The 556,063-nt window shown below is 42.6% G+C and overlaps 1 protein-coding gene, 1 long non-coding RNA gene and 1 other non-coding gene across 3 annotated transcripts; 1 reads left to right on the forward strand and 2 right to left on the reverse strand.

Annotated features, from left to right (window-relative positions):
- Nucleotides 1-75,167: 75,167 nt before the first annotated feature.
- On the reverse strand, nucleotides 75,168-363,715 carry LOC126249008 (dihydropyrimidine dehydrogenase [NADP(+)]). Its single transcript, XM_049950599.1, has 20 exons — nucleotides 363,624-363,715; nucleotides 286,745-286,855; nucleotides 251,716-251,886; nucleotides 248,184-248,345; nucleotides 239,823-240,004; nucleotides 225,134-225,260; nucleotides 214,111-214,261; nucleotides 198,287-198,456; nucleotides 189,903-190,113; nucleotides 186,752-186,936; nucleotides 184,645-184,860; nucleotides 179,719-179,883; nucleotides 177,229-177,381; nucleotides 173,570-173,690; nucleotides 165,419-165,681; nucleotides 134,378-134,557; nucleotides 123,031-123,261; nucleotides 97,807-97,964; nucleotides 81,313-81,420; nucleotides 75,168-75,705 (listed from the first exon to the last, which is right to left on the reverse strand). Exons 1-19 carry the CDS (start codon nucleotides 363,660-363,662, stop codon nucleotides 81,342-81,344), a joined length of 3,075 nt encoding a protein of 1,024 aa, XP_049806556.1. The 5' UTR covers nucleotides 363,663-363,715; the 3' UTR covers nucleotides 75,168-75,705; nucleotides 81,313-81,341.
- A 48,311-nt stretch (nucleotides 363,716-412,026) lies between these two features.
- Nucleotides 412,027-412,101, forward strand: Trnap-cgg (transfer RNA proline (anticodon CGG)). The gene has a single exon. It is a non-coding gene; the product is annotated as a tRNA-Pro (tRNA).
- Nucleotides 412,102-551,057: 138,956 nt separating this feature from the next.
- LOC126249011 (uncharacterized) lies at nucleotides 551,058-554,350 on the reverse strand. The gene is made up of 3 exons (XR_007545586.1): nucleotides 554,117-554,350; nucleotides 553,886-554,011; nucleotides 551,058-553,789 (listed from the first exon to the last, which is right to left on the reverse strand). It is a non-coding gene; the product is annotated as an uncharacterized LOC126249011 (long non-coding RNA).
- Nucleotides 554,351-556,063: the final 1,713 nt, after the last annotated feature.

Consider the following 556,063-nt stretch of genomic DNA (forward strand, 5'->3'; position numbering starts at 1 on the left):
TAATTTCAGCCAAATAAAAAATTATTTTGCCTAGTTTCTTTGTTGCCTCTGTCTGTTTCATGAAGTTTTCAGGTTGATTGCCAAATTTCAACAGTTAATACATTATGACTACGGTCACTGTCTGCAGACAACAGTCAATGATAATTACGAGAAATCTAACAGTAGTCAGTGTCATCATTACTTTGCAGTCAGTCATTTATGCCACCAAATCCCATGCCCTAGCATCCTGAAAAGTTTGCAAATGCCTCTATGATCTCTGATGGACTGACATTGTTCATGGGCATTACCACCCTCTTTCTCTTCGATGCCATTTTACCCCCGCAACAAATGATGACGATACAATACTATACAACTCATTGTTTACATCTACATCCATACTCCACAAGTCACCTGTCCCCATGCCAGAATCCATGTATTTTATTTATTTATTGTTTTATTTGATGTGGCAGTATTGGGGCCATTAGGTACTCTTACTTCTAACCAGGCTTTTTCTACATGTTTCACGTAACATATATTAAGGTAAAAATGTTTACAGTACTTTTGGAAATTAAAAATTACAATTGTAGATGGTAAGTAAAACAATAATTAGATGTTACAGTAAGGGAGATTTTGAATGGTGTGGTAGCAGCAATGGGCAAGAGAGAAAGGGGTGGAGGAGGGAGGGAAAGAGGAACATTACAACATACGGTTAATAAATATAAGGGAAAAGGTGGCAGGACTCGTGAAGAGAGGAGTACAACTGTGAGAAGATAAGATAATTATTTTGAATATTTGACGGGGAATGTTGGCCATATAGATTAATTTTTGGAGAAAATGTTATGAGAGTGACAGAAGGAAGTGCTGAAACTACTACTGAAAAGCAGCAGGGCATTGAATTGTGTGTAGTGTGCAGGGCAGGTTGTTCCAGTGACTGCAAAGAAGTTAGTGAACGTTTTTGTTTTGTGAATGGGCACAGCAGGGATACTACACTGAAGCTACAAAGAAACTGGTATAGGCGTGCATACTCAAATACAGAGAGATGTAAACACTCAGAATATGGCACTGCAGTTGTCAATGCGTATATAAGAAAAAAGTGACTGGCGCAGTTGTCAGATCAGTTACTGTTGCTGCAATGACAGGTTATCAAGATTTAAGTGTCCGGCCCCAGTAGCTGAGTGGTCAGCGTGATAGACTGTCAATCCTAAGGGCCCGGCTTCGATTCCCGGCTGGGTCGGAGATTTTCTTCACTCAGGGACTGGGTGTTGTGTTGTCCTAATCATCATCATCATTTCATCCCCATCGATGCGCAAGTCGCCGAAGTGGCGTCAAATCGAAAGACTTGCACCAGGCGAGCGGTCTACCCGATGGGAGGCCCTCATCACACGATATTATTATTATTATTATTATTATTATTATTATTTAAGTGAGTTTTATCGTGGTGGTATTGTCGGTGCATGAGTGGTGGGACACAGCATCTCCAAGGTAGTGATGAAGTGGAGATTTTCCTGTTTGACCATTTCAAGAGTGTACTGTGAATATCAGGAAACCGGTAAAACATGAAATCTCAGACATTGCTGAGGCCGGAAAAGGATCCTGCAAGAACAGCACCAATGACGACTGAAGAGAATCATTCAACATGACAGAAGTGCAACCATTCCGGAAATTGCTGCAGATTTCAATGCTGGTCCATCAACAAGTGTCAGTGGTGCGAACCATTCAACGAAACTTCATTGATATGGGCTCTCAGAGTTGAAGGCTCACTCCTGTAACCTTGATGACTGCACGACACAAAGCTTTGCGCCTTGCCTGGGCCCATCCACACTGACATTGGACTGTTGATGACTGAAAACATGTTGCTTGGTTGGACGAATCTCGTTTCAAATTGTATCAAGCAGGTGGATGTGTACGGATATGGAGACAACCTCATGAATCCATGGACCCTGTATTTCAGCAGGGGACTGGTCAAGCTGGTGGAGGCTCTCTAATGGTGTGGGGTGTGTGCAGTTGGAGTGAAATGGAATCCCTGATAAATCTAGATAAGACTCTGACAGGTGAGACATACACAAGTATCCTGTCTGATTACCTGCATCCATTCATGTCCATTGTGCATTCAGATGGACTTGCCCAATTCCAGCAGGACAATGCAACACCCCACATGCTCAGAATTGCTACAGAGTGGTTCCAGGAACAGTCTTTTTGGGTTTAAACACTTCCGCTGGCCACCAAACTCCCCAGACGTGAACATTATTGAGCATATCTAGGATACCTTGCAACATGCTGTTCAGAAGAGATCTCCATCCCCTCATAGTCTTGCGGATTTATGGACAGCCCTGCAGGATTCATGGTATCATTTCCCTCCAGCAATACTTTAGACATTAGTAGAGTCCATGCCATGCCATGCTGTGGCACTTCTGCGTGCTCGTGGGGGCTCTGTCATATTAGGCAGGTGTAACAGTTTCTTTTGCTCTTCAGTGTATATAAGTGGGACCTTGTGTTTCAATTATGATGGCCTGAAAGGCGTATAATCTCTTATATGAGGTACTGGGGCACTTACGCACTGAGGAGTTGGCAAAGTAGACATAATGTGGGAGTCTTTTAACTTGTCAGGCTGCAACCATTGTAACTGGGTGTATGAGGCACTAACCAGATCATATCGGCAAATTCCGCAGAGGTAACACGCACAAGAATTTGTGGTTGGTTCTGTCAAGTGTTTTCACTGTTTGTGCCATGTTGAATTACATCACAGTTGTAGAAGTTCAGTTACATTTCACATCCTGTGGAAATATGTCCCAAAATTTTTGTTGACATAGAGGCAAATGGAAATTTTCCAGCACATGTGGGCAGTATTCTCTGCACCATTTAGATGCTCATCCAAAGTAACACCCAAGTTCTCCACGTTTCCTGAGACTGTATTTGAATACCGTCAAGCAGAATAGGAGACAATTTTTCATAGAATTCTGAACTTAATAATTTCTGATGGAATAGTAAGATTATGTGTGGTTTTTATTTATTTATTTTGTTTAAGCTCTAAGTTTTTCACCCATATTACCACGAAAGACGATCTGGCTGATCACAGTATTTATAGCTTCATGTCTGGCACTGACATGAAGCTGGAGATCTTAAGCATGGAAATTATATTTATAGGAGGACAGAATTGACTAAATATCATTGACATATGAGGAAAACAAAAGTGAGCCTATGATTGACCTTTGTGACACTTGGCAGAGGACATGTTTCAAGGATGAGTTTTCATCCCACGTTAACTCATTGTTGTCCGTTTTTCAGGCAACCTTCAAAACACTTCATTGCACACCTGAGAAATACGAAGTACACATTTTTCTGAGCTGTATGGCAAAGTGACAGTATCAAAAGCTTTGCATAAGTCTAGCAGTGTCAGTATTGTTGCCTCCTGGTTATCCATAGCGTATTTCAGTTCAACAGATACTTTAATTAGTGGAGTGTTGTGCTGTAGTGTTTATGAAGGCTGGACTAACATTTGTCATGTAGGTTGATTTCATGCAAGTGTTCAGTAATTTGGTCACTAATAATATATTCCAGGGCTTTGGAAATAGAAGGTAATACACTAATTGTTGGTAATTGAATGGCAATTGTGTGGCTTTTTGATCTTGGGGATACTTTGGACTGTGCTTCTTTTCTATTGAGTGGAATATGTCCCAGTCACAAGAGAAAAATTAAATGTCAGTTAAGACAGGCAGTATGCTATCGGTGACATTCTTTATCATGGGTATGCTGATACTGTTGTTGCCTATCACTCCCGATGAGATTCTCATCCTTGCTTTTCTTGTTGTATTTAGTGTTATGTGTTTTGGGTGGAAAGTGTTGTGGTTGGTTAGGTATTGGACATAACTTTGCCACTTGTGGGTTGACTGGTGCAGAGAAAAATTCATTCAGTTCGTCAGCTGGGACCTGAAAAGGAGTTTTTGATTTTGCAATTGTTCAGATGATGGCTGACTGACATTTTAAAATTGTGAAATGAGTTTTTTATATATTTAGATGGTTTTACTGAACTGTGTGTCATTCAACAAAACATATATAAGGGAAGGAAAAACAATATAGAATAATTCCATTGTTAAGGCTGGCTAAAGTAGGATAAGGTTACCAGGTCACATTTATGTGTAAAACCTAGTGCTTGTCTTGGCCAGGTAATTAGTGAAAACTGAGGCACAGACTAGGGATCAAAGTGAGGAGGACCAGGTATTGGTAGTTGGGAAGCAGTCCTCAACCTGACCAAGAATGGAGAATGCAGTCTTGGGGGTGACCTGGAGACAATTAGTGGAGCAACGTCACGCCCAAATATTGGCTTTTTTTGAGGTTCTGCAGTGGTACAATCGACCATGGATGAACAAAGTCATCAGGTGAGCTAACCAGGAGGTGACAGAGTTGCTGCTGACTTTGGGTGGTACTCACATTTGTGTTGTCAGTTACTGCTGTTGGTAGATGCCGATCCATAAGGCATGACCTACACATTAACAAGGATGTGAAAGACAGATTAGCTGAACTAATAGCTCAAAATGTAAGGGGGTAAGCCTTTTTTAGATTAAATGTGTCATTCAGATTGCTTAAAAGAGCTGCAGTAATTGAAGGATTATGCATGAAAGAAATCGTATGAATAGCATTACCATTATGCATCAGAATGTTAGAGGACTAAACAACAAAGCTGATAAGCTGCTTATATGTTTGCATGATCTAGACACTGAAAAAGGAGCTTCTATAATATGTCTTTATGAGCACTACATAAATATGTGATTCTATATGTTAAACATTTAAGGCTATAAGTATGTATGTCTATGTATGCAGTAAAGTATGTCTATTTAAGAAAGCAGATAAAAAATTGCTGGATGTCTTCCTAAGAGGCAAGCTCCATTCCTTCCAAACTTACCTTGTCAACCATACATGCCTTAAATTCAAAGAAATAGTGTTTGACAGCAATTGAGTGTTTTTACCGAGTATATTAATAAGAGAGATGCAAGAGATCCCAGTAACAAACAAGAGATCAGGACACTGTTGGAGAATGACTGAAAAAAGCACCTAGATTTTAAAAAATCAAAATCGCGAAGTTACAGAAGTTCAAAACTTAGCATGAACTTCAGTGTGAGATGCTTTTAATAGTTTCCACAATGAAATTCTGGTCCCTAAAGTATACCAGTGACAAGACACAATATCTTGCCTGAGTGATAGCTAAGGTGGTATTGCCGATGACGGGTGAGTTACTTCACAGTTTTCTGGCATTCCATCACCAAAGAAGATGCAGTAAATGTGCCAGAATTCAAATTGAGGACTGCTGATGATGTGAGTAATTTAGAACCAGTCACTGTATTCTTGGAATAGTGAAGCAACATAAATCATGTATGAAAGGCAAGTCTTTCGGTCAAGATTTTGTATCAGATAGGTTCCTTTTGGAATTTGTAGATCAAATAGTTCCATTTTTAGGAATAATATACAGCCACTAGCTTGATGAAAGATACATAGCTAAAAACTGTACACAGGTCACACTTACATACAAGAAAGGAAACAGAAGTAATTTGCTGAATTATAGACCTAAATAATTGACAACAATTTGCAGTAGGATTTTTATAACATATACTGTGTTCAAAAATTATGATATACAACAAAAGTGACCTAGTGACTCATGACCAGCACAGAAAATATTGTTCTTATGAAATACATCTGGCTCTTTATTCACAGAAAGTAATGAATGCTATCAACAGTGGCTCTCAAGTTGTTTCCATATTTCTAGATTTCCAGAAGGTTTTTGACAAAACTCCTGACAAGTGGGTTCTAATTAAATTGTTTGCCTATGGAGTATAATCTCAGTTATGTGACTGGACTTGTGATTTCCTGCCAGAAAGTTAGAGGAGCCATAGAGTGAAACAGAAGTGATACAGGCCCCCTGCTGTTACTAATCCACATTGCTGACAAAAAAAGTGAAGCACACAGAAGGGGAGGAGGAAACAAAATGGAATTTAATGGACTGAGGTGGTATGTTATGTTGTTGCAGTGATTACAAAATAGAGTCAAATTTACAAAGGACTTGGTAGTATGAGACCACTTATCAGTATAACTTTGTGCACCCTCTCTGGTTTGGGTGCCTGTACTGATTTGCCTGGGAAGGGTGCCCGAAAGCTGTTGCATCTTCTCCTGAAGCAAGCTGGCCCACGACTCTTCTAACTGATCCTTGATACTCTGGAGGCTGGCATTGGCGTAGAGTTGATGTCTGAGCTAGTCACACACTGTTCTGTCTTGGATGGATCTAGGGATCTTGTTGGTCACAGGAGTACTCAACATCACTCATAGCTCATAGACGCATGGGTGAGGATTGTCCTGTTGAAAAATGGCACCACACCAATTTTGAATGTGAAGTAACTCCATCACTACTACCCATGACCTGAAGTCATACTCTATAGCTCTCCATACCACGGTGCCAGGAGTAAAACTTCTATTACCCTCTAAAACATTGAAAGAATGGGACCTCTCCCCAGGTCACCACCGTAATCAACAACAATGGTCATCCATGGTAGTTCAGAGCCGCAATTCATCTCTGAACACAGTGCTATGCCATTCTCAGCAGTCCATGCTTTCTGGTCATGGTACCGCTTCTAAAACAGCCATTTATGTTGTGGTGTTAACAGGAGCCTATGCATGGGATGGTAATCCCCTAGTCTTGGTTGCTGCTAGCCTCTGACCAATGGTGCGGAATGACTCAGAATGTTGCAAGGAGTCCATTACATGTTCTCAGATGGCAGATGCAGATGTAAAGGAGTTCTGATGTACTTTGTACTCAGTGACAGTGATCCTACTGTGTAGTGGACAGATGTTGTCAATTAGAACCTCGACGGAAAGTATGCCTGTCCTCATATTCTCATGCAGGACAGCACTGAGCCACTGTCACATTTGAATGCCACACAATTCTGAACATTGCAGGATTTGATCAGTGGGCTGAATAGAGACCCACATTGAAGTCCCTTTAAAACACTGTTACTTGGTGGCAACAATGTCTCATTCAATTATGCAAAGTTCCTTGTCATTCACTGTGATCACTCAAAATCTAATGCTGTTTATCCCTTATATATCCAACCTGACCTGGTAACAACACTGTTTACATGAACAACATTAATGCACTCAGGTGGCCATGCTACCCATCACAGAGGGTTGCAACTCTAATCATTTGCGTAACCACCAATGGTGTGTCCAAGTATGAAGTCATAAAGACATGTGATCATGTGTTCTCTGTGCTACAGTTTGGGAGACAGTCTGAGTGGCCCTCTTAGATTGTTTGCAGATGATACTGTCATTTAACATCTAGTAAAGTCAACAGAAGACCAAAATGCATTTAAAACTAATGCAAAAGTGGTAATTGACCTTAAACTACAAAAAGTGAGTTCCTCCACATGAGTACTAAAAAAATATCACGTTTCACTTACATGATAAATCACATGAATTTGAATGTTGTCAATTCAACTAAACACCTAGAGATTACAATTACAAACGACCTAAACTGGAAATATCACATAGAAAATGTAGTGGGGAATGTGAACCAAAGACCAGGTTTAACTGACAGAATGCTTAGAAGATGAAAAAAATGTACTGGAGAGACTATCTACACTATGCTTTTCCTTCCTCTGCTTCAATACTGCTGTGCGACATGGGATTCTTGCCAGATAGGACTGATGAAGGACATTGAAAAAGTTAAAAAAAGGGCAGCTCATTTTGTATTACTGTGTGAGAGGATATGATACACAATTTGGAGTGGCAATTGTTAAACCTAAAGCTTTCCCACTGTGGTAAGACCTTTTCACGGAATTTCAATTACTGGCTTTCTCATTCCAATGCCAAAATATTTTGTTGACTTCCACCTAGGTAGAGAGTAATGGCCAGCATGGTAAAATGAGAAAAATTGAAGATTTAGGTGTTCATTTTTCCCAATTTCTATTTGAGAATGGTACAGTTGAGAAATAGTCTGACTGGTTCTGTGAACACACTGCCAAGTACTTATACATAACTTGTAGAACAGTCATGTAGGTGTGGATGTAGCACCCCTTTCTATAGGGAAAATGTAGAAAAAGGAGTTGCTATGTATGTGTAAAATAAAATCAAGTTCAGATTTTCTGCTTAGATGAACAACTGGAAACCTGTTTTTGTGAATTACTAGTACTAGAAAAGAGATTTATCATTGTTACAGTATATAGATCCCCAACAGAAAATTTACAAGTATTTATACAAAAATTTAAGTCACTATTATGCCACCTAGCAGAAAAAAAAGAAAGCAAATGATAGGCTGTGTAGGTTTTAATGTTTTCTGAAAGATTCACGTAAAAGGAACAATTTGGAAATGTTGCTTAACATTTACAACATACATTCTGTGGTTACACAGGAGAGCCATATGCTAATAAATAATGTTTTCGTATATTGTCTATGAACACTTAATCAGTAATATGAATAGGTTTTCAGAAATTACTGCAATATGAATGTTCATGCAGTAGTGATTGGCCTCTCTGATTCTGATGCATAAATAACCATATGAAACAACATATATGCTGACAATGAAGTGGTTTTAAGGAAAACGGAGTAATTAATGAAGAGACAACATAATATTTCAAGGTAGTCATAGAGGAAAGTGTCTAGAAGGAGGTGTGTATCATGACAATGCCAGTCCCAAATTGTATTTATAGATGGGTTTGTATCAATCTTTAAGAGCTACTTTCCCAAGAAAACTATTAAAGTATGGTACTAATGAGACTTAAAATTAATGCTAGTGGAAAGAGAAACTGGGAAATCAGTTAAGGAACATGAATACTTTGTTACTGAATAAAACAGACACACAATAAATGATGACCATCTGGCGGTTGGTATAGTTAATAATCACTTCCTTGAAGTACGAGGGCTATTCGGAAAGTAAGGTCCGATAGGTTGCGAAATGGAAACCACGGTAAAAATCAAAAATGTTTTATTTGCAACAGTTAGATACACCTTGCAGCTACTTATCTCCATAGTCGCCGATCCGACTTAGACGTGTATCGTAGCGTTGTACCAACTTTCCACTACCCTCGCTATAGAAGGCAGCCGCCAGTGCTTTCCGACAATTCTCTACGCTGGCTTACGGCTCGTTGTCTTGTGCCAAAATCTTGTCTTCATAGCCAGCGGTTCGTGTGAGCAGAGATGAAACTCAGAGGGAGAGAATTACGGGCTGTATTGTGGATAATCAAACATTTCCAACTGAAAACGATGCAGGATCATTTTCATTGCCCCTGCAGAATGCGGCTGAGAATTGTCTTGAAGAAGAAACAGCACGACAGTTATGTAATGTTAGCTGCATAGCTTCAGGGGAAATTTCTCACCAGGCCCTCGTACTTGGCGGGGGTCGTTACTGTTCTAGGTATCTTTATGTGCTCCCTGTGTGCTCAGAACTAAAAAGAACGACATAATGCGATCGACGGGCATACTAGAGAGACTGCGCAACACAGCTGTGCAGATCTTCATCGGATTTTCACTGTGGTTTCCATTTCGCGACCGATCAGACCTTACTTTCCGAATAGCCCTCGTAGTTCATAGGATTATTGGCATGGGCAGTTCAAGGGATAAAATAATATAACAAATGGAAGAAGCATGCGCCATACATACAGCCAAATTAGTGTCACTCCATGCTTTACCTAAGAAATTAAGAATGTAATTATCTCTCTGAAGTCAAAAAACTCCCATGGAGTGTATAAACTCTCAAGTAAGTGCTAAAATCATGCTTTTCTCACATATTCAGTGTATTCATTCATGTGCAATGCACCTATCATGGGAGACATTTCTACACAGACTGAAATATACTGTTGTCAGACTTCTTTACAAGGAAGGTTGTAAGATGGTTATTAATAATTACCACTCAGTCTCATTACTTACCTCATTCTCAGAGGTACAGGAAAAATTATGTTTACAAGAACCATAACACCCCCTCAAAAAATAAGATACTTAATCTCAATATGGATTTGAAAATGGTCTTTCTGGGAACATTTGTTTATTTATACATCTGTATACAATAGGTATTGTAAGGATGTTGTGAATTCATAAGTGTATAGGATGTTGTGAATTCATAAGTGTATACTATGCAGATGCATAAACAGATACATACATTTTTTGCTTAACTATGTTACCTGTTTGTACATCATACTTTGCTGTTCTGTTAAATATATTGTCACGTAGAAGAAAGTGTAATTAGATGAATGACAAACACTGACTTCACTTAACGAAGGTTTATTCAGCACTTGCACATACAAGAGCGTGGAGCGAACTGCCTCCGGCCAGAACACATACAGTATATATACAGCTACAGAACATTCCAGCACAATGATTCTTGACATTTGTGAATACTTCTAGAATGTACTCGAACCGAATACAGAAATTAAGATTGTACAGACAGATCCCCAGACTCTGATTTCACAACATTTTTGCTAAAGCTAGAGGAGGTTCTTGGTTCACTTTATAGGAAATACAAAAAGTTAGTTATATGTGGTGACTTCAATATTAATTGTATAAGTGATTGTGCAAGGAAGAGGATGCTGGTAGACTTCCTTAATTCATATAATCTTATGCAAACCGTATTCTTTCCAACGAGAGTGCAAGGGAACAGTAGCACAACCATAGACAACATTTTTGTTCATTCCTCATTACTAGAAAGGCATTCTGTTAGCAAAAAGGTGAATGGCCTTTCAGATCATGATGCACAAATTTTAACTCTAAAAGATTTTTGTGCTGCAACACGTGTTAAATATAGTCAGCTGTTTAGGAAAGCTGATCCAGTTGCTGTAGAGACCTTTGTAAACCTTATCAAGGAACAAGAGTGGCAAGATGTTTATAGCGCTGATACAGTAGACGATAAATATAATGCTTTTCTCAATACTTTTCTCATGCTTTTTGAAAGTTGCTTTCCGTTAGAACGTTCAAAACAGGGTACTAGCACAAACAGGCAGCCTGGGTGGCTGACTAGAGGGATAAGAATATCTTGTAGAACAAAGTGGCAATTATATCAATACATTAGAAACAGTCAAAATCTAAATGCAGCAGCCCATTACAAACAGTATTGTAAGGTGCTTAAAAAAGGCAAAAAGTATGTGGTATGCAGATAGAATAGCTAAGTCTCAGGATAAAATTAGAACCATATGGTCAGTCGCAAAGGAAGTGGCTGGTCTGCAGAGACAGGTCGAGGATATAGAATCAGTGCGTAGTGGGAATGTCCGTGTTACTGATAAGTCGCATATATGTACAGTATTTAATAATCACTTTCTGAATATAGCAGGTGAACTAAGTAGAAACCTAGTCCCAACAGGGAATCATATAGCGCTCTTAGAAAAAAGTGTTCCGAGACTGTTACCTGAAATGCTCCTCCATGATACTGACAAGAGGGAGATTGAGTTAATAATTAAATCACTAAAGACCAAGAACTCTCATGGATATAACGGGGTATCTAGCAGAATACTGAAGTATTGTTCTATGTATGTTAGCCCAGTACTTAGCCATATCTGTAACTTTTCCTTTAGGAGTGGTCGGTTTCCTGGCCGATTAAAGTACTCGGTAGTGAAGCCACTTTATAAAAAGGGAGACAGGGATAATATTGAAAATTATAGACCTATTTCTATGCCTTCAGTGTTTGCTAAAGTTATCGAGAAGGTTGTATATACAAGGTTACTGGAGCATTTAAATTCACATAATTTGCTGTCAAATGTTCAGTCTGGTTTTAGAAATGGTTTAACAACTGAAAATGCAATATTCTCTTTTCTCTGTGAGGTTTTGGACAGATTAAATAAAAGGTTGCAAACACTAGGAGTTTTCTTTGATTTAACGAAGACTTTCGACTGTGTTGACCACAAAATATTACTGCAGAAGTTGGACCATTATGGAGTAAGGGGAGTAGCTTACAATTGGTTCGCCTCTTACTTTAAGAACAGAAAGCAGAAGGTAATTCTCTGCAATATTGAGAGTGGTAGTGATGTTCAGTCCCAATGGGGCACTGTTAAGTGGGGCATTCCCCAAGGGTCGGTGCTGGGGCCACTGCTGTTTCTTATTTATGTAAATGATATGCCTTCTAGTATTACAGGTGATTCAAAAATATTTCTGTTTGCTGATGACACCAGCTTGGTAGTGAAGGGTCTTATGTGTAATATTGAAACAGTATGAAATAATGTAGTTCATGAAATAAGTTCGTGGCTTGTGGAAAATAATTTGATGTTAAATCACAGTAAGACTCAGTTTGTACAGTTTCTAACTCACAATTCAACAAGAACCAATATTTTGATCAGACAGAATGGGCATATTATAAGCGAGACGGAACAGTTCAAGTTCCTAGGCGTTCGGATAGATAGTAAGCTGTTGTGGAAAGCCCATTTCCAGGATCTTGTTCAGAAACTAAATGCTGCTTTATTTACCATTAGAAAAGTATCTGAAATAAGTGACACTTCAACACGAAAAGTAGTCTACTTCGCATATTTTCATACGCTTATGTCGTATGGTATTATTTTTTGGGGTAATTCTTCTGATTCAAAAAGGGTATTTTTGGCTTAAAAACGCACTGTTCGAGCTATATGTGGTGTAAGTTCGAGAACGTCTTGTCGACCCCTATTCAATAAGTCTGGGAATTCTGACATTGCCCTCACAGTATATATTCTCTTTAATGTCGTTTGTTGTTTGCAATATTAGCCTATTCCCAAGAGTTAGCAGCTTTCACTCAGTTAATACTAGGCAGAAATCCAATCTGCATGTGGAATGCACTTCCTTGACTCTTGTGCAGAAAGGAGTGCAGTATTCTGCTGCATCCATTTTCAATAAGCTACCACAATAACTCAAAAATCTTAGCAGTAGCCCAAACTCTTTTAAGTCTAAACTGAAGAGTTTCCTCATGGCTCACTCCTATTCTGTCGAGGAGCTCCTGGAACATCTAAAAAATTAAGCAAATTCCAGTGTTACATTGTTGATTTTCTTTATTTAAACTTACTTGTCACCTGAATATGTTTTTTATATTTCATTTTATCTGTTTCTCATATCGTGTTATAATTTCATGTATTGACTTGTTCCATGACCATGGAGACTTCTCCTTAATTTGGTCCCACGGAACAATAAATAAATAAATAAATAACGGTCCAGGTGAGTTTTGAACTCATGACCCTCCATACAACAGTTCAGTATCATAACCACTACACCACGGTGCTACTTAGCTTCTTCTGTGACATTGCTCCCTCCTTAAGAGAACAGCGTCTTGGTGTTACGTCGTCCTAGTCCGGGGACAAGTCATCAGTCCTGCATACTCCGACTCCCGATGACTGATTCTCACCCTCGTGGTGGTCTTCTTAGAACTTCTTTTGCCACTATGCTCTTCATCACCTTTCCACTCATTGCCTGTCACTGGAGCTTTGAATTTACCCTGGGTTGCAGGATCCTTATAGGGCTTTATTCGAAGGACGTGGGCCGTATCTCTGATCTTTTGTCACCTTGTGTTGGGGTCGAAATCTTCAACTTCATAAGTAACATCAGGCAACTGTCTTACAACCTTATAAGGTCCAAGGTAGTGCCTGAGGAGCTTCTCAGAGAGGCCAACCTTCCAAACAGGAATGAAGATTGAGACGAGGTCACCAGGCTGTTAGCCACCTCTTTCCAAATGGGTCAAAAGTTTTTCTTGCAAAGTAATCCATTAAATACCTTAAACTGTCGTTTCACATCCTCTGACTGATTTAAGGCAACCATAATTTGAGATATCTTGGTGTCCTCCTTCTGCTCGGACGAGAGATCCTGGAGTGCAGTGAGACAGTCACTACCTTCATCAAAGTCTTGATGGTCTTGCACAGGGTTTCTTGAGAGACAGTCGGCATCCTAGTGTTTTCTTCCACTTTTGTACACTGTGTTAATGTCATACTCTTGAAGACGTAGGGCTCACCTGGCGAGTTGTCCTGTTGGATCCTTAAGACCTGTTAACCAACTAAGTGAATGATGGTCTGTAACAACTGTGAATGGCCTTCCATAGAGGTACTGTCGAAATCTGCACATGGCCCAGATCACAGAAAGACATTCTCTCTCTGCAGTTGAGTAGTTCCTCTCAGCTTTTGTAAGTGTCCTAGAAGCATAGGCTGTAACCTCTTTTCCATCCAAAATTTGCACCAGAACAGCACCAATCCCAAACCCACTGGCATCTTTGTGTAGTTCAGTAGGTGCTCTCTCATCATACAGACCAAGTACAGGGTCAGTCGTCAGAACTTTTCACAGCACATCGAAAGAATCTTGTTGAGCACCACCCCAGATAAATTTAGCATCAGCTTTTAACAACTCTTGGAGTGGCCTGGCTTTGATACAAAAGTCTTTGACAAAATGACGGTAATAAGAACAGAATCCAAGGAAGCTTCTCACATCTCTAATACTTTTAGGAATAGGAAATTCCGTTATAGATCTCACCTTTCTGGTTCTGGCCGCACACCTGCATTTGACACGAGGTTTCCAAGTATTTTGATTTCTTTTGCTTCAAGGAGACACTTTCTTTGAATAAGTTTCAGTCCGTCTTGTTGGAGACACTTAAGAAAGGCCCTCAGTCTTTTTACGTGTTCATCAAATATCTCTGAGAACACTATAATGTCATCTAAATAACAAAGACAAATCGTCCACTTCAGGTGCCTTAGAAGATTATTCATCATCCGTTCAAAAGTTGCTGGTGCATTACACAAACCAAACGGCATTAGTTAAAACTCGTTCAGGCCCTTAGGGGTGATGAATGCAATTTTCTCATGATCAGCCTCATCTACTTCGATTTGCCAGTATCCCAAGTACATGTCCATGGTTGAGAAAAACTTAGCCCCCTTCAGACAATCTAGTGTACCATCAGTTCGTGGAAAAGGGTAAACGTCCTTTTCTGTAATCTTATTAAGCTTCCTGTAATCAACACAAAAGCGCCAACTGCCATCCTTCTTCCTGATGAGGACCACTGGTGACGACCATGGGCTCTGCGAAGGCTGAATGATGTCATTCTTCATCATTTTCTCTACCTCATCGTGAATTATTCGATGTTCTGTTGCTGACACACAGTATGCTCTCTGGCTTATTGGTTGATGGACTCCAGTGGTAATCTGGTGCTTCACCATCTATTTGTCTAATTTTCTCTTCACCTAGGCACACTGGACTCGCATTCGGGAGGACGACGGTTCAATCCCGTCTCCAGACATCCTGATTTAGGTTTTCCGTGATTTCCCTAAATCGTCTCAGACAAATGCCGGGATGGTTCCTTTGAAAGGGCACGGCCGATTTCCTTCCCAATCCTTCCCTAACCTGAGCTTGCGCTCCGTCTCTAATGACCTCGTTGTCGGCGGGACGTTAAACACTAACCACCACCATCTCTTCACCTGTGGATTGAAGCATTCAGAGAACTCTCGAAGAATGGCAAGTAGCTGCTTCTGTTGTTCCTTAGTGAGATCTGGTGATAGTCGAGCTGGAAGATCTTGTCTCGTAGTGGTAGCACTAATTTTGTCCACAGACTTGGCATGAGAGGTTTCTATGACGCTCAACTGTTCTTCAATTAACGGCTAAGTGTTTGCTATGCACATACATCTTGGAAGGATCTGCGGTTCTCGGCGACAGTTAACTATCTGCAATTCACCGAATCCATTCTTAAACGAGATGACAGAGGCTGGGATGACCGAGTTATTCTTCAGTGGTATGCTTCTCTTACATTCCACTACAAGATCCATGGGTTGATGCATGACATGGCACGTGACAATTACCTTTCTAGCGCTGACTGCAGGAATGATCAGTTCATCCAGCACAAGGAGTCTCTACACACTCAGATGCACATCTTCCTGTCCACAGTATCTCATTTTGTCTTGGATAATCTTTGAGCGACCACTATCTATAATTGCCTGCGAAGCTTTCAAAAATTCCCATCCAAGAATGACATCTTGACTGCACACTTGTAAGATGATGAATTCTAAGTGCTGTGTATGGCCACTTATTCCCACAGGAATGGTACATCTTCCTGTAGGTTTTAAATATTTCCCATTAGCCACATTCAGCAGAGATGTTTTGCTGTCAACGAATACGGTTTTGTGCAACTGGCAATGGCACTTTTCCGAAATGACTGAATATGATGCTCCAGTCCACAAGAGCTTGGGCTGGTCAGCCATCCATGAGTATATCGACATAGTTTACTATCATTTTTGTAGAGATCGACGGTGGAGGATTTTTTTCTTTGGCAGCCTCACCTCTGAGGTAGGTTGCACCCTTTAGTTTTCCAGGTTGCGGCAGCTAGTTGATCAGCTGGAGCTTCTAAACAGAGATGGAGACATTGATTGGCGTGTTGGGGAGTGTCCTCTCCAGCGGCTAGCTTGCGGCGATGGTGACCTACGTTATCCTGCACCCACATCTTCTTGTTCATCTTCGCCATCCCGTAGTAGGCGTTGGCTAAGATCGGTCTGCTGTCTTCTGGCACGGGCGTCATCAAATATCTGCCGCCTTTCTCGACAATAGCGGACTACATGTCCCAGTCATCCACAGTGGAAATATACTGGTTGGTTATCCTGGGTCCTCCAGACGTGTTACGACCTCTCGAAGCGTCTCGGTTTTTTGCTCACCGTGCAATCCAAGTGCCTTCTGAACTTCCTCTCTCACTATCTGCCAAAGAACACTTGTGAAGTCAGTTTCTTCCTCCATCACAGACATCAATACAATGTTTGAAAGCCGTTCAAACTTTTTGCATGTAATTCTTTTTTTATGCATTGTTTTGATATACTGGCACCATTTTGTGAAGTCGTCTGCTCTCTAAACCTCCTTCAGGAGTAGGGCTTGATATATGTCCTCAGCAACACCCTTCATCAGATGTGCAATCTTATCCTCCTCCTTCATTCTAGGATCCACTATTTTACACAGCTCCAAGACGTCTTGAATGTAGGATGCTTTAGTTTCTCCTGGACGCTGTGCCCTGCACTTTAATTTATCTTCAGCCTTGTGCTTCTGTCATTGTGTGTCACCGAAATACTCTCGCAGTTTCACCTGGAGTACTTCTCAGCTTGTGAACTTCTCCTCGTTTTTCTCATACCATTGCTTGGCCGTGCCCTCCAAGTAGAAAAATAACCCGGTGTCATCCCACTTGTTAAATTTGGCTATACGCTCGCCTTCAGCCACTTGTTTGGATCTTGGCCATCATCACCAGAGAACCCGGAAGGATGTCTCATGTGGTGACAGAGTTGCTGTCATCATAATGTCCTCTTCTTCTTCTATCTCCGATAGATTGCGATCTGTTGAATATGGCTCGAACTCAGGTTTCTCACTACATCAACGGTGGCTCTGTCATGGCCTGATGGGAGCCACTGTGTTGTTGATAATGTGTGCTATCACAAGTTCCAATACCCAGCATCTCCACCAGAATAATGTCACATAGAATAAGGTGTAATTAGATGAATGACGAACAATAACTTCACTTAACGAAGGTTTATTCAGCACTTTCCCATACAAGAGCGCAGAAGGAACTGCCTCCTGCCAGAACACGTGCAGTGTATATACAGCTACAGAACATTCCAGTACAATGATTCTTGACATTTGTGGATACTTCTAGAATGTACTCAAACCGAATATAGAAATTAAGATTGTCTACAGTCCAGGTGAGTTTTGAACTGTCGACCCTCCATGCAAAAGTTTAGTATAATAACCACTACACCATGGTGCTACTTAGCTTCTTCTGTGACAATATTGTAAAATGCCTCTTAATCACAGCAGTTAATCATTAGCATAATTGCCAATATAATTCATTTCAGGTAATCCTTGACACGATAAACACATTTTTAACAGATAATTTTTAGGATATTTGTGAAGCCATGTATCTCAATTTTGTCTTAGATCACTAGTGGAAATTTGCTGTATAATTTAATTCCATTATACAGCACATTATTTTGGATTTTTCTGTTGTATTTCCCATTGAGTTTTAAGTGGTTAAACATTCATCTAGAGACCTATTTGTTGGGCATGGTTGAAATCTTTCTTTATGTGGTACATTGTTTCCAAAATGTGTTCACATGGAAAACTCATAATTCCCATAGATTTAAAAAACTCAGCACAGTGAATTCTCTTGCTACTTTATGTTATAATTCATATGATCCTTTTTTGTAGATTAAAGATTGTTTGTATATTGTGCTGATTTGTTCCCCTCAAGTTGATGCTTTAACTAATTATTGACACGCTGTTCTAGTGCACGAGCTACTACACACTGAATTTATTATTCTAAGTGCATAGTGTTCTGAAGTTATTCACTTCCCAATTGCTGTAATATGCTTAGTCCACTTTAGTTGCAAGTCAAAATGTATACTTAAGAAGTTTGTTCTTGATACACATTCTATGAGCTTGTCTTTTAGTTTTAGAAAATTAGTGTTGTATTTTTCTGCTTATGTGTAAACTAAAGCTTTTTTAGGGTTAATTTGTTTTTGTCTATCCATGTGCATACATGCATGAGTTTTTACTCAGCTTTTTCATTCAGTCCACTTTGAGACTCATATTTCCAAATTGCTTACAGAACAGCTTTATCTCCTTCAAAATACTCTCCATTATAACTAATACATTTGTCCCACCAGTGCTTCCACTGTTCAAAACATTTTTTGTTGTCATCTTTAGAAATGGCTGACAGATCCTCCCTTGTTTTTTTCTAGATGTCTTCATCATTGTCAAATTGTCACTCGTGTACTTGAATTTATCCCCTACTGTCCTCTTGGTAACCAGTTTTCAACATTAAAACAGTTTCAGTAGCATTTTTACTGAGTGGAAAACAACATTTCACAGCTGCACATTGTCCACTTAAGCTCGCTGTCATAAAAAACAAAACAAGAACAAAACAGCGCTAGCAAAAACAATCACTGCAGATGAACAGAAAAAGCCAGGCTGACAACACTAGTGACACTAACTGGCAATGAGTTGCACTATATATGCCTAGCAGCAGAAATGCGTACTACACGAGTTCTGCCCCTGGCAATGTTTTTCTGGTGTTTTTTTAGGTACCCCTGATATAATTTAACTATCACTACTCAATAGGGCTACATGAAAAATGAATGATTGCAGGACAATGAAACTTTGTGGAAGCATTTGTAAGGACATACGGAAGAGGAATAACTATTAAACATTAAAAGAAACACATTTTAATTTCCACATGAGAGGGTAACATTAGTTAACTGCATGTCATGTTTACATTCCAGGTTACAAGAATTATACAGTTTGATGATCTGCATCCACAACAGCCTGGAACCGCACTAGAGATACCATTTAGCAGCACTTTTCGAATGGTGGATATGGAATGTTCAGTTGTCATGACACACCTCATGAACTGCTTGAAGACTGCGTATTGTGTCCAGCATTCTCAGCCCTGCCAAAAGTAACTTCTTCAGCAACTTGTGGTGCAGTTCCCAAATCACCAGTTCGTTCTAACTTACATATCATGTTCTTCAACCCCGGTGTAGACAGGGGACCTTTCCATATTCCTCTGATGTGCTGATACTCATGAAGTGCTACTGCTGTTGTTTTGATAGAACAACTTTACAAGTATAGCCCTGCTCATCATGTCCACACCCATGTTCACTGTCTGCAACTGTAATTCACACTCATGATTGTGTTTCAACCCTATGTCATCATACCAGTACCAATCCTAATGGTTAGTCATGACACTAAACACTACCAACAATGCAAATCCTGCAGTGCACAGTATAAACATCATTCCTATAAAACTGGGTACATACAGTAAATAATTTCCAGTCTACACTTGCTCAAGCAGAAAAAGTTTAATTATACCTGCCCTCTATATAAAGGAGAGTATTGGGCCCAGCTCACTCCAGAATTAATAAATTGTGGGTTAGATAGGTGTTTTATGGTATGATTGGAGTTCATACAAGGGGTCTCCACCCACTTCACTCTGTTTTTCAGGTATTAATGAAATCATTTATTTGTTACCCCTGTTATTCACAGTGCACCCAGTTTAGCTGTGAGAATTGTGTGGCTTACTCTATTAAAGTATTTGGTAAAGCCGTGGAAGATGCCTATTACATGGTCTCCTTTGTCTAAAGCTTCCAGGATAACACTTGTAAATTGAGTTCTAGCTGATCCTATGCTTTTACCAGTCCTTAAACCAAACTGTTCTTTACACAGAAGATTGTACTTTGTTATGTACCCCTTGAGTATATTTTTCATTTTGGTTTCTATTACTTCCAAAAACAATGAGAGTAACGAAATGGGCCTATACTTTCCTGTATTTTCTGGGTTATCTCTCTTATGTAGAGACAGAACTTTGGCATGTTTCATCATTCCATGGAGCAACCTGTGGCGAAGGCTTCAGTTATGATGTGCATTAAAGAGTCTTTGATACTGTCCATACAGTCCTTCATTAGGCACACAGGCACTTCATCTATACTTGCTGAGGTTTTACTTTTTAGGCTTCGAACAGCAGTGTTCAGTTCTTCTGCAGTGGTGGGTCACAGCATTGTTGTGCTTCAGTAAATAAAATGGATTGTGAGTTTGATAATCTGTGGCGACTTCAATATTGATTTCCTCACAAACAGTAGCAACAGAGAGGCCCTTGTGAACCTCGCAACATCCTATAACTTAATGGCTTAAGTAAAAGCTGCTACCTGAGTAACAGAAACTAGTAAAACAGCTTTCAGATCAATTTCTAGTCACGAAAAGTTTACACAGTTATTTGCTAGAAATTTTCAATGCACTATTTAGTGACCATCTTGCTCAAATATTAAGCCTAAAAATGAAAGGCGGTATTATTAACAGCATGTCTTGAAGAACCACAAGTAGAAGGTATAATCAAGATAATGTAAACTACTTCAATGGCTTATTTCAAAAAGAAAATTGGTCACAGGTTTACAAAATTAATTACATCGATGAAAAATTCAACTTAACCCATTTCTTTTAAACTGCCTTTTCACTGAAAAGTGTAACCATAAGGGGGAATTCTAGAACAAACAGCTGGATCACAAGGGGAATAAGGGTTTCATGCCAGAAAAGAAGACTACTCCATGAAATGTGTAAATAAAAAAAATTCCTCACTTGAAACTCACGCATACTACAAAAAATACTAAAAAAAGTAATAAGAGCAGCAAAAATAATGCGCAATGACAAATATATTAACAGTTCAGACAATAAAGTGAAGGCTGTGTGGATTATTATAAAAAAAGAATCTGATGAACACATATCACCCTGCAAAAATATAATACTAGCACAAAGAAATAAAAAGTGACAAAACCCTTAAAAATAGCCAACACTTTTAACAATTTTTTCACAGGGGTTGTGGAAAATATGATAGAGTCAGACTTACATAAAATCACCCAAGCCAATGAATACAAAATAAATTGCATTACCTGAAGCAGGTAATGCAATAAAAAGACTAAAAAATTTCAACTCTGCTGCAAGAATCTTGAAGAAGAGTGCATAAAACCTAACTGAAATATTTACACATTTGTGTGATTGTCCACTTCAGACAGGAACTTTCCCTAATGCATTGAAAACATTTAAAGTCATTCCAGTATATGAAAAAGACAATAACAACAATGTAAATAACTACAAACCTATCACAATATGCTTCTGCATCTCAAAAGTATTAGAAACAAAATTATTTATGAAAACCATATAAAATTTGTAAATGAAAACAATATCCTATGCAATGGACAACATGGATTCAGAAATAAGAGGTCAACAAAATCTGCTGTTTATGAATTCATCAGTTCCATATTACGCCTGATGGATAAGAAACGGGAATCAGTAGGAGTATTTATTGACCTGTTAAAAGCTTTTGACATGGTAGACCATAAGATTTGTGACGTCGCAAGTTATTATAGGATAACATTTATTGCAGTAAGATACCTAGGCATGGAGCCCAGTGAACATAGAGGAGGCTGCAAACTTAAGTGTCTTAGCCATGACTCATAGCACATCTGTCACTGCTAGCCAGTGTGAGAATGGGCTTCTGTGTTACTTAGAATGACAGTATATTCATATCCCCTATGAATCTAAATAAAACATATTAAATATTAACCAATTATTTTCAAACTTAGTATATTATTTTTTGTTATTCAGAAGAAGATCTCTTCCAAATTTCAAAGCTGTACATATAATAGTTTAAGAGATTCAGAAAATTACCTAAAACCCACCAAACCAACACTCAGGGTGAAAAATTCAGTTAGGAACGATTACAGTTTGTCTTTTGTTACCATTTGAAATCATTTACAGAGTTCTTAATACATCAAATCAATTAGTTTGGATTTTTATTTTCAAAACTTTAATTATTCTTCATTTTGTAGTATAAAAATTGAGAAAAAATTAGTATCTGTTTATTATGTTGTTGTATGAATAAATGAGAATGAGTGAGAGTGTGTATGTGGGACATACGAAAAAATTCACTATTTATTATGTACAACATTACGTAATTGGTACATGGGAAAGATGTAATTTACCCACATTGCTGATGACGTATGTCTAGGGCTGATTGCTTTTGTAAGAAGGCAGCCAGAATATCAGTTTAAAGTGCAATTGTTTTCTAAATTATTTTCAAGATTAATTTTATTTCATTTTGTTTTATAAAACATTTAGTATTTGCATTTGCATTTTGGATAAGAAACAGGAATCAGTAGGAGCTTTTATTGACCTGTCAAAAGCTTTTGACATGGTAGACCATAAGATTTGTGACGTCGCAAGTTATTATGGGATAACATTTATTGCAGTAAGATACCTAAGCATGGAGTCCAGTGAACATACAGGAGGCTGAAAACTTAAGTGTCTTAGATGTGACTCATAGCACACCTGTCGCTACTAGCCAGCATGAGAATGGGGATGACGTAAATTACTTTTTGAACAGTGATTGGCTTAGGCGAGTTTTTCCGCGAGAATGATCTTGAAGGATCATTCTGATTGGTTCGTCAGACTGATCAGCCAGTCAGAATTAAGTAAGTCCCATGCTCAGGTAGTTAGACATGCTGTGAGTGAGGCAGTATCGAGAGAGTCGCCCGCCAGCTTCGGACGCGGAAGGTCATGTTAAGTGAGATTATTCTCATTATGTGTGAAAATGAAGGAATATTGAGTTCCTCACATATAATACTTGTTGTGACTAATACTGATGTAGTTACAAACAGTTTGATGAAAGTTTGGAGTTTCGGGAGTGTTTTGTTGGAAAGTTAGTCGCATGTGAACTTTCGGCCTAAATAATGTTCTACTCCATTGTCTGTGTGCATGTGCCAAGAAACTTTGCAACATGGCAGAAAAAAAATCCAGGAGGCCATAAAAGAGAGACTGGGGGTAGATTTGGGGAATATAAAATATGAAAATGATTCAATATTGGTAATTTTAGTTTTGATGTATCACAAGCTAATGATAGTGGTTTACCTGATGCAATGTTTGCTAGTTATGGAATAGAAAATCAACTGAGCATGGTGGAAGCCGATGCTAAATATATACCTGTTACTGTTACTAATATGAAACAGGAACCAGTGTCCGTGGCTTGTGAACCAAAGGATAGTGTTTCGAAAATGGATGGACTGGGTTCAGAAATTAAAAAAAATCATTAAGTTCTGATATTGACAGTAAAATGAATAAAATGGGTTCAGATATAAAAAACTGCCTTAAGTTCTGAAATAAATGAGTTACATTCTGAAGTTGATCAGGGGTTTGCTAATTTGTCAGTTGAAATGGAATCCAAAATGGAAGATACTATTTCGAATATGAGGGATGCTTGGAAAAATCAATTGACTCTGTTTAGTAACAACATTAAAAGTGAGCTTAGTCAGGTTAAACAAAAATATAATACTGCTGTTGTAACAGTAAAAAATGAATGAACATTGCAAACTGAGCAAGTTGCTGAGGAAACCAACAATAAAAACAACTGGTACATTCAGAACTAGATATAATTCAGGAACAAGTCATAGGTGTAGGAAAAACAGTGAGAGGAGAGTCATGTTGTACTGGAAAATAAAATTAAAGAAGGGAAAGACATATGCAAAGTTTGGTGTGCAGGTGGCAAGTAAAATTACTAACATTAAACTAACATCCAGCAATTCAGTACCAATCTGAATGAGCAATTGTGTGAGCATGAGGATAGTCTAAAGCGAGTAGAGCAAAATATTAGTAACAATTGTGGTTGCATAGTATCTAATGGTGTAATAGAATCATCTGAAATTGCCTATGTTACTCATCACCAATTTTTATGATTTGATCCTAGTAAAAATGTGCATCCAAAGGAATTTTGGAGTGATAAATATCTTGGGGGTAATAATACAGAAACTAGGAGAGCAGAGGAGAGTGACACTGAAAAACAGTTTGTTTATCCAGGAAATCAAGTAGCATGCATTACCCAAATCTTGGAGTGATAGACAAAAGATAGGTTTCATTATATCAAATTTAATGGGAGAAGCTAGAATTGAGGTAATTTGGCTGGAGATAAATATGACAGAGTAATGGATTTCAAGCAGGCGTTTTTTGAAGAATATTGGGGAAAGAGGAAACAAATGGAAGTGTTGAATAAATTCTGGTCAGGGGAAAAGTATGATCCTAAGAAGGAAAGTGTCAAAAGATTTGTACAGAAATGGGTAACTACTTTATCCTATTTGAATTCTAAAGTGGAAACAGAGCAAATAATTATGGCAATTGAAAATGTTGCCATTGTATAGGAGGAACAAAATAATTTTGGCACCCAGGGATGATATTGACAGGTTTATTCACTATCTTGAAAGGGTAGAAAATATTTTAAGAGAGGAGGAAAGTGCTAGGAGAGATTATAGGCCTCCTGCTAGACCAAATGACAACAGAGTTGAAGTCAATGTAAACAGAATAGGTGTACAGAGAACAAACAGTTATAGAGGCAGATACTGAGGGAGAGGAGGTACTGTTGGAAGCCGGTTCATTGACCGAGAGTGATACGGCAACAGCCATCAGCTCACGTAACGGATTGGCGCAGACCACCACATGGCAGGAATGTCGGTGGCAATGACCGCATACAGGAGGGAAACTGAAGCCAGTCTGTAATGGCACTAGCGTTTACAGACTGAAATCGAGTAAATTAAACCCGCTAGCGAAATCATTTGTGAGAAGGGCACCTACTAAATATCTTGTGGGTGGGGGATGGGGGTCGGGGTAGTAATATAGAAACCAGGAAGGCAGAGGAGAGTGACACTGAAAAACAGTTTATTTATCCAGGAAATAAAGTTGCATTTTGTGAGAAGAGAAATCAAAATAAAGATCATGTGAACCATGTTAATGAGGAACAGGTGATGGAAACTGAAGATTTAGATCAGGAGGTGGGGGTGAATCAGTGCTGCAAAACAGATGAGGGGCTACCCATAGACTGTGGAATTATTACCATAGTAGTGGAAACAGTATTAGAAATAACCGAGGAAGAGTTTGATAGAGCTGAGGAATTTTTGAATACAGTAAGTGGAGTAATTTCAGAAGGTGAGGAATAAGAAACAGAAGAGGAGAATGAAGGGCGTAAAATTGATAATTCTGACAACAACGAGGGAAGGGTTGCAGTATCAGAGGTTATTTCAGAAGATGAGGATGGAGAGGAATGTGACGTTTTTTCAATGTTGAGCAGTTTAGTGAAATCTGCCAATAGTAATGAAGTGAAAGAGGACCCAGTTAAGGTATGTGTACTTTCCACAGAAGGGGTAGGTTTTGATAGATCTGAAGTAGTGCAGGATTTACTAGATGAACCTGAGTCTGTAGTCAGAAAATATATTTATCGGACGACCTATAACTGAAGTAATGGTGTTTAAAGAAAGGGTTCCTTGTTTGACAGATAGTGGTTCTGAGGTGTGTGCAGTGTCACAAAATTTTGTAAATGCCCTACCTGAAAGTAAAGAAGTAGTTATCATACCAGTGAGTGGATTAAAAGTTATTGTAGCTACGGGAGAAAGCAAAAAGGTAGTTAAAAAAGAAATTATGTTACTAATCACTCTAAGTGGGGTACAAATAGAACAAAACTTTTTGATTATTAATGGGCTAAGTGTAAAGATGTTAGTAGGGGCTGATTTCTTAACTAAATACAAAGGGTGGGTCAATTTTGGAACTAATGATGCGATGATTTGAATGAATGGAAATCTGGTAACTATTCCTTTTGTTGGCAAAAGACGTTATGAAGACAATGAACAAAATGATATTCCAATACAATACTGTAGGATCACAGAGATGATCGAGGGCTATAATGAATATGGTGAAAGGAAGGAAATGGATCCTTCAGAGATAGAAAATGTCAGAATTAGGATCAAAGAAAAACTAGAGGAATTAACGGATTTGACTGATGTACAAAAGGATGACTTGAGACAAGTTTTGAACCAGCGTTGTGAAGTGTTTCAGACCAACTGGGATTAGTTAGGAATTACAAATGTTATTTAACTGTAAAAGAGGATGCCCATTTTTTTCCAAAAGCCATTTGCTGTTCCAGAAGTACATAAATAAGCAGTTCGAGATATGATTCAGAAAATGCCCAAATGGGGAATCATAGAGAGGGCACTTAGTGTAATTAATAACCCATTGGTTGAAGTACCTAAGAAGGATGGTTCTATTAGGCTTATTTTAGATGCCCGAGCGTTAAATAAAATTGTAAAGCCAGAGAGTGACAGGCCTGAGAACATAGAGGAGTTATTACAAAAATTTAAAGGGACTAAATTTTTAACATCCATGGATGTAACGTGTGGTTATTGGAACTTACTATTGGCAAAAGAGTCTAGAAAGTACACTGCTTTCCTGTTTGAAGGGAAATGTTATCAATATAAGGTGATACCTTTTGGATTAAACATTAGCATCTGTGCATTTGTTAGGGCAATGTCCCAGGTTCTAGGAGACCAACTGCTTAGGAGAATTACAGTTTGTGTAGATGATGTACTGATTTCAAATCCCACTTGGGAAGAGCACTGCATGCTATTAGGTAGGGTATTAGAGGCAATTAGAAAAGGGGGGGGGGGGGGGAAGGGTGAAATTGAAATTGGATAAAACAGAATTTGTAAAGAAAGAAATTAAATTTCTGGGACATATTGTTAGCAGTGATGGAATTATGCCCAATCCAGAAAAGATAAAAGCCATTAGGGATTATATAGCACTGACCACCTGAAAGGAGTTAAAAGGATGTCTGGACTTTTTGGTTTCTATCGCAAAATTGTGCCTGGGCAATTATTTAATGTACCTTGTCTGAGGGAACTTTTAAAGAAAAACATACTGTATAAGTGGACTAATGAGTGTCAAAGGGCATTTGAAGAACTTAAGGAGGCACTGTTGAATAGTCAAATTTTGAACCATGCTGACTTTTCCAAGCCCTTTTGTCTGGGATCTGATGCGTGTGGGGGTCTGGGGGTGGAATTATTCCAGATTGAAACAGTAGGAGAGAATCAGGAGCAGGAGCACAAAACAATAGCTTTTGCTAGTAGGTCATTACAAGAAGCAGAAAAGAATTATAGCATTTCAGAATTGGAAACATAAGCAGTCATTTTTGGATCACAAAAATCTGAACAATACCTGTTGGGCCATAAGGTTATAGTTTTCACAGACCATAGTGCTTTAACATATTTGCAGACATGCCAATTTAAACACAGCAGACTGAGGAGGTGGTCCATGTATCTCCAGCAATTTGATCTTTGCATAGAACACATAAAACGTTTCGAAAATATTGTGGCAGATGCATTATCGAGAAACGTGAAGGAGAACGAGCAGGGAACAGGTCCCTTAGGAATATGAGATTGTGATGATATTTTGCTCACATACATTCAGTTATAGGAAGAGGGACCAATAACACACATTTGTAAAAATCTCAGGCGGGAACAAAACCAAGATGACAATCTTAAATTGGTAAAAAGCAGGATAGGTCATCCTGATTTTCCAAAATTAGCGGAATACTACCAGATATACACAGATGTTGTTTTTGGCTGAAGAAAGAACACTGATGATAATTGGTATATTTGTTTCCCAGAACAGCACGTGGATTTATTAATTGATTATATACATGGGAAGTATGGACATTATGGGGCACAGAAGTGTATTGCAAAATTAAGTGATGTAGTGATTTTTGACAACATGTGGTGTAGGATACAGAAAAGACAAGAATATTCTGACAGATGTCAAAAGGTAAGAGCTAATAATAAAATTTTCAGGGACAGATGTAATTAAGTGGAACCTCAGAATAGGTTGGATTTAGTAGCTGTGGACCTTTTTGGTCCTTCACCAATTTCAAGGGGGAGGATGCAAATATATGTTTGTACTAGTAGATGGATTCATAAAATATGTGAGGTTTTATCCAGTAAAGAAGGCCAACTCCAAAGTTATTGTGAGTAAGTTAGAGAGATAGATTATTTTGAAAATATTGGGGTGCTGAAAGCAGTATTGTCTGATAATGGTCCACAATCTATATCCAAGCGGTTTGAAGAATGCTTAAGTAAAAAGCCCATAGAACATGTAAAAATCTCTGCCTATTTTCCACATGGGAATACGTGTGAAAGGATAATGAAAGAACTAAACCGTCTCTGTAGAACACACTGTCAAAAGAAGCACTCCGCTTGGGCCAATTACTTAGAATATTTCGAAGAAATGGTTAACCATCTAAAGCATGAAGCCACTGGTTTTGCCCCAGTAGAGTTAATGTGTGGGATTATACCTAATAACCTCTTATTTGACCTGGTAGAGTACCCTAATCTTACTGAGTTAGCAATGGAGCAAAAGAAAAAATTAGCACAAGCAAATATCAGAAAAAAGGCTCTGGAGAGGAAAAGGAGACACGATGCGAGGGCAAGTCCAACTAGTTTTCAAATTGGTGACCTAGTGCTTGTAAAAACCAAAGATAAATAAAAAAAGCTTACTGCTGAAATGAAGAAATTTACTGATGAGTATGTGGGGGCTTTTAGGATTGTGGCTAAGCCTCATGCCAATGCATACAAACTGGTGTATGTAAAATCACACAAATTATTTGGTTTGAGGAACACTGTTGATTTAATAGGTACATATTGAAAGAACAAGTAGATAGCAGTAACTAGGAAGCCTCAAGGGATGCACATTTTTTGCGTTGTCAGGTGTTTAACGAACACCAGGTATCCTGAGTTGTTGGCAATATTACTTCTGTTTCATTTCGTATTGTCAACCTCCCTTTTCATCATTCAGAACTTTTGCTATCTTCTTTCCTTCTTCCCTATTATTGTAAATAGTGTAAATAGTAGTTGTTAAGAGTTCATAAAAAGAAACTAGGATGTCTATGATTTAGCAGGAAGTAATTTGGTAGACACTGAGAGAAAAACGTATGTAGTAGATGTGGTTAAATTAAGAAATATAAGGTAGTAATTGAAAGTAATATGACTAAGAGGAAACTAATCAGAATGAAAGAGGAATGAAATTGCCGCAGAAAAGAATACTGCATGTGACTAGTTTTCCGAACTTTTGGAACCTGTAAAAAATATTGCAATGAGATGGTTGTGTTAGAGGCAGCAGAGAGTTGTCTGCTAGATTGGTAAGCGAATTTTTTTTAAGTTGTGTGTTTCAGAGCTACCAAAGCTGACGTGAGACATTTCAGTATTTTCTGGAAAGTGTGTATTCTTCTATGTAATGTGTATAAGATGTTTTGCAGAACCACAGAAGGTGGGCTGAATGATTTTTAGCGTATTTAATAATTTTATATTCTCTTTATGTAATGTGTATAGGATGTTTTGCACAGCCACAGAAGTTGGCACAAATGATTTTCAATGTGTTTAATAATGTTTTATTCTCCTTATGTATAAAGCTCATTTTATGTAAAGTCATGAAGTTTAAAGAGTAGCTATAGAAGAAATTTTTTTGCTGAAAAAAAAGTTAAGAAAGAAATTGTGTATACTTTTTTTGAATAAGCAATGCTTTCAACAGGAACTTGCTTAAGGCCTAAAATGATTTGTTGAAAACAGAGTAAAGTTATAGTGCCAACTTAGGTACTGTTGGTATTCTTTTTAAAAGGGTTAATTCATTTTTGCTGAAATAATTAATGCTACATGTAAGTAATGTAAAGAAGATGTGCAATTTCAATGACTGTGAATTTGTTTGGGAAAGAGCTATGAGTAAATGAGAGATAAAATTTAAGAGAACAGTAAAGCTTCTGGAAAATTTTTCATAAAGTTTTTTGCTTTTGAATTTGAGAACAATAATTGCTGATATATGTTGGGGTAGGATGTAGATATTAAGAATGGACACTTAGACGTACTGTGTTTTGCAAGTACGAAAAAAACTGTAAAGAACCCAATACGAGACAGTGAGTAACCCGATTTTAGACAGAGCTGGACACTGTATCCCAGTGACAAGCCCATAATGCTACCTATATGTGACTGTTGAACAGAAGACATTAGAACTCCTTTTGCTTCATCAGAGACAGTTACTAGAATCCCAAAGTATTGGGAAAAAAAGTGATACGTAAAAAGACGCCATTCATAGTGAGTGATATATTTTGTTAGAATTTATGGATGCTATTCGTATCAATTTGAAAAAAAGTAATATTGTAGGAAATAATTAGTAGAATAGAATGAATGCCCTCCACAGTGCCGAAACCATAGTGTAGTGAATTTCTTGGATGCTGATAAAGTGGGGAAAAAAACAAAAAGCCCAAGAAGTAGAAATAGTTGGTTTTGCTTCAATTCCATGTGAAAGACTGAAAATTTTTTGTGTCTTGGAAAAATTGTAGTTTCAAGAAAAAACTAAAGTGTTGACTAATCTAATTAATTTGTTAACTCAATTTGGAAAAAAAATTATTGAAAAAAATGGTTTGGAAGATGGGAGTGTAAAGAAAAGAAATTTTTGTAAATTAATTTGATTGTATACTCTCAAGGCCTAGCCTTGACATTTGATGTAACAATATATAATGTTGTCGTGTAGTTTTAGAATTTTTATTTGCTTGAAAAAAAAATTTCAGTTAAAGCAAATTTTCAGTACAACAGCCCATAGTTAAAGTGTCGATATAGTTAAACAATACATTAATAATAACTTAACATGATATGAACCGTAAAATATACTTGGGAGCAATTTTAGGTTCTTAGGGGGGGTGTGGCGTTGCAAGTTATTACAGGATAACATTTATTGCAGTAAGATACCTAGGCATGGAGCCCGCTGAACATACAGGAGGCTGCAAACTTAAAGTGTCTTAGCCACGACTCGTAGCACATCTGTCACTGCTAGCCAGCGTGAGAATGGGCTTCTGTGTTACTTAGAATGACAGTATATTCATATCCCCTATGAATCTAAATAAAACATATTAAATATTAACCAATTATTTTCAAACTTGGTATATTATTTTTTGTTATTCAGAAGAAGCTCTCCTCCAAATTTCAAAGCTGTACATATAATAGTTTAAGAGATTCAGAAAATTACCTAAAACCCACCAAACCGATACTCAGGGTGAAAAATTCAATTAGGAACGATTACAGTTTGTCTTTTTTTACCATTTGAAATCATTTACAGAGTTCTCAATATATCAAATCAATTAGTTTGGATTTTTGTTTTCAAAACTTTAATTATTCTTCATTTTGTAGTATAAAAATTGAGAAAAAATTAGTATCTGTTTATTATGTTGTTGTATGAATAAATGAGAATGAGTGAGAGTGTGTATGTGGGACATACAAAAAAATTCGCTATTTATTATGTACAACATTACTTAATTGGAACGTGGAAAAGATGTAATTTACCTACATTGCTGATGACGTATGTCTCGGGGTGATTGCTTTTGTAAGAAGGCAGCCAGAATATCAGTTTAAAGTGCAATTGTTTTCTAAATTATTTTCATGATTCATTTTATTTTGTTTTGTTTTATTAAACATTGTGTTAGTATTTGCATTTTGGGATGACGTAAATTACCTATTGAACAGTGACTGGCTTAGGCGAGTTTTGCCGCGAGAATGATCTCAAAGGATCATTCTGATTGGTCCGTCAGACTGATCAGCCAGTCAGAATTAAGTAGTTCCTGTGCACAGCTAGTTAGATACGCTGTGAGTGAGGCAGTATTGAGAGAGTTGTTCGCCTGTTTCAGACGCAGAAGGACATGTTAAATGAGATTATTCTCATTTGTGTAAAATGAAGGAATATTGAGTTCCTCACATTTAGTACATGTTGTGACTAATGCTGATGTAGTTATAAACAGTTTGATGAAAGTTTGAAGTTTCGGGAGTGTTTTGTTGAAAAGTTAGTAACGTGTGAACTTTCGGCCTTTATGAAAATTCCATGTGGCGTATTTTGTATTCAGTTACAGAGTATTTGGGGAGCAGTTTCTTTTAAACAAACCCTCTGAAAAGGACCAAATGTAAAACTCCTTTATAGTAGCGGATCTGTGACTGTGAGATTGCGCCATCAATCGGGTTGGACTTGTGTAAATTTCTGGCTGCTTTGTGTGTGAAATTGGTTGTATGAAGTGTGAACAGAGAACTATAGATACATTAGTTAGGTAAATGCAGACTTGATAGCCCATTTTCATTTGTGCTAGAAGCAAGAAAAAAGGCTTATCTACAAATTTTTTGAACATTTACTGTGAGAAAAAATGCACCACTTCACTACCCGAAATCTTGATATATGTGAGATGCAGGAACTGAAATACTACTAGAGTTTATGTGGACTTTGCAGGACAGATATTAGGTGGTGTTTTCTTCAACACTACTTTTTTGCCATCTAGTAAGTATCTATGCTTGCAGAGTGAAGGGACGTCGAGCAGAAGCCGTACTGAGGTAGGTGGACATTTATTTTGAACAGTAAAAGAAACGATTTTTTTTTAACCTGCCCTGCTGCAGATTCTGTTGTCAAAGTTTGAAAAATATGGCTTTCATGGTGTGTCCAATAACTGGATCAGTTCCTTCCTGAGCAATCATAAGCAAGCAGTTTGTATCAAACACACAAATATCCACCTAAAAACTTTATCTGAACACTTATCAGACTTAAAACAAATTAAATAGGGTGTATCCCAAGTACCAGTAATGGAATCCCATCTGTTCCTTCTATATATATAAATGATATCAAATGTGCAGGCACATAAAACAATCATATTTGCAGATGTTACCAAAATTCTACTGAAAAGTGACAGTAAAGACCAATTACAGTAATCAGTAATCACTGTCACAAAACAACTTCGCAGCTGGAGTCAGAAAAATCTACTTATAATAAATAGTAAAAAAAAAACAAAACATTTCACTAAAATTCCATAATGCTCCAAACAAGGACATGTTTGTCCCTTTGGTCTCTATCAATAATGAACTAGTTAGTAACAGTACTGAAACAAAATTCCTAGGACGTTAGCTGTAGAGCAATGTTAAATGGAATAAGCATACAGAATACCTAGATGCAGAATTGAGCAGGACTTACTAAAATCATGGTGCAGTGAAAAAACAGTAATGAATGTATGCCATGCCTACTTCCATTCTTGCCTTAAATATGGAGTCACTTTCTGGGGGAACTCTAAGACAGCTCCCAACCCTTTCAAACTACAAAAAAGGGCCATTAGAATCGTGTTTGGATGCAAACCTAGAGACTCTTGCAAACCTCTGTTTAAGATATCTGGTATTATTCCATTACCATGTGTATACATTATGGAAACCATTATGAGGGGGAATCCAAAAGAAACCGGACTCCGAGGGCACTGCCACTCGTAGACATAGTGCTGGGTTCTCACGCTAGCTGGTGTTAGTTGAGACCTTCATGAAACAGCTGTGCAGACAGCGTCAGTGTAGAGCTGAACGTGCAAGTGTGGTATTGTGTTTCTCTGACTGTTGGCGGGTTACCTCTGCAAAGTCGTTACGGCAACTTTAAAAGAATAAAGAGAGTGTGTGAAATTTTGTTTCCTGCTTAAAAAAACTGCAACAGAGACACATCAAATACTTCAGGAAGCTTTCCAGGAGGATGCTATGAGACGCACACAGGTTTTCGAGTGGTTTGGGTGCTTTAAACATGGTGAGATGTGTGTTGAAGACCAAGCTCGTTCTGGACGCCCTTCAACATCGCAAAATGAGGAGAACATTGAAAAGGTCCGCCAAAAAATGAACGAGGATTGTCGCCAAACGATTGACCAAATTTCAGCAGAGACAGGAATCAGTTGGAGCTTGTGCCAGTGGATTTTGGGTGAGGATTTGCACATGAGACGTGTTGCTGTTAAATTTGTTCTGAGTCTTCTCACACAGGAGCGAAAAACCATCCGCATGAATGTGTGTCAGAACTTGAAAACAGAGATTGCACGTGATCCAAACTTCCTGAACAAAGTCATTACAGGGGATGAGAGTTGGTGTTATGGGTATAATCCAGAAACTAAGCAAGCGTCAAGCCAATGGAGGACTCCCAACTCTCCCAGACCAAAAAATGCAAGGCAAGTGAGGTCAAATGTGAAGACGATGATCATTGTCTTTTTTTATGTTCGTGGAATTGTGCATCGGGAATTCGTACCCCCTGGCCAGACAGTTAACCAGCACTTTTACTTGGATGTTTTAAGGCATCTGTGAGAGGATGTGAGGAGGAAATTCCCAGAACTTTGGTGTTCAGGTGACTGGTTTCTGCATCACGACAACGCTCCAGCACACATGGCCTTACAAGTGACCCACTATTTGGCATCTCAGAGGTGGTCTGTCGTTCCCCACACTCCGTATTCACCAGACCTAGCCCCGTGCGACTTTTCCCTATTTCCACGAATGAAAAAAACGCTGAAAGGGGAGCGTTATGACGATGTGGAGGCGGTAAAAACAGCTTTGCAAAGGGCACTGAACAATATCAAACTTGAAGAGTTCCAAACATGCTTCTAACAGTGGGAAAAGAGACTTCACAAGTGCATCGCATGTAATGGAGAGTATTTTGAAGGTGACTGAAGTAATTTTGTAAAAAGTTTCATGAATAAAATTTTTATGACAGCAATCCGGTTACTTTTGGGCCCCCCCCTCGTATATTCATTAAAATAAATGTAATAGGGAATGACTGCAGACTACAAAAAAAAACTGTGATATACATGATCATTTTACCAGAAAAAACAAAAATTTACATATAACCCAAATCAACAGATCATTGTGCCATAAAGGTACTTTCCACATGGGAATTAAACCCTATAACAAACTTCCCAAAAACATGAATGCTATTACTGAGATCAAAACCTTTGGAAAATGTCTAAAGTCATATTTATGGCATCACTGCTTTTACTCCACCGAGGAATATTTAAATTTATAAAACGTGCTATATAAATATTTAATGCTTAATATGTTTTATTGTAACCTTAAATTAGTATGCCTAGAAACCACTTTCAGAAGTGTACTTATAACTTGACTTGTCCATTGTCTTGTGAAAAAAGATCTTTTGTAGACAACAGGACCAATAAATTCAATACAATACAGCATAATTGTATGTTGACTTGATTTTTTCTCCTGTTTGGTGAAATTCCAGGCTTCTTTGATGCTGTTTTCTGCCTCTTCTATAAATTTATCACTTTGCTGCTAATAATACTTTCCCATACAGGTTTTTGTATGTATGGTAGGAATTTTGAAAAACAAGATTATTTCAATTATTTTTTAAGCCGCTAAGGTACTTGAGAGTTACGGAGGATTTTATTATCCTGCTGGTCACCCAGATACTGTTGTTTTGCACTTTCATTACCCTTAGTACTTTTGGAAACACTTCTTCAAATCTGAATTTTAATATTTGCAGAAACAATGTAGGAGAAGACAGGTTGCTACTTACTGTCAAGTTGCAGACAGGCACAATTAGATACTTACATATGAGGGGTCAGAAGCAAAGTGATACAAGTGACATTTTTGAAGAAAATGAGATAAGTGCACATATATGCTCTAGAACAATAATTCTGTTGTGAGGAAAAGTAATAGATGTGATGCTCCTTTCAGAGCTGCACTCGGTGTCTGAATACATGTACTACTTCAGCTCTGAGGTTTTGGCTCCAAGGCAAAGTAATACAAGTGCATTATTTACATTTGTTGCATTGCTCCTTGTCCCTGTTCATGCATTTATTTGCTATAATGAACCAAGGTGAATTATTGTTGATTTAATTATACAAAGTAAGTATCTTATAGAGTGAATGTATTTGGTAAACAGATTTTGAATATGTAGGAAAAGCTGTACAATGATGCAATTTTGTTTTGTGTGGTTATGTGTGAGGTTGTGATTCGATTTCGGACAATGTTTAGTGACGTACTGTGTGCATCTGCATATCCAGTGCAGGAAACGCATACTTCTCCTAAAATAGTGTGTGGTTATACGGAAAAAGCATATTTTTCCTAGGAAGTAGTGATAGTTTTATCAGCTTGTGATGTACGCTAAATTGTCATATTACATGATTTATTGCGTAATTAAATACCAGATGAAAATGACACAATGGTGTTTGTTTTATTATAGATGAATCCAGTTTCGATTCTTCGTATCTGTCTGCTGATGATAGTGACTTCAGGCCATCAGATTGGGATTGTAGTGAGAGAGATGATGAATCACTAGTAAAATCAGCATCATCTCAATCTTCAGGTATTATGCATTCTAGAAGTATTTTGTCTGCAGATTCTTCTGTGTCAGAAGAAATCTCATCTTCTGTTAATGGTACTTCACCAAATGATGATAATTCTAATAGAAGGGGAAGAAAATGCTTACAAAATCCAGGTAACTATAGGCGTGAGGTCGTAAAATGGCTGTGAAATGCTGAGAAATCCTATGTTGGACACAGAGGAATAGAACATCAAGCGAAATGTGTAAGACCATTCAATCACAAGTGTCGATATCAATTTAACGCCAATTTTTCAGAGAGAAAGCATGAAGAGCTATTTACTGCATATTGGGCACTTGGATCATGGAATATACAAAATGTTTTTCTTGGAGGCTGCATTGAACTGAAAGGACCAAATAGAAGATGGGGAAATGTCACAAAAAGGAAACTTAGTACTGTTATAAAACTTAATGGTGTACGCGTTTGTAAAGAGTTTCTTCTAATGGCATTTGTTATATCAAATGTTCACTTCAGTAGAGTTGTGCACAATAAATCTATCAGCAGAGTATCACCAAAGGACCAGAGGGGCAAAGTGCACCATCAAACAAAATACCTGCTGCTAAACTATAGGCTGTTGAAGAACATATTCAGTCATTTCCCACTTACATCTCACATTACAGCAGGATTCAGAACCCTAACAAGAAATACCTTGCTGAAAACCTCAATATTTCCACAATGTACCAACTATACAGAGGTATGTGTGTGGAAAGAAATGAAGACCCTGTGTAGGAATGGACATACTGGCATGTTTTCAACGCCCGTTTTAATTTGGGTTTTCATGATCCTAGTACTGATACATGCAATAAATGTGACAAGTATGACAATTTGTTATGCAGCTGTGACTGTAATAGTGATGAGGCAAAAGAAGTGCAGCAAGAACAGATGCTCCATCACTGCAAGGCCAAATGTGCACGACAAGAAAAAAAATCTGACAAAGAAAGAGCGTCAAACAAGAATAATGTTGTGGTGATGTGTTTTGATTTACAGCCTTTCTACTAACAAAGGGTACTGTCTTCATCAGTTGTGGACTTATAATCTTGACATTCACAACATAGTGTCTGGCAAAGCCAATATGTATATGTGGGATGAAAGCACTGCTTATAGAGGTTCACAGGGAATCAGTTCTTGTTTGTTGACATTTTTGAAATCTTTGGATTGTAACATTAAGCACATCATAGCTTATTCAGATTGTTGTTCTGGACAAAATCTCAATGAAAATATTGTCAAATACTGGATACATATCGTTTCTCACACACATATTGAAACAGTCCATCACAAATTCTTAGAACCTGGCCACATGTTCAATGAGTGTGATCAAGATTTTGGTCTTATTGAGAAATGTAAGAGGAGCGAAACTCATGTGTATGTGCTTCAGGATAGGGTAGGCATCGTTAAAAGGCCCAGCAAACAATTCACAGTTACCAAAATGAATCAGGCAGATTTTGTAGCTATCGCTAACATGAAACCCTTGACCAAGTCATCCGTTCCAGGAGGTACTGAAGGGAATGCATTTTCCTGGCAGTCAGTTAGATGGAATCATGTAAAAAAGGAATGTCCAGTCATCATGCATTTTAAGATTTCTTTCAATGATGATGCTGAATTTTATACAGCTGACTTCTCCAAACCACTTTGTGGGAGACCCCCACAGATTACACTGAATACACTGTACAGTGCTCAGTTACCCATAATGTTTGCTAAGTGGAAGAACCTGCAAGAGCTGAAATGCTTCATTCCCCCTATTCACCATGCTTTCTTTGATAATTTGAAGTATGAGGAACAATCTTCAAGTAAAAGCAGCTCAGGATATCGAGGATGACAAGGAGGGGCAGGACAACATGGAGAGGCAGAACGTCATTATGATGAAGAAGAATGTGTTGATAGGCCTAGGGAAGCAACAGCAGGCACAGAAGATTTAACAGATGTTGCTACTGACATTCTGGACAGTGACTGTGGCTAAAATGTTACCCTACATTATTTAAAATGTTCAAAAGTGTAATAATTACTGCATAATAAAATTATGAATGTGTTCACATGCACCTGTATTACTTTTCTACTAAACCTTTTCCATATCAAAATAATATAAGTGATTTTAGGCCTTTTGCTCACCCAGAATGGTGGTATGAACTTGTGTCATCTTTTGACTGCAGAACACCTAAATTCTATAGTATATCTCTGTAAGTTACAATGTTGTGCCATCGAAACTGTTTCCTTATAACCAGGTGAACTTCAAAGCCATTTATCTAAAAAATACCTGAATTGCACTTACATAACTTTGCTTCTGACCCCCTCATATAGCTTTCAGCCAGCCTTCATCAGTAAAAGAGAGACACACATCATTCACATACACAAGCAAGCACACCTCATGCACACATGACTGCCAACTTCAGCATCTCGTGAGACACAGAGAAAAACAGACAAACTCCCAACTGATAGTAACTAACATTGGCTCATAAGCAATTGAGCAATGTGGCTTCCACCAAGTCAATCATATAAAATCACTATAATAAGGCATGTTGTTGTTGTTGTCTTCAGTCCTGAGACTGGTTTGATGCAGCTCTCCATGCTACTCTATCCTGTGCAAGCTTCTTCATCTCCCAGTACCTACTGCAACCTACATCCTTCTGAATCTGCTTAGTGTATGCATCTCTTGGTCTCCCCCTACGATTTTTACCCTCCACGCTGCCCTCCAATACTAAATTGGTGATCCCTTGATGCCTCAGAACATGTCCTACCAACCGATTCCTTCTTCTGGTCAAGTTGTGCCACAAACTCCTCTTCTCCCCAATCCTATTCAGTACCTCCTCATTAGTTATGTGATCTACCCATCTAATCTTCAGCATTCTTCTGTAGCACCACATTTCGAAAGCTTCTATTCTCTTCTTGTCCAAACTATTTATCGTCCATGTTTCACTTCCATACATGGCTACACTCCATACAAATACTTTCAGAAACGACTTCCTGACACTTAAATCTATACTCGATGTTAACAAATTTCTCTTCTTCAGAAACGCTTTCCTTGCCATTGCCAGTCTACATTTTATATCCTCTCTACTTCGACCATCATCAGTTATTTTGCTCCCCAAATAGCAAAACTCCTTTACTACTTTAAGCCTCTCATTTCCTAATCTAATACCCTCAACATCACCCGACTTAATTCGACTACATTCCATTATCCTCGTTTTGCTATTGTTGATGTTCATCTTATATCCTCCCTTCAAGACACCATCCATTCCGTTCAACTGTTCTTCCAAGTCCTTTGCTGTCTCTGACAGAATTACAATGTCATCGGCGAACCTCAAAGTTTTTATTTCTTCTCCATGGATTTTAATACCTACTCCGAATTTTTCTTTTGTTTCCTTCACTGCTTGCTCAATATACAGATTGAATAACATCGGGGAGAGGCTACAACCCTGTCTTACTCCCTTCCCAACCACTGCTTCCCTTTCATGTCCCTCGACTCTTATAACTGCCATCTGGTTTCTGTACAAATTGTAAATAGCCTTTCGCTCCCTGTATTTTACCCCTGCCACCTTTAGAATTTGAAAGAGAGTATTCCAGTTAACATTGTCAAAAGCTTTCTCTAAGTCTACAAATGCTAGAAACGTAGGTTTGCCTTTCCTTAATCTTTCTTCTAAGATAAGTCGTAAGGTCAGTATTGCCTCACGTGTTCCAGTATTTCTACGGAATCCAAACTGATCTTCCCCGAGGTCGGCTTCTACTAGTTTTTCCATTCGCCTGTAAAGAATTCGTGTTAGTATTTTGCAGCTGTGGCTTATTAAACTGATTGTTCGGTAATTCTCACATCTGTCAACACCTACTTTCTTTGGGATTGGAATTATTATATTCTTCTTGAAATCTGAGGGTATTTCGCCTGTCTCATACATCTTGCTCACCAGGTGGTAGAGTTTTGTCAGGACTGGCTCTCCCAAGGCCGTCAGTAGTTCCAATGGAATGTTGTCTACCCCGGGGGCCTTGTTTCGACTCAGGTCTTTCAGTGCTCTGTCAAACTCTTCATGCAGTATCTTATCTCCCATTTCATCTTCATCTACATCCTCTTCCATTTCCATAATATTGTCCTCAAGTACATCGCCCTTGTATAGACCCTCTATATACTCCTTCCACCTTTCTGCTTTCCCTTCTTTGCTTAGAACTGGGTTTCCATCTGAGCTCTTGATGTTCATACAAGTGGTTCTCTTATCTCCAAAGGTCTCTTTAATTTTCCTGTAGGCAGTATCTATCTTACCCCTAGTCAGATAAGCCTCTACATCCTTACATTTGTCCTCTAGCCATCCCTGCTTAGCCATTTTGCACTTCCTGTCGATCTCATTTTTGAGACGTTTGTATTCCTTTTTGCCTGCTTCATTTACTGCATTTTTATATTTTCTCCTTTCATCAATTAAATTCAATATTTCTTCTGTTACCCAAGGATTTCTACTAGCCCTCATCTTTTTACCTACTTGATCCTCTGCTGCCTTCACTACTTCATCCCTCAAAGCTACCCATTCTTCTTCTACTGTATATCTTTCCCCCATTCCTGTCAATTGTTCCCTTATGCTCTCCCTGAAACTCTGTACAACCTCTGGTTCTTTCAGTTTATCCAGGTCCCATCTCCTTAAATTCCCGCCTTTTTGCAGTTTCTTCAGTTTTAATCTACAGGTCATAACCAATAGATTGTGGTCAGAGTCCACATCTGCCCCTGGAAATGTCTTACAATTTAAAACCTGGTTCCTAAATCTCTGTCTTACCATTATATAATCTATCTGATACCTTTTAGTATCTCCAGGGTTCTTCCATGTATACAACCTTCTATCATGATTCTTAAACCTGGTGTTAGCTATGATTAAGTTGTGCTCTGTGCAAAATTCTACCAGGCGGCTTCCTCTTTCATTTCTTAGCCCCAATCCATATTCACCTACTACGTTTCCTTCTCTCCCTTTTCCTACCGACGAATTCCAGTCACCCATGACTATTAAATTTTCGTCTCCCTTCACTACCTGAATAATTTCTTTTATCTCGTCATACATTTCATCTATTTCTTCATCATCTGCAGAGCTAGTTGGCATATAAACTTGTACTACTGTAGTAGGTGTGGGCTTCGTATCTATCTTGGCCACAATAATGCGTTCACTAAGCTGTTTGTAGTAGCTTACCCGCGTTCCTATTTTCCTATTCATTATTAAACCTACTCCTGCATTACCCCTATTTGACTTTGTGTTTATAACCCTGTAGTCACCTGACCAGAAGTCTTGTTCCTCCTGCCACCGAACTTCACTAATTCCCACTATATCTAACTTTAACCTATCCATTTCCCTTTTCAAATTTTCTAACCTACCTGCCCGATTAAGGGACCTGACATTCCACGCTCCGATCCGTAGAACGCCAGTTTTCTTTCTCCTGATAACGACATCCTCTTGAGTAGTCCCCGCCCGGAGATCCGAATGGGGGACTATTTTACCTCCGGAATATTTTACCCAAGAGGACGCCATCATCATTTAATCATACAGTAAAGCTGCATGCCCTCGGGAAAAATTACGGCCGTAGTTTCCCCTTGCTTTCAGCCGTTCGCAGTACCAGCACAGCAAGGCCGTTTTGGTTATTGTTACAAGGCCAGATCAGTCAATCATCCAGACTGTTGCCCTTGCAACTACTGAAAAGGCTGCTGCCCCTCTTCAGGAACCACACGTTTGTCTGGCCTCTCAACAGATACCCCTCCGTTGTGGTTGTACCTACGGTACGGCTATCTGTATCGCTGAGGCACGCAAGCCTCCCCACCAACGGCAAGGTCCATGGTTCATGGGGAGGATAATAAAGGCATAGTACATTATTAATATTCTACATTTTAAATTTTACATTTAAAGTTTTACATTTCCCAATAAACTGGATGTAGATTAAACTTGGTGTTGATGCAGAGTTCAGTGTAAAATAATTACAATGATAACACTGTACAAAAATTTCAACTTTTTGTTTTTCCTCTGGGTAAAATTATGGTTTATCACTTGTCATGGTTATGTGGAATAAGAGTTTGAAACAAAAAAATTCCTATCACATAATGTTTTTCAAAAGTAGATAGTTATGAAAGCTTGGAAAATAGATTGGATGAGCCTTGGCACCTGAAAATCTGTTGCAGTGCCCTACCTAACAGAGTATTCAGGAGGTCAGCCACTAAACAAAATCATAAACTCTAATCAATTTCATCTTACCATTCAATAAAACATAGGGAAAACCAACTAGCCTCTGTGGCCGAGGTCACTGATGCATGCTTGTCTGATAGAGTTAACCCAGAAGTAAGCCGGTTCGAATCCTGGTGGTGAAAAAAAATTTCACTGCCACTATTTAGTTGGCAAGGGAAGGGAGGTGGTGGTATAAAGTTCCTGATCACCAGACTTTGTGCCAATGTCCTGGTTTAAATACCAAACCTGTCCACAGTCTCATGAAGTGGGAGCATGTGACACTGTTGATGGTGATCTGCCCCTTGGATGGGGACGTTAAGCTTGGGCGGCCTCCTTGGTGCTATTTGTAAGGACACAAAAGTTGCACTACACTCCACACCACACACACACACACACACACACACACACACACATACACACACACACACACACATGTTATTCCATGAAAATGTGGCTTGAAGAATTTTTGTGCTGTAAGCACTATGTGTGTGGGTCCTTTCATTATAGATAGTGCCCATGCATTACAGGCTATTGCCTCATCCAGAGGCAGGTTACTGCTTCCTATCTTTATAGCCAGGAGTAGGAACACCATGTCTGAGTCACTAGCTTCACCAATGGCAACTTCTTCTTCCTCAATCCCAGCCACTCTCCTTTCCACTCAAGTGAGATCCTGTGTCTCAGCAGCAAAAAGACAGCTTGTTGGAGGCTGACACAATGTGCCACAGATTGTCTCATTCAGACAGGCATAACTGTTTCATTTGTGGTATTTCTTGCCCCAACTTTGATATGCCAAGGAAACCACTTGACACACACATATGTGACATGCCTCTGTATGGTGAGAAGAGTCCTAGACAATCTGAATGTGTTTATCAACTGGGGACATGAATTGAATAGCTTGAAGAGTACCATAGAATCTGAGTAGATGAATAACGATGTGGTGCGACAATACCTCATTGATCCTATACCTTCAAAACTGCATGTAATTTAGCACTGAACATTGTGAATTCATGGGTCAGCATATCTTGAGGGAAATTTCAGGGAAAAGATCTGCTTAGTCAACTCAGTTACACTGCTAGTCCTTAAAACTGCAACCACATGAGGGTGTAATGAAACTGACAAATAGACGTCATTTTATTTTATTATACACTAAAGTCATGTTAAGAAAACCTTTTGCTTAAGATAATACTAAGTTAGGTGTTGCGATCAATAATCGATATTGGAATTGTATGTTCTTTGTAGCTTATGACCATGATCTTTGGCCTACAACGTGTTTTCGGCCACTTGAGTGTTGGCCGCGGTTGAGTGTAGTTGTGCATATAGTTTTGGCAATAAATGTGTTTTGATACAAAGAAACCGTGGAATACTGCGTCATTTTTCGATAGCCCAGTAATAATTAAAAAACCCGCACCTTTTCTTGGACCCAGAGCAGCAAAGGAATCATTGCCTAGACAACAAGAAGCCACATGGACAACGCAGACTCAGCAGCATCAACAAAGGAGACATCATGGCCAGCTCTACTAGAGTACTATATAGCATGGAGATAACTTTTCCGGCACAGTAGAGTAGGTTCGTGACAAGGGCCACATGCAACAAATGTCAAACCGGCAAGAACTGTGTTACATGCTTTTACACATACATGATTATCATTTCAGCACAACCACAAAGAGTAGGTAGGAGTAATGCTGTCTACATTTGGTATATAAGGAAAGATTATACAGCTGGTTGCTCATTCAGATATTGCATTTCAACATTTTTTTTGTTGATGAGTAGATCATTTTATGCTTTGTGTAAGAAGAAAAAACATATACCAGTACATGCTGTAATCCAACAACACCAGGATTGTGGCTATCGAGACTATTCTTTATTGTTACTTGGTATTACTGCCAGTGTCGGTCTGGATCCCACAGTTGTCACATTGCTAGCGAATCAATGGGTGTAGGAGAGCTACATGTAATGCCATGCAGGATCTCAACAACCCCAGGCAATTAGCACCTGAGAGAAAAAAAATATTTCCAAAAAGAATTGACATATCGTTTGCTTGATGACATGAGATTGTACAACCGAGTCATGTACCTTTAAGTAGGAAATGAGCTTTGTACTAGCAAAGTAATACACAAAACGAATCCCAGTAACACAAATGTAGCTTTCTTCATAAACCTCTGAACAATAATGGAAGTAAGCCTCCTGTGACTCCACACGTAACAACACAAAAGTATCACACAGAAGGTGCAACATAAGCAATACACAGAACAACTGATGTGAGTGGTACAGACTAAAACATGATGAGAGTGAGTCAGTGCTGCTCCATGAGCATATAGGCACAAGTCACTGGTAGACAGTGCAGTGGAGACTGTGGTGTGTGCATGCTTCCTAAAGGCAGCCTCTTGAGGCTGATTCATGCTGATACAGCTGGCAGTTGATCTAAGTATACAAGCATGATGACACTACACTTGTTGTACTTACTCTCACTTGCACTAGTAGCAGGATACAGCAGGTTTATTTTCAGCAAAAGACTGAATGTTGGCTGTGCTGTCCTGACCTACCTCAATACAAAGGTAGGCAGCACATTCTCGAGATCTCTCACCGATTGGAAACATCTGTTCATGTGTTTCAGAGAGACAGGCATGTTGCCACTCATCAGCCACTATGATTGACAAACTCTGGCATAGAGTAGAAATAGCACAGTATGATGTACCTGTATCAGTCGTCTAACCTCAGTTTGACTTGATTCCCAGTCGGGTTATGGCCATTGTTCGTACCAAATGTGACAGCCCTGTGTACTAAATTTTGCAATTTGTACAACCCCCAATTATTAAAACTTAATCATGTTTCGTTTCTACTATACTTTATATGAACAACAAGTAAAATTTCATTGTTTGATAACTTTCATTGTGTTGCAGTTTTAATGGACAGCTGTGTACAATGTACTTATAGGCCTCAGCTGAAATGCTATTTAGACTTACAAACAGAATTTGGGATACAGTTCTTCCTGTACCACTGTAAACATAAAATAATTCCTTATCAGCCAGAATGGGGAATGATTTCAGCTTTGATTAATAGTAATAATATGATGAAGTCTAGTGCCAAAAGGTCCTACTGAGTGTGTACATCATGAATTGGTTCACTATAGCCAGTTCATGTAGTTTCACATTATATACTCTGTTTTATAGAATAAAGGCTGCTAATAGCAGAGGAATAGGCTATTTGTCAGCTGTTTGTTGTGACTCGCCGATCTTTCAAAGTGCCGCCGCGCAGTTACGCGTGTCCTCTACATGCGGCGCTGTCTGCCAGCCATGCAGCAGCAGCGCCACCTAAGCGGCCGCTAGACTTGGACTCAGTGCTCATTTGAATGTTAACGTGTTCACATGTCTTACTTTGTCAACTTGCTCGGTGACTTACATGTGTTGTGTCGTTTTGAAATATGTGTGTTCAACTTGACGTTATAACAATTGGCGACGAGTTAGTGATTTTTCTTTTCCATCGTTGACCCACATGTTTCCATGGCTACTTTAGAGCAACTATTGCAAGGTCTCATAGAACAGCAAACGCTTCTCACAAATGCGATTCGTGATTTCGTCGCGGCATCAAATGCGGGGCGTCTCTCGTCGTTGTCTCTACCTCCTTTTCCTCCTTACGACGAGACGGCGGAAGACTGGTCTGATTACGAAAAACGTCTTCGACAGCACTTCTTGGCATTTCATGTCGCGGACGAACAAACATGTAAGTCTCGGTTCCTTTCATGGATTTCACCTCAAATGTATCGGTTGTTGTCGCAATTGGTTCCTTTGAAAGATCCTGCGTCTTTGTCCTTTGCTGAAATGTGCTCACTTCTGTCCTTCTATTTTCAAAAGCAAACGCATGTGGTAGCCTCTCGTGTTGCCTTTTATCATTGTCAAAAACAACCGAATCAATCCTATTGCGCTTGGGCTGCTGAACTGCACAGCCTCAGTAGAAAGTGTCTATTTGTTACTGAAGTTCACAAAGAATCCTACGCCGATTCCATTGTACGGGATGCTATTATCCGATCGGCGCCCGACAAAGAAGTGAGGCAACGTGCCCTTCAGTTGGCAAATCCGACTCTAGATGAAGTCCTATCCATCGCTCAGTCTTTTGAAATTTCTCGCACCGCTGGAGCGCAAATAGAGGCATGGGGCGACGTCGGGGAAATACAACCTCTGTGCGATGTTGACGAAGCGTGTGGCGTGTCCCTGCCGGCCGACGTGGCCGCAGTACGCTCCCACCCGCAGCCTTCGCCTAACCGTAAACAAACCTCTACGAAACTGCAGCAAAACCCACGGCAACTTCCTTCATGTCCGCGGTGTTTTACGAAACATTCACGAGAAGATTGCCCACAACGTTGGGCCGTGTGTCACAAATGCAAGATAAAAGTGTCATGTGTCATCCGTTTGCAAATCGGACAGCATACGTGATGTTCATGAACATGACGCTGATTCTAATTCTGTGTTGTCTGTCAATTGTACTTCTCCCCTTTCAGGAAAGTTATTCCTCACTGTCCAAATACTTGGTCGAGATGTTCGCATGCAGGTGGATACTGGTTCTGCTGTCACTATCATCAATTCTCAGACGTATCTGCAGTTGGGTTCTCCAATCCTGTCACCTGTCACTAGGCAATTACGGACTTACAATAAACAGAAGATTTCTCTCATGGGACAATTCGATGCTGAGGTATCTTACAAATCTGTCGTTCGCACTGTTCCCATATTTTTGGTCGACCATAGTAACGCGGAGAATCTTTTTGGTTTCGATGCCTTTCGCGTTTTTGGGTTCTCCATAGATGACTCTGTCAATATCGTCTCTGATGCTATTCCTTATGCTCAATTGGATTCCTTGTCGACGACATTTTCGTCCCTTTTTTTCTCCTGGGTTAGGCCGTGCAAACGACTTTGAAGCTCATATCACGCTCAAACCCACTGCTTGGCCTAAGTGTTTTTGGGCTCAACCCATTCCTGTGGCCTTTCGTGATCAGGTCAACCGGGAGCTGGATCGTCTCACTGCTTCAGGGGTCTTGCTTCCTGTCACTTCCAGTGGGTGGTCCTCTCCTGTCGTTGTCGTTGCTAAGCCAAATGGTGATATTCGTCTCTGTGGCGATTTCAAAGCCACTGTAAATGCTCAATGCCTTACTGACACTTACCCTATGCCTCGACCTGAAGAATTGTTCACTAAACTTGCTGGAGGCCGGTATTTTTCTAAACTTGACCTGTCAGAAGCTTATCATCAACTTCCTCTCGACGCTGCTTCCCGGCAGTTTCTGGTCCTTAACACACCTTTCAACCTCTATCAATACCAACGATTGCCATTCGGAGTTGTCAGCGACCCTGCTCTTTTTCAGCGATTCTTGGAACAATTATTGCTCTCTGTCCCTGGGTGTATAAATTACTAGGACGACATTGTTGTCACTGGCTCCACCACTGACGAACATCTTCAAAATCTCCGCACACTTTTTCATGTCTTACAGACTGCCGGCCTTAAGTGTAATCTTCAGAAAGCAAAATTTTTTCAGGCATCTATCACGTACTTGGGGTTTCAACTCTCTCGGGATGGTATTCGTCCGCTTCAGCAAACTGTCGCTGTGATCGATGCCGTTCCTCACCCTACATCTGTTAAGGAACTGCAGGCATTCTTGGGGAAAATAGCATACTATCACAAGTTTTTACCGTCTGCTGCTTCGGTGGCTCAGCCGTTGCATCGCCCGTTGCATAAAAACGTGCCTTTTCACTGGTCCGCGTCATGCTATGCGGCTTTCCAGAAATTGAAGACTATGCTGAAATAGGCCCCATGCCTGGCTACTTATCAACCTGGCCAACATCTTGTTCTTGCCATGGACGCCTCTCAATACGGGGTCGGTGAAGTCCTTGCGCGCCGTTTTTCTGACAGTTCTGAACAACCCATTGCTTATGCCTCCAAAACGCTCATGGATGCCCAACAAAAGTATTCTCAAATTGAAAAAGAAGCTTTGGCCATTATTTATGCTCTTCATAAGTTTGGTGTTTTTCTCTATGGATCCAAATTTCATCTTTTTACGGATCACAAACCACTCGTTTCCTTGTTTCATCCATCAATGTCACTTCCCGACAAGGCTGCACACTGCCTCCAGCGTTGGGCTCTTTACTTGTCTCGTTTCAATTATGAGATTCATTTCCTGCTGACGGCTCAACATGCGAATGCTGATGCACTGTCTCGCCTTCCCATGGGTCCTGATCTGGCATTCGATAGGGTCGAACTTTTGTGTTTCCACCTGAATGTTGCCGAGCAGCGGGTTGTGGATGGGTTCGCCATCACCGGGGACCGGCTGGTGGCTGCTATGGGTTCTGACCTTACCCTCTCCCGGGTTTTACACTGTATTCAGAAGGGTTGGCCAGATCGTCCGTCCGCTAAGACTTCTGATCCATTTTGGAACTACTACGCTTTGCGTTACTGCCTCACGGCTAGGGATGGTGTTATCCTCCTTTCCACCGAAAATGCTTTGCTGCGTGTTGTGGTACCTCCGTCTTTGCATGCTTCGGTCCTGCGCCTCCTTCACCAGGGGCATTGGGGTGTATCTCACACAAAATCTCTGGCGCGCCGTCATGTGTACTGGCCCGGCATCGACTCTGAAATCGCACACATGGTCGCTGCCTGCGGCCCTTGTGCGTCACAGGCCGCCGCCTCGTGGCCTTCGTCTGGGAAGCCCTGGGAGCATATTCATGCTGACTTCATGGGACCTTTTTTAGGTACTTATTGGCTTCTCGTTATTGACGCTCAATCTAACTTTCCTTTCATTGTCCGTTGCACGTCACCTACCACTGCGGCAACCAACAATGCTCTAGCTCGCATTTTCTCTTTGGAAGGCCTTCCCTCTACTCTTGTTACTGATAATGGTCCGCAATTTGCCTCTTCCGATTTTGCGGATTTTTGTGACCGTCATGGCGTCATGCATGTCACGGCCACTCCATTCCATCCACCGTCAAACGGTGAGGCTGAACGACTGGTCTGCACATTTAAGGCTCAGATGAGGAAACTCCTGACTTCTTCTGCTGCTGATGATGCGTTTCTCCAATTTCTTTTCACCCCCATGGGCAACCACAGCCTGGCTGAGCTCTTACATGGCCGACAACCCCACACGCTACTTCATCTTCTGCGGCCTTCCACCTCACGGCCGCGGGTGTCTTCGCTTGGCTGGTTCACCGCTGACGAACTTTTATGGGTATGGGGATATGGCAGGTGGCCAAAATGGAGTCCTGGCCGCATCTTACGACACCGTGGCCAACGCTTGTCTGAAATCCAGACAGACAAGGGTGTTGCAGTTCGTCATTCAGATCAGCTTCGGCCTGGTGTGATGGCAACGCCTGTTCCGTATGCCGCTACACCACCTTCGGCTCTACCTGACGCTCGGGATATTGGAATCTCTCATTACTCACAACGCAGTCCTCTCACCATCATATCGGTGCCAGCACAAGAACTGACGCCACCAGGAGATGTGCCCATGCAGGAACCAGATGACCATCATCTGTCAGAGCAACTCTACTCGCCTCCTTCTCCTACGGACGCGGACACATCGCCCGTGTCTCCTGTTATAACAACGAGACTTGCCGCAACGGGCAGATTGGTGCACGGGGCCCCAGCAGATTCGACCCCCACGTCTCCTGTCATCTCGACCTGTTATCATTGGGGACACTTCCTTCTTTACGGGAAGTCTTCTCCACGAGACTTTATGGCCAGTCAAACAACACCTATGGACGTTAGCAATCTACAGGACCCCTCCATCAAGACCTGTGCAAAAACTTCAAAAGGGGGGAAAAGTGTTGTGACTCGCCGATCTTTCAAAGTGCCGACGCGCAGTTACACACGTCCTCTACATGCGGCACTGTCTGCCAGTCATGTAGCAGCAGCGCACCTAAGTGGCCAGCCAGCCAGTGGCCGCTAGACTCGGACTCAGATATGATTTGTTTAAGTGTACACACGTCTTACTCTGTTTACTTGATCTGTGACTTTCGTGTATTGCGTCTTCCTTGAAATATATTTGTTCAACTTGAAGTTATAACACTTTTCATTTTGCGTCTCTTTTTTTCTTCCATTCTATACTCAAAGGCAATGCTATATTTTGCATGAGCTCTCTCTCTCTCTCTCTCTCTCTCTCTCTCTCTCTCTCTCTCTCTCTCATGCACACCAAACGCACATGCACACAAGTGCAAGTGTGCCTGCACCAACCATCAAGATATTTCCCAACACACTTGAATTTTTTTATTATTATTATTTGATTCATGCCTGGTTATCTTTTTGCAGATCCTTAAGGAAGTATCTCCCAAGACTCTGGGAAAATAGGGGCCCAGAGCCCAAAAGTCTCGACAGAAGAGTGGAGAGTGATTAACCAGAAGGTTTCTCCAGAAGGATGAACCCTGGTGGTGGAGGTTGGTGAGAAGTCCCTGAAGGCGATGCAGGAGCAGGACCTGCAACTGTTTTTAGGGTTCTCACAGGTCACCGTCAGGGTTCTCAAAGACCTCAAAGATGGCAGCAAGATGGAGCCACAGATTAATCTGCAGCACAGTAAAGGACCCTCTTGGCCCTGATACAAGAACCCTATTTATATAAAGGCGGTGTATTGGGCCTCAGTGACACTGGAGGTAAGCTAATTTACGCTAGGAATCTAAGAAACTCCAGAACATGCATCTATGTAAGAAATGGCATTTCTTTCATGCCAATGATGGATTTCTGCTCTAGGGACTTAGTGACCATTAAAATGCAGCAATGTGAGGAAGGTATCATCAGGGAAATTATTTTGGCCTCAGCATATCTTCCTTATAAAGACAGCTCTCCTCCCTTGGAGGTGAGGAGACTGGTAGAGACTTGCCATTGGCAAGGTGATCAACTGCTGTGGGATGCGAAGCCAATGCCCACAACCAAGTGTGGGGCAGCAAGGACACCAACAGTAGAGGTGGGTACCTTCTTGAATTTCTTTTAGCTAACAACTTAGAGGTCCTGAATACGGGCAATGAACCTACATTCAGGAATAGCAGAAGGGAGGAAGTAATTGACATAACCTTTGGTTCCATGACAATGGGTAGCTATGTCAAACAGTGGCATGTGGTGTTGGAGCCATCCTCATCAGACCACTTGTACATCAAATTCGAGGTTGGAATGGGAATCAGACAGACCATGACCTATAGGAATACCAGGAAAACAGACTGGGTGACATATAGGAGGGGCCTTGACTTAGGCTTATCAGAAATTAAATCCTCGGTAAGGAATTTGAGGAAGTAGCAGAGGCTGCCACCTCTACCCTAGTGACCTCATATCAGGACAACTGCACAATCACCAGGAAGTGCACAAATAGGAGTATTTCTTGGTGGAATAACAAACTGGAAATGCAAAGAAAACAGGTATGGAGACTGTTTAATATTGCGAGACATAAAGGACAAGGGGCTAAATATCGTGAGGCCCTTATCAATTACAATCTTGCAATCAGACAAGCAAAGGAGGCACCATGGAAGGCATTCTGTGTGGAAGTGGAGGGCATCGCTGCACAAGCCAGACTTCACAAAATTCTCACTAGAGTACCAACCAATCCAGGAGGTACGTCGAGGAAGGAGGATGGGGAATACACAAAGACAGCACATGAGACGCTGGAATTGCTCCGCAAAACTCACTTTCCTCAATGTGCTCTGCCGGACAACACAAACCAGTATGTGACCCCAGAGAGACAATGGTTCTCAGGCACTCGAAGAGAGGACTGGGAATCGGCCAAGGAGTGTGTGAACTTCAACAAAATCCAGTGGGCAGTGGGAACATTCCAACAATTCAAGTCACCTGGCGCAGATGGAATTTGTCCAGCTCTCCTGCGACAGGCAGGAGGAAAGCTCATAAGAGTCCTATGCAGGCTATTCAGGGTTAGCCTAGCAGTAGCAATCATTCCCAGTGCTTGGAGGACAGTGAAGGTTGTCTTCATTCCAAAGCCAGGCAGAATTGATCGTACCAAGGCTAAGGATATGAGACCAATCAGTCTGTCCTTCATTCTTAAAACATTGGAAAAACTGGTTAATGTATATGTTGGGGAGAGAAGGCTAAGTAGAGTTCCTCTACACCCAAACCAACATACATACCAACCAGGTAAATCATGAGAGACAGCTCTCCACCAACTTGTTGGGAAAGTGGAAAAAGTACTTCACTTCCAAGAAATAGCCCTCTGCATCTTGCTAGATATCGAGGGGGTCTTCAGTAATATGACCTTCAATTCCATGGTAAGGGCAGCAGAGGTGCATGACATGGGGACCACTATATGCAGGTGCACCAGGGCCATGCTTAGTGGAAGGAAGGTAGAGGCTACCATGATAAATGAAAAGATGAAAATTAAGACCACTAGAGGCTGCCCACGAGGAGGAGTTTTGTCTCCTCTGTTGTGGAATCTACTGGCGACCGAACTCATTGAGGAACTTAGTTCCAGACAATGCTTCTGCCAAGGATACACAGATGACCTTCTCATAGTAATACTTGGCAAATTCACTGCCACAGTCAGGAATATGGCACAAGGAGGATTGGACATTGTGCAAAAATGGTGCGTGAAACAGGATCTGAGAGTTAATCCTAAGAAGATTGTTGTGGTGCCATTTACCATTTACAAAGAGACATATTCAACATGCAAGTTGAAATCTAAAGCTCTTCAATGAAACTCAACCTGTGAAGGGGATAGTGAAATATCTAGGCTTAACCTTGGATGAGAAGCTAACTTGGACCCCTCACATTAAGAGCATCTGCTCCAAGGCAAAAATTACTCTAGTGATTACTAGGAGGGCTTGTGGCAAAAACTGGGGCCTAAACGCCAGGGGTATGCACTGGATATACACCACAGTGGTTAGACCTAGGATTTCCTATGTGGCCGTAGTGTGGTGGAAGAAGGTAGAACAGCGGGTTGCTGCTAAGGGGCTTGCTAAGGTGCAGAGATTGGCCTGCTTAGCCATAACTGGCGGAATTGGCAGCACATTAACTGCAGGAATGGAAGCCATGCTGGATATGCCTCCACTTCACCTTTGGGTCAAAATGGAGGCAGCAGCTTGGGCACACAGACTTAAAACTGGCAAAAACTGTGTCTCATTTGAATATCCAGATTCACACAGTAACATTGTGAATGAGGTAAATATAGGAATGGCTGGGGAAATGCCTGCCAACTATATAAGAACTTCCAACTGCTTCGACAAGCTTTACAACATAGTAATTGGAAGAAGGGAGCAGTGGGAAAAAACAGTTCGACACCATATGGGGGACATTGTTTGGTTCACTGATGGGTTGAAAACAGACCAAGGCGCAGGGGTGTACGGAGTTCAGCCAAGACTGGAGTGCATCATCTCTCTAGGGAAACTGGCCTCTGTATTCCGAGCGGATATTACTGCAATCAGGGCATGTGTGGAGGAGAATATGCGTAGGTGCTACAATGACCGTAGCATCTACATCTATTCAGTCAGCCAAGCAGTCCTGAAATCATTGGCAGCTTCTGCAACAAGATCTAAGATTGTTGCAGATTGCCACAGGGCTCTGGTGGAGCTAGGGGAAAGTAATAGGGTAAACCTAGTGTCGGTCCCTGGCCACTCAGGGATCTGTGGCAATGAACAGATTGGGTAGGATGGGGGCAACAACTCCTATTTATTGGACCGGAACCTGTCCTGACCATCACCAATGCTGTGATCAAATTAGAACTACACAACTGCCGTAGGAAACAGCACATAGGATATTGGACCAAGATCCATAAACAAAAACATGGTAAGGTAATGATGCCCAAGCCATGTCTTAAAAGAAGCTCTGTAATCTTGGGATTGAACAGGAAAGAGATCAAACTCATGACTGGACTGATGACCGGCCATGGGAATTTAAAAAAAAACCTACACACAATGGGTATAATGGAAGAGGATCCTAAATGTAGGATCTGTGATGAGGGTGAAGAAACTGTATCACACCTAATCTTCGAATACATGGCATTGGAGAGTAAAAGATACAGAATCTTTGGGACAACTAAACCTGAAGAAATTGTGTCTAACAACCTACTCTGAGTGTTACAATATAAGGAGGAGGAGTACTCTTGAACGTAATAGATGATTGTGTAAATGCTGATCTGTATCGGTATTTCGTACATCTGAAAATAATGGAGTGCCCTCACGCATGACAATTTGTGATTTGAACATGCGGAATGCTCTCGAACTACACCGATTTTACTCCTAAAACTGACTGAAATTGACTGAGTCTGTTCTCATGGAATTATGATTGTTTTTATTAGTATCATATTGACTGTGTGTTTAAAAATATGTATTACGAAAAGTTCTGTGTTATTTCATATTTCATAATCTCTAATTGTAAAATATCCGCTAACTGAATTATATCACGTTGTGAAACTTAGAAATGATCGTGTCTTTCACGGCGTGTGAGTTGTTGTTGTTGTGGTCTTCAGTCCTGAGACTGGTTTGATGCAGCTCTCCATGCTACTCTATCCTGTGCAATCTTCTTCATCTCCCAGTACCTACTGCAGCCTACATCCTTCTGAATCTGCTTAGTGTATTCATCTCTTGGTCTCCCTCTACGATTTTTACCCTCCACGCTGCCCTCCAATACTTAACTGGTGATCCCCTGGTGCCTCAGAACATGTCCTACCAACCGATCCCTTCTTCTGGTCAAGTTGTGCCACAAACTTCTCTTCTCCCCAATCCTATTCAATACTTCCTCATTAGTTACGTGATCTACCCATCTAATCTTCAGCATTCTTCTGTAGCACCACATTTCGAAAGCTTCTGTTATCTTCTTGTCCAAACTATTTATCGTCCATGTTTCACTTCCATACATGGCTACACTCCGTACAAATACTTTCAGAAACGACTTCCTGACACTTAAATCTATACCCGATGTTAACAAATTTCTCTTCTTCAGAAACGATTTCCTTGCCATTGCCAGTCTACATTTTATATCCTCTCTACTTCGACCATCATCAGTTATTTTACTCCCTAAATAGCAAAACTCCTTTACTACTTTAAGTGTCTCATTTCCTAATCTAATACCCTCAACATCACCCGACTTAATTCGACTATATTCCATTATCCTCGTTTTGCTTTTGTTGATGTTCATCTTATATCCTTCTTTCAAGACACTGTCCATTCCGTTCAACTGCTCTTCCAAGTCCTTTGCTGTCTCTGACAGAATTACAATGTCATCGGCAAACCTCAAAGTTTTTACTTCTTCTCCATGAATTTTAATACCTACTCCGAATTTTTCTTTTGTTTCCTTTACTGCTTGTTCAATATACAGATTGAATAACATCGGGGAGAGGCTACAACCCTGTCTCACTCCTTTCCCAACCACTGCTTCCCTTTCATGCCCCTCGACTCTTATAACTGCCATCTGGTTTCTGTACAAATTGTAAATAGCCTTTCGCTCCCTGTATTTTACCCCTGCCACCTTCAGAATTTGAAAGAGAGTATTCCAGTTAACATTGTCAAAAGCTTTCTCTAAGTCTACAAATGCTAGAAACGGAGGTTTGCATTTTCTTAATCTTTCTTCTAAGATAAATCGTAAGGTTAGTATTGCCTCACGTGTTCCAACATTTCTACGGAATCCAAACTGATCTTCCCCGAGGCCCGCTTCTACCAATTTTTCCATTCGTCTGTAAAGAATTCGCGTTAGTATTTTGCAGCTGTGACTTATTAAACTGATAGTTCGGCAATTTTCACATCTGTCAACACCTGCTTTCTTTGGGATCGGAATTATTATATTCTTCTTGAAGTCTGAGGGTATTTCGCCTGTCTCATACATCTTGCTCACCAGATGGTAGAGTTTTGTCATGACTGGCTCTCCCAAGGCCATCAGTAGTTCTAATGGAATGTTGTCTACTCCCGAGGCCTTGTTTCGACTCAGGTCTTTCAGTGCTCTGTCAAACTCTTCACGCAGTATCTTATCTCCCATTTCGTCTTCGTCTACATCCTCTTCCATTTCCATAATATTGTCCTCAAGTACATCGCCCTTGTATAAACCCTCTATATACTCCTTCCACCTTTCTGCCTTCCCTTCTTTGCTTAGAACTGGGTTGCCATCTGAGCTCTTGATATTCATACAAGTGGTTCTCTTCTCTCCAAAGGTCTCTTTAATTTTCCTGTAGGCAGTATTTATCTTACCCCTAGTGAGACAAGCCTCTATATCCTTACATTTGTCCTCTAGCCGTCCCTGCTTAGCCATTTTGCACTTCCTGTCGATCTCATTTTTGAGACGTTTGTATTCCTTTTTGCCTGCTTCATTCACTGCATTTTTATATTTTCTCCTTTCATCAATTAAATTCAATATTTCTTCTGTTACCCAAGGATTTCATGTGAGCAGACTGCATGAAACAGGTCGTTCTGTTGTGGCCAAATTGCTTACGAAACCAACACAATATTCTGCTGCTATTGTGAATGATGGTCTGCTGGGTGACAGAAACTTTACACATAGATCGGTAGAGGCGAGTTATGGAGGAAATATATCAGGTGTCAGCATACAGATGGTATTTGTTTTCCTTGTACCGGTGGAATATTATAGGGTTCTGTACTAGGCGACGTAGGATGTTCTATTACAAGGCATGCAGTGACAATTAGTTTTTTATGTTTCGTAAATGCCAGCAAGCTATACCATTGTACTGATAAAACGGGACCTGCCATCGTGTACAAAACAAAAGGGTCCTTTTGAATTATAGCTTGTTGTTGCTGAACGTAAAATGATTGTGTTTTACCGACATGTGAACAGGTTGCATGAAAGACTGTAATCGGTAATGTTATATCATGTGTCTTAAATATTTGTAATAGCCACATGCATGATCATTTATTTACAGACACTAATTTTAACGCCAGTGACGCTCTCAAACCACGTAATTTCGTTCATCAAACTGAAAGAAATCGGTTAACATAGATGTTCTGTTAGATTGTATGTTCTTTTTTCTTCGGAGTTTAAATTCTCACTCTTTCTTTGCTATGATGAAAGTTTCGATATCATGTGAACATTCTGCAGTGATCAGTAGTTTGCACAGCAAGAGAGTGGATGTTTTTTCAATCTTACACAGGGTGGACATGTGTAAGAGATGTGAGATAAGTTAATACATCTGTCAGATGTATCGCTATAGAGCTCCGACCTCTGCAGTTTGGTCATCTGTAACCGGCGGCGGTGTTGTAGTTTTTTTTTTTTTCACTTCGTTTAATGTCACAAAGTAACGGGAGGCATAGAGAGGGAGAGCGAGATGTGACTTGTATCCTGAACTTGAACATAAGAGAATGACTGTATATGCCGGCCGGAGTGGCCAAGCGGTTCTAGGCGCTACAGTCTGGAACCGCGCGACCACTACGGTCGCAGGTTCGAATCCTGCCTCGGGCAATGATGTGTGTGATGTCCTTAGATTAGTTAGGTTTAAGTTGTTCTAAGTTCTAGGGGACTGATGACCTCAGAAGTGAAGACCTATACCCACGCCCGGGTTCCCGGGTTCGATTCCCGGCGGGGTCAGGGATTTTCTCTGCCTCGTGATGGCTGGGTGTTGTGTGCTGTCCTTAGGTTAGTTAGGTTTAAGTAGTTCTAAGTTCTAGGGGACTTATGACCACAGCAGTTGAGTCCCATAGTGCTCAGAGCCATTTGAACCATTTTGAAGACCTATAGTGCTCAGAGCCATTTGAACCATTTCGAATGACTGTATAGATGCCATTCTATACTGATCATTCAGTTGTCTGAGAAGTATGTAATGCCCTCGATCATGACAATTTATAATCTGATCATAAGGAATGCTCCCAAGCTATACCAATTTTGGTTATAGAATTAAAAGAAATTGGCTGCGTCTATTTTCGAGGAAACAAGACTGCTTTTTATTTTCGTTGCGACTGTGTTTTTTTAATTGATGACGTTAAATATAATTGTATCTTGCAGAACGTTGGACGCCAGCAGAAGCAATCGGTCACAGCAGGAGAAGTGCTGCCACAGCGTCACTTACAGACAAACAACACACGGTCATCTTTGTTCGGGATAGCTGTCATTTGTCTAGCTTCGTTGTGTGGCCTGCTGACCCAGCGACATGTTCTGCCAGAGACGATCTCTCTGGCTATGGCTGGCCGAAGGCCGTGGTCTCAGCTATGGCAGTTAACAGCGGGTGGTGGATGGCACTGGCGGGCGACAGTGGACGTTAGAAAAATCTTTCTGGAGAGTTCTCCAGAAATTTGTTGTTTTTCCAAGGGGGACGGGGGGGGGGGGGGTCCCAGTCTTTCAGAGACATACGTTTAACAGCTTGCAGGAAGCGTCCTGTTCTAGAGCCTTTTGTCCATTTGTGATTGATTTACACAGACCAGAGACAGGATATCACTGCCACCAGATGGATCTATTTGTGGACCACCAGCAACAGGACAGAACATGCCTTTGTCCCTACTTATGGTGAGAAGAGGGAGGGTTGAGGGGAGGTAGGAGGGGAGATAAGACTGGCTCTAAGCTGGTTAGTTCGTGACTGCATATCGAGAAGAACACGCATGCAGCTGCCAACCCCGTCTCCTGGTGAGGTCTTTTGAAGTCGACTTTTGAAGTAGTTGTGTTATTATAATGATTTTCTCAATTCCCAGTAAGTGTGTTGCATTACGATCTGACTGCCGGAGTGGCCGAGCGGTTCTAGGCGCTACAATCCGGAACCGCGGGACCGTTACGGTCGCAGGTTCGAATCCTGCCTCGGCACGGATGTGTGGGATGTTCTTAGGTTTGTCAGGTTTAAATAGTTCTAAGGTCTAGGGGACTGATGACCTCAGAAATTAAGTCCCATTGTGCTCAGAGCCATTTGAACCATTACGATCTGGGGTTGTTCGCGAGTGCTGTTTTTTTTTTTTTTCACGATAATTTCGATGTGTAATGAGAACAGTGAAGCATTTTCCAGCAGTTGTATTGGCCTTGCTAACACTACAATGATAGTTTGCTGCAGCTATGCCAAGGTGATGTCACGGGGGCAGTGGAGTAGGACGAAGTTGTTGAGAAATAAAGAGAGCACCGTTTATTTGAATTTCGCGCACCAGGATGTTTGTCAAGCAATGCACCGGGGGGTGGCGTCTGTAGCGACTTCAATCAGCAAGACACACACACGCGGTTGCTAAAAGGGAATGGCGGAGGGCGCGCGAAGTCATCTCCTGCACTATGGATTGACTGGCCATTTCAGAAATACAAACAGTTCGAGCACAGGCAATAGTCTCTTTGAGTTGTGAAATGCATCTTCAGTCCATCCCGCTGCATCACCAGTGTTTACTGAAAAGTATTCCTCTTACGCTTACCCATTACTACCTCCTTTCATTTCTTGTGTAAGGCGCTAAAGACAAAGTCCACAGCTGTATGCTTACAGGTAATACACTTATTAAACTCCTCTGTGTTCAACACCAACATCTCATCAGTTGAGCAGATTTCCTGCCAAACCTTCGACTCCAGCCTTTTTTCCGCCAGGTCGCAATTGGAGCGGAGAGACTTATTTTTACTTGTAGGTAAAGGGATCATTCTATGTAGAGTCTGAGTACGTCTGACACTAGTTTCGAGTGGTATTGTGAATTTTTTCCCAGCAGAATAATATCAGTTGTATGACGTCGTCAATTTTTGAACTGTACTGCGATTTTAGGCGCACCTTGTATAGCAAGATGCAAATAGATGTGCAATTAGGCCTTATCATCATTATTAATTACGTAATTTGGACCAATGTTAACTTCAGTTTCCCACCCAAAATGATTAAAGTACAGTAACCTAACCTGCGACCGTAGCGGTCGCGCGGTTCCAGACTGTAGCGCCTAGAACCGCTCGGCCACTCCGTCCGGCCTGCTCAGAAGGACTGGTGCTATAGTCCCGGAGAGAGCGCCCACCAATTTGTATTTTCTGTCAATGCCCCGGTGTGCGGTGTGGTGTGGTACGTCAGCAGAGCCTTGGGACAAAGAAATTCCCGCTATTTTTGAAATTCCCGTGATATTTTGAATTTTCCAACCAAAATTCGAAATTCGTGCCAAAAGTACAGGTGGGGGAGGGGGAGGAGTAGGGTTGGAGAAGGGGGGCAGGAACCCATTTGCAGGCTGGGGAAAACCCATGATGTCATCTGGGGGCAATCAATTGATCAATTAGTTAATTTGTATATCAATTTGATATCAAAATTGGGGTGGTACTCCATTTACCCCACCACACATATATCACATAAAATGCCTCCTGATATTTATAACACGAACTCCGATTCACATTCCAGTCATTTGAATCTACAACGATCTAGGTGCAAGGCAGCTATTACCAATGAAGACACGCCTACAGGGACCTGAAGGCAGCGACTGTGTCCATCAAAGTCTCGTTCAGGAGGCAAAGTCTGCTCCCCTCGTGGCCTGGAGCCAGACAGCAAACATATGCATGCCCAGGAATCTAGTCTGAGACAGCCCAAACTGAGTGTTCATTTCGAAGACTGAAACCCGAGTATTCTTCTTGAAAACTACTACCAGAGTGCCCGCCCAATTAGCCGTGCGGTCTAACGCACGGCTTTCTGGATTGGGAAGGTGCACCTGGTCTCCGGCACGAATCCGCCCGGCGGACTTGTGTCGAGGTCCGGTGAGCCGGCCAGTCTATGGATGGTTTTTAGGCGGTTTTCCATCTGCCTCGACGAATGCGGGCTGGTTCCCCTTATTTCGCCTAAGCTACGTTATGTCGGCGATTGCTGCACAAAGAAGTTCTCCACACCATTACTCTACCACACAAACATAGGGGTTACAGTCGTCTGGTGTGAGACGTACCCTGGGAGGTCCACTGGGGGCCGAACTGCACAGTAACCCTGAAAGAGTGGTTCGGTGTGGGCGGCGGAGGGATGAAGTGGACTGTGGTAGTCGTCGTAGGGTTGTAGACCACTGCGGCCGCGGCGGGGACGGAGCCTCTCCGTCGTAGCTAGGCCCCTGGTTAACATACTATACCATACCATACCATACTATCAGAGTGCTCTTGTTGGAAACTAAAAACAGAATGTTCTTAAAATTTCACCTATGAACTGTCCTTAGCATCTCCGGTAGGGAAGTCACCCTAAACTTCTCTTTAGCCAGAAAGTTGCTAACTCGTGGTCGGTTAATGATAAGCAGAGATTGGGATTTCTAAGCCCCCTTATAACTAAATTTCGAGTTAAAAAGTCACAGTGGAAATTTTAACACAAGGAAGGACAGAGTGAGTGAGAGAGAGAGAGAGAGAGAGAGAGAGAGAGAGAGAGAGAGAAAGAAAGAAAGAAAGAGAGAGAGAGAGAGAGCTGTTTTAACAGCCAAGATGTTGACAAAATGTCGCCGCATTCTGGTGTTCAGAGAGCCTTAGCATTTCTCTGGCCGTTTGTGCCGGCAAAACTGAAAAGGACCTCGTCCTTGGTCACACGTGCCCGACTTTGCAGCGCCACCAGAAAACGCCTCTATCTTGACATAAGAGATAGGTTTCGGTGAGGGAAAAGTTGCGTCCCAAACCCGGCTATTCAGAGGCTTCGCTTGCGAGATTTTACAATGACGGAGGAACTAGCCGGTAGCGAACGGCGTAACAATATGTAAGCCATTCACAGATTTAACACCTCACTACGCACGTTCCTCAGGCTGGCACGCATCTTTCTTGCTCCAAACAGCACATCATCTGAAGCATTTTTATTTGTTTTTCAGACCTCTTCAAATGGTTCAAATGGCTCTGAGCACTATGGGACTTAACATCAATGGTCATCAGTCCCATAGAACTTAGAACTACTTAAACCTAACTAACCTAAGGACAGCACACAACACCCAGCCATCACGAGGCAGAGAAAATCCCTGACCCCGCCGGGAATCGAACCCGGGAACCCGGGCGTGGGAAGCGAGAACGCTACCGCACGACCACGAGATGCGGGCTAGACCTCTTCGCTGCAACGAATTTGGAGGTGAAACAAACGGCCTATTTCAAGGAGGACACTCAGCGCCACCGTGGACCACTGCCATTCACCTGCCGCCCTTTCACAAGGTTTGTGATTGGTGGGGGTGGGGTGAGGGGGGTGGCATACATTCCATGTCCCTGTTCGTGAGGGTAAAACGTTTCCTTTGACGTAACCTTAAAATGAGCCACCCATTTGCCAGGAGGTAGGGCGAGGGTAGTCCATGGCATAGGTGCCTGTTAAGTTACAACTAGGAAACTTATTCCAATATTAACAATAAATAAAGATTGTCCATGTGATGCCTCTACCTGTAGATTCAGCTAAGTTACAGTGGGAAGACAGAGATAAGAGGGGTATTCCTACTAGACTTGCGCAACTGTCCCTGATACTTGGCGAATTCCATATTTACTCTTGTGGTCTGAGTGGTGCAAAATGTTGTCATATGAAACAAGTCAGCCAGAGAACTGATGGATACATTGCGCAGTGCATTCCACTTCGTAGGAAATTCTCTGTCTCAGCACAATACGAGAATGTGGAATGGCTACTTACGTTATTAGTGGTGAATTTCCACCGTTGACACAAAATATTTTTGGGCTAGACGATAATAGATTTCAGATCCATTTAGTGCCCACTGCGCGTGGCAGTCAACGTGCTAAGCCGACAGTTGCCCCTATATTTTGTTGTCTACACTCTATTGCCTCTGGCACGCATGACAAAGTCAAGGCCGAATTGCAACATTGACAGGTACTTGGCCACCCCTTTGGTGGCGCTGAGTGTTCTTCTTACAGTAGGCAGTTGGTTTCCCCTCCAAATTCCTAGCAGTGAGGATGTTCGAAAAACAAACGCGTAATGCTCGGATGCAGCATTAGAAGTGTCCTGCTTGGCGTAGTCACGTCGTTTAAATACCTGGGTGTTAGGCTGCAAAGCAATATGAAGTGGAACGAGTATGTGAGGACCGTGGTAGGAAAGGCGAATAATTGTCTTGGGTCTATTGGGAGATTTCTAGGAAAGTGTGGCTCTTCTGGAAAGGAGACCGCATACAGGACTCTGGTGCTCCCTGTTCTTAAGTGCCCGAGTGTTTGGGATGCGCACCAGGTCGGATAAAGGGAAGACATTGAAGCAATTCAGAGGCAGGCTGCTGGATTTGTTACTGGTAGGTTCGAGCAACATCCAAGTGTCACCGATATTCTTCAGCAACTCAAATGGGAATCCCTGGAGGGAAGGCGACGTTCTTTTCTAGAAATACTACTGAGAAAATTTAAAGAATCGGTATTTGAAGCTGACTACAGAATTATTCTGTTGCCTCTAACATACATTGGTCGGAAGGAACACGAAGATAAGATACGAGAAATTATGGCTCATATGGAGGAATAGAGATAGTCGTTTTTTCCTGGTTCTGTTTGTGAGTGGGACAAGAAAAAATGGTTCAAATGGCTCTGAGCATTATGGGACTCAACTTCTGAGGTCATCAGTCCCCTAGAACTTAGAACTACCTAAACCTAACTAACCTAAGGACATCACACACATCCATGCCCGAGGCAGGATTCGAACCTGCGACCGTAGCGGTCGCGCGGTTCCAGACTGTAGCGCCTACAACCACTCGGCCACTACGGCAGGCTGGAACAAAAAATGAAATGGCTAGTAGCGGTACGCTGTACCCTTCGCCACACGCCATAGGGTGGATTGCGGAGAATCGGTGTAGATGTAGATGTGATTCACTGTGCACCTTTGTAGCAAACAGACAGTCAGTACACGATATGTCTCGGACTCGTATACCATTTTGCGTATTGGCAAATTTGTCAGACGGCCAGTATTTTTCCCACATCGAATTGCGTAATGCCGCAATGCATACCTGCAGCTGCCAGTGGCCGCCGCTTTTCAGCGTGTCTTTGTGCTCAGCACGATTTTTGGTCTTTGTTATTGCAATCGCTTGCCCTTTGGAATTTTTTCTGCAACAGGAATTTATCAAAGCTTTGCAGAGCATGTGATTAGGGAGTGTTGGTTTGTAAGAAATGAACGTTACTATCAATTCAGCCCAAACATGTGCGGTAGCAGTAAACGTATTTGTACTGTAGTTCACTAGAAAGTTAACACTAATCTCGATAATTAAAATTTACTTAATACTTGCTTCACAGGGCGGCACTAGAGCAGAAATGTGACAACTGTAACATTACTCGTATGTAAGTGAGTGATTCAGCCGCCTAGAGTTGTTACAAGGTAAGGTGAGTTTGCTTGTGAGGCTGAGTGCTGGCGGGCAGCCCCATGGCTGCCAAATCGCCACAGCCAGTCAAGAGGCAACGACTGTTGCTGGTGTGCCCAGGTACAGATACAAAGGCTTTGCCAAAAATGAGGAAAATCCCGTTATTGGGAATTTGGACAATGCATCGATCGCTGAAGAGGGCCGGCTGTGCTCCAGCAATGGCCTAGTTTCAGACAAACTGAAAGATGGCTTACTACAGCTGTTTGACATTCGACAATAATTCAGTAAAATAGTAAATCAAATTTGAACACATATGCAATCTCAAAAAAATGAGGCACATCCAATGACACAACAATAATTTTAATATCTTTAAAACAACAAAAGTTAATAATTTACTATGACTAAATATTTTCACACTGAGTCTCTGAATTAACAACTTTTAAACACTTCATGTGACTTCAATAGCCGGCCGAAGTGGTCGAGCGGTTCTAGGCGCTTCAGTCTGGAACCGCACGACCGCTACGGTCGCACGTTCGAATCCTGCCTTGGACATGGATGTGTGTGATGGCCTTAGGTTAGTTAGGTTTAAGTAGTTCTAAGTTCTAGGGGACTGATGACCTCAGCAGTTAAGTCCCGTAGTGCTCAGAGCCATTTGAACCATTTTTTAGAGACCAGGGACACACTCGCAAGCAACAATCCGCCAACGCCCTCTCGACAGCAAGTATCTAGGCCGCCGTCGCTGTCCGGAGGGCCTCACTAACTCGCACTCCAGTTTGATGTCTGTCAGTCCACTGAGAGAGCGGGTCACAGGCTATGATAGTACTTAACGACCAGAATTGTGACTACAGCAAAGATTAAAGATATTGTCTGCAAGAGGACTATTACTTATGTGCCTGTACCACAACATATGGACTCTATTCAAGATAAGTAAATACTTCAAGTTCATGTAAATAAAGAACTGTATTGATCCACATGTGCATTTGTGTTGTAGAAAGAGGATAACGGCCACCCACAACAACATTCTGTTCCTTGCTTCCTTATGGTGCAAGGACACAACAATAGCATTACATAATAACTAGTATCACTGAAAGCCAGTCATCTATATATACTTTATATGTTGACTTATAACGCTACAGTCTGGAACCGCGCGACCGCTGCGGTCGCAGGTTCGAATCATGCCTCGGGCACGGATGTGTGTGATGTCCTTAGGTTAGTTAGGTTTAAGTAGTTCTAAGTTCTAGGGGACTGATGACCTCAGAAGTTAAGTCCCACAGTGCTCAGAGCCATTTGAACCAACTTATAACGCCTTTTGTATGTTTTTTTATTATGCAAATGTTTCTCAGAACATCGTATTCTCCACAGTTGCACAGCAAATGAACACAGCATGAATACCTCATATTTTGTCATATTTATGTATTTACTTAATGAACAATTTACTATTTTGTCAGTAACTTTATTCAAAAGTTGACTGCAAGTGCTATTAAAAACTGTGCTAATTTAAAAGTGTTATCGGACACCACAATTGAAAAGAGGACCAAAATACACGTCTGTCGAGAAGGCGTAAATAATTGCTTAAGCAAAATTTGACGACAATTCGTTGCCATTTAACGTGAGCGCACTTGCACAAGAATACAAGCTTATTTACTAATGAACACACCACTATTTGTAATTATTGTGAATGAACTGAGTGTGACTGAATATTTATAACATTCCTAGTAGCACACAATGGTGCATTTTCCTTGGACTGTGCAAGAGGACCACTTCTCTGGAAAATCATCATTACAGTCCAGATGGGATGGCCCGACTGCCTCCTGTGGGACTGGATTCGGTGCGGCGTACACTTTCCCTGCCACACGATCAACTCAGCATCGTCCAGGTTGTCGTCAAGCTTGTCACAGAGAAGCAAACATGTCGAGTAGTCGTCCCTCTGTCATTGTGTCCTCACATGCTCCGGATGCTGCCTGTGTTGCACTGGGATATATCTCATATATATCTCGTATGAAGTCTTTGCCACGGTGACGTGTCTACTGGCTGGCAATCGATTGTGACTATTAACATCTTGTGTGGGTTTGCGTGGCCTCTGAATAGGACCACGTGGTACTGGCGTATCAGTTTCCTCCTTGGCCTGGAACACCCCTGGGAGAGGATGCACGTCGACTTCACAGGTTCTTTTTGGGAAGCATGTGCTTTACTATAGCTTTTCTGTTTACAAAAACAATAACATGAAACAGTGACACTAAAAGTTTCTTAGCGCAGGCCTTCACAGTGAAGATAATGGGGAACCAGCAAAAATGACAAACTGTGAAACAAAACATCTGCATTAAATTACATAAAATCCAGGAAACCCACAACATGTGGCAACAGGAAGATAACAAAAAACCCACTGATGATGCTGAAAGTTCAGCGGAACATGTCTGGGGAATAAAAGGAAAAAGAAAAATTGTGTTTTGCTTAAAACAGACCCTCTCCAAAAACAAAAATTGGGATAATACCATAAATCACTCATGCTGACCCTAATCTTCAGTGTACATGTGGCTTTGGCATTATTTCACGAATTAATCTGTAACTTAATTGTAACGATTTGCGTATTTGTTCAACAATGATCATTCTTTGGGTGACATCAAGCCCTATCCAACTGGGTGTTATAAAGATAGCTTGCATGTCTGTACCACCTGTTGGCTGGCCAGAATGGCCGAGCAGTTCTAGGCGCTAGTCTGGAACCGCGCGACCGCTACGGTCGCAGGTTCGAATCCTGCCTCGGGCATGGATGTGTGTGATGTCCTTAGGTTAGTTAGGTTTAAGTAGTTCTAAGTTCTAGGAGACTGATGACCTCAGAAGTTAAGTCCCATAGTGCTCAGAGCCATTTGAACCATTTTGTACCACCTATTGATAATCTTATAAGCAGTTTTCAGCATAAATATTAATAACTTTTTTAAAGACTACTTTATGTACATGGCAAGAATTTTATTGTGTTCAATTTTTATTACGATTCCAACGCTATCTTTAGATTGTCTGTAATGTGTTTGGAAGTGGTTTTGTGTTTTTAGTGAATATTCGAAGCTCAGTTTTAGAACATTAATAATCTGGCCAAGTTGCTTTGCGTCCGTATGTAAATTGTGGCACAGTTTGCTCCAATCGCCATAGGATTTCCAAGCAGCAAACGCGCTGCGGCCAGCCAAATATGTACTCCCCACCTTTTCTCACAGTTCGCTGCAATGCCTTAGAACGCTGCTCAGAACTCACTTACCTACCTGGCCCAGCCACTACATGGGAACTTGCCAGCCACGTGTCGCTCAATCAAACACTGTTTTTTTAAACACAATCGCATTGTGGACAAACCGCTTGTAACGTCAAAACTTCTTGATTTGGTTTACATGCACCTACTTACTCAGCGAATTACACATTGCTTACTATTTGTGGGACACGGAGTTGATTTTTGGAAGCATATTGGAGATTTATGTTTGCTCACGTAATACAGAGATGTGTTATTTCTGGTTACCTGTGGGTCCCTGATTCGAGTCCTAGTCCAGCACACAATTTTAATCTGCCAGAAAGTCTCGAAACTGCACACTTTCCGCTGCAGAGTGGAAGATTCATTACGGAGGTCTGCCTTTCGATACTCCAAATTAAAATACTACTTGAGTCGTTCTGCATTTCCTTAGGTCTTCCAAAGATGATATTTTACCATAGACAACAATATCGTCATCGAATCACGTTATGGTGCTCCTGACTCCATCTGATAAATCATTCATGTATATTCACAATATTAGCGGTCCTGTTACGATTTCTTGGGGATACATCCGATGCTACTTTCATTTCTATTTTAGATCCACCGTCCAGTATTTCGTATTGGTTTCTACTGGTTAAGAAGAGTTCCATTGGTGAATATTACGACCTTAGATGCGTGTTAGAGCATGAAAATTAACGCATATCGAGATAAGAAGGACGGTGGTAGAGGGGAATGAAAGTATTCGTCCACAAGGTTCAAGGGACGCGGCAATAATGCTGCCGCACAGACCGTTGAGCGTAGCAGAGACCGGAAACGATGGTAGACTGAGTTTCAGAAGAGTGACTGTGAACTCTAGAAGCAGTAAACCTGACTCTGAATATGTTTGCGTTTCCTTGGGTGTATTCGAAGTTAATACAGAACAAATGAAAATGTACAAGGTTTTTTTCAAGTTCCGATTGATCGCAAAATTAAAACCATAGTGACAATACTAGGAAGCTTCGGAAATAGTAAAGACGCCTAGGATAATAGAGTTTCCCTCCAAACGTGAAGTGCGCGCTGTTATTCGACTTCTTCATGCTGAGGGGTCCCGCCTGATTTTTTTGTAGCCCACGTAACGTAACTGTAATGTGTACAGCAAAGTGCGGCAATGGGGCAGAAACTTTGATGCAGGACCTACAGACATACATGATGCAGGCGGTCAGGGATGGAAGGGGTGCCGTTACGCCCAATTGTCAGCAACATTGGGGCACCTACATGTTTGCTGGCCGAATACCTGGCAGAATTACTAAGCCCTTATGTGGGTAAATGTGCTCATCACGTTCGTAGTTCTGTGGATTTCGTAAAACGTCTCGACAACTTCAAGCTGAAAGACTCAGATATCCTGGTGAGTTTTGACGTTGTTTCATTATTCATCAGGGTGCCTCTTCGAGAGTCAGTTGAGGTTGTTGCAAGAAATTTGACGAGAAGACGACCGATCTTCTCAGGCACGTTCTGACCTCCACGTATTTTCTCTTTAATCTATGAACAAACAGAAGGCGTCGCAATAGCGAGCCCACTCTCACCTGTGCTCGCGAATTTCCATATGGAGTACTTCGAGGAAGAAGCTTAGGCGTCATCCAAATGGAAACCTACTACAGTAGGGTTTTGGAGCATATACTATATTCAAATATTATGAATCACCTCGAAGGGAACGATCTATTGATACGTAATCAGCATGGTTTCAGAAAACATCGTTCTTGTGCAACGCAGCTAGATCTTTATTCACACGAAGTAATGGCCGCTATCGACAGGGCATCTCAAGTTGATTCCGTATTTCTAGATTTCCGGAAAGCTTTTGACACCGTTCCTCACAAGCGACTTCTAATCAAGCTGCGGGACTATGGGGTATCGTCTCAGTTGTGCGACTGGATTCGTGATTTCCTGTCAGGAAGGTCGCAGTTCGTAGTAATAGACGGCAAATCATCGAGTAAAACTGAAGTGATATCAGGTGTTCCCCAGGGAAGCGTTGAAAGGTCTCTGTTGGATTCCTTTCATGTTAATTTCTGAAATCTGTTGTCATTTACGGCATAAATTCCTCTTCTAAATTTACTGTGGTGTTTCTGACTATCTGGGAGGAGACTGAGCAGTGAAACGTGTTACTTTTACACATAAACAAGAACGATCTGTCACACTACTACACTTTAAAACACAGTTTATATGTAATTCATGTCACACAGTGTCATACGGAACCTACATCCGCTTTCTTTTATATACTGTATATGATAAGATACTGTCATCCCCCTTCCCTTCTGTGTGAAAGGATGAATGAGCAAATGTATTTCTAGTTGCATGCTGGATGGTAGCAGACAAGCCTGTCTGCTAGAGAACAGTAGCACCAACGTCGGAACAGGTAGCTACGCTTTCTAAAACCAAAGAGGTTTCTATCCTTAGTATAATCCTGTCCGTCCCTTGTCATGTTGGTATAGGAAGCTGTCTCCCTGGTCACTTCCGTTTTGTATACGGAAGCACCCTTGGTAGGAGCCCAGGTCAGTCTGTCCGCGGCGAGCTTCTGAAGTGGTAAGATCTCCGGCTAAGCGCGTGTCTGCTAAGTCCGTAGGACAATGGATTTCTTAAGTTCAGCCTAACTGAAAATTTAATCACCTTTATTTCAGGTTTAGCTCTAAAATATCTAATGTTATCTTAAATTGCAACGCAGTGTAATTCGCGTGTGAAGTTCAGAATATCAAATGGTTCAAATGGCTCTGAGCACTATGGGATTCAACTGCTGAGGTCATAAGTCCCCTAGAACTTAGAACTGCTTAAACCTAACTAACCTAAGGACAACACACACATCCATGCCCGAGGCAGGATTCGAACCTGCGACCGTAGCGGTCGCGCGGTTCCAGACTGTAGCGCCAGAACCGCTCGGCTACCGGCGGCCGGCGAAGTTCAGAATATCTTCCGGTAGTTGTTTTGTCACTACTTTGATAGTAAAGTGGAACCACGTGTTGATCAGTAACTCTACCTAAGATCATCAATCTTAAATGTGAATATGCGTGCGATTATAACGTCTCGTCTTGACGATATTTTTCAATATAGCAACTTTTCTTTATGTTCAACCCACGTGGGGTGTACTTTGTGAGACCAGTACCACGTGCTTATACAATTGTTTGACCCATCAGGTTAATAGTAAGACGATAGTAACCAGTTCGAGGATTTTCTTTAGTAAATTGCGTTTCGATGTAATTTATTTTAATTATCAAAATTATTGTGGAGTTACACTCTTTGTGTAAACCAAGTTGACCACGTGAAGCATGTGGTGTAAGCATCAAAGTAGCCCTCAGCTATTCTTTTCGGGAAGATTTCACAGAGAGTTAATATGAATTTAGTAATTAAGTGTGGTAATTTCATGACGGACAGGATTGCGCTACGAACGTAACTTCTTTGGGTGAAAATTGAATCGGTTGGTTGTGGTTAATTTCCTCTTGCATATGTTTCAACGTTCTTTGTGTGTTATTTTATGAATGCAGTGTTGTATGCAGTCTCCCAATCTTGGCTCCATATTTGATGTGTTCCGTAAGATTACAAACTCACATTTTCACAATCCTAAATAAGGCACCAGTTTAGTTATGAATAAAGTTTAATATGCTGAAATTTCAATGTTCAATGTTAAAATAAATTTCCAAATATAAACTGATTTATTTCTTTTTATTGAAATTCTCCTTTTTATATATGTATATCGCCGGTTGTCGTATGACTATTAAAAGATTATAATTAATGTTAGTCTGATGGGAATTTGGTAAGCTAGACTGGATACCTGGTGAAACAGTTGCGCAGTAATGCAAGGTTAACTTCCTCAGATAGCTCACAGGTTTCAACCCACTTTTATGGTCTTGAATATCAGCACCGCTTTCAGAACAAACAAAAGCAACAACATTACAGCGTCCTGGGACCTCTGCTGTTCCTGATCTATAAATGACCTGGGTGACAGTCTGAGCAGTTCTCTTAGGTTGTTCGCAGATGATGCTGTAATTTACCGTCTAGTAAGGTCATCCGAAGACCAGTATCAGTTGCAAAGCGATTTAGAAAAGATTGCTGTATGGTGTGGCAGGTGGCAGTTGACGCTAAATAACGAAAAGTGTGAGGTGATGCACATGAGTTCCAAAAGAAATCCGTTGGAATTCGATTACTCGATAAATAGTACAATTCTCAAGGCTGTCAATTCAACTAAGTACCTGGGTGTTAAAATTACGAACAACTTCAGTTGGAAAGACCACATAGATAATATTGTGGGGAAGGCGAGCCAAAGGTTGCGTTTCATTGGCAGGACACTTAGAAGATGCAACAAGTCCACTAAAGAGACAGCTTACACTACACTCGTTCGTCCTCTGTTAGAATATTGCTTCGCGGTGTGGGATCCTTATGAGGTGGGATTGACGGAGGACATCGAAAGGGTGCAAAAAAGGGCAGCTCGTTTTTTATTATCACGTAATAGGGGAGAGAGTGTGGCAGATATGATACGCGAATTGGGATGGAAGTCATTAAAGCAAAGACTTTTTCGTCGCGGCGAGATCTATTTACGAAGTTTCAGTCACCAACTTTCTCTTCCGAATGCGAAAATATTTTGTTGAGCCCAACCTACATAGGTAGGAATGATCATCAAAATAAAATAAGAGAAATCAGAGCTCGAACAGAAAGGTTTAGGTGTTCGTTTTTCCCACGCGCTGTTCGGGAGTGGAACGGTAGAGAGATAGTATGATTGTGGTTGGATGAACCCTCTGCCAAGCACTTAAATGTGAATTGCAGAGTAGTCATGTAGATCTAGATCTAGATCCACTTGTTTTCTCCGTTATGTCGATGACATGTTCGTGAACTGGCCCCATGGAAGGGACAAACTCCTAGACTTCTTTACATACCTGAACTCCATACATCCGAACATCAAATTCACTGTGGAGACAGAAGCAGAAGGAAGATTACCATTCCTGGAAGTCATGGTCAAAAGAAGAGCGGGAGGCACCCTGGGCCACGGGGTATACAGGAAGAAAACGCACACTGGCCTGTATTTCCATGCAGATAACTGCGGCCACTCTTCACAGAGGAATGGGGTGCTAAAAACACTGGTGCACAGGGCGCGCACCTTCTCTGACACAGAGAGCCTGCCCCACGAGCTGGAACACCTCAAAACTGTAATCCGGAAAAACGGGTACTCGGAATGGCAGACCAGATGCGCTCTCCGCCCCACCTCTACAGTACAGCGTGTGGAGATGGAAGAAGTCACGGAGGAAGAGATAGCCACTGCCTATATACCGTATATTGGCGCACTATCGGGGAAAATAGGACGAATATTGAGGAAACACCCAATAAAACATGAGCATATATACCAGATTCCGTGTCAGTGTGGGAAGACTTATATAGGACAGACAGTGCGCACCATCGAAGATCATTGCCGAGAACATCAGAGGCACACTCCACTTAGGTACCACAACAAGTCGGCGGTCGCAAAGCACTGTTTGTCCGAAAATCACGAAATGGACTACCAACATACCAGGGTCCTGGCACAGAGAGCGTCGTTAGCGAGGCTATCGAAATTCGTACCAGGAACGGACTCATCAACCGAGATTGTGGCTGTTATCTCAGCAAGGCATGGGAACCAGCATTGAGTCTAATTAAAAAGACGCTCAGCAAAGAAAAGGAACGGGTGAGCAGGGCGGACGAGGCAATTACACCGACGCCACCACAGACGCCGACGACAGCCTCTCGACCATCGCCGACGCTCGGCCGCGGGCTCCGACTGCGGCGAGGGGGAGGGGATTTAAAACGGCCGCCCGCTCCGAGGAGCTCAGTTATGACCTGCTGAGGGATTAAGTTTTACTAATCCCTCAACAGAATGTGTCTTTCTCTTTTTCAGGTTAAACCAGACAGGACCTATCGACAAGAGTGGTAATATATATTTCTCTCTCTTACAGGAACCGCAGGAATGACAAATTTTGCCTAGACTGCACCACCACGAGCCAAAGACAGGCTCGTCATTCTAGCGTCAGCGTCAGCGAGGAGCTCAGTTCGTCAGCGCACCTGACGATGGCGACATGTCTGATTGCCGAAATGTTGTGCCCGTTGCACACTATGGACCGGCAGTACACCCGTGGACTGTTTGAGCAAGAAATACGCCAGGAGAAACTGAAGAATCACAACTGATGATGTTCACCGACTGTATCACGCAAATCGAGAAAATCATCTGCGAAGGGAAATTCAGAATAAGCCAAGAGGAATATTGTCATCAGGCATTGTCCTTCCTAATGACAATGCTCTGCCGCACACTGCAGCTGCAAGAAAGATGCTCTTGCAGCTTTTTCGATGGAAAATGTTTGATCACCTGCCATAGAGCCCGCACTTGGTTTCTTCTGATTTTTATTCCTTTGCTCACATGAACCGCTGGCTATGAGTACAGCATATTGACACAGACAACGAGCTGCAGACCAGAATAAAGAATTTGCGGAAAGCACACTTTTATGACAAGGGTATTGGAAAGTTGGTACAATGCTACGACAGATGTCGAAGTCGGAGAGTAGAGAAGTGGCTTGAAGATGTAGCTATATGGTGCAAATAAAACGTTTCTGATATTTTTAATACGGTTTTCATTTCGCGGCCTGTCGGATTTTGAAGAAAAAATAGCCCTCGTATTAGTGTCTGCTCCGAGAACAAATGAGCTTCTTAGAAAAATAAATGAAACCAGTTGTAAGTATACCTTATGTAATATCAGAAGAAGTAGGCAACCAACCCATGTATCTGTAATAGGTGGTCAAGTTGTCAGTTCTGTTATCTTATCCCGGAGAGGTAGAATACACTTTGAAGCATATATGGTAGCGTCAAAGTGTCCAACATCTGGTCTTGGAATAGGAAATGCTAAGAGAACGTCAGAGATCTATGCTTTAACGAAGCGACAGTTTGCGTAAGCTACGCATTACCCACGCATTTTACCATTTTAACAACATAACTTTTTTTTACGATTTAGATACCTTTCTTTGAATTTTCACTCGGTTTCACTTACGAGACTGTTTCGGAGTACTGAAGGACCCACAGAAGCCGGATTTTGATCGCACATTGAGACGGAGCAAGCCAGGAGACGTTTGCGTAAAGTGATTCGGGAGAGTCTAGAGTGGCTGGAGACCTGGATATGGATGCTTCAGCTTTATCAGTGCAGTCTCCAGGAATACTCCCTTTGTTAATAAGGTGACACCTGTTACATATTTCCACAACCAATACATTCTTTATTTAGTTTTTTCCAGACATATACTTGTATTACACTTTTTGTTTATAATACACACAATACATTCACAAACTTTATTATATTTGAAACTGAAAGAAAAGAAATACTTATGAAAAGGTTAAGATTTTTAAGAAGTAAACGAGTAAAATATAATTTTGAGCAGTTGTTGTTTCTTGAGTGATCAAACTTCTGTTTGGCACCACGTAGCATTTTTCTCGAACTGACTGCCGATTTCTTAACTTTGCTTAACGCATACTTTTTCATGTCACACTGCGCGAAACCAAATCTTCAGAGCCAGTATGGTTTTGTTTGTCGCAATTTCACGCTTGGAGACATGAAAGGAGATCCTTTCCGGAAATTTTTATTGCTTTAAAGAAAACTGCTTTCGAATCTGAAAGCAGCCGACAGTTCCTGGTAACGTGCGAAGTTCATTCGAAGATAACCGTACAGCAGCGCACTGTGGACATGGCAACATGATGGCCGACGTACTGAACTCTCTCACTTGTGAATCACGAAACCTGTAAAGGAAAGGAAAAATATTCAACAACTACTATTAACTTCACACGTAATATTTAGATATTTGTGCAGTATTAACTATTAGAGTATACTTTAGATGCATGGAAGCTACAGATAACAATTTTCTGTGGGTCAAGTAGTAGAGATATTTTCATCTTTAGAAAACAGTTGATAGTCCACTTATTACAGTGGCAATCCTTTTCATCATATGTCTCAAGACAAATTTTTCTGGATAAGGAGACAGAACATTCAAAGTGATCAACAATGTTATGGGTGAGGTCCTGCAAGGCTCAGGGCTAGGTCTTGCCCAGTACTTGTCTTTCACAAATGACGTACTGAAGTTAGACTTATAGAAATTGTTATTTTAATTGTTTTCAAGTGTTTTTTTTTCCCGCAGAGGACAATAGTAGCCCAGCGAGCTTACCTAGTTTTGTTAACACCTCTTGTTGGCAGACCAAGGGTCTCAGACAGCGATGTCGTTGACATGTAGGGCTATCAACCTCAAGTGTCAAGTCTTGGGTTACCCACTGGCAGTAACTTACTTCACATCAGAAAGTAATTCGATAGAACTATCTCATTAAAGGGCTTGGACCCTTCAGAATGAAGAGGACAGTCAGTCCTGTTTGTTTTTAAAACATTAGGCTAAAGGCTTAGAACCTATGACAGCTTAATATATCGGTGATTTTTATATTTTCAGAAGTGATACATGTGAAACTGGATTCTTGAAACATAAGTTAAGTTTGGAATTCAAAGTAAAGGAACAGCTAAAAATTGTTCAGGGATGAAAATCAAATATGAAAAGATAAATGGAATGTTGATTTTGAATTAAGAGAAGTATATTGATTGGCAGTTGGAAAGATTCAGTATCGCTGCAAAACTGTAAAAACTCATGTTGGAACTAAATTTGATTTTCTAAGTGAAAAAGAAAATAAAGTAGATGATGTTCCTTATCAAGTTCTAATAGGTAGTTTAATGTATTAATCTACACTTACGAGACCAGATATTTCAATCAGTGTGAGATATTTAAGCCAGTTGAATTAATTCATATTCTAACAAGGATTGAAAATGTGCTAAGAGAATTTTGAGATCTTGAAAGGAGGCTAAGGCTTATTGTCTGAAGTTTACTGAAGTAGATTTAGAATTATGTGGTTTTGTAGATCCAGAGTGGAAAAATTGGTCCCAAGGAAGGAAGTCATATATTGGTTTTATTTTTAAATTCTCTGGCTCTGTAATTTCATGGCAAAGTGCTAAGGAGAAAACTGTTGCTGTCTCTAGCACAGAGGCTGGGTGTATGGCTCTGTCTGAGGCTTATCATGAGACAATTTATTTAAGGAATTTGTTGCACGAATTCAGAGGCTATAACAAGTGTATAACTTTATTTAATGATATCCAGATTACATTAAATTTGTCCGTTGATCCTTCAAATCATAAAGTGTCACAGCATATTGATGTTAGACATAATTATACAAGGGAAGTTGTGTCTAACGCAGTTGTAAAAACATTGTATTTACAAACAAGTGATATGCCAGCAGGCATAATGATAAAGTGATCAAAAAAAGATGAGCATTATGCATTTATGAACTGTATGGGTCAGGATATTTTTAAGAAAATCATTTGAATGTTTTTATGCTAGTTTGTTGAGTTTAATCAGAAGCATTCAGCAGTTGGAAAGATTCAATATGGCTGCAAAACTATCAAAACTGATACTGGAATTAAGAAGATTGATGATGTTTCTTATCGAACTTTAATAGGTAGCTTAATGTATTTGTCTATACTAACAAGACCAGGTATTTCAATAAGTATGAGCTATTTAAGCCAGTTAAATAAATCATATTCTAACAAGGATTGGAAATGTGCTAAGAGAATTTTGAGATATTTGTTATCTGAAGTTTACTGAAGGAGATTTAGAATTACGTGGTTTTGTAGCTGCAGATTGGAAAATTTGGTCCCAAGGAAGGAAGTAATATATCGGTTTTATTTATAATTTGTGTGGCTCCGTAATTTCATGCCAAAGTGCTAAGCAGAAAACTGTTGCTCTTTCTAGCACAGAGGCTGATTGTATGACTCTTTCTGAGGCTTATCGTGAGACAATTTATTTCAAGAATTTATTGCATGAATTCATAGGCTATAACAAGTGTGTAACTTTATTTAATGATGTTCAGAGTACATTAAATTTGTCTGTCAATCCTTCAAATCATAAAATGTCACAGCATACTGATGTTAGTTAGATATAATTATACAAGCGAAGTTGTTTCTAACACAGCTGTAAAAACATTGTATTTACAAACAACTGATATGCAAGTAGACATAATGACAAAGCGATAAAAAAAGAAAAAGACGAACATTATGAATTTATGAACTGTGTGTGTGTGTGTGTGTGTGTGTGTGTGGTCTTCAGTTCAGAGACTGCTTTGATGCAGCTCTCCATGCTGCTCTATCCTGTGCAAGTTTCTTCATCTCCCAGTACCTACTGCAGCCTACATCCTTCTGAATCTGCTTAGCGTATTCATCTCTTGGTCTCCCTCTACGATTTTTACCCTCCACGCTGCCCTCCAATACTAAACTGATGATCCCTTGATGCCTCAGAATATGGCCTACCAACCGATCCCTTCTTCTAGTCAAGTTGTGCCACAAATTTCTCTTCTCTCCAATTCTATTCAAAACCTCCTCATTCGTTATGTGATCTACCCATCTAATCTTCAGCATTCTTCTGTAGCACCACATTTCGAAAGCTTCTATTCTCTTCTTGTCTAAACTATTTATCGTCCACGTTTCACTTCCATACATGGCTACACTCCATACAAATACTTTCAGAAACGACTTTCTGACACTTAAATCTATACTCGATGTTAACAAATTTCTCTTCTTCAGAAACGCTTTCCTTGCCATTGCTAGTCTACATTTTATATCTTCTCTACTTCGACCATCATCAGTTATTTTGCTCCCCAAATAGCAAAACTCCTTTACTACTTTAAGCGTCTCATTTCCTTATTATCTGTATGGAGCAAGATATTTTTAAGATAATCATTTGAATGTTTTTATGTTAGTTTGTTGAGTTTAGTCAAAAGCATCCAGATGAAAGTCTGTGGACTCGTGTGAGCCATGATCTTCGTATGTCTTTACTTTTATGTGCCACTGAATTTGCTTTGCTCATTCTCACTACGTGTCCACTCGACCGCCTGTCTACGTGGCAGTGTGCACCTGCTGCTGCGTCATATCTTGTCTTCGTTGTATAGCATGTCATGTAGCACACAATGCAGTATAAATGTGTGGTCTGATAAAGTGTGCAGTAGTAAGTTTATTAGTGTGCTCAATACACTTAGTTCACTGGCAGTATCCACATCCGATAGCACCCTTCCGCAGAACTTTGTGGAGAATGCTTTGCCTAAATTTCTGGAGGACGTTTCCTTGCAATTGTGCTCTAGTTTGTGGTTTCAGTATGATGATACTCCAGCGCACTTTCATCGTAGAGCCAGGCTATATCTCACAGACAGCTTCAGGCAGGCCTAGTCCCCACCATCAATGCACTCCCTTGACCTCATCCCTCTTGACTTTATCTTCTGGGGTTATGCAGAGTCTCTTATATACTCAGTACGAGTAGGAACAGCACCTGAGGTTATTGAGTGCATCTTTACAGCGTTTGATACTATCAGAGGGAAGAGCGGATATTACAGAGGATCAGACAAAACATTGTTCGTCATTGCACAATATGTAACGGTGCTGATGCTCATCACCTTGAAAACTTGCTCTATAGTAGTATTTTATTGTACTCTACTGTCAAAGTATTACGGTGTTTCATTTAGCCTATCGAATGTGTAGAAAGTGCATGGTGCTTTAGAAGCTTTATTTCACATTTCCGGCTAGGTTCCTTGTTCCAAGATGTTCTGAATTTCATATACTACCATCTCCCATAATTTTAAAACTACGTTCTGTAATACTCTGTATGTACCGTTTTCCCTCCTAAGAGTCGGCAGGCGTATTTCCTCTGCTGTTGCGGCAGATATTTGCAATTTAATTTATCCGACATGTAGTTGGAGTCAGCCCAACCAAATACTGTTCATCACGTCTTTCATGCGACGCCCAGTGTCGACGGAAAGCGTCGGTTTATTTCTCGTTACGAACAAAATTGTTTACGCGCGCATTCGCTAAAGCAGTGCCAAATTAGTCTAGCGCGATATTCGTTTTATCGAAAAGAAGTTTAAGAAGGTCTGAAACATGTGGCTTCCAGATCAGATACCTATCAGTACAAACACTTCGAATTTAGAAATTCTGTTTCATTTATTGATTTACCCTCGTGCAGTGGACTCAGTATAGATCTTTGTGATATTCCTTTAGTGATTATTCTCCATGCTGAAGATGCTGTTTCATTGTGCACACTCCATGAGTTATTTAATGCAACACTCTACATTCTCTTAGTTAGATAGAATGAAGAGCAGCTACAAAAAAGGCCTCTGATACCATAACATCTGAGCTTCTCTAGGAGAATACGAGGACTATTCCGAAAGTAAGGTCCGATCGGTCGCGAAATGGAAGCCACTGTGGGAATTAAAAACGTTTTATTTGCTACAGTTACCTACACCTTCCAGCTACTTTTCTACGTAGTCGCCGCTCCGACTTACACATTTGTTCTAGCGTTGTGCCACCTTTCCAGTACCCACATCATAGAAGGCACCCGCCTTTGCTTTCCGCCAATTCTCTACGCTTGTCTACAGCTCGTTGACTGTACCAAGAAGTTGTCTTCAAAACCAGCGGTTCATGAGAGCAATGATGAAACTCAGGGGCATCCAGTTGCGGGCTGTATTGTGGATGATCAAACATTTCCCATCGAAAACGCTGAGGAGCATCTTCATTGCCCCTGCCGAGTGCGGTCGAGAATTGCCATGAAGAAGGAAGTGCATGACAGTTGTGTTATGTGGGCTGCATGACATCAGGCGTAATCTCTCACTTGGCCTTCATACTTTGCGGAAGACACTGTTTAACTAGGCATATTTATGTGCTCACTGCGCACTCCGAACTGAAAAAAAGCGACTTTACGCGATCGACAGGTATACTAGAGACACTTCCAAATACATCTCTGCAAAGCTTTATCGGATTTTCACTGTGGTTTCCTTTTCGCGCCCGATAGGACCCTACTTTCCGAATAGCCATCGTATTATGAACTGCATATTTGACCGCTTTGGACAAGTCACAGGAAATAACAGTTGGCAACATTCTTTTTCATTTAAATTTTGTAGAGTATGAGCTGTGAGTGGAAAAATAAGCTGATTTGTGCAGAGACCCTTTTGAAATCCAAACTGAGACAGACTAAATAATTTATGAAAGATGTATATTATGAAACTTTCATATTTTTGTAGTTGCTTCGAAATGGAGGTAGTAGTGAAACTGGTTGGTGATTATTAATGTCTTGCTCACTAACTTTCTTGCAAAGGTGGTCTGAAAACAAAAGTCAGCATTTAAGCAATTCTTGTAGAAGACAATTAGAGAACTATCCACGTTTATACGGCTCCCCAGAAACGAACGGAAAATTTAGTAGAGAAACCTACTGAGACACGAGACATAACTTGAATTAGCAAGTGGCGTAACTATGCTGTAAATACAAAGGCGATTACCTGCTGTAAGGACTGCGTGGACCAACTTGTCAGTACACTGGCTCGAGTGTCCCGTTTGCGAAAGGCACACCACGCTTGATTATGTGCGGTGTTGTCCTCGGAACCATGCTGCAAAAGACAAGTAACATTCACGTCAGGCATTTTATTGTGTCGCAGTAAATTTCTATAACTTACAACCAGCTAAGGTGAGCAATAGAGACGGCTCTAGCCTATATCTAGCCATAGCCAGGTTGCGAGCACTACCTTGACGCCACCACATCTAATTTTAAAGTTAGACTAACTACCTAATCCAGCTCTAGTACTGAAAAATATACTGATATATTAATTTTGTTTTAGGATTTATTTGGAAACACTTTTTGTAGAACCTACGTTTATGAACACACAAAAAACACTGAAACAGATGATTCGTCAATTTTAAAAATAACAAAAACGTTCACGGAAAATCTACTTTCCGAACCTGAATACTCACAAAATCCTAGGCAGTGTGAATACTTTCAAATCAACTTACAGCAGGGCCCAATGAAATAAGTGAGTTGCAAGCGTTTAGCAGCTGTTGTTGTTTGTTTAGGGTGGTCAAAATCGTGGTTATCAACGCCCAGTTTAGAAACCTATCACTAATATGAAACGGATCTGTTAATCATGACTGTATATGAAATAAAATTAGTAACAGATAGTTTTGTGTACAAATTAATAGTTAGGCTAGTGTTGCATGCATTCAGCCTTGAACGACCCTCCGGAGCCGATGCCCAGGTGCTGAGCACACTTTGCACCCTCTGGTGGGGCCACCACTGTTGAGAAATTTGCCAGAAAGATGACGCTTTAACGTCTCAGCGATGGCGGGAGGTTATAGACGGAACGGTTGTTCAGTTGGACAAGGATTGAGAAGGAAATCAAGCATGGCCTACCCTGTGGGAGTAAGTTAGGAAAATCACGGGAAATATAAGTGTGGACGGCGACTGGCTGGTAACTTTATTTATGCACAACGCGACGGTGTCAGCTGGACAATTCGTCACTCTTCCCTTCCAAGCTGAATCTTTATCCGTACCCAGTTATTTCAAAACTCGAATCAAAGATTATTCCTCTCCCTAAGAATATCTTGAACCGTTTACCCAGCGAGTTGGTGCAGTGGCTGAGATATTGGACTAAGATGCTCTATTTGCCAGTGGAACAGGAAAGCAAATGGGAAGTAGTGGACAGGGTACCCTCCGCCACGCACCGTACGATGGCTTGCGGAGTATGTATGTAGAACTAGACGTAGATGTAGAAGACAGGAATTGAAATCCCCATCCAGCCATTTAGATTTAGGCTTTCCTTGGTTTCCCTAAATCGCTCAAGGAAAATGTCGTGATGGTTACTTTGGAAAGGACTCTATTCCCTTTCACAACCTTGTACAAGTTTGTGCTACGTCTTCTAAACGTAATTGTCGATGGGACGTTCTTTCCTTCCTTCTTCTTCTTCTTCTTTTTAATATTGGATGTATTAATTTGATCATTACACTCCGTAGATACGTTCCATTACTCAGATGAGCCACACAAAAACGTGTGCTACGTGTGTCAATGTGTACTGGAGATTTAGAAAGCTTTTTATTGTTAGAGATATTACAGATTTCCTTAGGCTGCACATTATTGTTGTTGATAATTCATATAACATGCATGATATATCGGAATACACATTCCATTATGATATGTTTTTGGGAAACCAACCATATCCATATACATTCAATGAAATACGTCCTTGCAGTGATCCTGCGGCCGGGTTCCCGGGTTCGATTCCCGGCGGGTTCAGGGATTTTCTCTGCCTCGTGATGACTGGGTGTTGTGTGATGTCCTTAGGTTAGTTAGGTTTAAGTAGTTCTACGTTCTAGGGGACTGATGACCATAGATGTTAAGTCCCATAGTGCTCAGAGCCATTTGAACCTTGCAGTGATAGCTGATAGCCACCGGTATCCCGCGATACCACTTTTCCATGTAGGTAAAATCACGTTAATTTAGGTGAAAACTTTTTGTTTTGTTTAACAGCAGATACGAAACTGAAACTGGTTGCCTTTTTCACCATTTGGGCGAAGAGGCCATCATGTGAACGCTATGCCTATATTCACATTGAATTTCACTTGATCCACTCTGGTTCCCATTTCTCAATGTGACCTACTCTAGTTCCGGTTGCCCGACTGACGTGCGATCAGCACCACTCAAGTCCTGCCCGTGATTCATCTCTAGGCACCAGCACTAGATATTCTTCATAACGAACACTGGAGTGCTTCCTGGCTCAGACAAATGCACCATCTCAATTGAACTTTTACAATGCCTCTCATACTCTACGCAGTCGGATAGGACAGGCTGTTCAAGACTCATTACAGAAAAAAGGTGGGCGTACTGCGAGAGGGATTCCGATTTGGGAATATTTGACAGGGGTTTCCAGTTCTGGCATTTGCCTTACAGGCAAGCGAAATTTACACAAGAAAATTGTTATGCACCAGGTTGTTCAAATTATTTTAATTTGTTATTGGGGCAACAGTGTACTTGTCATCCAAGTGTGTGTGTGTGTGTGTGTGTGTGTGTGTGTGTGTGTGTGTGTGTGTGTGTGTGTGTGTATGTATGTATGTATGTAGCTATTTAAGTGGATGAAAAAAATCGATGGCTTGTTAGACGAGTCGTGAAGCGCCCTGCCCTCCCAACGCATGATGGTGGAAGTGACATGCAGCTTCGAGGCTGGTGTAGTGTGTGTCAGTTAGAGGTGGGGGTTTATTGGATGAGCATGTTTTTTTCCTTGTTGGTTTTATACACGAAAAGTCAGCAACAAAGTGTGCACTTTTCAGCCACACAGAAATTTTTTTATTACAATAAATATTCCAGATGTAAAAGTATGAAACAGAAATTTCCCTGTAGATGGTGCTAGCCGTCAGTGTAGGGCCCGTGAGACTTTGTCTGTAGCGCCATCTGCTTCCTGCAACAGCTGACGACGAATGTCAATACGCAGTAACCCAAGTTCCATACACCGGTATCCGTTTCAAAGCCGTAAAAATGTCGAGTTTTGTGCCTACGAACTACGATTTGCGGACAGCATTGGTTTTCTCTTATCATTTGAAGAAAACTGCTGCAAAATCGCATTGAATGCTTGTCGAAGCTTTCGGCGAACGCGCTGCAGGGAAAACACAGTCTTCCGAGTGGTTCAAAAAATTCAAAAGTGGGGATTTTGACGTGAGAAACGACTAGTGCGGGAAACCACCGAAAAAGTTCGAAGACAACGAATTGCAGGCCTTATTGGATGACGATGATACTTAAACTCAACAGGAACTCGCGGACCAACTGAATGTGACGCAGAAAGCCGTTTCTCTTCGGTTGAATGCCATGGGAAAGATGCAGAAAGTGTGCAAATGGGTTCTGCATGAACTGAATGAAAGACAGCAAACAAATCGAAAGACCACTTGTGAAATGCTGCTCACCAGATACAAAAGAAAGTCGTTTCTCCATCGAATACTGAGAGGTGATGAAAAATGGATCCTCAGCGTCGTAAATCATGGCTGAATCCAGGCAAACCATCGACATCCACTGCAAGACCAAATCGCTTTGGAAAGAAGACAATGCTCTGTGTTTGGTGGGATCAGAAGGGTGTCATCTATTATGAGCTGTTGAAACCAATAACACTGCTCGCTCCCAACAGCATATTATCGATTTAAATCGAGCATTACGTGAAAAACGACTAGAATATGGAAAAAGGCAACACAAAGCCACATTGCTCCATGGTAACGCCCCATCACACACAGCAAAACAGGTTAGGAAAACGATCGAGGCGTTCAGTTGGGAAATACTAGGGCATGTGGTTTATTCTCCAGACTTGGCTCCGTCCAATTATCATCTATTTGCATTACTGGGACACGCTCTCGCTGAACAACGCTTCAATTCGTATGAAAATGTACGAAAATGGCTCGCTGACTGGTTCGCTTCAAAAGAAGAACTGTTTTTTGGCGTGGCATTCATAGCCTGCGGAGAGATGTGAGAAATCTATAAATAGCAATGGAGATTATTTTGAATAAAATATTGTTTATCAGTTTCAAACAACAGACGTGTAATTATTGCAACAAAATTCGAGTTTCATACTTCTACACTTTGTAAAGTATTTAAAAAGCTATTAATGTTGATGTAGTATTTTGAAAATATACGATTTTGGTTGGATGATGATGATAAAGACTACCATTGTGAACTTCGTAGAGTTGATACATGCACACTGAGGAGACGTACGTCATGGGATAGGGATGGCACGTATACAGACGGCGGTGGTGTCGCGTACACAAGTTACAAAAGGGCAGTGCATTGGCACAACTGTCATTTGTACTCAGGTGATTCACTTGAAAACGTTTCCGACTTGATTACAGCCGCACGATGAGAATTAACAGATTTTGAACGCGGAATGGTGGTTGGAGCTAGACGCATGCGACATTCCATTTCGGAAATCGTTAGGGAATTTAATATTCCGAGATCCACAGTGCCATGAGCGTGCCGAAAATACCAAATTTCAGGCATTACCTCTCACCGTGGACAACGCAGTGGCCGACGACCTTCACTTAACGACCGGGACCAGCGGCGTTTGCATATATTTGTCAGTGCTAACAGACAAGCAACACTGCATCAAATAACGGCAGAAATGAATATGGGACATACAACGAACGTAATAGTTAGGGCAGTCCGGCGAAATATGGCGTTAATGGGCTATGGCAGCAGATAACCGATGGGAGTGCCTTTGCCTCTCCTGGGCTCGCGACCATATCGGTTGGACCATAGACGACTGGAAAACCGTGGCCTGGTCAGATGAGTCCCGATTTCAGTTGGTAAGAGCCGATGGTGGGATTCGAGTGTGGCGCAGACCCCACGAAGCCATGGACCCAAAATGTCAACAAGGTACTGTGCAAGCTGGTGGTGGCTCCATAATTGTATGGGCTGTGTTTACATGGAATGGATTGGGTACTCTGGTCCAACTTAACCGATCACTGACTGGAAATGATTATGTTCAGCTATTTTGAGTGGACTTCATCTTCTCAAACAACGATGTCATGTCACTGGGCCACAATTGTTCTAGCTTGAATTGAAGAACATTCTAGACAATTAGAGCAAATGATTTGGCCATCCAAATCGCCCGACGTGAATTCCATCGAAGATTTATGGGACATAATCGAGAGATCAGTTTGTGCACAAAATCCTGCATTGGCAACACTTCCGCAATTATGAACGGCTATAGAGCTAACATGGTTCAGTATTTCTGCAGGGGACCTCCAACAACTTGTTGAGTCCCTGCCACGTCGGGTTGCTGCACTACGCTGGGCAAAATGAGATCCGGCACGAAAGGGGGTATCCCGTGATTTTTGACACCTCACCGTATATTGCAGTCAGCAGGCGATGCCGACGAGCGAGGACGATGCTCGCGCGTCCGGGGCAGCCGCCTCGGACGCGCCGGAGTCGGCCGCTGGTCGGTCGGTTGGGCCTGGCCCGCCGGATGCTCCAGCGGCCGCTCCACACAGGACGGATCCCAGGTTGACGACCCAGGCTACGGCACCGGTTCATGACAGGATAGAACGACGATCGACAAGCGCTATTCGACCGCAGAAAACTACACACCACACGACGAAAGCGTATTCGGACGTCGGCCATACATCACATCACGACGGACGCAGCAATGAAGACGACCGCCAGGACTACGCCAGAAGACTCGATATATGTCGGGAGGAGGACAAAGAAACGCTGAAGGACATACAACGCCTTATCCGCTATTCACGGGAAACGCAAGAGCAGGATAACGACACCTGTCTGGCATCTCCATCTGTGGACTCAGATGTCGAATCACAGCACTCCCACCAAACGGTCGACGACGCGGAGATGGCAGCGGCCTTTACAGCAGACAACGACAACGACTCCCCACACGCAGAGGGGGACTTTACGCTCGTACACAACAAACGGCGCAGAAGCAACGCATTAGCCAAGGACTTAGCCAACCCGGCTAAGAGACGAACGGAGACCATTCCCACAACGAACCGATTCGCCCCACTGACACCTCAAGCTGCGCCTCCATCAACCACCAACAAGCCGCAGGCACAAACTTCTAATGCCGCAGAAGCCGTGGACAGAGACAAGAATGTGCTTCGCAAAGTGCCCCCAGTCAAAATTTATTACACAAAGGATTACGTTCACCTCAATGAAACGCTCAACGGACTTCTAGAGGGCAACCTTAAAGCTATATACCAAAAGGACCGCATCAAATACCACTTTGAGTCCTTCGAAGACCAAAGGCGTGCAATAAAATTCTTCACGAACCACAGCTTCTCCTATTTTACACATCAAGCACCAGACGACAGGGAACTGAAAGTAGTTGTCAAACGCCTTCCGGCGGAAGTTACCGAAGAACAACTTTACTATGCCCTCAAGGAAAAAGGCTTCAAAGTGCTACAAGTCTACCAATTTAAGGAACGCGACGAGAAGACGAAACAATTGATACCGCAACCTGTGTACCGAGTCACCCTCCCATCCGGAAAAGACAGTGACAAGATATATGATGTCAAATACCTGCTCTACACACGAGTGATAATCGAAACCTATAATAGTAAAGAAGGACCAGTCCAGTGCCGACATTGCCAACGTTTCGAGCATACAGCGAACTACTGCAGCATGCCAGCACGCTGCGTCCGCTGCGGTGGATCCCATAAATCATCGAATTGTACCCATCCTATGACGGCGCCCCCAAAGTGCGCCAATTGTGAACAAGAACATCCAGCGACCTTCTGTGACTGCCCCAAATTTCAAGAACTCCTACGGAAATATACTAGAAGGACACCAAAGAAGTCGACCCCACAACGGCCTATAATTTTTAAGAACTCGGCCATGGCAGCGATTCCGGCCACCCAACAACAAGCGGCACCTCTCCCTGTGGAAACAATCGCCTCTCGACCACAACCGGCACCCAGTGTGACTCTACGACAGACAAGACAACAGCGCTCGTACTCCGAAGCAATACATGCCCATCCGCCGACTCCAACACCAGCGGAGACGTCATCTGCCTGGTAGACCACCTTTACACCAGCGTTAACAGATATTCTTCAACTACTCACCGCCCTCCAGCAGAAGCTGACGTCTATCCTCTCGCTTGTAGAAAGCGTACTGACAGCTTTTCAAACACCCTAAATGGATAGACGGCATCACACGAGGAATCTTAACTTCTGAATTTGGAATGCCAACGGCCTGAAACTGAAGAAAATAGAATTCACGGACTTCTTACATCGCCACAAGATAGACGTAGCATTTGTCTCCGAAACACATCTCCGCGAGTCAACCGACCTCCGCTTGAGGAACATGCACATCTACCGGACGGACAGACGGGACCAACGGGGTGGAGGGACCGCAGTTCTGATCAAAAAATGTATTCGTCACCACCAAGAACGTTTACCCCAACTCCAGACTTTAGAGGCCACGGCAGTAACAATCCACACGACGCTCGGAAACATTACCTGTATTGCGGCTTACCTTAGCCCAAAGAAGTCTCTCCACCCAGAAGATCTTTACTCCGTTACAGAGGGTTACGACAAGATCCTTCTTGGAGGGGATCTTAATAGTAAACATGTTGCCTGGAATTCCCGTAAGACTAACCCAAAAGGACATATGTTGTTTGCACTGGCTGAGAATTTACATGTTTCCGTCCATGGACCACGGGAACCGACGAGGATACCTTACGTCCAGACACAAGACGCTGATGTTCTAGACATCGCCATAATCAAGAACATCAACCCGAATCTCCATCTGCGGACGCTGGACGATCTTTTGTCGGACCACAGACCGGTGTTAGGACTCATAGAGAGGGCTACTTTGCAACTCCCACTGCCGACGACAAGAACTTACGACTGGCAGCAGTTCCAAGTGTACCTCAACAACAATGTGCGACCATCGCAGGTTGTTACTACCAGAGAAGCGATTGATGTGGCAGTCGCAGTACTCACGAAGAAGATTAACAGTGCGAAACAACGAGCACTCACGAGCACCTGCAACCAGAAGTCAATTATGACGAGTTTCCACCACCACCGCAGGAGCTTAAGACAAGGCGCAATCGCTGTCGGAAACGATGGGTCCGTTACCGCCATCCGGACGATAGACGGGAAACTCACAGACTAACCCGAGAACTCCGGCGGAAGGTTCAGGACTGGAAGCAACACACGTGAGAACTCAAAATGGACAACTTTCTATTACGCACCAAAGATGAATGGCGAATAGTTAAAAGTCTCAGACAGCAACAGCCCCCCAAAAGGGCAATTCGAGGACCCCATGGCCTCTTGTACGACTCACTGGCGCAGGCGGAGCTGTATGCGGATACATACCAACAACAGATGACTACGCCCCCCACGGAGGATGGAGATGATGCACTCCACCGTGCAGAGGAGGACACAGCGGCGGAATGGGAAGCTATTCGGGACGCCCCGACTAACACTCTGCCCCGGCTGACAACGCCGGAGGAAATTCGGAGGATTATCAAGTATAGCAAACACACCTCACCTGGAGCAGATAGAATCAGCAATACGGAATTGAAACACCTCCCGAGAAAGCCTGTTGTGCTTCTCACCCGGATAGTGAACAGCTGCCTCAGGACTGGATACTTCCCAGAGGCATGGAAGATTGCCAGAATAGTGCCAATACCAAAACCGGGCAAGGATCTCTCACACCCTGACAGCTACAGACCCATAAGTTTACTGCCGACGCTGGGAAAGGTACTGCAACGTGTCCTACTGAAACGCATGCTGGACATCCTTGTGGCACACATCATCCGACCGGAGCAGTTTGGCTTCCAGGCGAAGCTATCGGCTGAGTTACAACTACTGCGCATCGCGGAATCTATCCAAGACAATTTCAACAAGAAACGACATACTATTGGAGTCTTTCTCGATATAGAGAAGGCTTACGATAAAGTATGGCGACGCAACTTGATCGTCAAGCTCCGACGTACCACTCCCCCACCAGACTGCTATTTAAAACTTCTTGACAATTTTCTTCAGGATCGCAGATTATATGTTCGCATTGATGACAAGAATTCAACAACACGGCCTGTCCTTGAAGGACTTCCACAAGCATCGGTCATATCTCCACTGCTGTTTAATTTATATATTAACGACCTCCCGACGGTGCCACATGTTACTGCCAGTTTCTATGCCGACGACACAGCGCTCCTGACTGCAGGCACCAGAATGGACCACCTCGTCACACGGATGCAGCGCCAACTAGATTTAGTGGACCACTGGACCCACATGAACAAAATAACGGTCAATGCAGAAAAAACCAAAGTTATTGTCTTCACACGTCGGAGACCCATCGTCATTCCCACGCCCGGGTTCCCGGGTTCGATTCCCGGCGGGGTCAGGGATTTTCTCTGCCTCGTGATGACTGGGTGTTGTGTGATGTCCTTAGGTTAGTTAGGTTGAAGTAGTTCTAAGTTCTAGGGGACTGATGACCATAGATGTTAAGTCCCATAGTGCCCAGAGCCATTTGAACCATTAGCCCATCGTCAATGACCGCCTGCGGATATCAGACCAGCCACTCCCCTGGGCAACAACTGTAAAATACCTGGGAGTGCATCTGGACGCCAAACTGTTGTATAGTCATCACATTATGGAGAAGAAGACGTCTGGCCTCAAAATGCTGGGAGCTCTCCTCCCCTTTCTGAAGAGCTCATACCTCAGCCAACTCACGAAATTCCAGTTGTACCATGCCACAGTCGAACCATCTATTTTGTATGGATCGACCTCTTTGGGTACTACGTGTGCCACTAACTACAAGAAGTTACAGGTTGTACAAAGCAGATGCCTACGATGGATCACAGGAGCCCAATGGTGGATCCGAAATCGTGACATTCATCGAGCCTTAAGCGAATCTTACCTCTCAGACAAGGTCAAGGAGAAGGCACGAACCTTATTTCGGAAGTTGGACATGATACGTGACAGTACACCACAACTCACCACAGTAGGTGCGGTAGAACCCTTACGCAACCACAAATATAAAGTACCGAAGGCGATAGTATTTGAGCCTCCGTAAATGATATCCCTACGGAATTCTCCATAATTTAAGGACATATCGTCCTTTAGCACTTCTACACACGTTTTCAAACACACACCAAAAGCAGCGAGTTAAAGGACCCTTCTGTGTGCCCAAACTAAAGCTGAAAGAAGAATAAATAAATAAAGAGAAAATTTTTACCCCTTCCATTCCCTACAGAAGTAAAAATCAACTAAGTTGATCAGACTTCAGCACCACCACAACGGAAAAAAAACCGTATATTGGGTGGGCCGATGTTAGCGTCTGTCCATTCCTGGACTGGCACACTTCTTGTGTCATTCATAATCGATTTACAGTCATTAATATCTGAATTCTATTCCTATCAATTAATAAAATGTTTAACGCTTGAAATAAGTAACGTCAGTGATTGTCACGGTTAAGCCGTCTACTTTTATATTAATTCCTTCTCTTTACTAGAGGCTGTTTTGCGTATGACTTTTTCCGTAATTTATCTGGGTCCATGATGAGTAAGGGTCCTGAGACAGGCCCAGGGCAATGACTTGGTGTCTGGTTGGGTCCTCCTGGGAGTTTCGAGGAGAAAGGGACTGGGCTGAGACGATGAGTCCGTACACGCCGCAACACAAGCATTCTTTGGGTAGGGCATCTGGGCACCGCGTTGTGGAATTCACCCTGTGCAGTTTGGGGTTCATGCCTATATTCACAGAAGTCATATGACATAGCGTGATGAACACCTGCACTCACACACAGAATCGTACGAATAAAACGGAGAATGTACTTTATTCTCCGCATTTCAGAGAACGTTCGCACGAATAAAGTGAGTCAGAGAATATACTTCACCTGAGAATGTTCTCAGCTTAAGTAAAATGGTGGGGGAAGTTGCTCAAGGCGAACAACTTTCTCTGATTTCGTATGAATAAAATTGGAGAAGTTCCTCACAAGCGGGGAACAGTCCCCGTTTTTTGAAGTGAGGTCTGTAGAATACTTCGAGCTGAGTAAGTTCTGTTGAGGTTAAGTTTTCCTAGTTTCTTTTTTAGTAAAAATGGCAGAATTTATATTGCTCCGATGGCAAAAAAAGACCTACGTAGCCCGAAGAAATACTAGAGTGAGAAAGTGCAGAAGTTCATACTGGCTGACATTAAAAACATTATTTGGCTGGCAAACTTCCTTAAAAAAACCGCTAAAGTACTTGACGCATGAACCGTGGTACAAACTCACTGTTTGAGCTTCAATCCTTATCAAAGGATCATTATGCGTCACATTTAACAAAAATTATCTCGTGTTAAAAATCTCCGACAGGGTTTCAGGTTTCGAGAAGGCTAGATGAAAATGTCTTAAGATTTCGTTTGCATAACGTGTTCACCTAACTTCGATAACGAAAAAGTTTCCCATATGCCGAAAATTCGGTAGCATCGCCAGAGAATACATTTTCGTAAACTGTCCTTGATCCTCTTTATAATTTGCTGCCGAACATAAAAGAAAAACCGAAACGCAGTGCAACTCTTCTAGAACACATTGATCCCAATTCCATATTTTTAGATTGAATTGTTTGCCTGTTTGAGCGAGATTAATGGCATCCAAGACTACCCATGGGTTCTGTGCCAGTCGCGGCAGACGACACACACCGAGAACTTCCTCAAGGAGGGGACGTAATGAGAAAGAACTCCCTCGTCAGAGACTATGCTTGGAAATTTTTTCTATACGAATCTGAGAACCTTTTCAAAGTATGTTATTTTGATCTGAGAATCTTATCCTCAGAATATTTTCTTTCTTTTTTTTTCATACGAGCCACAGTCTTAGTTTTTAGAACCAGTGTCCCGTGGCCAAATCACATTTCAAAGGAACTTTGTTTTGCACCGACTGGTAGTCTACCGAGAACGCAGTGCAAGGGGAAATCAGTAGCAAATAGAGATCTCTGCATTCTGTGAGAAGCAAAAGAGCTGGATTGAGTTCAGGAATTCTTTCCTCGTTGTAAATCAAATGGTTCAAATGGCTCTGAGCACTATGGGACTCAACTGCTGTGGTTATCAGTCCCCTAGAACTTAGAACTACTTAAACCTAACTAACCTAAGGACATCACACACATCCATGCCCGAGGCAGGATTCGAACCTGCGACCGTAGCAGTTGCACGGTTCCGGACTGCGCGCCTAGAACCGCCAGACCACCGCGGCCGGCTGTAAATCAATGCCGGCCGGTGTGGCCGTGCGATTCTAGGCGCTTCAGTCTGGAACCGCGTGACCGCTACGGTCGCAGGTTCGAATCCTGCCTCGGACATGGATGTGTGTGATGTCCTTAGGTTAGTTAGGTTTAAGTATTTCTAAGTTCTAGGGGATTGATGACTATAGATGTTAAGTCCCCTAGTGCTCAGAGCCATTTTTTTTTTTTTTTTTTTTTTTTTTTTTTGTAAATCGATGGGCCAACTTTCTGGCTTCGCTTCACGTGGGGTGAACGCCATATTGTCTAAAAAGTTATAAGCGGGCTGTACATTGGTTAATCTTAAAAAATAGCAGAGAAGAGGAAGTCAGGACCCCACTCTCCGAGAAATACGATGTGGAGACTAGGCATTTGTCGAAGTGGAAAACTTAGCTGAGGAATGGGAATGCAGCTCAGAATCGTTTAAGAACTTCGTGCATCGGAGTGAAACGATTGGTTAACGTTATAAAACTTTTGCTACGAGGAGAGAGTGTTGTCTTATTGACAAAAACAGCAATAGCCGGCATTTTACGGAGCCTTTTTCACTGACGCATGAGAATTGGCGTGAGCATGTAGAGAGCAGAAAATCTCTGTGCTGGTAGAGACCACTTTGGCTGGTGACTCAGAACGATACGCTTCAGCTGCGGGCACAGAATGATACGCTTGATCTTGGGACACGGAAGTAAGCGCGGCATCTGCAGACGTAGAGAAGCGCTGTAGTAGCGATCAACAGCTGAGGTGTTGCAGTCCGCAGCAGATGACGCCCCCACAACGTTCCACCCACTGAGTGCAGAATGTGTTGAGAAACTGCAGTTTGGGTGAGTAAGATAAGAGAATTACCGGAAACTGATAGTCGTGTTGTTAGGATCGATTATGTTCTGCAAATCTTATCCTGTCCTCAACGACTGAAGGCTCATTCGTTAATCGGGGATATTATTTGTTTGAGGTAGTTTCCGATTCTTATGGCAGATTCAGACAATCTCTGCGTGTCCCACTGCGGATTTGTCATCCCATAACTCATTGGCAGATTACGGTTTTATCCTATTCACCTAAACTATCCAGTCTTTACCGTGACATTCAAGCATTAGATTAGTGCCGCCCCAAGTCAGTAATTGGCAGTTTTCGTATTTTCTGCATTTGTTGAGATCGAAAAAAATCTTGTAATAACTTCTTATTCATGCATATGTTAGCAGGGAGCTTTACAACAAACAGGAATTAATATGGACCATTGTTTTATTTCACAGTTACATGATCACCCTGTTTGCCACCTCTGCCCTATTAGTTACCCGTTGCACGACATCTTTTATTAAATGTGTATGAGTACATGGGAGTGACCTGATTATCAGCCAGTCCAGTCGATGTGGACCATTTCGATATCCACAGGGGTACTACGTCAAAAGCTCAGCTGCACTCTCACAGGCGGTGTTTTAGACCGAAACGAGACTATTGTCTGGAGCTCGGTGATCAACTTTGGATCGATACTGCGGAGGAATGGAGACATGAGTAGGAAGGTGGAAGTAGAATGTAGATTCGGAGCTAATATAGTGGATGTGAGCTGGAGAAGTGAGTTTGCTGGGGGAGCATATTTGAGGGTTGAAGTTGTAAGTAGGTTGTTTAGGTTTTTATGTTGGTAACGCCACGTAGCGCTCTATATGAAAATCACTGACTGTGCTGTGTGAAGTCTGTGGTTGGTTTGCGTTGTTGGAATATTTGCTATTGTAGTGTTGGGCAGTTGGATGTGAACAGCGCGTAGCGTTGCGCAGTTGGAGGTGAGCCGCCAGCAGTGGTGGATGTGGGGAGAAAGATGGCAGGATTTTGAGAGGGACGACCTGGACGTGTGTCCATCAGAAAGAGTATATATATATATATAGTTAGCAAATGAAAGATTCTGATAGAGAACAAACAATGTATTTACCTTAATAATGTTCAAAAGTCATCATATATATTAAGGTAAATACATTGTTTGTTCTCTATCAAAATCTTTCATTTGCTAACTATGGCTATCTGTAGCTAGTACCTTCAGTAGTTAGAATCTTTTATTCAGCTGGCAGTATTGGAGCACGCTGTATTGCAGTAGTTTGAGTAACGAAGATTTTTGTGAGGTAAGTGATTCATGAAAGGTATAGGTTATTGTTAGTCAGGGCCATTCTTTTGTAGGGACTATTGAAAGTCGGATTGCGTTGCGCTAAAAAAATATTGTGTGTCAGTTTAGTGATGATCAGAATAAGTAAAGAGAGAAATGTCTGAGTACGTTCAGTTTTGCTCAGCTGTTTGAAAATGAAATAACGTAAGAGGTTTATCAGCACAGTAATTCATTAATTTTTCTAAGGGGATGTTTCATAAAGTGAAGTCAAAGTATCTTGCTACGCCTGCAGAGGGGACAAGATGCGGCTGGATGGGGTTCTGCTATGCACAGTAGAATGGGAGTAGGATTAGACAAGGACTTTAGACACGAGAAAAGGAAATGGAGTCTGTCGCGAAAGAATTGAGATGAAATTTTGACAGGCGGCCAGCGTGACTTGTTGAAGGGTATAGGTTGACTCAAAGGTCTGGATATTTTGCAGGTCGATGTTAACAAAATGAATATCTTCGGCATAATGAATGCTTAGTATCCTCGCCAGACTCGAATATCATGACGGAAATTGACGCACCAGCGTTGCCCATTCACGGGTAGCATGGATTCCGTGTCAGTTTGGAAGACTCTCTGACAGCATAAGCTACGAGGAACGTGTGCGCACTTCCTAATCCAGTTGTGTTGATGTTTCCGATGCTTTCCGAATGCCGACGCTATTTTCGCATTTAGCTAATCCCTTGCTCTTTGTTTTTCTCTCGGTTTGCTATTGTGGCTTAGTTTGTGCGCTATTGACGATTTTTCGCTTTCGTGTTTTGGAATACTCTCGGTTTGTCCTTTCGGGTTTGTGCACTATCCTCGCCGTCGACCATTAGATCCTAAAGGACACTAAAAACCGAGACGTGGTAATCCCACATCTGGGAAGTGCGTTACTACAGAATGGTTTGGGTGGAGTGGCGTATCGAGAGGGCAGATGGGGACAGCAACTCAGAATTTTTGGAGGAAACGTTGCCTTACATTAACGGGGGAAGGTAGGGTCGTATAGGTAACAGATATTATATTGGGGTGGGGATTGCAGGTTGGCAAATTGTTCCATGGGGGATCTGACTTTGCCATGGGGACAAGGGGGCAATTTGTAGAATCGTAGGTCAGATGGTCCCTGTAGGTTAAGCATTTCAGACAACTGTGTGGTTTGGTCAGGAAGATTCAGCGTTATGTCTCTGGTAGTAAATCAGTGCCCATTAGTAATTCGGCAATCGATAAAAAGGCTTCTGAGAGTATTTTGACAAATGTGGGACTAGAGCTACAGCAGAAGAGAAGGCTCTTTGAAAGTGGAAATTGGGGTTGATGTCGAGTTCTCACTCAGCCTCCTCTGCTGTTAGCTAAGCATCAACTCTCTTCATTAGAACAACCATGAGGTAGGCGTTCTTCGTTACAGGAGAACTGAGTGGGCACAAAGATTAAGGGTGAATGAAGGTTACAGCAGGAATTTTTTTACAGCAGGAGAGAACAGAAATTCAGTTTCATCAGTTCCACATGCTGTTAGCTTTTGGTACCTTCCTCTGTATCCGATGTCTCTAACGGACCACTGTGGTGACGCTCGATTAGGAGGTAACTAATTCGAATTTTCACCACCAGTATTTGGCCGAAAAGGGGAGGAGAGGTGGTGGCGTAACGCTCCTGTCCACCAGACGTTGGACGAATGTCCCGGTTTAAAGTCCCAACCTCTCTGCAGTGTCTCGTGAAGTGTGACCGTGTCATACTGTTAATGGTAATCCTTCTGACAGATGGGAACGTTAAGGTAGGCAGTCCGCTTGGTGCTATTCAAGAGGAGTAAGCTATGTATGGACGATAGGTTTCAGCCTGTCTCTTTTCTCATCCTCATATAAGACATCAGTGACGCGATGATATACACACACATACCAACTGAAGTCACCTACTCGCTTAACAGATGCACTTAAGACGCACCTCTCCAACACCGTGTGAAAATGAGCCATTGTGCGTTGTGGGAGAAAACGCTCTCCACTTAGGCTGCGAACAACGCCTCAGGATCTCCCAGTTAACAATATCATACGACACTCTTTCTGTCTTTTCATCATCTTTTGGTGATAAGATAGTGTCTGACAGGCTCCCAATAGGCCCCTTTTCTTGATTCCACTAAGTTATGCAGAGGACATTGTAGTAGAAGGACTCACGTGATGCAGTCGATGATGGGGCAGACGGAGAGGCAGAGGGCGCAGCCCGTGCAGTCGTCCGTGACCCGCGCCATGTGCGTCTCAGGGTCGAACTGGATGGCCTGGTAGCCAGAGTCGTTGCACGCCATGTAACACTTCCCACAGTTGATGCACAGGTCCTGAAAAACACATCACATGCCGGTATAAAAAACAACAGCTTTACCACAACTTCAGGGATAATCATCTTTTGATACATCGTTGATTTTTATTTTAGTTATTGAAATACTTTAGGTAGAGAGACGTTACACAATTTTGCTGACCAGTTTAAGTGATTATTTTAGGTGTAATGCAGAATCGCACACTGTCTCTGAATCGTAAAAATCAGAATTAAACAACAGAATCGACTAAGGTCACCTGATACCCATATGCTCTAGAAGAATGCAGCGAGAGCACGTGAAAAAATTTCGGTTATTTAATCATACATCTTTCTGCCAGTGTTTAATTACACTACTGGCCATTAAAATTGCTACACCAAGAAGAAATGAAGATGATAAACAGGTATTCATTGGACAAATATATTATACTAGAAGTGACATGTCATTACATTTTCACGTAATTTGGGTGCATAGATCCTGAGAAATCAGTACCCAGAACAACCACCTCTTGCCGTAATAACGGCCTTGATACGCCTGGGCATTGAGTCAAACAGAGCTTGGATGGCGTGTACAGGCACAGCTGCCCATGAACCTTCAACACGATATCACAGTTCATCAAGAGTAGTGACTGGCGTATTGTGACGAGCCAGTTGCTCGGCCACCATTGACCAGACGTTTTCAGTTGGTGAGAGATCTAGAGAATGTGCTGGCCAGGGAAGCAGTCGAACATTTTCTGTATCCAGAAAGGCCCGTACAGGGCCTGCAACATGCGGTCGTGCATTATCCTGCCGAAATGTAGGGTTTCGCAGGGATCGAATGAAGGGTAGAGCCACGGGTCGTGACACATCTGAAATGTAACGTCCACTGTTTAAAGTGCCGTCAGTGCGAACAGGAGGTGACCGAGACGTGTAACCAATGGCACCCCATACCATCACGCCGGGTGATACGCCAGTACGGCGATCAGGAATACACTCTTCCAATGTGCGTTCACAGCGATGCCGCCAAACACGGATGCGGCCATCATGATGCTGTAAACAGAACCTGGATTCATCCGAAAAAATGACGTTTTGCCATTGGTGCACCCAGGTTCGTCGTTGAGTACACCATCGCAGGCGCTCCTGTCTGTGATGGAGCGTCAAGGGTAACCGCAGCCATGGTCTCCGAGCTGACAGTCCATGCTGCTGAAAACGTCGTCGAACTGTTCGTGCAGATGCTTGTTGTCTTGCAAACGTCCCCATCTGTTGACTCAGGGATCGAGACGCGGCTGCACGATACGTTACAGCCATGCGGATAAGATGCCTGTCATCTCGACTGCTAGTGGTACGAGGCCGTTGGGATCCAGCACGGCGTTCCGTATTACCCTCCTGAACCCACCGATTCCATATTCTGCTAACAATCATTGGATCTCGACCAACGCGAGCAGCAATGTCGCGATACGATAAACCGCAATCGCGATAGGCTACAATCCGACCTTTATCAAAGTCGGAAACGTGATGGTACGCATTTCTCCTCCTTACACGACGCATCACAACAACGTTTCACCAGGCAACGCCGGTCAACTGCTGTTTGTGTATGAGAAATCAGTTGGAAACTTTCCTCATGTCAGCACGTTGTAGGTGTCGCCACCGGCGCCAAGTTGTGTGAATGCTCTGAGAAGCTAATAATTTGCATATCACAGCATCTTCTTCCTGTGGGTTAAATTTCGCATTTTTAGCACGTCATCTTCGTGGTGTAGTAATTTTAATGGCCAGTAGTGTAAATGTGTAGAGTGGTGGTTATACATCGATACGTGTAATTCTAAGATGGCTAGAGTCCAATGTTCTTCGAATTGGGCTGTAAGAAAGTACATTCATCTACCATTGGTACACAAAACAGTTACACGAATTCCTGCATCGACTGTATGGCTTTTTGGTATGTGGTCGAAGGTAGACAGCAGAAAATGTACACTCTCGGGTGATACGACAGCTGTCGTTCACAAGGAGCTGCCTGCTTCACTGTGCAGTTTGCAGAAAAATACAATGAATTGGAAAAAAAAATTAAACTCAAAGTGAGCCATGCGACGCCAACTGGTCAGCCTGCCAGCCTCTGCCATACTACGTCATTTGGGTACGGTATGGAGGGACATGCGTTTTTCCAAAGCCGCCACTTGTCATTCAAATATTTCCTCAACTGTCCCCACGAGACTGAGTGTTCTACGTTATAGTCCTCCCACCAAGGAAACACACTTGGCAGTATCACTAATTGAACCTGGGGGTGAGTCACCTGACATTACCACTGGAAACACTTCCCAAACCACAACAAACACTGAATAACCAATTCCGCAGACCGAAAGCGAGGAGAGGGGCTAGTGTAACTGATTAATACAAACCACTGAGACATGCACAGAGGTATGATTTTCAACACAAACTTATGTTTTTAAAAATGGAAAACTGTTATTATTTTTAGCACAACTGAAGATAGAAAAAAATACTTAATGAATGCCTTTTCTTATATTTTAAAATGTTAATTACATCCAGAGTAAATTCTAACGTAAAGTTGACGCTTGAGGAACTCTTCAGCCGTTCAATCGAGTGTATCGGAGGGAACCGAGTTAATTAAGGATACAAAAACAACAGTGATGTAACGTAGGTACAGAAGAGGCATGAACAGTACGTTACGTCCACATGCCAAAAATTTTATTACTCTTTGTCTGTGAAAAATACTGTGCGGCACTGATTTGTTAGAAGAAAATGTACATTAAAATGAGAATGTACTTAAACTTAGCCGGCCGCGGTGGTCTCGTGGTTCTAGGCGCGCAGTCCGGAACCGTGCGACTGCTACGGTCGCAGGTTTGAATCCTGCCTCGGGCATGGATGTGTGTGATGTCCTTAGGTTAGTTAGGTTTAAGTAGTTCTAAGTTCTAGGGGACTAATGACCACAGCAGTTGAGTCCCATAGTGCTCAGAGCCACTTTTTTTTGAACTTAAACTTAAAAATTTGTTTTTATTTTCAATTACAGAATGTAAAAATGTGTATCCTCACATTTCAGCCCAATAAATGTTCAAAGTGGTGCCGGTCATTTGCTGCACACATTTGCAATCTACCGCGTAATGAATGTCTTACACGACGCAGTACATCCGGTGTAATGTTGCCACAGGCTGCCTCAATACGATGTTTCATATCTTCTGGTGTTGTAGACACATCACGGTATATGTTCTCCTTTAACGTACCCCATAGAAAGAAGTCTAAAGGAGCAAGATCAGGAGAACGGGCTGGCCAATTTATGCGTCCGCCAAGTCCTATGAAACGCCGGTCGAACATTCTGTCAAGGGTCAGCCTAGCGTTCATTGCAGAATGTGCAGGAGCACAATCATGTTGATACCACATACGTCTGTGCGTTTCCAGCGGGACATTTTCTAGAAACGTGGGCAGATCATTTTGTATAAAATCGATGTATTTTGCAGCTGTTTCGGTGCCTTCAATGAAGGGAGGACCAATGAGATGGCCGTCAATTACTCCGCACCATACATTTACATTCCACGATCGCTGTCGCTCTACCTGTCGAAGCCAGCGAGGATTGTTAACGGAACGATAATGCATGTTTCGTAAATTCACTGCACCGTGGTTTGTGAAACCTGCTTTATCGGTAAACAGGTAGAACTGCAACGCATTCTCTGTTAATGCCCATCGACAGAAATGCACTCGATGATTAAAGTCATCACCATGTAATTGCTGATGCAGCGACACATGATACAGGTGAAATTTGTGACGATGAAGTATGCGCATTACACTACTTTGACTCATTGCACTGCCTCTAGCGATGTCACGTGAACTCATGTGTGGCTTCACGGCAACAGCAGATAACACACCAACTGCACCTGCTTCTCCTGTGATGTGTTTGTTACGGACCCGTTTGCGTGTTACGACCATACCTGTTGCATACAATTGTCTGTAGATGTTTTCAAATGTGCGGCCCGTTGGATGATCTCTGTCCGGGTACCTTTCTGCATACAACCTGCAGGCTGCAGCTGCACTTTGTCTACACTCGCCATAGATGAGTATCACCTCTGCCTTTTCAGAGTTAGGATAAACCATATCCACAGTTCTTACAACACTGTACACACTGCTGTACTTGCGACCTTCTCACGTTCCTTCTGTGCGTACTTCTGTTCTTACTTGTGTACAGTACACTATCACAGACGTACGGTAACGCAGGGCACCACAGTTATTTTGAGTACAAGGGCGAATTCAGCAAAGCCGGCCGGGGTGGCCGAGCGGTTCTAGGCACTTCAGTCTGTAACCGCGCGACCGCTACGGTCGCAGGTTCGAATCCTGCGTCGGGCAAGGATATGTGTGATGTCCTTATGTTAGTTAGTTTTAAGTAGTTCTAAGTTCTAGGGGACTGATGACCTCAGATGTTAAGTCCCATAGTGCACAGAGCCATTTGAACCATTTTTTTTTCTTTTTTCATTCAGCAAGTACTACCTGTAGACACTGAGACAGCCAAACTCGAAAACATCGTAGTCTTCGTAAACGTACCCCTACGGATATTGTTTGTTACAACACGCGACAGAACGTCTGAGGTTTCAAGCATCAATTTTGTGTTACAAATAACTCCCGATGTACTTAACATTTTACAATGTAAGAAACGGCATTGATTAAGAATTTGTTTGTATTTTCAGTTGTGCTAAAAATAATAACAGGTTTCAATTAAAAAAAACACTTAAGTATGTGTTGAAAATCATACTTCTGTGTATTTCTCAGTGGTTTGTATTAACCAATTCCACCAGCCTCTCTCCTCACTTTCGGTCTGTGGAATTAGTTATTCAGTATTTGCTGTGGTTTTGGAGGTGTTTCCAGTGGTAATGTTAGGTGACTCATCCTGTATATACACTACGGATCTTTAATCTCAACACCATGGCAGGACTTCTAGTAAAACTTTACCGAATATTTGTTATGTATACAAACTTTATACCAGTTGTTGAATACTGCACTACATCATTCAGTGTGAACACTCAGAATGCTTTTATAATAAAAGCGAACGCTTCCAGTCAAAACCATAACTTTGGTTTTCAATGTGCACTAGTCCTCTGTAATAAGGAACCGAACTATCAAAGCAGCAATTGCGGAAAGGAAGAATGGTCAACTAACAAAGCTTGTAAAACACTTCAATTGTACACTCTTTACTCACCTTCCGACAACAGTCGCAATGGATACCGAAGCACGTTCGACACTTCAGTAAAACCACAATGGAGTAACCACAGTCTGATTGGTACACAAACAGAAAACTTCACTAGTATCAGCATAGATGTGTAGAGGAGGGGATGGCCCGCAGAGAGAGAGGGCAGAAGCAGATGGACATAAGGAGAGATGGTTAGGGGGGATATACAGAGAGATTGCCGGCCGGAGTGGCCGAGCGGTTCTAGGCGCTACGGTCTGGAACCGTGCGACCGCAACTGTCGCAGGTTCGAATCCTGCCTCGGGCATGGATGTGTGTGATGTCCTTAGGTTAGTTAGGTTTAAGTAGTTCTAAGTTCTAGGGGACTGATGACCTTAGCAGTTAAGTGCTATAGTGCTCAGAGCCATTTGAACCATTTTTGACACAGAGAGTGAGGCAAGAGGTGATGGACAGAGAAAGGTGGAAGGCAGGAGGAGATGAATAAGGCATGGGGAGGAGGAGATGGATAGGAAGGGGGTTGGAGGAGATAAACACAGAGGAGGGGGCCGAGTGGATGGACAGAGAGGGGGGTGGGGGCAGTAGGAGATGAACAGAGAGAAGGGTGCAGGAAGGGATGGAGAGAGAGAAGGGGGCAGAATGGGATAGACAGAGTGAGGAAGAGGAGAAGGAGATGGGGCGAGAATATGCAAGCAGAGTGTGGGAGGAGGACCTCTTCAGAGAGGGGGGGAGGGATAGGAGATGGGCAGAGGGAGAAGGAGGAGGTGGACCAAGAGAGGTATATATCTGCTGAACACATGCGCGGGTGAAACTGTGGGGAAAAGGCTTATGGTGAGGAAAGGTTAAGGATGAACGGAACTTTCGCATGATGTGTCGGCGCTAATTAACGTAGCTCGACAAAACTTGAACCATACATAGAAAGATGTGCTATAGTATAGTAAAGTACGGATGGTTACTGAAAGAAATATAGAATGAGATGAACAGAAACGGAAATGACACTTACGTTTTTGATGGTACCCTGGAAATTACAAAAGTCAGGACATGGTTCTCAATAGGGTGTGTGATCACCATCGTCAGCAGTACGTTATCTGCTACGTGCTACCATGCTGGCCACAAGGTTTGTAAAGAGTTGTTGTGGTAGAGTATTCCATCCTCCACCAGGGCAATTGATAACTCCTGGATGGTAGCTGGCACTACAACGTGTCTCCTCAACGTATCACACACATGCTCAATGTGACTTACGTCAAGGTAACAGGCGGGCTGGTCCATTCGCCGAATATCCTCCCGTCCCAAGAGGTGTTCTTCCACCTCTGCAGTTCGATGCGGTTGGCCATTGTCATCCACAAAAATGAAGTCAGGGCCGAATGCACCCCAAAAAGAAGCACATGGCGACCGAAGTACAATGTCACTATAATGTTGATCGACGAGTGTACTGTGTTCAAAGACTGGGAGGTCAGTACAGCCACGCAACATTATGTCTCCCCTCATTGTAACCTCTGTGCCATCAAAACGATCATCTTCGACAATGTTGTTGGGTGCATTATGTGTTCCTATCTCTCGCGATGTGAGGGTACATCCAGAATCACTACGCAGACTGAATCTGCTCGCATTTGAGAAGAACGCATTACTCTACTCCTCATTCGTCCAGACCCTGCGCCCTTGGCACCATCGCAAACGGTGCTATTGAAGTGCAGGCGTCAATGGAACGCACCGTACTGGTCGTCGGGCAAAGAGATCGCGTCCATAAACTGTGAACCGTGAGGTTGCATGAAGTCAGGCGAAATCTCACGGCAAGCACCCATACTTCGTGGGAGACACTATTTGTTAAGCATCTTTACGCCCCCACTGTGCGCTCAAAACTCTGAAGTCACGTGACGTAGTCTACAGGCACACTCGAGACACTGCCCAACAGATCTGAGCAAAGCTTCATCGGATTTTCACTGTATTTTCCATTTCACGACCGATCATTCATTACTTTCCAAATAGTCCTCGTATATATGGTGTAAACGATAACTTTTTACAACGTATGACAATGGTGTAGCAGAAATCGAGACTAACAATTTGATGTAGGGCACTTGTGGTCTGTCAAGCTAGGAAAAATCCAGATAGGCCCAAAAAAGTCATCTACGCTACAAAATTTGTGCGCCATGAGATTTTCAATATCGTCTCGCTTTCTTACTCTTCTGACTTAATCTGCTGTTTCGTTAATATTATTAATTTAAACTTTCTCATGAGGATAATGAAGGTTAAAGACTTTCGTGAAACTAATTACGTTTATAATTCGACCTCAGCTATCCCTCAGAGGCAAAGTAATTTCGAAGGAAGAAGGTCAGACAAACAACACGATTTGATTGTTAATTTTATGCTTTTAAAATACACAATATTTTGAGGTGAAATTTACACTAACGTCTATTTAACAGATTGTAAGTGCAAGAACAAGTGGTTTTTAATACTGACGAATGATTTTAGCCCAAATCTCGCGCAGAGTGCGTGCGCTGTCGCTCAGGTGGCTTTTGTAGGCAAATTTGAGGCTAGTTTCTGCTTGTTAAACCACAAAAGCCGCGCATCAATTTTTTCGTCTCGAATTCACCTCTACCACTGCGGTACTTCGTAAACAGCCATCATTTACACACTATACATAAAAATTGGAAACAATCAGTATTTCACTCTGAATGGAGATATGAACAAAGATATAGTACACAATTTGGTACGAATTGTTTCTTATTTCTCAGATGGTTGAAGTGTGGGGAGAAAATCCTTTGCTAAGTTTCCATTCCATCTGCTCTTTATTAAAGGCAGGTTAGGTTACGTGATTCCACCAAAACTGCAACAGAGTAGATGATTTATTTTCGTCCGGCTTTTTAGCCTTCGTTTCTTTTCCAGAGAAGCTTCAGCAGTGGTGAGCTCCGAGCGACAACTACAGTTCTGTTGTTGCTATGTAAAATTTGCCTTGTTGTAGCAAAATATAACAGTGTTTTCCCAGTTTAACCTTACTAACGTATAAGGAATTCATTATCAGTATAAGAAAATTTCTTCAGTTATGTTGTTGTAAGTCCACACATTTTTCTCCTTTTAGCAACTATAAACAGCCCTTAAAAATTAAATTATTCCACTGAAAAATCTATCCGTACTTCTATTGCGATATATACAAAAGTTTTGCATACGAAACAAATGGCAAAATATTCTCCCATTTCCATGTTATCATTTGCTAAATACTCATTTCGGTATCTTCAACTGTTTGTGAAATATAGTACGTTTAAGAATAATTTACTTTTGCTGTATTGCAGCACATTTGGGTGGAAATGAGTGAGTGAGCTGCATATAAAATCCATTTTCTTGAGACTGGAAACAGACATATAAGTCCTCCCAAGCCTATTCCGCGCGGGGTAGCCCTGCAGTCTTGAGCGTCTTGTCACGGTTCGTGCGCCCCCCCCCCCCCCCCTCGGAAGTTCGGGTCCTCCTTTCGGGCATGGGTGTGTGTGTTGTTCTTACCGTAAGTTAGTTTAAGTTAGATTAAGTAGCGTGTAAGCCCATGGACCGATGACCTCAGCAGTTGGTCCCATAGTACTTACCACAAATTTCCAATTTTTCCAACCCTACGTTTCACAAACAGCAATCTGTGACCTAACGTGCACCAAACGCAAAGTAATAGCTACTTCTGTTTTACATTGCAAACTATTCGAATTCTTGTGATAGGTTACTTAGTTTGGAAGTATCACAATACCTATGACCAATTTTTACCGATTAATTTATGTAAAATTGTTTGAGAAGGAACGCAAATGATCCAGTGTGCATGCAACGCATTGTTAGTGCAATAGTATTGCTGCACAAACAGCTGGGTTAACCAGCATTCTCTGTGTGCTCTGTAGGCATATACACTCCTGGAAATTGAAATAAGAACACCGTGAATTCATTGTCCCAGGAAGGGGAAACTTTATTGACACATTCCTGGGGTCAGATACATCACATGATCACACTGACAGAACCACAGGCACATAGACACAGGCAACAGAGCATGCACAATGTCGGCACTAGTACAGTGTATATCCACCTTTCGCAGCAATGCAGGCTGCTATTCTCCCATGGAGACGATCGTAGAGATGCTGGATGTAGTCCTGTGGAACGGCTTGCCATGCCATTTCCACCTGGCGCCTCAGTTGGACCAGCGTTGGTGCTGGACGTGCAGACCGCGTGAGACGACGCTTCATCCAGTCCCAAACATGCTCAATGGGGGACAGAACCGGAGATCTTGCTGGCCAGGGTAGTTGACTTACACCTTCTAGAGCACGTTGGGTGGCACGGGATACATGCGGACGTGCATTGTCCTGTTGGAACAGCAAGTTCCCTTGCCGGTCTAGGAATGGTAGAACGATGGGTTCGATGACGGTTTGGATGTACCGTGCACTATTCAGTGTCCCCTCGACGATCACCAGTGGTGTACGGCCAGTGTAGGAGATCGCTCCCCACACCATGATGCCGGGTGTTGGCCCTGTGTGCCTCGGTCGTATGCAGTCCTGATTGTGGCACTCACCTGCACGGCGCCAAACACGCATACGACCATCATTGGCACCAAGGCAGAAGCGACTCTCATCGCTGAAGACGACACGTCTCCATTCGTCCCTCCATTCACGCCTGTCGCGACACCACTGGAGGCGGGCTGCACGATGTTGGGGCGTGAGCGGAAGACAGCCTAACGGTGTGCGGGACCGTAGCCCAGCTTCATGGAGACGGTTGCGATTGGTCCTCGCCGATACCCCAGGAGCAACAGTGTCCCTAATTTGCTGGGAAGTGGCGGTGCGGTCCCCTACGGCACTGCGTAGGATCCTACGGTCTTGGCGTGCATCCGTGCGTCGCTGCGGTCCGGTCCCAGGTCGACGGGCACGTGCACCTTCCGCCGACCACTGGCGACAACATCGATGTACTGTGGAGACCTCACGCCCCACGTGTTGAGCAATTTGGCGGTACGTCCACCCGGCCTCCCGCATGCCCACTATACGCCCTCGCTCAAAGTCCGTCAACTGCACATACGGTTCACGTCCACGCTGTCGCGGCATGCTACCAGTGTTAAAGACTGCGATGGAGCTCCGTACGCCACGGCAAACTGGCTGACACTGACGGCGGCGGTGCACAAATGCTGCGCAGCTAGCGCCATTCGACGGCCAACACCGCGGTTCCTGGTGTGTCCGCTGTGCCGTGCGTGTGATCATTGCTTGTACAGCCCTCTCGCAGTGTCCGGAGCAAGTATGGTGGGTCTGACACACCGGTGTCAATGTGTTCTTTTTTCCATTTCCAGGAGTGTATAACTGAGCTGAACAGTGTGGCGAGTCAGAAAGCAGACTGGTGGCTTTCTTTGTGTTCACAAACTTCAACGACGGAACGAGTGAAACCTGCCCCCATTCCTTTCCAGCTGAAATGCTGTTCCATCTCTACTGACCTCGCTATTGACGACTTGTTGGAACATAACTTTACTATTTAATTAGGGGTACGAATTGTCATCTTTCGTAAAGAAATAGATTTTCAGCAATATCTACGCATGTAAGAGATTCTGTTTTGACATTATTGCATTTTTGTATGGAAACTAAACTGGTAACTTCAATAAACAATGATGAATTCTTCTCGGATTATCAGCCGAATGATGGAGTCGTCTTGTCGCAACGTTTCGATGAGTTTCGTACTCTTCATCTTCTGGCACTTCACTTCGCCGGAAGAAGAGGGGTACGAACTCATCGAAACGTTGCGACAAGACGACGCCACCACCTGGCTGATAACCCGAGAAGAACTCATCATTGGAATACGCCGAGAAAGACTGCAATCGCATATGTTCAATAAACAATGTTTTATTTTCAATCTACAAAACACCAATAGCGTAACTATCGTATTATAGTGCATGTACAGAAGCTGTCACATCTGTCACCAACTCTGTTATCCCCTAAAATTATCGGCTCCAAAGCGCATTTGGTATAAGTGATTGACGAATTTGTAAGACTGTTCCAAAAATTCATTTATTACCATTATATAACGCAAAGTTCACCTCCGTAGCCGAGTGGTCAATGCGACAGGCCCTCATTCCGGAGACCCTGGTTTGATTGCCGGCTCTGCCAGGGATCTTTCCTTGGTGGGACTGAACAGTGGTGCACTCAACCTCGTCTTGTCAATTGAGGAGCTATCTGACTGAGAATTAGAGGCTCCAAGGTCGGAACGTCGACAACGGCAGGGAGTGCGGTGTGCTGACCCCATGTCCCTCCATACCGCATTCGATGATAAATGACTGTGGACGACACAGCGGTCGGTAGTGCAAATTCAACAATATTTCGACGAATCCACCTCGACGAGGGATGGCAAGCCGGCCAGCGTGGATATGGTTTTTAGGTGGTTCCCCACATCCAATAACGTAAATACTTGGCTGGTACCCTGTCACGAACACTCAGCATATTCGCATCTCCAAAATTAATATCGGCAGGCAGCAATGAGCTGTCCCCTGTATATTCGGAGATAACATCCCCGTAAGGCACCACCAAAAGGCTGTGGCCATTCATTGAGTGTTCCGGAACAAGCTCATGGTTGAATTGTGTTTCAAATACTACTATCGGCAGAAGCACCTCTTCTGTGTTTCCAGACTTGGGAAATAAAATAATGTGTCAAAGACACACGCCACGCTTGGCAGATGCGGTACGTGATGTAAACCAGTGACTTTGAGGAGAATGTTCAGGATGCCGCGAGATGTTTGGTTAATACGAACTACGAACAACTTGTGATCTGGCACAGGGCATGTCTAATGTCACGCAGAGTAGTATATAAAGCGCAGACTGGCGGTCCGAGAGTTAGTTTGTGGCTAGTGACTACAGAGCATGGAGTGATTAGAGAGAGATGAGAACCTATGAATCTGCCCTAGTAAACGAATAGCTGTGCTGCCCATCAAAGTTTTCCCGTGTATTTCAGAAGTCCACTGAATGAACACCACAGTTAGTTTCAATCGTAATTTGTTTCAGTTGTTGGTCTATTGAACGTACTGCATTTGTGAATGTACTGTATTCACTCTTCTTTTAAGTTCTTAACTTAGTCGTAGGTCGATTAAGTGCACCCAAATGTAATCAATAGTGACGACATATTCATCCCGCCAGAATCAGGATCTGTATTGATATTTTAAACAATTCTCATTTATTTTTCAGTATCAGTTGCACTTTTTTAATTAAGTGGTACGTTTTCATCTCTCTGGACCACCTTCATCTCTAAGTAGCCCATGAGGTTCTGACATAGACAAGGCGGGTTGCTGACACAACTGCTTCAATCTGAAGAGCATCCAGAGAGATCGAAACACGTCATGGACACTACTGGCCATTAAAATTGCTACACCAAGAAGAAACGAAGATGATAAACGGGTATTCATTGGACAAATACATTATATTAGAACTGACATGTCATTACATTTTCACGTAATTTGGGTGCATAGATCCTGGGAAATCAGTACCCAGAACAACCACCTCTTGCTGTAATAACGGCCTTGATACGCCTGGGCATTGAGTCAAACAGAGCTTGGATGGCGTGTACAGGTACAGCTGCCCAAGCATCTTCAACACGATACCACAGTTCAAGAGTAGTGACTGGCGTATTGTGACGAGTCAGTTGCTCGGCCACCATTGACCAGACGTTTTCAATTGGTGAGCGATCTGGAGAATGTGCTGACCAGGTCAGCAGTCGAACATTTTCTGTATCCAGAAAGGCCCGTACAGGACCTGCAGCATGAGATCGTGTATTATCCTGCTGAAATGTAGGGTTTCGCAGGGATCGAATGAAGGGTAGAGCCACGTGTCGTAACACATCTGAAATGTAACGTACACTGTTCAAATTGCCGTCAATGCGAACAAGAGGTGACCGAGACGTGTAACCAATGGCACCCCATACCATCACGCCGGATGATACGCCAGTATGGCGATGACGAATACACGCTTCCAATGTGCGTTCACTGCGATGTCGCCAAACACGGATGCGACCATCATGATGCTGTAAACAGAACCTGGATTCATCCGAAAAAATGACGTTTTGCCATTCGTGCACCCAGATTCGTCGTTGAGTACACCATCACAGGCGCTCCTGTCTGTGATGGAGCGTCAAGGGTAACCGCAGCCATGGTCTCCGAGCTGACAGTCCATGCTGCTGCAAACTTCGTCGAACTGTTCGTGCAGATGGTTGTTGTCTTGCAAACGTCCCCATCTGTTGACTCAGGGATCGAGACGTGGCTGCACGATCCGTTACAGCCATGCGGATAAGATGCCTGTCATCTCGACTGCTAGTGGTACGAGGCCGTTGGGATCCAGCACGGCGTTCCGTATTACCCTCCTGAACCCACCGATTCCATATTCTACTAACAGTCATTGGATCTCGACCAACGCGAGCAGCAATGTCGCGATACTGTAAATCGCAATCGCGATAGGCTACAATCCGACCTTTATCAAAGTCGGAAACGTGATGGTACGCATTTCTCCTCCTTACACGAGGCATCACAACAACGTTTCACCAGGTAATGCCGGTCAACTGCTGTTTGTGTATGAGAAATCAGTTGGAAACTTTCCTCATGTCAGCACATTTTATGTGTCGCCACCGGCGCCAACCTTGTTTGAATGCTATGAAAAGCTAATTATTTGCATATCACAGCATCTTCTTCCTGTCGGTTAAATTTCGCGTCTGTAGCACGTCATCTTCGTGGTGTAGCAATTTTAATGGCTAGTAGTACAATTAGAAATGGTGCACTAAGCATGAAGACTACATAAGAATCGTTTTAAATCCAAATGTAATCATTGTTTGGTATATTAAAACTTGTTATATGAAACCAAGCTCTTCTCTTGAAGCACCTTCAGCTTATCTTATGTGTCCAATCGAGTTCTTATCATTTCGAGATTGTAGCTTTAGCCTTGTGCATTTTACCCCCTGGTAGACGATTACACTTCTGCTGACACCTTGATAGCGCTCGCAGGACACAATCAGAGGTAAGTGTTGCGTTGTTGGCTTATAGTAGCTCAGGGTCACGAGAGTCCACGAACTTCTCAGACGAACGCTAGGCACACATTTAGGAAACTTCACGCACTTGAACATAAATTTACTCTAGACGCAGACAAATGGTGTAGACAGATTGCGTCCAGGAAGGAGTGGTGGGGGAATGGCATCCGGCCACCAAATACCACAAATATCGCCTCAACCCTTATAACAATGCCGACTCTGTAAACGAAGCGGCGAAATGCAAAAGAAGAAGAAGAAGAAGAAGAAGACTGACGAAATTCTTTTCCTCTGGAAAGCGACCGTTAGAAAGTCGTATGGTCGCAGTAAGCGGAGAGAAAACTAATAATTATTGTGAAGTGCCCCCCTCTTAGCTGAGTGGTCAATGTGCCCGAGTTCGATTCCCGACCAGTTCGGAGAGTTTCTCCGCTCAGGGCCGGGTGTTGTATCCCATCATCAACACGCAAGTCGCCCATTGTAGCGTCAATTGGAAAGGTTTGTAGCTCGGCGGCCGAACTTTCCCAGGTGGGTCCAGGCCATCGCTGGCATACGATCTTTCATTTTCAGTACTGTGAAATCAGTTTAGGCGACCAAGTTGATTCAATAACTAAAGATTGTTCCCAAAACTGGACTACATCCACCAACGTAATTATGCTCATACATAGGCAACTGAAAAATGTTGGTTTCGGAAGTATGAAACAGTAGACGTTCTGAAGCCTCTGAACTCACTGGATGTGAACATTTTGGAGCTATTACGATCTCCGTTCGGCAAACAACTAATTGTTCACTACACTCCCTCAGCAATGCTCAAGGAATTCAAAAAGAATTGTATAAAAGATTATTGACCACCATTAGGAGTTTATTCGGATATGTGTCGGTTCATAAAAAACTATACACAACTGCTAAGACTCAAGCAACGCTAGTTGTTACAGAAGAACGAGAGAAGTGATTTAATAAGTGGAATGATGCGCTGAGAGAGGATGATGAAAAGCGGAAAGAGAGATCAGGAACATTTCATGTACCTGACGGACAATAACGGGAATCTCATCACATATGGTGGTATGATTAAGAAACTTGGAAGTCTTACTTTGATGAGCTGTTGCATTTCAATTATATACGAGGTCTGTTCAAAAAATTCCGGTATATTCGTAATTTCGCGCCAGTGGTGTGTTGGAGAGAAATGCGGTTGGCATCCCTGGACATGCTTGTGTTTAATGTGTAACTGCTGCAAGCTTCATTGTTGTATGTCTGTTAGTTCTAGTTCAGTACTGTGTTGAGTAGAACGTTGTGTAGCTCAGTTTACGAATTCCGAGACGGCACAGTAAGGGAAGCAACGCGTCTGCACTAAATTTTACGTGAAACTCAAGAAAACCTTTACAGGGATACAGAAAATGATGCATGTGGTGATGAGTTCTTAAGCCGTACTCGGTGTTACGAATGGTTCACACGGTTTAAGAATGGCCGGACAGAAGTTAAAGATGACCCTCGTTCTGGACGCCCTTCGACGTCTACCGACGACGCTCTTGTCAGGAACGTTAACGAAATCGTGCGTGCCAATCGAAGACTGGCTCTCCGAGAGATTGTGAAAGAATCTAACGTTTCAGTTGGATCATATCATGAAATCCTGACACAGCATCTTGGAGTGTATCGTGATGCCGCCAAGTTCGTCCCACTGTTCATGGGTCAAGACCAGAAAGACCTTCGCCTCTCAGTCTGCGAAGAGCTTTTGGATCGCGCAAATGAGAACGAGATGTTGCTTAAGAGAATCATAACTGATGATGAGATATCGGTGTACGGTTTTGATGTTGACACCAAGGTTCAATCTCCACGGTGGGTCTAAAAAGGTTCTCCAAGACAAAGAAAAACTCGGCAGGTCAGGTCAAATGTGAAAGACATGCTGATATTTTTCTTTGACTTTGAAAGAGTAGTTCATATTGTATTCGTGCCACTGGGACAAACTGATAATCGACGGAAATATCGGGACGTGTTGCGACGGTTGCGAGAAATTGCGAGAAGGAAACGGCCTCAAATGTGGCGAGACAATTCATGACTCTTGCATCACGATAACACACCCAGAAAAATTTTGTGGACTTAGTTCCGAAATTTTTTGAACAAACCTCGTACACCGTACACAAGAAGACAGTGTTGTATAAAATCCATTTGACACAGACAATGGGACAGTCATAACTTGGAAACGCGTTTGAATATGCCTGGAAATATATCAAAACAGGAAAATCCGCTGGTGTTGATGAAATAACCGGAGAAATAACAAAAGCCATGGAAGTTGCGGGAAAACAATGGATCTACAGACACTTTTGTAAGATATGGAGAAAAGAGTTAGGAAAATGGGCATCATGATCCCAACTTTCAAGAGAGATGGCAGGAAGAAAGGCTGTAATTGTAGAGATATCACTTTAACACCCCAAGGCGATAAAGTTTATGAAAGAATTATAGAGTTTAATATCAAACCACTGATTGAAGAAAACTCCTGGAGGAACAGTATGGATCCAGGAAGGGAAGCTGAATAATTAATTTAATTTTTGCTCTACGCCAATTAATGGAAAAATGCTACGAACACAACAGAGACCTGTGGATAGCCTTTCTGGATATAACGAAAGCTTTTGATGCTGGGAACAGAGAAAAATGTGGGAAACACAGAAGAAAATTGGAATACAGGATGACATGTTACACAGGATCAAGAATTTGTACGATGACAGCCATAGAAAGGCCAAAAACATCTGTAGGAATCGCTGTAACATTTGACATGAAATGTGAGTTAAAGCAAGGCGGAGTTCTGTTCCCTTTTCATTACTGTGTTGAACGAGATCCAGGGAAAAGTACACTAAATAACAGAAGGTGAAAAAGTGAAATCAATATTGTTTTCTGATGACATATGTCGAAGAGTTGACGCTTTAGAAGACCTTCAAGATCAAATAAACATCTGGGCAGAATCTGCTGAAGTAAGTGGTCTCATTTACAGCCACGAGAAAAGTGAGGTAATTGTCATGAAGAGGTATGGACAACCAATGACACATGTCGAAATGGAGAGGTATCGGCTACAGATGACCCATCATTTGAAATATCTTGCCATTGTTGTCTCCGTTACTGGTTACACAGAGAATGAAATCGCCCACAGAATACAAGCAGCTAGTAGCTTCTATCAAATTGTTAAAGATATGATATGGAACAAGAAAGTACCACTAAAATTTTTTAGAGTCATTTATGAAACCTATTACAGTCCGATTCTGACATATGATTGTGAAGCATGGACCATCACAAGTAAAGACACCAGCAGAATTCAGGCAGCTGAGATGAGGTTTGTCCGTAGCATGGTCTGAAAGACACGGTAGGACAGAATCAGAAATGTGGAAATCCGAGACAAGGTCCAGTTTTAAGACTTCAAGATAAAATAAACTTGGAGCGGCTGAGATGGTATGTACATATTCGACTGTAACGAATCATTACATTTCGCTATGTCATAGATAGAACTATTATACTTGAAACAGATCTATCTCTATGTGACGAATTAATATCTTTTTACAATTCTGTGTACTTTTTTTTTAAAGAAAATGCTAAGTACTATAAGTGTTCTTCTTCTTGCTGTCCCTTGTTGTTCCGACAGCCATCCTGTAAGGTCACGTATCGTTTATGTCCTGTAACCTTATTTGAGTACTAACAGATATGAGCTTAAGTATGTTTTTATTATCTAGTAATTTGATTGACACTTTTTACTAATTATGTGTAAAGCTTATGGTAAAGTTTCAGCCTGTTAAATTCGTAGGAAGTCGCTGGTTTCGTGACGCAACATTCGCTCGCTATCGTTTACGCATTTTCATTACTACAAGACTAGCCTGCACTCTAATGTTCTTATGAAATCCGATTATGACTGCCATTATCCTGCAAATTATTTCATTGCTTTGAAACTAAACATGAACACGGTCTTGTGTCATCAAGCATTTCCGCTTTCCAACAACGACTTCTGGGTCTGATGAGTCATTAACATGAGGGTAACATGGATTTAATCAATTGAAGCAATTAGACGAAGCAGTAGAACTTGATTCTAGTTCATTATTCTAAAATTTAGGTTTTCATGAGTTTGTAATTTACTTGCTGACGCCAGTGTGTTGTCGTCTCGTTGTTACTTCTAATTTGAAAAACCTGTAAAACAAATCCACACAGGTCGAAATAAAGCCAGCGTTACACGACGTATGGATACTAATCAGGCCTCCAAGAGTAAGCCGGCCGGAGTGGCCGTGAGGTTCTAGGCGCTACAGTCTGGAGCCGAGCGACCGCTACGGTCGCAGGTTCGAATCCTGCCTCGGGCATGGATGTGTATGATGTCCTTAGGTTAGTTAGGTTTAATTAGTTCTAAGTTCTAGGCGACTGATGACCTCAGAAGTTAAGTCGCATAGTGCTCAGAGCCATTTGAACCATTTTTGAACCAAGAGTAACGTATTATTTCAAACTGAGAGATAAAATACCAAAAGGAAGACCAAGACTCAACTACAGGGATAAGGCGAAATCGGACATAGACAAGAGAGGGCCTATTTGGGACATCATTGAAGAGGGAGAAAAGTTTTAAGGATTGTAATTGGTGAAGAAGCCTCGTTTGCCGATCCATAGAATAATATGGAACGATGTGGGATGGTGGTGGTGATGATCACAGGAGACTTCGGGCTGTTTTAGATTCTAAAAGTAACCCATCACCATATTATATGGGTGTTCATATTAGTTCGTCTATTTTCTGCGAGTATCAGGTATACTCCTCCAAAACGAGAGAATGTCTAACGTGGCAATTAATTAAAACTTTCGAGCGAAGAGGCCGAGGTCGAACTGTAGAAATTCTTCCTCCAGACGTTTCGTTGCTAACTGTGGGCAATATCTTCCGAAGTGAGTTAACAACCGACTGCTAGGCCGTGGAAGTCCCGTTTATATAGAGCGCACAGAGGGCGCCACCGCTCATCACATGCTGTCGACAGTAAAACTATCTCACACTAACGTCATTACTCTCGATCAAAGGTAATCGATTGTCACATCGTTGGTAATAAGTCGATCGCCATATCTGATGTAACTTTAAGCCTTCTTCTTTTCTGTTAAAACTGTATGGCTTCTCTGTACATACGTGCATAATAATGCGATGTCTTAGCTAGTACGCTCCTTTCACAAAATTTTATTTCATGATCACTGTGTTCAAAAACATGTACCGCTACAGCCGATTTGTCAGTGTGTCCCAGACGACTGTTCCTTTTCTGTTCCGTTAGGCAGGTATGAACACTTCGTTTCGTTGTTTCCAATATAAACCTTCCCACAACCACACGGAATATTATACAACCCAGGGGTTGCAAAAGGTTGCCGTGCATATTTCACCGATCTTAAAACATTCGCTAATCTTCTTGGTGGGTCTAAATATTGTTTCAACTCAAAACTTGACCAGAACTTTCCCAATACGGTCCATGATATTGTGGATAAGTGGAAGAAAATCTTTCCCAGCCAACCGTTGTTGTTGCTGCATGGTTTCAGATACTATTCTTCTGGGATAGAGTGCTCGATCTATTTCATTGTCAGTGTATCCATTTTTCTTAAATGCTGTTGGCAAATGATTTAGTTCCTCTTGCAAATAAACTGGTTCACAGATTTTATTATCCCTGTCCACCAATGTTTTAATAACACCTCTCTTCTCCCTAGGATGAAGGTTCGAATTCTTGAGGAGGTAATGATCGGTGGTGTATCTTTCCTATACAGGATGTTACAAAAAGGTATGGCCAAACTTTCAGGAAACATTCCTCACACACAAAGAAAGAAAATATATAATGTGGAAATGTGTCCGGAAACGCTTACTTTCCATGTTAGAGCACATTTTATTACTTCTCTTCAAATCACATTAATTATCGAATGGAAACACACAGCAACAGAACGTACCAGCGTGACCTCAAACACTTTGTTACAGGAAATGTTCAAAATGTCCTCCGTTAGCGAGGATACATGCATCCACCATCCGCTGCATGGAATCCCTGATGCACTGATGCAGCCCTGGAGAATGGCGTATTGTATCACAGCCTTCCACAATACGAGCACGAAGAGTCTCTACATTTGGTACCGGGGTTGCGTAGACAAGAGCTTTCAAATGCCCCCATAAATGAAAGTCAAGAGGGTTGAGGTCAGGAGAGCGTGGAGGCCATGGAATTGGCCCGCCTCTACCAATCCATCGGTCACCGAATCTGTTGTTGAGAAGCGTACAAACACTTCGACTGAAATGTGCAGAAGCTCCATCGTGCATGAACCACATGTTGTGTCGTACTTGTAAAGGTACATGTTCTAGCAGCACAGGCAGAGTATCCCGTATGAAATCATGATAACGTGCTTCATTGAGCGTAGGTGGAAGAACATGGGGCCCAATCAAGACAACACCAACAATGCCTGCCCAAACGTTCACAGAAAATCTGTGTTGATGACGTGATTGCATGATTGCGTGCGGATTGTCGTCAGCCCACACATGTTGATTGTGAAAATTTACAATTTGATCACGTTGGAATGAAGCCTCATCCGTAAAGAGAACATTTGGACTGCAATGAGGATTGACACATTGTTGGATGAACCATTCGCAGAAGTGTACTCGTGGAGGCCAATCAACTGCTGATAGTGCCTGCACACGCTGTACTGGTTCTCCCGTAGCACTCTCCATACAGTGACGTGGTCAACGTTACCTTGTACAGCAGCAACTTCTCTGACGCTGACATTAGGGTTATCGTCAGCTGCACGAAGAATTGCCTCGTCCATTGCAGGTGTCCTCATCGTTCTAGGTCTTCCCCAGTCGCGAGTCATAGGCTGGAATGTTCCGTGCTCCCTAAGACGCCGATCAATTGTTTCGAACGTCTTCCTGTCGGGACACCTTCGTTCTGGAAATCTGTCTCGATACAAACGTACCGCGCCACGGCTATTGCCCCGTGCTAATCCATACATCAAATGGGCATCTGCCAACTCCGCATTTGTAAACACTGCACTGACTGCAAAACCACGTTCGTGATGAACACTAACCTGTTGATGCTACGTACTGATGTGCTTGATGCTAGTACTGTAGAGCAATGAGTGGCATGTCAACACAAGCACCGAAGTCAACATTATCTTCCTTCAATTGGGCCAACTGGCGGTGAATCGAGGAAGTACAGTACATACTGACGAAACTAAAATGATCTCTAACATGGAAATTAAGCATTTCCGGACACATGTCCACATAACATCTTTTCTTTATTTGTGTGTGAGGAATGTTTCCTGAAAGTTTGGCCGTACCTTTTTGTAAAACCCTGTATACCTTATGATTTAAACTCCCATCTGTCCTTTTAATTACTGAAAAATTAAAAAAATTAACCTGTCCATTACTGTGTCTCCATAGTAAATTGTATCTTTGGATTAGTACTACTTAAATGCACCAAGAAACCATTAAATTCCTCTTCACCGTGATTCTATATCACAAAAGTGTCATCCACATACCTATACCACTTCAAAGGACTTTTATCGACTGCCTGCTGCGCCTGCTGTTCAAAAAATTGTATAAAAAGATTAGCAACAGCTGCACTTAGATGGCTCCCCATTGCCACTCGCCGGCCAGAGTGGCCGAGCGGTTCTAGGCGCTACAGTCTGGAATCGCGCGACCGCTACGGTCGCAGGTTCGATTCCTGCCTCGGGCATGGATGTGTGTGATGTCCTTAGGTTATTTAGGTTTAAGTAGTTCTAAGTTCTAGGTGACTGATGACCTCAGAAGTTAAGTCCCATAGTGCTCAGAGCAATTTGAACCATTTGAACCATTGCCACTCCTTCAATTTGTTCATAGAACCCATTATTATAATGGAAATAAGTCGTGGATGGGCAATGTCGAAACAAAGCTACTATATCAGTGGGGAACATGTCAGCTATGTAAGAAAGAGCTTCGTTGATCGGAACTGTGATAAACAGCGATACCACATCAAAACTGATAAGGATATCACTTGGGCTGACAGTAATCTCCTTCAGATTTTCAGTATAGTGCGTAGAATTTTGAATATGATAATCAGCTTTTCCGATACATGGTCGTAACAAAAAAATGGCTCTGAGCACTATGCGACTTATCGTCCGAGGTCATCAGTCACCTAGAACTTAGAACTAATTAAACCTAACTAACCTAAGGACGTCACACACATCCATGCCCGAGGCAGGATTCGAACCTGCGACCGTAGCGGTCGCTCGGCTCCAGACTGCAGCGCCTAGAACCGCACGGCCACTCCGGCCGGCCAAGGTCGTAACAAGGAGGCGAGATGTCTAGCCAGCTCTCGGGTAGCAGCTCCGATATCACCGGTCTCAGTGAGACATTAGGCTTGTGAACCTTAGGTAGGTAGCTCCTATAATCTAGGAGAGTAAGCTTCCGTTTTGCAAAGATATTTTCTTTTATATAGCGTGGAATGTCAGATACCTTAATCGGGAAGGTAGGTTAGAAAATTTAAAAAGGTAAATGGATAGGTTAAAGTTAGATATAGTGGGAATTAGTTAAGTTCGGTGGCAGGAGGAACAAGACTTCTGGTAAGGTGAATACAGGGTTATAAATACAAAATAAAATATGGGTAATGTAGAAGTAGGTTTAATAAGGAATAAAAAAAATAGGAGCGCGAGTAGGCTTCTACGAACAGGATGGTGAACGCATTATTGTAGCTAAGATAAGCACGAAGCCCAAACCTACCTCAGTAGTACAAGTTTATATGCCAACTAGCTACGCATATAGAATACTCTCTATTCTGAAGGTGGCAGGGGTAAAACATAGGGAGCGAAAGGCTATTTACAACTTGTACGAAACCAGATGGCAATTATAAGAGTCGAGGAGCATGAAAGGGAAGCAGTGGTTGGGAAGGGAGTGAGACAGGGTTGTTGCCTATCCCCGATGTTATTCAATCTGAATATTGAGCAAGTGGTAAAGAAAACAAAAGAAAAATTTGGAGAAGGAATTAAAATCTATGGAGAAGAAATAAAAACTTTGAGGTTAGCTGATGACATTGTAACTCTGTCGGAGACAGCAGAGGACCTGGAAGAGCAGTTTAACGGAATGGACAGTGTCTTGAAAGGACGATATAGCATGAATATCAACAAAAGCAAAACGAGGATAATGGGATGTATTCAAATTAAATCAGTTGATGCTGAGGGAATCAGATCAGTAAATGAGGCACTTAAAGTCGTAAATGAGTTTTGTTATTTGGGAAGCAGAATAACCCATGATGGTCGAAGTAGACAGGATATAAAATGTAGACTGGCAATGGCAAGGAAAGCGTTTCTGAAGAAGAGAAATTTGTTAACATCGAGTATAGATTTAAGTGTCAGGAAGTCATTTCTGAAAGTATTTGTATGGAGTGTAGCCACGTATGGAAGTAAAACATGGACGACAAATGGTTTAGACAAGAAGAGAATAGAAGGTTTCGAAATGTGGTGCTACAGAAGATTGCTGAAGATTAGATGGGTAGATCACATAACTAATGAGGAGGTACTGAACAGAATTGGGGAGAAGAGGAATTTGTGGCACAACTTGACTAGAAGAAGGGATTGGTTGATAGGATATGGTCTGAGGCATAAAGGGATCACCAACTTAGTATTGGAGGGCAGCGTGGAGGGTAAAAATCGTAGAGGGAGACCAAGAGATGAATACGCTAAGCATATTCAGAAGGATGTAGGTTGCAGTAGTTACTTGAAGAAGCTTGAACAGGATAGAGGAACATGGAGAGCTGCATGAAACCAGTCTCCGCTACGGTCGCAGGTTCGAATCCTGCCTCGGGCATGGATGTGTGTGATGTCCTTAGTTTAGTTAGGTTTAATTAATTCTAAGTTCTGGGCGCCTGATGACCTCAGAAGTTAGGTCGCATAGTGCTCAGAGCCATTTTTGAAACCAGTCTCTGGACTGAAGACGACAACAACAACAACAACAACAACAACAGGATCCAAAATGGCTCTGAGCACTATGGGACTCAACTGCTGAGGTCATTAGTCCCCTAGAACTTAGAACTAGTTAAACCTAAGTAACCTAAGGACATCACAAACATCCATGCCCGAGGCAGGATTCGAACCTGCGACCGTAGCGGTCTTGCGGTTCCAGACTGCAGCGCCTTTAACCGCACGGCCACTTCGGCCGGCAACAACAGGATCCTTTTTCAACTTTTTATGAGTGGTAGGATTCAAGAGGTCACTGACGTTACTGTAGTAGTCTTCACTCTTCAATACAACGGTAACACTGCCCGTATCAGAGGTGAGTACGATAATATTCTTGTGTACGTCAATCTTCCGTAACGCCTTCTTTTCTCCTTGAGACAAATTACTGCTAGGTGGCTAAGCTTTACGTAGTATCTTGGTTGTTTCTACCCTAAGTTCATCGGCAGAATGTGATGGTAACAGACATATTTCCGTCTCTATATTAGCTACAGTATCCTCCGTGCGAACCTTCAGTGGAGTAATGCAAAATTTACTCCTTTTGAGAGAACAGGAACGTCTTCCTTAGATAGTTCTTTTCGGGACAAATTAATGACTGTACGGGAATTGTCTGTAACCGGTGTTTCCTGTCTGCCCTTCTGTAAATTGTCAAACTTCTTCTTCTGCCTATTAGAAGTCAGTTCTGCATTACGTTCCATAGATCTAAATGTTAGCCTATCCACCTTATTCCAATCACAAAACTGTATTGCGTCGCTAATAAATAAATGGAAATTTAACAGATGACTGTTAGGTACCGCCAGTCCTCGACTTGTTTGATGAATCTGGTCCCTGCCTAGCAGTAAGTCGTTGGCTCATCTCGGAAGATGTTGCCCGCAGTTGGCAATGAAACGTCAGGAGGAAGAATTTCCACGGCACCTTAGCCCGGAAGTTTTAATTAATGAATATACCGGCCGTGAAAGCCTACACGCTATGATTCCATCGTGTTAGTTTGTAGAAGATTGCCTCTCACCTCGTCCACGACGGCGACGACTTGCTTGGTGTTGTCGAGAGCCTTGTAGGCGCCGATGTGTGGCAGCGCCTGCCCCACTATGTCCTGGACGCTGGGCACGGGCTTACGCGGCTGGTGCGCCGGTCTCAGCGGCTCGAAGGGTTTGCTTGCATCCAAGGGCTCCTGCTTCCTCTTCATCTCCGCTATGATCTCCTCTCGTCTCTGTAGATGCTCGCCGAATTGAGGCAAATTCTGCAAGCAGGAAATGTACAGGATGCATCAAAAAGAATCATCCGACTCGGCACGTCAATATTTCTGAAACTAATAAACGTATACAATGAACTTTGTGTTTTGATGAATGGGAAACTCAAACAATTTTTTTTCGTACCTTCTCATAGGTGTTCAATATGCCCCCTTGAGATGCACACCATATGTCAATGTTCCCATACTGCAGCGAGCATGTCTTTAGTTACAGTTCCACAGTTGCTGTTATGCGATGTCTCAGTTCGTTCATTATTGTTGGTAAGGGGGCACATAAACAGTCTTTTATAAACACCCCACAAGAAATAATCACATACTGTCAAGTCCGGTGACGTTGGAGGCCAGTAATGTAAGGTTGAATCATTTGGTCCTGTGCAACCAATACATCGTTCAGTAATCCTTTTATTTAAAAATTCCCGCACTTCCAGATGCTAGTGTGGCGGGAACCATGCAAACCTCGAGCTCTTTCCAACGGTACGTTTTTCACGCACATATCTCAAATAACATAATAATTATGATTTTTTTTTTAAATCGGATGATTCCTTTTGATACAGCCTGTACTCCGTAGCTGTTTACAAAGGCAGTATCGGGTTGGTCTCTGAAATCTTTTAATAACCATTTTAAAGCATAACCATTTAAAGCATTTTGTAAAGAACAAAGACCAAGATGTTGATCGAGCTGAAAATACATTCTACATCTACATCTACATCCATACTACGCAAGCCACCTGACGGTGTGTGGCCGAGGGTACCTTGAGTACCTCTATCGGTCCTCCCTTCTATTCCAGTCTCGTACTGTTCGTGGAAAACATTGTAGAGCTGAGTCACGTACAACAAGCGGTAGCACTGTCCATCCCTAGAGCAAACTCTGGTGGAATTCGCAGATGCAGGAGAGAAGAAACAATCTTCTGAAGAATCCATACTGTGGTCATTCGCCCATTCAAATGAGCTATGGTTAAGTTATAGGTACAAAAGTACTGCTTGATGGCATCCTAATGTGTCAGAATTGATGTAGTAGGGATATGATTGAGTGAATTAGCGGACGTTTTCTGTGACTGAAATTGGATGGCCACCCTTAAATTAAAGGTATACTGGATAGTGCGTTGACCATTCGGTTTGTGTGGTAGAGAGAAGTGGGAATCGCCAATAAGCGCCGAACCACCTCCGCGCTCTAAGGAAATCCAGAAACAACGCTGTTAGTTGGTGGAGGTTACGCTACTGGATTCCGTTACGATCTGCAAGGTCAGACACTTGACTGGTGTAACAGCCAACGCACAGTGCATGCAATAGTGAAGGCACGTAATTTTTGATCTGAGGCTTTCCCAGCGTATATAATCGTTCTTTCTGTAAACCAGCTGAACGCGTGCAGAAGATTACTACGAGGACGTCAAAAAACGATGTATGGATGTAATAAAAGACACGTGAGTGTTATAAATGTACTGTTAGAAAATTTTGATAGTTGAATTTATCTAATGAGGAGCATAACGTGGAAAATTATCATATAACGACGTGCAACTACAAATTACGGAAAGCAAACTGGGAACTGTTGCATTCTGAGTTCACGATACGGCTGACAGATGGAGTATGAATGTACTTGTATTTTGGTGAACAAAAATGAGGAAGAGCTCGTAGATGCCATACAAATGGCTATGAACAGAAGAATTTTAGCAACAAGTTAGTACAGAAGGAAAATCAAACCACTATAGAGCAGAGTCCTGTACAACATCTAAGTAAGGATTCCCACAGGGCTCTTTGTATGGACCAGTGTTCTGGGATATTTGTCTGGAAACTATATTACAGAAAATAGGCGAACTATCAAAAGGATTCATGGCCCACGCAGACGACTTGACAGTAGTAACAAGAAACAGTAGGTTAAAATTAGAAGAAAATTGTCAATGTGTTGTGTCGTTGATTCATACTAGGTCATTCGGGAGGACGACGGTTCAATCCCGCGTCCGGCCATCCTGATTTAGGTTTTCCGTGATTTCCCTAAATCACTCCAGGCAACTGCCGGGATGGTTCCTCTGAAAGGGCACGGCCGACTTCCTTCCCCATCCTTCCCTAATCTGATGAGACCGATGACCACGCTGTCTGGTCTCCTTCCCCAAAAAAAACAACAACAACAACATCATAGTAGGTGCTCAGAAAAAACTGAAAATAGCTAGAAAGCTAGCTCCAAGGGTATCTGTCATGGATAAGAAATCCAACAATAAGAAAAACCAATAATTTGGTCCACATATATGCGGTAACGAGGTACTTGAGTTGTACGTAAAACACTCACACACATTTCAAAATTTTCTGCCAACGAGTTCTTAGCCTCGTATACAAAATTGCAGAAATCCACCTACGCTTAAACAATACCAGACTGCATCATGATGCTATTCTTGACTCTACTGTAGATTACACTGCAAGTACGTGGGCGCATTAGGTAAGACTAGTTGAACCTAAGCAAACCCTACGGAAAGTGCAGGGGGCATATTTATACGATTTACAGAATGTGTACAGGAACATTTCTGCGGAATCTCTTATCATCATGTTGGGAATAATGCCTCTTAAGACGGGGCAGTTAGAAAGAAAGGAGGGCAATACTGGTTTCGAAGAAGACAAACAGAAAAAAGTGTCCAAGATATTAGGGGGAAAGAGCGAACCCCAGGGAAGAAATCGCTTCGTGCATAATGATAGAATCACAAGAGGACCGGAATCCAGGTACAACGGGACGTTGGGTCTATGAGTTCTTTCCCTATATTCGGGGAAGACATAAGAGTAGTTAAATCCTACCCTTTAGAGGTGTGATCCATTTTCTTGTAAGTCATGGATTGGCCGTACGTTATGCATCTGGATAATATAGGATGACGACTTAACGTTAGCTTTAACTGTGGAGAAACTGGAACAGTGGACCATGTTGTTCGCCAATGTATTCACTTAACGATACGTACTGCATAAAAGCCTTATGAGACGTGGTGGTCATATTTTGCACTTATAAAAAGACGCTCGTCTTATTTTATTTCATTTAGCCTTACGCGTTTAGGCATTTCGCCATTTTCAGACGAACACAATCCTGTCGATCAAACTAACGCATCCAAATTATCGTATTAAAGGCAAGTGCTGCTGCACAGCAGAATAAATTTATTGTACAGGCTTAAAAATTTATTAAAATTCCGCCAGACAGGCTCAGAACGGAGTAGTTTGCAGCTGAACTGCTGTTCCAATAATTATATCGGTAAAGCGTATCTCCAAAGTTAGAGACTTGGAGAACAGGACAGGAAAAAACGCAAAACACCTCTGGACTACTTAGCAATGCACTGTGTCGTAACATTATGTAGTTCCGCATCTGAGCACCGCTAGAAAGTCAGACGCTGACAGAGGACCGAGCTCGATTACCTCCAATGATTACGGAAATAACCACAGCAAGGCAAGGGGCGCTAACAGCTCCGATAAATGGGGACAAATACGCTCTTGAACTCAGAGCCCCCGGCTCATAGGCGGGAGTTCGGTTCCTACGAGAACCGCAGCTTTCGGAACAAAAGACACATTGTGTCGTGTTGTCATTCTGTCCTTGTCGAAGAATCAGTGAGAAAGACAATCTAATGACTTTGAGTGAAACCGCGACGAGTTGTTCGATGATGGCCAGCCTGCTACTTGCTTTCTGACTTCAACATCGCGCAGCCAAACCTGATGCATACCACAGCCGTGGTCTGCCGTTGCTCACTACTTGGTCATCGTGGATGAGAAGACTAGTGAGCAGCCAGCCCTCCTCCTTCTCTGGGTCATCACGGATGATCTGCAAGTTGCCATCTTCGCACCGACATGTCGAGGGGCGGCCGCGCATTCTCGTGGCCGACTGGTGAACATCTGCTGCGGTCTTGGTCGATCTAGGGTGGGTGACCAGGGTTTCTGTGCACGACAACGGTCACGCTTGACCACAGTCGTCAGACTCCAAGTGAGATCACGACGGGGCAGTCATCGAGAGGGATCTGGGTCACTATACTACACTACTGGCCATTAAAATTACTGCACCAAGAAGAAATGCAGATGATAAACGGGTATTCATTGGACACGTACATTATACTAGAACTGACATGTGAGTACATTTTCTCGCAATGTGGGTGCATAGATCCTGAGAAATAAGTACCCAGAACAACCACCTCTGGCCGTAATAACGGCCTTGATACGCCTGGGCATTAGGTCAAACAGAGCTTGGATGGCATGTACAGGTACAGCTGCCCATGCAGCTTCAACACGATACCACAGTTCATCAAGAGGAATGACTGGCGTATTGTGACGAGGCAGTTGCTCGGCCACCATTGACCAGACGTTTTCAATTGGTGAGAGATCTGGAGAATGTGCTGGCCAGGGCAGCAGTCGAACATTTTCTGTATCCAGAAAGGCTCTTACAGGACCTGCAACATACGGCCGTGCACTATCCTGCTGAAATGTAGGGTTTCGCAGGGATCGAATGAAGGGTAGAGCCACGGGTCGTAACACATCTGAAATGTAACGTCCACTGTTCAAAGTGCCGTCAGGGCGAACAAGAGGTGACCGAGACGTGTAACCAATGGCACCCCATACCATCACGCCGGGTGATACGCCAGTGTGGCGAACACGAATACACGTTTCCAATGTGCGTTCACCGCGATGTCACCAAGCACGGATGCGACCATCATGATGCTGTAAACAGAACCTGGATTCACCGGAAAAAATGACGTTTTGCCATTCGTGCACCCAGGTTCGTCGGTGAGTACACCATCGCAGGCGCTCCTGTCTGTGATGCAGCGTCAGGGGTAACCGCAGCCATGGTCTCCGAGCTGATAGTCCATGCTGCTGCAAACGTCGTCGAACTGTTCGTGCAGATGGTTGTTCTCTTGCGAACGTCCACATCTGTTGGCTCAGCAATCGAGACGTGGCTGCACGATCCGTTACAGCCATGCGGATAAGATGCCTGTCATCTCGACTGCTAGTGATACGAGGCCGTTGGGATCCAGCACGGCGTTCCGTATTACCCTCCTGAACCCACCGATTCCATATTCTGCTAACAGTCATTGGATCTCGACCAACGCGAGCAGCAATGTCGCGGTACGGTAATCCGCGATCGCGATATGCTACAATCCGACCTTTATCAAAGTCGGAAACGTGATGGTACGCATTTCTCCTCCTTACACGAGGCATCACAACATCGTTTCAGCAGGCAACGCCGGTCAACTGCTGTTTGTGTATGAGAAATCGGTTGGAAACTTTCCTCATATCATCACATTGTAGGTGTCGCCACCGGCGCCAACCTTGTGTGAATGCTCTGAAAAGCTTATTATTTACATATCACAGCAACGTATTCCTGTCGGTTAAATTTCGCGTCTGTAGCACGTCATCTTCGTGTTGTAGCAGATTTAATGGCCAGTAGTGTATGTACTAAACTGTATGTTTGGGAGTGCCAGGAGTTGTGTAGACTTCGAGGCTGTCCTCTGCGACATGTTGTAGTACGGCTACAACAAGGAGAAGACTGAATATTCACCGCGGGTCAGCGTGTGTCCGTCCTGGATTCCTCGAGTAATTAAGGAGATCTCCTTAGCAGAGGACGTACGGCGCTGATGACGGCACAGAGTGGGACTGTTGGAACGTTAAACAAGTATGAAGCCATTCGAGGTCAGTGGAAGTTTTTAAAGAAATGTTGAGCTCATGTAATGAGGTGTCTTTAGCCTGGTCAGGCTCTCCCCTATTCGAGAAACACTATGCTAACGCCGGACGCCGAAAAGCACTTTTCTAGTCCAGTCCATTTAACAAAATTAAACACGTCATGCAGAAGAAAGTAATAATTATTATTACTGTTGTTAACATATGAAACGAAAGGACCGAGGTCTTACGTAGTAAGTAGTTAAGGTAGTATGTAGTTAAATTTTCATAGGAAATGAAGTGTTTCTGTAAAAATTGTTATTAAATGAAATTATAAAATAATATTTATAATTCAAGACTAATTGATTATTGGTTACCGTTGAGAATAAGAAATTCGATGTGACTTCAACTTCCTCATGTATTCCCCTTCACGGTAAGATGCACATTAAAGGGCGAGTACACTTTTAACTATTCGAGCAGAATAGTCTTAAGATGCAACAAAGTAAGTCATTAGTATTACTGTGTAAGAAATGAGAGAACAATATTTTAATTGGAACTTACTTATTATTACTATTTAATGTTGTAGTTAACTGACAAATGTTGTAAAATTAGTTCTTATGGGGAAAGGAACGAGCTATTTTTTGCGAAAATAATCTTAATTCAAGCAAATACACTGACGCAAATGAAAACTGTTACGTGATGAACACCTTGACTAAACGCTACCAAACAGATACTCTAGTATTTCCATGCTTGTGGAATGTGTTGATTCAAGTTTCATTCTTATGTGAGTTTATTTTCAGTTTTTTTCAGTAGTGTCGTGCCTATAGATGAAGAAGATGTGATTACGTGATGGCTATTGGACATGGCTGACGTTACAGGATGATGAAGATGTGATTCCGTGATGGCTAATGGACATGGTTAACGTTACTGCAGTTTTTGGGTGAAGATCTAAACATAGCAGCCCCAGAGAACATGCGCGTGCAGCATATTCCTAACTTTGGAGAAGGTCGAATCATCGGCATGAAAAACATGGCAGCATCACACCGACGTATCGCACAGATGCAGTGACTGCAGGGCAGACGACGTGTACTCAGGATGACAGTGTGAAAACGCGTCCTAATAAGACTGCACCGCGAGAAGATCGTAGGATTGTCGCCTGGCTCTGACGAATAGACGGGTGATAACAGCTGATATCTGGGCAGATTTTTAAGCAGAGTGGCACCGTCAACAGTCGTGACAGATTATTTGAAGTTGGATTGAAATTTGAAGTTGCCAGGCGCCGTTTACGCTGACACCATACCACGGACAACAGAGACTTGCATGGCGTGCAGCCATAGTCAACTAGGTCACTGGGTGACATTCTGTGGTGTTCAGCGATGGCTCCTTATCCGGTTATTAGTAGTCGTATCGTGTCCGTAGACGACCTGATGAAAGGTCATAGGAAGCAGCGATTCTCAAGATCCATATCTCAGCAACTCCTTGAATCATGATATGGGCTATGACAACAGGACTGATTGGAAATTGTAGAGGGGAGGAGGAATGTTCGCCAGTATGTTGTGGCAAGAATCGTAATCCCAGGTGTCTTACCCATCGTGACCTTGGTATGAAATGGCATATTCCAGTAGCACAGTGCAAGAACTCGAACTGTAGTTGACACCACAAACTGCAGGAGAGTGTACGGATCCTTGAAGGTGTCCGCTGTGCCCTGATTTGTCACGCATAGAACATTTATACGATACGTTACATAGACGTATACAGGGTAAGTCAGCTAACGTTACCGCTGGATATATTTCGTAAACCACATCAAATACTGACGAACCGATTCCACAGACCGAACGTAAGGAGAGGGTCTAGTGTAATTGTTTAATACAAACCATACAAAAATGCACGGAAGTATGTTTTTTAACACAAACCTATGTTTTTTTAAATGGAGCCACGTTAGTTTCGTTAGCACATCTGAACATATAAACAAATACGTAATCAGTACCGTTTGTTGCAACGTAAAATGTTAATTACAGCCGGCCGAAGTGGCCGTGCGGTTAAAGGCGCTGCAGTCTGGAACCGCAAGACCGCTACGGTCGCAGGTTCGAATCCTGCCTCGGGCATGGATGTTTGTGATGTCCTTAGGTTAGTTAGGTTTAACTAGTTCTAAGTTCTAGGGGACTAATGACCTCAGCAGTTGAGTCCCATAGTGCTCAGAGCCATTTGAACCATTTTTGTTAATTACATCCGGAGATATTGTAACCTAAAGTTGACGCTTGAGTACCACTCCTCCGCTGTTCGATCGTGTGTATCGGAGAGCACCGAATTACGTAGGGATCCAAAGGGAACGGTGATGGACCTTAGGTACAGAAGAGACTGGAACAGCACATTACGTCCACATGCTAACACCTTTTTATTGGTCTTTTTCACTGACGCACATGTACATTACCATGAGGGGTGAGGTACACGTACACACGTAGTTTCCGTTTTCAATTACGGAGTGGAATAGAGTGTGTCCCGACATGTCAGGCCAATAGATGTTCAATGTGGTGGCCATCATTTACTGCACACAATTGCAATCTCTGGCGTAATGAATGTCGTACACGCCGCAGTACACCTGGTGTAATGTCGCCGCAGGCTGCCACAATACGTTGTTTCATATCCTCTGGGGCCAGCCCGTTCTCCTGATCTTACACCTCTGGACTTCTTTCTGTGGGGTACGTTAAAGGAGAATGTGTACCGTGATGTGCCTACAGCCCCAGAGGATACGAAACAACGTATTGTGGCAGCCTGCGGCGACATTACACCAGATGTACTGCGGCGTGTACGACATTCATTACGCCAGAGATTGCAATTGTGTGCAGCAGATGATGGCCACCACATTGAACATCTATTGGCCTGACATGTCGGGACACACTCTATTCCACTCCGTAATTGAAAATGGAAACTACGTGTGTACGTGTACTTCACCCCTCATGGTAATGTACATGTGCGTCAGTGAAAAAGACCAATAAAAAGGTGTTAGCATGTGGACGTAAAGTGCTGTTCCAGTCTCTTCTGTACCTAAGGTCCATCACCGTTCCCTTTGGACCCCTACGTAATTCGGTGCTCTCCGATACACACGATCGAACAGCGGAGGAGTGGTACTCAAGCGTCAACTTTCGGTTACAATATCTCCGGATGTAATTAACATTTTACAATGCAACAAACGGCACTGATACGTATTTGTTTATATGTTCAGATGTGCTAACAAAACTAACGGGGTTCCATCAAAAAAACGAAGGTTTGTGTTAAAAAACATACTTCTGTGCGTTTTTTTATGGTCTGTGTTGACCAATTACACTAGCCCCTCTCCTCACGTTCGGTCTGTGGAATCGATTCTTCAGTATTTGATGTGGTTTACGAAATATATCCAGCGGTAATGTTAGGTGACTCACCCTGTATATTCACATCAGTCTCCAGCCAGTAATCTACATGACCTTAGAAGTGCGTGTGATTCAGGCGTGGCAAGATATTCGTTAAAATGACATTTGGAGGCTGTTGCTTCCATGCTACAACGAATATAACCGGATTAACTGATTCTTCCGTCGATTCTTGGTAGAAAAACTTCATAATTGTAAATGAAAAGCAGAATATTATGTACGTTCTACAGAATTAATTTATTTTGTTTACCGGTTTTCGGATTACAAGGCCATCGTAACTTTAACTCACTAGCGTCGTCAAAGAGGAAACAATATTCAAGAATAGCATTGAAAAATATTTCACATCCAAAGAGAGATACCAACACAGAGTAACTGTCAACTTTGCCAGTGCGGTGGCAACGCAATTAAAACGTTAAACAGCAAATAAATAGAAACGGAATCAACCAGAAAAACGTTAATAGTAATCTAAACAGCGCCTGTAGAACGATTTAAATTAACAATCCTAATAAAATAAAGTTAGCGTGTGCGAAGAGTACTGAGGAATAGCTTGCAGACGAATTATACATGGTAGTCGAGGAGTACAAATTTATTTATCCTGATTGGATAAGTTTTATGTTGGTCATTGAGGCAGAGACATAACAACTACGTTGACAGAACACGAATGTAGCTGGAAGGTGCAGCATTGTGACTTAACATTTGCTGAGAATATACTGAGTGAGGGCCACAGCTACCAGTCACAGTCCCATGTCCTCCACTTAGCGAACAAAGGCAAATAACGTAATCTGTTGTCAGCCCTGGAAGTCAACAATCATCTACCCACAGTCCTGATATAATATTAAACGACCAAACAGGGCTCAATACTTCCCCTCATCTATATTTCACTTAATCCTTACAGTCCTCTAACGCTTCCCACACTGTCTGTTCCATTGTACTCCTCCATTTTTCCTGTATTTATGTTTTATTGTGAATGTCTACTTACTCCTTATATTCTGTTGTTACAAATGTCAATTCTACGTTTCACATCGTTTCTGTATCACCTTCTATATGTTACACATTTTCAAGCTATTCTTTAGTAGGTACTCTATTTTATTTTATTGCGATTGTTAATTTAATTTAAATTGTTTTATGGGCACTTTTTAGTTCAGTGTTGATGTTTTCTGGTTTGTTCGCTTTATATTTTTTTTCATGTTTAACTTCAACGTTTTTAACTGCAATACCACTACACTATCAGAGGTGATATTTACTGTGGATTCATATCTCACTCTAAATGTGTAATACCTCTTTCAATGTTGTTCTTAAATTCTGTACTCTCTATGACGACGATAGTCAGTTAAAGTTTGATAATGGCTCTGTGAGCCGAAAATCGGCTTACAGAATAAGTTAATGCTGTAGAACATACATAATATTGTGCTTTTCATTCATAATTAATATAGGAGTACGAGTCTTTGGTGGGTCGTTTCTGTTACTGGCGTGGGTAGACATTAATTCCAAATGGAATTAAAGCTTAATGATTTAGAAACCGCATTGTGGTCAACATCTACATCACGCTTGATAAATACTTGATTGATGCTTCATGGTATAGCAAGTACCACTCCCGTCAGTGTATGAGCTAATACCTCAACCCAATAAGAAAGAACAGTGATTCAGAGGACAGTATTTTCCAATCTAACGGAAATAAGACATCGTTTTCTGGTACGGGAAAATGAGGACTACAGAGCTAAAAGTTTTCACAGTAGTGTTATGAAGAAACAACTATCCTATAGCATCATCGGCACACAAAATGTGTCTAGTTTTTACAAATCGGGTACAGCATACGTACGTATAATATTATATTGCTTATCAACGTCGCAGATAAATGGAAATGCCGTGTGGCTAGGGCCTCCCGTCGGGTAGACCGTTCGCCTGGTGCAAGTCTTTCGAGTTGACGCCACTTCGGCGACTTGCGTGTCGATGGGGATGAAATGATGATGAAAGACACACAACACCCAGTCTTCACGAGGCAGAATCGAACCCGGGACCCCGTGCGCGGGAAGCGAGAACGCTACCGCAAGACCACGAACGGCGGACAACGTCGCAGATATGAATTATAGACGTAAGTACCTTTCCGAGGATGTTCTGGAGAGAAACGACCGGCTTTCCTTTCTGATGTTTTTCCGTCGGAGGAGACTGGCCGTCCCACGAGCTGAGTTCTTCTATGGAGCGTAGGTAGAGCAGCGTCTTGAGGCCCGTCACGTAGTCTTCAATCAGTGTGAAGTCCTGGTTCTGTATAGCACTTCCCACCTGAAAGCGAAAGAGAAGAACGGTAAGGCTCTCTCCCCTAGCAAGGCGTCAATGCAACCTTCACCTATCGTTCCAGAAGTGGATTCCCTCTGAATAGTCTGCGAGTTCAGTTTACAAAAAACTATACGCCTTGTAAGTATTATCGAGATGAAGACGGACTGCATGGGACTTATTTATTTTTTATAATGACATTACATTGTGATAATTATTGAAGCGGTAGGCAACGGGCATTTTGTACCTCAAAATACTTAGACGTGTGCGTAATGGTAGGGAAATCTAGCTGGTTAATGACTAAACACATCATCTAGCCTGAGATTTTCCATTTTCAAAGCCATCGCACGTATATCAAATCTGATCTGTAATGATAAACATGGCACTGCATCAACGGATGGTCAGTTCCCCTAAAGCAGACAGAAACCTGAACGTTATGATTAAAAGTAATCAATTGTGGTAACGTCTTTGAAATGTGGTTATACGACACCTCAACCCGACAGATTATTCAATGCAATTATTCTCTAAAGAGCCGGAAAAACTGGTTTACAAGAATGTAAGTGCCAACTGTTTCAGATGATCGCGATGAGAATGATGGAGAAAAACGACTGGCATCGAATGGAGATAGATTTCGTGCGAAGACGACATAAACGGAGCAGATATGACACTGTTACTTGAAAGACCTCAAGGGATGTGTAGCAGTCCTATTTCGGAAAGATTTTTTAACGTACGCGTATTGACACTTTTTTTGCAAAATATTCCTTTGGACAGGGATGGAGCATATGACATAGGTGGTGAAGTGGACAAGGGAAATTCCCTGACTCGCGGCACAAATTTATACTCTGTTGAGCTGCTTCAGCGTCATCATCAGCCACAGTTTAATGGAGCTGTGAGGTTGATTAATGTGGAGTTAGAGACAACACTGTCGGCAGCCGACTTCGCCATGTTACTCTGATGCCTATAGGGACTATCAATGGATGTGGTTTCACTAGGTATGACCTACACCGAAATAGGACTGGGAAGGGAAGAAAGTACACGGGGTCGATCTCAGACCATGCATGGCCAAATACCCGTTGTCACAGCTAAGGGAAATAGATCATTTTTAGGATGACTTCAAACAGCAGGTTCCCTTGCTTCAAGATTACCTCCAGCAGCTTAAAAAATTCTAAAACAAACACTCACTAGATAGGTCCTAACACACCAAATGATACACATACTACATGTCACAAAGAAAATGAAATCATTGGGAAAAGCAACATGGGACATTTCACAGACTTAACACTCCTTCATTAAAACACATAATCAATAAAAAATAAAATACAGAAATTTGAAGCTGAACTCAAACATTTGACTCCTCCCGTCGGAGGTTCGAGTCCTCCCTGGGACATGGATGTGTGTGTTGTCGGTAGTGTAACTTAGTTTAAGTTAGATTAAGTAGTGTGTGAGCCTAGGGACCGATAACATTAGCAGTTTGGTCCCATAGGAACTTACCACAAGTTTCCAAATAATTTTTTCCAACTTTTGAACTACTCAGTAGCTTATGTCTCCGGGCACTTGTATAGACACACAGAAATCCAACATATCATATTATCATTGTACGAAAGGATAGACTCTTATTGTAGGTCTATTTCAAAGGACGGAGGATCATGTATTTATATCAGAAAAGGAAAACAGTTCAAATCAAGATCTGACCGTAATGCAGTAAGTGAAGTTAAACATCAGCTACTGAATTAACAGTGCTTGATAACACCAAGAAGTTAATCATTTTGGGTGTATAAAAATCTCCCAGTGGGAGTGTGGCTCGTTTTTTAATAAAGAAACAGCTGTTTTAGATAAAATCTCAGAGTTCTGACATCGTCCTGGTGGTCAGTAGTGCTACAAGGGTTACTACAGCTACTGCATTAGTAATTGACAATGTGGTCACAAATATGGACAGGAAAAGTGTGAAGTAGCTATAGAAGATCTTTGACTATCAGACAATTTCTGTCAAATAATAACAATAAAATCGGGTGTGGAAAATTCCGTAAATTGTAATCTTATGAATGACATTTATCAGAAAACAAAATACAAATTTTTTGTAAAGAATTAGCAAACCAAGTGTGGGATGAAGTGCATAGGAAAGCCGATATAAATATGCAATTCTCTAAATTCTCAGCGTTATTTAAATTGAACTTTGAAAAGACATTTTCAAAAGTATCAATGTCTCACAAAAACAAATGGATAACGGCAGGTATTACGTAAGAAGTCCACCAAAACCCTTCAGCACCTCCGATCCATGAAAAAGAGTCATAATGAGCCAGAGTTTATGAATTTTTATCACAGGTAGAAAAGATGTATAGGAAGCTACTGATCGCTGCAAAAATGCCATATAATAAAAAAAAATAGAATGCAAAGAATAAAAGGAAAACAGTGTGGGAGTCATGAAAAAAGGAAACAGGGAGAGACAAACAAAGGCAGAAAAACATACTGATAAGGGAGGGGGATAAATTAATCGATGATCAACACCACCTATTAAACAATGTAAATGACCATTTTTCAAGCATTGCAGAGAAGTTACAGCATCAATTTTCAAAAAAACATTTAGAAGATATATAGCATCTGTAAATAATTAGGCACTGAGTGCAACGATGTTTCTGCAAGCCACAGAGCACGAAATCCGTAAAACTGTACAAAAACTAAAAAATAAAATGTCAGTAGACTTAGATAAAGTACCTACATGTGTACTGAAACAATGCATAGAAAGCATACAACCTCCCTTAGCAAACGTAATAAACGAATCCTTTACAGCAGGGAAATTTCCAAAGTATTGAAACAGACAAGAGTATTTCCAGAGTATTTAAACAGACAAGAGCTATATCTCTGCTAAAGAAAGGTAATGCAGCCAAGTGCATAGAAAATTAATGGCCCGTTTCCCTGCTGTCACTATTGCAAAAAATGAAAGAACAAATTTTGAAAGACAGATTAATGAGGTACTTCAACAAAGGCAACGTTTTAATTGAATGACAGTTTGGTTTCCGGAGTGGTAGAAATACGGAGTCAGCACTAGTGGCATTCACAAACCTAGTACTTGATATTATTAACAATGATGAATGTGTGACTGATTAGTTCCGATCACACTTAGCAAGTTTGGTACAAAGAATGGAGATCACATATACCTTAAATAAATATAAAATTTTAGTGACGCAATAAGCAGAGTCAAAACACATTAATAAGGGGGTTCCTCAGGGTATCTTTTTAGGGCCAATACGCTTCATGATATACATAAATAACTTTTGCACTTGTGTTAGTCGTGGAGGAAAAATTCTCTTAGCTGACGACAGCAATATTATAGTTACTGAGGAAACAAGAGAACTCCTTTCAGAAAGAGCAAATGAAAACCTCAAGGAAGTCAACAATAGGTCAATAAGCAATAAACTGACACCGAACATGAAGAAAACAAATGCCATGAATTATAGTCCGAAGAGGGAAAATGACACTATTAAATTTAATGTAGACGGCACTTCTACAGGCAGGGTAATAAATGCAAAATTTCTAGAAATGACTATTGAGTCTCAGTTGAAGCGATGTGAACACGCAAAGATATTTGCAGCCAGAATGTCATCAGCATATTATGCCGTTATGTCCTATCATCAATGTGTAACAACCAGTGTCTTTTAGTTACATATTGTTCATAAGTACATACAGTTATTAGCTGTTGTTGTTGTTGTGGTCTTCAATCCTGAGACTGGTTTGATGCAGCTCTCCATGCTACTCTATCCTGTGCAAGCTTCTTCATCTCCCAGTACTTACTGCAACCTACATCCTTCTGAATCTGCTTAGTGTATTCATCTCTTGGTCTCCCTCTACGATTTTTACCCTCCACGCTGCCCTCCAATACTAAATTGGTGATCCCTTGATGCCTCAGAACATGTCCTACCAACCGATCCCTTCTTCTAGTCAAGTTGTGCCACAAATTTCTCTTCTCCCCAATCCTATTCAACACCTCCTCATTAATTATGTGATCTTCAGCATTCTTCTGTAGCACCACATTTCGAAAGCTTCTATTCTCTTCTTGTCTAAACTACTTATCGTCCATGTTTCACTTCCATACATGGCTACACTCCATACAAATACTTTCAGAAACGACGTCCTGACACTTAAATCTATACTCGATGTTAACAAATTTCTCTTCTTCAGAAACGCTTTCCTTGCCATTGCCAGTCTACATTTTATATCCTCTCTACTTTGACCATCATCGGTTATTTTACTCCCCAAATAGCAAAACTCCTTTACTACTTTAAGTGTCTCATTTCCTAATCTAATACCCTCAGCATCAACCGACTTAATTCGACTACATTCCATTATCATCGTTTTGCTTTTGTTGATGTTCAGCTTATATCCTCCTTTCAAGACACTATCCATTCCGTTCAACTGCTCTTCTAAGTCCTTTGCTGTCTCTGACAGAATTACAATGTCATCGGCGAACCTCGAAGTTTTTATTATTTCTCCATGGATTTTAATACCTACTCCGAATTTTTCTTTTGTTTCCTTCAATGTTCCCTCAAAATACAGATTGAATAACATCGGGGAGAGGCTACCATCCTGTCACACTCCCTTCCCAACCACTGCTTCCCTTTCATGCTCTCAACTCTTGTAACTGCCATTTGGTTACCATACAAATTGTAAATAGCCTTTCGCTCCCTATATTTTACCCCTGCCACCTTCAGAATTTGAAAGAGAGTATTCCAGTCAACATTGTCAAAAGCTTTCTCTAAGTCTACAAATGCTAGAAACGTAGGTTTGCCTTTCCTTAATCTATTTTCTAAGATAAGTCGTACGGTCAGTATTGCCTCACGTGTTCCAATATTTCTACGGAATCCAAACTGATCTTCCCCTAGGTCGGCTTCTACTAGTTTTTCCATTCGTCTGTAAAGAATTCGCGTTAGTATTTTGCAGCCGTGACTTATCAAACTGATAGTTCGGTAATTTTCACATCTCTCAGTACCTGCTTTCTTTGGGATTGGAATTATTAAAATGGTTCAAATGGCTCTGAGCACTATGGGACTCAACATCTGAGGTCATCAGTCCCCTAGAACTTAGAACTACTTAAACCTAACTAACCTAAGGACATCACACACATCCATGCCCGAGGCAGGATTCGAACCTGCGACCGCAGCAGTCACGCGGTTCCGGACTGAAGCGCCTAGAACCGCACGGCCACCGCGGCCGGCACTGGAATTATTATATTCTTCTTGAAGTCTGACGGTATTTCGCCTGTCTCATACATCTTGCTCACCAGATGGTAGAGTTTTGTCATGACTGGCTCTCCCAAGGCCATCAGTAGTTCTAATGGAATGTTGTCTACTCCCGGGGCCTTGTTTCGACTCAGGTCTTTCAGTGCTCTGTCAAACTCTTCACGCAGTATCTTATCTCCCATTTCGTCTTCATCTACATCCTCTTCCATTTCCATAATATTGTCCTCAAGTACATCGCCCTTGTATAAACCCTCTATATACTCCTTCCACCTTTCTGCCTTCCCTTCTTTGCTTAGAACTGGGTTGCCATCTGAGCTCTTGATATTCATACAAGTGGTTCTCTTCTCTCCAAAGGTCTCTTTAATTTTCCTGTAGGCAGGATCTATCTTACCCCTAGTGAGATAAGCCTCTACATCCTTACATTTGTCCTGTAGCCATCCCTGCTTTGCCATTTTGCACTTCCTGTCGATCTCATTTTTGAGACGTTTATATTCCTTTTTGTCTGCTTGATTTACTTCATTTTTATATTTTCTCCTTTCATCAATTAAATTCAATATTCCTTCTGTTACTCAAGGATTTCTACTAGCCCTCGTCTTTTTACCTACTTGATCCTCTGCTGCCTTCACTACTTCATCCCTCAAAACTACCCATTCTTCTTCTAATGTATTTCTTTCCCCCATTCCTGCCATTTGTTCCCTTACGCTCTCCCTGAAACTCTGTACAACCTCTGGTTTAGTCAATTTATCCAGGTCCCATCTCCTTAAATTCCCACTTTTTTGCAGTATCTTCAGTTTTAATCTACAGTTCATAACCAATAGATTGTGGTCAGAGTCCACATCTGCCCCTGGAAATGTCTTACAATTTAAAACCTGGTTCCAAAATCTCTGTCTTACCATTATATAATCTATCTGAAATCTGTCAGCTATGGCATTCATTACTGGGGCTCAAAAATATGAGCACACTTTCAAATTAAGAAAAGGGCCTTAAGAACAATAACAAAAAATCAGTATTCGAGCTTATCGTAAAGACCTGTTCAGACCACTGGGGATTTTAACAGCACCGTGTGAATACATTTACCTAATAGTTATTTACATAAAAAACAATGTTGGCGGTTACTGGAAATACATCTCTGTCGTTGATCATGTTACAAGATCCAGGGTGAAAAACAGAAACAATAAACATAGAACTCAAAACAGCATTTTCTACCAAGGAATAAAATTTGGCTCTGAGCACTATGGGACTTAACATCTATGGTCATCAGTCCCCTAGAACTTAGAACTAATTGAACCTAACTAACCTAAGGACATCACACAACACCCAGTCATCACGTACTAAGGAATAAAACTGTGCAATAAACTACCAAAGGGGATTAAAGAAATTGCTAAAGCAAACTTATTTAAAAGGACAGTTAGGAAGTACAGGTCAACCCAGGCATTTATTACATTGAAGATTTACTTAGACAACACAAAGTAGGGGTTTGGTGAGAAATGTAACACAAATAATAACTAAAGTGAAGGAAAAAATCGCAACACCAAAAAAATACGTTGTTGTTGTTGTGGTCTTCAGTCCAGAGACTGGTTTGATACGGCTCTCCATGCTACTGTATCCTGTGCAAGCTTCTTCATCTCCCAGTACTTACTGCAACCTACATCCTTCCGAATCTGCTTAGTGTATTCATCTCTTGGTCTCCCTCTTCGATTTTTACCCTCCACGCTGCCCTCGAATACTAAATTGGTTATCCTTTGATGCCTCAGAATATGTCCTACCAACTGATCCCTTCTTCTAGTCAAGTTGTGCCACAAATTTCTCTTCTCCTCAGTTCTATTCAATACTTCCTCATTAGTTATGTGATCTACCCATCTAATCTTCCGCATAAAAAATAGGTAATGTAGAGCAATGAACCTTAGGGAATACATTTGTCTAGGTGACATATTTAAATTATTACAATTAATACAATGTTCCGGGCTACTATGTCGTGGTCGAATACATTTCACATTAAAACCCAACCTTTCGCCCCATCTGCAGAGGACATTTTGAAGGGGGCTCGCAGCTTCTTTGAACGTCCTATCCAATTCACACGCTAGCTCGCTACTGACTGCAGCAGAATTCCACTTCTGCGTGTTCCGCGCAGTGGCGTGACGTCCATTGTTTTGAATACCCGAGCGCAACTGGCCGTTGTCGATTGCCGTCGTCCGCTGTTGCTATCACCAGGTGCTGGAAGACTGGTACACATCTTCTTCAGCACCGGAATCCAGATGTCACTCAATTTCACACCCTCCTCCTTCCTGTTGAAATTCCTGGGGTGTTTTAGAATCTTTATGGCCTCTGTATAGCCTTTCATGGTATCCGCTTGTTGCTGTCAATACTTGAGTCCTATCAAAATCAATGTCGCGGTCTTCTGGGTGCAAAGCATGTTCCGCAACAGCTGACCTGTCAAATCTCCCCTCTTCTGAAATTGCCCTTGCACTCGTCGTTTTTTGGTCGCTCATTTTTTTTGAAGACCCACGTACACCTCCCCACAACTACACGGAATCTAGAAATTGCTCTTTTTTCCCAGCGGTTGGCTAGCATTCTTGGCCGTATTTATTTATTTATTTATTTTTTATTTATTGATTTATTTAACCTGGCAAGATTAGGGCCATCAGGCCCTCTCTTACATCTAACCAGGCATTCTACTTATTTTACATTCATATGTTTTAGTAGGCATGTTAAACTACATCTAGTACAAAAAGTGAAATAAACAATTTGAAAGGTACACCTGGAAAAATCCATACATATAGAGTTTATATTCTTAGATCACAAGTACTGCTATAATTAGACATTATTGAACAGACAGATTTGAGGTAGGAGTGCTGGCAGCAGGGAGTATGAGGGAGACTCATGGTGAAGGGAGGAGAAGAATAGAGAGACATGATGAAACATAATTAAGGAAATATAAAGGAAAAGAATATTGCGTGGCTAATAGAGATGGATGAAGAGGAAGGCATCTCAGGAGCAACATAGGAGACGCTAGCTTTGCTATTTGACAGATGAGGGGATTGTCCTTGTACATTAATTTTGTGGAGAACTTTATAAGGATGATAGTAGGAAATGCTTCAACTTCTTCTTAAAAGCAGCAGGAGATTGAATTTTGCGCAAGGTAAGGATCAGTTTGTTCCAGAGGCGGACAGCGGCAACTGAGAAGGAGTTTGCAAAAGTTTTTGTTTTGTGAGTGGGCACAGTTAGGATACCAAATAAGAGTGACCTCGTGTTTCGATTATGATGACATGACAGGTTTTTAATCTCTGAAGCAAGGTACTGGGGTGTTTGCGCCTCGAGGAGTCGGTGGAGTAGACATAGAGTGTGGTAGTCGCGCAATTTGTCTGGCCGCAGCCACCCTGGCTGGGAGTATGAAGCACTAACATGATCGTATCGGCGAATGTTGCAGGTGTAACGCACACAGGCATTCATGGTTAGCTCTAGCCGTCTTTTGTTTTCACTGCTCATGCCTTGTTGAATCACATCACAATAGTGGAGGTTCGGTAGAACGAGTGCTTGCACGAGCTGGCGTTTCAAGTCCTGTGGAAATATGTTCCGAAACTTTTTGAGAGCATAGAGACAAGCAGACGTCTTTCGGCACACTGCGACTGTATTCTCCGCCCAGTTGAGATGCTCATCCAAAGTTACACCCAAGTTCTTCACTGTTTTCTGATATGGTATTGGAGTACCGTCGAGCAGAATAGGAGGTAGCCGTTCGCGGAAATCTGAACTTATTAATTTCTGATGGGCTATTAAGATTACTTGCGTCTTTTTTGCATTTAGTTTAAGCCCCAGGTTTTTCGCCCATGTCACTACTGAAGACAGATCATCATTCATCTGAGCGATTGCAGTGTTTACATCTTCAGGTCTGACGCTTAGGTAGAGCTGGAGGTCGTCGGCATAGAAATGATATTTACAGGAGGACAGAACCGATGAAATATCGTTGACATATAAAGAAAACAAAAGTGGTCCTAAGACTGATCCTTGTGGCACTCCCGAGGAAACATGTTTCCAGGAAGATTTTTCATTTACGCAGACAACACATTGCTGTCTGTCTTTTAAGTAGCTTTCAAACCATCTCATTGCACTTTCAGAGAAATTAAGCTGTTGCATTTTTCTGAGCATTATGTCAAAGTTAACAGTGTCAAAAGCTTTGCTGAAGTCCAGTAGCGTCAATATTGTTGCCTTTCGATTGTCGATGGCATATTTCAGGTCATCAGTTACTTTAATTAGAGCAGTGTTTGTGCTGTGATGTTTACGGAAACCGGATTGAAATTTGTCATATAGGCTGAATTCATGCAAGTGTTCAGTGATTTGGTCATGAACAATATATTCAAGTGCTTTGGAAACAGCAGGCAGTATGCTAATTGGTCGGTAATCACTAGGCAGTTGCGGGTTTTCGATCTTAGGGATGGGTCGAATTAGGCTTCTTTTCCATGCAGTGGGATATATTCCGTTCACGAGGGAAAAATTAAATATGTCAGTTAAGACAGGCACTAAGATATCGGCAACATTCTTAATCATGGTTATACCGATACTGTCGTTGCCTATTGCATCAGAAGAGATTCTCATTATTGCTTTTCTTGCCGTATTTGTTGTTACATGTTTTAGATGGAAGGTATCGTTGTTAGTTTTCCTGTTTAGGGATTCTTGTGGACGGTAATTATCAGCTGTGCTGGTATTCAGAGGTGCAGAGAAGAATTCATTTAATTCGTTAGCTGACACATGAAAAGTGGTTTCCGATTTTGCCTTTCCGACCCCCAAGCTACGGAGATTCTTCCATAGAGTCGTGGGCGTCAGATTGCTGCATACAAGGGAGCGAGCGTGCCTGATTTTAGCATTGCGAATGCATTGTTTCACTCTGTTCCGTAGCTTTCTATATTCTTCGAAACGCTCGGGTTTCGGATCTGCCTTGAAACGCCTGTGGGCAGCATCCCTATTAGTCATCATTTGACGTAATTCAGCTGTCAGCCATGGAGCAGGAGATTTTCTTACACGGATTGTGCGCACAGGTGCATGTTTGTCATAGAGGGCAGTGAGTTTATCACCAAGTTCATTAATTTTGCCGTCGATTGTGGGTTTTCTGATTATTTGATGCCATGAGATTTCTGAGCAATCGGCTGTTAGAGCGTCAAGGTCAATACGTTTCATGTTCCTACAAGTTATGTAACGCGATTTGATCCTTGGGGGCTGCACAGAGTAGGCCAGGAATATTACATCATGTGCTGAGAGGCCAGGGGCCGATGTTTGACCAACATCTCTTACTTTGTCAGTCTGTTTCGTTGCGATTACGTCTATAAGAGTATGACTGTGCGCCGTATGGTGTGTAGGTTGTAATGGAAGAATGTTCATGCTATTGCAACTAAACAGTCTTCTTAGGTTTATTGCGGAGGGAGTGTCTCTTAGCAGGTCTATGTTCAAGTCACCCATTACGATGACATGTTCGTATTGACACTGAAGTGAATGTAATTCCGACTGGAAGGAACTCATTGAGCTTATTTTTGGCGGCTTGTACACGACGCCAGTCAAGAATTTCCGACTTTGTATATTTATTTCAATGAACATGAATTCAGCCTCTTTTTCTTCAGCAGGATTTGACGTACATAAGACTTTCACTTTGAGATCTGTTCGTATATACGCGCCGACGCCGCCACCTCGCTTTTTTGATCTGTCTGCCCTAAGAAATGTGTACCCTGGGAGATGAATAGATGCAGAGGATATGTGTGGTTTCAACCACGTTTCGGATAAGAGGATTACGTGGTAGTTTAGTTGGTTGAAGAGGAGGCTAAGTTCTTCGTAATGTGCAGGTAAAGACTGGATGTTGCAGTGAGCTGCTAAAAGCTCTGACGCGTTCCGCTGGGCAGCCTGAACTAGGGTGGCAGACTGGTTTGTCCCTTTGTTAGGCACTACCTGCCGCGAGGGGCACTGGCCGCTGCTTCCGCCAAGTGACATAACACAGGGGTGTCCGAGATTTTGCGCGCCCTGTGTGTGACACCGCGAGTGCCGAAAGAAAGGCGACTGCTAGAGATTTCCTGAGGTTGCGGGAGTATAGAAAATGGATTAGTGGTATTCGGTGCAAGGAGAATATGACCAAAATAGTGACGGCTGTGTGTCACTGTGTATCCTCTGTCGTACGAGGAGAAATGTAATTAGCGTATTTGAAACAGCTTAGGGTGGAAATAAGGGAAAAGGGAGTGATTTAAGAGGCCGATGCTGCCAGCAGAGAGAAGTAAGCTTAATAATTAATAGATTATCGTAGGAAGCTAGAATTAAATTGAAATTTACTAAAGTGATGCTGGTAGTGATTATCGTAGGAAGCTACAATTTGATTGAAATTTGCTAAAGTGATACTGATAGTGATTTTTGTTATGAACAATTTAAACCGAAGGGATGGGTGATTAATGAACTAAAGGAGAAACTAATAATTGCAATAGAACTAATTCAGAACGGAAGAGAATAAACTGAGAAAATGAAAAAAGTATTAGCAGTAACTAAAATTAAGTAATGGTTAGAGCTACAGACACAAAAAAATAGTGAAAAGTTAATACAGTTACAAAAACAATTAGTTGAAGGTACAAATATGGGTATAATTAAAAAATTAATAAAATTACAAGACTATATCTGAGTATAGGGCTGTTACAATTTGCAAATGGTGTTAAGTTTGCACTTTTGGCTCGAGTAGCTTCACTTAATACTATTCAGTTCTGTCATGTTTGTGACTGTCTTCTTTCCAGCTGCTGTCCTAATGATTACTCTGCCATCCTGAGTCCACACATTCTGAAGACCGAAATGGGATATGGCACTGTTTAAAATCTTTAGCCGTTCGTGTGTCAGATCTTCCCTTATTGTAAGCCCTGTCCTTGCTAACTTCTTCTTCTGGGTAAAGATCTCTGCCCTTTTTCGGTACGAGATAAATTTAATTATTATTGGACGAGGTTTGGTGGCACCTGGTAGTTTTCGTCCCACCCGATGGCTCCTGTCAATGTCTGCCTTGGTCACTTCTACGCCTAATTTTTCACGCGCAACCTGTATAAGCAGGTTGTCCGTGTCTTCTTCTTTATTTTCTACTACTCCAAACAGTCGTAGACTATTTCGCCTTTGGTACTGTTCTAGTTCGTCAGTTGCGGCAGATAGTTTCACTTCCAACTCTCGTGCCTTTTTCTCGTATTCAGACACAGACTTTTTTAGTGCTGTAATTTCGGCAGTATTGGCCTCAACAGTTTCACGCATTTTGGCCAATACTGCTGCCGTTACAGTATCTGATATAGTGCCTGGTATCAGATCGAGATTGTTTTTATCGCGAAGCGCAGCGTTTACCTCAGAGCGGACCAGCTCCGCTATGCCGCGAGCCGCGGCCGCACCTTCCGCCAAGAGCGGGCCCGCCGCACCTGCTGCTTCCCCGCTGCTGGACGCGCTGCTGTGGACTCTTCTGTTTACCATTTTCTCGAAGATATTGGCGGAGCACAGAAAAAAAATAGCACTACTGCACAGAACACTGTTGTTTACACGATTTCCACTTGTACTAGACAACACCACCTGCGAGAACACCTTCGAATTCGACTAAATTTCGCGAGCCGAACTTAACACGTGTTACACTGCAGCCGCCATTATTTAGGTGATCTTGTATCTCCCTGGCACGTTTGTAGATTACCGCGATGTTCCGATTTTTCAAGATGTTTCGTATGCAGTTAGTAACGTTCTTAATGAAAGGCAGGAAAACATTCGATTTCATCGGTGCTTGAGCATCGTTATGATCGTGGTCTTAACGCTCTTTTTACCTCAGCGAACGAATAACCATTCTTGAGCACTGAATAGATGAGATGTTCTAATTCTTCGTTATGCAGCTCTGGTTCGCAGATTTTCCTTGCTCCATCCCCCAACCTTTGTTTAATGATGCCTTGCTTTTGTTGTGGGTGGTGGTTCGAATCCCGGTGTAGGTAACGGTCTGTGTGCGTGGGTTTGCGGTAAACATCACAGGTTAAAGTTTAGTGCGAAACAAGCCATTGCGTATGTGAAATGCTGGTACATCAATAACGGGTGTAGCCGCCAGAATGTTGAGTGCAAGCACGGAAAGCGTTCATACACTGTATTGTACAGGTACCGGGTGTCAGTTTGCGGGATGAACTTCCATGCCTGTTGAACTTGGTCGGTCAGTCTAGGGACGGTTAATACTGATTGTGGTGACGCTCGAGTTGTCGTCCAATTGGACAGATCTAGTAATCGAGCAGGCCAAGGCAACATGTCGACAATCTGTAGAGCGGTGTGTGGGCGAGCGTTATCCTGTTGGAAAACACCCCATCCCTGGAATGCTGTACATGAATAGCAGCACAGCAGGTCAAATCACCAGACTGAATTACAAATTTGCAGTCAGTGTGTGTGGGATAATCACAAGAGTGCTCCTGTTGTCACTAAATCGCATCCCTGACCATAACATCAAGTGTAGGTCCAGTCGGTCTAGCACGGAGATAGGTTGGTTGCAAGTCCTCAACTGTCTGGTCTCCTTTTAACTAACACATAGCCATCACTGGCACCGAAGCAGAACCAACTTTCATCATAAAACACAACAGGCCTCCATCCTGCCCTACAATGAGCTCTCGCTTGGCACCGCAGAAGTCGCAAATGGTGACGGTTTGGGGTCAGTGGAATGCACACTACAGTGCGTCTGGCTTGGAGTTGTCCTCGAAGTAACTGATTTGGAACAGTGCGTTGTGTCAGTGTGGTGCCAACTGCTACTCAGACTGCTGCTGCAGATGCAGTGCGATGCGCCAGATTCACACTCGGAACACGATGGTCCTCCCTCCCGGTAGTGCCATGTGGCTGTCCGGGGCCCTGTCTTTTTGTGACCGTACATTCTGCTGACCATCGCTTCCACCAGTCATGTACAGTGGCGACTTCCCTGTCAAGTCTTTCTGGAATATTCCAGAAGAAAAATCCAGCTTCTTGTAGCCCTATTACATGACCACGTTCAAATTCAGTGAAATGTTGACAATGGCGCCCTTGTCGCCTTAAGGGCATTCTTGACTAACCAGTTTGCCGGCCGGGGTGGCCGAGCGGTTCTTGGCGCGACAGTCTGGAACCGCGCGACCGCTACGTTCGTACATTCGAATCCTGCCTCGGTCATGGATGTGTGTGATGTCCTTAGGTTAGTTTGGTTTAAGTAGTTCTAAGTTCTAGGGACTGATGACAGAAGTTGAGTCCCATAGTGCTCAGAGCCATTTGAACCATTTTTTGACTAACCAGTTCACCACGTGCAGTCTGAAAGGCGACTAACGCTCACGACCGATAGAGCGTGTATTTGAAGCGAACCTGATTTGTATCATCACAGTGGCGCTACTAGCGCCACTCTAATGCGACTGGTGCGAAGTTTGAACAGACATCATCTTTAAAATGTAGAAACACTCCTAGAATCTTTCGTTTATGTAGCATATCTCCTCCTTCGTGTTGCGATTTTTTTCCATCAGTGTATAATAAAACATCTTACATTCCACATAACACTTTCACACTTTCTTTTGGCCGGCCGGAGTGGCCGTGCGGTTCTAGGCGCTACAGTCTGGAGCCGAGTGACCACTCCGGTCGCAGGTTCGAATCCTGCCTCGGGCATGGATGTGTGTGATGTCCTTAGGTTAGTTAGGTTTAATTAGTTCTAAGTTCTAGGCGACTGATGACCTCAGAAGTTAAGTCGCATAGTGCTCAGAGCCATTTTTTTCCTTTTCTGGGAGAACTTACTCCCAAAGCTATGCACTGTGTAATACTAACACCTTATCCTTTTTATGACCTCAACATGTCATTCGTTATAGAAGGATGATGACTCATTTTTTCTGGCTGGCAAAAGGGAAACTGCGGTCCGCAAGATGGTCCTGACTTCAGCTGCCAGTGTGTGTAGCGTTATGAAAAAATGTATGTAAAATTTGTGTAGTGTGGTCAGTGACTGAGAGTGAGAAATGAATGAAGAGTGTAGCATTAGGATTTTATCATTATCAAACAACTCATTTGTAAACCAATGGTATACAGTAGGGACAAACCGATTGGGGAGGGTGGAGGCTCCAGTCTTCATCTAGCCATCCTGACTTAAGTTTTCCGGATTTACCTAAATAATTTCAGCCACATGCTGGGATTGTGACAGTATCAAAAAACTGTTCTGTCTTTGGGAGAGATGTGTTCGTCGCTAGAATGACTGTGTTGAGAAATAAGTATGTAGACATTAAGAATAAAGATGTAGAATGTCAATAATGTTCGTTTTATTTAAAAAGCCTTAAGAGTTTTCAGATAAAAAACTATGACGCATTACTTTCCAGCACACTCTAGTAGCTTTTTGAAATTGAATGAATCTCTTCGAAACACTCGTATTCGTATGCGAGATTATTGCAACGTAACTGTGTAATAAAACAGACTATCATTCTGGACCAGCTACTGTCGAACACGGAACTAAATTGAGTTTGAGGTACATGATCGAGCATAACTGTGTTGATTAAGTGCCACAGAGCTTGTGCTTTTAGTTAATTTATATCAAGTAAAGAAACAGAGGGCTTAAAACATTTGCATGTTGACTGCTAGATCCAATTAGCTTCACATTCAGTATTTACTTTGAGGAGAACGAAGATCCCCTCTGCACACGGAGGTGCTCTCTGCCTTGGCGTCCGTAGCTGCTCGGGCCAGTTACCTCTGTCACAGATCATTGCGTCCGTCGCTGAGAATCGCACCAGCACTCAAAATGCGATTTAAAAAAATAGCCACGGCTCTTCATTGTAGGTCTGTTACCTTAGCAGTATCTGAGACGTAAAACTCAGGTAAATGCCGTGGGCCAACATAAATTTGCCTTAATATACACTCCTGGAAATTGAAATAAGAACACCGTGAATTCATTGTCCCAGGAAGGGGAAACTTTATTGACACATTCCTGGGGTCAGATACATCACATGATCACACTGACAGAACCACAGGCACATAGACACAGGCAACAGAGCATGCACAATGTCGGCACTAGTACAGTGTATATCCACCTTTCGCAGCAATGCAGGCTGCTATTCTCCCATGGAGACGATCGTAGAGATGCTGGATGTAGTCCTGTGGAACGGCTTGCCATGCCATTTCCACCTGGCGCCTCAGTTGGACCAGCGTTCGTGCTGGACGTGCAGACCGCGTGAGACGACGCTTCATCCAGTCCCAAACATGCTCAATGGGGGACAGATCCGGAGATCTTGCTGGCCAGGGTAGTTGACTTACACCTTCTAGAGCACGTTGGGTGGCACAGGATACATGCGGACGTGCATTGTCCTGTTGGAACAGCAAGTTCCCTTGCCGGTCTAGGAATGGTAGAACGATGGGTTCGATGACGGTTTGGATGTACCGTGCACTATTCAGTGTCCCCTCGACGATCACCAGTGGTGTACGGCCAGTGTAGGAGATCGCTCCCCACACCATGATGCCGGGTGTTGGCCCTGTGTGCCTCGGTCGTATGCAGTCCTGATTGTGGCGCTCACCTGCACGGCGCCAAACACGCATACGACCATCATTGGCACCAAGGCAGAAGCGACTCTCATCGCTGAAGACGACACGTCTCCATTCGTCCCTCCATTCACGCCTGTCGCGACACCACTGGAGGCGGGCTGCACGATGTTGGGGCGTGAGCGGAAGACGGCCTAACGGTGTGCGGGACCGTAGCCCAGCTTCATGGAGACGGTTGCGAATGGTCCTCGCCGATACCCCAGGAGCAACAGTGTCCCTAATTTGCTGGGAAGTGGCGGTGCGGTCCCCTACGGCACTGCGTAGGATCCTACGGTCTTGGCGTGCATCCGTGCGTCGCTGCGGTCCGGTCCCAGGTCGACGGGCACGTGCACCTTCCGCCGACCACTGGCGACAACATCGATGTACTGTGGAGACCTCACGCCCCACGTGTTGAGCAATTCGGCGGTACGTCCACCCGGCCTCCCGCATGCCCACTATACGCTCTCGCTCAAAGTCCGTCAACTGCACATACGGTTCACGTCCACGCTGTCGCGGCATGCTACCAGTGTTAAAGACTGCGATGGAGCTCCGTATGCCACGGCAAACTGGCTGACACTGACGGCGGCGGTGCACAAATGCTGCGCAGCTAGCGCCATTCGACGGCCAACACCGCGGTTCCTGGTGTGTCCGCTGTGCCGTGCGTGTGATCATTGCTTGTACAGCCCTCTCGCAGTGTCCGGAGCAAGTATGGTGGGTCTGACACACCGGTGTCAATGTGTTCTTTTTTCCATTTCCAGGAGTGTAGCTATAGTGGTTCTCTTTAATATTAAAATTTCTTAGGATTTATAAATTAAGGGTAAAGGTCCACATCAATTAAATAACGTCCACATCAATTAAATAAGGCCTTCAAATGAAATGATTTAGCGGGCCAGTCGAGGTACGCTAGGATACCTGAGCGTTCCTTAACTCTTTCGTGACCAGCACGACATGCGTATCCCACATCTACATTTGTTTCCCTGATTTCACAGGGCTATCAAAGTCTCATACCTGTGAGGTGCTGTGATCTAGTGCTGAATGTATCAACTGTTTGGAGTCAACAAACTCTTGTTTGCCACCCAGTGCCCGAGATATCGCGCAACTCTTTCAGTTGTTCATTGTGTGCCTTGTGTTTCAGCGGTTTTATGTAATTTTTCACTTGTCTGCAATAGATGAGCTCATTAAAGGTATTTATTGTCTTTCTTACATTATTTGCTAGAAAAATATAGATTTGTGCACAAATTTATTTATAAATTACTTTTGAAAGCGTCTAGTGTGTGTGTTCAGAGAATTTCTGTTTCTGCCTATCGTTCATATTTGTGTCTAAATTTTTACATTTTATATTTTATTCGGTGCTGTAATCCCATTTTATGTCCTCTGCTTTTATAAGAAACAGAAAACTCCACAAACTCCTTTTTTTCTGATGAATGCCCTTTATACTTCACCCAGTTGAAAGCTGCTTTACCGAGAGCAAGGTGAAAAGAAAGTTGGTGACATTTTCCTCCATTATTACGGTTTCTCATGATGAAACTGGTAACTATTGCAACACTCAAAAGAAAATAATGTCAAAATTTGAGTCACCTACTGGCAGTAGCATATCTTTCCCTCTGCTCTAACTCGTCTACGACTCCCAATACAGCTGTGTTCTCTGCTTCGGATGCAGGACAAGATATACCTGAGGTTGTACCACCTCTGTTTTTTTTCGTGCGACGAATCTTATAAACTATGTGATCAAAAGTATTCGGACCACCCCCAAAAACATACGTTTTTCATATAAGGTGCATTTTGCTGCCACCTTCTGCCAGGTACTCCACATCAGCGACCTCAATAATCATTAGACATCGTGAGAGAGTTGAATGGGGCACTTCGCGGAACTCAACGGACTTCGAACGTGGTCAAGTGATTGGGTGTCACTTGTGTCATACGACTGTACGCGAGATTTCCACACTCCTAAACATCCCTAGATCCACTGTTTCCGGTGTGATAGTGAAGTGGAAACGTGAAGGGACACGTACAGCACAAAAGCGTACAGGCCGACCTCGTCTGTTGACTGACAGAGACCGCCGACAGTTGAAGATGGCCGTAATGTGTAATAGGGAGACATCTATCCAGACCATCACACAGGAATTACAAACTGCATCAGGATCCACTGCAAGTACTATGATAGTTAGGCGGGAGGTGAGAAAACTTGGTTCAAATGGCTCTGAGCACTATGGGACTCAACTGCTGAGGTCATTAGTCCCCTAGAACTTAGAACTAGTTAAACCTAACTAACCTAAGGACATCACAAACATCCATGCCCGAGGCAGGATTCGAACCTGCGACCGTAGCGGTCTTGCGGTTCCAGACTGCAGCGCCTTTAACCGCACGGCCACTTCGGCCGGCAGAAAACTTGGATTTCATGGTCTAGCGGCTGCTCATAAGCCACACATCATGCCGGTAAATGCCAAACGACGTCTCGCTTGGTGTAAGGAGCGTAAACATTGGACGATTCATCAGTGGATAAACGTTATGTGGAGTGACGAATCACGGTACACAATGCGGCGATCCGAAGGCAGGGTGTGGGTATGGCGAATGCCCGGTGAACGTCATCTGCCAGTGTGTGAAGCGCCAACAGCAAAATTCTGAGGCGGTGGTGTTATGGTGTGGTCGTGTTTTTCATGGAGGGGGCTTGCATCCCTCGTTGTTTTGCGTGGCACTATCACAGCGCAGGTCTACACTGATGTTTTAAGCACCTTCTTGCTTCCCACTGTTGAAGAGCAATTCGGGGATGGCAATTGCATCTTTCAACATGATCGAGCACTTGTTCATAATGCAGGGGCTGTGGCGGAGTGGGTACAAGACAATAACACCCCTGTAATGGACTGGCCTTCACTGAGTCCTGGCGTGAATCGTATAGAACACCTTTGGAATGTTTTGGAAAGCCGACTTCGTGCGAGGCCTCACTGACCCACATCGATACCTCCCCTCAGTGCAGCACTCCGTGAGGAATGGACTGCCATTTCCCAAAAAACCTTCCAGAACGTATGCATGCGAGAGTGGAAGCTGTCATCAAAGCTAAGAATGGGCCAATACCATATTGAATTCCAGCATTACCGATGGAGGACGCCACGAACTAGTAAGTCATTTCCAGTCAGGTGTCCCGATATTTTTGATCAGATAGTGCATTTTTTGGGTGGAGAGCAATTGACTTATTATCTTGCCATTGTGCTATGCAGTGGGAAAACTTTTTCCAGCAAGGAACATGGGGCGGCGACGCGAAGAAATCAGCACATGGAAGCAAGAGATAAGAACTAATTTCACATGAAACTAGTGCAAAGTGCCACTATACAGGCTGTTACAAAAAGGTACGGCCAAACTTTCAGGAAACATTCCTCACACACAAAGAAAAAAATATGTTATGTGGACATGTGTCCGGAAATGCTTACTTTCCATGTTAGAGCTCATTTTATTACTTCTCTTCAAATCACATTAATAATGGAATGGAAACACACAGCAACAGAACGTACCAGCGTGACTTCAAACACTTTGTTACAGGAAATTTTCAAAATGTCCTCCGTTAGCGAGGATACATGCATCCACCCTCCGTCGCATGGAATCCCTGATGCGCTTATGCAGCCCTGGAGAATGGCGTATTGTATCACAGCCGTCCACGATACGAGCACGAAGAGTCTCTGCATTTGGTACCGAGGTTGCGTAGACAAGAACTTTCAAATGCCCCCATAAATGAAAGTCAAGAGAGTTGAGGTCAGGAGAGCGTGGAGGCCATGGAACTGGTCCGCCTCTACCAATCCATCGGTCACCGAATCTGTTGTTGAGAAGCGTACGAACATTTCGACTGAAATGTGCAGGAGCTCCATCGTGCATGAACCACATGTTGTGTCGTACTTGTAAAGGCACATGTTCTAGCGGCACAGGTAGAGTATCCCGTATGAAATCATGATAACGTGCTCCATTGAGCGTAGGTGGAAGAACATGGGGCCCAATGAAGACATCACCAACAATGTCTGCCCAAACGTTCACAGAAACTCTGTGTTGATGACGTGATTGCACAATTGCGTGCGGATTCTCGTCAGCCCACACATGTTGATTGAGAAAATTTACAATTTGATCACGTTGGAATGAAGCCTCATCCGTAAAGAGACCATTTGGACTGAAATGAGGATTGACACATTGTTGGATGAACCATTCGCAGAAGTGTACCCGTGGAGGCCAATCAGCTACTGATAGTGCCTGCACACGCTGTACACGGTACGGAAACAACTGGTTCTCCCGTAGCACCCTCCATACAGTGACGTGGTCAACGTTACCTTGTACAGCAGCAACTTCTCTGACGCTGACATTAGGGTTATCATCAACTGCACAAAGAATTGCCTCGTCCTTTGCAGGTGTCCTCATCGTTCTAGGTCTTCCCCAGTCGCGGGTCATAGGCTGGAATGTTCCGTGCTCCCTACGACGCCGATCAATTGTTTCGAACGTCTTCCTGTCGGGACACCTTCGTTCTGGAAATCTGTCTCGATACCACCGCGCCACGGCTACTGCCCCGTGCTAATCCATACATCAAATGGGCATCTGCCAACTCCGCATTTGTAAACATTGCACTGACTGCAAAACCACGTTCGTGATGAACACTAACCAGTTGATGCTACTTACTGATGTGCTTGATGCTAGTACTGTAGAGCAATGAGTGGCATGTCAACACAAGCACCGAAGTCAACATTACCTTCCTTCAATTGGGCCAACTGGCGGTGAATCGAGGAAGTACAGTACATACTGACGAAACTAAAATGAGGTCTAACATGGATATTAAGCATTTCCAGACACATGTCCACATTTCGTAAAATGTTAAGCTATGAATAAATAAATTTGTTTAACACAGTAATGGTACTTTCTTCGTTTTACATGCACATACCCCTAGTAAAAATAATATTTGAAGTTGAACGTATATGTCCCACAGAACACTAGGAGGAATAAATTTAAGGAACTATTTGTTCTTCCTCGAGTCCAGAGGACATATATGTCCCACTTAAAATGATTATAAAACTATAAACAACATATTTAGAAATACGGCATGACTCAGTATCCATTCCCAAAGCAAACCGATTTTCGCATTAAATGCGAAATTTTAAAGTTTTCGGACATGAAAGGGTTAAACCAGTATGTATGTTTGCAGTACTATGGATATGGCTGTTGTCATCTTGGAAGATGGGAGTGCACACAGCAACCTTATAATGCAGATGTAACAGAAATGAACCTGAGTGTGCACAATTCTTGGCCTGTGAAACACCCGTACTGCGTCACACGAACCTATCTAGCATGAACTTCACCTTCCACACACTGCACGTTAAACAAGTCACTGCACCACACGTGGCCTATATACCTTTCATCATTTGGAAAATGGCAAAATCGTGACTCGTCGGACCACATCATACGCCTCCAGTAAGTAACTGTCGAGTCTCTGTGTTATTAGGCCCATTGATGACATGCAGCTTTATATGCTGCCAACGGCAATGGTTTTTTGTGAGCTACCAGTCTCCAAAAGTTCATCGTATACAGTTCCTTTCACAATGTTGACTCTGAAACTGTTTGAGATGAACAGTAACAGTTTCTGTCAGGTTTGAGGCAGTTGTCTTTGACAAGGCGAGACACTCGTATCTTCTGTCTGTCAGTATCTTTTTACAACCACAGTTCGCACACCATCTTAAATTGCTGCTAGTGGAATCGCCACTCCTCGCGCACCCATTGGACAATCCGCGGGGATACAGCAACAAATCGCCTATTTCATTCGCATATGTCAGGAGCACGTCGAAACATGATAGCTCCTTCTGCCATTCTGTCACGTCCCCACGTCCACTCATCTTACTCGGCTAATTCCATACAGCCGACTGGCCCATTCGCATTACTTGACTGCCACGACGTAAGTCAGCGTTGGATGATCACATGACTGCCTGGTACCAGTTCTATACCATCTACAGAACTCCTAAGCGGCCAGTGTGCGCCTTTAAGGGGTGACAGCCCGCCCGGTTAGGCGGGAGGGAAGGCGTGCCGGTCCCCGGCACGAATCCGCCGGGCGGATTATTGCCGAGGTCCGGTGTGCCGGCCAGTCTGTGGATGTTTCTTAAGGCGGTTTTCCATCTGCCTCGGCGAATGCGGCCTGGTTCCCTTTATTCCGCCTCAGTTACACTAAGTCGGCGATTGCTGCGCAAACACTGTCTCCACGTACGCGTACACCATAATTACTCTACCATGCAAACATTGGGGTTACACACGTCTGGTGTGAGACGTTCCCGGAAGGGGGGGGGGGGGGTTGTCCACTGAGGGCCGAACGACACAATAACCCTAGATTCGCTGTGTGGTGGCGGTGGGGTGAGTGGACTGCTGTAGCCTGTTGTGGGGTTGTGTACCACTGAGGCGATGGCGGGGACGAAGCCTCTCCGTCATTTCTAGGTCAACAGTTCAATCTAATGCAAGGTGTGACAAACAGATTGTGTGGTGGGCTTAGTTGCTCTATTCAGCTTCTTCATTCTTTGCTGATGTTCTTTAGGATCAGAAGCAAGCAAAACAACGTCGTCTATTAATCGAAGGTGGTTCAGATAAGATCCATTAATGCTAATTCTTTCTTCAACACAGTTTGTGTTATCTGAAGAACTCTTCTAAGGCTGCAGAAAATAATTTTGGGTAGATTAAGATATAGGCTTTCATGTAAGAAAATGAGATTGCCTTTGTTTAATATATAAACGGCACGTGCTTACAAATAACGTTTGTGTCTCTGGACAAACAATCGTTTACTTTGAATTTGGATGTTTTACTAGTCTCAAGCTGTGTAGCTCAAAAGTGGCAACACTAATAATGTGGCATTAAATAAGAGAAAAGGTAAAAAATGCAAATATTTGGAGGAGACAATTCGAGAAATCGGTTTAGAAAAATCTGCTTTAGAGGAAAGGATAAACAAGATGGAAAATGAGAATGGTATAACTAAGAATACTTACAACAAGAAGTGCTTATCTAAAAAACTTAAATTAAAGAACGACAGTACATCAGTAAAATCAGAATGCCTGCTTGCTAGCGAATGCCTAGTATTAAATTATAAGCTCGAAAATTAGAAGTATTAGAAGCAGTAATAAATATTAGGTCTTCAGATAAATGCAGCACTTTGGAAACAAATAAGTAAGGATGACATTTATGAGAACACAGAAAACAAATAAAAAACAACAAGGAAGAGGAGATTACTACTATATTTTTGAACAAATTTACAGAGTGAACGACAATAGACCCACAAAGCAGATCTTAAAACATCTTAGGGAAAAGTAATTAACAACCACCTGTTTTCAAACCGTTAGGAGATGAACATGGAAAAGAATAACGCAAGATAATTATTGGAAAGGTAAGAAAAAAAATGGTTCTGAGCACTATGGGACTCAACTGATGAGGTCATTAGTCCCCTAGAACTTAGAACTAGTTAAACCTAACTAACCTAATGACTTCACAAACATCCATGCCCGAGGCAGGATTCGAACCTGCGACCGTAGCGGTCTCGCGGTTCCAGGCTGCAGCGCCTTTAACCGCACGGCCACTTCGGCCGGCTGGAAAGGGAAGAACTGGGAGAGTTGCAAGCAAGAAGGAAAGAAAATTACTTTCTTGTAATATGAGTCCACAGTTGTATAAATTTTTAAGTGATGTCATTTTGCTGTTAGTGTTTTATTTTACGATTGCAGTTTCAATATTTTTGCCATTTTCAAGCATCAAAAATGGTTCAAATGGCTCTGAGCACTATGGGACTCAACTGCTGAGGTCATTAGTCCCGTAGAACTTAGAACTAGTTAAACCTAACTAACCTAAGGACATCACAAACATCCATGCCCGAGGCAGGATTCGAACCTGCGACCGTAGCGGTCTTGCGGTTCCAGACTGCAGCGCCTTTAACCGCACGGCCACTTCGGCCGGCTTTCAAGCATCTACAAAACATAAAAAAACGTAATGAGAACAATGTAAAGTGGAATTAACAGTATACACAGCCAATTTTGTAGTTTCTTGAGTTCATACACTGAGGTGACAACGTCATGGGATACCTCCTAATATCGTGTCGGACCTTCTTTTGCCGCCGGCCGCTGGTGGCCGAGCGGTTCTGGCGCTACAGTCTGGAACCGCGCGACCGCTACGGTCGCAGGTTCGAATCCTGCCTCGGGCATGGATGTGTGTGTTGTCCTTAGGTTAGTTAGGTTTAAGTAGTTCTAAGTTCTAGGGGACTTATGACCTCAGCAGTTGAGTCCCATAGTGCTCAGAGCCATTTGAACCATTTTTTGAACCTTCTTTTGCCCGCCGTAGGGCAGCAACTGGACGTAGCATGGACTCAAAAAGTCGTTGGAAGTCCCCTGGAGAAATAATGAACCATGCTGCGTCTATAGCCATCCGCAATTGTGGAAGTGTAGCTGGTGCAGGATTTTGTGCACGAACTGACCTCTCTATTACGTTCCATAAATGTTTTATAGGATTCACATCGGGCGATCTGGGTGACCAAATTATTCGCTCGAATTGTTCAGAATGTTCTTCTAACCAACTGCGAACAATTGTGGCCCGGTGACAGGGTGCATAGTCATCCATAAAAATTTCATCGTTGTTTGGGAACATGACGTCCATGAATAGGTGCAAATGGCCTCCAAGTAGCCGACCATTCAGAGGACCCAGTCCTTCCATGTAAACGCAACTTGCACAGTACCTTGTTGACAACTTCGTGGGATCTGCGCCAGACTCGAACCCTACCATCAGCTCTTACTAACTGAAGTCGGGACTCATATGACCAGGCTACGGTCTTCCAGTCGTCTAGAGTCCAAGCTCAGGATAAGCTCTGGAGACGATGTCGAGCTGTTAGCAAAGGAATTCTCTTCCCTTGTTCGCACGGACAACTCTACGCAAACGCCGCTGCTTTCGGTTGTTAAGTAAAGGCCGTCGGCCACTGCGTTGTCCGTGGTGAGAGGTAATACCTGACATTTGGTATTCTCGGCACACTCCTGACACTGCGGATCTCGGAGTATTGAATTCCCTAACGATTTACGAAATCGATTGTCCCATGCGTCTAGCTCCAACTACTATTCCGAGTTCAAAGTCTGTTAATTCCCGTCTTGCTGCCATAATCACATCGGAAAGCTTTTCACGTGAATCAGCTGAGTACAAATGAAAGCTCCGCTAACGCACTGCCATTTTATACACTGTGTGCGCTGTACTACCGCCATTTGTGCATGTCCATATCGCAATTCATGACTTTTGTCACCTCAGTCTATGCTTCCAAGTTTTTGTCATATAGGTTGACGTTAGGCGGAGAGAAGAACGTAATATACACATCAGAGCACCAGAATCATTAACCTCCCATTAGAACAGAAAGGAATTAGGAGAGAGTTGTGTTTACGAAAACATATAGTAACCAACATTGCTGATATCATAGACAAAATGTATGAAAAAGTTGCATAACAAAAGCAACAATATAGATAAAGAAAGAACATTAAAAAGAGAAGAAGCGCCAGAAAAAAACGAAATAACTGCTTTATCTCATTATTGAACCATTGAGCCATATCAGACAGAATAGTTAATAATTTTCGCAAAGCTAATGTACGAAGGGGCGTCCTCACAAAGTAGGGGCACTAGTCAGACACACCACCCACAAAACAAAATCATTTACAGAATCAGGTTGTTATAAATGAAATGTGGTGAACGTGAAAGTTTCTATGTGGGACAAAGAGGTAGATGTTTCTGCACCAGAGTGAGGGAGCACACAAACATAATCGAAATCTGTAGATCTTCATTTAGTGCACATATACGAAACTGCAATCATAACACCAGGAGCATTGAGGAATCCTTAATGGTTAATGGCTGCTCTAGAAAAGATTGAAATTTATAGCGCCTTCAATGAACAACCACAATACATACCTTATGAATAAACGGTCCTTAGAAACAAAAATTTTCTCGGTTGCTTTAGACATTTACTCTAATATAGGGTGATTCAAAAAGAATACCACAACTTTAGGAATTTAGTACTCTGCAACGACAAAAGGCAGAGCTAAGCACTATCTGTCGGCGAATTAAGGGAGCTATAAAGTTTCATTTAGTTGTACATTTGTTCGCTTGAGGCGCTGTTGACTAGGCGTCAGCGTCAGTTGATGCTAAGATGGCGACCGCTCAACAGAAAGCTTTTTGTGTTACTGAGTACGGCAGAAGTGAATCGACGACAGTTGTTCAGCGTGCATTTCGAACGAAGTATGGTGTTAAACCTCCTGATAGGTGGTGTATTAAACGTTGGTATAAACAGTTTACAGAGAATGGGTGTTTGTGCAAAGGGAAAAGTTCTGGACGGCCGAGAACGAGTGATGAAAATGTAGCACGCATACAGCAAGCATTTGTTCGTAGCCCAGGAAAATCACTCGCAGAGCTAGCAGAGAGCTGCAAATTCCACAATCAACTGTATGGAGAGTCCTACGAAAAAGGTTAGTTATGAAACCTGAACGTCAACTACCCGAGGCGATGGATCGGCCGCCAGGCAACCCGTGGCAGAGCACTTCATCACTGGCCTCCAAGAAGCCCTGATCTTACCCCCTGCGATTTTTTCTTATGGGGGTATGTTAAGGATATGGTGTTTCGGCCACCTCTCCCAGCCACCATTGATGATTTGAAACGAGAAATAACAGCAGCTATCCAAACTGTTACGCCTGATATGCTACAGAGAGTGTGGAACGAGTTGGAGTATCGGGTTGATATTGCTCGTGTGTCTGGAGGGGGCCATATTGAACATCTCTGAACTTGTTTTTGAGTGAAAAAACCTTTTTAAATACTCTTTGTAATGATGTATAACAGAAGGTTATATTATGTTTCTTTCATTAAATACACATTTTTAAAGTTGTGGTATTCTTTTTGAATCACCCTGTATTATAAGTGCACACTCGTACATGAGTCAAACTGTCGTGTTATATACAATCCACTCGAAATTGAGGTACATAAAACATAGTCGCAAACAGTTGGGATACACTAATTCCTTCTACATCTACATCTACATCCATACTCCGCAAGCCACCTGACGGTGTGTGGCGGAGGGTACCTTGAGTACCTCTATCTGTTCTCCTTTCAATTCCAGTCTCGTATTGTTCGTGGAAAGAAAGATTGTCGGTATGCCTCTGTGTGGGCTCTAATCTATCTGATTTTATCCTCATGGTCTCTTCGCGAGATATACGTAGGAGAGAGCAATACACTGCTTGACTCCTCGGTGAAGGTATGTTCTCGAAACTTCAACAAAAGCCCGTACCGAGCTACTGTGCGTCTCTCCTGCAGAGTCTTTCACTGTAGTTTATCTGTCATGTCCGTAACGTTTTCGCGATGACTAAATGATCCTGCAACGGAGCGCGCTGCTCTCCGTTGGATCTTCTCTATCTCTTTTATCAACCCTATCTGATACGGACTCCTCACTGGTGAGCAGTATTCAAGCAGTGGGCGAACAAGTGTACTGTAACCTACTTCCTTTGTTTTCGGATTGCATTTCCTTAGGATTCTTCCAGTGAATCTCAGTCTGGCATCTGCTTTACCGACGATCAACTTTATACGATCATTCCATTTTAAATCACTCCTAATGCGTACTCCCAGATAATTTATGGAATTAACTGCTTCCAGTTGCTGACCAGCTATACTGTAGCTAAATGATAAGGGATCTTTCTTTCTATGTATTCTCAGCGCATTACACTTCTCTACATTGAGATTCAATTGCCATTCCCTGCACCATGCGTCAATTCGCTGCAGATCCTCCTGCATTTCAGTACAATTTTCCATTGTTACAACCGTTCGATATACCACAGCATCATTCGCAAAAAGCCTCAGTGAACTTCCGATGCCATCCACAAGGTCATTTATGTATATTGTGAATAGCAACGGTCCTACGACACTCCCCTGCGGCACACCTGAAATCACTCTTACTTCGGAAGACTTCTCTCCATTGAGAATGACATGCTGCGTTCTGTTATCTAGGAACTCTTCAATCCAATCACACAATTGGTCTGATAGCGCATATGATCTTACTTTGTTCATTAAACGACTGTGGGGAACTGTATCGAACGCCTTGCGGAAGTCAAGAAACACGGTATCTACCTGGGAACCCGTGTCTATGGTCCTCTCAGTCTCGTGGACGAATAGCGCGAGCTGGGTTTCACACGATCGTCTTTCTCGAAACCCATGCTGATTCCTACAGAGCAGAATTCTAGTCTCCAGAAAAGTCATTATACTCGAACATAATACGTGTTCCAAAATTCTACAACTGATCGACGTTAGAGATATAGGTCTATAGTTCTGCACATCTGTTCGATGTCCCTTCCTGAAAACGGTGGGTACGGGTGGGCGGCAGGAAAGGCATCTGGCCAGCCCTTCAACTAACATTGCCACATCCGATTAACCGTGCCGACCCTGCTTCTCCGCGGGAACAACGGCACAAGCAAAAGAAAGAAAGAAAGAAAAGAAAATTGGGAAAAAGTGATTTGAAGACAGGAAAACGAAATATAATGATACAATGGAGGAATATGGAAAAAAGGAAAGAACAACAAAGCATTAAAAAACTAATATTGGAATGTGGTTCCAAGAAGGTCTTAACGCGAGTAGATAAGGAAATAGCATCAGTGCTCGGTAGCAGTTAACTGAAGTACGCGTCATTTACGACGGCGGCCTAGTTTAGGTTCGTTCTGCGCATCTGACGTCACAAAACACAGTCAGCCAATGAATAGAGAACGACGTTGCCACAGCTCGACTGCAGTGCAGAGCACGAACGAGTGTCTTCAGTTTTAGAAACGTTCAGTAATAAATAAAGTGTATTGATAGCAGACTTTCTTGTATATAAAGTTTGGGAAAAGGATTCTTTATACCAATTGCTTCATATTCTATTAATTAATTAAGCCAAAGAAGCAATAAGCCTCCTAATTCAGGCGATAGCAAGGGAAGGTGTTTGCATCATTCTCATTAACCACTTTTTCGCAATAAGGAACAGCGGCAATTGTTTATTTCCTATTGTACTTCGACGAAACGTGAGTAATTCATTGTCATACAAACAGTGTTTGTCGGTATTTTGCGTGATGTTTTAAAGTCGTCCAGGAAGTCTGTCGAATGACCAGCTGCATTAGCGTAATGGTTAAAGTGAGCCATTCGCCGGCACGGTAGCTCAGTGTGTTCGGTCAGAGAGCTGGTTCGCCTCTGTAATAAAAAACTGAGTGGAAGAATCAACAAAAGAACTTTAACGGATGTCATGTGACGTCTACAACGACCAAACACAACGATAAAAAAAAAAAAGGAAAAGCGTGTTAGGTCAGAGGGCTGCGTGCTCTCTGTAATAAAAAAAACCGTCAAGGAATCAACGATCAACTTGAACGCATGTCTTGTGACATCCGCCCAGACAAAACGGAACGAACTATATCGAACAAAAAAAAGTGTTTCACTACTAAGCGAAAAGTACTGCATTCAAACCTTGTTCGGTGCATAATATTTTCTTTATTTAAAAACAATGTCGAAGTGTCTTAGTTCATGAATTTTATTCGTTTGAATGTAATTTTTTGAAATTTCTAGTGGCAACTAAATTCGACCATACGGAAAGTATACGCTATGGACTTTTACCTCTGCAAACTCTTCAAAATTTAGTGCAATGGTTACTACATTTAATACTGCACAATAACTGCGTTGAACATCGAAACTAAATTAAGTCATTTATGGGGGGAAGGTATCAGTCAAGCAGACGTGTAAAAATCAAATTTTTGGGCCAAATAGTTTTTGTGAATTCGAATGATAAGTGTGTCAAAGCAGTCGGAACACCATGTGGCTGCACAGGCGAGCAGTGCAGTGATGATAAAATCGCGCACGGCGCGGAATGCGGGGAGCACGTCTCTGTAGCAGCGAAAGGATTAATGCGGCCGTGGTGGCTTTACTTCATAAACTGCGCGCTCCCCCCTAAACGTAGTTTGCGAACTATACTATACTATGGCGCTGCTTCTCTTGGCGCGTGCAACTGGCAACGCAGCAATCTCCCGCGTCTGGGCGGGCATGCGCGAGCCGCCGAGAATTGAACTATAGTTTCACGAGGAGAAATGAAAGGAACGGAAGGCGGAGGAGCGCGGTAAGCCAGCCTGACCTGGACGACGGAGGCGCCGGCGCTGAGGAACTGGAAGGCGGTGTCGGCAGAGTCGACGCCGCCGATGCCGAGGATGGGGAAGCCCGGCAGCTCTCGCGCCACGGCCGAGATGGCCCGCAGCGCCATGGGCCGCGTAGCCACGCCGGACACGCCGCCGTACGTGGTGCGCCGCTGCGAGCCCACCGCCGGCCACGGCGAGCCGTCCGCGTGCAGCCGCATCAGCCCCGACACCGTATTGATCGCCGACACCCCGTCCGCCTTGCCTGTGTCGGATCACCAGTACAGTCTTAACCGGACACGGACCTTATCCCTCGCACTTAAACCGCGTGAGTCTGAGGCAGACACCTGCATGCACATGCGGGGAAGAAGGTTCCCCAAAACACACTGTCTTTTTCTGCGGGCAATACGCGAACAGTAGACATACACTACACTTAGATTAAACAGGTACAGACATAGATATACAGGGTGAGTCACCTAACGTTACCGCTGGATATATTTTGTAAACCACATCAAATACTGACGAACCGATTCCACAGACCGAACGTGAGGAGAGGGGCTAGTGTAATTGTTTAATACAAACCATGCAAAAATTCTGCCTGTTTACCGATGAAGCGAGTTTCACAAACCACGGGGCAGTGAATATACGGAACATGCATTACTGGTCCGTGGACAATCCTCGCTGGCTCAGACAGGTAGAGAGACAGCGACCGTGGACTGTAAATGTATGGTGCGGAATCATTGGCGACCACCTCATTGGTCCTCACTTCATTGCAGGGGCCCAAACAGCTGCAACATACATCGCGTTTCTACAGAATAATCTGCCAACGTTGCTCGAAAATGTCCCACTGGAAACGCGTCGACGTATGTGGTATCAGCATGATGGTGCACCTGCACATTCCGCAATTAACACTAGGCTGACCCTTGACAGGATGTTCGACGGGCGTTTCATAGGACGTGGAGGACGCATAAATTGGCTAGCCCGTTCTCCTGATCTTACACCTCTGGACTTCTTTCTGTGGGGTACGTTAAAGGAGAATGTGTACCGTGATGTGTCTACAACCCCAGAGGATATGAAACAACGTATTGTGGCAGCCTGCGGCGACATTACACCAGATGTACTGCGGCGTGTACGACATTCATTACGCCAGAGATTGCAATTGTGTGCAGCAAATGATGGCCACCACATTGAGCATATATTGGCAGGACATGTCGGGACACACTCTATTCCACTCCGTAATTGAAAACGGAAACCACGTGTGTACGTGTACCTCACCCCTCATGGTAATGTACATGTGCGTCAGTGAAAAATACCAATAAAAAGGTGTTAGCATGTGGACGTAATGTGCTGTTCCAGTCTCTTCTGTACCTAAGGTCCATCACCGTTCCCTTTGGATCCCTACGTAATTCGGTGCTTCCGATACACACGATCGAACAGAGGAGGAGTGGTACTCAAGCGTCAACTTTAGGTTACAATATCTCCGGATGTAGTTAACGTTTTACAATGCAACAAACGGCACTGATTACGTATTTGTTTATATGTTCGGATGTGCTAACAAAACTAACGGGGTTCCATTTAAAAAAAAACGTAGGTTTGTGTTAAAAAACATACTGCCGTGCAATTTTTTATGGTTTGTATTAACTAATTACACTAGCCCCTCTCCTCACGTTCGGTCTGTGGAATCGATTCGTCAGTATTTGATGTGGTTTACGAAATATATCCAGCGGTAATGTTAGGTGACTCACCCTGTATACACAGCAATAAGAGACGAAGAACAATGGGCACAATTAAACGCACTGACAAACAGTATTTAAAAAACAACACATGAAGAGTATATGCGGACACGACATTACAGACATGCGTATGTGCAGCGTAACAGCAATCTCCAGAGGATGGACAGCGATGCCCACAGTGACAACGAAAATAGTGACAATGAGGAGGAACAGGAGGAGGAAGCTGAGATGTGACAGTAAATAAGCAAAAGTGCTGCAATCTAGCCAAGAAAACACCAAATGCTGTACATGGATGGGCACCTAAAGTAGTTAATACATAGGATTAGTAACAAATAGGATAAGCAACATTATTTCTCTACTAATAACCATCTCTCTGTGTGTGTGTGTGTGTGTGTGTGTGTGTGTGTGTGTGTGACTGGCGGTCAACGTCTCGAAGAAACCATTCCGAGGTATTACCCATCAGTCACATTCGGTGACGGTAGTAACAAATCTCTCATCTATCCTATCTTCTTTTTATATTCTTCTTAAAAAACAACAAAATTTTATTTATATTTCAACCTTAAATAATTGTTATTTTGAAAAGCATCACTGTCTGTAAATGTTGTAGATAAAACAAAAGGAGAGAAAACTGTAAAAAGATGAAAAACGAAAATTGTAAGATGTACGACCTGTTTTAAACATCAGGTAACAGGTCTATAATTTGGCAATAAATAAATAATAAAAAAAATACAGCTTCAGAGCAGGTTCTGGTACGGTAGGGCAGTGCCGTCGAAGTTGCTTCCTACCCGTCTATCCAGTAAAAATTGAAGCAAAGAAGTCTGAGACGGAGTAACTAACCAACCTAGCAAAGTTGTGCTCAGTCTGAAGCTCGGTTTGAATACCACAGAGGGCATGATCCGATTGGAAATTTGTGGTAAGTTCTATGGGACCAAACTACTGAGGTCATCGGTCCCTAGGCTTACACACTACTTAATTTAACTTAAACTAGCTTATGCCAAGGACAGCACACACACCCATGCCCGAGGGAGGACTCGAACCTCCGACGGGGGAAGCCGCGCAAACTGTAGCAAGGCGCCCCAAGACCGCACGGCTACATATCTGTGGTATCTACATCTACATCTACACACATACTCCGCAACCCACCATACGGTGCGTGGCGGAGGGTACCTCGTACCACAACTAGCATCTTCTCTCCCTGTTCCACTCCCAAACAGAACGAGGGAAAAATGACTGCCTATATGCCTCTGTACGTGCCCTAATCCCTCTTATCTTATCTTTGTGGTCTTTCCGCGAAATGTAAGTTGGCGGTAGTAAAATTGTACTGCAGTCAGCCTCAAATGCTGGTTCTCTAAATTTCCTCAGTAGCGATTCACGAAAAGAATTCCTCTAGAGACTCCCACCCGAGTTCCTGAAGCATTTCCGTAACACTCGCGTGATGATCAAACCTACCAGTAACAAATCTAGCAGCCCGCCTCTGAATTGTTTCTATGTCTTCCCTCAATCCGACCTAATAGGGATCCCAAACGCTCGAGCAGTGCTCAAGAATAGGTCGTATTAGTGTTTTATAAGCGGTCTCCTTTACTCCGCGCGGGGGTCCGATTGGGATTGATACGCTTTTACTCTTCCTCTGGTTTCGAATGACTTACCCAGCCTTTTATAAATGGTCTAAAATTTAATGTGGACGCCAAACCATAGTGAAACTTGACATTTTTTTACATTAACAAATCATCGTCGCCATCCGAAGTGGCCGAGCGGTTCTAGGCACTACAGTCTGGAACCAAGTGACCGCTCCGGTCGCAGGTTGGAATCCTGCCTCGGGCATGGATGTGTGTAATGACCTTAGGTTAGTTAGGTTTAAGTAGTTCTAAGTTCTAGGGGACTGATAACCTCAGAAGTTAGTCCCATAGTGCTCAAAAAAAAAAAAAAAATCGTCAGTCGTGAAAGAAGCGATAAGCGATGACAAATCCTGTATCCGACTAAGGACTGAATTGCATTTGTAGTTGTGCTCTTATCCACTCTAGCAATGTTTTAAGATCAGTTGTGATAATCACCTTTGATACTCCTTGAAACTACACTGAAGCGCCAAACAAACTGGCACAGGCGTATTCAAAATAAAGATATGTAAACAGGAAGAATACGGCGCTGCGGTCGGCAACGCCTACATACAACAACAAGTGTCTGGTGCAGTTGTTACAGCGGTTACTGCTACTACAATCTCAGGTTATCAAGATTTAAGTGAGTTTGAATGTGTTGTTATAGTCGGCGAACGAGCGATGGGACACGACATCTCCGAGGTAGCGATGAAGTGGGGATTTTCCCGTACGACCATTTCACGAGTGTACCGTGAATATCAGGAATCCGGTAAAACAATAAATCTACGACATCGCTGGGGCCGGTAAAATATCCTGCAAGAACGGGACCAAGGACGACTGAAGAGAATTGTTCAGCTTGACAGAAGTGCAACCCTTTCGCAAATTGCTGCAGATTTCAGTGCTGGGTCTCCAACAAGTGTCAGCGTGCGAACTATTCAGCGAAACGTCATGGATACGGACTTTCGGAGCCGAAGGCCCACTTGTGTACCCTTGATGACTGCACGACACGAAGTCTTACACCTCGCCTGGGCCTCTCAACGCCGACGAGTTTTGTTTCAAACTGTATAGAGCGGATGGGCGTGTCCGCGTATGGAGACAACCTCATGAATTCATGAACCATGCATGTCAGCACGGGACTGTTCAAGCTGGTGGAGGCTCTGTAATGGCGTGCGGCGTGTGCAGTGGGTGACGTCGTCGACTACCGTCGCTGCTTCGACGGGTGACTAGCCCATCATTTTCGAGGCAAAACTGCAGCAAATAAGCGCTGTGCAAGTGAATTTAAAACCTTGGTTTGCAGAGGAATTCTGGAAATATAACACACACACACACACACACACACACACACACACACACACACACACACGCACGCACACACGCACTGTAAAAACTAGCGTCACCACGCAACCAAAGATGGTCGACACCAATGTCATCGACAGTGAAAATTACCAAACAACGGGTGAGATAGTATTAACTCTGTCCCTCTGTTTTATTGACAAGGAATGGAACAGGATTCTAAGCAGAATTTAAGCAAAAACCTCCATCTCTATTTACAAGGTCGCTCGGTAATTAAATCTCACCTGCTCCTTTAATAACACTATCGCGGCATGAAACTTCCAGGCAGATTAAAACTGTGTGCTCTACCATCTGAGCTACCGAAGCACGACTCACGCCCGGTCCTCACAGCTTTACTTCTGCCAGTATCTCGTCTCCTACCTTCCAAACTTTACAGAAGCTCTCCTGCGAACCTTGCAGAACTAGCACTCCTGAAAGAAAGGATACTGCGGAGACATGGCTTAGCCACAGCCTGGGGGATGTTTGCCGTGAAAGGCAAAGGTCCCGAGTTCGAGTCTCGGTCGGGCACACAGTTTTAATCTGCCAGGAAGTTTCATATCAGCGCACACTCCGCTACAGAGTGAAAATCTCATTCTTGACTATCGCGGTAGCTGGTAAGTACATGCCAGAATCTTTCTTTTTATTATATTCCATATTAGGACCGGTGCCAAGACAATGTCCTGCAATAGCCAATCTGCTCGGCTATTGTAAGCGTGTCTGACGCTTATGCTCAGCACATTAGTCCCCCACAGTCCTGATAGTCTGACAGTATATGACATGCCACAGCTCCAAGGAATACGATAGATATCCGCCTTACGCAAACCAGGATCACCCTTAACGGAACCTGAGAGGACCCTACTCTTAGCTGGAGGTCGGTAAACACATTTCACATCATATTTCTGCAAAATAAGACCAGGCTTGTTAGAGATGCTCCATGCGCAAGGCAGAAAGGCCGTGCCAACTCGGTATTATCATCACTCACCCAGCTCACGGTTGGTCGATAGCACAATGCACGTCTGATGTCTTTCACTATGTCAATTCTATCGTATCCCTTGCAGTTGTGGCATGTCACAAATTCGTCAGACTAACAGGACCATGGAGGACCAGTGTACTGATCATAAGCCTCACTTCACACACGCTTACAACAAGCGAGCAAATCGGCTGTTGCACAACATTGTTTTGGCACCGGTCATCTTAAGGCATTAATAACACTGCGATTCTGGCGTGCACTTCCAGCTTCTGTCATAGTGTTATTAAGAAAGCGATTGAGATTAAATTAAACAAAGGGACAGAGTTGATGCTACCTCATCCGTTGTTTATCAATTTTTACTGTCGATAACTTCTGGCATCGGTCATTTATTTGTGTGGTGGCACTAGTGTTTCCAGTTGTGTATGTGTTTGTGTGTGTATGTGTGTGTGTGTGTGTGTGCACGCGCGCGCGCGCGTATCTTTCCGGAACTGCTGTGCAAACCGAGGTTTTAAATTCACTTGCACAGAGCTCACTTGCTGCAGTTTTGTCTCGATAATGACAGGGTGGTCACCTGTCGAAATATCGGCGGTGTTCGACGACGTCACCCGGCTGCATTCCAGTAAGTTATCTGAACGAACTTCGCGTGTTTGTCATTGCACACTTTTCGATGTTACAATATTTTGCAAGCATGAATTAGGTGTAATTGCTTCGCCTCCAGCACACTCTACTCTCTGATCTTCGAAAGTGAGCATTTTACAGGCTTATTGATGAATCTTCTACGTCGCGATCTAACAGTATATGCTCAAATTTTACTATGTGAACCCTTACTTCCCGAGATTATTCGCCATTTCTCTGCGGTTTTAACGATTTTGTTTGTCGAAAATTTCCACGCACGACGATTAACGTTTCCCAGGACTTTTCTTTTTACATCCGCTCGACTCCCAGGCGTTGCATCCCTACGCCCCACGTATGTCTGCAGGTTCCCGTAACGGCTCAAAAAATGGCTCTGACAAGGGAACCTCCCCATCGCACCTCCCTCAGATTTAGTTATAAGTTGGAACAGTGGATAGGCCTTGAAAAACTGAACACAGATGAATCGAGAAAACAGGAAGAAGTTGTGTGGAACTATGAAAAAAATTAGCAAAATATACGAACTGAGTAGTCCATGTGCAGCATACGCAACTTCAAGGGTGATGTGCAGTCAGGAGCACCGTGGTCCTGTGGTTAGCGTGAGAAGCTGCGGAATGAGAGGTCTATGGTTCAAGTCCTCCCCGGAGTGAAAAATTTACTTTCTTTACTTTCGCAAAGTTATGATCTGTCCGTTCGTTCATTGACGTCTCTGTTCACTATAATAACTTTAGTGTCTGTGTTTTGCGACCGCACCGCAAAACCGTGCGATTAGTAGACGAAATGACGTGCCTCTCCAATGGAAACTGAAAACATTTCATCGCAAGGTCATAGGTCAACCGATTCCTCCACAGGAAAACACGTCTGATATATTCTATACGATACTGTTGACGGCATGTGCGTCACATTACAGTAATATGTTGTCGACCCACCTAACTTGTACACTTGGCGAATGGGTAAAAAGATTCTTCTACCTTGCCCGATTTAGGTTTCTTGTGGATGTGATTATCACTCCCAAAAAAGTGATCGCATCGGACGGAGAGACGGACAGATAATAATTGTCTGAAAACAAAAAATTAAAATTTTCAGTCGAGGGAAGACTTGAACCAAGGACCTCTCACCCCACAGCTGCTCACGTTAACCACAGGACCACGGCGCTCCCGACTGCACATTACCCTTTAAGTTGCATATGTTACACGTAGGCTACTCAGTTCGTATATTTTGCAAATTTTTTTCATAGTTCCACACAACTTCTTCCTGTTGTCTCGATTCATCTGTGTTCAGTTTTTCAAGGCCTATCCACTCTGCCAACTTATAACTAAATCTGAGGGGGGTGCGATGGGGAGGTTCCCTTGTGAGAACTATGGGACTTAACATCTATGGTCATCAGTCCCCTAGAACTTAGAACTACTTAAACTTAACTAACCTAAGGACAGCACACAACACCCAGTCATCACAAGGCAGAGAAAATCCCTGACCCCGCCGGGAATCGAACCCGGGAACTCGGGCGTGGGAAGCGAGAACGCTACCGCACGACCACGAGCTGCGGACTCCCGTAACGAGTAATGATCAGTATTCGAGAATCATTCAGGAACTGTAAACAGTTTAGCAGCTATCTGTTAAGAAACAAACAGTTTCCAAAGCATAGCCCGTACCGACTGAAATATTTTCCAAGCATTGGTATCACAAAATACTGAGATTCGGATCGTCCGCATTCCGTATAGTTTCAGTCCTACGTATTTGGAACAGCATGTATAACCGTGTACACTTGGTGCGACATCACACATAGGGCTTTCAGTGTCGTTTCCCGAGACTTCAGTCCACATTGCGTACATTACAACACAGACCACGTTCCAGCAAAGAGCTGTATGCAGACGAATTACGGTCTAAATGACATACCTTCGTAAGCCGCTCTGGCGATGCTGACGATGTCGGTGATATTGGGCGTCAGTTTGACGAAGAACGGAATTTTCACAGCGGCTCTCACCCACGTAGCAATGCTGCGCACCAAATTCGGATCCTGTGTTAGAGAAGCGTCAGTCACTCAGCTGGCTCACTGCCTAGCAGTGGAAAATTGTTGTTGGTAAAAAATAAATAAATAAGTAAAATAAAAAGGAAAGAAGGAATATTAAGGATTAATGTCCTGTTGACGATAAGGTCGTTGGAGACGGAGCACAATCTCGGACTGGGTAAGGAAATCAGATGTGTCCATTTCACACGTATTACGGGAGTTGCCATAATAGATTTAGAGAAATCACAGAAAACTTAATACTCTATGGATAGGCAGGGATTTGAATCCCGTTCCACTCTAATAGAGTCCAGTGTCTTAATCTACTCGTCACATTTCTCAGTTCTGTGTTCAGGCAAGATAAGTTTTGAACCGGGCCGTATGAAGCGAACTAGTATGAGAGACAGTTAACATGGGTGTATCGGATTTAACTCATTCTTCTATAATGTAACATTTCCCTCTTGGGCAGTTTTTAAATGTATTTATTCATGACCCCGATTTCGGTTTGTTTTGCCATTCTCCAGTGATGCCTCACTATGAGGTGCGTCAATGCTTAATCGTTCCATTTAAGAGCACACTGCACCATGTTAACATATCCAATATACGGGGTGATTCAAAAAGAATACCACAACTTTAAAAATGTGTTTTTAATGAAAGAAACATAATATAACCTTCTGTTATACATCATTACAAAGAGTATTTAAAAAGGGTTTTTTTTTCGCTCAAAAACAAGTTCAGAGATGTTCAATATGGCCCCCTCCAGACACTCGAGCAATATCAACCCGATACTCCAACTCGTTCCACACTCTCTGTAGCATATCAGGCGTAATAGTTTGGATAGCTGCTGTTATTTCTCGTTTCAAATCATCAATGGTGGCTGGGAGAGGTGGCCGAAACACCATATCCTTAACATACCCCCATAAGAAAAAATCGCAGGGGGTAAGATCAGGGCTTCTTGGAGGCCAGTGATGAAGTGCTCTGTCACGGGCTGCCTGGCGGCCGATTCATCGCCTCGGGTAGTTGACGTTCAGGTAGTTACGGACAGATAAGTGCCAATGTGGTGGCGCTCCATCGTGCTGAAATATGAATTGTTGTGCTTCTTGTTCGAGCTGAGGGAACAGCCAATTCTCTAACATCTCCAGATACTGTAGTCCAGTTACAGTAGCACCTTCGAAGAAAAAGAGACCAAAAACTTTATTGGCTGAAATGGCACAGAAAACGTTCACCTTAGGCGAGTCACGTTCATACTGAGTTGTTTCCCGCGGATTCTCAGTGCCCCATATACAGACATTGTGACGGTTGACTTTCCCGTTAGTGTGGAAAGTTGCTTCATCACTAAACACAATCTTTGAAACGAAAGATTCATCTGTTTCCATTTGAGCAAGGATAAAATCACAGAAATCGATTCTTTTAATCTTATCAGCTGCAGACAGTCCTTGAACCAATTTCAGACGATAAGGTGGAATTTGCAGCTCTCTGCTAGCTCTGCGAGTCGATTTTCCTGGGCTGCGAACAAATGCTTGCTGGATGCGTGCTAAATTTTCATCACTCGTTCTCGGCCGTCCAGAACTTTTCCCTCTGCACAAACACCCATTCTCTGTAAACTGTTTATACCAACGTTTAATACACCACCTATCAGGAGGTTTAACACCATACTTCGTTCGAAATGCACGCTGAACAACTGTCGTCGACTCACTTCTGCCGTACTCAATAACACAAAATGCTTTCTGTTGAGCGGTCGCCATCTTAGCATCAACTGACGCTGACGCCTAGTCAACAGCGCCTCAAGCGAACAAATGTACAACTAAATGAAACTTTACAGCTCCCTTAATTCGCCGACAGATAGTGCTTAGCTCTGCCTTTTGTCGTTGCAGAGTTTTAAATTCCTAAAGTTGTGGTATTCTTTTTGAATCACCCTGTATATAATAAACGAGGAGTCTTCGTCACTTACATAAAAAACGTAGCATATCAGTTAATAATTACTATCGAATTCATATCATCTGCGCACTTTGTTATCACTGTGCGTCTGCCAGGTGTGACCTCAGTCATATTCAAATCATATGTGTAGTCTGAAATCCTCGTTACTAAGTGTTTAAAGATCGGAAAGTGTAGTGTGGTATTGAGACAACCATTTTTTACTGAATTCGTGTCAATATATGGACTGATGAGGCTTGGTGCATGTTGATACAAGATGATGGCAGGGTACAACTAAAGCGTTCCCACAGCCAAGAGATGCTTTAAACATTTTTAGTCCCACCACCATTGTGGCTTGAAAGCCCTACTGCTGAATATTAACATCGTGGTTCGTCATCTTTATCCTGAATGCGTTATTAAATTTATATACACAATGCTGACCTTGGAAAGCTTTTGTTGGTGCGTAACCTGATTTTCAAGGCATCTGCTCCAGATGTACAGATATTTTTTTGTTATAGTAATTCGACATACCTCTTGACCGTTCTGAAAGAGACATTCTCCTTCTTTCTGCTTTTCAAAAAGGCGACTGTTCATTTCATGTACTCCTCTGTCACGGATAGACGCAAAGTGGTATCCGGCGATATTCCATCTTCAAAGCAGGCTTCATAATTACTTACTTCCTTGTTTTCACATCCCTGTACCTTTGCACCAAAGACTCTGTTCGACGAAGATGACTGTGGCGACTGTGAAAGGGCAGCAGCATTACTACCATCGTCATCCTCTAATAAATAAGCAGCGATCGTCATTCCACTGTTTTGCTCTATATCTAGCGCATCTTCATTCGTAACGTTGTCTATTATTTCTGCAATGACATTAAAAGGAATAAATAATAGCACAAAATAAGCCCCATAAGCTTTCGTTCGCCTTCTATAAGAGTTAGTCGATTAGCCACACATAGTGATACCAGTCACGACTTTCAGGAGCTCTCGTTCTTTGAAGTTTAAATGTTGCAATTTGCCCTTTATTCCGTACCGCTCCTGAAGCTTGCACTATCACTTGTTGATCCACCGACATTTTAAATGAAAATCCTTTACTCCACTTCGTGCTCGGGCTTTTAGCGAGCATAATTGGACGCAGAGAGTGACAAACAATAGACTTTGCAGCCAATAGTAAGTGAAAAAACGATGAAATTTCACACGTAAAAAAATTATTTTGTTATGTTTTTGAACTTCCGCTGCTACGAGTGTGAATCCTGAATCCTTCCTGGTCATGCTGACAAAGTTTTATGAATTTATTTGTAAAAGTATAGACAGTAGAAAATAAAATGTCCTGTGGTGCCTCTCCTGCTCCAAGTCGGCCCGTTTGACGTCCTACCCCCCTTAAAGCTGTACATTCATAACGTCATAACTGGTTACTATCAGAATAATGGCCCAGATTTTCGCCAGGATCGATTGCTGGGGATGATATCTTGCACGTACGTTTTTTTTCTGCTTAAAATACAAGACTGAGTCGATGATGTTTCCTTGTAAAGTCTCACCTTGTGTGTTGCAAATGGCGGTACTTTGCGTATTGACAGATGGTGATAATAAATTCCACATAGGTTAGAAACGGTGCCGTTCTGCAATGCTGCACTGACCTGACCACAGGCGAGCCCCATGCCCGACTCTCCCATGCCGTGTGGACACGACAAGTTGAGCTCGAGGGCGTCTGCGCCACAAGCTTCCGCCATCTGGCTTAGCTCCGTCCAATCGCTCTCGTTGAAGCTGCACATGATGCTGGCGATCACCACCTGCCAACATCAAACACACGGTCTGATCACCACCACTTACCCTTATAATCAGTAGCCGAGTTGGCCGATTAGCTTTATAGTAAAGGATATATGTATGTATCGCCATCAGCCTAAACGTTTAAATTCACGATATTAACAAATCTCTTAAATATAATGTACGCTACAAACACTATTAACTAGATTATGGCTAATTTGTTGAGTTGCTAGCACCTTCATTAGGCACAGAACATATTCCTCCCCACATAGAAATGGAAAAAAGGATATGATATGTTGTTGTTGTGGTCTTCAGTCCAAAGACTGGTTTGATGCAACTCTCCATGCTACTCTATCCTGTGCAAGCTTCTTCATCTCCCAGTACCTACTGCAACCTACACCCTTCTGAATCTGTTTAGTGTATTCATCTCTTGGTCATCCTCTACGATTTTTACCCTCCACGCTGCCCTCCAATACTAAATTGGTGATCCCTTGATGCCTCAGAATATGTTCTACCAACCGATCCCTTCTTCTAATCAAGTTGTGCCACAAATTTCTCTTCTCCCCAATTTTATTCAATACCTCCTCATTAATTATGTGATCTACCCATCTAATCTTCAGCATCCTTCTGTAGCACCACATTTCGAAAGCTTCTATTCTCTTTTTGTCTAAACTATTTATCGTCCACGTTTCACTTCCATACATGGCTACACTCCATACAAGTACTTTCAGAAAAGACTTCCTGACACTTAAATCTATACTCGATGTTAACAAATTCGTCTTCTTCAGAAACGCTTTCCTTGCCATTGCCAGTCTACATTTTATATCCTCTCTACTTCGACCATCATCAGTTATTTTGCTCCCCAAATAGCAAAACTCATTTACTACATTAAGTGTCTCATTTCCTAATCTAATTCCCGTAGCATCAGCCGACTTAATTCGACTACATTCCATTATCCTCGTTTTGCTTTTGTTGATGTTCATCTTATATCCTCCTTTCAAGACACTATCCATTCCGTTCAGCTGCTCTTGCAGGTCATTTGCTGTCTCTGACAGAATTACAACGTCATCTGCGAACCTCAAAGTTTTTATTTCTTCTCCTTGGATTTTAATTCCTACTCCGAATTTTTCTTTTGTTTCCTTTACTGCTTGCTCAATATACAGATTGAATAACATCGGGGAGGGGCTACAACCCTGTCTCACTCCTTTCCCAACCACTGCTTCCCTTTCATGCCCCTCGACTGTTATAACTGCCTTCTGGTTTCTGTACAAATTGTAAATAGCTTTTCGCTTCCTGTATTTGACCCCAGCCACCTTCAGAATTTGAAAGAGAGTATTCCAGTCAAAATTGTCAAAAGCTTTCTCTAAGTCTACAAATGCTAGAAACGTAGGTTTGCCTTTCCTTAATCTATTTTCTAAGATAAGTCGTAGGCTCGGTATTGCCTCGCGTGTTCCAACATTTCTACGGAATCCAAACTGATCTTCCCCGTGGTCGGCTTCTACCAGTTTTTCCATTCGTCTGTAAAGAATTCGCGTTAGTATGTTGCAGTCGTGGCTTATTGAACTGATAGTTCGGTAATTTTCACATCTGTCAACACCTGCTTTCTTTGGGATTGGAATTATTATATTCTTCTTGAAGTCTGAGGGTATTTCGCCTGTCTCATACGTCTTGCTCACCAGATGGTAGAGTTTTGTCAGGGCTGGCTCTCCCAAGGCTATCAGTAGTTCTAATGGAATGTTGTCAACTCCCGGGGCCTTGTTTCGACTTAGGTCTTTGAGTGCTCTGTCAAAGTCTTCACGCAGTATCATATCTCCCATTTCATCCCCATCTACAGCCTCTTCCATTTCCATAATATTGTCCTCAAGAACATCGCCCTTGTATAGACCCTCTATATACTCATTCCACCTTTCTGCTTTCCCTTCTTTGCTTATAACTGGGTTTCCATCTGAGCTTTTGATATTCATGCAAGTGGTTCTCTTTTCTCCAAAGGTCTCTTTAATTTTCCTGTAGGCAGTATCTCTTACCCCTAGTGATATACGCCTCTACATCCTTACATTTGTCCTCTAGCCATCCCTGCTTAGCCATTTTGCACTTCCTGTCGATCTCATTTTTGAGACGTTTGTATTCCTTTTTGTCTGCTTGATTTACTGCATTTTTATATTTTCTCCTTTCATCAATTAAATTCAGTATCTTTTCTGTTACCCATGGATATGATATATTTCTTGACAAAAGACAGACAAATCTATGCTGTGGTAGTATGCTGGTGACTCACTGGATGTATGTACACTAGCGGCTGCGGTATCCGAGCAACTGCACCAGCCACTGAGTCACCAGCAGATACATATCGGGGCACTTGGGCTTACCTTTTCTGGGAACTCTTGTTTGAGCTCGGTGATGCTGCGGCACCAGTAGGCTGCCGACTTTTCCGAGATGAGCTCGATGTTGAGGAACGACGACTGCTGTGGTCCATAGTGATGACCCGACGTGGTGCCCTTCACGATGCGCGGAGACACGTTGGTCACGCAGTCCTGCTCAACACACGCAAACACTCCTCACACAAAGCCAATCTCTTCAACATCACTCGCTTCATATCTCGTGAGACTAGTTTGATGGGAATGTCAGGCATGCGACTAATTACACTGACTGAAAAAAAAGGTGTTACAACGCGAACGCATGGAGTGAATCGGGCTGACATTCCAGTATTTTCCTGCCTGTGGAATATGCTGACAAGAATCTCACCTTCACGAGAGCGTAGTTCCAGCATTTTCAGAAAGGAAGAAAGCCTTTCGTGCAGACGAACGATGGTGTGAGTATATAATACTGATTGCGTGATTCTAACGTTACTGAAAATCTGCTGGTGGAGATCAGAGCAGAGCACGTGCAGCTAATCACCATCTTTAGGACTTCGAGGAAGGTCGAATAATTGGCATGAGGGACGTGGTAGCACCAAACTGACTGGCTGTAGTGCAACGACTGTAGGAAGAGTGGCGACCAGGTTGATTCACGACAGCGGAGTGCAAGGAGAGCAGGGACGGTCTTTCCAGAAGGCGGGGTCTAGGATTTTCACCTGCCTCTAGATAAATGGGTGTTTGTGTTGTCCTCATCATTTCATCATCATTCCTGAAAGTGGCGAGATTGGGCTGAACAAAGGTTGGGAATTTGTACGGGCGCTGATAACCGCGCAGTTGAGCGCCCCAAAAACCAAACATCATCATCATCATCATCATCATCATCATCTTTCCAGAAGGACTACACGACGTGAATATCTAGGATTGTTCGACTGGTTCTGATGAACAGATGGATGACAACAGCTGAAATTTGCCACGAACCGTCGAGCACAGATTACAGGAGGATACTCTGGGATCTCGAGATGCCATAGTTCGATGACCACTGCCACCATACTACAACCGACAGGTACTTTTGTGGTGTAGAGCCAGTATCAATTAGGATATTGAGCGGCATTCTGTGGTGTTCAGTGATGAGCCTCGCTTCTGTTTTTGGTGACCATACTGACACCAACGTTTTGGTAGACGACATGGTGAAAGGTCACAGGAAGCAGCGAATCTCGAGAGCCATGACTCTCCAGCTTGTGGAATAGTGGTGTCGGGAGCTTTTGTATGTGGTAACAGGACCGATTTCCTAATTGTTGAAGGGAGACTGAATGCTCGTCAGTATGTGGCAGGCATATTAAAGCCTATTGTCGTACCCTTCATGACCAGGGTACCAAATGGGATATTTCAACAGGATAAAGCAAGCCCCCACACAGCAGTTCACACCACAAACCCATGAGACCTGTACGGATACTTGACTGGGCTGAACAGTCCCCTGATTCGACAGCCATAGAGCATATCTGGGATCGGATGGGAAGACTTACAGTTCCATATTAGCCTTCACTCAGCAGTCTTCATGAACTGACACAGGGTATTTTTCAAGCATGGCAAGAAAATCCCCAAGACGCTGTTTGTTTCCACGCTACAGCGAACACAACAGTGTATTCGTAGCTATGATGTTGATGATGGATATCAATTCCGAATGGAATGAATGTTTAATCATTTATTACCTGTTATGTGTTAAATCTCTCCACAAAGTTTGATTGGTATAGGATTGGTGTTTCATGGCGTAACACTTTCTATTTCCGTCAGTGGACTAGCGCAGGCTTCCGCAGCCGTTGTCAATATCACCAGAAACCTTTTAAGTTGTGACCACGCCGTCCAGCTGTAATAAGCTAGATATCTAGATAGCCTACACAAGAAACCCGTGTGCTGTTTCAATTGTACCTAACCAGAATTCTCGAAATAAAACCAAAGTCTACTGTCCACTCTCCCTGTAAATAACGCTGTGTGTTGACTCCATTTCATGTTAACTTCGTATGATGAAGGGCATGGCATTCATCTGAATACAGTAAAGTATTTTCGCTTGGTTAGGAACATTATCTTCTTCCACTGATTGATCTTTAAGCTGAGATGTCACACAATTCATTATGCTACGTCTATGTATTGAGAGAAGAAGAGAAGCCAGATTCAAAATTTTAAATCTCTCTGCAGAAGCACTGCCGAAAAGTTACGTATAATTCTGTAGTTTTGGACTCGGAACTGTCTCTGCTCTACGACTTACAAAATCAATGCCTCTCACTAAACGACAATAGAACTTTGTTGCACAACAGTTAATCTCTGATGCATCTATGGATACTTATTGATCATAATACTGTTACACATAATATTATAATGAAATACTAGTGTTGCAGGAAGGGATAATTATTTTACAGAGTCGCCCCACATATATTAAATTACCATTGATCGGTGAGGTGATGCGTAGTCAGTTATCAAAAGTTCCCCAAAAGTAAAAGTAAATTCATGCGGTAGTTTTTGCTAGGAGACATTCAGCAAGTTAACTGTTTACCTAATTCAGTGTTTTATAGATCGATGGCAGAAGTAAAGAGGATATAAAATATAGCTTGGCAATGACAAGATAATCTGCCTGAAAAACAGAAATATCATAATGTATTATACAAGTGTTAGAAACCTTTTCTGATCGCATTTGTGCCGGCCGAAGTGGCCGTGCGGTTAAAGGCGCTGCAGTCTGGAACCGCAAGACCGCTACGGTCGCAGGTTCGAATCCTGTCTCGGGCATGGATGTTTGTGATTTCCTTAGGTTAGTTAGGTTTAACTAGTTCTAAGTTCTAGGGGACTAATGACCTCAGCAGTTGAGTCCCATAGTGCTCAGAGCCATTTGAACCATTTTGAACCTGATCGCATTTGTTTTTACATGGAAGTGATAAGTGAATGATAAACAGTTTGAGTTCCGTAACTCACTTGCCACTGTAAGAGCTTTCTAGTGGCAGTTTGAAAACTGGGCTGTTCAGACTGTCCGGTATAATCTGCCCCCTTTCGGGAGTCATTGAGTAAAACAGAAGTAACATCCAGCGTTCCCCAAGGAAGTGTTACATGCCCTCTATTGTTCCTGATCTATATTAACGACATAGGAGACAATCTGAGTAGCCGTCTTAGATTGTTTGCAGATGGTGCTGTCATTTACTGTCTTGTAAAGTCATCAGATGATCAAAACGACTTGCAAAATGATTTAGATAAGATATCTGTATGATGCGAAAAGTGGCAATTGACCCTGAATAAGGAAAAGTGTGAAGTTATTCACATGAGTGCTAAAAGAAATCAGCTAAATTTCGATTATGCGATAAGTCATACAAATATGAAGGCTGTAAATTCAACTAAATACTTGAGGATTAAAATTACAAAAAACCTAAATTGGAACGATCACGTAGATAATATTGTGGGTAGAGCAAACCAAAGACTGCGATTCATTGGTAGAACACTTAGAAGGTGCAACTGGTCTAATAAAGAGACTGCTTACACCACGCTTGCCCGCCCTATTCTGGAGTATTGCTGTGCGGTGTGGGATCCGCATCAGGTGGGACTGACGGATGACATCGAAAAAGTACAAAGATGCAAAGGTTTATGCAGATATGAAAAGACCTGGGAAAGGTAGATTAGCGGGCAGAGTTACATTAAACCAGTCTTCAGTCTGATGAGTACAACAATGAATGATCTAAAACAGAAAAAGGGGCACAGATAAAGCAAACAGGCAGTATGTACTGCCTACTGAGTATTTATGTACTGTTTGTTAGAATAAAACTTTTGGATTAGGTAAATGTTAATCTTTGGAAATGCTTTTAGAGTTCTTTTCTTAGTCTTTTACCAGTGTGCTGAATTCGCCCTACGGCCTTTCTTAAGGACATCCATTCCCGATTTTTCTTTAGCCATTAACTGATTCTACTACAATAGCAAGCTCCTAAAAGCTGAAACAATATTCCGGCTTTTTATAAAACGAGTTCAGTGAAGGGCAGTGGGTCGTCACAAAGCATAGACGTTTAGTGTGAACAGATCACTGTTTTCTGTTGTGTTGGCAGAAGAGCCAACACCGTGTTACTAGAGGAGGCCCAAATGCACGCGTTTTAGCTCACGCAGGCTGGCGTGAGGAGGGAAGGACTATACTGACGTGAGGTCTGGAACATGACAAGGAATTAGAATTCAGAAAGCGGACGTAATTAGTTTGATACTTAACTTTAATCCATTACTGATGAACGTCGCTCTTGACGGTACACGAGTCACAATATTAACTGTTCAGAAGACATAGTAACTGAATATGGCGCCTTGCTAGGTCGTAGCAAATGACGTAGCTGAAGGCTATGCTAAACTGGTCTCTGCAAATGAGAGCGTATGTAGGCAGTGAACCATCGCTAGCAGTCGGCTGTATAACTGGGGCGAGTGCTAGAGAGTCTCTGTAGACTAGACCTGTCGTGTGGCGGCGCTCGGTCTGCAATCGCTGTTAGTGGCCACACGCGGGTCCGACATATACTAACGGACCGCGGCCGATTTAAAGGCTACCACCTAGCAAGTGTGATGTCTGGCGGTGACACCACATTTTCCGTACACTGACGTGACTCCATTGTAAATGAGCCTTAATGGTACTTTACTGACCGCCAGAGTAGACCTCAACACATCACTCTCTATGCTCAAAATGAAGCCGTTCATTGTCCCAAGGAACAAGCAGTCTAGATACTATAATACATATCTTCTAAGGGCCCATTACAATATTCCTACCTATCCCACGGAATTGGCACAATTTCTGTGTGAGGAACGACACAATACTAGTTTAACCACAATTCACGATTTACGTGGACCAATCCACACGGTAGTTCCGGCATTTTTGGAAGAAAAATGTGGCCGCTGCACCACACTGTGTGGATGTTAGTATAATCTGTTGAGCAGTACCTTGTCGAGGGAGAAGGTTTTGGTGACGGCGAAGGCCCAGCCCTGCTGGAAGGCCCTGCGGATCATGGCGCTGGTGGTGGCGGGCGGCGCGGACGCCAGCCCGAACGGGTTCTGGAAGCGCAGGCCGCACACCGTCACGCTCACGTCCACGTCGTCGATGGCGCTGTGGAAGCGCGGCAACACCGCCGCGCCTGCCACCGCCGCACCGCGCCGCTCCTGTGGATGCCGCGTTACAAAGGTAGCGGAACAACCTAGACAACATCTCTACGTAGTTGTTTCAAAAAGGAGGGAACATTGTGGTTTCGCGTCCCGTCGATGACGAGGTTGTAGGTGTATGTAGCTGTGGACGTGGCAGTTGGCAGTGTCGTATCTGTACGTACTTGTGGATGTGGTAGCGATAGTGTTGTACCTGTATGTACTTGTGGACGTGGCAGACATAGTGTTGTACCTATAAGTTCTGACGAATGTTGCAGACTACAGTGGTGTGCCTTTGTGCATGTGGATGTGCAAGGTAGCAGTGTTGTGCAGATACATGCTTGTGGATGTGGCAACCAGCAGTGTTGCGTCTGTATGTACCTGTGAATGTGCCAGCGATAGTGTTGTGCCTATACACTCCTGGAAATTGAAATAAGAACACCGTGAATTCATTGTCCCAGGAAGGGGAAACTTTATTGACACATTCCTGGGGTCAGATACATCACATGATCACACTGACAGAACCACAGGCACATAGACACAGGCAACAGAGCATGCACAATGTCGGCACTAGTACAGTGTATATCCACCTTTCGCAGCAATGCAGGCTGCTATTCTCCCATGGAGACGATCGTAGAGATGCTGGATGTAGTCCTGTGGAACGGCTTGCCATGCCATTTCCACCTGGCGCCTCAGTTGGACCAGCGTTCGTGCTGGACGTGCAGACCGCGTGAGACGACGCTTCATCCAGTCCCAAACATGCTCAATGGGGGGCAGATCCGCAGATCTTGCTGGCCAAGGTAGTTGACTTACACCTTCTAGAGCACGTTGGGTGGCACGGGATACATGCGGACGTGCATTGTCCTGTTGGAACAGCAAGTTCCCTTGCCGGTCTAGGAATGGTAGAACGATGGGTTCGATGACGGTTAGGATGTACCGTGCACTATTCAGTGTCCCCTCGACGATCACCAGTGGTGTACAGCCAGTGTAGGAGATCGCTCCCCACACCATGATGCCGGGTGTTGGCCCTGTGTGCCTCGGTCGTATGCAGTCCTGATTGTGGCGCTCACCTGCACGGCGCCAAACACGCATACGACCATCATTGGCACCAAGGCAGAAGCGACTCTCATCGCTGAAGACGACACGTCTCCATTCGTCCCTCCATTCACGCCTGTCGCGACACCACTGGAGGCGGGCTGCACGATGTTGGGGCGTGAGCGGAAGACGGCCTAACGGTGTGCGGGACCGTAGCCCAGCTTCATGGAGACGGTTGCGAATGGTCCTCGCCGATACCCCAGGAGCAACAGTGTCCCTAATTTGCTGGGAAGTGGCGGTGCGGTCCCCTACGGCACTGCGTAGGATCCTACGGTCTTGGCGTGCATCCGCGCGTCGCTGCGGTCCGGTCCCAGGTCGACGGGCACGTGCACCTTCCGCCGACCACTGGCGACAACATCGATGTACTGTGGAGACCTCACGCCCCACGTGTTGAGCAATTCGGCGGTACGTCCACCCGGCCTCCCGCATGCCCACTATACGCCCTCGCTCAAAGTCCGTCAACTGCACATACGGTTCACGTCCACGCTGTCGCGGCATGCTACCAGTGTTAAAGACTGCGATGGAGCTCCGTATGCCACGGCAAACTGGCTGACACTGACGGCGGCGGTGCACAAATGCTGCGCAGCTAGCGCCATTCGACGGCCAACACCGCGGTTCCTGGTGTGTCCGCTGTGCCGTGCGTGTGATCATTGCTTGTACAGCCCTCTCGCAGTGTCCGGAGCAAGTATGGTGGGTCTGACACACCGGTGTCAATGTGTTCTTTTTTCCATTTCCAGGAGTGTATTTTCTGATGGATGTGGCAGGCTACAGTGTTGTACGTGTATGCGTATAGTTGTGGCAGGTGGTAGTGTTGTACCTGTATATACTTGTGAATACTCCAGGCAGCAGTCTTGCCATCGTTGACGGCTTCCACAGTGGTTTCGGTGGCACCCGACAGGTCTCCACCGCAGAATACTCCGGGCTCGCTGGTGGCCATGGTGCTGTAATCCACCTCTGGCAGCCCGTACTTTGTCCACTTCAGAGGAGACATTGCCTTCTTCACTGAAATTGTAGACGATTTTCTTTGCTTATTTCACGGATTTATGTTCCAGCATGCTTTTCGTAACTTTGGTATTAATCACTTTGATACTGTGTTACTACTGCAAATGTGATTTTTCACTATAAGTTTGATGTTATATGAGCCAATAAGGAAGTGAAATATGCCTTCACCTGGTCTGTTTTCACCTTGTGGGCGGACGTCCTATAATGACGGTTTATGACCAAAACCGATAGACGTGTGGGATTTTAAGAGCTGACGGTTAATAATGCATTTTCTCAAGTACTTAATGGCTGTTGTTTGTCATTTAACACAAACTTTAAATGAATCAGTTGGTTTGTTGTGAGTACAGTGAGTGGCAAAGACTGCCCACTTTCCAGGCCACCACTTACCTGTATTGCAAGTAAACCTTCGATTTTTGTGCTAGGGGTAGTGTACAATAATTTCTCCTGATTTTTAGTTACAGACTTACAACATGTAATGTCAAATTTCAGTGTTACTACATTTTAACTAGTGGAATGGCAACCCTGTACTTACATATGAAGTGACGTTCTTTCTGTATATTAGTAAAGACGTAAGTTAAATACGTCGGTGCACATTTATTATTAAACTAGTGACCCACCCGTGCTTCGCACAGGCTCTACTCAGTATCTCATGCTGGACATCTTGTATGGCATAGCGTTAATTTTGTTTAAAGGCCACTGTTTAGAGTTACGATTAAAATTCAGAGAACAAGATTAGGTAACAGAATATCAATACTTTCGTATAACCTAGATTTAAGAAGCGCACGCCAGGAAAGTTATCAGGAGACACGAATGTTAATTGTACTATACTTAATTATTGTCTGAAGTGACATCTCACGGCAGTGACAGCTGCCCAACTGCAACGCCAGTACAGTGCGAACGGCATTTTCGTGTAAACGTTTCCATCATTCCCCTTAGATCCGTCGATACCAAAAAAGTCTGTTCTTATCAGCTTAGTATTTAATACTTCCTGCATCGCAGGGCATGTAAGAAGTCGCGCCGTCTTCCTAGTAGTGGTAGTGAGCACCAACGTCCCGCTAACAGTAGTTCTTACCAACCTCCCAGTAGCTGTAGCTAGCACCGGCCCCCAGGAGCTGCTGTCGGCAATTATCTCCTGTACTCACATACCTTCCTTGTTAATCACTCTATCAGTGGCAATCTTATCAAAATACCTATAATAGTTTCTGAGATTAGTCTTCACATATATAGAGAGAGAAGCGGCGAAGCACTTTAATTTACTATGAACTATGTGATCAAAAGTATCAGGACACCTGACTGAAAATGACTTACAAGTTCATCTCCATCAGTAATGCTGGAAGTCAATATGGTATTGGCCCACCCTTAGCCTTGATGACAGCTTCCACTATCGCAAGCATACATTCAATCAGGTGCTGGAAGGTTTCTTGGGGAATGGCAGACCATTGTTCACGGAGTGCTGCACTGAGGAGAGGTATTGATGTGGGTCGGTGAGGCCTGGCACGAAGTCGGCGTTCCAAAACCTCCCATAGGTGTTCTATAGGATTTAGGTCAGGAATTTGTGCAGGCCAGTCCATTACAGGGATGTTATTGTGGTGTAACCACTCCGCCACAGGCCGTGCGTTATGGACAGGTGCTCGATCGTGTTCGAAGATGCAATCGCCATCCCTGAATTGCTCTTCAACAGTGGGAAGCAAGAAGGCCCTTAAAACATCAATGTAGGCCTGTGCTGTGATAGTACCACGCAAAACAACAAGGGGTGCAAGCCCCCTCCATGGAAAACACTACCACACCATAACACCACTGCCTCCGAATTTTACTGTTGGCACTACACACGCTGGCAGATGACATTCACCAGACATTCGCCATACCGACACCCTGCCATCAGATCGCCGCATTGTGTACCGTGATTCGTCACTCCACTCAACGTTTTTCCATTGTTCAGTCGTCCAGTGTTTACGCTCCTTACACCAAGCGAAGCGTCGTTTGGCATTTACTGGCGTGATGTGTGGCTTATGAGCAGTCATATAAATTAATTAAAAGAATAATAATGTCGCTCAACGGGTCGGACTTGCGCAATTCCAGCAGGACAATGCGAGACCCCACACGTCAAGAATTGCTACAGAGTGGCTCCAGGAACACTATTCTGAGTTTAAACACTCCCACTGGCCACCAAACTGCCCGGACATGGACATTATTGAGCGTATCAGGGATGCCTTGCAGCGTGTTGTTCAGCTTATGGACAGCCCTGCAGGATTCATGGTGTCAATTCCCTCCCACTACTTCAGAGCCGGCCGCTGTGGACGAGCGATTCTAGGCGCTTCAGTCTGGAAGCACGCGCCCGCTGCGGTCGCAGGTTCGAATCCTGCATCGAGCATGTATGTGTGTGATGTCCTTAGGTTAGTTAGGTTTAAGTAGTTCTAAGTTCTAGGGGACTGATGACCTCAGATGTTAAGTCCCATAGTGCTCAGAGCCATTTGAACCATTTGAACTACTTCAGTCGAGTCCATGCCACTTCCGCGTGCGTGATCGCGGGGCCCTTACACAATATTAGGCAGGTTTACCAGTTTCTTTGGCTCTTAAGTGTATATTAACTGAATAAAATTGTTTATGCACCACTAATGACTGACTTCAAAATAACTGACCAAAAGTGGTGAAGAAAGAATCTGATTCAGATGATATACAGTCTCAGTGACACAATGACTTCTTTTAGTCGATGTTTGATGGCTGTGGATCCAAGCATCAGGAAAACACCAATGTCGTATTTCAGTTACCATAATCTAGTCATGAAAAAAAAACAGTAAAATTTACTTATTGATATGCAGTTGTACTTTCGTCACCAGTCTATTAAAAATAATGTAGTGAACTTATTTAAGAAAGAGTAGTTTGAATCTAAAAACTCAGGAAATTTCGTGATGACTTTGATTTCAAGAGACATAGCAGAAAAAAAGAAAATTAATGTAACAACTTACCGTCTTCGTCATAGAGACCTGAGCCAAAGGCCGAAATTATAAAATTGGTCTTGAGTTTTATGATTTGGTCTTCATCCTCTATCCACGTGCCGTCTTCTCCCTGCTCAGTTCTGCAGAATTCTATACCGACGATGTTGCCACCTTTGACTATCACCCTTTTCGGCGAATGAAAAGGGATGAACTCACACTTCTCTTCTCTGGCCAGGTCCACCTGCAGAAGAATGAAAAGCCACTGTAGCTTCAGTAAACACTTTACATCATATTTAGTACAACCTTTTCCCACATTTACAAATCCCTGTAGGGCTCTGAAGAAGCTAATTTACATTCTAGCAACATGACTTCCCATTCCAATACGGAATGAAACATGAAAATCAAAATCACCAAAAATCGTCATTGATGTTACGTCCTCTTCACTGTCCCTAAGGGAGTAACATGTAGGAAAACGATGGGTGTTTATAGGATGCTCACTGAAGTACGGTTCTTGAAATGTCGTGAGGTTTTCGTAAGATGATGGCTATCCCACTTCGAGCGTCTCCCTAAATAGTGCTTCTCTAACCAGACTTCTGAAAGTCAAACGCACGTGTCCATTAGTGTCATCGAGTTTACAAGGGACCTTCAAATGAAAACGAGACAGATGGAAAAATTAAGTAAACTGTTATTATTTCAAAAGTTAAAAAATGGTTCAAATGGCTCTAAGCACTATGGGACTTAAAATCAGTCCCCTAGACATCACACACATCCATGTCCAAGCCAGGATTCGAACCTGCGACCGTAGCAGCAGCGCGGTTCCGGACTGAAGCGCCTAGAACCGCTCGGCCACAGCGACCGGCATTTCAAAAGTATTCGCCATAATTGTTAATACATTTATTCCACTGTGAGACAAGATGGTTTGACCATGGTAAAATGCTCATGCTTGCCTACGGAACTATAATTGTAATCAGGTTTGCGCCTAAGGTGTAAGGGCGACCCTGTGAAACTTCTGCAGCGTACTCGACACAACCATGGCACCGTTTGGACGGGTCTTACCGAGGCTACAGTCTTACACATCCTCCATACAGCTCTTATCTCTCCCCTTGCGATTTTCATATTTTTGAAGTCCTGGAGAGAGACAGTGTTGGCCGTCGATTTGCCTCGGACAAAGAGGTGTATACCTGGGTACAATCATTATTCTTCAGGCAACTGCAAACATTTTTCCATTACGGCGTTGACCATCTTGTCTCATAGTGGGATAAATGTATAAACAGTGTAGGGATTGCTGTTGAAATAATAAATAGTTTACTTACTTTTTTCATCTGTCTCGTTTTCATTTGACTACCCTTTGTAAATAAAGTTGGCAGGTCTTCTGTTAGTACAAAACGATGCGAACCTCGCTTACGGGAACTGAGTCGCTTTTCACAGGCAATCTTCCTTGAATACTAACTGCAGTTTTTCAGGATCGTAGCAAAGAATCGAAGCCTGCCACTAAATTATTTCATATTCTCTCCAACTCGTTTTAACGCTGGTTTCATTAGGACTCCATACAACCCAGTAACACTCAAGACTACGTCGCACGAGTGTTCTTCATGCGTCCTTCTTTGCAGTTGTAATCCATAAATCTCCAAATAAATCAAAAGCATCTACTCGCTTTCTCTATGAGCGAGTTTATATGTGCTTCTGCTTATGTGCATTGTTTGACAATGACCCACTGGACTTGTTACTTACTACAGGAAGAGATTCACTTGTACTGCCCCATACGCTTTGCATTTCAAACGGCTGCACTGTAATCAAGATGAACTCGCAGTCATGAACTCTGAGCTACTATACACAGGACTCGTCACTCACATCTCATGGAAGGGAGACGCCATCGAGTAGAGTAACCAAATTTGTAGAGTTTCGCAGTTGAACATTCTGGCTTCCCAGGCAATGAAGGTGGACGACTTTACTTGCATTTATGCCACTGCAGGCCACCTCCTTTTCAGGTACACAATAAGGCCAAATGTCTTCACACACACATTAAGTTAGTTTACTCACATGGGAGATAGGTCGTAACAACATGGAACGAGTCTATTTACAGGTTATTAATTTAACTTGAATTTAAATATGACTGCAAGCTGACTAATTACATATAAGGTTATGTAAAAGAAGATAACACTTCATTTAATAAGATAAGTAAATGTTTAATACTTTAACACCAAATGAACTTAAAGTTTCTAAATAAAAATAATTTTGTGTGACAGAAGATGTTACTCAGAAAAACTTTTTCAGCTCACTTTCAGATTTAGCTTTGCTTTCTGTAGGGACTATACTATCACTGAATAAGTGGTAAGTTTTATTCGCCCCTATTGAGCGAAAATCGCTTTTAATAAAAGTCATTTTTCTTCTGCTATCGCCATTATGGATGCCGTTACTTCTTCTGAGGTCCAATGGATTATTTATTACAAATTTCATCAGAGAATGTATGCACCACATTGCTGCTGGCAAATTTTTATCTCCCTGGAGACTTGTAGCCGGCCACTGTGGCCGAGCGGTTCTAGGCGCTTCAATCCAGAACCGCGCTGCTGCTACGTTCGCAGGTTTCGAATCCTGCCTCGGGCATGGATTTGTGTGATGTCCTTAGGTTAGTTAGATTTAAGTAGTGCTAAGTCTAGGGGACTGATGACCTCAGATGTTAAGTCCCGTAGTGCTTAGAGCCATTTGATTTGGAGACTTGTCTACAAAATGATTGTGGGTGATCACCACGTATTATTATTATTATGGTACACTTTTGGGTAATAACAGTTTTCTTCTTAATTATGAGATATCATAGCACATAATTTCAGGTGATTGAAAATAATCTAAGAACTTTAACTAACTTACTGGCCGGCCGGAGTGGCCGTGCGGTTCTAGGCGCTACAGTCTGGAACCGAGCGACCGCTGCGGTCGCAGGTTCGAATCCTGCCTCGGGCATGGATGTTTGTGGTGTCCTTAGGTTAGTTAGGTTTAATTAGATCTAAGTTCTAGGCGACTGTTGACCTCAGAATTAAGTCGCATAGTGCTCAGAGCCATTTGAGCCTAACTTACTGATTTATTTCGCTCCAAGGCTTGCAATGACACGAATTGCATCAAAAATTGAGTCAAGTTGTTTAAGAAGATCTCCAGTATTTCCATTGATTTAAATTCTCAACAATAGTTTCCACTGAATATTTTGAAGATTTTATTTACATACTAAATCTCCCCCATATTCTAAATTTATCATTGCTGTTGCACCCTTTGGTGTGCTGAATTGAGTATGTATTGATTTGTTTATGATTAATAGAGAGACCATTTGCATACAACAAATTTGTCATTCATTTAACACATTATATACAATTTCCTATACTGCTGCAAGCTATTGAGATTGAATGTAATGCTTCTGTTATCCACAGAAACAAATGATTCTGCTTAATTTGTATAAATGGAAGGTCATGTGCATATATGAGAAACTGCAGTGGCTCTAATATTCAATCTCGTGGAACGCTACGAATGATTCTCCCCAACCAGAAAGATAGTCACTATTTACAGTTGTTTTCATTCTTCCGGAAACATTATAAATAATTGTTCCCGGGTTTTTGGATAAACTGATCTGGTGCGCCATTGACACTACACTACATCTCATTGTCAGAGAGGGCTATGAAAGACTGTGCACATTTTTGGCGGAATTTGACCAGTTCTGGATCAGGATGACTGTTCAACGATTTCGGTGCCCCTTGGAGCCCAGAACAAGAATTGCTGCTACCCTAATTTTGGTGAAAGAGGGAGCAGTTCCTACAGTTTCTCCACGCGACATCTGTTCTCTAATTCAGCTGCTCACGACTGTCAGCTCAACGGACAAATGATCATGTTCGGCAGTACTGGGCGTATCCTTATATGACCAGAGGTGGGAACACGTTATGCCCTCAGAAACATTATCGAGCGTGATCGTTTTAGTAGTCCATTTGTTACGGTGTGAAATAATTTTGCATGGACCTACTGACCTCCAGATCTTTGAACACGATACACTCAACGGTCAATTTTACTGTGAAACTGTACTCTTTCCCCATGGCCGTCTTTTCAGGGCAGCATTTCGGCCTGACTTCAGGTTTATGGACGACCGTGCGCTGCCGCATCGAGCAGAGCAGATGGAGGAATTCCTGGAACGAGAGGATATTCGTGCCAACGACTTAAAGTCCATCAGTCACGTGTGGGATGCGTTGGAGAGACCTATTCCAGCATGCCCACATTCACCAACGACCATCCAACAGTTGTCAATCGCGCTGGTGGAGTAATGGAACGTCCTACCATAAGAACTTATCAGCCTTGTGGCCAGGATGGGAGCACGTTGCTGAGCATGCGATACCGTCCGTGATGGAGAACCAAGTTCCGCTTTCTGAAATGTGCAGGGGGCGACCATAAATCGTGTATGTAATTATTGTCTTTGAGTAAAAGTGTCATTTCTGTTCGTCCCTCTGCATATTTCTTTCATTTACCTTCTTTACTATACTATACGGTAGCAGCTAGTTCTACGTACGATTCAAGTTTCATTGAGCTATGTTGCTTGGCATTGACACATGATTCGAAATTTACTTTCGCCCTTAAGTTTTGCACACCATTGTGGTTCGGCACGGTTCGTGACTGAGATGTCGCCAGGCTTTGTACATGATGTGTATCGTCTTCGAATATCTCGGGTTATAACAGCGAATACACGGACTTCAGTGGAAACAATCACTACTCATGTCGTTGTTGGCCAACATAAAGTGGTGCGTAGCATTTTCATCCCGAACCATCTACTAGGTATGAGACACCTCCGCTTACAACACGTTGCAGACCGTAGAGACTAGCATGACTTAGAATACCGCCACTGGGCTCTCGGACCTGGGGAAACCATCGTCTAGACTGATGATCCGCGATACACGCAGACGAATGGAAGTTCATTGAAGACCACAAGAGGCGATATATCTATTGCCCAACAGTGCATTGTTAAGGAAAGTGACGGACTTCTTCTCGCGTGGAGAATGTTTACGTGAGTTGAAATGAGGTCCCTGATACTTTTACCATAGGAAGAATGCTTTGATGCGCTTTCCGCTTATTGAGGTTGCTTGTGTCGCACTCCAGATCAATTGAGCTCATTCCTACTCAACACATCTGGGAGGGCATGTGCGGATTTAGAACCACTCAGCACCTTTGGCCCGGCATTTGTGCGGTTATAGATCAGCACGGCTGACCAAAATTTCGGTGTCTCTTGGAATCCAAAACAAGAATAGTCACCACCACCATCTGGTGAAAGTGAGAGACAATCCCTTCACGCTACTAGGTATTTGTTCTCCAATTCAGCAGCTCATGACTGCCAGCTCAACGGACAAAATTAGTTGCCCCCTTAAAAGAGCAGATGGATGGCTTTGGAACGCTGCAGGTAATTCAAAAGTGGTACCAGGCCAGAATGTGACGCTTCATCGCTGATGACAAGTCATGGTAGTGAAGTGGTGCATATGTGCCAGTCGACTGTAAGGAGTCAGTGCAAGATGGGTCGACGTAGAGACGTAAGATAAAGGCAGAAAGGAACTACCATATATGAACGTGCCCATGATCACGCCGTGGTTGAAGCTGCCCGAATTATTGGTGTATCATCGCAGACTGTCCAATATATCCACAAATAGTGGTGTACCACTCACAGCCATGTACACAGTGTGAGGACAGTGATAAAAAAAATGGCTCTGAGCACTATGGGACTTAACATCTGTGGTCATCAGTCCCCTAGAACTTAGAACTACTTAAACCTAACTAACCTAAGGACATCACACACATCCATGCCCGAGGCAGGATTCGAACCTGCGACCGTAGCAGTCTCGCTGTTCCGGACTGAGCGCCTAGAACCGCGAGACCACCGCGCCCGGCGGACAGTGATCATAAAAATATTCTATCCGACAGGAACTAAGAAGAGTGCCAAGCTTATCAATGACAATCGGTTTCAAAACCGACAGGAATTGCCGCTCTCGGTGAATACAGGGCCAGCTAATTAATTCCCAAGCGAACACTGCAGAGGGAACAGCACGCAGTGGACAGCTGGTGTCACATACCTAACAAATGACCACTGATCGTAGCAGCACATAAACCTGCAATTCTTCAATGGAACAATCAACGCAGAAAGTGGATAGCAATTTGCTGGAGGTGTGTAATATGGTCCTAATTAGCCTTTTTTCAAATGATGCAAGGCGTCGAGTGCAGGGATGATGCAGTGAGATGTCTCAGTTTGTAGGTCAGGCTAATGGTGGCTCTATGGTGTTTTGGAGGTGTTTTTCGTTCCGTGACTTGGGCCCATTTATCCGGGTTACCATGACCGTGAACGAGGATGCTTATTTCAACATTCTCGGTGACCAAGTGTTGCCCTTTTTTTCCATCTTCATTATGAGTAAGCAGTGGACACTCCAGTCTTTTAACATGACAACAACACACATACACAGTGCGTTCCATAAGTAATGCGACCAATTTTTTTCTCACGCAACGGTACACCACAGAGTGTTGTAACCGGCTGGGCTAAGTGGAGGGGGGTGTTAGCTTCAAAACGCTCATTCGGCTGCGAGCTGCAGGAGAGTCAGGTCGTGCGTTTCCGTCAACCCCGTTTTGAGTTTATGTAACACGGCACAATGGATCATTCTGTAGAGCAACGGTACGCTATCAAATTTTGCATTAAACTTGGGAAGTCCGCCACCGAAACGTTTCCATTACTTCAGCATGCCTTTGGGAATGATTGCTTGTCCAAATCACAAGATTTCCGATGACACAAGTCGTTCATGGAGGGCCGAGAGGAGATCACCGACGGACCTCGCAGTGGACGGCCATCAGCCGCACGAGTCGACGAAAATGTGACGCGCATGCGCGATTGTTTGAACTGTGACAGACGGCTGAGCCTTCAATTGATAGCACAAACTCTAAGCATGTCAAAAACAACCGTTTTCGGCATTGTGACCGAAGATTTGAACATGAGAAAGGTGTGTGCCAAACTCGTCCCAAAAGTGTTGAACGACGAACACAAGCACATGCGAGTGCTTCGGTGCCGAGAAATGTTGGAAATGTGTGAAAATGATCATTTTTTTAAACTCAGTTATCACTGGTGATGACTCGTGGATTTTTGAGTACGACTCTGAGACAAAAAGGCAGAGTTCAGAGTGGCACACCCCATCTTCGCCCCGTCCCAAGAACGCACGCATGAGCAAGTCCATGATCAAAACCATGCTCATTGTCTTCTTTGACGTCAGAGACATTGTCCACCACGAATTCGTACCTACCGGGACTACAGTGAGCTCAGCTTTCTACTTGGAAGTGCTCAAAAGACTGAAAACGAGGGTCTCGCGCTGCCGAAGCGACATTAAGGACACGTAGAAAGTTCACCACGACAACGCGCAGGGTCACATCGCCTTCATTGTCAACGACTTCCTGGCCAAGACCAAGACCCCATTAGTTCCCCAGCGTCCTTACAGTTCTGACCTGGCTCCCGCTGACTTCTTTTTGTTTCCTCTGTCAAAAGGAGTCATGAAAGGAAAACATTGGGACACAATTGAAAGCATCCAAGCGCATGTTACATCAGCTCTAAAGGACATTCCGGAAAAGGCATTCCAGGATGGCTACCAAACATGGAAACACCGCCTCGACGCAAGAGGGTGCTATTTTGAACAAATATATTCAATAAATGATTTTTTATGAATTTGGTCGCATTACTTATGGAACGCATCTACATCCTGTATGTTCCTGGGTTGACGAACACTCAGGCACTCTATCGCAACCTCTAAATCACGCCATCTTAGTCTGTGACTACTTGGAACATCTTGTGAAACGTTGCAATGAACATCACCACAATTTGGAGATCTATAGGATCTAATCACCAAAGAGCGAGTTCCGTTGGATGTAGCATACCTGAAATAAGTCTCATGGATCTCTTTCTCGCCGAATTGAGGTCATTATTAAGTCTAGAGGCAGTGTTACACGGTGATAGCGTCATGTCTCCTGGTGGTGACTAATTTTTTGTCTGGTGTGCTTAGTTAGAAAGGCACAAAGAATGTTTTCATGCTGTGGAAAAAAAACATAATTTTCACGTAAGGTTTTCATTTATTTGCGGCGGTAGTTTATTCGGAGCACCTTCTACGAAATTTTTCTGACAGAATGACCGAGGTTTCAGCTTCTGCAATCATATTCATACAGAGGGAAAATATTCCGATGAGTTGACGTGTTGTTCCTGCTGTTACAGACTCTCAGGTGCATACACTGCGTTTTCAGCGGGTGTCTGGAGAGTGTTGGTTCCGTAGCGTGTACTGAGTCCTAAAGATCTAAAATTCTTTATTCCACCAATCAATAATCGACGTTTCCCAATAGGTGTCCCTTTTAAGTAGAAGGTAGGGAATTGTGTTCGGACTTACCTCTTCTGGCACGGCTCGGATGTTGCGGAAGCCCTTTCTAAAGACGACGAAGACCTTGCGGGCGCCGCAGCGCAGGGCGGAGGTGGCGCAGTCGAAGGCAGTGTCTCCGGCGCCCAGCACCGTCACCACGCCCCGCAGCTCCGGCAGGCGCGCTCCCTGGCAGCACATTCCTGCAACAGCCCAGCGAGCGTGAAGTAAAGGAGCGAGTGCACTGACCACCAAGAGGTTGCTGTACTGGGGACACGCTGGACATAAAGGTCTTAGTCTTAGTTTCTAGCTTTAACGTACCCTAATCTCTTCTAGTTAAGTTACTTTTTAGGATGGTAGATGTTAAAGGCATGGTGAGCGATGGCCAGCGTCTTGAGGGTCATTCCAAGACCCGGGCCGCCGCCCACAACCAGGTGACGGTCAACATTATACCTATCTCTTCTCTACTCAATTCTCTCCCTTCCTTCTTTCTAAATATTTAATTCCGTATTGTTTATTAAAATCTCTCTTGATTTTGTATTAGTTATAATGAGAGGCACCCACATGCCTTGCTCATACTGTGGCATCAAGCAGTCAGGCCTGCAAGATGAGTGGTCTGCCAAGCGAGTGGACTCATTTATCGAGTAACATGAACTCTAGTACTCACAATTAAGTTACAAGTTATTCTCCTGTTTTAATATTACGCAACGGAAACGGAAACGCACATCTGACTATTAGTAATTTACACAACTCTGACTGTTCACTACGTACTGGCAATACCACATTTTCTTTCTTATTTAACGGCTTTGATCAACACGTGGACATCGCACTGAATATGAATGGCGCACACATTATAAATTCTGGATATCATGACAACATACTATTCGAAGGAAAAGGCCACCAATCTTTTTCTTTTCACTATCTTTTTTATTCCGATAAATTCTATAACCTAAACACACCAGTACATTTTCTACAACAATTGCACATGAGAAACTCCACCCAGTGGGCATGGCTTTACATTGGTGATTCTCTATCTTATGGTCTCGTAATTATCTAACACTACAATGCACTTTCTGGATAGGATGGTGGATCTTTTGCTATATCTCACACTTTGACTCTCACAACCATCATCACGAAACTTTCCTCCAGACCGAGCGGTACAAAAAGGAACATGCATAACCCACTGCCTCTGAACCTATCTTGCTACTCTCCCATGCAAACCACACATACTTAAATTACATGAAATACACCACACTGGCAACATGGAATACAACACAAGGAATAGTCACAACGTTATAATCACATCACTTTCAGCTTTCCCACTTCAATTAATGTTCATCCCAGTTTCACACGACACTGCCCCACTTCGTAGCTTTTCTTTCCTACTATGAACTCTGGAGATATATGCACGTCTTCCTGTGCAATGCAAGCCAAGTGGCGTTGCTGGATAGACGGCTGACTCACCTTGCTTCACTCTCAGAGTATTATAGTTTGAATCAAGCGTCACACGGAAACATAACACGCAAAGTAATGTTAAGAACATATTCATCACACACGCGAGTCCTGAACTGATACCATGGACGAGTACTTCTCCTTATCCTTTGTCCAATACACAGATTGAGACTCACACAGTACTCACCACGTGGAAGTACTTGTCTCTAATTTCAAGTCCTGCACACGCCATTTCTTAAATATTTCCAACTTATAGTACACACGCCAGTAATTCAGCTTAACTTTAGCACTCGGAAGTATTTCAACTTATTGCTACATGTGGTTTCATTGTGACCATTGGTCACTTCCGAAGATTACTATGATCCCCTTAATATTACCTGCCTGACATTTAATTCGCCCCACGAAAGTTCCTTAAATAGAGAAATTATTATTCCAAACTACTCTTAAGTATTCCAAATACATACCAATCTATCCACTCTTTTGTCTTTACGGAGCACACCTAAGACAGGTCTTACCAACACAAGATCCAGCGCCAGAATGCTGAAAACATGGCCGTTCTTCAGGTCATCTCGCACCTCTGCTGAAGTGGGGGAGCACATTGCTACTGTATTGGTCAGCCACATTTCAGACGCTCAAAGCTCCGGTAAATTTCATCTCTTTGGTTCTAAGAAAAGGTGACCAAAGGACCGTCTCAAAGATGATCATATATTCACATTCACTATCTGCGGTTAGCAGACGACCATACATTCATTCATTTCACAGATCTCACCAAACTGGATGTAGGAATTTATTTTGTGGAAGTGCACATGTGATTAATTAAATAAATAAATTATCCTTCTTTCCTACACTGGTATCTGGCTTCGGTGTATTAAGTGAAATTGAGTTATTATTACAAAAAATATGTTGTTATGACAAGAATAACGAAGAATGTTGTACCTATTTTCAATGTCGGGCGGTACTGTACCCTTTCAATAAGTTTTTCTAATGCTGCACAAAAAAGATATCAAATGGATGTAAACAAATAGAGCCCGCCTCCACGTGGCGGGACACGGGCAACGGTGTGAGTGGGGACGGGAGCAGGTGTGGTGTTACTTTCAGTCACACCGGACCCCGGACCCAGTCACAGCGGCTAAGTGGCAACATACGACACACCATAAAAAATTAGACGGTGGGTCATAAAATATAAGCAGCTACTGAAAAAAATTATATAATGGTAAGACAGAGATTTAGAAACCAGGTTTTAAATTGTAAGACATTTCCAGGGGCAGATGTGGACTCTGACCACAATCTATTGGTTATGAACTGCAGATTAAAACTGAAGAAACTACAAAAAGGTGGGAATTTAAGGAGATGAGACCTGGATAAACTGACTAAACCAGAGGTTGTACAGAGTTTCAGGGAGAGCATAAGGGAACAATTGAAAAGAATGGGGGAAAGAAATACAGTAGAAGAAGAATGGGTAGCTTTGAGGGATGAAGTAGTGAAGGCAGCAGAGGATCAAGTAGGTAAAAAGACGAGGGCTAGTAGAAATCCTTGGGTAACAGAAGAAATATTGAATTTAATTGATGAAAGGAGAAAATATAAAAATGCAGTAAATGAAACAGGCAAAAAGGGAATACAAACGTCTCAAAAATGAGATCAATAGGAAGTGCAAAATGGCTAAGCAGGGATGGCTAGAGGACAAATGTAAGGATGTAGAGGCTTATCTCACAAGGGGTAAGATAGATACTGCCTACAGGAAAATTAAAGAGACCTTTGGAGAAAAGAGAACCATTTTTATGAATATGAAGAGCTCAGATGGGAACCCACTTCTAAGCAAAGAAGGGAAAGCAGAAAGGTGGAAGGAGTGTATAGAGGGTCTATACTTGAGGACAATATTGTGGAAATGGAAGAGGATATAGATGAAGATGAAATGGGAGATAAGATACTGCGTGAAGACTTTGACAGAGCACTGAAAGACCTGAGTCGAAACAAAGCTCCGGGAGTAGACAACATTCCATTAGAACTACTGACAGCCTTGGGAGAGCCAGTCCTGACAAAACTCTACCATCTGGTGAGCAAGATGTATGAGACACGCGAAATACCGTCAGACGACAAGAAGGATATAATAATTACAATCCCAAAGAAAGTAGGTGCAGACAGATATGAAAATTACCGAACTATCAGTTTAATAAGTCACGGCTGCAAAATACTAACGCGAATTCTTTACAGACGAATAGAAAAACTAGCTGAAGCCGACGTCGGGGAAGATCAGTTTGGATTCCGTAGAAATATCGGAACACGTGAGGCAATACTGACCCTACGACTTATCTTAGAAGCTAGATTAAGGAAAGGCAAACCTACGTTTCTAGCATTTGTAGACTTAGAGAAAGGTTTTGACAATTTTGACTGGAATACTCTAAGCAGGGATGGCTGGAGGACAAATGTAAGGATGTAGAGGCTTATCTTACTAGGGGTAAGATAGATACTGCCTACAGGAAAATTAAAGAGACCTTTGGAGATAAGAGAACCACTTGTATGAACATCAAGAGCTCAGATGGAAACCCAGTTCTAAGCAAAGAAGGGAAAGCAGAAAGGTGGAAGGAGTATGTAGAGGGTCTATACAAGGGCGATGTACTTGAGGACAATATTATGGAAATGGAAGAGGATGTAGATGAAGATGAAATGGGAGATACGATACTGCGTGAAGAGTTTGACAGAGCACTGAAAGACCTGAGTCGAAACAAGGCCCCCGGAGTAGACAACATTCCATTGGAACTACTGATGGCCTTGGGAGAGCCAGTCCTGACAAAACTCTACCATCTGGTGAGCAAGATGTATGAAACAGGCGAAATACCCTCAGACTTCAAGAAGAATATAATAATTCCAATCCCAAAGAAAGCAGGTGTTGACAGATGTGAGAATTACCGAACAATCAGTTTAATAAGCCACAGCTGCAAAATACTAACACGAATTCTTTACAGACGAATGGAAAAACTGGTAGAAGCCGACCTCGGGGAAGATCAGTTTGGATTCCGTAGAAATACTGGGACACGTGAGGCAATACTGACCTTACGACTTATCTTAGAAGAAAGATTAAGGAAAGGCAAACCTACGTTTCTAGCATTTGTAGACTTAGAGAAAGCTTTTGACAATGTTGACTGGAATACTCTCTTTCAAATTCTAAAGGTGGCAGGGGTAAAATACAGGGAGCGAATGGCTATTTACAATTTGTACAGAAACCAGATGGCAGTTATAAGAGTCGAGGGACAGGAAAGGGAAGCAGTGGTTGGGAAGGGAGTAAGACAGGGTTGTAGCCTCTCCCCGATGTTATTCAATCTGTATATTGAGCAAGCAGTAAAGGAAACAAAAGAAAAATTCGGAGTAGGTATTAAAATCCATGGAGAAGAAATAAAAACTTTGAGGTTCGCCGATGACATTGTAATTCTGTCAGAGACAGCAAAGGACTTGGAAGAGCAGTTGAATGGAATGGATGGTGTCTTGAAGGGAGGATATAAGATGAACATCAACAAAAGCAAAACGAGGATAATGGAATGTAGTCGAATTAAGTCGGGTGATGTTGAGGGTATTAGATTAGGAAATGAGACACTTAAAGTAGTAAAGGAGTTTTGCTATTTGGGGAGCAAAATAACTGATGATGGTCGAAGTAGAGAGGATATAAAATGTAGACTGGCAATGGCAAGGAAAGCGTTTCTGAAGAAGAGAAATTTGTTAACATCGAGTATAGATTTAAGTGTCAGGAAGTCTTTTCTGAAAGTATTTGTATGGAGTGTAGCCATGTATGGAAGTGAAACATGGACGATAAATAGTTTGGACAAGAAGAGAATAGAAGCTTTCGAAATGTGGTGCTACAGAAGAATGCTGAAGATTAGATGGGTAGATCACATAACTAATGAGGAGGTACTGAACAGGATTGGGGAGAAGAGGAGTTTGTGGCACAACTTGACCAGAAGAAGGGATCGGTTGGTAGGACATGTTCTGAGGCATCAAGGGATCACCAATTTAGTATTGGAGGGCAGCGTGGAGGGTAAAAATCGTAGGGGGAGACCAAGAGATGCATACACTAAGCAAATTCAGAAGGATGTAGGTTGCAGTAGGTACTGGGAGATGAAGAAGCTTGCACAGGATAGAGTAGCATGGAGAGCTGCATCAAACCAGTCTCAGGACTGAAGACCACAACAACAACAACTCTCTTTCAAATTCTGAAGGTGGCAGAGGTAAAATACAGGGAGCGAAAGGCTATTTACAATTTGTACAGAAACCAGATGGCAGTTATAAGAGTCGAGGGGTATGAAAGGGAAGCAGTGGTTGGGAAGGGAGTGAGACAGGGTTGTAGCCTTTCCCAGATTTTATTCAATTTATATATTGAACAAGCAGTGAAGGAAACAAAAGAAAAATTCGGAGTAGGTATTAAAATCCATGGAGAAGAAATAAAAACTTTGAGGTTCGACGATGACATTGTAATTCTGTCTGAGACAGCAAAGGACTTGGAAGAGCAGTTGAACGGAATGGATAGTGTCTTGAAAGGAGGATATAAGATGAACATCAACAAAAGCAAAACAAGGATGATGGAATGTAGTCGAATTAAGACGGGTGATGCCGAGGGAATTACATTAGGAAATGAGACACTTAAAATAGTAAAGGAGTTTAGCTATTTGGGGAGCAAAATAACTGATGATGGTCGAAGTAGAGAGGATATAAAATGTAGACTGGCAATGGCAAGGAAAGCGTTTCTGAAGAAGAGAAATTTGTTAACATCGAGTATAGGTTTAAGTGTCAGGAAGTCGTTTCTGAAAGTATTTGTACGGAGTGTAGCCACGTATGGAAGTGAAACATGGACGATAAATAGTTTGGACAAGAAGATAACAGAAGCTTTCGAAATGTGGTGCTACAGAAGAATGCTGAAGATTAGATGGGTAGATCACGTAACTAATGAGGAAGTATTGAATAGGATTGGGGAGAAGAGAAGTTTGTGGCACAACTTGACCAGAAGAAGGGATCGGTTGGTAGGACATGTTCTGAGGCATCAAGGGATCACCAGTTTAGTATTGGAGGGCAGCGTGGAGGGTAAAAATCGTAGAGGGAGACCAAGAGATGAATACACTAAGCAGATTCAGAAGGATGTAGGTTGCAGTAGGTACTGGGAGATGAAGAAGCTTGCACAGGATAGAGTAGCATGGAGAGCTGCATCAAACCAGTCTCAGGACTGAAGACCACAACAACAACAACAACAACAACAACAACGGAAAAAAAGTGTACTGGGTAGTAGCTCTCCTCTCAGCACTGAGTATGCAACAGTTCGGCGTGTCACGTGACTGGACCTAGTCTCCTCTTCCACTGGTCATCGGTGTGACAGTCGAGCTCAGGCAGAGTTCAAATGTGTGTGAAATCTTATGGGGCTTAACTACTAAGGTCATCAGTCCCTTAGCCTACACACTACTTAACCTAAATTATCCTAAGGACAAACACAAACACCCATGCCCGAGGGTGGACTCGAACCTCCGCCGGGACCAGCCGCACAGTCCATGACTGCAGCGCCTAAGACCGCTCGGCTAATCCCGCGCGGCGCACAGCAGAGTGGTATCGCTGCTATGTAAAGTTTGAAAAGTGTACTTCAATGGTCGGATGCAAGGCTTTCAATTGGACGCCACTCAGCTGCTTGTTTATCTCTGATCTACACAAGTTATCCATTAGGGGGAAGGGGAACAACATTACATCTAACCCACGTCTCGTTCCTGACGACTCCTCAAATTGTTGCGAGCTGAAGGCCAAGGGCAAACTAAAAATTTTCATGGTCCAACTGCGTTCACTGAATTTCCAGGTACACGATTTATCGCTAGATCGACAGATCCGACAGTTTGTAATGTAGGAGAGAGGTACTGGCGGAAGTTGTGCCTGGGCATGCTCAGTCCCTAAGAGTCTTACCCACGGGAAGAAAGGTTCTTGGTTGATGTCCCAGTCTGGTACATAGTTTTAATGCTATAGAGAGTTTCAAAAACTCTGAGGTTTGCTGATGAAACTGTAGTTCTGACGCAAATGGCAAAGGACTTGGAAACCATTCGAAAGTCATGTAGTGTAGTCGAATTTAATCAAGTGGTACTGATGCAATTAGGTTAGGAAATGAGACACTAAAGGCAGCAGACGAGTTTTACTATTGGGCAGCAAAAATAACTGACGAAACAGAAGTAAAGAGGATATAAAATGTAGATAGGCAATAGTGAGGAAAGCTTCTCTGAAAATAAGAATAATATTAATATCCAACATAAATTTAAGTGTTAGTAAGCATTTCTGAAATTATTAGTCTCGAGTATGTCCTTATACGGAAGTGAAACGTGGGAGATAAACATTACAGACTAGAAGATTATAGGTACTATTCAAATATGTCGTTGCAGAAAAATGCTGACGATAAAAAAGAAGATGGGTAGAAAGGATAACCTATGAAGATGTGCTTAGTCGATTCGGGGGCAAAACTTGTCTAAAAAAAGAGACAGATTAACAGGTCACTACCTGTGGCATCAAGGAATATCTAATTTGTTAATGGAGGGAGGTGTCGGGGGTAAAAATTGTGGAGAGGGAGCAAAGTCAACTACAGTAAGCAGGCTCAAATAGACTGTTTGCCGTAGTTATGCAGAGATGAAGTGACTTGCACAGAACAGACGTGCATGGAGAACTGCGTCAAACCAGGACCAAAACAACAACAGATGTTAGTGCCTGACCTATAGGACACTCATTGGCAGAGATCGCACAGATATTGGGATTTTTAAGCACCTCCTCTCTAGGCAGTAGCGTGAGTACCACGGATCAGACAAGTCCACCGACGCGGGAGTCATCTGAAGGCGCTGATGAATGAGTCGGACATCACGGACCCTACAATCGTACAGACGGGCTACGGTGCAGCTAAATACTCGCAAATTCATTGCTGTGTAACAAGAACCGGCGAATAATTATGGCACGCTAACACTCTACATGTTGTAGGGTAGATAACCCACCACCCCAGGTTTACACGTCTGCTGACCACACGTCACGCAGATAAGAATGGTCTTAGGAACACCAGTGTTGGACTTCCAAAACATGTCAAAAGGTTGGCCAGACTGACAAGACATAGTACAAATTGTTGCCTAGGTTCGAGTACGTAGATTAAGATATGAGGTGACGCCAAGGAGTAGGTGCTGAAGTTTTCTTGGATAGACAATGTTTGCATGAGAAGTGGAGTCCCTGAATGGCTGCTAGCGTCTCTTACCGACGAGCTGAACAGGAGCCTGCTGATCGATAATGTGCTTTAGTTTCCCGCCTACACCATTCTGCCGCCGGCCTTTGACACCAGTTAGAGAGCACACTATTTCATCACTCCCAAATTTCTCAAGATAGGTTCTACATCTACATTTATACTCCGCAAGCCACCCAACGGTGTGTGGCGGAGGGCACTTTACGTGCCACTGTCATTACCTCCCTTTCCTGTTCCAGTCGCATATGGTTCGCGGGAAGAACGACTGTCTGAAAGCCTCCGTGCGCGCTCTAATCTCTCTAATTTTACATTCGTGATCTCCTCGGGAGGTATAAGTAGGGGGAAGCAATATATTCGATACGTCATCCAGAAACGCACCCTCTCGAAACCTGAACAGCAAGCTACACCGCGATGCAGAGCGCCTCTCTTGCAGAGTCTGCCACTTGAGTTTATTAAACATCTCCGTAACGCTATCACGGTTACCAAATAACCCTGTGACGAAACGCGCCGCTCTTCTTTGGATCTTCTCTATCTCCTCCGTCAACCCGATCTGGTACGGATCCCACACTGATGAGCAATACTCAAGTATAGGTCGAACGAGTGTTTTGTAAGCCACCTCCTTTGTTGATGGACTACATTTTCTAAGCACTCTCCCAATGAATCTCAACCTGGTACCCGCCTTACCAACAATAAATTTTATATGATCATTCCACTTCAAATCGTTCCGCACGCATATTCCCAGATATTTTACAGAAGTAACTGCTACCAGTGTTTGTTCCGCTATCATATAATCATACAATAAATGATCCTTCTTTCTATGTATTCGCAATACATTACATTTGTCTATGTTAAGGGACAGTTGCCACTCCCTGCACCAAGTGCCTATCCGCTGCAAATCTTCCTGCATTTCGCTACAATTTTCTAATGCTGCAACTTCTCTGTATACTACAGTTGAGGATCACTCCGCGGACATGACTGTGTTTCTACTGCCTCCAAAGTCACATGACCTTAACCCTAGTGAGAAAATCTGGGACGCTCGAAAGCTGCAGCAGGTGGCCCATTTCATGTGGCTTGTATCACACCATCGGCATATTACAATGTCTACTGCGACTCGTAAGTACTGTCAATCTCCATCCATGCTTCGAGCATCCAGTGGCGGTGTTCAGGGCACGTGGCAGTCTTTTTACCATGTGACAAGCTGTGAGTAGAAGCACAAGTATGGGCTGTGCGCTGGGGTGGTATGACTTCTCACCATTTATTGGTTGGTTGGTTTGGGGGGGGGGGAGGGGGGGAGAGGACCAAACAGCGAGGTCATCGGTCCCATCGGATTAGGAAAGGATGAGGAAGAAAGTCAGCCGTGCCCTTTCAAGGGAACGATCCTGGAATTTGCCTGAAGGGATTTAGGCAAATCACAGAAAACCTAAATCAGGATGGTCGGACGCGGGTTTGATCACCATTCAGTATCCAGCACTGAACTGACGAGTCATTTTCTGCCGCGTGGAACGTTTGCCCGCTGTTATGCGAAGAGAATTCATAAAGTAAAGGCGATGTTTAAAAAGAAACGTTTTATTTGGAAAAAATCACTGCAAGTAACATAATTTTTCCAAACAATCTCCCTCGACCTGTAAACTCTTGGTCCACCCCTTGACAAGCTTCCTAACTTCACCCTGTAAAAAAATTTGTGGCATCGTGCACACCCACTTTTGCAATGCCTCCACAAACTCATCATCCGATGAAAATTTGGATTCACGTAGGAGCTGATTCGTCGGACCAAAAAGGTGGATCTCACTTGTAGGTAAATCAGGATTGTAAGGTGGGTGCATCAGTAGCACAAAATCACGATTTTTAGTGCAACAGATTGTTTCCCCATCTGTATGAGAGCGAGAATTACCCTGTAGGAATATCACCCCTTCATAAATCTACCCTCTCCTCTTCGTTTTGATTTTGGACTTCATATCTCGCAGTAGCTCACATTAGTTGTAACTGTTCACTGATCGATTTTTGGGAGATTAATGCATCAACAGCGGACCTTACATATCCCAAAACACTGTCATCCTCAACTTTCCTGCAAAAGCTTCACCTCCGAACTTCTTTGCTCTAGGCGAAGACGGATATTTCCACATTATTCTCTCCCGATTATCTGTAATTCTTAATGTTTGACTCACGTCTCATCATCGGTTAATATGTGACTGAGAAAGTCTTTTTGTTCATGTTCAAAACACCTTAAACTGATTACAACATTTCCAAACGATCCTGTTTGTATGTGTCAGCTGGTGTGGTACGCATGGAGTACAAACTTTCGATGGTGACAAGAATCAGGAATGATTGCAAATGTTGAACCACAGCTAATGTTCAACTCATGTGAAATATTCTATAATTTCATGTCGTGTACACGGCTCGATACATGAATACCTCCACTAGCTTGTAACACACCATCGGCATATTGCCATGTTTACCGCGACTCCTAAGTAGTGGCAACCTTCTTCCATGCTTCGAGCAATTGTCTCGATGTTCATGTTGAAACGACTCAATGGAGTCGCTCCATAAAGCTATTGCCAGTGACGGTGTCTCACGGACACCTTCCATGTCTTATTTCACTGAATGTTCCCCACACTCCCTTGAGGAGGCTGAGCAGAACGCATTAGATGAGACTGTTCATGTTTGACGCCAGTGTAGGTTGCCGTCTGTGACCGTTACCCAATGATCAAGTAGAAATTTCGTGTCATAATTAAATTCTGTAAATATATGTTCCCTGATCCTACGACTTATCTTAGAAAATAGATTAGGGAAAGGCAAACCTACGTTTCTAGCATTTGTAGACTTAGAGAAAACTTTTGACAATGCTGACTGGAATACTCTCTTTCAAATTCTGAAGGTGGCAGGGGTAAAATACAGGGAGCGAAAGGCTATTTACAATTTTTACAGAAACCAGATGGCAGTTATAAGAGCCGAGGGGCATGAAACGGAAGCAGTGGTTGGGATGGGAGTGAGACAGGATTGCAGCCTATCCCAGATGTTATTCAATCTGTGTATTGAGCAAGCAGTAAAGGAAACAGATTAGTTAATGAGACACTTAAAGTAGTAAATGAGTTTTGCCATTTGGGGAGAAAAAAACTGATGATGGTCGAAGTAGAGAGGATATAAAATGTAGACTGGCAATGGCAAGGAAAGCGTTTCTGAAGAAGAGAAATTTGTTAATATCCAGTATAGATTTAAGTGTCAGAAGTCGTTTCTGAAAGTATTTGTTTGGAGTGTAGCCATGTATGGAAGTGAAACGTGGCCGATAAATAGTTTAGACAAGAAGAAGAGAAATTTGTTAATATCCAGTATAGATTTAAGTGTCAGAAGTCGTTTCTGAAAGTATTTGTTTGGAGTGTAGCCATGTATGGAAGTGAAACGTGGCCGATAAATAGTTTAGACAAGAAGAGGATAGAAGCTTTCGAAATGTGGTGCTACAGAAGAATGCTGAAGATTGGTTGGGTAGATCACATAACTAAAGAGGAGGTATTGAATAGAATTAGAGAGAAGAGAAATTTGTGGCACAACTTGACTAGATGAAGGGATCGGTTGGTAGGGCATATTCTGAGGCATCAAGGGATCACCAATTTAGTATTGGAGGGCAGCGTGGAGGGTAAAAATCGTAGAGGGAGACCAAGAGATGAATACACTAAGCAGATTCAGAAAGATGTAGGTTGCAGTAGGTACTGCGAGATGAAGAAGCTTGCACAGGATAGAGTAGCATGGAGAGCTGCATCAAACCAGTCTCTGGACTGAAGACCACCAACAACGTGTTCCCTCCTGTCTGAGTGTTAGTGGGTATGTATGCCTTGAGAATGAATGATTAGTTTATTGTGTGTTTTGAAGTTACTGTTAGCCGTAATTAGTACTGATTGTGGTAAAGAGTCGCCTGCTCTGGGTAGACGACTCTGTATCCACAACCACTAGTAATAACGGCTACCAGGAACTTCAAAACACACAAGCTGATTCTCTACTGCTCTGGTGACCGCCCCGATAGCTGACTGCTCTGTAATAAAAAATTGAGTGAAAGGATCAACAAACGAATTTGAACAGATCTCATGTGACGTCCGCCACGACCAAACACAACGACCAACAACGAACAATATGAAAAAAAGTGGTCAGCGTGACGGATTGCCGTCCTACGGGTCCGGGTTCGATTCCCGGCTGGGTCGGGGATTTTCTCCGCTCAGGGACTGGGTGTTGTGTTGTCTTCATCATCGTTTCATCCCCATCCGGCGCGCAGGTCGCCCAATGTGGCGTCGAATGTAATAAAACTTGCACGAAGGCGGCCGGACCTGCCCCGTAAGAGGCCTCCCGGCCAATGACGCCAAACGCTCATTTCCATTTATCATTTTCTGCTGTGGTGTAAGATGGTCAACTTTCCGTCTCTCAGTCTCTCCGTTCTGGACAGAGAGGTCTACCCCTTTCAAGCTTCAGGTGTTATTGTCAGGTTGGTCGAGGAGGCCGAGAGAGTGGCACGAGTAGTGGGCAAGCTCGCCCTCACCTAAAATCTGCGTCCCAGGCTCAGTAGCATCCACAAAGACACCCCATCCATGAGGTCGAGTCTGACTGGATCCGGCGTTGGGAGGGGGTAGCGTCGGTTTTGTTGAGACCGGTAGCGTGGTCAGTAGTGGTTGTTCGTTCTGAGGCTGGTGAGTACCTATGTTAAGGGGACGCTCTGCTTAAAGCATTGTGTTAGGTGCGATTGAGCATAATGTAAATTCATAGTGAAATATTTACGGCACTTCAGATTAACTGAAGATTTATTATTAAAACCTCAAATACTTGAAATTCGTACTTCGAGATGAATTATTTTAGAGCTACCCCACCGAACGAATCTTCCCAGGTCCAGACAGAGCGGCGGAAAGGATTAGTTGGCGTTAGGTGGGCTTGTTGTATTAGTAGTGTTATCTTGATTAGTCTCAGGACTGAAGACCACAACAACAACATCTTGATTAGGTGAGAGTGAGGTGTGAATGAATTTTTATGCATGGATTATTTTCCATTGTCCCGTTGAATGCTATGTATTAAGTATTCAATCAACAGTCAGGTTAGCTGACGAATTCCAGTTCGCTCTAGAAAACCTAGGAAGAGCAATACTGATGGCGACCCTGTTTCTTCTCGTTGAGGTTTGCAGTCTTAGCTGCTTAACCACGCTCATAAAGGGTTCTGTGAGCTTGGTCAGGGTACGAGAAGTGACATGAGTTCAAGGGTAATTAAAGGGGCTTAGACGAACTGGGGTTTTACAATGTCCATTTTCAATGCGAACGGCCTGCCGAATGCTCTCCTTCGTAGACAGATACACATCGTTTTTCAAAGCGATTTATCCACTACTAAATTTTTTTCCGTTCAGTGTTACCATACAGCAGCTACACTGTGAATAATCTATGCGGCGTTTGTCCCTTTAGAAGTCGGAAAACAAATCACTCCCCTCCTTTCTTCCTTGGTGCGTACGGGCGACGGAGAGCTCATAATACAATGCTTTGAAATAACTGTGAATAGAGCTATTCACTGAAACAACAAAGCTACCGCGCAAGATCAACAGTGAGGTGAGGACATGTCGTTGAGTCTGTGCTGTCAACCTACAGAGCAGAAAAAATTACCTTACTTACTGACTTGCTCTCAAAATCCGCGATAGTCGCCGGAGTTCTGTGTTATAAAAGAATTGCTGTCCACGACAGCTGAGTATCCCATGAGCCGAACTGTACTGCGAGGTCTCGCCTTAACAACAGTTCTAATAACGTAATTATTCTCTGGCGTGCGTGTCGTTCCAGCACAGATTGATTTTCAAGGTCGATCCCGCACCTTGAAATTCGCAGCTGTAGCGACGTGCCACCACAGAGGCAACATAAGCATGACGATGGCATTCTCTTTGCTCAGCAGTTCTGCTGAAAGGAACCAGGCTAATAAACAAAAACAAAACAAAAACAGTGCGCTTGTTATGCAACTTTAAGAAAGCTAATAATACGTTATTACAGTTCCTCTTGTTCCGCAGACCACTACTTCGTTATACAACATGATCAGAGATGTTATTCGAGGTCTCAGTGGCTTCACACAAGTGATAACTGGCAAAATCTTTTTGCCCTCTCCTGCACAAGAGGGAGAAGGCTGGACGCAGAGCCAAGCCAGCCTCCAATCTTCTGGGACACTGATACGGTTACGAGTCGTCAGCACTTAAACAGAAAACGTGCTAGTTAGTTTTTCGACCTAAGTGTGAAACTCGTTGACTGTTCGCCGTTCTATAAAAATATGTAACATGCTTTCATTTTAATTCACCTGACAGCCACGTGAAAAAATATTAGATAAACGTGACACGGCGCTACTTTGGCAAAAATATTACAATACATATTGTTTTAAAAATGTGCTCCTTCGTAAGTATCCACTGAGAATCATTGTACACGGTGTTTCAAAATAATGTTGTGGAGTATGCCTGGATGAAAAAACCTAGTATAAGAACTCATGTCTGAAAACGTCATTCAGTAATGGCACAAACGATAGAAAATGTGAGGATCAGTATCTACCTGAGCAGCAAAAACAGTCAAGATTCACAAATAACAATGCAGGTGTGGGCAATTCGACAATTTACTTTAACGTAATGGAAGAGAAACACAAAACAGAAAAATCGTTATACAGTCTATACTAACTTTCTTAATTTATTCAGCTGCTTTTAACGAGAAAATAGTCGTATTTTGTTTGTTTCCATGTAAGTTCCCTGAAAATCTCTACATAATTCTTAAACTGACTGAAAATGATGTTTGCAACTTTAGCACGACATCTCAGGATTCTTTTGGTCTCAAGCTTCCGTCCCAAATGATGGGGATCACAGAGACTCCAGTTTGTCCACGAGTGTCTTGTATTGGGCTTCTCTGAAAGATGTGCCCCACCTCGCCGCAATTCTCATTATAGACAGAGGCATTTCAATGTTCTCCCGGATGCTGATTTTATGTATTCATGCGACTTCTTACAGATTTAGGATCTTTCAGTGAGATATTTGGTTGATATTACTGAATCCTGAGGTGTATTGCTCGTGCTGAAATTGAACACCATTCAGTTTCTCCTTATATGAGCAGGTAACGCAGTTACAAAAGGCTCTTTTTTACTTGTGATATATATCTTGATAATAGCCAGTGTATGGTTTAGAAATATGAAATGAAGAACTGACCTGGTTTACTTCCCTTGGAAACTGCAGGGAGGAAGTCTTTTGAAGTGAAGAAACCCATATCCTCCGTGAGACCCTCAAATATGGGGCTCAATTTAGGGTGTGGAAGACCGATGCCCAGGAAAATCACTTCGTATCCATCAGATTTCAGTTTCTGCAACATATTCAACGAAAATTGGCCTTAATTGTAACTCAAGTAAGAGCAATTGTCGTGTCCAAGAAAAAAGCTTTAAGATCTACACAGTTCTAAGATTTTAATTAATTAGTGCTGCGATGATTGCTGCTTCAAAAAATGGTTCAAATGGCTCTGAGCACTATGGGACTCAACTGCTGAGGTCATTAGTCCCCTAGAACTCAGAACTAGTTAAACCTAACTAACCTAAGGACATCACAAACATCCATGCCCGAGGCAGGATTCGAACCTGCGACCGTAGCGGTCTTGCGGTGCCAGACTGCAGCGCCTTTAACCGCACGGCCACTTCAGCCGGCTTGCTGCTTCGGACGTAACAGCTACGGAAAAGGAAAGTAAATGATTTGCAGCTAGAAGACGTGAGAGATGATGCGCTAAAGGCCAAAGATTGAGTGGACCGACGAAGATAACATGCAAATCTAGGTGAGATTTCTTCTGTGTTTCTAGTGCATTAATTAGCATTAGCTCTAAAGAAAAAAAATGGTTCAAATGGCTCTGAGCACTATGGGACTCAACATCTTAGGTCATAAGTCCCCTAGAACTTAGAACTACTCAAACCCAACCAACCCAAGGACACCACACACACCCATGCCCGAGGCAGGACTCGAACCTGCGACCGCAGCAGTCCCGCGGCTCCGGACTGCAGCGCCAGAACCGCTAGACCACCGCGGCCGGCGGCTCTAAAGAAGATAACGTAAACAATAATATTATTATATGTGCATGTTTGTTTTGCACCTGTTGACTAGTTATTAGAATGTGGTAGCTCTGTCATCTTCTTATAGGCAGTCAAGGGAGATGAAACTGCTATTGTTATTTCCGTAGTAACAGCCTTTACTATCGATAATTTCTCTGTAATGAAAAAAATTACGTCTTCTTCGGTTTGGTCTATTGCTCTGCTGTTTCAGAAAATTTCAACAAGCAAAAATAGTGGAGACAAGAGAATATAATTTAGTAAAGTACGCTGGTGGGCAAAACTTAATGACGAAAGCAACTTTCGCATGATGTGTCACTACCAAGTAACATAGTATTGTAACATATTACTATCTTTACAACGTTTCTCATAGAGCCATATACGTTATCTCTCATTTCTAGCTGCTTCTCTCACAAATAATGATAAAAATTCGGAAATTCAGGGTCGCCACCAGCCCAAGCCCTTTTCTAACCGTTTAGAAAAAAACGGAGCTGGAAAATGATTAGTTTAATTACTTTAATAATTTAATTACAAGTATGCAAATTTGTTTAAGTAGCCAGATAAATAGCACTCCATGTCGTGCATGAAGCAACTTGATTAATTCAGGATTGGAAATCGGAGTGAGCGGGTAAGATCAACACCACAAATGGTTCAAATGGCTCTGAGCACTATGGGACTTAACAGCTGAGGTCATGAGTCCCCTAGAACTTAGAACTACTTAAACCTAACTAACCTAAGGACTTCACACACATCCATTCCCGAGGCAGGATTCGAACCTGCGACCATAGCGATCACGCGGTTCCAGACTGAAGCGCCTAGAACCGCTCGGCCACCCCGGCCGGCCTGATGGCTACCGTCCGTTCAGAAATATCTAGGTGATCTCCAGATTCGCTGTGAAGCAATAAATATAGAATAATTATGATTTCGGTGGTCAGTGCCGCAGACATTTTGGGCAGATTCTTCGTGTACGAATGTGTTGTTTCTGAACGATACGAGACGGTTCGCACAGGCGGACATGTGTTACTCTTTTGGTCCAGAGTGGCGTGCAGACTATGAATTGGGCCTCAGTGAGCAATCAGTGAGTGAAACAGACGGTACTTCGTCATAACGTGACTTGCTGTTGCAGCGCGCCGATTTAGCTGTGCGCTCACTGATGTTTGCCCCGAGCATGTCTAATAACTCTGCAAATATTCTACTGCGCTCTGGAACAAATATGATAACTTCGCTAGTAGTTTATAAATATTAGTTTCAGTTAATACTTTGATAGAAGATCACCAGTTCCTCCTGATCCCATGATTTCGAGGAAGTAACTTATTGCTACTGATTAATTGGCTCTTATCAGACGCTCACTAAAAAATCTTTCAGTCCTTCCTTTGGACTGGCTATTGTTCTCCCAGTAAAAATTATTCAGAGTAGAAAGTAATTGTGACAATTTAAATTCTAAAATTCTGACGTTTAAAATCTACAAACATGGTTCAAAACAAGGGATAATCAAACTTGTTCATTTCTTCCTGTTTTCGCCTCATTCGCGATGTGTAGCAGAGGTCGGATGACGTCACCACCTGGGCGTTGGGCGGTTACATATAAACAAGTCAGCTTGCTGGGCTTTTCTGATTTCTAAAGGCAACTTATTACGATTTTATAGCCTCTGAGATTGTTGCCAGCATTGGGAGATGAAACATTCGACAAAGGCACATGTCTCAGACTATGGCATAGAACTCACACATCTATAATCTACAACAACTCTAACTTATTTAGTCTAACGTCGTCCATTCAAAAGTGATCTAAAGCAAAAGGGAACGAATTTAACGAACGACGTAGTTGACACTGAATCTTACGTCATTACTTTCAAAAGACACTCTTTGGTCCTTTATAATTACAAGTGAATATCACTTAACAGGCGTTCTGTTCTCTTCCTATAAATCAGAACTAGGCTACAGGTACTGTTACGTCAGACTCTGTGAAGAAATAGCTGCCTTTTGCTATCCTACTTTTTGCTGATTCTCTCTTCTCAGATCTCTTTCGTGTCGCAATTTTGCGCAAATTCCTTCACCTAAATCTACACCTACATTTACATCTTTACTCCGCAGCCCATCTTACGGTCACTTTTTTCTTCTCCTGCTTCAGTCCCGAATGGTTCGCGGGAAGAATGACTGCTGGTAAACCTCCGTGTGAGTTCGAATCTCTCTAATTTTACCTTCATAGTCTGTCCACGAGATGTAGGTAGAAGGAACCAATGTATTAGTTGATTCTTCAAACAATGTACACTCTCGGAATTTTAACAGAATACGACACCATGATGTAGGACGCCTCTCTTGCAGCTTCTGCCGCTGGAGTTGGATGAGAATCTCCGTGGCGCTTTCGCGCTTACTAAAGGAACCTGTAACGAAAGACACCGCTTTTCTTTGGATCTTTCCTATTTCCTTTATCAATACTACGACTCGTATGTGTCAACTCGTATATGTTACGGATCCCAGACTGACGAGCAATATTCAGGTGCTGTCAGTACGAGGGCTGTGTAAGTTACCTCCATTGTGAGTGGACTACGTTTCCTGAGGATTCTTGAATAGATGTACTTCCTAAAGCGACATATGAGACGGTCTGGGAAGCGAGCTCGGATATCCAAATGGTAAGGCGACTGCCCGCGATAAGCGGGAAATCCGGGTTCGAGTCCCTGTCTGGCAAAAAATTTCATGGCTCTTTAGATAATACATCTATACTTATTGCAAGTAAGCCGGATTTCAGGAATACATTTCAGAACGAAACGGGTCCGGGAAATATCTCGGGCGATCAAAATGTGTCTTTTTGAGGGTGTTGCTGCTTGCGTATATGCAACATAGCGCGCTTGCGTATATGCAACATAGCGCGACTCTGATGCGGGTATATAAGCACCGACATGCAGGCAAGGGATTAGTGTGGTATTCGTGTCTTTCCGACGTGTGTGCGAAAAATTCGGCGACATGGGCTGTGGCTGCGTTATTACCAAATGCGTCCAAACGGGACCAATGTGATATAATTCTTTTCTTGGCTGCCGGAGGACAAACATCGGTAGACATCCATCGGAGAATGAAGAATGTGTATAGGGTAGCACGTTTGTCAAATACCACTATCGTGAAATATTGCGACGAGGGGTGCTGTTACTTCTTGATAACGCACGTCCCTGTATCGCAAATGTCGTAACGCAGAAGTTACGCCAACTCAATTGGAGGACACTCGAGCACCCGCCGTATAGTCCTGATCTCTCCCCATGGGATTATCACCCCTTAGATCCCTTGAAAAAATCCTTGAAGGGTCGACGATTTCTGTCGGACGAGGATGTGCAGCAAGCAGTTACAGATTTGTAACTCTTCAGGCTTTCCCGGCGATCTAATGACATCTTGGGTTGTCGGGTGTTCTGCCGGATATTTCTTCGAGCACCAGGAAACGGTGTTTGATCAAAACAGTATCTTCAACCCAGTGCGTCGGTGCGATGATTGCCTCAACACTCACGGCGCGTTTGGAGATCGGAAGATGTGATGTGACTTATTCAAAACGAAGAGCTTAGCAAGTTGAGAAATACAATAACGCGTTGAACCACCTCTGGCAATTATGCAAGCAGCTGTTCGGCTCGGCATTAATCGATAGAGTTGCTGAATGCCCTCGTGAGGGATATCGTGTTAAATTCTGTCCAATTGGCGTATTAGGTCGTCAAAATTCCGAGAGGGTTGGAGGGCCCTGCCCATAATGGTCAAAACGTTCTCAATTGGGGAGATATCCGGCTACCATGCTGGAAAAGCAGTGGAAACTTTCACTGTGTGCGGGCGGGCAGTATCTTGCTGAAATGTAGGCTCAGGATGGCTTACCATGAAGGGGAGCAAGACGGGGAGTAGAATATAGTCGATGAACCCCTGTGCTGTAAAGGTCCTGCACATAAAAGCAAAGGGATCCTGCTATGGAAAGAGATGGCACCCCCAGCCCAACATTACTGGCTGTCGGGCCGTATGATTGGTTACAGACAGGTTAACCTCCTACCGCTGTCTGCGGCGTCTCCAGACACAGCTTCGGCCTGTAATCTCATTGACTGGAGTAGAATTGTTTTCAGTGATGAATCTCTCTTCGAAGTGAGCCCCGATGACCAGCAAAGACTAGTCTAGAAAAGCCCCAGAGAGCAATGGGATACCAACCTGTCGCTCTACAGCTAGGAGTGATGGTGTGAGGTGTGATTTCTTCTCACATCAGGGCACCTTTGGTTGTTATTCTCGGCACTCTGATAGCACCACGATGTTCTACGCCCTCTTTTGTTGTCCTTCATGAGAAGCCATCCTGGTCTTAGAAGATAATGGTCGCCCGCACACGGAGAGGTTTTCTACTGCTTGTCTTCGTGCTTGCTAGACCTTATCTTGGCGAGCAAGTTCGATAGTTCACTCCCCATCTGAGAACGTTTAGAGCAATATGGACACGGACGATCTAGCGCGCCAATTGGACAGAATTTGGCACAATATCCCTAAGGACGACATCCAACAACTCTGTCAATTAATGCCAAGAGCGAGGGAAAAAGCAACTGTCTGTACGCCTACATATGAGCCCTAATTTCTCGTATCTTATCTTTGTGGTCCTTACGCACGATGTATGTTGCCGGCAGTTGAATCATTCTGCAGTCAGCTTCAAACGCCGGTTCTATAAATTTTTTCAATATTGTTTCCCGAGAAGATCTGTAGACATAACCTTCTTAGTCTCAAAAAAGTTTATTATGTTCGAACTGAGAATATGATCAAGGATTCTGCAGCAAACAGAAGTTAGGGTCCTTTCTTTTACCTTTCTTATATACTGGTGTCACCTGCGCTTTTTTCCAGTCGCTTGGGACTTTGTCTTGGGCGAGAGACTCACGATAAATGTAAGCTATGTAAGGGGCTAATGCGTAGAGTACTCTTTTTAAAATCGAACTGTGACTCCATCCGTATCTGGTGGTTTATTTGTTTTCAAGTATTTGAGTGTTTCTTTACGCCAAGTATGCTTATTTATGTCGTCCATAGGGAAGTCTGTCCGATGCTCAAATGACGATATGTTTATACGGTTCTCCTTTGTGAACGATTTCTTGAACGTGAACTTTAAAACTCCGGATTTCTTTTTGCTATCTTCAACTGCCACACCAGACTGGTCAACAGGGGACTGAATGGAAGTCTTCTTAGCAATTTTATATATGACCAGATTTTTCTCGAGTTCTCTGCCAGATCTTTTGCTAAGGTGAGATGGTGGTAGTTGTTGTATGCTTCGCGCATAAATCTTTTCACAGACGCACGAATCTCTACTAACCTTAACTTGTCGTCATTTGTGCGTCCCCTTTTGAACCTAGAGTGCAACAGCCTCTGCTTCCTCGGCACCCAACGCATAAACCATGGTGGGTCTTTTCCATCCTTTATCCACTTACTAGGCACATAATTCTCCAGACCACTATTTACAATCTGTTTAAACTTTGCCCATTATACCTATACAGCTGTCTTACTGGAACTAAGTGATGCCAATGCACTGTCTAAGTGAGATGTTAATAACTGCTTATCTGCGCTGTCTAGCAGAAATACTCTCCTAGTCCTTCCACCGATTTATTAACTTTTGTAATCGTAGTTGCTATAATGAGATCATGATCGCTGATCCCCCTTTCTATACTGACATTATTAGTGACAACATTGATAGTAATCTCATAATTTTTGTCTATAATGTAGTTATCTAAAATGAAATACGGTTTGAAAAATGCTACATAATTATTCGGTCAGATAGTGGTAAGATTTCAAAGTCGCGAAAAGACTGACAAGTTGTTTTAAATGTTCAGAAATGTAAAACTGCGCACTTCACAAACCGAAAAAGCTGTGTATCCTACTACTACAACATCAAAGAGGTACAACTAGAATCAGTCAACTTAAACAAATAACCGCGTGTAATAATGTTTAGAGATATGAAATGAAACGATTAAGTTGGCTCAGTCGTAGGTAAAACATGTAGTAGAGTTCGGTTTATTGGTAGGATACTAGGAGAATCCAATGGGACTACAAAGGAGAGTGCTAAAAAAACTTTCGCGTAACACATCCTAAACTATTGCTCAAGTGTGTGGGACCCATACCAAATAGGACATACCTGTAATTGGGGATGTTGAAAGTATGCAAGGAAGAGCAGCACGAACCGCCACGGGTTTATATGACCAACGGGAGAGCGTCAGGGAGATTGTCAAAGAACAGACACTTGAAGACAGACGCAAACTACAACTTAAAGTCTACTTACAAAATGTGAAGAACCATACTACAGAAATATACGAGGTGCATTCAAGTTATAAGGCCTCCGATTTTTTTTCTAATTAACTACTCACCCGAAATCGATGAAACTGGCGCTACTTCTCGATGTAATCGCCCTGCAGACGTACACATTTTTCACAACGCTGACGCCATGATTCCATGGCAGCGGCGAAGGCTTCTTTAGGAGTCTGTTTTGACCACTGGAAAATCGCTGAGGCAATAGCAGCACGGCTGGTGAATGTGCGGCCACGGAGAGTGTCTTTCATTGTTGGAAAAAGCCAAAAGTCACTTGGAGCCAGGTCAGGTGAGTAGGGAGCATGAGGAATCACTTCAAAGTTGTTATCACGAAGAAACTGTTGCGTAACGTTAGCTCGATGTGCGGGTGCGTTGTCTTGGTGAAACAGCACACGCGCAGCCCTTCCCGGACGTTTTTGTTGCAGTGCAGGAAGGAATTTGTTCTTCAAAACATTTTCGTAGGATGCACCTGTGATCGTAGTGCCCTTTGGAACGCAATGGGTAAGGATTACGCCCTCACTGTCCCAGAACACGGATACCATCATTTTTTCAGCACTGGCGGTTACCCGAAATTTTTTTGGTGGCGGTGAATCTGTGTGCTTCCATTGAGCTGACTGGCGCTTTGTTTCTGGATTGAAAAATGGCATCCACGTCTCATCCATTGTCACAAGCGACGAAAAGAAAGTCCCATTCATGCTGTCGTTGCGCGTCAACATTGCTTGGCAACATGCCACACGGGCAGCCATGTGGTCGTCCATGAGCATTCGTGGCACCCACCTGGATGACACTTTTCGTATTTTCAGGTCGTCATGCAGGATTGTGTGCACAGAACCCAGAGAAATGCCAACTCTGGAGGCGATCTGTTCAACAGTCATTCGGCGATCCCCCAAAACAACTATCTCCACTTTCTCGATCATGTCGTCAGACCGGCTTGTGCGAGCCCGAGGTTGTTTCAGTTTGTTGTCACACGATGTTCTGCCTTCATTAAACTGTCGCACCCACGAATGCACTTTCGACACATCCATAACTCCATCACCACATGTCTCCTTCAACTGTCGATGAATTTCAATTGGTTTCACACCATGCAAATTCAGAAAACGAATGATTGCACGCTGTTCAAGTAAGGAAAACGTCGCCATTTTAAGTATTTAAAACAGTTCTCATTCTCGCCGCTGGCGGTAAAATTCCATCTGCCGTACGGTGCTGCCATCTCTGGGAGGTATTGACAATGAACGCGGCCTCATTTTAAAACAATGCGCATGTTTCTATCTCTTTCCAGTCCGGAGAAAAAAACTCGGAGGCCTTAGAACTTGAATGCACCTCGTACTACAGCCCTCTACATATCGCTACCGTAAGGATCGTGAAGACAAGATCAGACTAATCACAGTGCAAACAGCGGCTTGTAAACAATCATTCTTCCCCCGCTTCGTAGGTGAATGGAACGGGAAGAGGCCCTAATAAGTGGTGCAATGGGAAGTACCATCACGCACTTCACAGTCGTTTGCAGAGTACACATTTATTTGTTGATGTAATACTCAGTTCCTCTGATTTTATAGTCATTCTCATTTCGTAAAATACATGTGAAAGAATTCAGAGTGCAGGTTGACTCTTCTTTTAAAGGGCGTTATCGTAATTTTAGTTATAAATCTCTCTACAGAGTACCTGTCTCGTAGCGGCTGCTACTGGAGTTGGACGATCATCAGTGATGCGCTCTCGCGCTGTCTAAACGAATCTATTGGTATTACTCTCACGATTCTTCACCACTGGTTTATAAAGCACTATTCTCTTGAACAACATGTTATAAACTGACTAGCCAAAAGTCATGAGAAGAGGTACCGTGTGTGGTACCCAGAGGTTGCGGGTAGATGCGGCATATGGCGCGAGTATGGACCAGAAATCAGAGCAGCCTATTACAGAAAGGTGTGCAGCAAACATGACAGTTACCGGTTTCGCACGTGGGATGATAATCCGTGCAAGACGAATGGGTCACAGGATATCGGAGATCATACAACAACTCGGGTTTCCGACTTCGTGTCTAAGGTGGATCTTCAGTATCGAAGAGACACAGATTTCAAACGCGTAGATCGCCACACAGGATAGCTACAAGCGTTTGTCGAATGGACGTCATTTCGCCTCCTCAGAGCCATACGGCGCGATAGACGATCTGTCTTGAGTCAGATGCCCGTCGATTTGAATACGGGGCGTCGGGAACTCATTTCAGCCATGACTATACTGAAACAAATGTCGACGACCTAAATCACACCCAGTGACTCCCCACAACTTTTGACGACTCCTCACCATACATCTGCTGCTTCGCTAGATCTTTTCTTCGTTTATATATGAAGATGGTATCTATTCTTTCGGACATGTCCGAAAGAACAGATGCAATCGGTGACATTCAAGATGGTCAAATGACCGGTGAGCCTTATGAAGATGGTATCTGTTCTTTCGGACATGTCCGACAGACAAGCGTAGTGTAGGCAATCTCCTTAGTAGATCTGTTGCATCTTCGAAGTGTTCTGCCAATAAAACGCAGTCTTTGTTTCACCTTCCCCACAACATTTTTTATGTGTTCTTTCCAATTTAAGCTGTTCGTAATTGTAGGTCCTAGATATTTAGCTGAATTTACAACCTTTACATTTGATTGATTATCCTGTAACCGAAGTTATGTTATGTTAACCAGGGACCTAGAAACGACGGAGAGGCTCTGTCCCCGTCGCAGCCGCAGTGGTCTGCAACCCCACGACGACTACCGCAGTCCACTTCACCCCTCCGCCGCCCCACACCGAACCCAGGGTTATTGCGCGGGTCAGCCCCCAGTGGACCCCCCCTCCCCCCCCCCCCCCCCCCCCCCAGTGAACGTCTCACACCAGACGAGTGAAACCCCTACGTTTGCGTGGTAGAGTAATGGTGGTGTACGCGTACGTGGAGAACTTGTTTGCGCAGCATTCGCCGACATAGTGTAGCTGAGGCGGAATAGGGGGAACCAGCCCGCATTCACCGAGGCAGATGGAAAACCGCCTAAAACCCATCCACAGACTGGCCGGCTGACTGGACCTCGACACAAATCCGCCGGGCGGATTCGTGCCGGGAACCGGCGCTCCTTACCGCCCGGAAAGCCGTGCTTTTAGACCGCACGGCCAACCGGGCAGGCTAAACCGAAGTTCAACTGATTCCTTTTAGCACTCCTGTGGATGACCTCACATTTTTTATTATTTAGAGTCAATAGCCACTTTTCGCATCACACAGATACCTTTTCTGTACAACGTTTGATTTTGTTGACGGAACCACAAACTCACCTCCGCTTGCACCTATTCATCACTATCAATGTGAAGTTGTCGAACGTGTTCTTTAAGTTTTGAAAACAGGTGAAAATCGGATGGGGCTAAGTCGAGACGATATGGAGGATGATCAATGACATTGGACCCAAGGCGTCGGATTGTTGCATATGTCGCATCGCTCGAGTGGGGTCTGGCATTATCATGTTGACGAAGTCTTCGAATTCGAAACTCGGTTGTAGCACGCTGTTTTTGACGCACCGACATAGTTACGTTACACACTGCCATGTTGCAAGCCCTCCAGGGGCAGATGGCTGCATATATGCAGACCTGAAGAATAAAGGTGTAGAATGTTAACGTTTGTTTTACTTAAAAAGTCTGAAGAGTTTTCACATAAAAAATTGGGCAGCATTACTTTTCAGCGTGTCTTCGTACAATATCTTCTTCCTCCTATTATTGTAGTCTTTATCTCACCCTGTATTGGCTTATGTTATCGTTCATGTTGCGTTTTGTGGGATTAATGCTATGTGCAAGAAAATGTGTGAGAGAAATTTATAGCACAAATATATACCTAGTGAAAGATATTTACCTGTAATGTGAGATCACTGGTAGAGAGCGCGCGGTTGTACTCAAACTTTACTCCGAGATCCTTGACCAACTCCACCTCAAACATAACGGCGTCGTACGGCAGACGGTACTGTGGTATTTCGGAGGAACTGCAAAAAGATAGAACACAGAGATAATGAGTAAATGAGCTGACCCACAGGAAAACCTGCACATTCTTTATCACAGAAGTTGCAAATAGTCAGAAGATTAGTGTATCTACAAATACTACAGTTACATGTATATTCCGCAAGCCACCTTGCGGTGTGTGGCGGAGATTACTTCTGGTACCACTAACTTTGTCCTCGTCCTGTTCCATTTATAACTAGCGCATAGGAACAAATACTGTCGGTAAAACTCGACATGACATATAGTTTAACTAATTTTCTCGTCGTGATCACTTCGCGCGATGGAAGTAGGAGATAGTAATATGTTGTCAGACTCTTCTTGGAACGTAAACTCTCTTTTAGCGTCTGTCACTGGAGTTTGTTGAGCATCTCCGTAATGCTCTCCCGCCAAGTGAACGGTCCTGTGACGAAACGCGCTACTCTTCGTAGAACCTTATCTATCTGGTTTATTAATCGTACTTGGTAAGGGTTCCAGATAGATGGACAATATTTAGTAATGGATTGAACGAATGGTTTGCAAGCCTCTTCTTCCATGGATGAATTACGTTTCCTTAAGATTTTTCCAGTGAATATCAATCTGCCATCTGCTTTACCTCCTGTTTGTTTAATGCAGTCTATGTCGCTCGGGATGGTCAGTCGTAGGTATTTCGGGGAAATTACTGTTTCCAGTAAAGTGTCGCTAATAGTGAATCGAACAGTAGTGGATCTCTTAGCCTATTTACGCCCAATACGTTGGATTTCTTCACGTTCATGGTCAACTGCCAGACCCTGCACAAATCTTCGATCCTGTTCAGATCTTCCTGCATTTCGCGGCAGTCTCCTGGAGCTGCAATTTATTTTATTTTATTTTATTTTTTACATCTAGTTCCGTAGGACCAAATTGAGGAGTAAATCTCCATGGTCATGGAACGTTTTATTACATGAAATCACAACAGAAAAGTAATAACAGATAAAATAAAATGTTTATAAATCCTAACAAGACGTCAAGCTATAAGTTTATGTAAACGTAGTCAACAATATAACACAGGAATCAGCTTAATTTTGCAAGGAACGCCTCGACAGCTGTGGCCGCTGCGGCCGAGCGGTTCTAGGCGCTTCAGTCCGGAACCGTGCTGCTGTTACGGTCTCTGGTTCGAATCCTGCCTCGGGCAAGGATGTGTGTGATGTCCTTAGGTTAGTTAGGTTTCAGTAGTTCTAAGTCTAGAGGACTGATGACCTCAGATGTTAAGTCCCGTAGTGCTTAGAGCCATTTGAACCATTTGAGCCTCGACAGAATAGAAGGTCTACCATAAGAGGAAATTCTTCAGGTTAGATTTGAAAGCGCGTGGATTACTGCTAAGATTTTTGAATTCTTGCGGTAGGTTATTGAAAATAGATGCACCAGAATACTGCACGCATTTCTGCACAAGAGTCAAGAAAGAGCGGCCCAAATGTAGATTGGATTTCTGCCAAGTATTGAGTGAGTGAAAGCTGCTAATTCTTGGGAATAAGCTGATACTGTTAGCAAGAAACGACAATGAGGAATATATATATTGAGAGGCCACTGTGAGAATACCCAGACTAATGAACAGGAGTCGGCAAGAGGTTCGCGAACTTACACTACTCATTGCCCGATCTGCCCGTTTCTGAACCAAAAATATCCTTTGAGAATGGGAAGAATTACCCCAAACTATATAATACCATACGTCATAAGCGAATAAAAATAAGTAAAATAAGACTTTATGTGTCGAACTATCAATTACTTCAGATACTCTTCTAATATTAGAAATGGTAGCATTAAGTTTTTGAACAAGATCCTGAAAGGGAGATTTCCACGACATTTTACTATCTATCTAAAAACCGAGAAATTTGAACTGTTTAGTTTCGCTACTCATACACTATGTGATCAAAAGTATCGGAACACCCCCAAAAACATGTGTTTTTCATATTAGATGCATTGTGCTGCCACCTACTCCATATCAGCGACCTCATTAGAGAGCAGAATGGGGCACTCTGCAGAACTCATGGACTCTGAACGTGGTCAGGTGATTGGGTGTCAGTTGTGTCATGTATCTGTATGCGAGATTTCCACACTCCTAAAAAGCCCTAGGTCCACTGTTTCTGATGTGATAGTGAAATGGAAACGTGAAGGGACACGTACAGCGCAAAAGCGTACAGGCCGACATCGTCTGTTGACTGACAGACAGCCGACAGTTGAAGAGGGTCGTAATGTGTAATAGGCAGACATATATCCAGAACATCACACAGGAATTCCAACCTGCGTCAGGATCCACTGCAAGTGCTATGACAGTTAGGCGGGAGATGAGAAAACTTGGACTTCATGGTTGAGCGGCAGCCACACATCACCCCGGTAAATGCCAAACGACGCCTCGCTTGGTGGAAGGAGCGTAAACATTGGACGACTGAACAGTGGAGAAACTTGCGTGGAGTGACGAATCACGGTACACAATATGGCGATCCGATGGGTGTGGGTATAGTGAATACTCGGCGAACGTCATCTGCCAGCGTGTGTAGTGCCAATCGGAGTAGGTGGTGTTATGGTGTGGTCTTGTTTATCATGGAGGGGGCTTGCACCCCTTGTTGTTTTGAGTGGCACTATCACCGCACAGGCCTACATTGATGTTTTAAGCACCTTCTTGCTTCCCACTGTTGAAGAGCAATTCGGGGATGGTGATTTTACCTTTCAACACGATTGAGCACCTGTTTATAATGCTCGGTCTATGGCGGAGTGGTTGCACGACAATAACATCCCTGTAATGGACTGGCCTGCACAGAGTCCCGACCTGAATTCTATAGAACACCTTTGGGATGTTTTGGTACACCGACTTCGTGCCACGCCTCACCGACCGACATCGATACCTCTCCTCAGTGCAGCACTGCGTAAAGAATGGGCTGCTATTCCCTAAGAAACCTTCCAGCACCTGATTGAACGTATGCCTGCGAGAGTAGAAGCTGTCATCAAGGCTAAGGGTGGGCCAACACCATACTGAATTCCCGCATTACCGATAGAGGGCGCCACGAACTTGTGAGTCATTTTCAGTAGATGTCCGGACACTTTTGATCACATAGTGATTGCCCATTCCGTGAAATTAAAACGTCGGGTTTTGTTGAATTGTGTGTCAGAAACTGTAAAAGCTGAGTCTCACTGTGATTTAGCGTTAGTTTATTTTCTACAAGCTATGAACTTATTTTTGTAAACCCCCGTCGCCAGTTTTGTAAAGGCCTCGTCGCTACGGCTGTGGAGGCCGAGTTGCCGCTGTTGTTACGGTAGGCCGAGTTTTTGAGTTCGTGAAACGACTTCTGATGCAGTACACCGCTAAGACAATTTCTCCCTCTGGTATTATACAGCGATGCCCCAGGGTCAGGTAACATAATAGGAGAACGAAGGTTTTACTACACTGCAACAAATTAGTAACAAAGTCACACAAATGAGTTAAAAAGGTTTACTTATCTTTGTTACTTGTCGAACAATGAAGTTTGCAACACTACATGTAATACGTATAAAAATGGCTAAGTGCAAGTAATCGTAGGTAAACTTCACAGTACATAGATAATGCAATTTACAACAACTGTGTGTTCACTTCTAAGAGTTCACTAAGCAACGCTTCCTGTCTAAGTCAGACATGGACGCTGATCTATAACCAAGTGGGCGAGAGCTGCTCTTCTATCTTACGAGTACGCTTCTGTCCGTTGTCGTTTGGTCATTGGCGAACGGTACTCGGCCGGTAATTGGCCGAGGTGAAGTCGATATCTTCATCCTCGCGCAAGCATCTTTGCGCCTGTGGTGCTTTTGGCCTGGCTGTGTCTTGTTCTGACGACGCAGCACTGATGTTTTGAACTGCACTATTTGAAACAGTGCCAACGTTGCACACAGCATCCTTTACTACCAAGCTAGTGTCATCAGCAAACAGAAATGTTTAAGAATAGCCTGTACTACTAGAGGGCATATCATTTACAGGGTGATTCAAAAAGAATACCACAACTTTAGGAATTTAAAACTCTGCAACGACAAAAGGCAGAGCTAAGCACTATCTGTCGGCGAATTAAGGGAGCTATAAAGTTTCATTTAGTTGTACATTTGTTCGCTTGAGGCGCTGTTGACTAGGCGTCAGCGTCAGTTGATGCTAAGATGGCGACCGCTCAACAGAAAGCTTTTTGTGATATTGAGTACAGCAGAAGTGAATCGACGACAGTTGTTCAGCGTGCATTTCGAACGAAGTATGGTGTTAAACCTCCTGATAGGTGGTGTATTAAACGTTGGTATAAACAGTTTACAGAGAATGGGTGTTTGTGCAAAGGGAAAAGTTCTGGACGGCCGAGAACGGGTGATGAAAATGTAGCACGTATTCAGCAAGCAAGCATTTGTTCGCAGCCCAGGAAAATCGACTCGCAGAGCTAGCAGAGAGCTGCAAATTCCACAATCAACTGTATGGAGAGTCCTACGAAAAAGGTTAGTTATGAAACCTTATCGTCTGAAATTGGTTCAAGCACTGTCTGCAGCTGATAAGTTTAAAAGAATCGATTTCTGTGATTTTATCCTTGCTCAAATGGAAACAGATGAATCTATCGTTTCAAAGATTGTGTTTAGTGATGAAGCAACTTTCCACACTAACGGGTAAGTCAACCGTCACAATGTCTGATAACAGCAGCTATCCAAACTGTTACGCCTGATATGCTACAGAGAGTGTGGTACGAGTTGCAGTATCGGGTTGATATTGCTCGTGTGTCTGGAGGGGGCCATATTGAACATCTCTGAACTTGTTTTTGAGTGAAAAAAAACCTTTTAAATACTCTTTGTAATGATGTATAACAGAAGGTTATATTATGTTTCTTTCATTAAATACACATTTTTAAAGTTGTGGTATTCTTTTTGAATCACCCTGTATATAAATAAGGAACAGGAGTGGCCCCAGCACAGATCCGTGGGACACTCCCCCCCCCCCCCTCTCCCTACCTCCCCCTATTTAACCGTGCCCTACTCGGACCCCACATCATAGCCATTCTCCGTACAGAGGAGAATTACCTTTTGCTGTCTGTTCTTAAACTAAGAGATGAACCAGTTGTGAGCTACTCGCCGTATTCCATAATGGTGCAACTTCTTGAACAATATTTTGTGATCAACCCAATCAAACGCCTTACTTAAATCAAAAAGATACCTAGCCTTCGAAACCTTTTGTTAAATCCATCACAGATGAAAGAGAATATAGCGTTTTCAGTTGTTAAACCACTTCTGTACATCTGATAGCAAATCATGAGGAATAAATTGATCAACTATCCTAACATACACAGCCTTTTCAATAGCTTTAGAAAACACGATGGCATAGAAATAGGCCTAAACTTGTCTACGTTATCCCTTTCTCCCTTTTTATAAAGTTGTTTTACTACTGACGACTTTAATCATTCAGGATACTGACCATTCCTAAAGGAAAAATTACAAGTATAGCTAAGTACAGGGCTAATATGTGCAGCACAGTACTTAAGTATTCTGCTAGATACTCCATCATATCCATGGGAGTCCATAGTCTTCAGCGATTTAATTATTGACTCAGTCTCCTCCTTGTCAGTATCACAAATGAATATTTCAGATATCAGTCTCGAAAAAGCCATTTTCCATGATTCCCTGTAGAAACTAAGTCTTTATTTAATTCATCAGCAATGTTCAGAAAGTGATTGTTAAATACTGTACATGTATCTGACTTATCAGTAAGAGAAACGTTTTTACTGTGTACTGACATTATACCCTCGACCTTGTGCTGCTGACCAGACACTTCCTTCACGACTGACCATATGGTTTTAATTTTATCCCGTGAAATATCTATTCTATTTGTGTACCACATACTCTTTGCCCTACTAATAACATTTTAAGCACCTTACAGTACGGTTTGTAATGGGCTACTATAGCTCGATTGTGACTACTTCTAACATTTTGATATAATTCCCACTTTCTTGTACATGATATACGTAACACACTTGGCAGCCACCCAGGCTGCCTTTTACTGCTAGTTCCCTATTTAGAAGAATTTTTAAGAGCATGAGAAATGTGTTAAGGAAAGAATTACATTTGTCATCTATGTTGTCGCACTAGAAACATCCCGCCACTCTTGTTGCTTCATATAGACAACAGAATCGTCCACGAATAGCCCCATGGGGTCTCAAACGTAATCCACGAGATCATTAATAAAAACTGTAAATAATAGCGGTCCTATAACACTCCCTGGTGTACTACCGGAAACGCCTTCACATTTGTCGAATTTGTTCAGCTAAGTAGGCCTACTAGAGGATCCTAAGGAAGTTCTGTATGCAATCTTAAATCTGGTCCGATAGTCAGTAAGCTCGTACTTTATTCACTTAACGATAGTGTGGAACTGTATCGAATACTTCTCTGAAGTCAAGAAACACGATCAACCTGAGCGCTCCTCATGGGTGAGCGAAGAGAGCTGACTTCTGCAAAATCACGTTCTGTGGAATCACGTTGATTGTTATAGAAGAGGCTTCGTTCTCCTGGTAGGTTATCATGCGTGAGATAAAACATGTTCCATAATACAACAGTAGATAAATATCAGCGATATAGATCTGTCCGACAGTTTTCTTGAAACGGGAATGACCTGCGCTTTTTTCCAATTGCTAAATACTCTTCGTTGCTCCAGTGACCCACGATAAACTGCTGCTGGAACGGTAGCAAGTTCTTTTGCAGAACCTCACTAGTATCTCATTCGGTACAGTTGCCTTTGCATTGGTCAACACTGCTAACTCATTTTCTATTCCGTGATCGATTTATGCCTTTTCGGCATCCATCCGATGATTGAAAGGAAGCCGGCCGTGTGACCGAGCGGTTCTAGGCGCATCATTACGGAACCGCGCTGCTGCTACGGCCGCAGGTTCGAATCCTGCATCGAGCATGGATGTGTGTGCTGTCCTTAGGTTAGTTAGGTTTAAGTAGTTCTAAGTCTAGGGGACTGATGACCTCAGATGTTAAGTCCCATAGTGTTTAGAGCCATTTGAACCATTAAAAGGAACAATTTCGGAAGATCCCATCTGCTCTCTGTAGTCTTCCATTTCGGTGCTATTATGGTCACTTAGCGATGTAGTAGACGGTTTATATTCGCTTATTGACTTTATGTAAGACCGAAACTTCTTAAGATTTGGTCAGTTCATTTGGCAAAACTGTGATCTGAAATTCATTGAATGCTTCTCACATCACGTCCCTCACTCTCATTTTGAGTTCATCTAGCTTCTGTTTGTCTGCCAGGCTTTGACTTCACTTAAATCGGAGCTGAAGTTCTCTTTGCTCTTCGCAGAAGCTTTCTAACAAGCCTATTCATCCACAGTGGATCTTTTCCATCCCTCACAACCTTGCTTGATATATACTTGTCTGAGGCATATTGTACAATACCTTCGAGTTTTACTCAAATGCTCTACATCTTCATCCTCAGAGTTAAATGTTTGATGATTAGTACTACGATACTCTGCAATTTGTCTCCTGTCACTGTTGCCAACCAAAGATAATTTCTCACCTGTTCAAAAATTCCATGTAAAATCAGTACTTATTGCTGTTGTCACAGCCTTATAATCGCTGATTCCCTTTTCAACGTTAACTAATTCGAAAAGTTCGGATCTGTTAGTTATTAGGAGGTCTAAGACATTGCACTCAGGTGTAGGTTATTTCAACTAACTGCTCAAAGTGATTTTCAGACAAGATATTCAGAAATGTCTCACACGAATCCATTTCTGTGGTACCAATTTGCCCCGCGGTTGGAGGCGCCACGTCACGGAGCGGGCGGCCACTCCCGCCGGAGATTCAAGTCCTCCCTTGGGCACGGGTGTGTGTGTGTTGTCGTTAGCGTAAGTTAGTTTAAGTAGTGTGTAAGTCTAGGAGCCGATGACCTCAGCAGTTTGGTCCCCTAGGAATTCACACACATTTGAACATTTTTGATTTGGTACCAATTTAGTCGTCTGACGCTCCCATTCTACAGATGACAAGTTGAACTCTCCCTCTATTATAATAGCATGATCAGGAAACTTATTCCTGATATTCTCGAAGACTGCTCTGAAACGCTCTGTCACTGCAGATCTAGATTCAGATGGTCTATAGAAGCATCCTGTTACTGTCTCCAGAATGAGATTTTCACTCTGCAGCGGAGTGTGTTCCTGGCAGATTAAAACTGTGTGCCGGACCGAGACTCTAACTCGGGACCTTTGCCTTTCGCGGGCAAGTGCTCTACCATCTGAACTACCGAAGCAAGACTCACGCCCCGTCCTCACAGCTTTACTTCTGCCAGTACCTCGTCTCCTACCTTTCAAACTTTACAGAAGCTCTCCTGCGAACCTTGCAGAACTAGCACTCCTGAAAGAAAGGATATTGCGGAGACATGGCTTAGCCACAGCCTGGGGGATGTTTCCAGAATGAGATTTTCACTCTGCACCACGGTTCGCAGGAGAGCTTCTGTAAAGTTTGAAAGGTAGGAGACGAGGTACTGGCAGAAGTAAAGCTGTGAGGACGGCGCGTGAGTCTTGGTTGGGTAGCTCAGATGTAGAGCACTTGCCCGCGAAAGGCAAAGGTCCCGAGTGCGAGTCTCGGTCCGGCACACAGTTTTAATCTTCCAGGAAGTTTCATATCAGCGCATACTCCGCTGCAGAGTGAAAATCTCATTCTGGAAACATCCCCCAGGCTGTGGCTAAGCCATGTCTCCACAATATCCTTTCTTTCCGGAGTGCTAGTTCTGCAAGGTTCGCAGGAGAGCTTCTGTAAAGTTTGGAAGGTAGGAGACGAGGTACTGGCAGAAGTAAAGCTGTGAGGACGGGGCGTGAGTCTTACTTAGGTAGCTCAGATGTAGAGCACTTGCCCGCGAAAGGAAAATATCCCGAGTTCGAGTCTCGGTCCGGCACACAGTTTTAATCTGGCAGGAAGTTTCATCATGTTACTGTGTTTGACGCACTTTTGATGCTTCTTTTTACCCAGACTACTTCACATTCGGAATCTGTAATAATTGAACTATATATTACTGAATTATTTACTGTAAAAAGTATACCGCATAAAAAGACGCACCACGAAGGAATTAGACATGCATTACAAACTCTCTCCTTATGCGGGCGGGCATTGTCTTGCTGAAATGTAAGCCCAGGATGTCTTGCTATGAAGGGAAGCCAAAAGAGACATAGAATATCGTCGAAGTATCGCTGTGCTGCGCGTATGATAACCAAAGGTGTTCTGCTATGAAATGAAATGGCGTCTGAGACCATCACTCCTTGTAGTCGGACGGTATGACGGGCGACAGCCGCGTTTATATCCCACCATTGTCCAGGGCGTCTCCAGACATGTCTTCGGCCCGGCAACTCACTGAATGGAGTAGAACTGTTTTCAGTCATGAGTCCCGCTTCGATCTGAGCCGATGACTAGGGAAGAGTGGAGACGGCCCGGACAGTGTGGGTTACCAACCTGACTGTCGCCTGTCGTATGCCCCGACACCTACGAGTGATGGTCTGGGCTGCCACTTCATTTTGTAGCAGCCGGCCGAAGTGGCCGTGCGGTTAAAGGCGCTGCAGTCTGGAACCGCAGGACCGCTACGGTCGCAGGTTCGAATCCTACCTCGGGCATGGATGTTTGTGATGTCCTTAGGTTAGTTAGGTTTAACTTGTTCTAAGTTCTAGGGGACTAATGACCTCAGAAGTTGAGTCCCATAGTGCTCAGAGCCATTTTTCATTTTGTAGCAGGATACCTTTGGTTGCTATCCGCGACATCCTTGCAGCACAGCGTACGTCGACGATGGCAAGCCATGCAGGGTTTACATTTAAGCAACATAATGTCCACCCACGGACGGTGAGAATTTTCTCTGCTTGGCCAGCAAGGTCGCCGGATCTCTTCCCAGTTGAGAACGTTTGAAGCATTACGGGCTGGGGCCTGCAACCATCTAGGGATGTTGACAATCGAAAGCGCCAATTGGACAGAATTTGCCACGATGTCCCTCGGGAGGCCAAGCTGAAGAACTGCTTGCGTAAGTGCCAGAGGTGAACCAACACGTTATTAACTTGCTCAATTTGTGAAGCTCTTTATTTTGAACAAATGATCCAAATTTTCTGAAATTGCAATCAATTGTTTGTCTGCACATGCAAATCACATCTACCGATTTCCGCCCCATCCTGGTAATTCCTACGTGGTAAAAAGTTTTTTTCTTTTCTTTTTTGTCTTAGAGTGTATTTTCCGATTTTAATTTTGAATTTTAATCACATTTCGGTTGCTCATACTTTCTTGGCACTCCTACCTTCAATAAGTGATAAAAATTCTGGAATTTTATCATGGATGCTCTTGCGGTTTACTAACATATATTAACCTGTTCCTAACCTGCAGCCGGCCGGTGTGGCCGTGCGGTTCTAGGCGCTTCAGTCTGGAACCGCGTGACCGCTACGGTCGCACGTTCGAATCCTGCCTCGGGCATGGATGTGTGTGATTTCCTTAGGTTAGTTAGGTTTAAGTAGTTCTAAGTTCTAAGTTCTCCAAGGCCTCTAGGGGACTAATGACCATAGATGTTAAGTCCCATAGTGCTCAGAGCCATTTGAACCATTTGAACCTAACCTGCAAGCACGAACGGTCTGTGAGAATAATGTGGCTGATCTATCTTAAATTTCGGCAGGCATTTCATCACCGACTCCAAGGCCTCCATATGTCACACTACCCGCATCCACTACTGTTCGCAATGTTTGTGTTTAAAATGTCTGTATCGTATTATACGATGCCCTACAGACATACCTCGACAGGTTAAGAACAAAGATAACATTTTCTGTCCCTGTTGAGGAAATCACATACTGTGCGAGCATTCGGGAATGTGGCCAGTGGATCAGTCCATGGACCGTGAACAGCTAGCCGAAGTGGTTAAGGCGACCGCTCGACCACCGGTCTGGCATAGATTTTCATATCTCACTAAGAAATAGCACAGCCGATGTCACACTAACTTAGCAATTCGCGAATAAATTTTATAATATTTAATACAGCTGGGGATCGTCAGCAGTGCCTGTTCTTACACACTTGCATACATGTCTGTGGTCGTGCGGTAGCGTTCTCGTTTCCCACGCCCGGGTTCCCGGGTCCGATTCCCGGCGGGGTCAGGGATTTTCTCTGCCTAGTGATGACTGGGTGTTGTGTGCTGTCCTTAGGTTAGTTAAGTTTTAGTAGTTCTAAGTTCTAGGGGACTGATGACCATAGATGTTAAGTCCCATAGTGCTCAGAGCCATTTGAACCATTTTTTTTTTTTTGACATTGTATAATAACATACAGACATCGTAAACTAAAAATGCGGCCATCCATGTAAACTTAGCAACATTCGTCTGCAGTATACAGCCACTGAAAAGCATACATCTTCACATTTATATATATTTTGACCATTGATTTCTAAATGGTTTTTATTAATTTTGAACAGTCGAATAAGTTTAAAAATCCAAGTAGACTGAAGAGCAGAATGGAAAACTGACAGCTCGTCTGTCTGATTGAGAAATGAGAAGATCAATAAAGAAAAAAAAAACGCTTATGTTGACTGTGCGATGAGTTCCAAGAAGGCACACTGGAACGCTATCTAAATCGAAATATGTACTCTGCAAGGAACCTACTGTGTGTATGGAGGTTACTTAGTGTGTGCCCCTTTCCGATTGCATTCACAGAAAGAAGGATTGCTAGTGTCATCTATTCTGTCATTCTAGTAAAACTTGGTAAGAGTCACAGGCTGATGCACAATACCCAAGTATTGTCTGGCAAGTATTTTCAAGCGACCTCTTTCGTGCATGATTTACACTATCTTAGGCTCCTCCCAATAAATATACGCCTGGATCTGACTTCACCACCGAATGATATACAGGGTGTTACAAAAAGGTACGGCCAAACTTTCACGAAACATTCCTCACACACAAATAAAGAAAAGATGTTACGTGGACATGTGTCCGGAAACGCTTAATTTCCATGTTAGAGCTCATTTTAGTTTCGTCAGTATGTACTGTACTTCCTCGATTCAAATTGTAAATTTTCACAATCAACATGTGTGGGCTGACGAGAATCCGCACGCAATTGTGCAATCACGTCATCAACACAGATTTTCTGTGAACGTTTGGGCAGGCATTGTTGGTGATGTCTTGATTGGGCCCCATGTTGTTCCACCTACGCTCAATGGAGAACGTTATTATGATTTCATACGGGATACTCTACTTGTGCTGCTAGAACATGTGCCTTTACAAGTACGACACAACATGTGGTTCATGCACGATGGAGCTCCTGCACATTTCAGTCGAAGTGTTCGTACGCCTCTCAACAACAGATTCGGTGACCGATGGATTGGTAGAGGCGGACCAATTCCATGGCCTCCACGCTCTCCTGACCTCAACTCTCTTGACTTTCATTTATGGGGGCATTTGAAAGCTCTTGTCTACGCAACCCTGGTACCAAATGCAGAGACTCTTCGTGCTCGTATTGTGGACGGTAGTGATACAATACGCCATTCTCCAGGGCTGCATCAGCGCATCATGGATTCCATGCGACGGAGGGTGGATGCATGTATCCACGCTAACGGAGGACATTTTGAACATTTCCTGTAACAAAGTGTTTGAAGTCACGCTGGTACGTTCTGTTGCTGCGTGTTTCCATTCCATGATTAATGTGATTTAAAGAGAAGTAATAAAATGAGCTCTAACATGGAAAGTAAGCATTTCCGGACACATGGCCACATAACATATTTTCTTCTCTCTGTGTGAGGAATGTTTCCTGAAAGTTTGGCCGCACCTTTTTGTAACACCCTGTATATGGTCGTTCCACCTGAAATCACTCGGGCCGGCCGGAGTGGCCGGCGGTTCTAGGCACTACAGTCTGGAGCTGCGCGACCGCTACGGTCGCAGGTTCGAATCCTGCCTCGGGCATGGATGTGTGTGATGTCCATAGGTTAGTTAGGTTTAAGTAATTCTAAGTTCTAGGGGACTGATGAGCTCAGAAGTTAAGCCCCATAGTGCTCAGAGCCATTTGAATCATTTGAAATCACTCGGTACAGAAACTCCTAGACACTTCACAGTAGTAACTTATTCCAGTGACCGATCGCCATTCACACAGAGAAATGAATTCTAATCTTTTTGTCTATTTACATGCATTACATTACATTTATTTGTGTTTGGAATCAGCTGGCAATCTTTCCATCAGTATCTGATCATCTCAATGTGACCAGCCTATAGACTACTCCGCCTTCCTCATGTGATCGAACCATACTGTGCCAATTTAATGATCACACAAACTCAGCACTGACTTAACACTGATGCCAGAGTCAACATATGCGGAAACTTTTCGACCTATCGTGAAATACACTGAAGCTCCAAAGAAACTCAAATACAAAGATATGTAAACAGGCAGAATACGGCACTGCGGTCGGCAACGCCTGTATAAGATAACAAGTGTCTGGCGCAGTTGTTAGGCCGGTTACTGCTGCTACAATGGCAGGTTATCAAGATTTAAGTGAGTTTAAACGTGGTGTCATAGTCGGCGCACGAGCGATGGGACACAGTAGCTCTGAGGTAGCGATGAAATGGGGATTTTCCCGTACGACCATTTCACGAGTGTACCGTGAATATCAGGAATCCGGTATAATATCAAATATCCGACATCGCTGCGGCAGGAAAAAGATCGTGCAAGGAAGGGACCAACGACGACTGAAGAGAAACTTTCAACGTGACAGACGTGCAACCTTTCAGCAAATTGCTGCAGATTTCAATGCTGGGCCATCAAAAAGTGGCAGCGTGTGAACCATTCAACGAAACATCATCGATGTGGGCTTTCGGAGCCGAAGGCCCACTCGTGTACCCTTGATGATTGCGCGACACAAAGCTTTACGCCTCGCCTGCGCCCGTCAACAACATTGGACTATTGATGACTGGAAACATTATGCCTAGTCGGACGAGTCTCGTTTCAAATTATATGGAGGGGATGGACATGTACGGGTGTGGAGACAACCTTATGAAGTCATGGATACTGCATGTCAGCAGAAGACTGTTCAAACTAGTGGCGGCTCGGTAATGGTGTGGAGCGTGTGCAGTTGGAGTGATATGGGACCCCTGCTACGTCTATATACGACTCTGACAGGTGACACGTACGTAAGCAGTCTGATCACCTGCATCCATTTATGTCCATTGTGCATTACGACGGACTTGGGTAATTCCAGCAGGACAATGCGACACCCGAAACGTCCAGAACTGCTACAGAGTGTCTCCAGCAACACTCGTTTGAGTTTAAATACTTCCGCTGGCCACCAAACCCCCCAGACCTCAACATTACTGAGCATATCTGGAATGTGTCGCAACATGATGTTCAGAAGAGATCTCCACCCTCTCGTACTCTTTCGGCTGCCGTGTATGTTTCATGGGGTCAGTTCTCTCCAGCAATACTTCAGACATTAGTCGAGTCCATGCCACGTCGTGTTGCGGCACTTCTGCGTACTCGTGTCAGGTGTACCAGTTTCTTTGGCTCTTCAGTGTAGCTTGTGTGTGGAGTGAGCTGCATGACGTGGATTGTGGCAAAGATGTACAAATTACCTGAGGCCTCCGGTGTAGCTCTGCTTCTCGAAGATGGTGATGTCGTTGTAGCCCATCCTGGCCAGGTAGGTGGCGCACGACAGAGAGGCAGGCCCGGCGCCGACGAGTGCTATCTTTGCGTCGGCGAATTTCACGCTCTGCCCAGGGGCCTTCGTCTGAGCCAGTTTCATCTTCTGAAATACCTACAACACACGCAGCGAAAGAATGAAAGCAAATAGTATCCCAGAAGTGGACAGAAGAAAAGTAGCAACAAGTATCATGAAAGAGATTGTGGAAATAAAAAAATTAAAGAAAATGATCTCAAATTTGCGACCATTCCACGAGTACATTATGGATTGTTCGGTTACACCGTCTAATTTACTGTTCAACTTTTCGGTTAGTTATGCCATTTAGTTTGTACTGTGTGCCAATTAGATTTGCAGCCACCACATGCCAGGACTGTTATTAGCTGAAATACCTTCTTCTAGGACTGGAGACTGATGTGTGCGGGAAAACCTGACCAGTTCTACTGAATGAGGATCACAGCAGCGTGAGGCCGACCATTCCCAGCTCAGGCGTCGTCAGGTCAAGGCAGGAGCGTACGACTTTCGGCCACGAAATTAATAAATTAATATACACTGTCTCATCAAATGTATCTTGGCACCCCCATGTAATAGGGAATTTGTAGTTTCCTCATCGCCACTCTAATGTCTTGCATCGCAAGGGAGAGGATGGTGTTATGAGTGGCCAGTATCGTCTTTCTACAACACAAATGCACATGTGGATTAATACGGTTCTTTATTTACACGATCGCAAAGTTGTTACTTAACTTGAATAGAGTGCACATGTTGTTGGCTCTGAGCACTATGGGACTTAACATCTATGGTCATCAGTCCCCTAGAACTTAGAACTACTTAAACCTAACTAACCTAAGGACAGCACACAACACCCAGCCATCACGAGGCAGAGAAAATCCCTGACCCCGCCGGGAATCGAACCCGGGAACCCGGGCGTGGGAAGCGAGAACGCTACCACACGACCACGAGATGCGGGCGCACATGTTGTAGTACATCCTCATCAGTAATAGTCCTCTTGCAGATACGAGGCGTGTTTTTTTAAGTAAGTACCGTTTTGTAATTTCAAAAAGACGTGCTAAGATATCTCAATAATTTTATTTTTACACGAATCTACACACTGACGCCATTGCAGTCTGATTATTTCTTGTTTACGTTGTGTACTGAGTGTTTAAGATGCCTCCGAAAATCGTGAGTCCCGCCGACTGCGAAGTACGGGCTGTTGTAAGATTTCTTAGTGCTTAAGACCTAAAAGCGATCGATATTCATCGTGAGATCTGTGTAGTTTACGGAGGAAACATTATGAGTGATGGAATGGTAAGAAAGTGGGTGAGAGCATTTAAAGATGGCGGCACAAATGTGCATGATGAACAACGGAGTGGGCGTCCTTCAGTCGTTAGTGGAAGTTTGGTGCAGGAAGTGGACAATAAGGTGAGAGAAAACAGAAGCTTTACGATTTCCTCCTTGCGGGATGACTTTCCTAATGTTTCTCGTAGTGTTTTGTATGGCATTGTGACCGAGCATTTGAATTACCGAAAATTGTGCGCACGTTGGGTACCGAAAATGTTGGCGGATGTGTACAAAACCAAACGTTTAGACAGTGCATTGACTTTCCTTGAGCGGTACCACAACGACGGTGATGATTTCTTAAGCCAAAATGTTACGGGCGATGAAACATGGGTGGCCTACGTCACACCAGAATGAAAGCAACAGTCCATGGAAGTTGAACACGGGCATCGTTTTGCTGCAAGACAATGCCCGTCCGCATGTGGCGAATCAGACCAAAGATCTCATCACATCTTTTGGATAGGAAAGTCTAGATCATCCTCCGTACAGCCCCGATCGTGCGCCCGGTGACTACCATATGTTCCTGCACTTGAAGAAACACCTGGGCGGTCAGCGTCTTCAAGACGATGACGAAGTCAAAACAGTGGTGATGCAGTGGTTAACAAGTCAGGCGGCAGACTTCTGTGAGGAGGGTATTCAAAAACTGGTACAACGTCATGACAAGTGCCTCAATATTGACGGAAATTATGTAGAAAAGTAGATTAAGGTACAGGCTTTCATGTAAAAATTTGCTATTACAAATTTCATTCTCTCTGCTAGTCCCGCTATAGGCACTAATCTGGTCGCTGTGTACTGTCGTAACCCACAATGTGAATTGAGCCCAGACCGCGAAGATGCTGACAGTAGTCAACTGGACTGTGAGTTAATGACGCCCTCCGGTCAGTGGCAGCGGCCTAAATACGTGCTGTCGAGAGGGCGCTGGCGGCGTGTTGCTTGTCGGTGTTGCTCTGGCCTCTCTCGTGATAGGCGCGCTTGATCCAGAGTGTACTTTCGATCTTCGCTCTAAATCTTTGCTGGCCGATGTGCTGGTGATAGCTTACGCCAGTACAGACTTGACCACTAGATCTCACAAGACGTGGACCCGCTATTATTAAAGGAGATGTGGAGTGTTCTGTTGTCAGTAGAGAAGTAGTAACGGCAGAATGGGTCAGTTATGGGAGCTCAGTGACTTTGATCATGTACTAGTTATTGATGTCACCTGAATAATAAATCCATCAAGAACTTTTCAACTCACCCAAAACTACCCATGACAATTTTTGATTATGCGTGTTTGAAGTGGGAGGAAAAAACCACAGCTATACCCTGACAAGGCAGACCTCATGTACTGATGTAAAGGGACCCCTGAGCATTGAGGAGGATTATTATAAAGAATCGCATGAAATAAGCCGAAGGAGTCACTCGTGAGTGCCAAAGTACTACCAGCAGTCCAGCTAGCACAATGAGTGTGTGTGCAGAGTTAAAGAGAATAGGGTACAATGGTCAAACAACTCCTCATAAGCCAGAGATTTCAGAAGTCTATGCGACTCTCATGGTGGTGTAAAGATTGACTCCACTGGAGAGTGTATGACCGGAAACGAGTGATTTGGGTTGTTGAGTCACGCTATACCATATGGCAGTCCGATGGAAGATTCAAAAATGGTTCAAATGGCTCTGAGCACTATGGGACTTAACATCTGTGGTCATCAGTCCCCTAGAACTTACAACTACTTAAACCGAACTAACCTAAGGACATCACACACATCCATGCCCGAGGCAGGATTCGAACCTGCGACCGTAGCAGTCGCGCGGTTCCGGACTTCGCGCCTAGAACTCCGATGGAAGGGTTTGGGTTTGACGAATACCTGGAGAACGATACCTGCCATTATGTGCAGCGCCAGCAATGAAGTACAGAGTAGGTATATTACGGTAGGGGTTGTTTCTTGTGGTCAGTGTGTTGTCCCCTTATTGGCTTATGGAAACGCTAAATGCGACAGGATATGAACACATTTTACAGCATTATGTAAGTCGTACAGTCGAGAAACAGTTCGTAGATGATGATTGCTTGTATCAGCATGACAATGCACCCTGCTATAAAGTAGCATTTTATAAGGCAATAGTTCGTCGCCCAGAATCCCGACCTAAACCAAAGAGAAACATTTTGGGGTGAGTTAAAAAGTCGACTTCGCTCCAGACCTCAGCGTCTAACAATACTAACTTCTTTGATATCAGATGCTGAGGGAGAATGGGCTGCAATTCCCCCACGGACTTTTAGACACTCGTTAAAAATGTCCCTAGCAGAGTTCAGGTCACCATAAGGTTGGACACACCCCATGTCAATATGCGCTACTAGATGTTCGGATACTTTTGATCAGATAGTGTAATTTTCATACCGGACCAAAATCATTCACAACCTGGATACATGAAAAAGCCTCTAGATAAGTCAATATTCATCTGACGTACTTTATTCACCACTGATCATTAAAATTGCAACACCAGGAAGGATAAAAAATAACGAAATTTTACTTCTTGTGCGCCTACCTAAAAAAGTAATTCGTGCTGCCGACAAGGGATCTCAGATCGATTCCATATTCCTAGATTTCCGGAAGGCTTTTGATACCGTTCCTCACAAGCGACTATTAATCAAATTGCGTGCATATGGAGTATCGTCTCAGTTGTGTGACTGGATTCGTGATTTCCTCTCAAAGAGGTCACAGTTCGTAGTGATAGACGGTAAATCATCGAGTAGAACGGAGTGATATCTGGCGTTCCGCAAGGTAGTGTCATAGGCTCTCTGCTGTTCCTGATTTATATAAATGATCTAGGTGATAATCGGAGCAGCCCCCTTAGATTGTTTGCAGATGACGCTGTAATTTACCGTCTAGTAAAATCATCAGACGATCAATTCCAATTACAAAATGATCTAGGGACTATTTCTGTATGGTGCGAAAAGTGGTTCAAAGGGTTCAAATGGCTCTGAGCACTGTGGGGCTTAACAGCTATGGTCATCAGTCCCCTAGAACTTAGAACTACTTAAACCTAACTAACCTAAGGACAGCCGGCCGGAGTGGCCGAGCGGTTAAAGGCGCTACAGTCTGGAACCGCACGACCGCTACGGTCGCAGGTTCGAATCCTGCCTCGGGCATGGATGTGTGTGATGTCCTTAGGTTAGTTAGGTTTAAGTAGTTCTAAGTTCTAGGGGACTTATGACCACAGCAGTTGCGTCCCATAGTGCTCAGAGCCATTTGAATCATTTTAACCTAAGGACGTCACACAACACCCAGTCATCACGAGGCAGAGAAAATCCCTGACCCCACCGGGAATCGAACCCGGGAACCGCGAAAAGTGGCAATTAGCACTAAACAAAGAAAAGTGCGAGGTCATCCACATGGGTACTAAAAGAAATCCGATAAATTTTGGGTATACGATAAATCGCACAAATCTAAGGGCTGTCAATTCTACTAAATACCTAGGAATTACAATTACGAGCAACTTAAATTGGAAAGACCACATAGATAATATTGTGGGGAAGGCGAAACAAAGACTGCGCTTTGTTGGCAGAACACTTAGGAGATGCGACAAACCCACTAAAGAGACAGCCTACATTGCACTTGCCCGTCCTCTGCTGGAATATTGCTGCGCGGTATGGGATCCTTACCAGGTAGGATTGACGGAGGACATTGAAAATGTGCAAAGAAGGGCAGCTCGTTTCGTGTTATCGCGCAATATGGGTGAGAGTGTCACTGATATGATACGCGAGTTGGGATGGCAGTCACTGAAACAAAGGCGGTTTTCTTTGTGGCGAGATCTATTTACAAAATTTCAATCACCAACTTTCTCTTCCGAATGCGAAAATATTTTGTTGACACCCAGTTACGTAGGGAGAAATGATCATCATAATAAAATAAGGGAAATCAGAACTCGAACGGAAGGATTTAGATGTTCCTTTTTCCCACGAGCCATTCTAGAGTGGAACGGTTCGATGAACCCTCTGCCAGGCACTTAAGTGTGAATTGCAGAGTAACAGTGTAGATGTAGATGTAGAGGTACGGTATAGTAGGAAGACTCTCTACTCCCGCCTTACGGGAAGCCACAGCAGTGGCCACCGTGTGCACAGTCAGTAGTGTTTCAGAAGTCGTCACACTGTCCATATGGATCTCTGTCTTTCTGCAAACAAGCGCGTTTATTGACTTAAAATACTTGAAGTGTCTGTACGGTCCTGCACAGCCGAATGTGTCCTATCGGGAACTAGTCGCGTGAGACGATTGAGTTCCTGCATGATGTTGAATACAGCCCCCAAGAAGCTATGGGGGCCAATATTCGAATGATAATCGTGGGATCCCGACCAACGCGAGCGGCGATATTACGGTACGTTAAACAGCAGTCGCGATAAAGCATGAACCTGCCGCTGTCGAATCCCAACATCTGCTGGTAGAAGTTTCTCCATCTTTGTGATTTTGTCACAAACAAACAACATTTAAAAGCGATATATGAATGAGAAATATGCTGCGCAATTTTTCTGTATAAATAGAGAATGTAAATGACGTTACTCCTACTTATTACGTGTTTCTGTGCTGAGATGTTTATCATATAGATATCCAAGCACGTAATGTATTATTTGCCAAGTTTGCGTTTAAACTGCTAGCAATGTAAGTCTTTCGCATACTAAACAACAAACAAAAGATTAGACATGCCGTTTCTACATAATGCTGATAGTGGCCAATTATACAAGATTTTTCATAACTGTAAGTGTTCGAACAGTATTTTAGTAAGCGCGAAGATCCTAAACAATCCATAACTGTTTGACTGCGACGCAGTAATTGCTATGTAATTTGTATGCAAGTGAAATTATTGTTTAAATTGTTTGAGCAGAGTATATAGATGAGATTAACGACTTGAATATCGTAGCCAGTATGGTTGTTGGCATCCCAGACTGACGTTCATCATAGAACCTTTCATGGTATACACCCAAACCGTGTCGGCACACCACAGTAAGAAATGTTTATCAATGTACAGTATTATCCTCTGCGGGACAAATTCCAACAACTTAACAGCAGAGGGGAGGCTACATTAAGAATTAGACTGTTTCAGGAATCTTACTTTTAGTAGATTGCGTCACATGAGTTTCGTCTGGTACACAATCATGTTAACGGTATCGGCCGGCTGTACAGTAATAGTGACAAACAGCAGGGACGGACTGTCGTGAGCCATCCAGAATAGAGATATTAGTCGATCTAAACTGCAGCAATTGCTAGTATGAGTCGTTTGTGCTCACAAGCAGTCGTCTTTCTTTTCATTTTTACTTCTCATATTGCATCATTTATGCTATTACTTCAGAATTATAATTTGTAAGGAGGTATACTTTAGCAACACTAATGGCTCTTCTCAAGTCCAGAGGTGGTACCCAGCTGCTTGGCACAGTCGTATTAATGTAGAAGGTGTGGGCAGTATGTTCGACGATAATAAATACACCGCCATGGTACGGAAAAGTCTGATAATTTGTTTCCACTGTTGTGTATGTTATCTGCGTTGATCAGTAATGGCCTTAAGTGAAGACGATTGAGAAAACCGGTGAAGATTTTGCTATCATTTCATATCCTTGAATCAATTAACTCGATCACGTATATTTTAAAATAACAGAATAACACGATGTAAACCAAGCCGTCCGAATAGTGTCGAAGATATACGGTGAAAGTATTTCTAAAGGAAGAAGAAGAAAAAAAGAAATATGCACCAGGTTTTGGTGAATGTGCAACAATTTAATGTAGGTACAGTACTGTATTGTAGTAAATGTGTGCACTTCCGACAGTAAAAGACACTTTTGTTTAGAATTCCCAAGCCATGCACTAACTATCTGCGGGACGAAATATTAGACGGAGTATTAGAGCAGGGAAGGAGACTACATCGAACCTGGAGCCAATTCAAATGGATTCATACATGACGTGTGAATCCCCACAGAGGGTCTCTCCCCTTGTACATACGTCTGGGAACACAAATGAATAGTAAAGACGGTCTTAAAAAGAGTAACAATTAAGCGAAAGACTGAGAGGCTAGAAACGCTGAAGAAAAAGACGGAAGCCACTAAATCCAAAGAAGCACGAAACAAGATAATTCTAGAAAGGTCCATCATTGTCTCCAATTACTGTACAAAGTGGCCACGCGGGATTAGCCGAGCGGTCTCAGGCGCTGCAGTCATGGACTGTGCGGCTGGTGCCGGCGGAGGTTCGAGTCCTCCCTCGGGCATGGGTGTGTGTGTTTGTCCTTAGGATAATTTAGGTTAAGTAGTGTGTAAGCTTAGGGACTGATACCTTAGCAGTTAAGTCTCATAAAATTTCACACACATTTGAACATTTCTACAAAGTGCCGTTGTCCATTAACACAAAAGGTATGGTATTCCTAGGGAGAACAATATCACAGAACAAATTTAAGCTACAACTACACTAAGGAGACAAATGTCATAGGATGCCTCCTAATACCGTGCCGAATCTCCTTTCGCCCGCCGTAGTGCAGCACCTCGACGTGACAGGGACTCAAGTCGCCGAAAGTCCCCTGCGAGGCATGGTGAATGTAACTGTATATAACGCAGTGTCCCTATCCACTAAACGGCTCACTATGAGCAGTCTTATGGCCCACTGTGAAAGGTACTAGGGAGACGTATGGAAATTAACCCATGACTTTGGCGTGCAATTTGGTGTTCGGCATTTACAATCTACTACTTCTCTTTCTGTCACCGAAAATATTAGGGTGACGGAAATTTCTTCAACATGGGATTCTAACTGGCGATCTTCCTGGTCGATCGTCGTCGTTTCAGCGTTTCTAAGCGAAACGTGGAACTCTAAACATTTCCTTCTTACAAGCCTAAAGTGAGGCATTTCCTCTGCGTGCTCTCACTTGGACCATTATACCAACAGATGTACTGTGAAGCAAAATCGAAAGCAGAGATGAGGTTTTATGAGTGTAAGTTAGAGTAATGCGATACAAGTACCTGGACGGCGAAATGCTGCAGGCCGGAGATGTTGATGGGACCCTCCTCGGACGCCTGCAGGTTACAACCGCCCACGCAGAGGTCGCTGGTGGGGCACACCATGCCGCACGTCAGCCCCAGAGGGTTCTCGGACAGGATGGTCTTCGCTGCGCCGTAGTAGTTCTGGAAACACCCGACACTTCCTTTGTTCACCGACAAAGATGTTAATTTGTAATATGCTTTAATTTAATAGGTCTAGGAAGCAAGATCCTGTGCTATGTAAACAAAAGGTCACAAATAATAGTTTCGTGTACATTCGAAAACATACATTCAACTACTTTTGCACACGATTGCCTCCATTGTTGAGATATTTATTGTTGCACAGAACCTTTTTTGTTTAATTCTCTTCATCAAAATTTACAGTCTGTGACGATAACCAGTTGATTAATAAAGAATGAACCTTTCTCTCCACTACAGAGTGAAAGATTCATTCTGAAAACAATCCGTTAGGTAGCAGTTAAGTCACTTCTCCGCAATAAAACCTGTGCCGGCAGCACTTGAGGACGAAGAAATAGAATTTATCGAAATCAATTTGTCGAAGAGTTCAAATGGTTCTGAGCACTATGGGACTCAACTGCTGAGGTCATAAGTCCCCTAGAACTTAGAACTACTTAAACCTAACTAACTTAAGGACAACACAAACATCCATGCCCGACGCAGGATTCGAACCTGCGACCGTATCGGTCGCGCGGTTCCGGACTGTAGCGCCAGAACCGCTCGGCCACCAGCGGCCGGCTGTCGAAGAGTACATAAAAAGCTACAGCTTGCATTTGATTACATGAAGACAGTGAAAAGTATCAGATTGAGAAAGGAGTTAAGCAAGAGAATTCTATTTCACCCAAACTATTTTCTGCAGCCTTGGAGAAGGGATAGACAAAACGTATCTTATCTGAACCACCTTCGGTGTGAATACGCAGAGAATGTACAACCAGTACACCAATAGTAGAACAGTAAATATTAATTATGGATCGATAGAAACAATTGACGAACTTCATAATTAGGACAGCTATAAAGAACAATCGGATGAGCACTTAGAGAAGTAAACAGAAAGATAAAAAAGGGCTGGAGTTCATTTTGGAAACTGAATGCTGTGTTCACAAGTAAATTTCCAATCCACCACGGTCATTAAGCAAACAGGCGAACGAGCAATAGAAAGATGTATGTTGGGCATAACAAGAAGGAACACAAGTAAAAAAATGAATAAGAGCAAGAAAACAGGAGCTGAGGGAGTCATAGTGACTGATAGAAACTGAAATGGAGTGGGCCATGCATATAGCTAGACGAAATGATGAGAGATGGACTACGGTGATTCTGTGGTCGATTCGTCGTGATAAGAAAAGGATTAAAGGACGACCTGTTGGAAGATGTATTCACGACGTAAATAAACGATAAAACAAACGTTTGTGCGAAAAACTGGAGATCATAGTAAAAAGCGCGCACACACTAAGCCGACGAGGCTCAACGAACGACAGCCAATGGATTCGGCTGAACTTTGGTCGGTAACGCATTGGCGTTCAGTCTCTCATCCTTACCAAACCAAGGGGCTGGGGTAAGGGGTTCGGTCATGTGAAACCTCGGTTTTCTCTGACAACTTGTCGATGTTGACCCCATTTTGTTATTGCTGTAAAGTAGCGTTTTGATTACAATTTCATTGGTTGATATTATGAGGAAAGAAGAGGATTTTGTAGTCGTCGCTTGTGCAGCATTTATATTACTGTAAGAAGTTGATCGTCAGAAAAAGAAAAATAAAGTAGGGAATAGTTTGATGCGACAAAATTAATTTCTGACCTTAAAGCTGAACTGGAATGTGGGCTATTTCATATTTTTTTCCGAATGAAATCTAGAGATTTAGGATTGTTATTTAATCGTGTACACTCAAATCTCCAAAGATGACACTTCCTTTACGAAGATTAATGATCATTTGAGATATTTCGCTACTGGGGATTCATATGCCAGTTTAACGTATTTTTAAACGCAATTAATACACACCCGTTCAAGAGACACGACAAATCGCTACTGAACCAACGAACATTCGATCTGTGTCCTTCCTAGGAGAGCGATCCGGAGGTCAACTCACCGCCAACGTTTTGATGTTACCGCCGGATGTCCGAACTGCAATCAAGACCAACTGCTTCGCTGGCTCTACTTTGCCGCCTGTACACACTAAGCAAATCTCGACCACCGAAGCGGTTGGTTGTCGTTCGCCTTTCTAGACGTTAGTGTGTTCGCGCCATTATAGGCAACGAGGGCCAACAAACCACAGAGATTGGATTCTGTGAACGTAGGTCACCAATGCATCGGCGCTCGGCTTCCTAGCCACACCAAACGAAGTTCTTGGGGCCAAACGATTCTCCCATGCGGAATTGCAGTTGGCTCTGATAACTTGCCGGCGTTGCTCCCGGTTTGTTAATATTATGAAGTAGCGTTTTAACTGCAATTTTCCGGCCGCTGTGGCCGATCGGTTCTAGGGGCTTCAGTCCGGAACCGCGCGACTGCTATGGTCGCAGGTTCGAATCCTGCCTCGGACATGGATGTTAGGTTTAAGTAGTTCTAAGTCTAGGGGACTGATGACCTCCGATGTTAAGTCCCATAGTGCTCAGAGTCATTTAAACCATTTCATTTAACTGCAATTTCACCGGCCGATATTATGAGGGAAGAAGAGGATTCAGCAGTCGACGCATGTGCAGGATTTATTTTACTGCAGGAAGCAGATCATCAGAAAAAGAAGAAGAAGAAACTACGCTGATGGCCGACCTCACTTTTAAAAAACAGGGAACAGAGTAGTGGGACCAAATTAACGTCTACCTTAAAGCTGAACTGGAGTATGGGATATTTGATAATTTTTTCCATTAATGAAGACTACAGATTTCGAATTCTTATTAAACTGTGTATGCTCTAAAATGTCCAAAGATAACACTTCTTTTAGAAGAGATGTACCTGCAGCAGATAGTAAATATTCACTTTGTTCCTCTCTGTCGTTGACAGCGAAAAGATGTTAATAAGGACACCGTTGTCTTTTTCACACCGTGATATCACTTTCTAATAGCTGAGTTATTTCCCTCCAAGCGTCTAGTCTTTTCAGTTTCTTTTTATTATCGCAGCTCGTAGGGGCCCATAAACATTCCTGTTCACTATAAAACTCTGTCAGCTTTAATGCTCTCTCCATATTACACTCCATAGTCCAATATTTTAAACACAATAAATACACACCTTTTCCAGATCAGGCATTGCTTGCAGGAGAACCAGCGACTGTTGAAATTAAGCTTTTCAGGAGAGCCACAAGTCGCATGCAGAATATTTTATGGACTGGTTTCGCGCTTTAACAGATAACCACTGTACATTAAACTGTGAATTACAGAGTTTGGGGAGCTCTGGGAGACACCTAGACACAGCGGTCTATGATAGAAGGCTGATGGTGACATCCCGCCACAGCAATGCACGCAGAAAACGTCTAGTGGGTCTGAGAATACGGTAGGTGAAGCTTGGGGCGCACCTGGTTGGCGATGCTGGTGATGAAGCTCTTGACGTCGATGCTAGTGGGACAGGAGAGCTGGCAGGGCGCGTCTGCGCACTTGAGGCAGCGCGCTGCCTCCCTGAGAGCGCCACGCTCGCTCAGCGTCGTGTGCTTGATGTCGTCGAAGTTCTTCTCCAGCGGCCTGCAACCCTAAAACACGCACAACCAAATACACTCTTCATACATTCCACAAGTTGCACAGGGCGATATGCCCAGCGTCTACATCTATTACTCCATTAGATAGAGATCTACACTACTGGACATTAAAATTGCTGCACCACGAAGGTGACGTGCTACAGACGCGAAATTTAACCGACAGGAAGCAGAAGCTGTGATATGCAAATGATTAGCTTTTCAGAGCATTAACAGAAGGTTGGCGCCGGTGGCGACACCTACAACGTGCTGACACGAGGAAAGTTTCCAACCGATTTCTCATACACAAATAGCAGTTGACCGGCGTTGCCTGGTGAAACGTTGTCGTGATGCCTCGTGTAAGGAGGAGAAATGCGTACCATCACGTTTCCGACTTTGATAAAGGTCGGATTGTAGCCTATCGCGATTGCGGTTTATAGTATCGCGACATTGCAGCTCGCGTTGGTCGAGATCCAATGACTGTTAGCAGAATATGGAATCCATGGGTTCAGGAGGGTAATACGGAACGCCGTGCTGGATCCCAACGGCCTCGTATCACTAGCAGTCGAGATGACAGGCATCTTATCTGCATGGCTGAAACGGATCGTGCAGCCACGTCTCGATCCCTGAGTCAACAGATGGGTACGTTTGCAAGACAACAACCATCTGCATGAACAGTTCGCCGACGTTTGCAGCAGCATGGACTATCAGCTCGGAGACCGTGGCTGCGGTTACCCTTGACGCTGCATCACAGACAGGAGCGCCTGCGATGGTGTACTCAACGACGAACCTGGGTGCACGAATGGCAAAACGTCATTTCTTCGGATGAATCCAGGTTCTGTTTACAGCATCATGATGGTCGCATCCGTGTTTGGCGACATCGCGGTGGACGCACATTGGAAGCGTGTATTCGTCATCGCCATACTGGCGTATCACCCGGCGTGATGGTATGGGGTGCCACCGGTTACACGTCTCGGTCACCTCTCGTTCGCATTGACGGCACTTTGAATAGTGGACGTTACATTTCAGATGTGTTACGACCCCCTTCATTTGATCCCTGCGAGATCCTACATTTCAGCAGGATAATGCACGACCGCATGTTGCAGGTCCTGTACGGGCCTTTCTGGATACAGCAAATGTTCGACTGCCGCCCTGGCCAGCACATTCTCCAGATCTCTCACCAATTGAAAACGTCTGCTCAATGGTGACCGAGCAACTGGCTCGTCACAATACGCCAGTCACTACTCTTGATGAACTGTGGTATCGTGTTGAAGCTGCATGATCAGCTATACCTGTGCACGTCATCCAAGCTCTGTTTGACTCCATGCCCAGGCGTATCAAGGCCGTTATTACGGCCAGAGGTGGTTGTTCTGGGTACTGATTTCTCAGGATCTATGCACCCAAATTACGTGAAAATGTAATCACATGTCAGTTCTAGTATAATATATTTGTCCAATGAATACCTCTTTATTATCTGCATTTCTTCTTGGTGTAGTAATTTTAATGGCCGGTAGTGTAGAAACAATCTCGGTAGCTGGTCTTACCACTGATCCCAGAGGACTATTGCGGTATGCATGTGCCTCGTGACGTACCGCAGAACATGCGCTTATCTAGTCGCTAAATGAAACAGCAACCTGCCAATTAACTTCTCTTTCGGTATACTGATTGTAATGAAACTTTGTGTAACACTTACATAGCAATAGTAGTTCACCATTCCATTTGGAAGTTGATATCTTGAATACAGAGCTGTTAAAAAAGAAGGAACAGATTTCAAACATTTATTGCTTCCAAACTACAAAAGACAGAAATACAGTTCCAACGTTCCTGGAAAGAAAAAATTTCAAATTTTTATGCATTCAATGTGAGCACCACGACATGACAAATATCAAACGGTGGTTCATTTCCTGCCACACACGAAGCTACTGGTCTCTCGTTATCGAATTCACACCTTCAACAATGCGATGTCGCAGACTTTCAAGAGTGTCAGGCATAGGGGGGAAGAAAAATGCGATCTTTTACGTAACCTCACAGAGAAACGTCACAAGGTTTGAGGTCTGGAGACCTGGGAGGCCACCGGCGATGAATTTCATCTTCTGTTCCTCCTCTTCCAATTCAACGTCCCAGGCCTCACACCTTATGACTTTTATCCGTGGGGTTATGTAAAAGACCGCTTTTTTTTATCCCCCCTATGCCTGACAATCTTGAAGGTCTTCGACATCGCATTGTTGAAACTGTGAATTCGCTAAAGAGAGACCAGTTGCTTCGTGTGTGGCAGGATGTGAGCCACCGTTTTGATATTTGTCGTGTAACATGTGGTGTTCACATTGAAGGCATAAAATTTTGAAATTTTCTCTTTCCAGGAACGTTGGAATTATGTTTCTATCTTTTGTAGTTTGGAAGCGATAAATGTTTGAAATCTGTTCCCCACTTTGAATAGTCTAGTATTTGATGCGATATAGAATGTTAATTATATCTCGAAATTTTCCGTATTGTGTAAAGATCAGTTTCCTGATACTCTCGTAAGACGTTTTATACATGTCGTACAGGACCTCTAAGCTAACAGTTTATTGTCAAGTAGTCAGAACATAGCTTTTAACAATAAACGTAGAACAGGTGTTGATTTAAATATTGTCAGAACTTTACTTTTCACTTTCAGTTGTTTTTGGTTAATAATGTATAACTTTTATGCTATCAGAATGTATGGTGGACGAAAGCAGGGTTATATAAAAATGGACCTTAAAATAGTAAATAATATATATGAATTTGTACGTAATGCTGCATAGCCATATAACGGATCAGGTACACTGTATGAGAGGCATTATTTAAAAAGCAGGCGGTATTTTGATCAAGAAAATAATATCTTTACTTCAGTCGTTCGGACACATAAAGATATTGTTATTTAAAGTTCGGTATTTTAAGAGAATACACAAATTCATTAAAAGCTTGTGATTGGTTAAGTAGGTGAAGTATCTAGTTATACGAGGGCAGCTACAACGTTCTTTGGCCTGATTTTGTCTCATCCATCCATAGAAGAGCCTGAAGCCAATAACTTGACTGTTCATACTAAACTGTCGAGGAGTCGGTATCTAGTTTTCATAGAGAAAGGATGTGTCTGCAGTGCTTCTGAAACTTTCAGTAAGATGTTCAATATTGTTTGTCGAGGAATGGTGTGATAGAGAACAGTATAAAGGGGAAATTATCATTAATTTCCGATTTGGATAATTTTTCTTAGAGTTTGTTAACTAAAGTGAAAATTGCGTTTTCTACTACATTTTGCATGTGGAGCACTATCGACACCACGCCAGGCAGTCAGTGTGAAGAGATTGGCAGTAACTCATGTGACTGCCCTGCCAATCCACGCCCGGCTCGAAGACACGCCCACTCCTGTACATGTGAGCAGTGTCACCACCGTGCCTCATAAGAGAACTCCGTACCGACGCTAGCTCAGTGAGATAACACAGTTCACTCGGCACACGCCCATGCCCGAGAAAGGACTCTCGGGTCTCCGACGGCAGTGAGCCGCGCGAACCGTGGCAAGGCGCCCAGACCTCGCGGCTACCCCACGCGGCCACGGTTTAGGGAAATCACGTAAAACCTTAATCAGGATGGCCGGACGCGGGTTTCAACCGTTGTCCTCCCGAATGCGAGTCCAGTATGCTAACAACTGCCGGCCACGGTGGCCGAGCGGTTCTAGGCGTTTCAGTTCGGAACCGCGCGACTGCTACGGTCGCAGGTTCGAATCCTGCCTCGGGCATGGATGTGTGTGACGTCCTTAGGTTAGTTAGGTTTAAGTAGTTCTAAGTTCTAGGGGACTGATGACCGCAGATGTTGAGTCCCATAGTGCTCAGAGCCATTTGAACCATTTGCTAACAACTGCGCCACCTCGCTCGGTAGTGTGAAGAACATATTACGTTTGCTTCTCATTATTTTGCTCTCAGTTGCAGCACCCACCTATTCCTGTACTGATCAACGTCACAAAACGGCATGGAATACCATGCAACCTTGCTTAGAGACACTAATTCGTCGATGAGCAAGGAACTTTGTAATGTTTTGGGTAGTACAAGTAACTTAACACTATGTGAATGTTTGACTGTTAGTAAACCGAATTTGTCGTGATTTATAATCGAAAGGTCTTCGTCCAACGTGACTATTAGTGTGACTGTTTAGTACGAGTGAAATCAGTAGTGATGGAATAGATGATCAGTTACATTTGTACTATGAACTGTGTGTCAGAAATGTGTACATGTTTATGACGGGCTTCGTGGCCGTATTTGTGACCTTCATATTTGAAAATAGAGCACAGTTATTTTAAGCTAGTGATCCTGCACCACACGTATAGGAATAACTTACAGAGGAATGGAATCCAGGGACAGTCAGCTCTAGCGCGTTTTCTTGACTCAGTTACATTAGTTGTCGCCCTAATTCAGGCCCCGGACTTGCGAAGCTTCTTAAGGCAACGAGAGTCGGTATGTCAGCTAGACTGGATGCGGTTTCCCACATACCATTAGGTGAATACTCCGCTCGTACCCAAGTCCTGCGTCAGTTACACAATTCGCAAACATTTAGAAAAGTTTCGCTCACTTTGACATGAACAGAAGCATACATTTTGGGTATACATACTTTGTAGTGGGGTGGCGACAGGAACAGCATTCGGGCACCCCTTAAATTAAGCGCTCCAAGTCCGTTCATAACCAAGCCGAACCTGCACCGAAGCACAAGAAAAAGAAGAACTAGTTTGAGGCAAGTGGGGAACGAAATGGAAGACTCCGCAACGCCGCACACTTCTAGTGCCGAGCCTCATCATTATTACCAGTTCGCAGATATCACTTCATCAACGCATTTCTCTAGCTGTTTGTTAGGGGATGTGCATTGGCGAGGAGGGTACACGAGATCCATCAAAAGCATTTGGTAAGTGTTGGGGATTGTCCCCAGATAAAAGCGAGAAGGTTGTGTCATGTAGATTTACATTGGGAACTGGTTTGTGTTTTAATAGTAATTAAAAAGTGATATGAAAGTCGCTCTACTGGTAAATCCTTCCAGAGCTCCTGCAGAATATCCTTCTGGCTATAAGAAGAATCGCGTGGTTCATGCATAACTGAATCCAGCACATTTTATTCGCGTTGTTCAAGATACTCCAGGAAATGTTTGACACGACAGATGGCAAGATCAGTTTATGAACCTGCCTGTTCACGCGATATCTATCCTGTATTGTAAACTAAGTTTCACATTTATGTTTCTTGTTTCACAAACAGACATGAAAAAATACTTCCTGAAGGAGAGGATATACACTGAAGCGCCAAAGAAACTGGCATAGGCATGCGTATTCAAATACAGAGATATATAAACAGGCAGATTAAGGCGCTGCGGTAGGCAACGCCAATATAAGACAACAAGAGTCTGCAGCAGTTGTTAGATCTGATACTGCTGCTAGAATGGCAGGTTATCAAGACTTAAGTGAGTCTGAGCCTGGTGTTACAGTCGGTGCACGAGCGATGGGACACAGCATCTCCGAGTTAGCGATGAATTTCCCGGACGACCATTTCACGAGTGCACCTTGAATATCAGGAATCTGGTAAATCATCAAATCTCCGACATCGCTGAGGCCGGAAAAAGATCCTTCAAGAATGGGACCTACGATGACTGAAGAGAACGTTCAGACAGAAGTGCTACCCTTCCGCAAATTGCTGCAGATTTCAGTGCTGGGCCATCAACAAGTATCAGCGTGTGAACCATTCAATGAAACATCATCGATATGGGCTTTCGGAGACGAAGTCTCACTCGTGTACCCTTGATGACTGCACGGCACAAAGCTTTACGTCTCGCCTGGGTCCGTCAACACCGACATTGGACTGTTGATGACTGGAAATACGTTGTCTGATCGGACGAGTCTCGTCTCAAACTGTATCGAGCGGATGGATGTGTACGGGTATGGCGACAATCTCATGAATCCATGGATCCGCATGTCAGCAGGGGACTGTTGAAGCTGGTGGAGGCTCTGTAATGGTGTGGGGCGTGTGCAGTTGGAGTGATGTGGGGGCCCTGATACATCTATATACGACTCTGACAGGTGACACGTACGTAAGCATCCTGTCTAATCACCTGTATCCATTCATATCCACTGTGCATTCCGACGCACTTGGGGAATTCCAGCAGGACAATGCGACACTCCATACATCCGTAATTTCTACAGAGTGGATCCAGGGACACTCTTCTGAGTTAAACACTTCCGCTGGCTACCAAACTCCCCAACATGAACATTATTGAGCATATCTGGGATGCCTTGCAACCTGCTGTTCACAAGAGATCTCCACCCCTCGTACTCTCACGGATCTATGGAAAGCCCTGCAGGGTTCAGGGTGTCAGTTACCTCCAGAACTACTTCAGACGTTAGACGAGTCCATGCCACGTCGTGTTGCGGCACTGCTGCGTGCTCGCGGGGGTCCTACACGATATTAGACAGGTGTTCTCTTTGGCTCTTCAGTGAATTATCGTGTATAACTCGATAGTATATGTCCGAAGAATAACCGAAACTGACTTTTGGCCGACAAAATGTCAAAATTAGCCTCCGCGCACTTTCTAAAATGTATGTGACAGTTTTATATTGTTTTAATAACTGTTTGAAAGCATATGTCAGCGTTAAAATTTGCAGTTTTTGACCACTTCCAAAGTTGCGTCGAGAATTTTAGTCTTCAGAATGTTTTGGAACAATGAATGAGGCCACAATGAAATGAGGCACAAAATTATCGCCTCCGTAGCCGAGGTCGCTGATCCTCGCCTATGCGGTGGCACTCGATTCAGAGGTACCCTGTTTGGATCCTGGTGGAAAAAGTAATTTTTATTATTTGAGCGATAGCGGCAGGAGAGCTGATGGACCTAAGGTTCCTGATGATCGGAATTTGCACCATTGTCCTACATTAAATTCCGAACCTGTCCGCGGTGTCTCATGGAGTGATGACATGTGACACTGTTGATGGTGATCTGTGTAGCGGGAGGGGATGTTGAGACCGGCGGTCCCCTTGGTGCTATTCAAGAGAAGGTTACGTACCGCCACCAGGTTTCGCACATACTCTTTTCTCGTCGTCATGACACCACTCTATTCACCCGCCCATTACAGTCGCTCACACTCGATACATATACTCATGACGCAACAATAGCACACCGCGTGCAAATGGCTCATTGAGTATGGAGGAAGAAAATCCGGGTGGCTGATCAAACATTGAGGATTTCCGATTCAACAACGACATAGGACTATTTCTTTTTACGCTCAAAATGCATTTAAAACTTTCTAAAAACATACTAAATTATTTAGTTATGTATTGTGTCTGAAGATCAAGAAGAATGTTCATCATATGGAACATATTTAAGGAGTAACTTTATTTTCTATTTTTCATCTAAGTTTTTGAGAAAGGGATGTCTTAATTCCAAAATATGCAGGGTGAGTCACGTATTTTGTGAACGGTTCCGGATATCGAAACGAGGTTTTCGGCAAAAGGGCTCGTACTTTGGTCTGTGATAACGTCTTAACTCTTGTATCGATCGAGTTATTGAAGCAAATATGAATTTTTAAATGAAGTGATATCCTTTTCTTTACCGGCACCCGAAAGGCTTGAAAAGACGCGTATAGTGATTCAATGCTTGTTAATTTTTACGTTCGAAGGTCCTTGCATTCGTCGTTTATCGGCAAGTCATTTCCCCTTCAACATTCTTTGCATGCTGGTATTTACATCAATACGAAGTTTGAAATGCCAGTTTTACTCGGAGAATCTCGAAGAAAAACTGTCGAAACGGTACGGCGGTATAGAGATGTCTATCCCGATCGTCGCTGTCCATCACGTCAGACAATTGCCCGAATTATTAGGTCACAAGAGCGAACAGGCAGCTTTGACGTCAGAGCATGAGGACGAAGGCTGCAACAACAGAGTACACGAAGAAACTGATATAGCTACAGCGTTTATCCGCTCGGTGGCACGAGACGTTATTTCCAAGGAATGTGGGACCAGCCAGTCGACTGTCATTCGCGTCTAGCACCGACATAAATTCCACGCTTATCATCTGTCACCACATAAGGCATTCAGAAGACGTAATTCCGGACGTCGTATAGAATTTTGTAGGTTTGCTCTGCAGTGCTTGGGAGACGACACTAACTTGTGCTCCTTACCGACGAAGCAACGTTTACGTAAACCGAAAACCTGTTAATACAATAAACTAATATTGTAGAACAAAAGCAAACCATCGCTTTTCGTTTATTATAAAGTTGTTTTACCAAGAACCGACGCAAGATTCAGTTAACATGAAGCACGGTAATGTAAATTACGTAACATGCGCTATTGAACAGTTGACAATCCACGCTGGCTTCGTCAGGTACAATACCAACTACCGTGGAGCATAAATGTATGTTGCAGCGGTATAGGAAATGCATTGTGGGACGTTGTTTCATCCCAGCAGTATTAAATGGAAATACGTATACACACTTTCTTACGAACTTTCGGCCTGTTATTCTGGAAGACATACGACTGGATAAGCGACAATGTACGCGATTCCAACAAGACGCCTGCCCAGCCCACTCTTTCTGTGTTACAACACAAATACCGAATAAAAAGTTTTCTGCCCGTGAGTAGGACGGGATGCTTCAGCACAATGGTTGACCAAATCCCTTTGTTTGACTCCTCTTGATTTTTTTCTTTGGGGAGCAGTGAAAGGTGGAGTCTATTATGAAGCCTGAAGTACGGCAGAGAATATGCGCCATCGAACCGTCACAGCATGCAACAACATATCTCTCGAACGGCGATTTAGCACATGCTAAAGTAAAGTGTTAAGGAAAGTATTTATTTTTTGCGTGACATGTTAAAAAATGGTTCAAATGTCTCTGAGAACTATGGGACTTAACTTCTGAGGTCATCAGTCCTCTAGAACTTGGAACTACTTAAACCTAACTAACCTAAGGACATCACACACATCCATGCCCGAGGCAGGATTCGAACATGCGACCGTAGCGGTCGCGCGATTCCAGACTGTAGCGCCTAGAACCGCTCGGCTACTTCGGCCGGCACGTGACATGTCGTCAGTCATTCTGAATAAAGTGTTTGGTTTATTTAAAGTGTATTCCGTCTAATTACAATTTCGTGTAGTATCTATAGACATATTTGTCCAACAGTGGGGATTTTACGAAGTATTCAACCATCTCCAGGCAAAGAATCCAAGAAAGTTAATAAACTAGTTTATTTTTTCTGTCAATAGGGCTGTTTGTCAGTATCAAGTATGAAAGATCAACGTTTCTGTTTTGGCTTTGAAAAGTAAGCAGCGACCGGGAGGATTTAAAAGGAAAACAGCCTGACGAAACTGTAGTTGTTTCCACAAAAACCTGGACGCGTACACACATTTGAAATAATTTTCCTAAGCCCCATTTAAGCCATCAGAAGCTACCATATGCCGCAGATCCATACACAAAAATCGTAACTGCTCTACGTCTATTTCAATAGGAAATGAGGTTTTTCTTAGTAGTGTAGGAATGTCTTACTGCATATAACAGAGGAGCCCGACACGAGGGCGCTGCTTGACGGTTTTTACACTGCAATAACGGACTCTGGCCGCAGTACTTTCCAATTTTAGTACATTTGTCAGAGTATTTTGCGAATAGTTTTAAAATTAACAGGCAATTATCGCACGGTACTTGTCTTTTCAAACGCTTTCGGATGCCGTTAAAAATGTATCATTCCATTTAAAAAGGTTATACTTGCTTCAGTAACTCGATCAGTACAAGAGATAAGACTCCTTATCACACACCAAAATACATGTCCCTTAGCGTAAAATCATTTGCCGAAAACTTCGTTTCCATATCTGAAACCGTTCACGAAATAATAGATGTATTAACGTCTTACGTGACTCGCCCTATATATCGCTTTCTTTTAGGAATATAGCTAATAGCTATGTATGGTTTGATGTGAATGGTTTATAAGACTTTGCACCTTGGCAACGTCATACACAAATAAAGGCTTCAAAACTTACGTGCGATTTAATAAGCTTCGTCTAAAGTTTCATTTGAACTCAGCAGACTATCGTTCAGTGTGTCTGGAAAGAGAAATAGTGTACTAGGCAAACTACACTGTCCAGTCACATTAATGTACCCATCTGTCAAAAGTCTGAATAACCACCTTTTGCAGCGCCCACCGCTGCGAGATGTGCAGAAAGACACTCAGTGTCGTTCCATAAGGTACCGACAGGGATGTGATGCCATGCCGACTCTAGTACACAGGTTTCTCTGTTGAGGACCCACTGCACAAACAGCCCGATGAGATGGTCCTAAGCCGGCCGGTGTGGCCGAGCGGATCTAGGCGCTTCAGCCTGGAACCGCGCTACCGCTACGGTCGCAGATTCGAATCCTGCCTCGGACATGGATGTGTCTGGTGTCCTTAGGTTAGTTAGGTTTAAGTAGTTCTAAGCTCTAGGGGACTGATGACCTTAAGACCCATAGTGCTCAGAGCCATTTGAACAATTTCTAGATGGTCCTACAGGTTCTCGATTGGGTTTAAATCCGAGGAGCTTGATGGTCAGGAAAGTACGGTAAAGTCATCGTGGGACTCTTCGGACCACGCATGCACACAGCGAGCTGTGTAACACGTTACATTGTTCCGCTGGTATATGCAATTGGTTCAAATGGCTCTGAGCACTAAGGGACTTAACATCTGTGGTCATCAGTCCCCTAGAACTTAGAACTACTTAAACCTAACTAACTTAAGGACATCACACACATCCATGGCCGCGGCAGGATTCGAACCTGCGACCGTAGCGGTCACGCGGTTCCAGACTGAAGCGTGTAGAACCGCACGGCCACACCGGCCGGCATATGCAATTGTGTCGAGCAACAACGAACTGCATGTAGGGGTGGACATGGTCCTCAAGGAACTTGTTCTAATCCATTGGACCTTCCTGAATGAAGAGATCACCCAGGGAATGCCCTCCGGCCTGGGCCTTGTTGCAGGGTGTTTGATTCCAGACGTTCCACGCCGTACACGCCAACGGCCATCCGTCTGATGGAGCATAAAATGTGATGCATCTGAAAAGGCCACCTGTCGCCACTCGTGGACGTCCAGTTGCGGTACTGGCGTGCAAATTCCAGCCTCCGTCACCGAAGAACAGCAGTCACTGCGAGTGCATAAACCAGGAGCCTGCTGCTTAGGTCTATACGCAGCAATGTTCACTGACCGGCTGTTGAGGGGACACTACTGGTAGCCCTTTGGTTCATCTGGGCGGCCAGTTGCCCGTCTTTTCGCCCGTATACATTTCCACAGCCATTGTTCATCCCTGTCATCTATGCCCTATGATGACCACAGTTACCTCGGCGTCAGTTTTTGATAGCACTATTTTGCCATGCACGGCATACTTTTACCACAGCGGCAGGCGACCAACCAAAGCCGTTCCTTAAATGCTTCAACCCTTGACCCTCTAACAACCCTACCACAACAAAGGTCAAAAATTAATTATGATTGTAGTGTTGCTCACGCTGCTAAATATTGCATTTTCGGGCAACAACAAAGTCATACTATGTGGCAGGTGTCATTAGAGCACAGTTAATAAAGTCAATTCTTGAAATAATGGATAAACTAGGCACTCATCTTTTTCTGTTTCCCACGCTGGTCTTGTTGTGAACTCATGGCTCAACCGTCGAAAATCTAGGTAGTGATGATTCCAAGCTCGGATGCAAAGAGGCCTAGGTGTTACTCTGCGATATTCAAAAGTTTTATAGATGTGTTTCATGAAACTTTCTTGAAGATTAAACTTTTGCAAGTTAGGAGAATGGTGATGTAAAAAAGTAATCAGCACTCCGAATTTAAGTTACACTTCTTTTTTATTATTTTTGTTGCAATATCATGTAACTCGTTCCAAAACATCACTTCAAAATATAAAACATACTTGAAAATATCTTCCTCACTGTTAAAGTTCACATTTCATAAACTGACTACAATTTGCGTCTTTTTAACATGACCACCAAAGCTTGACTCTCTAATAACCGCTTACGCGGCCAAAAATCAGAGTGACAAAAGAAAGAATACACATAAGAATAATATCATTGAAATATATACATATCGATGTATCGAAGTACCTCTACATTAATGAAATCAAATCTGAATGTTGTCACAGAAATATGTTAACTATTTTACAGAAACACAGTAGAATATTGCTGGTATCGAGAGGTTGAGGTGAGGTGCCGTAATGGTTACGTAATTCAAGTACCATTACAACCCGAAAGGTAATGATAAAGACCTTTTGGATGTCAGATAAATCGCATTACGACAATGACTGCACTGTTTTGAGCGTTCTGTGGACACGCTTTATATACCCTCCGCTGCTAGTGCTGCCACCGGCCGTCTGTGAGCGGTTACTACACGTTGACCTCAAACACAGGCGGTGGTCACGTTAATGTGACTGGGCCGTGTATTGCCCAGTGTGTCTGGGAAGATGCGTGATATACTCCTGTCTTTAACCCTATTTCCAACTCGAGTAACATACAGCCCACGGAAGAATGACTGTATATAAATCTATATGCCATCATCATCAACCATTTGATATTCACTGCGGATAAAGACCCCCCTACGGATTTTTCCATGTATTACTATACAAGGTGCATTCAAGTTCTAAGGCCTCCGATTTTTTTTTCTAATTAACTACTCAGCCTAAATCGATGAAACTGGCGCTACTTCTCGACGTAATCGCCCTGCAGACGTACACATTTTTCACAGCGCTGACGCCATGATTCCATGGCAGCGGCGAAGGCTTCTTTAGGAGTATGTTTTGACCACTGGAAAATCGCTGAGGCAATAGCAGCACGGCTGGTAAATGTGCGGCCACGGAGAGTGTCTTTCATTGTTGGAAAAAGCCAAAAGTCACTAGGAGCCAGGTCAGGTGAGTAGGGAGCATGAGGAATCACTTCAAAGTTGTTATCACGAAGAAACTGTTGCGTAACGTTAGCTCGATGTGCGGGTGTTTTGTCTTGGTGAAACAGCACACACGCAGCCCTTCCCAGACGTTTTTGTTGCAGTGCAGGAAGGAATTTGTTCTTCAAAACATTTTCGTAGGATGCACCTGTTACCGTAGTGCCCATTGGAACGCAATGGGCAAGGATTACGCCCTCGCTGTCCCAGAACATGGACACCATCATTTTTTCAGCACTGGCGGTTACCCGAAATTTTTTTGGTGGCGGTGAATCTGTGTGCTTCCATTGATCTGATTGGCGCTTTGTTTCTGGATTGAAAACTGGCATCCACGTCTCATCCATTGTCACAACCGACGAAAAGAAAGTCCCATTCATGCTGTCGCGCGTCAACATTGCTTGGCAACATGCCACACGGGCAGCCATGTCGTCGTCCGTCAGCATTCGTGGCACCCACCTGGATGACACTTTTCGTATTTTCAGGTCGTCATGCAGGATTGTGTGCACAGAACCCAGAGAAATGCCAACTCTGGAGGCGATCTGTTCAACAGTCATTCGGCGATCCCCCAAAACAATTCTCCCCACTTTCTCGATCATGTCGTCAGATCGGCTTGTGCAAGCCCGAGGTTGTTTCGGTTTGTTGTCACACGATGTTCTGCCTTCATTAAACTGTCGCACCCACGAACGCACTTTTGACACATCCATAACTCCATCACCACATGTCTCCTTCAACTGTCGATGAATTTCAATTGGTTTCACACCACGCAAATTCAGAATGATTGCACGCTGTTCAAGTAAGGAAAACGTCGCCATTTTAAGTATTTAAAACAGTTCTCATTCTCGCCACTGGCGGTGAAATTCCATCTGCCGTACGGTGCTGCCTTCTCTGGGATGTATTGACAATGAACGCGGCCTCATTTTAAAACAATGCGCATGTTTCTATCTCTTTCCAGTCCGGAGAAAAAAAATCGGAGGCCTTAGAACTTGAATTCACCTCGTATTTTGCACTGCGCACTCAGGTTGGCTCTGCTTGTTTTTTATCGTTTACTACATAATGGCCGGCCGCGGTGCAATTTGGGTGCATAGATCCTGAGAAAACAGTACCCAGAACAACCACCTCTGGCCGTAATAACGGCCTTCATACGCCTGGGCATTGAGTCAAACAGAGCTTGGATGGCGTGTCAGGTACAGCTGCCCATGCAGCTTCAACACGATACCACAGTTCGTCAAGAGTAGTGACAGGCGTATTGTGACGAGCCAGTTGCTCGGCCACCATTGAGCAGACGTTTTCAATTGATGAGAGATCTGGAGAATGTGCTGGCCAGGGCAGCAGTCGAACATTTTCTGTATCCAGAAAGGCCCGTACAGGACCTGCAACATGCGGTCGTGCATTATCCTGGTGAAATGTAGGGTTTCGCAGGGATCGAATGAAGGGTAGAGCCACGGGTCGTAACACATCTGATATGTAACGTTCACTGTTCAAAGTGCCGTCAATGCAAACAAGAGGTGACCGAGACGTGTAACCAATGGCACCCCATACCATCACGTCGGGTGATACGCCAGTATGGCGATCACGAATACATGCTTCCAATGTGCGTTCACCGCGACGTCCTCAATCCAGTCACAAATTCATGATCGCTCTCTTGTTAGTAAATGTTATTATGGTACCTAGCCAAAGGCTTTTCATATGTCAAATGTGCATCTACGAAACTGTCTTGATACATGGCTTTCTGGACATTATGTGACGAAAGCACAAGCTGAGCAGCGCATGGATGATACTACCGGTAGCTATGCTGGTTGGCATGAAGGCAGTTTTTCTGTTGGAGACACTACATTACGTTTGAACTAACGACATGATCTAAAAACCTACAACAGTCGGACGTCGAAGATACTGGACGATAGACGGGTGGCTCCTGTGCTTTGTTTCAACTACGCTGCACAGATCCTTTTTGCAAGAGATCTACGGTGTGTTATGGTTAAAAGAGGGGCTCACTCTCATGACTATTCTGTATAGAAGATGAAAGGAATTCTATCGGACTTTTTTCTTCAATTTTAGCGATTTCATTTGTTACTCAACGCAGGTGACACTAATACCTACACACATCAAAAAAAAGTTTTGCGTCGCCTCGGTTCCGAGAGTTCCGGAACCTGTACGGAAAATTGGAATAGAGATCAACATAAACACAATTTCCGCCCTTTTTATTGCTCATGAAAACCACACATTGCATGTTGCACCACCATACAGCGAGACTTTCAGAGGTGGTGGTCCAGATTTCTGTACACACCGGTACCTCTAATACATAGTAGCACATCCTCTTGCATTGCTGCATGCCTGTATTCGTCGTGGCATACTATCCACAAGTTGATCAAGGCACTATAGGTCCAGATTGTCCCACTCCTCAACGGCGATTCGGAGTAGATCCCTCAGAGTGGTTGGTGGGTCACGTCGTCCATAAACACACCTTTTCCATCTATCCCAGGCATGTTCGATATGGTTCATGTCTGGACAACATGCTGGCCACTCTGGTCGAGTGATGTCGTTATCCTGAAGGAAGTCATTCACAAGATGTGTACGATGGGGGAGAAAATTGTCGTCCATGAAGACGAATGCCTCCCCAATATGAAGCCGATGTGGTTGCACTATCGGTCGGAGGACGGCATTCACGTATCATACAGCCGTTACGGCGCCTTCCATGACCACCAGCGGCGTATATCGGCCCCACATAATGCCACCCCAGAATAGCAGGGAACATCCACTTTGCTGCACTCGTTGGACAGTGTGTCTAAGGCGTTCAGCCTGACTGGGTTGGCTCCAAACACGTCTCCGACGATTGTCTAGTTGAAGGCATATGCGACACTCATCGGTGAAGAGAACGTGATGCCAATCCCGAGCGGTTCATTAGGCATGTTGTTGTGTCCATTTGTACCGCGCTGCATGGTGTCGTGGTTTCAAAGATGTACCCCACCATGGACATCGGCCTATTGCTCAAAGTTTGAGTCGTAACACGACGCCCTGTGGCTGCGCGAAAAGCATTATTCAACATCCGTAGGTAGCGGTCATCCACTGCAGTAGTAGCCCTTGGGCGTCCTGAGCGAGGCATGTTATCGACAGTTCCTCATTTCCTGTCTCTCTGTATCTTCTCCAAGTCCGAGCAACATCGCTTTGGTTCACTCGGAGACGCCTGGACACTTGTTGAGAGCCCTTCCTGGCCCAAAGTAACAGTGCGGACACGGTAGAACCGGGGTATTGACCGTCTAGGCATGGTTGAACTACATACAACACGAGCCGTGTACCTCCTTCCTGGTGGAATGACTGGAACTGATCGGCTGTCGGTCCCCCTCCGTCTAATAGGCGCTGCTCATGCATGGTTGTTTACATCTTTGGGCGGCTTTAGTGACATCTCTGAACAGCCAAAGGGACTGTGTCTGTGACACAATATCCACAGTTAACGTCTATCTTCAGGAGTTCCGGGGCCCGGGGTGATGCAAAACTTTTTTTGATGTGTGTATGATGGGCACTCAAATGAAAACTGGATACGTAGAAAAAAGTAAGTAAATTGTTCATTACGTCAAAAGTAATCACCATAGCTGTTAATACATTTATCCCACTGCGAAACTAAACGATCAATGCCTTCACTGAAAAATTTTTGCGGTTGCCTACGGACCCATGATTGCATCCCTAAACGTAGCTCTTCGTCCGAAAATATCGACGGCTATGAGTGTCTTTCTTCAGGGCTCAGAGAAATTGGAAATCGCATGGGGTAAGATGGAGACTGCAAGGAGGCTGTGGAAGGGCTTTCCAGCGAAACTTCTGCATCGTAGTCGAAATAACCTTGGCGACATGTGAGCGGGAATTACCCTGTAACCGAATGAATGTTGCCAAGGTTGTTTCGACTACGCTGCAGAAGTTTCGCTGGTAAACTCTTACTCATCGTCCATACAGTCCCGATATCTCCCCATGCAGTCCCGTATTTCTGGTTCAAAATGGTCCAAATGGCTCTGAGCACTATGGGACTTAACATCGGAGGTCATCAGTCCCCTAGAACGTAGAACCACTTAAACCTAACTAACCTAAGGACATCACACACACGGGACTGCTACGGTCGCAGGTTCGAATCCTGCCTCGGGCATGGGTGTGTGTGATGTCCTTAGGTTAGTTAGGTTTAAGTAGTTCTAAGTTCTAGGGGACTTATGACCTAAGATGTTGAGTCCCATAGTGCTCAGAGCCATTTGAACCATTTTTTGACATCACACACACCCATGCCCGAGGCAGAATTCGAACCTGCGACCGTAGCAGTCGTGCGGTTCCGGACTAAAACGCCTAGAACCGCTCGGCCACCGCGGCCGGCGTATTTCTGGAGTCCTGAAGCAAGACATTCATGGCCGTCGATTTGCTTCTGGCGAAGCAAATGTCAGTTACAGTTTCAGAGGCAACCGAAAAGTTTTTTACATGAAGGCATTGACCGTCTTCTCTCACAGTGGGAAAAATGTATTGACAGTCATGGTGATTACTCTTGAAATAATAATATTTTTTTTTTTTTTTTTTTTTTTTTTTTTTTTTTTTTTGCTGCCCATTATACCTCAATAATTTTTGCAAGCGTGCGGGAAGTAAACTTGAGTAGTAAGGAGTTCAGAATTTCTTTTTCGCTTTCATACTCTCAGTTCCAGGTCCTGTATCATTTAGAAGTGTCTGGACGCTAACTTTGGTCCCACTGACAGCCTCTACATATGACGAGCATTTATTTAGGGTTTTTGAGATTCTGCTGTGCTAGTCATTGAAGGCTTCACTCTTTAACCTTTTTGACACTCAAATGCTTTTCCTTCAGTTGGCGTGTCTCTATCAACACTGACGGAAAAAATCGCAACATCAAAAAATAATTAATGTAGAGTAATGAAATTTTGGGAATACGTTTGACTAGGCAACATATTTAAGTGATATACATTGCAATATCAGAGGTTAATGTAAGAGCGAAATAAGCCATTGCAAATGTCAAATGCTGATACATTAATATTACTCAAAGAATCTTGCAGGCAGCTTTAATTTTTATCTTAGTGGATTTTAGTTCCTCATCTGCTGTGAGAAATACACCCCTCATTCCCATTAACTTGTCATTTTGATATACACTTAATTTTTTTTCAATAGCCTCACCGCTACTAATTTCGGGTTTCACCCACTCTACAGTTCTCAACCCTTTGGCGCAAGTCTAGGTAGTCATAGCTTAGCTTTTCACAGAACCTTCGAAGTCTCTGGCCCAAGCCGTGAGCGAGGGGTCACGATCAGTCCTGGGGACAATGCAGCGGACTGTAAGCTTAGTTGAAATTTCATGAGCAAGGCTGGTCTTCTCAACCTTCACTGTCAGTCACTGGAAAAATCAGACTATGACGACAGGCATCGTTGTCTCCAATGTGCGTCACAGTCTGCAATTGATTGCGTCCTGTTTCTTCAATGGCAGACGGAACAGGCTCTTACTGAATGTGGTCTCAAGGCATACACACTGACTGTACATGTTTATCCTTCCGTCTCTTGCTGTCATTTCTCTAAGGGGCAGCTCGAACTAACGAGGATTAACAGATCCTTGCTCTTTCGCACGTGCCTCCCCCTAACACAGGACACAGCAGGCTTCCCAACAGGTGAAGTGTGTCTCACCGGCTCACTTTACTCAGATTCAGTAGGACACAGTATCGCGAACTTGTTGGTTGCCTGAGTTATCTGTGGTACCTCGCTCCTCTAAACAGGGCACTTTGACTACAGCACTCAAGTCAAGTGGATAAGTGGTGGTAGATCCTGTACATCCCGTAGAGGAGAAAGTATCCAGAGGCCCAGTCAAATACAGTTTTCGTGAAACAGAACAATTAATTTCTAACGTACTGTCACACATATACACTACTGGCCATTAAAACTGCCACACCACGAAGATGACGTGCTACAGACGCGAAATTAAACCGACAGGAAGAAGATGCGCTGACATGCAAATGATTAGCTTTTCAGAGCATTCACACAAGGCCGGCGCCGGTGGCGACACCTACAACGTGTTGTCATGAGGAAAGTTACCAACCGATTTCTCATACACAAACAGCAGTTGACCGGCGTTGACTGTTGAATGTTATTGTGATGCCTCGTGCAAGGAGGAGAAATGCGTACCATCACGTTTCCGACTTTGATAAAGGTCGGATTGTAGCCTATTGCGATTGCGGTTTATCGTATCGCGACATTGCTGCTCGCGTTGGTCGAGATCCAATGACTGTTAGCAGAATATGGAATCGGTGGATTCAGGAGGGTAATACAGAATGCCGTGCTGGATCTCAACGGCCTCGTATCACTAGCAGTCGAGATGACAGGCATCTTATCCGCATGGCTGTAAAGGATCGTGCAGCCACGTCTCGATCCCTGAGTCAACAGATGGGGACGTTTGTAAGACAACAACCATCTGCACGAACAGTTCGCCGACGTTTGCAGCCGCATGGACTATCAGCTCGGAGACCGTGGCTGCGGTTACCCTTGACGCTGCATCACAGACAGGAGCGCCTGCGATGGTGTACTCAACGACGAACCTGGGTGCACGAATGGCAAAACGTCATTTTTTCGGATGAATCCAGGTTCTGTTTACAGCATCATAATGGTCGCATCCGTGTTTGGCGACATCGCGGTGGACGCACATTGGAAGCGTGTATTCGTCATCGCCATACTGGCGTATCACCCGGCGTGATGGTATGGGGTGCCATTGATTACACGTCTCGGTCACCTCTCGTTCGCATTGACGGCACTTTGAACAGTGGACGTTACATTTCAGATGTGTTACGACCCGTGGCTCTACCCTTCATTCGATCCCTGCGAAACCCTACATTTCAGCAGGATAATGCACGACCGCATGTTGCAGATCCTGTACAGGTCTTTCTGGATACAGAAAATGTTCGACCGCTGCCCTGGCCAGCACATTCTCCAGATCTCTCACCAATTGAAAACGTCTGCTCAATGGTGGCCGAGCAACTGGCTCGTCACAATACGCCATCACTACTCTTGATGAACTGTGGTATCGTGTTGTAGCTGCATGGGTAGCTGTACCTGTACACGCCATCCAAGCTCTGTTTGACTCAATGCCCAGGCGTATGAAGGCCGTTATTACGGCAAGAGGTGGTTGTTCTGGGTACTGATTTCTCAGGATCTATGCACCTAAATTGCTTGAAAATGTAATCACATGTCAGTTCTAGTATAATATATTTGTCCAATGAATACCCGTTTATCATCTGCATTTCTTCTTGGTGTAGCAATTTTAATGGCCAGTAGTGCTTAACTCATACTTATTAATTTTTTGTATTATTCTTTGTTATAAACTGTATTTCACTTTTCTTGCATTTTGTATTAATTACGATGATACAGTTAGTGTCTTACTATCAAATCAGTATTACAAAAGATGCACTGCATTCATGATACTCTTTGAGATCACCACGAAGGAATTATCCAAATGGGACGGAAATCGATAAATGTTAGGTACATATACAGACAAACAAATGATGAAAATATCAGAAAAACTATATGATTTATTCAAGAGAAAGAGATTCACAAATTGAGGATGTCTTTATTGATAGATTTGTTGGGCATACCCCAGAGGGATATCGTACCAAATTCTGTCTAATTAGCACACAATATCGTCAAAATCCCGAGCTGGTTGGAAGGTCCTGTCCATAACGCTGCAAACGTTCTCAGTGGAGAGAGATCCGGTGACCTTTCTGGCCAAGGAAGAGTTTGACAAGCGCTAAGACAAGCAGTAGAAACTATCGCCATATGTGTGTGGGCATTATCTTGCTGAAATGTGAGCCCACGATGGCTTGCCATGAAGTGCAACAAAACGGGGCCTAGAATATCGCCGACGTAACGCCGTGCTGTAAGAGTGCAACGGATGACAACCAAAGGGGTTCTGCTGTGAAATGAACTGGCACCGCAGACCATCAGTCCTGGCTGTCAGTTCATGCGGTGGACAACAACCAGGTTGGTATCCAACAACTGTCTGAGGTGTCTCCAGACACGTCTTCGCTGGTAAGGGGGTGTCATTTCGGAGCGAGACTCATCACTGAAGACAATTCTACTCCGGTCAATGAGATTCTAAGCCGGATGTGCCCAACACCACTGCTAACGGATTTGTTAGCGTACAGAGGTCAATGATAGTCCTGGTAGTCCTCGGAATTGGCGCCTTGAGCTGTCCCCTTTCTGTGAGTCACATATTAATGGCCCTTGTGATCACTGAAGCACCAGTTGCACGTCGCATCGACGATAGCGATGAACCGGGGGTCATGTGTGCCTCTCTGACGGCTGCTCGTTTTTCACGTCCTGCCGTGTCCCTAGATCGACTGATTTCTTCCTAACGTTGCCTTCGGCCGTGTTTCACCCATTCCAGTCAACATCCTCTAATAGTAGCATCGCTTCTATTCAAATGTCGAGCGATTCGCCGATTACTCCAAACTGCTTCTTTGAGGCCAACTACACGTCCTGTCTCAAATGCTGACATCTGCGTGCATTGTTCATGCGGCTGTCTGAGAGACATAGTTACTATCCAACTGACTACAAGGAATGAAATTCGCAATGACTTTATGCCCTGGTATCTATATGTCCCCTGTTTACAATCCTTGCCAGCTGCGCTGTGAAACTGCACTACAGTGTCACACATTCACCAATCAGCCGCCAATGTTTCCAGTGTTGCATTTTCGTTTCGATGCACGTATGAATATGAATTTGCGACTAATTTGTATAACTCCTACGTGGTGCGTCGTTTTTTTCTCTCTTAGAGCGTACACAAGATGATTCATAATTGAGAGCCAAAACTGACACGGGTGGAAGTGTGCGATATTAGTAGTAAAAACATTCCAGTTAACGTTGGTCTGGAGTTGATGAGTTCTGACTTAATTTCATCCACCCCAGCTGCTTTATTGCACTGCAATCTATTGACCATTTTCTCCACTTCCTCAAATGTGACTATTTCCATCATCATTCCTATCCCATTGTACATCGAAATCTGAAACATTACTGATCGTATTTTCACCTACATTGAGCCACTCTTCAAGATATTCCCTCCATCTGCCCAAGGAATCCACAGGACTCACCAGCAGTTTTCCTGACCTGTCCAAAATACTTGTCATTTCCTTCTTACCTCCCTTTCGAAGACTGCTAATTACACTCCAGAATGGTTTTCCAGCAGCTTGACCCAAAGTCTCCAACCTGTTTCCAAAGTCTCCCCAAGATTTCTTCTTGGATGCTGCAATTATCTGTTTGGCTGTGTTTCTTTCTTCAACATAACTTTCTCTGTCTACCTGAGTTCTAGTATCTAGCCATTTTTGATACGCCTTCTTTTTGCTTTTACAGGCTGCCTTGACTGTGTCATTCCACCAAGCTGTTTGCTTCATCCTACCTTTACACACTACTGTTCCAAGACATTCTTTAGCCACTTCTAGTACTGTGTCCCTGTAGAAACACATATTCTATTGAATTTTAAAAGTGTTGTAATTGAGCAAATCTTGTCAATACTCTGTTACATTGTTACTCTGCTGCGTATCATTAAGTGAAAGCGAATGAAGACGAAGAATTATTAAGAATCAGTTACATATTAAAAACACTTTAAAATATAGGTTATCGAAAACAAACAGAAATTTCCATTTCGTACACAGACGTTCTTCCGTTTCAAGGTAGAAGATGGTGCATGATCGACGAAGTATGGTGTAACTGTCCACACGCTACGTAACTAGTTTTAAAAGTATATGGAATTTTGCTCACTATAAAATTCTGGCCCCAAATAATTAACAATATCTTCAAAATAACCTTAATATGTTAAACAGCAAATATTTACAAATACTGCAAAAATATAACCTCATGTCTCTCAGCAAATACACTCGAATAAGCCGGGAACAGGTTGTGATAGCCTCTTGTGGACATTTCTTTCTAGGAATACAATTCTCAAGGTACAAAAATCTCCCTACATTTTACTGCTTATCGAAGACGGCATCTACCGTGCTAACGTGATTCAAGATGGATAAGTTGAGTAGCGCCTGTTCCTTGGCTTCAAGGATGGCTCTGAGCACTATGGGACTTAACTTCTGAGGTCATCAGTCCCCTAGAACTTAGAACTACTTAAATCTATCTAACCTAAGGACAGCACACACATCCATGCCCGAGGCAGGATTCGAACCTGCGACCGTAGTGGTCGCACGGTTCCAGACTGTAGCGCCTAGAACCGCTCGGCCACCCCGGCCGGCGGCTTCAAGGATAACCTGATATTAATCCTTGTATTTTTCTGTCTAGGGTCATCTCAAATATAGTGAACAGCACTTCGGTTGATACAACTGAAGAGCTGTAGAAACGAACTGTACACTCTTGTCAATATTTACAAGACGATCCTTTAACAGATACAAGAGTACAGTGAACCGTAGCATTTAATGTGCAGAACTGGTATTGTATTCCTGTGAAGGTAGACCATAGCTGAAATTTGAACCACTTTAAAGGAGGACTTAATCGAAAAGTTTAAGTTTCGAATACATTTGCAATAATGAAGTATCCTACTGCTATCTGGGGCGTCTCCAGACACATCTTCGGCCTGGAATCTCATTGAGAGGAGTAGAATTGTCTTCAGTGATGAGTGCCGCTTCGAATTGAGCTCCGTTGACCAGAGACAGCGGTGGGATACGAACCTATCTGCTGTCCGTCAAACAGCCCGACAACCAGGAATGGTGGTGTAGGGTGCCATTGATTTTTATAGCAGGACCCCTTTGGTTGTCATCCGAGGCACCCTTACAGCGCAGCGGCACGTCGACGACGTTCTACGCCCCGTTTTGTTGTCCTTCATGGCAAGCCATCCTGGGCTTACATTTCATCAGGATAATGCCTGCCCGCACACGGTGAGAGTCTCTAGTGCATGTCTTCGTGCTTGTCAAACCGTACCTTGGCCAAAGAGGTCTCTCCCCACTGAGAACGTTTGGAGCACTATGGGCAGGGCCCTCCTATTAGCTTGGGATTTTGACCATCTAACGCTCCAATTGGACACAATGTGGTGCGATATCCGTCAGGAGGACATCCAGCAACGCCGCTAATCAAAGTCAAATTGAGTAACTGTTGTGTTGGCAGAAGAGCCAACACCGTGTTATGAATGGAGGTCGAATGCACACGTTTTAGCTCACGCAGGCTAGCGTGAGGAGGGAAGGACTATACTGACGTGAGGTCTGGAACATGACAAGGAATTAGAATTCTGAAAGCGGACGGAATTAACTTGATACTTAACATTAATCCATTAATGATGAACGTCGCTCTTGACGGTACATGATTCACATTATTGTCTGTTCAGAATTCATTCTAAATTCTGAATATGGCGCCTTGCTAGGTAGTAGCAAATGACGTAGCTGAAGGCTATGCTAAACTATCGCCTCTGCAAATGAGAGCGTATGTAGGCAGTGAACCATCGCTAGCAAAGTCGGCAGTACAACTGGGGCGAGTGCTAGGGAGTCTCGCTAGACTAGACCTGCCGTGTGGCGACGCTCGGTGTGCAATCACTGATAGTGGCGACACGCGGGTCCGACGTATACTAACGGACCGCGGCCGATTTAAAGGCTACCTACCACGTAGCAAGTGTGGTGTCTGCTGGTGACACCACAGTAACTGCTTGCATAAGGGCCAGAAGAGGACCAACACCTTTTTGACTTTTGCTCAGTTTGTGAAGCTCTTTCTCTTGAACAAATCATCCAATTTTTCTTTTTCTCTTCTTTTCTTTTTCTTTTTTTCTGTAAACGTACATTACATCTACCGATATCCATCCCGTTCAAATAATTCCTTCGTGGTGAGTGGTTTGTTTTGTCTTAGACTGTATTTCATACTTAATTCAGTGGCCGCTCGTAACCACACATTCGCAATTTAAAACGACTCGTTTGCGGACCGGGGTGCACTGGGGCGCTTTTACTTTTACTATCGTATACTTTCACTCTTGTCCGTTTTCAATATTAAAGACACTTCCTGTAAATTTATATTCTGTGATGCACTGGCTGTACTAGGTCTTCTCATTAGAAACTACACTACTGGCCATTAAAACTGCTACACCAAGAAGAAATGCAGACGATAAACGGGTATTCATTGGACAAATATATTACACTAGAACTGACATGTGATTACATTTTCACGTAATTTGGGTGCATAGATCCCGAGAAATCAGTACCCAGAACAACCACCTCTAGCCGTAATAACGGCCTTCATACGCCTGGGCATTGAGTCAAACAGAGCTTGGATGGCGTGTACAGGTACAGCTGCCCATGCAGCTTCAACACGATACCACAGTTCATCAAGAGTAGTGATGGCGTATTGTGACGAGCCAGTTGCTCGGCCACCATTGAGCAGACGTTTTCAATTGGTGAGAGATCTGGAGAATGTGCTGGCCAGGGCAGCAGTCGAACATTTTCTGTATCCAGAAAGGCCCGTACAGGACCTGCAACATGCAGTCGTGCATTATCCTGATGAAACGTAGGGTTTCGCAGGGATCGAGTGAAGGGTATAGCCACGGGTCGTAACACATCTGAAATATAAGGTCCACTGTTCAAAGTGCCGTCAATGCGAACGAGAGGTGACCGAGACGTGTAACTGGTGGCACCCCATACCATCACGCCGGGTGATACGCCAGTATGGCGATGACGAATACACGCTTCCAATGTGCGTCCACCGCGATGTCGCCAAACACGGATGCGACCATCATGGTGCTGTAAACAGAACCTGGATTCATCCGAAAAAATGACGTTTTGCCATTCGTGCACCCAGGTTCGTCGTTGAGTACACCATCGCAGGCGCTCCTGTCTGTGATGCAGCGTCAAGGGTAACAGCATCCATGGTCTTCGAGCTGATAGTCCATGCTGCTGCAAACGTCGTCGAACTGTTCGTGCAGATGGTTGTTGTCTTACAAACGTCCCCATCTGTTGACTCAGGGATCGAGACGTGGCTGCACGATCCGTTACAGCCATGCGGATAAGATGCCTGTCATCTCGACTGCTAGTGATAAGAGGCCGTTGGGATCCACCATGGCGTTCCGTATTACCCTCCTGAACCTACCGCGATAGGCTACAATCCGACCTTTATCAAAGTCGGAAACGTGATGGTACGCATTTCTCCTCCTTACACGAGGCATCACAACAACGTTGCCCCAGGCAGCGCCGGTCAACTGCTGTTTGTGTATGAGTAATCGGTTGGAAATTTTTCTCATGTCTGCACGTTGTAGGTGTCGCCACCGGCGCCAACCTTGTGTGAATGCTCTGAAAAGCTAATCATTCGCATATCACAGCATTTTCTTCCTGTCGGTTAAATTTCGCGTCTGTAGCACGTCATCTTCGTGGTGTAACAATTTTAATGGCCAGTAGTGTATGTTGACAAACTGCTATGAAAAAGGGACACCTGAGGGGTTGAAATTAGAGTTGCAAGGAAACGATGTTTTCATTGACAATATGTGAGATCGCTGGGAACGGGTTTCGTCTTCTGGCTATACTGACTGGTACGACTGTCATGGCACTGAGGCGGAATGCGTTGTATTGGCCAGTAGGGTCACCAAGGGTATTACCTACCCGAAATGCAACTTAACTCAATGCCATCCTCAATCCTGAAATTATGCATTCTTTAGACAAATTTATCGATTCACAGCACGAGAAAATTTTAATGGAGCAGATGTCCTAAATTTTCAAAGAAATCGCCAGCACAACATTATATCGACAAGTATTTTAGGTACCAGTTGTGGCGTGTTTGTGCTAGGTATCTGCAAAGTTAATTACTGGAATAAACACAGACGTTTACGGTCTACAGATCCACCGGCACAGTTGAAATTAACTCGTTAGCACGCATGGCCCGAAGGAACAGCCAATGGAAGCAAAACTACCATATTTAAATAGTATAAAAATTAGATTCAGGATTGTATTTTATTAATGTTCTGGAAACTGCACTTTAAGAGCAAGCTCATGAACTAGTGCATAAGGAAGAAACCCATGTGAAACAGATCATTATAAAAGCCGGGTATTGTCATCAGCACGAGACAGAATTCCGTTGGTTAAGAGTACATTTAAGGGAAGGCTCGTCTTGGAAGATTATGAACCAATGTTTAGAAAGAGGGAAGGACTACTGCACCAAGAAAAAGGTCGGCGCGCGAACTATAATTTTTTTAAAGATTTTTGCAGTCGCGACCAGGCAGTAGAGGCCGGCTCGGCCGACGTAGCTAATGGAGTAAGCCATTTACAATATTATTGTCATTGCGTCAAAACACTCTGTCCAGACGGGATTTGCGACACCGGTCACGGCCGAGACGCATAGAACTGCTAACGCCGCAACTCAGGGTGAGCATCAGTGAAGTAATATTGCACTTGTGTGTTACGTACAACTCACACATCGCAAGTTTAACTAGGCCTGGCAACCCGTGCTCGGTGCAGAGCGAACTACACTCCTGGAAATGGAAAAAAGAACACATTGACACCGGTGTGTCAGACCCACCATACTTGCTCCGGACACTGCGAGAGGGCTGTACAAGCAATGATCACACGCACGGCACAGCGGACACACCAGGAACCGCGGTGTTGGCCGTCGAATGGCGCTAGCTGCGCAGCATTTGTGCACCGCCGCCGTCAGTGTCAGCCAGTTTGCCGTGGCATACGGAGCTCCATCGCAGTCTTTAACACTGGTAGCATGCCGCGACAGCGTGGACGTGAACCGTATGTGCAGGTGACGGACTTTGAGCGAGGGCGTATAGTGGGCATGCGGGAGGCCGGGTGGACGTACCGCCGAATTGCTCAACACGTGGGGCGTGAGGTCTCCACAGTACATCGATGTTGTCGCCAGTGGTCGGCGGAAGGTGCACGTGCCCGTCGACCTGGGACCGGACCGCAGCGACGCACGGATGCACGCCAAGACCGTAGGATCCTACGCAGTGCCGTAGGGGACCGCACCGCCACTTCCCAGCAAATTAGGGACACTGTTGCTCCTGGGGTATCGGCGAGGACCATTCGCAACCGTCTCCATGAAGCTGGGCTACGGTCCCCAACATCGTGCAGCCCGCCTCCAGTGGTGTCGCGACAGGCGTGAATGGAGGGACGAATGGAGACGTGTCGTCTTCAGCGATGAGAGTCGCTTCTGCCTTGGTGCCAATGATGGTCGTATGCGTGTTTGGCGCCGTGCAGGTGAGCGCCACAATCAGGACTGCATACGACCGAGGCACACAGGGCCAACACCCGGCATCATGGTGTGGGGAGCGATCTCCTACACTGGCCGTACACCACTGGTGATCGTCGAGGGGACACTGAATAGTGCACGGTACATCCAAACCGTCATCGAACCCATCGTTCTACCATTCCTAGACCGGCAAGGGAACTTGCTGTTCCAACAGGACAATGCACGTCCGCATGTATCCCGTGCCACCCAACGTGCTCTAGAAGGTGTAAGTCAACTACCCTGGCCAGCAAGATCTCCGGATCTGTCCCCCATTGAGCATGTTTGGGACTGGATGAAGCGTCGTCTCACGCGGTCTGCACTTCCAGCACGAACGCTGGTCCAACTGAGGCGCCAGGTGGAAATGGCATGGCAAGCCGTTCCACAGGACTACATCCAGCATCTCTACGATCGTCTCCATGAGAGAATAGCAGCCTGCATTGCTGCGAAAGGTGGATATACACTGTACTAGTGCCGACATTGTGCATGCTCTGTTGCCTGTGTCTATGTGCCTGTGGTTCTGTCAGTGTGATCATGTGATGTATCTGACCCCAGGAATGTGTCAATAAAGTTTCCCCTTCCTGGGACAATGAATTCACAGTGTTCTTATTTCAATTTCCAGGAGTGTAGAAAAGGCTGACAGCGGCACAAACACATGAAAAACCCATTCATCCCCCTCATCCCCCCCCCCCCCCCCGCCAGTAGGACTACATAAGAAGCATAGCTATAAGGGTATAAATAATCGAGCGTAGGGTGTAACGCCGGAAATGCATACCCTCCTATTTCCATCTATTGTACTATAAATTTTTTTCCTTATTTTGTTACCTGAAGATATGACATTTCTGTGTCTTTATATATTGTAATTGTTTTACTATTTGTATATATATATTTATGCATTTATGTCGATGTATAATTGGTATGTTTTGTAAATATTATTTGTATTTTTACGCTGGGTCTGGCCTAGGGAAAACTATGCTATCGAACGACTACATCGATAGGTCGTGTGGAGAACCTAAGTGTTTAGGATCTTTGGTAGTGTTAACTCTGCCGCATGGAGCGCGGGCAGAGGGAGTCTGGCTGGAGTAGGGCGGTGGAGCAGGTGTGCTGTGTGACGCTCCCGCGAGTTGCCGCGCTTCCGGGGTTTGGCAGCATGTAATTGCGCTCGACTTGCTGTGGTAGTTTCTGACACGGTGTCGCGGACGGGAAGCATTAGCTGCCGCACATCAAGAGCCCATTTCGCCTGGTGACCGTGTCGAGAAGAAGGCGCGCCAACATCCAGCTTCTGCAACAGCGACGGCCGACAATGAGTGACTGTCGCCACCTCCTCGATCGACGACTTCAAACCTTCAATCAACCAACAAAGAAGACTGGAAGCAGGGAAGACTGGAAGCACGTAAAGTTTTAGAACTGTATGGCAGACCTAAACTTTTCCAACTGTTCAATTTGCCTCACAAAATTACAGCAACGAAGCATGAACCTTTGTTGCTCATTGTCCCAATTGCATTACCAAGCAGGGTCCCTTCCTTTTCTAGAATGAACCCGAGTGTCGTTGAAATTCAGACATCAGCATTAAAGTAATATCATTCCATTTCACTGCTTTAATTTCAAAGGTCAGTTAAGGTATTCATAGCTGGCTACAATATTTAGATTACACAAGCACAAATTAAGAGTGCGAGTTTTGTTACCATATTTTAGCTTACCTGTGACTGCAGCTCAGCTTGGTGTGTACTAAATTTTACTATTGTTAATTTTTCAGAATCATTTAATTCAAGTTCAAAGTTAAATCTCTTATTTCTAAATTGCGTAGATTCAAGTAGCTTTTGAAATGATTGTTGAGGTAGCCCAAGACTAACCTTATTTTATTGAATTTCGTAGTTCTTCAGAAACAAAGTTCACTATAAATTTCAGTCACTAAATTAACTTTCAATTTTCCGGTTTCATTAATTCTTTTGCTAAGTTAAGTCAGAGTGTAGCGAAATTTATTACTTCTGACAAGCATTCAGTTTTCACATTACACGTCTCAACCTTCAGTTGCCACGCTTTTAGTGCTAATTATATGTGCATTAATCTTTCATTTTCAGTTATTATAGTAGTTGTCCATGGGACTGGCGACCGTAATTTTTCCCAAATCTCAAATATCTAATTAACGCCAATTAATTGTTAACGTAACGAGCACACATTTACTTTCTTTATTAATTTTACCCTTCTCTCAAAATTAATTTCCACCAATTTCATTTGCATTTTTCCTTTCATTTAGATGTAACCCTTTCCTCCCTCTTTACCGACAAATTAACTTCGGTGACGATTACTTTTCCCAAATTTCCATTAGGTGCTCGCAGTTTAATTTTTCAGTGTCATCAAGGTCGATAAGTGAGGGGAGGTTACAAGGGGCTCAAGGTATTTAGTCGTGTCACCATTCTGTCTGCATCTTGAACCAAAGAGAATGAAAGGCTTTTGAGTTAGAGAGAGTAATGGCCTTTTGTGTTTCAAACAAACCACGGCTAATCCTTGGTGATGATGATCTGCTTACTGCCTGCCCCCTGATTAACTCGTCAATTTCCAGCACGAGGCTCGCCATATCCGTGATGGGGCGGCTTCATGTGGTTCTACAGCGTGGGACTTGGGCAATGTCACCGAATGTCACTGTTGCGCAGAGCTGGTGTGCGGCCAGTCGCCAACGTCTGTGGCGAGGGGGGGGGGGGGACGCCCATGCAGCGTAGACGTCTTTGGCCATCGTCCTGGTAGTACGTTGGGGAATGACTGGGGCACTGCCGCCCGGCATCAAACAAGTATTGTCACACCCAAGCGCTCGACATGAGAATCACGAGTACACGCTTTGGAGGATCTGAGTGGGCCGCGCTTGTTCTTCACAGCTGGCGATACACACACGGCACCACGGTAGCTGCCGGCCGCGACCCAGGACAATGGGCATCACAAGCGCATTCTACAGTTGGCTGCATTCACACACACACACACACACACACACACACACACACACACACACACCGTGCTGCCCCCTTCTAACAACCGAGTACCGCAAGTTTCTAGAGGAACGGAAGGTTCCAAATGATTGGGAAAGAGCACAGGTTGTCCCAGTCTTCAAGAAGGGTCGTCGAGCAGATGCGCAAAACTATAGACCTATATCTCTGACATCGATCTGTTGTAGAATTTTAGAACATGTTTTTTGCTCGCGTATCGTATCATTTCTGGAAACCCAGAATCTACTCTGTAGGAATCAACATGTATTCCGGAAACAGCGATCGTGTGAGACCAAACTCGCTTTATTTGTTCAGGATACCCAGAAAATATTAGATACAGGCTCCCAGGTAGATGCCATTTTCCTTGACTTCCGGAAGGCGTTCGATACAATTCCGCACTGTCACCTGATAAACAAATTAAGAGCCTACGGAATATCAGACCAGCTGTGTGGCTGGATTGAAGAGTTTTTAGCAAACAGAACACAGTATGTTGTTCTCAATGGAGAGACGTCTACAGACGTTAAAGTAACCTCTGGCGTGCCACAGGGGAGTGTTTTGGGACCGTTGCTTTTCACAATATATATAAATGACCTAGTAGATAGTGTCGGAAGTTCCATGCGGCTTTTCGCGGATGATGCTGTAGTATACAGAAAAGTTGCAGCATGAGAAAATTGCAGCGAAATGCAGGAAGATCTGCAGCGGATAGGCACTTGGTGCAGGGAGTGGCAACTGTCCCTTAACATACACAAATGTAATGTATTGCGAATACATAGAAAGAAGGATGCTTTATTGTATGATTATATGATACCGGAACAAATACTGGTAGCAGTTACTTCTGTAAAATATCTGGGAGTATGCGTGTGGAACGATTTTAAGTGGAATGATCATATAAAATTAATTGTTGGTAAGGCGGGTGCCAGGTTGAGATTCATTGGGAGAGTCCTTAGAAAATGTAGTCCATCAACAAAGGAGGTGGCTTACAAAACACTCGTTCGACCTATACTTGAGTATTGCTCATCAGTGTGGGATCCGTACCCGGTCGGGTTGACAGAGGAGATAGAGAAGATCCAAAGAAGAGCGGCACGTTTCGTGACAGGGTTATTCGGTAAGCGTGATAGCGTTACGGAGATGTTTAGCAAACTCAAGTGGCAGACTCTGCAAGAGAGGCGCTCTGCATCGCGGTGTAGCTTGCTGTTCAGGTTTCGAGAGGGTGCGTTTCTGGATGAGGTATCGAATATATTGCTTCCCCCTACTTATACCTCCCGAGGAGATCACGAATGTAAAATTAGAGAGATTCGAGCGCGCACGGAGGCTATCCAGTAGTCGTTCTTCCCGCGAACCATACGCGACTGGAACAGGAAAGGGAAGTAATGACAGTGGAACGTAAAGTGTCCTCCGCCACCCACCATTGGGTGGCTTGCGGAGTATAAATGTAGATGTAGATGGCTGGCCGGAGTACTGTATGAGGCACCCTGACGCATAGTGGCCCGGAATAGGCCAGGTTCTTACACTATTAAGAACCATGTACCACCTCTTTGTAAGGTCCAGAGATCATCGTCAATCGCAGTGACTTCAGTATAGTTATTGTCTTTGAATTAAAATGTAATTTCTGTTCGTCTCATTGCGTATTTCTTTCAGTTACCTTCTATAGTAGATGTAATGCTGTCCGAAGAGCTAAGTGCCACGGTAAGATTGGTACCTCGCGACGAAACCACAAGTAAACAAGGTTGTTACCAGAAGCAGCGACGGATGGGAGACGGTGGCGTCACGCGCTCAGAAGAGTTCCCATATGCCACTGCATCAGCTCGCTTACATCCGTCTGAGCGCAGTGCCGCTCAATCCGTAATCACCGCCGAAGACGACAGCATCGTCTCTCTAATCTCTAACTTCGTGTGTTGAAACCGCGTACGAGGCTCTGTGGTGCCACCGCCAGACACCACACTTGCTAGGTGGTAGCCTTTAAATCGGCCGCGGTCCGTTAGTATACGTCGGACCCGCGTGTCGCCACTATCAGTGATTGCAGACCGAGCGCCGCCGCACGGCAGGTCTAGTCTGGAGAGACTCCCTAGCACTCGCCCCGGTTGTACAGCCGACTTTGCTAGCGATGGTTCACTGTTTACAGACGCTCTCAATTGCAGAGACGACGGTTTAGCATAGCCTTCAGCTACGTCATTTGCTACGACCTAACAAAGCGCCATATTTAGTTACTATAAGAATGTATTCTGAACAGAGAATATTGTGAATCATGTACCGTCAAGAGCGACGTTCATCATTAATGGATTAAAGTTAAGTATCAAACTAATTATGTCCGCTTTCTGAATTCTCATTGCTTGTCATGTTCCAGACCTCACGTCAGTATAGTTCTTCCCTCCTCACGCCAGCCTGCGTGAGCTAAAACGCGTGCATTTCGGCCTCCACTAGTAACACGGAGTTGGCTCTTCAGCCAACACAACAGGCTCAATGCCATGACTGCACGGAAGAAGGGAGCTGCCGCTCCATGGCGATTTCCCGCGACGAGAAGCCGAGAAGGAACGTCGCAAGTGTACTCTTTATAATTTATGTTTCGCAATCTGTGTTAGGTACAGCTACTTACCTCACATGATTGATTGGCATTTCTCCTCCCCTTCAGTTTTTTTTTTCGTCAGAATTGTATTAGACAGAAGTTTACCTAAATGTTTACAGTCAACTGTACCCTGTCAAAAGAGACTAGTATCTTGTTCGATATCAAGTGATACATTAATCTTCAGTGGCAATACAGATACTAATGACATTACTGTGTTAAGTATTTCGTCTTGCTCATGTTGTGATAAAGTTATCTCATATTTTATGTTGAGTAGTGTCAACTCGGCTCCCTCCAGGAATAAAGACAAGAACCCACCACTGTGGCGACGAGTGCTATTTCGTCCGGTACAATATTATCCTATACCATTCTTTCTACTTACGGTCCAAGTTTCATCGAGCTATATTGCTTGACTGTGACACATTATGCGAAAGTTACACTCGTCCTTAAATACTGCACACCACTGCATCAAAAAAGTGTAACTTTTCATGTGCAAAATAGCTAAGCCTTGAAAAGCTAAACTTTTTGACACCTCATCTGCCTTCCTAGCGTCTTCTGTTCTCTAAATATCCTAAATTTAGTACTTGATTCGAAGAAACCCTTCTTGATAATTACATCGTACAACAACGTAACTTTTTATGCGCAAAATAGCTAGACACTGAAGAGATGATCTTTTTGACGCTTGTTTTACATACCTAGCAGCAGATGCTGGAGAAATATCCCAGTTTTCCTTAAATCACTAAGTTTTTCCTAACACAAAATTTTCCCTCAGATTACTTATTAAGTTTGTCTTAATTGACTACTTTAGGGTAAATAAATCCATTTTTGCAAAGCTAGTCCTCATAAAGGTTCATTTGGAACCCAACTTTCCATTTTCCACTCTTCATTTGACCATGAAAATTCGGACAAAACACCCTTGTGTAATTATGGCAAGTCTTATATTCACTCCGCTCCAACATTTGACCAGGAACAGTTCCACATGTATACCAGAGTAGGAAGGTGTTCCGAGTCAGGCTAATAATGTTACCTTCACCGACGGTGACGTAATAACTTCGTGTGTTGAAACCGCATACGGCGCTCAATGCCATGACCGGACGGAAGAAGGGAGCTGTCGCTCCTTGGCGATTTCCCGCGACGAGAGGCCGACAAGAAACGTCGTAAGTGTACTCTTTATAATCTATGTTTCGCAATCTGTATTAGGTGCAGCTACTTACCTCACATGATTTATTGGCATTTCTCTTCCACTTCAGTTTGTTTTTCTTCGTCACTACCGTTGGCACCACGGTGGCGTGTGGAGAAATCTTTGGGTTGAGAGCCAGTAGGTTCTGAAATGATAAATTACGTTTTTACTGTTTCTGAAAGTGTACTTGTAAGTAGGCTGTTTAGGTTTTTATGTTGGTAACGCCACGTAGCGCTCTGTATGAAAATCACTGGCTGTGCTGTGGGCAGTCTGAGGCTGGTCGGCATTGTTGCAATAGTCGCTATTGTAGCATTGGGCAGCTGGCTGTTAACATCGCGTAGCGTTGCGCAGTTGGAGGTCAGCCGCCAGCAGTGGTGGATGTGGGGAGAGAGATGGCGGAGTTTTGAGAGCGGATGATCTGGACATGTGTCCATCAGAGACAGTAAATTTGTAAGACTGGATGTCATGAACTGATATATATATATAATGACTTTTGAACACTATTAAGGTAAATACATTGTTTGTTCTTTATCAAAATCTTTCCCATATGAAACGTCCCCTTAGAAAAATTAATGAATTACTGTGCTGATAAAGCTCTTACATTATTTGATTTTCAAACAGCTGAGCATAACTGAACGTACTCAGACATTTCGCTCTTTACCTACTCTGACCAACACTAAACTGACACACAATATTTTCAGCGCAACGCAATCTGACTTTCAAAAATTCCTACAAAAGAATGGCCCTGACTAACAATAACCTATACCTTTCATGAATCACTTACCTCACAAAAGTCTTCGTTACTCGAACTACTGCAATACAGCGAGAGCCACTACTGCCAGCTAAATAAAAGATTCAAACTACTGAAGGGACTAACTACTGATAAGCATAGTTAGCAAATGAAAGATTTTGATAAAGAACAAACAATGTATTTACCTTAATAGTGTTCAAAAGTCATAATATATATAGCAGTTCATGACATCCAGTCTTACAAATTTACTGTCTCTGATGGACACACGTCCAGATCATCCACTCTCAAAACTCCGCCATCTCTCCCCCCCCCCCCCCCCCCCATCCACCACTGCTAGCGGCTCACCTCCAACTGCGCAACGCTACGCGCTGTTAACAGCCAACTGCCCAACGCTACAATAGCGGCTATTGCAACAATGCCGACCAGCCTCAGACTGCCCACAGCACAGCCAGAGATTTTCATACAGAGCGCTACGTGGCGTTACCAACATAAAAACCTAAACAGCCTACTTACATACTAAGACAAGAAAAAAGTGTACCTGATGTTACAAAAATGAAATTTTAAAATAACAAATAAGACGTACATTAATGGTATCAGAAGTTATAACAGTAAATAAATTTTGTGATAAAGCATACTCTGCAGCAGATATTTGAAAAATTTGCTCTTACCAGCAAAATGTCTTGCTGTCGATTATTGAAAATACTGCTATTTTTGTTTTACCCGTTATTCAGTAGAGAATGCAAACAGCATAAACACTTCCTTTGGCAACAGAGAATAATAGAGAATGTAAACAGCATACGAGTACACACTTCCTTTGACAACAGAGAATAATCCTACATATGTTGTTGTTCTGGTCTTCAGTCCAAAGGCTGGTTTGATGCATCTCTCCATACTACTGTATCCTGTGCAAGCCTCTTCATCTCCGAGTAACTGCTGCAACCTACATTCTTCTGAATCTGCTTAGTGTATTCATCTCTTTCCCTCCCTCTACGATTTTTACTCTCTACGCTTCCCTCCAATACTAAATTAGTAATCCCTTGATCCCTTCTTGTAGTCAAGGTGTGCCACATATTCTTCTTCTCCCCAATTCTATTCAGTATCTTCAAATGGTTCAAATGGCTCTAAGCACTATGGGACTTAACATCTGAGGTCATCAGTCCCCTAGACTTAGAACTACTTAAACCTAACTAACCTAAGGACATCACACACATCCATGCCCGAGGCAGGATTAGAACCTGCGACCGTAGCAGAAGCGCGGTTCCGGACTGAAGCGCCTAGAACCGCTCGGCCACAACGACCGGCTATTCAGTAGCTCCTCATTAGTTACGTGATCTTCCCATCTAATCTTCAGCAGTTCTCTGTAGCCCACGTTTCGAGAGCTTCTATTCTCTTCTTGTCTAAACTGTTTGTCGTCCATGTTTCACTCCCATACACGGCTACACTCGATACAAATACTTTCAGAAAAGACTTCCTCGTATTATACAGAAATTGTGTAAAGTTCTGTGTATTCACTAACTCTGGCATAAGAAAACTTTGAATACGCCTATGAAAACTGGAGGTATCTCTGTTGTTTTGTTTGTTTATTTGAAAACACTGTTAAAACTGAATTTTGCAGAACGGTTACCTGGTTACTGCTCTGCGAATAAGGAACTACAACACAAGTGCATGTTGACTGAAAATTGAGTGACTACTTTGATTTTCCAGGCAAGCCCGGAAATTGAAACATAAGACTAACATTGTGGTATGACAAAACGCAAGATATTTAACCATGAAGAATTAACTTCAAAGATTAATATACACATACATGTAGTAGCACTGGCTATCACAGTTTAATCGGAATGCGATAACAATTTTTTACTCAATCCCGTTAACATTGGACAGTATTTTCATTATAAAAGAAAAGTCGCCTTGGTTCCGATTAAGGTGTTGCACGTATGAAGTTCAAGAGTTCAAGCCTAAAGAGTTAAAAAGCGAATATAGCTTTACATAATTATTTTGCTATCATATACAGCAAGGCGTCAAAACATCAAATCGCAGACATTGGTGATTAACTTTCACCTTAAAGTATCAGCAGCTGTGGCAGTACAAATATGCAGAATATGCATAACATAAAGTTATAAGCCGTAAGCCATTTTACACGTCTAGATGTACACATATACTTCGTAAGCCATTATACAATATTTTTCGCACTAATGATAGTGTGTTTTTGTCCTCTTCCAACGATCTATTGATGGAGGGGAAAACGACGAACTACATAGCCCTGTTGGTGCCTAAATCATTCTTGTCTTTAGCCGGCCGAAGTGGCCGCGCGGTTCTGGCGCTGCAGTCTGGAACCGCGAGACCGCTACGGTCGCAGGTTCGAATCCTGCCTCGGGCATGGATGTGTGTGATGTCCTTAGGTTAGTTAGGTTTAACTAGTTCTAAGTTCTAGGGGACTAATGACCTCAGCAGTTGAGTCCCATAGTGCTCAGAGCCATTTGAACCATTTTAGCCATTCTTGTCTTTCATCAGCTCTACTCGAGATACAGGGTGATGACAGTAAACTGATAGCAAAGACTTCTCCGAATAAACATTTCTCTTAATTTACCCTACAACGCTACTTGAAAGGAACCCAAACGCTCTAACACTAGAATTGATCACAGTAGCGTCTGGTATGCGTTTTCCTTTAAGAAAGCACTGTACTTTCACAGAAGCCTCTCAATTCATTTCGCTCTTCAATATGCCTTGCCCAATACTTATATTATGTGTTCGTCCTATTTGATGTCACTTCCAGCACTACTCCTAAATACTGATAAGGTTTGACGTAATCGACTACTGTGGGGTACTTCTGTTTCTTATAGGCATGATCTTAGACTTATCTATATTTAAAGAGTGCTGTGAACAATTAAATAGTGATTTAACCACATTTTATGAGTAATGTATGTATGTTGAGACCGCCTCCATAGCTCTGTGGTCACCTTGTCTGATTGCTATTCGGAGGGTCCCGGTACGCTTCGCGGTATTACAGGGATTTTTTCCTCCATCTGGGGCTGGGATGGGGTTCACTCAGCCTCGAGATGCCAATTGAGAAGCTACTTGAGTGAGAAGTAGCGGCTCCAACGTCTGAGATGCTGACAACGACCTGTAGAGTGGTGTGCTGATTCCACGTCCCTCTATACACCAGTGTGAGGGGATGACGCGGCGCCCGGTCGCTACTCAATATACTGAGTACACGAAGCTTTAGGTCTGTACTGAGAAACTTAGAGTCTTATTACACTTTCTTAGGGTTCAAATGGCTCGGAGCACTATGCGACCGAGCGGTTCTAGGCGCTTCAGTCTGGAAACGCGCGACCGCTACGGTTGCAGATTCGAATCCTGCCTCGGGCATGGCTGTGTGTCATGTCCTTAGGTTAGTTAGGTTTAAGTAGTTCTAGGGGACTGATGGCCTCAGATGTTAAGTCCCATAGTGCTCAGAGCCATTTGAACCATTTTTTGAGCACTATGGGACTTAACTTCTGAGGTCATCAGTCCCCTAGAACTACTTAAACCTAACTAATCTAAGGACACCACACACATCCATGCCCGAGGCAGGATTCGAACCTGCGACCGTAGCGGTAGTGCGGTTCCAGACTGTAGCGCCTAGAACCGCTCAGCCACCCCGGCCGGCGCACTTTCTTAGGGCACACCGCATGTTTTACTTCCGTTTCAGTTGAATATCCGCCGTGTAGTATAACGTGCACTGAGATCACAAAAGTCATGGGATAGCGATGTGCACAAAAACAGATGGCACTAGTATCGCGTACACATAGTACAAAAAGTACAAGAAGGCAGAGCATTGACGAAACTGTCATTTGTACTCAACCGATTCACGTGTAAAGGTTTCCGACGCCAGTACCGCTACGCGACGGGAATAACAGATTTTGAACGCGGAATTATGGTTGGAGGTAGACGCCAGAGGTGTACACGTTCCGCTTTTAACCCGCCCATGCTTGCCCGGTGGCCAGGCGGGCAGGCCGCCGCGCGTTGTCAACAGAACGGGCAGGCTACTTCACTCCCAGCCAAGCCAAGCAGAACCCAACCCGGGCAGGCTGCGGGAAACTTGCTTGCCTGCCTATATTACTGCTGAGCTGCGCTACGCAGCCGTTTAGTCTGCGCGCTTCATTGTCGTACTATGAACGTTAATTAAAAGTTTTTATTTTACCTGAGCACCAAAAGACAAACCCTAACATTATATATATATATATATATATATATATATATATATATATATATATATATTAATTTCAGGTCAAAAAATATTGGGTTTTATTTGTACATTCTTCCTTTACGCGTATATTTCGTGTTTATTATCTATATAAATAAAAATGAATTGCCAAATGCGTTGATAAGCGTAAAACTCGAGAACGGCTGGACCAATTCGGCAATTTTTTTTTTTTTTTGCTGTGTTCGTAATTCTCAGGACAAGGTTTTTATGAAATAAAATTTTTCGAAAATCGACCGAAAAATTGGAAAATTTGAGAAAAACTGAAAGTGTGTTTTCATTGTGTCCGTGTGTTTGTATTGCATACAATCTTGATGAAATTTTGCACACTATACCTTGAAACCAATAGGAAGGTCACAGTCTACTTAAAATTTCGTAGGGTGCATGGCAGAGGTTACTTTACCTAACGGAATTCGACAAATTGTACGTTTTTATTCCGATATTGATGAAATTTGGCATACTTGATATTCAAAGCAGGATGAAGGGTGCTGTCTTCTTAAAATTCTGAATGGTGCATGGCGGAGGGTACTTTACTTACACACTTCTACACCAACCTACAGTTTTATTCCGATCTTGAAGAAATTTTGCACACTTGACCATCAAGAGGAACATTACTGTCTACATAATATTTCGGACAGTGCATGGAATAGAGTACCTTAGAAAAGATTTTGACATCGTTTGCGGGTTACCATGAAATTCTTCTCCCTCTATACCGCTAAATGGTCTCAGGTCCTTAGCACACATTTCGATGCCCTTTTCGGCCACTAAATCTTTGTCCTCTTTCAAGATATTTCCGGAGTGAGGGAACTGCTTGTCACATTTGCACACATGTCGTAACATACTCGAGGTTCCTGAATAAGTACTTAGGAGCTTTTTACATAGTTTGCATTGAGACACACCTACCGATTTATTTGAAGCGGCCTCATAAACACACGAAAACGTTTCCTATGTGGCACTTGTGCTCTGTTTCGTTACCAGCATGTATTCGCCAGTTGTCAATTTTTTTTCAGTCTCACTAAAGTCCGATCTATTCATTGTGCTGCCCCCCTGGTTGCGATAAATGAACTGCGGGCTAACTACCTGGCTACTCTAGTCACGGTAGCTTGACAGCGCAACCTGTTGTCAGGCGCAGCAAGCTGAGCGGGTCCCGTGAAGCTTGGCAGGCCTGCGGGAACCCAGGTAGCCCGGGCTTGCGGGAGCCCAAGTCGGTCGCATTACCCACTATGCCTCAGTACATGCGTACTCTTGTGTTTACGTCGCGGCAGGCTGACCGGCATGAATGGTTGCAGAGGAGCTAGGGGCAAGCAGGCTGCAAGGGGAATTTGTACACCTCTAGTAGACGCACGGGACATTCCATTTTGGAAATCGTTAGAGAAATCAATATTTCGAGTTCCACAGTGTCAAGAGTGTGCCGAGAATACCAAATTTCGAGCATTACCTCTCGCCACGGACAACGCAGTCGCCGACGGCTCTCACTCAGCTACCGAGAGCAGCAGCGTTTGTATAGAGTTATCAGTGTTAACAGGCAAGCAACACTATGTGAAAGAAGAGCAGAAATAATGTGAGACGTACGACGAACGTATCCGTTAGGGCAGTCCGGCGAAATTTGGTGTTAATAGGCAATGGAAGCACACGACGGACGTCGTCGCTTGGACCGTCACCGTGTCGCTTGGACCTACGACGGAAAACCGTGTCCTGGTCAAATGAGTCCCGATTTCAATTGGTAAGACCTGATGGTAGGGTTCGAGTGTGGTTCGGACCCCACGAAGCCATCCACTTAGGTTGTTAACAGGGCACTGTGAAAGCTGGAGTGCTATGGGTGTATTTCCATGGGATGGACTGGGTCCTCTGGAGACTATTTGCAGCCATTCATAGACTTCACGTTCCCAGATAACGCTGGAATGTTTGTGGATGACAATGCGCCATGTCACGGGCCACAGTTGTTCGTGATGGGTTTGAAGAACATTCTGGACAATTCGAGTGAATGGTTTGGCCTCCTAGATCGTCTGTCATGGATCCCATCGTACGTTTATGGGACATGGTCGAGAGGTCAGGTCGTTCACAAAATCCTGCACCGGAAATATGGCAGTAGGGCTCAGTATTTCTGCAGGGGACTTCCAAAGACTTGTTGAGTCCGTGCGACGTCGAGTTGCTGCATTACGTCAAGCGAAAGGAGGTCCCACACAATACAGGGTGATTCAAAAAGAATACCACAACTTTAAAAATGTGTATTTAATGAAAGAAACATAATATAACCTTCTGTTATACATCATTACAAAGAGTATTTAAAAAGGTTTTTTCACTCAAAAACAAGTTCAGAGATGTTCAATATGGCCCCCTCCAGACACACGAGCAATATCAACCCAATACTCCAACTCGTTCCACACTCTCTGTAGCATATCAGGCGTAACAGTTTGGATAGCTGCTGTTATTTCTCGTTTCAAATCATCAATGGTGGCTGGGAGAGGTGGCCGAAACACCATATCCTTAACATACCCCCATAAGAAAAAATCGCAGGGGGTAAGATCAGGGCTTCTTGGAGGCCAGTGATGAAGTGCTCTGTCACGGGCTGCCTGGCGGCCGATCCATCGCCTCGGGTAGTTGACGTTCAGGTTTCATAACTAACCTTTTTCGTAGGACTCTCCATACAGTTGATTGTGGAATTTGCAGCTCTCTGCTAGCTGTGCGAGTCGATTTTCCTGGGCTGTGAACAAATGCTTGCTGGATGCGTGCTACATTTTCATCACTCGTTCTCGGCCGTCCAGAACTTTTCCCTTTGCACAAACACCCATTCTCTGTAAACTGTTTATACCAACGTTTAATACACCACCTATCAGGAGGTTTAACACCATACTTCGTTCGAAATGCACGCTGAACAACTGTCGTCGATTCACTTCTGCCGTACTCAATAACACAAAAAGCTTTCTGTTGAGCGGTCGCCATCTTAGCATCAACTGACGCTGACGCCTAGTCAACAGCGCCTCAAGCGAACAAATGTACAACTAAATGAAACTTTATAGCTCCCTTAATTCGCCGACAGATAGTGCTTAGCTCTGCCTTTTGTCGTTGCAGAGTTTTAAATTCCTAAAGTTGTGGTATTCTTTTTGAATCACCCTGTATTAGGAGGTATCTCATGACTTTTATCACGTCTGTGTCTTACGGATTAGTCAAACATTCATCGAGTCAATTGCACATCTGCGAAGATACCCCGTATGATCTTATCTTGGATTATAGTGTAAGAGCAGTGTGGAACGCCTTTCAGAAATCTAGCAAAACGGAATCTATTTGTTCACCTGCATCTACTCTTTGCAAGATTTCATGTATGAATAAGACCGTGTTCATTACTTGAGAGAAGCTCCTTTTCCAGCATGAACGCCATAAATGCTGAGATTAGAATAATTTCTAGGATACTGCATCAGATGGACATTTGCATTATCGGTATGTAATTATGTGAAGCCATTATTTTACTTTTAATGAACAGAGGAGTGACCTGCTCTCTTTTCAAGTCATGCACCATTCTTCTCTGCGCAAGAGGAAATGGGATAATTCCGCAGCGTATTAAGTATAAAATCTGACTGGAATTTCAACTGGATCTGGTGCCCCGTCAGCGTTGAGTAGTGTTAACTGTTTTTCAATACCAGAGGTTCTTTGTATATGTCTTATATTCGGGAGTCTGTGTGGCAGTGAAACATTGGCGCAATATCACTGCCATGTGTAAATACATTTTCAAATGTGGAATTTCGCATATCTGCTTTCTTCCTGCTGTCTTTAGTTTCATCAGCAGACGAACCCACGATAGATTAAATGAAAGGTTTACATACAACCACACCTTCTTAAGATTTCCTGTCATATTTTCCACCACTATTTAACTGTGGAAATAACTGTAGGCTTCGCCTGTGACCATTCTTACGCATGCAAGATTTCCCATTACGTTTTCCCTATCAGCTTACCTGAAATATCTTTCGAAGCGAGACTGTAGTTTCCGGAACATTGTCCGCATGGTGGTATTAAACCAAGATAGGTCTTTGTTAATTTACTTGGTACCACGACTTATACCGTTTTTCAGCTTTAACCGCAATTTTTTTGCGTATACGGATCTGAATTTGATCAGTTCACCTTTTAGGTAGGTTGTTAGCGACTGTCTATCACTTCGAGTAAACAGAAATACTTTTCCAGATTTCTTGATGACATTTATGCCTTTAGTTGTCTTCGTTACTGTAATACCAAGAAGGTAACTAATTCCAATCTTACTTGTAACACTTTCGAAACATCCAACCTGTTTGTGACCAGGAGGACTAAAATATTTCTGTCACGTGTTGCCCTTGTTTGGCAATGTATTCAGTATTACTTAGCAATGCTGTTTTGTCTTTACTACCAATAATGTATGCATAGTTTTCCCAGTCGCTACTGGGCAGGTTAAAGTCACCACTTGCTACTACCGTATGCTCAGATGTTTCCGTGCTATAGTGTTCATGCTGTCTTAGAATGTCAGTATTGTTCGTTGCCCTTGATGCTGGTGCATAAATTACATGCCCAAGAAACATTTCTGAAATATTTTTTGTGCTGTTCTTTGTCATTGACGAATGTCAGAAACAAATGTTGGCGAATGTGTTACACTGAAGCAGTCTCACATTAAATCTGTCCGGATAGGAGCAATCGTCATCTCTTAGCTGCGCACCCCCTTTTCACAACATTCTATTAGGTTCCTAGGGTTTTTCATGTCAGTCGGACAGCCTAATGAAACTGCCTCAAGTACATGAAGACATGCAGCTAAAAAAAAAAAAAAAAAAAAAAAAAAGAGAGAGAGAGAGAGAGAGAGAGAGAGAGAGAAGGAAACAGTTGCGCGTCCAACCAACAGGAAGGTTATTAACGATCCAGCACTAGAACATGTGCACAAGGATGACCGTGGTCTTGCTGACAGAACCATTCCATCATTCGCCTGAAGTGATTTAAGAGAACTGAGGAAACCAAACCCTGTGTATAACAACCTCTGCAGACTTTCTGGGCCGTGACTGTACCTTCAAGTGACAAAAATGTTTTAATGTATCCGTTACTTTTTATTGTCACTTCTTGATTGCATCTATGCGCTTCAAAAGCATGTCCTCCATTGCAGGTGCCTTTGCACAGAATCGTATTCACGCAGTGACTGCTACATGGAGATAAATTATTATTTGTTCTCCTGCTGCCATGTGGTGTGTTCGGTCGTGCACTATCATTTTGGTGATTAGATACATTGACTATACGAAAACCACGGCACTCATTGTTTAAAAAAATGAAATGTCGTTATGATACCTAACGTACTTGTTATACACGGAAATGACTCCTTCGTAATACGAACACAGAAAATTTTCACATAGACCGTACACGCTTACGTAATTTCTGTAAGTACTGTAGTTCAGCTTTTAGTGATAAACTTTGGTGGTACGTTTGAAATGTCTGCAGACGCCGTTACCTGAAAGGTGAATCGAAGGTTCCAAACAGTGCCCGTCATGTGGTTTTCTCCAGTGCTACTGAAGTTGAGGACGAGTTAACGATTTGACCATAGACAAGTGAATCTCTTTCCAACTGCATTCATGTAGCACAGAGATTAACGTACATATACAACTACACAGCCATAGTCATTCGTCAAGTATAACTATATGACACTTTCGCTACTTCTGAGAAAGAGTGTTATCAATATTTCGAAGCACAGATATGCGACAAGTTTCGAAATATCTGAGCTACGAATCTGTAACGAAAAATATGTCATTACATTGGATCCAACAAAACAGAACGGAACAGCGAAATGTCTTTGAAGTGCGCACGTTACATGCAGCAACAGCCTTACCTGCCACAGCTAAACAGACATTTAATGAAACTGGACAAATAAGTCGCTCAGTTTAACAAAGTCAAAAATTTAATTTTTTTGCGAATAGCAACTATTTATGAGTATTTCTTTCCTTAATGTTAGTAAATATGTGTTCGCCTCCTGGTTTCAGTAATAAGAGACCTGATGTAATTGTTACTTTCCTTCATAGCTAGAAGAACAGTTATTTGTTGCTTCGTTTACGAAATTTTTTTTTTTTCATTTTAGTTCAATCGCGATCAAATGTAGTAAATCTTTCTACAGCCTTGTGGTAATTTCAGAGAAGCAATTAACCTTTACGTAAAAAGGTTTTCTGCAAAGTGAAGGCTCTTTTCTCACTCACACGTCAGTCAAACTTGTTAACTATGCAATAAACTAACTTTGAACATAAAGAAACATATCAGAAATAATTTGAGCATAAAGGGATTAAAGATTAAAATAACGCTGTGAAAGTAAATGTATGCGATATTCAGTAGACACCAAGCTTTAGGGTTGATATGGATTTGAGTTGAAGTGTAACCAACACACAAAACTGCTAGCAAAGAGTCCCCTATGCCCTCCTTGGAGTTCTGCTATCATTATACAGGGTGGTCAGAAACAGTCTGAAAAGCTTGCAAGTGTGTTGCAGGGTAGGCTGTGCTGAGAATTAATTGTTAAGAAAACAATGTGATACGTTACGCCTTTTCCGAGTTAATTAGCATTGATGTCAGCCAATCAGGCCACTGTGGGCGCACTTTCAAGCGACACGCCGGAGACGGTGTCGCCAAAAGTGTTCTTCGTTTGGTTTCCTAAAACCGAACAAGAGAGCGAAACAAAAATTGGACATGGGGCGGTTCTGACGATCGAGTCTTAGCTAAAGGCCGTGCAGTCTCGTGCGCTGACGTCTACGTATGAGACCAACTGACACTAAGATTATCTGTCGGGTCACTTGAATTTGCGCGCACAACGACCTGATTGGGTAAGTAAAATGCTAATTAACTCGGAAACGGCACAATGTAGTGAACCTTTTTTTCTTAACAATTGTTTCTCAGCACAACTTACCCTGCAGTATCCTTACAAGTTCTTCAGACTGTTTCTGACCAGCCTGTTTAACTGTCAGTGACTTATTGAGTCCATGCCACGCCAAGTTGCTGCATTGCGCCGGGCAAAATGAGGTCGAACACCATATTACGAAGTATCCCATGCCTTTCGTCAGCTCAGTTTGTAGTATTGTAATTTATTTGTCCAGAGATCACTTTTACAATGATACTGTATTTGTCACCTTAAGGCAAGGGAAAACATCCGTAATAGAAAAACAGCAGTATTCGTTTCGGAGAGTACCCTGTACCACTATTTGTCATTTCCGCCCCTGTTCCGCTCACAAATAGAGCGAGGAAAAACGACTATCTGTACGCCACAATATGAGCCCTAATTTCTTGGTCCTTACGCGCGATGTGTGTTGGCGGCAGCAGAATCGTTCGGCAGCCAGCTGCAAATGCCGGTTCTCTAAATTTTCTCAATAGTGTGTCTCACGAAAAGAACACCGCCTTCCCTCCAGCGATTCCCATTTGAGTTCCCCAAGCATCTTCGTTAACACGTTTTGTTCGAACCTACCGGAGTAGGTATTAAAATTCATGGAGAAGAAGTAAAAACTTTGAGGTTCGCCGATGACATTGTGATTCTGTCAGAGACAGCAGAGGACTTGGAAGAGCAGTTGAACGGAATGGACAGTGTCTTGAAAGGAGGATATAAGATGAACATCAACAAAAGCAAAACGAGGATAATGGAATGTAGTCAAATTAAATCGGGTGATGCTGAGGGGATTAGATTAGGAAATGAGTCACTTAAAGTAGTAAAGGAGTTTTGCTATTTAGGGAGTAAAATAACTGATGATGGTCGAAGTAGAGAGGATATAAAATGTAGACTGGCAATGGCAAGGAAATCGTTTCTGAAGAAGAGAAATTTGTTAACATCGAGTATAGATTTAAGTGTCAGGAACTCGTTTCTGAAAGTATTTGTATGGAGTGTAGCCATGTATGGAAGTGAAACATGGACGATAACCAGTTTGGACAAGAAGAGAATAGAAGCTTTCGAAATGTGGTGTTACAGAAGAATGCTGAAGATAAGGTGGGTAGATCACGTAACTAATGAGGAGGTATTGAATAGGATTGGGGAGAAGAGAAGTTTGTGGCATAACTTGACTAGAAGAAGGGATCGGTTGGTAGGACATGTTTTGAGGCATCAAGGGATCACAAATTTAGCATTGGAGGGCAGCGTGGAGGGTAAAAATCGTAGAGGGAGACCAAGAGATCAATACACTAAGCAGATTCAGAAGGATGTAGGTTGCAGTAGGTACTGGGAGATGAAGAAGCTTGCACAGGATAGAGTAGCATGGAGAGCTGCATCAAACCAGTCTCAGGACGCCCGCATCTCGTGGTCGTGCGGTAGCGTTCTCGCTTCCCACGCCCGGGTTCCCGGGTTCGATTCCCGGCGGGGTCAGGGATTTTCTCTGCCTCGTGATGGCTGGGTGTTGTGTGCTGTCCTTAGGTTAGTTAGGTTTAAGTAGTTCTAAGTTCTAGGGGACTGATGACCATAGATGTTAAGTCCCATAGTGCTCAGAGCCAGCCAGTCTCAGGACTGAAGACCACAACAACAACAACCGGTAACAAATCCAGCCCTCCTCTGAATTGCTTCGATGTCTTCCTTCAATCCGACCTGGTACGGATCCCAAACACTCGAGCAGTACTCAAGAATAGGTCGCACCAGCTTCCTATATGCGTTTTCCTTTACAGGTGAACGATTCTTTCCAAAAATTCTCCCAATACACCGAAGTTGACCATTTGCCCTCCCTACCACAGTTTTCACACGCTCATTCCACCTCATATCTCTTACGCCCAGATATTTAAAGGACTTGACTGTGTCACGCTAGACACTAGTAATACTGTATCCGAACATTACAGGATTGTTATTCCTACTCATCCCCATTAACTTATATTTTCCACATGTAGGGCTAGTTGCCATTCATCATACTAACTGGAAATTTTGTCTAAGTCGTCTTGTATCTTCCTACAGTCACTCAACATCGACACCTTACCGTACATCACGGCATCATCAGCAAACAACCGCAGACTGCTGCCCACCCTGGCCCCCAAATCATTTATGTACATAGAGAACAACAGCTGTCCTATCACACTATAAATAGGTGTGTGTACTGTGGCCAATGTGTACAATGTGCGCAATGAGTAGTGGAAGGATATTAACGAGTGTTGTAACATTGCTATAGAAGCACATCGGACCTCCAGGATACAACTCGCTGATACCGTGTAATACTGCCTCTGGTGATCAAAACGGACTTCATCCGACAAGGAAGAGAGTTGACAAGTTTCTTCAGGCATGCTGTACCCTGCTGAAGTCACTCATTGATGATTAGATCCCGTAGAGCTACCACGTTGCGGGGAGGTTCATTGCTATGTTTCGCCAGCTGTTCCAAATCGCCCCACACATTTTCTGTGGGATTAAGTTTGAGTGGTTTAGCGGATCAGTCGAGGTCCGTTAGGGTACCTTGTAATCGTCGCCACAGGAACGTATGCTTCGAGCTCTGTAAGGCGACTGTTGTCATCATCTGTTCACAACATACTCATCACGAAACTGTAGGAGGAAGGACAACATTCTATCACCCAGAATGTTGAATTAAACATCGCGGCTCCTGTTCAGGGTAACCAGATTTAGTGGGCCATACTCATGATACGAAAACACACCCCAAAAATCACAGAATCACCTCTGGTCTGAACCACAGCATCTACACACTACGGCTTTACCGCCTCGTGAGGCACTTGCTGACATCACGTCTTACATCATTTGAAAAAGAGTTAAATCGCAGTTTGCCCGATCACACTACACGCCTCCAGGTAACTACGGTACAGTAGCTATGTTGTCTGGCCCATTCATGGCGTACAGCTTCATGTGCTGCTGTAAGTTAACCATATTGCGAGGTACCCGACTCCAAATGACCGTTGCACACAGTTCCCTTCGTAATGTTTGCTCGGGAGCTGGTTGAGTTGGCTCTGCGTTCACTGATAGCAGCAATTCCTATAGCATTTGAAGCCGACTGTCACTGACAATGCGTGTCACTTGTCTCCATATTAGATAAGATCTTTTTACGACCACTGCCTTTTCGCTATATTACGTGGCTGAGAATGGTTTACATACTAACAGTTTCGGCAACTTTATTCGCGGTGTAGCCATGTACATGACCAAACGCGACACCTCTTCTCTGCCATTCTATCACGTCTCCACTTCGACCCATCTTATTGTGCTGCTTCTATACAACCGACTGGCATATTCACACCACTTCACTGCCCTGACATAACGGCAACGTTGGTGGCTCACATGACCACCTGGTAAGAGACTAATATTTTGTTTGCCTGGTGAGCTTACAAAGAACGTTGTCCATCTACATCATACTCCGCAAGCACCAAATGATGTATGGTGGAGGGTACTTCTGGTACTACTAGCGGATCGCTCCCTCGCCTCCCCCCTCTCACCTCCCCCCCCCCCCCCCCTGTTACAGTCGCGTCGCGAATGGCTCATGAGAAGACTGATTTTCGGTAAGTCTCTGTATTTGCTCTAATTTCTCGAAATTTCTCGTAGTGGTCATTACGCGAGATGTGTGTGGGAGGAAGTAATATGTTGTCCGACTCTTCACGAAAAATACTCTCTCGAAATTTCAGCACTAAGCCTCTCCACGATGCACAACGCCGCTCTTGTGATGCCTGCCAATGACGATTGCTGAGCATCTCTGTAATGCTTTCACGCCGACGATACGATCCAGTGACGTAATGCGCCGCTCTTCTTTGAATCTTCTCTATCTCCTCTATCACTCTTATTTGGTAAGGGTCCCATATTGATGAACAGTACTCAGATATCGATCGAACAAGCTCCTTATGAGTCAATTCCTTCGTGAAAGAGTTACATTTCCTTAAGATTCTTCCTATGGCTCTCAGTCTGGCAACTGCTTTTCCTACTATTTCTTTTATGTGGTTATTCCACTTAAAAGGTCACTCTGGATAGTTACTCCTAGCTATTTTATGACAGCTACTCTTTCCAGCAGTTTCGTATCAACAGAGTAGTTGTACAGTAGTGGCTGTCCTTTCCTGTGTATGCACAATACGTTATATTTATTTACTTTCAGGGTCGACTGCCAGAGACTACAGCATTCATCAATCCTCTGCAGGTCATTCTGCAAATCGATACCGTCTTCTGTTTTGCTACTTTGTTATAAACAACCGCATCATTTGTGAGCAGTCTTCAAGAACATCCAACTCTTGCTACTAGATCATTTATGTGCATTGTAAACAGTAACGGCCCTAACACATTTCCTTGGGGAATTACCTTTACGTCTGTCGAATTTCTTCCGTTAAGAGCGACGTGTTGAGTTCTATCAGCAAGAAAGTCTTGAATACAGTGGCAAATCTGCTCCGATGCTCGTTAAACTCGTATTTTTTTCAGTAGACGTCATTGCGGGACGGTGTCAAATGCGTTCCTGAAGTCAAGAACCACTGCATCAACCTGAGCGCCGTTGTCTATAGCGTTATGAATCCAATGGAGGAACAGAACGAGCTGATCGCAAGATCTCTATTTGCAAAATTCATACCGATTTTTACAGAGCAGATTTTTCGTTCTCCAAAGTCATCATAATTCTTGAGCATAGAACATGTTTCATAATTCTGCAACAGATTGACGTCAACGATATAGGTCTATAATTGTGTGCATCTGTCCTACGGCCGTTCTTGAAAACGGGTATGACCTGTGGTTTTTTCCAGTCACTAGGTACCCTTCGCTGCTCCAGCGAACTACGATAAGCTGCTGCTAGAAGGAGGACAAGTTCTTTTGCATAAGCTTTGTAGACTCTTATAGGTGTTTCATCTGATCCTGATGCCTTTCTGCTACTAAGCGATTGTAGTTGCTTTTCTATTCCGGGATCGGTTATCTCAATATCTGTCGCTTCGACGTTCGTAAGATGACTGAGAGGAGGGACCGCGCTATGATCTTCCTCTGTGAAAGGATTTAGGAAGACTGAATTCAGTATTTCAGCCTCTTTTTTCTCTTCCGCTTCGATGCCAGTATGGTCTTTGAGTGAATGATTAGATGATTTTGAATCGCTTACTTGATTTTACATAACACCAAAACCTCTCCTTTTTACTCAGGTGGAAAGTCATTGAACGCTTCTCTCGTTGCTCTCCTTGCACTGATTTTCGCATCGATCAGCTTTTGTTTGTCATCCAGGTTTCTCTTGACTATGAGGTGAAGCTCTCTTTGTCTCGATTTTCTAACACGGCTATTAAATCACGATGGGTCTTTCCCATCCTTTAAGACTTTTCTCGGAATATACCTAAGGCATATTGAACGATGCTTCTGAAGTTTTTACATTTGTGCCCCACACCTTCTTCCTCATCACTGAATGTTTCATGTAACCTTTTTTCTTTTTCACTCGGTTTTAATCAGACATGTGGAATGTAATTTTACGAACGAGCTATGGAGAATAAACAGCTAACAGTAGTATACTCTACCCTTATTCGTACGGGATGCCCGTTCTAACGATATTTCAAAAAGGGTGCAACGTATCGGAATAAGTGTTAGAGCAAGCGACTGTACGGAAGCGGGAAATTATTTACCTGAATAGCTCGTATTCGTGACGATATCTACTTAAATGCTGAAGCAAGAATGTTTCCTTAATCAGATTTATCTACTTTTTTAAAACGTCGACAAAAGCTCTTGAAATAGTAGAACGGTAATACAATACATGCCAACGAACAGTGAACCTTTTGGCAAAAACAAACGGGATGAAATTTATTTGTAAGGTAGGAGCATCCATTTAGCGCACTGTGATGTTCAGTGCCAGATAAACAGCGTAACGGACCTGAAATAGCCTTCGGCCGCACATTTAGTTCAATCAACGCACTCTACTTTTCAGCTATTACTGAATGTTATTACAAAAAAGTATATCTTTCCAGTTTTAAAAACCATGTTCGATTCAATATATTGATACATAAAAAAAACTACGAGGATTAACCAAACAGTAAAAAACTCACCTTTTTGTGTGTTCTCATTCGTCAGAACCTCGTCTCCATATAGTGTCTATTAAATATTCAGGATTTCCTAGGTAGTAGGGTAACCCGTATACATGACTTTCCAGAATAAGTTTACGCCCAACAGCGGGGGACACGCTGTTTGAAATTTCAAGGCCGACTAAAACCGTGTGCTGGGCTGGGACTCGAACCTGGGACCTGTGCTCTACCGATTGAGCTATTCAAGCACGACTTAGGACCCACCCTCAATGCTTTATAGTAGCCCTCTCCTACCTTCCAAACTTCACAGTTGTTAACCTGCATACCTTACATGACATGCACGTTTGGAAGAAAGGATATAGCGAACTGGCTTAGCCACAGCCTAAGAGATTATAACCAGGATGTTCCAAGTTCGTGTCCTGGTCCGGCACACAGTTTTAATCTGTCTGAGAATTTCGTATACGTGGTATTTTATTGACTATTTTTGGTGCTCTGAACTCGTATTGAGAAAGAGCGGGGCTCGTATCCCAGTTTGGCCACTCTGATTTAGGTTTTCGTAAATCACTTAAGACTGTGAACAATTTTAATAAACAGTTTTGGAACAGTGATCAAAATTTTTTAATATTTTTTTTTTCTTTTTAAAATTCAGTCTTGATCACACCAAGTATGCTACAAGAACATAGGTGACCGGTTTCGGTCATATCACATGACCATCATCAGACCCATGGCATCCTTCGAAGACGGTAGGTGGGGCACTCTTCTCAGCTGCTGTGAAGTCAACTGACCAGTTCTGACCAGCTGCTGTGAAGTCAACTGACCAGTTCTGACCAGCTCACATCACAGCAGCTGAGAAGGATGCCATGGGTCTGATGATGGTCATGTGATATGACCGAAACCGGTCACCTATGTTCTTGTAGCATACGTGGTGCGATCAAGACTGAATTTTAAAAAGAAAAAAATTTTTTTTTACTTAAGACTGTGATCGTTCCTTAACCAAAACTGCGATCGATTTCCTTCACTATCCTAGTTCATTCCAGCCTAGCAGGCGCTTCTTCTCTAATGAACTCGCAGTCTACATACCATTAAACTTTAAGCTGCTTCCATAGTATTGTAAGTAGGCTGTTTAGGTTTTTTTATTGGTAACGCCACCTCTGTATGAAAATCACTGGCTGTGCTGTGTGCAGTCTGTGGCTGCTTTGCATTGTTGTAATACTCGCCATTGTAGTGTTAGGCAGCTGGCTGCGAACAGCGCGTAGCGTTGCGCAGTTGGAGGTGAGCCGCCAGCAGTGGTGGATGTGGGGAGAGAGATGGTGGAGTTTTGAAATTTGTCATGAACTGCTATATATATATATATATATATATATATATATATATATATATATATATATATATGATATCAGGGTAAATACATTGTTTGTTCTCTATTAATATCTTTCATTTGCTAACTATCCCTATCAGTAGTTAGTGCCTTCCATAGTTTGAATCTTTTATTTAGCTGGCAGTAGTGGCGCTCGCTGTATTGCAGTAGTGGGAGTAACCAAGATTTTTGTGAGGTAAGTGATTTGTGAAAAGTACAGGTTAATGTTAGTCAGGGCCATTCTCTTGTAGAGATTATTGAAAGTCAGATTGCGTTGCGCTAAAAATATTGTGCATCAGTTTAAGGACAGTCCTGTACAATTTTTCAAAAGGGGATGTTTCATATGGCGACCCTGCCAGGATACCTCACTGGAATCTTCTGATTTTTTCCTTGTAGTTTGTGTAATTAGTGTAGCTTTTGTTTATTGCTAGCGCGTAATTGTAGAGAAAATCTCCTTTGTAGTTGCAGTCTTTCATTGTTGTACAGTAAAACAGTTGTGGTATGCATTTAGATTTGCACCAAGTATTTCGCAGCTGCAATTAACTAGATATTATTTTCAGTGCTATGTTATTGTGTTCCCCTATTTTTGCTCTTCAAATTGTGTTTTTCTGTGTTGTCGTGTGAAATACTGTGACAACAATGGCGTGTGAAAAACGTAATACTAGGCTCCAAAGTAAACTGAGAAATGACAGTGAAAATGAAAGCAGTGTGTTAGCGCCACCGAGTAATGAATTAACTGATGTTCAAATTAGTAATTTGGTAATTGTGCATAGGGAAATGGAGCGTGCGGCAAACAATGGCGTGGACAGGGAAACAATTAGTGAAGAGGAAAGCATTATCGATCGATCGGTCGGCAACAGCTCGCCTCAGGAATCGGGAATGACAGAACACAATATTGCAAATACTGTAGACTTAGGTTTTGGGTCCTCACCGTTTTCTCAAATGAGTCAAGACACATTTTCTGCTTGTCAAAATGTGAATGTTGCCGGTGAAAATGCACTGCCAAAAAGCATAGAGAAACAGATTCCGGACACTAATACATTATTATTGCAATTAATGCAACAAATGGAACAAAATCAGAGACAAACACAGCAAAAGCTTGAAAAATTAGACACAATGGAACAAAATCAGAGACAAACACAGCAAAAGCTTGAAAAATTAGACACAATGGAACAAAATCAGAGACAAACACAGCAAAAGCTTCAAAAATTAGACACATTGGAACAAAAGCTTCAAAAGTTAGACTCAGTGGAAAATAAGCTTGAACAAACACGTGAAGATTTAACTACCGAGTTACATAACATTGAATCGAAATGTCAAAAAGTCTGTAATGATGTAAAAACACAAATTTGTGAGCATTTTCAACCTATTTTTTCGCGGCATGAAAATGCATTACAGAATCACGAAGCAGCCATAAAAGAACTGCAAATTATTGTTCATGAAAATCATGAGACCTTGCAAGCTAAAATTGACTCAGTTGCATCTACCGATTCGGTTACACAACTTGCAAAAACCCAGGAAAACTTAAAGGACACAGTAGAAAGACACATGGAGGAAATTAGTACATTATCAGAGAAAGTAGTTGAACTTTCGGATCAGCTAAATAATTTATCTACGAAGGTAGATGATAATCTGAATGACACAAAACCGGTAGTCCTTAATGACACAGAAGAGAGCGATCAAATTAGGAAACTGAAACAAAATCTGAATCAAATTAATACGCAACACCAAGTAGAAATCCGGGAAGTACAAGATCAGCTGACACAGGTAATACAAGAATTACGTATTTCAGAGGACACTCGCGCTCCAACACGGGATGAGGGACTTAGAAATACGGAAAAGCCGCAAAATAATAACACAGGGCATTTCGGAAGTTATGAAAGAAATTGGCAATGTGCACCGAATTTTGAGATGGAACGGCCGACACGACCTAACAATGACCGATATGCGACTCGCTGACATGATGATTTTGACTATAAGCTGTTCATTACTACACGTAAATTCAAAACATTTAAGAATTCTGGCAACGACATTCATCCACAAGCATGGCTCCATCAATTCTCTCACTGTTTTCCTCCCAACTGGTCATTAGAGCACAGATTAGAATTTATGTGTGGCTACTTAGAGAATGAACCAGATGTAAGAATGCGATCGGTCATTCACGATTGTCACAGTGAAGGAGAATTTTACCATGCCTTCCTCTCAGCATATTGGTCTCAAGCTACACAAGACCGAGTAAAACATAGCATCATGATGATGAAACACTTTGAACAATCTGAATTTTCCAGTCTTGTCAAATATTTTGAAGACATGTTGCATAAGAATCAGTATCTTTCAAACCCATACAGCCCCTCAGAACTCATCTGCATTTGCTTAATCAAATTACCTGAACATTTACGACATATTATTTTGGCAGGACGTTGCAAAGACGACATTGAAGCTTTTCAGGGACTGTTACAAGAACTGGAAATTGACACTGACAATCGCAGAACGCGAGAACAGGAGCGCAACAATTACAAATCACATCCGTCACAATTCCGCGATGACAGAAATAATATACGACAAGGCTATTCTTTCAACAAATCGTGACCAAAACAGACACCACCCTTATGACAACCGCTGGCAGAATAATAGTTACAGAGAAAGATCGCATTTCCGTAGTAATGAATATGACAGAGATAACCATAGAAACAGACAATATGGTAACCAGAACTATTATTATCAAGGGAGACAGAATAATTTCAGACGCAACAGTTCAGCGCACAGTTACGATTCAGGGAGAAATTCTCCACCACATGACCGACAATCAAGAAACTATGTAAACTACCGACATGATGACAGACGATATATTCGTAACGACAGACCTGAATTGCATCAGAACTGGCGGGATTCTAACAGAGCTGGGCCCTCTCGGCAAGGCGAATTTGTAGAAGTTCGGTCTCCTAATCCCAATAACGACGCGCGCCAACAAAGAAACAGACAATGACCCGCACCACAGGCAGTCACCTGCGCCGGCTGGCTCCGAGAAAAATAACATAGACGCTAACCTTGAGAAATCCCAGTATTCTTTACCGACGTATACCACTTGACAATTGCGTTAAAGTTGAAAGTCTGCGTACTAGGAAGAGCAACGGGGTTACACCATATTTCACATGTAAAACCGTTTATTGAAAAATAATCTGCTTTTTAACTTTGTCTTTGCCATAAAACTTTTCACTTCACATTTCTAGTGTGCTTTGTCAGACTTAAGAAACCGTTAACATGCAACACTGTTTGAAGTTAAATATTCAGTCAAGAACCAAGAGAACTTATTTCAACAGAAATTGCGAATGCATTGTTATAGTGAACAGACGACACAGTGTTGTATTTGTACATTCTTGCTTGTTAGCTGCACGATTACGTAACGACTATCAGACTTACACACTTAGGACACATACTGGTACTGCTAATGAGATTTTAATGCAACATTTTGGTTTACTTGAAAATACATTCTGGATTTAAAGTACTTTCAGTGAGATAACAGATGACATAGTGGTTAGTTTATGTGACAGCTACACGATTTTATCACGACGCTACTAATGAGTGACAATTTACAATGTTGCTTTTGTGGTGTATCTGTTTTATATTTGCACAGTTTTTCTGTATTGTTCTGGAAAGTAAAACATGTTTTAGTAGTAACTTTTGTGGTATAGCTACAATGAGACAGCCATTTTTGTAGCACAACAATACGTTACATTATAGTACTTTCTTGATCACAATAAGGTACGTAATAACTACGATATCTATACGCAAATAATTTCACTTTCGTTTATGATGAGGTAAGTACATTGACTTCTGCAGAACTTAGCTTACAGAGGACGATAATTACGACACTTCCACAGAATTATCTTACAACATGACGCACAGTTTAGCGCTACAGGACACGTATTTGAGTGATTAATTTTGTACTTAAAACATTTATTTTTAAAGATTTTTGAATTGCAAAGAAAGTTTTCCGTGATACATTTCATTCCATTGCTGTAATCTGTAACACCTGAGGGTATAATTACATTAATCCTCAGGGGGGTACACGCTTACTTTGTGTACCATGTGTTTGGCAAGCACAAGGAGCCCTAGCTAATGTGGTATTTGCTTATACAACTTTACACATCGGTACCATATTTCTCTAACACACAAATTACACAGCTATCTGATCATGTAACTGAGAGATAAACATTTTTTTTACTACATCAGTGACAGATGTTGGGTAACTTCACACTTATGAACTTGTATTTTGTCTGTACTTTGTGAACTGTTCATATTTTTTCGGAACCATTGTGATACTATGAGAGCTTTGAATGATGTATTTGGTAAGGGAGCATGATTTTAAAGTACGTTTGAGGTAGATGACACTATTGAAATGAACAGAGAATTTTTTTTAGGTTTTGACATTATTGCAGAAAGCTACGACGTTTTTGAGATTTGACTGAGGTGTTATGATGTTATTTTTACGACGACGATGTGTATTATGCTGCTGAGGTATGTTTATGGTCAAGAAGCTGATGCTATATGAGGAATTTCATTATGCTACATGTCTGTTATGAGGAAATATTGAAGAAGTGTCGACGAATATGTGTATGTGTAATAAGGTAAGGAGTAATGAATTAGGGACTCTGCTTTGTGGAAAAGGATGTTGGAAACCAAGAATCGTATTTTAGAATTATGAAATGTGTGTAAATGCGTGAATGTATCACAATGCCGGCGAAAATTTTTTGGACACTGTTATATTTATAAGATTTTGTTTCTACACATTTGTAACCAAATTCTCAACCTGTGAATTTTTTTTATATGAGACTGTCACTGTAGCGAAAACTGCTGTCGTAAATATTTCGGTATGAAAGGTAAGTGACCATGACGTAATTCGTTGTGAGCGGCCAGGTGTGCCAGCTGCCTTGAGAAAAAGCCATTATTGCGAGCCCTTTTCAGCGGCACAGGTAGAAAAAAAAGGGAGGCCATTATCCTCGCTATTGACGTTCCTTTGTAGAAAGCATCGTAAATACGACACGCTAATAATAACTTGGAAACATTTTTACATCTGCACACCTGATTATGACAAGCGTCATTCTACGAGAGTTGAGAGTTTTTCTGTACTACCTTATGAAATGCCCTATGGCTAATGAATGATGTTTCATGCCTTCCTTTGTACATATTTACTCATTTTGTTTAATATCTAGTTTCTAGCTGCATTGCAGCATTGGTTAAAACAAAATTTTATAGATGTACTAATATAAATATTTTCTGTCTACAGATCGAGTAAATAATAATTTTTTCAAAAAAAAATGAGGGAGCACAAAAAGACATTTACCTCCACAGGAACTGCAATCATAGTTTTCTTTTCAAGTACTTGTTAATTTCTTTTGTAGAATAAATTGTGATGCATCACTCTAGTGTTAAGATGTGACATAGGTATTAGACATGGCCATTTTTAGTGTAATACTTTTTCTGCTTGAACTTTGTCATGTTTAGGTATAAGTTATGCTGTTTGCCAGGCATAGTGCTACTGAATTTTAATTTGTGTTACTCTGCTAAGCCAGATTTATTTTTCTTGTTTGCTGCACATTGCCTTATATTAGTCGTAATATTGCAATTGCTTCGCTAATTTCTAAAATGCTACTTCCTTTGCAAATCTGCACTTTTTTGTCATTGCTGTTTGCGTTAATTGTTTTATGTGCTGCTGCATTGCCTCGTCCCTTAGTTTAGCATCTGAACTCAGTAGATTTAAATTAGCTTAAGAGGGGGTAGACTATATAAGAAACTAGTTGTGATGAATGGAAAGAAATGCATTGAAGGTATATGAAAACGTTTTGGGCCAAAATGAGTATTGTACAATGATCCATAATTATTTTGAAAGAAATATGAACAGAGTAGAGAAAGCAGGTATTGATAGGACTATTTGGAAATAATGAGGAACGAAGGGAGATCTCCGAGAAGTAAAGAAAGTTTTGTTTGCAAAATACTGCAGTAAAACAAACCCTGTCCTTTCCTTGTGTTATCCCACTATGTTTTTGAGTACCCTTGGGTATTTATGTTTTTCCTGTATTTATATGTTTATCTGATAAGACCTATGTTGTAGAATTTTTCTAATACTATGTTATTTACTTTGTAAAGATGTTTAGACATTATTTATTCTGGTTTGTTGCTCACATGTGAAGGTGATGTTTCAAAAGTTCTTCTGATCTTTATGTGTTTACTTATGTCATAATTCCTGTAACACTGATGTATATGTTTATTTCTATTCTTTTGTAAAGCCCCTATTACTACAAATGTTATCTGTATTGTTATGTTCTTTAATAATGTATTTTGTACCTTTGTAATTGTATTTTTATGTTATAATATTGTAATTGACACCAGTTCTTCAAATTAAGTATCATTTCATTGCACACGTGTCTGTTGGTCATAGTATATGGACAATATGTGAGAAGTAGGGACTGTTAGTGTTTGCACGTGTGTTAATAATTCAGCAAGGGACTGGATAACAGCATTGCTGGTTCTAACGACAATTCCAAAAACTTTGTGAGTGCACAAGTGGTGGTTATGGACTTGCTATATTATCCGCAAGACTCTTCAATGGTGATTGTGAACCTGCACAGTCACAACAGATGGCTGCTGGCCATCTCTACAAGGACTACAGTGGGTCTACATCTTTGATGATCCATCAATACCATTATTTCTACAAGGACTGCAGTGGGTCTGCGCCTCTGGTGGCCCACCAATACCGTAATCTCTACCAGGACTGCTGTGGGTCTGCTCTGTGATGACCTACCAAACGATATTCTTCAAAACTTCGACTGACTCCGCTGTGGGTTTGCTCTGTTGTGGCCCATGACCTGTCTGCATGTCAAGAGTCAACACTGTCTTTCCGTTGGAAGGACAACACTACTTCTTCAAGACTGTATGGAAATCCACTACTTCTGTGTACATTTTCTTTTACTGCTCAGTCTTTGAGAAAAACCACTGCAATTCAACAATCTGGACTGTCTTTATGGACTGTGAGAAAATTTTAGCTTTTGACCAACATTGTATCAATAAGTGTGTGCATTTGATTTCTTTGTTATTGTAATTATGAAAAATTTCTTCAAATCTGTATTGGCCACTGTCCAACACAATTTGTAAAATTTTTTGTGGGGAGCATGGGGGCTATGTAAGTAGGCTGTTTAGGTTTTTTTTATTGGTAACGCCACCTCTGTATGAAAATCACTGGCTGTGCTGTGTGCAGTCTGTGGCTGCTTTGCATTGTTGTAATACTCGCCATTGTAGTGTTAGGCAGCTGGCTGCGAACAGCGCGTAGCGTTGCGCAGTTGGAGGTGAGCCGCCAGCAGTGGTGGATGTGGGGAGAGAGATGGCGGAGTTTTGAAATTTGTCATGAACTGCTATATATATATATATATATATATATATATATATATATATATATATATATATAAAGGTAAATACATTGTTTGTTCTCTATTAATATCTTTCATTTGCTAACTATCCCTATCAGTAGTTAGTGCCTTCCATAGTTTGAATCTTTTATTTAGCTGGCAGTAGTGGCGCTCGCTGTATTGCAGTAGTGGGAGTAACCAAGATTTTTGTGAGGTAAGTGATTTGTGAAAAGTACAGGTTAATGTTAGTCAGGGCCATTCTCTTGTCAGATTGCGTTGCGCTAAAAATATTGTGCGTCAGTTTAAGGACAGTCCTGTACAATTTTTCAAAAGGGGATGTTTCAGTATGACGTTTCTATGACATATTTACGCGCAAACTTTAACACTCACTCAGTCGCGCTCCAATGAACTGGAGTTCGTTCGTAACTGACTGCAACGGTCGGACACTCCGGGATTAGCGTGAAACCGCTTGCTCGGAGGAAACTGCCTAGCGACAAGCAGTATGTCAGGTTTACTGGGACACGCTCGTTGACAGGAATAGCGCAGATCTGTTGCGAAACGCTACGCGAGTGTCGCACGAAGGCTGAATCGACCGCAATTGATGGCACTGACCTCAAACAAGCACAGATAGCTCCCCTGCCCTTCTCAAATTCAGAACGCGGCTGTTTCCAACGTAAGCAGGCGTGTTGCGAGAGCGGCGCACATGGAGATGCGTCAGCTTCATGAGTTGCTTGTGTCACCCCGAAGGCTCGTTCACCCCGATAACCAGAAACGGCTCCAGTCTACGCTCACATCGACACCATTCCTTCACGGTGTTCGTGTTGCGTGTTGAGAGGGTCTGTTTAGTGTAGAGGATTGTGGTAAGTGTCAGTGGAGTCTACTGCTGTGTTCGTGTTGATGATGAACAAGGGAGAACGTGCCAGAACACAGACAACAATACAGGGTTCGGCCAATACGGCAACTGGGCGTCCACTGAAGGTGGCTTTTTCAGATGAATCACTTTTTATGCTGTATGAGATAGATGTCAGTTGGCCTGTACGGTCCTGCAACAATCGTCGGAAGAGGCACAGGCTGGAGGAGGGAGCGTATGGTCTGGGGAATGTTTTCGCGTCATTCCATTGGTATTCTCGTCATTCTGGAAAGCACAGTGTATCAACACAAGTATGCATCTACCCTTGGGGACCATGTCAACCCTAGCATGCAGTTTGTTTCTCGTCGGCACGATGGCATCTACCAGCCAGACAGTGGGAAGTGTCACACAGTTCGCAGTATACGTGAGTGATTCGAAGAGCAGCAGGAGTAATTCACCGTATTCCTCTTACCATCAAACCGCTCAAATTTAAACCCATTCGAGACTCTATGGGACCAACTCGACCGGTCTCTTCGAGCCATGAATATTCAACCGAGAAACCTAGCGGAGCTGGACATGACACGGGAGTCGGCATGATTCCACATCCTTGCATCCTTGTCTGTACTTTCCAGAAATTCACTGAGTCTTTTCCTGGACGTCTCGCACTGCAGAAGTTCGTTGTTCAGGCTTTCGACAGGTGGTCATACTAATGTGACTGGACAGTCTAAAATCGAAGTGTACACTCACCATTATCAGTATTTGACTTAGATCCGCGATTGCGGAGACTGGTCTGTACTTTATGGGTATGAGAGCGTGTTGATGAGGGAATCGCTGTTTCATTCGGTCCTTTTCGCCTCCGTCCAGGTAATCAGTCTTTCTGTTTTTTGTTTTTCATAGTGGAGGGTCTTTTCCTTTCTGTCTTTCCTCACACAGATTTCAGCGTTTTGTCTGGTCCTATCTATTGGTGCACGAATCTTGTCGGATTTGTTGTTGACAGAAGGTACTGTCAGCCTGTGGACGTACGCCTTTACTTGTGTATAGTGTTACCGGACAGGCTGTAAGCCCACCTTCGTGCACAGGCTTTCATACAAGCAACTCAAAAATAACCTGTGTTAATCGTAGCCTGTAAATTCTATAACTGCTAGCTGTTTCCTAAAGTCTTAGTTTTCCTGCTACTTCATTCTCAGAAAATTAGCTACGAAATTGAAAACTGATGTATATAAGAATATAAATGCTTCTAATGATTTTTTTTTGGGTCGGGGGTGGGGGGGTGGGGAGAGGTTTATGAACCCCTATAACGAACATCCCTTGTATTAACGCCTGTCGGCATACAGCCTACTCCACTTGAATAGTACCATGGTGACCGCCGATATTAACGTTCTCATAAGCCGTCATTCCACGACGTGTAACAGAAAGATCTGAGATTTTATCCAGAACTTTACGGTATCCCACGAAGAAGAATTAAAACGTTAAGTGAATCTGATGACGTTGTAGTTCTATCAGAGACAGCAAAGGGCTTGAAATCAGTTGTACATTGTTACGTCGAAACCACATTCAAGTCCAAATCCGAAGGCAGGTCGTCAGTGAAGTACAACACTTAACATAGAAAGCAGGTTTATTACTAATGCTGGTGCACAGCCAGAGCAGAACTGAACGCCTACATGGAAAGTGCAGATATTTGTACGAATGCTGATATTCAGACAAACAGCGAATATTCCAGAATACGCAAACATAAGGTATCAGCATGGGTTTCGAAAAAGACGATCGTGTGAAACCCAGCTCGCGCTATTCGTCCACGAGACTCAGAGGGCCATAGACACGGGTTCCCAGGTAGATGCCGTGTTTCTTGACTTCCGCAAGGCGTTCGATACAGTTCCCCACAGTCGTTTAATGAACGAAGTAAGAGCATATGGACTATCAGACCAATTGGGTGATTGGATTGAAGAGTTCCTAGATAACAGAACGCAGCATGTCATTGTCAATGGAGAGAAGTCTTCCGAAGTAAGAATGATTTCAGGTGTGCCGCAGGGGAGTGTCGTAGGACCGTTGATATTCACAATATACATAAATGACGTAGTGGATAACATTGGAAGTTCACTGAGGCTTTTTGCGGATGATGCTGTGGTATATCGAGAGGTTGTAACAATGGAAAATTGTACTGAAATGCAGGAGGATCTGCAGCGAATTGACGCATGGTGCAGGGAATGGCAGTTGAATCTCAATGTAGACAAGTGTAATGTGCTGCGAATATATAGAAAGAAAGATCCCTTATCATTTAGCCACAATATAGCAGGTCAGCAACTGGAAGCAGTTAATTCCATAAATTATCTGGGAGTACGCATTACGAGTGATTTAAAATGGAATGATCATATAAAGTTGATCGTCGGTAAAGCAGATGCCAGACTGAAATTCATTGCAAGAATCCTAAGGAAATGCAATCCGAAAACAAAGGAAGTAGGTTACAGTACGCTTGTTCGCCCAGTGCTTGAATACTGCTCAGCAGTGTGGGATCCGTACCAGATAGGGTTGATAGAAGAGATAGAGAAGATCGAACGGAGAGCAGCGCGCTTCTTTGCAGGATCATTTAGTAATCGCGAAAGCGTTACGGAGATGATAGATAAACTCCAGTGGAAGACTCTGCAGGAGAGACGCTCAGTAGCTCGGTACGGGCTTTTGTTGAAGTTTCGAAAACATACCTTCATCGAGGAGTCAAGCAGTATATTGCTCCCTCCTACGTATATCTCGCGAAGAGACCATGAGGATAAAATCAGAGAGATTAGAGCCCACACAGAGGCATACCGACAGTCCTTCTTTCCACGAACAATACGAGACTGGAACAGAAGGGAGAACCGATAGATGTACTCAAGGTACCCTCCGCCACACACCGTCAGGTGGCTTGCGGAGTATGGATGTAGATGTAGATGTAGTCGATGTATTTCAAGAACCATCCAGAAATGGTAAACACTAAATAATAAATAACTGGTTGTGGTGGTGGTTGTGGTTGGGTTTGAGTAGCCGATCTACACCATGGCAGCCGGCGACTCTAATCAGTACGCCATACCGCATTCACCGGAGCACGCGCCATTACGTGTTTTGTTTTGAAAATATTGTAGTGGACTGTTAAGGCAGCCAGTCCACAGTGAAGTAGCCGAAAGGGCACGCGTCAACTCACGCCGTCTGGCGTTAAGTCTGGAACAGGATTCGTAATGAATGTGATAAAGAAAAGAACGTAGCTACTAGAACACTTAACTTTTATATTGTCCTTTGGTATACAGCATTCTGGATGATACAAGAGAGACTCTATCTTGAGGTACATGCAACGTTACAAATGGTTAATGGCGCCTTGCTAGGTCGTAGCCATTAACTTAGCTGAAGGCTATTCTAACTGTCTCTCGGCAAATGAGAGAAAGGCTTCGTCAGTGTAGTCGCTAGCAACGTCGTCGTACAACTGGGGCGAGTGCTAGTCCGTCTCTCGAGACCTGCCTTGTGGTGGCGCTCGGTCTGCGATCCTGACAGTGGCGACACGCGGGTCCGACATGTACTAATGGACCGCGGCCGATTTAAGCTACCACCTAGCAAGTGTGGTGTCTAGCGGTGACACCACAAATATGTTATAAGATCAATATCAAAACAAGCGCAATGGAATGTAGTCGAATTAAATCACGTGATGCTGAAGAGAGGGCCCAACTAGAGAGGATATAAAATACAGATTGGCAATCATTACAAAGCGTTTCCAAAAAGGAGAAATTTGTGAACACAGAATATAAACTGAACTGTTAGAAAGTCTTTTCTGAAGGCATTTGTCTGGAGTGTAGTCTTGTGAGTGGAACGTTGATGATAAATGGTTGACGCAAGAAGGGAAGAGAAGCTTTTGAAATTTGGTGCTAGAGAGGAATGTTGGAGATTAGATGGGTAGATCGAATAACTAGTGGGGAGCTACTGAATGGGACTGAGAAGAAAAGGAAGTTACGGCAAATCTTTGAAAGGGGTATGTGTTCTTGCTCCCTTTCTTATTTTTCTGTTTCAAACATTTCAAATGTCGTAGGAATGTGTTTCAAGTACGACAAATGTCGTAGGAATGTTTGTGTTTGCTCTCTTGTCGAGCTTTTATCGGAACTTCGGAAAAGAACGCGATGGAGCGCTACTGTTTCGTTGTTTTTAAATATCAGCAGTCTCTTCAGTTCCGTTGCCACGCCCTGCACAATTTCTGTACGGTGAAAATGTGTGGGTGACTGTTCTCAAAGGTACCAGAGGAGGCCAGAGAAGCTTCCTTCCCTCCGAACATAGCAATACTAACCTCCCTGGGTCCATTTTATTGATGTCCAATAACAGAGCATACTGCAAACTCGGAGCTTTCCCGCTTTTTTGTCTGCTCTATTGGCTATGCTCACGTAAAGGAGTCTACTCTTTCCGTGTAAGAAAAGAGAGGGCTGGTCTCCGAGGTCGCGTTTTTAAAACGCTCTTACTGGAGCCTTCGTGTCGTGAGCATCTCTTTTCTTTAGAATATGATCTGTAAGTTCAGGCTGCTTTGAGTAGACTAGATTGTGGATGGAGTCTTAGGAATCAACACTTTTACATCAACATAGCAATCAGTAGTGTTTTTAGTGAAAATCGCGCTTTGTTTAGGATAAAATTTGGGTGTAATTCGTGAAATTGCCATTTTGCTTTGTTCTTAATCCGAGTCATATCATGTGCCGTCAGCACAATCGCTTTGACTTAATTCAATGTCTCCCCCACGACAAATAAATTAATGCTTGAGATTTCATGGGCTGCTAGTTCGTTGTAGCATGCAGTTTAAATAATTATGACCAGATGAAACGGATTTGGCGTATCATGAGTGATAGGCCACTGTGCTGGTTAGTAATATCCTGAATTTCATTAATCACGTCTAGTGAACTTTCAGCATTCGCGCAATCACGGTTCCCATCAGCTTGTTAACTTTTTTCTGTTGTGTTTTTTGCAGGTTGGCTTTGATCCCACTGTCTGGCGCTGCTTCCCGTGTCTAGTCGCATGATGCTAAACTTACTGAGTAATGCGAATATCTGTATGTGTGGTAATATTTTCACAGGTCGAATTTCATCAAATTAATTGAGTTTTGCGAGGTTTAACGGACTTCAGTTCACTTCTCATATGGTGCCCTATAATCAAAGGACTCTTCTTTTATTCGGATGACATGCAGTAGTTTTCCGTTGTTCTCTCACTTGTGTGGTTGATTATTCGGTGCAGTTCAGAATTATTCATTCCCCCATAATTCCCTAATGACATGTCATAAATCCTCCCGAGGGGTCTTTGCTATTGCTTAGATTAATGAAGAGTGCTAATGTTTTCCGTACATTTATAAGGGACCATGTAGCGGTAATACTTGTTTGCGATGTATACATAACGTTCTATGTGGCAACAGAGTTCCACAGTATCAGATATGATCTTCAGTTAGTCTAATTCCCTTTTCTCGCCCCGTTTACATCTGTAGTCCGTGTAATGTTGAGTAATAAGAGTACCCTATTCCCTGAACATCGCCTGTGGCCCCAACATGATTTATGAAACTACAAAGAATCGATCGCCACTGTGTAGTCTTAAAGAGACCATAGCTTTTTCTGCTGCGTGTTTAAATTTTTGGTCATCAGTTCGACCACGGCTTAATCAGTAAAGCTTAACACGGTTTTTACGGCATTGTGCATAAGATGAGCGACGATAACATTGAGAATTCTAAGTATTCGATCAAAATCCATGTTATATATAGTGAAAGAGGTAATGCCGCAAAGAAAGGCAATCTGCATTACGAAATAATAGAATGTCTCATTCATCTTAACGATCCCCTGTTCAAGTAGTTTGAAATGTAAGTAGGAACCGCTTTAATCTGGGAATACCCAATAGTATCGGGCTTCTCAAAATAATGTGAAAGAAGAGATGTATTCATGGGACACATCATGAGGTATAAGGGCTTGTCGGTTTGGAAGTGAGTGTGTAAATGGGTGGGGGGACGTGAGGTACGAATTGCAGAGAGAGACGATCCGAACAGGGGTCGAGTGCCTTCGCACTACCGTTCTTTAGCGGCTTGCGATACAGAGAGTGAATGAGCGCAGGATTCCGTGAGACTCAGGAAGCCAGAACAAATTTGAGACGCGTGCAGTGCACAGTTAAAAGTGATGGAAGCTGCGTGCTCGATCAACAGAAGTAGGTCTGGTATAGTGGCCACCTGGTTGTTTCCCAGAGTGTCTGGACAAATGTCGTTACTCTTACTCAAATGCAACTCAGAAGGGACACTGTCAAACAGTTAAATACGAAAACATGCGGAAAATAGGTTTCACGATTTGCTGGTGTATCGTGTCATGACTTTCTTCCCACAATATTCAGTGGGTAACACAATTAAAGTAAAGGTAAAGTTTGGTTACTGTTCCACTCACAGTATCCAAACATTAGTGAGTTATTTATTTATTTATTTATTTATTGTTCCGTGGGACCACATTAAGGACAAGTCTCCATGGTCATGGAACGAGTCAATACATGAAATTATAACACGATTGTAGAAACAGATAAAATGAAATATAAGAAACATATTCGGGCGACAAGTCGTTAGTTTAAATAAAGAAAATCAATAATGTAACACTGGAATTTGCTTAATTTTTTAGCTCTTCCAGGAGCTCCTCGACAGAATAGAAGGAGTGAGCCACGAGGAAACTCTTCAGTTTAGACTTAAAAGTGTTTGGGCTACTGCTAAGATTTTTGAGTTCTTGTGGTAGCTTATTGAAAATGGATGCAGCAGAATACTGCACTCCTTTCTGCACAAGAGTCAAGGAAGTGCATTCCACATGCAGATTTGATTTCTGCCTAGTATTAACTGAGTGAAAGCTGCTAACTCTTGGGAATAGGCTAATATTGCTAACAACAAACGACATTAAAGAAAATACATACTGTGAGGGCAATGTCAAAATTCCCAGACTATTGAATAGGGGTCGACAAGAGGTTTTCGAACTTACACCACACATAGCTCGAACAGCCCGTTTTTGAACCAGAAATACCCTTTTTGAATCAGTAGAATTACCCCAAAAAATAATACCATATGACATAAGCGTATGAAAATATGCGAAGTAGACTACTTTTCGTGTTGAAATGTCACTTATTTCAGATACTGTTCTAATGGTAAATAAAGCGGCATTTAGTTTTTGAACAAGATCCTGAACATGGACTTTCCACAACAGCTTACTATCTATCCGTACGCCTAGGAACTTTAACTGTTCCGTCTCGCTTATAACATGCCCATTCTGTCTGATTAAAATATCAGTTCTTGTTGAATTGTGAGTTAGAAACTGTAAAAACTGAGTCTTACTGTGATTTAGCATCAAATTATTTTCCACAAGCCACGAACTTATTTCATGAACTACATTATTTGATAATGTTTCAATATTACACACAAGATCCTTCACTACCAAGCTGGTGTCATCAGCAAACAGAAATATTTTTGAATCACCGGTAATACTAGAAGGAATATCATTTATATAAATAAGAAACAGCAGTGGCCCCAGCACCGACCCTTGGGGAACGCCCCATTTAACAGTGCCCCATTGGGACTGAACATCATTACCACTCTCAATATTGCGGAGGATTACTTTCTGCTTTCTGTTCTTAAAGTAGGAGGCGAACCAATTGTAAGCTACTCCCCTTACTCCATAATGTTCCAACTTCTGCAGTAATATTTTGTGGTCAACACAGTCAAAAGCTTTCGTTAAATCAAAGAAAACACCTAACGTTCGCAACTTTTTATTTAATCCGTCCAAAACCTCACAGAGAAAAGAGACTATAGCATTTTCAGTTGTTAAGCCATTTCTAAAACCAAACTGTACATTTGACAGCAAATTATGTGAATTTAAATGCTGCAGTAACCTTGTATATACAACCCTCTCGATAACTTTAGCAAACACCGATGGCATAGAAATGGGTCTATAATTGTCAACATTATCCCTGTCTCCCTTTTTATACAGTGGCTTCACTACCGAATACTTTAATCGGTCAGGAAACCGACCACTCCTAAGGGAAAAGTTACAGATATGGCTAAGTACTGGACTAACATACATGGAACAATACTTCAGTATTCTGCTAGATACCCCGTCATATCCATGAGAGTTCTTGGTCTTTAGTGATTTAATTATTAACTCAATCTCCCTCTTGTCAGTATCATGGAGGAGCACTTCAGGTAACAGTCTCGGAACACTTTTTTCTAAGAGCGCTATATGATTCCCTGTTGGGACTAGGTTTCTATTTAGTTCACCTGCTATATTCAGAAAGTGATTATTAAATACTGTACATATATGCGACTTATCAGTAACATGGACATCCCCACTACGCACTGATTCTATATTCTCGACCTGTCTCTGCAGACCAGCCACTTCCTTTACGACTGACCATATGGTTTTAATTTTATCCTGAGACTTAGCTATTCTGTCTGCATACCACATACATTTTGCTTTCCTAATAACTTTTTTAAGCACCTTACAATACTGTTTGTAATGGGCTGCTGCATTTAGATTTTGACTGTTTCTAACGTTTTGATATAATTGCCACTTTGTTCTACAAGATATTCTTATCCCTTTAGTCAGCCACCCAGGCTGCCTGTTTGTGCTAGTACCCTGTTTTGAACGTTCTAACGGAAAGCAACTTTCAAAGAGCACGAGAAAAGTCTTGAGGAAAGCATTATATTTATCGTCTACTGTATCAGCACTATAAACATCTTGCCACTCTTGTTCCTTGATAAGGCTTACAAAAGTCTGTACAGCAACTGGATCAGCTTTCCTAAAAAGTTGGTAACTATATTTAACATGTGTTGCAGCACAAAAATCTTTTAGACTTAAAATTTGTGCATCATGATCTGAAAGGCCATTCACCTTTTTGCTAACAGAATGCCCTTCTAGTAATGACGAATGAACAAAAATATTGTCTATGGTTGTTCTACTGTTCCCTTGCACTCTCGTTGGAAAGAATACGGTTTGCATAAGATTATATGAATTAAGGAGGTCTACCAGCATCCTTTTCCTTGCACAATCACTTATACAATTAATATTGAAGTCACCACATATAACTAACTTTTTGTATTTCCTATAAAGTGAACCAAGAACCTCCTCTAGCTTTAGCAAAAATGTTGTGAAATCGGAGTCTGGGGATCTATAAATAACAACAGTAAGAAGTTTAGCACCACTAAATTTAACCACACCTGCACAACATTCAAACACCTTTTCAGTGCAGTACTTTGAAACATCAATTGACTCAAATGGGATACCGTTTTTCACATACATGGCTACTCCCCCACACCGCAAAGAGCTCCTAGAAAAGCTGCCAGCCAACCTGTATCCTGGTAAAGGAAGCCTCTGAATTATCTCCTTATTTAAGAAGTGTTCAGATATACCAATAATTTCAGAGTCAACATCTATAAGCAGTTCATTAACTTTATCTCTAATACCTTGTATATTTTGATGAAATATACTAATTCCCTCATTAATCGGATACCCAAGCTTCGTAGAAAGTGGTTTCTTTGTTAGAGAGACTTCCCTTAAGCAGTAATACCTATCAGCTGACTTCAATCTAAAAAAGGTACAGCTCTAACACCCACAACTACCGGAATTTTCCCATGAGTGATCCCACCACCCCCAACTATGCTGTCACCTATAAGTTTTGCCAACCTCCCCTTCCCATACCTGTTGAGGTGCAGGCCATGCCTAGTGAAACCCGTCCTGCTGATAGACTCCACCGACACCACTGAAATGTGACTCATGCCTTCTGTCATCAGCGCACCCATAAGTCTCATGTTATTACGCCTGACGGCTGTATTAAGATGAGGCCGATCGTGACGCTGAAACAGTTCCAAGAAATGCACATTCGTGTTGCCAGTCTGAGTGGCTATCTTTTCCAGGTCACCATCTATGTCATACTCCCCATCCCTATCAATACTATTACCAGCCCCACCCACAATCACTACCTGATCCTCTTTAGTAAAATCCCTACATAACCCCCCTATGTTAAAAGTCACCTGAGCCAATCCTGCATTAGGCTTCACAATGCTGGTGACCTGGTACTCACTCCCCAATACTTCCTGCAACTGCTGGCCTACACCTCTACCATGAGAACTACCTAGCAGCAGAACCTTCTTCTTTCTCTTAGACTTTGCAACTGTCCTAGCCACCGTAACTGCTGAGGTCTGCTGCATACTTCCTACATTTACAGCTACTAGAGATTCCTCTCCACTAGACTCTGACAGTTGGTCATATCTATTACAAACACCAATAGTAAAACTATCTGAAAATCTCCTTCTCCTAGCAGATCTCTTGCCAACAGCCAGCTCCCATTCCCCAACCCCCTTCTCCCTCCTCATCCTATCTATCTCCTCCTGTGCGTTTTTCAACTGTACCTGAAGGGCACAGATCTTACGCTCCTGCTCCTCTATTAACTTACTCTTGCTACATAACCTGCAGTTCCAGGAGAGGATCTCACCAGAATGCCGACTGGCTTCCCCACTGCATTCCCCCCAGTGAAAATACTTCACTTTTCAGTTACTTGTGCGGTTACTTATTTAATTCTTAAATTTCTTCGTCTTTGTGTGTTCATTAGATAGAGACTAGCGTTTTAATAACTGTGTAGTGTAGAGTTGCGCCACCTCCAGTATGGATGGCGACTATGATTGCTGTGTTCGGGTGCAGGTTGAACTGTTAACCTCCGCTCTCAGCTGTAGGTGGTGCTATCTTCGGTCACGTAGTTTGAGGATGTTAGTTGCCGATGGCAATCACTGTGGGGGGGCCAGACGAAGGGATCCGAGTGACGTCCAGCATGTCCCCCCCCCTCTCCCCTCCCCCTTCGGTCCACTACTGTTGAAGCCATGGTTACTGCTCGCACTTAGGTTGACCCCTCACCCATTATCGATTGAGAGGTCGTCCCAAGGTGTAGCAGGCAGCGAAAGACTTCCCGGGGTGTTCGACTGAATGGCCTCCCCAGTTCGTCTGATAAACAGGTTTAAGATGCTATCTGTGCCTGATTCAGAACCTGTGCCTTATGCAGTCGCTTGTCCTCTTTCAGACTAAGCCTCTCAGCTTGCGAATCTGGGCAATCACAGAGGGTGAGATTGTTGGTAGCTGGGAGCTCCAATGCTAGGCACTTAATGGGGCTCCTTAGAGACGTGGCTGCCAAGGAAGGGAATAAATCCAATCTGCACTGTGTGTGCATGCCGGAGGGAGTCATCAGAGTTGTGGAACAGGTCCTTCCTGATGCCAGCCAACTGCAGGTGATGGCTTATGTCGGTATTAATGACGTGTGTCGCTTTGGATCGGAATAGAATGCGGACATTTGGTGGAGAACCGAGTGGAGGGTGTGAGTCACAGGCCGAGACGGTTCTGCGACCGTATAGGCTGCGGATTCCTCGACTTGGCGCCGCCGTGTAGTGGGGTATCGGGTCCCGCTTGATATGTCAGGGGTCCACTGCACACAGAAGGCAGGTACACAGGTTGCGGGGGCTGTGTGGAGTGGAATGGGCGGTGTTTTACGTTGGAAGGAATCGGGAAAGAACAAGAAGGGTTTCAGTCTCGAAGGGTGCAGATCAAACATATGACAAATGTTGACGTAGGGACTATAGATATTACCTTAGTAAAAAAAACATAATAATAATTTTAATACAGTTGGTGGTGGCGTGTCTGTTGCTTTCAGAAGTAGTCTATCTTTTAGCTAGATTGAAGTGTGGGTTAGTACGGGTAGAGGTCATACTCGAAAACCGGCATAAATTATTAATTGGTTTCCCTACCGACCTCCCGACTCAGATGATGCAGTTACTGAAAAGTTCAAAGAAGACTTAAGTCTCATTTCAAATAGGTATTTCACTCATACAATTATGATTGGTGCTGACTTCAATCTACACTCGATATGTTGGCGAAAATACACTTTTAAAGTCAATGGTAAGCATAAAAATGCATAAATAATGTCCGAAATCGTAATAAACGCTTTCTCCGAAAATTATTTTGAACAATTGGCTCAGGAGTCCACTCGAGGTGTAAATTGTTGCGAAAATATACTTGACCTCTTATCAACAAATAATCCGGAAAAAATAGGTAGCGTTATGAAGAATACAGGGATTAGGGAGAAAAATTAGTTGTAGCGAGACTGAAAAACATAACACCCAAACCTACCAAAAACAAACGCAAAATATATTTATTTAAAAATAGCAGATAAAGTTCGCTTGACGCCGTCCTAAGACACAGCCCCCATTCCTTCCGAACTAGCTACGAAAGTGCAGACCATATGTGGTTTGAATTCGAGGAAACAGTATCGATGGCATTGGAGGGATTTATACCAAATAAATTAGTAATAGACGGGACTGGACCTCTCCTCAACCACTCCCCCATGGTACGCAAAACAGATGAGAACACTCTTGCAGCAGCAACGATAACAGTATGCCAAATTTAAAAATCGTAAAATGCCCAAGATTGGCGAAGTTTTATAGAAGCCCAAAATTTGGTGCGAACTACAGTGCGAGATACTATTAATAGTTTCCATAACGAAAGTCCGTCTCGAAATCTTGCAGAAAATCCAAAGAGATTCTGGCCGAATATGAAGTACACCAGCGGCAGTACACAATCAATACCTTTACGGCGCGATTGTAATGTTAGCTATGACAATTCCACGAAAGCGGAGTTACTGTATATGATTTTCTGAAATTCCTTAACCAATGAAGATGAAGTAAGTATTCCGGAATCCGAATCAAGAACTGCTGCCAACATGATTAACTTAGAAGAAGATATCCCCGGTGTAGGAAAACAGCTTAAAACACTTAATAAAGATAAGTCCTCTCAGAGTATGCTGCTATAGCACCTCTTTAATTAATCATGTACTGGGGCTGGCTCTACGAAAGAACGCTACCCGAAGACTGGAAGGCTGCACAGGTCACACCAGCACTGAAGAAAGGAAGTAGAGCAGTCCGACGAATTACAGACCAATGTCACTAACGTCGACTTGCAGTAGGATTTTTGAATATATACATAAAGAATTGCCCTGGATGTAACGGTCTATTGACACATAATCGGCACGGATTCAGAAACTACCGTTCTTGTTGAACACAACTAGCTCTTTAGTCGCACGAAATTATGAGTGCTGTCGACAGTAGATCTCAATCTGAGTCCATATTTTTAGATTTCCAGGAGTCTTTTGCCTCCGTTCCTCTCAAGAGACTTCCAATCAGATTGCGTGCCTATGGAGTATCGCTTCAGATGTGCGACTGAGTTCGTGATTTCCTGTTAAAAAGGTGACAGCACGTAGTAATCGACGGAAAGTCATCGAATACAACAGAAGTGATATCGGACTTTCCCCAAGTAAGCTTAGATTGGAGTGGCGACGCTTCACAAAAATGGTTCAAACGGCTCTGAGCACTATGGGGCTTAACATCTGACGTCATCAGTCCCCTAGAGCTTAGAACTACTTAAACCTAATCAACCTAAGGACATCACACACATCCAGGATTCGAACCTGCGACCGTAGCGGTCGCGCGGTTCCAGACTGAAGCGCCTAGAACCGCTCGGCCACACTGGCCGGCAACCTCACAAAACTTTAGAATCTTCGCCACACTCGTCTCTTTATCAGCTAAAATAGAGGGCAGATCCCCCTCGAAATTTGCTTCTGCCCATTTCATCACTGTGCCACTAAATATGTGGCGTACAGTGATTTGCACACCACAAGCAATTCGGAGGTGGTTCCGGGTCACTTCATTCCGCTTGAGTGAGCAGCATGAGGTATGCCACGGCCGGATAATGGGCTTCACAGACTGCAGCTTACTCTCCCTCATTGCCAGCCATTCCTCTCCCCTGAATTGCATGGATCTCGAAGGATCTCGAACGCAACACTGAAATGACAGCTTACAGGGGAATGGCACATTGTGTCGTATTACGTTTCCTGCAGGTCTCCATGGCGGCTCTGTCTGCTTGTTGATTTCTCTAAATTCCTTCGTCTTCCGGTACCCAACAGATTGATACCTGCTTCCTCTACCGTTAAAGGAAGTGTATTTGGCCATGTATTAGCTGGACCAGTTTCTCCGTTAGGTATATGTGCTGCAGTGATTGTAGACACTAAAGGAATACGAGCATATGAGGAACCATTTGCCCTGAAGACGCCTCATCCACTCGAGTGCCTTTAGGATCGCATGAAGTTCTGGAACAAATACAATGTATTGACGGACAAGACGAATCCTGAAGACACAGTTGGGGACCCCTGCTGAAGAGCCAAGGGAGTTCCTTTGTGTGGAGCTATCGGTGTACACAAATTTCAAATTTACAGTTGTGGTGCCTATCTAAAATACTAAAAAGCAGGAACTGAAATACAAAATCTGGAGTGCAACATTTCTTATAGTGCTTCAAGTCTATAATTCTGGACTTCTCTAGGAGACATGACGGAGATCTGCTTCAACCTTGTGTAAAAGTTTAAAACCAGCCAAACCCGTCTCCAAAAGACAACCCTTCGCGCAAATCCCTCAATGCCCCATCGCTCGTTGTTGATTATGGAAAAGCTTTTCCATTGTTGGCGGAGAAACTGTGCTGTATGCAGGTGTGTATGGCGCGGACATTGTTTTATAGGCCTGTCGCACTATGAGGCGTTGTCGCCCGTTGTGAAGCAGCTGCTAGCTAGCCTCAGTGCAAAGACTGGTTCAGTGACCCGTCAAATTCCTTCATGGTGCACTACGTCCAATATTCTTAAATAAGAGGGTTGTAGAGAACCATACACCGCGCGACCATAACCAAGCCGAGATCGCAAGAAGGCCCTGTAAAACTGGAGCAGACAAGTTCGGTCCGCTACCAGTGAATTGTGGCTAAGACATTTTAGAACACAGTGTGCTTTTAGGAACCATCTTTCCAGCTCCTTAAGCTATGGCAACTATTTAAGTTTAGATTCAAAGCCTAGTAACCTCATCGTATCTTTAAAATTAAGAGCAGTGTCCCTCACCCACAACCCAGGAAAGTTTATGAAGACAGTCATATTAAGTGAAGAATGTAGGAATATTCTACAGCTCCTAATACCGCACCGGTAGGAACCACGAATACAACATGAGGCCAATTACAGATGTATTTAAGCGGCCATTCTTTCTGTGTTCCATAAGCGAATGGAACAGCGAGAGCCCTTAATACGTGGTGTAATGTTAAGGCCACTTTGGCATGCACTTGACAGTTATTTGCATAGTATAGATGTAGAGCTCGGTGTAGAAAGGTGTTTTGAGAATTCTACGAGGCAAAATTCTGAGATAGCCTCGTCGACGATAGACAAAGAGAAACCTAATGGGGGCTGGTAGGATCTAACAGATGGCGCAGCAGGCAAGAGGAAAATCAAAAGTCATCCCGGCTACCCACACCAAGAACAAGTTTAGGTAGTTGCCATTTAATGTTCTTCTGAGTATTTCTATTTTTTAGGTAGATTTCGTCTAATTAATATACTTTTGGTAAATGTTTTAAAACTGAAACAGGTGGCTGAACTCCCAGAAAGCAATGAACAAAACGATTACTATGTAACGTAATCTTGAACGGCCGTGTGGTTAATGCAATGCACTCATATTCTGTTCGAGCGTGCTTTCTATCCATATCCAACTGTCTTTATTTAGATGTTACATAATTTCAGAAATAATTTGACTCGAATGGCACTGACAGGACATTAAATTCCAGTCTTAAGCGGAAAGACAAATTTTGTCTGGAGGTTCAAATGGTTCAAATCGCTCTGAGCACTATGGGACTTAACATAAGAGGTCATCAGTCCCCTAGACTTAGAACTCCTTAAACCTAACGAACCTAAGGACAGCACACACATCCATGCCATGTCTGGAGGTATTTTCAAACATCTACGAGCCGATTAAGCGTGAAATGTCTTTATCGCTTGTAAGTTGGTTGAAATGAAATATCAGTCTTTGACAGCCACACGTTAACGAGTCCTAACCTTTCTTGAACCAAACTTCAGAAGACCTCACTCTCCGTACCACAATTTTTTGCTTCAATTGCCAGTTCAATGCGTTTGATATTATTATAATGTTTGATGTGATTGTAACTCTCGTTATTTTACACAATCTGAAATGCGATGCCGGCCGCGGTGGTCTAGCGGTTCTAGGCGCTCAGTCCGGAACCGCGCGACTGCTACGGTCGCAGGTTCGAATCCTGCCTCGGGCATGGATGTGTGTGATGTCCTTAGGTTAGTTAGGTTTAAGTAGTTCTAAGTTCTAGGGGACTGATGACGACAGATGTTAAGTCCCATAGTGCTCAGAGCCATTTGAACCATTTTTTGAAATGCGATAACAGTAGCATGTGGTCAATTTTATCCACTTGCCGTATTTATGCAAGTATTAAAATATAAATGAAAGCCAGTCAGTCATGACCTTCGATGCTTCTGATAGACAACACTTCTTTAACATTAATTCAGGACGGGCTCTTTATTTAGTTAGCTTCTCAGTTGAAGCACACTAGACTCGTACCAGCGTTCAACGTATGCAAGATGGGAAACAGTTTCCAGTGAACGCTTGAAAAACAAAGTATGTGTTGATCACTAAAACAAGGTCAGGACTGTACTGCTCCATACATGTCAAGATCTCGCTTACTTATCATGTTATGCTACTTCGAAAGACTCTCTCTCTCTCTCTCTCTCTCTCTCTCCCCCTCCCTCCCTCTCTCTCTCTCTCTCTCTCTCTCTCTCTCTGTGTGTGTGTGTGTGTGTGTGTGTTAATATGTGTTTGATTGTTTGTATGAAAGACAGTAACTGAATTACGTCCATCACATCGACCTTGTTCCTGTTCTGTACAATTTTGTAGATCTACCCACTACAAACGATGTTAGTTCACGTACGCAGTTCCCATATTGAAATGAAATAACATTTCCCTGCAAAACATGTCGTCCCTCCCAGTTGAGCGGTAAGTATTGTGATCAGACAGTTACCTAGTGGGCTTGGACCACAATACTATACGCGCTTCTCCTCGTTTTGTTTTATCTAGAGATTGCAGCTATCACTAAAGCCTCGTTCGTTTTATCTATATCTGCGAAATGTCGCGAAGCGTTGACGTGGATAGTGAGACTGGTTTTGCTACTTATCGAACTGTGTCATGACTACGGCACTGCTGAGCAGAATGACCTAGTTGTAGATTTTCCATATTTAAACATACCCAGTCTCGCAGTGTCGGGAGTGTATGAGGAGATTTCCCTTTCGATCTTCCCTGCAAGTATGGCGTTAAAATGACAATAAAACCCTAGTAAAAAGGATGATCTGTATGACGTAGCTGCCTGGGACAGAGCGACAAGTTGTTTCGCGGCCTACTAAGAGAGTCTTTGTTGCTTCACGGATATTGGCACCTTCCCGTAGAAATCATGGGCTTCCACAAAAATTTATCCAGGAGGTGGGGGCATTGGGACTAGACTAAATATGCCATTTTTGACATAAATGTGTTGATTAGTTTCGAGACGTGTCATGCTACGAAACTAAATTTTGTGTGTGGCATAAAAAACTTATTATATACCAAATAAATGATGGTTATCCACGGTGCATGAGAACTTTGTAATGAATAAAAAACTCTGTACTCCAGATTCCAGGGGAAGGGACGGTAATTGCACCTTCCTGCTCCCCCCCCCCCCTCCTCCACACACAACCCCCACTCCATGCCCTTGCGGACGCCTATGGTAGCGATATGTGAGTCTTGTTTCTTAAGCGTGTCTGCCTCGTGTAGCTGACTGGGCTGTGTGAAAACAAACCCTTGCGTTGAATTTATGTTGTTAAGGACGAAGAGAGAGGTTGAATCTCGGAGCTGGAAAATTTTCTACTTCTCTGGAACAACTCCAAGGAGGTATAGCCAAGCTTCCACTCCCCTTCCGACGGACGAATCTTCATGAACGGTGTACCATTTCACGATGCATGGTGGAGAGGTTTACGATTTAACCTAGCACATTTTCAAAAAGTCTGGTTGTCAGGATGTGTATAGCGCCACACCTCTGCCACTTGCCCACCAATCGCGGGCATGAGCTTTTTTTATCCGCCGTCAAAATGGGCTGTCATCCGGTCGGAAATTACTCACCAACGCAAAGTGCTTTAGCTATTTTGACTGGGGAGGCACAACAAGAAAAGTATCTACTTTACTTACGTTGCACTCTCCTAATGTCCCATAGCCCGTGTTAAAAAGGTCGGGAGATTAGAGTTTAACGTCTCATGTGTGACAAGGTCTTTAGACATGGAACACATGCTAGGAATGAGAAAAGAAAACGGCCGTGCCCTTTAAAAGAAACAATTCAGCTGTTTGTCTTAAGTGATAGCAAGACCTAAGTCTTGGATGGCCAGACGGTGACTTGAATTGCAGCCATCTCGAAAGTGAGTTGAGTGTCTTCCTTGTTTAAAAGTCTCTTCGAGGACTGTGAGTCTCACAGACATAAAAGGAGACCCTCAGTCATAACTGACAGAGAATAAGTCACGTGTGACACTTTGCGGTTTCGGGAAGATTTCCAAGGAGTCGCTAGAAGTGCAGCTCGGATGCCGCTGTTGGCGGATCATAAGAAATCTACGATCTACGTCTACTCGTGTTCTGGAAAGAATGTTCAATCTAGCATATACACGTCACGTAACCAATTTCATTAATGTTCAGTAATGATATCAAGAGTATCTGCAACACATACGTCCAATGTAGAAATCTGTGACACGTTTCATGTGAAAGGAGGAGTTAAGGAAGACACTATGTGTTGTAACTTGGTGCTACCACTGAAGACACTCTGGCATGCCACATGGAGATCAGGAACTGTATGCCGTTCCTCTCATTTCACTGCCGAGCAAATTCCTCGGTGAAAACAATTTTCTCGGCCAGATAACCGTAGTCACGAAGGCAAGTTGCCGCTAAGCGATAGTTCGTTGATTGGAGGGTCACTATGGGTGTGGCTGTGCGTTGTAATGTACTTGTCCTTCGGCAATCTAATGCTCTGCATTGCACTTCGTTTTTGTGGATGGCTGTTCTCAACACTTCCTGATTGCGTGATGTCAACTGGTACGGCTGTGTAGCCGGGGACGCTAACGTAAACAAGGACATTGGCGCTTAACTCTGAGGTGGCCAGTTCGAATCCAGATGGTGAAAACATTTTGGGGTATTTCGCCGACAAAAGAAGGAGAGATAGTGATGCATAGTTCCACTCCAAAATCTTGTGTTAAATTCCAAGTTTCTCCACAGTGACTCATAGACCAAGAGTATGCGACACAATTGATAGTGACCCATCCATCGAATGGGGATGTGAAACTTGGAGGTCCCGTTGGTGTTTTTAGAGACAAGTAGCCTATGTGCCGACACACCCTCCCTTCTATCAGCAGCCGGCCGCGGTGGTCTCGCGGTTCTAGGCGCGCAGTCCGGAACCGTGCGACTGCTACGGTTGCAGGTTCGAATCCTGCCTCGGGCATGGATGTGTGTGATGTCCTTAGGTTAGTTAGGTTTAAGTAGTTCTAAGTTCTAGGGGACTAATAACCTGAGAAGTTGAGTCCCATAGTGCTCAGAGCCATTTGAACCATTTTTTTTTCTATCAGCATCACGGTCCACTGCAGTTATCTTCACGCGAAAGTGTCCTTATGCCATCTGATATGCAAACCGCCAACTGCAAAAGACTTTCACCACGTCTTTCGTCCATTCATTCGTTATAACAGCTTATTAAGTCCAAAGAAAACAAAATCCTACATAATGGGAGGAAAAATAAGCGGATATACAACACTGCTAGTACGTTTATGTTACTTTTAGTTCATTCACCCAAAATGGTTGAATTGACACCAGGTTTTTGTTGTAACTTTTCTCCAAAATGTTCAAATGTGTGTGAAATGTTATGGGACTTAACTGCTAAGGTCATCAGTCTCTAAGCTTACACACTACTTAACCTAAATTATCCTAAGGACAAACACACACACCCATGCCCGAGGGAGGACTCGAACTTCCACCGGGACCAGCAGCACAGTCCATGACAGCAACGCCTTAGACCGTTCGGCTAATCCCGCGCGGCTAACTTTTCTCCTGCTACAGTACTTTCCGTACATGTGAAAGCAGAGTCACACCGAGTTTCGGCCCAATTTAAAATTGTACACCTCTTACGATTAACTACCTGTTATTAGTTCTCAGTCAGTGACTACGCAAAGCCGTATAATTGCTAACAGGACGCTACAACTACCAGCGTCTTGGGGCCTGAAAAGTTTTGCTGGTGAAACAAATAAGGAACCATCATAAATTTACTGTAGGCTGAGCCTTTTGATACACATCTGGCTTTCTCGTTATATTTTCTGTGACACAAACTGAGAGAAAAACGATTCGCACTAAATCGGTGAGCGGTACAACGCTGTTGGTAAATTTGCATGGCACAATGGCACAACGAACTTCATACGGATCAGTTTATCACTCCGAGGTGCGAATTACAGTAAGCTTCTGACGATAAGACAGCGTCCTCGACTGAGAGATTTCCCCCGCGGCTGTGTCACTTGTTTTGCCTCTGAGACTGATATTTGCAATCTTACATAACTTTCTCAAAGCTGGGAAGATTTATGATAAAGAAATCTAAACGCCAATGTATGCCACAGTCATCCACGAATAAATCATTTCATGTTTCTTTTGCCGGCCGGGGTGGCCGAGCGGTTCTAGGCGCTACAATTGGAACCGCGCGACCGCTACGGTCGCAGGTTCGAATCCTGCCTCGGGCATGGATGTGTGTGTGTCCTTAGGTTAGTTAGGTTTAAACACTTCTAAGTTCTAGGGGACTGTTTACCACAGTAGTTAAGTTCCATAGTGCTCAGAGCCATTTGAACCATTTGAACCATGTTTCTTTCTTCCTAAAATGTCATGGTCGAACATTCTTTTCTTTGGTGTACAACATTCCTAATTATGATTCTTTTGTGATTCATCGCTATTTTTGGTATTCTGACACCATCCGATCCTTTCTCGCTTTATTTTCATTTGCTCCTGTATTTTATGACTTCTTTATTTAGATTAAATGTGTTCGGTCTTTCCTGATATCTTCATTTGTTTTCCTATCCAGCGATGTGATCCCATCACTATTCAAAGGAGTTTCAGTTATGTGCTCTTTATTTTTATGGCTTGTTGCTTGGAAATGGCAATGCATGTGACTGGTAATAGATTTATATTGAAATAATTGTCATGTTATAGGAACGGCAAAACAAGAAAAGAAAATAAGAAAAATCGAAATCAAAGAAGAAGAAACGAAAGAGATGGCAAGGAGCTGAAAACATGTCTGAAACGTTGGCTAGCGATCTCGAAACTGCGTATTGTGGTGTGTTCTGGCCTTGTGAGTATATAAAGGGCGGGATACCACTCTTTTAAGATGTAGGTCACCAGTTTTCTTCAAAACAGAAAATGCACAATTTCTCTGTGGTTTATGTGCCTTTGCCATGGCCTAGACACTTGTAATATTAGAGGGGATTGATTGTAATTACCAGTGTATGATTCGAGTGTTGTACGTATGTTCTTGGTGTAGAAATAGTACGTCTGACGATGGATGTTGACGTTGTGATTACTAAGAAATAAAACTGGGAGGTAATTCCGAGTTTGAACAGTTCCTAACTTGGATAATATATCCACAAAGCTGCGCCCTTACTTCATAAATATATCCATAAAGCTGAGCCCCTAATTCATAAATTTTAACCAGCTTCACAGTCAGCTGTTTCTAAAGATCTCTTTATTGCGTTACATAGACATTGGATAATTTGAAGTTTTTCTTTTACTGATATTATCATTTAATCTGTCTTGTCGAAACCTACATACATGATTTTTTTTCAAATTTTAGGATGTTTGGTGCTCAGTAACTTCCTACGACTTTTCCTTAGGGACCCGAAGCTGTACTATTGCTCTACTTGCTTCTCTTATTCAGATGAAATAACATTGTCCTCTGCAAACATTATGTTATTTAAAATAGTGTAACTAATTTTAAATTTCATTGATAATTATCTCTGCTACAGGACAAATGCATTTTGTTAATAAAGGAAATGCATTTCCTGTATGAGTCCGCGATAATTGTAAATATTTTGTGAATAAAACCATCTAGATCGCGTAACGAATTTCAGTATTTATTGCGCCGTTTTGCCTAGTGCCATCAAAAAGCTTAGAAGCTGCAAAACAAGATTCATTGTCAGTATTAAAAAATCTATGCCTAGTCGAGACACCATGACTAAGCATAGATTTTTGATAATGTCATTGATTTTTGTTTTGCATATAATACGCTTTTTGATGTCTAATCATGGCAGTAGGTAAAACGGCACAGTAAATAAAGAAATTTAATAAACGATCTAGACGATTTTATTCACAAAATGTTATTTTGAACATTAATATTACGTAACGTGAGTGATGGTGGACACCTTAATCTCAGGCTGTCTCATCTCATAAGGTGCCATTTGTATGTGATGTGCCGGCCGCTGTGGCCGAGCGGTTCTAGGCGCTTCAGTCCGGAACCACGCAGCTGCTACGGTCGCAGGTTCGAATCCTGTCTCGGGCATGGATGTGTGTGATGTCCTTAGGTTAGTTGGGTTTAAGTAGTTCTAAGTCTAGGGGACTGATGGCCTCTGATGTTAAGTCCCATAGTGCTTAGAGCCATTTCAACCATTTTGTATGTGATGTGCGTCCTATTCAGTATTGCTCGAAACGCTTCTCGAACAATACCTAAAATTATTTTAATGCGTTTACCTTGTTAAACCCTTTTTAATTGTAAGTGAAAGCAATATAAAGTGATAAGTTATATTCTCTGGTTTTTTTATGATGAAAATTCAGTCAATGCACTGTCTAATTCAACGATGGCCCTTTTGAACTAGAAAACTTGTGTGCATCCAAATACAAGATAACGAACGTAGAATGCATTTGTACTGTCGAAAGCTAGCAGTTGCAAAAGCAGATGTTGAGGAGATATGCAAGCCAGCCACTCGGAGTTACTGAATAACTGGGTTAAAGGGTTGTGTAATGCATATCCATATGAGAAACGTCGCTGCGGTTACAAGGAAACATTGTTTGTCGAAATACAGTAACGTGCACGTAGGGCAATGAAAGGCAGGATTTCTCGTCTTCTAGTGGTATTTGTACCATAGAAGAAGTTGGAATTCAGGCAGGAAACTATATGGAGTTACTATGGACGCACGCCGAGTGCAACATCCGCACGAATAGTCCAACAGACAGATACGTTACATAGTGTCGCGGTCTGTCGTGGTGTATAATTCTCAAGCGTGGACGAAAGAAAACAAGCGTGGCACTCGCGTGCACAGAGCTTCCAGTGTGTGGTGGAGGCTGCTACTGCCATTTATAGTAAAATATCTAACAAGGGAACCTCCCCATCGCACCCCCCTCAGATTTAGTTATAAGTTGGCACAGTGGATAGGCCTTGAAAAACTGAACACAGATCAATCGAGAAAACAGGAAGAAGTTGTGTGGAACTATGAAAAAATAAGCAAAATATACAAACCGAGTAGTCTATGTGCAAGATAAGCATCATCAAGGATAAATTGAGCTCAGGAGCGCCGTGGTCCCGTGTTTAGCGTGAGCAGCTGCGGAACAAGAGGTCCTAGGTTCAAGTCCCCCTTCGAGCAAAGAGATTAATTTTTTTATTTTCAGAAAAACCGAGTTCAGGCACTCACACATAATCAACTTCGCTCTCCAAAATTCCAGGACATGTTCAGATTGGCTTGGACATAGGCAGGATTTGACGGTCTACACACGGAAAAATTTGAAACATGTTTTGACAGAGCACAGGGGAAAGTGAGCGACTGCGAAACTGTTGGATTCATTTGTTGCAGTTTATGTGACAAACTCTTATGTTTTCATCACTTTTTTGGGAGTAATTATCACATCCACAAGAAAACCTAAATCGGGCAACGTAGAAGAATGTTTTTACCCATTCGCCAAGTGTACAAGTTAGGTGGGTCGACAACATATTCCTGTCATGTAACGCACATGCCGTCACCAGTGTCGTATAGAATATATCAGACGTGTTTTCCTGTGGAGGAATCGGTTGACCTATGACCTTGCGATCAAATGTTTTCGGTTCCCATTGCAGAGGCACGTCCTTTCGTCTACTAATCGCACGGTTTTGCGGTGCGGTCGCAAAACACAGACACTAAACTTATTACAGTGAACAGAGACGTCAATGAACGAATGGACAGAACATAACTTTGCCAAAATAAAGAAAAACTTTTCGGTGGAGGCGAGACTTGAACCAAGGACCTCTCGTTCCGCAGCTGCTCACGCTAACCACGGGACCACGGCGCTCCTGAGCTGAGATTATCCTTGATGTTGCCTATCTTCGCAAGGACTACTCATCTACATCTACATCTACATCTACATTCATACTCCGCAAGCCACCCAACGGTGTGTGGCGGAGGGCACTTTACGTGCCACTGTCATTACCTCCCTTTCCTGTTCCAGTCGCGTATGGTTCGCGGGAAGAACGACTGTCTGAAAGCCTCCGTGCGCGCTCTAATCTCTCTAATTTTACATTCGTGATCTCCTCGGGAGGTATAAGTAGGGGGAAGCAATATACTCGATAACTCATCCAGAAACGCACCCTCTCGAAACCTGGCGAGCAAGCTACACCGCGATGCAGAGCGCCTCTCTTGCAGAGTCTGCCACTTGAGTTTATTAAATATCTCCGTAACGCTATCACGGCTACCAAATAACCCTGTGACGAAACGCGCCGCTCTTCTTTGGATCTTCTCTATCTCCTCCGTCAACCCGATCTGGTACGGATCCCACACTGATGAGCAATACTCAAGTATAGGTCGAACGAGTGTTTTGTAAGCCACCTCCTTTGTTGATGGACTACATTTTCTAAGCACTCTCCCAATGAATCTCAACCTGGCACCCGCCTTACCAACAATTAATTTTATATGATCATTGTGGTGTCACCGCCAGACACCACACTTGCTAGGTGGTAACTTAAATCGGCCGCGGTCCTGTAGTACGTGTCGGACCCGCGTGTCGCCACTGTGTAATCGCAATCCTAGCGCCACCACATGGCAGGTCACAAGACACGGACTAGACCTCGCCCCAGTTGTACGGACGATATAGCTTGCGACCAGACGTACCAAGTCTTCCTCTCATTTGCCGAGAGACAGATTGAATAGCCTTCAGCTTAGTCCATAGCTACTACCTAGCAAGGCGCCATTTGTATCAGTGCTTATAGCTTCCTAATATTCAAGAGAGATGTATTCCAACAAGAGAATAAAGTTAAGTATTATACAACTACGTACTTTTCTTTAGAGCATTAATAAGTCTCCTGTTCCAGTACTTCAAGCCCGTCTGCGTTAGTTTAGCGTGCACCTAGCTACCTCATTGTGTCTATGCTGTATGAGCTAGACACAACAATCATTCCACTTCAAATCGTTCCGCACGCATACTCCCAGATATTTTACAGAAGTAACTGCTACCAGTGTTTGTTCCGCTATCGTATAATCATACAATAAAGGATCCTTCTTTCTATGTATTCGCAATACATTACATTTGTCTATGTTAAGGGACAGTTGCCACTCCCTGCACCAAGTGCCTATCCGCTGCAGATCTTTCTGCATTTCGCTACAATTTTCTAATGCTGCAACTTCTCTGTATACTACAGCATCATCCGCGAAAAGCCGCATGGAACTTCTGACACTATCTACTAGGTCATTTATATATATTGTGAAAAGCAATGGTCCCATAACACTCCCCTGTGGCACGCCAGAGGTTGCTTATTTTTTCATAGTTCCACACAACTTCTTCCAGTTTTTTCGATTGATGTGTGTTCAGTTTTTCAAGGCCTATCCACTGTGCCAACTTATAACTAAATCTGAGGGGGGTGCGATGGGGAGGTTCCCTTGTAAGCAGAGTAGAGACGAATGGGGAACCATTTTAGCGACGACACGGGCCGCAAACGTGGACATCCACTGCCACAAACGACGTTGACAAAAGGCAGATTGTTATGGTCTGGTGCTTGGGAACGTGGATCTCGGAAACGGCGAAGCTGGTCGATTGTTCGAATGCATCTGTAGTAAGCACCTATGGAAAGTGGTTGAAGGACGGTGATACCACGAGCAGACGACGACGTGTTGAACGTCCACGTTTCATCACAGAACGGAGAGGTCGAAGGCTTGCCCACTCTGTAAGCACACAAGATCTGACGACCTTGTATAATGGTGGTGCAGCTACAACTGTTTCGGAGCACACTGTTCAGAGTACATTGTTGTGCGGCAGGTCTCCCCTACGTGTTCCGATGTTTACCCAACGACGTCATCAATTACGATTCCAGTGGGCACACGATCATCGAGGTTGGACCGTGTATCAATGGAAACGTGACGTCTGGTCGAATGTTGTACGAGATCGATGATCGTTTCCTCATACACCGTCATCCAGGTGAAAGTCGCCTCGAAACATTCACCGCGCCATGGGGGTATGTGTCAAGGCGGACACTCAGGGCTTACTTTGGACCTGTGCTGTCGAAGAGACTGTGATAGCTGTGGGTGACGTGAACATTACTGCGGAACACCTGCATCATGCTTGAAGCCCTTCCCGATGGCGATGGTATCTTCTGGCATCTTCCACCAGGGTAGGCACAACTGCTCGTGTTACAAGGCCAGATTCGTGCCACAGTGACTTGAGGAGCTTGATAGTGAACTCACGTTGATGTCTCGGTTACCAAATTTGCGTGGTATGAACCCGATGGAACATATCTGGGACGCTATCTGGCGCCAGCTCCGTGACCACAAGCCACCGGCCCGTAATGTATGGGAATTGCGTCACATGTGCGTAGGGATGTGGTGCCGCCTACTTCCGGAAACCTACCAAGGGCTTATCGACCCCATACCATGGAGAGTCAGTGCTATATTGCGTTACAAATGTGAACCAACGCGCTATTAAGCAGACGGTCATAATGTTTTAGTTCATAAGTCTAAGTCGAAAAATGACAACTCAATTTATTTTTACAGCACAGATAAATGTGAAGATAACTGTATTCTTGTGTGCCTGCAGAAGCCCCGAGTAAAGAGTGTCAAGACTGACAACTGACGCGCATTGTACCGGGTGTTAATAATTAAAATGAAGCTACACACGGAAGCGAAGCTTGGTAGATACGTTAACGTGTTAATGCAAGAACGATATACGCAGGAAAAAATATAGTTCCAATTTTGACCGCCAGGTGCAAATCTGGCACTGTACAGCATCTCTTCGATGTCTCTAGTTCTCATGCTGAACAAAATTGTGTATGTATCGGTTAATAATAAAATCAACATTATGCCTTTTTGACTTGTTTGATCTTTTCTGCCCACGTCCCATTCCTAATTATGGAAAAATTTCTGTACGCCTTTCTGTATTCACAGAGCCAGATTTGCACCTGGTGGTCGAATTTGGAACTAACTTTTTTCCGGTGTAAATCGGTTTCGTATTAACGCACTAGGGTATCTGCCAAGTTTCGCTGCCATACGACAATTATAGCCCACACTGGACCTCTGTGAGTAGCTGCCTATTATCTGTCCAAATCAGGCTGCGTCTGCAGGATTCAACGTGGACAACGACAGCAAACACTTGTCTTTTTTCTTCATCTGGTGTTGCGCCTTTGGGAAAACGGAAACTGAGCTGAAATTGTTGTGCATTGTATCATACACTCGGGCAATTAGCTTACGATAAATATTGCATATCCAACTCACACGACTGAGTATTGGGGTCGTGCCAGCGGACCTTTGAACATTTAGTATGGTGCCATCAGAGCAAAGAATATCTGAAGATGCTCCCGTCTGAAGGGTGACTGTACTAATAAAGCAAACGATACGTAGCCTTTGACGGTTTGTCTGTACATTAAATGTTCTCGACTCGTTACGCAAATCTGCATGCAATCCTAGGAATATTTTAGCTCATTTATCACTCACTCTGTATACAAAGGTTAGGGCAGTAATTTACCGCATTAAGGAAATTTCCAATAAGAGAAAGGACGCAAATTAGCGAAACTCACATTTTTTATTTTGAAACACAAAATTGTTGAAATTGTGTGACACCTTCCTTAAACATAGCTTTACTTATCTGCAGACAGTAATGTTTCCTGCGAGGCCATCCAATCTTAGCACAAAAATTGTGATGACCAGCGTTTCCTTAGCCCAAACTTGTCGAGCAAAGTTCTACGAATAGGGAGTCACCTTTCTGGCTACAATTTGTAGTATTTGTTAAACGTAAGTTCTGCACGTCTTCTTAGCCGCCGTGTATAATTCTAGCACGTTCTGTTACGATACAAAACCACGTATCTCTCTGTCTCTCTCTGTCCCTCTCTCTCTCTTTCCAGTACTTATGCCAGCGAGTCCACGTAGTATGTCACGTCATTTGACTTTTCTTTGTCACTGTCGTTCTACTTAATAATCTCTACCAACCATTTCATTTTACAAAGAAGACAAACATTCTTGAATAATAATTAAATTTACATATGTGATGACGGAGGACAACATTGCATAGCATTATCATCTACATGGAGAACCCGAACTCCTATTGATAAAAACTCTGGAGTTTTTTTCGGGATAATTTCTGCTTATCTAGGTATAAGGAAGTCTTAGACTCCGGTTTCTAACAATACACTCACTGCATACCGTGGAACTATGCACTCTTGTGAGGATATTTTCAGTGCATGACAGATACAAAGATAAATACGATTAAGAATGCAAACAAAACTCAATTAATCTGTGAGGAGACATCGTAGGCCATGGGTCTCTTATAAAAAACTCTCAGTAAATATCTATGAACAACCACTGAAATTTTGTTGTCGTCTGTGGAGTTCTGATTCACCGTGTACAGTTTCATATATCTCCGCTGCATACATGGAATAACATCTTTCGCTGAAGCCGACAAATGTCCTGTTTGTATCATTACGTCACATAATAGTATATGGTAAAATGGGATTTGCATGCAACCAATACTAAAAAAATATTTAATCTTTAGTTAGGTTACACATTTCCGATGATTTATGACTGGGAGGAGTGTTTGGATGGCTCAACTGGACCCGCAAAAGGCCCTTATTCCAGCTCTACTCCGACAACATCCAAACATGTAATAAACGTCCAGTTGAAGGAATTCAATAATTCAGTAATGGAAACCATTCTATCATTGCCGTACTACCGGTATCACATATGATGCCGAGGCTTGCAGGCTTCGACGTTAGTCGTTTCAGTCTGTAGAAGTAAGAACACTTACTAAGATCCACCCTACGGAAGTGCCTTTCCACTCACTCTCCTTCACAAAATTGGCTCTCCTAGTACAGAAGCCTCTTCACTTCAGTCAAACAGCTTATCTGGCACTAGTTAGGAACAGATTATTATGGCTCATTATGGCTCTGGTCTAAAGCTTTCGAGAAATCAAGAAACGCGTCAGTGTCGCTTTTTACAGCCATCCGAAAGCGCGAGTGGTATCTTCCACGCTGCTTAAGTCGGAAATCCGCGACAGTTCCAGTGGGGCATTTTTCTAGCCGTTAGGACTGCCACTATAACTGAGCACGAAATATCGGAATAAATACATGACAATTTGTAGTGTTTATTCATTTTAGTTACATTATTCGTAACATGTAATAGCATGAAATTTCTCAGTTAAATTGTTGATGAGTTACAAAGTGCACCGAAACTTTTATTATTATTCGCTTATGGTCCGTTTCGCAGTTTTTCACAATCAAAAATGGTTCAAATGGCTCTGAGTACTATGGGACTTAGAACTTAGAACTACTTAAATCTAACTAACCTAAGGAAATCACACACATCCATGCCCGAGGCAGGATTCGAACCTGCGACCGTAGCGGTCACGCGGTGCCAGACTGAAGCGCCTAGAACCGCACGGCCACACCGGCCGGCTTTTCACAATCGTACAGTTTAATAAGCGCGTGTATTTCTCTTGACGCTTATTTCACACAGCTATTTCTGGGGTAACTTCTGGTACTGACACCATTAAAAGAAAATTTGGTTCAATAATTATAAATTGTGATTCAATATTAGCCTCTCTCTGTGCAGCGCTGTATTCACGCAGACAGTTCAAATGGTTCAAATGGCTCTGAGCACTATGGGACTCAACTGCTGAGGTCATTAGTCCCCTAGAACTTAGAACTAGTTAAACCTAACTAACCTAAGGACATCACAAACATCCATGCCCGAGGCAGGATTCGAACCTGCGACCGTAGCGGTCTTGCGGTTCCAGACTGCAGCGCCTTTAACCGCACGGCCACTTCGGCCGGCCACGCAGACAGTGATTAATGACATACTAAGTTCGTTATTGTATGTAAAATATTAGGTACCTGTTTTAGTCCTGAATTACCCAATATTTACACAGTACAGGAAATTCGATTTATTTCCATAGTTTCAAACCGTAATTAAACTGCAGATATTCTGCCTCTACTAAATCACTTTCCACTGTGTGTTTTTTTGATGTGTCGGCAGCTGGGCCAACACCTTGTAGATAGAGGTGGCTTAGAAAGCACGCTAGACTAACGCAGACGGGCGTGAAGTACTGGAACAGGATACGTAATTAATGCTATGAAGAAAAGAACGGAGCTTCTCATATACTTATCTTTAATGTCTTCTTGTACATCTCTATGGTGAACACAAGTGAGACTCTAATTACAATCACTGTAAGGCTAATGGCGCCTTGCTAGTTCGTAGCCATTAACTTAGCTGAAGGCTATTCTGTCTCTCGGCTAATGAGAGAGAAAGGCTTCGTACGTCTAGTCGCTAGCTCTGTCGTCCGTACAACTGGGGTGAGTTCGAGTCAGTCTCTCGAGACCTGTCTTGTGGTGGCGCTAGGTTTGCGATCACACAGTGGCGACACGCGGGTCCGACATGTACTACAGGACCGCGGCCGATTTAAGCTACCACCTAGCACGTGTGGTGTCTGGCTGTGACACCACATTTTTTTTAATTTGAAGTTCTGAATACTAGTTTCTACTGAAAAATGAAAAACACAATTGTGCCAGTTTTCCTGTATTTACTTTCTTGTTAAAGTGTTTTCGTTTTAGAAGACTGTCATCACACATGTGTTACTGAGGCGCCATGTCACGGTCCGTGCGGCTCCCCATGTCGGAGGTTCGAGTTCTCCCTCGGGCATGGGTCTATGTGTTGTCCATAGCGTAAGTTAGTTTAAATTAGATTAAGTAGTGTGTAGGCTTAGGGACCGATGACCTCAGCAGTTTGGTCCCATAAGACCTAACCACAAATTTCCAACTTTCCATTAGTTAAAATCATAGCATCTCTTGAAACAAATGTTACAAAAGGAAAGTGCCTTGGAAAACTCGACGACTAAAAAATGTCTTTTACAACACATTCAGAAGAATAACAGGAAACGTAAAAACTAAGCGTGAATCAAATGGAAGCAAATACACAGGTCAAAAAATTATATTTCAGATTTAAAATTGTATTATAAATAAACTGCAATTATTCAGAGTCTAAGAATGTAGATTGTTGGATACAATATGACTTTTAAATCACGTAGTTTCTTTAAATCTTTAAATTAATGACAACCATAAGCTCTGTAAAAATACACTCCTGGAAATGGAAAAAAGAACATATTGACACCGGTGTGTCAGACCCACCATACTTGCTCCGGACACTGCGAGAGGGCTGTACAAGCAATGATCACACGCACGGCACAGCGGACACACCAGGAACCGCGGTGTTGGCCGTCGAATGGCGCTAGCTGCGCAGCATTTGTGCACCGCCGCCGTCAGTGTCAGCCAGTTTGCCGTGGCATACGGAGCTCCATCGCAGTCTTTAACACTGGTAGCATGCCGCGACAGCGTGGACGTGAACCGTATGTGCAGTTGACGGACTTTGAGCGAGGGCGTATAATGGGCATGCGGGACGCCGGGTGGACGTACCGCCGAATTGCTCAACACGTGGGGCGTGAGGTCTCCACAGTACATCGATGTTGTCGCCAGTGGTCGGCGGAAGGTGCACGTGCCCGTCGACCTGGGACCGGACCGCAGCGACGCACGGATGCACGCCAAGACCGTAGGATCCTACGCAGTGCCGTAGGGGACCGCACCGCCACTTCCCAGCAAATTAGGGACACTGTTGCTCCTGGGGTATCGGCGAGGACCATTCGCAACCGTCTCCATGAAGCTGGGCTACGGTCCCGCACACCGTTAGGCCGTCTTCCGCTCACGCCCCAACATCGTGCAGCCCGCCTCCAGTGGTGTCGCGACAGGAGTGAATGGAGGGACGAATGGAGACGTGTCGTCTTCAGCGATGAGAGTCGCTTCTGCCTTGGTGCCAATGATGGTCGTATGCGTGTTTGGCGCCGTGCAGGTGAGCGCCACAATCAGGACTGCATACGACCGAGGCACACAGGGCCAACACCCGGCATCATGGTGTGGGGAGCGATCTCCTACACTGGCCGTACACCACTGGTGATCGTCGAGGGGACACTGAATAGTGCACGGTACATCCAAACCGTCATCGAACCCATCGTTCTACCATTCCTAGACCGGCAAGGGAACTTGCTGTTCCAACAGGACAATGCACGTCCGCATGTATCCCGTGCCACCCAACGTGCTCTAGAAGGTGTAAGTCAACTACCCTGGCCAGCAAGATCTCCGGATCTGTCCCCCATTGAGCATGTTTGGGACTGGATGAAGCGTCGTCTCACGCGGTCTGCACGTCCAGCACGAACGCTGGTCCAACTGAGGCGCCAGGTGGAAATGGCATGGCAAGCCGTTCCACAGGACTACATCCAGCATCTCTACGATCGTCTCCATGGGAGAATAGCAGCCTGCATTGCTTCGAAAGGTGGATATACACTGTACTAGTGCCGACATTGTGTATGCTTTGTTGCCTGTGTCTATGTGCCTGTGGTTCTGTCAGTGTGATCATGTGATGTATCTGACCCCAGGAATGTGTCAATAAAGTTTCCCCTTCCTGGGACAATGAATTCACGGTGTTCTTATTTCAATTTCCAGGAGTGTAGAATGTGTGTTCCACGTGATTTAATTTCTTAGGTCCATTTGAAAATGGATATGTACCCATAGTTGACCGACAGTGGTTTAAATAAACACTGATGCAAATTACGGTCTCGGCGACAATAATATCGACTTTCGAATGATTCTATTTTATTTTCTGAAAGGAAACATTTTACGTGATGATTGAACGAGTGCGGATTTTAAAATGTTGTGAGGTAGCACGATTCTTCCGTAAGTCATTAAGCCAAAAATTGTAACTTTTTTTTTCTTTCCTACTTTTTTGTGTTAGTGGTTAGCCAACGAGAGGCAGCTGTGAGTAACTAATCTTATTGTACTACCACCTTTTTATACTTTATTTTTTGATTGTAGAAGACTCCTTAAATAATGAGTGTGTGCACCTTACTGAGTGAGAGAGAGACAGTGTGTGTGTGTGGGTGTGTGTGTGTGTGATAGAGAGAGAGAGAGAGAGAGAGAGAGAGAGAGAGACGGAGAGGGAGGGATGGAGGGAGAGGGAGAGAGAGAGAGAGAGAGAGAGAGAGAGAGAGAGCGAAAGCGAGAGTGATTGAGCAGCTCAGGCTCACAAGTGTTAAGCAATTGCCAGAATGACCGATTCTTTCCCAGTTTATTTGTTATTGGTTAACCAATCGCAGTTTTAAAAGCATGTGTATCAGTATTGGATCGTAAGTTGGTAATTATTTTATCCATTGACTACTAGTATTGCTTTACGAAGTCGTAGAACAGGTTTTGTTTATTCTGAAGGCTACTCATACAAAAAATATTAACTGGTGCTAGGAACCTAGAACATGCGTTACAAATCGAAACAGTAGCAAGACCAACAACACCTTTCCTTAAGTGAAGAACCTGTTAGTGAAATTGCAAAATAGTGAGGTAGGAACGAAGTCTACAAAATCATCGTTTACTGGCCCATCGATGGGGAGGTCTTCAGAGATAGAGTGCAAGCTCTGATGCGGGACAACTGCCGCTGTTGCATCTCTGTCGATGTTAAATATTGGTCGAGATATGTGCGTAATGTGTTGCGAATGAGGACAGATTAATCCGAAGAACAAAACAGAAGATGTGGAGCTTGAAATTTTCTCGGCGTACTGGGTAGTCAATGATTTTTCAGGAATACAGCCATCGTAAGTCACTACCACACACGGTACTTCATTCTGGCACCTGACGTACACCTGCATAGTCTTTTTGGCTTACTTACAGATGTCTGACAGGCAGCCAAATGAAATACCGTACTTGGTAGTCAACCACGACCGACTGCATTCCCGAAACATCGTCGACTAAACAGAAGAATACATTGGCTCTAAATGGTTCAAATGGCTCTGAGCACTATCCGACTTAACTTCTGAGGTCATCAGTCGCCTAGAACTTAGAATTAATTAAACCTAACTAACCTAAGGACATCACACACATCCATGCCCGAGGCAGGATTCGAACCTGCGACCGTAGCGGTCGCTCGGCTCCAGACTGTAGCGCCCAGAACCGCACGGCCACTCCGGCCGGCGAAGAATACATTAACAGAGTATACTCTCAGAGTGTTGTAATAACTGCATCAAAGCTTGTTTTGACACTTTAATAAGCGGTCGGCTGGAGGTGATCTTGTCGGCCACAAGCAGCGAAATACGCTCCTGGAAATGGAAAAAAGAACACATTGACACCGGTGTGTCAGACCCACCATACTTGCTCCGGACACTGCGAGAGGGCTGTACAAGCAATGATCACACGCACGGCACAGCGGACACACCAGGAACCGCGGTGGTGGCCGCCGAATGGCGCTAGCTGCGCAGCATTTCTGCATCGCCGCCGTCAGTGTCAGCCAGTTTGCCGTGGCATACGGAGCTCCATCGCAGTTTTTAACACTGGTAGCATGCCGCGACAGCGTGGACGTGAACCGTATGTGCAGTTGACGGACTTTGAGCGAGGGCGTATAGTGGGCATGCGGGAGGCCGGGTGGACGTACCGCCGAATTGCTCAACACGTGGGGCGTGAGGTCTCCACAGTACATCGATGTTGTCGCCAGTGGTCGGCGGAAGGTGCACGTGCCCGTCGACCTGGGACCGGACCGCAGCGACGCACGGATGCACGCCAAGACCGTAGGATCCTACGCAGTGCCGTAGGGGACCGCACCGCCACTTCCCAGCAAATTAGGGACACTGTTGCTCCTGGGGTATCGGCGAGGACCATTCGCAACCGTCTCCATGAAGCTGGGCTACGGTCCCGCACACCGTTAGGCCGTCTTCCGCTCACGCCCCAACATCGTGCAGCCCGCCTCCAGTGGTGTCGCGACAGGCGTGAATGGAGGGACGAATGGAGACGTGTCGTCTTCAGCGATGAGAGTCGCTTCTGCCTTGGTGCCAATGATGGTCGTATGCGTGTTTGGCGCCGTGCAGGTGAGCGCCACAATCAGGACTGCATACGACCGAGGCACACAGGGCCAACACCCGGCATCATGGTGTGGGGAGCGATCTCCTACACTGGCCGTACACCACTGGTGATCGTCGAGGGGACACTGAATAGTGCACGGTACATCCAAACCGTCATCGAACCCATCGTTCTACCATTCCTAGACCGGCAAGAGAACTTGCTGTTCCAACAGGACAATGCACGTCCGCATGTATCCCGTGCCACCCAACGTGCTCTAGAAGGTGTAAGTCAACTACCCTGGCCAGCAAGATCTCCGGATCTGTCCCCCATTGAGCATGTTTGGGACTGGATGAAGCGTCGTCTCACGCGGTCTGCACGTCCAGCACGAACGCTGGTCCAACTGAGGCGCCAGGTGGAAATGGCATGGCAAGCCGTTCCACAGGACTACATCCAGCATCTCTACGATCGTCTCCATGGGAGAATAGCAGCCTGCATTGCTGCGAAAGGTGGATATACACTGTACTAGTGCCGACATTGTGCATGCTCTGTTGCCTGTGTCTATGTGCCTGTGGTTCTGTCAGTGTGATCATGTGATGTATCTGACCCCAGGAATGTGTCAATAAAGTTTCCCCTTCCTGGGACAATGAATTCACGGTGTTCTTATTTCAATTTCCAGGAGTGTAAATAAATACCACCAGGACAGTCTCGGTTTTGGGGTTTCATTCTCAAAGCGCGAGCTGTATCTGTCCATCTTGCGATACCTGTAAAAGACAGGGACAATCGTCAATCCAGTCTGCAATTCTGTGACCTTCCATATGGTTGATAACGTACAAGGGAAACAACGAATCGCATTGAATTCCACCGGCTGAAAGCCTAATAATAGCCTGGGAGAAAAATGAGTGATTAAAAGCTGCAGATAAAGTTTTCTATCTGGGAGATAAGCTGCGGGCAGTCACACGTGCCGCCTGTTTGTCGTGGTTGCTGCCGTTCTCTCCGATTGCTCGCCTCTGGCTGGCACAACGGCGTCTGGCGAAAGGTTGCGGGGGCGGTGTCTCGACTCCGCAGCAGGCGAGTTCGTTCCCTTATTCCGGGCTATCCCCAAATCACTAGAGCCGGTTATCGAGATGGTTTTCCAAGTAGGCTGCGTCGTACTCCAGCCGAGTGAGTGCTCCTTCAGCGGTGACTTCGAAGTCCACGAAATGTTTAACTTTTTCCATTGCCGTTACTGCGATGCTGACTACACGACACCTGGTCCTTACTGAGATGCCTATACTTTCCATGTCATCTTATCGGCACAAAACTGAATACATCTATATTTTGAAAACGACTGTGAAATGTATGACAGAGAGTACTTCGCGTTGCACCACGTATTAAAGCTGCTCCCGTTCAATTCACGTATGAGGGGTACGAAGCGTGATTGCTGAAATGCCTCTGTGCGCGATGTATTTCGTCTGATCTTATCTTTGCCGTATAATAGGAGATATACTTCAAAGGTTGCAGTATATTTCTAGATCCGTCGCTTAATGGTTCAAATGGCTCTGAGCACTATGGGACTTAACTTCTGACGTCATCAGTCCCCTAGAACTTAGAACTACTTAAACCTAACTAACCTAAGGACATCACACACATCCATGCCCAAGGCAGGATTCGAACCTGCGACCGTAGCAGTCGCGCGGCTCCAGACTGTAGCGCCTAGAACCGCTCGGCCACCCCGGCCGGCCGTCGCTTAATGCTGGATCTCGAAACTTTCTAAGGAGGGCAGTACGTAATGCAATCAAAATTGCTGCTGTAGAAGTTAAGTGTTTTATTTTGATGGATCCATTTCGGCTGGATTTCCATCTTCAGACCACGTCCATATATCACCATTGGTCACCGTCACTGTATTCTATTACAGCATGGTGTAGATTTGTAACCCTTATTTTATAAGCTGTGTTGTAGTCTGCTGCTGTTGTTATTCGTCCTTTCTCGTAATTTTCTATAATTTCACGTCAGGTTATAGAAAATTACGAGAAAGGGCGATTAACAACAACATCAAACCACAAAACAGCTTATAACATAACAGCCCTAAATCTACAAAATGCTGTAATAAACTACAGAGTGACAGCAACCATTGCTGATACATGGACATGCTCTCAAGACGGCAATCTAGCTGAAATGGATCCATCAAAATAAAACACTAAATTCCTACAGCAGCAGTTTAGATTTCATCATATAGTGTCTGTAAGAGATATGTTCAAAGCTGTGGGCCCATTGTATCGTAAATTTGTAAGTAGGTTTTCGCGGTATGATTGGCGTGTATCTGTAAGCGTTTGTCATTCAAGGTTTTTCACAATTTCCCTGACGTTCTCCTGTGGGTCGAAAAACCCTGTGACCATGCGTGCGGCCCTTCTTTGTGTACGTTCCACAAAAAATGGTTCAAATGGCTCTGAGCACTATGGGACTTAACATCTATGGTCATCAGTCCCCTAGAACTTAGAACTACTTAAACCTAACTAACCGAAGGACAGCACACAACACCCAGCCATCATGTGTACGTTCCGTATGGCCTGATAGTCCTATTACAGATGATCGATATTCTAGGATGGGTTGTATAAGCAATTTGCTTTCTAGACCGATTGCGTTTTCTAACATCTTAACAATGGACCGAAATCTGCCACTTACTTTATCTACGGTGAAGCGTACGTGATCGTTCCATTTCGTATCCCCATAAATTGTTACACTCATGTATGTGTATCAGTTGACTGATTCCAACTGTGACTCACTGAAGCAGTAGCCATAAGATAATAAGTAGCTGCTATTCGTAAACAGTAAAATTTTACATCTGTGAATACTTCAACAAAGTTGCCACAGTTTGGACCACACTGAAATCTTATAAAGATCAGATTTAACATTTTTGCAGGTTTTTCTCAAGCAGTAGTTCATTATAGACAACTGCGTCATCTGCAGAAGCTCTGAGGTTACTATCAGTATTCTCTGCCAGGTCATTAAAAGTGAAACATGAATAGCAAAGGTCCTAACACACTTACCTGTGGTAACATTAAACTTAATTCTACATAAAGTGATCACTTTATGTTTGACCTCTGCTTAAGACAGTGTTACTACTCATGGCACATATTGGTTGAAAGCACCGATGATGGCTGTTAATCAGTTGAAATCGATTTGCAAAAGTGAATAAATAAAACCATGATTTTGCAACTGGTTGCTGCATATTTGGTAATTTTATGGTTTACAGTCACTGCACGACTTGGGAACCACATGGAGCCCACCATTCAAAAGCGAATGATTTCGGGATACAGAGAGGTTCGCATGGAGGGATGGAGGGTCATTTCATTAAAGATACCTCGTTAAGTTTGAGCTCAAAATATGTTCTAAGATTGTACTACAAATTGACGTCGCAGCAATTGGACGGTAGATTTATAGATCAAGTCTAGTGCTATTCTTGTAGCGGCTGTGGCCTATTCCTTCTTCCAACTACTAGGCACAGTTTTTTATTCGCTGGATCTACAGTAGATTGTGATTAAAAGGGAGGCTATTTCAGCCGTGAATCTGTATAGAATCTGATAGGCATTCCAACGGGAAATAGTGTCCACTTGCTCCTAGACATATTGTAGGACGTAGCGAAAACCCAAGCGAGAATCTCTTGTAGATACACGTCAAGCAAACAATTTAATCCATAGGCCTGTGGCTTCCCTGTGCTAACTGTAGCGTGCTGTCAATGACCTCACCGTTCCTCTGCGTCAGTATCAAAATTTTGAAAGGTTTTCTTTCGAAGTCGCGCTTTCGTCAATCGATCTGATTAAAAATCCCAAGACATTTTGGTCTTACTTAAAAACAGTAAGCTGTTGGAAATCATCTGTTCAGTCACTTCGTGACCATACTGCACCAGATAGTAAGATAATAGAGAGAAGGCCAAAATACTGAATTCGGTCATCCGAAATTGTTTCACCGTGGAAGAACGTAATATGGTTTCTTCTTTTAGTCATCTTAGGAACGCTGAAATCGCAGAAACTGAAACTGAGGTACGCGATCACCGGAACAACGAAGCATACCTAGCAATTGGGAAAAATGTGTAGTTCATTCATGTTTGTAAGAAGCGTCGTCGGATGGACGTACATAATTATAAGCCTGTATCTGCTGGAGAATGTTGGAACATATTTCAACCTCACGCATTATGACATTTTTGGACTACGAAAATCGAAGTCAACAAGGATTTAGCAAACAGTAATATTGCGAAACAGTTCGTTCTGTTTCTCCATTGAATCTAAATCGTCATGGACAACGGTGCCCAGGTTGACACAGTGACCCTTGATTTCTGGAAGGCATTCGGCACAATTCCGCATTGTCGTTCCATCCTGTAAATAAACATCAACTTCATTAACCGCCAACATTTCTGATTTTTAAAGTTTGCCGCGGACTGGGAGCTGAATCCGAATCTTTATTGTACCTTTTGAACCATCCGATCATTCTTTCCGATCCAACTGAGGACTCGGATGTGCCAGTAACTCTGTACTACTGAAACTTCTTAGCCGTTCCCTGCAGATGGCGATTGAGTAGCACACCGACAAAAAATGACTTAGGCATGCCCCAGAGCTAACTGCAAAGTGAAACATTCATTCTAGGGGTGAGTATGGCCATCTCCTATGCTTGTTCGACACAGTTCTCCACTCCCGCCCAGTGCAAGATCTCCTCCACATTTCATCCTACTGTATCAACACTCTGCCTTGTACAGGTAAAAGCCTGACCTGCCTCTATGATTCATTCCTTCCACCATCCTTTCACTAACGGTATTCACGTAATAATTCTGTTTCTTTGATTCGTTATGCTGAATTTGAGCTATTGCATCTTGTTCTCATCCATAAAATAATGTGCCGCCCTGGAACCCGAACCCAAATACTTGCCTTTCGTGAGCAAAGCATATAAATATTTTGAACAGCATACATGATAAAACTCTATCACAGTTACATGACGGGTGATTCTTTGCCTATAAAATCACATGAGTAAAGTTAGAGAAGTAACGCAAAGATTCAAACCCGTATATTTAACAAATACAAGTAAAGAGTGTAACTATAGTACAAGGTGTCTTACTTTAATCGTAACATAAGAACTTTTAACATTGCAGCGCGTCAGCAATCGTGAATAATTTAATGATTATAAAGAATCCGCCTCGATTGCAAACTGAAATCGGATGTTGACCTAGGTTTCAGCGCGGATAACCACGCCTTCTTCGGAACACACTAAAACTACAAACTGCCTAAAGACGCATAGTCCAACATTAATACAGAACGCCCAATAGAGCGTCTGCCATGTAAGCAGGAGATCCCGGGTTCGAGTCCCGGTCGGGGCACACATTTTCAACTGTCCCCGTTGACTTATATCAACGCCTGTAAGCAGCTAGGGGTATTCATTTCATTGTAATTTCAAGACTCGACATATTCACAAGTCGAGAAACCCGCGACAGCTGAATTACAGTCTAACGTACTACTAGCTTGCACTAGTAAACGGTTTCGTTCAAGTTTGAACATCTTCATGTCATAGTAGCTACTACATGCTGTTATTTACATACAAATAAATCCTTAAATACAAACTTTTAGGGATCTGCACGTGTTTCAACTGCGGACTGTTGGCATCAGTTTTATGCAGCACAAGCGATCTTTGAATATCATGCGACGTTGAAGTTTTTGGCTGCGTGAGCATTCGTCTGCACACTACAACACGCAGCTAAATAATACAATCTTATTAAGAAGAATATGTGCTGCTATAAAACCTACAATGTTACAAACAACTAAAAGATTGTACTACGTTGTCAGAACAGCGTTGTAATTTTGAACGTCTCTGAAACAGTGTGCAGACGAAACCTCACATATTTATATATATTTTTAGTTAACTGTTATTTACATCCGAACTGTTATTTACATCCGAAATGTGAAATAATTTGTGTGAAGGTCACGGTTAATGCAGGCTCAGACATGGTAATTGGATGTCTCTATAGGCCCCCTGGCTCATCAGCTGTTGTGGCTGAGCACCTGAAGGATAATTTGGAAAATATTTCGAGTAGATTTCCCCACCATGTTATAGTTCTGGGTGGAGATTTTAATTTGCCGGATATAGACTGGGAGACTCAAACGATCATAACGGGTGGCAGGGACAAGGAATCCAGTGAAATTTTTTTGGGTGCTTTATCTGAAAACTACCTTGAGCAGTTAAACAGAGAACCGACTCGTGGCGATAACATATTGGACCTTCTGGTGACAAACAGATCCGAACTATTTGAAACAGTTAACACAGAACAGGGAATCAGCGATCATAAAGCGGTTACTGCATCGATGATTTCAGCCGTAAATAGAAATATTTAGCAAAAGTGACAAAAAGCAGATTACATAGTACCTGACGGCTCAACACAAAAGTTGAGTCTAAGCACAGGTAGTGTTGAGGATCAGTGGACAAAGTTCAAAACCATCGTACAATATGCGTTAGATGAGTATGTGCCAAGCAAGATCGTAAGAGATGGAAAAGAGCCACCATGGTACAACAACCGAGTTAGAAAACTGCTGCGGAAGCATAGGGAACTTCACAGCAAACATAAACATAGCCAAAGCCTTGCAGACAAACAAAAATTACGCGAAGAAAAATGCAGTGTGAGGAGGGATATGCGAGAGGCGTTCAATGAATTCGAAAGTAAAGTTCTATGTACTGACTTGGCAGAAAATCCTAAGAAATTTTGGTCTTATGTCAAAGCGGTAGGTGGATCAAAACAAAATGTCCAGAAACTCTGTGACCAAAATGGTACTGAAACAGAGGATGGCAGACTAAAGGCCGAAATACTAAATGTCTTTTTCCAAAGCTGTTTCACAGAGGAAGACTGCACTGTAGTTCCTTCTCTAGATTGTCGCACAGATGACAAAATGGTAGATATCGAAATAGACGACAGAGGGATAGAGAAGCAATTAAAATCGCTCAAAAGAGGAAAGGCCGCTGGACCTGATGGGATACCAGTTCGATTTTGCACAGAGTACGCGAAGGAATTTGCCCCCCTTCTTGCAGAGGTGTACCGTAGGTCTCTAGAAGAGCGTAGCGTTCCAAAGGATTGGAAAAGGGCACAGGTCATCCCCGTTTTCAAGAAGGGACGTCGAACAGATGTGCAGAACTATAGACCTATATCTCTAACGTCGATCAGTTGTAGAATTTTGGAACACGTATTATGTTCGAGTATAATGACTTTTCTGGAGACTAGAAATCTACTCTGTAGGAATCAGCATGGGTTTCGAAAAAGACGTTCGTGTGAAACCCAGCTCGCGCTATTCGTCCACGAGACGCAGAGGGCCATAGACACGGGTTCCCAGGTAGATGCCGTGTTTCTTCTGCAAGGCGTTCGATAGAGTTCCCCACAGTCGTTTAATGAACAAAGTAAGAGCATATGGACTATCAGACCAATTGTGTGATTGGATTGAAGAGTTCCTAGATAACAGAACGCAGCATGTCATTCTCAATGGAGAGAAGTCTTCCGAAGTAAGAGTGATTTCAGGTGTGCCGCAGGGGAGTGTCATAGGACCGTTGCTATTCACAATATACATAAATGACTTTGTGGATGACATCGGAAGTTCACTGAGGCTTTTTGCTGATGATGCTGTGGTGTATCGAGAGATTGTAACAATGGAAAATTGTACTGAAATGCAGAAGGATCTGCAACGAATTGACGCATGGTGCAGGGAATGGCAATTGAATCTCAATGTAGACAAGTGTAATGTGCTGCGAATACATAGTAAGATAGTTCCCTTATCATTTAGCTACAAAATAGCAGGTCAGCAACTGGAAGCAGTTAATTCCATAAATTATCTGGGAGTACACGTTAGGAGTGATTTAAAATGGAATGATCCTATAAAGTTGATCGTCGGTAAAGCAGATGCCAGACTGAAATTCATTGGAAGAATCCTAAGGAAATGCAATCCGAAAACAAAGGAAGTAGGTTACAGTACGCTTGTTCGCCCAGTGCTTGAATACTGCTCAGCAGTGTGGGATCCGTACCAGATAGGGTTGATAGAAGAGATAGAGAAGATCCAACGGAGAGCAGCGCGCTTCGTTACAGGATCATTTAGTAATCGCGAAAGCGTTACGGAGATGATAGATAAACTCCAGTGGAAGACTCTGCAGGAGAGACGCTCAGTAGCTCGGTACGGGCTTTTGTTGAAGTTTCGAAAACATACCTTCACCGAGGAGTCAAGCAGTATATTGCTCCCTCCTACGTATATCTCGCGAAGAGACCATGAGGATAAAAGCAGAGAGATTAGAGCCCACACAGAGGCATACCGACAATCCTTCTTTCCACGAACAATACGAGACTGGAATAGAAGGGAGAACAGATAGAGGTACTCAGGGTACCCTCCGCCACACACCGTCAGGTGGCTTGCGGAGAATGGATGGATGTAGATGTAGATGTAGATGTACGTTCCACTCACTATGATAGGACTGGAAGCGGCCAAATTGCCTGTCTTCAGCCATTGGATGATATACACTGTTCAGCCAGAACTTTATGACCACTGACCTACTATCGCTAGAAACTCGTCCAGGCAATAGCAGCGCCTTCTGGCGAGGAATGACTGCTAGATACACGCACGATGTATGTATAGTAACAGTGAGCGTGCTGTCCGTGTGTAGAGTGGGGAGGCACGCGATCTATCTGAATTTGACCGAGGCCAGATTGTGATGACCCGGAGGCTCGGCACGAGCATTTCAAAAACTGCACGACTTGACGGGTGTTGGAGGAGTGCTGTAGCGAGTGTCTTCAACACCTGACGAAACCAAGGTGAAACCACGCCCAGACATCGTGGGGTTGGGCATTCACCCTTCATTACAGATGTCGGACGTCGTAGACTGGTAAAACAGGAGAGGCGCCGAACTGTGGCGGAACTAAAATCAGATTTTAATGTTGGGGAGAGTACAGTTTTGTCTGAACACACAGTGTACCGAACATTCCTAACAATGGGCTTCCGCAGCCGATGATCCACACATGTGTCAACGTTAACACCACGACACCGGCAACAACGGCTGAAATGGCCACGTGACCATTCGCACTGGACGTTGTCGCAGTGGCGGAGCGTTGCATGGTCTGATGAATCCCGATACCTTCTTCATCGTGCCGATGGGAGGACGCGAATACTTCGTCTTCCCGGGCAACAGCTCATTGACGCCTGTGCTGTGAGACTGTGAAAAACTGGCGGCGGCTCCATCATACTCTGGGAAAGGTTCACGTGGGCGTCCACGGGTCCAGTAGAGTAAGTGCAAGGCACCATAACGGTCAAGGAGTATCGTGCACTGGTTGTAGACCACTCCTTCCTGACGATCATGTTTCTCGACGGCAGTGGCATTTTTCAACAAGACAATGCGCCATGTTACAAGATCAGGAACGTGATGGAGTGGTTCAAAGAACACAGCGGCGAGTACCAATTGACGAGCTGACTCCCCAGCTCACCAGATCTGAACCCAATCGAATACATTTGGGATGTAATTGAACATGGTGCCAGAGATCATCTCCCTCATCCCCGGAATTTACGGGAATTAGGTGACTTGTGTATGCACATGTGGTTCCAGCGACCTACCACGGTCTCATTGTTTCCATGCCATGACGCTTCGCCACTGTTATCGGTGCAAAAGGTGGACATACCGGCTATTACGTAGCTGGTCATAATGTTCTGGCTGGTCAGTGTGATTTACTGTCTAATTATTTTTTTAAAAAAGATCAATGAAGTGAAATAAGCGATGTTTATGACACAATGATGGTGATGTGACGTACAATTTCTTCATTATGAGGCTGATATAATGGGAGCTCCTGGGAATGTAAGCAGGGATTGGGATGGGAGATGTGTTGAAGACGATTTTAAGTGGAAAAGGAGCTGGATGTCTGTGTAGGAAGTAAGTGACAGGTGGCAGGAGATGAGTGGGAAGGTAAGGCAAGGGTGGCTTAGAGCCTTCATTTAGAGTGGTTGTGGTAGGTATTAGTTGCAAAGAAGGGAACATTGTCAAAATCAAATGAGTTTTATCAAGGCCACATGATGCCCGCTCAAGTAAGATTCTCATGGTGCACATCGTTCAAATGGCTCTGAGCACTATGGGACTCAACTGCTGAGGTCATTAGTCCCCTAGAACTTAGAACTACTTAAACCCAACTAACCTAAGGACAGCACACAACACCCAGTCATCACGAGGCAGAGAAAAACCCTGACCCCGCCGGGAATCGAACCCGGGAACCCAGGCGCGGGAAGCGAGAACGCTACCGCACGACCACGAGCTGCGGACTCGAAACTTTAAACAGGTATCACTGTAATATACAAACTGCTACAAACCCTACCCTTAAACTTTTTTCTTTTCCGATTCAGTAATGTTGTATCGTCTATGTCAAGAGCTGATATGCGTCTGTTAATCATACGCCCTTTTCGTGCGTAAAATACATAAGAATATAACCTTAGCTTTGGAGGCAGCAGGCAATGAAGTGAATTCTACATCAGGATATAAACAGTCAGGATCGTCATGTATATTGGTACTAGTCAGTTTATAAAGCAGTTTTACGCTACATACTTTTTCTTTGCAAAATTCTCAGCTTCTTTTTAATCTACTTTCAGCTTCAGGCAGCAGTTTAGCAGTCAATTGGATGTGTATAACCATTACGAGTGCTGAGTCTAACAAAATCACAGATTTGATGAGAACCGTGCCGAAACATAACCACGTACAGTCACAAGACTTCTGTAGTTAATAGAATTCTATTTTATGGACTTGGAGACATTTGCTACTGTCGTAACGCAGCGTCATTAGCTGTACGCAAGCCACCATGAATCTTAAATAATTTGCAAATTAACTTTTAACTAATTCAAATGCTTTTCCAATTTTTCTACCAGGCTAGGCTGTCAGCTCTGTATTAGTCTGTCACCTCGAGATGGCAGCACGTTTTATTGCCGAAACAGAGAGAAGAATATTTTAAATTTCAGATATTACAATTTATCAGGTTTTTTATCAGTTATTTGGTAACCTACTCTTGATAGTTATCTGTAGATGAGCCTAGTCTTGAAACGTGCTACGCTTTTTTAAACGAAAGGAATAGGTAACAAGAAATTATGTAGTACTAGGTTCCTGGTATCATCATAACGAACCAAATTCCGTAGTACAGTCGCAGACGCTTTATCACCTGTCATGGCAAAATTATTACGCTTACATATCAATGATCGGCCGCTAATTTAAATGTCAGCTCATAAATAACGAATTTGAAGTTCACATTACCGTTTGGAGGTGTCTAGTGTAAAGGAAATTGTGGTGTCACCGCCAGACACCACACTTGCTAAGTGGTAGCTTTAAATCGGCCGCGGTCCATTAGTACATGTCGGATCCGCGTGTCGCCACTGTCAGTGATCGCAGACCGAGCGCCACCACACGGCAGGTCTCGAGAGACGGACTAGCACTCGCCCCAGTTGTACGGACGACGTAGCTAGCGATGCACACTGTCGAAGCCTCGCTCATTTGCCGAGCAGATAGTTAGAATAGCCTTCAGCTTAAGTCCATGGCTACGACCTAGCAAGGCGCAATTAGCATGTATCTACAGAGTCTCACTTGTATTGTCAAGAGCGATGTACAACAAGGATGGATTAAAGTTAAGTATTCCAGAAGCTACGTACTTTTCTTTATGGCATTCATTACGTATCCTGTTTCAGACCTCTCTAGCCTGCGTGAGTTTAAGCGCGTGCCTTTCGGTTACCCGTCACTGTGGACTGGCTGTCTTGTCAGTTCACAACAGAAATAACTGTTCGAGCATCGCTCATTAATATCTACATCTACATCTACGTCTACATCAATACGCCGTAAACCACCGTACAGTGCGCGGCGGCGGCTACCCTGTTAACACTTCTAGCCGTTTCCTCTCCTGCTCCACTAGCAGATAGAGTAAGGGGAAAACCACTATCAATATACCTCCGTATGAGACCTAACTCGTCGTATTTTATCTTCGTGATCCTTGTGCTATATGTATGTTGGCGGCAGTAGGATTGTTTTGCAGTCAGCTTGAAATATCGGTTCTCTAAATTTTCTCAATAGTGTTCTTCGAAAAGAACGTCGCCATCTCTGCAGTGATTTCCATTTGAGTTCCCGAAGCATCTCCGTAGGACATGCGAGATGTTCGAACCTACCGGCAACAAATCTAGCAGCCTGTCTGTGAACTGTTTCGCTATCTTCCTTTGATCCGACCTGCTGGGGATCCTAAACACTCGAACAGTGTTGAAGAACTCGTCGCACTACCGTCCTACATGCGATCTCCTTTATAGATGAAGCACACTTCCCTAAAATTGTCCCTATAAATCAAAGTTGACCATTCGCCTTCCCTACCACAATCCTTACATGCTCGTTCCGTTACGCCCAGATGTTTAAACGACGTGACTGTCTCAAGCAGGACATTACGGGCTTGTTTTTCCTAGTCATCCGCATTAACTTACATTTTTCTTCATTTAGTGCCAGCTACCATTCATCACACCAACTAGAAATTTTGTCTAAGTTATCTTGTGTCATCCTACAGTCACTCACCTTCCCGCACACCACAGCGTCATCAGCAAACAACTATAGATTGCTGCTCATCTTGTCGGCCATATCATTTCCCTATATAGAAAATAATAGCAGCCCTATCACACTTTCCTGTGGCACTCCTGACGATGTCGTTTTCCCTGAACACTCGCCATCGAGGGCAACATACTGGGTTCTGTTACTGATGAAGTCTTCGAGCCACTCACATGTCTAGGAACCTATTCCGCGTGCTCGTACCTTCGTCAACAGCCTGCAGTGGTACCGTATCCAATACTTTGCGGAAATCTTGCAATATGGAATCTGTCTGTTGCCCTTTCTCCATAGTTCGCAGAATATCACGAGACAAAAGGGGAAAGCTGAGTTTCACACGAGCGATGCTTTCTAAAACTGTGCTGATTTGTGGCTGTAAGCTACGATCGATAGGTCGAAGGATGTGAGGGGAATACAGGTGTGGAATACCTCAGATCCTTGTTATATTAACCACGTTGTACTTACAAGGGAACCTCCCCATCGCACACCTCTCAGATTTAGATATAAGTTGGCACACTGGATAGGCCTTGAAAAACTGAACACAGATCAATCGAGAAAACAGGAAGAAGCTGTGCGGAACTATGAAAAGATAAGCAAAATATACAAACTGAGTAGTCCATGCGTAAGAGAGGCAACATCAAGGCCTACGTGAGCCGAGGAGCGCCGTGGTCCCGTGGTTAGCGTGAGCAGCTGCGGAGCGAGAGGTCCTTGGTTCAAATATTCCCTCCATTGGAAATTTTAATTTCTTTATTTTCGCAAAGTTATGATCTGTCCGTTCGTTCATTAACGTCTCTGTTCACTGTAATAAGTTTGGTGTCTGTGTTTTACGACCGCACCGGTAAACCGTGCGATTAGTAGACGAAAGGACGTGCCTCTCCAATGGGAACCGAAAACATTTGATCGCAAGGTCATAGGTCAACCGATTCCTCCACAGGAAAACGCGTCTGATATATTCTATACGACACTGGTGACGGCATGTGCGTCACATGACAGGAATATGTTGTCGACCCACCTAACTTGTACACTTGGCGAATGGGTAAAAAGATTCTTCTACCTTACCCGATTTCGGTTTTCTTGTGGATGTGATAATCACTCCCAAAAAAGTGATGAAAACATAATAGTTTGTCACATAAACTGAAAAAAAATTAAACTTTTCACTGGAGGGAAGACTCGAACCAAGGACCTCTCGCACCGCAGCTGCTCACGCTAACCACGGGACCACGGCGCTCCTAAGCTTACATCAACCTTGATGTTGCCTATCTTGCACACGGACTACTCAGTTTCTATATTTTGCTTAGTTTTTTGTAGTTCAACACAACTTCTTCCTGTTTTCTCGATTTATCTGTGTTCAGTTTTTCAAGGCCTATCCACTGTGCCAACTTATAACTAAATCTGAGGGGGTTGCGATGGGGAGGTTCCCTTGTTAACACCGGGGCGACCCAGCAGCAGGTGATCTACTTTAGTAGCGATTCGCGACCTAAAAGATATCTCTAGCGATTACAGTCGACCTTGAGAGCGGCGGCTTATCTGCGCTGGCGACTGGCGACCTACCTCGATGTCGGGAGAGTCCCTGGAGAGGGCCGCCGCCATGGTCTCCGGCGCACTGCACACTGCACGCTGCACGCAGCTCACTGCCGGCACGACAGCCGGAGCCGCCGCGATAGTACCCCCCCCCCCCGTCCCCACTCCTCACTCCCTCCCCTCCCAACCCCCGCACCTTGAACAGCTCCAAATTACACCATCCGATAAACGCCGACAGGAAACTAGTCACGGTCTAAACACGTTGTCGAGTAGAGCTTCTAGCTTGACCGGATGGAGTTCGTGCTGACTCAAGAAGCGGATGAACGATCCGTTTATTACGAATATTCCTCGTCCGGTCAGGGTAGGAGACTGATAGACTCTAAGACTTTGTAAAGGGAAAGTTAGAGCTAAACATCCCGACAACATCGTGCTCATTAGAGATTCAGTACGATTCACAAGAAAAGTACCCAAGCTAGAACGGCAAAAATAACATAAGAATACGCAGACGTGTCCGATGTGCCACTAGTCTACATTAACATCTACATGATTACTCCGCAATTAAGTGCCTGTCAGAGACTTCATCGGACCACTTGGAACTATTCTCTGCCATTCCGCTCTCGAACAGTGCGCAGGAAACACGAACACTTAAAACTTCCCGTGTGAATTCTGATTTCACTTATTTTGTTACGATGATCATTTCTTCCTGTGTAGGTGGGAGCCAACAAAACACTTCCGCATTCGAAGGAGGGCATTGGAGACGAAAAGTTCGTGAAAAAATCTCGCCACAACGAAAAACGCCTTTGGGAGAACAGTCTTGGCTGCGAAACACACTTTATTATTTTATATTTTGCTAGTAACCCGTTCCACCTTGTTTAAGGCATCTTCAGATTGGCTGGCGCAACAGGTGTTAAACACATAGGCTGCAGTCCCTGCAAATGTCTTAACAGCCAAAAAACATTGCTAATATTTTAAGAACATTGCCCTGGTATAAAATAGTGTTGAGTACACTGGAAGCCACGTTTAAAATACATAAAAGACTCAGTGGGTGGTTGCCCTTGTCGAGTTTTAAGAGACTTCGCGCAGTGCCCTTGCACTCTGAATACAGCGCAGTTCATGAGATGCCAAAAACGGGATCAGGCCTATAGAAACGCATGGACGGCAGTCTATGTGTTTAACACCTGTTGTGGCAGCCAGCCTGAAGATGCCTTAAACAAGGCGAAACGCGTTATTGGCAAAATATAAAATAATGAAGTCTGTTTTGCAGCTAAGACTGTCGATATCTTCAAAACATTTATCACTGTTTGCTGTATCATCCCGCCATGAATCGGAAAAAGTTCAGAAACGCCTATTTTAAAAACTGCCACCTCAATTCGTATATCGTATCCTCGGCACGCTCTCCCCAAATTCGCTATAGTACGAAAAGAGTTGCCCTTCGTTGAACTTTTTCGATGTCGTGCGTCAATCTTAATTACCTGATGCGGATCCCACACCGCACAGAAATATTCCAGAAGAGAACGGACGAGCTGGTGTAGCCAGTCTGCTTAACAGACCTGTTGTATTTTCTGAGTATGCTGCCAATAAATTCGCACTCTTTGGTTCACTTTCCCAACAACATTTTCTATGTGATTTTTTCAAGATAAGTTATTCGGAAATGTAATCCTTAAGTATTTAATTGAATTCATAGCCTTTAGATTTGATTGATTTAACGTATAACTGAAATTTAGCGGCCTCATTTTAATACTCATGCGAATCCCTTTACGCTTTTCATAATTTAGAGTGAATTGTCACTCGTCGCACCATACAGACATCTTGTCTAAATCATTTTACAATTGGTTTTGATCGTTTGACGATTTTAGAAGACGGTAAAATACCATCATCTGCAAACAATCTGAGCTTCCCTGATTGTCTCCTAAATCGTTTACGTACGCCAGGAACAGCAGGGGCCTTTATAAGACTTCCTTGGGGAACGTCAGATATCACTTCTGTTTTACTCGATGACTTTCCGTCAATTACTACGAAATGTGACCTTCCCGGCAGGAAATCACGAATCCAGTCGCACAACTGAGACGATATTCCATAGGCACGTAATTTGAGTAGAAGTCGCTCGTGAGGAATGGTGTCCAAAGCTTCCTGGAAATATAAAAATATGAAATCAACTTGACATCCCCTGTCGATAGCACTTATTACTTCCAGAGAATAAAGATCTATTTGTTTTTCAAAAAACCGATATTTTCTGATTCCGTGTTGGTCATTTCTCTATAAAACTCTGCATCTGTGTACACTCGATGCTTGAAGGTTTACTAACGTAAAGACTCCAGAAGCACAAATCGCTGAAAAAGCGGACCTATGTGAGAGACAATATCATGTAACAGACACTATCATCTCACAGACAATACCATGTAGCAGGCAACACCATGTAAGAGACAATACCATGTAACAAATAATTAAGACCAGAAAATTCACAAGAGTCGTAAATGAAGTCTTATTTTGTAAAAGCTAAACATGTTCTTGTAGCAATATACACTTCTGGGCACTAAAGCTGCATTACCAAGATGGATGGGAAGTAACTGTAACCCGGTTAGGCTGCTGCTGAGTAAGTGTTTAAGGAGACCACACAGCTAAGGTCATCTGTGTCCTATTCACTCTGCAGAACAGAAGCAGTGTGCCCATTCTGTCTGCGTATAGAGAAAATTCTGCGTGCAAGAGTGAGAAAGTGTTCTAAATGTTTGCGTAACTTGTCTCTTAGGAGAAGCATGGAAATCAGCGCGGTATTCACCTAGCTCGACGTGGAAAACAAACTAAAAACCGCATCCGGGCTGGCCAGCACAACGACCCTCGTCGTTAATCCACCGGGCGGATTTGATCCGTGGCCGGCGTACCCGGGAGGGTACTGGCTAGACATCGAGTCGAACTGAGCTTTGGTGACATATACTGCTTCGACACTGTGCAGTAGCTCACCAGCTACAGTAGCTGGTCGGTGGTGGCGTGTCTCAGCAACCCGCGGCCAGATGTCTTCAGTGGGTGAGAGATCTGGAGAAGCTGCTGGTCAGAGCATCAGTCGAACACACATTGTCCAAATTTCCCGATAGGCGAACCACAGGTGATCATGTTCGTACACAGTGGCACTGCATACTACGCGCCTGATGCTGCGTCCGCATGAAAATTACAAATGTAATCTGGCAACGTTTATTTTCCTCGAAACCTCCAAACGCGGATACTTCCATCGTGATGCTGTATGCAGTACCGGGACTCGTCTAGAAAGTCGCCATCTCTCCCTGTTGCCGCTTGAACGGAGGCATAACAGTGTTCGTCGTGCCGACAATCCATGGTGCTTCAGGCGTCGTAGCAAGTTTCTGTGCTGCCGTACATTCTTGTCCTATTCGTCTTTGAAGTACAAATGTGACGTTTCAGTAAAGTGATTAAATCACAACGGAATGAAGCACTATGTACACCTGAAAAATGTGCTGCAAACAAGTCAAGTACGTTATCTGAATGTAAGGTGCTGCACTGCTGAGAAGGCCCGGCTCCAGGGATTTGCCACTCGCTGAGGAATTTTCAAGTGTCCCCCTCCCCCAATTTATTTTATGACTTACAAGGGGAGGCCGCCAATTGTGAAATTCAGATTCGATTCATATTGCACATAATAAAAGCTCATCGCCAGAGGTGTAATGTGGCAAAGCACCAAGATGCACTTCTCAGCCGTCGTCGAGAAAATCGACAGTTAAAAGAAACCATTGCGGTGAAATACTCCCTACGATTAATAATGCTCTACAGCGTCGTGGCGCAGCGGTAAGCGCTCGGGTTCGTTATCCGAAGGTCGCCGGATCGAATCTCGCGCTATGCAACCTTTTTTTTTTTAATTCATGCATTATATGCATAATTGTTGCAACTGACTGCCGGGAATTATACATACATACATACATACATATATATATATATATATATATATATATATATATATATTTGAATTACAAAAAACTAATAATAAAAAAAATTAAATTGCATGGCGCGAGATTCGATCCGGCGACCTTCGGATTACGAACCCGAGCGCTTACCGCTGCGCCACGACGGTGTAGAAAATTATTAATCGTCGAGAGTATTTTACCGCAACGGTTTCTTTTAACTGTCGATTTTCTCCACAACGGCTGAGAAGTGCATCTTGGTGCTTTGCCACATTACACCTCTGGCCATGAGCTTTTATTATGCGCAGTATGAATCGACTCTGAATTTCACAATTGGCGGCCTCCCCTTGTTAGTCAGCCTTTTACACAATGTCATTCATCTATGACGTTTTTTTCACGTATTACGCTTACTCATGCGTCTTCTTGACGTATATACATATTTAAGCCCATAGCCAGGTATGGGTCACCAGTCAGTGAAACAGAAGTGCAACGTATAGAGTGTAAAATACTCGTATTTTGAGTTATAACTTCAACATTATTTACGCAACCAAAATTACTATGTCACTCCCGGAGTATGTAACTAAAATCCGTTCACTTCTTCTCGTTCGGTTTAAGGCGCTGTAGTCATGGACTGTGCGGCTGGTCCCAGCGGAGGTTCGAGTACTCCCTCCGACATGGATGTGTGTGTTTGTCCTTAGGATAATTTAGGTTAAGTAGTGTGTAAGCTTAGGGACTGACGACCTTAGCAGTTAAGTCCCATAAGATTTCACACACATTTGAACATTTTTTTTTTCTTCTCGTTCTCTGAGCAGAGGCGGCGTGCGTAGCGAGACCTGTAGCAACTAACTCAGTTGAATACTACATTGTCGACGGTATCGTCGTCGCTTCTGCTGTACAAAGTGGAGGGTTATGGGACAGAGAGTGGCTTACAAATAAATGTTTCATTCGCTGCAAAATAGTTTATTAATGGTTGTAACACCATAGCTCTAATGCTCTACTGATTCATTTTGCCTTTTGTTTTATTTAATGTTACATCGTTGAGCTTCTGTAAATGTGTTTGATTGAATGGATAACACAAAATTGTATACTCCTTTCTTTGTAAAAACTTTCATGTATTTTAGAGTGTAGGAAGTGTAATCTCTGTAATATGCACAATATGAGCAAATTATATGTTTTGTCTTTGTCACATAATCTCTTTGGCTATATTTAAAATTAAATATTTCTGTTTAAATAATTTTGTGTAGAACTACCCATATGTGCAAATGTTCTATTTTATTCAATATGTTTGGTAGCTGTTATGTAAACTGCTGATCTTCACTTAGGGTTCTTAGTTATTTTATATGTAAAAGATGGTGTGATTCCCCTCCGGAACGGAACTTGGTAGCGCGCGCAAAATGTGGTTGGCATGGATAGAAAGGTGGAACAAACAGTCAGTGGGGGACGAGCTACCAAACTATCAACTACTCATGTAAAAGTTGTGTATTGTGCTGGTTCCGAGAGAGGCTTTTCCTGACGCTTTCCAATGCCTCGGATGGATGGATAAAGAGCTGGAACTGTTCTGAAATTGGTATCTATCATTGCCAGCAAGAAATGACAGAGACTAGCAATTCTACCTGCAAATCCACCTACCAACATGCAATCGCCACCACATTGCGCAATCACTGTAATGGAACACTACAGTAATGTACAGTGAAGGATCAGCTCATTGGATGTTATAGTGTACTCAAATATAAGGTAATTTATAAATGAATTAATGTACCTACCTTGATTTTTTCCTTATCATAACACCTCTCAGGTTCCTCTCCGTTCGAACTAAAGTGATTACCGAGTCTCCTTTATTGAAAGCATATTAAAATCAATATGGCAATAGAATGTGCTAAAGGATCTTACAAATATCTCAAATTTGTGTTTCACTGAAGTAAAAGTTCAGAACTGCAACTGTTGAGAGTTATGTGTTCATGCTTGTTAAGTACTTGTTTGTCTAGTGTACTGAAAGTGTGTTTAGTTTGCTCTGCTACAGTGGTCAAGATTAAGGGCCCCTCTCCATTGAAAGTAGTTCAAATGCAGCAAGTTACTTAATTACAGAAAGTTTTAATTACTCTTGCTATTCAAGTCAAATTCTGTACAATATTGGGCTCCTATTGTGTATTGAAAGTGCATAGTAATAGCGTAATAGGATCCACAGTTTATCCTTTATGCTCATGATAAATAACAATTAATAGAAAAACCACTATCCATGAAAACAGTAACTTTTTTTTATTCAAAATTCAGTGAGAAGTGATCTTTTAGTGAACTCCATTTAATTTTCATTCTAAGCAGAAAGGTGTTTAGTATTCAGAGACTTAATCTATGCACAATAACTAATTTTGCTGTGAACCATATCCATATTTCATGTCAGAAAGGAATATGTTTGAAAAGTAATATTGAGCCTATGCACAATTTACGATCCTCCAGTGAATATTAATAGTAACATTATTGAGACCTTTCAGCTAGACTAAGTCCTCAAGGTAATAGTGTCTTTTGTTATCTGTTATATTTATGCAAATAGTTTGCTCTGATCTGGTAGCTCCAACATTAACGTGAACATACTGTATTCAGGTGACAGAGTTCATTGCACTCGCGTGTGGCAAAGTGCTGTGTTTGTCCATTAAAGTTACTCATACCTACTTTCAGTTCTTGAATAAGAATGTTACTCATTCTATTGCCTAATTAGGCTGGCGACCGTTTTCTTTATTCTTTGAACAGTGTAAATAGGTAAGACATTGTTTGTTACTGTTTAAATATTTACGTAATTTTGACTTTCACTTCCGATAAGCTACCTCTGTTAGCTATTTCACGGTCAACATAACAAAATTCCTCTCAGAGGGTAACACTGCTCTGTTGCTCTATACCATAATTGTTTGAATAAAAATAATTTCATTGTACGAACTGCCTCCAACTTTAAGGTCCCTCCAACTTTAAGGTTATGGTATAGCAGTAGCGGAGAGTAGTGTTATATAGTGTCTATTTGGTGTGTCTGTAGTACGGTACATGAAGAAAAAACAGCTATGGCCGAATATCGAGAAGGCGTCCTTTCCGACAACTCAAAACAAGCAGTTCTGAAAGCACTTTCGTTTATTGTAGCGGAAAATAACAGTTTCATGCTACATAAAGTTACTGGAACGCAAACACCGTGAAATACGACGAAACTGAGGTTTGAAACCTTTATCCCGCGTCATCTTAAATGTTAATACCTACTGATTATGGCTTCAACACAGAGGAAAAAAGGGAACGAGGGTAAACTGGAAGGAAGATACAGACAAAGCTGATAAAATTAGTTAGAGAATATATTTTCAAGAGGTGGGGTCCCACACTCAGTGATTAAAGCTTTCATCATCTTACGACAAGGGTTTTATATTTCGCCTAACATGATGCTGTGACTACTTTGATGATGGTCAGACGACTGAAAATGGGTGTATAAATAAAGTGTTTTACCAGCAGCTCAAGGCGATAATTTACCATTTTTGAAATAATTTAGGGAAGTGTGACACGAAAATGAGCCATGTGAATGGTATTAATGGCACATACAATGAAGAGGGAGTGGTGAGGGGAAGGATGACATACATCTTTCCACGTGTACAGGACGCCTTACTCACAAAGTTTGGGTTCAAAATGTAATGGGAACTGCATATTTTGCTTATTCTTTCTCTATTTAATACAAAGTATTTTTTCAGCGACAATGCTACATGTATTTCAGGAGTTTTTAGGACATCATATGCTGAGATTTATCGTTATTTCATTATTATAAAGTTTTTCGCTTGTGTAGGGGCTTTCAAGCGCTTTCTTTGTTGCCTGTTTCACGATACCGTAGACCATTTCCAGTAAGACACCAGACTTTATGAGTGATTTGTAAATAAAAAAAGTGGTTCAAATGGCTCTGAGCACTATGGGACTTAACAACTTAGAACTACTTAAACCTAACTAACCTAAGGACATCACACACATCCATGCCAGAGGCAGGATTCGAACCTGCGACCGTTGTGGTCGCGCAGTTCCAGACTGAAGCGCCTAGAACCGCTCGGTCACATCGGCCGGCTGAGTGATTTGTATTTTCAGATTATTGTCACTCTTCTTCATTTATACAAAACTTTCATTGTCTTGTTTAATTCGTCTTTTTGGAACGACCCTGGGCGGTGACATGGTTCGTCTCCTCCCCTCTGTTGCCCCCCTCCCCCAGCCGATCTTGCTCCCGGCTGCCGAGCGAATAATATGACCGCCCATTCGAGCGGTGGTGGCGTGGGACGTACATGGCGTTCAGTATGGCGCTCCTGAACCCATAGATTCCATATTGGGATGACACTCGTGGGATCCCAGTTTCGATAGGCCAGGATTCTGCCACTGTCGAATAACGACTAATGCTGATAGGCGTTTATCCTTCTTACACGAGGCATAGCACCATCTTCTCATCAACAACCACCATTCTAATGTAATTTCTGAATGAGGAACCCGCTGGGTAATCGTTCCGTGTATACAGAATGTAGATCGTTCAACCCTACCTTCTTTGTACTGTTGTGGTGAAATGATAATTATTTGTATATCCAAGCCTGTGGTACACTTCTGCCACATTTGACGTCAGTTAAACGCTCCCTTCGCAATTTTGCAACTTTAATGACTAGCTGTATGTTTAATACTTACAAAGTTGTCTTTATCAAAACTGAAGTCGCTGTTATGTCCCACGTTTCGCTCTTATCCGTCATCGAATTGCAGATGTGAGTTTCAATGAATTAATAAAAATGTAGCGCCGGCCGCTGTGGCCGAGCGGTTCTAGGCGTTTTAGTCTGGAACCGAGCGACCGCTACGGTCGCAGGTTCAAATCCTGCCTCGGGCTACCGTCGCAGGTTAGAATCCTGCCTCGGGCATGGATGTGTGTGATGTTCTTAGGTTAGTTAGGTTTAAGTAGTTCTAAGTTCTAGGGGACTGATGACCTCAGCAGTTAAGTCCCGTAGTGCTCAGAGCCGTTTGAACCTGCCTCGGGCATGGATGTGTGTGATGTTCTTAGGTTAGTTAGGTTTAAGTAGTTCTAAGTTCTAGGGGCCTGATGACCACAGATGTTAAGTCCCATAGTGCTCAGAGCCATCTGAACCATTTGAATAAAAATATAACGGAATGGAACAGCTCGTGACAAACATCTGGACAATGTGAACATGGTGGCTCTTAATATTGGGCTACTGCAGCACAGATACAGCGTAAATGAACAGTATGTCCATGTATTACACTTTTCAAGTATAGGAGGTCTGTTAAAAAATTGCGGAACCATGCCCTCAAAGTTCTTCTACGCTTACCGTTTTTTAACTTATTGTACGTGGTCTCCTACGAATTGCCGGCCGCAGTGGCCGTGCGGTTAAAGGCGTTGCAGTCTGGAACCGCAAGACCGCTACGGTCGCAGGTTCGAATCCTGCCTCGGGCATGGATGTTTGTGATGTCCTTAGTTTAGTTAGGTTTAACTAGTTCTAAGTTCTAGGGGACTAATGACCTCAGCAGTTGAGTCCCATAGTGCTCAGAGCCATTTGAACCATCTCCTACGAATTACTCTCCTCCATAATTGATATACCGCCCTCAATGCCGTTTCCACTTCTGGAAGTAGTCTTGGTTCGCCTCTTGCTGGATCGCGCGAAGCGCCGTCTGCAAATTTTCTTTTATCTCGTCTATCATTGCAAATCTTCGTCTTTTCAACAGAGTTTTCTACTTTGGAGATAGAAAAAAAAAGTCCGCATAGGCCAGGTCTGGAGAGTACGGAGGCTGAGGCAGCACAGTGATTTCATTTTTTGTTCACTTGTCACGCACCAACAGGGATGGGTGTGCGGGTGAGTTATCGCGATGCAAGATCCACGAATTGTCTCGCCGCATTTCAGGTCGTTTCTTTTTCATATTTTATCGCAGGCCTCGCGACACGTCCTAATAGTACCATCGATTAACAGTTTGTCCCTGTGGTACGAATTCATGATGAACGAATTCTTAAAAGTCAGAGCAAACTATCAGCATGACTTTGACATTTGACTTGACCTGACGACCTTTTATTGGTCTTTGAGAAACTTTCCCGACGCACTGTGAAGATTGAACCTTGGTCTCAACATCATAATCGTAGTCCCGAGTTTCATTATCAGTTATGATTCTCTTAAGGAACATTTCGTTCTCATTTGCACGATCCAAAAGCTCTTCACAGATTGCGAGGCGAAAGTCTCTCTGGTCTTGACTCAAGAGCCGTGGGACGAACTTGGCGGCAACACGATGCCTACCAAGGTGCTGTGTCAGGATTTCATGAAATGATCCATTGAAATGTTACATTCTTCTGCAGTCTCTCGGTCAGTCAGTCTTCGATTGGCACCCACAATTTCGTTGACGTTCCTGACATGAGCGTCGACGGTAGACGTCAAAGTGCGTCCTGTACAAGGGTCATGTTTAACTCCCGCGCAGCCATTTTTAAACCGTGTGAACCATCCGTAACACCGAATACGGCTGAACCACTCATCACCGTAGACTTTCTGCATCATTTGGTGTATACCTATAAAGGTTTTCTTGAGTTTCACGCAAAATTTAATACAGACGAGTTGCTCCTCTAACCCTGCCATCTCGAAATTCGCAAACTGTGCGACACAACCTTCTACTCAATACAGCACTGAAGCATAAGTAACAGACATAGAACAATGGAATTTCCGGCAGTTACATATTAAACACAGGCGTGTGCAGGGATGCCAACCGCATTTTGTTCCAACACACCATTGGCGCAAAATTACGAATGTCCCGGAATTTTTAGAGCAGATCTCGTATACGGTGCTCCGTTCCGCTGTGAATTAATCGCTTTACAAAAACTTCACATTGGCATTTCAAGAGACGAATAACAGAAGAATCTTCGACAGTACAGCAGCTTCTATTTTGGGAAATATGGAACTGTATGCACTGCTTGTGTTACCAGATATTCTTTCAAGCAAATGCTTAGATATGTCCCAAATAGTACATCACTTAAGACCCTTATGAATCTGCCCATCATAATTGTCTGGTACACGGTACTGTTTCTTGAGCGAATTATGCTTAATCTTAACATTCGTCTTCAAACATTTACTGTACACAAATGCAGTGTTTTAAACATAACTGACCTTGAGTTGCGGTGGATAAAACACGTTCCCGAATTTTAAAATTCAACTCTAGCCCGTTAGTAACTGGCGTGCGCGATAAGAAATTCTCTGAAACAATACAAAATGCCTTCTCTCAAAACTGTATAGAGCAGACAGTTCTAAATCCAAATCACGATTGAAATATGCACTAGTGTGCAAAACTTAAAGATGAAACTTTCGTGTGATGTGTCATTGCCAAGTAACAAAGCTGTATGAAACTTGGACCATATGTAGAAAGAACTGCTATAGTATAATACAAAAGATGACTGAAAGAAATACGTAGTGAGACGAAAAGAAATGACACGTCTATTCTAAGACAACAATTAGGCTCAAGTCATTGCGATTCATGATGGTTCCCTGGATATTACAAAAGGCGGGACGTTGTTCATAATAGGGTGTGCGCTCACCATGCACGACAGTCCGTGCTGCCGGCTGCGGTGGCCGAACGGTTCTAGGCGGTTCAGTCCGGAACCACACGGCTAACACGGTCGCAGGTTCGAATCCTGCCTCGGGTATGAATGTGTGTGATGTCCTTAGGTTAGGTAGGTTTAAGTAGTTCTAAGTTTAGGGGACTGATGACCTCAGATGGTAAGTCCCGTAATACTTACAGCCATTTGAACCAATCCGTGCTCTGCAACGTGCTTCCTTGCCGGCGATACCGTTGCTGAGCAGTTTTTGTGGTAGGGCACTCCATTCCTCCACCAACGAGGGTGAAATCTGCTAGATGGTCGTTGGTGCATGTGGACGTGCTTCAATACGTTTCTCCAACGCATCCCACAAGGTGCTCTATGGGATTTAAGTCGGGAGACCGGCGTAATACGAAGTCAGGGCCGAATTCACCCGCGAAAAGACGCACGTAGGGAAGGAGTACTGTGCTACAGTAGCGCTGGCTGGTGTGTTCGATGGAGTTTAACTCGTGGGAGCGGGTAAGCCAGTCCATTCACCGAATACCCTCTTGTTCCAAGAGATCCAACTGCGCTGTACGATGTGGTCGCACATTGCCACCCATGAAAACCAAGTGAAGGCCGAATGTACCCCTGAAAAGATGCGCGTGGGGAGGGAGTACCGTGACAAAATAACGTTCACCGGTGAGTGTACCCCCCCCCCCCCCCCTCCCCACACCATGACACCTGGACCACCAAAGTGATCAAAAAAAAAAATGGTTCAAATAGCTCTGAGCAATATGGGACTCAACTGCTGAGGTCATTAGTCCCCTAGAACTTAGAACTAGTTAAACCTAACTAACCTAAGGACATCACAAACATCCATGCCCCAGGCAGGATTCGAACCTGCGACCGTAGCAAAACCAAAGCGATCATTTTGGACAATGTTCCTAGGTGCATTGCATATTCCCACGTCTCGCCATATGCGGATACGTCCAGAATTGTGGAACATGGTAGTTTTGGTCGTGCAAGTGTCATGGTATGGGGAGGCGTTACGCTACATGAGCGTACTGACGTCCAAATCTTTGAACACGGTATCTACATCTATATCCATATTCCGCCAGCCACGTGACGGTGTGTGGCGGAGGGTACCTTGAGTGCCTCTATCGGTTCTCCCTTCTATTCCAGTCTCGTATTGTTCGTGGAAAGAATGATTGTCGGTATGCCTCTGTGTGGGCTCTAATCTCTCTGATTTTATCCTCATGGTCTCTTCGCGAGATATACGTAGGAGTGAGCAATATACTGCTTGACTCCTCGGTAAAGGTATGTTCTCGAAACTTCAACAAAAGCCCGTACCGAGCTACTGAGCGTCTCTCCTGCAGAGTCTTCCACTGGAGTTTATGTATCAGCTCCGTAACGCTTTCGCGATTACTGAATGATCCTGTAACGAAGCGCGTTGCTCTCCGTTGGATCTTTTCTCTCTCTTCTGTCCATCCTATCTGGTACGGATCCCACACCGGTGAGCAGCATTTAAGCAGTAGGCGAACAAGAGTACTGTAACCTACTTCCTTTGTTTTCGGACTGCATTTCGTTAGGATTCTTCCAATGATTCTCAGTCTGGCATCTGCTTTACCGACGATCAACTTTATATGGTCATTCCATTTTAAATCACTCCTAATGCCTACTCCCAGATAATTTATGGAATTAACTGCTTCCAGTCGCTGACCTGCTATTTTGTAGGTAGATGCTAAAGGATCTTTCTTTCTATGTATCGCAGCACATTACACTTGTGTACATTGAGATTCAATTGCCATTCCCAGCACCATGCGTCAATTCGTTGCAGATCCTCCTGCATTTCAGTACAATTTTCCATTGTTACAACCTCTCGATATACTACAGCATCATCCGCAAAAATCCTCAGTGAACTTCCGATGTTATCCACAAGGTCATTTATGTATATATTGTGAATAGCAACGGTCCTACGACACTCCCCTGCGGCATACCTGAAATCACTCTTACTTCGGAAGACTTCTCTGCATTGAGAATGACATGTACGTTCTGTTACCTAGGAATTCTTCAATCCAATCACACAATTGGTTTGATAGTCCATATGCTCTTAGTTTGTTCATTAAACGACTGTGGGGAACTGTATCAAACGCCTTTCGGAAGTCAAGAAAGACGGCATCTACCTGGGAACCCGTGTCTATGGCCCTCTGAGTTTCGTGGACGAATAGGGAGAGCCGTGTTTCACACGATCGTCTTTTTCGAAACCCATGCTGATTCCTACAAAGTAGATTTCTAGTCTCCAGAAAAGTCATTATACTCGAAAATAATACGTGTTCCAAAATTCTACAACTGATCGACGTTAGAGATATAGGTCTGCACATCTGTTCGTCGCCCCTTCTTGAAAACGGGGATGATCTGTGCCCTCAACGATCGATGTTATTTCGACAATGTATACATTCCTCATGTGCGTCTTTTCAGAGGCGCATTCGACCCTTACTTAATTTTAATTATGACAATGCGCGACCACGTCAAACAGCGCAAGTAGAGGAGGTCCTGGAACGAGAGGACATGCGGCGAATGGACTTGCCTGCCCATTTCTTAGACTTAAATCCCGTCGAACTAGTGTGGGATGCGTTGGTCTCCCCACACCTACAAGCACCAACTACCACCCAGCAGTAGGCAACCACGCTGCTGGAGGAATGGAGCGCCCTTCCACAAGAACTCGTTACTAACTGTGATGCTAGTATGGGAGCACATATTACGGCATGCACTGCAGGCCGTGGTGGTCATACATCCTATTAAGAACCATTACTTGGCTTTTATAATGTTCAGGGAATCATCACAAATCACTGAGACTTCAGTGTAAATATTGTCTTTGAATATAAGTGTCATTTCTGTGTATTTCTTTCAGTTACTTCTGTACTATACAGCAGCAGTTCTTTCTATGTATGGACCAAGCTTCATGGAGGCATGTTAACTTGACAATGTCACACTATGCGAAAGTTACCTTCGTTCTTAAGTTTTGCATACCAGTGTATTAGACCTAATGTCAGGAAATAGACCTGTCGTCTTTGAGGATTTCCACCTTGAATCTGGTATCAGAGACCTTGAGGTGTTTGTAGAAACTATGATTACCAACCTCTTCAGAAACAGGTAGTACTTTCAGGTCTCAAAGAGGTACGTGAAACATTTAACTGTGGGAAGAACATGTAGAGGAACCGTGACTCGCGTTAAGAATACTTGATCGCGCAACGGATACGTACGCTGGTAGGGATCCTACATGATATGCAAACTCTATAAAATTTCTTTACCATAAATGTAAAACGAACAACAGGAGTATAGACATCAAGATACTAAATGAAACGTTTTGGGCTGTCAGACTCGTAAAGCGTCAGATTTTCAACTGATTAATGTTATCAGAACCTTATCGAAAGACTCCTCAAAAAATCCAAACAAACACTGGTCGTATGTAAAGGCTGTCAGTGGCACCACAGTTAGTGCCCAGACACTCGTAGATGACACAGGATCTCAAAAGCAAACGCGAAAATGCCGAACTCCGCTTTCAAATGGTCCTTTTGGAAGGAAAATCTAGCGGTAGTGACACAGCTCAATTCTCGTACAACAGCCAAGATGAATTGCGTTGAAAATCAACTAAAATTGAACAACGCTCCAGGACTCGACGGAATGTCTTATTAGTTTGTATAAAGAATCTGTGTCTGAGGTAGCTCCTCTGTTAACCAAAATGCACCACACATGCCGTGAACAAAATAATTATACGGTAGTAGCAAGGAAACACGGGCCACACCCACCTACAAATAGTGTACATCTACATCTACATCTACATCTACGTGGCTGCTCTGCAAATCACACGTAAGTGCGTGGAAAAGGGTTCATCGAGCCAACTTCACAATAATTTCCTGTTATTCCAATCTCGAACTGCGCGTGGGAAAAGCGAACACCTATAAGTTTCCGTGCGAGCTCTGATTTCCCCTATTTTATTATGATGAACGTGTCTCCTTATGTAGGCCGGCGTCTATAAAATAATTTCGCGTTTTGAGGAGAAAGCTAGTGATTGAAATTTCGTGAGAAGATCCCACCGCAACGAGAAACGCCTTGGTTTTAATGTTGTCCGCCCCATATCCCGTATCATGTCAGTGACCTGTTGCATCTTCTAAGTATTCTGCCAATAAACTGTAGTCTTTGGTTCGCCTTCTCCACAACATCTTATATGTTTTACTTCCAATTTAAGTTGTTCGTAATAGTAACTCCTAGGTAATTAGTTGAATTTAAGGTCTTTAAATTTGACTCATTTATCATGTAACCGAAGTTACTTTTAGCACTCATGTGGACGACCTCACACATTTCACTATTTACGGTCAAATGCCAATTTTAACTCAATACAGATACCTTATCGAAATCGTTTTGCTGTTGGTTTTGATCTTCTGATGACTTTACTAGACGATAAACGACAGCATAATCTGCGAACAACCTAAGACGGTTGCTCAGGTTGTATCCTAAATCGTTTATATAGATAAGGAACAACAGAGGGTCTATAACGCTACCTTGTAGAACTCTATAGATCACTTCTGTTTTACTCTGCAACATTTCGTCAGTTACTATGAACTGTGACATCTGACAGGAAATCACTGATCCAATGGCATAACTGAGACGAAATTCCATAAGCACATAATTTTATTACAAGCTGCTTGTGAGGTACAGTGTCAAAAGTCTGCTGGAAATCTAGAAATAGGGAATCATTTTGAAATCCTTTGTCGATAGGACTCAACTCTCCGTGTGAATACAGAGCAAGTTGTGTTTCACAAGAACGATATATTCTAAATCCTTGTTCACTATGTGTCAATAGACCGATAGCGTACTGGATTCGCATACGGGAGGACCACTGTTCGAATATGCGCCCGGCCATCCACATTTAGGATTTTCGCGATTTCCCTAAATCGCTCTAGGCAAATGACGGGATGGTTCCTTTGAAATGGCACGGCTGATTTCCTTCCCCCTTCTTGTGCTCTGTTTCTTCCTTCCTTCCTTCCTTCAATAGACCGTTCTCTTCGAGATAATTTGTAATGGTGTAACAAGTCATATGTTCCAGAATCCTACTCCATATCGACGTTAATGATATGGGCCTGTAATTTAGTGGATTACTCCTATTGCCTTTCTTAAATATTGGTGTCACCTGTGCAACTTACCAGTCTTTTGGTATGGATATTTCCTCGAGCGAGCGGTTGTATTTGATAAGAACATGTTTATTTTGGTCCATTATTTTACAGCAGTTGTCTATTCTACAAACTGAAACTGTTATGGATGGTTCAAATGGTTCAAACGGTTCAAATGGCTCTGAGCACTATGGGACTTAACATCTGAGGTCATCAGTCCCCTAGAACTTAGAACTACTTAATCCTAACTAACCTAAGGACATCACACACATCCATGCCAGACGCAGGATTCGAACCTGCGACCGTAGCGGTAGCGCGGTTCCAGACTGAAGCGCCTAGAACCTCTCGGCCACAACGGTCGGCGAAACTGTTATGGAGAAAAGGACAATCAGATGAGGAGATAAGGTTTTGTTGGAGCAGTCTTCTGATTCTGAATGTAAATCTTGCAGTGATGATGATAATGAGCTAGATGTCGCTGAAAACTCAGAAATGCACGAAGATGCAGATCACGAAGAATCCCTTTATGAAGATGGAGAAGAACAATTTAGTGCAAATTCTGCTGAGTGTGACTTCTAGTTTTCTGGTAATGGGAACGAAATATGGTAGGCGGAACAAAACCGATGTACTGAAAGAATACCAGGGACCTACAAGTCATTAGATTAGGAACTATGACAATGAAGAATCATGTTTTACGTTGTTCTCTCGTGTATCCCTCATTGACAACGTGTGTATGTGGGCCAGCAAGGAAGGTCGAATCTATTACGAGGATTAGGTTAATATAGATATGCATGACACGAAAATGTTTAGCGGTATTATGATCCCGACTGGAAGTTTACAAGTCAAGAAATGATGATATCAGTCGGCATTGTAATGCTGAGAATGGCCGACCACTGTTCAACGAAATTATGTCTCGCAGCCGCTTCCATGCTAACCTGAGGGTGTTGCCCTTTGACAATGCTACAGCCCAACGTGAACATAGGTCTAGTGGAAAACTTGAACCAATCAGGGAAGTTTCTGAGATCTGGGAGTTTACCCTTAGGGAGGCCTACTTTCAGGAGGGTCCAGGACCGTAGATGAACAGTTGGTCACATTTCGAAGTCGCTGTCCATTTCGACAACACATCCCATCAAAACTTGGTAGATACGGAATAAAGTTCTGGACAATTTATGACAGTGCAAAAACTACTGCTGGAAGATGAAAGTCTATTAGGGAAAAGAGAAAGACACCATAGCCGTGCGACTTGGAGAGAATGTTGGGAAAACCCTGGTTACTGAACTTGAAAAGTCTGGACGTAATATCACTTGCGATAATTTTTTTACATCTCTCCATTTAGCTCATTATTTGTTGTCAAAAGATCTGACACTAGTCAGTACTATCCGGAAAAAAAACGAAGGTGAACTACCAGCCGATTTTCTCATACCTAAAGGACGTGAAGCGTTCACTACATTATTTAGTTTTCCATCAGGTGTGATGATAACTCCTTATGTTCCTCAGAAAATCAAAGTTGTTACCGTCCTTAGCTCTCTTCATGAACAACCAACGGTGTCATCATCACAAGTAAAGAAGCCTGAAGTTATAATGACATACAATGTCACAAAGGGCGGCGGTAACACCATGGACCAGAAGACGCGAAGCTACAGTGTGAAGAGAAAAACAAGGCGCTGGTAATTGGTGATTTTCTTCAACGTGATCGATGTAAGTGTAAGGAATGCATACATAATTTGGATGACTTATAAAAAATGAGGCGACAGACTTTCATCATCAATTTGGGAAGTAACAATGCATTCATTAGTAGTACCGGATCCAAGAAGGGCAGTAAAACCACTAGCTAAGAAAAGGAGATAATCTGCATGCTGTGAAAAGTCAAATTACATGTTATAAGTGCAAAAAAACTGTATGCTCGGATCGTTCTGCTATTATCTGCAGATGCCACGTAAATTTTGCAATAAAAATAAAATCACTAGTAAAAGTATAAAAATTGTGTTTTTTAGATGTAAACTTTAAATAAATAAAATTATTTTAAAAGTATTTATGCCTCAAAAGTCATTCGCATCATAAGTAGTCAAAATAGTGTCAGCTTATGTCAATTTAAACAACACGGGCCTGAGAGGCCCGACTGGTAGGTAACGCTATATAGATTTTCTGGTGACCAAAGGGTTAAATTTGGCACACTTTTTTCGTTGTTTCTGCAACAGTTTTCTGACCTGTTTTGTGTACCATGGGGGATCAGCTCCGTCGTTTGTCAATTTATTTGGTATACATCTCTCAATTGCTGTTGGTACTATTTCTCTGAATTCAAGCCACATTTGGACTACACTTACATTGTTTATCTGGAAGGAGTGGAGATCGTCTCTCAGGAAGCAGTGAAAGGAATTTTTGTCTGCTTTCCTGAATAGATATATTTTTCGCTTATTTTATTTGGGAATTACGGTACTCAGTCTCGCTACGACAACCCTGTGTTCACTAAGCCCTGCTTCCCTTTGGTGCTCGTTTTTAGCTAAGGATTATTTTTTGCTAAAAGGTCAAGAGTGTTTTTACAACTGTTTACCATTAGAGTGGGCTCATGCACTAACTGCTCGAAATAATTTTCAGAGAATGCTTTAGCGTAATTCCGGATGAAGTTTTATGCCTACCTCCGTATTTAAACATGTATTTTCGCAAACTTATCGAGGGTAAATTGAAGTCACCACCAACTATAATTGTGTGAGTCGAGTGAGTGTTTAAAATTAGACTCAAGTTTCCTTTGAATCTTTCAGCAGTTGTATCATCTGAGTTGGGAGATCAGTAAAAAGTAGGAGATGTAATCTACAAAGCTATCTTTGACCTCCAATTGATCCAATTGTTATAGAATCTTAGAACACATCCTGAGCTCAAATATAATGAGGGATCTCGAAAAGAATGACCTCCACTATGCCACCCAGTATGGACCCTGAAAACATTTGTTATGTGAAATTAACTTGTGGTTTACTAATATGCGGTTCTTAAAACCATGGATCAAGATGATCATGTAGGTGAAGTATTTCTTGACTTCAGAAAAGAATTTCATTTGAAACAGTAGCTCACCAATGTTTATTACCGAAAGTACGGTTGTACTGGTATCAAAAACAATTTGTGACTGGACTGAGGATTCCTTGATAGGGAGGAGTCAGCAAGTTCTCTTGGAAGCAGAATCATCGATAGATTTAGAAATAACACCAGACATGCCCCAGGGAAATGTGTTGAGACCCTTGATAGCCATATTTTATTTTAATGGCCAGGCAGACAGTATTAATAGTGGCCTCAGATTTTTTTTTGTCGATGAAGCAGTTATCGACAGTCAAGCACTGTCTCAAAACATTTGCACAATTATTCAATGCGATCTTGATAAGACATCAGAGCAGTGTGATAATTGACAACTTGTTTTAAATGTATATAAATGTAACATTCTGCAATTTACAAAATTCAAAAACATTGCAGCTTATGATTACAGTAGCAATGAACCACAGCTGGAATCAATACGAGTTCCAAGTCCGCCCATCCAGTGCTGACAGACAGCCGCTCATCCTCCATCTTTGGCATCATTTGGATGCGCTATAGAGGGGCATGGATTCAGTACACCGCTCTCGCGGCCATGTCAGCTATTATAATCGGTCAACTTGTAATAATATTTGGATGTATGAACTTTTAGGGACAGGAAACAGAATGATCCTATAGGCTCAATCGTAAGTAAAACAGGTGGTAGACTTTGTTTCATTGGTAGGAATACAGGTGAAATGCAATTCGTCTACAAAGGAGATTGCTTACAAAACGCGAGTGCGACAATCTAGAATATTGCTCAAGTGTGTGATCCTATACCAGCTTCGCAGTGGTGTGCAAAGTATAGACATAGATGTAAAATTGAAGTGCTTCCCTTGTCAGACGAGCAAGAACTGGTTTGGGGTAAGGTGAGCATTAAGGGGACCAGATGCAGCGTGAAGTTGTCGGAGGCCATCCTGGAATCTATCTGAATTGTTCCAGGCAAATCTGGAAAATATAAATCAGATGGATTAACGTTAGTTGGAACCTGTGTCCTTCCATGGACGACAGTGCAATGTAATTAACTTTCCAACTATATCGAGGTCGTTAGAAACTGAACCTGCCAATGTGCAGTATCAATAAATCGTATGTAGTCATTTTTAGGAGCCATATTGACATTCTCCCGAAATAAGTAAACATAGCCCGGTAAACGAGTTCAGCAACTTATTTGATAGATTAACTGAAAACCTACGATTGAATTCTGAGCCATACATTTTGCATTTCCACCATAGCGTCGTGGTGTTGTTAATGGGAGATCTCGGGTGCTAAACGGTACAGTACTTTCAGCGTGTAACACATGAAATTTTGCATGGGTTCATATAGAGTGAACGTAAGAGTAAGACCACAATTTTAATTTTTCAAAAATGCTTACCAGATGGAATTTTGACGTTGTTTACAAGATGAGCGAATGCCACTGTTTCGTTTAAAGAAGACGAGCTGGTGCCCTTTAGTCAATGTCCCTACTCTCACGCAGCAGCAATAATTTAGATCGCAGCTTAATCCTCCTAAATTTGTAAACGGCTAACATAGGATACGGAAACGCTCCCTAAACAATTACCAGCGCACTTCATATTGACTCCCACTCCCCCCCCCCCCCCCCCACCTCTCTATCTCTCCCACTCTCTCTCTGTCCCTTTGAATTGTTTAAAATGAGGCTGTACTACAGCAAAAACTTGAGCACTGTTGTCTGCAAGTGACATTACACAACTTGCGGAGGGACATAAATACGTACAACTAAGAGCTAGGGAATGGGAAATGAGAGCACATTCCTTGACAAACTCGAAAAATTCTGAATGAATTCCTTGTAACGCATGCCTCGTAGGACTCTGGAGAATGTAGACACGCCTCCACGTTACGATTCAGCGGCACTCCGAGAATTTGAGGACAACAAGCGGAACGGACCAACACGCTCAACCATAAACGGACGCATGCCCTTCTGTTCACAGTGAGTAATGTAGGTGCAGCCTGGTCACAGGAGGAAAATTCCATCATTTCGTTTGAGTTTTATCATTCGTTTGGATTGACTGAAGCAGAATATTGTGCTGCATATTTGTGGCAATGAAGTAGAAATCACGGGCCTGTGATTATTTCACTTGTTTCCCAGAAAGTAAAACGCGATGCCGTATTTGTTCTCTGTGTATTAGTTTCGAAAGCCGAAATACAATGGACATAATACACCATTTGAAGAACCATGAAATATATCAAGACTGTTAAGCATCAAATGGTAGTCCTTCAATGTAAAGGCGCCTTGAGGTTCGAATCCTCCCTCGGGCATCGGTGCGTGTATTGTCCTTAGCGCAAGTTACTTTAAATTAGACTAAGTAGTGTGTAAGCCTAGGGACCGATGACCTCAACAGTTTGGTCCCATAGGAACTTACCACAAATTTCCAAATTTTCCTTCAGTGTAAAACACCCACAATTGTATGGTTTACGTTTCTAATAATGAAGTTCTTCTACCAAGCACTGACGGAAGAATCAGTTAACACAGGACTTTCTAGTGCAGCTACGACTGAATAACAACAGTAATTTACTTATTTCTTGGGGTGGAAATTCATTTTATATGTTCGTTAGGGATAAAACCTTTCTATTGTGTTGCCATAAGCATCATATGCATTAAATTAGTTTTCTTTGTAGAAGCCCTGCGTAATTTTTTCTGTACTATCTGTACTATCTCCGTCTTCACATGCACTAAGTGTAAAAGTATTCGACCACGTAGCCCATCTCGGCTTTGAAAATCGTTTGATAATCGAATCACTATGTTAACAAGGACGTAAACCACGTGTTTCTGATGTTTTAGTGTTTCGTTTATCTATGAAGGACGCAAAATTAAACACTGTGTTCAACAACAATATTAAACACTGTGTTCAACAAACTAAAGACTTTAAATAATCATTCATTTCAAAAGCGCAGGGCATATTCTAACACTTGGGCTTTTCTTTTTTCTTTTAATATTTGTTGCGGTCAAATTTTTGTGCTAACGTTGGTTGAATGTATCTCGAAACAACAGAGATGTGTTCTGGCTCAAAGGCAATTTGAGGTCGAAAGTTATGTGGGGGTGAATTTTGGTGACTGTATCAACATACAGAGAAGGCTGAAAATTCGAAATTGTGGCTTTCATTCACAAAAGGTGGCACATAAAACTTTGAAGGATACGTAGTGAATCATACTAAATGCCTGTGTAAACTGTTGGCTTGTTTCTTCAGCGTTAATACCCTTTGAAAGCATTAGTTGGTGTAAGGTTACGTTAGTCGTTCAACACCGTAACGCGAACTGCAATAATATCTGAGCCTATGTTTATAAAATGTGACATCAAGCGGTGTAAAACTGAACTAAACAGTCATGCGAGTAAGTAAAAACCAATGAGCGTATCGCTGGCTGTCGCGACAGAAAAACAATTAACAAGAAAATTTGTCTGACTGTTTTTATTAAATTCCTTCACTAGTAAGTAATTTCTGAGAAGAAGATGATGATTAAGTAATTGTTTGAATCGTATCTGTATATTTATTTTCTCTGCCATTCATTTAAGCACAATCAAGCGATAGAAAATATGAGGTTATGCTCGTAGACCTGAGTTGAAACGGTAGAGGTATCACTGCGTAAGTCGTACCTGTGGAGAATTAGTCAATCGTACCGGTACGACTTAGGCGTTGATGGAAATTACATACCAATTAAAATTTGTTTGTTTCAGTTGATTAATATGCCGAAGAGAGCGTACAATTAGTGGAAGCAGGAGGCTATGGACGAGGCTTGACTGCAACATCGCAATGCTGAAGTCGGATTTAATGAAGCATCTAGAAAAATCTACATCTACATCCACATCTACGTGATTACTCTGCTATTCACAATAAAGTGCCTGGCAGAGGGTTCAATGAACCACCTTCATGCTGTCTCTCTACCGTTCCAGCCTCGAACGGCACGCGGGAAAAACGAGCACTTAAATTTTTCCGTGCGCGCCCTGATTTCTCTTATTTTATTGTGATGATCATTTCTCCCTATGTAGGTGGGTGCTAACACAATGTTTTCGTAATCGGATGAGAAAACTGGTGATTGAAATTTCATGAGAAGATCCCGTCGCAACGAAAAACGCCTTTATTTTAATGATTGCCACTCCACTTCACGTATCATGTCTGTGAATGGATAATACAAAACTAGCTGCCCTTCTTTGTACTTTTTCGATGTCATCCGTCAGTCCCACCTGATGCGGATCCCACACCGCACAGCAGTACTCCAGAATAGGGCGGACAAGCGTAGTGCAAGCAGTCTCTTTGGTAGACCTGTTGCACCTTCTAAGTGTTCTGCCAATGAATCGCAGTCTTTGGTTTGCTATACCCACAATATTATCTATGTGATCGTTCCAATTTAGGTTATTTGTAATTGTAATCCCTAAGTATTTAGTTGAATTTACAGCCCTCAGATTTGTGTGACTTATCGTGTAATCGAAATTTAGCTGATTTCTTTTACTACTCATGTGAATAACTTCGTACTTTTCTTTATTCAGGGTCAATTGCCACTTTTCGCACCATACAGATATCTTATCTAAATCATTTTGCAAGTCGTTTTGATCGTTTGATGACTTTACAAGACGGTAAATCACAGCATCATCTGCAAACAATCTAAGACGGCTACTCAGATAGTCTCCTATGTTGTAAATATAGATCAGGAACAATAAAGGGCCTATAGCACTTCCTTGGGGAACGCCGGATATTACTTTTGTTTTACTCGATGACTTTCCGTCTATTACTACGAACTGTGACCTTTCTGAGAGGAAATCACGAATCCAGTCGCACAACTGAGGCGATACTCCGTAGGCACGCAGTTTGATTAGAAGACGCTTGTGAGGAACGGTGTCGAAAGCCTTCTGGCAATCTAAAAATATGGAATCAATTTGACATCCCCTATCGATAGCACTTATTACTTCATCAGTATAAAGGGCTAGTTGTGTTTCACAAGAACGGTATTTTCTGAATTCCTGCTGACTATATGTCAATAAATCGTTTTCTTCGAGGTACTTCATAATGTTCGAACACAGTATATTTTCTAAAACACTACTGCAAATCGACGTTAGTGATATAGGCCTGTAACTCACCGGATTACTCCTACTTCCCTTTTTGGGTATTGGTGTGACTTGAGCAATTTTCCAGTTTTTAGGTACGTATCTTTCTGTGAGCGAGTGGTTGTATATAATTGCTAAATATGGAGCTATTTTATCAGCATGCTCTGAGTGAACCTGACTGGTATACAATCTGGACCGGAGGCCTTGTCTTTATTAAGTGATTTAAGCTGCTTTGTTACACCGAGGATATTTTCTTCTATGTTTCTCATCTTGGCAGTTGTTCTTGATTGGAATTCAGGAATATTTACTTCACCTTCTTTGGTGAAGGAGTTTCGGATAACCGTGTTTAATAATTCTGCTTTAGTGGCACTGTCATGAGTGACTTCACCGTTGTTATCACGCATTGAAGGTATTGATTGTGTCTTGCCACTGGTGTGCTTTATGTATGACCAGAATCTCTTTCGCTTTTCTGCCAGATTTCGAGACAGAATACAACAAAGCCTACACTGCGTCGTTATTTGAATGGTTTGCATAAAACATAAATATTTGGAAACTGTAATGATACGGCAGCAGAGATCCAAGATGAATTAGCATCGCACATTTCTTCATAGCTACTGTTACTTCCCCCATAAACCATGGACCTTGCCGTTGGTGGGGAGGCTTGCGTGCCTCAGCGATACAGATGGCCGTACCGTAGGTGCAACCACAACGGAGGGGTATCTGTTGAGAGGCCAGATAAACATGTGGTTCCTGAAGAGGGGCAGCAGCCTTTTCAGTAGTTGCAGGGGCAACAGTCTGGATGATTGACTGATCTGGCCTTGTAACATTAACCAAAACGGCCTTGCTGTGCTGGTACTGCGAACGGCTGAAAGCAAGGGGAAACTACAGCCGTAATTTTTCCCGAGGACATGCAGCTTTACTGTATGATTAAATGATGATGGCGTCCTCTTGGGTAAAATATTCCGGAGGTAAAATAGTCCCCCATTCGGATCTCCGGGCGGGGACTATTCAAGAGGACGTCGCTATCAGGAGAAAGAAAACTGGTATTCTACGGATCGGGCAGGTAGGTTAGAAAATTTAAAAAGGGAAATGGATAGGTTAAAGTTAGATATAGTGAGAATTAGTGAAGTTCGGTGGCAGGAGGAACAAGACTTTTGGTCAGGTGATTACAGATTTATAAATACAAAATCAAATAGGGGTAATGCATGAGTAGGTTTAATAATGAATAAAAAAATAGGAGTGCGGGTTAGCTACTACAAACAGCATAGTGAACGCATTATTGTGGCCAAGATAGACACAAAGCCGATGCCTACTACAGTAGTACAAGTTTATATGCCAACTAGCTCTGCAGATGATGAAGAAATTGATGAAATGTATGACGAGATAAAAGAAATTATTCAGGTAGTGAAGGGAGACGAAAATTTAATATTCATGGGTGACTGGAATTCGTCAGTAGGAAAAGGGAGAGAAGGAAACATAGTAGGTGAATATGGATTGGGGGGGAAGAAATGAAAGAGGAAGCCGCCTTGTAGAATTTTGCACAGAGCATAACTTAATCATAGCTAACACTTGGTTCAAGAATCATAAAAGAAGGTTGTATACCTGTAAGAATCCTGGAGATACTAAAAGGTATCAGATAGATTATATAATGGTAAGACAGAGATTTAGGAACCAGGTTTTAAATTGTAAGACATTTCCAGGGGCAGATGTGGATTCTGACCACAATCTATTGGTTATGAACTGCAGATTGAAACTGAAGAAACTGCAAAAAGGTGGGAATTTAAGGAGATGGGACCTGGATAAACTGAAAGTACCAGTGGTTGTAGAGAGTTTCAGGGAGAGCATAAGGGAACAATTGACAGGAATGGGGGAAAGAAATACAGTAGAAGAAGAATGGGTAGCTCTGAGGGATGAAGTAGTGAAGGCAGCAGAGGATCAAGTAGGTAAAAAGACAAGGGCCAATAGAAATCCTTGGGTAACAGAAGAAATATTGAATTTAATTTATGAAAGGAGAAAATATAAAAATGCAGTAAATGAAGCAGGCAAAAAGGAATACAAACGTCTCAAAAATGAGATCGACAGGAAGTGCAAAATGGCTAAGCAGGGATGGCTAGAGGACAAATGTAAGGATGTAGGGGCTTATCTCACTAGGGGTAAGATAGATACTGCCTACAGGAAAATTAAAGAGACCTTTGGAGAGAAGAGAATCACTTGTATGAATATCAAGAGCTCAGATGGCAACCCAGTTCTAAGCAAAGAAGGGAAGGCGGAAAGGTGGAAGGAGTATATAGAGGGTTTATACAAGGGCGATGTACTTGAGGACAATATTATGGAAATGGAAGAGGATGTAGATGAAGATGAAATGGGAGATAAGATACTGCGTGAAGAGTTTGACAGAGCACTGAAAGACCTGAGACGAAACAAGGCCCCGGGAGTAGACAACATTCCATTAGAACTACTGATGGCCTTGGGAGAGCCAGTCATGACAAAACTCTACCATCTGGTGAGTAACATGTATGAGACAGGCGAAATACCCACAGACTTCAAGAAGAATATAATAATTCCAATCCCAAAGAAAGCAGGTGTTGACAGATGTGAAAATTACCGAACTATCAGTTTAATAAGTCACAACTGCAAAATACTAACGCAAATTCTTTACAGACGAATGGAAAAACTGGTAGAAGCGGACCTCGGGGAAGATCAGTTTGGATTCCGTAGAAATGTTGGAACACGTGAGGCAATACTAACCTTACGACTTATCTTAGAAGAAAGATTAAGAAAAGGCAAACCTACGTTTCTAGCATTTGTAGACTTAGAGAAAGCTTTTGACAACGTTAACTGGAATACTCTCTTTCAAATTCTGAAGGTGGCAGGGGTAAAATACAAGGAGCGAAAGGCTATTTACAATTTGTACAGATACCAGGTGGCAGTTATAAGAGTCGAGGGGCATGAAAGGGAAGCAGTGGTTGGGAAAGGAGTGAGACAGGGTTGTAGCCTCTCCCCGATGTTATTCAATCTGTATATTGAGCAAGCAGTAAAGGAAACAAAAGAAAAATTCGGAGTAGGTATTAAAATTCATGGAGAAGAAGTAAAAACTTTGAGGTTCGCCGATGACATTGTAATTCTGTCAGAGACAGCAAAGGACTTGGAAGAGCAGTTGAACGGAATGGACAGTATCTTGAAAGGAGGATATAAAATGAACATCAACAAAAGCAAAACGAGGATAATGGAATGTAGTCAAATTAAATCGGGTGATGCTGAGGGGATTAGATTAGGAAATGAGACACTTAAAGTAGTAAAGGAGTTTTGCTATTTAGGGAGTAAAATAACTGATGATGGTCGAAGTAGAGAGGATATAAAATGTAGACTGGCAATGGCAAGGAAATCGTTTCTGAAGAAGAGAAATTTGTTAACATCGAGTATAGATTTAAGTGTCAGGAAGTCGTTTCTCAAAGTATTTGTATGGAGTGTAGCCATGTATGGAAGTGAAACATGGACGATAACTAGTTTGGACAAGAAGAGAATAGAAGCTTTCGAAATGTGCTGCTACAGAAGAATGCTGAAGATAAGGTGGGTAGATGACGTAACTAATGAGGAGGTATTGAATAGGATTGGGGAGAAGAGAAGTTTGTGGCACAACTTGACTAGAAGAAGGGATCGGTTGGTAGGACATGTTCTGAGGCATCAAGGGATCAGAAATTTAGCATTGGGGGGCAGCGTGGAGGGTAAAAATCATAGAGGGAGACCAAGAGATCAATACACTAAGCAGATTCAGAAGGATGTAGGTTGCAGTAGGTACTGGGAGATGAAGAAGCTTGCACAGGATAGAGTAGCATGGAGAACTGCATCAAACCAGTCTCAGGACTGAAGACCACAACAACAACAACTGTTACTGAATTAAGGAAACCCGCCTAACAGAAATATCAACTACCGCATTGCTTCGATAAACAAAAAAGCCGGTAGAAAGTTGTATAACGGGCTTATGAAAGATCATTTCACGTTGTCCTTCGTGAATGATATCGCATTATCCACACATCAAAAAGCGTGTAAAGTTATTTCCCGGAAACGCAAACATCAAGTGGGCGCAGTCACATGCGGAGAAATGGGTCTTACGGCATGTGTATACTCAATGAATACCAGAAAATTAATATTTAAGCGCAGCAGAATGAATTATTTCTCAAAACGGGGAGCTCCACCAAACACAGCATTTGGATGCTCGACATCTGCATCTACATCTACATGATTAGGCTACTCTGCAATTCACTATTATGTGCCTGGCATAGGGTTCATCGAACCACCTACAAGCTGTTTCTCCGCCGTTCCACTCTCGAACAGCGCGCGGGAAAAACGAACACTCAAATCTTTCTGTGCGAGCTCTGATTTTTCTTATTTTATTATGACGATCATTCGTCCCTATGTAGGTGGACGCCAACAAAATATTTTCACACTGAGGAGAAAGGTGTTGATTGAAATTTCATGAGATGATCCTGCTGCAACGCGATAGTAAAAAACGAGTCTCCCTCCTCTGAACTTTTTCGATGTTCTCAGCCGATCCTCGCTGATGCGGATCCCGTACTGCACAGCAATACTTCAGAAGAGGACGTCTAAGCGTAGTGCAGATAATCTCTTTAGTAGACCTGTTGCATTTTCTCAGTGTTCTACCAATAAACCGTAGTCTTTGCTTTACTTTACCCACGTGATCGTTCCAACTTTTCTAAAAAAATGGTTCAAATGGCTCTGAGCACTATGGGACTTAACATCTATGGTCATCAGTCCCCTAGAACTTAGAACTACTTAAACCTAACTAACCTAAGGACAGCACACAACGCCCAGCCATCACGAGGCAGAGAAAATCCCTGACCCCGCCGGGAATCGAACCCGGGAACCCGGGCGTGGGAAGCGAGAACGCTACCGCACGACCACGAGATGCGGGCTCCAACTTTTCTCTTAATTGTAATCGCTAAGTATTTTGTTGAATTTAAAGCCTTTAGATTTGTGTGATTTATCGGGTAACCGAAATTGTGGTTTCCTTTTAGTACTCATGTGGATGAATTCACACTTTTCAGTATGTAGAGTCAATTACCATCATTCGCACCATGAAGAATCGTGTCTAACTTATTTTGCAAGTTGCTTTGACCGTCTTATGACTTTATAAGACGGTAAATCTACATCTACATCTACATCTACATTTATACTCCGCAAACCACCCAACGGTGTGTGGTGGAGAGCACTTTACGTGCCACTGTCATTACCTCCCTTTCCTGTTCCAGTCGCGTATAGTTCGCGGGAAGAACGACTGCCGGAAAGCCTCCGTGCGCTCTCGAATCTCTCTAATTTCACATTCGTGATCTCCTCGGGAGGTATAAGTAGGGAGAAGCAAAATATTCGATACCTCACCCAGAAACGCACCCTCTCGAAACCTGGACAGCAAGCTACACCGCGATGCAGAGCGCCTCTCTTGCAGAGTCTGCCACTTGAGTTTACCAAACATCTCCGTAACGCTATCACGCTTACCAAATAACCCTGTGACGAAACGCGCCGCTCTTCTTTGGATCTTCTCTATCTCCTCTGTCAACCCGACCTGGTACGGATCCCACACTGATGAGCAATACTCAAGTATAGGTTGAACGAGTGTTTTGTAAGCCACCTCCTTTGTTGATGGACTACATTTTCTAAGGACTCTCCCAATGAATCTCGACCTGGCACCCACCTTACCAGCAATTAATTTTATATGATCATTCCACTTCAGATCGTTCCACACGCTTACTCCCAGGTATTTTACAGAAGTAACTGCTACCAGTGTTTGTTCCGCTATCATATAATCATACATAATCTAATATCAAAGATAGCAAGACTTACACAATCCTCTACTTAAACTATCATTGGCACAGAAAGGGGTAAAATGACAGCATCATTTGCAAAAAGCAAAGAGCCTATAACACTTCCTTGGGGAATGCCAGATATTACTTCTGTTTTACTCGACGACTTTCCGTCAATTACCACGAACCTTTCTGACAAATGCATAGATAATATCAGAACTGTTTGTCCGATGACTAGAACATTTCATAAAATGTACAAAACTAGAAAAAAAGGACCAGAAACAAATTTTGCTCTTACTAGATGGACATAGCACCCAAACCAAGAATTTAGAGACAGTTCAGATGGCTCGTGATTATGGTGTAATCATACCATCATTTTCTTCTCACACGACTCATTGTTTACAGTCATTGGACAGATTCATTAAAAAAACGAAAAAAACTGTTACAATGAAGTGGAATCTTCGTGGCTACGTTCAAATCCTGCCAGTTCCTAAAACAAGCTAGCATTGCGGAACTGGTGTAATGCGTATTCCTGATCTCTTACATTTCAGCAAGATAACGCCAGCCCGCACACGGGGAGAGTTTGTACTGCTTGTCTTCGTGCTTGCCAAACCCTATCTTGGCCAGAAGATCGCCGGATCTTTCACCAGTTGAGAACGTTAGGAGCATTATTGGCAGCGCCATCCAACCGTCTCGGGATTTTGACGAACTAACGCGCCAGTTGGACAGAATTTGGCACGATATCCCTCCGGAGGACATCCAACAACTCTACCAGTCAATTCCAAGGCGAATAATTGCTTGCATACGGGCCAGAGGGGGTCAACGTGTTACTGACTTGCTCATTTGTGAAGCTATTTCTCTTGATTAAATCATCCAAATTTTCTGAAATTGTGATCATTTCTTTGTCTGTACATGTACATGTACATCACATCTACCAATTTCCGTCACATTCAGGTAATGCCTTCGTTGTGTGTTGTTTCTTTTGTCGTAGAGTGTTACCGCATATTATTCTAACAGCTTGGTGCCCACATGCACATTTGCACTGCAATTGGTTGTAAGCCACGTTGCTTAAAAACTTTTATACTTGGGGAGGTACGTGATACGATTGCTCATGTTCACTGAAATTCAGTTTTTCTTTTCCTATTCCTACAGTAAATCATTGCACCATAAAAAGTAAATTTGCACTGTCAGGGTAATTCTCGACTAATTCTTCGTAGGCAGATCCCATCAGTAAATCTGATACATGAGTTGAAACTTTACTCATGAAGAATGGAATTTTTCTTAAATCAGAGCATATTCGGGTTTACTTTCATAGATAATCCACTTTTCACAGCTGACAGGACGCTTAAAAGTTCTGGGGCACTTTCCTCGTTTGACGATCCACGTGGATTGTGGATCAGTTAAACGAGCCACAGGCTGAAGACGTGCTTCACAGTGTCTTCTCTTCTCTTTAAAGTGCTACAGGATACGTTGGTTGGAACTTAAATAGTGGAAACACTGCTGTGGTGACACTATACAATGGAATCTACTATTGTTGCTGATTGCACACGTTGTTGACATACCTACCTTACCTCCAGCAAATGGACTCGCCCATCCCACGTCACCGGCGTGCGCACAATCGAGGGAAACACAGTCACTTTTGAGCTAGCGGTCTAACGTAACGGTGTCACTATGTTTTCGAAACAGGAACAACGGAGTTGGATCAAGATTGAATGTGGCAGAGGTCGCACAGCACGACAGTGTCATCAAGGTCTTCAAGAGGCGTGCGGAGAATCGGCATTGCCGTACAGAACAGTGGCACGTTGGGTAAAAGCCTTCAACGAAGGTCTGCAAACTGTGGCAGACATGCATCGGGCAGGACGTCCTAGCGTCTCTGAAGAAGTGCATGCTGTTGCCGTGTTAGTGGACAGTGATCGACGCCATACGATTCGCGAGCTCGCCCACAAAACCGGATTAGCGCATACGACTGTGCTTCGCATCCTGAAGGAACGCCTGGGCATGCGAAAAACTGCATCACGATAGGTTTCGCATGACTTGACGGAAATGCAGAAATGGATGCGTTACGATGCTGCTCAGACGCACTTGGAGCGCTATGATCGCGAAGGAGAGGCTTTCTTACGCCGTATCGTAACACTGGATAAGACATGGGCCACATCGTACGAGCCAAAACTGAAACGCCAATCCAACGAATGGCGTCATTATGGGTCGCCGCGAAAGTCGAAAGTGTGTCAGAGCCCCAGTATGGTGAAATTTATGGTGATTCTCGGGTACGATTGTGATGGTGTTATCCTAACGCATTACGTTCCTCCACGGCATTACTGTTCGTTTTTTGGAGGATCACCTGCTACCAGCTTTGCGAAAGAAGCGGCGACACTTTCTGCGCAACCCACCCATCATTTTGCTCGACCGGGCGCATACAGCGCAAGCTGTGGCTGCTCTGTTCGGTCGATGGGACTGGGAAGTACTGTACCATCCACCATACTCCCCGGACTCAAGTCCTTGTGACTTTGATTTGATTCCGAAGATGAGATTCGACAGGCAGTAGACCGCACCATTCGCACCATTCGCACCATCAACAGAACAGGCTCTGACAACGGTATACTACGCCTTCCACATCGCTAGCAACGGGTTCTACATCAACGCTGGTGACTACTTTGCAGGACAGTAACAGGTGAAATATGTAACTCTTTTGTATCGGTTGTGAATAAATAGTTGCCACTATTTAAGTTCCGACCTTCGTATTTTGGTTTTTACTGCGATGTAGTCTGCTAATTTCATTGCTAAATTTTGTAATACTTTCTTTGTTTAACGGACAATGTATGTTGTGGTTCAAACATGGCTCTGAGCACTATGGGACTTAACTTCTGAGGTCATCAGTCCCCTAGAACTTAGAACTACTTAAACCTAGCTAACCTGAGGACATCACACACATCAATGCCCGAGGCAGGATTCGAACTTGCGACCGTAGCGGTCGCGCGGATCCAGACTGTAGCGCCTAGAACCGCTCGGCCACTCCAGCCGGCTGTGTGTTGTGAGTCAGACATATTAAAATTTGGATAAATGCTATAGATGAAGTTTTGCTTGTCATTTTAACATGTTGTTGTTGTGGTCTTCAGTCCTGAGACTGGTTTGATGCAGCTCTCCATGCTACTCTATCCTGTGCAAGCTTCTTCATCTCCCAGTACCTACTGCAACCTACATCCTTCTGAATCTGCTTAGTGTATTGATCTCTTGGTCTCCCTCTACGATTTTTACCCTCCACGCTGCCCTCCAATGCTAAATTTGTGATCCCTTGATGCCTCAAAACATGTCCTACCAACCGATCCCTTCTTCTAGTCAAGTTGTGCCACAAACTTCTCTTCTCCCCAATCCTATTCAATACCTCCTCATTAGTTACGTCATCTACCCACCTTATCTTCAGCATTCTTCTGTAGCACCACATTTTGAAAGCTTCTATTCTCTTCTTGTCCAAACTAGTTATCGTCCATGTTTCACTTCCATACATGGCTACACTCCATACAAATACTTTGAGAAACGACTTCCTGACACTTAAATCTATACTCGATGTTAACAAATTTCTCTTCTTCAGAAACGATTTCCTTGCCATTGCCAGTCTACATTTTATATCCTCTCTACTTCGACCATCATCAGTTATTTTGCTCCCCAAATAGCAAAACTGCTTTACTACTTTAAGTGTCTCATTTCCTAATCTAATTCCCTCAGCATCACCCGACTTAATTCGACTACATTCCATTATCCTCGTTTTGCTTTTGTTGATGTTCATCTTATATCCTCCTTTCAAGACACTATCCATTCCATTCAACTGCTCTTCCAAGTCCTTTGCTGTCTCTGACAGAATTACAATGTCATCGGCGAACCTCAAAGTTTTTACTTCTCCATGAATTTTAATACCTACTCCGAATTTTTCTTTTGTTTCCTTTACTGCTTGCTCAATATACAGATTGAATAACATCGGGGAGAGGCTACAACCCTCTAACACTCGTTTCCCAACCACTGCTTCCCTTTCATGCCCCTCGACTCTTATAACTGCCACCTGGTATCTGTACAAATTGTAAATAGCCTTTCGCTCCCTGTATTTTACCCCTGCCACCTTCAGAATTTGAAAGAGAGTATTCCAGTTAACATTGTCAAAAGCTTTCTCTAAGTCTACAAATGTTAGAAACGTAGGTTTGCCTTTTCTTAATCTTTCTTCTAAGATAAGTCGTAAGGTTAGTATTGCCTCACGTGTTCCAACATTTCTACGGAATCCAAACTGGTCTTCCCCGAGGTCCGCTTCTACCAGTTTTTCCATTCGTCTGTAAAGAATTCGTGTTAGTATTTTGCAGCTGTGACTTATTAAACTGATAGTTCGGAAATTTTCACATCTGTCAACACCTGCTTTCTTTGGGATTGGAATTATTATATTCTTCTTGAAGTCTGAGGGTATTTCGCCTGTCTCATACATCTTGCTCACCAGATGGTAGAATTTTGTCATGACTGGCTCTCCCAAGGCCATCAGTAGTTCTAATGGAATGTTGTCTACTCCCGGGGCCTTGTTTCGACTCAGGTCGTTCAGTGCTCTGTCAAACTCTTCACGCAGTATCGTATCTCCCATGTCGTCTTCATCTACCTCCTCTTCCATTTCCATAATATTGTCCTCAAGTACATCGCCCTTGTATAAACTCCTTCCACCTTTCTGTACCTTCTTTGCTTAGAACTGGGTTGCCATCTGAGCTATTGATATTCATACAAGTGGTTCTCTTCTCTCCAAAGGTCTCTTTAATTTTCCTGTAGGCAGTACCTATCTTACCCCTAGTGAGACAAGCCTCTACATCCTTACATTTGTCCTCTAGCCATCCCTGCTTAGCCATTTTGCACTTCCTGTCGATGTCATTTTTGAGACGTTTGTATTCCTTTTTGCCTGCTTCATTTACTGCATTTTTATATTTTCTCCTTTCATCAATTAAATTCAATATTTCTTCTGTTACCCAAGGATTTCTACTAGCCCTCGTCTTTTTACCTACTTGATCCTCTGCTACCTTCAGTACTTCATCCCTCAGAGCTACCCATTCTTCTTCTGCTGTATTTCTTTCCCCCATTCCTGTCAGTTGTTCCATTATGCTCTCCCTGAAACTCTGTACAACCTCTGGTTTAGTCAGTTTATCCATGTCCCATCTCCTTAAATTCCCACCTTTTTGCAGTTTCTTCGGTTTTAATCTGCAGTTCATAACCAATAGATTGTGGTCAGAATCCACATCTGCCCCTGGAAATGTCTTACAATTTAAAACCTGGTTCCTAAATCTCTGTCTTACCATTATATAATCTATCTGATACCTTTTAGTATCTCCAGGATTCTTCCAGGTATACAACCTTCTTTTATGATTCTTGAACCAAGTGTTAGCTATGATTAAGTTATGCTCTGTGCAAAATTCTACAAGGCGGCTTCCTCTTTCATTTCTTCCCACCAATCCATATTCACCTACTATGTTTCCTTCTCTCCCTTTTCCTACTGACGAATTCCAGTCACCCATGACTATTAGATTTTCGTCTCCATTCACTACCTGAATAATTTCTTTTATCTCATTTTAACATAGATTGCTGATTTGATTGTTGGATTTCGGGATATTATCTCTGTGTGACGAACTGCGTGTCTGTTGGCCTATTTTAAATGAATATTCCATAATTTCTCTCCCTCCTCTGTGGATCCCACAAAAGGGATCTCACTTACCATTCTGGTACGAATTATGGGATTAATTGATCAATTTCAGGGTTCTTGGTTTTTCTGAACACTTTAGCTGATTTCATCATACGAGAGTTCAGAGATGAATCCTTCGTGAGGGATAATTTTAAATTCAAACTTATCGATAGGTTATCTCTGTTTACGCTAAACAAGCGCTGCTATTGTGTGTGTGCAGTACCTCGTTTTATATTTACGTTTTCTAACACCCCCCCCCCTCCCTATTACTTTATCAAGCCGTTTTTCCCATTAACGTCCTGTGACTGAGAACATCCACAGATCCTTGTTCCTCATTTCTTTATACGTCTTGGGCGTATGTATGTCCTTACCGTTGGTATAGTTTGTCCCCTAGTCGATCGAGAACTGTAGGTTCTACATCTACATCTACATACGTACTCCGCAATCCACCATACGGTGCGTGGCGGAGGGTACCTCGTACCACAACTAGCATCTTCTCTCCCTGTTCCACTCCCAAACAGAACGAGGGAAAAATGTCTGCCTATATGCCTCTGTACGAGCCCTAATCTCTCGTATCTTATCTTTGTAGTCTTTCCGCGAAATGTAAGTTGACGGCAGTAAAATTGCACTGCAGTCAGCCTCAAATGCTGGTTCCTACATTTCCTCAGTAGCGATTCACGAAAAGAACGCCTCCTTTCCTCCACAGACTCCCACCCGAGTTCCTGAAGCATTTCCGTAACACTCGCGTGATGATCAAACCTACCAGTAACAAATCTAGCAGCCCGCCTCTGAATTGCTTCTATGTCCTCCCTCAATCTGACCTGATAGGGATCCCAAACGCTCGAACAGTACTCAGGAATAGGTCGTATTAGTGTTTTATAAGCGGTCTCCTTTACAGATGAACCACATCTTCCCAAAATTCTACCATTGAACCGAAGACGACTATCCGCCTTCCCCACAATTGCCATTAAATGCTTGTCCCACTTCATATCGCTCTGCAATGTTGCGCCCAAATATTTAATCGACGTGACTGTGTCAAGCGCTACACTTCTAATGGAGTATTCAAACATTACAGGATTCTTTTTCCTATTCATCTGCATTAATTTACATTTATCTATATTTAGAGTTAGCTGCCATTCTTTACACCAGTCACAAATCCTGTCCAAGTCATCTTGTATCCTGCTACAGTCACTCAACGACGACACCTTCCCGTACACCACAGCAGCACCAGCAAACAGCAGCACATTGCTATCCACCCTATCCAAAAGATCATTTTTATAGATAGAAAACAAAAGCGGACCTACCACACTTCCCTGGGGCACTCCAGATGATACCCTCACCTCCGATGAACACTCACCATCGAGGACAGGAGTGTGCAGTGGGGCACCGAGTCAAACGCTTTCCGGAAGTCAAGGAATATGGCATCCGTCTGATACCCTTGATCCATGGTTCGCAAGATATCATGTGAAAATAGGGCGAGTTGCGTTTCACAGGAGCGATGCTTTCTAAAGCCGTGCTGATGCATGGACAGCAACTTCTCTGTCTCAAGGAAATTCATTATATTCGAACTGAGAATATGTTCGAGAATCCTGCAACAAACCGATGTTAAGGATATTGGTTTGTAATTTGAGAATCCGTCCTTCTACCGTTCTTATATACAGGGGTCACCTGCACTTTTTTCCAGTCGCTCGGGACTTTACGTTGGGCAAAAGAGATTCGCGATAAATGCAAGCTAAGTAAGGAGTCAATGCAGTAGAGCACTCTCTGTAAAACCGAATTGGAATCCCATCAGTACCTGGCGATTTATTTATTTTCAACCCATTCAGCTGCTTCACAACCCCAGGGATGTCTATCACTATGTCCTCCTTACGGGAATCTGTACGAGACTCAAACGGCGGTATGTTTGTACGATCCTCCTGCGTGAAAGATTTCTCAAATACTAAATTTAAAATTTCAGCTTTCGTTTTGCTGTCTTCCGTTGCCAGGCCGGACTGATCAGTGAGTGACTGGATGGTAGCCTTCGACCCGCTTACCAGAATTTCCTTGGGTTTTCAGCAAGATCTTTTGCTAAGTTATGACGGTGGTAGTGGTTGAATGCTTCGCGCATCGCTCTTTTTACAGCAGCACGAATCTATACTAACTTTTGCCTGTCCTCATTCTCCCGATCTTTCTTGTACCGCGAGTGCAACTGCCTTTGCTTCCTGAGCATTCTCCGAATTGCGATGTTAAACCACGGTGGGTCTTTTCCGTCCGTAACCCACTTTTTCGGCACATACTTGTCCAATGCGTGATTTACAATGTGTTTAAAATTTGCCCATAATTCTTCCACGTCCATCGTACCGGAAGTAAATGAAGTTGATTCATTTACTAAGTGGGATTCTAATAACTGGTTATCTGCTCTTTATGGTAAGAATACTCTCCTAGCCTTCTCGACCGACTTTTTAACTTTCGTAACCATAGTCGTAATGACAACATCATGATCACTAATCCCTGTCTCAACACTGGCACCGTCGATGAGGCCTGGTCTGTTCGTGGCTACGAGATCTAAAATAGGTTACGACTCTTTACATGCTTGTTTTGTCGTTGGAACTTATTTTACCTGCGTCTTGCACCCATAAGAACAGAATGAGATGTCAGATTCCTATACAACAAATCTCATGACAGTTTCCAATGTTTAACTTGTTACCCAATTCCTACCCCACAGTCCCTAAAATAAATGCTCAACACTGCTTCTGCTACGATAAGATTCAAAAGCGCCACACTAACTAATGCATTTGATTTGTTGTTCTTATGAACAATGAAGAATCATAGTGGTGAAATATATACAGCTGCTGTTAGTTTCATACATTATTCCTTGAAGCCACAATTTGCATAATAGTGCCCTTTGTCAAGTTTTACTTCATTGAATTGGTCGATAGCTTCCATATCATCACCACTTGCCAGGATTTACTATGAACGCGACACGCGGGGTACTAGTATAGTTTTCAAATATACGCTTCGACAATGCTAGTGTGTGTTTTCTAATGTTATCTGCGCAGTTTTAATTGGGATCGCGTCTGGTCTTCTCTTATAACTTGGAATCTAGCAAAAGCGCTCTTAACCCATCTATCTGTGCCGCCCAACTCCATTTCATTATAATTATAATTTTCTTCCGCAGCATTTCCCCTTGATTAATTTGTTTTCGTTCCTGTTTCTACTAGTAACTCTGACACGCCTATCACCACTGATGCTAAACAGCCCTCAGGTTCTGAACTGTTATCTCGTTTAAGCCTCCCACTCACTGCTGTAATGTACACTGCCTAACAAGAAACGTGAAGCAACAGGAAAAGGAGGAGGAAACGAAATGAAACTTCACTGGTTGAGAGGTTATGTGGTGTTATTTAAGTGATTACAAATTCGAGTCAAAATTACAAGGACTTTGTCAGTATCAGCCCACTTATCAGTATGGCTTTGCACCACCTGTGGCCTGTATGCACGCACTGATTCTGTTAGGAAGGGTGTCACAAAGCCATTGTATCCTCTCCTGAAGCAAGCTGGATAAAAACTGTCGTAAATGGTCCTTGTTGTCGTGGATACTGGCACTGATGTAGCTGGCGTACTAGCTGGCCCTACACATGTTCTGTCAGGGACAGATGCGGGGATCTTACCGGCCATATGGGCACCTCAAAATCAAGCATATAGTTCAAAGAGACACATCCCACATTTGGACGAGCATTGACCTGTTAGAAAATGGCACCATGATAGTGTCGCGTTAGATGTAGCACAGGAGGACGCAGGATGTCTGTGACATACCACTGTGCCGCCAGAGCTCGTTCAGTCACTACCAGCCGTGACCTGGAATTATATACCATAGCTACACACATCATAAGTCGGAAGTGACACCGCTATGCCTCTCCAAAACATTATCAGAATGGGACTTTTCTTCAGGTCGCTACCACACTCGCCAACGATGGTCATCTGGGGAAGTGCAGAACCGCAATTCATCGTTGAAGACAGTGTTCGTCGCCATTCATCGGCAGTCTGTGCTTCCAAGTCAATGCACCACTCCAAACGCAGCCGTCTGTCTTATGGTGTTAACAGCAGCCTGTTCAGTGGCCGGTAATTCCTGGTTCGGCTGCTGTTTGTCTCCGACCGATGTTGTGGGATGACATGGACGTTGCACGGTGTCCATTGCTTGTTCTCGGATGGTAGGATCGGATGCGAAGGGGCTACAATGTGCCTGGTGTGCAATATGACGATCCTTCATTTTGATGGCCAGATGTGGTCGACAGGAACGTTGGCGACGTGCATGCTTACCCTCACATGCCATACAGTCCAAGATCGGGTCACTGGCACATCCGAATACCCCACAAATCTATTGCACGATAGATAGTTCGTGTGAAATCGTATGGGTAGAGGTTATACCTGACAATAGGACTAAAATAATAATTGGATCGTTTTACCGATCCCCCGACTCAGAAGATATAGTTGCTGAACAGTTCAAGGAAAACTTGAGTTTAATTTCAAATAAGTACTCCGCCCATACAATTATAATCGGTGGTGACTTCAATCTACCCCCGAAATGCTGGAAAAATTATACGTTTAAAGCCGGCGGAAGGCATAAAACGTCATCCGAATTGTACTGAATGCTTTCTCAGAAAATTATTTTGAACAATTAGTTCATGAGCCCACTCGAAGCGTAAATGGCTGCGAAAGCATACTTGACCTTTTAGCAACAAATGTCCAAATGTGTGTGAAATCCTATGGGACTTAACTGCTAAGGTCATCAGTCCCTAAGCTTACACACTACTTAACCTAAATTATCCTAAGGACAAACACACACACCCATGCCTGAGGGAGGACTCGAACCTCCGCCGGGATCAGCCGCACAGTCCATGACTGCAGCGCCTTTGACCGCTCGGTTTTAGCAACAAATAATCCTGGACCAATAGTGAGTATTGTGACGAATACAGGGATTAGCGACCACAAGGCAGTTGCTGCTAGGCTGAATACCGTAACACCTACAACCATCAAAATGAAACGCAAAGTTTATCTATTTAAAAAAGCTGATAAAAATGCTCTTAACGCCTTAAAGAGACAGTCTTTACTCCTTCCGATCTGATCATTAAGTGTAGAAAAGTTGTGGGATGTTTTCAAAAAGATAGTATCGACAGCAATTGAGTGATATATACCACATGAATTAATAAGTGATGGTACTGATCCCCCATGGTACACAAAACGGGTCAGATCGTTGTTGCAAAAGAAACGAAAAAAGTATGCCAAATTTAAAAGAACACAAAATCCAGATGATTGGCAAAGTTTTACAGAAGTTCGAAATATGGCGCGTACTTCAATGTGAGATGCTTTTAATAATTTCTGCACCGAAATTCTGTCTCGAAATCTGGTAGAAAATCCAGAGAGATTCTGGTCATACATAAAGCACACCAGTGGCAAGACGCAATCAGTACCTTCACTGCGCGATAACAACGGTGAAGTCACTCATGACAGTGCCACTAAAGTAGAGTTATTAAACACAGTTTTCTGAAACTCCTTCACCAAAGAAGATGAAGTAAATATTCCTGAATTCCAGTCAAGAACAACTCCCAAGATGAGAAACATAGAAGTAGATATCCTCGGTGTTACGAAGCACCTTAAATCACTTAATATAGACAAGGCCTCCGGTCCAGATTGTATACCAGTCAGGTTCCTCTCAGAGTATGCTCATAAAATAGCTCCATACTTAGCAATTATATACAACCACTCGCTCACAGAAAGATACGAACCTAAAGACTGGAAAATTGCTCAAGTCACATCAATGCCCAAAAAGGGAAGTAGGAGTAATCCCCTGAATTAGAGGCCTATATCACTAACTTCGATTTGCAGTAGGGTTTTAGAACATATACTGTATTCGAACATTATGAAGTATCTCGAAGAAAACGATTTATTGACACACAGTCAGCACGATTTCAGGAAATATCGTTCTTGCGAAACACAACTAGCTCTTTATACTCATGAAGTAATAAGTGCTATCGACAGGCGATGTCAAATTGATTCCATATTTTTAGATTTCCAGAAGGCTTTCGACGCCGTTCCTCACAAGCGTCTTCTAACCAAACTGCGTGCTTACGGAGTATCACCTCAGTTGTGCGACTGGATTCGTGATTTCCTGTCAGAAAGGTCACAGTTCGTAGTAATAGATGGAAACCCATCGAGTAAAACAGAACTAATATCCGGCGTTCCCCATGGAAGTGTTATAGTTCCTCTATTGTTCCTAATCTATATTAACGACATTGGAGACAGTCTGAGTAGCCGTCTTAGATTGTTTGCAGATGATGTTGTCATTTACCGTCTTGTAATGTCATCAGATGATCAAAACGACTTGCAAAATGATTTAGATAAGATGTCTGTATGGTGCGAAAAGTGGCAATTGGCCCTGAATAAAGGAAAGTGTGAAGTTATTCACATGAGTACTAAAAGAAAACCGCTAAATTTCGATTACACGATAAGTCACACAAATCTGAAGGCTGTAAATTCAACAAAATATTTAGGGATTACAATTATAAGTAACCTAAATTGGAACGATCACATAGGTAATATTGTGGATAGATCAAGCCAAGGACTGCGATTCATTGGCAGAACACATAGAAGGTGCATCAGGTCTTCTAAAGAGACAGCTTACACCACGCTTGTCCGCCCTCTTCTGGAGTATTGCTTTGCGGTGTGGGATCCGCATTAGGTGGGACTGACGGATGACATCGAAAAAGTACAAAGAAGGGCAGCTCGTTTTGTATTATCGCGAAATAGGGGAGGCAGTGTCACAGACATGATACGTGAATTGGAGTGGCAATCATTAAAACAAAGGCGTTTGTCGTTGCGGCGGGGTCTTCTCATGAAATTTCGATCACCAGTTATCTCCTCCGATTGCGAAAACATCCTATTGGCACCCACCTACATAGGGAGAAATGATCATCACGATAAAATAAGAGAAATCAGGGCTAGCACAGAAAAATTTAAGTGCTCGTTTTTCCCGCGTGCCGTTCGAAAGTGGAACGGTAGAGAGACAGCTTGAAGCCGGCCGTAGTGGCCGAGCGGTTCTAGGCGCTACAGTGTGGAACCGCGCAACCGCTACGGTCGCAGGTTCGAATCCTGCCTCGGGCATGGATGTGTGTGATGTCCTTAGGTTAGTTAGGTTTAAGTAGTTCTAAGTTCTAGGGGACTGATGACCTCAGCAGTTAAGTCCCGTAGTGCTCAGAGCCATTTTTAGACAGCTTGACGGTGGTTCATTGAACCCTCTGCAAGGCACTTTATTGTGAATAGCAGAGTAATCACGTAGTTGTAGATGTAGATGTAGATTCGACCTGCTGGTCAAATGGAAACCCACAGTGAGCCCCATTCCAAACTCTGTCAGAAGCTAATAATGCTGTCTCACATTAGTACACGCCATCTCCGTGTCTTTCACAGTGTTCACTCTACATCTGACGCTGTTCATACCTCTTATATTCCCTGTCAGGCCTGGTAACAACACTAAACACAAACAATAATAATACAGTCTGGAAGTTGTTTTACCTCTCACAGAGAATTGGAACTCTAACCATTTACATACCCATCGATGGCTTGCATGTGTATGAGGTCACACTAAATTTTGACCATATCTCCGGGGTGTTTCAGCGTTTTTTTGTCAGGCAGTGTAATATACACTGATGAGGTGAAACATGATTACCACATTCGGAACACACTTGGAGCAATTTTGCTTTGCATCGATTCAATAAGTCCTAAGTAAGTTTCTGGAGGTACATGGCACAGATACCTTTGCATTTTCTGCAAATAACTGGCCGGCAGATTGTGGGGTGGAACTGGTGACTGATAGAATCAGAAATCTGTTCCATCGGGTTCCTGTCAGGAAAATTTGTTGGCTAACTGTAAGAAATCAATGTTATTTCACTATCAAGCTCCTGATCAGACTATAGCATCATCGTGGACTTGAGACATGTGTGGTTATCCTGTTGGAAGATGATGGGAAGACATCAAGCACGAAAGGATGCAGTGTTCCGTAATAATGTTCACTTAATCCATGGATGTTATGTTTCCATGACCCACGGAAGCCCAGGTGAATGTCCCACTACAAGCGACCTGCGTCTTTTGAGCAGTGTATGTTTCGAGCAGCCGTTCGCACAGATAAGAGCATATCCGGACACGACCATCGACTTAGTGTAACAGGATTCACCCCACTAGGCGACACGCTTCCATCGATATATGGTCCATTCTCGATGATATCGTCACATCTGCGATCGTAATTTTCTGTGTCATTATGAGCAACATTGGAACACATAGGAATCATCTGCTCTGAAGTCCAATGTTCACAGTTTTTGCTAAACGGCGTAACCTAAACTCTTTTACCAGCAGCAGCATTGTACTCTGTCATAATATCTGCCACAGATTACAGCCTATGCTTCTTTGGAGAGTGGAAAAGCCTCCAAACTCTGCATTCTGTGATGAGGTATATGTCCAACAACTTCTCGCCTACTTGCGGTTTCATCATTCTTCAACCATTTTCCACAGAATCTAACGACAGTAGCATGCGAACAACCGACTGTCTTCGCTGTTTCTAATATGCTCGTTCCTAGACACCCATGCTTAACAACCAGCCCTTTGTCAAAGTGACTTGCACCAGTGGATTTCCCTATTTGTGGCCCACATTGTAGCTAAAATGATTCTCTATCTGTTTCTGCTCCGCTTATATATTTTCCTTACTGCGTCACATGACTGCAACACCACCAGGTGACATTCAGTCTTGTGTCTGTTCTAATTAGGTATAATAGTAGATATGTTTTGTAGGTTCTGGCGCACTAATGCAGTCTTAAAAATAAATTCAATATTTTATAAATAAAACAACTGATTTTTAAAACTTTAAAACTGTGCCATAAAAATTCAGTATATTTAATTAACTAAAACGATTTTATTAAGTTAACTAAAATACCTATTTTTTACAATAATACAATTCATTATAATAACAAAGTGATTTCATTTACTTAATTTACAACACGATTTTAACAAAATAACATGTATTATTTAACTAAAGTAAGTTATTTTTCAAAATTTTAAACTGTGAACATAACTAAACTATTTAACATGTATTAGTTAAAAAAGTACATTATTTGAAAAATTTTAAATTGTGTACATAAGTAAATTAATTAAAATATATTACTTAACAAAAACATTATTTTAAAATTCACATTGTGAAGGTAAGTAAATTAATAAAAATGTGTAGTGGTTAACAAAAGTTAGTTATTTAAAAAATTTAGCTTGTGAACTCTATATCATGAAATTCACTATTTCTATTTCTGAGTTTCTTCATTCCTTTATATTTTAATTTCATTTGTCCTTTTTTATTTATTTCAAAATCAAAATCAACTATTAATTTAGAATATCTTCTTGGTAAATATAAGTTTAAAATCATTATTAAGTTAGACAAAGCTGTTCTCCATATCTAGTATTTAAATATTCACAATTTGTAATAATATATAAAACATATATCTCTAGCTCATAACTTTTTAATTCCTTTAGAAATATTTAAATTGTTGAGCTTATTGATTAAAGGAGTTTCTATTTATATAGAAAATTTTTTATTAATTTAACAAAAATAAATTTGTAGTTTGAATTAAAAATTACAATTTTGAACTTATACCTAAATGATGCATAAAAATTATTCTTTTTTATTTTTTATAAATCTAATAAAAATTATATCTTATAAATGGAGAACTTAAGCGACATTGATCGTTCTATTTGTTTGTGATGAAAATAATAATGAGTTTGTTCAAACAAATTGCAATCATATTTTTCATACAAGATATATTTATGAATGGTTAAAAGAAAAAGAAAATTGTCCACTTTGAAGAACTATTATTAAAAATAAAGAACCAGAAAAATTGAAATAATTGATATTAATGCTACATTTGGTGATCAATATGAAGAAGCATATTATGGTGAACCAGCATATTATTACGATTTTGGTTAATTAAATATTTATATTGTAAAATTATAAAAATTAACTTTTTTACAAATGCAATATATTTTTTTATGTATAAATGGAGCAAGTTCAACAAGAGTCTTTTGTAAAACATAAATTTTTTAAATATTGTAATACAGAAAAATGAACTGATAATTTTACTTTACAAAAATATACAAAAGATGGTTATAGAACTATAAGTATACCATGTATAAATAAATATCATGTACAAAAGTACAATAAAAATCGAATTCCTTGTGTATGTGGAAAAAGTGTTGCTAAATATTATTTTAAGGAACACTTACGACAAAATGCAAGTGAAGAACATTCGAAAATATTATTAGTAATATATAATGAGGAAAAATCGACATCTGCAATCAATAACGAAGATGTTTTAACTGAAGAAACATCTACATCTACAAAGAAATGTAAAAGCTGTCAAGAGATTATAGATCTAAATTGTTTTTATATAAACCCTTCACATAAAGATAAACATAATAATAAATATAAGAAGTGTACATTAGAATATATTAAGAATGAGAAAGATTTAACTGTACATTTTATTATTTATTAAGTAATAATCCTTTATGACTAATTAAATAAATTTTTGAAACTAATTTATTGTTAGAATAAATATTAAACTAATTCTTTTAAAAACTAATAGTTTAAAAACTGATTTATTCTTAAACTAAATTATAAACTATTTCGTTTTTGATTACTGATATATTAAATATTAATCCTGATCTAACCATTAAATAATTATCATTTTGTTAAAAATATTTCTACAAATCTAATTAATTTTTTTGGAATAAATAAAAGAGCAAAATCGAAACATCCATTGCTTATCAACTACAACAACTTAAAGATGCAAGTCTTTGTGAATTTTGTAGAATAAATACTTTACAAGTATATTAAAATTTATGTAAAGCTGATTTAATTGGATTTATTATTAGAAATAGTTCAATTGTTGCTAGAAATTATAGACATGAAGTAAGTGAATATAATACAAATATTGTTAAAAATTATATAACTGCAGTAATTGAAAATCATAAAAATATTGTTAGAAATTATGTACCTGAAGAAAGTGAAAATCATAAAAATATTGTTAAAATTATATAACTGAAGTAATTAAAAATATACAAATATTGTTAAAATTTATATACCTGAAGTTAGTGAAAATCATAAAAATATTGTTAGAAATTATACACCTAAAGTAAGTGGACATAATAGTAATATTGTTAGAATTTATATCATGAAATAAATGAAAATTTTTGGAAAAAGTTAAAATATTACAAAACTGATGATGTTTTTCTAACTATAGACGATAAAACATTAAAAAGATATTTCAATTTTCTACAAATACGTTTGTCTAACTGAAACCAAGAAATTGAAATATAATTAAAGATTCCTTAGTTGAAAAAAGCATTTGAAAACAGATTACAAACTTTAAATTTTGAAAATAGTATTGATATAAAACTTCCTGGCAGATTAAAACTGTGTTCCCGACTGAGACTCGAACTCGGGACCTTTGCCTTTCGCGGGCAAGTGCTCTACCAACTGAGCTACCAAAGCACGACTCACGCCCGGTACCCACAGCTTTACTTCTGCCAGTATCTCGTCTCCTACCTTCCAAACTTTACAGAAGTTCTCCTGCGAACCTAGCAGAACTAGCACTCCTGAAAGAAAGGATTTATCGGAGACATGGCTTAGCCACAGCCTGGGGGATGTTTCCAGAATGGGATTTTCACTCTGCAGCGGAGTGTGCGCTGATATGAAACTTCCTGGCAGATTAAAACTGTGTTCCCGACCGAGACTCGAACTCGCGACCTTTGCCTTTCGCGGGCAAGGTAGGAGGGAAGGTAGGAGACGAGATACTGGCAGAAGTAAAGCTGTGGGTACCGGGCGTGAGTCGTGCTTCGGTAGCTCAGTTGGTAGAGCACTTGCCCGCGAAAGGCAAAGGTCCCGAGTTCGAGTCTCGGTCGGGCACACAGTTTTAATCTGCCAGGAAGTTTCATATCAGCGCACACTCCGCTGCAGAGTGAAAATCTCATTCTGGAAACATCCCCCAGGCTGTGGCTAAGCCATGTCTCCGATAAATCATTTCTTTCAGGAGTGCTAGTTCTGCTAGGTTCGCAGGAGAACTTCTGTAAAGTTTGGAAGGTAGGAGACGAGATACTGGCAGAAGTAAAGCTGTGGGTACCGGGCGTGAGTCGTGCTTCGGTAGCTCAGTTGGTAGAGCACTTGCCCGCGGAAGGCAAAGGTCCCGAGTTCGAGTCTCGGTCGGGAACACAGTTTTAATCTGCCAGAAGGTTTCATATCAGCGCACACTCCGCTGCAGAGTGAAAATCTCATTCTGGAAGTATTGATATACTTGATCCTATTCATTTTTTAAAGACAGTAAAAACAAAAAAAATTTTAAATTGTTAAAGACTATTTGAACGTACATAATGGTTTAAAGATAAATTTTAATTATTTTGTGAATATAAACATCAAACAAATGAAAAAATGTAAAAGTAGAAGAATTTAAACATGCAACTATACTATTCTGACAGAAAAAGAAATTAGTAAAAAATGTAAACAAGGTAAAAGAGATATTTGAGAAAAAATATCTAATTTTCAAGCACAACGATCAGGATGGACATTAAATAGATTTATTGGTTTCCAACAAAAATTAATATATATATGTTGTATAGCTAGAGAAGGCCGAAATGCACGCTATAAGCTCACGCAGGATGGCGTGAAGTCTGAAACAGGATACGTAATGAATGCTATAAAGAAAAGTACGTAGCTTCTGGAATACTTAACCTTAATCCATCATTTGTATACATCGTTCTTGATGAGACATGCTTCATACAATAACTATCAATTGCTATGGCGCCTTGCTAGGTCGTAGCCATTGACTTAGCTGTAGGCTATTCTATCTGCTCTGCAAATGAGTGAGGCTTCGTCAGTGTGCATCGCTAGCTAAGTCGTCCAACAACTGGGGCGAGTGCTAGTCCGTCTCTCGAGACCTGCCGTGTGGTGGCGCTCGGTCTGCGATCACTGACAGTGGCGACACGCGGGTCCGACATGTACTAGTGGACCGCGGCCGATTTAAAGCTACCACCTAGCAAGTGTGGTGTCTAGCGGTGACACCACATTCCTCCCCCGCAAATCGGAGAACGGTTGTGTTATAAGGCTTCCGCCCGCCGAGGGGAGGACCCCATGTTGACGTAGGCGATGAGGTGGGGAGCCTAACAACAGGTGAGGCTGTGCCACCCGCACACTGCCATTCGGTCCGAGGGGAGCAAGGAAACGCCTGAAAACCTAGTCCAGGGTGCACGTCAACATGCGGTGTATGTGCCCTGAGAGATACAGGAGGGGCCAAAGTGTCGACCTCCATGTGGTCGGGGCACCCGACGGGTGAAGACGACATCTGGTCCGGAGCGGGCAAGAGTTCCATGGCGGAGGACATCTGGTCACGGGAAGCGATCGGCGGCGCGTGACCCAGGGAGGCGCCAGGCGGTTGCAGCGACGCGTCCACAGCGGGCGGCGCCGGCGGGAGAACAGGCGGCGGCGGCGGCGGCGGCGGCGGCGGCGGCGGCGCGTCGCCATAGGGCAATATGGAATGCAGCGTCGGTAACACCTGGGGATGAGGCGAGCCAGTAGATGGGTCCCCAGGGCGCTGACCGGACGGCACCGCCGCTGAAAGCAAACGGGGAGCGGCAGAACGCAGGCGACGACAGAGGCGCAGCTGATTGAGATGCCGACGCACCTCACCAGAGGCTCCCAAAACCAAATACATCGCGTGGCCGAGGCAGCGAAGAATGCGCCCTGCGAGCCAACGCCGTGAACCGCGATAGTTGCGATAGTATACAACGTCGCCTGGAGCAAAAGCAGGAGTCTGCCGCTCCACAGGAACCTGATGCGGCGGATGCAGCGAAGACATCAAGGTTCTATGAGGACGACCGTGCAACAACTCAGCCGGCGAGCGACCATCTCGGGGCTGAGAGCGATACGAGGACAAAAAGGGCAATAACGCGTCCTCCCGAGAATGCGACTCTTTCAACTTCAACATCTGTGACTTGAAAGTCCGGACCAATCGTTCAGCGGCACTGTTTGACTGAGGCGAAGACGGCGCGGATGTCAGATGTTGAATACCAATGGCCTTGCAGAATGACTGAAATTCTGCGGACATGAATCGTGGGCCATTGTCGGAAACAATAGTCTGTGGAAGACCTTCAATGCAAAAGATAGCAGATAACGCTTGGATGGTGGCAGATGACGTCGTGGAAGACATCCTAACAACAAAAGGAAAATTACTGAAAGAATCGACCACAACCAACCATCTAGCATTCCAGAATGGACCAGCAAAATCGATGTGCAAGCGTTGCCAAGGGGAAGTGGCTTTCGGCCCAGCAAAGAATTTTTGCGGCGGTGCGGATTGTTGTGCGGCACACGCCATGCAAGAAGACCACATATTCGTAATCGCAGCAGCGATGGCGAACCAAGTACAGTGCTGACGAGCAAGTTGTTTCATTCGCACTATACCCCAATGTCCTTGGTGAAGAAGCCGTAAGACAGAGGACTGCTACGAACGTGGGACCACGACTCTGGACTGATCATTATCAGAACGCAACAACAAAACACCACGTCGTACAAAAAGTCTCTCCTTGTGAGCAACAAATCGGCGAACCAACGGATCCTCGATCCGTGACTTGGACAAGGGCCATTGCGTAGCAACAAAACGCAAAAGGTAGCAATGACAGGGTCAGCAGCTGTGGCTGTAGCTACACGACGAAAATCAATCGGAAACGAGTCGACCACGTTATCGGTTTCCCCATCAATGAACATGCAAGCAAGTTCGGAAGAATCGAATAAGTTATCCTCAGCAACAGGCAAACGGGACAACGCATCGGCGTTGCCGTGCTTAGCAGTGGACCGATACAAGATATCGTAGCGGTACTGCGAGAGGAAAATAGACCAGCGAAAGAATTTCTGCGCTGTACGTGGAGGTACAGGCTTGTTCGGATGAAAAAGCGATGTCAAAGGTTTGTGGTCCGTGATGATGGTAAAGTGACGACCATACTAGAAATCATGGAACTTAGTAACACCAAATACGAGAGCCAAAGCTTCTTTCTCGATCTGTGAATAATTTCTGTGCGCAGACGAGAGCAATTTTGACGCAAAGGCAATAGGGCGATCATGCGATCCATCTTTGTGCGCAAGCACAGCACCGATCCCGAAATCCGATGCATCTACCATCAACAAAAGGGGTTTCCGGGGATCGAATGGCGTAAGGCAAGTATTAGAAAGCAACGCCGATTTCAACTGGCGAAAGGCGCGTTCGCATTCCGTCGTCCAGACGAACGGAACACCTCTACGACGTAAGCGATGAAGCGGAGCTGAAATGGAAGAGGCATGCGGGATAAAGTTATGATAATAGTTAATTTTTCCCAACACACTCTGTAGCTGCTTCGAATTCTGCGGCGAAGGCAAGTCCTTTATGGCACGGAGGTGCTCTGGACTCGGATGTATGCCTTGGGCATTGATTACATGTCCCATATATGGTAAGTCACAAGCAAAAAACACACATTTGTCCTTCTGCAAGCGAAGACCATTTTGTCGCAATACCTGAAATAATGTTCGGAGATTTGCTAAATGTTCGTCGGCTGTCTTTCCGGAGATCACAATATCGTCCAGATAGTTTGCTGCAGTAGGGACCGACGCACAAACAGTTTGTAAATATTGCTGAAACAATGCAGGGGCGGATGCACACCCGAATGGCAGTCTTTTGAATCGGAACAAACTAAGATGCGTGTTAACCACCAAGACATGCTGGGATTCTTCTTCCACTGGTATTTGCAAGTACGCATCTGCTAGGTCCAATTTCGAAAAGTATTCACCCGGGCACAGTTTATCAAAAAGATCTTCCGGGCGGGGTAAAGGAAAAGCTGCAATCACTAGTTGTGGATTCACTGTTGCCTGACAAGTTAAACAACTAAAATAAATCGAAACCAAACAAGTTCACTGCAGTAGAGAACGAAGAACGTAAAATGACACGAGTTTTGTTTGTCCCTTGTATGTTGCAAGAAGGCTGCACTGTCCTAACACAGGGATAGGCTGTCCTGAATAACTATGTAACTGAACATTTGCGGCACGCAACGGAGGTTTGCCCAGTTGTTTGTACGTGTCGTGATTGATCAAGGAAACTGCAGCTCCGGTATCGAGCTGGAATGGGATCACTTTGCCTTCAAGGTCCAAGTCTACAAAAAGTTTATTGCCCTGCTGACGACAAGAGCGACTGTCTCGTGCAATTTGAACAGACACTGGTACAGAAGCACTTGCGACTTGACGGGATTTCCGGCGACGTCGATGCACACTATGTGTGGGACGAACACAGTCACTGTTAGAGAAAGTGGCACTGGACGGAGTGGAATTAACTACATGAATGTCCATGGGCGAAGGTCCACGAGCCTGAGTGTCCGTGGTTCGATACCGGCGCGAAGCAAAGGGCCTGGAATGGTTGTGAGTGTCTGATCTGAGCTTTTTCTGGCAAACACTTTGAACATGTCCTTTCTTGTTACAGAAAAAGCAAATAGCTTGGCGTGACGGGCAATTCTCACGCGAATGTCTATTTGCACACCGCGGACATGATTTTAGAATTGAATTTGCTCGCTTACGCGGCACGCTTGGTGGAGAGCCTGGCGGCAGCTGCGCGGAAGGGCACGAGGGCTGTTTATCGTTCCGTGCAGCGCGCCCGGCGGGCCGGTTAATGTGACACACGGCTGGCGAAGTTTCAAATGATTCCTGAGCAAAGTCAAGTGTGTCTTGCCTATCCAATATGTCTATCACTTGTTGAAGGGAGGGATTGACTAGTTTCACATTCTGTTCCCGTATACGAACATCAGAAACGTTCTGTGCAATTGCATCACTTACCATTGTATCTGAATAAGGGAGTCAACATTCACACTCAAATGCACAATCCCTAGTAAGGCCTTGCAATGTTGCAACCCACTCCCTATTAGTCCGACCGGCCATACGTTTGGTACGAAAGAACGTATACCTTTGTGCAACGACATTGACTGTTTCTTTGAAATAGGCATCTAACGCCGACAAAATTTCGTCGTAGGACAGAGTCGCTACGTCGCGTCGGGGAAACAATTTCACTATCACACGGTAGGTGGACACACCTACACAGGCCAATAAAAAAGGCTACCGCTCGTTACCTTGAATTCTGTAGGCGGCGAGATGGAATCCAAATCGGCGTGACCACTCCGTCCAGGTTTCCATCGCCGGGTCAAATGGCCGGAACGGGGGCGCGACAACATGTTGTGGCTGCGGTAGTGGTGAAGTGGCGGCTGCCGCATCGTTTTGCATTGCACATTGACCCTGAACGAGCTGTCCAAGGGCATTCAATAACGCCTGCGTCTGCTGATTCTGCAAGCGATAAAATTCGGACAGTACATCTGGAGAGTGTGGCGAAGACATGACAAGGAAATTAGAGCAATACGAACGCGAAATCCTCTTTTAAGCCTCGTCGCCACTTGTTGTATAGCTAGAGAAGGCCGAAATGCACGCTGTAAGCTCACGCAGGATGGCGTGAGGTCTGAAACAGGATATGTAATGAATGCTATAAAGAAAAGTACATAGCTTCTGGAATACTTAACTTTAATCCATCATTTGTATACATCGTTCTTGATGAGACATGCTTCATACGATAACTATCAATTGCTATGGCGCCTTGCTAGGTCGTAGCCATTGACTTAGCTGAAGGCTATTCTAACTATCTGCTCTGCAAATGAGCGAGGCTTCGTCAGTGTGCATCGCTATCTAAGTCGTCCGTACAACTGGGGCGAGTGCTAGTCTGTCTCTCGAGACCTGCCGTGTGGTGGCGCTCGGTCTGCGATCACTGACAGTGGCGACACGCGGGTCCGACATGTACTAATGGACCGCGGCCGATTTAAAGCTACCACCTAGCAAGTGTGGTGTCTGGCGGTGACACCACAATATATTTAACTAAAAGGATAAAATAAAAAATAAAAAGGTTGTATTATTAATATAAAAAATAATAATGAAAAATGTTTTCTATGGTCTATAAAACCAGCTTTGTTTCCTGTAGATAAAGATGCTGAAAGAATAAAAAAAATATAAAAATATGTTGCACTTGATCTTGATAAAAAACTTGAAAGTATCGAATTTCCTGTATTAGTTGATCATATTCCAAAAAATAGAAAATAGAATTTATGTATCTATTAATGTTTATTCATTTGATGATGAAAAATATCAAGTGTATCCCTTAAAAATTACAAAATCTAAAAAGGAAAAACATGTAAATCTACATTATTTCAAGAAAGATAATAAGTGACAATATTTTTATATAAAATTTTATCGACACTTGTATCAAGTCAAATCCCCAAACATGAAGAGTAAAATTTATTTGTGATCTGTCTTTACTACATTCTACTAGTAAACAAAAATTAGATAATCATACATAAAATTGCTTAAGTGAAAAAGTAGTAAAAGTTGAAAAGCCAGAAAAAGGAGTATGTGTATTGTTCTAAATTATCAATAGACACAAAAAGTTTCATTTGTTTTATATTCTGATTATGAAAGTTTACTTTTAAAAATAGACAATTGTGAACCAAATACAGAAAAATCATATATAATGAAATATCAAACACATGAAGTAGATTTTGTTATTATATAAAATACATATATGGAAAATATAAAGATCCTGTTCTATATAGAGGGCCAAATTGCCATGAAAAATTTATTGAATTTATAAAACAAGAACCTGAAGAAATTGGAAAAATTTATTCTGAAATTGAAGAAATGGTATCACTTGCATTTGAAGAAAATAAAATACATAATAATACTAAATTTTGTACATTGTTTAAATCTTCTTGTGAAAAAATAATAAAGAAGTTTGTAATCATGATCATCTAACTGGAAAATATATTACTCCATTCTCGAATAATTGAAATTTAAAACTACAACAACAAGATTTTGTAACCATTTACTTACATAATTTATCTGGTCATGATTCTCACCTTTTTGTAAATGAACTTGGTTATGATGAAGGCGAAATAGTATTAATACCAAACAATAAAAAATATAGATAGTTTTAGTAAATTAAAAATGAGATTTGTTGATACATTTACATTTATGGCTTCTTCACTTGATAAACTTTCATCAATATTTAAGGAAAAATCAATTAAAAAACATTAAAAAGGAGTTTTCTGTAGAGTTATTTAATTTAGTAATTAGAAAAGGTGTATATTTCTTCGATTCTATAAATTCTTGGAAAAAGTTGAAGACACACAATTACCAAAAAAAGAAATATTTTACAATAAATTAAATGATAGTTATATGACTGATGTAGATTATGAACATGCAAAATTAGTTTGGGAAAGATTCAGTATAAGAAATCTTGGTGAATGTCGTGATTTTTATTTTAAAACATGTTTTTTATTAAGTGATGTTTTTGAAAATTTTAAAAAATACATTTAAAAACATATAATCTAGATCCTACTTGGTGTTATGCAGCACCAGATTTATCTCGGGATGCAATGTTAAAGCTTACTGAACAAAAAATGGAATTATTATATGATTATGATATGCTTTTAATGGTTGAAAAAAGAACATGAGGACGAATTTTTGTACAAGATATATAAAAGCAAATAATAAATATTTAAAAGATTTTAATAATAAAGATATAATAAAGCATATAACATATCTAGATGCAAATAACTCTTATGGTATTGCTATGAACCAACATTTACCATGTGGTGGATTTCAATGGGATGAACCAAATAATTTTAATTGTACAAAAATAAATGAATTTTCATACAATTGTGCAAATGGTTATATATTTGAAGTATATATAGAATAACCAAAAAAATTGCATGATTTGCATAAAGATTTGCCATTTGCTCCTGTAGCAAAAATTGTTCCAGGCACAAATGAAAGTAAAATAATAACTATTTTAGGTAAAAAACATAGTTATGTAGTACATTATATAAATCTTAAACAATAATTGTCTCTAGGAATGCAACTAACAAAATGTAAACAAACTAATTGGTTAAAGAAGAATTTAGATTTAAAGATACACTTAAGAACTAAAGCTACAAATGATTTTGAAGGAGATTTCTATACACTAATAAATAATTCTGTATTTGGTAAAACAATGGTGAATATAAGAAATAGACAAGATATAAAATTCGTTCCAAATAGTAAAATATGTGATAAACATTTACCTAAAGGTAACTTTAAATCTAGGACTATATTTAATAAAAATCTTGCTGCTTTTCATATGCATAAAAATAAAATTACATTTGAAAAACGTATTTATATTGGATTAGACATTCTTGATTTGTCTAAAGAATTATTGTATGATTTTCGCTATAGAGTTAAGAAACCTAAATATGGAGAATATATTGAATTATGTTATCAAGATACAGATAGTTATATTTACAATATTTAAACTAAAGATTACTATGAAAATATCAAATCAGTGACATATTGTTTTGATACAAGTGACTATCCAACAGATAATATATACAATATTCCACAAACAAACAAAAAGTTGTTGGTAAAATAAAAGGTGGATGTAGTGGATAGGTAACTGAAGAATTTTGTGGTTTAACAGCAAAAATTTTAGCATATAAAGTTGGAGATAATAAAGAAACAATCTAAAGAAATAAAAAGTTTAGAAGATTACAAAAATTGTTTGTTTAACAATATAGAACAATATAGAAAAATTATTTTAATTACAAGTGAAAAACATCATATATTTACAATTCAATTAAACAAAAAAGCACTACATCCACATGATAATAAAAGATATGTATTGGAGAATATAATAGATACATTACGATATTATCATTATAAGTTATGAAAAATGTAATAAAATTGTTATATATAAAACTAATAAAATTTCTATTTAAAATTAACAAAACTTATTATATATAATTTTTTTCCTAATTAATGGAAACTTTTTACTAAGCAAAAAATACCAAGATATTTGTTTACAAAAACTACAAACGTTAAATAATATATACAATGAATTAAATTAAAATAAAAGATGATAGAATTAAAATGAAAGATAAAAGTATTAAAGTAAAAGATGAAAGCCTTAAAGTAAGATGAAATAATTAAATTAAAATATGTTCAAATTAAATAAGTGATGGAAATACTTCAGCCATATTTAGAAACTAATTGACTGTTAAACTAAATAATAAACTGTTTCTTTATAAAATTATTTTATCTTTATTTATCCAACTGTAATGTGAATTATCAAAACTAACCTTTTAACATAAGCTTTATTACCTATCTTTGTTAAAACTTTTTCATCTAAGTATACATCTGGATATTTTGTTTTTTGTAGTTTTTGTTCATAAAAGTTTTTTTATATGTTTTTTATTTATATGAAATTGGATTAGAATAAGTAACATCTCCAATTTCAAATATTTCTGTTTACCAATTATCTGTATAACGCTTTTGAAAAAGATGTTTTAGGTTACTAATTCTAACTTTATCACCTTTTTCATATTTAGATTTTTCATTCGATATAATGTTACTTATTTCAATTTTTTCACTAACCTCTATTGGTTTAATTTTTATTGAAGAATGTTTTGTATTATTGTATTCATCAATTAGATTTGTAACTAAAATTAACAATTTATAATTTCCTTGTAAAACAAATTTCTTCCACATCTTTTCCTTTAATTCTGAAAATGTATAAATTGATTAATGTTTTTTCATTAATTCTTGAAAACTTTGTTAAGCAATTCTTTACCATTATCTATTTGTAAATTATTTGGCTTTCTAACTATTAAATTTTTTAAAGAATCAACTATTTTTTATCGTTTTTATCTGTAATAGGAACAGTCAACGTTTATTTTGAAAAACATCTATTATAGTTAATAAATATTTATTACCTTTACTTATTTTTGAAATTCCTTTTAAATCACCTGAATCCATTCCAACTAAATCGGTTTGCCATAAATCACCTATATTAAAAGAAACAAAATTCTTTTTTTAAAATTCTTTCTAATTGAATTATGTAGCCAATTAATTATATTTTTATGAATATTATTATTTAGAACTTCACCAATAAATTTTCTTAATGTATTTCCTTTTTTTTTAAATTTGCAACATGTACAAATACCTTTATTTTTTTGTCTTCAATTTTTAGTTATTATTCTGTACGGATTATGTGTTTCTGTAAATTTTATACAATTCAAACAATAAATGTGATCATCTTTAAGAAATAAATGTGAATTATGATTATTCCTTTTTTGATCTAAAAATTTTTTTATAGATTGATAAATTAAATATTTCTATATAAAAAATATATAGATTAAAAAATTTCTATAAATTAAACAATTTCTATAGATAAAAATTATTAAATTTATAATAATATTTTACCAAGTATATATATCATATATAAATATAAAAAGCTTTACATCAACTGGAACAGTTATAAGCAAATCTTTCTATATTACAGTTAGAAAGCTCGATTTATCCACTGCTATTGTTGAGTGCTTAGAAGAAGTTATATATAACCATTATCATCAATGTTTAATAAAAATCGAAATAATTAAAATGTTCATTCTTTATTTACATATTGCGAATAACCACAACTTTTTTTTTAAAAAAACTGCAATTGTAATTGTACATTTCATGTTCACAACCTGTTACAAAAATATATTCAATTATATGTTTATCATATACTGCTTTAACTTTAAGGATATTTAACTCATTTAATAATGTAGTTAAATCTGTTTTTGAGAAATGATCTGGAAAAGCTTTTCTACTTCTTTTTTGGTAGAACAAATATTGAGTTGTGTTAAAATGCTTGTGTATTCTGATTTTGTAACATTTTCTTTTTCTAAATACTGTTTGTTAACTAAATCTTTTGCATCAGTTTTATCATTTATATTAGCAATACTTATATTTTTACAACCATTATAACATGTAGTTATTTTAAAAAGGGCATTAAATTCTTTTTGAAGTTATTTAATTGCATTAGTTATCTTAGGATCTATTGATGGTTGAAGTTGTATAATAAAATTTTAAATTTTTTCAACATTTTCAGCTTTTTTCTAAATTAAATGTAGGTGTATTAAATGCTTGTTCTGTATGTTTAGTTAGATGTATCATATTTCTAAAAATGTCTATTTATTAAAACTAGAATATCATTAGAATTAAAATTCTCATATAGCAATTTTCAAAAAATGAAAATAAGTGACCACACATTAATTAATCAAAATTTTGTATTTTTTCTGTATTGTAGTATAAGTTCAGTTTTTCCTAAATAGTTAACTAATTGTTTTGGTATTTTTTTATAATGATTTATCCAATGAGTACCAGGATTATCAGATGTATCTCAATTTGCTATACCTTATTCAGTGATTAATGGTTTATTTACTAATCCATCAATCATGTATACACCTCGAAAGTTTTTAATTTTTAATTGTTTAGTTAGTTTTTCGATATCAGAATTACTTAATGGATTATGATATTTATCAACTACTTTTTGAAATCTTTTTGTTTGCTTTATTGTATGTCCAGTGCCAGAAGAAGTGGCCTTAAGACTGTGTCCAATTTTTTTCTATCTCCAAATTATGTCGTTTTTGTTATTTTAATTCTTAAGCAATTTTCCTTTTGTTTAATACTGCGTTTGCAATTGCTGCTGATCCTCAAGCTAATGAACCAATTTCGGCTAAATATGGCAAAGCAGCTAATAATAATGGTAAAAATCCGCCTTTATGTTGTGTTAATCCTTTTTTGTTAAATATTCAATAGTTTTATAACAGCAGGAATACCTAATGTAAATTTCCATCATTTTTTATATGTGTTACGTTTCGTGGTTTCGTTAAAAATGGTTCAATTGTATTTAATTGTTCATTATATAACTTTAATTTAATTGTTTTTGGTTTAGTTTTGGCACTATGTAGCAAGGTATAATCACTTGTAAAAGTATTCATTTATATAGTTGAAAATTTAATAAAGATTTTTTATATAGTAAAAAAAATATAAAAAAATTTTATTTAGATTAAAATTTATAAAGGTTTTTTATATACTTTAAAAATTTATAAAGATTTTTATTATCCCCAACCATTTTCACAATATTAACATTAATACCCATGACAAACTGCCAATTGGCTTTTGTCTCGGGTTCTTCGGCCGACGTTCATCTAATGATTTTTCTGACGTCTCGCCAGCACGAGTGGCTGGCATTGTCAAACCTTCACCCTCCATTGCCGGTGGTGAACTGGAGCCGAGCTCGCGGGTGCAGACTATATGTACCTGGCGTGCCAATGTCCGAAGGCTTCTCCGCGGTCATTTCCGGTGTGGTTCTCCTCCTGCTACCTGCGACGGTCGTTCGCTGCGGAGAAGCCCTCGGACGTTGGCGCGCCAGGTACATATAGTCTGCATCTGCGAGCTCGGCTCCAGTTCACCACCGGCAATGGAGGGTGAAGCTTTGACAATGCCAGCCACTCGTGCTGGCGAAACGTCAGAAAAATCATTAGATGAGCGTCGGCCGAAGAACCCGAAACAGAAGCCAATTGGCAGTTTGTCAACAAGTGGCCACGAAAGCCTTAACAATTAATACCCATACCTAATTTTATTTTTTCATACATTATTCCTATAACTGCTGTTCCTGCAACGTTTCCACCAACTGAAGTATTATTTTCATACATTCATTCTATTGCAGCTAACTGAAGTTCTTTTATCTGCTATATGTCTTTTTTCTAAATCTTTATTATCTCTATAAGAAATATCATGTTTTTTCCAAGCTCCATCTAATGGGTTTATACCTTTAGCTAATCTTTGTCTTTGTTTTGAAGTTGGACCCCAAATTTATAACCTGGTAGATGCATTTCAAATGGTCGTTTGTCAATTAAATTATTTGTTAATCGTTTTCCGTATTCATCTCTTTTCCAAAATGTATGTGGAAGATTATTTAAAAACCTAATTAAATATGAAACTCCTTTTGGGTTATGAATAATAAAATCGTTACATTGATTTGTTAACATTTCTGATATACTAACTTTTTCATTATGATAATTTTTATTTCCAGCTAATTCTTCACCATGAATGACTGTTAATCAATCAATTAATTGTCTAACATCATTTGACCAAATATATTCAATAGATTTATCTGTATATTTTATAACTAAACTGTAACCAATTTTTTGTTTCTCAGAAGAACTAATATCTGAATCATGTACAGTTCTTAAGTTTGTAAATTGATCATCAACAATTGGTTTTTATTAAATATTTATATTTACTACCTCTACTTGATTTTCTTTCGTTTGGATAATTATCAGAATATAATGCTCACGAATTTAATAATAGATCTGCATAATGTGATAGATGTACACCATCAAACTTGTTATTTAAATCGTCTATAGTAATTTGTTTTTCAGTTAATAGTCTCATTAATCCATCTGGACCTTCATATGTTTTTTTACCAATTTTAATTTACACTGTTAATTTCCACAGGTAAATTACCAACATATTTAAACATACCAACAGGTTTTAAACCAAAAACGTAGTCGCCACTATTATTAATATACTTTAAAATTCTTTCACTAACATTTATCTTTTTAGCTTAATTTATTTTTTTACTTTCTTTTTCTTCTTGTTATTTATTAAATGTATCTTTAATTTCTGTTTGACTTAACGTATAATCATATTTTCCAGTAATATCATCAGGCCAATCTGTCATTTATTTAATTGGTGATAAATCTTCAAAATTTTCTATATGTTGATATGGAATAATTTGTTTGTCAACTTCCCTATTTTCATCAATTACTTTTAAAACATTATCACCTAACCCTTTAATACCTTGTTTTACTTTTTCAATAGCCTCAACATCAGGTTGATGTTCCTTTTTATATTTTTCATATGCTGTTTCTGGTTGGTTTTCCAAAGCTTAAATTGTTCTTTTAGTTCTTCAAATTTCTTTCTATTTTGCTTAGCTTGTTTAACAACTCATTCATCATACTTTGCAAGCATTTATTAATGAAGAAAAACATTAATTATGATTATGTTAATGTTAACATTTATGTTTATGCTTATGTTTAATGTTAATGTTTATGTGTAATGTTAATGTTTTTTGTTTAATGTTTTTATTTAATGTTAATCTTTTTTGTTTGATGTTTATATTTAATGTTAATCTTTTTTATTTAATGTTTATATTTAATGTTTATGTTGTAAAGAAATCTTGTTTTATTTATAAACTTACCTCCATTAATTTTTCTAGACTTATCTATCTAAAAAAACAAGTTCATCATTGCAACATTTACTACACATTTCTTTAAAATTGTTAAATTTAATACTCCACCAACAAACTCATGATAAATATGATTTAAATTTGTATCAGCTTGTCTAAAAATATTTAAAAAAACTTAGAAGGTCTCAAACTAAGTGTTTTGGTATTTTTGAATAATATTGAGTTAAAAAAAAGCCATCTATGTCTTCCTCTAGTAAATTAATTTCAAACAATATCTTGATTTTCTTGATAAAAAATCATCAAATACAACAACTGAATTATCTTAACATTCATCTAATGGAATAATTTCTTCATTATTTTCAATAACACTAACAATTTTTTCATTAATTTTATATTTCTATTTTCTTTACATTGTTTTATAAATTCCTGTTATTTTGGTTGTTCCAAACTTTTTGAATAAACATACAAAAGTTTACTTTTATTCCAATTCAACCATCGTGTAGCTAAAATATATTTATCAATCTTTAAAGTTGTTATTCCAAAACCACTTTGTCCAATTATTGCACATCTTATAGAATTTGGGAAAAGTTTACCATGCTTGTTTTTTAACTCAATTTCTTCAATTCTTGCTTTAGGTTCCCAATCCGTTTTGTTCATTTATAACATTTTTTTCATTTATTAGCAATTTTTCATTATTAACAATTTTTTCATTATTAATAAGTTTTTCATTTGTAATAATTTTTTTCATTTGTTAATAACTTTTCAGTAGTAAATTAGTAGGTTATTTCCACTTAGTGATAAATCTTCTATACTTAGAAAACGATTAACTGTTCGAATACTTGATAATTATACTAATGTTTCATTAGTTGGTTTTTATTGTACTTTTTAACACCAAATATTACAACAAAAAATAATAAATTTTATTGTGATGGAGAAACATAGAAATTCCTGTAGGATGTAAAAAAATTTTTACATTTGAAAAACCCAGTATATACATGATGAAATTTTAAACAGAATTGTTATTGAATGTGATGTAAAATTGTATATGGATTTGGAAGATTGTATTGTAAGTGTACTTTGTTTTAATAATAAAACTGTGCAAACTAATGAAAAAGCTGTAGGTAAAAATGTTCCTAAAATAAATCGTTTTGAATTAATTTATATAAATTTTAATTTTGCTGATGGTAAGTATATAAAACATAATGATCATTTGCATAAAGAAACTAATATTATTGCTACATTGAAACATATGCATAATTTGGTGGACCAACAATTGATGAACCAAATAATCCTATAAATATTCCTATTCTTAAAACATACTATATATATACTATAACTGATGAAAATGATAATTTAACTGACTTTAATGGTGCTAGTGTAACAATTGTTTTAGAAATAGCTTAATATATTAATAAATAATAAATATGTTCCCTTCAGAAATCATGAATAAAATTGAAAGTTATCAGTTTTGTTCATTTCCTGTTAATGAAAAAACTAATAATAATTTAAATGTTCCTAACAAATGATTAAGAAATTGAAATAAATATTGGTGATGTTTGGCTACAACCAAATCATGTACAATTATATATGAATTTTGGTATTATTGAAAATGTAGATACAGATTATTCTACTTATGATGGAAAATGAAACAAAGAATTAAATGATAATTGTGTAAGTAAATTGTTTGGATTTATAACAATAAAAAAGGAATTAATATAGTACCTAGAATTGAACATCCTTTTCTTTCATCAACAGTTTTACTACATTTAACTTCATCTGTTACTGATAAAATAAGTTTAGTAGGACATATTGTTCATACAGGAAAAATAATTAGTAAAAAAATGAAGTACTTTATCCATTATAAATGCTTGGTGGTTTTTTTTAAAGATTATAAAGAAATTATGTTTGAAGGAAACTTAACTGTAGTTTACATAGTTCAAGTTCTGGAGATGCAGTTTTATGTTGGTTTAATAAAAATGATGTTGGTGTTGAAATAAAAGATACACTTCCAAAGAAGGAAAAATTGTTACAGAATCTAAAGAAATTCGTGTACATGTTGTTAAATATGAACCAAGTTATGAACTTGAAAAACCTGAAAATAATTTTAAAAATCTTAAAATTCCTATTTCTTTTTACGGACTTCAAACAGAAGTTGCTGGATTATCTGGTATAAAATAATTTTGAATCAGATATAACAAATTACTGTAATTCTATAGAATTTGATATGCCATATGACTTTTTGTTGTATTTCAGACAAATCGAAAAAATAATCAATTAGTTGATTCATCATTATTTGATCTTGTTAAACCACAGAATATATATTTAAAAATAGTGAAAATGAAGTTTTTGCTCAAGAAATGTGGAATATTAATCCACCAAATAATTTTCTTGAAGCATATGATGCATTTCTAGACTTGAAAAGAATTACTTTATAAAAATCAGATATTGATATTAATCCATTTAGTTTTATAACTAATTATCCAATTTATGTAATAAATATGACACGTAGAAAAAATGTTATAACTACACAAAAACAAATATGAAACTTTGTGCAACTTTTATTAATAAAATTCCAAATGTAACACTTGCTTATATAATTATGTATGGTACACAGAATTTAACATATGATGTACAACATAGATTACTTACTGAAAAATTTTAATTTTTAACATTTGCTTCTATATAAATGAATAAAAAACTTAAAAAATTTATAGAAGTGTTAACTTCATGCTTATATACATTTCTGGAACATTTTAAGAAAGACAGCGAAAATCAAAACTGACAATTTTAATATAATTTACTTTTGTTAACTAATACATTTTAACTAATTTACTTATGTTCACAATCCAAAATTTTTAAAATAATGTATTTTTTTAGCTAATACATTTTAATTAATTTACTTATGTTCATAGTTCAATATTTTAAAAAATAACTTACTTTCGTTAAACAATACATGTTATTTTCTTAAAATCATGTTTTAAATGAAGTAAATGAAGTTAGTTTGTTGTTATAAGTAGTTGTATTATTGTAAAAAATAGGAATATTAGTTAACTTAATAAATAAAATCGATTTAGTTAATTAAATATACTGAATTTTTTTAAATCAGATGTTTTTCTTATAAAATAGTGAATTTATTTTTCAGACTGCGTTAGTGTGCCAGAACCTACAAAATATGTCTATTTATAACTACAACTCGACCAGTAGACTGAACACAACTTTATCCCACAGAAGCATTAACAACTTCAACCCTGTGTTTAAGTAACATTTAGCAGGAATCATTTACGTGCAAAAACAAATGTAGTAATACCGTGGGTCAGGCTTTGACGGTGATCTCTCTCTCTCTCTCTCTCTCTCTCTCTCTCTCTCACACACACACACACACACACACACACACACAAACACACACACACACACACACACACACACACACACACACACAGCCACGCAGTCTGAGGAGCCTTGTCACGGTCCGTGTGGCTCCACTTGTAGGAGTTTCGAGTCCTCCCTCAGGCAGGGGTGTATGTGTTGTCCATAGCGTAAGTTAGATTAAGTATTGTGTAGGCTTAGGAACCGATGACCTCAGCAGTTTGGTCCCAATAAGAATTCACCACAAAAAACAACACACACACAAGTCTGAGGCGCCCTCTGCAGACGACATAGCACTGCTGCACGCATGACCTTTTGAAAGTACGCGCACACATTCTGTGCCCACCTTTCCCTGTCAAACCATACCGCAATACCGGCGACGCCGGGGCTGTTTCCTATGTTGACCTCTGGCATCGGCTCTGGTGACAGTGCTCGCGATGTTGATGACACTGGTATCAGCAGTTGCTCAGGAACGGGTGACAGAATCCCTGAAGATGGTGTCAGAAGCAATACAGGAACTGCTGGTTCGGCCACGGAGGGAGGATGCCCTCTCCCGCACGGGAGTGGAGAACCGGCAGCAGCAGGTGATGTGCCGCCCTATGTGGACGGGCTCGGAGCCGATGGTGTGACATCAGGGAGCGCCCCGCCGTCCATGCGAAGGAAAAGTTGATAATTGTGCTTCGAACAGTGGCCACCCTTCGTGCAGATGTAGCAGAGAAGCCGCCCCCGGCGTTTGGCGATGCCAGCTGGAATTCATTTAGTACGATGTCCGAAACCGCGCGCCCAGACAGAGACATCCTCTTGGAAGAGGTGCGGCGACTGCATGGGTTGATGTCCAGGTTGAGGACGCAGGAGGTGTAGCACTGTCCTCGGTTTGTGCCGATGGAGTAGCTCCGCCGGGCTCTTCTCGCCGAACGGCGTGAAACGGTATGAGGAGAGAAAACGATCTGAGGCAACGTTGGAAGAAGAGTTGGCAAAATACTTTTTCATCTGAGTTTTGAACGTTTACACTAGGTGTTCCCCTCCACTGTTATATTGTGAATGGAACGGTGGATGTGACGGATGCCACGGCATTTGCAAAATCCCGCAAACTCTTTCGATGAAAATTATGGACCATTATCGGACACTAACGTCGTGGGCAAGCTTTCGAGTGAAAAAATTTAGACAAGGCTGCGACGGCGGCAGTTGTGGATTTGGAAACACAATGAACAACATACGGAAAACGAGAATATTCATCAACAGCCAATAAGCGTTGAGAGAGGGGCCAGTGAAATCCACATGTACACGGTCCCATACCTGTGACGGCATCAGTCAAGGAGACAACGACACGCGGGGAGCTGCTTTGTGTGTCGTACACAGTGAACATGATGCAGCCAGGAGAGTAACGTCATCATCCAAGCCTGGCCAAAAGACGTGTCGACGGGCCAATGAGTTTGTGTGTGATACACCGCAATGATCTTCATGTAATATACGGAGAACCTCCGAACGAAACACGAAAGAATCACTTCCCGAGGGGCTGTGTGAGTAGTGTCCAGAAGCAAAACACTATCCACAACAGAGGATTGATGTCGTAAGACAATAATTACGGAAGGGGGTCAGATGCATGAGAAGGTGGTCAATCTGGCCAACCATGTTGTACAAATGTTGTGACCTTCCGCAAAACGGGATCCGAAGCTACAGCCTCCGCGACCCGTGAGCTAGTTACAGGAAACCCATCAACCATCTGCTGTGCAGGACATGACTGTGGAAACAAAGCAGTTTTTCCTGATCAGATCCTAGGTCTGGACCGGCCTGCCGACAGGACAAATTATTGGCATTTTAGAATTGATTCGTAGGGCGGAAATGAATCTCATAGTTGTAAGGTGAAAGCAAAAGAGCCCAACGTTGAATGCGACGTGCCGCTTTATCTGGTAACGACGCAGAAGGACTGAACAAGGAAACCGATGGTATGTGATCGGTGACCAGGTGGAAGTTGGTAGACAAAAACATGGAATTTCTTCACAGCATATAGAATGGCCAAAGCTTCCTTTTCTATCTGAGAGTATGTAGTTTTAGCAGGCGTCAGCGTTTATGAAACATAAGCAATAGACTGCTCGGAGCCATCGAGATATCTATGAGCCAGTACCACCGCCAGCCCTTACTGTGAAGTGCCAGTCGCAGGGACCAAGTGGCGGCTAGAAAAACCTGAAGTTCTTTAGCTGACGAAGGTTCTGGAAGCGACATAATAGCAGAAACATGTTGATGCAGGGGTTTGAGACCCTAGCGAGGAACCTCACACCCAAGATAAACGATTGAAGGTTGAAAAAAGTGACATTTTTCGAATTACATTTCAACCCGGCCGCTTGGGGGACAGAGAAAAAGGGTAACTATATTTTGTAAATATTCCTCAGTTGAGGCACCAGAAACTGCCATGTCATCCATATAGTTGGCACAATCCGGTGCAGATGATGTAAGCTGTTCCAAAAAACGTTGAAAAATAGCGGGAGCACTGGTGACTCCAAAAGGCAACCGCAAGCTTTGGTACATTCCAAAACGAGTATTGACAACTAGCATATGTTGTGACTCTACATCTAAAGGGAGTTGTAAATAGGCATCCGACAAGTCAGTTTTTGAGAAATATTGACCACTAGATAACTTTGCAAAGAGTTCGTCTCCAAGCGGTATCGCATATGTATCCACTACAGATTGTGCGTTTACCGAAACTTTAAAATCGCCGCAGAGGTGTAACAGGCCCGACGGTTTCTGTACTGTAAGTAAGGGAGGAGACCGTTCACTTGATGCAAAAGGCCGAAAACCGCCGGATCCCTGAACATTTCCTGGAACAGGTCGGGCCTGGAAAAAACGAGGCCTGTAACCTCCCCCTCACTTATCGACCTTAATGACAGTGAAAAATTAAACCGCGTGCACCTAATCGAAATTTGGGAAAAGCAATCGTCACCGAAGTTAATTTGTCAGTAAAGAGGGAGGAAAGGGCTACATCTAAATGAAACGAAAAATGCAAATGAAATTGGCGGAAATTAATTTTGAGAAAAGGGTAAAATTAATAAAGAAAGTAAATGTGCGCTCGTTACGTTAACAATTAATTGGCGTTAATTAGATATTTGAGATTTGGGGAAAATTATGGTCGCCATTCCCATGGACAACTACTATAATAACTGAAATTAAAGATTAATGCACATATATTTAGCACTAAAAGTGTGGCAACTGAAGGTTGACACACGTTGTGTGAAAACTGAATGTTTGTCAGAAGTAATAAATTTCGCTACACTCTGACTTAATTTAGCAAAAGAATTAATAAAACCGGAAAATTGAAAGTTAATTTCGTGACTGAAATTAATAGTGAACTTTGTTTCTGAAGCACTACGAAATTCAATAAAATAAGGTTAGTATTGGGCTACCTCAAAAATCATTTCAAAAGCTACTTGAATCTACACAATTTAGAAATAAGAGATTTAACTTTGAACTTGAATTAAATGATTCTGAACAATTAACAATAGTAAAAGTAGTACGTACCAAGCTGAGCGGCAGTCACAGGTAAGCTAAAATATGGTAACGAAAATCACACTCTTAATTTGTGCTTGTGTAATCTAAATATTGTAGCCAGCTATGAATACTTTAACTGAACTTTGAAATTAAAGCAGTGAAATGGAATGATATTACTTTAACGCTGGCGTTTGAATTTCAACGACACTCGGGTTCATTCTGGAAAAGGAAGGAACCCTGCTTGGTAATGCAATTGGGACAATGAGCAACAAAGGTTCACGCTATGTTGCTGTAATTTTGAAACAGTTTGAAAAGCTGAGGTCTGCCATACAGTTCTAAAACTTTATGTGCTTCCAGTCTTCCTTGTTGGTTGATTGAAGGTTTGAAGTCGTCGATCGAGGAGGTGGCGACAGTCACTCATTGTCGGGCGTTGCTGTTGCAGAAGCTGGATGTTGGCGCGCCTTCTTCTCGACACGGTCACAAGGCAAAACGGGCTCTTGACGTGCGCCAACTAATGCTTCCCGTCCGCGACACCGTGTCAGAAACTATCATAGCAAGTCGAGCGCAATTACATGCTGCCAAACCCCGAAAGCGCGGCAACTCGCGGGAGCGTCACACAACACACCTGCTCCACCGCCCTACTCCAGCCAGACTCCCTCTGCCCGCGCTCCATGCGGCAGAGTTAACACTACCAAAGATCCTAAACACTTAGGTTCTCCACACGACCTATCGATGTAGTCGTTCGATAGCATAGTTTTCCCTAGGCCAGACCCAGCGTAAAAATACAAATAATATTTACAAAACAAACCAATTACACATCGACAAATATATATATATATATATATATATATATATATATATATATATATATATATATATATATATATAGTATAACAATTACAATATATAAAGACACAGAAATGTCGTATCTTCAGGTAACAAAATGAGGAAAAAAAATTGTAGTACAATAGATGAAATAGGAGGGTACGCATTTCCGGCGTTACAGGCCGAGCAGAAGGTTTCATGGTAATGTGCGCTTGAAAATTGTTGGCACACTCGAATCCAGAATAGAACAAATAGGAAAACTCAAAACATAATGCATCTGTGTATACAGCACTTGTTCAGACACTAAATTCACTTCATCTGAAATGGTTTACCAAACACCTTGCGAGGTGCCGGGGCTAGCAGTGTATTTAACACTAAATTCTTCTAGCATCTACATATGTAAATGATGCTCTAAGCCCCCCCTATTCTAACTCCGACTTTTGCTGTTGCACAAGGATAAAAAAAACATGCGAACTGACTCTAATCAACCCTGCCAGTGGAGTAGAAGAGAGTTTGGCACCTGCAATAATTTAATTTGATAAATAAGTTAAATAAACGAAGGTTTCATTAACATAGTGAGAAATGATGGGTTGCTCTACCGATTAACAGAATGAAAGTTCTGTCCAAAATAACAATATGATTTATTAAGACTAAACACAAAATAATAAAAGAAACACATGAAATATTTATAATACATCAAATTGGCTCAAATTGGAGACTCATACAAACACTGTAAAGGTGAAGTTGTCCCTAAACTAGATCGTGAGGTTTAAGACGAAGTGGAATGTGGAGCCAATTCCTTGCCACTCAAATCTCAAGAGAGACACACAGCTAACCCAACAGTAATTGCTGCTACTCAAGACAGAACAAAGTTAGAAAAAGACGAACAGGCGCGCTCTGCTGAGCTCTGATTATCACCTAGGAAAATCCCTATCTGCCGGTGCTGCGGACATACATTACCAAACTGTCTTCTTAACTGCCCGAACACGATCTGGCGTACAGGAGGCGATGGCTGGTTGCTTCGACGTCCTCGACCGAAAGGCGAGAGCCGACTACCCTGAGCACCCGTACAGGCCGAACACAGAACATTCCCGCCCCCACGACAGTGGCCGTGGTTAAACGTTCCAATCAGCAACTCGAAAACCGACGGAAAATTCCACTCCATTGCCGGAGCACTACCATTCCACCAATGGAGATTCTTGGCGCCAATTTCTGCGCTGATTTTGCTACGTCACGGAGCTATGCCCTGAGCAAGCCAATCACAGTTATTATTTTGCAGAAAGCGCGGGAATTTTCCCGCCACAACTGCCTGGGTACACAAGTCATTCCCACGCCTCGCTGGTAGCCCGCCAGAAAGTGTTTTCGCTAAGATTCTGCAAAGTAACGGAACCTCTAGCCCAGCCGCTACTTCAAACCCCTCCGGGCGTGTCTTTTGACAATGACGGCGTCTGCAAAGCATTCACTCGACTTCCTCGCACCCGTCGGCTTAACTCTCTCCAGTTCAACAGAGCCCGCCTGTCACCGGACTACCCGGGTGACGAGAGACGCTGCGTGGGAAGTCCGCGTGTGAAGGAATAGCAACTTTCCACCGCATGCAATTAGAGAGGAGAATCGTAAGATAGAAATATGAGAGGGGGCTCATGTCACCTCTCATTGCCCCTACGCCATTTTTAGATTGTAATTGGTGAACGGTTGGCTCACTTAGGAGCAAGGTAGTGAGTCAATCGCCCAAGAACAATCTCGCAAACTGACTCCACATGCCGCATTCTATAAAGAAAATCACTGCAACTGAAAAATGCAGCTCATAGAGGGAGGATTATTTATGATGTAGCCAACTTCACCTTCTTAATATGGAACACTAACACTCTCATCACACATCCATACCCAGGGAGCCCCTTCCAAACACCGATTCACACAGACATTCACGCTCTAAATATGGCCCGGGCATGTGAGCCAAATATGGAGCAGTTTATTCTTTACAATCACAGTTGGAGTGCTCCGAAATTAAATGCCCAAGATTTTACAACAATTTGAATCATGAAACTAACCTGAACTCACTCACACATGATACTATTTAAGTTAACAATCTCTTTGTGAGCTTTCAGAATCTAGTTACAACCTCCGATTCATTCTGTCTCCCTGCAGCAAGAATAACCTTTACAAAATGTTCCCTGAACTGATGGTCCATTGACAATGACAGTGGTGGTATCTGCTTCAGTTTATGGGGACTTCAGGCACACTGTTTGCATACACACAACAATAAATACAAAATACAAAAAAAACATGGTGTGGAGAACAATGCAGTAATTTGTAATAAGAATTACAGTGTAAAACACAAACACATACAAGGTATAACATACATTACAAAAACAACACTAGAGAAAGAAATTTAAGAAAAAAAAACAAGGTTCATGGGGCATCAAGTTGTGCGTGCACATTGCACAATGTTCACGACTGTGCTGAGAATGAGGCACTAAATCACATTGTTAGAAATATTCGAAGCACTTCACAAATACGACAGTACTGACATCTCATAGGGCTAAACGTCGGGTGTTGTTGCTACGTTGTTGCAACCGCAATAGGGTAGGAAGACACAGTGATAGGCTCTCCTCACGTCGATTAATTGTCTCTGAGGTCTACTTGTTAGGATACATCACTAGTCTAGGTCTCTTCTCTCGCTGGACAGTACTTTACGTTCCCAATATTGCAGTTTGACGAGGGATGATGGCACGTGGAGTGACTCCACAAGTGTGTGAGGTCATCCATACAGGATTGAACTAGGAGCGACGATTGCTAAAACTGCTCTCTAATAGAGAGGAGAAGTTAAAATGAGGCCATACATTTGTTAGTGTAGCACGATACTGCTTTGTGAATGCAGATCGGCCAATGCTAGTGAGTTGTAAAAACCCAAACAGGTGAGTATAGACCGTCCCTTTCTGTCCTGAGGCACATGAGGCGCAGGTTCTGACACGATATGTGATCTTCTTCGTGTACTCACGACAACGTGGTCTGCCGCAGGGAATCCCTCCAAACGGCTGCCGCGTCCGGAGAGCTAGCAGGCTGTCGCGTGTGGGTCGCGTGTCAGGGTCAACGGCCAGCCTCACTTTCGCTTGTGGCCCGGCGAGGATCCCACGTAATCCCTCAGGTATACGGCCCGGTGACTGTCAGCTTGTAGGACCGGATGTTCTCGCGCGCTTCACGTCAGGTAGCGCGCTGACGCTTTCTTCTTGCAGGTAGCCGATGACCTCCGGCTGGCCTCTGCATTGCCACGATCCCCGTCATCTGCACAGTTCTTGCAAAAATCTTATGCCTAACTTTTACCCATGACCTTCTATGTTATAATAAATTTACATCACGATACATTGATGGTCTGTCATTTCAGACACTCTAATTTTAATTTTATAGTTATTTATCTGCAGCTATCATAACAAAAATCATGGAAATAAATTTATCTTGATATTTGTGTAGAGACCGATCTCACTATTGTACATGGTGTGTGACGCTATATTGGATGAAGAACTAAATGTGCGGGCCCGCACTAATATTACTATTAATTATATAGATCGACAGTAGACATGCTCAAGAATTAACTACCATTTGCCAACGATCTACATTCTATGTCTTTTAATTCAATTATGTTGTTATACAGGTCTAAGTTTTACTGTGCTATAAGGAACATGCAACTATGCTACTTTCGCTGGCCCGTCGTCCCTCCATCTCGGGTCTGTGGTTTGGTGACCTGAAAAATAACATCCCAACAGGCGCGCGCCAAACACTTGTGGTAGAAAACCCCCACAATATTAATCTAGTTATTGTTAAATGCTACAGTTTAACTTATCCTAGTATATCGTACCCTTTTATTTATTTATTTATTTATTATTTATTTTTTTGTTTACCTTATACAATACTCTTACATAATTCCTGTTATGTTGAGATGTCTCGCTGCTCGCCGCTGTTGACGACAGTGATGTGCGCGCCGTACGACATGGCCTCCGAGTTCTCACTACGCCTCACTGAAACTCCAGAGACTGGGTTAGCCATGGCTATACAAGACAATAAATTTATAGTTGCAACTTCTTTTTCTATGTTATGCAGTATTCGCGATCAAAGCACACGTTTCCAGATGCAATGTAATATGACCAAGCCAGGACTGGTTCCTGTTGAGGATTCAGTCGCCCAACACACGCCAGCTACACAGTATGTCACGAATATCCAAGTATAAGTCCCTGGTTATTCATCTGTGACAGTCACGAGCAGCACGCTAAATCTCCAACCAGCACATTGGCATGGTAGGCTTTATGCCCGCATTTCTCTCGTCTAGGGCACCATTGGAGTCAAACGCTCACAGGTTCACCCCGACTTGCAAGACAACGATGCTGGCGCAGCTCTGCAAAAAAAAACTATACTGCCCATATTCATCCTCGAAATCACGCAATATACCACAATCTTGCAGTGCACTGACGCGTGCCTGCAAGCATTGGTATGAACGTCTCACGAACTGGTTGTGGCCGCTATGGAGCGTATCACGACTTCTCAGACCGCTTCTAAGAGCACGTTCTTGTATGCGCCCGTTTGTGCGACATCTCGTCACTCATCTTTATCCCTTAACATGGACACCAGATAGGAAAGGACAAAACATTGCTCATGGAAAGGTAGTGCCTCTTATCGCAACGACAGAGGAGATCCCGAACATAGACAAAAAAAGTTAACAGCAGTAAATTCTTATGCGAGAAAACGCAGCGTGTTAATACTTTAACAATCTTAATCTATTAATGCAACGATTATCGTTCCCCGAAGAAAGGTTAATATATTTGCCTATTCTACTATGTACACCACTTAAACTACTATTATTCCACGAACTTCTTTGTGTGAGAGAAGTGGTGGAGTCCTATGGACTAGCGTCAATCCCTTCTTAGACTCCCCCTCCTCTGACGTGCATTAGGATTTGGAGGTCTTATTTCAATCTCCTGGTTCTCCTGTTGTCCTTGATTTCGCTCTCTCCAATTACGGTCGCTTTGCCGTTCGTCATTCCTCCTGTCCCAGATTTCTTGTCTAGATTGACCCTGTTCCCTGACGTTCTGGTTTCCGTGTCTCTGGTTTCCATAACCTTGAATAGCGTAACCTTGATTTCCGTAACCCTGGTTTCCTAACTGACGAGCGCGATTATGCGATCTGTCGTCGTCTGCCCTTGCTGGCCTGTGGTATTTGTTGTTTTGCGCCTTCTTCCTGTCCTTTGCGTCTTGTTTATCGAAGACTACTTCGAGTTCGCGCAGTAGACTCTTGAATGCATCTATGTCTGATCCACACTTCCCGACAAGTGTCTGTTGATACCTAACTGGCAATTTGGAAAAGCAAAATTTAATGATTTCTCCGTTGCTATATGGACTATCTAAAAACTGATTCTTTCTGAGTAAATCATCAAAAAATTTGGTTGCGCTCCTATGCCCGGACACTTCCAGTTCAGGACAAAATATTATTTCCTCTTTAATCCTGTCTTGCGTTTCCTTTGACCAGTAGGTCCGCAGGAATGCACCAACAAATTCCTGATAAGTCCGACACGTCGCTGCCACGCCCCGCATCTTTTCCGCGGCTTGGCCTTCAGTGTGTCCACACATGAATTCTAATTTGGCCTGGGTTGGCCATGACGACGGTAATGAATTTGTAAATTGCATCACCCAGCTCTTCGGATGCATCGACCCTCCATTATCTTTGAATTTCTGAAGTTTTAGTATCGACAGGAAGTGATTGTGATCAAAATTCTGTCCGATCCTCGCACTGGTGTTGTCACTCGTTTCCGATACTTGCACGTTTGCTGAGTGTCCTGATCTATCTTGCTGATAACTGTGATGTGCTACGTCTGTATCACAGTGGAAGTGGCATTCAGCATTCCCTCTTCTAAGTGGGCTGCAATTATTGGAGCTATTGCTCGCTGTTTCTGCGTGTGCATTGTTCGTTCCGCCCGCTGTCACTGGGCTAGAGCACAGCGGGCTTTTCCTCGGAGACACAATCCTGTGTACTCCATCATTGGTATCCGACCGCGCAGTGCTCGTCTGCCCGTTTCGCTCTAGTTTTGCTATCCGACTCTCTACTTCTTTCATTCGTTTCGTGATGTTCGTAACCGCAATATTACCTTGAGTCTTTAAGGCCGCTAGGGATTTTGAGTGGACTTCTGTCGCACGTCTCAAGCGCCCTGCGAGTTGAGAAGTTACTCTTGCGATTTTCATTGCCCCTGTTGCTGCAGTTTTGGCTAGGCCTGCTACTTTTTGTGCTACCATTGACATTTGTTTTGCTTCTCCGCATTCTTTCTTTATTGTTAATCATTCCCCACGAATTTCCCCTATATGCGAAATTATTGCCTCAGTGTCCTTCTTACGCTGTTCGTCAGCTTCTTCCTTCTCCTTCTTACGTTGTTTCTCATCTTCTTCCTTCTCCTTCTTACGCTGTTCGTCAGCTTCTTCTTTCATTGATCGTAGGAAGCTCAGTATTGGGTTAATGTCATCATTTTGATCCTCGTCACACATGGGCGATGTAACTCTGGACACCTGGGCGCTAGAGCTCTGACGTGACCGAGCTGGTCCCTGTCTGCTCTCGTTCGTTAGACTATAAACTTCTGCTACCGTCTCGATCTGTGTGCCTGTCTCTGTTTCATCCTCTACCTCACTATCATAATCACGGCGGCGACGTTGCTCTAAGATCGCGTCCAAATCACCTTCCTCATCAACGACCCTGTCGTCCTGTGCTGCTAAAAATGTGCCCATCTCATCTCCGAACCTATCCCCGTCAGTAAACTGCCCCTTATCCATTATGCAATCCTCTTTTGATTTAACTTCGCTCGATAATAGTCGTGCCTTACTTCTCGTGATCATTCAAGAAAAACAATTTTATCTAAAATGCACTATAAAAATAATCTACTCCATATATTCTTCGACATAGACACAAAATTTCAACAACGCCGTTCCAACGCTGTAATTACATGCACAGAAACTGCACACAAACCCGACAAAGTGTGAAGTGGTACGGACACCACATCAAAGAAACATATAAAACAATGAACAAACAAACAAATATATACGCTGAAAACAAAAACAGTAAACATGCGCCGCTACTTAAAACTAAACGCGGAACTACCAGAAAAAGAACTTGGGTATTAATCAATAAAAAAAATTAAGCAAAAAAAATTCTGAGTGTCCCTACTAATATTACTGCTTGCTTATCAGAAGATTCCAGGAAAGATCCGAGGCTAAGGGTCGCCATTTATATGCGAGGTGCCGGGGCTAGCAGTGTATTTAACACTAAATTCTTCTAGCATCTACATATGTAAATGATGCTCTAAGCGCCCCCTATTCTAACTCCGACTTTTGCTGTTGCACAAGGATAAAAAAAACACGCGAACTGACTCTAATCAACCCTGCCAGTGGAGTAGAAGAGAGTTTGGCACCTGCAATAATTTAATTTGATAAATAAGTTAAATAAACGAAGGTTTCATTAACATAGTGAGAAATGATGGGTTGCTCTACCGATTAACAGAATGAAAGTTCTGTCCAAAATAACAATATGATTTATTAAGACTAAACACAAAATAATAAAAGAAACACATGAAATATTTATAATACATCAAATTGGCTCAAATTGGAGACTCATACAAACACTGTAAAGGTGAAGTTGTCCCTAAACTAGATCGTGAGGTTTAAGACGAAGTGGAATGTGGAGCCAATTCCTTGCCACTCAAATCTCAAGAGAGACACACAGCTAACCCAACAGTAATTGCTGCTACTCAAGACAGAACAAAGTTAGAAAAAGACGAACAGGCGCGCTCTGCTGAGCTCTGATTATCACCTAGGAAAATCCCTATCTGCCGGTGCTGCGGACATACATTACCAAACTGTCTTCTTAACTGCCCGAACACGATCTGGCGTACAGGAGGCGATGGCTGGTTGCTTCGACGTCCTCGACCGAAAGGCGAGAGCCGACTACCCTGAGCACCCGTACAGGCCGAACACAGAACATTCCCGCCCCCACGACAGTGGTCGTGGTTAAACGTTCCAATCAGCAACTCGAAAACCGACGGAAAATTCCACTCCATTGCCGGAGCACTACCATTCCACCAATGGAGATTCTTGGCGCCAATTTCTGCGCTGATTTTGCTACGTCACGGAGCTATGCCCTGAGCAAGCCAATCACAGTTACTATTTTGCAGAAAGCGCGGGAATTTTCCCGCCACAACTGCCTGGGTACACAAGTCATTCCCACGCCTCGCTGGTAGCCCGCCAGAAAGTGTTTTCGCTAAGATTCTGCAAAGTAACGGAACCTCTAGCCCAGCCGCTACTTCAAACCCCTCCGGGCGTGTCTTTTGACAATGTCGGCGTCTGCAAAGCATTCACTCGACTTCCTCGCACCCGTCGGCTTAACTCTCTCCAGTTCAACAGAGCCCGTCTGTCACCGGACTACCCGGGTGACGAGAGACGCTGCGTGGGAAGTCCGCGTGTGAAGGAATAGCAACTTTCCACCGCATGCAATTAGAGAGGAGAATCGTAAGATAGAAATATGAGAGGGGGCTCATGCCACCTCTCAACCTTAAAAGCATCTAATCTAAAAAGATTCTCCGTACGTGCGTTATCTGCAACAAGAAATGTAAATGACCAGACTACTAACTTGTAGGTCACTGGGGCAGAGAGTTGACCGAGAACAGGACTACTATGTTTATTTTAATTTACTAACTTTCGTGACACAGGGAGAAGCGGAGGGGAGCCCAAGTTCATATAAGTTTGTGAGTTTAACACGGTTACCGCAGCTCCCGTATCCATTTGCGCGTGCGGAACTTTACGAAAAACCATAAAATCAATGAACAGCTTGTTTGGCACAACAGAAATAGCCGATACAATGTTTACGTCCGTATCCGCATCAGGATCGTCGTGCTAAATTTTTGCATTACAAACAGAAGCAATGTGATCTTTTTTGTCGCAATTATGCAGGTAGCGCAGCGTTTTTGGCAGTCAGGACGCTTATAGTTAAAAAAAAAAACAATAAGGGCAGGACGGGAGTCTATAACGCGTACGTTGCTGTTTAGTGGCCTGTTTGCTTTGTTGGTGCAGCTGTTGCTGGGAGCGAGGTCGGCCGCCTTGACGCTGCGAGTGCGGACCGTTGCGATCATGTCTTCCTCCTGCAAACTATCTGAAGCTGTGTGTGGAGGAGAAAGTTGGATAGCTGATTCATCACATAATGACTCAGTTTGGTTACCCGCAGGTCGCGACACCTCGAACGACTGTGCAGTAGCTAAAACCTCGGAGTTGGATGGATTTTCACACTGGAGGGCACGTACTCGCACCTCACGATCCGGAGCTAAACGAACGATAGCATCTCTCACCATCTGCTCAACATACTGCTCTTTACGCATATCGGACACAAAATGACAACGACGACTTAATCCATGGAGTTCAGCCGCCTATGCACGACAGGATTCATGCGGTCACTTCCTACAGCGGTAAAACTCAACCCGGGATGCAATAACATGTGTGTGCTTACAGTGTTATTTTAAAAGAAGTTCATATATTTTGTCAAACGTTAAAGAAACTGATCCTGCAAAGGGGTGAGTTGACATATGATTTGATACGTTCTTGGCGATATCCATGAAAGGAACAAGGCACGACATTAAACAGTGTCAGTAAACCCAAAAGCTTGAAAGAGTTGTCGTAGACGTTTCTCGTATGCGTCCCGTTCGACAACGGACTCGTCGTATATACGAGGGTTGGAACTTTGATAGTGGCAACTATTCATTTACAGTTCGTACAAAACAGATACGTCTTTCAAGTTTTACTGGCCTTCAAAGTAGTCACCAGCATTGTGTATAACCCGTTGCCAGCGATGTGGAAGTTATAGGATACTCTTAGCAGTGCCATTTGTGTTGACAGTTCGAGCAACGCGGTCTATTGCCCGACGAATTTGTAGCAATTCTGAAGCGAATGCTGTGAAGTGATTCCTTCAGTTTAGAAATCGAGTTGAACTCACGAGGGCTTAACTGAGGGGAGTGCAGTAGGTGGTACAGCACTTAGCAGCCCTGTCAGTCAAACAAATGAGTAACAGCTTGCACTGTAAGTGCTTGAGTATTGTCCTGCAAAATGATGGTCAGGTCCATCAGAAAGTGTCATCACTTCTGTCTCTATGCTGTTCATTTTTGGAACACAGCTTATCATTAGCTTTTCCTTCATGAGTTCCTATTATTAGATGTGGAATTTCACAACTCTCATAGGTATACTTAGCTTTGTTGGTACCTTTTTGTCTACAGTCCATAACTTCATTTGTGTCAAAGACGATAATGTTTGAATAACATTTGAAAATTCTATTAACGACCCATTAAATTTTGGACGTGCAGTGGCGTGAATTCCGGTTGTGATCCTAATATTTCGGCCGTATAAACTTCGGACATCTTCAGAGTGAGCCCACAAACTGACGCTACAGCAATCGCCTCGTACTTCTAACCCACAGAGTAGGCTACTTTGCATGCGGTCACAGATAACACAAGAGCCAGAACTGTTGAACAGAGCCGAAAGGTATATAACTGAAATAATAGATGAAGTAGAATTTATGCAGCTGCATACCCGAAATTTAATGGATGACTCATGGCACTGCGAAAACACGACGAAGCACAAATTTGCGTAATGTTTCTTTATTCTTTATTTTCAACACAGGCATAAAGATATGCCAGGAAAACTCTAATATGGCTACCATCAGTGTTGTCATCATACCATTAATTAAAACGAACATAAAGTTTCATCATACCTCTTCTGTCACCCCTCAACCACTTCTTCTATCTCCCCGTCATTGCCCAACCTCACCTCAGGCAGCTTCTTTTGTAATGGTGCTTTATGATGTCATTGTTACTGTGTCAACCAAGCAGTATGTCATAATCGCAAATATGTAATAAGTCGAATTATCCCTTACACAATGAAGTGCCAAATAAACTGGTAAAGGCACGAGTATTCAAAAACAGAGATATACAAACAGGCAGCATACGGCGTTGCGGTCGGCAACGTCTATATAAGAGAACAAGTGTCTGACGCAGTTGTTAGATGGGTTACTGCCGCTGCAATGGCAGGTTATCAAGATTTAAGTGAGTGTGAACGTGATATTGTCGGCGCTCGAGTGATGGGACACATCATCTCCGAGGTAGAGATGAAGTGGGGATTTTCCCGTACGACCATTTCACGAGTGTACCGTGAATACCAGGAATCCCGTAAAACATCAAATCTCCGACATTGCTGCGGCCGGAAAAAGATCCCGCAGGAACAGGACCAACGACGATCGGAGAGAATCGTTCAACGTGACAGAAGTGCAATCCTCCCGCATACTGCTGCAGATTTCAATGCTGGGCCATCAACAAGTGTCAGCGTGCGAACCATTCAACGAAACATTACTGATATGGGCTTTCGGAGTCGAAGGCCCCCCGTTTACCCTTGATGACTGAACGACACAAAGCTTTACGCCTCGCCTGGGCCCATCAACAACTGCAGTGGACTGTTGATGACTGGAAATATATTGCCTGGTCGGACGAGTCTCGTTTCAAATTGTATCGAGCGGATGTCTGTGTACGGGTATGGAGACAACCTCATGAATCGATGGACCCTGAATGTCAGCTGGGGACTGTTCAAGCTGGCAGAGGCTCTGTAATGGTGTGGGGCGTGTGCAGTTGGAGTGATATGAGACCTCCGATATGTCTAGATACGACTCCGACAGGTGACACGTACGTAAGCATCGTGTCTGATCATCTGCATCCATTCATGTCCATAGTTCATTACGACGGACTTGGGAAATTCCAGCAGGACAATGCGACACCCCACACGTTCTGAATTGCTACAGAGTGGCTTCAGGAACACTCTTCTGAGTTGAAACACTCCCACTGGCCACAAAACTCCCTAGACATGAACACTGCCCGATGACCTCAGCAGTTTGGTTCCATAGGAACTTACCACTACCGTGAACATTATTCAGTGTATCTGGGATGCATTGCAACGTGCTGTTCAGAAGAGATCTCCACCCCCTCATACTCTTAAGGATTTATGGACAGCCCTACAATATTAATGGTGTCAGTCCCTCCAGCACTAATTCAGACATTAGTCGAGTCGATGCCACGTTGTGTTGCGGCACTTCAGCGTGCTCCAGTTTCTTTGGCTCTTCAGGGAATGTTGACTGAATCAGCTGACATGAAGATAGCAGGGCTAAAAACACAAAAACAAAAATTGGTAGGTGGCAATATTTTGCACCTTATTGTGCATTAGAAGCGCACTGTGACATGGAAGTCAACGTTATTACGAGTACAGAATATCGGTGACGTCGACTAATACACCTTGGCACTAATCGTTAAATCTCACTTGCATGTTGGGTGATCTTCCTTAACTCTAGCATTGCACTGAAAGACTCAGTTAAGGAACGGGACAAGAACACCTTGGCCGGAGTGCAGCCAGAAGTGTGCAAAAATCAAATGGCTCTGAGCACTATGTGACTTAACAGCTATGGTCATCAGTCCCCTAGAACTTAGAACTACTTAAACCTAACTAACCTAAGCACAGCACACAACACCCAGCCATCACGAGGCAGAGAAAATCCCTGACCCCGCCGGGAATCGAACCCGGGAACCCGGGCGTGGAAAGCGAGAACGCTACCGCACGACCACGAGATGCGGGCAGAAGTGTGCAAACAGGAAAAACAGCGAGAAGTCAGCTGACAGCTGGGCGCACAAAGGCTCTTTCTGCTGTGGCACGCCACATCAGGAGGTGTGTGGAGATGCAACAAAAAATGGTTCAAATGGCTCTGAGCACTATGGGACTTAACATCTGAGGTCATCAGTTCCCTAGAACTACTTAAACCTAACTAACCTAAGGACATCACACACATCCACGCCCGAGGCAGGATTCGAACCTGCGACGTAGCGGTCGCTCGGTTCCGGACTGAAGCGCCTAGAACAGCTCGGCCACAGCGACCGGCGAGATGCAACAGTGACATTGGTATTGTAAGCCAGTGGTCGCCGATCCAGGGAAACTGATGGAGCCAGTTTTCACGAGGATGCGACCGGAACGGAACGCTAGGGCAAACAGCATACACTGATGGCCAGCAAATTTTTTAGACAATGCGGCAGCCGTATGGAATGTGTCGGGCAGAGTGGCCGATGCCACCAGCTGTTCGTACAGAGTCACGTCCGCCAGACCGTTTCTCTCGATTTTACCGTGGACTTTTCCAGTTGGTTGATTTGTAAGAAGCGAGGGGAGAGGAAATTTGTTCTAAAAGGTTCGATAGGAGAAAACAAAGTCTAGTTTGTTGTTGGCTGGAGCTTTTTGGCGTGGGGAGAGTGGAAGTACGAGCAGAGCGTACTACGACTGTGATTCGGCTGCTCCTACTTACGGGAGAGGTAACTAGAGGTGACCTGGGGAGCGAACAGTTTTTAGAAAAGAGAGATCTGGAGCTACTGAGCTAGGCAAACTTCTGACAGAGCCCTTGAGCTGGACAGAACTTCTGTCAGAGGCGGTAGGTCGTGTAGAAAACTTTGCTGTTCGTTTAAGATGTTTCCGAATTTCGCTTCTTTGGCTGCAATATCATGTCTTAATATTTTATTTATTTTTTTAATTTGTCATAAGATCATATGGGACAAAACTGCTTAGGTCATCGGTCCCTAAGCTTACACACTACTTAATCTAACTTCAACTAACTTACCCTATGGACAACACACACACCTACGCCCGAGGGAGGAGTCGCACCTCCGACGGGGCAGCCGCGAGGACCGTGACAAGACGCCTGAGAGCGCCCGGCTACCCCGCTCGGCTCATGTCTTACTTTGGTTGTTAGCAGTGAAGCTTAAACATTACGGAGCCGCAGCCTTGCTCGCAGCGTACGATACTTCGAGAGTCGTCACTGCATGCCGCCAGCACGCTCTCAGGGACGGTGAAATGCACACTCGCTCGGGCATTCGGGGCAGATAGTTAAAATTGCCGAGATCACTTGTAAAAGTTTATCCATTGAGGTTTCACGTCAGCTGACTGGAGTAGATTCATCTAGTATTTCGGTACAGAAGCAAAGTCATTCAATCCGTGTAGAGAATCTCAGATCGTGTTATTCACAACTGGGCAGAATTAGGTAGAAGGTAGTCAATATTAGTTTACTGCAGTCACTTCATGTTTGTGTGTGTTCGCTGTGTAAGTAGGCTGTTTAGGTTTTTTTATTGGTAACGCCACCTCAGTATGAAAATCACCGGCTGTGCCGTGTGCAGTCTGTGGCTGCTTTGCATTGTTGTAATACTCAACCATTGTAGTGTTAGGCAGCTGGCTGTGAACAGCGCGTAACGTTGCGCAGTTGGAGGTGAGCCGCCAGCAGTGGAGGATGTGGGGAGAGAGATGGCGGAGTTTTGTAATTTGTCATGATATCAAGGTAAATACATTGTTTGTTCTCTATTAATATCTTTCATTTGCTAACTATCCCTATCAGTAGTTAGTGCCTTCCATAGTTTGAATCTTTTATTTAGCTGGCAGTAGTGGCGCTTGCTATATTGCAGTAGCTTGAGCAGCGAAGATTTTTGTGAGGTAAGTGATTTGTGAAAGGTATAGTTTAATGTTAGTCAGGGCCATTCTCTTGTAGAGAATTTTGAAAGTCAGATTGCGTTGCGCTAACAAAACATTGTGTGTTGAAAGTCAGATTGCGTTGCGCTAACAAAATATTGTGTGTGGAAAGTCAGATTGCGTTGCGCTAAAAAATATTGTGCGTCAGGTTAAGCACAGTCGTGTAAAATTATTCAAAGGGGAAGTTTCATATGTCGACCCTTAGCCTAGGATACCTCACTGGAATCTTCTGATTTTTTCTTGTAGTTTGTATAATTAGTGTAGATTTTGTTTATTGCTAGCGCGTAATTGTAGAGAGAATCTCCATTGTAGTTGTAGTTTTTCAGTGTTGTATAGTAAAATAGTTGTGGCATGCATGTAGATTTGCACCAAGTATTTCGCAGCTGCAATTAACTAGATATTATTTTCAGTGTTATGTTAATGTGTTCTCTTATTTTTGCTCTTCAAATTGTGTTTTTTCTGTGTTGTCGTGTGAAATACTGTGACAATAATGGCGTGTGAAAAGCGTAACACTAGGCTCCAAAGTAAATTGAGAAACGACAGCGAAGACGAAAGCAGTATGTTAGCGCCGCAGAGTAATGAATTAACTAATGTTAAAAGTAGTAATTTGGTAATTGCGCATAGGGAGATGGAGCGGGTTGCAAACAATGGTGTAGACAGCGAAACAATTAGAGAACAGGGAAGCATTATCGATCGATCGGTCGGCAATAGCTCGGCTCAGGAATCCGAAATGACACGAGACGATCTCACAAATACTGTAGATTCAGGTTTTGGATCCTCACCGTTTTCTCAAATAAGTCAAGACACATTTTCTGCTTGTCAAAATGTGAATGTTGCCGGTGAAAATGCACTGCCAAAAAGCATAGAGAAACAGATTCCAGACACTAATACATTATTATTGCAATTAATGCAACAAATGGAACAAAATCAGAGAGAAATGAAACAAATGGGACAAAATCTTCAAAAGTTAGACACAATGGAACAAAATCTTCAAAAGTTAGACACAATGGAACAAAATCTTCAAAAGTTAGACACAGTGGAACAAAATCTTAAAAAGTTAGATACCACACTTGAACAAACACGTGAGGATTTAACTAATGAGTTACATCACATTGAATCGAAATGTCAAAAAGTCTGTAATGACGTAAAAACACAAATTTGTGAACATTTCCAACCTATTTTTTCGCGGCATGAAAATGCACTACAGAATCACGAAGCAGCCATAAAAGAACTGCAAACTACTGTTCATGAAAATCATGAGACCTTGCAAGCTAAATTTGACTCAGTTGCATCTACCGATTCGGTTACGCAACTTGCAAAAACCCAGGAAAACTTAAAAGACACAGCAGAAAAACACACTGAGGAAATAAGTACATTATCGGATAAAGTAACCGAACTTTCAGATCAGTTCACTAACTTATCTACGAGGGTAGATGATGATCTGAATGACACAACACCTGTAGCCTTCACTGACACAGAAGAGTATGAACAAATTAAAAAATTCAAACAAAATCAAAATCAAATTAATACGCAACACCAAAGAGAAATCCGCGAAGTACAAGATCAGCTGACACAGGTAATACAATAATTACGTATTTCAGAGGACACTCGCGCCCCAACACGGGAAGAGGGACATAGAAATACGGAACAACCACAAAATAATAACACAAGACACTTCGGAAATTATGAAAGAAATTGGCAAGGCACACCGAATTTTGAGATGGAACCGCCGACACGACGTAACAATGACCGGTATGCTACTCGCCGACATGATGACTTTGACTATAAGCTGTTCATTACTACACGTAAATTTAAAACATTTAAGAATTCTGCCAACGACATTCATCCACAAGCGTGGCTCCATCAATTCTCTCATTGTTTTCCCCCTAACTGGTCGTTAGAACACAGATTAGAATTTATGTGTGGCTATTTAGAGAATGAACCAGCTGTAAGAATGCGTTCGGTCATTCACGATTGTCATAGTGAAGGAGAATTTTACCATGCCTTCCTCTCAGCATATTGGTCTCAAGCCACACAAGACCGAGTAAAACATGGCATCATAATGATGAAACATTTCGAACAATCTGAATTCTCCAGTCTTGTGAAATATTTTGAAGACATGTTGCACAAGAATCAGTACCTGTCAAACCCATACAGCCCCTCAGAACTCATCCGCATTTGCTTAATCAAACTGCCTGAACATTTGCGACATATTATTTTGGCAGGACGTTGCAAAGACGACATTGAAGCTTTTCAGGGACTGTTACAAGAACTGGAAATTGACACTGGCAATCGCGGAATGCAGGAGCACAACAATTACAGATTACATCCGTCGCAATTACGCGATGAAAGAAATAATAACTGGACGCGACAAGGCTATTCTCACAACACAAATCGTGACCGAAACAGACACCACCCGTATAACAACCGTTGGCAGAGTAGTAATAATTACAGGGAAAGATCACCTCTCCGCGGTAATGACTATCACAGAGATAATCAGAGAAACAGACAATATGGGAACCAAAACAATTATTATTACGAGGGACAGAATAACTTTAGACGCAACGGTCCAGCGCGCAGTTGCGATTCCGGGAGAGATTCTCCACCACATGACCGACAAACAAGAAACTATGTAAACTACCGACATAACGACAGACCTGAATTGCATCAGAACTGGCGGGATTCTAACAGAGCTGGGCCCTCTCGGCAAGGCGAATTTGTGGAGGTTCGGTCTCCGAATCCCATTAGCGACGCGCGCCAGTGGAGAGACAGACAATGACCCGCACCGCAGGCAGACACCTGCGCCGGCTGGCTCCGAGAAAAATAACATAGCGCTAACCTTGAGAAAAAAAATTCCAGTATTCTTTACCAACGTATACTACTTGACAATTGCGTTAAAGTTGAAACTCTGCATACTAGGAAGAGCAAAGGTTTACACCACATTTCACACGTAAAACCGTTTATTGAGAGATAATGTGCTTTTTTAACTTGAGATTTTAATGCAACATTTTGGTTTATTTGAAAATACATTCTGAAATTAAAGTGCTTTCTGTGAGATACCAGATGACACAGAGGTTAGTTTATGTGACAGCTACACGATGTTATCACGACGCTACTAATGAGTGACAGTTTACAATGTTGCTTTTGCGGTGTATCTGTTTTATATCTGCACAGTTTTCTGAATTCTTCTGGAAAGAAAAACATGTTTTAGTAGTAACTTTTGTGGTATAGCAATAATGAGGCAGCCTTTTACGTGGCACAACAATACGTTACAGCACAGTACTTTCTTCATCACAACAATAAGCATAACTAAGATCTCTATACGCAAAGCATTTCACTTTTGTGTATCATCAGGTAAGTACATTGACTTCTGCAGAACTTAGCTTTCGGAGGACGATAACTACGAGACTTCCACAGAGATTATCTTACAACATGACGCACAGTTTAGCGCTACAGGACACATATTTGAGTGATTAATTTTGTACTTAAAACATTTATTTTTAAAGATTTTTGAATTACAAAGAAAGTTTTCTGAGATATATTTCACTCCATTGCTGTAATCTGTAACACCTAAGGGTATAATTACATTAATCCTCAGGGGGGTACACGCTTACTTTGTGTACCATGTGTTTGGCGAGCACAAGGAGCCCTAGCTAATATGGTATTTGCTTATACAACTTTACACATCGGTACCATATTTCTCTAACACATAAATTACACAGCTATCTGATTATTTGACAGAGAAACAAACATTCTTTTTACTACATCAGTGACAGATGTTTACGTAATTACACAGTTGGATACCTTCACACTTACGAAATTGTATTTTGTCTATACTTTGTGAACTGTTCATATTTTTTTGGACCCATTGTGATACTATGAGAGCTTTGAATGATATATTTGGTAAGGGAGCATGATTTTAAAGTACGTTTGAGGTAGATGACACTACTGAAATGAGCAGAGAATTTTTCTAGGTTTTGAAATTATTGGAGGAAGCTACGACGATTTTGAGATTTGACTGAGGTGTTATGATGTTATTTTTACGACGACGATGTGTATTATGCTGCTGAGGTATGTTTATGGTCAAGAAGCTGATGCTATATGAGTTATTTGATTATGCTACGTATTTATTAACAGGAAATATTGAAGAAGCGTCGACGAATTTGTATATGTGTAATAAGGTAAGGAGTAATGAATAGTGATTAGGGCACTCTGATTTGTGGAAAAGGATGTTGGAAACCAAGAATCGTACTTTAAGAGTTATGAAATGTGTGTAAATGCGTGAATGTATCACAATGCCGACGAAAATTTTTTGGACACTGTTATATTCATGGGATTTTGTTTTTACAGGTTTGCAACGCTAATTCTTGACCTGTGAAATATTTTTATTTAAGACTGCCATTGTAGCGGAAACTGCTGTCGTAAATATTTCCGTACGAAAGTTAAGTGACCACCTGCACGTAATACGTCGTGGGCACACAGCTGTGTCAGACACCTGGGCGACAGCCGCCCGAACAAAAAAAAGCCATTAGCCTTCCAGCGGCACAGGTAGAAGAAAAAAGAGGCCATTATAATCGCTATTGACGTTCCTTTGTAGAAAGCATCGCAACATTTCACGGCTATTGTCGTGCTAGTTGAGAGAAATGCCATATGGCGACAGAAATGCCTAATGAAATGACGAGAAATATTTTTACATCTGCACACCTGATTACGACAAGCGTCTTTCTACGAGAGTTAACTTATGAAATGTCACATGACTATTGAATGATATTTTTATGCTTTGCCTTTCATAGTTGCTTATTTCATTTGATATTTAGTTTCCAGCTGTTTTGCAGCATGGGTTTTATATATATAAAAAAAAATTATTTGCTAATGCGAACACTTTCTGTCAACAGATCTATTAAATAATTATTTTATGACCCATATTCTTCGAAATAGGAGCTCTTGGAATGGAAAGAACAATAAGAAGGGACTAATAACAGGAACTGCATACATAATTTTCTTTTCTAGTACTTAGGAATCTTTTGTAGAATTAGTTTTTGTGGTGCACCACTTTAATTACTTAGACATTAAGATGTGATTATACATTTCCCTTATCTGCATTGTTATCTTTAGTCTACTATTTTTTCTGCTTGAGCTATGTCATGTTTAGGTATAAGTTGCTGCTGTTTGCCAGGCATAGTGTTATTGAATTTGACTTTGTATTATTCTGTTAAGCCAGTTTTACTAATGATTTATTTTTATATTTTTATTGTTTGCTGCACATTGCCTTAGATTAGTTGTAATATTGCAATTGCTTTGCCTATTTAAATTTTTTGTCATTGATGTTTGTGTTAATTGTTTTATGCTGCTGCATTGCCTCGTCCATTAGTTTAGCATCTGAGATCAGTAGATTTAAGTTAGCTTAAGAGGGGTAGACTATATAAGAAACAGATTTGGCAAAAATGAGTATTGTGCACTAAGAAATAATTATTTCGAAAGAAATATGAACAGAGTAGAGAAAGCAGGTATAGATGGGACTTTTTGGGAATAATGATGAACGAAGGGAGATCTCCAAGAACAAAAAAGGTTTTGTTCGCAAAATACTGCAGTACCAAAAGTTACACTGATAACGAACCCTGTCCTTTCCATTGTGTTACCCCACTATGTGTTTGTGTTCCCTTGTGTATTTATGTTTTTCCTGTATTTATGTGTTTATCTGATAAGACTTAAGTTGTGGAATTCTTCTAATACTAAGCTACATTCACTATGATGAGGAATACTGTTCTCCTCAAATATAATTGGCATTAATAATATGTTATTTTCTTTGTAAAGATGTTAGACAATATTAATTCTGTTCTGTTTTAATGCTCATGTGTAAAGTTGATGTTTCAAAAGCTATTCTGATCTTTTATGTATGTACTTATGTCATTATTTTTATAACACTGATGTATATGTCTATTTCTATTCTTTTGTAAAGCCTGTACTACAAATGTTATCTGTATTGTTATGTTCTTTAATGATGTATTTTGTATCTTTGTAATTGTATTCTTATGTTATAAAATTGTAATTGACACCAGGTCTTCAAATTAAGTATATTTTGACTGCACACGTTTCTGTTGGTCATAGCATATGCACAATATGTGAGAAGTAGGGAGTGATAGTGTTTGCACGTGTTTTAATGATTCAGCAAGGGACTGGATAACAGCATTGCTGGTTCTAAGGACAATTCCAAAAACTTTGTGAGTGCACAAGTGGTGGTTATGGACTTGCTATATTATCCGCAAGACTCTTCAATGGTGATTGTGCACCTGCACAGTCACAACAGATGGCTGCTGGCCATCTCTACAAGGACTACAGTGGGTCTGCGTCTTTGCTGACTCCCCAGTACCAATATCTCTACAAGGACTACAGTGGGTCTGCGCCTCTGGTGGCCCACCAGTACCATTATATCTCTACCAGGACTACAGTGGGTCTGCTCTGTGATGACCTACCCACCAATACTCTTCAAAACTTCGACTGACTCCGCTGTGGGTTTGCTCTCTTGTGGCCCATTACCTGTCAGCATGTCGAGAGTCAGCACTGTCTTTCCGTTGGAAGGACAACGATACTTCTTCAAGACTGCATGGAAATCCACTACTTCCGTGTGCATTTTCTTTTACTGCTCAGACTTTGAGAAAAACACTGCAATGTGATGAATGATCAGAACTGTCTTTATGGACTGTGAGAAAATTTTAGCTTTTGACCAACATTGTATCAATAAGTGTGTGCATTTGATTTCTTAGTTATTGTAATTATGAAAAATTTTTTCAAATCTGTATTGGGCACTGCCCAACCCAATTTGTAAAATTTTTTGTGGGGAGCATGGGGGCTATGTAAGTAGGCTGTTTAGGTTTTTTTATTGGTAACGCCACCTCAGTATGAAAATCACCGGCTGTGCCGTGTGCAGTCTGTGGCTGCTTTGCATTGTTGTAATACTCAACCATTGTAGTGTTAGGCAGCTGGCTGTGAACAGCGCGTAACGTTGCGCAGTTGGAGGTGAGCCGCCAGCAGTGGAGGATGTGGGGAGAGAGATGGCGGAGTTTTGTAATTTGTCATGATATCAAGGTAAATACATTGTTTGTTCTCTATTAATATCTTTCATTTGCTAACTATCCCTATCAGTAGTTAGTGCCTTCCATAGTTTGAATCTTTTATTTAGCTGGCAGTAGTGGCGCTTGCTATATTGCAGTAGCTTGAGCAGCGAAGATTTTTGTGAGGTAAGTGATTTGTGAAAGGTATAGTTTAATGTTAGTCAGGGCCATTCTCTTGTAGAGAATTTTGAAAGTCAGATTGCGTTGCGCTAACAAAACATTGTGTGTTGAAAGTCAGATTGCGTTGCGCTAACAAAATATTGTGTGTGGAAAGTCAGATTGCGTTGCGCTAAAAAATATTGTGCGTCAGGTTAAGCACAGTCGTGTAAAATTATTCAAAGGGGAAGTTTCATAGCTGGATGTTGTGTATCTTAGTTATTGTTCACGTTCATCATATAGGATTTACTTCAAATAAATTGTTGTGTTAAGACTAGAATTTATCATTTCAGTAGTATGCTCAATAATGTCCATGTCTGCGGAGTTTGGTGGCCAGCGGAACTGTTCCTGGAGCCAGTCTGTAGCAATTCTGGACGTGTAGGGTCTCGCATTGTCCTGCTGGAATTGCCCAAGTCCGTCGTAATGCACAATGGACATGATGGATGCAAGTGATCAAACAGGATGCTTACGTACATGTCATCTGTTAGAGTATCTAGACGTATCAGGGGTCCCATATTACTCCAACTGCACAAGCCCCACATCATTACAAAGCCTCTACCAGCTTGAACTATCCCCTGCTGACATGCAAGGGCCATGGATTCTTGAGGTTGTCTCCATACCCGTACACGTCCATCGACTCGATACAATTTGAAATCAGACTCGTCCTACCAGGCAACATGTTTCCAGTCATCAACAGCCCAATATCGGTGTTGACAGGCCCAGACGAGGCGTAAAGCTGTGTGTCGTGCAGTCATCAAGGGCACACAAGTCGGCCTTTGGCTCCGAAAGTCTATATCGATGATGTTTCGTTGAATGGTTCGCACTCTGACACTTGTTGATGACCCAGCACTGCAATCTGCAACCATTTGCGAAAGGGTTGCACTTCTGTCACGTTGAACGATTCTGTTGAGTTGTCGTTAGTCCCGTTTTGCAGTATCTTTTTCCGGCCGCAGCGACATCGGAGATTTGATGTTTTACCGGATTCCTGATATTCACGGTACAATCGTGAAATGGTCGTACGGGAAAATCCTCACTTGATCGCTACCTCGGAGATGCTGTGTCCGATCGCTCGTGCGTCGACTATAACACCTCGTTCAGATTCACTTAAATCTTGATAACCTGCCATTGTAGGAGCAGTAACCGATCTAACAACTGCGTCAGACACTTTTTGCCTTAGATAGACGTTGCCGACCGCAGCACCGTATTCTGCCTGTTTGTATATCTCTGTATTTGAATACGCATGTTTTACCAGTTTCTTTGGCGCTTCAGTGTAACACATACACACATCTTTCCCTATCCACCGCAGAAGAAATTGAGATCTACCAATGTATTACCTGACCGTCAGCCAATTTAGCACTATGTGAAACCCCGACATGGACATATACAATGTGGACCATTTTAGTCTATAACGGGGAACAACTTGCAGTAGAGATGAGATATAGCAAAATAACTTTTAGGTATAAGTTGTAGGTTGTAAAGAGGGTCATGCATTGACATTAATGGCCGTGGTTCTTTAACGTGATTTTCACGGTGTTTTGGAAGTTGAAGTGATTTTTTTTAAATGGGGACCCTAATGTTTGATTTGGAAAGAACGGGAAATTTTAAGTATAAAATGGTACATTATTCAAGGTAATAGCAAGCTTCAATGAAGGTCAAATAAGGAAATATCTTATTAGTTCTATTGGTTCTAGTGGTAATACGGGATAGAGGAGGGATACAGAAAAATATAATGTTAGATACTAATTGCATGGGGGAAAAGGGATCACGTATCATTCCCAGTACCTATGATCTTAAAGGTACTTATCGAGGGTCAATTGAAAGTTGAGTTTTATTTCATGAAAACCCCTATTTGTTACATCAGATTTTTAAAGAGCGAAGAGAGCTCTGAACTTTGAGTTTTAATTAGCGAGTTTATTGGCAAAAATAAATACGCCCCAATGTATAAATGTTATGTTTGTTCTCAAATATAAATAAAACGTAGATCACTGACTTACAACTTTGTAAGAGTGTTCTCTCGCCTCTCATTCTCAGGATACCCCTTCATCCTTGACATTCCTTCGGCGAATCCATGTAGAGGGGAAGCAATTCTGAACAGAATCGTGACTGGGAACGAGAGATTGATGCAGTACATAAACTCTGAAGCTAACGGACAGTCCAAACAGTGGATGCACAATCATTCACCCAATAAACCCAAAAACTTCAAGCAGACACGGTCAAGCCGAAAAATTATGGCTACATTTTTTTGGGATCGCAAAACAATTTTGATAACAGACGTCATGAGAATAACGCGTGAGAATATTGTTACAACCTCCATATAGTCCGGACGTGGCACCAACCAACTTTCAGCTCTTCCGCAACATGGCTTGGATGGCTTCTAAGGACTTCACGACCGACGGTGAGCTCATGGACGCCATCAACAAGTCGTTAAAACAACAGGTGGTGCCATTCCTTGACGAATGGCAAAGGAACAGGTTCCGTGGAACGACAAATATTTGAATTTGTGTGGCGACTATACGGACAAGTAATGTCAACTTGTAAGTACCGATTGTATAGAGGGTGAGCCAAGAGGATAGATAATACGTGCTTTGAGAGGTTACAGTATTGGAGATTCTGATAAAGAACTTCAAATTAATATGTGTTATTTTCTTAACCGTGTCCGACATACAGCAGTTTGAAAATCACTGGCGTCAGTCGTGTGTCCTTCACTAGCACTTACATGCGAATACACCCAAAGCGACATTAGGCTACGTAATATTGTCTTTATTGACCATTTCAAAGTGCACTTCACTTGCGCATGGGTTAACGACGAGACCGTGGAGCCACTTGTTGGCTGTCGAGGTCAGCCGATCTTACTCCATCAGATTACTGTTGGTAGAGATGGCTGCAAGTGCAGGATCAAATCAAAGGAGGGACTTCTCACATGCGTTTGCTCAAGTAGGCCTAAATGAGGATTCGGTCCGGGACAGGCTCACCTTCCCGAATGAGTTCAGATCAGCAACACATCAGCTAAGAGCTGCGAAATACATTGCAATTGACCGTGGACTTTTTGAACATCTCTTGTGAGGAAATATACACAATTAAACAACACATTAGATCACAATGTTTCATTTATCATCACCTGCGTTTGTCGTGTTCCCCACTGTTTTCATCGTTTCCTCGGAAACTTATGAACTGGACACATGTTCATATGACGTTTTTTGTTCAGGAATCTTAATACTATTACCCTTCTAAGCATGTACCTTTCCTCTTGACACACCTTGTATAAAAAAGTAGCTGTTTTTCTTTTTATAATAACCAGTCAGAGCTCACTTTATGAATAGCCTTCGTAATAACGTTTACAAAGATTGTCTGAGTGTTTCTCAGTAACATGGTGCGGCGCCTCTTATCAGCTTTCCATCACTGGTAAACAAGTACACGGAAATCACTTAGTGTTTCCAGAAATTATTGCCCTGTAGATAAACACAGATAAACGTTTCTACTGATCTCCCTAGTAACAGGCTACTTACTGGTACAACATAAAGACCCGCCTCTATGGCCGTGATAACTGGACCACAATAATGCGGCGACATCTATGTAACCTAGTAACACTGGACAGTACTAATCACCGTGCTTAGCAATGGTATATATTTTACATGGAAGTACATATAACCTCGGGGCGCTGCTACAATTACGTTTAGGATCAAAGTTCCATTTACATCTCACAAATGTTCAATGTATCCTCCACCGAATGCACAACAAACATGCAAACGATCGTCAAACTCTTCCCAGTCTTTTGCTAACATGTCTGGAACTATTGGATTCACTGGTCTTGCGTCGCAGTCCACCCATAATTTTTCGAGGGAAAAGCACGATGGCGGAGCTCTTTACTAAACCCCCTCCCCTCACACGCACGCGCACTCTCTCTCTCTCTCCCTCTCTCTCTCTCACACACACACAAACACAAAACCAAGTACCGTGAGCTCAGGCATCCTTGGAGGCCACGTAGTGCGCCAACCGTACGGTCCTTGATCGAGACAGCTCATTGCGAAGAAATGCTTTCACATGCAGGTGACAATGTGATACGTTCCTTACAGCCGAAAAATGAAATTTTTGGCATGTTCTCTCGATTGTGAAATAAGTCATCCCTCCAACATATCCCGGTGATCCCTGTAACCATCATTTCCGCAAATTAGTAAGCGTCATGAATCCTTTATCGTGAAATGGCGCAAAACATATGAAGTTCTCGAGCTCGACTGTTGTAGTACTTACTTTTCTAACAGCATTCTTATCGTGTGGCTGTTCACTCTTCGGTTTATCTGAACATAGCCTCATTACCGAACACATGAATGGAAACTTGTTTTCCGTCCTCAGGCCGAGAATAAATTCACAAAACTCTACACGCTTTTGTTTATCAACATAAGTGCTCGTAGCAGTTGGACCCTGTGCGATTTGAAACACAAACCTTACCGCATAACATGCCAGACACAGACATAAGGAATGGATATGTCTCGGCTGACTCAACGAGCAGACTTCTGTGGAATACGTACGAAACTGCTGAATGCGCTATACATCCTGAACGAGCACAATGAGCGACCTATGGATTTTCCTTGTGTGAGGACGCCGGCCAGAGTGGCCGAGCGGTTCTCGGCGCTACAGTCTGGAACCGCGCGACCGCCCCGGTCGCAGGTTCGAATCCTGCCTCGGGCAGGGATGTGTGTGATCTGCTTAGGTTAGTTAGGTTTAAGTAGTTCTAAGTTCTAGGGGACTGATGACCTCAGAAGTTAAGTCCCATAGTGCTCAGAGCTATTTGAACCTTGTGTGAGGAAACCATCCGTACACAACGAGGCCTTAGGCAGGAAATAACACGGCATTGTACATCCTCAGCGCTTGGTCTATGAGTTAGTTCTTTTCAACATAATGGAGGAAGTAGCATGTTCCTTGATTCATTTCGCGTGCGCTCTTACTTTTCAGGCAGCATCATCCGCAGCATTTCCTTGATTCTCACGATGAAACACAAGTAGCTCTTTACTCGCACGAAGTGCTGAGTGCTATTGACAAGGGATTTCAAATGGATTCGGTATTTCTGGGTTTCCGGAAGGCTTTTAACACTGGGAACTTATTTTCTTGTAGATATTCACGGATACTGCGAACTGCTTCTCTTTCATTAAAGCAAAATTTGTAGGCTAACTCGTAAATCAACATCATCTCCTTGAATCAGACGCTTTCCAATAACTTCTTTCAGACTTTTACAAAATTCAGACGAACTAATGGCAGCTCTGTCTGTGTCTTTCATTTTTGTGGATTTCAATGCTTTGGACGTTCATGGTCTCCTCACAGATACTGTAGTACGGACCGAAATTTTAATTCAAAATTTTGGACTGTGTTCATTATCCTCCTGTGCGCTTTGTACAAGTAAATAACTGTCCCTTGCCGACCTAGACTTAGTTCGCTAATGTCTTGGAGAGAATCACGCATAAGTCCCAACTAAGGAGCAGATTGTGGACGTGGGACTACCCGGCAAACACTAGTCCGTTCGATAGGTGCCCTGACGTCACTGTTGACGTGGTTTCCCGTTGACCGAAATGCCATCTTCCGTAAAGAACACGATCTACAGACATCCGTTGACAATTTGTATGGTTATATCATAAAGTAGACAGGGACGTGAAAATAGCGGTTTATTGCTTTAATTTTGGACACCAGTGTACTTAAAAAGTTTCAAAGACGAGCTTAAGTGAGAAATCTAGGAATATACAACAATCCCCAACGTATAGCTTTCGTAGGGATCGCGAAGATAAGACGAGACTAATTACAGCACACACAGTCTTTTAAACAATCATTCTTCCCACACACCATGCGTGAATGGAAGAGGAAGTAGCCCTAGTAAAAGGCACAATAGAAAGTACTCTCTTCCATGCATTTTAGAGTGGTTTGGACAGTATAGAGTAGATGTAGAAGATTCAGCTATCTATGCTTTCTCTGTGAAACAGGCTAATGAATTACAAAATTATCTACAGAGGACGCTAAGTTAGTGCTGGCCCTCCGACACCTGTAGAAGATCGTAACGCTATCTTCGTGGATAGTTGTCTTGTAATCGCAAGTCCCCGATGCGGCCTGCTGGAATGTTCGTTCAAATTCTAGTAAGAGGTAGAAGAGGCAAGCTGTCACGCGTGCATACATGCAGGACTTTTGGTTGTCCACGACTGCCAATCTGTTATCTAGTGGGTGAGATTTTCTGCCATTTTCCTAGTGCCGCACCTTATTGGTTAATCATGACAAAATCCACAAGATTATGAAATAGTTAAACTTGTTTATAGAATTATTATTTGTTGGACCTCGCAAGTTCAGCTACAATTGGTTGTTGAGATTCTGACGCTGGCAGAACTCCCTAAGTTTCAGAGAATAAAATGCGAAGGCACTTCGCCTTAGCTCGCCATAGAACACACTTTCTCCAGGGCAGTACGATGGGTCTGAGAGCTGCAGAACGAGATGTCTCCGACTTAGAGCAAAGTACAAAGGCCAAGATGAAGATAGAATTTTCAGCATCTGCTGCAGTCATCTTCTACACTCAAACATTAAGAATCGTAAGCATGCGCCGTCGTTGCAGCTACAGAGATGAGGGAAGTGCAGAATTAGTTAATTTTCATCAGAGTTTCATTTTGCAGACCTAATTTTCACAGCCAGCCAGTTGCACGCATCACACACTTGGGCAAGAGCACTGGTGTTCGTTCATGCTTTTCCTGGAACTTTATTTAAATCACTTTCTCGCAACCATTGACGTTATTCACGACATAGTTTTAGATTAGGCTTTTATGTATGCATCCACCGGTGCCAAGGCATCCCTTGTCCACTTATTAAATGTGTATACTCCTGATTCATCGGGTAAATCGTTTTTAATGTCTTATGGCAATGAACCAGATTTTCATCCCTTGTCGTCTATTAAATTTTTATGCTTTTGATTCAGTGGGTAAGTCATGATTTGATGTCTGTTGGCAATAAGCCAGCTTGTGATATTGCCCACTTGTTTCCCCGTGTGCTTTGACGTCTGTGTGAGATGTGATACCCACACTTCCATGCTTAATACGGCTACCTCTAGCAATATTCACTTAATAAGACGTTATCCGTTATTCCGCTCTGTTTCTTTCAAATTTGCGTGACTTTATGGGGAGCTCCCCATCCCTGTAGGTCACCAGGGATCGGAAATGAGTCATCTTAGAGCTATTCTAAACAGATCAACCACCACCTCACAGTTACCACATAAGGCTATACACTGACGAGCAGAAACATTATAACTTCTACCCACCGGAGATTGAATACCGTATGGTGGTGTTGCGAGGATGTATCGGAGCTGAACAAAGACGAATCGGGAATCATTTTAGCAACAATACAGGCCGAAAATGGGGAAATTCACTGATATAAGAAGCTTTGACAAAGAGTAGATTGTCATAGTTTGGGACCAGGCAACGTGCAAATCGAAAAGGTCTAAGCTTTTCGACTGCTCGTGTGCCACTGTCGTCAGACTCAATGGAAAGTGGTTGAAGAACGGCGAAACCACGAGTAGGCGACAAGGTGTTGTAAGTCAACTTTCCCAGGAAGTCGAGTTCGTAGGCTTGAAGGCACTGTAGAACAAAATAGACGGCGATATGTGGCGAATCTGATGACAGAGTACAGTATTGGTGTACTCACAACTGTTTCGGAGCACACCGTTCAGCGTACATTGTTGAACATGGGACTCTGCAGCCAGCGACTGCTACATGTTGCCATGATGACCCAATGACATCGTCAGTTACTACTGCAGTTGGTATGGGATCATCCCTTTGGTGCAATAGAGACTTGTCGTCTGATCAGATGAAACACATTTCACGTTAGACCAGGGCTACAGCCGCATCTGCATACGCCGTCATCTAGGCGAACTGTTGCTCGAAACATGAATTGCGCCACGGAAGGAAGTCGTTGGCGGCAGTATTACGATATGGGAGACATTCGCCTGAGATGTCACGGGCGCCGGGCGGTGTGGCCGTGCGGTTCTAGGCGCTACAGTCTGGAACAGCGTGACCGCTACGGTCGCAGGTTCGAATCCTGCCTCTGGCATGGATGTTTGTGATGTCCTTAGGTTAGGTTTAAATAGTTCTAAGTTCTAGAGGACTGATGACCATAGACGTTAAGTCCCATAGTGCTCAGAGCCATTTGAACCATTTTGATGTCACGGGACCTGCGGTAGTAACTTGAAACACCATGATATTTGTGGCCTACATGAACATTATTGTGGACCATCTGTATCTCCGACAGTGATGGCATTTTCCACCAGGATAACTGACCTATCACAAGGCCGCAATCGTCGTACAGTGGTTTGAGGAACATGATAGTGAACTCACGTTGATGTTGTGGCCACCAATTCACCTGACTTCAACCCGATGGAACACATCTCGGGCGCTATCGGACGCCTGTTCGACAATCACAAACCACTGGTCTGTGATTTATGATATACGGGCAATGGGTGATTTCTGCGAGGACATCAGACGCCTCATACATCCGGAAACCTATCAAGGACTTGCCGAATCCATGCCACGCACTATTCCTGTTCTAATGCGTTCCAAAGGAGGACCAACACATTCTTAAGCGGGTAGTGATAATGTTTTTTCTCGTCAGTGTACATTAATATGTTTCCTGTGTTCCTGACACAGGTCACCAACCTCCAGTAGCCAACATCACGCTCCGAGGGTGAGCACGAAAGCTTCTGCATGACTCATCTCAAGACTGGCCTAGAATGATACAAAAACAATACACGGAAATAAAGTAATATTTTGCATGTGAATGGTTACATTTATATACAGTTATATTTCTGTCAATAATACGTCTTTTCCTTGATAACAAATTTTCTAATCATCTTATTCGGTGTTACTGTCCTTGTTTTAGAAACAAGCCATACTTTTAGTGTGTTTTTTTAAAAGAAATTATGCTGATCGTATTTTATTAGCTTTTTTAAATTTTATCATCGCTACAAATTCCCCAAATATTTACCAAACTTTCCCACAATCCCCACATAATTTTCTGTCCGCGGAAACGGAATAAAATGGGGAAATATTCGATACATTAATGGGCCCTTTTCTGATAGATATTTTCATTGTTTTTGTTGCTTACTTTTGATTTAGATAGTAACGAAATAAATCTGCTGATACAGAAATTGAAGAAATAAAATAAAATATTTGAATATCGAGACAATATGACACAAAATGGCAAAATCTGATCTGGCAGGCACCTAAAAAATAACAGGCAGACTAATTGTGCACAGATTTCCTCACGAACAGTTATTTAGAAAATTGCCAGAAACGTTTACAGTCATGAAATGAATGACATTTGAGTGAAACTGTTCTTGCTATCGTAGGAGCTGTGAAGATTTGCAATTATCGCATTTCGAAGAGAGTGATTCTCCATCAATGAAGATGGTACACTGAGTTTTCAGGGCCACGTAATTTATAGCAATTTGCAGCATAAAAACGTAGAATATCATTGGAGACTCGAACAACAGGATACAAACTGATTATATCAGCACTGAAATGCCATGTAATTACTCGCTCGTGTTCAAGTGTTTACTCAGTATCAGATGGATATATCGAGGTGATATAGATCTGGACACTAGATATACTTACGATGAAGGTCAGATTTTATGATGTTGCCTCGTAATTAGTTATGTCTCTACGCATAAAAATACGAAGAGGCGATGTCTATGAGCAGAGAGAAACTATGACTAACAGAACTTATTGTCTTTAGTTACGACATTCATTCCGCTGAATAGTGGAAGATTCATTTCGGAAACAAAATTTAGGGTGTGATCAATTGGTTCAAATGGCTCTGAGCACTATGGGACTTAACATCTATGGTCATCAGTCCCCTAGACCTTAGAACTACTTAAACCTAACTAACCTAAGGACATCACACAACACCCAGTCATCACGAGGCAGAGAAAAGGGTGTGATCAATCCATTCTCCGATATACCGGGTGATGAAAAAGTCAGTACAAATTTGAAAACTGAAAAAAAGATGATGTCCTTTACAGGAAATGCTCAATATGTCCACCATCATTACTCAACAATAGCTGTAGTCGAGGAATAATGTTGTGAACAGCACTGTAAAGCATGTCCGAAGTTATGGTGAGGCTTTGGCGTCGGATGTTGTCTTTCAGCATCCCTAGAGATGTCGGTCGATCACGATACACTTGCGACTTGAGATAACCCCAAAGCCAATAATCGCACGGACTGAGGTCTGAGGACCTGGGAGGCCAAGCATGACGAAAGTGGAGGCTGAGCACACGATCATCACCAAACGACGTGCGCAAGAGAATCATCCCATATCGCTAGACAGCAGCATGGGGTGATTCTAATAAAACTCCATGTCATTCCAAGCATGTGTGTCAATTTTTACCTCTCTATCTACATTATTCCGTGGTTTATTAAGTTTTCAAATTTATACTGACTTTTTGATCACCCGGTATATTAATAAGAGGAGGAACCGTCCAATCTATAACAGAAACAAGAGGTCACTAAACAGTCGGATTTATTCCTGCAAGGTAAAACACATGAGTTTCCCACCGATATAAACAATTGAACATTAAATAACTGGACAAGGGGATTCTAATAGCGAGCTGTAACCTTTGCACAGGTGGCTGGGCACATTATATGCAAAGTTATGCAGATAACACACGAATACGAACAGTGACTGTAAGCATGGTTAGTAAATTACGCGAAGAATACGGAAAAATTGAATCGAACGCCAGTGAGATCGCCAAAGCGCACCTTGAATGCAGATTATAACTGGCTTCTGAAGGCAGTAAGCCAGTATCGCTTCCCCACGGAATTGTCAATTACAGGGATTGTGCATCTTACTATACTGTTAGCTTAATGCGGATGCCGGCCGCAGTAGCAGCTGTATTTTCGGAGTTCAGCTCTTTTTCTGCCTTCAGAACTCAGGTGGAGACATCGTCCCCTGCGATCGCAAGGCTCGACTCATCAGTCACTCACCAACTTCTGTCGTTACTCTTTCGTAGCCCAGTGTGAAGTCATCTGTCGCATGCAAATCTTATATAGGTCAGTAAAACGAGTAAAATTTTCAAAGTCCCAGGACGAAACCATCCCCCTACTTTACGTAAACATCGATATGAGGTGGCCGCAATGAAAACATTTCGCCACCGAGACTGGGTCAGGGAAAAACACAACTACGGCGTTTCTAGCAAGCCAGGCAGCAGACTTTAGCAGTAGTGGGTCAGAGCAGCCAAACAAGGTCACGTAACCTTCGTTATGTTACGAGAGAAAGGCTAAGACGAATGCAAAAAACGATGTCAAGAGCTTTTACGAACCAGTTCTACACTACTGGCCATTAAAATTGCTATACCAAGAAGAAATGCAGATGATAAACTGGTATTCATTGGACAAATATATTATACTAGAACTGACATGTAGTTACATTTTCACGCAATTTGGGTGCACAGATCCTGAGAAATCAGTACCCAGAACAACCACCTCTGGCCGTAATAACGCCCTTGATACACCTGGGCATTGAGTCAAACAGAGCTTGGATGGCGTGTACAGGTACAGCTGCCCATGCAGCTTCAACACGATACCACAGTTCATCAACAGCAGCGACTGGCGTATTGAGACGAGCCAGTTGCTCGGCCACCATTGACCAGACGTTTTCAGTTGGTGAGAGATCTGGAGAATGTGCTGGCCAGGGCAGCAGTCGAACATTTTCTGTATCCAGAAAGGCCCATACAGCATCTGCAACATGCGGTTGTGCATTATCCTGGTGAAATGTAGGGTTTCGCAGGGATCGAATGAAGGGTAGAGCCACGGGTCGTAACACATCTGAAATGTAACTTCCACTGTTCAATGCGAACAAGAGGTGACCGAGACGTGTAACCAATGGCACCCCATACCATCACCCCGGGTGATACCCCAGTATGGCGATGACGATTACACGCTTCCAATGTGCGTTCACCGTGATGTAGCCAAACACGGATGCGACCATCATGATGCTGTAAACAGAACCTGGATTCATCCAAAAAGCCGGCCGTGGTGGCCGCACGGTTAAAGGCGCTGCAGTCTGGAACCGCAAGACCACTACGGTCGCAGGTTCGAATCCTGTCTCGGGCATGGATGTTTGTGATGTCCTTAGGTTAGTTAGGTTTAACTAGTTCTAAGTTCTAGGGGACTAATGACCTCAGCAGTTGAGTCCCATAGTGCTCAGAGCGATTTGAACCATTTGAACCATCATCCAAAAAAAATGACGTTTTGCCATTCGTGCAGCCAGGTTCGTTGTTGAGTACACCATAGCAGACGCTCCTGTCTGTGATGCAGGGTCAAGGGTAACCGCAACCATTGTCTCCGAGCTGATAGTCCATGCTGCTGCAAACGTCGTCGAACTGTTCGTGCAGATAGTTGTTTTCTTGCAAACGTCCCCATCTGTTGACTCAGGGTTCGAGACGTGGCTGCACGATCCGTTACAGCCATGCGGATAAGATGCCTGTCATCTCGACTGCTAGTGATACGAGGCCGTTGGGATCCAGCACGGCGTTCCGTATTACCCTCCTGAACCCACCGATTCCATATTCTGCTAACAGTCATTGGATCTCGACCAACGCGAGCAGCAATGTCGCGATACGATAAAGCGCAATCGCGATAGGCTACAATCCGACCTTTATCAAAGTCGGAAACGTGATGGTACGCATTTATCCTCCTTACACGAGGCATCACAATAACGTTTCACAAGGCAACGCCGGTCAACTGCCGTTTGTGTATGAGAAATCGGTGGGAGACTTTCCTCATCTCAGCACGTTGTAGGTGTCGGCACCGGTGTCAACCTTGTGTGAATGCTCTGAAAAGCTAATCGTTTGCATATCACAGCATCTTCTTCCTGTCGGCTAAATTTCGCATCTGTAGCACGTCATCTTCGTGGTGTAGCAAATTTTAATGGCCAGTAGTGTATATTATAACAAATTCGTTAAGGATGCACAGCAGAAAGAAAACCGCTGATACCTTCGTAATTGCAAGCCGTATGCGAACATGGCGAATGACGTCGGGAAAACATTAGCTACTACTTCGCTCCATAAATACCCCAGCAGTTAAGCTAGTAAGGCAGTTATTCAGGTGGGTCGATGGCGTACATGACGTTCGCACTCGATTCCCTGATTGCAGTGAAGTGACGTCTGTGTTGTACATTTCCTGCACCTACGTACAATAACAGCCATAATCGCCAGTCGCAGAGTTCAGCAGCACATTCGGCCTCTGTCCCAGATGGGACCTGGAAGTCTTTCCTTCCCACCAGGATCAGGACACTAGCGTTCCTGACTTTCTGACTGACTGATTAGGGCCTACCTAGACGGCAGGCCGCTATCGTCCAACTTCGCGGCTACCCAGCAATCGTCATCGCGGTACGACGGATGAAGAAGAAGGGTAGTGGGCGGGAGTGGACAGAACACATCCCAAGTCGGCGTGCGGAAGTTCAATACGCGCGCTGCCGTCACTCGCTGCCACGGTGTCGCGGTTACACAGCCGGTGCCGCGGCCTCGGCAAAATGGCAATGCCGTGTGGCTGGGCCTCCCTTCGGGTAGACCGGTCACCTGGCGCAAGTCTTTCGAGTTGACGCCACTTCGGCGACTTGCGTGTCGATGAGGATGGAATGATGATGATGATAGGACAACACAACACTCAGTCCCTGAGCGGAGATAATCTCCGACCCAGCTGGGAATCGAACCCGTGCCGTTAGGTATGACATCCGGTCGCGCTGACCACTCAGCTACCAGGGGCGGACGTGGCCTCTGCAAGCGGCGAATCGTTAGTGCAGCAGCTGGCTGGAACGAAGTGTGCGGTGTCAGCTGCCTTACGCTGGCTGAAGGTCGCTTTCGACGCGATTCCTCAGCGAGCATTGACAGACGATGCCAACAACGACTCAAAAAATGTTCAAATGTCTGTGAAATCTTACGGGACTTAACAGCTAAGGTCATCAGTCCCTAAGCTAACACACTGCTTAACCTAAATTATCCTAAGGACAAACAGATACACCCATACCCGAGGGAGGATTCGAACCTCCGCCGGGACGAGCCGCACAGTCCATGACTGCAGCGCCTGAGGCCGCTCGGCTAATCCCGCGCGGCAACAACGACTCAAGACGCTACCTGTATTTCTATGGAAATAAGTAACTAATTCTGAATCTTCTTTCACTACGCCTACCGGCGACCACAGGTCACTACCATCCTTCCGAGGGAAACTGGCAAGGAGCTAACTGGGAGAGTGCCTCCTGACAGGGAACTAACTCCACTTACTCCCTCCCAATAATCGCCTCTTGCACATCATTCTCCAGAACCCTTACGAGAAGTGATTTCTTTTAGGACTCTCTGTAATTAAGCTGCTTTTTCGACGGAGCAGGAACTCGTGTGCCAATAATGGCAAAGGTTGCCAGTTCTGTCCAATAAAATGTAAGTAAAGATGTTCAACAATCACCCACTTTTGTAGATTTTTACCATTTTCAACTAATAGTCCTCTGAGGTGGGTAGGATAGCAGAAAATCTCTCGCACTACATGGCACAATATTGAAAATGGCGTATAAGAAGACTGGCACGTAGGCAGGGGGGAGAAACTGCGTTCTCTTTGAAACAATACGGTATGAAACAACCAGAACTCTGGATTCTGAAAGTTTAAACCGAACGTTATTTCGAGGTGTCGTAACGAAAATTCGCACGGTCCTCTGGGGCGACACTTGGCTAGAGTTCTCTTATCGTGCTGAAAGGCTTCTACAGGGTATTTCAAAAATGACCGGCATATTTGAAACGGCAATAAAAACTAAACGAGCAGCGATAGAAATACACCGTTTGTTGCAATATGCTTGGGACAACAGTTCATTTTCAGGCGGACAAACTTTAGAAATTACAGTAGTTACAATTTTCAACAACAGATGGCGCTGCAAGTGATGTGAAAGATATAGAAGACAACGCAGTCTGTGGGTGCGCCATTCTGTACGTCGTCTTTCTGCTGTAAGCGTGTGCTGTTCACAACGTGCAAGTGTGCTGTGGACAATATGGTTTATTCCTTAGAACAGAGGATTTTTCTGGTGTTGGAATTCCACTGCCTAGAACACAATGTTGTTGCAACAAGACGAAGTTTTCAACGGAGGTTTAATGTAACCAAAGGACCGAAAAGCGATACAATAAGGGATCTGTTTGAAAAATTTCAACGGACTGGGAACGTGACGGATGAACGTGCTGGAAAGGCAGGGCGACCGAGTACGGCAACCACAGAGGGCAACGCGCAGCTAGTGCAGCAGGTGATCCAACAGCGGCCTCGGGTTTCCGTTCGCCGTGTTGCAGCTGCGGTCCAAATGACGCCAACGTCCACGTATCGTCTCATGCGCCAGAGTTTACACCTCTATCCATACAAAATTCAAACGCGGCAACCCCTCAGCGCCGCTACCATTGCTGCACGAGAGACATTCGCTAACGATATAGTGCACAGGATTGATGACGGCGATATGCATGTGGGCAGCATTTGGTTTACTGACGAAGCTTATTTTTACCTGGACGGCTTCGTCAATAAACAGAACTGGCGCATATGGGGAACCGAAAAGCCCCATGTTGCAGTCCCATCGTCCCTGCATCCTCAAAAAGTACTGGTCTGGGCCGCCATTTCTTCCAAAGGAATCATTGGCCCATTTTTCAGATCCGAAACGATTACTGCATCACGCTATCTGGACATTCTTCGTGAATTTGTGGCGGTACAAACTGCCTTAGACGACACTGAGAACACCTCGTGGTTTATGCAAGATGGTGCCGGGCCACATCGCACGGCCGACGTCTTTAATTTCCTGAATGAATATTTCGATGATCGTGTGATTGCTTTGGGCTATCCGAAACATACAGGAGGCGGCGTGGATTGGCCTCCCTATTCGCCAGACATGAACCCCTGTGACTTCTTTCTGTGGGGACACTTGAAAGACCAGGTGTACCGCCAGAATCCAGAAACAATTGAACAGCTGAAGCAGTACATCTCATCTGCATGTGAAGCCATTCCGCCAGACACGTTGTCAAAGGTTTCGGGTAATTTCATTCAGAGACTACGCCATATTATTGCTACGCATGGTGGATATGTGGAAAATATCGTACTATAGAGTTTCCCAGACCGCAGCGCCATCTGTTGTTGAAAATTGTAACTACTGTAATTTCGAAAGTTTGTCTGCCTGAAAATGTACTGTTGTCCCAAGCATATTGCAACAAACGGTGTATTTCTATCGCTGCTCGTTTAGTTTTTATTACCGTTTCAAATATACCGGTCATTTTTGAAACACCCTGCATGAAGAACACTATGTGTTTTCAACAGAAGGCAACCGTCCCAAATCCTGCCTGGAGAGACGGAACTGAATGCTTATTTGACTACCTGGAGTTACGACTTCGCCTCGTCTTTCGAACACTGTTATGGTGGCAAATTCATCTTAAAGGATTCTAACCTATCACTAGCCAGCCCGTAGGATCCCAAATGCGCAGTTCCTCTACAGCACTAAAAAAGAGAAGTGAGAGAAAACAATAAACTGAACAGGAGGTACTGGATCTCGATGTCAGTATTATTGCATGCACCGTCAGTAATCGACAGGGGAAATGAGCGTGAAATATTCTAAAATATGTTGGGGGACTGTTTCAGAGAAGACTGGCAACGTAAAAATGTGATCAAAACTTACAGAACATGAAACTAGTGTGGTTGAAGTACACACAGTAATATTTATTACAATGTTATTATAATTTAACATAACACACACACACACTAATTTAAATACAAGGTTAATGTAGCTACAAATGGTGTACAGATAAAACATTTATTTGCACAGGTTTTATGTTAGTTCTTGTTCCTTTTACAAAATTTTCCAGAATTTGATTTCTTATTTATATACATGGACATATGTTTAGCTACCGTAAGTATGAAAGAAGAACGCTTTCACATTCCTGTGAAACAAACACCGTCTTTATGTTTTTTTCTTTAATCTCTCTTGGCAGGTTGTGTTGAGTGGTTGAATAACTTGGTTAACGATGAAGTTTCAAAGGTAGAGGTACTCATTGCCTGAGCATAGAGTTTCATTTTCTGTGTTGTTCTGTGATTAAAGACACTGACATTTTCGCTGAATTTAGTTATGTTACTTTTAACAAATTTACCCATTACCAGTACGTAAACATTTCCATATCTTCGAGAGTATAGGGTACTTTGCCCCGGCTGGAGCTATTCATATTATGCAGTTCGCCCTAGTGTGCAAATTCATAAATTATCTGTTTAACATAAATGCCGTGTAAGCCGCTGTACAGCACATAGCGGAGGAAATTTCACTCCCACATGAGCCACTCACTCTTCCGTTCCGCCGGCCGAAGTGGCCGTGCGGTTAAAGGCGCTGCAGTCTGGAACCGCAAGACCGCTACGGTCGCAGGTTCGAATCCTGCCTCGGGCATGGATGTTTGTGATGTCCTTAGGTTAGTTAGGTTTAACTAGTTCTAAGTTCTAGGGGACTAATGACCTCAGCAGTTGAGTCCCATAGTGTTCAGAGCCATTTGAACCAACTCTTCCGTTCCAAGTGCACACCACAACCACTCTCAACTTATTCTCGTGATCGCTACGAGAAATATACGACGGAGAAAGTACAACTTTTGTGCAGTCTGCCTCGAATAATAATTCTCTAAATACATCTCACAGTATTCCGCAAAAACAACCTCGACACCGAGCGAGGTGGCGCAGTGGTTAGACACTGGACTCGCATTCGGGAGGACGACGGTTCAATCCCGCGTCCGGCCATCCTGATTTAGGTTTTCCGTGATTTCCCTAAATCACTCCAGGCAAATGCCGGGATGGTTCCTCTGAAAGGGCACGGCCGAATTCCTTCCCCATCCTTCCCTAATCCGATGAGACCGATGACCTCGCTGTCTGGTCTCCTTCCCCGAAACCAACCAACCAACCAACCAACCTCGACTTTCTTCAAAGGATCCCCACATACAGGGTGTTTCAAAAATGACCGGTATATTTGAAACGGCAATAAAAACTAAACGAGCAGCGATAGAAATACACCGTTTGTTGCAATATGCTTGGGACAACAGTACATTTTCAGGCGGACAAACTTTAGAAATTACAGTAGTTACAATTTTCAATAACAGATGGCGCTGCAAGTGATGTGAAAGATATAGAAGACAACGCAGTCTGTGGGTGCGCCATTCTGTACGTCGTCTTTCTGCTGTAAGCGTGTGCTGTTCACAACGTGCAAGTGTGCTGTAGACAACATAGTTTATTCCTTAGAACAGAGGATTTTTCTGGTGTTGGAATTCCACCGCCTAGAACACAGTGTTGTTGCAACAAGACGAAGTTTTCAATGGAGGTTTAATTTAACCAAAGGACCGAAAAGCGATACAATAAGGGATCTGTTTGAAAATTTTCAACGGACTGGGAACGTGACGGATGAACGTGCTGGAAAGGTAGGGCGACCGCGTACGGCAACCACAGAGGGCAACGCGCAGCTAGTGCAGCAGGTGATCCGACAGCGGCCTCGGGTTTCCGTTCGCCGTGTTGCAGCTGCGGTCCAAATGACGCCAACGTCCACGTATCGTCTCATGCGCCAGAGTTTACACCTCTATCCATACAAAATTCAAACGCGGCAACCCCTCAGCGCCGCTACCATTGCTGCACGAGAGACATTCGCTAACGATATAGTGCACAGGATTGATGACGGCGATATGCATGTGGGCAGCATTTGGTTTACTGACGAAGCTTATTTTTACCTGGACGGCTTCGTCAATAAACAGAACTGGCGCATATGGGGAACCGAAAAGCCCCATGTTGCAGTCCCATCGTCCCTGCATCCTCAAAAAGTACTGGTCTGGGCCGCCATTTCTTCCAAAGGAATCATTGGCCCATTTTTCAGATCCGAAACGATTACTGCATCACGCTATCTGGACATTCTTCGTGAATTTGTGGCGGTACAAACTGCCTTAGACGACACTGCGAACACCTCGTGGTTTATGCAAGATGGTGCCGGGCCACATCGCACGGCCGACGTCTTTAATTTCCTGAATGAATATTTCGATGATCGTGTGATTGCTTTGGGCTATCCGAAACATACAGGAGGCGGCGTGGATTGGCCTCCCTATTCGCCAGACATGAACCCCTGTGACTTCTTTCTGTGGGGACACTTGAAAGACCAGGTGTACCGCCAGAATCCAGAAACAATTGAACAGCTGAAGCAGTACATCTCATCTGCATGTGAAGCCATTCCGCCAGACACGTTGTCAAAGGTTTCGGGTAATTTCATTCAGAGACTACGCCATATTATTGCTACGCATGGTGGATATGTGGAAAATATCGTACTATAGAGTTTCCCAGACCGCAGCGCCATCTGTTGTTGAAAATTGTAACTACTGTAATTTCGAAAGTTTGTCTGCCTGAAAATGTACTGTTGTCCCAAGCATATTGCAACAAACGGTGTATTTCTATCGCTGCTCGTTTATTTTTTATTGCCGTTTCAAATATACCGGTCATTTTTGAAACACCCTGTAACATAAGACAACATTTCTGAATTCTTTTAATGGCTGACATAAACCCCAAACACCGGAGCAGCACGCTAGAATATTTCGTGGTACAGTGTTCTATGCGGTTTCCTAACAGAAGGCCCCTCCATAGCTGTGGTCATTCCCGCTTTCTACATCGGTGTAGTAGGTTGTCCTAGTTCCGCCACTTACCGTAGTGTCACGTGCTTGCCTTGTTTCCGTTCAGTGCCGCGTGAGTGCTTGTGCACGCCACATCGCTGTTACTGTCGGTGTTTATGCAATCCTTTACGCGGCATTGTGCCGCTCTGTGTTGTGCAACATGCTTCCCACATCTGTTCCTCGTGCAGGTATTGTCAGCGTGTTTTGATATATCCACGTGGCATGTGCAGCGAGGCTCTTTAGAGATACGTGACTGTCTAGTGGATAAAATGAAGGTTACTATAGATCAGGAACATACTGCATGTTTGATTCGTATTTGTACGTGTTTTTTGTTAAATTTCTTGACCTGCTTCAGGTTGACAGGATATTATTACGTCATGGTACTCAGGTCCCCTTCACCCATTCGGATTTTTAATCTTCCGTCTGAAGTAGATAACAGTAATAGACGACAGTTTTCTCAGATCCATCCTGCTCCCTTATGGGGATGTGCTACATATGCGTAAAGATCGCTGGTCTGCTCAGCACCGCTTACGGGTGTTCGGTCGGTAAAAAACGTGATTAACAAAAATATTCCCTTTCACTTGCAGGTCTGTGGTTATCGCATTCGTATTAGTTGGGACCTGCTTTATTTGTCATCAGAGTGGCCCCCTCCATACCAACTGTCCGCGTCGTGTGGTGGTTTTAAAACACGCTTACGGACAGCGAATCTTCTCCCATAGGATTCTGCAATTGAGCTGACCCCGGTTACTGAGGATAAAAGTGGATCTTTGAGGGATAACCCTCGTTATTTTCCCCCATTGACCACGCATAGGGATGTTAACGCCGTCGCTCCTGCAATGCCGACCCCGGTTATTCGACACGAGCGTCGCAGAATCCAGGACGATGAGTCAGTTGACGAACCTTCTCTCTTGGCTCGACCTTTCGGTAGTCCTCCATTGAAGGACCCACCTCTCCTACCTCAGTTCGTTGACGAGGTCGCCTTGAGTGTTTCTGCACCAGATCGGATGGTTACTAATAAGTCATCTGGTGATTCTCCCATCGTGCAGGCCGCCTGTTAAGGAATCTGCTTGACTATCCCACGGCTCTACTGAATACATCTCCTGTCGTCTCAGATTTCAAACTACTACTACCGAGCGAGGTGGCGCAGTAGTTAGCAAACTGGACTCGCGTTCCGGAGGATAACGGTTCAAACCCGCATCCTGCCATCCTGATTTAGGTTTTCCATGGTTTCCCTTTCTTTGAAAGGACACGGCCGACTTCCTTCCCCATCCTTCCCCAATCCGATGGGACCGATGCCTCGCTGTTTGATCCCTTCCCCCATATCAACCAACCAACCAAACTACTTCTGCGCCTTTTGTAGCGACCCCCCCCCCCCCGTCACACCCTCTAGATGAGCATAATTTGATTGATTCCCTAGGGCAGGAGGACTCCATCGCTGCTAAACAAATCACCATACGCAAACCCCTGTCTGTTGACGAGTGGGGTGCGGAGGTCTCTCCCTCGCAGTCTGAAACAGACTTCCGGCATGACCCACCCACACAAACGCAACTTCCCGGCACCATAATCTTTCCATAGCCCCTCCAATACAGTTTCGGTCACGATTTATATGGTCAAGTTATAATAACTCTTCCTCAATGCCATCCATAGCATCGAAACTCGCCGCCATCTTAATACCTACGGTTATAAAACCCTGATGTGAGCCAGGTCAAATATAACTGCTGTCAACTCTCTCGTTTAACTTTGATCGATACTGGTGCACTAGGATTATGCGTTGGACAGGGTTAAATGCCGACTTCACCGCAGTTAACTTTTAATCGAAGTTAGTGCACTCGGCCGTAGGTTAGGGTCCGGCATTGATTGAAGCATTTCTGGATCAAACGGAGCTCCGTTGCTTACTACTTTCTGTATCTCATGACTAAAAGAGCAAGTATGGGAATCGATATCAGCCTATGCCATTTAAGAGTGAAAGGTTTCGTGCTGTGGTATGATTCGACGTAAATGAAGATTTTTCGTTTTTATAGTTTATCTTTTTGGTGCATTGTGAAAATAATAACTTATTGTTAGTCGGCAGAGAAACAACCACTACCCTCGATTGGAAACGACTGGCGAGCAACTACTTACAGCGTCACCATGAGATTAATTGTCTTTGCTGCTGGATATCTTAGCGTCAAGCGTCAAGTTATCGGCAACAGAATTGTGAAAACCAATGAGCAACACAGCATATTTACAGTATCTGAATAAGATAAAACAAAATATGCAAACCGTCCGCTTCGCCTCCTGCTTTCACCAGTCTCTTCCCGACTGATGATCCGTAGGCACATGACGGGCATTCCTTCATCCTGGATTTCGGGATCACATCTGTGAACGGACGTTCCTCTTGTCACTAAGCGACCGCTTAGGCTAAGTTCAAATGAGGTAAATGTGACGCGTGTTTTCAAAATTGCGCGTTTAGATATCTAACATTCAACTCGCAACTGATCATATAGACGCGCGTTGACGCTGCGTTCGCGGAAAAAAACTCTAGACGCAGACGAACGGGTGTTGACGCGTGGGTAGAAACGTAGATAGCACCCGTATGCTGTTCAGTTGACTGCGCGTTTCCTCCGTGTCCAGTGGGTGTTTCTGCTATTATCTTCTTTTTTATCTTTGGCGGACGTTGCGAAAAAGAGTTAAACCGGAGACCAGAATATTGAAATCGAGCTAATAATTGAGAAAGTTGGAAGAAAGGCCAGACATTTGGGGAAATAATAAAATTTTGAGACGGCGAGCTTGGAAAGAATAGATTTTGATCTTATATGAAGGAAATGATTCAAGAAAAATGTAAGAGTATATGTAAGGAAAACTTAATTGTTAGTAAGTACACATTCGTTCATATCATTGAATATGCACATTGAAGTCTACCTTCATTAACAAAATAGTATATTTAGCCTGAAAGTTATCTACTGATGAAATTGTGGATAGTATTTGTACTTCTGAAAATTTATTCAAAGCTGACTTCTTGTTTAAATGCATCTCTCATTCAAATATACCTGGGAAGTAGTTCAATCGATATTGTGTTCGGCACATCTAATGGGCGATGTAGTATTTTCCATTTATTACCCGATACGCCAGAACAGCAGTTAACACATCTAAAAAAAAAATTTTTTTTAAGTGTGTGAAATCTTATGGGACTTAACTGCTAAGGTCAGCAGTCCCTAAGCTTACACACTACTTAACCTAAATTATCCTAAGGACAAACACACACACCCATGCCCGTGGGAGGACTCGAACCTTAGCCGCACAGCCCATGACTGCAGCGCCTGAGACCGCTCGGCTAATCCCACGCAGCTAACACATCTACATGCTAAAGTTAGCGGATAAATAAATAATTTTTTTCATAAATCAGCTTTTTTCATCAGCCCAAACACTTCATCACCTACGATCATGTCAGGGAGTGACATGTAATGATTTTGTGTTTCACGTCTCGATTTCAGTTCATCAAAAGATGCTGCAGTGCGTTTTTCATGAAGAATGCATCTCCGAAAATTCCTCAGTCTGTCTTTCACGTAAGTGTTAATATCGACCAGCATACAGCGACAGTCAGTCACACAAAGCGAACAGCACTAGAGAAAAAAAAATTGTTTGTAATTTAAGTCCACGGAACCTGAATGTTCCAGATTTTGAGTCCTGGTATTTTTACCATAGGCCAACGGCATTGCCGCAGTGGTAACACCGGTCCCGTCAGATCACCAAGTTAAGCGCTGTCGGGCTGGGCTAGCACTTGGATGGGTCACCGTCCGGCTCTGAGCACTATGGGACTTAACATCTGAGGTCATCATTCCCCTAGAACTTAGAACTACTTAAACCTAACTAACCGAAGGACATCACACACATCCATGCCCGAGGTAGGATTCGAACCTGCGACCGTAGCGGCCGCGCGGTTCCAGACTGAAGCGCCTAGAACCGCTGGGCCACACAGGCCGGCTCACCGTCTGCACTCAGCCCTTGTGACAGCAACTGAGAAGCGACGTGACTGAGAAGTAGGGGCACCGGTCAGGAAAACTGGCGACGGCAGTGAGAGCGGAGTGCTGACCACATGCTCCAGTGACGCCTAGGGTCCGAGGATGACACGGCTGCCGGTCGGTTCCGTTGGGCCTTCATGGCTTGTTCCGACGTTGAGAGCTCTGATGCAGTAAGGAAACTTTGCGTGCTATTCAAACACTTCAGATATTCCTATCTGTTTTTGTTCATCTGCTGTCGGCGTCACAATATCTTTTAATTTCATCGAGATAACTTTCCATATTCTGGATATAGTAGATTTTGCGAATTTTATATGAATGGTGTATCTCCGTCATTGAACAACTGCTTCCAAGTTATCTGAACCCCAAATAGACTGCATGGAGTAACGCAGCGACTAACACACTATACCACTCGCACTGACATCTTTTGAAATTCGATCGAGAGTCAGCGTGCGTCAAAATGCGTTACATTTGAACTTAGCCTTAAGGGGAGTCCAGACCGACGAGCTGTAAGGTACTAGTTAGGGGCACTCACGGGAAACTTATGTAAAACGGCTTGGGTCTTTACACTTTCGTTTGAAGTGAAAGATCGTAATGCTGTGTCCTTTCTTGACCGGGTGGAATCAGATGAACACTCACGAAATAAACCTACTTCAAGCAGGTATTGCAATGTTGCAGTGACATATCGCTATATGATGTTTAATCATTTTATTTGATCATTTTTGGCTACTTTTGAGGAGAGCACAAGGATGGCTAGTTTTGGAGAAAGATACCCGTTTGCGTTGGCTGGAAGCGAGCGAACCAGGTGGCCAGTTAGAAGTTCTGGCTTGAGCACAGGAGGTTCCTCACGAAGGCTCTGGTGAAAGGAAGTAGGTGTCCTGGGCACTGCTTTTTGCGTAAGCGTGTGCGGTACGTCCCTCATCATCCACTTCGATTGTCAATGCAGTTTTCTCCTTTGAAAGGAGCAGCCGACGAACCCCCAGAGTGCAACTGTGCCTGACGAATTCACCTTCTTGTACACAGATTGCAGAAGAGACAGACACAGCGCCGCTAGCCCACTACGGAAAAATTCGTTGCCTTCGCTCCAAAATCTTGTTATCCAATCATTTGAATTTTGTCCGACACCGTATTTTGGCGCAATGTGTGGGCTAAGAGCCGATGCCAAACCCCTGCATATTAAAATGAATTCAATGAGCTATGAATGGCAAATCCGTGCACCGTCGCCCTGTATTATGGAAAAGTAAGCAAAAATTGAGGCGTAGCGCCGTATACCGATCCTGCCTTGGAGGCGGTTAGGTGGGAGATGTGTCTCAGAGCTGGATAGTGACAGATGGTGACGCGAAACTGGACGCGCACGTAGTTTATATATCAGCCGATAGAGGCCAGTATTGGATAGGGGACTGTGGTTTAGTTTCGATTGTGCCCACTAGAGTGCACTAAAGTAATAGAATGTTTTTCATAAACTGTTCTAGTATTTTCATAAAGTGTTATTATGTCTTTTTGTGTATGTAAAATGTTACAAATGTGTTTTAGCAGTATGAATGATGCGTGAGTGTGGTTTAAGGTTAATATAAAGATAATTGTTTAACGAGTTATGTGGTGGGATATAGTGTGGGAACATTTCGGAGAAGTATGGATGTGGACAAAGGGGATTTTTGTAGAATGAATTTGTAAAGTAAGTTTATGGTAAAGGGAAAGTTAATTCAGGTATAAATAACAATAGTAAATAACTTTATGCATAAACAAAACTTCAGCATACTAGATAACTACGTCGGTAAAAAGAGCAGTCGTTAGGTTTACTATTTTGCGATTGGTTAATGTTGTTTTGCTATTGGCTGTTGAGTAAACAGACCAATGGTAAAGCAATATACTTCTCGCACCTTTCTCTGCTGGTAGAGAAGACAGAGTATTCTAGAGAAGAGTAGGATAGAGGTGGGCCAAACGGTTATTCAGGAGTAACCGTTATCACAGTTCCAGTTAGTCTTTGATAACCGTTATTTTTAACGGTTATTAATAACTGCCAAGTTATTTTTCGCTAGCGAATACCGAATACTCCGAGGGGCTACAGTTAAATAACGACATAGTTGGAATCCATCAGTTTAGTTATCAGTATAACTGCGAGTAGTGTGAAATGGCAGGAATGTCATATGAATCGTGTCATAACCTTAGCTTATTAACTCCGGGTACATTTTAGTTGATGTTAGAACGATTTTTAGTGTTTCATATTATATGTTTGTAGGTTATCGGTCGCTATTAGAAATATTATCTTCGCAGCTGCAACAGAAAGTACGCGGAACTTCGCCACAGCGCTGTTTAAGTAAAATGTTAACAACGTGCATTGGGCATACCACATTTTTTCACTCTATTATTTCATAAGGGACCATATTCTGTGGTAACTCATCAAATGTAGCAAAAGTTTTTCGCATGTAAAAGCGTGTAATAAAAATCGTTTGTGGTATAAATTAAAGGACATCATGTAGGAACCTGTTCAAGGAACTTTGTATTCTAACCACTGCTTCCTAGTATATTTATTCCTTAATGAAATGTGTTACAAGTATTTCCAACCAATAACTCAATACATAATATCAGTACTAGAAATAGGATCAGCAATCTACATAAAAACCTAAAATCACTTACCTTGGTCCAAAAGGGGTCCAATATTTAGGAACATGCATTTTCAATAAACTGCCAGCAAGTCAGCAACCATTAAAAACTTGGTTTCAGATAAAGCACGCTTTACAGTGTGTTTGAAAGACTTTTTGATTCAGAAGTGTCTGATTCCACCTATCATCAATATGCCAGAAATGGCTATTTTAAGTGTGCCTATGACGTCACTACATACACATGGCAACAAACACGAAGATACATATAAATAATACAATAACATCGCCCACCAAAAATACAATCAAACCAACGTCACAACTGCGGGAAGTTGGGGGTTTTAGGGTGAGGACAAGCTAGTAAAAAAAAATACACCATGATCCCAAAACACAAAATGAAGAACAAAAAGTATAAAATACAGCATACTGCTACACCAACAAAAATCTACAGGAATAGAACACTTCCCTTGAACAATATAGGTCAACCATAGGTGACCATACCAAAACACCAATACCCACAACTAAAAGCACGAAAATTGGAATCGGACATTTCCCTTGACTTACATAGGTCAACCTCAGATGACGATACCAAAACATCAACAGCTATGGAAATGGGAATCGATCATTTCCGGTGACCTATATAGTTCCAACACAGCTACTGATGCCAAAAAAACAACACATACAACTGCGAAAAATAAAACCACAATCCCAAAAAGTCCACAAATGAATCATCCCTACATGAATTAAATTACATTCAATACTCCATAAATACACAAAACATCACAGCTAGAAAAAAAATTAATTACCACCAGCAAATTTCGGCACTGAAACTAGATCGGCCATCCCCTCCCCCCCCCACCCCCCCCCACCACCCCCACCCCCCCCACACACACACACATCAATATGCAGATCGAAAAGGTTGACAGTGTTACATTTCTTGGACTACAACTCGATAATAAATTCAGTTGGAAAGGGCATACCACATTTTTTCACTCTATTATTTCATAATGCAGCATATTCTGTGGTAACTCATCAAACGTAGCAAAAGTTTTTTGCATGTAAAAACGTGTAATAAAAATCGTTTGTGGTATAAATTCAAGAACATCATGTAGGAACCTGTTAAAGGAACTTTGTTTCTAACCACTGCTTCCTAGTATATTTATTCCTTAATGAAATTTGTTGCAAGTATTTCCAACCAATAGCTCAATACATAATATCAGTACTAGAAATAGGAACAGCAATCTACATAAATACCTAAAATCAGTTACCTTGGTCCAAAAGGGGTCCAATATTTAGGAACATGCATTTTCAACAAACTGCCAGAGTCAGCAACCATAAAAACTTGGTTTCAGATAAAGCACGGTTTACAGTGTGTTTGAAAGACTTTTTGATACAGAAGTGTCTGATTCCACCCATCATCAATATGCCAGAAATGGCTATTTTAAGTGTGTCCATGACGTCACTACACACACACACACATGGCAACAAACACGAAGATACATATAAATAATACAATAACATCAACCACCAAAAATACAATCAAACCAACGTCACAACTGCGGGAAGTTGGGGGTTTTAGGGTGAGGACAAGCTAGTAAAAAAACACACCATGATCCCAAAACACAAATTGAAGAACAAAAAGAAAAAAAAATACAGCATTCTGCTACACCAACAAAAATCTGCAGGAATGAGACACTTCCCTTGAACACTATAGGTCAACCATTAGGTGACCATACCAAAACACCAATACCCACAACTAAAAGCACGAAAATTGGAATCGGACATTTCCCTTGACTTACATAGGTAAACCCCAGATGACGATAGCAAAACATCAACACATACAACTATGAAAATGGGAATCGGTCATTTTCGGTGACCTACACTCCTGGAAATTGAAATAAGAACACCGTGAATTCATTGTCCCAGGAAGGGGGAACTTTATTGACACATTCCTGGGGTCAGATACATCACATGATCACACTGACAGAACCACAGGCACATAGACACAGGCAATAGAGCATGCACAATGTCGGCACTAGTACAGTGTATATCCACCTTTCGCAGCAATGCAGCCTGCTATTCTCCCATGGAGACGATCGTAGAGATGCTGGATGTAGTCCTGTGGAACGGCTTGCCATACCATTTCCACCTGGCGCCTCAGTTGGACCAGCGTTCGTGCTGGACGTGCAGACCGCGTGAGACGACGCTTCATCCAGTCCCAAACATGCTCAATGGAGGACAGATCCGGCGATCTTGCTGGCCAGGGTAGTTGACTTACACCTTCTAGAGCACGTTGGGTGGCACGGGATACATGCGGACGTGCATTGTCCTGTTGGAACAGCAAGTTCCCTTGCCGGTCTAGGAATGGTAGAACGATGGGTTCGATGACGGTTTGGATGTACCGTGCACTATTCAGTGTCCCCTCGACGATCACCAGTGGTGTACGGCCAGTGTAGGAGATCGCTCCCCACACCATGATGCCGGGTGTTGGCCCTGTGTGCCTCGGTCGTATGCAGTCCTGATTGTGGCGCTCACCTGCACGGCGCCAACACGCATACGACCATCATTGGCACCAAGGCAGAAGCGACTCTCATCGCTGAAGACGACACGTCTCCATTCGTCCCTCCATTCACGCCTGTCGCGACACCACTGGAGGCGGGCTGCACGATGTTGGGGCGTGAGCGGAAGACGGCCTAACGGTGTGCGGGACCGTAGCCCAGCTTCATGGAGACGGTTGCGAATGGTCCTCGCCGATACCCCAGGAGCAACAGTGTCCCTAATTTGCTGGGAAGTGGCGGTGCGGTCCCCTACGGCACTGCGTAGGATCCTACGGTCTTGGCGTGCATCCGTGCGTCGCTGCGGTCCGGTCCCAGGTCGACGGGCACGTGCACCTTCCGCCGACCACTGGCGACAACATCGATGTACTGTGGAGACCTCACGCCCCACGTGTTGAGCAATTCGGCGGTACGTCCACCCGGCCTCCCGCATGCCCACTATACGCCCTCGCTCAAAGTCCGTCAACTGCACATACGGTTCACGTCCACGCTGTCGCGGCATGCTACCAGTGTTAAAGACTGCGATGGAGCTCCGTATGCCACGGCAAACTGGCTGACACTGACGGCGGCGGTGCACAAATGCTGCGCAGCTAGCGCCATTCGACGGCCAACACCGCGGTTCCTGTTGTGTCCGCTGTGCCTCGCGTGTGATCATTGCTTGTGCAGCCCTCTCGCAGTGTCCGGAGCAAGTATGGTGGGTCTGACACACCGGTGTCAATGTGTTCTTTTTTCCATTTCCAGGAGTGTATATAGGTCCACCACAGCTACTGATGCCAAAAAACCAACACCTACAACTGCGAAAAATAGATCCACAATCCCAAAAGTCAACAAATCAATCATCCCTACATAAATTAAATCACATTCAATACTCCATAAATACACAAAACATCATAGCTAGAAAAAAAAAATTAATTGCCACCAGCAAATTCCGGTACTGCAAACTAGATCGGCCAGCCCCCCCCTCCCGCCCCCCCCACACACACACAAAAACCAACTCATAAACACCGTGTCGTAATGACATTCACACACCACAACACGTTTTTACGTCGAAGCAGACGGGTGGAATCGGACGCTTCCACAGACCCCTTCTTCTACTCTGTAGATGAATATCGTAACAGAGACTGATAGATCAGCTTAGGTAAAAATTCTGCTATATCTCAGTTTTGACAGCACTTGGTTGCAACAGTCAAGATTGGGTATTCTGTGTATGATAAATTTATTAAAAGTTGGTAACTGTGTTTTATTCTGACAGTGTATCAATTCTGTAAATATTAGCAGTTACTGTAATATATTCACATATTTTGACAATCTCCTGACAAATGATGAGGATAATAATTATTATATTCAACTGTATTATGTTATTCTTCCTGACATGTTATTTGTCATTCGCGATGGCCAGTGGCTATTTCCGAAGAAGTACGTAATTATTTGTTCGCTCCAGTAACTATCGTCTCTGAAATATCACCGGGGTCTAAGACTGGAGTCACTGTATCAGGAACACAACCACACAGTTATTCCGTTACCAACTTCCAGGTTACCTGTAAATGGTAGCCCGATAACTGCCAGAGAGCGAGAACTGTGAGGCAATAACGATAACTGCCAGAGGAAAATACCGATCTCTGACAGTTATTTCCATAGTCGCTCGAATTCCTTATGGTACCTCTCTTTATACTACCCGTCCAAGCTATATTGACATATGAGGCGGTGGCTTAAGGGAACGACCGTACTTTTTAATGCCTGTACTGCAGCTCCTATCAGCCACCGCTCGGACATTAACTTTATTTAATTGTTTGTGCTAAAAGTAACGAAGACGCACTATATAGTACACAGTTCTTATCAACAGATGGCGCGCAGTCTCACAGTTATTCCCATGGCCTATAGAACGCCTTCCAAATGGTCTACCCTCTCCTTCGTTCCTAGCCAGATATCCGATGAGTTGACGGGAAAGCGTAGTACGATCTTCGGTCAACAGATGGCGCGAGGCACTGTTGACATTAGACAGTTATTGAAATAACTGCTTGTATCAGAGGAACGGTTATCACAGTAACCATTACTTCTCAGTAACCGGTTATTTCTATCAGTTACGTTATTTTTTGCCACCTCTACGGGCTACCATTACAGGTAACATGGAAGTTGGCAACAGAATAGCTGTGTGTCTGTGTTCCTGACACAGTGACTCCGGTCTTAGACGCCGGTGATATTTCAGAGACGATAGTTACTGGAGCGAACAAATATTTACGTACTACTTCGGAAATAGCCGCTGGCCATCGCGAATGACAAATAACATGTCACAAAGTATAACATAATACAGTTTAATATAATAATTATTATCCTCATCATTTGTCAGGAGATTGTCAAAATATGTGAATATATTACAGTAACTGCTAATATTTACAGAATTGATACACTGTCAGAATAAAACACAGTTACGCACTTTTAATAAATTTATCATACACAGAATACCCGATCTTGACTGTTGCAACCAAGTGCTGTCAAAACTGAAATATAGCAGAATTTTTACCTAAGCTGGTCTATCAGTCTCAGTCAAGATATTCATCTACAAAGTAGAAGGAGGTGTCAATGGAAGCGTCCGATTCCACCCGTCTGCTTCGACGTAAAGGTGTTGTGGTGTGTGAATGTCATTACGGCACGGTGTTTATGAGTTGTTATAAACGTGCTGTAGCTGGAGAAATCGAGCAGTTTCCAAATCTCACATAAAACTTGGATTAGCGTACTCACACTTTCCCAAATAGGACTATCTTTTACAACACAGGAGTAAACGAATCTGTCACATTACGCAGATTTTTTGTTCTATTACAAGGCTGTACATTTTATTCTATTATGTGAGCAGCACAGGGAATTAAGCTTCGAATTTAACCTACAGTACTCAGTTTACATATTACTTCATACTTAAAAACGCACGTTGTTAACATTTCACTTAAACAGTGCTGTGGTGAAGTGCCGCGTACTTTCTGATGCAGCTGCGAAGATAATATTTCTAATAGCGACCGATAACCTACAAACATATAATATGAAACACTAATAATCGTTCTAACATCAACTAAAATGTACCTGGAGTTAATAAGCTAAGGTTATGACACGATTCATACGACATTCCTGCCATTTCACACTACTCGCAGTTATACTGATAACTAAACTGATTGATTCCAACTATGTCGTTATTTAACTCCCGGAGTATTCGGTATTCGCTAGCGAAAAATAACTTGGCAGTTATTAATAACCGTTAACAATAACGGTTATCAGAGAATAACTGGAACTGTGATAACGGTTACTCCAGAATAACCGTTTGGCCCACCTCTAGTAGCCCGATAACTGCCAGAGAGAGAGAACTGCGAGCCAATAAAGATAACTGCCAGACGAAAATATCGATCTCTGACAGTTATTTCCATAGTCGCTCGAATTCCTTATCGTACCTCTCTTTATACTACGGGTCCAAGCTAAATTGACATATGAGGCGGTGGCTCAAGGGAACGACCGTACTTTTTAATGCCTGTACTGCAGCTCCTATCAGCCACCGCTCGGACATTAACTTTATTTAATTGTTTGTGCTAAAAGTAACGAACGCGCACGATACAGTACACAGTTCTTATCAACAGATGGCGCGCAGTCTCACAGTTATTCCCATGGCCTATAGAACGCCTTCCAAATGGTCTACCCTCTCCTTCGTTCCTAGCCAGATCAACGATGAGTTGACGCGAAAGCGCAGTACGATCTTCGGTCAACAGATGGCGCGAGGCACTGCTGATATCAGACAGTTATTGAAATAACTGCTTGTATCAGAGGAACGGTTATCGCAGTAACCGTTACTTCTCTGTAACTTGTTATTTCTATCAGTTACGTTATTTTTTGCCACCTCTAGAGTCGGAGCCTAGCCATGAAACAGTTCGGACGGGTGTAGTAGTATTTCCGATGGAAAAGATAATTTGCCGGATCTAGCAGTGTTTCATACATCAGAAGTGTTGTAAAGTGACGGCATAATTATTCCGATGGGTATGTAGAAATTTCGGAATTTTTAAGTGAATTTTGTGACGAGAAAAGATATAAATTCCGCGTGGCGTATTGATCATGTCGGTGGCTAAAAACTGTGACTGCATTAGGTACCGACAGACTTAATATTTGGCGAGCATTCTCAATCAAAAACAATCCGTATATTTGTAGCTATTACGTTTTCGGGAAATGCAACACCATAAATTTGCTAACGTGAGTGAAAGGGATTGTGAGTGACTGTGTTAAGACTAGCACGGGTTTGGCAGTGATACTTGTTCACCTAAGTTTCAGAATATGTTAATTAAGGACAAAATTTCCAACCTTTCATTTCGTGTGAAAACTTTCTCCCGAAACGTAGCTTAGTGACTTTAATTGCAGCCTGGTTCACGTCGAAGTACAGTAGGTTTCGTTTTGCTTCCCTACTGATGATGTGCTGAGACAATGTTCATAGGTAGGTGCAGGTTCGTCGTAAAGGGATGGAAGGAACCGCGCCGCCGCAAAGTCTCGCTGGTCAGTGTGGCATTGCCTGGAAGACCTCCCCCCTCCCCTCCCCCCCAACCATGGTGAATTTTTTCGAGAAGTAGAGAGTTAGGTTGAGAGGACAGTCTGCTTCGGGACTTGGCGTGCGGGAGCCGTCTCCATATGTCCTGATCTAGGAAGCGACTGTGACTGCCTTTTCTTCCGTCATCTCTGCCGTTTTCATTCGGTGCAGACTTGCGTGTTGTGGCGCATGTTTGCTGAGTTCTAAGTACGTTTTGCTTTTCACCTTAGCGCTGTCGTTTCACTTAGCAGCTCACAATTTGTGGGCTTTGGTGCACAACGAGGGTTGCTTTATTAATTGTGTTACTTCGTGAGCCTTGCACTGCTTTACGTTGCATGTGGTAACTGTGCAAATTACGAAGGCTTGTAGCTCTTCCCAAGCACTCTTCCAGTTAGATTTGAGGTATCCTCCAGTGTGTTAGCGGCACATTCCGATGTAATCCAGCTTCTAGTGAGCCATTGTTTGCTGTTAATATGCAGAGAACTGATTTTCGCATTATTGTAACTATGTAATAGTCATTTTCACTGATTTATACAGGGTGGTCCATTGATAGTGACCGGGACAAATATCTCACGAAATAAGCATCAAACGAAAAAACTTCAAAGAACGAAACTCGTCTAGCTTGAAGGGGGAAACCAGATAGCGCTATCGTTGGCCCATTAGATGCTGCTGCCATAGGTCAAACTGATATCAACTGCGTCTTTTTTTTTTAATAGGAACCCCCATTTTTATTACATATTCGTGTAGCACGTAAAGAAATAGGAAGGTATTAGTTGGACCAGTTTTTTCGCTTTGTGATAGATGGCGCTGTAATAATCACAAACGTAGTACGTGGTATCACATAACATTTCGCCAGTGCAGATGGTGTTTGATTAGTGATACATTACCCGTCTTGAAATGGACCGTTTACCAATTGCGGAAAAGGTCGAACTCGTGTTGATGTATAGCTGTTTTGATCAAAATACACAACGGGCGTGTGCTATGTATGTTGCTCGGTATCCTGGATGACATCATCCAAGTTCCGGACCGTTCGCTGGATAGTTATGTTATTTAAGGAAACAGGAAGTGTTCAGCCACATGTGAAACGTCAACCACGATCTGCAACAAATTATGATCCCCAAGTAGGTAATTTAGCTGCTGTGGCGGCTAATCCACACATCAGTAGCAGACAAACTGCGCGAGAATCAGGAACCTCAAAAACGTCAGTGTTGAGAATGCTACGTCAACATCGATTGCACCCGTACCATATTTCTATGCACTAGGAATTGCATGCCGACGACTTTGAATGTCGTGTACAGTTCTGCCACTGGCCAGAAGAGAAATTACGGGACGATGACAGATTTCTTGCATGCATTCTATTTAGCAACGAAGTGTCATTCACCAACACCGGTAGTGTAAACCGGCATAATATGCACTATTGGGCAACGGAAAATCCACGATGGCTGCGACAAGTGGAACATCAGCGACGTGGGCATGTTTAATGTATGGTGTGGCATTGTGGAAGGAAGGATAATTGGCCCCCATTTTATCGATGACAATCTAAATGGTGCAATGCATGCTGATTTCCTATGTAAATGTCCTACCAATGTTACTACAAGATGTTTTACTGCATGACAATGGCGATGTACTTCCAACATGATGAATGTCCGGCACATTACTCACATGCGGTTGAAGCGGTATTGAATAGCATATTTCGTGACAAGTGGATTGGTCGTCGAAACACCATACCATGGCCCGCACATTCAAAGGATCTGACGTCCCTGGATTTCTTTCTGTGGGGAAAGTTGAAGGATATTTGCTATCGTGATCCACCGACAACGCCTGACAACATATGTCAGCACATTGTCAATGCATGTGCGGACATTACGGAAGGCGAACTACTCGCTGTTAAGAGGAATGTCGTTACACATATTGCCAAATGCATTGAGGTTGACAGACATCATTTTGAGCATTTATTGCATTAATGTGATATTTACAGGTAATCACGCTGTAACAGCATGCGTTCTCAGAAATGATAAGTTCCCAAAGGTACATGTATCACTTTGGAACAACGAAATAAAATGTTCAAACGTACCTACGTTCTGTATTTTAATTTAAAAAACCTACCTGTTACCAACTGTTTGTCTAAAATTGTGAGCCATATGTTTGTGGCTATTGCAGCGCCATCTATCACAAAGCGAAAAAACTGGTCCAACTCAAACATTCATATTTCTTTACATACTACACGATCACGTAATAAAAATGGGGGTTCCTATTTAAAAAAACGCAGTTGAAATCCGTTTGACCTATGGCAGCGCCCGCCATCTAGCGCTCCAACCATAGCGCCATCTGGTTTCCCCCTTCAAGCTAGACAAGTTTCATTCTTTGTAGTTTTTTCGTTTGACCCTTATTTCGTGAGATATTTGGCCCGGTCACGATCAATGGACCACACTGTATAGAACTTTGATTAAAATAAATCGATAATTTCCAGTAGACATTTGCTTTGCAGTTATAAGCTCGATTGTTCTACAATTAATCCTGACTAGGAGATCCTCAAATAATAAATGTGATGTAGTCGGAAGAATGAGGTCTCATGTTACAGTTGGTAACCACGACAGCGCCGCAAGCCAAAGACAGTCGCCGCCAGACACAGCCGCAAATGAGAGACGTCAATGGAGACACACGCTTAAGAGGTTCCCTACATCGCCACTGCCGTCGGAAGTGTACTTGCGTCAGAGTGCAGCGCCACTCACCGCAGTCTGTGATCATCAGTGAAGACTATCACAAACATAGTTTACATCCAGCAGTGCTTGTTTTATTAGTCAGATCTTCGTACCAGAGTTTAAAGACAAATTCATAAATAACTGTTCTTCTTTACTAATCAAGCCATGAACAATATTCTTGTACTCGGTGACAGTAAGGAAATATATATTGTTATTCAAGAGGACAGGGAATGTATGAAAGTTAAATATTAGAGTTTAAGGTCTTTTACCAAAAATCACTAATGTTTTATGTGTGTCGTAGTAACCGCTAGACTTCTTCCTGAAATAAATCTAGGCTTGCTATGATACACAGAAACAAATATAGTTAGTTATCTGTATATCTACACTACTGGCCATTGCTACACCAAGAAGAAATGCAGATGATAAACGGGTATTGATTGGACAAATATATTTTACTAGAACTGACATGTGATTACATTTTCACGCAATTTGGGTGCATAGATCCTGAGAAATCAGTACCCAGAACAACCACCGCTGGCTGTAATAACGGCCTTCATACTCCGAGGCATTGAGTCAAACAGAGCTTGGATAGCATGTACAGGCACAGCTGTCCATGCAGCTTCAGTTAGAAACTGATGAGCCTCAAGCAGAGGTAGGTGTAGACAGGACACAACAAACTTTCAATAGGAAATTGAAAAAGAATGTAGGAAAGTCGTCGAAAAGGAAGAACGTTTTGTTGTTAGGCAGTTCTCATGCCAGAGGTGTAGGCCAACTTCTGCAGGAGGAATTAGGACCAGAATACCAGGTCACAAATTTTTTCAAACCAAGTGCTAGTCTGGATCAGGTGACAGAGGATTTAGGTTCACTCTGTAAAGGATTTACCAGGGAAGACACCGTGGTTATTGTGGGAGGGCCAGGGAATAGCATTGACAGAGATCCTGGGTACAGTATAGAGTGTGACCTGGTAAAGATTGCGTCGGCATCAAGACACACCAATGTTGAATTTGTATCTGTCCTGCGACGCCATGACCGGCTTCATTTGAACTCTTCTGTTGGGAGAGTTAATTTGAGGTTGGAACGGCTGCTTGGGTCAGGTGCGGGGGCTCATATTGGTGTGGTTCCTGTTGATTCTCTCAGTAGGTGGGACTATACCAGGCACGGCCTACATCTCAACAGGAAAGGGAAGGGGAAACTGGCTGGGGTAATAGCAGGAAATTTAAAGGGGGGAGGCACTGCCATGAATGGTAAAATACCAGTGGTTACAGGTGTTGGAGCAGCACCTTTTTTAGGATAGGTAAGACAGAAAGATGTCAAGTTCTACGAGAGGTCAGGATTGAATCAAATCTTCAGCTTAGGAAAGAAATTAAACAGCACAATTCTAGCACATTGGATCACCAATCGCAGCTGTCAATTATAAATTTTCACCAATCACCAGAAATTTTATCTCCACCAAGTTGTATCTCAGTCCTAGGTAATTGCATTGATGAATTAAAGTCTCCCAACCCAGTTGACAAAATCTGCCTCTCTGAACACCATGTGACCACTGGTATAGGAACTAGGCCTAAGCACAATAGAAACTCAGACAGGAGAGTACTGCAAATGTTAGAATAAGGAAAGGTTCTCATAAAAGTATAATTAAAAATAATGTAAGTATATTTCATCAAAATATTGGGAGTTTAAAGAATAAAATAGATGAGCTTCTGGTTTGTTTAGAAGATTTAGAAGCTGAGGATGAAATAGATATACTATGCCTGTCTGAGCATCACATTGTTACTGATATGGATAAGGTAAATGTAAGTGGATATAAGCTCTCTGCACATTTAATGAGAGAAAATATGGAGAAAGGAGGAGTTGCCATATATGTCAAAACTTATCATTGTGCAAAAAGTATAGAAACAAAAAAGTTTTGTGTAGAGAAACATATAGAAGCATGTGCCTGTGAGCTTAAATTAAATAAAGGCACATTTATAATTGTATTTGTATATAGGTCCCCATCAGGAAATTTTCATCTATTTCTGAAAAATTTGGACTCCTTGTTGTGCTATCTGTCAGACAGGGGGAAGCAAATTATTATCTTTGGGGACTTCAATGTAGATTCTCTGAAAGAGGGTAATAGGAAAAATGACCTTGAAGTATTACTCGGTTCTTTCAATTTGACACCCATTATTGATTTTCCTACTCGGGTGGTAAGGGATAGCAGCTCACTGATAGATAACTTCTTTATAGACCAAGATAAGTTTAACCACATAAATGCTCAGCCTGTTGAGAATGGTCTTTCTGATCATGGTGCACAGCTAGTTACAATATATGACATAGCTCCATTCAGCAATACTAAACAGTCCTCCAAAGTAGTACGTTCAGTCAATGATTTAACAATTGTAAATATCAGGGAAAGCCTACAGCAGTTAGACTGGGATGAGGTGTACCGTGAACCTGATGCCAATTAAAAATATAATTTATTTCATGACATTTTTGTAAATGCATCTGAAAACTGCTTCCCCAAGAAAATAGTTAAATATACTCGTAAGAAACCTTGTAACAAACCATGGCTTACTAAGGGTATAAATATATCTTGTAACCGGGAAAGGGAAATGTATCTGACAGCAAGAAAGAGTAGTGACCCAGAAACTATCAAACATTATAAAAACAACTGTGTTATATTAAGAAAAGTTATTAAAAAATCCAGAAGTATGTGTATCATGTCTGAAATCAGCAACTCTGATAATAAAATTAAAACCATTTGGAATATTATTAAAAGAGAAACAGGGCAACCAAGAGCACAGGAAGACAGTGTTACCATCAAATTGAATGAAAACTTTACAAACAAAAAGTCAGAAGTTGAAAATATTTTTAATAATCATTTTCTAAATGTTGTGGATATAGTAGGATCCAGGTGTTCATTAGAAGATGCTAGGCTGTTAATGGAAGAGGCCATACCTATGCAATTTGATACAATTGAAATCTCACCCACTTCTCCCTCTGAAATTAGGAAAATAATAAACTTGCTTAAAAGCAAAAACTCACATGGAATTGATGGCCTTTCCAGCAAAATACTAAAATCTTGTTCTCAACGGATAAGTAAGATTCTCAGCCACCTGTGCAATAGCTCTCTGGAACAGGGCATTTTTCCTGATAGACTGAAATATGCTATTGTTATACCTTTGCATAAAAAGGGGGATAGTTCTGATGTCAACAATTACCGTCCAATCTCCCTTCTAACAGCTTTATCCAAAATCTTTGAGAAAGTAATGTATTCAAGAGTAGCTTCACATATCTGTAAAAATGAAGTACTAACAAAATGTCAGTTTGGTTTCCAGAACGGTTTTTCAACAGAAAATGCCATATATGCTTTCACCAATCAAATTTTGAATGATCTGAATAACCGAACACCACCCATTGGGATTTTTTGTGATCTCTCAAAGGCTTTTGATTGTGTAAATCATGAAATTCTGCTAGGCAAGCTCAAGTATTGTGGCATGAGTGTGACAGTGCACAAATGGTTTAATTCGTACCTAACTGGAAGAGTGCAGAAAGTTGAAATAAGCAGTTCTCATAATATGCAAAGATCAGCACATTCCTCAAACTGGGGAACTATCAAGAATGGGGTTCCACAAGGGTCAGTCTTGGGTCCTTTGTTGTTCCTAATACATATTAATGACTTACCATGCTATATTCATGAAGAGGCAAAGTTAGTTCTCTTTGCTGATGATACAAGTATAGTAATCACACCTGACAAACAAGAATTAACTTATGAAATTGTCAATTCTGTCTTTCAGAAAATTACTAAGTGGTTCCTTGAAAACGGACTCTCACTGAATTTTGATAAGACACAGTACATACAGTTCCGTACAGTGAATGGTATGATGCCATTAATAAATATAGACCTTAATCAGAAGCATATAGCTAAGGTAGAATATGCAAAATTTTTAGGTGTGTCCATTGATGAGAGATTAAATTGGAAGAAACACATTGATGATCTGCTGAAACGTTTGAGTGCAGCTACTTATGCAATAAGGGTCATAGCAAATTTTGGTGATAAACATCTTAGTAAATTAGCTTACTACGCCTATTTTCACTCATTGCTTTCATATGGCATCATATTTTGGGGTAATTCATCACTGAGGGATAAAGTATTTATTGCACAAAAGCGTGTAATCAGAATAATAGCTGGTGTCCACCCAAGATCATCCTGCAGACATTTATTTAAGGATCTAGGGATATTCACAGTAGCTTCTCACTACATATACTCTCTTATGAAATTTGTTATTAACAACCAAACCCAATTCAAAAGTAATGGCAGTATGCATAACTACAATACTAGGAGAAAGGATGATCTTCACTATTCAAGATTAAATCTAACTTTGGCACAGAAAGGGGTGAATTATACTGGCACTTAAGTCTTTGGTCACTTACCAAATAGTATCAAAAGTCTGACAGATAACCAACAAGTATTTAAGAAGAAATTAAAAGAATTTCTGAATGACAACTCCTTCTACTCCATAGAGGAATTTTTAGATATAAATTAAGAAAAAAAGAAAAAAAGAAAAAATTATGATAAAAAAACACAAAAAAAATAAAAAAAGTTGTTATATTAACTTAAGTATGTTGTTAAATTAACTTAATTATGTCATGTATTGGAAAATTTGACTCGTTCCACATCATTACGAAATATCGTATTCATGATCCATGGAACTAGTATTAATCTAATCTAATCCACAGTTCATCAAGACTAGTGACTGGCGGATTGTGACGAGCCAGTTGCTCGGCCACCATTGACCAGACGTTTTCAGTTGGTGAGAGATCTGGAGAATGTGCTGGCCAGGGCAGCAGTCGAACATTTTCTGTATCCAGAAAGGCCCGTACAGGACCTGCAACATTCGGTCATGCATTATCCTACAAAAATGTAGGGTTTCGCAGGGATCGAATGAAGGGTAGAGCCACGGGTCGTAACATATCTGAAATGTAACGTCCACTGTTCAAAGTGCCGTCAATGCGAACAAGAGGTGACCGAGACGTGTAACCAATGGCACCCCATACCATCACGCCGGGTGATACGCCAGTATGGCGATGACGAATACACGCTTCCAATGTGCGTTCACCGCGATGTCGCCAAACATGGATGCGACCATCATGATGCTGTAAACAGAACCTGGATTCATCCGAAAAAATGACGTTTTACCATTCGTGCACCCAGGTTCGTCGTTGAGTACACCATCGCAGGCGCTCCTGACTGTGCTGCAGCGCCAAGGGTAACCGCAGCCGTGATCTCCGAGCTGATAGTCCATGCTTCTGCAAACGTCGTCGAGCTGTTCGTGCAGATGGTTGTTGTCTTGCAAACGTTCGGCCGGCCGCGGTGGCCATGCGGTTCAAGGCGCTGCAGTCCGGAACCGCGCGACTGCTACGGTCGCAGGTTTGAATCCTGCCTCGGGCGTGAATGTGTGTGATGTCCTTAGGTTAGTTAGGTTTAAGTAGTTCTAAGTTCTAGGGGACTGATGATCTAAGATGTTAAGTCCCATAGTGCTCAGAGCTTTTTGAACCATTTTTGCAAGGCCATTGGGATCCAGCACGGCGTTCCGTATTACCCTCCTGAACCCACCGATTCCATATTCTGCTAACAGTCATTGGTTCTCGACCAACGCGAGCAGCAATGTCGCGATACGATAAACCGCAGTCGCGATATGCTACAGTCCGACCTGTATCAAAGTCGTAAACGTGATGGTACGCATTTCTCCTTCTCACACGAGGTATCGCAACAACGTTTCACCAGGCAACGCTGGCCAACTGCTGTTTGTGTATGAGAAATCGGTTGGAAACTTTCCTCGTGTCAGCACGCTGTAGGTGTCGCCACCACCGCCAACCTTCTGTGAATGCTCTTAAAAGTTAATCATTTTCATATCACAGCATCTTCTTCCTGTCGGTTAAATTTCACGTCTGTAGCACTTCATCTTCGTGGTGTATCAATTTTAATCACGAGTAGTGTAATTTGTTGTCCGGTTCTGACGGTGTTTCCACTGCAGAACATATGTCCAAGCTTTGGAGATTATTGTTAATTTGTTGAATTGATCTATCGAGCATTGCACTTATCCGTATAGCATTTCGATGTCGAAGTCGCAAGTGTGGTCGGGAAACAGCATACACAATTGCCGGCTCCAGCACGACTTCACGACTTAGACTTCACGTCTCATACGGAAGCTAATCTCAACAACAATGGGAAACGCCAAATATCAATATGTCAGTTCCGCAATATAATGAATTCTGAGAATTCGAAGACTTACTGATTTCTATTTCTTGTAGAACGTTACTGAATACTGTTGTTTCAGATGCATGTGACTATTTTCTTCTAAAATATCATTGTACTCATGTAAATGTAAGGAGACAAAAAGTAGTTACTTACCATGTTTTAGGAGGTAGCAGGCAGCACTGTGTTTGAAAGCTTCATCCCTCCTGCTAATTTGCTAGGGTTCATTCACAAATAGTATTGTGCAGCACAGTAACAATTCATTGCTCGTCAAGTTTACAAGTAATGTTTGAAAAAGCGCTTTCCTTTCGATAATGCCTCGTTCAGTATCCCCGAAGGTTCTAGTTACTGCTGGGATCTAAAAAACTTCACGAATTTTTTAATAAAAGGATGGAAAAGAGACACATGGAAGTTTTAATGCCAATGAAATTTTTAGTTACACTTGCATATTCAATCTTTGCAACAGTATTAAAACACGCCACACCCTACCAAAATGCATCTATTTCCTCTACAGGAATACGAAATCCGCCTTATAACTGCACATGCTTCTAGAGTGAATGGACGTATCAGTGTTTCTCTCAGATACACAGTTCTCCTTGTGTTTAGTAATGCAGTTTGTACAGACCTGCTAGTTATTTAATATAGCTGTTTGAGGGTGATACTTCTCGCAGCACAGGTCACAGTGGAAAACGTTTAAATCGGTCAACTTAAGGCGTGGCCATGTCATTGAAAATTAGTGTTACTACATCGTGTCGCTCACACAAAGGACGGATTTGTTGCGGCGGCAACTGGCCAGCCGCCGCTGCGAGCGCCGGTCTGTCCCAAATTACAGATCTCCTCCACGGTCGACGGCTGTGTACTACTGAAGGCATATTTCGTACTGACGCCTCAGCCAGCATTGGAGTCCTGCGTGTAGTGCACACAGTCCAAATGATGGAAACCAGATACTTATCGAACAAGTGAGGGAGTGCAGCTTCTTGAATGATACAGGCAATCCAGATTATAATAACATTTTGAAGAAGGCCGAAGCATGGAGCTGCTAAACTGCATCAAAATTTAAAATATTTTTACAAAAATGTTAATGTTCACACACAACGTGTATTACATAAAAATGAAGTACAGTACAGTAATAAGTACTGGAAATCAATTAGTTTATATTACGTCTTAAAACATCTGGAAGATATTACTAAATATGTAAGCAGCAATATAATCAAAACAGAAAGTAACTCGTAGAAAATCGAAAGAGAAAACTGCCGCCTTTGTTGAAATCGGACCTCATAGAAGCCAAATGACTGTCTCATTCAAACCAATATTAATTATCCAGCGTTAATTGCATTTCTTATACCCAAACGGATTATTTCCATGCTGAAGTGTAACACTAACAACAGGAGACGTTATTCCATGCAATTGTTTTACAATTCGGTTTGAAGCAATACCATCAATCTTACGAGAAATTGTGTGCTTAACATTTTCAGCCAGTAAAGGGTTTACTTACTCGTTAAAATTGAACAAAGCCCCAATCCCCGATGGAATCCATATCAGATTGTATACCCAATTTGTGGCTGAGTTAACCCTCAGTTAACTATAATCTATCGTAGATTCCTCGAACAAAAACAGTGTTCTGTAGCTGGAAGGAAGCGTAGGTCACACCCTTCTACAAGAAGGGATTAGCAGAGGTGATCACAAAACTACCATCCAATATCCTTGCCATTCATTTGTTATAGAAAATTATAACACGCTGTGAGCTCAAACATAATGAGGTATCTCGAAGAAAATGACCTGGTGCATGCCAACCAGAACGGGTTTAGAAAGTGTGGATCACGTAAAGCCCAACTTGCACTTTTCTCATATGGCATACTGAAAGCAGTGAATGAATCCATTCAGGCAGATGTAGTATTTCTCGATTTCCGAAAAGCATTTGACTCGGTACCTACACTTGTTATCAAAAGTACGATAGTATGGGGAATCATGTGAAATTTGTGACTGGATTGCTGATCTTTTGTTAGCGAGGACACAGCAAATTATTTTGGATGGAGCATCATCGACAAATGTAGAAGTAACATCAGGTGCATCCCAGGGAAGTGTGTTTAAAGCCTTGAGGTAATAATAACAGTAGCCTCAGATTTTAGATCTCATACAAAAAGGACGTGTAATTTTTACTTACGCGTCAACAATATGTGTAATAAATGATATGTGTGATAAAAAAAAATCATGATTTTCGCCTGCAGTCATAAGAAGAGGCAGTAATTTCTCCCATCCGGCAAGACGTCTTAATACGCTAATTATCAGAAAATTATATATGCAGTAATACGCTGCGAGGAAGACTGTTCATGGCACCAAATTTAGTTCCAACAAGAATTCATGCTTTAATTCCATTACTGCAAGTATTAATTATCTCTCATTACGTAAATTTGTGTTAGCTGTTGGGCTGCCTCCCAGAACGGTTCAGATATAGCTAAGATTAAAAGTGGTGCACAGACTGGTAACTTGCTTTAAGTGTTCAGAAATGTAAAACTGCGCTCTTCACAAATCGAAAAACATAGTATTCTACGACCGTAGTATCAGTGAGTCACAGTTTGAATCGGTAAACAATCATTCTTCCTAGTGTTATGGAATGGTCACATAATCTCCGTCATGGATAAGACATGTGGCAGACTTCGATTTCTTAGCAGAATACTGGGGAAATGCAATCACGCTACAAAGTGCTTACTAATCACTAATGCGACACATTCTAGAATATTGCTCAAGTGTGTGGGACCCGAACCAAAAAGAACTCACAGGGGATACTGAACGTATACAGGAAAGCATAGCACAAGTGGTGAAAGGTTTGTTTGACCTGTGGGAGAGTCTCACTGAGATGTTAACATAATCGAACTGAAAGATATCTGAAGATATGTGTAAACTACCCCGAGAAAGCCTAAGTTCAAGATGTGGCTTCAAATGAGGACTCTAGGAATAAACTACAAATCCCTACGCATTGCTCCCATGGGGATCGTAAGGACAAGATCAGACTAACTACAGTCTTTTTTTTCCTTTATTGTATTTCAATTCCCCACGGGGGCGGGCTGGCAGCAGCATATGCACTGCTCTTCAGCCGAAATACATAGAACAATCAATAGAAGACATTTAAAAATATACAAAGGAGAAAACATGGTGAACATAGATATAAAAAATGGGGAACACCATGGAAGACAATAGACAAAAAAGTGGCGACTGCAATGGAGATAAAAACCATAAAAAAGTAGCGGACACAAAAAACCATTCACTGGGACAATTAAAAGAATACAAGGCACAGTATGACTGAAAGATAAAAGCATCGATGGATGGCGTAGCACATAACAAACACTGACAGTGACACATGTAAGTACAAGGCCAGCACACAATTTAAATCACACCTCTCGACGCACAGGAGAAACAGCACTAAACACAACCCTGACGTGGCACACTGACGACGATCAAAACGGAGGATCTGCCAGGTGCAAGGAGATGAGGGAGACCGGAAGAAGGGTGGGAGGGAGGGTAAGAGAGGGGGAGAGATGGGCGGGGGGCGCGCCAAAGAGGGCCAGGTAGGGAGGGATGTGGGAAGGAATGAGGCAAGGATTGGGTGCAGGGTCTCAGGGGGGGACTGAGGAAAATCCGTTCTGGGAGAAGGAGGGGAGAGGAAAAAGGGGGCCCTGGGGAGGGGGGGAACAAGGCCAGGTTATAGTTGGAAGGAAAGGTATATGTCACAGCGAAGTTCATCATCTGAGAGGGAGAAGCGCTGGAAATTGCCGTGATGAAGGAGATGGAGGGTGTGGAGGTGGATAGAGGGAGGGATACAGCGATAGAGGTGCAGCAACGGGCGGGGGGTGGAGAGGAAGGAGGAAATCAGCGGGTGGGGGGGATCAAGCCTGCGGACGATGTAAAGGATGCGGAGATGTTGGAGGAACAGGAGGAGGTGGGGGAAGGGGATGAGTTCATACAGGAGCCGTGTGGGGGAAGGAAGGCGGATACGGAAGGCAAGGCGGAGCGCATGGCGTTTGAGGATTTGGAGGGCCTTGTAAAAGCGGGTGGGTGCGGAGATCCAGGCAACGCTGGCATAACAGAGTGTAGGACGGATGAGGGATTTGTAGGTGTGGAGGATGGTAGAAGGATGCAATCCCCTATACAGGAGTTTCAGGAGGCGGAGGCGGCAATGGGCTTTTCGCTGGATGGTCTGGAGGTGAGGGGTCCAGGTGAGGTGACAGTCGAGGGTAAGGTCAACGTATCTCAGGGTGGGGGTGAGGTGGATGGGACGACAATAAAGGGACGTGCCCTTAGCGCTAGGATTTCACCCGGAACAAGTCCCGCCCATTCACCCCCCTCCATGCCTATCCGTAGTGTAAGGCCCTCCCCTAAACAGCCGCCAGTTCCGCGAACTGGAAGCTACAGCGAAGTTGCTATCGTCTCAGTCCAACACACGTTAGACTGCGATGAAATTCAGTAATGATAAGAAATTTGAGTTTTTCTGGATAGTAATATAATATGAAAGTGTATTAATAAAGAAATAAAAATATTTATAGAGAATTGAAAGCATCGCCAGCAAGAGAAAACAAAAAAATAACGTGATGTTATTTAAGGGCAATAATGACAAATTTTCATTAACTAACTCACTTATTATAATACGTTCATTTGAGGGATACAGCAGAGCAAACATACGATGCGAAAACACTGGTCTTCAATCTGTTATGTTGGTAGTAAAACCACGGAAGCAGTCGAATAACTCTACTGTTTAAAATCAACATTATACAGATATAAGTCAACATTCGAGGGTTGGATTCCCTCTCGTCTTCATCGAAGAGTTTCACTGCCTGGGCTACTCTCAGGGTGCGACTTCGACGTGGAAGATTCTCGCCGTTTTCCTTGCCGTGTCGTCTGCTCTCCGTCACTACTGCTCGCCGTCCGGTCCTCCTCGCCGCCGCCGCCTGGTCGCCGCCAGCCGGTGCTCGCCGCCGCCGCCGCCGCCGTTTGGTCGCCGCCTGCCGGTCCTCGCCGCCGCCGCCGCCGCCGACGCCTGCCGCCTGCCGGTGCTCGCCGTCGCCGCCTGCCGCCTGCCGGTGCTCGCCGCCGCCGCCGCCGCCGCCTGCCGCCTGCCGGTGCTCGCCGCCGCCGCCGCCGCCGCCGCCTACCGGTCGCCGCCGTCGCCGTCTGGTCGCCGCCGCCGCCCTTCTCGCGCGCCGTCACCATGTCCCAACCCACCACCACCACCACTATCATTTTCACCTCTCCCTCCGCTGCTCCAACCACCATCACATGGAGCTCCTCCTCCACCCCACTTCCCGTCCTTCCTTCTCTCCCTGTCCACCCCACCCCTGCGCCACTTTCGGCTGTCGCCACCCCCAACTCCTCCTCCCCTATCACTGTCGCCCCATCGACGGCTACTGACTTTCCGCCGCTCCCCGCACCGCCTCCGACAGGCTCCAAGCCCGCACGGATCTCTGCTCGCCGTTCCACAGTCTCAGTGACACCCACGCCCCCTCCGTCTGCGTCATCCGCTGCTCAGGGTGGTCCTGCCCCCCGCCATCTCCCCCTGCAGCCCGTACCCCTGCCCCCTCTCCACCCGGTCGTGCCCACGAAACCTTCAAAGCGCCCGCATGTTGACCCTTCCCCCGCAGTCTCCTCCAAAAAAACCCCCAACCCCCGTGACCCACCCACCCCCATGGACGCGGCTCCGACCCCCGCCCCCACCACGCCTGCCACCCACACCTTTGTCCTCTCCAATCCTGACCCTCAATTCCTTGATGCCCGCTCCCTCACCCTCGCCATCCGGAAATACTACCCCCATGCTCCCATCTCCCAACTGATTCCTCGCAAGGACTCGGTCCTCATAAAATCCCCCAGTGCTTCCCTCCACACCGATCTCCTCTCCCGCATCCCCCGTATCCAATTTGGCCAACGTGCAACCCTCACCCCCTATCACACCCCGTCCTCTCCCCGTCAGCCTCAACCTCCCCGGCGTCCGCCAACCTTCACCGCTGTGATCACGAAGCTTAGCCCCGTGATCGCGGAGGCTGAGGTGTTGGCGGAACTCAACTCCCGGCCCGACATTGAAATCCGCTCGGCCCGTCGCATCTTCAATGATGCCGGGCCGACTTTTCTGATGCGGATATTCACCGAATCCTCCTCCTCCATTGACCGCCTCCTCACCGAGGGAGCCCTCATCTACAATCAGCGCCATAAGGTGGACCCCTCCCGTTCCCCAGTCCAATCCTACCGCTGCCAACGCTGTCTCACCTACAACGACCACATTACCTCTGCCTGCAAAAACCCCCCTACTTGTCCCCACTGCAAAGCTTCCCACTTCCTCAAGCATTGCCCCAACCTCACCGCTCCCCCCTCCTGCAACACTTGCAACGAACCACATCCTACCTACTCCTCGAAGTGTAAAGCAAAACCTCCACCAGTAACCCCTGAGCTCACCGTGCCTGTCCGTCCTGTTGATGACCCCATCCACCCCAACAACTCGCTCCGCCCTCCCCCTACTGCTGAGGACATCATCCAATTCACCACCATAGTGCTCCAAAACATCCACCCCTTCCAGCGCTCACACACTCTTTCCCAAATCGCCATTGCTGCCCGTTCCATCTTCCATCTTACCACCTATGCCACATACTCCCACAACCAGGCCCACTGCACCTTCACCCCCCTCACCACCCTTGTCTAACTCTCCACTCCCATGGTACAACAACCGTACCGTATCCTGTACCACAACATTCGCTCCCTGCCCACCCACAAACTCCTATTCCTCCACACCCTACATCAGCACCGCGTGGATGCCTTCATCCTAAATGAAACCTTCCTTCAACCCCGTATCTCCGTCTCCACGGCTCCTTACACTCTACACCGCACCGATAACCCGTACCCTCTCGCGCGTGGCGGAGTTGCTATAGGCCACCTCAAGCACCTCCCTGTCCGGCCCCAACCTCTCCTTAACAATCCTGCTGAGCATCTCACCCTCAGCCTCTTCTTCCCCACCCTTACCATCACCTGTGCCACCATTTATGTCCGCCCTCGCACCCCCATCCCGTACGATTTCCTGGCCCACATTGACCGCACCTTCTCCACCTACGTGATTGCCGCCGACCTCAATATCCACAGCCGTGATCCTGCTGACCTCCGGCGGTGGCATCAGTTTCTCACCACTCTCCAGGGAGACCTGGTTCCCCTGCCTCAGCACTCCCGGCCCGAATCCAACACCACTCCTGATGTGGTCCTTGCCTCTCCAAACCTCCTTGGGCGCATCACCGCGGATGTCCTTGACCTCATTGGCAGTGACCATGCTCCTGTCCTCCTCACTATCTCTAACGGTCGCCATCCCCGCCACGCTCCTCGCCCTGCCGTCCCTCCTAAACTTGTCCATGATTACTCCCGTGCCAACTGGGATGCCTACCGGGATTCCATTCACACCCAGGTTGACGGCCACGACCTTACCCTCCAGTCTCCTGATGACATCTCTCGCACTGCTGCCTTCCTGCACCAGACCTTGTCTGACGCCGTCGCCACCCATATCCCCACCAAAGCCATCCACCCTCACCGCCCCGCCCTGCCTCCACAGGCCGTCCTTCTCCTTCGAGAGTCCCGCCGCCTCTACCGCTCTTTTCTCCGCACTCGTGACCGGGATACACTTACCCGCCACCGGCAATTACAGCGACACATCCGCAACCTGCTTGTTGCGAAGAAACGCCGAGCCTGGCGCCAGACATGTACACAACTCAACACCACGCTCCCCATCAACTCTTCCAAGTATTGGTCTGCTTTCCACCGCCTTACTGGGAACCGCCCCACCCCCCAGTACCCTCTCCTCCTTAATGACCGTCCCTTTCCTGACAACCTCAGTAAGGCCACCCACTTTGCCTCCCACCTCTCTGATGTTTTTTCCATCCCAGACGATCCCCACTTTGATTATTCCCTCTTCCCTGATGTCATGGACCGTACGGATACCTCTGTTCCTCCCCTTGCTCCTAGCTTCCAGTACTTGGGCCACACCCCACCTTCTGCACTTAACACTCCCATCACTACACAGGACATCAGTCTCACACTCCGCACTAAACGCAACACTGCTCCCGGCCACGACTGCGTTACCTACCGCCACCTCAAACACTGCCCTCCCTCCTTCCTTTCCCTCCTTGCCACCCTCTACAATGTCATCCTTGCCACTGGCTTCTATCCCGACCTGTGGAAAACCTCCCGTATCCTGATGTTCTCCAAACCCAATAAGCCTCCGTCTGATGCCTCTTCCTATCGTCCTATCTGTCTCACATCGGTGTTCAGCAAGCTCTTGGAATCCATCCTTTCCCGGCGCATCCATCTCCACCTCCACCAAAACCACCTCCTCCCAAACACCCAATGTGGCTTTCGACCTTCCTTCTCTGCTGATGACCAACTCCTCCGCCTCACTCATCTCCTCTCCCTCCAGCTTAACTCCCGTCGCTCCGCCATTTTTGTCTCACTTGACCTCGAAAAGGCCTACGACCGTGTCTGGCATCCCGGTCTCCTGTTTAAACTCCAAACCTACGCCCTTCCTATCAACTACATCCGTCTGGTGGCCTCCTTCCTCTCCCACCGCCCCTCCTATGTTACCATCCATAATGCCAATTCCCCCACCTTCTACCCCTCTGCCGGTGTGCCCCAGGGCTCTGTCCTCTCCCCTCTCCTCTACCTCCTGTACACGGCAGATATGCCCCAACCCCCCCCTCCAGTACACCTCTTGCAATATGCTGATGACACCGCATTCCTCGCCCTCGCTCCTACGCTCCAACGGTCCCAACGCCTTCTCCAGAATCACCTTGACCTTTTTGCTGCATGGTGTAACCAGTGGCTCCTGAAACTCAATCCTTCCAAGACCCAGGCAATCATCGTAGGTCGTACCACTCGCTCCTTCCGGCTCCTGGATTTCTCCCTTACTGTCTGCGCACGTCCTGTCCGCCTCGCCCCCACCCTCACCTACCTTGGCCTCACCATTGACCGTCACCTCACCTGGATACCTCATCTCCGCTCCATCCAATCCAAAGCCCGCAACCGCCTCCGACTCCTCAAACTCCTCTCTGGCCGGACATGGGGGTTGCACCCCTCTACCATCCTCCACACCTACAAATCCTTAATCCGTCCCATCCTCTGTTACGCCAGTCCTGCCTGGATATCTGCCCCCCCCAAATTCTATCAGTCCCTCCAGATCCTTGAGCGTCATGCACTCCGCCTCGCCTTCCGTATCCGCCTCCCGTCCCCCACGCGGATCCTCTATGATCTCATTCCTTTCCCCCATCTCCTCCTATTCCTCGAACATATCCGCATCCTCTACACCTCCCGCCGTCTTGAACCCCCTCACCCCCTGGTTGCTCCTCTCCTCTCCCATCCCCGACCCCTGCCACGTCTTCACCGTTGTGTCCCCCCTACCCTCCATCTCTACACCCTCCATCTCCTTTCCCAAGGTGGCTTCCGTCAACTCCCCCTCCCGGATGATGCCCTCTCTCCCTCCATTTATCCTTCCTATCAACTCTGATCCTCACTCCCCCTCCTTTCCTCCGTCCTTTCCCTGGGCTCCCTCTTCCTCCCCCCCCTTCCCTCCTGTGTTTTCTCCCCACCCATCCTCCCCCTAGGTCCCTTCTCCCCCCCCCCGAGTCCTTTTGCATTCCCCTCCTCTGCCTTCCCCACTCCCTGGCCCGTCTGCTCAGCACCCCTCACCCCTCTTATGGGTCCTCATTCTCCACTGGCTTCTTTCCCCCCTCCCACCCTTCCCTTTTCCTCTCCTTCCCCCCCCTTTTTTATTTCTCCGTCTTCTGTCCTGTTTCCCCCCCACCCGCTCTCGGCTGTGGTATGTCATGTTTGTGCCCACTTTTTAGTGCCGTGTTTAAGTGAGTGTTCGGTGTTGTGCGTCTTTCCACAGTGATGCGAACAGAAATCATGCTGTCGCTGGGTGTGCATTTTATATTTTGCGAACAGAAACCAGACTGTCGCCGTGTTTTTTTAACTGTCTGTCTGCTATTTTTCTGCTTCTTGTATCGTCAACCCTGTGTTTTATGTTTTAAGTTCTAGAATTTTCTGCCGTTTTACCTTTAAGTCACCGATTTTCTCGCCAACTGTTGTTTTTTTCTTATCTTCATCTTTTTAACGCAAATTCTGTAGGCTGAAGAGCGGCGTAGTAAGCTGCTGCCAGCCCGCCCCCTTGGGGGGGAATTGAAATTCAATAAAGAAAAAAAAAAAAAAAAAAAAAAAAAATAAGTCAAAGTCGTTTTGTTTATTTAGGCCCTCATAGTAGCTCACGAACATTAAAGAATATAAGAATACCGTAAAGTAGATATGCTTAATGAAAGCAGTAAGATATTTGCTTAAATGTCATATTTCGTTAGTATTTGTATGGGTAATGGGTGAATTTTAACTTGTAAATTCTTTCAATGCCATCCCTGCGCATTATAAACGAGGTTATAAAGAATTGTGGCTGTTTCTGTGCGATTAGTGTCCTATATGCAGTTGAAAACGTTTCAGGAAAATAATCTGTCGTTATTCTCTGCCCTGTCTGTTTTTAACCAACAGATTTATTAATTTCCTAAATGTCATTCAAACCATTTTTACAAATAATAATGATGATGATATGTTTGTTTGTCACGGAGTAGCTATGGAGGAAATACATGCTGCAGTGTTTCACATATGTAAAACGTCCTTCATGCGGTGCAAAGTAATTTTGATGCCCTTTGGAAGTATAGTGAACATTGGTGCTTGTTTCACATATATTGTCTGAGTTCTGAAACTGAAGTGTCAAGTATACTGTGGTTCCACTTTCTCCAAGCAATTTATTCTTTTAGGGTAGGTTTTTCCAGTTTTAGTTTTGGGTGCTTTTTTTCGCATAGGAGCATGTTTGTTCATAGGCTGTTCATCTGAATACTGAGTTCTCGTATTTAAAGAATTCATTGCTAACTTGTTTTCTCTTATGTTTGCTGTGGAAGTAGCTGGCACAGCTGAGACCAATTGTGGACGTTTTTTGTAACATGCCTTCTAACTATCTGGCAAAATTTAACACCTAAGAAGATATTAATTTAACATTCACTCCAAAAAGTCTGAACATTATGTCTGTTTGCATAATCTATTGTAAATCTATTGCAATTTCACAATTGTGCCTTGAAATCAATTTTTAATGTGCTGGAAAAACTTTTGAACTGTACATATATACTTCGGCACAATATGAATAAAGAAGCACTTCTGCTTTTTAATTGTTTGTTTTTATATGTTAACGAGTACCTGCATCATTGTATGTTCTACAACTTAAATTAATTGCAATGGCAAAGTGCTGATAATAGGGTGTGAGGGAGAGATAGGTTGTATACTATAAATTTTTTAAAACATCTGTGGACAGTTCCATCCTTACAGACATAACATTTGTACAATTGAAAGTGAAGGAATAGCATGAAAATAAAATCCATATGCTACTTAGTTTTGTATGGAGATACCTCAATATGAACAACATACAACTAAGATCTTATCAAACACTCCACACACATCTTCTCCTAAAAAAAATAAAAGTTAGTGTTAATATAGAATGAGGGAATTTAATAATACTACTGGCTCTGTGTTGGGCTTGTGGAACTCGGTATATGAAATGTTGCAGATGCAACATGTTTAGTATAACTTATTGTGAAAGACTGGATTATATACTTGAAATGTTAAAATAATTGTGCAGTTTAAGGTTTATGACCAAATGAAGAGCATTAAAATAACAGATTTAATATGAAAGATTTAATTTTGGTACTGAAAAATTTAATCTTTCCCTATATTCTGTGATATGTTCTTGTCAACTTGTATCATCCTCTTTTGGCCATACAAATTATTTCCCCTTTCTGTCAAGCGATTTAACTAAAATTTTTTCACGTTGTTCCTTGGCATGTTGTCCAACAAATTAGTGCTAATGTCCTCATTCAGAATCTGGTTTAATAATAACCCACTGCACATTAAACAATGACAATTTTTCACTAATGTAACACACAATGAAAGAATTTAGGAATGTTTCTTCTTGATTACTCTGGTTGCTGTTAGGTATGAACTGGAAGTCTGTGCCATTTCCAAACAACAATCTCATTTACTGTTCATTTCCTGATGGTACAAAGACTGTGCACTTGAGTGCTTGGGAGAGACCTGGTGTTATTCCGGTGCAGCTGTACCTGGTCAGCTCAGGTTTTCACCTTCACCACTGGAACTTACGTTATTACAACTTTTATTTAGGGAGTTTGTACACTGCACAGAAGACGTGCAGTCAGTAGTGAGAGTTTGTCTAGCTTTCACACGAAGCCAAACCTGATGATCTGTTTCCATCACAGAATATTTCCATTACTTTAAGATAATAAGTTTTTTTCATGAAGTACTCTTTTCTGATTAATAGCATGAACACCTAGCTTATCATCTTGCAGACAATCAGATACAATGGCATATGAAATTGGACTGACAACTGTGTAAATAGTGATTTGTTCATTACTTCAGTGTGTACTCCTTGCCTCATTCTGATGACCAATATGATCTCACTTAAATCAGTCTGGAGAGCACAATAATGTTTCCTTCAAACACTCTGAATGCTGCATGCACAGTGATGGATGTTTCACCACCATGCTGGCAAGCACACAGCATCAGCCTCTGTTGTGGGGACCTGCAGCCGTAGTGTTAAATATAAAATTATGGCAGTAAATGAGTTAAATGAACTACTTTATTGTATCATTTCTAAAATATAAAAAGGTGTTTCCAAATATTGTATCAAATTTTTTGGTGGTCTCTAAATGATTTACTAAAACAATGAAATAGCAAAGTAACATTTTATACCAAATGCAGTGTACCAAAAGTCATGGTTTTTATCCATTTTCAGTAAATCATCATCATCTGCCCATTTTCTATAAAAATATAAATTATACCTCTTTATAGTGTTAAGTATTGTATAATTTCAGAAATTGTACATTATGACTTTTGAACTGATGCACAGGAAGACAAGCTTTTTTATTTGACTTTTTGTGGAATTACAAACCACCCGAATGGATTGCTGTATCATCTATGCATTTAAGAAAATAAACTGATTAAAAAGACAATTATTTATTTTCAAATGGTTGAAATGGCTCTGATCATTATTGGACTTAACATCTTAGGTCATCAGTCCCACAGAACTTAGAACTACTTAAACCTTACTAACCTAAGGACATCACACACATCCATGCCCGAGGCAGGATTTGAACCTGTGACCGTAGAGGTCCGCGGTTCCAGACTGAAGGGCTTGGAACTGCTCACCCACACTGGCCAGCTATTTATTTTACTGATGAAAATGGAAGTGAAAGATATCATACACTCCTGCATGTTATTCAATTAAAGGAAACCACAGAAGAACAAATTGAAATTAACAGAGGTGCACCACACCCATGGCCATTTTTATTCTTAGCCAATAAAAATCTGTAGTAGGGAGGGACATAGTGAAGGGTAACTGGAGTAAGTGAATCCATGTATAAAACCATGCAAATTTATTTTTCAGTAATAGGATTTCCATTGCTGCACATGTGTTACAATAATGATTATAGTCATTTATCTTGAGATGTGTTAATTTGTTTCCAAACTTGTAAATTTCCACAGAGTTGCCATATACTTCTACAGATTGTTAGTTTTTCATCACTAACCATGATCATTGAACGCAGCAAGTGTGAAAGAAATCAGATATTTTAGTTGAAAATGTTTACCTTTTGTGTTGTTTTTATCGAGTGAACCATTAATGAATGTGTTCATTACATTTGTCAGGCAATTGACCAAATACACAGTTCCAACCCATCTGATATAAAATGATCTTCTGGAAGTGAAGTATGTTGTCAATATTTGCTCTCATAGAAGCTGCCACTTTTGGAACAGCTGCAGTCAAGGTATTAATGAATTGTTGATACCAGTAAATGCAAAAGTAGGTACATACCAAAGAAATTTATTCTTTCTCTGATATGTAGCCTACATAGTAACTCTGGATTAACGTAGTCTTTTACAGATCCATAACTTTAAATGGTGATTACTGAGTTATGCAGTTAGCTTGGTTTTAAATTTATGTTGGTTCAAAACTCTAACTTTCACATGTGTTGTAAGTATATTGTAACACAACAAAAGCACTTCCCTAGAATTTGAATATGGGTGGGAAGCCTACGTGTATTGCATATTGTAACTTGTAATGATTATATATTTCATGATTTATCTAAAATTTATTGTAACTAACAGAGACAAATATCACTAGTATTGCCACTTCTCTTCAAAGGCCTTCTGCATAGTGCTCCAAGTGTAAAAAAATTGCTTGTTCATGTCAAAGTAAAAGGTTTGGTTATTTTAGTAAATAATAAAGTTTTTTGAGCTAGTAAAATATTTTGAGAATATGAAAATTTTTGTTATTCCAGATTACATCCAGTCACACCTAGACCATATAAACAGGCTCTTGTGTAGCACTTTCATTTCTCTGTAGCTAATGAGACCACTTGCCATACTTCAGGTGCATAAGTGCAAACTTGTTACACAGATCATCTGAAAAAGTCAGCTAGTAAGAAATGGTTATGAAGTTACTTGTCATCCAAAATAACAATACTAATCCAAATGAAGGGGTCTTCAACTACTAGTGTCTTTTATGCAGAACAAAATCACAAAGCTATTACATTATTGTGAAGTTTCAGCAGCACCACTTCAGATCACCCACACAATTACTAGCTTGGAACTATGTGAAATGAGCAAGGAAATAAAAAAAAGCACAAATTCTAATACGACATACTTTTATTGCCTCAGTAAAATTTTTATAACAACTTAATACATCAGAATCAAACAAATGTGGAAACAAAGTGTAAGTGACATACAAGTGGACATCTGATAGGTCAAATAGTCAGTTGGCTTTGGTAGTGTGATATGCACAACAGTAATGCAGAAGTTCAACAGTCAGAAATAATTTTGGTGTGTTAACTCTATTATAAATGATTAAAAGATTTTCAGTGCTTACTACAGTGAAACAACTCTGAACATTTCAAAAGGGACAGAAGCATGTGTTGCAGCTTCACCCAAAATAATAATCTTTCTTGAATGTTTTGAAATAACTCAGAACTCCAATTAAATTATGATTACTGTTTATTGAGGGAGCCAAATATCATTACTGGCTCACTTCCCATTTTCCAAAAATACTCTGAGACTTAAGCAATGAAGACAATACTCATGAGTCTAATTATATAAAAGGACAATAACTCCCAAAGGTCATTTAATAAAAAAACGTAACAGACACAAATAAAAAATAAAATAGTGTATACATTGAACTATATCCTACAGTGTGCCAAAATGTAGTAAATGACGATATGTCCTTATATGGACATTACACAATCAAACAAAAATACTGGGCACCAATAACATAGCAAATCTAGAATGAGATTGCCAAATTACACTGATCAAAATGTGAGAACTGAGAGATGACATAATATTTTTCATTTACACAGAAACATACATTCATACAAGCTCACAGTGAGAACATACATGATACATCTATTTACAAAAGAATAAATATGCTAATACATCATCCACAGATTCTATGTGAAGTGGTTTTCATGGACATGATTTAAATAAATAAGTCCTAAACATATCATCATTTAAGAAGTAATAATAAACTTTAAAGACAATATGTAAATCCACAATATACTGGAGTACAAAACATTCTTAACCTTTTGTAGACACGCACCATCAAACAGAAAATCAGAGTCCACTTTTACTTATGCAGAATATATTACTCATTCGAACATGTACAGAGGTAAAATTTTCCAAACAGTTTGTGTTATTTGGTAGACTTGGTACATCAGTTAGTTCTACAAATAAATTTGTGAATGGAGTTGAGGAAGTTAGCCACCAGTAACCCATTTAACCTTACCTTAAATTGAATGTATTACTAGTTACATGTTTTGAAGAGACAAATTATTTAAGTGGTGTGTTCTTGAACAATGAACACCTTCAACACCAAAGTAACTACATTTGCATCTTTACTGTAGATTACTCTTATTTCTAGTAATGAACCATGAACTAAGCTGTTGATTTAAGCCGGCCGGAGAGGCCAAGCGGTTCTAGGTGCTACAGTCTGGAACCGCATGGCCGCTACGGTCGTTCGTTCGAATCCAGCCTCAGGCATGGATGTGTGTGATGTCCTTAGGTTAGTTAGGTTTAAGTAGTTCTAAGTGTAGGGGACTGATGACCTCAGAAGTTAAGTCCCATAGTGCTCAGAGCCATTTGAACCATTTTGTTGATTTAAAGAGATACTGTACATTGTGGTTGTTTTTACCACTTGTAGCTGTATGTTGTAATAGTGTTTAATAATGAGTTCTTTTAAATGTGAAGTTTGCGGCAACGAGTACAGTTACCGCAAGACTCTGAACAGGCATATGTCCACAGCCCATCCACAGAAGCTGAGCGAAATGATGCCTCCTGTTACAGATAAGGAGCCTTCGTGTACATACCAATGCTACATATGCGACAAGGATTTTACTTGTAAAGGTAGTTTAAAACGCCACCAACAAAATATTCATGGCCAACCGCAACAGCAAGGGTTTAAGTGTACAATGTGTGCATTTGAAACCGATTCAAAAAAGTGCTGGATCGATCATTTTCAGTCTGCACACGGATTATGTGTGAAACCAGAAGCCCTGGAATTCTCCAGTGAAGAAGAATTTTTAAAATGGAAAGAAGAAATGGAATGTGCTACACATTCCAAATTCATTAAAAGCTGTGGCACTAAATTTTACGATGAGGGCCCCACATGTTATTACGTTTGCCATCGCTCAGGTCAGTTTACCTCCAAAGGTGATGGGAGAAGACATCTGAAATTGACAGGAAGCAACAAAATTAATGGCAAGTGCCCTGCAGAGATTAAAGTGCAATACAAAGAAGGAAAATGCCACGTTACTTTTGTGTCCACTCACTTTGGTCACGATCTGGACCTAAGTCATCTCAACCTGACGGAAAAAGAACGGATGAAGATAGCTGAAGACATTGCTGCAGGAATCCCATTTCCTACTGTCCTCCAAAAAATTCAAGAAACAGTGCAGAGTTCGAATTTGGAGAGAGTGCATCTTACAACGATGCAGGATTTGCATAATATTGCAGCTGCGTATAACCTGTCTTCAAAGTCAGTTAGACATTCAAATGATGCGATCAGCGTTGAAGCTTGGGTGCAAGAAGTGCAGCAAAGTGACAATCCATGTGTATTGTTCTATAAGCCTCAAGAAACAATTAATGATCTGTACCCTGAACTGAAAAGTGAAGACTTTGCATTAATTATAATGAACAACGCACAAGGCGAAATATTAACAAAATATGGAGGTGACTGTATTTGTGTCGATGGAACTCATGGCCTAAATGGCTATGATTTTGAAGTTACAACATTACTTGTACTGGATGATATGAGGCAAGGATTTCCATGTGCTTTCCTCATATCTAACAGGAATGACTCAGATGTTTTGAGTATATTTTTCAATTGTGTTAAGTCTCAGGTTGGACAGATTTCCCCAAAAGTATTCATGACGGACCTGGCAGAATCGTATAGTATCGCTTGGAACAAAACAATGGGACATCCTAAAATGAGACTTTTCTGTACCTGGCACGTCGATAGAGCCTGGAGGGCCAATATTAAGAGCAAAATTAGAAGTTTGGACAAGAGAAACGAGGTGTACAAACTTGTTAAATCGTTAATGCAGGTAAGAGATGTTGCTGTGTTTCAAGAATCGTTGGTAAAAGCATTGCAGAAACTCAACAGCGATTCAGAGACTTCAGAATTTGGTCACTATTTCAAGACGTATTATGAAAAAAATGTGAAGTGTTGGGCATATTGTCATAGGATGCGATCCGGACTCAACACAAACATGCACCTGGAGAGCATGCATAAGACATTGAAATATATACATGCTAATGCAAAGCAGGTAAAACGTTTGGACAAAGGTATATCCGCTTTGATGTCGCTTGTAACAGCAAAGCTGTTTGACAGGCTCATTGTCAACGTGAAAGGGAAGCTAACAAGTAAAATGAAAAACATTCGCCATAAACACAAATGCAGCATTCTGATGAATAAGGACTCAATTAGGAAGGTAGGCAGAGGTTGGGAAGTACCAGCCACAAAATCACATGAAGTTTACCTTGTAGAAGAAAATAATATCTTCTGTAACTGTAAATTAGTGTGCACTGACTGTAAAGTGTGCATTCATAGGTATTCCTGCACGTGTATTGATTATAGCGTTAAGTTAAATATGTGCAAGCATATACATAATGTTTGCCAACTAGACAGTACAGAACAAAATCCTTTCGAAATTTCTGAATTACAAGATGCAGTAGCTACAGATGTTGGAGATATGTCTTGCATTAATGAGAAAGGAGTGATTTTGAAGCAAGTAAGTGGAAATGCTAATTCCTGCACCCCAGAAGCATTGGCAGAAGAGAAGAGAAAAATTATTTCTAGGTTTTCAGAAATTGTTTCTGGTATGTCAGCTACTGAAGTTCAGCTGGCTAACAAAATGGTGACTTCGTTGAAGGTTAATATAGGTGCTGTTCGCACCAGTAGTGGTATCTCTTTCATTAGCCCACAAAGAAGTCTCAAGAGGAAACTTTTGCCCCAGAGGAGGCTGTTTTCTACAAAGAAGACATGTTCCTCAAAACGCATATCCATGGCAGTTCCTAATGCAGAAGAAACCAACAACATCCTGAGAACACTTCTGGATGAAGATTTATAGCACATTAGCTAGCATGTTGGTCTCGTATTGTGGAACATGTTGGTTCTCTTCTGTGTCCTGCCATCCAGATTTAGGTTTTTTATTATTTCCCTAAATCACTTAAGGCAAATGCTGGGATGGTTCCTTTGAAAGGCCAAGGCAGATTTTCTTCTCTGTCCTTGAAAGTGCCACAGCTTGTGCTCCGTTTCTGATGACTTCACTGTTGACAGGATGTCAAACATCAATCTTCCTTACTTCTTCACCAGCCTCTGGTATGGCAGTTCTGCTGATGTGTGGGATATTATGCACTGCCAGGAACTGATGCTGCTTTTGCCACCAGCCTAGAATGGTAGCATTGCTAGGTCACTCCGCTCCCAAGCTGAGCTGGGCAGTGATGACTGTGATTCAGGCTCAGTGTAATACCTGTTGATGACTATGCATTTGTCACCCATCCCTAAATTAAAACAGAGTAAGTTACAATCATCAACTTGTAATATATATTTATTTTTTATCCAGCTAGATGAGTAACACACATACAACTGTTAAACAGGTTAAATATTTTCTTATTCTAGCTGGGAATATATCTACATCTGATTGCTCACAATCAATTTTCCTGATAATGTAACTCATTTACCTAAAAATAAATTTCATAAATAAATATTATTTCATGATCAGTATAAACACATGGAGGTGGAATTAGGAATGAGTGGATAAGTCATTCTGATATACAACTCAGCTGAAAGCCTTTTTGATTCCACTTTGTAGTATATATTTTACTTTTTTTAAAATCCCCTATTTCAAAAGTTATCTGTAGCCAAATTTCTCATATTCCAGAATGTATTATTTTTAACTGGTTGTTATTTCCATAATACTGGCACATAGTTTGTACCCCTAATTTATCAGGGAACAAAAATGCCTTTTGTATTTGGAAACAAGTAATAATTTCAAACTTGTCATTAATCCAAGTAACATCCTGACACAGATGCTAACAGAGCAGATACTAAGTCTCACTGGCTGTCTGCTGGATGCAGATATTGATTAATTGTTTGAATGGGGAGAGGGATCAAATGGTGATGCCATCAGTCCCAAGTTCCAAAATGTCAGAGGCTGTGGGAGCAAAAAACCAACAGCACAGTCTAGTCGATGGCAAAAGGAAACAGTCAAAGATGCAGAAGGAACCCTGGGGTTGCAGGAAGAATAAAGAACAGGAGTAGGGGGAGATCATAATGTGCCTCACTCATGCTATGTGCAACAGGGTGCTGGAATCACTGCAAACCCACGCCGGTCCCCACATCATACCATGACTGTGACAATCGGGACAACACCAGGGGAAGATGACACAAGAAGAGGGGGTGGGGAGGAAACAGCACAAAATTCCAAACAAAATGGAGAGAAATGGGGGAGGGAAACCTGGCCGGAATGAAGGCAATGATGAAGGCCTCCAGTTATGGAAGAAAATTCAGGTACTTAAATATAGGGGACAAACCACTTTTAGGATGATAACCGAAGACAGATGTAACTACGCAAGGTCGTCTGCTAACGTCTGTAACAATGAAGAGTGGAAGAGCGTGTTTAATGCGAAAGGCCAAAAGATGGGGGAGTCTAGTAAAATATGGATTACAGTGAGGGGTGGGGGGAGGGGCAGATCATTATGGAGTAAGCGGCTTGAGTCAACCTGGTACGACCAATACAAAGATAGCAGAGGATGGTAGATCCGCTATAGGCCATGCGGTACGAGTCCCCTTATTGCAAGAAGTTTATTGGGAAGGTGGTGGACTCAAAGAGTCAGCCCAAGACTGAGAAAAAAGCAATCTGACGTGAAGCAATGCGGTTTCACATCACACTGATAAACCATAACCTTGACACCCGAATAAAGTGGTCATTATCAATGTGGTTGTCCTTACAGCCTTTCTGAACAAAATGAACGCCTCGCCATTCCAGACTGCCCTGAAGTTCACCAGTTTGGAAGATGAGGTCACTGTGAGAAATGACACCCTGAAACATATTCAAAGGCTATTGAGGAGTAATGGACATCAAAATGCACTACTCAGCCACACCAATGGCCACATAGAATAGGAGCTGTTGCTGAGAGTTCCAATTCTCCAGAACGACAAGCCACTACTCCTAGGCATACACGGGGAGGTAGCAGCTCAAGTATCAGAACTGTGATCCCTGTGTTGTCAGAGGACTCAAGCAAAAGAGTACATAACACCCCAAGCACATGAAATGGGTACCATGCTAGCTGTAGAGCATGAAAAGGACAATGGCTTCAGGTAAAAAATGGAAGAGCTGGTAAGGCCACATGCGAAAGACTTCATGTATGGTGGTGTTCCCCTTGTGGCTCACACCATGGAGACCAAATTTAGAGGAGTTCAGGGACCAAACACTCCAAATAGGAAAGTGAAAAGCAAGAAGAATAAAACTGTAAGAGATAGCAAAAAACCAGGATAGCCAGGCCAGTGTAAGCAAGGAAACAGAGATATAAAGAAAGGGAAGAGGGAAAGAAGTGAGGACAGTGATGGATGAGCACGGGAGAGTTAATGCAGCCTGGAAAAGTAGAAAGGATTCAATTACTAGGAGCCTCATGTGCTCCATGCACAAACTCACAAAATAGTTATGACCCCTCTCACTGGGGAATGGGGACGGGGGATGGAAGGATGGATGCAGATATGGAAACATGATCCTGTGATGTTAAAGATAAATAAATAAACTTTTAAATACCTGAGTGTTAGTGGATTTGCTCCAAATATCCACTGGCCAAACTGCAAACCTGGGGTACAGAGGTCCGACTGGCCTTCCTGACAATTCTATTTCTCATGCACCACCATCCATTGGAGCAGACAAACTATCCAACACTGTTAACACCATTAGAGTGGCATGCTGTATTGCCATGATAGGTGTCAGTCATGACAAAGCATCATAGTGTACACAGCTACTCACTGCTTACTCTAGAGTCCTGCAAATAAATATTAAATTTACTAAGCATATACGAATTCTGAGATAACTCACAACTCATCTCAAAAATGTGCATAACATAGAATCAGTCTCTTACCTAGAGTGAAACGAAATGACCGTATAGCATTTCTGTCCGGGAGATCCTATGCAGAACCATTCGGCTGCCTACTTCAAGTCTTCACCAGATGATGCCACTTTGGTGATTTGCATTTGAAAGAAAGGTAAAATGGTGATAATGGCAACACATAACCCAGCCCCCGAGAGGCTAGACTCTCCAACTTGGACAGGAATTGCACCTGAGACCCTGCGTACCTATCAGTCTCTCTAACCACACAGCTACAGGGACAGACATAGCTAGCTAAGGTGGCATGTTGGATGTGTTGCTGCCATTTTCAGTGACACTTGCAGTGTCACACAGACAAACTGACAGGCCCTGAAAGTAAATATTAAACCAGAGTGCAGACATAGTGCATTGGAACAGAAAAGTAACATAGAGCATATGTGAATTTAGGGATGACTCACAGGGCATTTCTGTATAGTGCATAACACTGAATTAATCTCATACCTGGTGTGCTGTGTGGAAGCTCTTGCTTTCATGGTTTATCGAAAGCACCGTTCTAAACTCATTCACTGTCAGGTCCTGTAAGTAAACATTAAATCACAATGCAGGCATTGAGTATTGGAACAGGAAAGAAATATTGGACATACATAAATATAAGGATGACCCATGAGGCATTTCAGTATTGTGCCTAACACAGAATTAATCTCATACCTGGTGTGGTGTGTGGAAGCTCTTGCTGCCATGGCAACCCAAAACCTTGCTCATCACACTCAGTGTCAGGCTCTGTAAGTAAACAATCAAACAGTAAATCACAATGCAAGCATTCTATATTGGAACAGGGAAGTAACATTGGGCATACATGAATATAGAGATGTCTCACAAGGCATTTCAGTATTGTGCCTAACACAGAATTAATCTCATACCTGGTGTGGTGTGTGGAAGCTCTTGCTGCCATGGCAACCCAAAACCTTGCTCATCACACTCAGTGTCAGGCTCTGTAAGTAAACAATTAAACAGTAAATCACAATGCAAGCATTGTATATTGGAACAGGGAAGTAACATTGGGCATACGTGAATATAAAGATGACTCACAAGGCATTTCAGTATTGTGCCTAACACAGAATTAATCTCATACCTGGTGTGGTGTGTGGAAGCTCTTGCTGCCATGGCAACCCAAAACCTTGCTCATCACACTCAGTGTCAGGCTCTGTAAGTAAACAATTAAACAGTAAATCACAATGCAAGCATTGTATATTGGAACAGGGAAGTAACATTGGGCATACGTGAATATAGAGATGTCTCACAAGGCATTTCAGTATTGTGCCTAACACAGAATTAATCTCATACCTGGTGTGGTGTGTGGAAGCTCTTGCTGCCATGGCAACCCAAAACCTTGCTCATCACACTCAGTGTCAGGCTCTGTAAGTAAACAATTAAACAGTAAATCACAATGCAAGCATTGTATATTGGAACAGGGAAGTAACATTGGGCATACGTGAATATAGAGATGACTCACAAGGCATTTCAGTATTGTGCCTAACACAGAATTAATCTCATACCTGGTGTGGTGTGTGGAAGCTCTTGCTGCCATGGCAACCCAAAACCTTGCTCATCACACTCAGTGTCAGGCTCTGTAAGTAAACAATTAAACAGTAAATCACAATGCAAGCATTGTATATTGGAACAGGGAAGTAACATTGGGCATACATGAATATAGAGATGTCTCACAAGGCATTTCAGTATTGTGCCTAACACAGAATTAATCTCATACCTGGTGTGGTGTGTGGAAGCTCTTGCTGCCATGGCAACCCAAAACCTTGCTCATCACACTCAGTGTCAGGCTCTGTAAGTAAACAATTAAACAGTAAATCACAATGCAAGCATTGTATATTGGAACAGGGAAGTAACATTGGGCATACGTGAATATAGAGATGACTCACAAGGCATTTCAGTATTGTGCCTAACACAGAATTAATCTCATACCTGGTGTGGTGTGTGGAAGCTCTTGCTGCCATGGCAACCCAAAACCTTGCTCATCACACTCAGTGTCAGGCTCTGTAAGTAAACAATTAAACAGTAAATCACAATGCAAGCATTGTATATTGGAACAGGGAAGTAACATTGGGCATACATGAATATAGAGATGTCTCACACGGCATTTCAGTATTGTGCCTAACACAGAATTAATCTCATACCTGGTGTGGTGTGTGGAAGCTCTTGCTGCCATGGCAACCCAAAACCTTGCTCATCACACTCAGTGTCAGGCTCTGTAAGTAAACAATTAAACAGTAAATCACAATGCAAGCATTCTACATTGGAACAGGAAAGTAACATTGGGCATACGTGAATATAGAGATGACTCACAAGGCATTTCAGTATTGTGCCTAACACAGAATTAATCTCATACCTGGTGTGGTGTGTGGAAGCTCTTGCTGCCATGGCAACCCAAAACCTTGCTCATCACACTCAGTGTCAGGCTCTGTAAGTAAACAATTAAACAGTAAATCACAATGCAAGCATTGTATATTGGAACAGGGAAGTAACATTGGGCATACATGAATATAGAGATGTCTCACAAGGCATTTCAGTATTGTGCCTAACACAGAATTAATCTCATACCTGGTGTGGTGTGTGGAAGCTCTTGCTGCCATGGCAACCCAAAACCTTGCTCATCACACTCAGTGTCAGGCTCTGTAAGTAAACAATCAAACAGTAAATCACAATGCAAGCATTCTATATTGGAACAGGGAAGTAACATTGGGCATACATGAATATAGAGATGTCTCACAAGGCATTTCAGTATTGTGCCTAACACAGAATTAATCTCATACCTGGTGTGGTGTGTGGAAGCTCTTGCTGCCATGGCAACCCAAAACCTTGCTCATCACACTCAGTGTCAGGCTCTGTAAGTAAACAATTAAACAGTAAATCACAATGCAAGCATTCTATATTGGAACAGGGAAGTAACATTGGGCATACATGAATATAGAGATGTCTCACAAGGCATTTCAGTATTGTGCCTAACACAGAATTAATCTCATACCTGGTGTGGTGTGTGGAAGCTCTTGCTGCCATGGCAACCCAAAACCTTGCTCATCACACTCAGTGTCAGGCTCTGTAAGTAAACAATTAAACAGTAAATCACAATGCAAGCATTGTATATTGGAACAGGGAAGTAACATTGGGCATACGTGAATATAGAGATGACTCACAAGGCATTTCAGTATTGTGCCTAACACAGAATTAATCTCATACCTGGTGTGGTGTGTGGAAGCTCTTGCTGCCATGGCAACCCAAAACCTTGCTCATCACACTCAGTGTCAGGCTCTGTAAGTAAACAATTAAACAGTAAATCACAATGCAACCATTGTATATTGGAACAGGGAAGTAACATTGGGCATACATGAATATAGAGATGTCTCACAAGGCATTTCAGTATTGTGCCTAACACAGAATTAATCTCATACCTGGTGTGGTGTGTGGAAGCTCTTGCTGCCATGGCAACCCAAAACCTTGCTCATCACACTCAGTGTCAGGCTCTGTAAGTAAACAATTAAACAGTAAATCACAATGCAAGCATTGTATATTGGAACAGGGAAGTAACATTGGGCATACGTGAATATAGAGATGACTCACAAGGCATTTCAGTATTGTGCCTAACACAGAATTAATCTCATACCTGGTGTGGTGTGTGGAAGCTCTTGCTGCCATGGCAACCCAAAACCTTGCTCATCACACTCAGTGTCAGGCTCTGTAAGTAAACAATCAAACAGTAAATCACAATGCAAGCATTGTATATTGGAACAGGGAAGTAACATTGGGCATACATGAATATAGAGATGTCTCACAAGGCATTTCAGTATTGTGCCTAACACAGAATTAATCTCATACCTGGTGTGGTGTGTGGAAGCTCTTGCTGCCATGGCAACCCAAAACCTTGCTCATCACACTCAGTGTCAGGCTCTGTAAGTAAACAATTAAACAGTAAATCACAATGCAAGCATTGTATATTGGAACAGGGAAGTAACATTGGGCATACGTGAATATAGAGATGACTCACAAGGCATTTCAGTATTGTGCCTAACACAGAATTAATCTCATACCTGGTGTGGTGTGTGGAAGCTCTTGCTGCCATGGCAACCCAAAACCTTGCTCATCACACTCAGTGTCAGGCTCTGTAAGTAAACAATCAAACAGTAAATCACAATGCAAGCATTGTATATTGGAACAGGGAAGTAACATTGGGCATACATGAATATAGAGATGTCTCACAAGGCATTTCAGTATTGTGCCTAACACAGAATTAATCTCATACCTGGTGTGGTGTGTGGAAGCTCTTGCTGCCATGGCAACCCAAAACCTTGCTCATCACACTCAGTGTCAGGCTCTGTAAGTAAACAATTAAACAGTAAATCACAATGCAAGCATTGTATATTGGAACAGGGAAGTAACATTGGGCATACGTGAATATAGAGATGACTCACAAGGCATTTCAGTATTGTGCCTAACACAGAATTAATCTCATACCTGGTGTGGTGTGTGGAAGCTCTTGCTGCCATGGCAACCCAAAACCTTGCTCATCACACTCAGTGTCAGGCTCTGTAAGTAAACAATCAAACAGTAAATCACAATGCAAGCATTCTATATTGGAACAGGGAAGTAACATTGGGCATACATGAATATAGAGATGTCTCACAAGGCATTTCAGTATTGTGCCTAACACAGAATTAATCTCATACCTGGTGTGGTGTGTGGAAGCTCTTGCTGCCATGGCAACCCAAAACCTTGCTCATCACACTCAGTGTCAGGCTCTGTAAGTAAACAATTAAACAGTAAATCACAATGCAAGCATTGTATATTGGAACAGGGAAGTAACATTGGGCATACGTGAATATAGAGATGTCTCACAAGGCATTTCAGTATTGTGCCTAACACAGAATTAATCTCATACCTGGTGTGGTGTGTGGAAGCTCTTGCTGCCATGGCAACCCAAAACCTTGCTCATCACACTCAGTGTCAGGCTCTGTAAGTAAACAATTAAACAGTAAATCACAATGCAAGCATTCTATATTGGAACAGGGAAGTAACATTGGGCATACATGAATATAGAGATGTCTCACAAGGCATTTCAGTATTGTGCCTAACACAGAATTAATCTCATACCTGGTGTGGTGTGTGGAAGCTCTTGCTGCCATGGCAACCCAAAACCTTGCTCATCACACTCAGTGTCAGGCTCTGTAAGTAAACAATTAAACAGTAAATCACAATGCAAGCATTGTATATTGGAACAGGGAAGTAACATTGGGCATACGTGAATATAGAGATGACTCACAAGGCATTTCAGTATTGTGCCTAACACAGAATTAATCTCATACCTGGTGTGGTGTGTGGAAGCTCTTGCTGCCATGGCAACCCAAAACCTTGCTCATCACACTCAGTGTCAGGCTCTGTAAGTAAACAATTAAACAGTAAATCACAATGCAACCATTGTATATTGGAACAGGGAAGTAACATTGGGCATACATGAATATAGAGATGTCTCACAAGGCATTTCAGTATTGTGCCTAACACAGAATTAATCTCATACCTGGTGTGGTGTGTGGAAGCTCTTGCTGCCATGGCAACCCAAAACCTTGCTCATCACACTCAGTGTCAGGCTCTGTAAGTAAACAATTAAACAGTAAATCACAATGCAAGCATTGTATATTGGAACAGGGAAGTAACATTGGGCATACGTGAATATAGAGATGACTCACAAGGCATTTCAGTATTGTGCCTAACACAGAATTAATCTCATACCTGGTGTGGTGTGTGGAAGCTCTTGCTGCCATGGCAACCCAAAACCTTGCTCATCACACTCAGTGTCAGGCTCTGTAAGTAAACAATTAAACAGTAAATCACAATGCAACCATTGTATATTGGAACAGGGAAGTAACATTGGGCATACATGAATATAGAGATGTCTCACAAGGCATTTCAGTATTGTGCCTAACACAGAATTAATCTCATACCTGGTGTGGTGTGTGGAAGCTCTTGCTGCCATGGCAACCCAAAACCTTGCTCATCACACTCAGTGTCAGGCTCTGTAAGTAAACAATTAAACAGTAAATCACAATGCAAGCATTGTATATTGGAACAGGGAAGTAACATTGGGCATACGTGAATATAGAGATGACTCACAAGGCATTTCAGTATTGTGCCTAACACAGAATTAATCTCATACCTGGTGTGGTGTGTGGAAGCTCTTGCTGCCATGGCAACCCAAAACCTTGCTCATCACACTCAGTGTCAGGCTCTGTAAGTAAACAATCAAACAGTAAATCACAATGCAAGCATTGTATATTGGAACAGGGAAGTAACATTGGGCATACATGAATATAGAGATGTCTCACAAGGCATTTCAGTATTGTGCCTAACACAGAATTAATCTCATACCTGGTGTGGTGTGTGGAAGCTCTTGCTGCCATGGCAACCCAAAACCTTGCTCATCACACTCAGTGTCAGGCTCTGTAAGTAAACAATTAAACAGTAAATCACAATGCAAGCATTGTATATTGGAACAGGGAAGTAACATTGGGCATACGTGAATATAGAGATGACTCACAAGGCATTTCAGTATTGTGCCTAACACAGAATTAATCTCATACCTGGTGTGGTGTGTGGAAGCTCTTGCTGCCATGGCAACCCAAAACCTTGCTCATCACACTCAGTGTCAGGCTCTGTAAGTAAACAATCAAACAGTAAATCACAATGCAAGCATTCTATATTGGAACAGGGAAGTAACATTGGGCATACATGAATATAGAGATGTCTCACAAGGCATTTCAGTATTGTGCCTAACACAGAATTAATCTCATACCTGGTGTGGTGTGTGGAAGCTCTTGCTGCCATGGCAACCCAAAACCTTGCTCATCACACTCAGTGTCAGGCTCTGTAAGTAAACAATTAAACAGTAAATCACAATGCAAGCATTGTATATTGGAACAGGGAAGTAACATTGGGCATACGTGAATATAGAGATGACTCACAAGGCATTTCAGTATTGTGCCTAACACAGAATTAATCTCATACCTGGTGTGGTGTGTGGAAGCTCTTGCTGCCATGGCAACCCAAAACCTTGCTCATCACACTCAGTGTCAGGCTCTGTAAGTAAACAATTAAACAGTAAATCACAATGCAAGCATTCTGTATTGGAACACGGAAGTAACATTGGGCATACATGAATATAGAGATGACTCACAAGGCATTTCAGTATTGTGCCTAACACAGAATTAATCTCATACCTGGTGTGGTGTGTGGAAGCTCTTGCTGCCATGGCAACCCAAAACCTTGCTCATCACACTCAGTGTCAGGCTCTGTAAGTAAACAATTAAACAGTAAATCACAATGCAAGCATTGTATATTGGAACAGGGAAGTAACATTGGGCATACGTGAATATAGAGATGACTCACAAGGCATTTCAGTATTGTGCCTAACACAGAATTAATCTCATACCTGGTGTGGTGTGTGGAAGCTCTTGCTGCCATGGCAACCCAAAACCTTGCTCATCACACTCAGTGTCAGGCTCTGTAAGTAAACAATCAAACAGTAAATCACAATGCAAGCATTGTATATTGGAACAGGGAAGTAACATTGGGCATACATGAATATAGAGATGTCTCACAAGGCATTTCAGTATTGTGCCTAACACAGAATTAATCTCATACCTGGTGTGGTGTGTGGAAGCTCTTGCTGCCATGGCAACCCAAAACCTTGCTCATCACACTCAGTGTCAGGCTCTGTAAGTAAACAATTAAACAGTAAATCACAATGCAAGCATTCTATATTGGAACAGGGAAGTAACATTGGGCATACGTGAATATAGAGATGACTCACAAGGCATTTCAGTATTGTGCCTAACACAGAATTAATCTCATACCTGGTGTGGTGTGTGGAAGCTCTTGCTGCCATTGCAACCCAAAACCTTGCTCATCACACTCAGTGTCAGGCTCTGTAAGTAAACAATTAACCAGTAAATCACAATGCAAGCATTGTATATTGGAACAGGGAAGTAACATTGGGCATACATGAATATAGAGATGTCTCACAAGGCATTTCAGTATTGTGCCTAACACAGAATTAATCTCATACCTGGTGTGGTGTGTGGAAGCTCTTGCTGCCATGGCAACCCAAAACCTTGCTCATCACACTCAGTGTCAGGCTCTGTAAGTAAACAATTAAACAGTAAATCACAATGCAAGCATTGTATATTGGAACAGGGAAGTAACATTGGGCATACGTGAATATAGAGATGACTCACAAGGCATTTCAGTATTGTGCCTAACACAGAATTAATCTCATACCTGGTGTGGTGTGTGGAAGCTCTTGCTGCCATGGCAACCCAAAACCTTGCTCATCACACTCAGTGTCAGGCTCTGTAAGTAAACAATTAACCAGTAAATCACAATGCAAGCATTCTATATTGGAACAGGGAAGTAACATTGGGCATACATGAATATAGAGATGTCTCACAAGGCATTTCAGTATTGTGCCTAACACAGAATTAATCTCATACCTGGTGTGGTGTGTGGAAGCTCTTGCTGCCATGGCAACCCAAAACCTTGCTCATCACACTCAGTGTCAGGCTCTGTAAGTAAACAATTAAACAGTAAATCACAATGCAAGCATTGTATATTGGAACAGGGAAGTAACATTGGGCATACGTGAATATAGAGATGACTCACAAGGCATTTCAGTATTGTGCCTAACACAGAATTAATCTCATACCTGGTGTGGTGTGTGGAAGCTCTTGCTGCCATGGCAACCCAAAACCTTGCTCATCACACTCAGTGTCAGGCTCTGTAAGTAAACAATTAAACAGTAAATCACAATGCAAGCATTCTGTATTGGAACACGGAAGTAACATTGGGCATACATGAATATAGAGATGTCTCACAAGGCATTTCAGTATTGTGCCTAACACAGAATTAATCTCATACCTGGTGTGGTGTGTGGAAGCTCTTGCTGCCATGGCAACCCAAAACCTTGCTCATCACACTCAGTGTCAGGCTCTGTAAGTAAACAATTAAACAGTAAATCACAATGCAAGCATTGTATATTGGAACAGGGAAGTAACATTGGGCATACGTGAATATAGAGATGACTCACAAGGCATTTCAGTATTGTGCCTAACACAGAATTAATCTCATACCTGGTGTGGTGTGTGGAAGCTCTTGCTGCCATGGCAACCCAAAACCTTGCTCATCACACTCAGTGTCAGGCTCTGTAAGTAAACAATTAACCAGTAAATCACAATGCAAGCATTGTATATTGGAACAGGGAAGTAACATTGGGTATACATGAATATAGAGATGTCTCACAAGGCATTTCAGTATTGTGCCTAACACAGAATTAATCTCATACCTGGTGTGGTGTGTGGAAGCTCTTGCTGCCATGGCAACCCAAAACCTTGCTCATCACACTCAGTGTCAGGCTCTGTAAGTAAACAATTAAACAGTAAATCACAATGCAAGCATTCTACATTGGAACAGGGAAGTAACATTGGGCATACGTGAATATAGAGATGACTCACAAGGCATTTCAGTATTGTGCCTAACACAGAATTAATCTCATACCTGGTGTGGTGTGTGGAAGCTCTTGCTGCCATGGCAACCCAAAACCTTGCTCATCACACTCAGTGTCAGGCTCTGTAAGTAAACAATCAAACAGTAAATCACAATGCAAGCATTCTATATTGGAACAGGGAAGTAACATTGGGCATACATGAATATAGAGATGCCTCACAAGGCATTTCAGTATTGTGCCTAACACAGAATTAATCTCATACCTGGTGTGGTGTGTGGAAGCTCTTGCTGCCATGGCAACCCAAAACCTTGCTCATCACACTCAGTGTCAGGCTCTGTAAGTAAACAATTAAACAGTAAAGCACAATGCAAGCATTGTATATTGGAACAGGGAAGTAACATTGGGCATACGTGAATATAGAGGTGACTCACAAGGCATTTCAGTATTTTGCCTAACACAGAATTAATCTCATACCTGGTGTGGTGTGTGGAAGCTCTTGCTGCCATGGCAACCCAAAACCTTGCTCATCACACTCAGTGTCAGGCTCTGTAAGTAAACAATCAAACAGTAAATCACAATGCAAGCATTGTATATTGGAACAGGGAAGTAACATTGGGCATACGTGAATATAGAGGTGACTCACAAGGCATTTCAGTATTGTGCCTAACACAGAATTAATCTCATACCTGGTGTGGTGTGTGGAAGCTCTTGCTGCCATGGCAACCCAAAACCTTGCTCATCACACTCAGTGTCAGGCTCTGTAAGTAAACAATCAAACAGTAAATCACAATGCAAGCATTCTATATTGGAACAGGGAAGTAACATTGGGCATACATGAATATAGAGATGCCTCACAAGGCATTTCAGTATTGTGCCTAACACAGAATTAATCTCATACCTGGTGTGGTGTGTGGAAGCTCTTGCTGCCATGGCAACCCAAAACCTTGCTCATCACACTCAGTGTCAGGCTCTGTAAGTAAACAATCAAACAGTAAATCACAATGCAAGCATTCTATATTGGAACAGGGAAGTAACATTGGGCATACATGAATATAGAGATGCCTCACAAGGCATTTCAGTATTGTGCCTAACACAGAATTAATCTCATACCTGGTGTGGTGTGTGGAAGCTCTTGCTGCCATGGCAACCCAAAACCTTGCTCATCACACTCAGTGTCAGGCTCTGTAAGTAAACAATTAAACAGTAAATCACAATGCAAGCATTCTATATTGGAACAGGGAAGTAACATTGGGCATACATGAATATAGAGATGCCTCACAAGGCATTTCAGTATTGTGCCTAACACAGAATTAATCTCATACCTGGTGTGGTGTGTGGAAGCTCTTGCTGCCATGGCAACCCAAAACCTTGCTCATCACACTCAGTGTCAGGCTCTGTAAGTAAACAATCAAACAGTAAATCACAATGCAAGCATTCTATATTGGAACAGGGAAGTAACATTGGGCATACATGAATATAGAGATGCCTCACAAGGCATTTCAGTATTGTGCCTAACACAGAATTAATCTCATACCTGGTGTGGTGTGTGGAAGCTCTTGCTGCCATGGCAACCCAAAACCTTGCTCATCACACTCAGTGTCAGGCTCTGTAAGTAAACAATTAAACAGTAAAGCACAATGCAAGCATTGTATATTGGAACAGGGAAGTAACATTGGGCATACGTGAATATAGAGGTGACTCACAAGGCATTTCAGTATTTTGCCTAACACAGAATTAATCTCATACCTGGTGTGGTGTGTGGAAGCTCTTGCTGCCATGGCAACCCAAAACCTTGCTCATCACACTCAGTGTCAGGCTCTGTAAGTAAACAATTAACCAGTAAATCACAATGCAAGCATTGTATATTGGAACAGGGAAGTAACATTGGGCATACATGAATATAGAGATGTCTCACTAGGCATTTCAGTATTGTGTCTAACACAGAATTAATCTCATACCTGGTGTGGTGTGTGGAAGCTCTTGCTGCCATGGCAACCCAAAACCTTGCTCATCACACTCAGTGTCAGGCTCTGTAAGTAAATAATTAAACAGTAAATCACAATGCAAGCATTGTATATTGGAACAGGGAAGTAACATTGGGCATACATGAATATAGAGATGTCTCACACGGCATTTCAGTATTGTGTGTAACACAGAATTAATCTAATACCTGGTGTGCTATTTTGGACCTGTTGCTGCATTGGTTGACTCAAAGTTTGTTGCACATACGAACTGACAGGTACAGGATTATAAATCATGTTCCATACATAGAACAGAAAAATTGCACTGGAGATGTGTGAAATAGAAGATATATCACATGCAGTGTGGTCCATTTCATGGAATTACCATCACATACCAGGTGATGCTTGTTGCATGTCTCACTGCTGTGTGTGCCACTGTGTTTTCACTCAGTAATTCTAATGGTATACTTAATCTGCCATACAGAGAAAGCACGTTATTCTCCAAGCATTCACTCAATGCGGCATATTAAATTTTCATCAGTGTTATAGCAGCCTATTACTTGTGAGTCATCTGTGTAGAGGATGGTATCAGACTGAACAAAGCATGACATATCATTGTGTACTCTAAGTTCAAACTTATTTGCAGGTTCCAGCAATACTGATAGAATGACTGAGTGGAAATACAGCAGCACACCACAGCAAATAAAAAATAATTTAACTGTGCTAACCCAGGAATTGTTCACTTCACCACAAAAAAAGGCTGTGGAATGTTTATGTGAAATACACTATTTGATAAAAACAAATGTGTCAAAAAGATATGTGTACCAGTAATTAAAACGATATCGTGGAGTTAACAATGCAGGATACTGAGTAACAAAACAAAATCATGAATACCATAAATAATATCACTGATTAAATTTAAAAAAAAATATATCTTGTGCATATTTTATTTCAATCATCACCTAATGTATTATTTTTTGGGGTTCTCAGAAAACTAATTTCCTCAATGCTTTTGGACTACAAAAAATACTATCCGAGCCATAGTGGGAGCTGAAACATAACCCACAGGTTTTTCAGTGAGAGTGATTCAATCACAGACTAAAACTACATGAAAAAACTCCACATCACATGAACATGAAATTTATAAATGAAATCTGAAAGGGGAAGTATGACAAAATAGTAATAATAATACTGAAGCACACATGGTAAGATATCTGAAGGATATTGATACTATATCATACTGTAGAAAATGTACCGAATGATAATAATGTCAAGTAGCAGCCCTATCTGTCTAAAGAAGTAACACCATATGCACTACCACAATAGATTATTGCCTTCGGTGATAACCATGTATTGTCTACCTGAAGGAGTAACTACATATGTATTATAACCTAGATTATGGTTATCAGTTTGTATAAAGAGGTGGAATTGATAGGGAACTTATGTCACTATCTTCATTTGTATGAGGCATGTTATGTAATGATAAAATTTTGAAGTGATTTTCATGTCAGAATGTTCATACTACATCCCAATGTAGAACTAATCACAACAGATTTGGGCACATGAACATTTAAAATATTTTAATATTAAATGCAAATAGTTGCAAATTAATGGTACAGACCTCCATCCAGAAGTGTTCTCAGGATGTTGTTGGTTTCTTCTGCATTAGGAACTGCCATGGATATGCGTTTTGAGGAACATGTCTTCTTTGTAGAAAACAGCCTCCTCTGGGGCAAAAGTTTCCTCTTGAGACTTCTTTGTGGGCTAATGAAAGAGATACCACTACTGGTGCGAACAGCACCTATATTAACCTTCAACGAAGTCACCATTTTGTTAGCCAGCTGAACTTCAGTAGCTGACATACCAGAAACAATTTCTGAAAACCTAGAAATAATTTTTCTCTTCTCTTCTGCCAATGCTTCTGGGGTGCAGGAATTAGCATTTCCACTTACTTGCTTCAAAATCACTTCTTTCTCATTAATGCAAGACATATCTCCAACATCTGTAGCTACTGCATCTTGTAATTCAGAAATTTCGAAAGGATTTTGTTCTGTACTGTCTAGTTGGCAAACATTATGTATATGCTTGCACATATTTAACTTAATGCTATAATCAATACACGTGCAGGAATACCTATGAATGCACACTTTACAGTCAGTGCACACTAATTTACAGTTACAGAAGATATTATTTTCTTCTACAAGGTAAACTTCATGTGATTTTGTGGCTGGTACTTCCCAACCTCTGCCTACCTTCCTAATTGAGTCCTTATTCATCAGAATGCTGCATTTGTGTTTATGGCGAATGTTTTTCATTTTACTTGTTAGCTTCCCTTTCACGTTGACAATGAGCCTGTCAAACAGCTTTGCTGTTACAAGCGACATCAAAGCGGATATACCTTTGTCCAAACGTTTTACCTGCTTTGCATTAGCATGTATATATTTCAATGTCTTATGCATGCTCTCCAGGTGCATGTTTGTGTTGAGTCCGGATCGCATCCTATGACAATATGCCCAACACTTCACATTTTTTTCATAATACGTCTTGAAATAGTGACCAAATTCTGAAGTCTCTGAATCGCTGTTGAGTTTCTGCAATGCTTTTACCAACGATTCTTGAAACACAGCAACATCTCTTACCTGCATTAACGATTTAACAAGTTTGTACACCTCGTTTCTCTTGCCCAAACTTCTAATTTTGCTCTTAATATTGGCCCTCCAGGCTCTATCGACGTGCCAGGTACAGAAAAGTCTCATTTTAGGATGTCCCATTGTTTTGTTCCAAGCGATACTATACGATTCTGCCAGGTCCGTCATGAATACTTTTGGGGAAATCTGTCCAACCTGAGACTTAACACAATTGAAAAATATACTCAAAACATCTGAGTCATTCCTGTTAGATATGAGGAAAGCACATGGAAATCCTTGCCTCATATCATCCAGTACAAGTAATGTTGTAACTTCAAAATCATAGCCATTTAGGCCATGAGTTCCATCGACACAAATACAGTCACCTCCATATTTTGTTAATATTTCGCCTTGTGCGTTGTTCATTATAATTAATGCAAAGTCTTCACTTTTCAGTTCAGGGTACAGATCATTAATTGTTTCTTGAGGCTTATAGAACAATACACACGGATTGTCACTTTGCTGCACTTCTTGCACCCAAGCTTCAACGCTGATCGCATCATTTGAATGTCTAACTGACTTTGAAGACAGGTTATACGCAGCTGCAATATTATGCAAATCCTGCATCGTTGTAAGATGCACTCTCTCCAAATTCGAACTCTGCACTGTTTCTTGAATTTTTTGGAGGACAGTAGGAAATGGGATTCCTGCAGCAATGTCTTCAGCTATCTTCATCCGTTCTTTTTCCGTCAGGTTGAGATGACTTAGGTCCAGATCGTGACCAAAGTGAGTGGACACAAAAGTAACGTGGCATTTTCCTTCTTTGTATTGCACTTTAATCTCTGCAGGGCACTTGCCATTAATTTTGTTGCTTCCTGTCAATTTCAGATGTCTTCTCCCATCACCTTTGGAGGTAAACTGACCTGAGCGATGGCAAACGTAATAACATGTGGGGCCCTCATCGTAAAATTTAGTGCCACAGTTTTTAATGAATTTGGAATGTGTAGCACATTCCATTTCTTCTTTCCATTTTAAAAATTCTTCTTCATTGGAGAATTCCAGGGCTTCTGGTTTCACACATAATCCGTGTGCAGACTGAAAATGATCGATCCAGCACTTTTTTGAATCGGTTTCAAATGCACACATTGTACACTCAAACCCTTGCTGTTGCGGTTGGCCATGAATATTTTGTTGGTGGCGTTTTAAACTACCTTTACAAGTAAAATCCTTGTCGCATATGTAGCATTGGTATGTACACGAAGGCTCCTTATCTGTAACAGGAGGCATCATTTCGCTCAGCTTCTGTGGATGGACTGTGGACATATGTCTGTTCAGAGTCTTGCGGTAACTGTACTCATTGCCGCAAACTTCACACTTAAAAGAACTCATTAATAAACGCTATTACTACACACGAAACGCTTTTCACACGTGAATAGTTCACACACAGATGGTACACGATAAAACACACCCAAAACACATTTAACACTATAAAACACTTTTAACACTTTTCACACGCAATACACGATGAAACACTTTTAACAAGTAAAACACTTCACACGCGAAATGTGTTAAATAAATCGGCTAAAAGAACAACTCTCTACCGCAACGTGCAGCCGAACGCGGAAACCACATGGGTCAACTGAAACGATGCCCAGTCCACGAACAAAGACTGGGAAAACCGGGGGTGAACCGGTGGCCGGCGGGGGTGAGTGGGGGGTGAACCGGTGGCCGGAGGGGGTGAGTGGGCGGGACTTGTTCCGGGTGAAATCCTAGCGCTAACGATTCCTAATAAAGGGTGAGGTGGAAATCATGCAGACAAAAGGAGTGTGTGATGTGGCCTATGATGATTGCCTGGGTTTTGGAGGGGTTGAGACGGAGGAACCACTGGTTACACCAAGTGGTGAACTGGTTAAGATGGGTCTGGAGGGTATGTTGGGACTGTTCAAGGGTAGGATAGAGAGCCAGGAAGGCAGAGTCATCAGCATACTGGAGAATGTGGACAGGTGGGGGTGGCTTGGGCGTATCAGACATATACAAGAGATAAAGGAGAGGAGAGGAGAGAGCCATGGGGGACGCCAGCAGTGGGATAAAAGATACAGGAGTTGGTGTTGTGGAGGGTGACATAGGAAGGACAGTGCGAGAGGAAGAAAGCGACCAGACAGACAAAATTGATAGGCAGGGCGTAGGTTTGGAGTTTAAAGAGGAGACTGGGATGCCATACACGGTCATAGGCATTTTGGAGGTCAAGGGAAACAAAAATGGCGGAGCGACGGGAGTTGAGCTGGAGGGAGAGAAGGTGAACAAGGTTAAGGAGTTGGTCTTCAGCAGAGAAGGAGGATCGGAAGCCACACTGGGTAAGGGAGAGGAGGTGGTATTGAGTAAGGTGCTGATGGATACGATGGGAGAGGATGGATTCGAAGACCTTACTGAAGATCGAGGTGAGGCAGATGGGACGATAGGAAGAGGTGGCAGAAGGGGGTTTGTTGTGTTTGAGGAATATGAGGACGCAGGGGGTCTTCCACAGGTCAGGGTAGAAGCCAGTAAAGAGGATGATATTATAGATATGGGCGAGGACAGTCAGGAAGGAATAGGGGCTTTCTCGAAGGTGGATGTAGGTGACACAGTCGTGACCAGGGGCCGTGTTGCGTTTGGACAAGAGGATAAGTTTAATGTCTTGTGCTGTGATGGGAGTGCTTATGTCGGAGGGGGGCAAAAGCCCCAAGTATTGGAGACTAGGAACAAGTGGAGCGACCGAGGTATTGGCACGTTCCATGACAGTGGGGTAAAGAGAATAATCGAAGTGGGGATCATCGGGGATGGAGAAGACCTCAGAAAGGTGGGAAGCGAAGTGGTTGGCCTTACTGAAGTTGTCAGGAAGGGGGCGATCGTTATGGAGAAGGGGGTAGTGGGGAGCAGAAAGGGAAACAGTAAGGCGATAGAAGGCGGACCAGTACTTGGAGGAGTTGATAGGGAGGGTGGCATTGAGTCGCGTGCAGGTCTGGCGCCAGTATTGGCGTTTCGTTGCTGTAATAAGGTTCCGTACGTGTTGCTATATTTGCCGGTGGCGTTGGAGTGTATCTCTGTCACAAGTGCACAGGAAGGAGTGATAGAGGCAGCGGGATTCACGGAGGAGGAGGACAGCCCACGGAGGGAGAGTGGGACAGTGGGGGTGGATGGTTTTAGTAGGAACATGGGCCTCCACGGCGTCAGTAATGACCTTCTGAAGGAAGGACGAGGCATGGATGATGTCGTCAGGGTGGTGATAGGTAAGAGGGTGGCTTTCGACCTGGGCGGTGATGGGTACCCGGTAGGCATCCCAGTTGGCACAGTAGTAGTCATGGACGACCTTGGGAAGGGGTGCAGGGTGGGGAGTCAGGGGGGATGGGGCGGTTAGCAGACAATATGGTGAGAAGGATGGGAGGTGATCGTTACCTGTGGGATCAAGGATGACGACAGTGATGCGCCCAAGGAGGTTGGCGGAAGCAATGATAATATCTGGGGTGGTGTCACTTTCGGATCGGGTGTTCTGGGGAAGAGGAACAAGGTCACCTTGGATCATGGAGAGGAACTGATGCCACCACCAAAGAGCGACAGGAGTGCGGCTGTGGACGTTGAGGTCAGCGGCAATCACATTGGTGGAGAAGGTGTGGTCAATGTGCGAGATGAACTCATAAGGAAGAGGAACTGTGGAGCAGACATAGATGGTGGCACAGGTAATGGTGAAGGAGGGGAAGAAGACACTGAGGATAAGGTGTTCAGTGGGGTCATTGACGAGAGGTTGTGGCCGGACGGGGATATGCTTAAGGTGGCCAATCGCGACTCCACCCTGCGCACGAGGACCAGGAGCTTCAGTGTGGTGGAGGATATAGGGAGAGGTGTGGATAGAATGGTGGGGCTGGAGAAAGGTTTCGTTCAAGGGGAAGGTGTCGACCTGGTGGTGGGAGAGGGTGTGCATGAGTAGGTATTTGTTGGAGCAGAAGGAGCGAATGTTCTGGAAGAGGATGCGATACTCGCGCTGCACTATGGCAGGGAGAGAGGGGGGGAAGAGAGGGAAGAGGCTTAAACTAGGGTGTCGAGGCAGGTGAAGATGAAGTGGGCTTGGTTGTGGGAGTAAGTGGCAAAGGTGTTCAGGTGTAAAACAGAGCGAGCAGCAAGGGAGATTTGTTGGAAGGTGTGGGGGCACTGAAAAGGGTCAATGTTTTGGAGTACAATGGTAAGGATACGGATGATGTCCTCAGCTGTGGAGGGTGGACAGAGGGTATTGTTGGGGTGGACAGGGGGATCAACGGGATGGACAGGGACTGTAAGCTCAGGGGTGGCTGGAGGGGATTTGGCTTTACACTTGTGGGAGTAGGTGGGATGGGGCCATTGCAGGTGTTACAGGAAGGAGGAGCAGCGAGGTTGAGGCAGATCTTAAGAAAGTGGGAGGCCTTGCAATGGGGACAGGTGAGGGGGGTTTTGCAGTTGGGGATCAGGTGGCCATTGTACATCAGGCACCGCTTGCAGCAGTAGGATTGGGGAGGGGATTTGGAGGATTCGACAGGGTAGCGACGGTGGTAAATCAGGGCACCCTGGGTGAGGAGATAGTCAATGGAGGGGGCAGACTCAGAGAAGACCTGCATGAGGTAGGTGGGACCAGAGGCATTGTGGATATGGATTTCCAGGTCTGGGTGGGAATTTAGTTCTGCCAACACCTCATCCTCCGTGATCACCAGGCGAGCTAGCTTGGTGAACACAGCAGTGTATGTGGGAGGGGGGCGGAGGGGCGATGAGGAGGCTGGGGCTGACGAAGAGTGGGAGAGGAAAGGAAGGGTGTCACAGATGCGTGGGGTCCAAACATAACTCGCAGGAGTTTACAGATGAGGTCCGTGTGAAAGGAGGGGGACGGGGACTCGATAAAGACTTGAGTCCCAGCGAGGAATGAGTTCGGAGATGGGAGCACCAGGTAAATACTTTCGTATCTCCACTGTGAGGGTACGGGCATCGAGGAACTTAGGATCGGGTTTTGACAGGACAAAGGTGTGGAGGATGGGGGCTGGGGTACGGGTAGCTCGAGGAGGGGTGATGTCCGTGGAGACGACAGGAGGAGGGGGAGGTGGTGTTGACTTTTTGTGGGAAGTGGCGGGAGCAGAGTCGGTAATGACGCGCTTTTGGGGTTTTTTAGAGACCGGAGGCTGGGAGGAGGGGAGAGGGACGGGGAGGAGAGTGAGGTGGCGGGTGGCAGATCCCAGTGGCTTAGAGGAGGTGCCGGGAGAAGCAGCCGGTTCAGTGGTGGCGACAGTGGCTCGGCGCGACGCAACATGTGCAGGAGATTCAGACGACGAAATGACGGAGTGGATGAGAGAGGGGAAGCCGACCACCTGAGGGGTGGCAGCAGAGGCGGCAACTGAGGCGTATGTGAGGGGGGGGGGTAGTAGTGGGAGCTGTTGAGGGTGTGGAGGCTGGAGGAAGGGTGTAGAGGTGGGGGTATACATCAGGGGAGGAGATAGGGGAATGGGTAAGTGGCGGTCGGACGGCGACAGGCGGAAAGCAGACAGCGGCGGCGACGAATAGATGGACGGACAGCACGCAGCGGCGACGATGATGGACGGCGAGCAGGCAGGCAGGCGGATGGACAGATAGACAGACAGACACCAACAGCAACTAACGCTTTGAAGAGGTAGATTACACCCTGAGGGTAGCCCAGGCTCTGGAATCTTGTGCCTTCGCAGGAGGGAATCCAACCCTCCAGATGTGCTAACTACAGGATGCACAGAGCCATTTAAACAGTCATTCTTCCCGCGCTCCATATGGGAATGGAACGAGGAAAAACCCTTAAAGCTGATACAATAGTGCATACTCACCGACATGCACTTCACAGTGGTTTGCAGAGTGTAGATGCAGATGTAGTTTTATGTATAGATAACATAAAAAAAACACTTAGGTCTCGGATATACTGGGTGATCAAAAAGTCAGTATAAATTTGAAAACTTAATAAACCACGGAATAATGTAGATAGAGAGGTAAAAATTGACACACATGCTTGGAATGACATGGGGTTTTATTAGAACCAAAAGAAAAAAACCAAGTATTGCTAGACGCGTGAAGGATCTCTTGCGCGGGTCGTTTGGTGATGATCGTGTGCTCAGCCTCCATTTTCGTCATGCTTGGCCTCCCAGGTCCCCAGACCTCAGTCCGTGCGATTATTGGCTTTGGGTTTACCTGAAGTCGCAAGTGTATCGTGATCGACCGAAATCTCTAGGGATGCTGAAAGACAACATCCGACGCCAATGCCTCACCATAACTCCGGACATGATTTACAGTGCTGTTCACAACATTATTCCTCGACTACAGCTATTGTTGAGGAATGATGGTGGACATATTGAGCATTTCCTGTAAAGAACATCATCTTTGCTTTGTCTTACTTTGTTATGCTAATTATTGCTGTTCTGATCAGATGAAGCGCCATCTGTCGGACATTTTTTGAACGTTTGTATTTTTTTGGTTCTAATAAAACCCCATGTCATTCCAAGCATGTGTGTCAATTTATACTTCTCTATCTACATTTTTCCGTGATTTATTCAGTTTTCAAATTTATACTGACTTTTTGATCACCTAGTATATTTTCGCAGAGGTGTCGCTTGGTTCCCTTTCCTTTGAAGGTATTCATTTATTGAAATGCAATCCTATAGCAGTCTACGAAACTGCCCGTTACTGAAACTGCGACATAGCTTGCTCTGCAGTTAATGGAGTTATGAGATAGTGGAGTATGTCTCTGTGGCTACCACACGTTCGGCTTAATAAATGTTGACAAATATGAGATAATTTCTTACGTAGTTGTGCATAACATGCCAAATTTTGTTGCAAACTTGGTCTACTGTCTTGAAAACTGTATAATGTTCTACCTGAAATATAATCTCGACTAATAAACTACTATAGTCTTTAAATTACTTTGACTTTTCTTACTTTAGTGTTACGACAAATTTTTCGTCATATGTTATTGCATACAAATATCAATTTACAGAGTTCTTCCTGAAAGCCTTTTTAGCCAGATCTAGGACACAGTTAAACTGGAAAATATTTAACATGAAGAACTCAAAAAACGCTTTCTTCGTTTAATAAATCACGACTGATAGTGTCGTGAAGGAAGTTTTGTCAAACCTTGTCTCAAAGATGGGATGTATTTCAGTTTTTTCACTACGCAACTATTGCAGTAGAACGTCTTCTTCTTCATCATTTTCTTCCAGCAGTAAGCAAATAATAAATCGTCATCACTCATTTTGAGAAACGTACGTCTGCTTGTACGAACGGCTCATGATTGCCACTGTGCTGCAGGCTACAGTATTTTCCCGTGGCGCGTTAAGGAGCGTCGTTAACATCATCCACAAATAAAATATTTTAACTTCAGTTTTCTCCACACTTTAGTCAGATATGACTTTGCCTCCAATTTCAAAAACAATTTCGATACATTAGTTCAGCAACTTAGTACTTAGAAAATGAGTACCACATTAACTATAACCTATAACCAAAAAGGTATAGAATTCATTATCAAGCAGTGTTATGAAACTACAAGATACTAAAACAATCAATTTCGTGTGCCCATTATTTCCCCATAATACCACGAGCAGTGTTAGTGAAGAAAGCACGCAAATCCGAAAGAAGTCGTTTATAATGTTTTGAGGCAGATGGTGAATGTCTTTCGAAAAACTAACTCCAGGAGTTGATGCAGCTTTGCCTCATTTACATACAGTGTTTTTTACAGGAAGAAATTCCGAAAACTCATTTTCCTCGCGTACTGCTTTTATCATAGCTCCGTGGGTACCGTTACGAGCTAGAAGCGTTCGCGCTGCCACCTGCCGACAATGCGGAAGAACAGCTAGGGGTTAACGCGACTGCCGCCAGATGTCGACGGTAACTGCTGCACTGTAATCCTGTATAAAATTGTAAAAAAAAACCGAAGGAGAACAGATTGTTACGCATTTCAAACGCGAAATATAAACTTTATGTAAAATCTGTGGCAGGTAGAAAAGACATTATTTTTCTTAAGAAATTTGGTAAAGTTTTGGTTATTGTCACACCATGTAATTACAAATAAGGGAGGCTATTTAAACCCTGCGGCGCACAGCATCGGCACGCGTCGAATCTTGACCCAGCAGATTAAACCCGAGCAAGTTGCTTGGGGAAATCTACCTGGTAATTTTTGGAAGAGGGTGTCTTAATTGTACGCCCTCTCACAAACAAGCAAACACAGTATCTCTGTACATCCACATACGTGTTGTGGATTACTGGGGGCGAGTGTGTGATCGGCTCCATTTCCAAATGAGGTAACCAAATTTTATTCTTTCTGTAAAAGAAAGTTTGACATGGCTTAAGCATAACACAGGACAGTGCACGCTATCAATATGTCCCATAAAGCCGCACGCGAAAAAGCGGCTTTTCAGGTCATATCTCACGTTCTATTGATCACAGAGATAAGGGTCAACAATTTTGGATAGCCTTCGTCCGATCGACCATTTGCATACCTATCGGAAAAGTGGTATACTGTAGCTAGCCTAGAGTACCGAGTTAAAATTTAGACATTACACACTTTCTCCAGTCTGGTCAAATCGAGGAAGTCAGTTGGTTCGTCCGCAGTAAATGAGTGCACCTTAGTCGGCTTGAAAAGAACCATTTACTCAACGGCGATCCCCCCCCCCCCAAAAAAAAAAAAAATCCGAAAAAGTACAATTTTTGGGTACAAAAAATGGAGATGGCCACTACCATACTTCCTTTCACGGCAGATCGTCGAAAACGTTACTTTACGCCCTCAAGATGGTACTCTCGGTGCAGTTAGAAATTTTTTCGATATCATTATTCGTTACCAGGGTTCAAAGTTGTCGAACATATGCAGTAAAATATGAGCGTAATATCCGGTCTGAGGTGTAAATGTTGTTTTAACAGACGTTGTGGACACCAGGAAAGGGTTCTATGGACATTGCAAGGATTCTGAGGCCATCAGACTATGAAACTTCCTGGCAGATTAAAACTGTGTGCCGGACCGAGACTCGAACTCGGGACCTTTGCCTTTCGCGGGCAAGTGTTTTACCATCTTTTTTTTGTTATGAATCTCATTTTTCTCGTTTTCGTTCGTTGCATCTGCTCGGGGCGGACGTCGTTGCGTTTGGTCTGGGCGGACGTCACAGGACATTCGTTCAAGTTGATCGTTGATTCCTTTAAAGGGTCTTAAAATGCCTGAAAAGAACTTAAAATGACTGCCAAATAGTTATGCGAAACCGGAAAGACTGAGAATTATATACAATTCCTAATAACGTTTTTAGTCTTTCACGATACAAATCCTAAGCTGGGCGTGTTCGATGAACAGCGATTCATGAGCAACGTATTGACAAAAATGTAAATATCTCTGTGTTTGAGTACGCATGGCTATACCAGTTTCTTTGGCACTTCAGTGTAATTGAATGCAATTTGACAGTATGACTCATAAAACTGGAGTACCGAAGTAGAAAGCAAGAGCTAGATTGGTTGTGCTGGTGCGTGATGATTTTCTCTTATTTTTTATATGCTATAAATTTGTTACAGTAGTAGCCTAATATTTTGCCAACTTAGCACCCTAAGGGATGTGAAGCTTTGATATACTTGGGCACCCCCATGAGGCTTGAGCCCTGGGAATTTTGCCCTCCCTCCTGCCCGCATCTCGTCGGGCTTGTATGTGTCGTCTGTTGCGTCGGACACGTCCGAAAGAACAGACACCATTCTGATCCAGCAGCCACTATGAATTAAGACACAACGGAGTTATAGACATTCGCTGCAAGATGGCATTGATTTAAACGAATGGGGAAAGATGAAAATTTGTTCCGTACCGGGTTTCAAACCCGGGTCTCCTGCTTAGTAGGCAGATGCACTATCTGGACACAGTGATCATCGCAACTGTACAGATTATCCTAAAGTGCCTTTTCATAACCTAATTCTCAACTTAACCACAAACTACTAACGTAGTGCCCCTCGCCCTTTATCCTCATTACTTGCGACATTTCGCCGATTCCTGGAAGAGTTCGAACCTTAGTGTACATCCACACTGAAGTGATCATTGGCCGTACTCGCTTTAACTATGTATATGTGGTGTCTCTTCTATCTGACATGTCCGGAAGACAGACACCACATATATAATTATGGTGAGGATGACTAATTAATCACTGTAATGCAGATGCACAGCATGCTCGAACTCTAATGGGAATCGGAGAAATGTCGCGAGCACTGAGGATAATGGGCGAGGGGCACAACAATAGTAGTGTGTGGTTAAGTTGAGAATTTGGGACTCATGGGAGGCTTGCTAGCATAGTCCATGCAGTTGCGACGATCACTATTCGCAGATGGCGGAGTGGTCAGCACATCTGCCTACTAAGCAGGAGACACGGGTTCGAATGTTGGTCCTGTACAAATTTTCAACTTTCCCCCTTGATTTACATCAGTGCCCACTCGCAGCCAATATCTATAATTCCTTTGTCTCATAAACCTTGTTTGTCGATCAGTGAGTGCACATCGAGCTCATCTCGAAGTGGCAGGAGAGTTAATTATCTCTGTGCGTCTGTAGCTGCTGAATGTGAGAGACTTTCGTTTCATTCGTTGTTTATTCATTTGTAGTATGTACAATTGCCGGCCGCGGTGGTCTCGCGGTTCTAGGCGCGCAGTCCGGAGCCGTGCGACTGCTACGGTTGCAGGTTCGAATCCTGCCTCGGGCATGGATGTGTGTGATGTCCTTAGGTTAGTTAGGTTTAAGTAGTTCTAAGTTCTAGGGGACTGATAACCACAGCAGTTGAGTCCCATAGTGCTCAGAGCCATTTGAGCCAGTATGTACAATTGTGAGAATGTGTCTGTCGACTGTGTTTGGGACAGGGTCGCAGGCGTGTCTTTGAAATTTATGAGACGAACCCTGATGGGGGTGCATTTTAGTGGTAACCGGGATATCCGTGTCTTTTGCGAAACAGAGCAGTTGTGGTGTGCGTACTGTAAGACCTCCAGTACACACACCATCAGATTATTTGCCTTGTCGCTCTAACGAAGTAGGCGAGTGTCAGCAATATGTCTCGTGGTCTTATCGTGGCACGTTTATCTTCTGCTGTTAGGTCAGACGATAGAAATGCCACTTGCACGCTTAGAGTAGCAGATTGGCGGTGACCAACTTTAAACAGAACTTGATTAATTCTCACATACATTTATTAAAATAATAACAAGCATAAAAATTACTTAACTTGGTTCTGGATGCTATTTACGATTAACAATCTGAAGTTCCTTTGGTATTGGTACATTAATCGTATTCTCACATATATCTCTGATACTTGACAAAAGTGTCTATACATTTATCTTCATGGCTATGTACAGGAATTTGCTAATCTTATTGGGCGTAGACTGAAACTTGACTATAGATTCAAATGGTTCAAATGGCTCTGAGCACTATGGGACTCAACTGCTGAGGTCATAAGTCCCCTAGAACTTAGAACTACTTAAACCCAACTAACCTAAGGACAACACACACATCCAGGCCCGAGGCAGGATTCGAACCTGCGACCGTAGCGGTCGCGCGGTTCCAGACTGTAGCGCCAGGGGAAGCCTAACAGACACATCATTGTGGTCCAAAACCACTCGGAAGTGACGTCAAAATGACGTATAAGCAAACGCGCTGCACGCTTGTCGAGTATCGAGATCCGTGGTAGAGTCGAGTTACGTGAAAGTTTTCGGACCACACTGGTGTGTATGTTAAAACGTCGGTGCGTGTCTGCTGAATCGTCCTGAAACGAGTGTGATCCGCTGATATGTGACCGTAATGTGAAAGAAAGGTGGCTGTTATCGCACGTAAACTGTAGCGGAGAAATGGAAATGTATTTATAAATTACGCAGAAGTAAATAAATCGTACGGATTCTCAGCTTATCGGATTTTACCTTTTTCTTGACCATGCTGTGATTGATCTGCTTATTCTGTCGAGGACCAAATAGGTAGCATAAAATGTTATACACCTAAATAATAAATGCAGTATTTCCGTTACACATTCCATAAACCATCATGTATAACCGCTGAGAGAAGCTAAACATTGCCATTGCTTACGAGAAATAGCATTTGTTGTCGAGTACGCAGCTCATACTGGGGGAAAAAACAAACTGTTAAGAATAGTGTCGTGATAAGGCTATAAATTTTCGTTTCCTGGGATACGTAAGATTCCAGTGCAGTTATAATGAAATATTGGTTTACCAACAGCTGTTACTTGCGTTAAAAAAAAAATATATATATATATATATATATATATATATATATATATATATATATATATATATATATGTTTTCTAAATTATGCCTCACGGGAAGTTAATGCCTTTTGTCGTCTTCTCAGTTAATTGTGAAAACAACTTTTCAGAAGAAGCAGGCTTTGTTATACATTTAAGGGGTAGTTGTTTGGCTATACATAGGACAGCTAATCTTTTATATGAATAATAGTTTCTATGATCATACAAATGAATTTTGATCATGCAAAAGCGGCCTTAAAGGATCATGAAAGAAACCTCCAAGGGCAACATAAAATTCTTTAAAAACTACTTCCTGTGTTCATTATCACACAGTTAAATTAGTAAGAATACTTGTGTGTTGTGCCATGCAGTGTCACACAAAAACTATATATGATCTAAGAAGAATGGGTAAATAACTTGACTGCATAAGAAACAAGGCAGTTTGCTGTGGGGTGCATAGCTCACTCAGCAAGAAAGAAGAGTAAATGACAGGCTGTGTTAGGCCTACAAAGAGTGTTGTCTTAAACCTTTCACATTATTTCCACTTTCCTGGCAATTTAACTATGCACAATTCATAGCTGAATGAAATATTTCATTTTGTATATGAATCCAGGTCATGTGGACTTTCTTCTCATGTGGCTGTGACTTCAGTTTTGGAAAATTTTACTAAAAATTTACAAACAACAGAACGCTATGAAGCTTTCCATAAAGCATTCTTGTAACCATTCTTACTGTGAGAGCATATAAAAATTAGTTCTGCACCCCTCCAGTATCACAGTACATTTACATTTTGCACCACATAATGCAGAGTAACTGTAGATTTGATTCAGATGTTCAAATACTGAGAGATGTAAGGTATTTATTGTGCTACACAGTTTCGATTAAGAAATTGTCTCCATAAAACACTTGTTTTACTAATGCATCTGGTATCCTGTAAATAATGATAAGATAATCTGATACACTACAGTCTGACAAGACGACCAAATTTAAAGAGACTACAGTAACAGCTATGTTACATTAACTGTGATTAGGAAGACAGGCTACTGTTTGCCTTACAGATAACACTGAAAGAAAATCATTTCTGCTGCCATCTGTAAATTAAGTAGCAGTCTGACTTCCTATTGAGATAAAGCCATGTGTTATTTAAACTTGTTGTTGATGCTGTGATACATACAGGTTTTGAATTTTGAAAATTCCTGTAACACTTCAAATTAAAGTAAATGAGACATTGGTAACAAATGCATGTAGTGTTGCAAACTTCTTAAATAGGTGCAGTACTTTGTATCTGTTACTGACAGCTTCAAGTTATCAGGTTCAGTTAACAGTGCAATTGAACATCTGAGACCACTCCCTACAAATAACTTCAGTAAAATGGAAATGACACTCACTTCTCCCTAAGTAGCAGCATCCATCATAAAATCCTTAAAGTATTCTAGTGAAGTTTTTCAAAGTGTATTCATGTGAGTTGAGTTGTACCTCAAATTATTTGTGTAATCAATCTCTTATCAGTGGAACATTTCCAGGCTGGCTAAAATATGCCTAAGTTAAGCCTCTGTACAAGAAGAGCGTTAAAGAGATGCTATCAAATTATTGATCATTTTCACTTTTGCTGGCGTCTTCAAAAATATTTGAAAAGGTTGTGTCTAAGCATCTTCTTAAGCATCCGACTGCAAACAATATATCATCCAAGTCACAGTTTGGGTTCCTTATGCTTACTGATATAGAGAAGGGTATTCGCACATACAGTGGGAATAATTCATAAGAAAACAAGTTAGAGGCTACTGGCATTCTCTGTGACCTGTCAAAAGCCCTTGACTATGAATCACAGCTTTCTCTCAAGAGAATTAGAATATTGTGATGTCACTGGCAGTGCTGCAAAATGGTTAGAGTCTGACCTAACTAAAAGGAAACAAGGGTGTCACTGCAAATACATGCAGAGTAAGCAAATAGTCTTCGTCTGAATCTGTTGTTTATTCCTGTCTACAGTAATGACCTCATCTGTTAAATTGCCAGATGCTAAGTTTGTTTTGTTGGCACATGAGAAAAAAACTTGCTTACTTCATTTGCTTTCATATTTTGAGGTACCTCGTCAAACCGAGCAAAAGTTTTTAGACTGCAGAAGCATGTAATAAGACTCAATTGTGTTGTAAATTCCATATAATCATGTACAAATCTGAGCAAGGAAGTGGTTATTCTAACCAATGCTTCAGTATATTTATCCCTTAAATTGGTTGCAAATAACATGTTTATTTCTAGACAATAGCTCAGCACATAGTAAAATACTAGGAACAATAAGACCTAAAATTGCTTACCTTGGTCCAAAGAGGAGTCCAGTTTACGGGAACACACGTTTTCAATAAATTGCCAGCTACCATTAAAAAGTTTGTTTCAGAAACAGCACAGTTTAAACAGAGTTTGAAAGATTTTTAGGCAGGCAGCTCCTCTATAAATGAATATCTTAACAGGGACTGTTAGACCAGCTTGAGTAAAAATGTCTTAGATTTGGTTTTACAACAGTTAAGATTAGGTGTTGTGTGTATGATAAATTTGTTAAAAGTGCATAACTGTTTCATTCTGCGTGTATTAATTCTGTGAACGTTGGCAGTCCCAGTTTATCTGTTATGTATTCACATATCTTTAAAGTGTCCTGACATGTGATCAGTGAAGTGTTATATTCAGATGGTCTTTGTTTTTTATGTTGTACTTTGACATATTCCATATCCAAGAAACCCATCTCATTTTTGGGTCTATAGAATGAGAACTGAATCTAATGTAGTAAAATACATCTGAGGATGTTAAACATGGCTTCAGTTATCAGCATAGATGTGTAGCCGTTTCAGTTGCTAAGATGAGTACTTAAAGATACCAGTGATATTTATTATGGGTTTATTATGTTGATCATACCTGTGTACACCCAATTCAATTGATAATCAACTCGTATGGCTATAATTTATATGTAAAATATTGTCAGGATAGAACAATTGTCATATCCAATCGCTCAATGAACACTACTTTTATGTCAGGTCTTTTGTTCCACTGTTGAATCTTCGAATTGTGTGTAATGAACTGGCAAGAGCTACAGACAGTGTCATGATATACAGCCAAGCATTTTAAATGCATGTTGAATCAGAGCTTGAAGATGATACTCATTAGTTAAAAAACCTTTGTTGAATTTGTATACCGTTACTTTAATATTTCCATTCCCCTCAAAACATTGGTAATACAAATCACAGTAAGGATTGTACACTAAATTAATTCCTCTGCAACAGGAACAACACCCCTTTAAACATACATCTGCAAGTCGTGGTTTCACCTTCTACAATACTTCACTCCCGGTCTCACTCCCTTCCCAAGGACTGCACACTTTTCATGTCTTTACACATACTGTTACATCAGTGTGCAAATTTTAGTCTTTGTATTTTATCCTTGCTACCTTCAGAATTTCCTAGTGTATAGTCCAGCCAACAGTGTCAAAAGCTTTCTCTATATCCTCTTGTAAGATTTTTCATAGGACCAATACTGCCTCATGTGTTGCTACTTTTTCCCAGATACCAAAGTAATGTTTCCTGAGGTCAGTTGGCACCTACCAGTTTGTCCACTATTCTTTACTTAATTTGTGTCAAACTACAACCATGACTTGCCACACTGATAGTTCTGTAATATTTCCAACTTTCAGTGCCTGCTTTTCTTGGAATTATTACTTCCTTCTGAAACTTGAAGGTTTTTCACTTGTCTCTTATCTTGCATACCACATGAAATAGTTCGACTTGGCTGTCTGTCTGAAGGATCTCCACAAATGTGAGGGAATGTCTACTCCAGGTGCCTTGTTTGGGTGCAGGTCTTTCATCACCATGTGAAATTATTCTCTTGGTCTATCTCCCACCTAGTCTTCATCTGTCTCTTATAATATTGTACTCTAATTTCTCTTGTTATAGTAAACAGTTTAAGTAAGAGCCCGTATTTACTCTTTTGATGAATTTTATACACAATCTTATGTACCTTAGGTTAAAGGTAATTTAAACAATCCCCATTCTTCCTGCTACAATAAAAATATTCAGAAAGAATATGTACAATCTGAATGCCTTGACACAGTGTATTTTTCGGAAAGTGGTCCATACATGAAGGTAGTTACCAGTCCTTTGTGTATTTAATAAAGTTTTTTCTGCTCTGTTCATATAACACTAAAGTTTTTGGTTAGTCTATCTCTACAATAGGATGCAGCTGGCTGAAATATCCAGAAAGGATATGGAAATAACTTAATCCAACAAAAGTGACTGCTTATGGCAACCTTTATACTTTTGGGGAACCCTGCCTCCTTTTCACGAGTTTGTAAATGACTTTTCTTAATCTTCCTTAATGTGGCACAAATCAACTCTTCCATCACAACAGTTACCAGCAACAACAGAGTGAAACTGAAATAAGGTTGTGATACATAAGGAATATCAGTCACACGTTACCTATGTGGATTGCTAGTGTTTGTAACAGAAGCCTCTTTAAGAAATTTAATAAATCTAAAAGGAAAACTTAGCAGCAGAGTGCAAAATCACATGACATTCAAGGCAAAGGTTTCTTAGTTGCATGTGAAACATACCTTGAAGAATATACTTTGCTCCTGCTGATCTAAACCACTTAAAGGGTTCAAAGTTGTACTGAAGTATCACCATTATGTAGTACTACTACTGAATGCAGCCTGTTTTGTCAGCTTTGGTGAATAATAGTCAGTAAAAACCTTACTAATTTATATGAAGCTGGTATCTGTACAGATACCATTGGTGATCTTGCAGCTCTCTAAGAATGAAATTATACTGAAATCCAGACCTTTAGCTGCTTACAGGTGTTGATAATTAGGTATATTCTGCACACAATTGCTGATCTGTTATTGCCACATTTCCCATGAAATGATATCATCTTACACACACACACACACACACACACACACACACACACACACACACACACACACCTCAGGTCACCAAGCTACAGAATTATTATACAGAAACAAAAAATATAAATATCAATCTATTTTATTGGGCATTTACATATTATTACACCTTACTACAATCAACGTTAAAAATATTACATGAACATAAATCCATCTGCCACACAGCAAAAAATAAGCTTAAATGGATAATTCAAAATTTAACTTGACACAGAATAGCCTTAAAAATTGAAATTGTATCAAGTGTCATCAGTGAAGAACTAAACATTTTTAAGTGTTGACACATGAACTGCAATCCACCATAATGGGTTACAAATACTCAGTTTAAGAATATAAAACATTTCTCCAACCACAGTTTTACTTCACTTGGCTCATACTGGAAGGAAATCCTAGGTTTACCACCTGACAGTGGATCAATACTGTGGCTATGGCAATCTCTTCCACAACACCAACTGAGGAACTGTTTATAGTTTGTACAGAAAATTTGAAAACTGTTTTTCATATCAATCAGGACACTCATTTCTAAAGCACCTCCTTTAACTGTCTCAAAGATAGCTGAAACGCTATCTCTCTGCTTCTCCAGCAAATCAGCACACACACATCCTAACAATAGCTTGTAAAGGAAATACAAATTCAGGTGCACGATGGAATGACATCATACAGCCAATAATTTGGCTCTAGATACATTTATTGATAATTTCACTGGGACACACGTACCAGGTCTAATGAACACTACATTTTACCCCACTGAAAAAAATTATATTCACACATATTGGACCTTGTAATGTACAAATAAAGCATTGTTTGACAACACTAGATTGCAGAATCATGCTGACGAGTGGCACAAGGAATAAAGCAATCACATGATTTATTACAAACATGGTATAGGTGCCAATGGAGGAGTGAAACCATCACTTTTTTCTGTCAGAGCTGTTAGCAAAGAGATCTTTTGAAGAAGTACAGGGATAGTTGTTATATGCAACATACAAAACAACAACACATGATATGCCTTTATTTTTTTATAGCTGTAAAGAGTAATGTGGATTATTTGGTTTTCTTTTTCATTCAAGTTGAAAATGCGAGATCCATTCATGAAGCACTAGCCATTTTCAAGGATTGGAATCCCACCTACTGGGTTACTGATTTCTTATAATCTGAGACAAATGCAACTAATCAAGCATATCCTCAGACAAAAGTTTACTTGTGCCTTTTCAGTCAAACAGGTTTGAGGAAGATGGCTGAGTAAATACCAAATGACATGAAGAGATTTCTGGGCATGTGGCAAGAAATTTCAGAATCACCAACAGAGAATTTACAGATCATACAGAAGAGATAGTGAGGCTTCTCAGAGAAACGAATATGCATCACCGTACGTTTAACAGCAGTGGCTATTGATACATGAAAAGTGAGTGGAAGCTTATGAGGACAAGGGCAATTTTGATACCATTGAAATTACAAGTGGAGTTGACGCCATGAACAAGATTGTAAACATTTTTTTTCCTAAAATGGAACAAAGATGGGACCTTCAATGGGGCTACTAGGGATATAAGAAATCAATTTCTTCCAAGCCTAATTAGAAAGTACTGTCTGCAGAATTCTGCCATCAAATCATAACAGACATGTTCCACTGTTATTTCATTTTTTTTTTTAAAGCAAGTTTGTGAAACATGTCATGCAGTGATATGCACCAGGGAAAGTTGAATTAACTGCAAGATTAGTGAATGCGAACTTGGACAATGTTTTGTATGGAGAGTACAATGTTCAAAGACTAATTATGTTGTAAGCTTTGCTCTACCAAACTGCGCATGTGAAGATTTTGAGATATATAAATACCCATGCAAGCATTTCTGTGCAATCTTTATTTTCTATCCAGAGTGGGGTTTTGATAAAATACCAGAAAGCTGCAGGAATAGCCCATTAATCTGTCTTCACAAGATGTACAGGTTTGGTTTCAGAAGTGTGTCCGCAGTAATTTCACATGAAGACAGTAGCAATGAGGACACAGTTGAGGAAACACATATAGAGCATCACACTGATACCGTAACCATTTCTTTGCAGCAATTTGAAGTGAAGGTGTTGTTCAAATAGGTTTATAATCTCACATACAACTGTATCAACAGTGAAACATTATGAAAAGTACTTGAATCACTCAGCAACTGTGTGCCAGATTTGCAGTTAGCAAACCCTGAAATTTGTGGTCTCCCCACAGCTGTGCCATCAAATTCCCGACAATAATATTAAAGTAAGATGCCATTACTTTTACAGGGCCTGGCATAAAGACCCCTCTCATTGTAATGTTCATATATTTGTGCCTTAATGGATAATTAACTACTAAGGAATAGATCACATGGACGTCATAGCATTCCATTTGAAGGATCAAACAATAAGAGCTACCTAAAAAATACAAATAAGGGAGATCTTTATGCCAAGTTCTGTAAGCAAACTGTCACACATTTGAATTTTTAAGTAGCAGTAGTGAAAAATATTTCTCTGTGGAGAGTTAATAAGGTAATTATATTGACCGTGATTTGTATTTCCTTTACCCAAGCAACAATGTCTACTTCTCATTACAAGAAATTCTTGGATTGTTGAGAAACTGTTCAAAAATTACAATCAAGTTGCAAACATTTATGTGCCACAACAAATGGCAGTTTGATACACACTTGAAATACTATATGGATTGTTTTCGTTCAGGAATACTATCAATCTTCCAAGATATCCTTGGAATATAACAGTCTTGATGCAATCTGGTGTGAATTTTCCCATGGACTGAAGGCCAGAAATCCATCATAACTGAACCTAACAAATAAATTAACAACAAGTAATTGAGTTATGCAACAGGAAGACAACTGATACACATGTTTTCAAAGCACAATTCCAAAATTTAGTACTCACTTCTTTTGGTGCCCAATGACATTGCTCACCAGCTGCAATGCCCAGAACTACTTTACAACTGAATTTAATAAACATTACTGGTATTCCAGTAACAGTAATTGCTTCTGTGTGGTATCTGCAGTAACTCTGCAAAGTTATTAAGAACATTGGAACCAAGGTAGTAGATATCCAATATGTAGGTAACTGATACACATTAAGCTTCCAAAGCAAATAAAAAAAGTCAATACTTACTTCATTTGGTCCCAATGACATTGCTGACCAGATACCATATCAAGGAAACACCATACTCTTCTGTCAAAGTGATACTGGACAATCTCATGTTCATTAACAGGGCAGTCTATCTTTTTCTCTGTTTCACGTGAATCACTAGACATGTATTGAAGCAAGTGAGAGCAAGTGCATTCTTACTTGGAAAAAGAAATGCAAAATCTTTCCTCCATCAGTCATACGACATCTCAATGCCACTAATATTTATCTTATTTTTTCCACCTTTTCGATTCTCAACATTGTCCCATATTTGAATTAAACTAATTTAAAGATAAAATCTTCTACTTCATATTTTAAAAAGTTTGCAAGTTCTACACTACCATCTAGTTTAATTCCTCAGAAAAATCTTTTCTCTGATGAACAACGAAAAATCCAGGATGGAATGTAACAATATTATGAAAAGGGTAGTAGTTGCTGCTCACCAAATGGTGAAGATGCTGAGTCACAGAAAGGCACAACAAAAAGACTGTCGGACTTATCTTTCGGGCAACAAGGGCCTTTTCAAAAGCGCGCGCGCACACTCGCTCACTCACAAACACACACACAAATGTAGAAACTATCCTTTTTATAATATTTTATCTACTGCTACTTCGAAATTCAAATGTGCAACAATGTTTAAAAGCAGAGACCAACATAAAGACCTCATAGCATTCCATCTCGAGGATCAGAAATGACGGAGCTTATTTGTATTTTACATAGACAAAGAGCTATCTAAAATTCAAATAAACCGTCATTTCTTACCCTTCAAATGGGAAGTTATAATGTGTTTAAGACAGATCTTGTAAGGCTTTTGGCATCGTTCTTCACTATTGTTTGGAAGTTGATGGCACTGCCAATGGGAGACCACCAACTTCAGGATTTGCTAATTGCAAATCTTGCACACAGTTGCTCAGTGATTCAAGTACTTTTTGTAATGTTTCGCTGTTGCTGCAGTTGTATGTGAGATTATAAACCTGTTTACACAGCTCCCTTGCTTCAAACTGCTGCAAAAGAATATTCTGGGATTGAACAACACCATCTGTATTTGCTGCCTCGACAGCCTCCTCAACCTCGACAGCCTCCTCAACCTCGACAGCCTCCTCAACCTCGACAGCCTCCTCAGCTGCTTCAACTGCCTCCTCAACAGCTTCGTCACTACTACTGCCTTCATTTGAAATTACTGAAGAGCCACTTCTAAAGCCCACCCCATACATTTCATCAAGACAGATTAATGGACTAGTCTTATAACTTTCTGGCATTTTATCAAAACCCCACTCTGGGTAAAAAATAAAGATTGCACAGAAATGCTTGCATGGGTATTTATATCTCCGAAAATCTTCACATGTGCAATCTGGTATATCAAAGTTTACAACATAATTACAGTTTTTGGACTTTGCACTCTCCACACAAAATGAACCATCCGATCTCCTACTCACTGATCTTGCAGTTAACTCAACTTTTGCTGATGCATATCACTGCATGACATGTTTCACAAACTTGTTTGTTTTTTTATGCAAAAACAGTGGAACATCTTTGTTATAAGCTTTGATGGCAGAATTCTGCAGACAGTACTTTCTAATTAGGCTTGGAAGAAACTGGTTTATTAGAACCTTAGTAACCCCAGTTAAAGTCCTGTCTGAATTGTGTTTTAGGAAAAAATGTTTTACAATCTTGTTCATGGCTTCAACTCCATTTGTAGTGTCAATAGTTGCAAATCTGCCCTTGTCCTTATACACTTTCACCCATCTTTCACATACCGTTAGCCATTGCTGTTGAAAGTATGGCCATGCACGCTCGTTTCTCCGAGAAACCTCATGCGTTCGCAACTCTGCTACGCGATCTCTAAATTCTCTCTCTGTTGGTGATTCTGAAATTTCTTGCCACATATCCATAAATGTCTTCATGTCATTTGGTACACGTAGATTATCCTTT

The sequence above is a fragment of the Schistocerca nitens genome, chromosome 3 (genome assembly GCF_023898315.1).
Source record: "Schistocerca nitens isolate TAMUIC-IGC-003100 chromosome 3, iqSchNite1.1, whole genome shotgun sequence".
NCBI classification, from domain to species: Eukaryota; Metazoa; Arthropoda; class Insecta; order Orthoptera; family Acrididae; genus Schistocerca; species Schistocerca nitens.

Bases quoted from the DNA above. Each gene is read 5' to 3' on its own strand.
- LOC126249008 (XM_049950599.1), bottom strand. From the start codon at position 363,662: ATGGCGGCGGCCCTCTCCAGGGACTCTCCCGACATCGAG. The intron at 225,261-239,822 runs GTAATTTGTACA...ATCTTTTTGCAG, and splicing joins AGCTACACCGGAGGCCTCAG to TTCCTCCGAAATACCACAGT. The intron at 134,558-165,418 runs GTCAGGCTGGCT...TTTCGCTTTCAG, and splicing joins CCGGCGCCTCCGTCGTCCAG to GTGGGAAGTGCTATACAGAA.